Source organism: Hyperolius riggenbachi, chromosome 4, assembly GCF_040937935.1.
Source record: "Hyperolius riggenbachi isolate aHypRig1 chromosome 4, aHypRig1.pri, whole genome shotgun sequence".
Taxonomy (NCBI): domain Eukaryota; kingdom Metazoa; phylum Chordata; class Amphibia; order Anura; family Hyperoliidae; genus Hyperolius; species Hyperolius riggenbachi.
The window spans coordinates 390,228,071-390,773,909 of record NC_090649.1 but is presented as its reverse complement, the minus strand read 5'-3'; the positions used below and the strand labels follow the sequence as shown (position 1 = coordinate 390,773,909).

At 44.3% G+C, this 545,839-nt stretch overlaps 6 protein-coding genes, 1 long non-coding RNA gene and 1 other non-coding gene across 18 annotated transcripts; 4 read left to right on the top strand and 4 right to left on the bottom strand.

The window, feature by feature from the left end:
- Positions 1-15,828: 15,828 nt before the first annotated feature.
- Positions 15,829-82,134, top strand: SLC30A6 (solute carrier family 30 member 6). 2 transcript variants are annotated; one of them, XM_068232172.1, is made up of 14 exons: positions 15,829-15,926; positions 24,372-24,458; positions 27,813-27,897; positions 33,207-33,249; positions 40,883-40,948; positions 43,848-43,928; positions 47,870-47,905; positions 54,160-54,254; positions 56,310-56,358; positions 59,153-59,272; positions 61,379-61,481; positions 79,915-79,962; positions 80,121-80,189; positions 81,385-82,134. In XM_068232172.1, the coding sequence occupies exons 1-14, from the start codon at positions 15,852-15,854 to the stop codon at positions 81,889-81,891; spliced, it is 1,464 nt and encodes a 487-aa protein (XP_068088273.1). In that variant the 5' UTR covers positions 15,829-15,851; the 3' UTR covers positions 81,892-82,134. The 2 variants fall into 2 exon arrangements, with proteins under 2 accessions (XP_068088273.1, XP_068088272.1); XM_068232171.1 differs by lacking the exon at positions 15,829-15,926 and adding an exon at positions 16,104-16,341.
- Positions 82,135-167,756: 85,622 nt separating this feature from the next.
- Positions 167,757-226,155, top strand: LOC137504144 (neuroblast differentiation-associated protein AHNAK-like). The gene is made up of 5 exons (XM_068232170.1): positions 167,757-167,887; positions 203,715-203,775; positions 206,051-206,204; positions 216,866-217,032; positions 217,111-226,155. The coding sequence occupies exons 2-5, from the start codon at positions 203,773-203,775 to the stop codon at positions 223,261-223,263; spliced, it is 6,477 nt and encodes a 2,158-aa protein (XP_068088271.1). The 5' UTR covers positions 167,757-167,887; positions 203,715-203,772; the 3' UTR covers positions 223,264-226,155.
- A 14,640-nt stretch (positions 226,156-240,795) lies between these two features.
- On the bottom strand, positions 240,796-362,376 carry EDARADD (EDAR associated via death domain). Of its 3 annotated transcripts, none has more exons than XM_068232166.1 (7): positions 362,351-362,376; positions 352,536-352,600; positions 317,651-317,715; positions 315,406-315,445; positions 253,755-253,843; positions 247,944-247,989; positions 240,796-241,170 (listed from the first exon to the last, which is right to left on the bottom strand). In XM_068232166.1, exons 1-7 carry the CDS (start codon positions 362,359-362,361, stop codon positions 240,803-240,805), a joined length of 684 nt encoding a protein of 227 aa, XP_068088267.1. In that variant the 5' UTR covers positions 362,362-362,376; the 3' UTR covers positions 240,796-240,802. The 3 variants fall into 3 exon arrangements, with proteins under 3 accessions (XP_068088267.1, XP_068088268.1, XP_068088269.1); XM_068232167.1 differs by having other exon boundaries at positions 317,651-317,712; XM_068232168.1 differs by lacking the exon at positions 362,351-362,376 and having other exon boundaries at positions 352,536-352,644.
- A 68-nt stretch (positions 362,377-362,444) lies between these two features.
- On the top strand, positions 362,445-410,841 carry RIOX1 (ribosomal oxygenase 1). 2 transcript variants are annotated; one of them, XM_068232165.1, is made up of 15 exons: positions 362,445-362,487; positions 374,174-374,401; positions 377,381-377,526; positions 383,595-383,694; positions 388,519-388,632; positions 389,563-389,669; positions 392,440-392,547; positions 393,709-393,743; positions 394,647-394,825; positions 397,019-397,123; positions 397,857-397,998; positions 399,537-399,657; positions 401,467-401,566; positions 405,260-405,346; positions 410,238-410,841. In XM_068232165.1, the coding sequence occupies exons 1-15, from the start codon at positions 362,464-362,466 to the stop codon at positions 410,307-410,309; spliced, it is 1,668 nt and encodes a 555-aa protein (XP_068088266.1). In that variant the 5' UTR covers positions 362,445-362,463; the 3' UTR covers positions 410,310-410,841. The 2 variants fall into 2 exon arrangements, with proteins under 2 accessions (XP_068088266.1, XP_068088265.1); XM_068232164.1 differs by lacking the exon at positions 362,445-362,487 and adding an exon at positions 362,497-362,597.
- Positions 365,935-366,008, bottom strand: TRNAD-GUC (transfer RNA aspartic acid (anticodon GUC)). Its single transcript has one exon. It is a non-coding gene; the product is annotated as a tRNA-Asp (tRNA).
- An 11,422-nt stretch (positions 410,842-422,263) lies between the features above and the next one.
- LOC137504140 (multiple coagulation factor deficiency protein 2 homolog) lies at positions 422,264-451,914 on the bottom strand. 6 transcript variants are annotated; one of them, XR_011019434.1, is made up of 4 exons: positions 449,368-451,914; positions 429,823-429,909; positions 428,460-428,584; positions 422,264-422,837 (listed from the first exon to the last, which is right to left on the bottom strand). XR_011019434.1 is itself a non-coding variant. In XM_068232162.1 (4 exons), the coding sequence occupies exons 1-4, from the start codon at positions 439,562-439,564 to the stop codon at positions 422,686-422,688; spliced, it is 399 nt and encodes a 132-aa protein (XP_068088263.1). In that variant the 5' UTR covers positions 439,565-439,621; the 3' UTR covers positions 422,264-422,685. The 6 variants fall into 6 exon arrangements, 3 of the variants coding, with proteins under 3 accessions (XP_068088263.1, XP_068088264.1, XP_068088262.1); XR_011019435.1 differs by lacking the exon at positions 449,368-451,914 and adding an exon at positions 446,937-447,068; XR_011019433.1 differs by lacking the exon at positions 449,368-451,914 and adding an exon at positions 439,633-439,784.
- A 12,549-nt stretch (positions 451,915-464,463) lies between these two features.
- On the bottom strand, positions 464,464-545,629 carry FEZ2 (fasciculation and elongation protein zeta 2). 2 transcript variants are annotated; one of them, XM_068232159.1, is made up of 9 exons: positions 545,038-545,629; positions 519,674-519,782; positions 507,023-507,139; positions 502,095-502,239; positions 487,851-488,116; positions 481,360-481,440; positions 476,710-476,785; positions 472,945-473,010; positions 464,464-466,100 (listed from the first exon to the last, which is right to left on the bottom strand). In XM_068232159.1, exons 1-9 carry the CDS (start codon positions 545,364-545,366, stop codon positions 466,084-466,086), a joined length of 1,206 nt encoding a protein of 401 aa, XP_068088260.1. In that variant the 5' UTR covers positions 545,367-545,629; the 3' UTR covers positions 464,464-466,083. The 2 variants fall into 2 exon arrangements, with proteins under 2 accessions (XP_068088260.1, XP_068088261.1); XM_068232160.1 differs by lacking the exon at positions 481,360-481,440 and having other exon boundaries at positions 545,038-545,626.
- LOC137504139 (uncharacterized) lies at positions 502,319-512,101 on the top strand. Its single transcript, XR_011019431.1, has 3 exons — positions 502,319-502,352; positions 509,525-509,609; positions 511,926-512,101. It is a non-coding gene; the product is annotated as an uncharacterized lncRNA (long non-coding RNA).
- Positions 545,630-545,839: the final 210 nt, after the last annotated feature.

Genomic DNA, 545,839 nt, shown 5'->3' with positions numbered 1-545,839 from the left:
GAAATTTATTAAAGGCTCTTTCTAATATTTTAATGTCTCTGTGCTTGAGAAGTAATGGGATCGTTTGCAGGGGAAATAGCAGCTTTCCAAAGCAGACTGATTTAATTATTGTCCCTCTACCCATTAAGTTTAAAGGGAGATTTTCCCATCGTTGTAGGAGTTGAGTGATTTCTTTAAATAATGGTTTATAATTAAGATCATAAAGGGAATGTGGGTCTCTTGATAATTTGATACCTAGGTATTTTACTTGCTGTTTAACAGGAATTGGGGTTGAGGTCAACAGTGTGGGAAGATCTGTGCGAGTGGACAAGTATAATAGTTCGCTTTTATCTAAGTTTACTTTGAACCCACTGCCTTTACCTATCTCACTTATGATATTGAGCGCTATTTTTAGTTCTTTGTGTGGCTTAGACATGAATAAAAGCATGTCGTCTGCAAAGATGGCTTGGGAGACTACTGTGTTGCCTATTGGGATACCAGTGATCTGGGCTTGTAGGATGCGTAGCATGGGTTCGAGAGCTAAGTTAAAGAGCAGGGGGGATAGGGGGCATCCCTGTCGGGTGCCCTTCTGTAGTTGTATTCTTTTTGATAGAAAGCCAGGGGTGTATACTTGAGCGGATGGGTTGTCATGAAGCGCACTTATTAAATTTTGGAAAGGGCCAGTGATTCTCATCTGGTCTAGAACCTGTCTTAGCCATGGCCAGCGAACATTATCGAACGCTTTTTCAGCATCCAGTAATAAAATAGCTAAAGAGTAGAGAAACCGAGAGCCCAATATAGTGTAGTATGTTAAGCATAAATGAAGTAAAGGTTATCGTGAGAAAATTATACTCACAAACATGGGTTACCACACAGGCAACCACTGTATAGGCAGGTGAGGAGATTAGACCTGTCCTCACTCAGGGATAAGAAGTCGCTCTCTGTAGATGCGAAAGGGGGTAGATCACCCCTCCACCAGGGGTGGACACGGTATAGCAGTAGGAGAACAGAGGCGCCAGCAGGATAAAAGTGGATAAAAACTTTAAAATTTGCTGGGAGGAAGTGGTGGACTTACCTCCATAAAGCAGACACGAAAGACTGTCTGAATAGTAGTCACATTTATTAATTAGTACCCCAAAACAGTGCAACGCGTTTCGCAGGCCCAGCCCGCTTCATCAGGCAATAAAAATGGGGACAAGACAGAATTTCAGCAATAGCAGGTGTAGCGCCTCAGTGAGGCGCTACACCTGCTATTGCTGAAATTCTGTCTTGTCCCCATTTTTATTGCCTGATGAAGCGGGCTGGGCCTGCGAAACGCGTTGCACTGTTTTGGGGTACTAATTAATAAATGTGACTACTATTCAGACAGTCTTTCGTGTCTGCTTTATGGAGGTAAGTCCACCACTTCCTCCCAGCAAATTTTAAAGTTTTTATCCACTTTTATCCTGCTGGCGCCTCTGTTCTCCTACTGCTATACAGTAATAAAATAGCGAATTTCTTTGCTGTATTCGGGAAAGCTTTGACATAATCAAGGACCGTAATAACTTTACGTATGTTCATAACCGCAGAGCGATTCCTAATGAAACCAGCTTGAGATGTACTAACTAGTTTATGCATTAGACCCGCCAGCCTATCTGCCATAATCTTGGTTAAAATTTTGATGTCTTGATTTATGAGAGATATCGGCCTATAGGCTGCCGGGTCCGTTTGTTTTTTACCTTGCTTTGGGATTAATTTAATATGAGCCATCTTGGCTGAGGTGGGCATTGTGCCTTGTTTAAGGAGATCGTTGAACATGTTCTGTAAGGGGGGGGACTACTTCTGTTTTTAGCATTTTAAAAAACTCAGCTGAAAACCCGTCAGGTCCTGGGGCTTTATAGTTTTTCAAGTTTTTGATGGTATTAATTATTTCCGCTTGAGTTATTTCTGCATTTAGGGTTAATAGGTCAGGTTCAGATATTGTTGGTAGCTTTGCCTCTTTAATCAGTGCTTTATATTTTGTGGCCAGTGGTTCAGTATTATCTTCACTGTATAATTGAGCATAGTATCTTTGGAACCTTTGGTTTATCTTTTGTGGGTCTGTTTGTTGAGTGCCTGTCTCGTCTAAGATTGAGAGAATGTTAGTAGGTGGTTTGGAGCCCTTAATGATATTGCTCAGCATTTTGCTCATTTTGTTCCCATACCTGCGAAATCTAATTTCCTTGTAGGTTCCATTAAGCCTTTCCTTGTTTTTGAGCCATTGGTCAGCTTCCAGTTTCTTTTTAATCCACTGAGTTTTATTCTCTGGATTAGGCCGACCCTGAAAGTTCGTCAATGCCTCTCTGGCTCCCCTAACTGCTTTAAGGTATTTTTCATTTGCTTCTCTTCGCTGGCCCGCCATATAAGCGATGATTCTCCCCCTTAAAACTACTTTGGCTGTTTCCCAGTATAACGCCGGCTGTGTTGTGTGATCTTTATTGTTCTCATGGAAGTCTAACCACCATTGCTGTAGGAGACCTGTAAAGTGCTCGTCCTGATATAATTGAGATGGAAATCTCCAGATGATGTCTGAGCCCCTCGGGACCGCCTCTCTCAGGACCAGCGTTATTGGACTATGATCCGATAGGACCATATCTTTTATGTCAGTGTTTACTAGTCTCTGCGTGATTTTGGTAGAGGTTAGGAACATGTCCAATCTGGTCCAGACATCATGTGGAGTGGAAAAGAAGGTGTAGGATCTATCAAAGGGATGTGTCAAACGCCAGGCATCTGCCAACTGTGTGTCTTGTAAAAAGGAATTTAGTCTGTCTGATTTTTTTTGGTAGGCCATGGTTGGCTTGTTTATTTTTGACCTGTCTTCCATGATGTTCGCAATAGTATTAAAATCTCCCCCTACCAGCCAGTTTGATGATATATCGCTTGCAATAAGAGTAGTGATTTCTGTGAAAAATGTATCATTATCTTCATTAGGGCCATAGACATTTAAGACATTAATAATCTCGTTCCCTATTTGTATGCGGACTCTTATCCATCTGCCCTTAGTGTCAGGTTTGTAGTCTATCAGAGTACCTTTAAAATTCTTATGTATGAGCACCAAGACCCCTGCTTTCCTATCACACGAAGGTGAACCCAACACCTGTCCCACCCAATGCTTTTTCATAAACGCAAATTGAGTCTCTGCTAGGTGTGTTTCTTGTAATAGTGCTATTTCGGCATTTAATTTCTTAAGGTGGCGTAGCACCATATTTCTTTTGTGAGGGGAACGGAGTCCCTTCACATTCCAGCTACAAAAATTCAGCCCCATCTAGAATACGCTAGAGTACATAGGCCAGTTGAGATAAGAGTTCGCAATTTAACTGTTAAACACACGCTTACATACATCAGGTAATTCCCATAGGACGGTGACTTCCCCTTATAACTGCAAACAGCGCAGATAAAACTTCCCCTACTTCTGAACCTTAAGTTATCATGGTTATATTGCTTAAGATATAATTTTAGTGATAAGTATCCTAAAATTATCAGCTTTAGGAACAGAAAAACAAAAACCAACATGTCTTCACTTCTTCCCCTATAGGGAGGCATAGAGCTCACGAGAGAAGCAGTTAGAGTTCTAAGTCCCGTTCAATGCATCAGCTTCATTGCATGGGAAGAGTTTTGCATCGCATATCAGGGTATAGATTGCTATAACTTTAACCGTAAAATAGTATTGCAAATGGTTAGCAGCGCCATAGGTATATGTAAAGAGATGAGTAGAACAAGGTTGATAGTGCACCTTTAAGTATCTTCGTTTGTTATCGCCTCTCCCACCTGAGGTGTCGCTTCAGGGTTTGCTAGTGTTGTAAAATAATCGTCCGCTTCACGTGGAGTTTTGAAGGTGTGAGTCTCTCCATTGTCATCGGTGGCTTTTAGAGTTGCTGGGTATAGCAATGTGAACTTCCACTGGCGTCTCACACATTCTGAGCAGGCCGCATTAAACTTTTGTCGCATTTTAGAGACCTCCAGTGAAAAATCATTGAATAGTCTTATCCTGTGTCCTTCATATTCCAGCAGTTGGCCATTTTGGCGGAAAGCTCTGATAATGGCTGTCTTTTCCGCATAGTCCAGGTATTTCACCATCACTATCCGGGGGCCTTTTTTGTTTTCTGCAGTCTGTGGGGGCCCGACCCTATGAGCTCGTTCCACCTTATAAGGACCCTCCAGGCCCAGTCGCTCAGGGATAATTTCAGCACAGATTTTGGGTAAGGCTGCAGCTGTGTATGACTCTGGCAGTCCCACCACCCTCAGGTTGCTGCGCCTTGATCTATTTTCTAAGTCTTGGAGTTTCTCGTGCATCTCTTTATTGTCCTTTATCAGTGACTTAATGGATACTTTTTGCTCTGTCTGGTCATCTTCTAATGCAGAGACTCTCTTCTCTGCCTGAGCTATTCGGTTACTATGGGCCTGCGCAGAAAAAGTGGGATCAGCGCAGCACCAGGCCGCCCCTGAATGGCCTCAGCTCAGAGATGCGCTGAGCCCCCCCAGGAACTACGAACGCACCTTGAACCAAACAGAGGCTCTGCATATACACCAAAGAAACACTAACAAGTGGGAGCAGCTGACCAGAATTAAATCAAACACAGCAAAGAAATGAACAGCGCTACTTAAAAACAGATGAGTGCTTACCTGCAAAAAAGTGCACACCCCACTCATGGGATTCAAATACACAATGAGCACACACATGACCTGTCTACCACTTGGAGGATGTTAGTTTCACTAACAATTTGCAATTGTTAGGTACTTGTCCCTCCCACTGTCGTAGAAGTCTTTCCTCCATGGGAGGGGACCTAACACTAACTAAACCTACCTGTGCATATGCATAGCCTGGGCGCGCTACCAGTAAAATTAAGAATTGCGCAGAAAAAGTGGGATCAGCGCATCACCAGGCCGCCCCTGAATGGCCTCAGCTCAGAGATGCGCTGAGCCCCCCCAGGAACTACGAACGCACCTTGAACCAAACAGAGGCTCTGCATATACACCAAAGAAACACTAACAAGTGGGAGCAGCTGACCAGAATTAAATCAAACACAGCAAAGAAATGAACAGCGCTACTTAAAAACAGATGAGTGCTTACCTGCAAAAAAGTGCACACCCCACTCTTTGGTGTATATGCAGAGCCTCTGTTTGGTTCAAGGTGCGTTCGTAGTTCCTGGGGGGGCTCAGCGCATCTCTGAGCTGAGGCCATTCAGGGGCGGCCTGGTGATGCGCTGATCCCACTTTTTCTGCGCAATTCTTAATTTTACTGGTAGCGCGCCCAGGCTATGCATATGCACAGGTAGGTTTAGTTAGTGTTAGGTCCCCTCCCATGGAGGAAAGACTTCTACGACAGTGGGAGGGACAAGTACCTAACAATTGCAAATTGTTAGTGAAACTAACATCCTCCAAGTGGTAGACAGGTCATGTGTGTGCTCATTGTGTATTTGAATCCCATGAGTGGGGTGTGCACTTTTTTGCAGGTAAGCACTCATCTGTTTTTAAGTAGCGCTGTTCATTTCTTTGCTGTGTTTGATTTAATTCTGGTCAGCTGCTCCCACTTGTTAGTGTTTCTTTGGTGTATATGCAGAGCCTCTGTTTGGTTCAAGGTGCGTTCGTAGTTCCTGGGGGGGCTCAGCGCATCTCTGAGCTGAGGCCATTCAGGGGCGGCCTGGTGATGCGCTGATCCCACTTTTTCTGCGCAATTCTTAATTTTACTGGTAGCGCGCCCAGGCTATGCATATGCACAGGTAGGTTTAGTTAGTGTTAGGTCCCCTCCCATGGAGGAAAGACTTCTACGACAGTGGGAGGGACAAGTACCTAACAATTGCAAATTGTTAGTGAAACTAACATCCTCCAAGTGGTAGACAGGTCATGTGTGTGCTCATTGTGTATTTGAATCCCATGAGTGGGGTGTGCACTTTTTTGCAGGTAAGCACTCATCTGTTTTTAAGTAGCACTGTTCATTTCTTTGCTGTGTTTGATTTAATTCTGGTCAGCTGCTCCCACTTGTTAGTGTTTCTTTGGTGTATATGCAGAGCCTCTGTTTGGTTCAAGGTGCGTTCGTAGTTCCTGGGGGGGCTCAGCGCATCTCTGAGCTGAGGCCATTCAGGGGCGGCCTGGTGATGCGCTGATCCCACTTTTTCTGCGCAATTCTTAATTTTACTGGTAGCGCGCCCAGGCTATGCATATGCACAGGTAGGTTTAGTTAGTGTTAGGTCCCCTCCCATGGAGGAAAGACTTCTACGACAGTGGGAGGGACAAGTACCTAACAATTGCAAATTGTTAGTGAAACTAACATCCTCCAAGTGGTAGACAGGTCATGTGTGTGCTCATTGTGTATTTGAATCCCATGAGTGGGGTGTGCACTTTTTTGCAGGTAAGCACTCATCTGTTTTTAAGTAGCGCTGTTCATTTCTTTACTATGGGCCTGAAGATCCTTGTGAACTTTTTTCAGCGACTGCGTAACAGCCGCTTGAATCATAGATTCCAGGTCGGGCCTAAGCTGCCTGACTACTGCTTTAGCTATTTTTGCATACTGCGTATGCGACTCGCCGCGCTCGGATGCCTCATCTGAGTCTGAGTCCCAGCCTTGGTTACTGGTATTTTCCGTCCAGTCTGTTTCGCCGGTTGTGTTGCGCTTACGAGCGGGTGACTGGCGGCGGGAGTCTTTGCCTCTTCCCTTCGGCGCCATCTTGGCCGGGGTGGCGGCTGCGTGTTCCCTGGCTTCCGATCGCGTGAGATAGCGATCCATCGGGGGATGAAGATGCCTCCCAAGTTCTCCTAACCACAGGTTTCAGGCTTATTGGGTGTAGTGGCGCTTTAGCTGGCTTTGAAACTGTGCAGCTCGGGAACGGGTGCGGGAGCTCCGACTTTAGCTTCCTCCCTCCAGGGCGCCGGAACCGGAAGTCCATAACTCATTTTTAAAAGGGAAACACTGTCAGTTATAAGCTCAGAAATACATTTGTTATTGATCAGACCTTAAAGGAAACCAGAGATGATTCATACTTACCGTTTTATACATATCTGGGGCTTTCTCCAGCCCCATGCGCACAGATCGCTCTCACGCTGCCATCCTCCGCTCCCTGCAGTTCCAATATAGGGTCCTGTTACTTCAGCCAGGAAGTGCACTCTCTACATATCATTCCAGCGGCCGCTGGAGAGTTACGTAGAGCGCGCACTTCACTTGCACAGACTGGCTGCGACTGGCCCAAGTAACGGGACCTTATATCGGAGGATGGCGGCGTGGGAGCGTTCCGTTTGCATTAGCCTGGAGGTCGCCCCAGGTATGTATAAAACGGTAAGTATAAATCATCTCTGGTACACTTTAATTTTTGGTTATCATAAAGCACATTTAAAGCGGACCCAAACTAAAAAATGATCTTGTATTGCACAATAATGAACATTAAATTTTACTATGAAATCCTAATTTATTTATTTTTTTAGTATGAACATTCAACTACTTGCAAGCTTAAAGTGGATCCGAGGTGAACTTTTACACATTGCATAATTGTGTTCCTTTCCTATTGTTTATAGGGCATTTCTCAAGCCAAATACTTTTTTATTTTTGTTTTAATACTCTAATTCCCTGTAAACTAAAAAAGCCACGCCCACAGGTTTTCAGAGAGCCTTGGCAGTAGCAAGGGCTCATGGGAGCTCAGTCTGGGCAGGAGGAGGGGGAGGTGTTACTAGCCATTGATTTCAGAGGCAGAGGGGAGGAGGGAGGAGGAGAGGGGATTAGGCTGATGGCTCAAGATACAGATAAGCCTGCCTCTGTGTAATGTTTACAAACAACATGGATGCTGTCATTGTATCACAGGAATAAATAATCATATTCTATTAAAACTGTTTGCAGCTAGATTTGCTGTGTAAACTATCTAAACTTTAGATAAGATATATAGACAAGTTACTTGTTATAGTTAGTTTTTCATCTCGGATCCGCTTTAAAGAGAATATCCAAGCTCTTTAAAAAAAAAAAATCTACTTACCCGGGGCTTCCTTCAGCTGCTATGTCCCTCGCTGCAGCTCTGCTCTCAGCCGCTGGCTCCCGGTCCCCGATGGTGCAGAGGCCAACCTCGCCAGGTCGTCCACTACTTTACCTGCGCGAGCGTCGCTGTCAATCACTCGCACGTGGCGTTGACATTCCCTTTTAAAGGATACCAGAGCCCCCAAAAATATAAGAAACGGGAGAGGCAGGCATGTATGGTGAGCTGACCTGATGCTGACACTGCTCCCCCCGTTCTCCTTTCTGCCCCCTCCTGTAGCTGGAATGGGCATGTTTAACTGGGTTCCTGCTGAAGTCTCACCTGATATCTACTGGTGCAAGGTGGCAAGATCAGGTACAGTGGGATGCGAAAATTTGGACAACCTTGTTTAATCGTCATGATTTTCCTGTATAAATCATTGGTTATTACAATAAAAAATGTCAATTAAATATATCATATGGGAGACACACACAGTGATATTTTAGAAGTGAAATTAAGTTTATTGGATTTACAGAACGTGCGCAATAATAGTTTAAATAAAATTAGGCAGGTGCATACATTTGGGCACTGTTGTCATTTTATTGATTCCAAAACCTTTAGAACTAATTATTGGAACTCAACTTGCCTTTTTAAGCTCAGTGACCCCTGACGTACATACACAGGTGAATCCAATTATGAGGAAGAGTATTTAAAGAGAATCTGTATTGTTAAAAATCGCACAAAAGTAAACATACCAGTGCGTTAGGGGACATCTCCTATTACCCTCTGTCACAATTTCGCCGCTCCCCGACGCATTAAAAGTAGTCAAAAACAGTTTTAAAAAGTTTGTTTATAAACAAACAAAATGGCCACCAAAACAGGAAGTAGGTTGATGTACAGTATGTCCACACATAGAAAATGCATCCATACACAAGCAGGATGTATACAGCCTTCCTTCTGAATCTCAAGAGATCATTTGTGTGTTTACCTTCTGTCCCCTGCAGCTATCATCCACTGAAGAGTAACAGGCTTCCTGCAGACAGCTCTGGCTGTGCCTGTGTTTGTAATTCCTCAGTATGTGTCAGCCAGCTCCTTTCACAGCCTAAAGGTCCGTACACACGCCGGACTGCAGGCAACAACGGGTCCGTCGTCACCTCCCGCTGGGTGGGCGTTCCAGCGACAGTCCGGCGTGTGTACAGTCTGTCGGCGGACTGATACGGCTGTTTCTGAGCGATCCACCGGGCGGATCGCTCAGAAACCGCCGTATCAGCCGGACTGTCGCTGGAACGCCCACCCAGCAGGAGGTGACGACGGACCCGTCGTTGCCAGCATTCCGGCGTGTGTACGGACCTTAACTGAGGAGGATTTTTATCCAGCTCTCTTTCACTGATAAGCAGAGACTCTGCTGGCTTATGTAAATAACACACACACTGGAGTGTGCATAACAGATCAGCACGGAAGAGTTGGCAGCCTTCCAGACATAGGGCGACAAGTCCGACAGGGGAAAGATACATTGATTTATTACAGAGAGGGTGATCGTAGAAAGTACTGCAATAAACCAGAGTACATTAGAATAGGTTTAGGAACTTGTAGGATGATAGAACAAAGCATGACATTTTGTTACAGAGTCTCTTTAAGGGGGTCAATTGTAAGTTTCCCTCCTCTCTTTATTTCCTCTGAAGAGGAGCAACATGGGGGTCCCAAAACAACTCTCAAATGACCTGAAGACAAAGATTGTTCACCATCATGGTTTAATGGAAGGACACAGAAAGCTGTGTCAGAGATTTCAGCTGTCTGTTCCCACAGTTAGAAACTGTATATTGAGGAAATGAAGACCACAGGCTCAGTTCAAGTTAAGGCTTGAAGTGGCAGATCAAGAAAAATCTCGGATAGACAGAAGCAACGAATGGTGAGAACAGCCAGAGTCAACCCACGGACCAGCACCAAAGACCTACAACATCATCTTGCTGCAGATGGAGTCACTATGCATCGTTCAAACATTCTGCGTACTTTACAGAAGCAGTAAAAACAAGAGTAAAAACACAGCATTCCAAGAAAAACACCTGCTACCTACAGTAAAATATGGTGATAATTCCATCATGCGTTGGGGCTGTGTGGCCAGTGCAGGGACTGGGAATCTTGTCAATGTTGATGGACACATGGATTCCACTCAGTATCAGCAGATTCTGGAGACCAATGTCCAAGAATCGGTGACAAAGCTGAAGCTGCGCTGGGGCTGGATCTTTCAACAAGACAGCAACCCTAAACACTGCTTAAAATCCACTAAGGCATTCATGCAGAGGAACAAGTACAACATTATGGAATGGCCGTCTCAGTCCCCGGACATGAGTATAATTGAAAGTCTGTGGTGTGAGTTAAAGAAAGCTGTCCATCAAACCTGAGTGAACTAGAGATGTTTTGTAAAGAGGAATGGTTTAAAATACCTTCAACCAGAACCCAGACTCTCATTGGAACCTACAGGAAGCATTTTGAGGCTGTAATTTCTGCAAAAGGTGGATCAACTAAATTTTGATTTTTCTTTTTTTTGGTGCCCAAATTTATGCATCTGCCTAATTTTGTTTAAAGGGAAGGTTCAGGGAGGGGATTAAAAAAATAAAAATAAATTTCCACTTACCTGGGACTTCCTCTAGTCCGTGGCAGGCAGGAGGTGCCCTTGCCGCCGCTCCGCAGGCTCCCGGTGGTCTCCGGTGCCCGACCTGGCCAGGCCGGCTGCCAGGTCGGGCTCTTCTGCGCTCCATTTCCTGGCTCTTCTGCGTCCCACGCCGGCGCGCTGATGTCATCGGACGTCCGCCGGGCTGTACTGCGCAGGCGCAGAACTACTGCGCCTGCGCAGTACAGCCCGGCGGACGACCGATGACGTCAGCGCGCCGGCGTGGGACGCAGAAATGCCAGGAAATGGAGCGCAGAAGAGCCCGACCTGGCAGCCGGCCTAGCCAGGTCGGGCACCGGAGACCACCGGGAGCCTGCGGAGCGGCGGCGAGGGCACCTCCTGCCTGCCACGGGCTGGAGGAAGCCCCAGGTAAGTGGAAATTTATTTTTATTTTTTTAATCCCCTCCCTGAACCTTCCCTTTAACCTCCTTGGCGGTAACCCCGTGTGTGACACGGGGTAAGCCGCCGGAGGGTGCCGCTCAGGCCCTGCTGGGCCGATTTACTTAATTTTTTTTTTGCTGGACGCAGCTAGCACTTTGCTAGCTGCGCCAGCACCCCGATCGCCGCCGCCGCGAGCCCGATCGCCGCTATCCGGTGCGGTGCGCGCCCCCCCCCCCCCCCAGACCCCGAGCGCTGCCTGGCCAATCAGTGCCAGGCAGCGGCGAGGGGTGGATCGGGTCTCCCAATGACGTCCCGACGTCATCCCGCCCCGTCGCCATGGCGACGGGGGAAGCCCTCCAGGAAATCCCGTTCTTTGAACGGGATTTCCTGATCGGTGATCGCCGAAGGCGATCGAAGCGGGCGGGGGGATGCCGCTGAGCAGCGGCTATCATGTAGCGAGCCCTCGGCTCGCTACATGATTAAAAAAAAAAAAAAAAATTTTAAAACTGCTGCGCTTCCCCCTGGCGGTATTTTTCATACCGCCAAGGGGGTTAAACAATTATTACATACTTTCTCTAAGTCCAATAAACTTCATTTCACTTCTCAAATATCACTGTGTGTGTCTCCTATATGATATATTTAATTGACATTTTGTATCGTATCAACCAACGATTTAGGCCCCGTTCACACTGCACGCGTTTTCAGCCGCGTTTTGGAAACACGTGCGGGAGGCCGTCACGCACGACATCAGACAGTGCATAGAGTGCACTGTCTGATGTTCACACTGCATGCGTGCCGGACCTGTGCGGTCCGGGAACGCATGCTGCACGCATTTTTTGCAAAAACGCGCGGCTGACCCATTGACTTTTCAGTGATGGGATCAGCCACGCAACGCACACAAACGCAGATGGCGTGCGTTCGCATGCGTTGCGTTCCGCACGCATGGCCATCCGCGTTTTGTAATGTGAACGGGGCCTTATACAGGAAAATCATGACGATTAACAAAGTTGCCCAAACTTTCGTAAATGCATGATAATTTTCCTTATCTACTGCACATCTGGAAGGCATTGGCCAGCTTTCTTCCTTCTGGCCTATGCCTACATCGGGCCTAAAGGTGGGCATGCATGATCGATTCCACCCATTTCGGGACGAAATTGGTCAAATGTATCGTGTAAGCTAGAAAATTACAGGTCATTATACTGGGATATACTGATGTATCAAGATTGCAGACTGAGAAAAGAATTACTAGAATTCGCTCCTGATGTAAACACAAGATCTATAATGCACTTTAGTGCTCCACAAGAAAGACCGTTCAGGTAGTAATGTTGCATCAAAGCAGGTTTACTGTCCTCCTCAGGCCTCTTTCACACTGCGTTGCGCAGGCCTGTTTTTACTGCAGGCCAACGCTATGCCAATGAAAGTCTATGGGGCCTTTCATACCAACACGATGCAAGGGAAGTGACTTTTTGCCGCATACCTGACGTGAGCGTGTACCTATGTTACCGGTCAACTTGCACGGCGACTTGCGGTGGACTAGAAGTCATGTAATACTTGCGCAACAGATGACCCTTCCTCGACCTCCTTCCAGGGGAACCTTTCACCTGGCTGCCAGTGCTTAACCCCTGTGGTTCACCACTCCACACAAGAACGATGGATTCAAAAAAACAGACGAGGGAAGCACTCTTGCTTGGCAAAAATACCTTATCTTGTACACAACAGTACACAAACGTTTGCAAGCTACTCGCTCCTCCTCAGGTGTACACCTGAGGAGGAGTGAGTAGCTTGCAAACGTTTGTGTACTGTTGTGTATAATATAAGGTATATTGCCAAGCAAGAGTGCTTCCCTTGTCTGTTTGTTAGACGTCATATAAGTCTATGGCTACGCATATATTTTTTAAAATTTGCGTTGCGGCATTGTGCGCTATTCCATTGCCCCCCGTCGCTGATCGTGGCCCCTAAAAGATTAAAGACAAGGCATTGTCACTAATCACATTGGGGCTGCGCAGGTCCTCTTCCTGTATCATGGCTGCGCAATAGCCGACCGAGCCCGGATGCGCAGTAAGCCAAAGCTGCGTGCTCCGTACTACTGCGCATGCGGGCTTGCGCAGCCATGGTTTAGGAAGAGGAGCTGCGCGGCCCAATGTCGTATGTGTTTTACAGGCTGCAACATCCTTTATTCTCTATGGATTTCTGCCAGTGAATTAGTTGCTGGTCTTTTTGCAATAAACACTAGACACACTGCACTAGGGCAGAGACACACTGCAGTGTTTTTTGATCCATTTTTGTTTTTAAAAACATGCTCTGATTTACTTGCATTTAAATCGCTGCAAAATTGATGCAATTTTACCATGATATTAATGCAACTCAGTGGGAGTGGGTTTTTGAAAACAGATCAAAAAGTGCGCTGCAGTGTGTCTCTGCCCTCAGTCTGCTTATACTGAAATCTGCCTGTCACTAGAATCTGCAAAGAATACTATCCAGCTACTACACGTAGGGGTGTCACTGAGAAGACACATGGCTATGTATGAGGGACATGGCAGTACTAATTTTAAGCAGGGTTGGGTTTGTACTTTTCACTAGGCCTACCTAGGCCTAGGCCCACTTTCACCAACCGCCCCTTCAGAGTCTAATGGTGCCCCATAAATGGTACAATCTTGATTTTACAATCTAACCATTTCTGTGCAATATGAGGGAATTCTAAAGCATCCATTGAAAGTATATCCACTGTTCTCATGCACTATAACTGTTGCCTGTAGGGATAGGGACCCAATTCCTATGGTGACAGTTCTAGCCACAAGCTCACGTGAATGTATCCCTCACCTACAGCTGACTGACATATACTGTTGCTATGGGAGGGCAAGAGAGATGATGGCACAATACAAAATGGGGTGGCTTTTGGTAGCTGAGGTAAAGGAGGGGAGGGGGTCAATTTCCTCAGTTGTTGCACAATATAATACATAATAATTAGATGGTAACATATTAGACTATGACTACGGTAGGGATTACATTGTGAGCTCCTCTGAGGATAATCGGAGACATGACTATGTACTCTGTAAAGTGCTGCAGAAGGTGCGAGCACTATACTGTATGAATAAAAACACAGAGGTAGAGTATCAGTCAGAAAAACAATGAACTTGCACCAAATTGGTAAAAGAAGAACCACTCACAATAAAACTTAAAGTATCCCTGAACTGAGAGGGATATGGAGGCTGCCATATTTAAACAATGCCAGTTGCCTGGCAGACTTGCTGATTGATCTCTTTGGCTGCAGTAGTATCTGAATCACGCACCTGAAACAAGCATGGAGCTAATCCAGTCAGACTTCAAACACCTAATCTGGGTGCTTGCTTAGGGTCTATGATTACAAATATTGGAGGAAGAGTATCAGCAAGGATAGCCAGGCAATATACGTTGTTTAAAATGAAATAAATATGGCAGCCTATATGGCTATCCTTGCTGATACTCTGCCTCCAATATGTGTAACCATAGACCCTAAGGCCCCGTTCACACTTGCGGTTGTTTGCCAAACGGACCGGATGACCTGACCGGATCCGGATCGGAACCGTACGGTTCTGATCCGGATCCGATCCGGATCCGGTCAGGCTGCATCAGGTGTTCATCAGGATGCGATCCGGATCCGTTTGGCAAAAGTAACGTAAAAAACAAAAAAAATGTTGGGGTCTGGGAGGTCAGCAGAAGGGGGACCTGTGGAATCAGGCCCTCTGCTGTTTAGCACTCACCTCCACCTGCGACATGCTGCCAACATCTCCGGATCCGCATCCAGCTGTGCTGCTCCACTCCAAAATGCTTGCCCATGTGTCCCCATCCAATATCGCCGCAACAATCCGCATAGGAAGTGGGGTAGAACATCCGGATTTCTCAGCCAGTGTGTTGTGCGCTCTCCGGTTCCCATTGGTTTGTATTGGCCGGATGGTGCAGTCCGGCTCCGCCCCGGATACGGCTGCCGGAGGAGCCGGATCAAAAAATAGCGCATGTTGGAACGGAGGCCGGAGTCCGGATCCGGCCCGGATCCGGTCCGGCAGAACGGACGCATGTGAACGGACGCATAGGCTTTCATTGCTATGCCGTGCGTCCGTTCCGTCCGTTCTGCAAGCGGTGCGGCTCCGGCACGGCGATTCCGGACGGCCACCGCTAATGTGAACCGGGCCTTAGCAAGCACCCAGATTAGGTGTTTGACTGAAGTCTGACTGGATTAGCTCCATGCTTGTTTCAGGTGTGTGATTCAGATACTACTGCAGCCAAAGAGATCAATCAGCAAGTCTGCCAGGCAACTGGCATTGTTTAAAGATAAATAAATATGGCAGCCTTCATATCACTCTCAGTTCAGGGGTACTTTAACGTTTAATCTGTCACTTTAATAGACATGGGCCACAGACACACGAGTATAACGTGAAAATATAATGCTGATGCTAGCTGTTACTCTTGGAGACTATAAATATCAACGTGCATGAGAGGAAGTGACTATCTGCAACTATATATAGAAACTTTCTGCAGATAAAAGTCGAGATTATTCATTCCATATATTTGTATTCCAAATATCCATTCATTACTATGTAGGAGAGCACAGAAGTCAGTTGCAAAGCCAACTCCCAATTGTATTCTGCTGCTAATTGCGTCCTTAAAAAACTGACAAGAAAACGCAAACACTTGGCACAAAAGTTCTGAAAAACGTAGAAAGCAGTGAGGTCCGCAAAATCCTGTTCCAACACGCACACTTAGCCCGCCTCTATCTATGACTGCCTTGCGGCTGGAACACATTCCCATACTAAAGATGGCTTCCGGCCACGTCGAGCAAAAAGTAACATGACCAAGAGTTGGAGTGACGCTAGCCTGTGAACCAACCATAGATGGAGGATTTGGTCTCCATGCCAACGTGTTCCTCCTCCGATGATAGGCTCTTCCGGCCCCGGGTCCCAGCCATGGTGAGTGTCTGTGTGTTGGGGCAGGTAGAGATCAGTGGGTGGGATGTGGGGGTTCCGGTCATCTCACGTTCCCTGAAAATACCAGGGGGCAGTGACAATTTCGGACGTTATGTTGATTTAAATAAATCGTTTAATATCTTCCAGTACCTGTGTGCCAGTTGTCAATGATTTCCAGTGGCCAGCTGTGGGCTTGAGGTTCTGTTCCTGTAAAGCTGGACATACACTATACAATTATTTTGCCCAATTAGACATTCGATTAGACAAAAAACCTCTAATTGGTTAAAATTGTGTTTTCCATCTGCATCACGATTGACCTGCAAACATTTCATGACTGGGAATGGTGGTTCTTTGTGATGTTGATCATGGTGCCAGCTTAAGTTTTTGTGTTAAGAAGATTTCTTGGATTTCATCAGGGGTTTGTTCGACACCACGCTTTCTTATATGTCTCTTAAAGTGGACCTGAACTCAGAACTTCCTCTCTGCTCTACAAGATCAGCAAAACATAGTAACCTTTAAAGGACAGCTGTAGGGAAATGGATAAGGAGGCTGATATTTATTTCCTTTCAAACAATACCAGTTGCCTGGCTATCCTGCTGATTCTCTGTCTCTAATAATTTTAGCTATAGACCCTGAACAAGCATGCAGCAGATCAGGTGTTTCTGACATTATTGTCAGATCTGACAAGATTAGCTACATGCTTGTTTCTTTCTGGTGTGATTCAGATGCTATGGCAGCCAAATAGACCAGCAGGGCTGCATGGCAACTGGTATTGTTTAATAGGAAATAAATATGGCAGCCTCCATATTCCTCTCGTTGTCCTTTAAAGAAAAAAAGATTTCTTTGTTACAGCTGATACAAATCCTGCAATAAATAAGCAGTATGTCTACTTCCTGCTTTCATGGAAGCAAACATAGGCTTAACATCCTGTGTTTTTGCAGCCAGTTCACACAGCTGAGCTATCAAATTATAACTTGTGATTAGTCACAAATAAGGGAGAATTAGACAAGCTAAATTCTCTAAAGACATTCAATGTGCATGTCTCTGTTTTCCTTCTGTCCTGTGCAAGAGTTCAGGTCCACTTTCATTTTTTTTTCAGTGATGTTATTACAGCAGGGGTAAAGAGAACCTCTAACATGTAAACTGCAAACAGTAAAATGTAAACAGCAACTGATATAGTGTAATAGGATTTAGGGTCCTTTCACACTATATCAGTTGCTGTCAGTTGTAATTGAAAGGACAACTGATTTGCAGTCCATTGTCCATGTTTCCTAATTGCCTCTTTAACACTGTACACTGAAAAACTGAAGCTTTTTTTATAATGCACTGCTATGGAGAAAAAAACACATTAAAATGCAACACATTAAGTGTAAAAGGGCCATTATGGTATATTCACACCATACCCATTGCACTGTAGAATAATTATGCCCATACAATTCTATGGCGGAGCAGTGCTTTTCAGCGCTGCTAGCTTTGGGCGCAGCCAGCGCCGCCATAGACTGTAATGGGAATCAGTCTATAGCAGCGCTCAGTGAGGAAGGTCGGCTCCGTCAGAAGACGGAGCCGAAGTTGCTTAAAAAACACAATTATCCGGCCTCCAGCAATCGCTGGAAGCCAAATTATTTCATTCCCCCACTATCCATGTCGGCCTGGAGGGGGAATAGTAATTAAAACGCCCCGGACTTGTGCAGAAGCAGGACCAGCCATTTAACAGCTGGATCCTGCGCCCAAGTCTACCAGCGCCGTATTCAAATGTACGCTTCTATGGGCCTGTTCACATTTTTGTGTCTTTGTACCTTAGGCTACATACACACTTGAGATAAGTCTTTGGAAAAGGCAAGATCACGGACCAATTTTACCCCATTCCATGTTGTATGAGAGCCATACTCTAGACAGTCTATTCTATTAAGCTGAACTCCCCATCAGATAAAATCTTTGCAAGATGCTGCACACAAAGATGCTGTACACATGCAACAGATCAGTATCTGCAAAAGATCAGTTCCTGCAAAAGATCCGTTCCTGCAAAACGCATTCATAGTCTATGATATCTGCAGATCATCATACACACCTTGCTTAAAGGAAATGTCCAAGCAAAATAAAAAAATTAGTTTCACTTACCTGGGGCTTCTACCAGCCCCATGCAGCCATCCTGTGCCCTTATTGTCACTCACTGCTGCTCCAGTCCCCCACTGGCAGCTTGCCGACCCCGGAGGTCGGCGGGACGCATTGCGTACATTTTTACGCATTCCCGCTAGTACAGGAACATTAACACATACATTTTTACGTGTTACTGGTTCAATGCGTAAAAATTTACGCATTAAACCAGTAATGCGTAAAAATGTATGTGTTGATGTTCCTGCACTAGCGGGAATGCGTAAAAATGTACGCAATGCAAGCTGCCAGCGGGGGACTGGAGCAGCAGTGAGTGACTATGAGGGCACAGGATGGCTGCATGGGGCTGGTAGAAGCCCCAGGTAAGTGAAACTCATTTTTTTATTTTGCTTGAACCTTCCCTTTAACAGACAATTATCTGCAGATCAGATCCACCAGGATGGATCTTCAGATCGGCAGATAATTGTCTGATCTGCAAATGAAGTCTGTTAAACAAGGTGTGTATGAGATCTGCAGATATAGACTATGAATGCGTTTTGCAGATACTGATCTGTTGCATGTGTGCAGCATCTTGCAAAGATTTTATCTGATGGGGAGTTCAGCTCCATAGAATAGACTGTGTAGGCATGGCTCTCATACTACATGGAAGGGGGTAAAATTGGTCTGTGATCTTTCATTTTCCAAAGACTTTTATCTGATGTGTGTAAAGACAGGCTAAATTCTCTAAAGACATTCAATGTGCATGTCTCTCTGTTTTCCTTCTGTCCTGTGCAAGAGTTCAGGTCCACTTTCATTTTTTTTCAGTGATGTTATTACAGCAGGGGTAAAGAGAACCTCTAACATGTAAACTGCAAACAGCAACTTATATAGTGTAATATGATTTAGGGTCCTTTCACACTACATCAGTTGCTGTCAGTTGTAATTGAAAGGACAACTGATTCGGAGCAGTGCTTTTCAGCGCTGCTAGATTTGGGCGCAGCCGGCGCCTCCATAGACTACAATAGGAATCACGCCTACTGCAGCGCTCAGTGAGTAACGTCGGCGCCATCAGAAGACGGAGCCGAGGTTGCTTAAAAAACACAATAATTCGGCTTCCAGCAATCGCTGGAAGACAAATTATTTCATTCCCCCACTATCCATGGCGGCCTGGAGGGGGAATAGTATTTAATACGGCCCGGACTTGTGCAGAAGCAGGATCAGCCATATACTGGCTCTATCCTGCTCCCAAGTCTCCCGGGGCCGATTTCAAATGTACTCCAACTGATTTGCAGTCCATTGTCCATGTTTCCTATTTGCCTCTTTCACACTGTACACTGAAAAACTGAAGTTTTTTTTACAATGCACTGTTATGGAGAAAAAAACACATTAAAATGCAACACATTAAAAAGGGCCCTTATGGTATATTCACACCATATCCATTGCTCTGTAGAATAATTCTGCATATTAAATCACTGCCCATACAATTCTATGGGCCTGTTCACATCTTTGTGTATTTGTACCTTATTCGAGCTCACTGCATGCAGGCTTTGAATTGAGGTGCATGTTGAAACGTGTGCAATGTCCATTGCGGTTCTCACACTTACAATGCAACGTGCACAGTGTGAATCTACCCTTAGGCTGGTTTCACAGTGGGACGTTACAGGCGCACGTTAGAGCAGCCTGTAACGCAGCCCACCGCACAGTAATGAAAAATCAATGGGGCTGTTCACAGTGCGGACGTTGCGTTACATTGTAACGCTGCGTCACAAGACAACGTACTGCATGCAGTACTTTGGACGCGGCTGAGCCGCGTTAGACTGCTTGCACATGCTCAATAATGTTGGGGAGGAGCAGAGAGAGCGGCCAGGCACGTGGCTAATTAATATGCACTGCACGTTATGACGTGCAGTGTTTACTTCCTGGAGCAGCCGCTCTGTGCGGCGATTGGCCGGCGGGACCACGTGATGCCGCATGCGCACAAGAGTACGCATCACGGCATCACTGACGCCAGAGTGAGCTGCACAACGCAGCTCACTCTGACGTCCAGATCCAGCAACACCAGGCGTTGAGTTAGGGGGACGTTATGCGACCTTAACGCCCCCTCTAACGCAACGTCCTGGTGTGAAATTAGCCTTAAGGCATCTTTCACAGAGGGATGTTGCGTTTGATGCGACGTTAAAGTCGCACAACGTGCCCCTAACGCAGCGCATGTAGGTTATGGAATTGGACGTTATTTTGCACCGCGTTATGTGTCTCTTGGTGCGCTGTTTTTGTCGCATACTGATGAAACGAAAACGGCACATGCGTTACATTTAAAAAACAAAACATTTCTGAGCATGTGCAACACACATAACGCAGCAAATGTATTGCTAAACACACAGCATGCAGCACTTTCTAAATATGGCTACACGTTACACACAACGCAACGTGTGCACTGTGAATGTCGTGTCGACTTTGTATTGCTGTGCGTTAGTCTGCGTTATAATTTTTTATAATGTGCGACTTTAACGTCCCTCTGTGAATGAGGCTTAAAGGGAACCGAAATTGATAAGAAGGTGGCCAGTTTACCTTACCTGGGGTTTCTTCCAGCACCCTGCACTCCTCCTGGTCCCTTGCTGCTGTTCCTCTTTTCTCCCTTTAGCCACCTTATTGTCACTTTATTTTTCCTTTAAATGACAACTGAAGTGAGAGGGATATGGAGGCTGCCATATTTATTTCCTTTTAAACAATACAAGTTACCTGGCCACCCTGCTGATCTATTTGACTGCAGTAGTGTCTCAATAACACCAGAAACAAGCATGCAGCTAATCTTGTCAGCAGGGCTGTGGAGTCATAGTTGAGGAGTCAAAGCAATTTTGGGTACCTGGAGTCGGTGGTTTCAATAAACTGAGGAGTCGGATGATTTTTGAACCAAATCCTTAAGGTGGCCATACACTGGCCCGATTCGCGGCCGTTTCGACAGCAGATTCGATCCTGGGATCGAATCTGCTGCCAATCGTTCGCGCTAAACGCACCCGCCGGTCCGATTTCCTCCCGAAATCGGATCGGTCCGTCGATCGCGCCGTGCGGGAAATTACCCTCGATCGCCCGCGGGTAGGGAGCGCGTCGCTAGCGGCGGCCGATCCGATCAGGTATACATTACCTGACGCTGGCTCCCGGGCGTCTTCTTCTCCGCGCTGCACCCGCTCCATCCCGGCGCTTCCTGTCACTGCAGTGACCAGAAAGTTCAAATAGAGGGCGCTCTATTTGAACTTCCTGGTCACGGAGTGACACAGGAAGCGCCGGGAGGGAGCGGGTGCAGCGTGGAGGAGATGCGGAGAAGATGCCCGGGAGCCAGCGTCAGGTAATGTATGCGCGGGGGGGGGGGACAGGCGGCAGCGGCGGCTCCACAGATTGTGATCGGTTTCAGGCTGAAATCGATTCACAATCTGTTTGCAGTAAAGGCAGCCATACGATCCCTCTCTAATCAGATTCGATCAGATAGGGATCTGTCAGCTGGTCGATCTAATGGCAAATCGACCAGTGTATGGCTACCTTTAGGCTTTGTAAAAATTAGACTAAGGAGTCAGAGCAATTTTGGGTACCTGGAGTCGGTGTTGGATGATTTTAGTACCAACTCCACAGCCCTGCTTGTCAGATCTGACAATAATGTCAGAAACCCCTGATCTGCATATGCTTGTTCAGGCAGGGACTATGGCTAAAAGTATTGGAGGCAGAAGATCAGCAGGATAGCTAGGCAACTGGTATTGCTTAAAAGGAAATAAATATGGCAGCCTCCACTTCCCTCTTGCCTCAGTTGTCCTTTTTGGACCTATTCACATATGCTATGGTGCTGAGCAGTGCATTCCACCTGGTACCGCTGTTGGGCCTCTTTCACATGGGATGTTGAAGGCAGTGATTTCACTTCTCCAGTGCACTGGCTTGCTAGCATTCGGCACATGCAGTGGCACTGGCCTCAATTCACTAAGCTTTATCAAACACTTTATCAAACATTTGATAATTTACCTCATGAGTAAAATCTAATTTTAAATTCACTAAGGTGTTATAGATGTATCGAATGTTTTATCGATAAAATGTTTAATAAATCTATAACACCTTAGTGAATTTAAAATTAGATTTTACTCATGAGGTAAATTATCAAACGTTTGATAAAGTGTTTGATAAAGCTTAGTGAATTGAGGCCACTGAATCACAACTGAGCACAGCTGCATGCAGATGCAGCAAGATGCTTTTTGCTGCCAGATAACCGTACTGCATGCCAAATGCTGACACTTGTGGGGTCAGTAATGCTGCCGTTTGACAGATGGGAGGCCGCAGTGCCCGACAAGTGCTCAGTTCAGCATTCTGTATGAAAGAGACATTAGCATTTAGCGTCACATGTCTTTGTTCAGTATACATGAATGCAGCTTGCGCACAAAGTTTTTAAATTGTGGGCAGCCAGCATCTTTTTCTGCAGCGTTATTGAGAGCATAACAGTATATCAAAGTTGATGTGGATAGGGTTGTATAGCAGGAATGGTGAATGGTTAATGAGATACTAAAAAGTGGTTGGATAGTGTACTGGCTAACAACTCTGCCTCTGACACAAGAGACCTGGGTTTGAATCTCGGCTATTCCTGTTCAGTAAGCCAGCACCTATTCAGTAAGGAGTTCTTGGGCAAGACTCCCTAACACTGTTACTGCCTACAGAGTGCGCTCTAGTGACTGCCTCACAAGCGCTTTGAGTCTGACAGGAGAAAAGCCGTATACAAATACTGGAATTGTTGTTGTTATTATTATTCATAATAATTCTGAGTTGATGCCCATTTTTCCTTTTAATTTTATGCATCTTTATCTATGAATAAAGACAAATGAAGTATACATATCAACATGTATGAAAAAGTAACCTAGTTGAGGACTAACAGAGTAACCAAGCAGCTCACGGTGACCCAAACTACTAGGAATATATAGGGGGATAAAAGGGACCAAAAAGCCCTCCAACTAAAAAAAGCAAAGCTTGGTGTAATTTGCCTTCTTAAAACAGAAGGAAATCTGCAATAATTCAGCTATAAGTGAACATTTGTGGTTACATACAATGCACTACTACTGTATATGCAAATTATCCCTTTTCGACCCTTGGTAAGCCAAGCAAGCATCCAGAACCGCTGGTGTATAGCAAGCCTATAACTTTAAATTTTACACAGCCTTATCAAACCCACATGTAGACAGCCTGTTTCGGACTTTTGGTCATCATCAGTACATGGCAGGGATTGATAAGGCTGTATGAGATAGGGCTTGGACCAGTACAACAGAGTAACTAAGCAGCTCAGGGTGACCCAATCTGACCAATGTGACAATCCAGCCCCGCGATCCCGTCTAATCTGCTCCCGTTAGCGTACGCAGGAAGTACGATGAGATCGTCAGAAGAAGAAGATTAATGTGACAGAGCGTGCCAATCCCGTCTAATCTGAGTTGAGGACTAAAAGAGATGATTCTAGTTGACAATAGACAATACTGTATACGGCCTCCTTTTTAAACTGTCTCCACTGGGGTATATAGCAAGATGGCACAATAATACAGTCCGGTTCTACAACAGACTCTTCATGTAACCACTTATATTCCAGTTTATGCGTTTAGAGCCACATCAGTGTTCTTCCCAATCACACCATAAAAAAACAGATTGCTTGGCCGACCAAATCACAGATTAGCAACAACGCTTAATGAGGATTCCACCTTGAATCCTTTCTATGGCGGCCATCTTTTTCTGGGTGTCATGCAAAAATAAACAGATAACGCCACATAGCATAATACTGTTATATACACAATGCACCCAGATTAATGCGTGTGCATGCAGACACCTTGTGACAGTTCTCCACCAGATAGATTTCAAGACGAACACCAGATTGAGTGGCTGACCCTCTATGGAACTAATGATCCACAACCAGGCATCAGGCAATCAGTCGTTGAAAAACAGTCCAAAAACTGTTCTTAGGCACAATGAACCTTCTATCTTTGCAGATCTGTTTGTGCAATTATTGTGCATGTGAGACCATGTGTACAAGTATCTGTAGATCACAAATGACCAATGGTGAAAGTATATGTATGGTATTTGACTTCTCTGCATAAACTTTGAATAAATGTCCTCATACTCCATATATGGCAGGCATGTGTCAGTTCCCTACAAGTGCAGCATGCGTGCTCCGCATATGTAGTGTGGTGAACAGCTGTATATGTGGTGTATGTACAGAATCATTGCATAACGTTTTCAGATGGTGGTCATTCACTGGGAATTGCGTGTAATCAAAAACGTTTACCTATTGCGTGCACTTAGCTATAGTCAGTAACCACTGAACACCCTTCATTTTTTTATGTGTTTAAGGGGACCATACACCTTTTCCGGAAGACACAGCGCTCTCTGCTGGGAAAATTGATGCAGGAGTTTCGTTTAGTGACTTCAGATCGTAGAGTAAGTGCATATAAATACTGATCCTGCTGATTGGCAGCTTTAACCAGAGGGGGGAGGGGTGGAGATGAATTAGTGAAACTTGGCCAGGTGTAAACAAGAAACTGCTGGGCAAATATTGTACAGGTCAGATAATATTGCTGATGAACTTATTTAGAAAATGTTTGAATCACTTGGTTCAGTTGTGCTGATTGAATTGAACTTTCCCAGTGGTGTAAGTATGATAAGCAGGGCCCAGGGCAAGCACTGAAACTCTGTCGGGATGGTGGGTGGGGGGGGGGGGGGGGTGCAGTTTGACAAGGCCTCAAATAAAGTATATCCACTACGAATGAGGTCTGGGAATAGGTCAGTCGTTGTAACGAATGGGGTCAGCACACAGAGTGTATCTGATTATTGATGATATGCAGTATCACCAATAATACAGATGTTATACCTGATTATATGGTAATCTGCAGAATCACCAATAATACAAGTATAGCTTGACAGAGGACACCTAATGTAGTGTGAGTGTTTGGTGCAACAGTAAGAAAGGTTATCGCCCGAGGGGCGGTAGATACAGATACTACTGCAGCCAAGGATTCCCTGAAGAGCAGGGAATTGGACTGCACTGCAGCCAGTGGACACCTGAGGTGCAGGTGGCCTCTGACTGTATAGACACTAACCTCCTTAAGAGGAGGAAATGGAGATTGTACTGCAGCCAGGGATTCCCTGATGGATCGGGAATCAGACTGTACTGCAGCCAAGGATTCCCTGATGGGCTGGGAATCAGACTGTACTGAACCCAGTGGACTTCTATGTGGTAAAGTCCCCTGACTGGACTGTAAGGAGGTCTTCCTGCGGAGCAGGCAGCTTTTACAGCTAATGGACACCTAGAGAGTTGGTGTCACAATGAGTACAGTGAGGCTGCTCACCCAAGGGACGATGGACAGCCAGAAGGGTCATACAGGCCATTTCGGCAACACACGAGCAGAAAAAGTACAGAGACAGAAGACTGATACGGTATCCGGGTACAGGCAAGGTTGGCAACGGGTAGACAGATAGGTAAGGTACCGAATCAGTAAGCAGGAGAGTGGTCAACAAAGCCAGAGATCATAACAGGTAACCGTATAGCACAATCCTAGTCTGAGGTGTGAGGTCCTTGGTCTCAACACCTGGGAACTAGTCTGAAGTATAACAGTAGTAACACAACAATCTCCTAGTCTTAGGTGTGAGGTCCTTGGTCTCAACACCTGGGAACTAGTCTAGAGTATAACAGTACAATAACACAATAGAGACTAAAGCGGAATCTGGCTAAGTGTGAATTCCCAGCTCCAACTGGTTCTAACACACTGTAAGATCTGACTGAGGTCTGAGTGCTCACACGTGAGTATTCGCAATGGCAGACAACCTGCAACTGACAAGCAAGTCCTATATATACTTACAGCGCCTCGCAGCGCCGCCCCAGCCACTCAGCCAATCCAGAGTCCAGCTGGGATCAGCTGATCGGCCTGATCAGCTGATTCCCCTTCTGCTGGCATAAAGGTCCTGTTGCCTGGCTCGCGCGTAGCTCTCCATCTGTGTGCACTAGAAGGACCAGGTGAACCAGAGACATGTTGCTGTGCGGAAAAGGCCGCCGGCTTTAACGTGGAGACAGCCGCCCTGCTGATTGCCCGTGCGGCGGTATCTCCGCTACTCATTACAGTCGTACAGTGACATAAAATTGTCAGTGTACAAGTTTCTCAAAAAACAATTAGGCAACAGCATATCCCACAAAAAACAACCAGGCAGCATGTCCTCAAGATGACAAAGCAATCCTCCCAAATAATGTATACAGCATTTCTCTGTGAAAGACCCCAGTAACAGACAGCCCCTCAGTAATAGACCGTATATCCTTCCTTCCTCCCCCGGTACCAGACAGCACCCCCTTAATAGACCCTAGCTAACAGACAACAAGTCATAAGAGCCTCCCAGTAACCTACAGACCCCAGCAACTGTACAGCCCATCCATGACTGTCCCCTATAATGTGCAGTTCACCCCCCTCCTTAACAGATCCCCTGTAACAGATACACCTGACTCCCTGATAGTCCCTAGTAACAACACCTCTTGAGAGCTCCCCTTCCAGTAACAGACAGCACCCTAGAATAGACCCGGGTAACAGACTGCCCTCCTGTAATGGTGCGTACACACCTTTGATGGATTTCACCCGTCGGGATCGGGATCCCCTTTGGCAATAACGCTGGGCCAGGCTGCACAGATGTGAGTTACCTGTGGAACTGACGACACGCTGTGTTGCTATGCAGGGAGGCGGAGGGACAATGGAGCGGCGTGTGCATGGCATAGACAATGGGATCGGCCGTCACAGGGGGAGAGTCGATCCACTGGGCAGATCGCTTGCATGTTGGCGCCAAGGGCCGCTGTACACCCACTCGATTATTGGCTCAGGCCGCCGTTATCGGCCGACTTTAGTCAAGCGTGTGTATGAGTCGTAACACAGCTCAGTCTGTGGATAGTATACTGGCTAAGAGAACTACCTCTGACATAGGAGAGCATTGTTCAAATCCTGGTCAAATCCAGCGCCTGTTCAATAAAGAGTCCTTTGACAAGACTCCTTAACACTGCATGATGGCCTACTTTTATTGTTCGTGGCTTCAGTAACACAGTAACTGACAGACCACATCATGGCAGATCCCAAATAAAACCCCCTTCTCCATGCTCTTAACTTGCTGTCACTGCCTGGTGTAGGGTGATGACCATTAAGTGTCCTGACACTCTTCAGCTCAGCTGGTGTTCATCTCTTCTGCGTTGTCTTCTGACCTCCAACTTCCTGCCCACGTCATTATTGATTGGACAGCGATGGAGATTAGGAGAAGGGAGATGCTGCATGGCGGTGATGAAGGATGGCTGGCCTGAAGAGGTGCATAAGTGCAATCACCCTGCACCAGCCAATGACAGTGTGTGGGAGGGTAGGCACCGTCACTCTACATAAGGAAGTGACAGCCCTACCTCATCAAAGCCGGTGAGATCTGAAGCTGCATTGTTGCCCTGCTAATGAAGGGTATGGTGACCATGGCTTGTGCCCTTCCGTACCCCACTAATCTGGGGCCTAGTGCACAAATTATACCCGACATACCCTAGTTATGCAATTGCCTGATACTGATACACATCTCTATGATTCACTGCTGTACACACTAATTGAGCTTTTCTTGCAAGCTGAAAACTAATAGCGCCTGTCTTAGCACTGTTGGTTAAATTGCACATTAATATCCATTTGAACGACTGATTATGTTTCAAACTTCCTATAATACTGTGAAGTAATGTATAACATTTTTGCAGTTCCGGACTACATTGTTTAACAGTTTTCATGCTTTCTGTTTTAGTCATGGAAGATCTTGCTGTTTGGCGCAGTAAATATAGTTTGCACAGGATTCTTACTGACATGGTGCAATTCTACAAATAGTATGGGTACGTAAGTGTTTACATGCTTTTATTTGCGGCAGTGTCAGAACCATCAATAAACGGCTTCTTATCTCATCCTCTAGCAAAACTATTGATACAGTTAATGCTAATGTTAAGCTGAGGTCTCTGGGTCCTATGGAGCCTTCCCGCTCCTCTCACGGTCCCCGTGTTCCAATGATGTCACCCCAGTTTGAATCCCCCGCCACAGGAGGCTTCGGAAGTCTTCGGGAGCCCGAATGCTCCCGCGGTGGCAGAGAGCAGTATTTGACTGATTGTCACTGCTTACATCCCTGTAGCTGGAATGAGAGGAGCTGGAGAGGTGTGGGAAAGCTCTATAGGACCCAGTGCCGGATTTGCCATAAGGCACTGTAGGCATCTGCTTTCAGGTGCCTGATGATGGAAAGGTAGCTCACTCCCTCCCTCCTGCCTTCCCTTTTGCAGAGTCCCGAGCAGAGTATAAATGAGAGGCTACTCACCCGGGTCTCGGCATTCCACTGACAAGATCTACCTTCAGTTGTTGGTACCTCTGGCTACCTAATACTTGAAGGCACCTCTAGCTACTTCATTTTGAGGGTACTTCTGGCTACCTAATACTAACCTGTACCTGTAGCTACTTATTAAGGGCAAGGGAAGTTACGGAGAAGTGACAGCTGGGCCAGCCAGCACACTTGTGTTGCAGTTCAGCGGGGTTTGCCGGTTTATGGAGGGCGGAGTCTAGGGAGCCAGGACATCTGTGCCTATAGGCTCCTGTGATATAAATCCGGGTCTGATAGGACCCAAAACCTTCCCTCTCCATAGGTAAGTATCTGGGGGGGGTTTGTTTGTTTTTTCTTTTAACATTCATTTTTTTAACTAACCTGATCCAACAAGCACTCCATCTCTCCCCACCCTTGTCCATTGATCTTGATTAGATTTCAGCAGGAATTTAATCAAGAAATCATTGTGCTAGTAGGTTTGATCAAAATGACCAAATCAGATTTGAAAAATGGACCTGTGTATGACCCGCCTAAGTGACAAATCTGTTGTATTTATCCATAAGCTGGTATGACATTACGCTCTAGGCAAAGCATAACCCATTCACTGCCTATTGCTATTAACCTATTAGATGTTAGATTTGATAGAAACATTGAACATGAATAATTAGCTATTGAAAATCTTGGCTTCTTCAGTCAGCAGATTCTGATTAAAATATTATATTTTGGGAATGAGGAGTGGCAGAGAATCAGTTGCTGCATAGCTTTGTACTGCACTGGCTGGTAGGAAGCTGTAAGTGGTGGTGGATTCAAAGATATTACTGCAAAGTTAAAGCAAACCTGAAGCGAAAATAAACTTCTGAGATAATCAATTGTATGTGCTGCACAGCTAAGAAACAGAGCATTAGTAGCAAAGGAAAGAGTCTTATTGTTTTCCAGTACAAGAAGAGTTAAAGAGAACCCAAGGTGGTTCTTGGGCAGGGGGGCAGATGGGACACAAAGGCATGTTCTCTGCCTCATGACATGCCTCTGTGTCCCCCAGATGCCACTCTCTGCCCCCCCCCCCCTCCCCACCGCGCGCTATAGCCCCCCGAGATTGGCGACATTATTTGTTGCTATCTCTGAGGTAAACACAGGGAGAGGGATTCCCTGATCAAAATGCCCCCTGCCACTTCCCCGCCTCCCTGCATGCTGTGAATGAGACTCATTCTCTCATTCCAGCATCGTGGCCCAGAGGTCACGAAAGTGAAAGTGGGCCAGTGCGGTCCACGGTAGGGGCGTTTTTTGCGGCTACCTGATCTGCTCAGCCCCCCCGGATAAGATAGCCTACCCTTTTTTTTTTTTTTTTTTTTTAATTTTATGAGCCCACCTTGGGCTTTCTTTAAAGCGATGCCGAGCAGAAGCTCAGGATCAAAATCAGATACTCACCCTAGGAGAGGGAAGCCTCCGGATCCTATTGAGGCTTCCCTCTCTACTCAGATGTCCCCCGTTGCTGGCCGGGAATAGACATGTGGCTTATAGTGCATGCGTGGGCCACAATAGAGGGAAAAGAGCTGTGCACCCCGATGTGATTAGCAACATCGCTTTGTCCCTTTTTGGGGGGTGGGGGGGGGGTTGCTCAGCTATAAGGGACATTAGAATAGAGAGGCAAGCCTCAATAGGATCCTGAGGCTTCCCACTCTTTAGGTAAGTATCTAATTTTGCACTTGGTTACATTTTAAAGAACTTCAGTTGTTATCTAAAGAGCTGTTCAACCAATACAGTCCTCAACAGTGAGAGACAGCTTGAGATAAGGTTTTACTGCAGAAAAGTTTAAAGGGTCATTATTTCTGCTCTGTTTTATAATTTAAAATACAGGGTATGATTTAAAACTGCAACTATGATGCAATGTTATACAAAAAACAGCTATAGTGCGGAACATAAAAATATGAGACTCTTTTCTTTGCTACTCATGTTCTATTGGTGGCTGGTTGGTTAAGGGCTCTGCCTCTGACACAGGAGATCAGGGTTCAAATCTTGGCTCTGCCTGTTTAGGAAGCCAGCACCTATTCAGTAAGAGACCTTGGGCAAGTCTCCCTAACACTGCTACTGCCTATAGAGCGTGTCCTAGTGGCTGCAGCTCTTGCGCTTTGAGACCACCAGGAGAAAAGCGCAATATAAATCTTCCGTGTTTGTCTATTCATTATCCGTATTACACATACAGATTGTTATATCATTAGGTTTTTTTACGCTTCAGGTTGCTTTAAAATAAACCTGTAACTATAAAAGTAAGGGGAAGCCTCTAAATACTCCAGATTCTTTCCCGATCCTCCCACCCCCAACCCCTCCGCTGCCAGTTGGAACCCTCTTCCTCTTCACCACTGTACTCCCCTCCAAGTCCTTGCGCTACTGCACTGCGCAGGCGCCAACGGGTTTGCACCTACACAGTAGAACGGAGCCGCTTGTGTACGGAGAATAAAGTCGTACATGAGCAGGCACCTGTCGTACTGGGCAGGCACAGGCCATACTTTGCGCCTCCTCTGCGCGACCGCACTTGTACACTGTGGGAAACGCAGCTGCGAGCAATATTCAAGTTCAATATTGAAGTTTGTTTAGAGGGTCCCAGCACAGTAGAGGCATAGGGAGACCAGGGAAGCCTCCATCCAGAGGCTCCCTCCTACTGAGGTAAGTATCTAACTTAGGTTACAGGTACCCTTTAAAAGCTTCATACTCCCCAGTTGATTATATATACACACACACACACACACACACACACACACACACACACACACACACACACACACACACACACACTGTACAGCGCTGCGTAATATGTCGGCGCTATAGGTTAGGACAAAAGATAAATATTCAGAATACAGAAAACAGACTCTTGTTTTTAGCATACTGTTACTGACTAGTAGTAGCCCCATGATTTGAGTTCCATCTCGCAATAAGGGAATGCAGATAGTATAAATGCCACTCTTCATTTTACATCTAAATGGCCGTAAACATAAATTCATCAGTACAATGTGGGATAACCCCACCCTACACACTTTAAAGTAGATCCGAGATAAACTTTTACTCATTGCATAATTCTGTTCCTTTCATATAGTTTATAGGGCATTCCTGAAGCCAAATACTTTTTTTTTGTTTTGTTTTAATACTCCAATTCCCTCTAAACGAAACAAGCCTCGCCCACAGCTCCTTTTGTGCCTTGGCACTGTAGCAAGGGCTTATGGGAGCTCAGTCTGGGCAGGAGGAGGAGGAGGTTACTAGCCATTGATTTCAGAGGCAGAGGGGAGGAGGGAGGAAGAGAGGGGACTGAATTTACACACGGGCAAGCTGATGGCATCTCCAGCCCTCAGCTTGTGACAATGTGACAAACAGAACATGGCTGCCCTCATTGTATCACAGGAATAAATAATCATAAACTTTTGAAGCTGTTTGCAGCTAGATATGCTGTTTAAACTATCTTAACTATAGATAAGATATATAGACAAGTTACTTGTTATAGTTAGTTTTTCATCTCGGATCCGCTTTAAACTCTTACTTTATGGGCTGCATTAGGGATAAGAGTCATCAAGATGAAGAAGCCTTGAGAGTACGTCCTATCTTGCACTGATTGCATAGGTAGCTGCAGCTATTGGGCTTGTGAGTAATGTAGTTCTTAGGAGAGGCTCTCACACGAGTAACTACAGGCTGATTGGTTGACTGGGACCACGCGGTGAACTGACGGTGGAGCCAGAATTGACATGTACCGCTCACCAGTTCTGAATGGCTCAATATACATCAGGGGCAGTACGGGAGCTGTAGATTTTGTAACTGCCAACATTATGGATGGGGGCAAGAGGGGAATTACACAGAGACAGCCACTAGGATTGGTAAGAAGTTATAGAAAAGGCGGAATATGCATACCCACCTTACTATAAAATTCCAGTATTTGTATAGTATCTTTCTCCTATCGGACTCAAAGAGCTTGTGAGGCAGCCACAAGAGCGCACTCAGTAGGCAGTGGCAGTGTAATGGTGGCCATACATGGAACAATAAAAACGTTCGATTATCCCGTTTATTCGATCTAAATGATCGAATCGAATGAAAGTTGAAAATATTTTTTTTTTTCGATCAAGAAATTCGAACGATTATCACGTTTTTTCGAGAAAAATCAGATGCTGGAAAAATCTTTGTTCGATCTAACAGAATAATCGAACTAAATTATCTAATCGAAAAAAAAATGAAAAATTGTACCATGTTTGGCCACCCTTAGGGAGACTTGCCCAAGAAACTCCTTACTGAATAGGTGCAGCTTCGTGAACAACCAGAGCCGAGATTTGAACCCAGATCTCTATAAAATAGCTAAAAACTGTTTAATAAGGGAGGGAGGGGTAGTAACTTATCTCCACTCATTTTTAGTAAATGCAGGGTAAGTTTTCTCCTTCCCTTTTTAAACTTTTTAGCTATTTTATTATGTTTGGCGCCTCCTAGCTGACTACACAGATCAGCAAGCTGTAAGTATTGAATCCTTGTTACTTGGGTCCCTTCTCGGCTTAATACTAAATCTAACTCAAGTACTAACAAAACTGGAATTTCCCTTTAAAAATGACTGTAGTTTCACGCCAACACTTGATGAATAGGCCTCCTTTGGAACAGACATGCTCTACTGTATAATTATCATTCCTGTTTTTCAGGGACAGTCCCAGATTATGAACGTTTCTGGTTCCTCATTTGTGTATCTAGAAACGGGTCTTGTTTAACATGGCTGGAAGTGATGTCAGGGACTACTAGTGGTGATTAATATATGCACACAGCTATGTCTCTTATGTTACTTTAAACAGCACCATGTAACCTGATTTATCCATCTTTCAGCTCTGACGGCGTATACCTATTTGACAATCTTTGACCTTTTCAGGTAAGACTAAAATTCAGTAAAGCTGATTTTTTTATTCCCCTAACTTAAAAAGAAAACGTAACCAAGAATTGAACTTCATCCCAATTAGCAGCTGATACCCCCTTTCTCATGAGAAATCTGTTTCTTTTCTCAAACGAATCATCAGGGGGCTCTGTATGGCTGATTTTGTAGTGAAACTCCTCCCACAGTGTGATGTCAGCGCCTCCTAGCTCTGAGGTCCTGACATCACATTATGGGAGCCTTGTTGCATTGTGGGAAATGACAGCTTTTTCCAACCGCTAAAAGCAAGCAGCATCTCATTCCACTGACATCACCTGGCAGCAGTAAAAATGTCACCATGTGATAAATGCCTGAATGTAAATCAGGGAGAGGAAAGATTTTACAATGAGCAAACACTGACTACATCATTTATACATATTTATTGTAAAAATTAAGCACTTTTTTTATTGTATTATTTTTACTGGAGTTCCTCTTTAAACGAAAGAGGAACTGTCGTGAGAATCTTAAAATTTAAAACACATACAAATAAGAAGTACATTTCTCCCAGAGTAAAATGAGCCATACATTACTTTTCTCCTATGTTGCTGTCTCTTACAGTAGGTAGTAGAAATCTGACAGAACCGACAGGCTTCAGACTAACTCATCTCCTCATAGGGGAGTTCTCATGGTTTTCTTTACTTTTAAAGAAAACCTGAACTGAAAATTAAAAGTCAAAATAAGCATACACAAGTCATACTTACCTCCTGTGTAGTCTACTCCTCAACCTCTTTTTCCTCTCCTGCGTCCTGTTTGTCCACTGTGATCAATGGATTTCTCCGTCCTCCGTTTTGAAAATGGCCATTGCACCATAACCGCTTTCTGCTCAGCACACAGTTAAACTGTAACATCGCCCACTTGAGCCATAGGGAAACATGGACACATCAATTCTCCTCTCAGCTGTAACTGACAGCAACTGATATATTTCAGTTCTGACAAAATGTTGTCAGAACTGGAAGGGATCACTGTCAGAAGAGAATGGTGCGCTTCTGAGAGGAACTGATGGCAAGGTAACTATGTAATGTTCATTTGAAGTTACCTCGTGTTTATTTTAAATAATTTTACTCAGTACAGGTTCTCTTTTTAAAAACACTTAGAGAATGGCAGTTGCTCTGTCCAACTGCCAAAATAGTGTGCAGCAAGCAGGGAGGCTGGCCAGCATCTTAGTATAAATCTTTTTCAGGGAATGTCTTTATAAAGAATAAAGACTATGAAAATCCCCTATGGAGAGATGGACTAGCCCAAAACCTGTCGGTAATGTCAGATTTCTACTACTTACTGTAAGTGACAGCAACATAGGAGAAAAGTAATGTATGGCTCATTTTACTCAGGAAGAAACGTACTTTTTATTTGTATGTGTTTGAAATTTTAAATTTTTTGCGACAATTCCTCTTAACCACTTCCCGACCGCCGTATTGACAAATGGCGGCCGGGAAGTGGACCCCGCAAGGACCGCCGTATAGACAAATGGCGGCGGTCCTTGTAGGGGCATGGGCGGAGCGATCGCGTCATCCGTGACGCGATCCTCCGCCTGTTGCCGCTCACCCGCCACAACATCCCGCCGGCCATACGGAAGTACCCATCAATCACCCCCTGTCACTGCCACCCATCAATCAGCCCATAACCTGCCCCTTGTCAGCAATCTGATCACCCACCCACAGCAATAGATCGCCCGCAGATCCGACATCAGATCACCACCCAAGCGCAGTGTTTACATCTATTCTCTCCTCTAAACACCCACTAATTACCCATCAATCACCCATCAATCACCCCCTATCACCACCTGTCACTGTTACCCATCAGATCAGACCCTAATCTGCCCCTTGCGGGCACCCAATCACCCGCCTACACGCTCAGATTGCCCTCAGACCCCCCCCCCTTATCAATTCGCCAGTGCAATATTTACATCTGTGCTTCCCTGTAATAACCCACTGATCACCTGTCAATCACCCATCAATCACCCCCTGTCACTGCCACCCATCAATCACCCCCGGTCACTGCCACCCATCAATCAGCCCCTAACCTGCCCCTTGCGGGCAATCTGATCACCCACCCACACCAATAGATCGCCCGCAGATCCGACATCAGATCACCACCCAAGCGCAGTGTTTACATCTATTGTCTCCTCTAAACACCCACTAATTACCCATCAATCACCCCCTATCACCACCTGTCACTGTTACCCATCAGATCAGACCCTAATCTGCCCCTTTACGGGCACCCAATCACCCGCCTACACGCTCAGATTGCCCTCAGACCCCCCCTTATCAATTCTCCAGGGCATTATTTACATCTGTCCTTCCCTGTAATAAACCACTGATCACCCATCAATCACCCCCTGTCACTGCCACCCATCAATCACCCCCTGTCACTGCCACCCATCGATCAGCCCCTAACCTGCCCCTTGCGGGAAATCTGATCACCCACCCACACCAATAGATCGCCCGCAGATCCGACATCAGATCACCTCCCAAGTGCAGTGTTTACATCTGTTCTCTCCTCCAAACACCCACTAATTACCCATCAATCACCCCCTGTCACTGCTACCCATCAGATTAGACCCCTATCTGCCCCTAGGGCACTCAATCACCCGCCCATACCCTCAGAACGCCCTCAGACCCCAGCCCTGATCACCTCGCCAGTGCATTGCTTGCATCTATTCCCCCCTCTAATCACACCTTGAGACACCCATCAATCACCTCCTGTCACCCCCTAGCACACCTACCCATCAGATCAGGCCCTAATTTGCCCCGTGTGGGCTCCTGATCACTCGGCCAAACCCTCAGATCCCCCTCAGACCCCCTTCCGATCACCTCCCCAGTGCATTGATTGCATCTATTTTCCCCTCTAACCACCCCCTGAGACACCCATCAATCACCTCCTGTCACCCCCTAGCACTCCTATCCATCAGATCAGGCTCAATACAACCTGTCATCTAAAAGGCCACCCTGCTTATGACCGGTTCCACAAAATTCGCCCCCTCATAGACCACCTGTCATCAAAATTTTCAGATGCTTATACCCCTGAACAGTCATTTTGAGACATTTGGTTTCCAGACTACTCACGGTTTTGGGCCCGTAAAATGCCAGGGCGGTATAGGAACCCCACAAACTGACCCCATTTTAGAAAAAAGACACCCCAATGTATTCTGTTAGGTGTATGACGAGTTCATAGAAGATTTTATTTTTTGTCAAAAGTTAGCGGAAATTGATTTTTTTTTTTTCACAAAGTGTCATTTTTCACTAACTTGTGACAAAAAATAAAATCTTCTATGAACTCGCCATACACCTAACGGAATACCTTGAGGTGTCTTCTTTCTAAAATGGGGTCACTTGTGGGGTTCCTATACTGACCTGGCATTTTAGGGGCCCTAAACCGTGAGGAGTAGTCTAGAAAACAAATGCCTCAAAATGACCTGTGATTAGGACGTTGGGCCCCTTAGCGCACCTAGGCTGCAAAAAAGTGTCACATGTGGTATCGCCGTACTCAGGAGAAGTAGTATAATGTGTTTTGGGGTGTATTTTTACACATACCCATGCTGGGTGGGAGAAATCTCTCTGTAAATGGACAATTGTGTGTAAAAAAAATCAAACAATTGTCATTTACAGAGATATTTCTCCCACCCAGCATGGGTATGTGTACAAATACACCCCAAAACACATTATACTACTTCTCCTGAGTACGGCGGTACCACATATGTGGCACTTTTTTACACCCTAAGTACGCTAAGGGGCCCAAAGTCCAATGAGTACCTTTAGGATTTTACAGGTCATTTTGCGACATTGTTGGTTTCAAGACTACTCCTCACGGTTTAGGGCCCCTAAAATGCCAGGGCAGTATAGGAACCCCACAAATGACCCCATTCTAGAAAGAAGACACCCAAAGGTATTCCGTTAGGAGTATGGTGAGTTCATAGAAGTTTTTATTTTTTGTCACAAGTTAGCGGAAAATGACACTTTGTGAAAAAAACAATTAAAATCAATTTCCGATAACTTGTGACAAAAAAATAAAAACTTCTATGAACTCACCATACTCCTAACGGAATACCTTGGGGTGTCTTCTTTCTAAAATGGGGTCATTAGTGGGGTTCCTATACTGCCCTGGCATTTTAGGGGCCCTAAACCGTGAGGAGTAGTCTTGAAACAAAAATGACCTGTGAAATCCTAAAGGTACTCATTGAACTTTGGGCCCCTTAGCGCAGTTAGGCTGCAAAAAAGTGCCAATCATGTGGTATCGCCGTACTCGGTAGAAGTAGTATAATGTGTTTTGGGGTGTATTTTTACACATACCCATGCTGGGTGGGAGAAATACCTCTGTAAATAACAATCTTTTGATTTTTTTACACACAATTGTCCATTTACAGAGTTATTTCTCCCACCCAACATGGGTATGTGTAAAAATACACCCCAAAACACATTGTACTACTTCTCCCGAGTACGGCGATACCACATGTGTGGCACTTTTTTGCACCCTAACTGCGCTAAGGGGCCCAAAGTCCAATGAGTACCTTTAGGATTTCACAGGTCATTTTGAGAAATTTTGTTTCAAGACTACTCCTCACGGTTTAGGGCCCCTAAAATGCCAGGACAGTATAGGAAGCCCACAAATGACTCCATTTTAGAAAGAAGACACCCCAAGGTATTCTGTTAGTAGTACGGTGAGTTCATAGAGCCCTAAAACGTGAGGAGTAGTCTTGAAACGAAATTTCTCAAAATGACCTGTGAAATCCTAAAGGTACTCATTGGACTTTGGGCCCCTTAGCGCAGTTAGGGTGCAAAAAAGTGCCACACATGTGGTATCGCCGTACTCGGGAGAAGTAGTACAATGTGTTTTGGGGTGTATTTTTACACATACCCATGCTGGGTGGGAGAAATAACTCTGTAAATGGACAATTGTGTGTAAAAAAATCAAAAGATTGTCATTTACAGAGGTATTTCTCCCACCCAGCATCGGTATGTGTAAAAATACACCCTAAAACACATTATAGTACTTCTCCTGAGTACGGCAATACCACATGTGTGGCACTTTTTTGCAGCCTAACTGCGCTAAGGGGTCCAAAGTTCAATGAGCACCTTTAGGCTTTACAGGGGTGCTTACAATTTAGCACCCCCCAAAATGTCAGGACAGTAAACACACCCCACAAATGACCCCATTTTGGAAAATAGACACTTCAAGGTATTCAGAGAGGGGCATGGTGAGTCCGTGGCAGATTTCATTTTTTTTTTGTCGCAAGTTAGAAGAAATGGAAAGTTTTTTTTTGTTTTTTTTTTTTGTCACAAAGTGTCATTTTCCGCTTACTTGTGACAAAAATTAATATCTTCTACGAACTCACTATGCCTCTCAGTGAATACTTTGGGATGTCTTCTTTCCAAAATGTGGTCATTTGGGGGGAATTTATACTATCCTGGAATTCTAGCCCCTCATGAAACATGTCAAGTGGTCATAAAAGTCATAGATGCTTGAAAATGGGAAAATTCACTTTTTGCACCATAGTTTGTAAACGCTAGAACTTTTACCCAAACCAATAAATATACACTGAATGGGGGTTTTTTTTATCAAAAACATGTTTGTCCACATTTTTCGCGCTGCATGTATACAGAAATTTTACTTTATTTGAAAAATGTCAGCACAGAAAGTTAAAAAAAAACATTTTTTTGCCAAAATTAATGTCTTTTTTGATGAATATAATAAAAAGTAAAAATCACAGGAGCCATCAAATAGCACCAAAAGAAAGCTTTATTAGTGACAAGAAATGGAGCCAAAATTCATTTAGGTGGTAGGTTGTATGAGCGAGCAATAAACCGTGAAAGCTGCAGTGGTCTGAATGGAAAAAAAGTGGCCGGTCCTTAAAGAGGAACTCCAGTGAAAATAATTTAATAAAAAAAAGTGTTTCATTTTTACAATAATTATGTATAAATGATTTAGTCAATGTTTGCTCATTGTAAAATCTTTCCTCTCCCAGATTCACATTCTGACATGTATTACATAGTGACATTGTTACTGTGGGCAAGTTATGTAGCTGTTTCTAGCTGCTCTGGCTGTTACAGACAGCTTTAAACAGCCATTTCCTGTCTGTGAACATTGTTACATTGTGGCAGTTTGCCCAGAGTACCGCGGTATTCAGAGCCTCTTGTGGGAGGGGTTTCAGCACAAAATTAGTCACACAGCGCCCCCTGATGGTCTGTTTGTGAAAATCATTCAATTTCTCATGTAAAAGGGGGTATCAGCTACTGATTGGGATAAAGTTCAATTCTTGGTTGGAGTTTCTCTTTAAAGCGGAATATAACCCTGCATTTCAACTTTGCTCTAAAATATTATTTACAGCATATTATATGCAAAAAGCATTTTTTTTTTACTAGACCAGCATTGGAAGGGTTAAACACAGACGTTTCAAGTTCCGTGGAGAGATATGCAGAACTTCAGATTGTTACATTCTATGTATCTATTGATAAACAGTTACACACTCTTTGGCAGTCCTCCAAGCTCCTTCTCAGTCAGAGAGATGAGTCATTCAACACTTTTAGATACATTTCTGTAAACAAAATGTATCTCTTTTCAGCTTCGGATGCATCTGCAGAAATCTAAAGGAACTTTAAAGCCCTGTGTAACCCTTCCAGTGCTGGTCTAGTAAAAAAAAAAAAATGCTGGTTGCATATAATATACTGTAAATAATGTTTTAGAGCAAAGTTGAAATGCAGGGTTATATTCCGCTTTAAGGGGGGTAAAGCCCTAGGTCCTCAAGTGGTTAAAGAGGAACTTTAACCCAAGATTGAACTTCATCCCTGTCAGTAGTTGATACCGCCTTTCCCACGAGACAAATCTTTACCTTTTCTTGATTACATCATCAGGAATGTCTGTGTAGCTGATATTGTGGTGAAACCCCTCCCATAGTGTGATGTCCTGACAGTTTGCTATGTGTGAGCCCTGTTGCATTGTGGGAAATAATGTCTTTTTCCAACTGCCAAGCAAGCAATATCTCCCTCTGTGCACAGTTCTCTCAGTAAACAAACATTCTGTACAGATCACCTGGCAGAACTAATCTCTGGTACACACCATGCAATTTCCCATCCGATAGACAGGTCTAATAGATCATTTCCAACTAGTTTGTTCGGAAAATTGATCAGAAAAATGATCGGAAATCAGATCACTTCTATACAAAATCGATCAGCAAATCAGATCGGACCTGTCGGAAATTGTCTATTTGAACCTTCTATCTGATGGGAAATTGCATGGTGTGTACCAGGACAAAAGATGTCACTACCAGTGATACATTTCAGAATGTAAATCAGGGAGAGGAAGGATTTTACAAAGCACAAACACTGACTAAATAATCTATAAATAAATCTTGTAAAAAATAAGCAGTTTTATGTTATTTTCACTTCAAATACTTGTATGCTGTCTACTACCTGTACACTTGTGCCTAGACAACCCTATATTTTATTTTTCATTGGCGATTATTGTTTATCTTTACTGTTACCATTTTTGCTGGCAGTGTGTGGCAGCTACATTTTATTTCTGCTGAGATTGTTATTGATACTACTGCTGTCAATAAAAATGTCAAGTAAATAAAAAAAATATATATTTTGTTGTTTTCCAGCTTAATAACAAGTTTGATAAGCTATTGGGTAATGGTGAAAAAACACAGCCCTACATATTCATTTGGGTAGGTATTAATGATTTGTATTTTGTTTACATTATGTACTGCTTGTCACCTTTGACATACATAAATCTTTCATAATTTCATGTTGACCAATTGTTGTAAATCAAAATAAATCTACATTTAAGTGATTTCTAATTGAGTAAATATGACAGTCATTCTGCTGTGGGAGAAATCATACCCTCCTCGGTGTGTACCCAATATTGGGCATAGCGAATTCAGGTCACCCATATACTCCCGACTGCCACTGCTCAGCACCGAACAATCAGACAGGGTCAGAAAGAGTTCACTGCCTTGCAAGTCACATTGCATTTCATAAACTTCCAATGTTTGTTCCTTCCAAACAGTAAGTTGGGAGTATTCAGGTGTTCCAAATTCCTTATGCTGAATTCAAACAGCACTTCTTGGGAGCTTGCTGAGAGCACAGGGAATTATTTAAAATGTAAGAAATGTCTATAGGTGTCAGAGCTTAGAAGTGCTAACAATCAGCCTGCTTTAAACAGCAGTCAGTTTTTGATTTGGCCTTCTTTCTCACTCTAGTAAAGCCAAAAAAAAGACACTACTGCCAAACAAACATTTGGAAAACCATTAAGTATGATGATACCCAGAACTATCTCTTCACCACTGACCTATCCATCCACTACCATGGACAAGGTCTCCTCCTGCCTATCAGCCATCTCCTCCTGGATGTCTGCTAGTTTCCTGAAACTAAACTTGGACAAAACGAAATTTATGATCTTCCCACCCCGGCTATTGCCCCCTGCAGTGTGTCATGAACGCGGCAGCCAGAATTATCCACTCCTCTCATCACTCCACCACGGCGGCTCCCCTCTGTGAATCCCTCCAGTTACATCCTATCCAGTCCAGAATCACATTCAAGATACTGTATCTGGCGGCTGGCCTACAAATCTTTCCACAAAACCTGCCCAACCTGCATTTCCGATCCTCCAGTGAACTTTGCCTGACCGCCACCTGCATCACCCAGTCCCATGCACACCTCCAGGACTTCTCAAGAGCTGCTCCAACACTATGGACTTTGCAACCCCCCCCCCCATCGGGGTTTCCCCCTCCCCCATCAGGGTTTCCCCCTCCTTCAACATCTTCAAGAAGGCCCCTTAAAACGCACCTTTTCACTCTTGCCTACTGTCCCCCCCCCCCCCTAACTGGTGCTCTAAACCTACAGCTCAACTCTGGTCCCCTACCTTTTGTGCCCCTACCTCTCTCTCTAGATTGTAAGCCTTCAGCAGGTTCCTCCTCCTTGTGTCTCCTACCTGTTCAGGCACCTCCATTACTCTACCCCCATCCTATGGATCTGAGTGAACTTTTGAGTGACCTCGACTTGCCTAACCTCCATGCTCCCATCCAGTGACTGACTAAGCATTACCTTGTACTCATACTGTGCTGCGTAATCCGGTTTGCATGTATTCCTGTATTGTCTTATTGCTGTATGTCACCCCTGAATATTGTCTGTAACCTTAAAGGACCACTCCAGCGAAAAAAGTAAGCAGTTAAAATCTGACAGAACCGACAGGTTTTGGACTAGTCCATTTCCTCATGGGCGATTCTCAGGTTTTTGTTTTCAAAAGCATTTTCCTAAATAGCAGTTTAACTGCCAGAATAGTAAGATCCCAGCAAGCCTCTCTAGTCATTTGCACAATGTCTTGTCAGACTTGGCAACTGCCGTTCAGGAAATGCTTTGGAAGACAAAACCCTGAGAATCCCCCATGAGGAGATAGACTAGTCTAAAACCTGTCAGTTCAGCTTACTTTTTTTGCTGTAGTGGTCATTTTACTTCACCGCTACGCCATGATCAGGAGGATTGCCAGGCAATGTGCATTGTTTAAATGGAAATAAATATGGCAGACTTCCATATCCCTTGCACCTCAGGTACCCTTTAAAGACTTTAATGGTAATCCCAGGCTGACATACACCAGTATCACTGGGTGACGAGAAAAATCAGCCTCACAGCCATTTTACTGGTGACCTCACTGTCAGAGGCCAGTGAGGTCATTGGTCTATGACAAGGCTGGGAGACCCAAGAAACAGCTGTCAGTGGGATTTTTCACCCCCTGTGCTTACTGCTGTATGCCATCCTGGAATGACCATTAAAGACTTTGCATATTTTGAAGAACTGGTGCCCGGCTCTATCCTTCTGAAGTTTGCGTATCATCGTCGCTATGCTGGTTTTGACAAGAGTAAAGGGAAAGTGTTGCATGTGTTGACTCACTTTTATATCTGCGGATCAGGGAACATTTTATGTTTTTATGCTTCTACCTGGAGTTCTTAAAGGGAACCAGAGACGAAGCACCCTCATGTATTTTACCATATATATCAATGGGGACATTAGAGAAAACACCTATCATGCGGAGAGCAGGATAGGTGTTTTCTCTAATGTCCCCATTGATATATATATGGTAAAATTTTCGTGCGTCATCCTCACTGCTAAAAGTGTCTGTTATCAGCTGTGATAAAAATCCCAGACTGAGCATTCAGTCTGGCTTTGCTGGGAATGATTATAGCTGAGTCATTATAGCAGAGCCACAAGGGGGCAGGCTTGGGCTCGAAAAGACACCAGAGAAGACAGACTCGGCTATAATCTTTCCGTAGCAAAGCTAGACTGAATGCTCAGTCGGGGATTCTTATCAGAGGTAATAACAGTCAGATTAAACAGAGAACAATGAAACAAAGAGCAGAGTAGGTGTTTACTGTCATGTTCCCACTGATTTATAAGGTAAAATACATGAGGGTGCTTCCTCTCTGGTTCTCTTTAAAGTAATAGGCTGCAGGTAAACATGTTGCTTTTGTCTACCCTTTCGTGAGCAGCATGTAACCCTCTTTTGATTTGTACACATTTACACAATGAAATTAATCTTATTATTGTGTGTTTTTTATATATTCTGTATAGGTTTGAACGGTTTGAAGTGCTAGCAGTTTTTGCCTCTACAATTTTGGCCCAGCTTGGTGCATTATTTATATTAAAAGAAAGGTGAGATGATTTTAAACATATATTTTTTGTTGTATTTACATATTTCTGAAAGTTTTTTAAAGCTTCGCATTTTGTGATGCATGAAGGATCCTCTCAATTTCTAGAGCAAGGGAAAAACATGGGAACACATATATGGAGGCTGCCATCTCTACTCAAGTAGTAAAAGGTCATTTGCCTGGCTGTTCTGCTGATTGTGTGGCATCAGTTGAGTATGAGTCATACACCTACAACTAGATTTAAAGGACCCATAAACTGTACAATTTTCAGTTGCCATTGACTGTCCAAACTGATAATAGCAATTGAAGTACTGTACTTCCAATAAGAAGGGCTTGTTGTTGCTAATAGACCAAGGCTGTGGAGTCGGAGTCGAGGAGTTGGAGCAATTTTGGGTACCTGGAGTCAGAGGTTTCATAAACTGAGGAGTCGGATGATTTTTGTACCGACTCCTTCACAGCCCTGCAAAAGACAACAAACAATCATATTATCAATAGTTTCCTCTGCTAAAGGTCAATATTTCATTTTGAATGATCAGATTGGTTTTCATTTCTAACTGTTAATGATCGAATTGTTGTGTTGTTTTTTTGTTTTTGTTTTTTAAATGATAGAGCATTGTTTTAGGCTAGTTTTACACTTGTTGCAGTGCATATAATCCTGTGGTAGAGTGCGCCAACAGTGATAGTCAAACTTCTACCCCCCCCCCCCAAACAGTGACATGCTCCTTGCTGGACAGGAAGTACGTCACTGTTTTACCCCGATCCGCATATGCGCCCTACCACAACAGTCTAAATATATTGTGCCATAGACTTTAATGCAGCACCATGCGGCAATGTACTGCAGAGTCTGCGTTAGGGCTGCACGGTTTTTCGGTTTAAAACCGAAACCGCGGTTCGAGGCAAGACGATCTGCTGATCGTCAGTACCTTCAGTTTTTCGGTCCGCTGTCTATAACATCTTGCTTCTGGCCCCGCTGTGCGCGGATTGGCCAGAAGCAGTGAATATGTATAAGTGTTAATGAGCGGTGGGCGGATCCACTAGAGCGAGCGGCCAGGCACATACAGCAGCATTACCTATCACTGGCTAGCGATGGAATGACGGCAGCGGTAGGCGGAGCTGTATGCTCTGTACAGCTCCGCTCACCACTGCCGTCATTCCATCGCTAGCCAGTGATAGGTAATGCTGTATGATGTGCCCGGCTGCTCGCTCTAGTGGACCCGCCCCCCGCTCATTAACACTTATACATATTCACTGCTTCTGGCCAATCAGCGCACAGCGGGGCCAGAAGCAAGATGTTACAGACAGCGGAACGGGCAGTGCGGACCGTGAGCAGTGAATATGTGTAAGTGTTAATGAGTGGGTGGCGGATCCACTAGAGCGAGCGGCCGGGCACATCATACAGCATTACCGATCACTGGATAGCGATGGAATGACGGCAGCGGTAGGCGGAGCTGTACAGAGCATACAGCTCCGCCTACCGCTGCCGTCATTCCATCGCTAGCCAGTGATAGGTAATGCTGTATGATGTGCCCGGCCGCTCGCTCTAGTGGATCCGCCCCCCGCTCATTAACACTTATACATATTCACTGCTTCTGGCCAATCCGCGCACAGCGGGGCCAGAAGCAAGATATTGCGGACCAGGCAGTGCAGACTGTGAGCCAAACCCAAGCCTCCCCTCCCCCCCCCCCCCCCCCCCCGCCCAATGTGCGAAAAGCAGGAATTTAAAAAAAAATCGGGGAAAAATCGAAATTGCAATTTCTGAGAGAAAAATCGCAATTTAGATTTTTCCCTAAAATCGTGCAGCCCTAGTCTGCGTCACCTCTGTGTCGTCATAACCACTTCTGTTGCATTGTGTCACAGTACTGGTAGTGTTATGAAACAGAGTCTGGAACAAAGGCGCCAAAGTAGGGAAAAAACGTTTAAAAAGGGGCAGTAGTGGTGCACTTGCCTCCTTCTCTGTCCCTCTCCATTGGGTCACAAATGCCCTCGTACTTCCTTCTGGGTCGGCCAGGTGGTGCACTACTGAGCAAGCGCTTGCGCGGTGGGGGTCCTTGATCGCGATTGCAGAATCATTGTAAGTAGTGGGAAGAACAATCAGCTTGGGGGTTGTTCAGGCATCGCTGTCTTTAAGTGAGGTTCTAGCGCTCCTGAGCAAGTTAGATGCTTAGTCAAGCTGGACCCTAGTGGCTGCCTTTGCCAAGTATAATCTAGTATGTGTGTCTGCCTATTGCTTATGTATGCTGTATTTGGTTATCATCCTGATTGCTAGCAGAATTTGCTTTGTTCAATTCTGTTTTAGTTGGACTTTAGTGTTCTAAAAAGGGACTTAAAGAGGAACTCCAGTGAAAATAATGTAATAAAAAAGTGCTTAATTTTTAGAATAATTATTTATAAATGATTTAGTCAATGTTTGCCCATTGTAAAACCTTTCCACTCCCTCATTTACATTCTGATATTTATCACATGGTGACATTTTTACTGCTGGCAGGTGATGTCAGTAGAAGGAGATGCTGCTTGTTTTTTTGGCAGTTGGAAACAGCTGTAAACATCTATTTCCCACAATGCAATGAGGTTCACAGACCGGAAACTGTCAGGACCACAATGTGGGAGGGGTTTCACCACAATATTAGCCATAAAGAGCCCCCTGATGATCTGTTTGAGAAAAGGAAAAGATTTCTCATGGGAAAGGGGGTATCAGCTACTGATTGGGATGAAGTTTAATTCTTGGTTACAGTTTCTTTTTAAAGTGTACCTCAGAAAAGTACAGAATTCCTCTTTAACTTCTTGTGGACAGCCTAATGCCATATGGCGGCGGCAGAGCGGCTCTGTTGTTCCTCCACGCTGCTATATGACGCAAGGAATATGACGAGATTTGACGGGAGCTCGCACGAGCACGAGCTCCCATCAGTAAACACAGCTGATCAGTACTCGTAGTCTGTTTTCTTTTGTAATTAAGTATAGCGCTGACATCTTAGCAGCGCTATTCAGAGGATTGTGTTGTCACTTAACTGTCCCTCTGATGGGTTCACATTCTAATCCCTACCATAGGCTGATGCCTGTGTATGTATAGTATAGTGTATATATCATAGTGCAGGGCCAATTTAGGGGGACGGATTAAAAAAAATGCTAAAATGTTGGTCTTTTTTTAATTAATAATAAAAAAAAATCCTAGCAGCAGAAAAGGAGGTAATATTCATGTGGGTGCTAAGTTGTATGAGCGAGCAATAAACCGTTAAAGTTGTGAAGTGCTGAAATATAGAAAATGGCCTGGTCACTAGAGGGCTATAAACCTCTGGTCTTCAAGTGGTTAAGGTTCAGCACCTGACCTGGGTTGCGGTAGAGGATGCTCAGCACTGATGGGCTACACTTACTGACCATTGACATGTCTAGTGTGATATTTATTTAAACAGATATTCACCCATAAAAAAGGATTCATATGTTATTTACTGCCAAGTGTTCACAGCTTAAAGGGAACCCGAGGTGAGATGGATATGGAGGCTGCCATATTTATTTCCTTGTAAACAATGCCAGTTGCCTGGAAGCGCTGTTGATCTTCTGGCATAAGTAGTGTTTGAGTCAAAACCCTGGAACAAGCATATGGCTAATCTAGTAAAAGCTGAGTCATAGTCCCTGATCTTCTGCATGCCTGTTCAGGTTCTATGGCTAAAATTATTAGAGACACAGGGTCAGTAGGACTGTCTGCCAGGCAACTGGTATTGTTTAAAAGGAAATAAATATGGCAGCCTCCATATACCTCTCACCTCAGGTATCCTTTAATTTCAAATGTATGCCTTAGTCTACTCTGCCTTGCTCCATGCAGGACAGAACAATCATGTCAGGGTGGAACTGTTATCTAATGACCATGTACGAGGAAGTAAATCAACAAGTGAGCAAGTGTCATATACACAATTCTCTGACTAATGTGTACCCTAATATCTTATTTTTTAGTGCTGAACGATTTTTGGAACAGCCAGAGATACACACGTAAGTGGTTGTATATGAATATCCGTTTTCTATACAGATTTGGCTAATTTATTTGCAGTGATGCACGTTTGACACAGTTCGGTGCACTGTAGCTTAATTGCCGTTGATGCACACTCTTCCTGCTGAGCAGTGCACCAAGAAAGCTCATATTGACCCAGAACCATTAGGAAAGTATAAGGGGCTAAAATAAATAAAAAAAAACAAAGCACTCTTACTAAAAAAGTGATGCTAAACATAATTTTGCCTTTTCACAATATATTTCTAAGTTCCCCTTGGGGGTACTCACCTCGGTAGGGGGAAGCTTCAGGGTCCCAATGAGGCTTCCCCCTCCGCTGTAGCTGCAGTAAATCCAGCGCTGGCTCCCTCGAACTCACTGGCAATCCTGGCTCGACAATCCTGACAAGCTACATTTATTTACCTTCCCTGGCTCCAGTGGGTGGCACTGTTGAGGTACTCATCACGAAGATAGGCGGAAATAGCCGATCTCCGTCAGGTCCGCTCTACTACGCAGGCGCAGGAGACTTGTGTCGCAGTAGAGCGGCCCGACAGCAATCAGCTATTTCTGCCTATCTCCGAGCGGAGAGCCGATACTGCGCCTGCGCTGGAGCCGGGAAGGTAAATATTTACATCCCTGCCGTTCCGGGACACAGGAGGACGGGGGAAGCCTCGATAGGATCCAGAGGCTCCCCCCACTCGAGGTGAGTACCCCCCAAAGGAACTTTTTCTCAATACAGGTTTTCTTTAAAGAAACATTATTTATGGCTCGGAAAGCTATTGTGTTGCATTGGACGGCTGGTACATGTCCCACTTTACAACAATGGATTGGGCTCATAAACAAGATGATACCTTTTCATAAATTGATATATATATGCATAGAGGTTGCCCCAATAAATATATGGCCATTTGGAGTGAATGGTTGAAATCACCATTGACAGCGGAAACTGAATAAAATACTCTATATAGAGATGATTCAAATTAGCACATGTAATACCATTGATGAGTAGGGGCTACGGTGATGCTGTTATTCTTTGATGATAATTGGGGGTGGGGGGAGGGGGGGTGATCCAGCACTTAAAGTTCTATGTTGATTCTTGTACTGTTCGTTTTTTTTTTTTGAGCGTTTACAAGCTTAAATTAGTTGTTCTCCTGAGCATTGCTTTGGTCTCTTAGGGTTTTATTATGGTTTTTATGTAAGATTAATACTGTGCATATGAATGAGAACCAATCCAACACCTGTAAGACACCTCTGCTGAGCAACTAAAACTATTTATAATCCGAAGACACTATTGTCACACATCTCATTATATATAACAATTTGACTCAAGTCCTGTATTATTATCTGAACTGCTATAGCTTGTGACATCTGTACTAACATGTTAACGTTCAATAAACGTGTTTAAAAAAAACAAAAACATAATTTTGCTTTCTTAAAACAGAAGGTATTTGCAATTTTTCAGCTTTTAAATGAGCAAGTACGGTTTCCCATGATACATCACTCACAAATATGCAAATCTTTGTGCCTCTGAAAGGCAGTCGCACATCCAGACACCAGTGCTTCTGGATGTGTGTCTGACTATTTGCATATTCAGGAATGATGCAACAGGGGAAAACACAAGGGGATGGGGGTCACACTTACTGGAATGGCATACATTTTTCAACAAAATCGCATTCGCATGCATGGAGAAACCCTGCATGTTACTCTCCTTCCTGCCCGGGATTATCGCTCACTGCACAGACAAGCGGTCCGCTGCCTTACGGTAACGGATCCCGCAGATCCGTTGTAGAGTGACAAGTGTGAATGGCTCCTATTTATAAAATAGGAGCTGTTCCCTGTCCGTTTAGCGATGAGCTAAAAAAATGTCCGTTCTCCGCTCTAGTGGGAACACAGCCTTACTCTTCAAGTCAAGAAAACTAGCTCTGTGTAATGTACCTCTGAAGGAGCTGCTTGAAAACATGGAAACCCAGCTTCCAGATACAGATAACCTGTACTCCCTTTATAACTCTATTTACGGTAGATGCTATGAGATTGAGACTGAGATTGGAGGGAGTGGGATGAGGTTCCTGGCATGAGATGGTAACCACCTACCAGGATAGAGTTTGCAGCCTGCCAGACTGCACTGGAAGTTAGATCAGCACATATTATTCAATGCAAAAAGACATCATTATCCTTTTTACAATCCCCCCCCCCCAGGCCTCCCCCTCCCTGCGGTCTGCGATCACTCATAAATCACAGCCACGCTGTGCGGGCTGTGTTTACCTCTGTATTGTCAGTCTCGGCTTTCCCCGCCTCCTGCATAGCTCCGGTCCCCGCCCGCGTCCCTTCCCTCCAATTGGCGGGGAGGGAATGGACGCAGGCGGGGACCGAAGCTATGCAGGAGGCGGGGGGAGCAACAGACTGACATTACAGAGGTAAACACAGCCCGCTGTGACACGCTGCGTATCGGCAGCGCGCTGTGATTTATGGGTGATCGCAGAGCGCAGGGGGGGCTTAGGGGGGATCTGGATAGCAACAGGCTGGGCTGTATAGGCAGACTGTCAGAACTGTCATTGTCAGAACCCCACCTCGGGTTTTCTTTAAACAAGGAATATGTTTAAAATGGTGAAAAGACAACCCTGAACAACGGCATAGCATGTCTTATGACCACTAGATGGGGTAGTAATAAAAGAAAGATGCTGACAAGTTATATTTTTATGAGATAAACATTTGTGGACTTAGCTGAAAAACCTCTCAAGTTCATTACAAATTTTTCTCTGCTGTGTGTGATCACCCTGGACTCTTCCCCTCACAAAAGCGCCCTATTTCTTGAAATAGTCGATACAAACAATGAATGTTCTTTGCCACTGGTGGATCAATCCTGTAAATTTGTGGAAAAACATACTGCACCATAATCACAGATACAGTCTTGCTGAATTCGAGAACTCTAAATGCCTTTTCCAGCTTAGGTGCTATCTAAAGAACGACTAAGGTTTGGGAGCGAGTAATAAAATCTAAAGGGCATCTGAAACTCTAGGCCACAACCGTCCAATTAATTCAAATTTCGGACATTGGCGATGCACGGCTATAAGGTTTTAAAGTTGTATTACTTTTTTCTAAACATGCTATATGTAGATCTAAAGCAAATTTGAAACGCTGAAAAAAAAAGATGGGTACTCATCTATAAAGAAAGAAGGCTTTGGATTCCATAGAACCTTCCTGCTCCTTGCTAAGTCTCCTCATTCCACCCCTGTCCCCAGTAAAGGGGATGTTATGTGGCTTTGGAACTCCTTGAGAGTCTTCAGAAGCACTCGCATCCCTGAATACTTCTGAAGACGAGCGTATCCGTACTGCGCATTCGTGAGCCGGGACTCGGTCGTGCTTAGCACGGATCCGCTCATCTTTGGAAGTACCCAGGGACTCGAGTGCTTACAAAGACTGTCCATGAAGGGCCAAAGATAAGATGTACAGTGGTGTGAAAAACTATTTGCCCCCTTCTTGATTTCTTATTCTTTTGCATGTTTGTCACACTTAAATGTTTCTGCTCATCAAAAACCTTTAACTATTAGTCAAAGATAACATAATTGAACACAAAATGCAGTTTTAAATGATGGTTTTTATTATTTAGTGAGAAAAATAACTCAAAACCTACATGGCCCTGTGTGAAAAAGAAATTGCCCCCTGAACCTAATAACTGGTTGGGCCACCCTTAGCAGCAATAACTGCAATCAAGCGTTTGCGATAACTTGCAACAAGACTTTTACAGCGCTCTGGAGGAATTTTGGCCCACTCATCTTTGCAGAATTGTTGTAATTCAGCTTTATTTGAGGGGTTTCTAGCACGAACCACCTTTTTAAGGTTATGCCACAACATCTCAATAGGATTCAGGTCAGGACTTTGACTAGGCCACTCCAAAGTCTTCATTTTGTTTTTCTTCAGCCATTCAGAGGTGGATTTGCTGGTGTGTTTTGGGTCATTGTCCTGCTGCAGCACCCAAGATCGCTTCAGCTTGAGTTGACAAACAGATGGCCGGACATTCTCCTTCAGGATTTTTTGATAGACAGTAGAATTCATGGTTCCATCTATCACAGCAAGCCTTCCAGGTCCTGAAGCAGCAAAACAACCCCAGACCATCACACTACCACCACCATATTTTACTGTTGGTATGATGTTCTTTTGCTGAAATGCTGTGTTACTTCTACGCCAGATGTAACGGGACACGCACCTTCCAAAAAGTTCAACTTTTGTCTCGTCGGTCCACAAGGTATTTTCCCAAAAGTCTTGCCAATCATTGAGATGTTTTTTTAGCAAGATTGAGACGAGCCTTAATGTTCTTTTTGCTTAAAAGTGGTTTGCGCCTTGGATATCTGCCATGCAGACCGTTTTTGCCCAGTCTCTTTCTTATGATGGAGTCGTGAACACTGACCTTAATTGAGGCAAGTGAGGCCTGCAGTTCTTTAGATGTTGTCCTGGGGTCTTTTGTGGCCTCTCGGATGAGTTTTCTCTGCGCTCTTAGGGTAATTTCGGTCGGCGAGCCACTCCTGGGAAGGTTCATCACTGTTCCATGTTTTTGCCATTTGTGGATAATGGCTCTCACTGTGGTTCGCTGGAGTCCCAAAGCTTTAGTAATGGCTTTATAACCTTTACCAGACTGATAGATCTCAATTACAGTACTTTGTTCTCATTTGTTCCTGAATTTCTTTGGATCTTGGCATGATGTGTAGCTTTTGAGGTGCTTTTGGTCTACTTCTCTGTGTCAGATAGCTCCTATTTAAGTGATTTCTTGATTGAAACAGGTGTGGCAGTAATCAGGCCTGGGAGTGACTACAGAAATTGAACTCAGGTGTGATAAACCACAGTTAAGTTATTTTTTAACAAGGGGGCAATCACTTTTCCACACAGGGCCATGTAGGTTTTGAGTTTTTTTTCTCACTAAATAATAAAAAACATCATTTAAAACTGCATTTTGTGTTCAGTTATGTTATCTTTGACTAATAGTTAACGGTTTTTGATGAGCAGAAACATTTAAGTGTGACAAACATGCAAAAGAATAAGAAATCAGGAAGGGGGCAAATAGTTTTTCACACCACTGTATGTGACCTCACTGGAGCCCACCACTGGAATAAGGGGAAGGAGAGAGGACCACGAAGGCTCTAGGTCAGGGGTCTCAAACTCAATTTACCTGGGGGCCGCAGGAGGCAAAGTCAGGATGAGGCTGGGCCGCATAAGGGATTTCACAAAAAAAGTTAATCAGCAGCTATCAACCCTCCTCTCTAGACCCCCCCCCCCCTCCCCCCGTCCCTTGCATTGATTTTTATTTCAAAATCAAATTCACACTGAAGCAAACTATTTTGCCTATTTTACCTTATAGTTTGCTTCAGTGCTCCCATTACAAGTAATCCGCCGTGTCCCCGCCACAAAACGAGGGCTGCAGAGCCCCCAAATCGCTAGGGGGGCAATCCGCCGGCATTTCCTGGAAGGGGCAGAGCTTTCAGCTTCAGCTCTGCGCCTCCTGACGTCAATCGCGGCGCATTGCCGCCTCTCCCCGCCCCTCTCTGTGAAGGAAGAGTGAGAGGGGCGGGCAGAGGCGGCGATGCGCCGCGATTGACGTCAGGAGGGGCAGAGCTGAAGCTGAAAGCTCTGCCCCTTCTAGGAAATGCTGGCGGATTGCCCCCCCCCAGGCGATTTGGGGGCTCTGCAGCCCTCGTTTAGCGGTGGGGATGCGGCGGATTACTTGGGAGCACTGGAGCGAACTATAAGGAAGCTTTTGCTGGCGAGGGCCACAAAATATTGTATCGAGGGCCACAAATGGCCCGCGGGCCGTGAGTTTGAGACCCCTGCTCTAGGTCCAGAGCCTTTCCTCTACATACCGGTAGCTGAGTAGCTGACTCATTTCTTATACCCCCTCTTGAGATTTACTTTAAAGTATATCCATCTTGGAAGAGACATAGAGGGTGATTTACCTGCTCTTTTTCTGAATGTATGGATTGATTGGCTGAAATACAGATCTTGTGGCTATAATACTTTTGAGTCAATCTGGAACAAAAAATGCAGATCAAAAAAGCTGGAAATATTGCAAGTGACAAAAATTAACAATTTTCCTTTTTTTTTTTGGTCTGTGAGCTTTTAAATCCCTGATTTAAATTTATGACTTTTACATTTGGTCAGAAATTAAAGTGTGTGTTGCTTCTGCATTTGCCTTCATTAGTATATTTGAGAATTTCTGTTGCATAACTGTTTGGTTTATTGGATAGTAATTATAATATTTTATTTTTCCCAGGGGCCGTCTGTTGGTGGGAACATTTGTGGCTCTGTTTTTCAACCTGTTCACTATGCTTTCTGTCACAAATAAGCCATTTACCTATGTTTCAGAAGGTAGGTCTGTGTTTTGTATAAAGGAGGAAATGTACTGTATATTCAAAAAGTAAAGAATAGAATTACCCGCTTAAAAAACAAAGAAACACACTGTATTTAGTTCCAACCGTTTTTACTCAATACAACTACAATGAAGGAAAATATATAATAACAGTACAGAAAAAAAAACCAAAAACAACAAACCAGAATCACGGAGCTGGGTAAAGAATAGCCCCTGTGTCAGTACTTTGTGGAAACATATTTTGCTTTAAAGTGCAGCTGAAGCAAGAGGGATTTGGAGGCTGCCCTATTTATTTCCTTTTGATCAGTGTACATTGCCAGGCTGTCCTGCTGATCCTCTGCGTCTAACACCTATTAACCATAGACCCTGAACAAGCATGCAGCAGATCAGGTGTTTCTGACATTATTATCAGATCTGACAAGATTAGCTGCATGCTTTTTTATGATGTTATTCAGACACTACCGCAGCCAAATAGATCAGCAGGGCTGCCAGGCAACTGGTATTGTTAAAAAAGGAAATAAATATGGCAGCCTCTTACTTCAGTCGTCTTTTAAATACAGCCTTGAATATCTTGGGATATGTCTCTACCACCATTCACTATTTGCCCCATACTTTTTTTACAGCACAGTGCCTCGGAATATGTCAGCGCCATGGAATATGTTGGCACTTTATGAATCAATAATTGTAATTAATAATTATTATTAAATTACCTCCTGAGTTTTCTCCTAGGTAATATTGCCATACCTTGTCAATAAAAAGAACGGTCAATGTTATTCTGAGTATTTTCTTGCTTGCTGGTGGCTTAACACCAGCAAGCAAGAAAATACTCAGAATAACCTTGACAGTTCTTTTTTTTTCCCCCAATTTTTTAGTTCTATTGCAAAATGCTGAAAAGTTATTTTAGCCAGATAATAAAAAATATCTCCCAGGAGAAAACTCAGGAGACAAAGTTGATTGATTAAACAGAATCTGTACTGTCCGATTTGTACAACAAAAAAAACATACCAGTCGCGTCACTGTGATCTCCTGGATCCCTCTTTGCCATTTCTGCCGCTCCTCACCGTGAACCTGGCTTTTAATCACCAGTTTTAGGCAGTGCTTACACACAAAAAACATGGCCGCTAACCAGGAAGTTGTTTGTGTGTGTGTGTGTGTGTGTGTGTGTGTGTGTGTGTGTGTGTGTGTGTGTGTGTGTGTGTGTGTGTGTGTGTTAGATATAGATATATATATATCAGAATCAGAATCTTTATTATCGCCAAGCACGACTGGGTCGTGCCCGGAATTGGGCTTGGCACGTACAGGGTACTGATACAGGATATAGATACAGGACAAAACAAGCAGTCAGGAAGGAACACATTTGCAGAGAGAGACAATGTAGCATAAGTAACAACACAAAAAACACACAAAAAACAACCAAAAGAAAGTCAAAAGAAAAGTCGGCTTCAGCTAGAGCGCCGTCTATGTGTAGTGTGCCGCAGTGCCGGCACACTGTTTGGTGTGGGGATGGGCAGTTACGTGGAGAGAGTTCAGAAGGTTGACAGCCGAGGGAATATATATATATATATATATATATATATATATATATAGTGTATATATCTATATATATCATGTTACAGTATACTACAAGTTTTTATTACTTAGTGAATTATTTGCACTCCAATCTGGGAATTTCACAGTTTCTCAGCATGTGACAGGCAGCTTCGTCCCCCCTCAGCCTCACAAAATGTATCACAGACAAACTGAAACTGAGAGCAGGGATGCTGTCTGTGAGGAATAAAGCACAGGAAGCCTGGAGGGGCGTGCATAACTTGTCCCTATTACAACAGAGGCAGCCCATTGCTCCCTGGTTTGACAAAGCTTGACAAAGAAAGAAGATTAGATAGATTACAGAGACAGTGCAACTAGAAAAGGCTGCAGTATTACAAACCACATTAGAACAGGTATATGAATTTATGAGATAGAAGAAATCAGGCTGAAAATGTTGTTACCTCTTTGATTAAGGCCTGTGATTTCTGATCACTTGTTTATTTATTTATTTTGTATTCTTTTTCAAGCTGCTAGCACAAGCTGGCTTCAGGAACATGTAGCAGATCTGAGCCGAAGGTATGCCAATTGATATGTTCATTAGCAGCTTATAGAATGTTCTCTCATATGTTGTGGAATGCAAAGAGGTGAAACTTTGCCTATGGAATTATGTGAGCCGCTGTATGTTAGATACTTTCACATTTATCATTTCCCACATTAACCTCCCTGGCGGTCTGATTCCCGCGGCTCTGCACTACTGCACTTTAGAGGGCACAGGGTCACCATTTCCATCAATGTCCTTTCTCAGTGAAACCTGCTACAGTACCTAATGGCTTTAGGGCAGTCTTCAAGGCACACGTTCTAGGGACAATTTACCTACCAGTATGTACATTTTGATGAAACTCATTCAGACGCAGAGAACAGACAAGCTCCATAAAATGCCGCAAGGACTGGCTGTTATCTCTTGATACCTGTTTTGTTCCAAGTTGGCGAAAAAAGTAAGCAGTTAAAATCCGGTTGGATTTGAACTAGTTCATGTCCTCTTGGGGGAGTCTCACGGTTTTCCTTTTTTGAAAAAAGCCTTTTTGGCAGTCAGGCTGATCAATTGGTGTTCAGAAAATGCTTTTGAAAGCAAAGAAAAACCTGAGAATCCCCCGTGAGGAGATGGACTAGTCTAAAACCTGTCAGTTCTGTCAGATTTTAACTGCTTACTTTTTTCGCTGTAGTGGTCCTTTAAATTGAGGTGACCATAACTGAATCTTATCTGCTTTTACAGACCCCTATGCTGGGAATAAACAATCCAACTTCTCGTCCGATCGACAGGAATCGGGCAATTATTTCCGACATATCCGATCTGTTTCTGACTGAGAAAGGGATGGATTTTGCAATGTTATTATCGGCTCAGAGCTGTAAAGGCCCATACACACGTCTGATTTTTCGGAACGACGGGTCGTTTGATCGTCCCGTTGTTCAGACGTCCGCCCGCTAAATCGGGCGTGTGTACAGACTGTCGTTCGTGTGACAAGACTGAGTTTGAGCGATCCGATCAGACGTGTGTATGGGCCTCAAGTGGCCCAACTACTACTTCATTCCCTCTGATAAAGGGCTTTATCAGATCAGCTGTGTTTGTGGCCATATTTTCCTGGAGCAGGGTGTAAAGAGTATGATGGCCACACTTGTTTTATGTCCCTTGCGAGATGGCCCCCAGTCTGTGGGGATCACAAGAGGTTAGCAAGGGAATGGGGGGGCATCAAAGTTTTGCTGGAGGGGACCCATAAATTATACTTATGTCCCTGAATACAGCATTCTTTATTTGGCAGCTGCTACCCAAAACAATCAGGTAACACTTCTTTTGCAGAACAGTTATTTAGCATGTTCCAAGCTTACATCCCAGCTGCAAAAAAAAATGAGTTCTACTTATCCGGGGCTTCCTCTAGCCCCTGGCAGCCGATATGTCCCTCGCAGCAAGTCCAGTGTCCCGGGATCCCCTCCTTTGCAAATGCTGACCTCGCCAGGTCGGCATCATAAGCTATACAAATATGATAGAATGATCCAATGTTATAAAAAAAAAAGCTATATAACTAAAAATTAAAAATGAGATTCTTTTCTTTGCTATTAACCACCCTGGCGTTCTGATTAAATCGCCAGGGTGGCTGCGGGAGGGTTTTTTTTAAATTAAAAAAAAACTATTTCATGCAGCCAACTGAAAGTTGGCTGCATGAAAGCCCACTAGAGGGCGCTCCGGAGGCGTTCTTCCGATCGCCTCCGGCGCCCAGAATAAACAAGGAAGGCCGCAATGAGCGGCCTTCCTTGTTTTGCTTACATCGTCGCCATAGCGACGAGCGGAGTGACGTCATCGACGTCAGCCGACGTCCTGACGTCAGCCGCCTCCGATCCAGCCCTTAGCGCTGGCCGGAACTTTTTGTTCCGGCTACGCTGGGCTCAGGCGGCTGGGGGGACCCTCTTTCGCCGCTGCTCGCGGCGGATCGCCGCAGAGCGGCGGCGATCAGGCAGCACACGCGGCTGGCAAAGTGCCGGCTGCGTGTGCTGCTTCTTATTTGACAAAAATCGGCCCAGCAGGGCCTGAGCGGCAGCCTCTGGCGGTGTTGGACGAGCTGAGCTCGTCCAGACCGCTCAGCAGGTTAATCTTCTATTAATTATCCATACTACACATACAATTCATTTTATCATAGGTTTATTTTGCTTCAGTATCACTTTAAAGGGAAGGTCCAAGCAAAATAAAAAAATGAGTTTCACTTACCTGGGGCTTCTACCAGCTCCATGCAGCCATCCTGTGCCCTTATAGTCACTCAATGCTGCTCCAGTCCCCCGCTGGCAGCTTGCCGACCTCGGAGGTCGGCGGGCCGCATTGCATACATTTTTACGCATTCCCGCTAGTGCAGGAACATTAACACATACATTTTTACGTGTTACTGGTTCAATGCGTACATTTTTACGCATTGAACCAGTAATGCGTAAAAACGTATGTGTTAATGTTCCTATATTAGCGGGAATGCGTAAAAATGTACGCAATGCGGCCCGCCGACCTCCGAGGTCGGAAAGCTGCCAGCGGGGGACTGGAACAGCAGTGAGTGACTACGAGGGCACAGGATGGCTGCATGGGGCTGGTAGAAGCCCCGGGTAAGTGAAACTCATTTTATTATTTTGCTTGGACCTTCCCTTTAAGAATGAATGTGTTTGCTATAAAGGAAATAAAAGTTGATAGATGATCTTCACTTTTGTAAGCAAAGAAAATGTTATTCATAGTACATTGTATATTTATAGCATATTGTAGCATTGTTTTCTAAAGAGTACTTGTTGGCACAGTGCATGCATTGTCGTCCTTTTGTAACTTTATGTTTATTTCTAACAGTTTATGTGGCATTATACCAGGCCTGAGTAGCATCTTTCTACCTCGGATGAATCCATTTGTGCTAATTGACATTGCAGGAGCACTAGCACTCTGCATTACATATATGTTGATAGAAATAAAGTAAGTCAATACTATTATTTCTCTCATGTATCTGATAACCTGAGCTCTGAGGAGAGGCTTGTGATCATCTGAGCAGCCACTAGTACAGCGAGAAGGAAGGCAAGCAGCTTTTACCTCAGAAACCAGAATTTGAGTGGGAAGGCATTTTAGAAATGGCATCCTGAGATAACCATCTACAAATAACTTAGCACTGACTACTAATTTTGAAGAACATTGAGCATATGATGATAAAGTACATAATTAAGCTCTTTTTTATCAGAGGACATGCGGATCGAACCAATGCTTTAGCTAGTCTGACTCAGCACGAAATGCTGTTGCTCTTCAACAGAAAAATAATCAGTATTTGTCCTATTAACTTGAGTTGCGGCCACATATCACCACTCCTTAAAGAGGGGATCTGTGACAAACACCACTGTTTTGCATTCCAGTCAGTGGTTTTCTCCAATGTCAAAGTGGCAAACACTATTTGGCATCTTCAAAGAAGCAGTCAGGCTGATCTACACTTTATGAATATTCTTTGAACGCTCGCCATCATCAAGCAAATTAAGTAGCAGCCATTTCATCTTCTGGTCACTTTTATAAATATGGTGACCTGAGAATGGGACAGCTGGTTAGTGTATTTGTTAAAGAGACAGCAGCCCAGGGTTAAGCTGGAGCCTATGTATTTGTCCGTATCCTTTACATTCATTATTAAGGCACCTGTACACTAATAGATCGGCACCTGATGTGACAAAATGGGATCGATTCAGAGAGGAGTCGATTCCTACCACACACAGCAGTTGATTTTCAGTAGATTCCAGCAGGGAATTTATTAAAAATCGATCAAACTGCAATGCTGTACTGTTTGATGTAGTGCAGCGCTATGGGTCGCTGATCGGCTGCCACGTTTTTGATCAAAATTGATTGAAAAGGAATCCTGATGAGATGAACGAGAAACAAGGAAACAAACATCCGTTAGAGGTCTTGTCTCTGTTGGGTATGTGTTTCCTCACATACTACGGTGTAATGAGTTAATCTTTCTTAGGCCACATACAGACATCAGACCATAGTCTTTGGAAAATGAAAGATCACAGACCAATCTTACCACCTTTCCTGTAGTATAAGAGCCATACTCTACACAGTCTTTTCTATGGAGCTGAACTCCACATCAGGAAAAAATCTTTGCAAGATGCTGCACACACAGATGCTGTACAGACACAAAAGATCAGTATCTGCAAAAGATCTGTTCCTGCCAAAAATCCATTCCTGCAAATTGCAATGATAGTCTATGAGATCTGCAGATCATCATACACACATGATTTAACTGACATTCATCTGCAGATCTGAAAATCCATCCTGGTGGATCTGATCTGCAGATGAATGTCAGTTAAATCATGTGTGTATGATGATCTGCAGATCTCATAGACTATCATTGCAATTTGCAGGAATGGATTTTTGGCAGGAACAGATCTTTTGCAGATACTGATCTTTTGTGTCTGTACAGCATCTGTGTGTGCAGCATCTTGCAAAGATTTTTTCCTGATATGGAGTGATCTTTCATTTTCCAAAGACTATGGTCTGATGTCTGTATGTGGCCTAATGGTGCCCATACACGATACAATAAAAATGTTCAATTTTCCAGTTTTTTCTATCTAAATGATCGAATGAATGAAAGTAGAAAATGGTTTTTTTTTTTCGATCAAGAAATTCGAACGATTATTCTGTTTTTTTTAAAAAATCTGATCGGACATGATGGAAAAATCTTTATATTCGAACGGAATAATCAAACTAAATTATCTAATTCGAAAAAAATGGAAAATTGTACCATGTATGGCCACCATAATGGTAACCAGCAGAAATAAATGCATAAAATATCTTCCCACCAGTACCAAAAATACAAACGCTTTACTATCAGAGAGACCGGCTCTTTACCTATTCAGTCACCAGCATCAAAAGCAACCAGACCAATCCTCTCTTGCTCTATTCCAAACTAAAAGATAGGTTTGTCTGGAATTCTCTCTCAAGATAAACATTTGTGATTCTGGTAATAAGCTATACACACTGGTAAATGTGTACATTGCGAGTGCAGTCAAGCCACCTATCTTATATGTCTGTTTGTACTTGCAGTAACTATTTTGCCGTGGATACTGCCTCAGCTGTGGCAATTGCCGTGATGACCTTTGGTACCATGTATCCAATGAGTGTGTACAGTGGCAAAGTTCTGCTCCAGGTATGTTGTGCTACTAAACCGAAGCTTCATCTTTATTAAGAATTGCCACAAAATAACCTTGGTGCGTCACTAATATTTTTGCAGTTTAATGATACTGAAATTATTTTTCATTTTCAATGTCCGACCAAGTGAGAATTCCTGCTTGTAAGCAGAAATGCACTTTTTTGCTAGTGAGGAATCTGTACTCTCTCTGAAGTATGTAAATAATGAGTAGTACATGAGAAGAGCAGGGTCCCTTGTTTCTGAATTCCTAGAGTTGTGAGGCGTTGTGAAACTGGTTGCTTGGTTGAAGCGGACCTGAACTCGGAACTTACTCTCTGCTCTAAAAGATAAGCAACAGCATAACCATTAAAGAAAAACATTTTTTGCTGCAACTGATACAAATCTTTCAATAAATCTGCAGTGTGCCTACTGCCTGCTTTCATGGAAGCAGATATAGGGTTAACATCCTGGGTTTACAAATTAGGTGCTCTGCCGAGGCAGCCAGCTGACAAAGCTAAGAGATCAAGTTACAGTTGTGAGTAGTTACAGATGAGGGGGAACTAGACAGGCTAAACTCTAAATACATACAGGGTGCATTGTTATGTTTTCCTTCTGTCCTGTGCAAGAGTTCAGGCCCACAGTTACAGAGATAAGTGTCATCATTGGTGCCCTGAATTACCTCTGGATCCTTGCTTGTTGTAGGTGTTTGACTTAGAAACCACTAAGTTTAGTAGACTAATATGACACCCAAGCAGTTCCCTTTTTGTATAAAACATAAACAAACAAAAAAATCAGCCTGTACATTCCTGTCAGTACTTACTGTACTTATTTTAATGACAGTAGAATGTCCAAATTCTCCTTCAGAAGAATCTAGTTTTGATGAATACAGCAGACGTGTAAAATATCTCCATAAGGACCATTGTTAAGGCTTTCCAAAGACTTTTTTGACTATTATAGACAAATCCATGACTTGCCTATTATTCTTCCCACCCAAGTGCCATCTGCTGCTGGTATTCTGCATTTTTAGCCACACACCCGTAACAGTCATGCAAGTAATGTAGGCACATGTCTGTTAGGTCAGAATACCTCATCTGCATGCTCATTCTAGGTTAGTGACTCAGAAAGTAAAATGTGCAGGATTAGTACATAACCGGAAAGCAGCATTTTTTAGATCAGAATCAGCAATGGCCGCTTTCATAATCCTACCTTAGCTTCTTTCATGCTGTAAGTGGCAGGTATTCAGGGAAAGTAAATAAAGGCTATTCAGACTGGTAACAGTAAATTCGGGCGCCTGAGGCTAGTGGACAAATCGGGCGCCGCCATTCACTCCTATAATAAATATCGTTTAATGGGCGCCCGATAGGAAAAAAGGGCGCCGGAGAAAACTAACGTTTTAAAAGCGGCGCCCGGAGACTTAATGTTTTATTACTGTTTCTCATGATTACACATTATTTAATGATTTATACATTTTTAAATATTATTTTTAAACGAAAAACAGTACAATATTTTTTTCCAAACATTATTTTTAAACGAAAAACAGTACTTTTTTTTTTTAACATTATTTTTAAACGAAAAAACCAACAGGGGGGTCTTAGGTTTAGGCACCAACAGGGGGGTCTTAGGTTTAGGCACCAACAGGGGGGTCTTAGGTTTAGGCACCAACAGGGGGTCTTAGGTTTAGGCACCAAAAGGGGGGTCTTAGGTTTAGGCACCAACAGGGGGGTCTTAGGTTTAGGCACCAACAGGGGGTCTTAGGTTTAGGCACCAACAGGGGGTCTTAGGTTTAGGCACCAACAGGGGGGTCTTAGGTTTAGGCACCAACAGGGGGGTCTTAGGTTTAGGCACTAACAGGGGGGTCTTAGGTTTAGGCACCAACAGGGGGGTCTTAGGTTTAGGCACTAACAGGGGGGTCTAGGGGTTAGGGGTAGGTACAGGGAGGGTTACTTAGGCACCAACAGGGGGGGTCTTAGGTTTAGGCATCAACAGAGGGGGGTCTAGGGGTTAGGGGTAGGTACAGGGAGGGTTACTTAGTAATTTTTTTTTTAAACGTTATTATACGTTTCACTATTTAAACGAAAGATTAACGTTTTTACAATTGCCGATTTAATGCACATTATTTAATGATTTATAACTTTAAAAACCATTAATTTTAAACGAAATACAGTACAATACATTTTTAAACGTTATCCATGCTTATCGTTAAAAACCCGGCGCCCTTTTTTCCCAGCGCCCCTTTTTAACGTACGCATTCAGACTACCCATACTATAGCATGAAATAGAGCATTGCCAGGGCATACAGTCATAGCACTGGTGCGTTTCTAAGGTTATTATATACTTTTAGTACAAACAACCAAGACTAATCTGCTAACCACACCCAGCCACATTTACAGAGCAACCAACATTTCTTGTAATCCATTTTGGCTCTTCTTCTTCAGTTAAGCCTTCATGGTAACCTGAAGTCAGAGGAATATGGTGGCTATCATACCAGCTATCGATCGATTGATCGTTTGCAAATCGGTTGGCCAATCGACCGATCGATGGCCGATTTCGATGGATTTCCATCGAACTGGCAGGGTGGAAAATTTAGGTCGATCTGATGAGATTGCTTATCAGTTTGCATTGGCCTTAATGGAAATCTGATGGCAAAAAAATGCCTTTAGATCGAATTTCAATAGATTTCAAACTGAAATCTATTGGAATTCTATCCTGGTAAAAAATGTTCTAAAAACGCATCAGATAGATCATCAGATGCATTTCTTATCTATCTGCTGCCAATCTGACAAGTGTATGGGCACCTTAACTGACAGTCCTGTTAATCTCTTTGGCTGCATAGTGTGAAACAAACATGCAGGTAATCCAGTCAGACTTTAGTCAGAGCACCTGATCTGCATGGTTGTTCAGAGTCTATGGCTAAAAGTATCAGAAGCAAAGAATCAGCTGGACAGCCAGGCAACTTGCATAGTTTAAAAGGAAATAAATATTACCCTCCCTATTCCTCTCAGTTCAGGTGGTCTTTAAAGTAAAACCTAGAATTAAAAAAAAAAAGTACAATTTGCAGATACTTGCTTATTCTTAATGTCATTAGACACTTGGTGCCCTCCTATTGTGCCCTCCCTCCCCTCTGCGTTGCTACTGTAGCTTCTGTTAAATACTGTCCGCGCACCTTCTTTGTGTACGCTCCTGCACAGCTTTATGTAGCAGCTGCCTTAAGGACCGCAGGCTTTATTCCCCCTACTGACTAGGCTATTTTTTTACAAATTAGGCTCGCTGCAGGGCCATACAACTCAGCACACAAGTGATTTCCCCCCCCCCCCCCTTTTCTGCCCACCAACAGAGTTTTCTGTTGGTGGGCTCTGATCCTTGCCGCCCTGTTTGTTAATTTTTTTATGCATTTATTTTTGTTTTAAAACAAATTTCACTATATATATATATAATTTTTTTTTTTTTAAGCAAGCCTGCCCTCCCTCCCCTCGCCAGCCAATCACCGCTCTCGGCTGTCATACGCATCAGCCTATGACAGCCGATCGCTCTTGTGCCTCCCATTACAGCGCTGCCGTAGATCGCAGCGCTGTACAGTGTAAATAGACGGCAGTTTCGGGGTCTAACAGTCTCTGAACGGCGATCCCATCATTCAAGCGGATCTCCTGCAAAGCCCCCCCCCCCGCCCGGACTTCACGCCAATTAGCGTTAAGTGGTCCTGGGGCTGCCACCGCGTCCATGCCAATTGGCATGGAGCAGTCACTTAGAAGTTAACTGGGCATGCGCGGTCCCTAAGGTAACAGAACTGTGCATGCCCGGGGTGCTCTCAGTCAACGGCTGCTCTGCACAGCTGGTTGGGAGCGCAATCCACTGGAAGGGGGGTAGTGGAATAGTGGACAGCGCATGTGCCCCATTGTCGAAGTTGTGATTGGGGGGGGGGGGGGGAATGGAGGGGAGGCCAGCGACAATAAAGGCCCATTAACACTTGCACAATTAGCGGGCATTTACCGCTAATTGTTGGAGTAACTGTAGCGCCCCAATCTCGGTGAATAAGAAGAACAGTAGTGCAGCTGCATAAGGATAGATTCTTCCATCCAAGTAAAGTAAAGATGCAGTATTCACAGCGCAGGTGTATTCCTCTTCCAGACAAATGTTGCCCGCTCTTGTCCCGCGGGCAACATACGTCCAGGTTGCAAAGAGAGGTCACTAAGTACCACACTGGATGGGAAGCGATATACGCCAGAAGAGGGTCCTAAGTGGATTAGGACCCTCTTGAAGTAAATGTACGCTGCACCCTATGTTTTGCCTTTTTATCCGGAAATAAACGAGAAGCATTTTAATACCACTGAAAGCATCCCTGTTTTATGTCGTTGCACTGTAAGTGCATATACAGGTGGTGATAAGTGGGAAGACACACATCATAAAGTAAAAAGAGGCAGGGAACACACTACATGCGTTTCTGCGCGTTTTGCCGCGAACGGCAAAACGCGCACGATTTTAGAGGCTATTGAAATTAATAGCCTAGCTCGGGAAACGCTGCGCCGCATGCGTTTGTGCGCGTTTGCGTTCGCGTTTTTCTCCGCGTTTTGTACCCGCACAGTTTTCTGCTTTTTTCCGCACATTGCATGACACTACATGCCATGCAAACGCAGAAACGCACGCGGAAAAACGCACGCGTTAGACGCGACCGCAAAACCCGACGGAAACCTGGGAAACGCAGGGGAAAACGGCCCTGCAAGTGTGTTCCCTGCCTCATCGCTAATTGCTGATGATCGCTAGCGCTTTTTAAATTGCTAGAGCAATGTTAGCTATTTATGGCAGTGATCCCACTGCGGCAATCGCTACAATTCACGTTTAGCGCAAAATGCTAATCGTGAATTCTCGCGACTGCCGCAGTGGGATCACTGCCATAAATAGCTAACATGCAGCATTTTTTTGCATCTTTTTGAGCGATTGCAATTGAAATACATTGCGATCGCTCAAAAAACGCAAACATGTCTAGTGAAATATTTGCGATTAACGTGAAAAAAATCACCTATGCAAAACGCTAGTGCTAAACCCTAGGGTTTTGTGATTTCAAGTGTGAATAAACCCTAAGGGTCCACCAAGTATCCGTAAAGAATAAGCAGGTATCCATACATTTCATTTTTTTTTTCAACTCCGGTACACATTATCATTTAACAAATAAGGTGAGTTTGTATTTTGAATATACTGTATGTTTTGTAGCCTAATTTAGTTTTATTGATTTGTTGTAAAGTCTTCCTTTTGATTGATTGCTGTGTGACCTCTATGCAAGGTATGCGCCTGGCTGTACTAGTTGGATAGGAAGCACATTCTTGCATTCCTTTAGCTGTGGTTTGACCACATTTTTGTGGTGAGGTGGGAAGGAGGCACAATACAAGATGCAGAGGAAAGTGGCTGCCTTGGCCACACTGTGCTTTACAGTGGCAGTGAGGGTTTAATTAGCCTGGTACACTCTCACTGATGGCAAGCCTGAAATAGGTTTTTATAATGGGTATGTCCTAATACTGTGAGCAGCGCTGCCTCAGCAATCTGTACATATGATTATCATATGTGGGTGTGAATGGAATGCAAACCTGCCTTGTTGCAGCAGACTTTGTATCCTCTCAGTAGCAACTACAAACATTTGTGTTTAGTTTGTCATTCTTGCAGTTTCTGCTTAAAGATAAACATTGCTACTTTATTATCATTCTGTGTACAGGGATGTGCTGTAGACATATTTGTATACATACACCAGAAATTGAACCTATAACTGTCCTTCCCAATACATCTTCTGTTTGATAGGAACTTTTTTGTTTTAGTTTTATGCTAAAGCAAACTGATGAGCTGAGGTAAAACAGCTCATTGATATCAAACACAACTCCCCCTTCCTCCTGATATACTGGATATACTGCCCTTAAACAGTTACTTCCAGTGAAACAGACAGAGCCTGTCATGTAAGGCTCTGTCTTGCCAGGATCGGTGGCTTTCATGGTTAATAACTTAACCATGGTCGGCCGTAATTCATTAATGTCAGAAACTCTGCCCCCCTCCTCCAGATGTTTTTTTTTCTTTTTTAAAGTCTTCCGAAGCTCTAGCCACCCCCACCCTTGTTACTGTGACCCGCCTCCTTGGTGGCTACCAAGCTGGGGCAGGCCACTGCAAACCAGGTGGCGATGGACAGAACTTCGTAAGACTTCTGAAAAAATGGCAGCAACTGTCTTGCTGATGGGGCGGGAACAACTTTACCTGTCTAATGAATTACGTACCAGCAGGTGAGTTATTAACCCTGAGACCCACCAATAGGGCTGCTCAAATCCTATCCGGGAGACATCCAGATAGTTGCTATCCGGATATCTCCCAGTAAACCTGTGTGGGGTGGGCGGCGGGGGTCAATCTTACCTGTCTGACGTCTTCTTAGTCCCTCCCTCAGCGCCTCCCACGATGCGCTCCACGAGCGCCACGTGATTACAAACACTTCGTCCTTCAACCCGGAAGGAGGAAGTGTTTGTAATCACGTGACCGCCGCTTGGACCACATCGTGGGAGGCGCCGAGGGATGGACCGAAGAAGACATCAGGCAGGTAAAATTGACCCCCGCCCACCCCGCACAGGTTTACTGGGAGATAACCGGATAGAACTATCCGGATGTCTCCCGGATCGGATTTGAGCAGCCCTGCCCACCAATCCTGGGAGCATTAATCACTTGTATAATTTGAGACGGGTTGTCTAAGTCCTGCAAGACTTCAGTTCCTGCCCAGGGACGTAGATAATCGTCATCTGACAATTAAAAAAATAGCTACTTTTTTAATATGTATGTCAATAATTAATTACTGTTAATTTTGAAAGTGTGGGCTTGTAAATAGTGATGGTGGCAGAACTGAAAAAAATACACCTTTATTTTCAAATAAAATATTGGCACCATACGTTGTACTAGGGAAATATTTTAAACGTTGCAATAAATAGGACAAATAAGCAAATAAAATGTGTGGGTTTTAATTACAGTAGCATGTAATATTTTAAAATAATAATGGCTGAAAAATACAGAATTTTTTTTCTCAAAATGCATTTAGAATAAAATAATTCTTAGCAAAATGTACAACCCAAAGAAAGCCGGTGTCGGAAAAAAAAAACAGATCTAGATTGTTTCATTGTTATAAGTAGTAATAAAATTATAATAAAATTATAGGCAAATAAATGTAAGGAGCGCTGAAAGGTGAAAATTGCTTTGGTAAAGCAGGGGAAAAACCCCTCAGTAGTAAAGTGGTTAAGAAAGAGCCTTACATTACAGGCTTTTGCCACTGAAGGTACTATAGTCTTTAATAATATTATTAAATGGTTTAATGAAGAGTACATTATACCTACATTTTTATTTCTGTGTTACTTAAGCTTGAAAAGACCCCTTCCTCCCAGGTACTTATAGACCTACAGCCCATTTTATTTCATAGTATGAAATTTTACAAAAATATGGGCAACTACACTGGCTGAGGTTCTCCCCAAAAGGGCACCCCTGCTCTTCTACTTTTAGGTCTTCATGCAAAAATATGTTTTCTTTACTTATCTACCTACCTACTTTCTTTACCTACGCTCGGGCTTTTTTATAAAATGATTCATGTGCTTAAGCTAGAACTTGGCTAGCTAACCATGCCCCCCAAGTCCCTCTGCTCTCCGCCCCCCCGATCACCCCCAATCGCCGCCGTTATACGTACCCCCCAGGGATCCTGCGATGGCGCAGCCTCCCAATCAGCTCCAGGCTTCTCTATGGGGAGGATTGGGACAGCGCATGACGTCGATGACGTCATGTCCGATCGGCGCCATAGCGACGACAAGCTAAATGGTGAAGCTGCGGCTCTCGCTGGATCGCGGACGGGTAAATATTGCCGGAGGCGATTGGGGGGATCAGAGTGTTGCCGGGGGACTTGGGGGCCATAGTTAGCTAGCGAAGTGCTAGCTTAAAGAGGAACTGAAGAGAGAGGTATATGGAGGCTGCCATATTTATTTCCATTTAATCAATACCAGTTGCCTGGCAGCCCTGCGGGTCTATTTCTCTGCAGTAGTATCTGAGGAAGCAGGAAATTTGGGCGCATGAGGCAGGTGGACAAAAAGGGCGCCGCCATTCACTCCCATAATAAATATCGTTTAATCGGTGCCCAACAGGAAAAAAGGGCGCCGGAGAAAAATAACGTTTTAAAAGCGGCGCCCGGAGACTTTTAATGTTTTATAACTGCTTCTCATGATTACACGTTATTTAATGATTTATAATTTTCTAAACATTATTTTTAAACGAAAAACAGTACAATATTTTTAAAACATTATTTATAAACGAAAAATTATAAAAAAATTTCTTTTTTAAATCATTATTTTTAAACGAAAAACCGCACATTTTTTAAAACGTTATTAATGCTTATCACAGGGGGTCTTAGGTTTAGGCACCACCAAGGGGGTCTTAGGTTTAGGCACCACCAGGGGGGTCTTAGGTTTAGGCACCACCAGGGGGGTCTTAGGTTTAGGCACCAACAGGGGGGTCTTAGGTTTAGGCACCAACAGGGGGGTCTAGGGGTTAGGGGTAGGTACAGGGAGGGTTACTTAGTTTGTTTTTTTTAAACGTTATACATTTCACTTTTTAAACGGAAGATTAACGTTTTTATAATTGTCGATTTCATACACATTATTTAATGATTTATAACTTTATAAAACATTATTTTTAAACGAAATATAGCACAATTTATTTTTTAAACGTTATTCATGCTTATCGTTTAAAACCGTGCGCCCTTTTTTCCCGGCGCCCTTTTTTAACGTACGCAGTATCTGAATAACACCAGAAACAAGCATGCAGCTAGTCTTGTCAGATCTGACTTTAAAGTCTGAAACACCTGATCTGCTGCATGCTTGTTCAGGGGCTATGGCTAATAGTATTAGGCAGAGGATCAGCAGGGCTGCCAGGCAACTGGTATTGCTTAAAAGGAAATAAACATTGCAGCCTCCATATACCTCTCTCTTCAGTTCCCCTTTAAGCATTTAAATCAAATTTTATTTAAAAAAATCATCCCGCGGATGCAGCCTCTAAAACTGCGTACCGCCAGGGAGGTTAAAATGGACCTGAACTCTTGCACAGGACAGAAGGAACACATATATAAATGCACTCTGTATGTGTTCAAAGAGTTTAGCCTGTGTAATGCCCCCTCATCTGTGACTAATAACAACTGTAATTTAATCTCTCAGCTGTGTCAGCTCAGGAATATCCACTGCTTTGGCAGAGCAGCTAATTTGTAAACATAGGATGAGGATGTTAACCCTTTGTCTGCTTCCATGAAAGCCGTAGGTAGACACACTACAGATTTACTGCAGGATTTGTATCAGCTGTTTATTCTTTAAATATTTTTTTCTTTAAAGGTTATTATGCTGTTGCTTATCTTTGAGCAGAGAGGACGTTCTGAGCTCAGGTCCATTTTAACCATTTATGCCGCCTGGACTTGATTGCCGCCCGCACGTGTTGTCCCCCGTTAGCCCGGATATCAATGAATGGGAACGTAGTTCCCATTTATTGATCTAAGTCCGCGGTAGAAAGACCGATGGCGTCTTATCAGAAACCACTGTCTTTCTGATAAAAAGTTTACCGTCCTCCTTATCCTTCCTGGGAGCGAGAGCGTTCGCTTCCAGGACTTAAAAAATGTTTAGGACTGTGGCCATCTTGTGGACAAATAGTAAAGCTACATACATTTTTCAATCAAATAAACACAAATTATTATATTTAAAATTAACGGTTTACCTCCCACACCAAAAATTACCCAAATAAAATTTTTATTGAAAAAAAAAATACAATAAAAAAAACAAAACAAAAATAGTTACCTAGGTCTGAACTTTTTTAATATGCATGTGAAGAGGGTATATTACGAACATTTTTTAAATTATAAGCTTGTAAATAGTGATAGACGCAAAACTGAAAAAATTCACATTTATTTCCAAATAAAATATTGGCGCCATACATTGTGATAGGGACATCATTTAAATGGTGTAATAACCGGGACAGATGGGCAAATAAAATACATGGGTTTTAATTATGGTAGAATGTATTATTTTAAAGCTATAATGGCCGAAAACTGAGAAATAATGAATTTTTTCATAGCAAAATGTACCACTCAAAGAAAACTGGTGGTGGAAAAAACAAGCTATAGATCAATTAATTGTGATAATTAGTGATAAAGTTATTGGCGAATGAATGGGTGGTGAAAATTGCTCTGATGCATAAGATGAAAAATACCTGCGGGCTGAAATGGTTAAAGTAAAATATTTACAAGGTGGCCATACCTGGGGCTTCTTAAGTGTTCCCATAAACTGTGTGGCTCCTTCGCTTCCCCTTATTGGAGCTATGCACCCCGTTTTAAGCTCTAACTCAACCGATTCGGAGTAATTCCTGAACTGTGTTAGCAAGTGCCCGACAAGTGAATGGGGCAGCTGACAGGTGGTGAAAATAGGCCTAAGATTGCATGCTTTGTGCGCTCTGTGTGCCCTCTTCAATTGCACTTCTGAATCGCAGTAATTGGCACAGGAGCATTCTATTCAGAAACATCCATAACCACACATGCCCCGACACTACTGGCTGAGGTTCCTGCACACAGCCATGCCTTGGGAGGGGCTGCCCGTGAAGAGGTCCTGCGAGGTTGATCGATAATGCGCCCTGAGGGGTAACCAAGACAGAGGGGAGCCCTATCAAGCTGAGGGGACCAACAGTATATGGGGACACTAAACATGTTAGCTTTAATAGGCCAGTTCTGATAGCCTAAATGGTAACATACAGGTCCTTCTAAATAAAATTGCATATTGTGATAAAGTTCATTATTTTCTGTAATGTACTGATAAACATTAGACTTTCATATATTTTAGATTCATTACACACAACTGAAGTAGTTCAAGCCTTTTATTGTTTTAATATTGATGATTTTGGCATACAGCTCATGAAAACCCAAAATTCCTATCTCAAAAAATTAGCATATTTCATCCGACCAATAAAAGAAAAGTGTTTTTAAAACAAAAAAAGTCAACCTTCAAATATTTATGTTCAGTTATGCACTCGAAACTTGGTCGGGAATCCTTTTGCAGAAATGACTGCTTCAATGCGGTGTGGCATGGAGGCAATCAGCCTGTGGCACTGCTCAGGTGTTATGGAGGCCCAGGATGCTTCGATAGCGGCCTTAAAGAGGAGCTGTTAGGTATAGGGTCTCAGAGAAAATAAACACATATATCAGTAGCTAAACATTGGCTGTACTTACATTACATATGCATTTCACTGTCCACGTTTGGATTTCACAGAATCTTTATATAGGATTTGCAGAGAATGATGCTCCTGACAGCTCATGGCAGGTTCCATGTTTGTCTGTCTCCTATGAAGCCAAATGTGTCGTCATGTCCTGCCTGCTTCCTGATGATTAGACTCACACAAAAGATCGGTAATGTAAAACACTACTGTGCAGTGAATATTAATTAGCCATGTGGCTAGGAACAATAGCGGACTCCTGCAGTGTACTCTGCCGGGAGTTTTTTCAGTGCTGTGAGCTGCTGCTGTTGTAACACGAGCCCTGTAACTTATCACTATCAGCCGAGGGGAGGGCCCCAGAATGCTTTACTGTATGGTATGCGGCTCTCGGCTTCTTAAGAGCTTGGGTCTAACATCCTTGCAGTTCAGCACACATCAAAACTAAGAGAGATTTTTAACTTCAGTATTGCCTTTTTGGCTTCCTTCTAAACTGTTTAACACAGGAGAATAGAGGTTTAAATTAGCTTTTGCAGCCTGACAGTTACTCTTTAAGCTCATCCAGAGTGTTGGGTCTTGCGTCTCTCAACCTTCTCTTCACAATTTCCCACAGATTCTCTATGGGGTTCAGGTCAGGAGAGTTGGCAGGCCAATTGAGCACAGTAATACCATGGTCAGTAAACCATTTACCAGTGGTTTTGGCACTGTGAGCAGGTGCCAGGTCGTGCTGAAAAATAAAATCTTCATCTCCATAAAGCTTTTCAGCAGATGGAAGCATGAAGTGCTCCAAAATCTCCTGATGGATAGCTTCATTGACCCTGCCCTTGATAAAACACAGTGGACCAACACCAGCAGCTGACATGGCACCCCAGACCATCACTGACTGTAGGTACTTGACACTGGACTTCAGGCATTTGGGCATTTCCCTCTCCCCAGTCTTCCTCCAGACTCTGGCACCTTGATTTCCGAATGAAATGCAAAAGTTGCTTTCATCCGAAAAAAGTACTTTGGACCACTGAGCAACAGTCCAGTGCTGCTTCTCTGTAGCCCAGGTCAGGCGCTTCTGCCGCTGTTTCTGGTTTAAAAGTGGCTTGACCTGGGGAATGCGGCACCTGTAGCCCATTTCCTGCACATACCTGTAGACGGTGGCTCTGGATGTTTCTACTCCAGACTCAGTCCACTGCTTTCGCAGGTCCCCCAAGGTCTGGAATCTGTCCTTCTCCACAATCTTCCTCAGGGTCCGGTCACCTCTTCTCGTTGTGCAGGGTTTTCTGCCACACTTTTTCCTTCCCACAGACTTCCCACTGAGGTGCCTTGATACAGCACTCTGGGAACAGCCTATTCGTTCGGAAATTTCTTTCTGTGTCTTACCCTCTTGCTTGAGGGTGTGAATGATGGCCTTCCGGACAGCAGGCAGTCTTACCCATGATTGCGGTTTTGAGTAATGAATCAGGCTGGGAGTTTTTAAAAGCCTCAGGAATCTTTTGCAGGTGTTTAGAGTTAATTAGTTGATTCAGATGATTAGGTTAATAGCTTGTGTAGAGAACCTTTTCATGATATGCTAATTTTTTGAGATAGGAATTTTGGGTTTTCATGAGCTGTATGCCAAAATCATCAATATTAAAACAATAAAAGGCTTGAACTACTTCAGTTGTGTGTAATGAATCTAAAATATATGAAAGTCTAATGTTTATCAGTACATTACAGAAAATAATGAACTTTATCACAATCTGCTAATTTTTTGAGAAGGACCTGTACTCCTCTTCCTCAGCCTAGGTTTATCTTCTTCAAGCAACGTCTAAAAAAATAAATATCTGTATTGGTACCCACCAAGCAGTAAGCCTCGTACAACGTGGGCTTGATTGACGGCGGTGGTTCGCACATGCGCAGTGCGGACGACCTCGGGGTCGGCTTCCGGACCAAGAAATGAGACCGGGACAGCGGCGGAGAGCGGAGGTGACAGCGTGGGACAGTCGGCTGCTAGGGGCTGGAGAAAGCCCCAGGTGAGTAAAGCTTTTTTTTTTAAATTCACTTGATGACTCCTTTAAGGAGAAGGCCCCAAATGCCACCATTTTGGAAAGCTAACAGACAAGGCTATTCAAAAGTGGGTGTTTTGTAAGCTACCGACTTGTGTAATTTTGTTGAAACTTTCCCAAGTTTGATCATAATTTTGAAAATGACATTTATTTTTTAATGGTGTATTGAGTTTGTCCCTACCTAATTTTTATGTGACAGGGGTCCAAGCTGTAAGACCCATCAAAATGTATTCTACAACTCATGAAAAACAGCAGTTTAAATTTGGTTGTTGGAAAATGACAGTTAAAAAATTGCACTTGAAAAACAACAGTTAAAATTTGGCAGTTGAAAACAACAGTTGAAAAATGGCTGTTGAAAATTGACAATTGGAAAACGATGGTTGGAGAATGGCAGTTGAAATTTGGTAGTTAAAAAATGGCCGTTGAAAATTGACAGTTGGAAAATGACAGTTGGAAAATGGAGTTGAAAAACAGTTGCAATTTGGCAGTTGGAAAATGACAGTAAAAAATTGAATGGCAGTTAAAAAACAACAGTTGAAATTTGGCAGTTGAGAAATGACAGCTGGACAATGGAAGTTGGAAAATGACAGTTGAAAAACAGTTGAAATTTGGCAGTTGGAAAATAACAGTTAAAACATGGCAGTTTAAAAACAGTTGAAAAACGGCAGTTGAAAAACGGCAGTTGAGAAATGACAGTTGGAAAATGGCAGTTGAGAATTGGCAGTTGGAAAATGGCAGTTGAAAAGCAAAAGTTGAAATTTGGCAGTTGAGAAATGACAGTTGAAAAACGGCAGTTAAAAATGACAGTTGAAAAATGACAGTTGAAATTTGACAGTTGAGAAATGACAGTTGGAAAATGGCAGTTGAGAACTGGCAGTTGGAAAATGGCAGTTAAAAAACAGTTGAAATTTGGCAGTTGGAAAATGACAGTTGAGAAATGGCAGTTGGAAAATGGCAGTTGGAAAATGGCAGTTGAAATTTGGCAGTTGGAAAATGGCAGGTGAGACTTGGCAGTTGGAAAATGGCAGTTGAAAAAAACAGTTGAAAATAGCAGTTGAGAAATGACAGTTGAAAAATGGCAGTTGAAAATTGACAGTTGGAAAATGACAGTTAAAATGGCAGTTGAAAAAAACAGTTGAAATTTGGCAGTTGAAAAAAGGCAGTTAAGGAATGACAGTTGAAAAATGGCAGTTGAAAAAAACTGTTGAAAATTGGGAGTTGGAAAATGACAGTTGAAAAATGGCAGTTGAAAAACAACAGTTGAAAATTGACAGTTGGTGTTCTGTTTCAGATAAGGGCTGGTTCGTGTTAGGAGTAGGTGGTTAGGGTTAGGAGTAGTTGAGGGGTGGTTAGGGTTGGGCATAGTTATCGGAGAGTTCAGGTGAGAGTTGGGCACAGTGGGTGATAGTAGAACATTGGTTAAATATTCCAGTACCGTTATTTCATACCTATTACCATTATTTTTCCACCCATTTTTCCTTGTGGCGCTATTATAGATAAACCCTATGTATGCCTTTCACTAACTCTCCCCATCTATGCCTAACCATAGCCACCCCACACAGACTTCTAACGCTAATTATTATTATTATTTATTATTATTATTTATTTATTTATAAAGCGCCAACATATTCCGTGGCGCTGTACAATGTAAGAAAACAAACAAGGGATACATAATGATACAGACAATGATATACATGAAAATATGAACACTGATACAAGATACAGCACTGCTGATTACAATTTGATTTAACAGGATGACTAAAATGTATAAATTTCTAACAGTGTGCAAGCAATTGAATTAATAACATTCCATGACACAAAAGGGTGAGAGCCCTGCCCTTGCGAGCTTACAATCTAAAGGAATGGGGTGGAAACAAGAGGTGGGGGAAGTATACAGTATATGTACAGGCAGTGCGTAATTAGGTTATTTAGTGGGTGCATGGCCTAAGCTAGAGAATATGCTTGTCGGAAAAGGTGGGTTTTGAGGGAGCGTTTAAAGATTTCAAAGGTGGGAGAGTGGCGGATGTGTTGTGGAAGGGCATTCCAGAGGAGGGGTGAGGCACGTGAAAAGTCTTGTACACGTGAATGTGAGGAGGTAATTGTAGAAGAGGATAGAAGAAGCTCGTGTGCAGATCTGAGATTGCGGTTGGGTTGGTATCTGGAGACTAGTGAGGAGATGTACAGGGGAGAGAGATTGTGGAGAGCTTTGTAGGTTATGGTTAAGAGTTTGAACTGAATCCTCTCATTAATTGGTAGCCAGTGAAGAGCTTGACAGAGACTGATTCTTCTCAAGCTATACCTAACACTAATGGGCACCGACATAGGCGCCCATGTAAATTGTCGCTAATAGTGGCAGTAAACCGTAAATTGGGCACCAGAGTCGCCCGATGAAATAATGGGCCCTGAGACTGCCCACTATAGAAACTGTGGCTATAAATAGTGCGTGCAGTGGTGCCCACTATTTATATTTATAGCTGCTATATTTATTGCCGCAGTTTCTATAGTGGGCATTCTCATCGCCTGCTATTTTATCGGGTGAATTTGGCACCCAAATTTACTATTATAGCCTATATTAGCATCTATATAAGGCATTACCTGGGTGCCTATGGCAGCACCCAAATGTATTGGCGTGCACTGCGCCCAGATTTATGTGACCTTCACAGCAGCTCCTGTCACCTCAGAACACAGATCTGAGGTAACACAGAGCTGCTGTGAGAGAGGCACAAATAGGGAGAGACACTTGTGTCTGTGTACAATTTTCCATATCCTTTGTCGTCTTGCACTTGCATCGTCCTACGTAGGGTGCCGGCACCTGCTACCAGTTTATGGGAATCATACACGTGTTGCAATTTAATGCAGCAGGAAATCAGTTTTTGTTACGCACGCGCGATTTACCTAACGCCGTTACTGTAACAGTCATCATTCAGGTATAAGATGGATAGGGGTTCATTGACGACCAGCGATTGTGCCCCGATCCATCTTCACTATTGCAGTAACTATGGCGTAATTGATTGTTTAAACGATTGCGGTAAAATTATCAAGGTGCGTAAAGGGGATCTGGGCGATCAGTAACTTATGGCCCTTTCACACCAGGGCGGGATTTTGTACCGCGCTTCACCGCTAGGCAATAAGTCTATGGAGACTTTCATACTGCCACGGTACAGCACGATACGATGGAAGTGACGTTTTCACTGCATCCCCGACGCTAGGACAGAACTACGGTAACTTGCGTCACTCTGCGGCGGACCGGAAGTCCTGTTACTCTATGGCGTCTCAGGGATTTTAAAAATGTTGGCGTTGTGATGCTGTGGCGCACATGCGCAGAACCGTATTTTAGCAATACGCTTCCGTGCACTTCCGCATACCCCAAGCAGGAAGTGACGGCAAATGCACCTAACTTCCTGCTTGGCTGGTGGCCAGACAGGGAACACCGCCTACTAACTCAGTGTTCCCTGAAGGCCTGTTTCTGGCGCGGGCGCAACGCATCGCTGCCACCAGTTTGCGGTGTGAAACAGACCTCAGAGATCCGTCATGGCGGGCGCGATCTCCGCACGTCACCAAACATGGTTTAACTTTTGTTAAAGCGGACCCAAACATTTTTTTAAATCAAAATATTTAGTTGCACCACTCTGACACATACAAATATAAATAAACACTCCTTCAAGCCTATGAGCATTTCAGTGCATGCTTTTATCCCTTCTCTTTTCATAACTAGGGTTATACAGGTGGCAGCCATTAGCAATTCCTCCTTTGCTGGACACCATCTTACTCCACCAGTTTGCCGGATTCTGTCCCGGCAATATGAAAGGAAGGGAGGGGTTTCTCCAATAAATGTAAAATATTTTATATTTGGCATCATGCAGCTGAAAACAGGCTGCTATTTATTATTATAATTTAGAAAATAGATTTTATTTCTGAAATCTTGTATTTTTAATTTGGGTCCACTTTAAACAATGCTAAAAATACGTCGTAGGTGCCAACCTTCAGACACACGGATCTTCAGGTTCAGGAACCCCATGATCTCTTGCACTAATCATCAGGGATGATCTTCCGACTAGCTACGAGTTCTTAGCTACTCTGAATAGATATGGTAATTATAGCAGCTGTCACTGCGGGAGATGGGGGTTAACTTACCCATAAGTCCGAGGGAACTTTTTTTGTTTAGTACAATAAAATAACTGTTTAGGTTTATATTTTTAAAGAGGAGCTATAACCTAAATAACATTTAATAAAATTGCTTATTTTTTTTCAATATTCCTTTATAAATGATTTAGTCAGTGTTTGCTCATTGTAAAATCTTTACTTTCCCCGACTTACTTCCTGAAATGTATGACAGGCGGCAACTGTCGCCTTGCAATGCTGGGTCCCCGGTTTGAATCCTGGACAGGACACTTTATGCACAGTTTATATGTTCTCCCCATGTCTGTGTGGGTTTCCTCTGGGCACACTGGTTTCCTCATACATCCCTAAAACATACCATTAAGGTAATTGGCTTCCCCCTAAATAAAAATTGGCCCTAGACTGGCTGCCCATGCACTGCACACAGATTTTCAGCATGAAATCGATTCACAATCTGTAGAGCTGCCGCTGCTGCCTGCCTCTCTGCCCCTGCTTTCCCCCGCCAGCAGCAATACATTACCTGTTCCGCTGGTGTGAGTCCCCGGGTCCCTGTAGTCCCTTTCTCCGGCTGGCCTTCTTCATCTTCGCATCGCTTCCTGTCCCATCCTGTGAGAAGGGGAAGTTCAAACAGTAGAGCAGCCTCTACTGTTTGTACTTCCGCTGGTCACAGGACAGGAAGGGAAGTGAAGATGAAGAAAGCCAGCCGGAGAAAGGGACTGCAGGGACTCAGGCCGGCGGAACAGGTGAGATTATTGCTGCGTTGATCACCGCCAAATCTAACGACCCGCTCCCAACCCGCTGGCGTTCGAGCTAAATTTTCCGCCTGGACAGATGGACGGAATCAATCGATTTTGGATGGAAATTGGTTGATCAGTTCGCGTTTGCGTAATCGATTTCACATTGCCAAAAATCGAGTGAATGTATGGGCACCTTTAATTCATTTCCAATGTAACAAAATAGATCATAAATGGAATGGTTAGATAACGGTCCCTCTGACATTGCCATGCACTTCTTCAGATTGTGCTGTACATTATTTGTTAATATGTCCCTTTTGTTCTGTTTTAAAGACTACACCACCCCACGTGATTGGTCAGCTGGATAAGCTTCTCCGAGAGGTATGTGAATGCAATGTGGGAAACAAAACCTACTCCTGACTTTAATCGTTTTTGTTGGCATGGCTCATAGAGAAGTTGACAATAATGATAATGAACCTTGTGATCCATGTCTTGCCCATGATTGGTTTCATTCTGTGTTTTTGTTTCCTGGTGATCAGGTCTCCACGCTGGACGGTGTTCTGGAAGTCCGCAATGAGCACTTTTGGACTCTGGGTTTTGGCAGTATGGTACGTTTTATATTTTGCTTATTTGTAGCTTATGTATCTAGTATATTGGAAATGTCTTTAGCATGTTATGTATAACTTAAAAAATTGAGAACAGTGTAGAGGCAGACGTGAAAAATTATTTAATCTAGTAATGCATTTGGTTTTATTTCTGTGTAGGTTCTCAGCAGTAGATCTCCTTTGTATACTCTTTGATTGGTCTCCTTAAATAGGTCATTTTGTATCCTGCTTCCATACTCTCTAAGGCAGGGGTCTCAAACTCAATTTACCTGGGGGCGCAGGAGGCAAAGTCAGGATGAGGCTGGGCCGCATAAGGAATTTCACAATCGCGGCGCATCGCCGCCTCTGCCCGCCCCTCTCACTCTTTCTTCACAGAGAGGGGCGGGGAGAGGCGGCGATCCGTGCGGCGATTGACATCAGGAGGGGCAGAGCTGAAGCTGAAAGCTCTGCCCCTTCCAGGAAATGCCGGCGGATTGCCCCCCGGGCGATTTGGGGGCTCTGCAGCCCTTGTTTAGTGGTGGGGATGCAGCGGATTACTTGGGAGCACTGAAGCGAACTATAAGGAAGCTTTTGCCAGCGAGGGCCACAAAATATTGCATCGAGGGCCGCGAGTTTGAGACCCCTGCTCTAAGGGTTGTTTTACACGAAGAACGATTTTGAAAGTATCAGCATTTCAAAAACACTTGCCTAATAGGTTTTTATAGGCTAATGCACACTAGAGCAATGTGATTTTTTTTTTCCGCAAACTTGGGTCCTGCAGCATTTTAGAGGCGATTACGCCTCAATGTAAAGTATAACAGACCTGTAAAATTGCTGAACAGAATGATTTTCAAAGCGTGTTTGCCAAAGCTGTTCATGTCCAGGGCAAAGTGTACGTCCTGTTTTACCACAAGAACTATAAAATAGCTAAATGCAAATGCTTCAAAAATTGCTATGCATCAATAGAAAATCGCTAGTCACATGCTGGGAATCACTACTGCAAATCGCTGCAAGAAGCATTTGCATTTGCGATTACGGTTAGCAATTTTTGGTGTGAACGAGCCCTAAAAAAGCATGATGATGCTGAGCTAAGCTGCAGCCCCAGTCTCATCAACATTTTAATTCTGAGTACATGGGACTTCTGAGTTCGGATATGTATTTTTTACAGTGTTGCATTGCCAGCCCTTACCTGCTCTGACCAGTTTTCTTTGTTTTCCAGGCTGGGTCAGTTCATGTGAGGATTAGAAGAGATGCCAATGAACAGTTGGTTCTTGCTCATGTCACAAACCGACTTAGTACACTAGTCTCAAATTTAACTGTTCAGATCTTCAAGGATGAATGGAGTCGGCAGGTTCTGTCTTCTGGCACCATGCCGCCCAACAGGTTAAATATGCCAGACCACCACATCATTCAGATGCCTCCACTAAAGACATCCACTGATGAATTAAGTCCGATGACCTCCACACCAGCCAAGCCTAGCAGTCCACCTCCAGAATTTGCCTTCAACACACCAGGCAAGAACATCAACCCTGTCATCCTTCCAAACACTCAAACAAGACAATACACAATGGGACTTTATGGATCTGCTCCTTATGCTGCCACATTTAACCAGGGACTGGGCGTGCCTGCTCTTGGCGGCACACAAGGTTTGCGGACTGGATTGACAAATGTGGCCAACAGATATGGAACCTACACAACATCACAATTATCTCAGTTCAAACAATGATTGTATTTGTGTGTGGCAATTTCCCGCCTATTTTTTGGCGATTGTTTTGGATTTGTTGAAAGCAGTTGAGAACTCTGATATCATGACGTGAGGAATATCCTTGGACCTATCACAATCTAAAAGTGTGTGGTGTAATACCACTGATACATTCCCTCTGATATTTTCCTTATACAGATTGCTTTTTCCGCCCTTCCTCTTACAAATGGAGGAGGTGTAAAATAATAAAATGTTTTTTTTACATAATATACGGGACAGAATCTTTGCTTTTATCATTATCCCACTTTAAATAAAGTAAACACATGTATATAAGACATACATTTCAGAGTACAATTAACAATAAATTACCTTTGTCCTAACAGGTTTTGGTCCAGTCCAACTCCTACCTGGTAAGCATCTATAGTCCAGGCATGGGCAAACTTGCCTCTCCAGCTGTTGAGGAACTACAAGTCCCACAATGCATTGCAGGAGTCTGACAGCCACAGTCATGACTCATAAAGGCAAATGCATTGTGGGATTTGTAGTTCCTTAACAGCTGGAGGGCCAAGTTTGCCCATGCCTGAATACTAAGACACACACACCCACACACCCAGTTGGACTGAGCAACCTCCGTTCACGAAGTGCTTTTGAAAATAAAGAAAACCCTGAGAATCTCTCATGAGGAGATGGACTAGTCCAAAGCCAGTCAGATTTTTACTACCTACTGGAAGTGATGACCTCACCGGAAAAAAAAATCATTGTGTATATTGTTCTGGGACAAATATACACTTTATGTACTGTATATGTATTTCACAATTTTTCTTAATGGTGTTTTTTTTGTTTTTGTAATTTCATACAGTATATGGTGGTCTCTGTATTTGTCATTTATCAGTGCTGGGGCAGACTCTGACACCTTACAAGGATTTTAGCAGTTCATTAAATTGTCGGTTTCACTTTCCTATACTGTGCTGGAAGAGTTCAGAAGCAATATTTTTATTACTGTTTTTAAAGAGAAAACATGCAGAATATTTAGATGTTAAAGTTAACCTGATCAGTAATCTTAATGGGAGAGAAATTGACACACCCCAGTAGAGGTAAGCTTCTGGATCTGCCAGAGGCTTCCCATGTCCTTCCAACCAGCGTGGGATGCCGGGACCCTCTGGAATTTTGCAGTCTTGCTTCCATCGGTGAAATAGCGTGGCCAACTGTGCAGGACTGAGCAGGTTGCCCTGCAACCTGCCCATTAGCATGGAGCACAATCGGCTCTTTGCTACAGCACAGTTTTCTAGTGGCTTCCCTCTACTGAGGTAATTACCCACTTTTATCTCTTCAGGTACACATTACATTTAAGGTGGCCATACACTGGTCCATTTGCCATCAGATTCGACCAACAGATAGATCCCTCTCTGATCGGATCTGATCAGAGAGGGATCGTATGGCTGCCTTTACAGCAAACAGATTGAATTGATTTCAGCCTGTAAACCGATTCACCACCTGCTGAGCTGCCGATGTTGCCTGTCAAACCCCCCAAACCCCCCCCCCCCCCTCCCCCGCATACATTACCTGAAGCCTGGTCCCTGGCATCTTCTCCGCATCATGGCATCCGCGTATAACTTTGTCACTCCAGTGACAGCGGAAGTTCAAATAGAGCGCCCTCTATTTGTACTTCCGCTGTCACTGCAGTGACACAGGAAGTTATACGCGGATGCCGTGATGCGGAGAAGATGCTAGCCGGGAGGTGATGCGGAGAAGATGCCGGGAGCCAGCTTCAGGTAATGTATACCTGCGTCGATCGTACGCCGCTAGTGATGCGCTCCCTACCCGCGGGCGATCGACGGTAATTTCCCGCACGGAGCGATCGACGGGATTGATCTATTTCGGGATGAAATCGATCGAAATTTAGCGTGAACGATGTGACAGCAGATTCGATCCCAGTGATCGAATCTGCTGTCGATCGGCGGGTAATCGGCCTAGTGCATGGCCAGCTTTAGGCTTTAACGGAAACCTGAGCTGAAAGATGTCTTAGGTTTTATCTTTACTTGGGACTTCCTCCAGCCCATTTGAGGCTGCCTGGTCCCTCGCTGTCTCCCCGGGCCACTCCTGTCCCCCCGCTGGAAGGGGCAGTAGTCTGACTCGTCGTGCTTTGTTGAGCATGCATGTCCCTGAAACGCACTCTCCCGTGGTCGGCTGGGGCACGTGTGGCTGTGGCTGTATGCGCGAAGAAGCGCGACTCGGTCAGAGTAATGGACTGTCCAGTGGGGGACACGAGCAGCCCAGGGAGATGGCAAGGAACCAAGCTGCCTCCCTCCCTACCCGCGGGCGATCGATGGTAATTTCCCGCACGGAGCGATCGACGGGATTGATCTATTTTGGGACGAAAACGATCGAAATTTAGCGTGAACGATGTGACAGCAGATTCGATCCCAGTGATCGAATCTGCTGTCGATCGGCGGGTAATCGGCCTAGTGTATGGCCAGCTTTAGGCTTTAACGGAAACCTGAGCTGAAAGATGTCTCAGGTTTTATCTTTACTTGGGACTTCCTCCAGCTCACTTGAGGCTGCCTGGTCCCTCGCTGTCTCCCGGGCCACTCCTGTCCCCCCGCTGGAAGGGGCAGTAGTCTGACTCATCGTGCTTTGTTGAGCATGCATGTCCCTGAAACGCACTCTCCCGTGGTCGGCTGGGGCACGTGTGGCTGTATGCGCGAAGAAGCGCGACTCGGTCAGAGTAATGGACTGTCCAATGGGGGACACGAGCAGCCCAGGGAGATGGCAAGGAACCAAGCTGCCTCAAGGGGGCTGCCTCCCTACCCACGGGCAATCGACGGTAATTTCCCGCATGGAGCGATCGACGGGATTGATCTATTTCGGGACGAAATCGATCGAAATTTTGCGTTTAGCATGAACGATGTGTCAGCAGATTCGAACCCAGTGATCAAATTGGCTGTCGATCGGCAAGTAATCGGCCTAGTGTATGGCCAGCTTTAGTACAGTGCATTGTATAGAAGGAAATCCGTTTAGACTAGGATAAACAAGACAGGTTTTAAAGCGGCACTTTATTCTCTTTATCAAAACTTCATCTGCTTCTGTTAACTTCGAGTCTTTTAGTGATGCTTGAGAATTTGGAAACGTTCTAAAAATTTTCAAAATTTTTATATCAATGTGACCTAAAAAATCACCAAATTTTTAAAAGCATTCTAAAAGTAGATCACGTTAAACAAATGAAACAAAAAAAAACATTATAAGTAGTCATGTGTATTTATTGAAAGAAAAAGATCCAATACCATACTGCCTTACTAATGTAAAAGTGGGTATCCTGAATAACTTTCACTATATGTCATTAGACTATACTGTGTCATCTGACGCCATCTCTGCCAAGAATCTAGTATGTGTGCTTAGGGGGCTCCAGGGCCCTGGGGGGAACTGAAGCAGGGGGATGTGGGAAGATACCAGAGAGCCCAGAGGAAACCCATGCAGACATGGGGAGAATATATACAAACTCCACGCCACGTGCTAACCACTACGCCTCTGTGCTGCCCATATGGCAGCCTCAATATACCTCTCGCTTCAGTTCCCTTTAACTGCCTAACGACTGCTCAACGCCAATTGGCATGAGCAGAGCTGCAGCCCCAGGACCACTCCACGCCAACTGTGGTCAAGTACTGGGGCGGAGATTGCAGGGTATCGTGTGCGTCAATGCGCGCACATCCCCGCTTCAGCCTCCCAGACGTCTAATAACAATGTACATCGCTGTGATCTAAGGCAGTACTGTACTGGAGACAGCTGTGTGACACGGCTGTCATGGATGTCCCCTTGGGGGAGACAGGAGCCATCTGCTGTCATAGGCAGGCGGAGGGAGGGATCTGTATATAAATAAGAAAAAAAATAGTATTATTTAATGATAAAAAAAAAAACAAATACATATTTATAAAAAAAAAAAATTAACATCATGGGAGCGATCATAGCCAACCAACAGAAAGCTCTGTTAGTGGGCAGAAAAGGGAGGGATCACTTGTGTGCTGAGTTGTGCGGCCCTGCAGCAAGCCCTTAAAGCTGCTGTGGGCTATTTTGTAAAAAAATGGCCTGGTCACTAGGTGGGTTTAAGACCACGGTCCTGAAGAGGTTAAAGTATTAGAGGCATAGCATCAGCAGAGAAACCGGGCAACTGCTTTGTTAGAGAATAAGGATGGTAGCCTCCAAATTCCTCTCACTTCAGGTTCCCTTAGGATAGGGAATAGATTGTGAGCTTCTTTGAGGACATGACATGTTCAGTGTACTCCATAAAGTGTTGAAGGAGATATTAGCATTATGTAAATACATAATAAATACTGGGTGTCAAGTACTGCTGCTGCCTGCCATTGATATATGCAAGGATCAATTCTTGCCTTTAATCATCTTTAGGTTTCAGAGAATGGCAGAAAGGTAAACACTTCATAAACCCATTTACATACACTCCTTGCAGATGAACAGGATACGGTAATTATACAAGGGTGGGTAGTGTATTTAATTCTATCGGGAGGCAGGAGATGGAAGCCATGTGATAACCAACCCCTAATTAAGGTGGCACACACCTCAGTGTGACAAATGACACTGGAAACCTTGCACTTGCCCAGCAACTTTCATCTTGTTATTTCAAACCACGTTTTACATTTCAGTGAAATTTTACTCTCATTTAAAAAACAAAATTGACAAACTGATCATCCAAAACGTTAAAACCACCCACCCACCTACTGTTATGCGGATTCCACTCATGTTGCTAAAACAGCTTTAACCTATCAAGGCGGGGTCTCTATTGTACCTCCAGAAGATGTTCTATGGTATTTGGCAAAATGACGTCATCAGCAGCAGATCCTTTAATAAAGCATACCTGAAGTGACATATGACATGAGATAATCATAGGTGCATATGGTACTAGCCCTTCTAAGAAACTAAAGTGCCTTCGTGTTTTCCTGTACAGCAAGTTTCAAACTTGAGTTGCTATGTATGCAAAACAGCTTGTCCTAAAAAGTAAATAGAAGACAAAATCCTTTTCCTTATTTGTGGTAAAACTAATAACATTTTACTGCAGAAAAGTTCAAAGGGTCATTACTTCTTTTTGTTTTGCAGCTGCATATTTGGATTTTTAGATTGTTACGAATTTACTACTTACCATTACTATTTCACAGACAATTAATTATGTCATATTTGTGTTTTCAGTTAAGGTCTGCTTTAAAGGGACTCAGAGACGAGTAAATACAAAAAATGTATACATACCTTGGGCTTTCTACAGCCCCCTCCAGCTGATCGCTCCCACACCGCCTTCTGCGGTAATGGGTCCTGTCATTTCGGCCAGTCAGCGCAGAGCGCTCCCAGCCACGGGAGAGAGACGGAGGATGCGCCGCATGCGCATCCTCCGCCTGCTCCAACTGGCTGCGACTGGCTGAAATAACAGGACCAGTTACTGAAGATGCAGAAGGCTGTGGATGGCGGCGTGGAAGCGATCGACCGGAGGGGGCTGGAGGAAGCCCCAGGTATATATACATTTTTTGTATTTACTCGTCTGGTACACTTTAAGCACTTTGCTACCGTTAAGGAGTGTGCAAGCTGTTTTAGAATAGGTGTAGGAGAACCCTGCACTAGAACGGTGGCCTGTGGGAGGATACCACAGGTGCACTTTAACGCAAATTGTGTGGAGTTTAGTGCACTTTGCATGTATTTGGACTGGATGAATAACAAGCTGCATATAGTTTTCGTGAAGTTTGCAAGTAAGTCAGTAATATCAGCCTCCTACACATAGATCTATTTCCTATCTGTACAGGCCAGCACACCAGTAATCTGCCTGTGCGCTAAGCCTTATAGGCTTGGGTGATGCGGAGTTATATGTGCTCGTAGTCTGACAATGCCACTGAACTCCTGGCATGTAGGAGGGTGTCTTTTGCAGAAATGTACACTCGAGGACTCAAGTGAGCTAAATGCTAAGTATGGTGTTACTACTGTATTTCTACAGGCACAAATAAAACCCACTTATTTGAAGGCACATTGCCTAATTACAGTTGAGGGAGTTCTGCCTGCTCATGTGATTTAAGGAGCACACTGGCTTTTTTATATTATTTGGGGAGTAGAGGGGGGCTTCATATAAAGTTTTTTCCTAGATGGGGTGGGGATACCACTGGCTACACCCCTGCTAGCTTCGGAAAGGTTTAGGCTGGGAAGAGAACAGTTTGTTAATTGTTACCACTATTCAAAGCACTTATATGGGGTAATAATTACCAGCAAAGCACCATTGCAAAGCTGATACAGTGGCTGAAGGAGGGCCCTGGTGCGGTCACTGCATCGGTTATAGTTACATCACTGTGTCCTCTGATTTCTATGTGTATGTTTTGAGTGTATACATTTATTGTCTTTTTTGTAGATATAGATTTTTGCAGATTTATAATGACTCAGTAGGTCTAGCAAAAAAATCCCAGTGCATTGAATTAAGCCCAGTGTACACATCCAATGACTGGCCAATGTAACCACCTCCATGTAGTAGGAGGGCCAACAGATTCTGAATGCTATGAACAGACTGTGCATGTAAGCTCTCATACTACATGTAGGTGGTAAAATTGGCTAATTCAAATTGGATGTGTGGACCAGGCTTAAAGGTGCCCACTAACAGCACAATTTGTGATAGATCGTAAACAATAATTTGGGCCCACTAACGGAGAGGAAAATAAGTCCAATCAGGCCAAAGAATCAGCACCATTAACAGCATTGATCAAATCGATCGTATGGCCGATCATTCATGAGATTGTACTGTTAATGGGCACCTTAATAGTTTAGTATGTTTTGGAATTAGATCTGTTTCTACAGGCAGAAAGTAGGAAGTTTTCATGTTCTATGGTATTTCTGGCCCTGGAGTTCCTAAAACCTGCTTTGTGCAAATGCAAAAATGTTATTTGTTGCGATAGTCTGCACAGAAGGAGCAAAAAAAAATTGTACAGTGTGGCATTTCAAAACAGCAGGGGAAAAAGAAACTCTTAGGCCCTTTTCACACAGGCAGCTGACAAGTGGTGAAGTCGTCACCTGCCAGCTGCTCTCCTGCACCAGCCGGGCGCTTGATAGCGCCCGGTACCAGTGCTGTACAGGTGCCCCCCCAGGGAGTGAGATCTGAGCGTTGCCGTAGTCGCGCTCAGACTCTCCATGCCAATTTCTTCCACTGCCCAGTAACAGCACCGCATTTCAACGCTTGACCCGCGTGGTGTTACAACCGCTGCAATTCGGCTACATTTGCACTGATGGGTGGCTGAACTGCGTGTATGCCGTGTGAAAGGGGCCTAAGTTTAAGAATGCATTAGGCTCCTCTGAGTCAGTTTGATTAACAAAGGAAGAAGGGCTGTCCTTTCCACATGTGTTTTTGTGCCACAGTGCTATCATCAGTGCGCAAGCATTTACTATTTGCATGATATTATGTAGTACTTTGCACTGGTGTAAGGGATAACTAGGGTGGCTACAGTATGCAGTAACTTTAGCTCATCATTTAAATTTCTTGCATTTTATTATTGATTTATAAAGCGCCAACATATTCCATGGCACTGTACAAAGAAACAAACATGAGGTACATAATACAGACAGACAATGGTCTGCACTTGCGAGAATCTAGAGGAAGAGGGGAAAGAGTTTTGAGAGAGTGTTTAAAGATATCAACGGTTGAAGAGTGACGGATGTGTTGTGGCAGGGGATTTCAGAGGAGGGGTGAAGCATGTGCAAAATCTTGATTTATTGATTTATCACTCACAAATACATGATATTTTTTCAACAGCTAGGAGGTGAATACATTCAACTAAGCTGTCCTTGATTGCATTTTTTTATATCACTTTGGTCACCTTATTCTTGGTACCTTGAAGCTTCAGGGAAAAACCTTTTCTTTTTGTAAACATTGTATAAACATTGTAATCATGATAAAATATTTGCAAATATTATTTAAAACAAATTAAAAAAAAAATTTGAGAAAGCACATGTGCATAAGTATTCACAGCCTTTGCCATGAAGCTCAAAACTGAGCACTGATGCATGCTGTTTCCCCTAATCATCTTTGAGATGTTTCTGCAGCTTAACTAGTCTACCTGTGGTAAAATCAGATGATTGGACATGATTTGGAAAGGCACAATATAGTATTGTATCTGATGACACGGCCAGGGGGGGTTGTGCCTGAGTTCGTAGGTCAGCAGACATGGAGGACCGGCCATTGTGTGTAGTGCCCTGCATCCAATATCATGTGGTAAGCGGTTTCTGTGACTCCACCATGATACATTTTTTGCTTGTAAGTCCCTCACCAGGTTCGCCATTAGCCCCGCCCAGCTCTTGCTCATTGGTTGAGCAGGCTGGTGGAGGTGTATTTAAAGGTGTATAGTGTGCACAATCTGTGCAATTTGATAAAGGGCTTGTCAGGGCCCCAAACAGCGGTCTGTCACCTTCCGCCTTTTACTTCATGTAATAAAAGAGCATCATTACTACTGGTGCCAATTTTTTTCTATGTGTGGGCAGCTTTCCATACATAGATCATTATTATATGTACACCATATCCATTAAAAACAATGTTACACAAATAAGTCAACAAAAAAGATGCTGCTTGATGAGCGGCACAAACATTCATAAATCAACAAATGGATACAATGGGAGCACAGTGCACAACCCTTACAAGTGTGCCCTCTTGGCATGTGTATTGTTATTATTATACTATATTTATAAAAGGCCAACATATTACACACGCAGAGCAGAGACATTTCAACATTAAACCAAGTTACACAGACACATCACAGCATTAAACAACGGTACACAAAATAGTGATGTAAAATAAACAATGGTGAGCAGATTGCAATGTAGGGATAAATATAGCAGACAAGCCACTGACTCCATATGGTGGTGGAAAAGATCACAAGTGGAGGAGAGCCCTGCGATAAACATGTGTATGTACAGTGCCAAACATATTAATAACCAGGCTGTTTTACTTGTTTTATTTTGCTGCCTGAAAAAGGTCAATAGTTCATGTATTTTCTCTCTCTCTCTCTGCCCTCAGAAGTTGTATTCTGCCAGGAAAACTTTTATGGTTGTAACTTGCTTATCAGTAATGTTATATTCCCAACAAGGTACCGACAAGACAGAAGCTGTCACTTCCATACCTAGAAATTAACTATTTTCTTACTCTGGGAAACTTAATAGGCTGCCACTGATTAGAGACAGTAAGACATTCAACCTACTTTGTAAATGTTTAATTTTAAAAGAAAACCATGGAATACTCAAAATTATTTTATAAATATAATTATTTTTCTCATCAGTTTATTTTCACCTCGGGTTCACTATAAGGCTTGCTTAAACGAGTTTACGGTGAGGATGAGCCTAATTGGGGTAGGTAAGGAGTTCCATAGAGTAAAGGCTGCTCTGGAGAAGTCCTGGAACCACACAAAGGGTGGACGTCTGTAGAGTGTTGAAGGAGTGGAGAGAGCAGGCTAGGGAGTCTTTCTGGGCAAGATCTGAGATGTAGGAAGGTGAGGTAAGTTGGATGGATCTTTATGCCAGTGTACATAAGTGTAGAGATGTCAAATGCTTGTGCAGCTTTTCTTGGAATTTTGCGTAGATCTGACAAATCAGTTTGCTTGGGATGGCATCCTGGCTGAAGCCCCTACATGCTCTATGATTCCTGGACTGATAACATGAAGAGTAGAGGTTGTATGGCAAATTACAGTTACTACAGGGGTGGCTTCTCAGTCTGGAGGAATGCCTACCACAATGTGGTATCTAATGATATTATTATGGAAGGGGCACAAATTTTGTGCCGCCTGGGGCCTCAAAAACCTTAGCAGCACCCTTGCCCGATGAGATGCAAATTATCCCAGCTTGCCTGTAAGTTAAATGCAGTTTGGAATTGGAACTGATTTTGATTAATTTAGTTCCAAGCCGCATTAATTGTGCATGCAAGCCAAAATTAATGGGCCTCAGTTACCACCTCTAATACGGAATGAGACCACTCAAGACAGGAGGTATGGTTTGTGACGCCGTCGATATGACATATCGAATGCGTCATGGAGTTACCAACGCTAGTTCTTCGCAAACCACCCAAACTGACAGTTTTTTGGTTTAAATACACTTTTTTTTCCCTTCACCAAAGGGCTGGAGAAATCTTTTCATGGTCAGTTAATTAGACTCCTGTTAAAAAGATTCTCTGCCAGCACAGGGGACCCCCTGAGGTGTTTATGACCTCATCCATCAGGTGAAGGGTAGATATCAGTTGACAGAAGCTCATAAATTGTAGCTTTCTCCAGCCTGATCGGCACCGACCCACCAGGAGTCCGACACCTAGCTGCCTTGTGGCCTGAGTTGAAAGGAGACAGGAATGATCCTTATCACGCCATCTGGGCACCCAAAGATTCAACCAAACTGTAGAAACTGTATTTAATAAATAGGCACAATTTGGTAATATTTCTGGTGTTCCCAAGATCGCAGTTCCCTCAAATTCACGGAGTTTATTAGATTCCACATGACCCTGGTCCTGAGAGATTTTCAGCCCTCTGGATCTTTCGGAACCAGTGCCAGTAAGGTGAAAGGGGGGGACGGTGCTATTAGCGATCCAGACTCCTCGTGTTTGGTATTAGCAGATTCACACACTTACGCTGATTGTGAATATTCATTCGGGTTCTTGATATTACCTACGGGCATGCTGAGAGCGGGCAAAATATGAATTGGCCCAAAACCTCTCCCTGCCTAAGGGGGCATTGCCTTATTCAAATTGCACAAGGCTGGACTTGTACGTGTCATAACTCCCCCCACCTACAGTGAGGAACAAAACTGACATGATCCAAAAGTCCAGCGTCCTTTACCTTCAATCTGATGCCTAGTAACATCCTGGCAGCCCGCAGGGACACGGGCCAACCTCCATCTTTGAACTTTCTAACAAAGGCCTGTTGGCCGCATGGCAACCGCCATTTTGGGACTTTCGCCAAGACTTGCGATTGCCGCATGGACTACCAATAACGGTATTTGAACTGTATATAATCAGACATTCTGTTCCTTCCCTTCTCTCTGTCAATCAATCTGTTCTAAAATAAGCTGTGTGTATGTAGTTTAGAAATAAACTAACGATTTTATCGTTCAGTCTTGTGCCTGTTCTGGTCATCTGATTGCTGCTATAACGAATCTGCCCTCTGAAGAGTCAGTCATACTACCGCATTGTTTTATGATTTGCTTATGATTGTTGATTTGCTAGCTAGGTTGTAAATAACCGTTTCTTCCTTCTAGGATTAGCTAGTACCAGATTTCCTGTGCGAAATCGATAACTTCGTTTCTCGATTATAAATACAATTCGAGATTGCATCATATAGGGACCCAGTAACCTTTCTTTAACGTCACATTGCTCACAGTCTTTAAGCCGTCGGAAGTGACTATTCCCCGAACGGTGACTTGAGCGTGTTGAACGTGATTGGGCTGGCTACCGTATTATGATAGCGGGAGTCTCTTTCCTCCCTGAACTTGAGAGAGTGGTGGCAGTCTACTTTATTTACCCGATTTCCAGCGCGAAATCGATATTTTTAGTTTACCGATTGTATATACAATCAAAATTGTACATGTATGGGCACCTCCAACCAATCTTAACCGTTTACTACGCACACAGTGAATTTGCCTCCAGCAGTCTCTAGTGCATGAGACCTGTATGGCAACAGTGGCCTAGTAATACGGGATTGGTGAGTGATTGTCCCATTACATATTGTCGGCAGCTGCGCGACCAATCTTTATTGTCAGTCTGTTCACCGTACTTCCTGCGTATGCTAACGGGAGCAGATTAGACGGGATTGGCACGCTCTGTCGCCCTTTTCTTTCTTACCTCTGACGATCCAGCAACCGGTCTCGTTGTCCGTCTGCGCCCGTACTTCCTGCGTACGCTAACGGGAGCAGATCTCGACGGGATCGCGGGGCTGGATTGCCACATTGGTGGGCAGTGGTGGTGATAGCACACCCCAAAACCAGGCATAGCCAGCTTTTGGGAAATCAGAGCGCAAAGATCTGACAAACTCAGTCTTTGCAACCAGAATAATAAGACAGTGGTCACTAAGTATCCTGTCTTGCAGAACCGAAGTTCTGGGCACAAAACGGTACACATTGATAGTGAATAGATTGGTCTACATTTTCTAACTTTTTCTTTGCTATATCCTACTCTTTCTTGTACTCTTCTCTTCTGAATGTCTGATTCAGTTCAGTTTCACCAGAATTGGTCAGTTCCTGACTTGCAAGCCCTCTGCAAATTGCATGGCATTGCTGCTTGCAGCACAACAAGGCTGAGCTGGTGGCATTACTCCAGAGATGGAATCCTTGTCGCCACCTTGCTTAATGCCTCTATTACCTGCAGTCCTGATACCCCCGGAGTGGTTGGCAAACCTGACCGGCGAGGATCTGCGCATATACCAGGAGTTCCGAGAAGAACATCGCCAGCATGAAGCAAGGATGCTCCAGCGTGAAGCAGAGCACCAAGAGCGACTGCGCCAGTTTGATCTCCAGGCCAAGGAGCGACGACTCCAGCAGGAATTGGAGTTGGCAAACCTGACCGGCGAGGAACTGCGCCGATACCAGGAGCACCGAGAGTGTCTGCGCCAGCGGGATCTCCAGATCGAAGAGCTACGGCTCCAGCGTGAATTGGAGTTGGCCCAGCTAACCCAATCAAATCAGCACTCTTCACTATGTGTTTCGGTGGAGAGATGCGAACCTCTACCCGTGACCCCCACAGCAAAACTTCCTGCCATGGAAGAGGGCACGGAACGAGACTTTCCTGTATGCACCTCTGAGAGGGCGTACCATCAGGTTCCTGTACCTGACAGCCAGAGAACTCTGGTGCTGGACAGTCACAGAACACTGTCCCAAGACTTGGAAGGAGGTAAGCCTACTGCATTCGCTCCTCCTGGTCCGGCGAGCTTTGTGCCACCGAGACCTGCAGCTGCTGCTATTGCTGCATCCCAGTCTGACACACCTGCCATTCGCACGTGTAATCTTTGTGGCGCAACCGGCCACATAAAGTTCTTCTGTCCCAAGAGGAAGAGAACGACCGTCCCTAGCCCGAAGATGGCTAGCAACCCTGATCCGTCACCTGCATCACCCTCTGCACTGCCTGTCAGCGTGTCAGAGATGCTCTACGGTTCCGGAAATCGTCACAGTGCTCCAGTGGACGACCAGATCATCTTTTGCTCCAGTGCTCCAGAAGCAGATGTTTCCTTGGTCTGTTCCGACCTTGCCACAGAGGAAGATATTCTCCCACAAAAGCTCCTCACCCTGACTGAAGTCAGGCCCAACCACCACAACCCTGTTATCCCAGGTCCCGAGAAGGCCGGATGGGGGGTGGGTTTTCCAGAGTGGGCTGTTGCTGAGTTTCCCTCTCCTCCTGTGCTTGGCACTGATCTAGGCACGCTTGTGTGCCCTTCGGAATTTTCTGCTGATATGCAGGAGTTCCCAGCAGGACTCCCTGACCACCAGGTACTGTACAAGCCTTTGGGAAAACAGGGAGATGTCAAACCCTTACCTGCTATTGCTACTGTACCTAACGCCGCTGGGCGGGAGGTACCCCCAGATTTACATGTACCAGCAACTGACTGTCTTTTATCTCTTTCTGCACCTGTTATTACTAATGAAATTGCATGTGTCAGTGATAATTGTGATAGAAACGCTGTACATTCTTTGGCCATTACATGCCCTATGGCCAGCCGCATGAACTCAGAGCTGACAGCAGGGATTCCCTCTGACAATTCTGACTTTCAGGCGGGTGACACTCATGCTAAAAATGACATCTCATGTTATGCAAATGCTTTCGATAATGTTGTGCATGTTTGTGAGAGTACGCTGGATGACGTTTTCAGTGTCACCGGCAGTCTGGACTCAGGACTATCTGGAGAAGTCTCGACTTCCCCTGATATCTCTGACCTTCAGACCAATGTCAATATTGACGTGATTTTGATGTACCCAAAAGGTGATGTTTATTGTAGTGTACCTGTGCAGACAGACACACACAGTACTGTTAACCTGAGCTCAGAGCCTGCAGGCATTCCTGTCAGCTCTGACCCCAGAGAGTGTGGTTTTCAGCAGCTGACCTCAGATCGCCCTAGGCAGCTAGCTGAGATTTGTAGTCCCACATCCGTGAGGATACTACAGAGAGACTCCAACCTGCAGGCGCTTAGTGGCCAGACCGCTAAGCCGCCCGCAGTGGAAGCTCCACTACAGGTGTACAGGGAGAATGGTAACTACTCCAGTGAACCCATCCCCCATGTAATTGACACCCCAGGTGGAAGCACGGTCCATGTGGATCTGTTAGAAGCCCAGTCAGATAGAACGCAGTTAGTTCTGGGAGAGCACGGCCAATTAGAACAGGAAGACACAGGTCCCCTGCCAGGCTTGATAGCTGCCACACGAGAATTGGCGGATGATGTGAAAGTCACCCCCCACCTCTCGTACTCCCCGAAGGCCTCGCTGAAGCGCACTGCGCCCCCACAGCGAAATCTTCGCAGCAACCCTGGGCAGGATACAGCAGTTCACAGAAGGGACCCGGGGACTCACAAGCCCTTATGGCAGATCCCCTACAGCGCCTCTCCGGAGGTGCAAGCAAAAGTGAAGATGAAGTATGAGGAGATGTTACAGATGGCTGTCCTCCGCAAATCCTCTAGCTCACCGACCACCATGTTCTGTGAGGCCTATAGGATGCCGGACGACATCCCAATAACCGTTGCGTATCCCATGACTCCCCTCGGTGATCTGTTGGATTGGCTGGCATCCGCCAACTACCTAACGATCATAGATCGGAGCTACGGATACTGGCAGATTCCAACCGTGCCCAAGGCACGCCTAGAATCCACATTCACCCTGCCCTTGGACTTAAACGCCTCGATGCGGATGTCTTTTGGCATGATGGATGCCCAAGCCACCTTTCTCCAGGCGTGGAACGACCTGTGGAAAAGCAAGCACGGTTGTACAGTCACGTACCCGGATGACATCCCTGTGTTCCCCCCGACTTGGGAGCAACACTGCGATCACTCGTCCCTGGTACTAGGACAGCTGTCAGCTGACAATCTGACCGTTGAACCAGACGCATATCAGATTGTCATGACAGAGGTACAGGCCTCTCTGGGAACAGCGGGATACTACAGGACGTTTGCGAAGCCCTGTAGCCTCCTGGCTAAACCACTGACCAACACAAAAAGGGCAACCCCCAAGGTCATGTGGAACCCAGGCTGCCCCGCTGTACTGAGCCCAAGTAACAAGTTGGTATTGCTTCAGTCAAGGTCCTGCTAACCGCTCCTTCCCCAATCTTGTAAAGGGGGGAGATGTGACGCCGTCGATATGACATATCGAATGCGTCATGGAGTTACCAAAGCTAGTTCTTCGCAAACCACCCAAACTGACAGTTTTTTGGTTTAAATACACTTTTTTTTCCCTTCACCAAAGGGCTGGAGAAATCTTTTCATGGTCAGTTAATTAGACTCCTGTTAAAAAGATTCTCTGCCAGCACAGGGGACCCCCTGAGGTGTTTATGACCTCATCCATCAGGTGAAGGGTAGATATCAGTTGACAGAAGCTCATAAATTGTAGCTTTCTCCAGCCTGATCGGCACCGACCCACCAGGAGTCCGACACCTAGCTGCCTTGTGGCCTGAGTTGAAAGGAGACAGGAATGATCCTTATCACGCCATCTGGGCACCCAAAGATTCAACCAAACTGTAGAAACTGTATTTAATAAATAGGCACAATTTGGTAATATTTCTGGTGTTCCCAAGATCGCAGTTCCCTCAAATTCACGGAGTTTATTAGATTCCACATGACCCTGGTCCTGAGAGATTTTCAGCCCTCTGGATCTTTCGGAACCAGTGCCAGTAAGGTGAAAGGGGGGGACGGTGCTATTAGCGATCCAGACTCCTCGTGTTTGGTATTAGCAGATTCACATACTTACGCTGATTGTGAATATTCATTCGGGTTCTTGATATTACCTACGGGCATGCTGAGAGCGGGCAAAATATGAATTGGCCCAAAACCTCTCCCTGCCTAAGGGGGCATTGCCTTATTCAAATTGCACAAGGCTGGACTTGTACGTGTCATAACTCCCCCCACCTACAGTGAGGAACAAAACTGACATGATCCAAAAGTCCAGCGTCCTTTACCTTCAATCTGATGCCTAGTAACATCCTGGCAGCCCGCAGGGACACGGGCCAACCTCCATCTTTGAACTTTCTAACAAAGGCCTGTTGGCCGCATGGCAACCGCCATTTTGGGACTTTCGCCAAGACTTGCGATTGCCGCATGGACTACCAATAACGGTATTTGAACTGTATATAATCAGACATTCTGTTCCTTCCCTTCTCTCTGTCAATCAATCTGTTCTAAAATAAGCTGTGTTTGTAGTTTAGAAATAAACTAACGATTTTATCGTTCAGTCTTGTGCCTGTTCTGGTCATCTGATTGCTGCTATAACGAATCTGCCCTCTGAAGAGTCAGTCATACTACCGCATTGTTTTATGATTTGCTTATGATTGTTGATTTGCTAGCTAGGTTGTAAATAACCGTTTCTTCCTTCTAGGATTAGCTAGTACCAGAGTTCCTGTGCGAAATCGATAACTTCGTTTCTCGATTATAAATACAATTCGAGATTGCATCATATAGGGACCCAGTAACCTTTCTTTAACGTCACATTGCTCACAGTCTTTAAGCCGTCGGAAGTGACTATTCCCCGAACGGTGACTTGAGCGTGTTGAACGTGATTGGGCTGGCTACCGTATTATGATAGCGGGAGTCTCTTTCCTCCCTGAACTTGAGAGAGTGGTGGCAGTCTACTTTATTTACCCGATTTCCAGCGCGAAATCGATATTTTTAGTTTACCGATTGTATATACAATCAAAATTGTACATGTATGGGCACCTCCAACCAATCTTAACCGTTTACTACGCACACAGTGAATTTGCCTCCAGCAGTCTCTAGTGCATGAGACCTGTATGGCAACAGTGGCCTAGTAATACGGGATTGGTGAGTGATTGTCCCATTACATATTGTCGGCAGCTGCGCGACCAATCTTTATTGTCAGTCTGTTCACCGTACTTCCTGCGTATGCTAACGGGAGCAGATTAGACGGGATTGGCACGCTCTGTCGCCCTTTTCTTTCTTACCTCTGACGATCCAGCAACCGGTCTCGTTGTCCGTCTGCGCCCGTACTTCCTGCGTACGCTAACGGGAGCAGATCTCGACGGGATCGCGGGGCTGGATTGCTACATGGTTTACAAGCCATTATTATCCTCAAAGCCCCACCAGAATGGGGGTTGTTTAGAAAGAGGCTTTTTTTTAAGAGGAACTGTAGTGAAAATAACGAATATAATAAAGTTGCTTATTTTTTACAATATTCACATACCTAGTAAGCGTTTGCCCACTGTAAAATCTTTCCTCTCCCCGATTCACATTTTGGCATTTATTACTGGTGGTGACATCTTTAGTTCTGCTAGCTGATCTGAACGGAATGTTTGTTACTGAGAGTTCTATGCATCGAGGGAATTGCTGCTTGCTTGGCAGTTGGAAAACAAGGTTATTTCCCACAATGCAACAAGGTTCACAGTCAGCAAACTGTCAGGACCATGGTCATGACATCACACTTTGAGAGAGGTTTCACCACTATATCAGCCATACAGACCCCCCAATGATCGATTTCGAGAAAAGGTAAAGATTTCTAATGGGCATGAAGTTCAATCCTTGGTTAATTTTCCTATTTAGAGACACCTGGAGACATCACTCTATGTAAAACTGAACCTGGGAGAAGGACCACAGAAAAATCAGTCCGGTAAAAGAAAAGCTTTTAGGAACATTCTGGTTACATGAAGGTGAAGGCCATTTCTATAGTAGTTGGTCCTGTGGAGGAGGAGTTACTATCCATCCTTTCATATGCTGCCACTGAGGCAAAATAAAAACAATAAAATAGATTACATCAGAATTTCCGTTTGTGATAAGTGTCCTAATTGTAATGTCCATTTGTGTAACGGAAGAAGCTGTTCCGTATTTTAATATACTGAGCACACATCTTCCTATTTATACTTGCATTATATAATGTCAATTCTTTTAAAGTTAATTATCCATATGTATTTCTGTGCATAGAGATCTGTGCCACTTCAACATAATAGTTTCTGTGAAACTAGAAAGTATGTAGTAACACCCACTGTGAGTTGTCAGTAATCTGGTTGGACCAGTCCATAAATATCTGAGAACATTTCAACTCCCTTCATCGCAGAGAAGTAGCATTGTACATTACTGATCGCAGATGGCAAGTCCAGTGCCTCAGAGAGTACACTGTTCAGGGGAATTTAAGACACCCACTAGAAACATGTCGAGCCTAAGCTCAGCTAAAGCTGGCATCTAGACACCTATGGGAACCTATGGGAATAGAGTTTATAGTGAGTCACCTGCTTGCAGTAAAAATATTGCATCACGCCATTTGGGCGCAGGCATTGGCATGAGTCAAATAAACGCCTGTGTTAATTATTGGTAAATGGGCACCCAAGCAGTGAGTTTGGTGCACAATGAGGATAGTAGCCGATCAGCTACTATATAGAAAATAATGGCAGTATCAGACCATAGACGGTCGGCTACAGCTAGCGGTCGTTTAGATGCCAGGGTTAGTGTTAGGAATTAGGAGGTGAAGGTTAGTTTTAAGCACTAGGAGACTGAGGGGGGTAGTGTGTTAGGCACTAGGAGGGGAGGCTTCAAGTGAGAATGGGCACTGAGTAAGTGAACAGTAAAATGTAAATTACCAATTTTTTTTTATTTTACTAGCAACACCATCCTGCAATGAAATGCAAATGTCCATGCTTATCCCAGGTGGGGTCCGGCACGGGTGATGAGAAAAGCGGCGAAAGTACCAGCAGATGGGTGGCTAAGCAAACAAGACAGCACATCTGCTTGCACGCTAAGCAGATGTGCTTACCGTGCCATTTACGCATACACTGCGTCTGCGGTATAGTGTGAACCCACCCATATGATCCAGAGGACAGAAAAGGAGATAACAAGATTTAAGATAACAAGATTTGTTACTATTTAAAATGTTGCATACAATTTGCATGATACTACATACTTTTATGCAATGCATTTTTACTTATACTTGCCCTATACTGGTGCACTTTACAATTAATTGTATCTGCGGTCACCTTATTAGCAATATTTTGCACAACATAGTTAGCACTCTGCACTTTCTTGCCTCCTACACTAAATTTAATTATTCCTTAGGCTACAAGATGCACTGACTTTTTTGTGGATTTTATGACGCTAGGGTCTGTCAACCTTGTTTTAATTGTGCAACCTTTTATCCAGTGTTTATATTGTGAAAATGTTGCATACAATTTGCATGATACTACATACTTAGTTAATTTTATGTGGCTCGCTACAGCAACGTCTTTTGTCTTTGTCCACAGTTTGTCCCCTATCTTATTGCCTGATGAAGCGGGCTGTGCCTGCAAAACGCGTTGCATCTTTTGGGGTACCAATAATAAATGTATTTGTTTAATTCAGACGGTATTTTGAGTCTGCTTTCCGGAGGTAAGTCCACCACTGCCTCCCAGCAAATTTTAAAATTTTTATTACCTTTTATCCTGCTGGTGCCTCTGTTCTCTTACAATAAGATTTGTTACTGACTCTTTACCTGCTGGAGAGATGTACCCGTTTTGTGTGAAGACTTAAAGCGGAATATAACCCTGCATTTCAACTTTGCTCTAAAATATTATTTACAGCATATTATATGCAAAAAGCATTTTTTTTTTACTAGACCAGCATTGGAAGGGTTAAACACAGAGGTTTAAAGTTCCGTGGAGAGATATGCAGAAGTTCAGATAGATACATTCTATTTAGTTACATGTATCTATTGATAAATGTTACACACTCTTTGGCTGTCCTCCAAGCTCCTTCTCAGTCAGAGAGATGAGTCACATTCAACACTTAGATACATTTATGTAAACAAAATGTATCTATTTCAGCTTCGGATGCGTCTGCAGAAATCTCCAGGAACTTTAAAGCCCTGTGTAACCCTTCCAATGCTGGTCTAGTAAAAAAAAAATGCTGGTTGCATATAATATACTGTAAATAATGTTTTAGAGCAAAGTTGAAATGCAGGGTTATATTCCGCTTTAAGACAGGAAAAAAAAATCTCCTAGTTGGACACAACAGCAGTAAAAATCAAATAAGTGGTTTGATCCGTTTTATGCTATTTGAAGCTAAAAGTCAAAATTAAAGCTTGGAGCTCAGCTTTAAAATGTAAATAGTAACCTGTCACAATACCTGGAAGTTTTCAGCTGTCCCATTCCTGTGTGGCATGACAGCAGGGTGTGAGGCTCACACAATCAGGAAGCTCATGTCTCTATGGTAACTACTGCTTCATGCAGTGTCACTGCCTTCAGGTTGACTTAAAGCGGTAAAACAATAGTATATCAATGCACAACCACAGTGATTCATAGTTCCTAGATGTAATAAACCTGTAACTGAAAATACTGGATATGCGGTGGAACAAACATGTGAAATATGCAGCATATTGTCATGTTTTACATCTGTACAAATGTATCATGTGATATCATTTTTTTAACCATGTGTTCTTTAACCGTTTAGAACATGTAGTAACTATGGGGCAGATTTATCAAGACTAGTGCAAAGGGACAGGGGTGCTACTACAAACCATGCCCCCCTCCCCCAATAGTGAATGGGGGGCCCTCCCTAGGTTCCACCTATCCCCCCAACACTTCCTGAACAAGTGTAGCCAATCCACCCCTCCCTTGACTACCTTCCCCCTCAACACACCACAGGAAGTGCAGCTATTATACCCCCCCCCCCCCCATAACAAATGAGAAGTGCGGCCACCTTATTCCCCACTCAACACGTACCCTCATATATATATAAAAAAAGTGTAGGCTGAGTAAACACCCCTTTCCACCAAGCCCAAAGCAGATGCAAAAGCAGTTTTTCAGTGCCAGTGCCTACCTATGGCATTTGACATCCAGTGCTGGGTATTATAAGACCCCCCCCCCCCCCCAAAGAAAGGAAAGGAGCGAGTGCAGCATACTGAGCATGCCATGGCAGGTAATGCCAGGTATAGGTGCCCCAAATATAGGTAATATAGTTGCCCCAGTATATGTAATAAAGTTGCCCCCAGAATAGGTAGCTAGTATAGTTGCTCCCAGTATAGGTAGTATAGTTTCCCCAGTATAGGTAGCTATTATAGTTGCCCCCCAGTATAGGTAGTATAGTTGCCCCCAGTATAGGTAGTATAGTTGCCCGTAGTATAGTTGTCCCAGTTTAGCTAGTATAGTTGTCCCCAGTATAGGTAGTATATTTGCTCCAGTATAGCTAGTATAGTTGCCCCCAGTGTAGGTAGTAAAGTTGACCCCTATATAGCTAGTATAATTGCCCCAGTATAGCTAGTATAGTTGCTCCAGGAGGAGGAAGCAGCGCAAAACAGAGGGACAGCAGCGGGGAGGGGGGCCAGAACCCCTGTTCCGTCATCTGGGTCCCCTCCTTCTGCACTTTTCCCCTCCAGATATGCGGGTGGCAAGCAGGCAAGTGGGCGGAGAATAGTTCACCTGACTTCTGCGTTCCGCTAATCAGGAAGCACAGTGGGCGGCATTGAAGGCGAAGACCTGTGGCAACGGTGACGCTGCGCTCCAGCACTTGGAACTCAGAAGTCAGGTGAGTTATTCTCATGCTTGCCACCCACATATCTGTGAGTGGGAGAGTGCAGAAGGAGGGAACCCAGGTGAGGAATAGAAGGTTTTGGCCCCCCTCCCCGACGTTGCCCCGCCTTCTTGCCCTGCTTTCTCTCCTGCTCATGGCCTCTGTGGGAGGCCTTTGTGACAACCCTTCCCTGTCAGTCACCCGGTGCGCCACTCCCCCTGGAGCCCAATGGTAGGAAGGCCCCTGCTCAGAGCATTACATCAGAATCCTTTGTTCTGGACATATGCTCCCCTGGATCTTGTCTGTCTTTTCTATCGTTTGATGCAGCAAAAATCTTCTCCTATATTGATATCACCAACAATGCTATCTTTGTACTGCCCAATCCAAAGCAAAGAGCTGTCAATTTCATACCATGGCCGTCCCCCTTCGCATTTGCCAGAATAGATTGTCTCAAGAACTATCATATCCAATCAATTTATGAACAATAGTTCAATTAAATATTGGTGAGGGTGCTCTTTTAATAGATATTGTTTTTAGATGAACGCCCTTTGCACACTATTGAGTCTCGTTGTATTCTCGCAGTGGCCATTAGCCTCTATGAGACTGGCCACAGTACCTGAGGTTCAACGCAATGTGATGGAAGTACTTAGAACTACGCAGAAGCAATGCAGACTCTGCAGTGAGTTGCTGAGCACTACCGCACAGCGCATGATTACATTAGAATCAATGGTACTGCAACAATATTGTTGCTGATTGTACAAAATCCAGTGATGAACTTCCTGTCCAGTAGGGAGCATGTCACTGAGTGGGGGCGGAGCTAAGAAAATTACCCTGTTAGCACACTCTGCCACAGGGTATTTAAAATACGAAATGGTGCGGTAAGATTGTCCTGTGGTGGGCTCTCCTGCCACCTGACAATGACACCACACCATGGGCTTGATTCACTAAACCGTTATTAACTTATAGCATGGCCGCGCTAGTGTTTTTCGCGCGTTTTCACATCTTAGTGCACAGTCGCAAATGTTCACGCGCAATCACAAATTTTCACCCGCGATTACGCACACAAATTCACGATTGTGTGCGAATACATGAAAACTCGTGCAAAAACGGTAGTGTGGCCGTGCTATGAGTTATCACGGTTTAGTGAATCAAGCCCCATGCGTGCAATAAGCCTCAAGGTTTTTGTTAAATTTAACATCTAGTCTATTAAGGTCCATTCACACCATGGGCCATATGCAATTCACGTTTTCTCCTGAGTTTTCTCCTAGGAGATAATTTTCATAATTTGTAAATAAGATGCTCTTTACTTCCCCAGCAAGCAAACACACTCAAAATGATGTTGACAGTACTTTTTCACCTACTTTGTGGTACTTTTTCTATTGCAAAGTGCTACAAAGTTAATTTAAATTGAAGATGAAAAATTATCTCTAAACACAGGAAAAAATGTGAATTGCATATGGCCCCATGGCTCTTATTCAATTCACTTTTTCTCCTAAGTTTTCTTACCTTATCAATAATATGCCTTTTAAAGTGTACCAGAGACAAAGGGGCATAAAAGATTTATACATACCTGGGGCTTCCTTCAGTCCCCTCCACGCAGAACGCTCCCTCGCTGCGGTCTAAAGTCTTCTAGTTCGCCCGGGATCAGTCCCGTTCTCCCCTGCCAGTCGCCGCAGGCGCAATGCGGCAAAGTGCACTCCCCGTCTTGCTCCTGTTGCTGGGAGCATTCTGCATGGTGACGGTAACGCGACGGGGCAGGCAGGCATGCACAGTGCGCCTGACTGGCGTAGGAGAACGGAACTGACACTGGACGGTGCAGAAGCCTGGCTGGAGGAAGCCCCAGGTATGTATAAATCTTTTATGCCCCTTCGTCTCAGGATCACAAGTTACCAGTAAGCAATAAAATACTCAAAATATTTTTGACAGTTTTCCACCTACTTTTGGCACTATTTATTTGAAGAGTGATGAAAAGTAATTTTTTTACAGACAATGGAAAATTATCTCCTAGGAGAAAACTTAGGTGTAAAAGTGAATTGCATATGGCCCCGTGTGTTGTGTTTAGCAATAACCCACTGCCCATATAAGCCAATGGGCATGATCACATCTCTGTGTCGGAAATGTTGCGGCTGGATAGCGTACTGGCTAGGAGACCTAACACTGCTACTGCCTATAGAGCGTGTCCTAGTGGCTGCAACTCTGGCGCTTTGAGTCCGCCAGGAGAAAAGCGCAATATAAATGTTCTGTGTCTGTATTGGATTCTACTTCCTAGAAGCGCTGTCTGCTGCGCATTTCTGCATACCATAAAAATGCATGGGCTATGAAATAACTGTGTATAGTGTGTTGCAATACACATGTTATAACGCAAGCGTAACTAAATAATCAAGGTATACGGTATATTGTACAGCAAGCTTAAAATATATATTGAAACAAATCAGTTATTTAATCAGGGCATTTCATAAAAGCATTTTTCAGACTTATTGTGCAATTTGGTGGCATTTTTACATACACTTTATAATTTATTTTAGACATAAATGTATTGCGTGCTTTATTTTACTAGTTTGTATTGCATTATCCAGCTAAATGTAGAGCTCAGAGTTCCCTGTTTCTTATTATACTTTTTATTGCTTGGTGACTAATTGGCCATTTATGTGCATGCAGTATTTGAGCCATAATGTATAAGGGCTTCTCTGTGACACAGTGTCAGAAGTGAGCAAGTCACAGTGACGTCTGACTTGCTGTTATTGTGACGGACTGACTAGAGCAACACAAAAATACACTTAATGCTCTTTTAATAAATACAGGTTTCCACGAAGGCATTTTTGATTTACACATATATAAAATATGACGAATTTCTGGAAATGTTGCATAATTTAATTTCTGTGTCACATTTTAATATGGTGAATCCCAACAACTGTATAGATCACCATTGTTTATATTATGCAAGATCTGAATGACCCATCCGTCCCGGAACACAGACTTGACTAAAGCCTAGTACAGACTTCCAATTATAATTGGCCAGTCACTGACCAACCTTATCACCTCCAAGTAGTACACATTCCGCTCAGAGTATTCAATATCCGTTGACCCTCGTACTACATGGAGGTGGTAAAATTGTTCACTGATTGGCCAATCATAATTGAAAGTGTGTAAAGTGGACTTACTAGACTTTAGGGTGCATACACACATCCAATTTCGATCGGCCAATCATTGGCCAATTCTCTACCTCCATGTAGTATGAGCTTACCTTCACAATCTGTACACAGTACAGGTAGTCCCCGGTTAACGAACGAGATAGGGACTGTAGGTTTGTTCTTAACCTGAATCTGTTCTTAAGTTGGGACACTATGCCATCTCTGTCCCCTGTACCTCCTACGTGCTCCCCTGTGCCTCCAGTGTCCCCCTCTGTGTCACATCTACCCTCTGTACCTGTTATACAAGTTTAAAAGCCATTTTTTATTTGAATTTTTTAAAATCGTTTTTCTCAAAAACTACAAGTCCAATGTGAAAACTTGTGTGTGTGTGTGTGTGGGGGGGGGGTGCACTGAACACTGAATCCATGCCATTCGTATCGGCGGGTCGTTCGTAAGTCGGGCGTTCGTAAGGGGACTACCTTTATTAAAAATTTGCTCTCCTGCATACATTGAAGTGGTATAACTGGACAATGATTGGCCAAACAAAATTGGATGTATGTAGCTTTATTCCTGTGTTCCTCTGCTGAACTTTAGGCCATTTGACTACAATCTACAAGAAGAGTCACCCTCACACGCCTCAGCCATGGCTCAGGGAACCTTTTTTGACAATATCACTTTAATAGAACTTTTCTAGCAATATGAATTTACCTGAAAGGTTTTAACACGCAGTACATTTTGCTTTGATCAAGTTCCAGAAGATCTGAGAAATACGTAAAACTTCTTCCCACAGTACAAACATCATGTACATAGTCAAAAATGATGGTGTTATTTCAGATACCAAAAAAGGCATGCAGCACTCCTCACTACTAAAGTGATCACTCTAAAGTGCGTGCAAAGTGTGCATCCAAAACCCACTGTCATCCTGATTGAGTATTGCCCATGGGACCAATCTCATCCACAGAGCAAAAACCAAGAATGGTACTGTGACACTGTTTTATTGTTCAAGTCTGAACCTCAAAATGTATAAGAAAAGGTGGTCACTGTGGGGATACCACTATCACGTGTATGACAAGGAGAGACCAGGAGCCAAATGGTGCGGTATTGTGGGGTATTAGATGCTAGATTGTAGTACAAGAGTATTTATACTCACAAAGGTGGGTTGCAGTCCCTGCAATGACCGTATATCGCCAACGGGGAAATAACCGTCCCCGCTCAGTATTCCAGGTCCTACTGGAACTGGATGGTCGCACTCCTGGTTGGTCCTTCTTGGTTGTAGAAAACACCACACCCGGAAGATGAACACCTCCAAAGGAGATGTAATGTATAGTACTGGCGGTGGAGGCGCCCAAAAATAGGTAATGTAATGAAACAAAAATATGGTGGAGGGAGGGTGTCTTTACCACTCAAGATGGAAGAACCCAAACCACGGGGTTAATGTAAAAAGATTAAATTATTTATTCAGCACGATTAAAAGGACAACACGTTTCACGGGTCTCAGCCCGCTTCTTCAGGTCAATACAAGTGCCTTTAAAATACGGTCACAAGCATGGACGCCAGAAATCTGTATAATCCCAGAAATGTATAAGCCCTTATTGCCGTAGAAAGATGAAGGAACACACAACCCCGGATGTGTTATAAAGCGGATGTGCCCAGGCTGCTCGATCACCACTCGAGTTCTGAATCAAGGAAGAAGAAAGCCGGCACCATCCAATGCTCTTTTACTATTTATTGAAGGCTGTCATAATAGTACAACTGTAGAAATAGCGACGTTTCAGAGCGATGTCCTAGCTCCTTTATCAAGCCATGACAGCCACAAATGTAATACATTCACAACAGGTTTATATAGTACATCATATCAGCTTAAACCAATCACAAGCTGATCACGTGGGAAACTAATCCACCAATCAGCCGGCCTGCCGTCTCCCTGTATGACAACAACGGCATCGGAGCATGCCGTGTTGTCAAGGAGATGGAATGCCAATGGGGCTGTCCGTGAGGGGAGATGGAGAATAGACACATAAGCCAAACAAGCAAGAGAAGTCTCCACTGCCGCAAAGGACAGTAAACATGCCATAGATCACCGAAACTTATCGAAGTTTATAACACTTAGATCAAAACAGGGGCATCAACTATAAAGTAATAAACAAAACTTAAAAACAACAAAAATAAAGAATAAAATAAAAATTATAAAATAAAAATAAAAAATAAGCTAATTAAGATAAGGAGTGTTATATCAGTGGTAATAGATCGTATTCACGATTCATACCACGGGGCTCCAAGGTATCAAGTGTGCGTATCCAATGAGCCTCACGGTACAACAGCCGCCTGTGCCTATCTCCACCACGTTTTAAAGGAGGCACGCTGTCAATAATGTGACAGTGTAACTGGCTAACATTATGTTTAAAAAGAGAAAAGTGACAGGCAACTGGTTGATGCATGAGATGCTCACGGATAGCGTTTTTGTGTGAAGATAGTCTGACCTTAAACTTCTGAGTGGTCTCCCCTACATAGAGGAGACCACACGGACATTTGAAAATGTAAATGACATACTGTGAATCACACTTGTATATACCCCTAATACCATATCTCTTGCCAGACCTTGGATGAGTAAAATAGTTACTTCTGATGACCGAGTTGCAGTGCACGCAGTTAAGGCAAGGATACATGCCTTTCCTGGAGCCCTCAGGAGGCCTAACCAATGTCCTCATTTCTGCATGCGTCAATTTATCCTTTAATGTAGGTGCTCTTTTATAAGAGAACAGAGGCGGGTTGTGAAACTCAGGGACCAAGGGAAGTGACTGGGCCAACGCAGGCCAATGTTTTTTAATGATACAAGCAACGTCCTTACTAAGGACATTGTATTGTGTAACAAAAGGAATCCGACTATCAGTCCTTCTTCTAGGTCCCGGTGTTGTGCTTATAGCCGAACTGCGTGCCTCTGCAACCAGGTCATCAGGATAGTGTCTATCCATAAATTTTAAGGACATTTCATTGAATCTAATTTCTCGTGTAGTACTGTCACCCACTATGCGGCCTACCCTCCTAAATTGAGACTTAGGGATCGATCTAATAGTGTTAATAGGGTGGAAACTTTTATATGACAGAATAGCATTTCTGTCAGTGGGTTTGGCGGACAAGTCAGTGTGAAGTGACCCACCAGAAAGGATAACCATAGTGTCTAAAAAATTAATCTGATGTTGATCACAGTGCGAAGTAAGTCTGATGGGTTCACACTGACCATGCAGTTCGCCCACAAATTGATCAAGGGACCAATGCGGCCCCGCCCAAATGCAAAACACATCATCAATGTAACGTAGCCAACAAAGGGCATATTTTTTAAACAAATTGTTATTGTATACAAATGATTCCTCATATTGATTCATGTATATGTTTGCGTAGGACGGGGCCACATTGGACCCCATTGCAGTTCCCCGTACCTGTAAGTAAAAACGTTCATTAAACACAAAATAATTGCAGGTAAGCACGATATTCAGCAAATCAACAATAAATCCAATCTGATGAGAATCAAAGTCAGATGCGATAAAAAGTGAATGCCAGACAGCCTCCACACCCCCATCATGAGGGATGGAGGTGTAGAGGCTCTCCACATCAAGTGTCACCAGCAGACTACCCTCAGGTATATCTACTAGAGTAGAGATAAACTCCAAAAAATTAGTGGTATCACGTATATATGATTTTTGGGCCACAACAAAAGGTCTCAGTAGAAAGTCTAAATATTTCGCAAGAGCAGATAGAATAGAATCAATACCGGCTACTATCGGCCGACCTGGAGGCTGTTGCAGCCTCTTATGTATTTTTGGACACAGGTATAGACATAGAGTCTTAGGATAACTGATCTTAAGAAAGCTGGCTAATTTGTCATCAATGATGGCTGATCTAACAGCTTCATCTAATAAATTGTGAATCCTGCGTTTAATGTCTGGAAGGGGGTTGCAGGGTAGTGAGGAGTATGTAGAAACATTGTTGAGTTGCCTCATGGCTTCCTGTAGATAGTCCGTAGTATCCATAACCACCACTGCGCCCCCTTTATCAGCAGGTTTGATGGTAATAGAGTTCATTGTAGACAGTTCTCTTAGAGTCGTTCTCTCCACTGAGCTTAAATTGTGATGAATCCTAAATCCAGAATAGGAAGATCTAGTGAGTCCATCAATATCTGTCTGAACTTGATTAATAAAGGCATTGATGACCTGACAAGACGGTGGATTAAATCTGCTGGGAAGTCTCAGAGTAGTAGTAGTAGTAGATAATGAGGACAACAATGTAGGAGATGGTCTAAAAGTTATTAATCTCTCTAAATATGAACTTGATACCTTGGAAATTGCAGTCTTGTCATAGGGTCTATCATTTGTTCCTACCCCCCACTTTGATCTTTTTGAAACTGTTAAAGACATTAATCTTTTTGCTAGGAAGTTGGCAGTTCACAAATTTATGAACACCCCCACTATGGCTTCCAGAAGGGAAGAAGAAAAGGAACGGGAAGTAACTGAGGCATTGAATGCTCTCTTGGAGGAGAATGCAACGGGAAACACACAGTTAGATATACCTAAAAGCAATCTGTACCAGAAGAGCAAATTCTCTCCTAGTATTTCAAGCTATCCCAACATCCAGTGTTTTCTTGATGTGGTGACAAGGGACTTGGAACACCTCATCAGCACTCCATGTAGGGAGCAGAGTAATTTAAATGTCAATGAGCAGCTAGCCCTTGATAGGTTGATGTCAAATGATGACCTTGTCATCAAAAAATCTGATAAGGGAGGAAATATTGTGATAATGACACGAGAGAAATACGTACAGATGTGTTCCAGACTTCTAAATGATCAGAAACAGTATAAAAAAATGGAGAATAACCCATCTAGTTCCGATTACAGCAAACTAGAATCGATTCTTAAACAGGCAAAGGAAAATGGTATTCTGGAAAGTACAGACTTTGACTGTGTATTAAATAAACATCCGACTGTCCCGACTTTTTATGCACTCCCAAAAGTACACAAAAATTTACATGATCCCCCTGGTCGCCCAATAGTGTCCGGAAATGGGAGCCTGACTGAGAATATCAGTAAATATATTGACTACTTCTTGAGACCATTTGTGGAGAGTCTGCCATCATACCTTCGGGACACGATGGACCTGTTAAATGAGATCAATGATATCAAAGTAACAGATAATATACTACTGGTGAGTCTAGACGTAGAAGCCCTCTACAACAATATAGGGCATGATTTAGGCCTGAGGGCAGTTGACTACTTCCTATAAGCAAGAAGTATACATCTGAGGGATCATTCTGAGTTTATTTTACAACTTCTTAAATTCATTTTGACACACAATTATTTTGTTTTTCAAAATCAGTTCTTCAGACAGGAGAGGGGATGCGCCATGGGGACGGCCTGTGCTCCCACGTACGCCAAACTCTTTCTTGGTTGGTGGGAGGACACTACAGTATTTGGAGAAGAGCTTGTGGTCTATGCCTCCCATATCGTCTTTTGGAGCCGTTTCATAGACGACATCTTTTTCTTGTGGGACGGCCCCAGAGAGATGTTTGTAGAGTTTGTTGACATCTTGAATACGAACGATATAGGGATGTATTTCACATATGAAATTGATTACAACTCCATAAATTTCCTGGATGTACACATCGGGAAAAATCAAAGTGGAAGGCTTGACACTACAATCTTTAGAAAGCCAACATCCACGAACTCTCTCCTGAACTGGGAGAGTTTTCACCCAGCCCCCCTTAAAAAAGGGATCCCCAGAGACTTTGATCTAGAGTGCCAAAATCTGTACAGGCGATTTAGGGAAAGGGGGTACCCAGAAAATGTGCTGTTGACAGCAGAGATCCAAGCAAAAGAAACAGAGAGACAGGATTTACTGATACCAAGAAAGAAAATGAACACTGGGGAGAAAGGTAATGCAATTAGAATCATCAATACATTTACAGGTAGATCAGAAAACATAAGAAAAATAGTGGAGAGACATTGGTCAATTTTACAACTGGACCCGCAACTTAAGGCCTTCCTACCATTAACATACAGGAGGGGGAAAAATCTCAATGACTCCTTAATGCACTCGTTTTTGCCCGCAAAGGGCACAAAATTTAAAGAGAAAAAGCGAACTTGGTTGAACCCAGTATTGAATGGTATGTTCAAATGTGGTAGATGCAAAGCATGTAATAACGTGGAGAAATGTAAAGAGTTTAAGGCCCCCAAAAACAACAGGGTCTATAGACTACTAGACTTCTTTAACTGTGACACGGAGGGAGTGGTCTATGCCCTGAAATGTCCATGCCCGTTGATCTATATAGGGGAAACCACTAGAGCTGTGAAAACGAGAATTCTAGAACATATTGGGGACATTAAACATAAGCGAAATACATCAGTGGCGAGACACTTTGTGGAGATGCATGCTGGGGATCCAGCATTTTTGAGATTTTGGGTGATACAGCAATGGCAACTAGGCCCCAGGGGTGGCAACCTGGACCTCAAGCTTAGACAACTGGAGGCAAAGTGGATTTATAGACTTGGTACTATGTCACCAGTTGGCCTGAATGAAGGCTTCACATATGCACCTTTCCTATAATTTATTACAGTAAGTGACTATCCCCAGTGGGGTGTGGTCCCCCCCCCTTAATGTGGTTCCTTCTGTATAACACGGCATTTTAATATGTATATTTATGGAAGAACTATTGCTAATCCCCAGGATAATATGTTTCATTATGTTTTTTCTACCTCGACTTTATGTATATGTGCACCTGAATGGTTTCCTCATATATATATAGATGTATCCAGGTGTCCTTAAGTATCAGCCCCCTATTATGCAACCTTTACCCCCTCCCTGCGTATGGATTTATGGGATGTTGGGGGGTTAAGAATTCTGGAGAATATGGATATGTTCACATACACTCTTTTATAGTCCACTTCCCCCTCCTTTGATCATTAAGGGCATTTTATGGACCCCACTGTATTAGGGAGTATGATTGCCAAGATCCTCCATCTGCTATATGATCTTCCTAAAAATAAATTAACACCTGTGTCGTTTTTACCTACCATCATATGAGCTATACAACAATAGAACAAAAATTAATATATATTCCCAATTGATACTACACAGTAATTTCCTCCCATATAAATATGAGTTAATAATACAGAGGTATTAAATGTTTTTGCTGAGGGTGGGAATCGAACCAGAGATGGAGCAGTTGTTCAGCACTGACTCCTGTGGTGAGTCGCTCTGCGAGATGAGCCACTCGCATGAGTAGTGATTCATCCTGTGCCTCAGTACATAGGCTCCCGAAACGGACTTATTGGACGTGTTCCGTGGGGAGAGCTGATTGATGAGTTGTTGGGAGATGGGTGTGACTATAATCTGATTGGGCACTCTGCTGCTGAGCTCGGAAAAGGTGTTAGCCAATGGGGAGCGAGGAAATACGATACTTCTTACTCTGCGTATTAGCGCTACCAGGAGCGACTAATCTATGGATTATTGAGTATTTTAAACACAGAGGGAAATGAAATATTGATCCAAGGAGTGTAGTGGACATAGAATAAGGAGTTATCTGGTCTCAATGGGTCCTAATAGAGAGTCCCCTTGATTGGCTGGGCCATTTTCTGACAAGCCCAGGGACCAATCACCAGGACTGTTTTCACAAATGGGTGGAGTTGGAAACACACCCACACCCATGTGACTGTCCAGGAAGTATAAAAGGACTCCAAATAAGCCAGTCCATTTAGGCTGCTGTCATGAGCGGACACGCTATTTGACTCATGTTATTTTCTTTGTTTTAATAGTATTGCACCTTAGCACCAATGCACTTTTGCACTTCACTTTGTTCCCTTGAAAAAGCTTCCGCTAGGAAGTGAAACATGTTGGGTCATTTTGGTGGGGGTTTTGTGTAATTTATTATTGACGATATGAACTGTAAGGGGGGGGGGGGGGAGTAATCTTTCCAGTGTTGCCTATTATAGACCCCTAGTTCATAAGTTATGAGTTTGTAATTAAGACAGCCAGCTCAGGGTGTATTTTATATCTTTATTTATTAAAAGTTACGTTTTATATCCTACCAAAGAGGAAACAATTGTGTCGTTAGTTTAAGTAATCAGGTCAGGGCCGTTTCTAGCCCCGTTCAGCCGGTTCTGCTGAACGGGGCGCCGATGAGAGACAGATTGGGGGGCGCCAGGCAGAAGGAGAAGGATGTGACGTCACCAGGTGGGGTGCGTGCAGGTATGGCTTGTGCTATGGGCGCCATACCTGCCACCAGCCGCTGCCGCCATTGCCTGCGCCCCCCTCTCGCAATAATCCTATCAGTCAGTGCCGCCCCCGCCGCCTGAACATCCTCGTTATTGCAGGCATCAGCGCATAAGCAGTGTCAGAAGGACGCACGCTACTCGCGCACAGTGTACTCCACATGCGGAAGTGACTAATGACGTCACTTCCGCATGTGGAGTACTCTGGGCGCGAGTAGCGTGCGTACCTTCTGTCACTGCTTACGCGCTGATGCCTGCAATAACGAGGATGTTCAGGCGGCGGGGGCGGCACTGACTGATCGGATTCATCAGCGGAGGACTGGTCGCCGCAGATCTGAGGTCTGTAACCCCCAGTCAGCACCCAGCCCCCCAAGCAAGCCTGCACCCAGCCCCCCTAGAAAGCAGGCACCCAGTCAGCACCCAGCCCCCCCAGCAAGCCTGCACCCAGCCCCCCCCCCCAGCAAGCCTGCACCCAGTCAGCACCCACCCCCCAGCAAGCCTGCACCCAGTCAGCACCCAGCAAGCCTGCACCCAGTCAGCACCCAGCCCCCCCAGCAAGCATGCACCCAGCCCCCCAGCAAGCCTGCACCCAGTCAGCACCCAGCCCCCCCAGCAAGCCTGCACCCAGTCAGCACCCAGCCCCCCCAGCAAGCCTGCACCCAGTCAACACCCAGCCCCCCCCCAGCAAGCCTGCACCCAGCCCCCCAGCAAGCCTGCACCCAGCCCCCCCAGCAAGCCTGCACCCAGCCCTCCCAGCAAGCCTGCACCCAGTCAGCACCCAGCCCCCAGCAAGCCTGCACCCAGTCAGCACTCAGCCCCCCAGCAAGCCTGCACCCAGTCAGCACCCAGCCCCCCAGCAAGCCTGCACCCGGTCAGCACCCAGCCCCCCAGCAAGCCTGCACCCAGTCAGCCCCACAGCAAGCCTGCACCCAGCCCCCCCAGCAAGCCAGCACCCTGCGCTAGGCAGCAGTCTGCCCCCAGGCAGCACCCTACCCCAGCCTGCACTATGCCTCAGGCAGCCAGCATCCTACTCTAGGCAGCTCCCTGCCACAGCCAGCTCCCTGCCGACAGCCCTCAGCAAGCACCCTGCGCCAAGCCAGCAATTAGGGGACAGCTATGGCTACCTAATATCATGGGGATACATCTTGCAAGCTAATACTAATACTGTATATGTGCACGTGGCTACTTAATTATTTTATCGGGGGAACATGACTAGTTAATTTGTTTATGCAGGGCAAACTTGGCTACTTAATCATTTTATCTTGACGCACCTGCCTATGTAATTTGTTTGTTTGAGACACCTGGCTGTTTCATTATTTTATTTGGTGATGTGTAACTACTTCACTATTTTATCTCGATGATTGTGACAACTTTATTTTTATTGTGCGGCACATGTCTACTTATTTTATCTGGAGGCATGGAAGTATTTGATCATTTTATCTGGAGGCATGGAAGTATTTGATTATTTTATCTGGAGGCAGGGAACTTATTAATTATTTTATCTGGAAGTGGGATTGCAACATGTACTGGGAGGGGGGTTGTGGGGTCAGGCCAGTGGGGGCATATTTTTTGACTCTCGAACTAGGTGAAATTTAGCCTAGAAACTGCCCTGAATCAGGTGTTTGTGAATACAGAGACTGGGTGATACTACTCTGAGACTTCCCAGCAGATTTAATCCACCGTCTTGTCAGGTCATCGATGCCTTTATTAATCAAGTTCAGACAGATATTGATGGACTCACTAGATCTTCCTATTCTGGATTTAAGATTCATCACAATTTAAGCTCAGTGGAGAGAACGGCTCGAAGAGAACTGTCTACAATGAACTCTATTACCATCAAACCTGCTGATAAAGGGGGCGCAGTGGTGGTTATGGATACTACGGACTATCTACAGGAAGCCATGAGGCAACTCAACGATGTTTCTACATACTCCTCACTACCCTGCGACCCCCTTCCAGACATTAAACGCAGGATTCACAATTTATTAGATTAAGCTGTTAGATCAGCCATCATTGATGACAAATTAGCCAGCTTTCTTAAGATCAGTTATCCTAAGACTCCATGTCTATACCTGTGTCCAAAAATACATAAGAGGCTGCAACAGTCTCCAGGTCGGCCGATAGTAGCCGGTATTGATTCTATTCTATCTGCTCTTGCGAAATATTTAGACTTTCTACTGAGACCTTTTGCTGTGGCCCAAAAATCATATATACGTGATACCACTAATTTTTTGGAGTTTATCTCTACTCTAGTAGATATACCTGAGGATAGTCTGCTAGTGACACTTGATGTGGAGAGCATCTACACCTCCATCCCTCATGATGGGGGTGTGGAGGCTGTCCGGCATTCACTTTTTATCGCAAAGAGAAAAAACAGGAGCGCCTCTCTGGTGCATTAACGTTTATTAGAGAAATAAGCGCATTAAAATTACACTTACAGTGTGTAAGGACAGATACAGCGTGTCTCAAAGCCTGCCGTCAGCTCCTCTCCTAGCTCTCTCGCTTGGCCAGAGCGAGAAGCGCGATGGTGCGATGTGGAGCGAAGGACTGGTGGGCGGGGCTTCCTCACGCGATGCCGTCTGACGTCACGACGCATTCACTTTTTATCGCATCTGACTTTGATTCTCATCAGATTGGATTTATTGTTGATTTGCTGAATATCGTGCTTACCTGCAATTATCTTGTGTTTAATGAACGTTTTTACTTACAGGTACCGGGGAACTGCAATGGGGTCCAATGTGGCCCCTTCCTACGCAAACATATACATGAATCAATATGAGGAATCATTTGTATACAATAACAATTTGTTTAAAAAATATGCCCTTTGTTGGCTACGTTACATTGATGATGTGTTTTGCGTTTGGGCGGGGCCGCGTTGGACCCTTGATCAATTTGTGGGCGAACTGCATGGTCAGTGTGAACCCATCAGACTTACTTCGCACTGTGATCAACATCAGATTAATTTTTTAGACACTATGGTTATCCTTTCTGGTGGGTCACTTCACACTGACTTGTCCGTTAAACCCACTGACAGAAATGCTATTCTGTCATATAAAAGTTTCCACCCTATTAACACTATTAGATCGATCCCTAAGTCTCAATTTAGGAGGGTAGGCCGCATAGTGGGTGACAGTACTACACGAGAAATTAGATTCAATGAAATGTCCTTAAAATTTATGGATAGACACTATCCTGATGACCTGGTTGCAGAGGCACGCAGTTCGACTATAAGCACAACACCGGGACCTAGAAGAAGGACTGATAGTCGGATTCCTTTTGTTACACAATACAATGTCCTTAGTAAGGACGTTGCTTGTATCATTAAAAAACATTGGCCTGCGTTGGCCTAGTCACTTCCCTCGGTCCCTGAGTTTCACAACCCGCCTCTGTTCTCTTATAAAAGAGCACCTACATTTAGGATAAATTGACGCATGCAGAAATGAGGACATTGGTTAGGCCTTCTGAGGGCTCCAGGAAAGGCATGTATCCTTGCCTTAACTGCGTGCACTGCAACTCGGTCATCAGAAGTAACTATTTTACTCATCCAAGGTCTGGCAAGACATATGGTATTAGGGGTATATACAACTGTGATTCACAGTATGTCATTTACATTTTCAAATGTCCGTGTGGTCTCCTCTATGTAGGGGAGACCACTCAGAAGTTTAAGGTCAGACTATCTTCACACAAACATGCTATCCGTGAGCATCTCACGGATCAACCAGTTGCCTGTCACTTTTCTCTTTTCAAACATAATGTTAGCCAGTTACGCTGTCAGATTATTGACAGCGTGCCTCCTTTAAAACGTGGTGGAGATAGGCACAGGCGGCTGTTGTACCGTGAGGCTCATTGGATATGCACACTTGATACCTTGGAGCCCCGTGGTATGAATCGTGAATACGATCTATTACCACTGATATAACACTCCTTATCTTAATTGGCTTATTTTTTATTTTTTATTTTTATTTTATAATTTTTATTTTATTCTTTATTTTTGTTGTTTTTAAGTTTTGTTTATTACTTTATAGTTGATGCCCCTGTTTTGATCTAAGTGTTATAAACTTCGATAAGTTTTGGTGATCTATGGCATGTTTACTGTCCTTTGCGGCAGTGGAGATTTCTCTTGCTTGTTTGGCTTATGTGTCTATTCTCCATCTTCCTGCACGGACAGCCCCATTGGCATTCCATCTCCTTGACAACGCGGCATGCTCCGATGCCGTTGTTGTCATACAGGGAGACGGCAGGCCGGCTGATTGGTGGATTAGTTTCCACGTGATCAGCCGGCGTGAGACAGTGACGTTCACATCCTGCCTCTTTAGGTGGGCGGAGTTTTCCGCCCGTGTTCTGCCGTCTCCCTGGCAACGTCCATGACGTTGCAGCGTTGCCCTCTCACGTACACAGTTCCCCATCAGGTCCGACTAGCCGGTGGGTGGTACCATCGCTGTGTATTGTGGGATTGGGGGCTGTCATCGGCGCAGTGCGTTGTTAGGTGAATGGACACATTTTTCAAAGGTAAGCAGACCATTTCCATTGGTTTCTCCACTATGAGAATAGTTTCCCATCAGGTCTGGCTCATGTATGCCTGACAGGGATTGGCTAATGGTAATACTAGCTTGTGATTGGTTTAAGCTGATATGATTTACTATATAAACCTGTTGTGAATGTATTACATTTGTGGCTGTCATGGCTTGATAAAGGAGCTAGGACATCGCTCCGAAACATCGCTATTTGTACAGTTGTACTATTATGACAGCCTTCAATAAATAGTAAAAGAGCATTGGATGGTGCCGGCTTTAGTCTTCCTTAAGCCCTTATTGCCAGCACAAAATTGAACAAAATTATGGTGTTGTTGAGGGGGGACCTTCAATGGATAGTCACTAATCCTCCACTGTGGCTGAATTAAAACAATTCTGTAGAGAAGATCAGGCCGTAATGTCTCCACAGCAACACCAAGACTGGTCTCCTGTTCCTGAAAGCATTTCTATGTATGTTATGCTACTAAAGGTGCCACTACCAAGTACTGAGCATCGAAGGATACATTCACCTTTTCACATGTGTGTTGACTATTTTTTTTTTTCAGCATATTAAATGAGCTGTAAAAAAATATTTCATTTGTTTTTCAGGACTGTCTGTTTTATACTAAATTTGTTTGGGGAAACAATAGAGGGTTATGAATATTTAAAGGTGGTAGCAAACAAGGGGAAAGGGTGGGGGGGGGGGGCATTTTTTTTCACCACTGTATGAAAAGTAGAACTGTAGTTCATGTACCTCTTTATGTTCTACCTGTTTCCCCCATAGGATTCCTGCCCGTATCTACTTAGTCATATTAATGCTGCTTACATTCATGCCTCCTCTTGCATGTTATGGGTATCCATATTCAAATATACTCTGCAATAAAAATGTCTACAATAAGGGACCACCCTCACAAACTTTCCACTTTCCTGCACTCATGGTGTGATTATATCTTACTAGTAGTAAGTAGTACTGTTTTGCCTTCTTGTAACAGAAAGTAATTGCAGCTCATCACTTCCATGTGTCCAAAAAGCAAAACCATAATACATCACTTAATGGCAGTAGTGGGAGCCATAAAAATCATTCAAACATACCCTTCAGGAAGACAATAGTTCTGTCTACTAGAAGGAACAGCAAGAAGTTTTAAATCAGGATGATACCATTTATTGGCTAACTAAAAATGAATAAGAATCAGTGCAGTTTCTAGGCTAAAATGCACCCAGGGCGAGGGTGTAAAAATTGTGCCCCCCCCCCGGAGCAAGGTATGGGTGCCCGCAGTATAGGTTTGCCAGGTCTAGTTGCACTTAGTATAGGTCCCCCCAGTATAGGTAGCCAAGAATAGGTACCCAGTATAGGTAGCCAGCTATAGGTCCCCCCAGTATAGGTAGCCAGGCATAGGTGAGCCAGTATAGTTGCCTCCACTATAGGTTAGCCAGGTAGGTGACTCAAATATAGGTAGCCAGTATAGTTGCCCCAGTATAGGTTAGATAGGCAGGCGCCCTCGGTATAAGTTAGATAGGTAGGTGCCCCAGTACAGGTTAGCTAGGTGGGTGCCTCTAATATAGGTAGCCAGAATAGTTGCCCCCAGCATAGGTTAGATAGGTAGGTGCCCCCAGTATAGGTTATTTAGGTAGGTGTCTCCAATATAGGTAGCCAGTATAGTTGCCACCTGTATAGGCTAGCTAGGTAGGTATGTGCCCCCAATACAGGTTAGATAAGTGCCCCCAGTATAGGTTAGATAGGTACCTGCCCCCCCTCCAGTTTAGGTTAGATAGGTAGCTGCCCCCCAGTATAGGTTAGATAGGTAGGTGCCCCTCAGTATAGATTAGATAGGTAGGTGCCCCCAGTATAGGTTAGATTAGGTAGCTCCCCCCCAGTATAGGTTAGATTAGGTAGCTGCCCCCCAGTATAGGTTAGATTAGGTAGGTAGCTGCCCCCCAGTGTAGGTTAGATAGGTAGCTGCCCCCCAGTGTAGGTTAGATTAGGTAGGTGCCCCCCAGTATAGGTTAGATTAGGTAGCTGCCCCCCAGCGTAGGTTAGATTAGGTAGGTGCCCCCCAGTATAGGTTAGATAGGTAGATGCCCCCCAGTGTAGGTTAGATTAGGTAGGTGCCCCCCAGTATAGGTTAGATAGGTAGCTGCCCCCCAGTGTAGGTTAGATTAGGTAGGTGCCCCCCAGTATAGGTTAGATAGGTAGCTGTCCCCCAGTGTAGGTTAGATTAGGTAGATGCCCCCCAGTATAGGTTAGATAGGTAGCTGCCCCCCAGTGTAGGTTAGATTAGGTAGGTGCCCCCCCCCAGTATAGGTTAGATAGGTAGCTGCCCCCCAGTGTAGGTTAGATTAGGTAGGTGCCCCCCAGCGTAGGTTAGATAGGTAGCTGTCCCCCATAATGGAGGGGGTAGCCGGAGCCGCGGGGAGGGCAGCCCTCCCTCTCCCTCCCTCTCCTGGGCCGCCCTCCGTGCTCCCCCCTCAGACGCATACTCAGGCAGGAAGTGCCGCTGTTTACAACTCACCTCCCTGGCTCCAAGCGCTGCTCTCTCGCCGCAGGTCTTTTCCTCTCTGCCTACATGCTGATACACACGCTGCTTCTGGCAGCGTGTGTATCAGCGTGTATACAGAGAGGAGACCTGCGGCGAGAGAGCAGCGCTTGGAGCCAATGAGGTGAGTTGTAAACAGCGGCGCTTCCTGCCTGAGTATGCGTCTGAGGGGAGAGCACGGAGGGCGGCCCAGGAGAGGAAGGGAGAGGTCGGGCTGCCCTCCCCGCGGCTCCGGCTCCCCCCTCCATTACAGCGCCCCCCTCCCAACAGCGCCCAGGGCGGCGGCACGCCCCGCACGGCCCAAGAAACGGGCATGATAAGAATAAACAAGCTTTCAGCCTTGCAGCCTTCGTCGGGCTTACATCCTGTTAGTTTGCAGGCTGGTGGTACAGGCAGCTATATACATGCAACATCAAAAGGGAAAACAGATTTTTTTCAAGCATAAATACATGTCATTAAGATGCCTTACGTGAAACAGAATCCAAATGGGGTGGGAGGCTGTTAGCTGAGATAAGAAACCTTGTTTACATACACCATGCTCACAAACCTGGGAGTTGGACTGACACAGAGGTATTGTAAATTCTGAGTTCACAAGTTCAGCTTAGTGTTGGGCGAACAGTGTTCGCCACTGTTCGGGTTCTGCAGAACATCACCCTGTTCGGGTGATGTTCGGGTTCGGCCGAACACCTGATGGTGTTCGGCCAAACTGTTCGGCCATATGGCCGAACTAAGAGCGCATGGCCGAACGTTACCCGAACGTTCGGCTAGCGCTGTGATTGGCCGAACGGGTCACGTGTAGTGTTGGGCGAACATCTAGATGTTCGGGTTCGGGCCGAACATGGCCGAACTCCGAACATAATGGAAGTCAATGGGGACCCGAACCTTCGTGCTTTGTAAAGCCTCCTTACATGCTACATACCCCAAATTTACAGGGTATGTGCACCTTGGGAGTGGGTACAAGAGGAAAAAAAAATTTAGCAAAAAGAGCTTATAGTTTTTGAGAAAATCGATTTTAAAGTTTCAAAGGGAAAACTGTCTTTTAAATGCGGGAAATGTCTGTTTTCTTTGCACAGGTAACATGCTTTTTGTCGGCATGCAGTCATAAATGTAATACATATAAGAGGTTCCAGGAAAAGGGACCGGTAACGCTAACCCAGCAGCAGCACACGTGATGGAACAAGAGGAGGGTGGCGCAGGAGGAGAAGGCCACGCTTTGAGACACAGCAATCCAGGCCTTGCATGAGGACAAGAAGCGTGCGGATAGCAATTTGCATTTTGTCGCCATGCAGTCATAAATGTAATACAGATGAGAGGTTCAATAAACAGGGACCGGAAACGCTAACCCATCACAGATGTTCATTGTTCATGTTACTTGGTTGGGGTCCGGGAGTGTTGCGTAGTCGTTTCCAATCCAGGATTGATTCATTTTAATTTGAGTCAGACGGTCTGCATTTTCTGTGGAGAGGCGGATACGCCGCCGATCTGTGACGATGCCTCCGGCAGCACTGAAACAGCGTTCCGACATAACGCTGGCTGCCGGGCAAGCCAGCACCTCTATTGCGTACATTGCCAGTTTGTGCCAGGTGTCTAGCTTCGATACCCAATAGTTGAAGGGTGCAGATGGATTGTTCAACACAGCTACGCCATCTGACATGTAGTCCTTGACCATCTTCTCCAGGCGATCGGTGTTGGAGGTGGATCTGCACGCTTGCTGTTCTGTGTGCTGCTGCATGGGTGTCAGAAAATGTTCCCACTCCAAGGACACTGCCGATACCATTCCCTTTTGGGCACTAGCTGCGGCTTGTGTTGTTTGCTGCCCTCCTGGTCGTCCTGGGTTTGCGGAAGTCAGTCTGTCGGCGTACAACTGGCTAGAGGAGGGGGAGGATGTCAATCTCCTCTCTAAAGTCTCCACAAGGGCCTGCTGGTATTCTTCCATTTTGACCTGTCTGGCTCTTTCTTCAAGCAGTTTTGGAACATTGTGTTTGTACCGTGGATCCAGAAGGGTATAAACCCAGTAATTGGTGTTGTCCAGAATGCGCACAATGCGTGGGTCTTGTTCAATGCAGTCCTAGGCCGAAGAGGTCATAGCCTAGGGTCACAAAACCTGTTTATTGGGCAATTTCAATGGTGGCGAGTCTGACGTACATAAATCGCAGCAATGGCCGTTAGCAACGTCTGAATCTCACAAAATGTCTCATGCAGGTAGAAGACATATTGTTAGAATTGGGCTCCAAAGATGGGTTCCCTACATCTCTGCAAACCAGAGTTACAGGGCTCCAAATTTGGTAAAATCCCCCATAGGCTTTCATTGGGCCTCCTATTTACAGTTCCAAAATCTCACATCTTTTCAAAGGGCAATTACTCAGCAGTGGCAAATTTTCTAGCATTGTAGGGACCCTTAGGGGGAACATGACTGGTGAGTTTCGGGCCCCTAGGCCGAAGAGGTCATAGCCTAGGGTCACAAAAACCTGTTTATTGGGGCTATTTCAATGGTAGCGATGGTGACGTACATAAATCGCAGCAATGGCCGTTAGCAAAGTCTGAATCTCACGAAATGTCTCATGCAGGTAGAAGACATATTGTTAGACTTGGATTCCAAAGATGGGGTCCCTACATCTCTGCAAACCAGAGTTACAGGGGTCCAAAATTGGTAAAATCCCCCATAGGATTTCATTGGCTCCCTATTTCACTTTCCAAAATCTCACATCTTTTCAAAGGGCAATGGCTCAGCAGTACCAAATTTTCTAGTATTGTAGGGACCCTTAGGGGGAACATGACTGGTGAGTTTCGGGCCCCTAGGCCGAAGAGGTCATAGCCTAGGGTCACAAAAACCTGTTTATTGGGGCTATTTCAATGGTAGTGATGGTGACGTACATAAATCGCAGCAATGGCCGTTAGCAAAGTCTGAATCTCACGAAATGTCTCATGCAGGTAGAAGACATATTGTTAGACTTGGATTCCAAAGATGGGGTCCCTACATCTCTGCAAACCAGAGTTACAGGGGTCCAAAATTGGTAAAATCCCCCATAGGATTTCATTGGCTCCCAATTCCCTTTTCCAAAATCTCACATCTTTTCAAAGGGCAATGGCTCAGCAGTACCAAATTTTCTAGCATTGTAGGGACCCTTAGGGGGAACATGACTGGTGAGTTTCGGGCCCCTAGGCCGAAGAGGTCATAGCCTAGGGTCACAAAAACCTGTTTATTGGGGCTATTTCAATGGTAGCGATGGTGACGTACATAAATCGCAGCAATGGCCGTTAGCAAAGTCTGAATCTCACGAAATGTCTCATGCAGGTAGAAGACATATTGTTAGACTTGGATTCCAAAGATGGGGTCCCTACATCTCTGCAAACCAGAGTTACAGGGGTCCAAAATTGGTAAAATCCCCCATAGGATTTCATTGGCTCCCTATTTCACTTTCCAAAATCTCACATCTTTTCAAAGGGCAATGGCTCAGCAGTACCAAATTTTCTAGCATTGTAGGGACCCTTAGGGGGAACATGACTGGTGAGTTTCGTGCCCCTAGGCCGAAGAGGTCATAGCCTAGGGTCACAAAAACCTGTTTATTGGGGCTATTTCAATGGTAGTGATGGTGACGTACATAAATCGCAGCAATGGCCGTTAGCAAAGTCTGAATCTCACGAAATGTCTCATGCAGGTAGAAGACATATTGTTAGACTTGGATTCCAAAGATGGGGTCCCTACATCTCTGCAAACCAGAGTTACAGGGGTCCAAAATTGGTAAAATCCCCCATAGGATTTCATTGGCTCCCTATTTCACTTTCCAAAATCTCACATCTTTTCAAAGGGCAATGGCTCAGCAGTACCAAATTTTCTAGTATTGTAGGGACCCTTAGGGGGAACATGACTGGTGAGTTTCGGGCCCCTAGGCCGAAGAGGTCATAGCCTAGGGTCACAAAAACCTGTTTATTGGGGCTATTTCAATGGTAGCGATGGTGACGTACATAAATCGCAGCAATGGCCGTTAGCAAAGTCTGAATCTCACGAAATGTCTCATGCAGGTAGAAGACATATTGTTAGACTTGGATTCCAAAGATGGGGTCCCTACATCTCTGCAAACCAGAGTTACAGGGGTCCAAAATTGGTAAAATCCCCCATAGGATTTCATTGGCTCCCTATTTCACTTTCCAAAATCTCACATCTTTTCAAAGGGCAATGGCTCAGCAGTACCAAATTTTCTAGCATTGTAGGGACCCTTAGGGGGAACATGACTGGTGAGTTTCGGGCCCCTAGGCCGAAGAGGTTATAGCCTAGGGTCACAAAAACCTGTTTATTGGGGCTATTTCAATGGTAGTGATGGTGACGTACATAAATCGCAGCAATGGCCGTTAGCAAAGTCTGAATCTCACGAAATGTCTCATGCAGGTAGAAGACATATTGTTAGACTTGGATTCCAAAGATGGGGTCCCTACATCTCTGCAAACCAGAGTTACAGGGGTCCAAAATTGGTAAAATCCCCCATAGGATTTCATTGGCTCCCTATTTCACTTTCCAAAATCTCACATCTTTTCAAAGGGCAATGGCTCAGCAGTACCAAATTTTCTAGTATTGTAGGGACCCTTAGGGGGAACATGACTGGTGAGTTTCGGGCCCCTAGGCCGAAGAGGTCATAGCCTAGGGTCACAAAAACCTGTTTATTGGGGCTATTTCAATGGTAGCGATGGTGACGTACATAAATCGCAGCAATGGCCGTTAGCAAAGTCTGAATCTCACGAAATGTCTCATGCAGGTAGAAGACATATTGTTAGACTTGGATTCCAAAGATGGGGTCCCTACATCTCTGCAAACCAGAGTTACAGGGGTCCAAAATTGGTAAAATCCCCCATAGGATTTCATTGGCTCCCTATTTCACTTTCCAAAATCTCACATCTTTTCAAAGGGCAATGGCTCAGCAGTACCAAATTTTCTAGCATTGTAGGGACCCTTAGGGGGAACATGACTGGTGAGTTTCGGGCCCCTAGGCCGAAGAGGTCATAGCCTAGGGTCACAAAAACCTGTTTATTGGGGCTATTTCAATGGTAGTGATGGTGACGTACATAAATCGCAGCAATGGCCGTTAGCAAAGTCTGAATCTCACGAAATGTCTCATGCAGGTAGAAGACATATTGTTAGACTTGGATTCCAAAGATGGGGTCCCTACATCTCTGCAAACCAGAGTTACAGGGGTCCAAAATTGGTAAAATCCCCCATAGGATTTCATTGGCTCCCTATTTCACTTTCCAAAATCTCACATCTTTTCAAAGGGCAATGGCTCAGCAGTACCAAATTTTCTAGCATTGTAGGGACCCTTAGGGGGAACATGACTGGTGAGTTTCGGGCCCCTAGGCCGAAGAGGTCATAGCCTAGGGTCACAAAAACCTGTTTATTGGGGCTATTTCAATGGTAGTGATGGTGACGTACATAAATCGCAGCAATGGCCGTTAGCAAAGTCTGAATCTCACGAAATGTCTCATGCAGGTAGAAGACATATTGTTAGACTTGGATTCCAAAGATGGGGTCCCTACATCTCTGCAAACCAGAGTTACAGGGGTCCAAAATTGGTAAAATCCCCCATAGGATTTCATTGGCTCCCTATTTCACTTTCCAAAATCTCACATCTTTTCAAAGGGCAATGGCTCAGCAGTACCAAATTTTCTAGCATTGTAGGGACCCTTAGGGGGAACATGACTGGTGAGTTTCGGGCCCCTAGGCCGAAGAGGTCATAGCCTAGGGTCACAAAAACCTGTTTATTGGGGCTATTTCAATGGTAGTGATGGTGGCGTACATAAATCTCAGCCATGGCCGTTAGCAACGTCTGAATCTCACGAAATGTCTCATGCAGGTAGAAGACATATTGTTAGACTTAGATTCCAAAGATGGGGTCCCTACATCTCTGCAAACCAGAGTTACAGGGGTCCAAAATTGGTAAAATCCCCCATAGGCTTTCATTGGGCCTCCTATTTACCGTTCCAAAATCTCACACCATTTCAAAGGGCAATGGCTCAGCAGTGGCAAAACTCACCAGTCATGATCCCCCTAAGGGTCCCTACAATGCTAGAAAATTTGGTACTGCTGAGCCATTGCCCTTTGAAAAGATGTGAGATTTTGGAAAGTGAAATAGGGAGCCAATGAAATCCTATGGGGGATTTTACCAATTTTGGACCCCTGTAACTCTGGTTTGCAGAGATGTAGGGACCCCATCTTTGGAATCCAAGTCTAACAATATGTCTTCTACCTGCATGAGACATTTCGTGAGATTCAGACTTTGCTAACGGCCATTGCTGCGATTTATGTACGTCACCATCACTACCATTGAAATAGCCCCAATAAACAGGTTTTTGTGACCCTAGGCTATGACCTCTTCGGCCTAGGGGCCCGAAACTCACCAGTCATGTTCCCCCTAATGGTCCCTACAATGCTAGAAAATTTGGTACTGCTGAGCCATTGCCCTTTGAAAAGATGTGAGATTTTGGAAAGTGAAATAGGGAGCCAATGAAATCCTATGGGGGATTTTACCAATTTTGGACCCCTGTAACTCTGGTTTGCAGAGATTTAGGGACCCCATCTTTGGAATCCAAGTCTAACAATATGTCTTCTACCTGCATGAGACATTTCGTGAGATTCAGACTTTGCTAACGGCCATTGCTGCGATTTATGTACGTCACCATCGCTACCATTGAAATAGCCCCAATAAACAGGTTTTTGTGACCCTAGGCTATGACCTCTTTGGCCTAGGGGCCCGAAAATCACCAGTCATGTTCCCCCTAAGGGTCCCTACAATGCTAGAAAATTTGCCACTGCTGAGTAATTGCCCTTTGAAAAGATGTGAGATTTTGGAACTGTAAATAGGAGGCCCAATGAAAGCCTATGGGGGATTTTACCAAATTTGGAGCCCTGTAACTCTGGTTTGCAGAGATGTAGGGAACCCATCTTTGGAGCCCAAGTCTAACAATATGTCTTCTACCTGCATGAGACATTTCGTGAGATTCAGACGTTGCTAACGGCCATTGCTGCGATTTATGTACGTCAGACTCGCCACCATTGAAATTGCCCAATAAACAGGTTTTGTGACCCTAGGCTATGACCTCTTCGGCCTAGGACTGCATTGAACAAGACCCACGCATTGTGCGCATTCTGGACAACACCAATTACTGGGTTTATACCCTTCTGGATCCACGGTACAAACACAATGTTCCAAAACTGCTTGAAGAAAGAGCCAGACAGGTCAAAATGGAAGAATACCAGCAGGCCCTTGTGGAGACTTTAGAGAGGAGATTGACATCCTCCCCGCCAGTTGTACGCCGACAGACTGACTTCCACAAACCCAGGACGACCAGGAGGGCAGCAAACAACACAAGCCGCAGCTAGTGCCCAAAAGGGAATGGTATCGGCAGTGTCCTTGGAGTGGGAACATTTTCTGACACCCATGCAGCAGCACACAGAACAGCAAGCGTGCAGATCCACCTCCAACACCGATCGCCTGGAGAAGATGGTCAAGGACTACATGTCAGATGGCGTAGCTGTGTTGAACAATCCATCTGCACCCTTCAACTATTGGGTATCGAAGCTAGACACCTGGCACAAACTGGCAATGTACGCAATAGAGGTGCTGGCTTGCCCGGCAGCCAGCGTTATGTCGGAACGCTGTTTCAGTGCTGCCGGAGGCATCGTCACAGATCGGCGGCGTATCCGCCTCTCCACAGAAAATGCAGACCGTCTGACTCAAATTAAAATGAATCAATCCTGGATTGGAAACGACTACGCAACACTCCCGGACCCCAACCAAGTAACATGAACAATGAACATCTGTGATGGGTTAGCGTTTCCGGTCCCTGTTTATTGAACCTCTCATCTGTATTACATTTATGACTGCATGGCGACAAAATGCAAATTGCTATCCGCACGCTTTTTGTCCTCATGCAAGGCCTGGGTTGTTGTGTCTCAAAGCGTGGCCTTCTCCTCCTGCGCCACCCTCCTCTTGTTCCATCACGTGTGCTGCTGCTGGGTTAGCGTTACCGGTCCCTTTTCCTGGAACCTCTTATATGTATTACATTTATGACTGCATGCCGACAAAAAGCATGTTACCTGTGCAAAGAAAACAGACATTTCCCGCATTTAAAAGACAGTTTTCCCTTTGAAACTTTAAAATCGATTTTCTCAAAAACTATAAGCTCTTTTTGCTAAATTTTTTTCCCTCTTGTACCCACTCCCAAGGTGCACATACCCTTTAAATTTGGGGTATGTAGCATGTAAGGAGGCTTTACAAAGCACAAAAGTTCGGGTCCCCATTGACTTCCATTATGTTCGGAGTTCGGGTCGAACACCCGAACATCGCGGCCATGTTCGGCCTGTTCGGCCCGAACCCGAACATCTAGATGTTCGCCCAACACTAGTTCAGCTATATAGGCTGAGAAAGAGTTTAAATATCATCAGCCTCATACCAATATAAAAAGATTTTTGTCCTTATTCAAGCCCTTGTCCACAGCTTTGAACCAATTTATACATTTTGTTTCTGCTATTAATCGATCATTTGATGTTTTGAAGCTACGCTTCAGGGCAGTGACACGAAGATCATACATGCTGTGTCCGTTGGACCAAAGTGTGTAGCAACTGTGAATTCAGATTCGGTATCGTTAATAGTGTGCCTGTGTCCATTCATACGTTTGCGCAGTGTTTGTCCAGTTTCTCCCACGTACATAACACTGGGGCATTTAGCACACATGATCATATATACCAGATTGGTGGAACCACAGGAAAATGTGCCTTGTACTCTGTACTCCTGTTGTGAACCTGGTATCGTTAACCTGTCAGTGGAGTAAATGTGTCTGCAGGTCCCCTACTGTTACTACTATGCTAGAAGGAAGTGTCACTTCCCTTACAAACAAGGCCTGATTTATACTTTTAGTGCCCCTAGGCCAACTTTCCTGTTGCTCCTCCCATTCCATGTGCAGCATCCTCTTCCATATGTAACACCCATGCACAGCAGCCCCTCTTTTTCATGTACAGCTGTCTTAGGCAGCAGCTCCCCTCTTCTGTGTGTTGTTACCCATTTTCAGCCTTTCTTTTCAATTTGCAGCCTCCTCCTTCATATAAAGCAACCTCTCTTCCATGTCCAGCTACCCCCCTTGGGCTGCTGCCGCCTAAGGCCCGGGCCCTTGTGGCCTTCCCAGAAATTCGGCCCTCCTTACAAAAAATATGGCACTGTTTAGTGGCTTCTTACAAATATCACATAAGGGCTCTGACTCACCGTCTTAACCTATCCAGGCAGCGCCTGCTAAGATTACTGGCATTTACGCAGTTTACGTAGTGAGTTATGCAAATTGCGTAACTCATCTCATATACCCACCACTTACATTGCTTGAGCAATAAGCAAGGTGAGTGAAGATATGTATGAGTTACTGAGCTAAACAACTCGTAACTCGCTACATATATTTCATAATTGCGCGTAATCATAACGTGTGCTGTCTGCACAGATTAAAATAGAGGCTCTTTTGTGAATTAAAGGACCACTATCGCGAAAAAAGTAGGCAGTTAAAATCTGACAGGTCCTTTAAAGAGACTCTGTAACAAAATTTTGAGCCTTCTTTCTTCTATCCTATAAGTTCCTATAGCTGTTCTAATGTGCTCTGTCTAACTGCAGCCTTTCCTAGTTGCACAGTGGCTGTGTTATCTCTGTTATATGATCTAATCTTCTCTCCTCTGTCGGGTCTGTTGGGCTCAGACAGTCAGGCTGGAATGTGCTGTGCTGCTTGTGATTGGATGGAAGCTATACACACCCTCTCCAGGCCCCCTGCACACTCTGTATGACTCACACACAGAGCTACTCTCAGCCTATCACTTGCTATGTCTTTTGTTTGTAAACACTGCATAAAAATGGCAATTACAAGCCAGGATTGCAGCAGGGAGTGGCAGAAACAGCACAGAGGGGCCCAGGAGAACATAATGAATGGTATGCTTTTTATTGTAAGAATTTTACAGTACAGATTCTCTTTAAGCCGAATGTGTCTTTATATGGTGTTGGGGCATACTATCATTCTGTCGCAAAGCTGCATAAACAGAAGCTCTAAGTTGTGAGGTATTAGAGAGGTCATGCTACAGAACATTTTTATGCTGTTCTTTATCTACACCTCTAATTTCCATCATCATATATGGAAACAGAACATATAAGATGTCATACTCACCAACAACCCATATTTCTGTTTCATAAATGTAGCATGAGTCAGCCGCTCCAACTGTTCTCTTAACAAAGCCCAATCTATTATTAGGTTCACTGTATGCAGCAATTATTATACACCTAGGTGAACAATGCCAAACTTCCTATTACCTATCTACACCTTGCAGATGTCTTTGAAAAATGTAACATAGAATTAATCATCATCATCATCAGTATTCCAGATGAAAATGATGGCTTTCAAAACAGTGTAATAAAATGTAGATGGACTTCATTAACTATAAGCTGTCAGTATTCACACAGAGGTTCAGAAAATAATTCAATAAACCACAAAGTCATCATGGGTTAATACCTCTGAAACCCACACTTGCCTTTTGCGATAATAATGTATGGAATTGTTGGGATTCACATGCCCTATTGACAGTGGTGGCTCCAGCTTCATTATGGCTGGCTGGCTGGCAAGCTTTGGATATTTTTTACCTAACTCCATACCTCCCAACTTTTTGAGATGAGAAAAAGGGACACTTAAGCCACGCCCCTGCCACACCCCTGGTCACGCCCTCACCACGCCTCTAATCACGCATACCATAAAGATTTCATAAGAAAAATATGTTGTTTTATAATTCAAACCACACTGGTCCTTTCTATTCTGGTTTATTTTCCTTCATAGTAACATTTTAAAATTAGTAATATATCAAATTAAAGGTTGAGAATAAAGTTTAGAGTCAATCAAACACATTTTTAGTATAGAAATATATTTACATAGAAAGAGGGACAAAGTCCTGAAAGAGGGACAAATGAGGAGGAAAGAGGGACAGAGGGACAGGGCTCCCAAAAAGGGACTGTCCCTCCGAAAAAGGGACAGTTGGGAGCTATGCTAACTCAGGTGATAAAATGAAGGCTAACTAGTTCAGCAATGATAGAAACCAAATGTAAACATAACAAACAGAGCTTTTAAGCAGAGCAGATTGTCCAAATGATGATGCTATTATGGAATAAAAGTTACTTACAGATGTACTTGGCTAATTGACTGGCCCGCTTTAATTCTAACTTGCTAACAAGCTGCTCCTGTATGGACAGATAGCAGACAAATCCTTCCAGCCCCCAGCCTGTGTCTGATGACTCTACAAGCAAGGAGAGGGGGGAGAGGCAGGAGGGAGGGAGAGATACACTATGTGTGTAAAAAAAAAAAAGTCCAGAACCAGCCCTGCTCCCAGTGGTGTCCATGTTTTTTTCTTTTTTTTAAGTACTGACTGTAACGATTGGTGTCATTAACCAGAGAGAGAATCTGGTTCTTGGCGATCTGCAGTATCCCCAAGAATACAGATATACCTGATTATTGGGGATCTGCAGAATCGCTAATAATCAAATATGTCTAACCTCTAGACACCTGAGTGTGTAAGTGTTTTGGTGCAACAGTAACCTTTGGACCACCGGGGTAGCAGGTGGTCCAATAAGTAGAGAAGACTCTACTGCAGTCAAGGACACCTGGAAAGGGAGTCCCTGACTGATAAGGAGCAGTGTCCCCTCTGAAGAGCAGGGAACCCCTGCGGAAAGGCTGGACACCTTGCGGAGGGTGACAGCCAGAAGGTCAGACAGGCCGGGTCGGCAACAGAGTATCAGATATGCAAAGTACCAAATCAGAGATCAGAAGAATAGTCAGGAAAGCTACAGGTCATAACAGATATCAGAACAAGGCCTAGTCTGAGGTGTGAGGTCCGTGATCTCAACACTCTGGAACTATGCTAGAGAATAACACAGATGGTATACAGTATTCCTAGTCTGGGGTGTGAGGGTTGTGATCTCAACACCCTGCAACTATGCTAGAGAATAACACAGATGATATACAGTATTCCTAGTCTGGGGTGTGAGGGCCGTGATCTCAACACCCTGGAACTATGCTAGAGAATAACACAGATGATATACAGTATTCCTAGTCTGGGGTGTGAGGGCCGTGATCTCAACACCCTGGAACTATGCTAGAGAATAACACAGATGATATACAGTATTCCTAGTCTGGGGTGTGAGGGCCGTGATCTCAACACCCTGGAACTATGCTAGAAAATAACACAGATGATATACAGTAACTGGCTAAGTGTGGATTCCCAGGTCCTCCTGGTTCCACCACACTGAAAGATCTGACTAAGCTCTGAGTGCTAAAACATAAGCATTCGCAACGCCAGACAACCAGCAACTGAACAGCAAGAGATATATATAGTAAAGCACCCCACAGCACCGCCCAGCTCCCATCAACCAATCAACAGCCGAGCAGGAATCAGCTGACCGTCCCGATCAGCTGATCTTCCTCCTATTGGTATAAAGAGCCTGTCTAGCGGCGCGCGCGCGCGTAGCTCTCCATCTGTGTGCACTACTAGGTCCAGCTAACCCAGACGCATGTTGTTCCGGGGAACCCGCCGCACTGAACGTGGAATCCGCCGCTTTGCCGTCAGAACATGCGGTGGCCCCCACGCCACTCTGCCCATGGGCACCACCAGCTCCAGACAAACCAGACGCCTGCTGACGTGGACAAACCGCCGCATCAGACGCGGAATCAGCCGCCTTGCTGCCAGAACATGCGGCGGCTTTTCCGCTGTTTATCACAGTACCCCCCCCTGAGGAGTGGACTCCGGACACCTTCCACCAGGCTTTCCAGGATGTAAATCATGGAACTCTTTCTTCAAATCCTCCGCATGCATGCGGCAATCTGGCACCCAAGATCTCTCCTCTATGCCATATCCTTTCCAGTGGACCAGGTACTGCACGGAATTCTGCACCAGGCGAGAATCCAGAATCTTTTCAATCTCATACTCTGGTTGGTCATCCACCAACACAGAGGGGGGGGGGGGGGGGGAGAGGAGTCTACCTGTACAGCTGGTTTCAACAGGGACACATGGAATGATCTCACACCTTTCATACTGACCGGGAGATCAACAGCATATGTGACACTATTCATTTTCTTGGCCACTGGAAAGGGTCCTATAAATTTAGGACCTAACTTGGGTGACAATTGTTTCAAGGCCAGATGACGAGTAGATACCCACACCAGATCTCCTGGGGAGAATCTCCACTCTACAGACCGATGTTTATCTGCCTGCTTCTTTTGGGTTTGGAAGGCTTTCCCTAGATTCCTCTTAACCATTCCCCAAATCTCTTTCAGGGCCCTTTGCCAGTCCTCCAGAGCTGCAAAAGGAGTAGATGCATAGCCCCCAACCGTCCCGGATTGGTCGGGATTCTCCCGATTTGGGGGGGCCCTCCCGCTGTCCCAGGCCCCCCCTCTTGAATCCCGGCCGGCTGGGCAGATAATGGAGGCGGAAAAACTGATCGAGGCTCCAGCCGCGGTAATGAGGCATGCGGGAGCTTCACTGCTTCCTCCCTCCCTCCCTCTCTCTGAATACCCCCCTATGTATGTCTGTGTCCCCCCCTCCTGTAGGCAGAGTGAGCGCAGCGGAGCGGGCAGTCGGGTCCTCTTACCGCTGATGCACGCGTACACTGTCTCTGGCATCCGACCTCCATGTGCTTCCTGTTTACTATGACGTCACAGGAAGCACATGGAGGTCCGATGCCAGAGAGACAGTACGCGCGGCGTGCATCAGCGGTAAGAGGACCCGACTGCCCGCTCCGCTGCGCTCACTCTGCCCTACAGGAAGGGGAGGGGGGCACACAGACATACATATGGGGGTATTCAGAGAGAGGGAGGGAGGGAGGAAGCAGTGAAGCTCCCGCATGCCTCATTACCGCGGCTGGAGCCTCGATCAGTTTTTCCGCCTCCATTATCTGCCCAGGCAAGCCCCCCCAACCTAAAAGTGGCACCCTCCTCCCCACCCACAGGCACCCTTACCCTCCTCCCCACCCATGGGCAGAGTGTATGAGGGTATACTTATAAAAAAAATATAAGGGTATAAATATTTAATTAAAAAAAATCTTCAAAAAACGATGGTAGGCGTGTTGGGGGTGTGGGTAGGGGGTGTGGTTAGGGGTGTGGCCAGTGTCCCGGTTTCTTATTTTAAAATGTTGGGAGGTATGTAGATGCGACTGGCAGGGGAGCAAATTTAGGTGATCTACCAGACACCACTTGGAAAGGGGAATACCCAGAAGAAGAGCTCTTCAGATTATTGTGCGCAAACTCTGAGAATGGCAAAAACTTTACCCAATCAGTCTGTGCATCAGCAACATAGCACCTGAGAAATTGTTCCAGAGATTGGTTAACTCTCTCGGTCTGGCCGTTGGTCTGAGGGTGGTAGCCTGATGAAAATGCGAGTTCCATGTCTAATTGATGGCAAAAGGCCCTCCAAAATTTTGAAACAAATTGGACTCCCCGATCTGACACTACATTTTCCGGAATGCCATGCAGCCGGAAGATGTGCTGGATGAAGAGATCAGCCAATTCCTGGGCCGAGGGGAGTCCTTTCAGAGGGACAAAGTGTGCCATCTTACTGAAACGATCAACTACTACCCAAATGACCGACTTGCCTTCAGACCGATGGAGTTCACCCACAAAATCCATGGAAATATGAGTCCAGGGTTCATTGGGGACTGGTAAGGACTGTAACGTGCCCACGGGCGCCTGGCGAGAGGGCTTACTCCTCGCACAGATCGAGCACTCTCTTACAAATTCCTTACAATCAGAAGCTAAACTAGGCCACCAGGCAGATCTAGCCAGTAGATCCTGAGTTCTGGTGGCTCCAGGATGACCGGCATTCTTGTGAGAATGAAAAAACTGAAGAATTTTTAAGCGAAAGGGCAGTGGCACAAACATGACCCCCTCTGGTTTCCCCTCTGGAACATCCTGTTGGTAAGGACTCAAAGTGGTTGACCAATCTCTCCAAGTCTCAGTGGCTGCTAGGACTACCTTTGGAGGCAGGATAGTCTCAGGAACAGCGGACTGCACTGACTCGGGTTCAATACACCTAGAGAGCGCATCGGCCTTGACATTCTTGCTTCCGGGAGTATATGTGATTATAAATCTAAATCTTGCAAAAAACAGGGACCGCCGGGCCTGGCGAGGGCTGAGTCTCTTAGCCCCCTCAATATACTCCAAATTCTTGTGGTCTGTGTAAACCGTGATAACATGTTCTGCACCCTCCAGCCAGTGTCGCCATTCCTCAAAAGCTAACTTGATGGCCAGGAGCTCCCGGTTGCCGGTGTCATAATTTTTTTCGGCAGGTGAAAATCTGCGAGAAAAGTAAGCACATGGGTGCAGCTTGCCCTGCAATCCTGACCTCTGTGACAACACTGCTCCTACACCCACCTCCGAGGCATCAACCTCCACGATGAAAGGAAAGGTGACATCAACATGTCTAAGTATTGGGGCAGAACAAAACAGTTTCTTTAAAGTCGAGAAGGCCGTATGAGCCTCAGGTGACCAATGATGAGTATCAGCCCCTTTTTTGGTGAGACTGGTGAGAGGAGAGATGATGGTAGAGTAGCCCTTAATAAACCTTCTGTAGTAATTGGCAAACCCTAGGAACCTCTGGAGTGCCTTCAGCCCCACGGGCTGAGGCCACTCCAGGACAGCGGAAACCTTCCCTGGATCCATCGAAAGACCAGAAGTGGAGATGATGTAACCCAGGAAGGCTACTGACTCTACCTCAAAGAGGCATTTCTCTAGTTTGGCATACAGCTGATTTTGTCGTAACCTCTCTAATACCCATCTGACATGCCTGCCATGTTCAGCAAGATTGGACGAAAAGATCAGTATATCGTCCAAGTATACCAGAACAAACTTCCCCAACACTTCCCTGAACACCTCATTAATTAACTCCTGGAAGACGGCCGGCGCATTACACAACCCGAAGGGCATCACCAAGTATTCGTAATGCCCATCGGGTGTGTTAAAGGCCGTCTTCCATTCGTCACCATCTCTGATGCGAACCAGATTGTATGCACCCCTGAGATCTAGCTTGGAAAAAATCTTGGCGTTGGTCACCTGTGTGAACAAATCGTCAATCAATGGTAAAGGGTAGCGGATTTTTACAGTGATCTTATTCAGTCCTCTGTAATCAATACAAGGGCGGAGACCTCCGTCCTTTTTCTTGACAAAAAACCCCCCTGCCCCTGCTGGTGACCGGGAGGGACGTATGAACCCTTTCGCCAAGTTTTCCCTGATGTATTCCTGCATAGCTAGTTTCTCCGGCCCAGATAGATTATAAAGATGACCCCTGGGCGGCATACAACCAGATCTCAGATCGATAGGACAATCAAAGGCGCGATGAGGGGGAAGTTTGTCTGCAGACTTTGGGCAGAAGACATCTGCAAATTCTGCGTATTGTCTCGGTACCCCTTCAACCTGAATGTTGGTATTACCCATGGTTACTTTCGCTAAACAATGATGATCACAATGGGACGACCAGCTTGTTAGCTGACCTGACCCCCAGTCTATCTGAGGTGAGTGAATTTGTAACCAGGGCATGCCAAGAATGACGGTAGAGGTTGCCATATGCAAGACCAGAAATTGCAGACTCTCCCCATGTAATACCCCAATCTTGATATGCACATTAGGAGTGTGGGACAAGGGGAGTTTACTCTGCAGAGGAGAGTCATCTACCGCAGTGACCAAGATAGGTTGATTCAAGGGAAGCATGGGTATACCCAATTTCTTTGCAAACTCGTAATCGATAAAATTAGCTGCTGAACCAGAATCAACAAAGGCTTCCTTGGAAGCAGTCTGACCCTCCCATATAACCGAACAAGAGAGTAACAGACGATCGTTATGTACAGGTAAAGACTGCGCGCCCAGGGTATTACCTCTGACTACACCTAGGCGGCAGCGTTTCCCGACTTCTTGGGACAATTCCACACTATATGACCCTCCTCTGCACAGTATAGACAAAGTTACTCAGTTTTCCTACGATTCCTCTCTGAACGAGTTAATTTGGAGTGACCAATCTGCATTGGCTCAGGTGGCGGTGAGGCAGGTGGAGAAGTGGCATAAGAGACATATCTAACCCTGTCCCTACCACGAGTTTGCTTTTGGTATCGTAACCGCCGATCAACACGTACTGCTAGAGTGATTGCTTCCTCAAGTGTTTTAGGTTCAGGGTATCCCAACATCAGTCCAGAAACTGCGTCTGATAACCCCGATAAGAAACAATCCAGTAGTGCAAAAGCCCCCACCTAGCCGACACTGACCACTTCCTGAACTCAGCCGCATAAACCTCCACTGGATCCTTGCCTTGACGCAAGGTTTTTAGTTTCCGCTCAGAGGTAGAAGCAATGTCTGGGTCATCATAAATTATGGCCATGGACTTGAAGAACTCTTCAACTGACCTAAGTGCTTCATGCCCTGTTGGTAAATTATACGCCCAGGTTTGAGCATCCCCTGAGAGTAAAGTCTTAATAAAAGTAATTCTCTGTGCCTCTGTCCCTGACAAATAAGGCCTCAATTCAAAATATGACATTACACGATTCTTAAAATTCTGAAAGTCAGATCTATGGCCAGAAAACTTTTCAGGGAAGAAAAAGAAAGCCCACATGTACAGCACCACTGGGAAAAATACAAAAAAGTTTATTCCAATATACTAACATGCAATAATTATTGACACAATGAGAATCAACAATGAATAAAACCAATTAAAAACTGCGACCAAATCAATATCCTGCTGAAAAGATTATATCATATAAATGTATGAATTATAGCATCATAATGCATAAAGATCTGTAATAGACAAATGTTAATACCAGCAAAGTGGGCTTCTAATAAAGCCCAACAGTGCTTGAACCCGGGTTCAGTAATATAAGTGCAAAAATACTGTGCAAATAGCAAAAAATATATATACAATACATATATAAGGTGAATACAAAAATACTGTGCAAATGGCTGCAAAACAACAGCTGTATAGGAGCAGCCTATAAGGTAAAGTGCATAGGAAGAAAGGTAAAGTGCAACAAGGAAGATACTTATGCCCAAGTGAAGCTGGTATGATGCAGACAGCAGGAGGAAAAAGTCGGTACCCCTCAGGACAGTCCCGCTAGCTCCGCGGGCGTCACCCCGCTTTGAAGGAGAGAGGACACTTTCTTCCTATGCACTTTACCTTATAGGCTGCTCCTATACAGCTGTTGTTTTGCAGCCATTTGCACAGTATTTTTGTATTCACCTTATATATGTATTGTATATATATTTTTTGCTATTTGCACAGTATTTTTGCACTTATATTACTGAACCCGGGTTCAAGCACTGTTGGGCTTTATTAGAAGCCCACTTTGCTGGTATTAACATTTGTCTATTACAGATCTTTATGCATTATGATGCTATAATTCATACATTTATATGATATAATCTTTTCAGCAGGATATTGATTTGGTCGCAGTTTTTAATTGGTTTTATTCATTGTTGATTCTCATTGTGTCAATAATTATTGCATGTTAGTATATTGGAATAAACTTTTTTGTATTTTTCCCAGTGGTGCTGTACATGTGGGCTTTCTTTTTCTTCCCTTTTATATTATACATTTGAGCCCTGGCACGCTTGGTGATGTATTTACTTTGCGAGTGTTGCAGACAAACAATTGCATTTCAGAAAACTTTTCAGGTACAGACATTCTCAAGTCTGTGACTGGAGAGGATCGCACTGAATTTACAGTCGTCTGAAGGACTTGCAGTGACCCAGATAAGGCAGAGATCTGGGTCTGCTGACCGTCCATCACTCTGATGAGATTTTCCACCGAGGTGGTGAGTGTGTCCAGACGAGTGCTAAGTGCGTCCATATTGTTTTGGTCTGGCGTTCTGTAACGATTGGTGTCAGCAACCAGAGAGAGAATCTGCAGTATCCCTGCAGATACTGGGGATACTGCGATCTGCAGTATCCCCAAGAATACAGATATACCTGATTATTGGGGATCTGCAGAATCGCCAATAATCAAATATGTCTAACCTCTAGACACCTGAGTGTGTAAGTGTTTTGGTGCAACAGTAACCTTTGGACCACCGGGGTAGCAGGTGGTCCAATAAGTAGAGAAGACTCTACTGCAGTCAAGGACACCTGGAAAGGGAGTCCCTGACTGATGAGGAGCAGTGTCCCCTCTGAAGAGCAGGGGACCCCTGCGGAAAGGCTGGACACCCTGCGGAGTGTGACAGCCAGAAGGTCAGACAGGCCGGGTCGGCAACAGAGTATCAGATATGCAAAGTACCAAATCAGAGATCAAAAGAATAGTCAGGAAAGCTACAGGTCATAACAGATATCAGAACAAGGCCTAGTCTGAGGTGTGAGGTCCGTGATCTCAACACCCTGGAACTATGCTAAAGAATAACACAGATGGTATACAGTATTCCTAGTCTGGGGTGTGAGGGCTGTGATCTCAACACCCTGGAACTATGCTAGAGAATAACACAGATGATATACAGTATTCCTAGTCTGGGGTGTGAGGGCCGTGATCTCAACACCCTGGAACTATGCTAGAGAATAACACAGATGATATACAGTATTCCTAGTCTGGGGTGTGAGGGCCGTGATCTCAACACCCTGGAACTATGCTAGAGAATAACACAGATGGTATACAGTATTCCTAGTCTGGGGTGTGAGGGCCGTGATCTCAACACCCTGGAACTATGCAGAGAATAACACAGATGATATACAGTAACTGGCTAAGTGTGGATTCCCAGGTCCTCCTGGTTCCACCACACTGAAAGATCTGACTAAGGTCTGAGTGCTAACACATAAGCATTCGCAACGCCAGACAACCAGCAACTGAACAGCAAGAGATATATATAGTAAAGCACCCCACAGCGCCGCCCAGCTCCCATCAACCAATCAATAGCCGAGCAGGAATCAACTGACCGTCCCGATCAGCTGATCTTCCTCCTATTGGTATAAAGAGCCTGTCTAGCGGTGCGCACGCGCGTAGCTCTCCATCTGTGTGCACTACTATGTCCAGCTAACCCAGACGCATGTTGTTGCGGGGAACCCGCCGCACTGAACGCGGAATCCGCCGCTTTGCCGTCAGAACATGCGGCGGCCCCCACGCCACTCTGCCCATGGGCACCACCAGCTCCAGACAAACCAGACTCCTGCTGACGCGGACAAACCTCCGCATCAGACGCGGAATCATTCGCCTTGCTGCCAGAACATGCAGCGGCTTTTCCGCTGTTTATCACACTGACCTTTCCGAAATAAATGGCAAAACATTTTTCCTCCAAGCACAGAACTTGTTGTCCCCTAGTCCTTTGAATAATCCTAGGGTCCTAGGGTCAAAAAAACTATTCTGCCAAGATTTTATATTGCCCTCTAATGTATTTATACATGTTAATTAGGTTTCCTCTGAGGCATCTTTTCTCCAGACTAAATGAGACTAATAAATGAATAAGCACAGTTTATCTTGTAAGTGTGACCTTCCATCCCTCTATTCAGTTTTTTTGCCCATCTTTGGACCTGCTCTAAAACTGCACTGTCCGTCCTGTAATGCGGTGAACAGAACTGCATTCCATATTCCAGATCTGACCTCACAAGAAGGCTAAACAGGGGCAGTGTTATGCTAGCATCCTGAGTTTTTATTTCCCTTTTAATGCATTCCAAATTTTTATTTGCTTTAGCTGCAGCTGCTTGGGATTGAATATGATTATTTAACTTGTTTACCAGTATTCCGAAGTCCTTCTCCAAGTTTGGTGTCCCCATCTGAATTCTGTTTATTTTGTATGACCATTGGTATAACCAAGATGCATTACTTTACATTTTTTCAACAATGAAATTCATCTGTCATTTACATACCCCTATGCAGATCCTTCTGCAATATCATCCTCTGTTGATAATTCTGCACAACTGCATTGCCTACAAAAAAAGAAGCATTACTTTCTACTTCATCTAAACTGCCAGGGCAGTTTAGGAACCCCACAAGTGACCCCATTTTAGAAAGACAACACCACAAGGTATTCTGTTAGGAGTATGGTGAGTTCAGAAGATTTTTTTTTGTCACAAGTTAGTGGAAATTGACACTTTGTGAAAAAAAAAAAACAATATAAATCAATTTCCGCTAACTTGTGACAAAAAATAAAATCTTCTATGAACTCACCATACCCCTAACGGAATACCTTGGGGTGTCTTCTTTCTAAAATGGGGTCACTTGTGGGGTTCCTATACTGCCCTGGAATTTTAGGGGCCCTAAACTGTGAGGAGTAGTCTTGAAACCAAATTTCTCAAAATGACCTGTGAAATCCTAAAGGTACTCATTGGACTTTGGGCCCCTTAGTGCAGTTAGGGTGCAAAAAAGTGCCACACACGTGGTACCGCCGTACTTAGGAGAAGTAGTATAATGTGTTTTGGGGTGTATTTGTACATATACCCATGCTGGGTGGGAGAAATATCTCTGTAAATGACATTTTTTTTTTTTTTCACAAAGTGTCATTTTCCACTAACTTGTGACAAAAAAATAAAAAACTTCTATGAACTCACCATACTACTAACGGAATACCTTGGGGTGTCTTCTTTCTAAAATGGGGTCACTTGTGGGGTTCCTACACTGCCCTGGCATTTTAGGGGACCTAAACCGTGAGGAGTAGTCTGGAAAGCAAATGCCTCAAAATGACCTGTGAATAGGACGTTGGGCCCCTTAGCGCACCTAGGCTGCAAAAAAGTGTCACACATGTGGTATCGCCGTACTCAGGAGAAGAAGACCCCATTTAGAAAGAAGACACCCCAAGGTATTCCGTTAGGTGTATGGTGAGTTCATAGAAGATTTTATTTTTTGTCACAAGTTAGTGGAAAATGACACTTTGTGAAAAAAAAAACAATACAAATCAATTTCCGCTAACTTTTGACAAAAAATAAAATCTTCTATGAACTCGTCATACACCTAACGGAATACCTTGGGGTGTCTGTTTTTCTAAAATGGGGTCACTTGTGGGGTTCCTATACTGCCCTGGCATTTTAGGGGCCCAAAACCGTGAGGAGTAGTCTGGAAACCAAATGTCTCAAAATGACTGTTCAGGGGTATAAGCATCTGCAAATTTTGATGACAGGTGGTCTATGAGGGGGCGAATTTTGTGGAACCGGTCATAAGCAGGGTGGCCTCTTAGATGACAGGTTGTATTGGGCCTGATCTGATGGATAGGAGTGCTAGCAGGGTGACAGGAGGTGATTGATGGGTGTCTCAGGGGGTGATTAGAGGGGAGAATAGATGCAATCAATGCACTGGGGAAGTGATCGGAAGGGGGTCTGAGGGGGATCTGAGGGTTTGGCCGAGTGATCAGGAGCCCACACGGGGCAAATTAGGGCCTGATCTGATGGGTAGGTGTGCTAGGAGGGGGGGGACAGGAGGTGATTGATGGGTGTCTCAGGTTGTGATTAGAGGGGAGAATAGATGCAATCAATGCACTTGGGAGGTGATCGGAAGGGGGTCTAAGGGGGATCTGAGGGTTTGGCCGAGTGATCAAGGGGCCCACACGGGGCAAATTAGGGCCTGATCTGATGGGTAGGTGTGCTAGGGGGTGACAGGGGGTGATTGATGGGTGTCTCAAGGTGTGATTAGAGGGGGGAATAGATGCAAGCAATGCACTGGCGAGGTGATCAGGGCTGGGGTCTGAGGGCGTTCTGAGGGTGTGGGTGGGTGATTGGGTGCCCTAGGGGCAGATAGGGGTCTGATCTGATTGATAGCAGTGACAGGTGGTGACAGGGGGTGATTGATGGGTGATCAGTGGGTAATTAGATGGCAGAACAGATACAAACAATGCACTTTGGAGGTGATCTGAGGGTGGGTCTGCGGGCGATCTGATGGTGTGGGTGGGTGATCAGATGCCTGTAAGAGGCAGGTTAGGGCTTGATCTGATCTGATGGGTGGCAGTGACAGGGGGTGATTGACGGGTGATTGACAGGTGATTACAGGGGAGGATAGATGTATACAGTACACAGGGGGGGAGGTCTGGGGGGGGTCTAAGGGTGTTCTGAGGGTGTGGGCGGGTGATTGGGCGCCCTAGGGGCAGATAGGGGTCTGATCTGATGGGTAGCAGTGACAGGTGGTGACCGGGGGTGATTGATGGATGATCAGTGGGTGATTAGATGGCAGAACAGATGAAAAGAATGCACTTTGGAGGTGATCTGAGGGTGGGTCTGCGGGCGATCTGAGGGTGCGGGCGGGTTATCAGATGCCCGTAAGAGGCAGGTTAAGGTCTGATCTGATGGGTGGCAGTGACAGAGGGTGATTGACGGGTGATTACAGGGGAGGATAGATGTATACAGTACACGGGGGGGGGGGGGGTCTGGGGAGGATCTGAGGGTGTGGGGGGGATGATCAGAGCCCCAGGGGGCAGTGTTAGTGACAGGGGGTGATTGATGGGTGATTGACAGGTGATTGACGGGTGATTGATGGGTGATTACAGGGGAGGATAGATGTAAACAGTATACGGGGGGGGGGGGTCTGGGGAGGATCTGAGGGCATGGGGGGAGGGATCAGGAGCCCCCAGGGGGCAGTGTTAATGACAGGGGGTGATTTACGGGTGATTGACATGTGATTAGTGGTGAGAATAGATGTAAACAGTACACGGGGGGGGGGGGGTCTGGGGAGGATCTGAGAGTGTGGGGGGTGATCAGAGCCCTCAGGGGGCAGTGTTAGTGACAGGGGGTGATTGATGGGTGATTGACAGGTGATTAGTGGAGAGAATAGATGTAAACAGTACACAGGGGGGGGGGGGGGGGTCTGGGGAGGATCTGAGGGTGTGGGGGGGTGATCAGGAGACCCCAGAGGGCAGATTAGGGCCTAATAAAAAAAATAAGGCTGACAGATAGTGACAGGAAGTGATTGATGGGTGATTAGGGGGGTGATTGGGTGCAAACAGGGGTCTGGGGGGTGGGCAGGGGGTGGTCTGAGGTGTGCTGTGGGCAATCAGAGGGCAGGGGGGGGGGCAGATCAGTGTGTTTGGGTGCAACTTAGGGTGGCTGCAGCCTGCCCTGGTGGTCCCTCGATCACTGGGACCACCAGGGCAGGAGGCAGCCTGTATAATACACTTTGTATACATTACAAAGTGTATTATACATTTTGTATGTGGCGATCGATCGTTAACATCCCGCCGGCGCTTACTACCGGCCGGCGGGATGATGTCGCGGGTAGGCGGAGCCTGTTGCCAGGGGCAGCGCGCGTCACCAGTGACACGATTGCTGCCCCGCAGAGCCGAAAAGAGCCGCCGCCGAATGGCGTATTGCGGTACTTTCGGCTTCCACTTTGCCACCGCCCATCGGCTGTGGGCGGACGGCAAGTGGTTAAACCTGAGCATGTTAGTCAATCAAGACCTTTTTAAAAAAATCAACCTCCCCATAATGTTGGTTCGTAATTGTGTATGAAGCTGGGGGCACCGGGTTTTGGGGGAGCACCATTACTTACCTTAAAGGTGCGCAGGGATTCTCCATCTTCTTAAGCCGACTGCAGCTTCTGCTGGCATTTGTAATTCCTGAGGAGGGTCACATGTGCACGATGCATGCTGGAAGATGTAGTCCAGAAGATGCAAGTACAGCCCTGTACTTGTATCTCCTGGCCTACTGTACATCTCCCGGCATGCATCGCAGCGAGGATGGATGTTGGTGGGTTTCCTCACATGAATCTCACATTTCAGCTAGATTAAGGTTAGGACTTAGACTTGACCATTCCGGAAAATTTACTTTTTTCTTCTTTAGCCATTCATTGGTAGATTGATTTGTGCATTTAGGATTGTTGTCTTTCTTCACGACCTACCACCTTTTCAGATACAAATGCCTTGACATTTTCCTTTACAACTCTCTGTTGTAACACCTGACAAATCTGGCTTTGCAAATTTGGCCTAATTGGCTACACACAAGACATTGCTCATGCAAATATGCATTTGCTTTCGCATGCCAAAGTTTGCAGGGTTAAAAACCAATACCGCAAAGCGGTTGCCCTGCAGGAATAAGTTCATGCTACATTAGCACTATCCAGGAGCGCCACGGGGAGGCTTCCCAATGCCCCCATACAACCCGAGTGCCGCGGGGCCCCAAGCTCTCTCACTGCCTGGAAACCACAGCGGCATCCCAGAGGGGGAGGCAGGGAGGTGCAGGCGACCCCCCCAAGCGTGGCCAGCGCGGGGAAGAGTCGCCCGCACCTGCCTCCCAAAATGTAAAAACAGGCACTTACCTTAACGGCCATTGCGTTCTGCTACATGAGCACGACTTGGGAGCGAACACATGAGAAAGAAGTGAAGCATGGGCCACACCAAGCTTTGGAGCTCAGAGCTGGCTTTCACACAACACTCATGTAGCAGAACGCAATGGACGTTAAGGTAAGTGCCTGGTTTTACATTTTGGGAGGTAGGTACGGGCGGCTCTTCGCTTGTCAGGTGTTACTTGGTGTGATACACACATAAATTCTCTATAAAGTATAGATCAGAATTCATTGTTATACCAGTGATAGCACGTTGTCCTGGCCCAGATGCAGCAAAGCAGGCCCAAACCAGAATATTCCTACCACCATCACTCACAGATAGGATGAGGTTCTTTTACTGGAATGCACTGTTTTTCTTTCTCCAAATGTAGCTTTTCCATTAAGCCAAAAAGTTCTATTTTAATATAAAGCCCAATAATTTCTAGCAACGTCGCTGATTGGTTACTTTGGGCAAGTCCATTTTCACCTCAGCTGCTGTTTTTTGTATACAGCACTTCAGTATGGTCAATGAGACTGAGAAGCCCTGCAGGCAAGGTGTGTAAAATATGCTCAACAGATTGTGACAATTTTTCCAAAAGAAGAATGTTAAACTGCACATGCTTGTTTACATTAGTCATTCCACTGCCCAGTTCATTCCAGTTTCCGACTTCATGCCACGTTGCATTGCAGTGTTTGGTAAAAGATTTATGTTAAAGGGATACTGGATACTGTAGGGGGATCGGGGGAAAATGAGTTGAAGTTACCCGGGGCTTATAATGGTCCCCCGCAGACATCCTGTGCCTGCGCAGCCACTCACCGATGCTCCGGCCCCGCCTCCGGTTCACTTCTGGAATTTCAGACTTTAAAGTCCGAAAACCACTGCGCCTGCGTTGCCGTGTCCTCGCTTCCCCTGATGTCACCAGGAGCGCACGGCGCAGGCACAGACCATATATGGCCTGCGCAGTACGCTCCCGGTGCCATCAGCGCAAATGAGGACACGGCAAAGCAGGCGTAGTGGTTTTCAGACTTTAAAGTCTGAAATTCCAGAAGTGAACCAGAGGCGGGGCCGGAGCATTGGGGAGTGGCTGCGCGGGTACAGGATGTCTGCGGGGGACCATTAGAAGCCCCGAGTGACTTCAACTCATTTTCCCCTAAACCTCCTACAGTGTCCCTTTAAAGAACAACTCCAAACACCACTTATAAATACATTTTTTGCTGTTGGTGTAAAAGCCTTTTATAAATGAATTCCGGCTAGTGCTGTGAAAAGCCCATCCCTTATTTAGTACTTAATTTTTAGGAAGGGAATCTGAAGTGTAAATAAAGTTTATGACTTTATGAGTTTATTTGATATAATGATTTGTATGTGTAATACAGCTAAGAAACAGAACATTAGTAGCACAGATATGAGTCTCATATTGTTTCCAGTACCGGAAGAGTTAAGAAACTTCAGTTGTTATCTATGCAAAAGAGCTTCTCTGAGCTATCAGACTAATTTAGTCAGAGAGCAGTGGTATTTTCTGAAGCACTTATTTCAAGCTGTCTCTCACTGTTTCTTCTTTGTTTAAGCTATTACTGCACAGCTAATGACCCTTTGAACTTCCTTACTCTGTTTCATAGTTTAAAATAGTTTGTAAACTGCAAATATTAGAAAAAGATGCAATGTTATCTAAAAAAGCTGCATAGCTGAAAATAAAAACGAGTCAATTTTCTTTGCTAGTAATGTTCAATTCAGTATCCATACTACACAAACAATTCATTATAATCATACGTTTTTTTTTGCTTCAATGTCAGTTTAAGAGAAACTTACCGCATGTCTAATTTGCACTGTTTCAGCACAACTGGCTGTGTTTCCTTAAGTATGAGTACTGAGAAAAAGAAAGTTCAACCCTTTCATTCTTAAAGCCCACCTAAATCAGACCAAAAATAGTAGATTTTTACTTACCTTCCTTCAGCCCCTCGCAGTCTGTCAGATCCCTTGGTGTCCTCCGGGCCCCTCCTATGTGACGCTGCCCCCTCAGAAGGATCTGCAACTGGAGCTCTAGAGGCAGCTACTGCGCATGTGCGATCCCATCCTACGCTTGCATGGTTCTCAAAGAATTCTCCTGTGTATGCCCAGAATGCTGTGACATGGGGAAAGGGGACCATCAGGAAAATTACATTTTGGCTAAAAGGGGGCTTTAACCTCTAATCTAACTTTACCCTCAGTAATCCTAACTAGCTTGTAAACCCAAAACCCCAAACTTACCTTAGGTATTAGTGTCAGATGGGCAGTCTGGCTCCATAATGACCAAGTGCCAAAATCGCCACACTGACATTGCACACTAAGGGCTGGTTCACACTACAAGAGCTTTTTCTAAGCACTTGCAATTTTAAAAAGCTCTTGCTAATGTAATGCTATGGGTGTGTTTTCACTGGATCAATGTAATCTTATAAAAATGACCCATAGCATTGCATTAGCAAGAGCTTTTCAAATCACTAGTGGCTCAAAAGCTATTGCAGTTTGTACCAGCCCTTAAGGGTTTGTTCACAGTGCTCAGTTGCGTTGCAGAATAATTTCGCATGCCAACTCGCTGCCCATATAATCCTATGGACCTGTTCACTGTACTGCCCTGTAACCGATCACATTATTCATAGCCTTTGTATTAAAGTCTATGTCAAGTCTACATTGTTGTTCATACTCGTTATAACGCATGTGTTATGCAACTGACCACTGTGAATCCAGCCTAATAGTGGCCGAATAGTGTACATTGGCAGAGAAGACCAGGGTTCAAATCCTGGCTAGGGTCAGTACCTATTCAGTAAGAAGTCCCTGGGCAAGACTTCTTAACACTTCAGAGTGGCCCCTTAGTGGCTGCAGTTCTTGAGCGCTTTGAGTCCAACAGGAGAAAAGAGTAGTAGTAGTGGTGGTGGTGGTGGTGTTCAGCTCACTGCTAGTACAATAGATCTTACCAGTCATTCTTATGGAGTTCAGAGCTGCAGCCACTAGGACGCGCTCTATAGGCAGTAGCAGTGTTAGGAAGTCTTGCCCAAGGTCTCCTACTGAATAAGTGCTGGCTTACTGAACAGGCAGAGCCAAGATTCAAACCCAGGTCTCCTGTGTCAGAGGCAGAGCCCTTAACCATTACACTTTCCAGACACCGTTATACCATTGTAATTTTGTAGATTTTGTTGACAAATAATATTATGAAAGGTCTGCAGTGGTGGATTGTCCAGGAACCTCATCTAACTCAGGTTTTACATGGATCTGTTTACTTTATTGTTTTTGTGTATTTCTGCCTATAAACTTTTACTTCACTGGAAAGTGATTCTGTTCTCAGAAGTGTTACTGTGTTTCTGTTAAAAAATGCAGTTCTGCTTGTTCCGCAGAATATCTGAACAATTGCTCTCTTCAAGGCTTGCTCTGTCTGAAAACTAGTCACATGCCAACTGAGGCTTCTTTCATTTACAGTACTTTAAAGGGAAGGTTCAGGGACTGTCTAAAAAAAATAAAAATCTGCATCCACTTACCTGGGGCTTCCTCCAGCCCGTGGCAGGCAGGAGGTGCCCTCGGCGCCGCTCCGCAGGCTGCCGGTGGTCTCCGGTGGCCGACCCGACCTGGCCAGGCCGGCGGCCAGGTCGGGCTTCTTCCGCGTTCCAAAATGCGCCTCACGGCGGCGCGCTGACGTCATCGGACGTCCTCCGGGCTTTACTGCGCAGGCTCAGAACTACTGGAACGCGGAAGGAGCCCGACCTGGCCGCCGGCCTGGCCAGGTCGGGTCGGCCACCGGAGACCACCGGCAGCCTGCGGAGCGGCACCGAGGGCACCTCCTGCCTGCCACGGGCTGGAGGAAGCCCCAGGTAAGTGGATGCGGATTTGTATTTTTTTTAGACAGTCCCTGAACCTTCCCTTTAAGGCTGCTTTCACAGTGGAACGTTAAAGTCCCACGTTACAGCAGCCTGTAACGCAGCCAAACTCACAGCAATAATAAATCAATGGGCTGTTCACAGTGCCCACGTTGCGTTGGAGTATAACGCAGCACGGTAAATGAAAGTGCAACGTGCAGTGCGTTATACTCGTATTTGGCTGCGTTAGACTGTTTCCACATGCTCAGTAATGTTTTTTTTTTTTTAAATGTCCCGCATACGCCGTTTTCGTTCGCTCCGCATGCGTCAAAAAGTACACATCACGTATGCATCAAGAGACGCATAACGCAGATCAATGTAACGTCCAACTTCAAGGCTAACATGCGTTGCGTTAGGGGCACGTTATGCGACCTTAACGTCGCATCTAACTTGGTGTGAAAGAGCCCATAAGGCAGTGATTATGGTACATACTTACACATGTGCAGCACATAACACTGAGTGCACCTGTATACAGATCCTTGCTGCAGGGAATATATGGTTAGAGATGGCCTGAACCTCCGATTTTCGGTTCGCGAACCTCCGCAAAAGTTTGGTTCGCGCAAGCTTTTGCGAACCACAATAGACTTCAATGTGGAGGAAAACTTTGAAAAATAGAAACAATTATGCTGGCCAGAAGAGTGATGGAAAAGATGTTTCAAGGGGTCTAACTCCTGGAGGGGTGCATGGCGGAGTGGGATAGACGCCAAAAGTCCCGGGGAAAAATCTGGATTTGACGCAAAGAAGCGTTTTAAGGGCAGAAATCACATTGAATGCTAAATTATATGCCTAAAGTGCTTTAAAACATCTTGCATGTGTATTCATCAATCAGGGAGTGTAATTAGAGTACTGCTTCACACTGACACACCAAACTCACTGTGTAACGCACCGCAAACAGCTGTTTGTGTAGCGACGGCCATGCTGGACTGGTGCGTACCATGGCGAGAGTGCAGGCCATGGCGATTTTCAAGCCCATGTGGCCGCCGGGCTGTGGTAGCTCAATGATAGAACAACAGTGACTGTCCAGCTGATCAAATTTGGTCTGTCCACAACGAAGCAATGACCTTATTGTCTCGGGTGTACGCCCCCCCAAGACACTGATATAGCCGTCGGTCATTGCTTCATTGTGATACGCAAGCCCCTTCACCGCGGCAAGGTAATGATAACGAAGGGGAATGGGCACATGTACATGCCTTTTGTTTTGTTGCTGCAGCTGCAGTGCAGCCAGAAAAATTAGGCAGGCATGTACACACACCAGAAAAATTATTATAGCGGCCGCTGCTAGCAGGATTCACCTGGAGTCCTGGACCCTGTTGGTGGTGGCGGAGAAGGCAGTCAAGCGGCCTGCAGGCAGAGGTGCTGTGTGGGGAGTGACTTAGTCTTGGGGCAGGCAGTCACACGGCGTGCAGAGACAGAGATGCTGTGTGTGGGGACTGACTTAGTCTTCGGAAGGGCAGTAGCCCTCCGGGATCCATGCCTCATTCATTTTGATAAATGTGAGGTACTGAACACTTTTGTGACTTAGGCGACTTCTCTTCTCAGTGTGACAAGGTCTCCAGCTGCACTGAAGGTCCTTTCGGACAGGACGCTTGAGGCAGGGCAAGACAAAAGTTGGATGGCAAATTGGGACAGCTCTGGCCACAGGTCAAGTCTGCGCACCCAGTAGTCCAAGGGTTCATCGCTGCTCACAGTGTCTACATCCACACTTAAGGCCAGGTAGTCGGCTACCTGCCGGTCCAGGCGTTGGTGGAAGGTGGATCCGGAAGGGCTAAGGCGAGGCGTTTGACTAAAGTATGTCCGCATGTCCGACATCACCATGAGATCACTGAAGCGTCCGGTCCTTGCCTGCGTGGTCTTGGGAGAAGGTTTACTGTCAGTGGTACTTTTATTGCGTTGTGCTGTGACATCACCCTTAAAGGCATTGTAAAGCATAGTTTCCAGCTTGCTCTGCAAGTGCTGCATCCTTTCTGCCTTCAGGTGAGTTGGTAACATGTCCGCCACTTTGTGCCTATACCGAGGGTCTAGTAGCGTGGCCACCCAGTAAAGCTCATTCCCCTTGAGTTTTTTTATACGGGGGTCCCTCAACAAGCTGGACAACATGAAAGATGCCATCTGCACAAAGTTGGATCCAGCCATACTATCCATCTCCTCTTGCTCTTCCTCAGTGACGTCAGGTAAGTCCTCCTCCTCCATCCAGCCACAAACAATACCACGGGAACTTTGAGCAGCACAAGCCCCCTGCAATGCCTGCTGCGGAAGTTCTTTTGTCGCCGCCTCCTCCTACTCCAAAGAAACACCTTCCTCATCATCCAAGTCTGACTCCTTTTCCCCACATGACTCTTCCTCCTCTTCCTCTTATGACTCTTCATCCTTTTTCTCTTCCCCCCCTCTGTGCTGCCGCAGGTGTTGAGGAAACATCTGGTTCTGAAGAGAATTGATCCCACAACGCTTCCTCCCATAACTGTTCCTGTTCACTCCCCTCCACAGCTTGATCAATCACTGTACGCACGGCATGCTCCAGGAAGTAAGCGTACGGGATCAAGTTGCTGATGGTGCCTTCACTGTGACTCACCAGGTTGGTCACCTCCTCAAACGGCCGCATGAGCCTGCATGCATTTTGCATGAGTGTCCAGTTGTTGGCTGATAACCATATTCCGTATACAGGGAAACAAAAGAAGTGGTAATAATATCCTCTCAGGTGTGCCACAACACCTACATAGACTTTATACTGATAAAAAGGATATATGTAGCAAAAAAAAAAAGAAGAAACTTGAAGAGTTTATATGCAAAAATACAAAAGATTTTTATTGAAGACAACACTTGTGCAAAAATATTAATAAAAAGTATCCGTCAGGGAACATTTTCCATAACAGAGAATGGCAAAAATGCATCAGTTGTTAACATCAAGATTAGTGCAGTTGTGCAAATTGAGGCGACAATGTCGACTTGTTTCAGGATAAACACTTCATCAGGCCTCCACAAATAGAGACAAAGCTGTATAGTTAACACATGTTCTTAATAAACATCTGGACAACATGAAGCCAGGTATAACCACTCATCCAATTTTCAGACACGGGAACCGCACAAGGCAGGAGCTGGAGAGGAATGGCGAGGAGAGGCCATTCCTCTCCAGCTCCTGCCAAAGGCCACACAAAAAAATTGGCTACAATGTGCCTGCTATCTGTGATGTAGACCCTCAAGATGCACTATGGATGCGAACCGAACTTTCGGAAAAGTTCGTGGGGCACCGTTCGCTGGCGAACCCTTAAGGTGGCCATACACTGGCCCGATTCCCGGCCGTTTCGACAGCAGATTCTATCCTGGGATCGAATCTGCTGCCAATCGTTCGCGGTAAACGCCGCCGACGATCCGATTTCCTCCCGAAATCGGAACGGTCCGTCGATCGCGCCGTGCGGGAAATTACCCTCGATCGCCCGCGGGTAAAGTGCGCGTCGCTAGCGGCGGCCGATCCGATGAAAAATACATTACCTGATGCGGGCTCCTGGGCGTCTTCTCTGCATCTTCTCAGCGCTGCACCCGCTCCATCCCGGCGCTTCCTGGATCACTGCAGTGACCCAGGAAGTTCAAATAGAGGGCGCTCTATTTGAACTTCCTGGTCACGGAGTGACACAGGAAGCGCCGGGATGGAGCGGGTGCAGCGCTGAGAAGATGCCGAGAAGACGCCCGGGAGCCCGCATCAGGTAATGTATACGGGGGGGGGGGGGGGGGTGGGGGGGGGACAGGCGGCAGGAGCAGCTGAACAGATTGTGATCGGTTTCAGGCTGAAATCGATTCACAATCTGTTTGCAGTAAAGGCAGCCATACGATCCCTATCTGATCAGATTCGATCAGATAGGGATCTGTCAGCTGGTCGATCTGATGGCACATCGACCAGTGTATGGCTGCCTTTAAGGCCATCTCTATATATGGATACAAGGGCACACAGTTGCTGACATTAAAGCCAAACCCCAAGAAAAACATTTGTATTCAATAGTGTGGGTAATAGCACCATTGTCAGACTGTTATTGATGTCTATGGCACAGCGCTGAATTATTAACCATGCAAGCAAATCAATTGATTGGGGCTGCAGGAGGTCAAGGGGGCCCATAAAGATTTATTGCCTCTGTTTATGTAGTCCTTAAGTAACTAGATCCCTGCAGCAGTACTCTACTAAAGAGATAAGAAATTATAAACTTAGGCAGACACAGAGTTACTCCCCCTCCCCTTAGCTCAGAGCAGTCACAGGCTGGGGGCTGGAATGTGTCTGTGATCTCACCACACATGAGTAGCTTGCTAGCAAGGGAAGACTGAAATGTGCCAGGCAAACACATCTATAATTAACTTTTCTTCCATAATAGCACCATCATTTGGACAATCTTCTCTGCTCAAAAGCCTATAAGTTCTGTTTGTGATGTTGGTTCCGGTCATTGCTGAACTTATTAGCCTTAATTTTATCACCCAAGTAAGGGTGATAAAATAAAGATGTATTGCCTCTGTTCATGTAGTCCTTAATTAACTCTTTCAGTATGTAAAAATAAGATCTATGCAGCAATGCTCTACTATAGAGATAAGAAATTAAACACACAGGCCCTGTTACTCCACTCTTCCTTTAGGACAATCTTCTCTGCTCAAAAGCATATGAGTTCTGTTTGTGTCATCCACAGTTGGTTCTAATCATTGCTGAACTTAGCCCTAATTTTGTCACCCAGTCAACTGGCTTTCAATTGATTTTGTGCTGTTCATCAATCACTGTGAGATGGGGGCAGGACAGGAGCGATAGGTTATCAAATTGTCCATAACTTTGCCCTACATGAACCTTGAAACCTATCAAAATTAAGCTTGTCACTATAGGAGTCGATCACTATCCAATTGAATTGAAATGGAATAATGATCGATCGGCTAGGCATATCAGGCCACAATTGATCTCTGTATGACTAGTGGGCATGAGCGATTGAAATTAATCAGTTTGATCTTGTATTGAATCGGCCCCAATTACATTTTTTTTTCACTGTATTAACTTTCGTTGCCAGTGGTTTGAACATTAAAGCGATTCTTTAAGCTTTTCACCTACCTGGGGCTTCTACCGGCCCCCTGCAGACGTCCAGTCTCACGCCAATTCCTTGAGGATCCTCCGGTCCCCGTGCCGCGGCTCACTTCTGTTTTTTCATCTAACTAGATGAACGCTACTGCGCAGGTCCACACTCCAGCACACGTCACCGGGATTGTCCTGCGCAGGCACAGTCCGAAGTTTTCTCATACTGCTCCTGGCAACGGTTCTCAGGGTTTTCTTTAATTTTAAAAGCACTTGGTGAATGGCAGTTGCTCCGTCCAACTGCCAAAATAGTGTGCAGCGAGCAGGGAGGCTGGCCAGCATCTTTGTATACATCTTTTTCAGGCAACTTCTTAATAAAGAATAAAGGCCATGCTGAGAATTCCCCCATGAAGAGATGGACTAGTCCAATATCTGTCGGTAATGTCAGATTTCTACTACTTACTGTAAGTGACAGCAACATAAGAGGAAAGTAATTTATGGCTCATTTTACTCTTGGAGAAATGTACTTCTTATTTATATGTGGTTTCAATTTTAAGATTTTCGCGACAGTTCCTCTTAAGGAGCTTTGGGCCCTATTGTAAGTTTTATATTGGACCCCCAAGCACTCTATACATAACAATTGATATGGTGCTCTAAAACCAAGGACAACCACAGTGTCAGTGGTACAAGGAGGGGATGGGAAACAGTTAAGGATTATTACTATTCAAAGCATCTATAGCAGGCCTGGATTTACATCATAAAGGCCTATAGGTACAGATGTCCTGGTACCTTAGATTTCGCCCTACAAGAACCCACACACCCCCACCAAAACCACACCACAAGTATACTGGCTGACCCATCTGTCACCTCTCTCCTACTTCCCCTGCCCAGTGTAGGTAGCCATAAGGGCCCCTTAGTATTCAGTAGCCATATTTACCCTCTGTATTAAGTAGCTGGAAGTGCCTTCAAGTATTAGGAAGTTAGAGATGCTGAAGGAAGAACACGTCAGTGGACGGCATTTACACTCCACTCGGAACTCTGCATAGGAAAGGAGGGAGGCGCTGGGGGAGTCCCTACTTTTCCATCAACAGGCGCCTGTAGGCACAAACCTTATGGAAAATCCAGCCCTTATCTATAGTGAGAGTAATAATTACCAGCTCAGGACCCCTAAAAAGCTAATACCCGTCTGGCCTAAGGGCTCCAGTGTGGTCACAACCTCTGCATTACCTATTGCTACGCCACTGCTCCTCTGTCCTAGAAAGAAACTGCAGTTTCTCATAATAATCCAATTACATGTTTAGCAGGGGCGCCGTTTGCAGGCTGTCTCAATGCCCCCTCCTAACCACTGCTATGTGACTAGGGAGCTACATTACCTGTGGGGGTGCTCTGAGCTTCCAAATGGGGGTTAGCAGTACAGTTGGGGTTCCAATCACCGCCTGGGACCATCACCTGCAAGCTACACTCGGGCTATTCTGCGCATGCACGGCCCGGCTGCACTCATGTCCATTGTGTTCATGTCGCCGGGGTCGTTTATCTCATCAGTTTATATTCACTTCGATCAGTTTATATTCACTTCAGGTTTGCTTAAAGGCATTATCAGGCAAAAAAAAAAATGAGTTTCACTTACCTGGGGCTTCTACCAGCCCCATGCAGCCATCCTGTGCTGCAGATGGCGGCCGGAGTGCGGCTGCGCAGCTCTAAGACCAATCCCCCGATCCACGCCACTGTTACGTGGATCGGGGGGTTGGCCTTAGAGCTGCGCAGCCGCACTCGCGGCTATGCGTACTGCGCAGCTGCGGCCAGCTCCGGCCGCCATCTTTGTACAGGCTGGAGAGCCCGACCCGGGCCTCGCGGTCGGGGACCGTTCGGGGGGCTATTGAGCAGCGGGGACCCGGCGAAGCGGCACGGAGGGCGCAGACGGAGTCCTCCGTGCCTGACAAGCTGACGCAGATAGCTAACTTTTTTTATTTTTTTTCTAAAATCTTGGCCTCGTAAGTCCTTTAAACTAAACATAAAACTATGAGATTCCTTTATATGTTACTATTCTTATTTATCATCAGTACTACACACACATGGGGCTTGATTCACAAAGCGGTGCTAACCTACTTAGCACGCCTAAAGTAGTTTAGGCGTGATAACCTTTGCACTAGTAGGTTAGCACTGTTTTCAGGAATAAAACTCGCGCAAAGTTTTACGCGCGCAAAGTCCGGCGCGCGCAGAAAGTTGCATAGGATGTAATGGGTGCATAAAACTTTATTAATTTCGCGCAAGTTTGTTTTTATCACGCCTAAACTGAGTTTAGGCGTGATAAAGGGCTTTTCACCTGCGTGCTAACAGTTTGCACCGCTTTGTGAATCAAGCCCAATGAATTATCTCATAAGTTTATTTTCACTTCAGGTTTAATTTAAAGATGCTGAAAGAGAGAACAGAGTGGACACTGGATGGTGGTTAGTTGTACAAGATATAGGAGCTCCCACCACTACTTGGTTGCTCACTTAAGGTACCCTTTACATTGAAAGTTTTTAAGATCTCATGTTCTCTATTCTGTTCATGTATTGTAGTGGTGATGATGTGTTACATTCAGTGTTGGACCTAACATGAAGCCACCTGAATCACATGATTCAGGAGGCAAAATCTAGGGGGCAGCATTTGGACAAACAGTTTGGGCCACCTGGCTCCTGCCTCCTCTCTGCTCTCCTGCCTGCCTTTCTGGCACACACACTACCCTCATCCCTGTCTTGGTGGCACCTTCCGCCCTTCCCTATGACATCATAAGCAGGAGAGGTGTCGATATATATGCCTCTTATCGAGGCATGCTACGGTAAAACCCATCACCGAGCATGACTACGGGACCCTCACTGGGCCAATCACTGGACTTGATCAGTAGCAGTAACATCTGATAGGTCACTGCTGGTGGTAGAGTGCAGTGATTCCCCCAATGACGGTGCTGTGGTGCTGTGGTCCTGCCTGCAAGACCATAAGCACCAGTTAGCAAAAGGAGCAGCGGGTGGCTTTGATTGACCTGTCTGGTGCCAGCATCCCTGTCACGAGCCAAAACTCCCCTCTGACTGGCCATGGTAATCTGAAAAAGAACCATAAATCCAGGCACATCGCCCCTATTTAGGACATTAAAATAAGTAATTTAGGAAAGGGAGGTGCTAAAGGGAGTGCGGCCAGAAAAAAAAGCAAAAATCAGTAACCCTTTGCACACTCGCATGCAAATGTTCAAACAAATGCATTCATAGATCCACTCATCCAGGCACCACTGTTATCCCTACAGCTAAGTTAAAAGCCAGGATCTTCATTCACAGAAGAATGCATTATTATGCTTAGTCACCTACACTGCGCAGAAGTACCCAGGTAAAAGTACGTATCCTAACTCTGGACAGCATGCACACAGATTATGCTGTTGTATGTGCATTGTGCGCATGGATACATTACGTTAGCTCCCTTGTGTGATTGGTATGGTGCGCTATCTGTCCCAGGAGAGGACGTCAGGATGTGTGCTCCTAATCCCTAGATAGGTTTGATGCAATGAAGTTTTGCATGTCTGCACTATGCATGTTACAGGGTCAGGGCCAGAGTCCTACGTTTACCTGGGTACTTCTGTGCAGTGTAGGTGACTGTAGGTGAACTAAGAACTAGGGATAACAGTGGTGCCTGGATGAGTGAATCTGTGAATGCATATGTGTGAACATTTGCATGCGAGTATGCAAAGGGTTACTGATTTTGGCCATGGTAATCTCTCGCCGGTGATGGGGTTTTTATAAGGGGTATATACAGTATGTTGTGAGGTATATATATATATATATATATGTATATATATATATATATATATATATATGTGTGTGTATATATATATATATATATATATATGTATATATATATATATATATATATACAGAGGAATGCGAAAGTTTGGGCAAACTTGTTAATTATCATGATTTTCCTGTATAAATCGTTGGTTGTTACGATAAAAAATGTCTGTTAACTATATCATATAGGACAGTGTTTCTCAACATTTTATTGGTATGTACCCCTTTTAAAAAACTCTGTACTCACGAAGTACCCCCTAGCATTTTTAGACATTATCACAAGTACCCCTTGACAAATATATATTTAATCGTAGTACATGATAATTGGTTCTAAACAATTTACATTTACATTTACTATTGCTGTTAATTAGCTAAAACACTAATTTGGTGTGGTTTTAAATAAGATTTATCATTTTCTAAAACTCTAAGGGCTTGATTCAGTAAACGGTGCTAACCCAGTTAGCACGCCTAAAGACTTTGGGCGTGATAACTGGGGTGCTAACTGGGTAGGCACCGTTTACTAAATTTACATCGCGCGGAAAGTCCCACACTGAAAACTTTGCGTGCCCACAGTGCGGTGTGCGCGAAATGCCGCATCGCGGTGCGACGAAAACGGTGCGTTGATGCGCCTATAAGGTCGCATTGCGTGCGACTTTTAACGTCACATGGGGCGACATTAAGGTCGCACCCAATGCGACCTTATAGGCGCATCGGGTGCGCTGTTTTTGCGGTGCACGCGCAAAGTTTTGCATGCGGGACTGTGCGCGCGTTGTGAATTTAGTAAAGGGTGCTAACCCAGTTAGCACCCTAGTTATCACACCTAAAGTCTTTAGATGTGAATTTATCATGCCTAAACTAACTTTAGGCATGATATAGGGCTTTTCACAGGCGTGCTAACACTTAGCACAGTTTACTGAATCGAGCCCCAAATGTGTTATTCTTGGCAAAGTATATCAAGCCTGAGTACCCCCTGTAACCATCAGAAGTACCCCTTGGGGTACACGTACCACACGTTGAGAACCTAGGATATAGGAGACACACACAGTGATATTTGAAAAGTGAAACGAAGATTGTGCTTCCTCTGCATCACTCTCGCATATGATACAACATCACCTTGTGTAAAGTGCAACGAATGGTTGAATGATGCACAGTGACTCCATCTGCAGCAAGATGATGTTGTAGGTCTTTGGTGCTGGTCTGTGGGTTGACTCTGACTGTTCTCACCATTCGTCGCTTCTGCTTATCCGAGGTTTTTCTTGGTCTGCCACTTCGAGCCTTAACTTGAACTGAGACTGTGGTCTTCATTTCCTCAATATGTTCCTAACTGTGGAAACAGACCGCTAAAATCTCTGAGACCGCTTTCTGTATCCTTCCCCTAAACCATGATGGTGAACAATCTATGTCTTCAGGTCATTTTAGAGATGTTTTGAGACCCCCATGTTGCTACTCTTCAGAGAAAATTAAGAGGAGGGAAACTTACAATTAACTCCTTTACATACTCTTTCTCATAATTGGATTCACCTGTGTACGTAGGTCAGGAGTCACTGAGCTTACCAAGCCAATTTTAGTTCCAATAATTAGTTCTACAGGTTGTGGAATCAATAAAATGTCAACAGTGCCCAAATTTATGCACCTGCCTAATTTTATTTAAACAATTATTGCGCACTTTCTGTAAATGCGAAAAAACGTAATTTCACTTCTCAAATATCACTGTGTGTGTCTCCTATGTGATATATTTAACTGACATTTTTAATCATAACAACCAACGATTCATACAGGAAAATCATGATGATTAACAAGGTTGCCCAAACTTTTGCATCCCACTGTATATATATATATATATATATATATATATATATATATATATATATATATATATATATATATATATATATATATATATATTCTGTGTCTTGGGGGGGGGGGGGTGCATCCTTCAAAGTTCGCTTTAGGCAGCAGGAAGTCTAGAACCAACCCCCTGGTTACATTAAATGGACAAACACATTATCATTATAGTCAGGGCTGTCCTGTAAATGCTGGCCATAAAACACACTCATTTCAGAATGGCTCAAATATACACTGTGCAAATGGTGATTAGTTTTTGTTTGGCAGCATTTGCCATATTGCAGAGAAAAATCGATGATCGCCTTGAAAATGTGGTCAGTTTTACCTCACGAGATCACTATCCAGCCAATAGCATATGATTGTTTCCCAATCAAACTACAACTCGCTGGATTATATTATGATCATATCATGTTTATGAGTTGCCTTTAGCCTCCCTTTGCTTTCAGATATATAAAAAATACTGATTTTATGAGTTTGTAGCCTTTCCAAATAGTCTGGCTAGCAGCCTAGAACTAGCTAATGCTCACCATTCAGCATGGACTTTCTCCTGCCTGAAATAAACCATGATGATGGCTGGGCTTTATTAGCTTTCATGGTAGAAAGGGAGCGTACTCACATCCAATTTTGACGGGGCAATCATTGGCCAATTTTACTAATCCCATTAGTATGAGGACCAACACACTTTGACGGATTGTGCAGGTAAGCTCTCATACTACACGGAAGTGGTAAGATTGGTCAGTGAGAATCATAGAAGTTGCTGAGATGTGATGTAATGTATTTCATTATGTATAATCTGTTTTGCCAGGATATGTTTTGTTTTGCTTTTGTTGTGTTTATAAAGTTCTTTCTTTATGTCCATTGCTCTTTTTCTTTCTTTTTCGACTCTGTGATGGGCGTGAGGTTGGCATGCTTACCTTGAGCCCACCGATTCTCCTTTTCTTTCTTTTTTTGTCTTTTTTTTAATGACCTCTCTATGGGTGTACTTGATTTCTTTGATGAATGTGCTTATTTTTTATATTGCTGGGGTTTGTTATCTCCCCAAATTATTACTGATTGTACATCAATTTGTACTGTTTAATAAAAAATAGATTTAACAAGAGAATTGGTCAGTGATTGGCCAATCAGAATTGAAGGTGTGTACCATGCTTTAAGCTTTTTTAAACAGATTGAGGGCCCATTCAGACTGCGCGTGCAGGAGGCAGACATGCACGACATCAGACAGTGCATAGAGTGCACTGTCTGATGTTCACACTACATGCGTTCCGGACCTGTGCGGTCCGGGAACGCATGCTGCACGCAGATTTTGTCAAAACGCGTGGCTGTCCCATTCACTTTTCAGTGATGGGATCAGCCACGCAACGCACACAAACGTGGATGGCGTGCTTTCGTACGCGTTGCGGTCCGCACGCGTTCCGCACGCATGGCCATCCGCATTTGTGATCTGAACGGGCCCTGAGTGTACAGTTAAAGGACTTACGAGGCCAAAATGTCTAAAAAAGCAAAGTACCTGTAAGCTGTTTAAATGCACGGAGGACGCCGTCCGCGCCCTCCGTGCAGTTCCGCCGGGTCCCCTTCCTGAGATCGCCCCCCGCGCCGACCCCGACCCCCCAGGCCGGGTCGGGCTCTCGTGCCGCTCTCAATATGGCCGCTTCCATTGGCCGCGGCTGTGCAGTCCGCCTGGCCGCGAGTGCGGCTGCGCAGCTCTACGGCCAACCCCTCCGATCCACGCTACAGTGCTGCTGGTGCCTCCGGAGTCCTGCAAACATCCAAGTGCAGTATTCTCCAGAAAATATCAGTGCATAAACCTTCTATTCAACCAACCCTAACCTAAGCTCACAAGCAGAAACAGCTGCAGTGGGCCCAGAACTACATCAAGACTAATTTTCAAACAGTCTTGTTTACTTATAAGTGCTGTGCAACTCTTCCTGGTCCAGAGGGATGGAGTGGTGGATAGTTGGTTAACAGCCACCACATCCCAACAAAGCTGCAATGTCAGCAAGGAGGTGGTGGAGTAATATTTTAGGCTGGAATCATGGGAAGCGAGCTGTCCGGCCCCTTTAGGGTCACTGAAGGTGTGAAAATGACCTCTGAAAAGTATGTGGAGTTTCTGACAGGCCAATTTCTTTCATGGTACAAAAAGAAGAACCATATTTTCTGTGATAAAATCATCTTCATGCATAACAATGTACCATCTCATGCTGCAAGGATTACCTTTGCGTCATTGGCTGCTATTGGCATAAAAATAACAAAACTTATGGTGTTGTCCCCATTCTCCCCTGACCTCAATCCTGAGAATCTTTGGAACAACCTCAAGCAATACATCTATGAGAATGGGAAGCAGTTTACATCCAAACAGCAGCTCTGGGAAGCTATTCTGACATCCTCCAAAGAAATTAAAGCAGAAACTCTCCAAAACTCACAAGTTCAATGGATTCAAGAACTGTTAAGCTACTATCAAAGAAGGGCTCCTATGTACTTATGTAACTTGGCCTGTTAAGATGGTTTTGATTGAAATAGTTCATAAAATGACAATTTTTAGTTCGTTACAACCCATAAAATGTTTTAAAAAACTCTATGGTGTGCAATCATTTGGAACAGTGCATTTTATTTTATTTTTTTTAATATAATGTTATCATTAGGATGTTTATTTAATAGCATTCAAATTATACTCTAATGGTTGATGACTCAAAAATCATACTGGCTACCACTTGCATCAACTATTTAGGAAAATAGAGAAAAATACAATTTGCATAATAATTTGGAACGCAGTTTATATATGTCTGCATTCCACACAGCTTGATTGTACAATCTTATCTAACAAATATCTATTACAAGTATGTTTCTGACCTACGGTATATTACAATCACAATATTGATTGAATATCCATTGGACATTGTTGTTTTGCCTTATCAATGCCAGAGTGAATGTGGGGTGATGTTGGCATGGCACACAGTACACATTTGATTTCTTTGAACTGCAAAGGTCACACCAATATCTGCTGAAATCTTGTCTAACATCTAATGGTGCAAAGTGGAAGATATTGATCGTTTACTTCATCTACGACAAATAATGTATTGGAATGTTTATATTAACGTTGTAAGACTGACTGTACTATTGAGATTGCATGAAGTATGGCCACCTTTAGGGCCCCTTTTTCCTTTAGTGCGGCGTGCATCTGTGAGACGCGCGCCGGCACTGAGCGGGTGGGCGGGATCACAGGCTAATCCCATGAGCCGTGCCATGCACGGCTATGGGATTCACAGCCTCCGCAGCAAATTCTGGGGTTCCGGCCGAATCGCTAGGGCAACGATTCGGCCGGTGGCGCCATTCTCCTCTATGGCGGAGTTTCCCTGTGCGATTCATGTGCGGGGAAACTCTGCGAAATCGCGGCAGAAACCACGATAGTGGAAACGGGCCCTTACTGTTGCTTTCAAATCCAGGTTTATCAATGGGTACCCTTGGCATGTACCTAGAGGTTTTAGTGCTGAAGAGGTGACCACCCCACCAGCCACTGCACTAGCCTCAGTATCACTGACAACTGTAGCAGCTGTAATTTCCTAGCTTCTTGTGGGTTGTACCCTCTGTTCTATGGCTACACTACCAACAAGTAACTGTGTCTGTGGCAAGGGGCGTGACTTACCTTACCATGGCCCTTATTCAATTAATTTTTTCTATAAATTTTTCTCCTGGGTGATATTTTCACACCTTTTTGATAAAATGCCTTTTAACTGCTTGATGACCGCATCACGCCGACGGGCGTGGCCGCGGCGGCAGCCCCAGGACCGCCTAACGCCGATCGGCGTAAAGTCCTGGGGCAGCAGTTTGCAGGAGATCGCGCTCAGGCTGCGCGCGCATCTCCTGCTCGGGGGGCGGAGCTCCGCCCCGCCTTCAGTCTCCGAGCAGCAATCGCTGATCAGCAGCAGCGCTGAACTGGGGACAGACGTATGACACGGCTGTCCCCCTGGGGCACATGAGAGCGATTGGCTCTCATAGGCAGAAGCCTATGACAGCCGATCGCCATTATTGGCTGTCTGGGGGGTGGGAGGGATTAAAAAATAATAATAATAAAATAGTAAAAAAAAAAAAATGCAAAAATATTAGCATAACTATTTATTTTAAAAAAATAAACAAGGGGGGACGGGGACGGGGGGCGATCAGACCACAACAACAGAGAGCTCTGTTGGTGGGGGGGGGGGGGGGAAGGGGGGGGATATCACTTGTGTACTGTGTTGTGCGGCCCTGCAGCTTGGCCTTAAAGCTGCAGTGGCCAATTTTGATAAATATAGCCTGGTCTTTAGGGGGATTTACCACTGGGGTCCTCAAGTGGTTAAACCACCAGCAAGCAAGAAAATACTCAGAATTATTTTGACAGTACTTCTTCATCTTTTTGGTACTTTTTCTATTGCAGAATGCTGAAAAGTTGTTTTAGAAGAAGAAAAATTATCTCCTAAGAGAAAACTTAGGAAAAAGTTTAGAAAATGTGAATTGCATATGGGCCCTTGTTGCTTAGTTTTGAGGAGCATGGTTTAAAGAGGAACTGTACTGAAAATGATGTAATAAATATTGATTTCTAAATTATTTAGTCAGTGTTTGCATATTGTAAAATCTTTCCTCACCCTGATTTACATTCTGAAACTTATCACAGATGGTGTCATCTTAAAGGACAACTGAAGTGAGAGCGATATGGAGGCTGACATATTTGTTTCCGTTTTAAAAAACACCAGTTGCCTATTTGGCTACAGTAGTGTCTGACTCTCACTAGAAACAAGCATGCAGCTAATCTTGTCAAATCTGACAATAATGTCAGAAACACCTGATCTGCTGCAGGCTTGTCCAGGGTCTATGGCTAAAAGTATTAGAGGCTGAGGATCAGCAGGACAGCCAGGCAACTGGTATTGCTGTAAAGGAAATAAATATGGCAGCTTCCATAGCCCTCTCACTTCAGTTGTCCTTTAAGTCCTGTTAGGTGCAACTCTGCAGAATGTTTGTTTCTGAGAATTCCGGAGCCAGTGAAAATAATGTCTGGTCTCCCAGAATGCTCTTGGTGGAGAATTCCACATAGGTAAACACCCCAGTCTAAGCATCTCTGGGAGAGTAGGGCTACATACCCATATACAGCTATAGGTTGCTGACACTCATAACTAGCAATGGTTACAATCATACTTCTCTGTTGGACGTGCTTCAAAAGCTATATATTCATTATTATTGTCATTTAGAATTTAAATAGCGCCCACAACTTCTGCAGTGCTGTACAGTATAAGTATATGGTCTTATCACTTAACTGTCCCTCAGAGGGTCTCACAATCTAATCCCTACCATAGTCTTGTGTTTATGTATGTATTGTGTAGTGTATGTATTGTAGTCTAGGGTCAATTTAGGGGAAGCCGATTAATATATCTGTATGTTTTTGAGTCGTGGGAAGAAACCTGAGTGCCTGGAGGAAACCCATGCAGAAACGGGAAGAACATACAAACTCTGTGCAGATAGTGCCTTTGTAGTGTTCATATGTGTATCCCTGACACACTGCCTGTTATTTGCCCACAATGGCACACTTATGCTAGGAAAATAAACAGAGATGCCTGTGTTTTCTGAGGTAACAGCGAGAGAAAGACCTGAAGGATATAACACTTGTACAGGTGACAATAATAAGCACATTTTCTGTGTTCCCTGTCACTGACTCTCTTCATGTCATATTACAGTCATTCATACTCAGTTAAGTTACACCTCTAGGTGTTATTCTGTGGGAATCATATTCGTGGTGTGGCAAACCCAACAGTGAATTAAGAAATCTTTACTCATTTATTTCTGAGCCTTATCAGTATGTGTGCAGTAGGGAGAGGTCCCTGTCATTGGTGATTCCACTGTACCTTTCATAGCTGCACTGTGTGTACCTCTGTTTACATGTGCCTGTGATGTCATTTAATGGGAACCTTCTTCATTCTTTCTAGGCCCATCCCTCTGTGTCATAAATTTTGACCGCCCTAAATATTTCAGCTCGCAATACTTGTTTGGTGCCTTCAAAGGATAGTACCAATTGCAGCAGGTGACAAGTGCTCACTTCTCAGTGACTGGATAGCTGGAGACTTCACCTGGTAAAGCATCTTCCAAAGGTAATGTTGCAAACGTTTCTATTCTTCCTGGTTAAAGTGGATATATTTATTGATTTGGTTTTGAAGAACTGCATAGATTACTTGGCTAAAATACGAGTCCTATTTAAAAGCAGTTGTTAAATTCTATACATTACAGTTTCCCTAACATACTCTTTAGCGTCATAGGTGGTACATTGATTATTTTATAAAGGGGCATACTACACATTTCTGTATGTGTGTATGGGGGAGGGAGGTTTATATAGACAGGTGTCAAGAAAACTGAAGCAAAAAAGTGGAGTAGCGAAAAGTGGAGAAGTTGCCCAGAAGAAAGCCTGGTACACAATTTTGATTGGCCAATCATTGGCCAATTTTACCACTTCCATGTAGTATGAGAGCCTACGTTCACAATCTGTTTACAGTATTTAAAATCTGTTGGCCCTCACACTACATGCAGGTGGTAAAATTGGCCAATCAAAATTGGATGTGTGTACCAGGCTTAACAATCAGAGTCCTTTCCTTAATTTAACAGTTGAGTTGGTTGCTGCAGGCAACTGCTTCACTTTTCATTGCATCTGTCTTGCCCTATTTCTTTCAGAGAGCAAGTGTGTGTGTGCGCGTGTGTGTGTGTGTTTATATATATATATATACCATATCTATCTCTCTATCTATCTATCTATCTATCTATCTATCTATCTATCTATCTATCTATCTATCTATCTATCTATCTGTCTATCTATCTATCTATATGCACGCACATCTGCCTGCTACTGAAATTTACTAAGATGAATCTATTAACGATTTATTTTATATTAAATATTAGTTTGAATTTTGGAGTCTCAAATAGCCAATTTCAAATTTCAGTGATCAGACACAGGTGTGGAACTCCAGGCCTGGAGGGCCAGATCCATGCCAGTGTTTATGATGAACTGAGAAAGAGAGGAATGCGTTCTACCGATGGACCACACCTTTCTTAATTCAGATCCATCAATTCATTTCAGCTGTGTCAAAAATGTGTGAGGATCTTGGCCCTCGATGGACCGGTTTGACATCCCTGCTTTAGAAACTTGGAGCCATGTTGACTAGTATATATTTTGCTGCATCACGCTGTGCTGTAAGGGCCCATTTCCAGTTGAACAGTGCGATTCCAGAAGCATCTTTTCATGTCCTTGTTTCTACACAAATACGCACTCACATTCTTCATAGTCCAGCAATGTAATTCCAATCACAATGTCTGGAACTAAGCAAACCACTGCCAGTTTTTTTTTCTCCACACATCAAATCGCATTGGATGGAAACTGCCCATTGATTTTACACGAGCTGTCACTTCGAATTTGTTTTTCACTTGTGGAAAAGCGCTGTCAGCCAACAGAATACCAAACATTAGAATGGCCATCTCTTCTAGCTAAAAACAATCCATGGAGATGCTTTGGTACAGAAAAGTTGAGGCTGCATTCACAGTGGTCTGTTGCATAACGCACACATTATAATGACATAGACTTTATTGCAAAGCATGCATGCAGCGAGTTAGAATAATGTTACAACACTGTACTGTGAACAGGCCCATAGACTTGTATGGGCAGTGAGTTGACACGGAGAATTAGTCTGCAATGCAACTGAGCACCGTGAACTAGCCTTGAATGTGTCAAGCGTTCCTAGAAGTGTGTTGGCTGGCAATGGTTCTTTGCTGCTTTGCTGTTAATTTTACCTCATACTGTTACTTTGATCCTGTGGAGATCAAAAGAATAAAAACAAATATATCCGTTTTCTGCTCTTAGAAATGTATGTAGGACAGCTCTTGTGTCATCTAGTCTCTGAGATCATCTCTATTATTTAAAGGCTGCGCCTACCCAAAGCAGATATTGATGAATCATCCATTGACATTCTCTGTCACTTGTGCTGACGTCTCCAACTTTAACCACTTCTGAAACAGTTAAAAAGCCAAACATTAAGGTTTCACCCCACTACTGTATTCCCTGTATTGTAAACTAAAGTTGCTTATATACACACTGATGGTCTGCAGGGTTGGCTTTTTTGTTGGACCTTCCTTGCCCATAAACAACCTTTGTGTGAATTCCCAACTTGTGACTGTTACATATCATGATCTGAACAGAAGATGAGCACCACGTATACCCATACTGACTGAGGTGGGAATGTGGCTTTATCGTATTGCTCTTTTTATCCAGCACATTATATACACCATTGTTACAGTTCACATTTGGACAGCTGACTGACATTTTAGGTGAATTGATCTGCTGATTTGTGATTTTAGAAATCCAGCTCTGTTCTTAAAACCCCGTACATGCGATAGATGAAAACTCGGCCTAGAAGTCTGCCGATAAGTACCGCCCCTGCCAAGAATACAGCATGTGTACACCAGCCACTGATCCCTCTTGGCTAGCAAACCACCTGGTGGATTTCTTCAGCCAAGCATCGGCATTGTTCTCCCCACTTATTTTTTCCAAAGTGGGGAAATGTCACTCCCACGACGCTCCATCGACCATTCACCCCCCTCCGCATGAGAACAGAACCTGCAGCCTAGCGATGCGTCTGTATAGTCTCGGACCTGTAATGTTGCTTGAGGGATTGGGTACTGATACCCACCGGGACGACTTGCCTTGTATGTACCTGCGTACCTGGTGCACACATCTAATCTTAATTGGCCAATTTTACCTCTTACATGCAGTATGAGGTCCAACAGATTTTGAATACTTTGAACAGATTGTGTAGATAAGCTCTCATACTGCATGGAGGTGATAAAATTGTCCAATCAATATCGGATGTGTGTACACCTCTTCATTGTTCTCCACCACTAAAAGCAGCAATGGCTGCACCCGTCCACTCTCTGCTTCACCCCTCCATAGTCATCAATGCAAACTCTCGGCTGTTTATCGGTGGGTCAGCTGTAACTGACCATATTTTGGTTTCTATGGACAAATGTATAATAGTGGTGGAAGATGGAAGGAGTGTTCATTGTGTCTGTCAGTTTGTGTCTGTCAGTGTTGGCCCAGCGATGTCGCCTGAGGGATCGGGTCCAGATCTACGACAGGCGACATCAGTCAGCAGTGTAAACGGGCCTTTACAGTAAAAATGGTGACTGGATGTGAATACATCATCGGGTACTTTATAACTACATGGCCACAGATAGGAATCTCCACACACTGGAATGTCACCTGTCTTCTATACTGAATGCACAGGGTGTTTCCGATCTGGCTGCCTGTAGCAAGTGAAAGAAACCTGTTCCCTGCTGCTGATCTCAGCTGATATGGGTGATGGTTGCAGTATCTGCTTCCACAATTATTCAGTACTAGAAGCAGTGACATAATGACTATAGTTCAGCGAGAAATTCTGCATGGGCTAGCTGCTGCCTGAGGGAGTTTCCTCTAGCCCTGTATCTGTGCGGTTGCTTCTTCAGTTCATTGATAAATTGTTGTAATTAGGCAGGACTTCTTATGAAAGTGTTACAATTGCCCTCCTATGTACTCTATATACCCTTAGGGTTTACACAGAAACATTAGTCTTTACTGGTAAGAGGTGTTTTGCAATGCATGGTCGCCATTCATTTGTAACATAGTCTGGTAGCGCAGAAGTCTGGTAGCGCAGAAGTCTGGTAGCGCACAGCTCAGCTCGCGTTTTTACAACGTAATGTGACACACCGTGGAGACAACGCGCACATGTGAGTGCATCTATTTGGGAGCATTGCATTGTGTTGCTGTGCGATTATAGCTTGTGTTATAATGTACCGGAAAGGGCATAGTGTGAACCATACATACCTATTCACCTGTGTATGCACCTTTAAAATAATGTGGTTGATGCACTAAACCGTGGTAATATTGCTGTGCGCAGTAACGCGCACTACCTTAGCAATGTCTCCTCTACTCGAGTACCGCAGGTTGCGCTAATAGCGTAACTCTTGGTACACTGTTGGCGATAGTAATGCTAATATTACTGTGTGCTCTCTGTAGCTTGGTGCATCAATCAAACCCACTGTTTCACAAACCATTGGTAGCATTAAAGAGAACCCGAGGCAGTGCGGGGGGGTAGGCCAGATGGGACACGGAAGCGTGTTCTCTGCCTCATGACATGCCTCTGCCCCCCCCCCCCCCCCACGCTGCTCTCTGCCTCCCCCCTCACCACCACGCTATCCCTCCCCTCCCCCCGAAATTAGCGACAATGTTTGTCGCTATTCCAAAGGGTAAGGGAGAATTCCGTGGGATTCTTCCCACACTTTAGGGTCTAAAAGCGGTGCAATTTTTTTGCAGACTTTTAGACCCTAAAATCCGGAAATAATTAGACCACAGAGCAATCTGCATCAGCCCCAGCACTTACTCACCTCCCTGGGATCCAGCGCTGCAGTTCTCCCTCAGTCATTCGCGTGGTGCTGTAACCCTGTAGTGAGATCTCACCCTTGGGACGCAGAGTCTTGGAGGTCAGGAAGGAGAATGGCTGCCGGCGTATGGATCCCCCAGGAGGTGAGGGAACACGTCTGCTGCGCGCTATGCTCTGCACAGTTCTGCCGGCGGCTACCACGAGTCACGCTCGGGGTTACCGCTCCTAGCTTGTTTTTTCTACCTCAAGCCTGACTCGTGATAACCACCAAGGAGGTTAAAGCAACATCCACTAAAATTAAAAGAAAGAAAGTATATAGTTATCTGTTCTGCATTGATGAGCCATATTAATATTCCATGTGGGGGTGTGGCAGAAGAAACTATGCCTCATTTTTTAGGAAGACCATGTCCTTGTGAAATATTTGTCATTATTAAGCCATGGTGACTAATAGCTGTTAGCTAGATCTTAGGTATGTGATCATTGCTGAGATAAATGGAGTGAGAAGAGAGAATGTAAGTGTGGTATTGGCGAATGAATGCAGAGATTGGCAGAGAAAGTAAGTTAAGGGTTAGGAATGCAGAGCACTGGAATGTTGTCTGGTCAGTTGATTGCAGCCTACCCATGGACATGCACATAGTACATAGCAAGAAGGCTTACATTAGTGCTGCTCATCAATCAAGTCCACATGTGTGATTGCACCATTCCATCCTGCACCTCGCTGATGTATATAGTGGTAAGTATATGATGGAATGTTGTTACTTACAGTATGTGTTATTGCAGTGCTGAGGTGGGGGTTCTAGTTTAGACAACTCAAACATGGCCAATGGGGTAGACTTTCTGTGATGAGCCATTAGACCAGCCTTTCTCAACCTTTTTACCTTGGAGGAACCCTGTAAATAACTTTTGGATCTCAAGGAACCCCTGCAAACAATTTTTTGGTCTCGAGGAACCCCTACATTTATTTTTCAGGAGGCATGGTCTTTAAATAGGCTGGGCTGCTAATTTCACTATCTCCTATTACACTGCCACTTATTATACTGTCTCCTGACCCCCCAATTTAGTGCTTCTTGTTACAGTACCACCTATTATAGTGTGCTCTATTATACTTCCCCCACGATGGGGTAAAATGCCAAGGAACCCCTGCAGAGTCCTCAAGGAACCCTGGGGTTCCAGGGAACCCTGGTTGAGAAAGCCTGCATTAGACCATAACTTTGGTGGTGCCCTCAAAGAAACACATTATTCTACTTACAGACCTGGAGGAAGCAAGCATCTGTTGCCCTGGGAACTATAGAGCTCTATAGGAATGAGGCAGAATCTGATGAGAAGATTGGGTTGCCAGCTAGATTAGTCTCGCACCAAGGAAGAAGGTTTTGATTAACAACAAAAAATGTATGCTATAATTTGGAAATGATACTTGGTTGTTATTGCTGGTCATTTGTAGCAAGTGGTGGTACTCTTAGCATCAGAACCCTCAAATGAGAAAGGTCCATTGGAATAAGTACTTGATGCATACTGCATAGAGTTTTGGAGATTGAAGCATAAACTGACAGTTTTGATTGAGCCTGGTTAGGAACAGCTGATTGGTAACATATTCGCTACTCAGCACGGCGGGAGAAGGTGGCAGAGACCTTTTTTAGTAAGCAAACGGCGAGGTATTTTTGCTAATTGGCTGCACTTGCGGTTGGGAAGAGGAAGGAGTAGGGGCCCCCAAAGCCTCTGGCCCCCCTGCGATGGAAGGGGTTGCAGGGATGATTGCTACGCCCGTGTTCATAGGCTGCTTTACACCAGAACACTCTCTGCTGCTATTCGCTGACTCCCGATCCCGTGGGGTTCGGGGACACAGGGTTCCCCATGCTCTCATTTTTGCAGGGGGCCCTGCTCTATTAAGTTACGCCCCTGCCAGTGACTGATTGAATAATCTGTGTGCAGTCTCCAATGGTTCTCGATCTGTGACTCACAAAACTGCAAAGCTCATCTGTAGTTATCTGGGCTTAACATACAGAACTGGTTGTGTAGAGAAATCTGCCGCAGCATGCCAAGACTTTTAATGAAGTATGTGGTGCACATTGCCAGAATGGGTAAGAATAAACCGCACCTGTTTACAGTGCAAACACACTGTATGTCAAAGCAGTTATGCTCTGCACTCTGTATGTGAACTTTGCAGCGCTGGTATTCCTGCTAGCATCTTGCTCTGACCCAATAAAGAAAGAAAATAATGAATGAAATATGTCTCCATGTCTAGAAGAATTAAAGCTTACTCAACGTTTAAACTCAAACTGTAGTTGTGAAATCTGGAAAAAACGCATGTTGTTTAGTGTAACCTAGGAGGAGCAATATTTTTAGCACTGCATTTTCGAATGTAAAAATGTGCTGCCCTGCTGCTGTTATACAGTATATAAAGATTTCAGACCCCCTACACTTTCTGTTTAGAAAATGGAGTCTTTAAAGTGGTATGAAACTCAGCATTCCTTCTTTACTCTTAAAAATTATTTACAGCCTTAAATCTACTACCACCAAAAATTGTAGCAGAACAGCATTCAAACAGTTAAACACAGCACTTTGTTCTTCAGTGGAAAGCTCTTTGCTTCAATGGGCAGCTTCTGGCCTCGTCCGAAGAGGTAGTAACGTTATCCTTTGTTTACATTCCTTTGTCAGCTACATTTAGTAAACATTAGCAAAGTGCAGAAACTGAGCTCTCTCTGCTTCTGGTACGTGTGCAGTTGAGAAGTGATCGCTACATTTTAATATATATAAATATAGCAGCTATACAATATAATGTAATGGCAGCTTTCAGAGCAGATACACTATACTTTTGGACCTTGTAACTTGTAAACAGACAATATATATTGTGCACAAGAGCAAATATGGTAACTGTATGGGTAAGAAAACGTAGGAAAACACATTTTTATTGAAAGTTATGTCAGAGTTTTATCCCACTTCACTATCGCAGCTACAGGTCCACAACAAGCTGTACAAGCATAATCGCCACTGGTGAGGCACCAGCTCCAACCCATCCCTTATAAAACTGAATATGGATGGGGTGAGCAGTGAACTGTACAGCTAAAGAAATACATGTGCAGACCATTTCCATGCTCCACTCTTGTCCTTTGTCGCCAACTGCAGCCACACACGTTGTAAATGAAATGTAGTCTGGCCACATTGCACTCCCTACCTTTGGAATCACATGGTCACTCCTAATTGATCCATCCACTAGTTAGAGGACATGGAGCAAGTTGGACCAGGGGCATAACAATAGACCCTGCAAGGGATGCCTCTGCAGGGGGGCCCAGACGCCACAGGGGGCCCGTGGGGGAGGGGAAATGTTTGAGAGACTGACAGCTAAGGGCATGGAGAAATGGAGAAAAAAAAACGTATTCTGCTCTCCTACCATTGTTATATTGACTGCATGTGTCCACCACACAGATAAGGAATCACACACACTTTGGAATTTGTACACTGTCCCTGCTTCCTGGGGTTCGTAAAAAACATCTGTTTCTCACTGCAGAAAAGTTCTAAAGACTTGACAAAGACTTTGCAATTTTTTTTCAAAATGTGACTCCTTTGTTTGTAGACTTTCCCTTTTCAGCAAAAGGATTCCTAGATTCTTATCACACCGGTTAATGACTTTATGGCCTCTGAATACTTTTACAATGCAATGGAGTGGAGATTGATGTCTTAAAGAGAACCCGAGGTGGGTTTGAAGAATATTATCTGCATACAGAGGCTGGATCTGCCTATACAGCCCAGCCTCTGTTGCTATCCCAAACCCCCCTAAGGTCCCCCTGCACTCTGCAATCCCTCATAAATCACAGCCACGCTGCTGACAAACAGCTTGTCAGAGCTGGCTGTGTTTATCTCTATAGTGTCAGTCTGCTGCTCTCCCCGCTTCCTGCAGAACTCCAGTCCCCGCCTGCATCCCTTCCCTCCCTGCTGATTGGAGGGAAGGGAGGGGGGCAGGGACCGGAGCTATGCAGGAGGCGGGGGAGCAGCTGAGGCTGAGACTGACACTACAGATGTAAACACAGCCTCACAGCATGGCTGTGATTTATGAGGGATTGCAGAGTGCAGGGAGACCTTAGTGGTGTTTGGGATAGCAACAGAGGCTGGGCTGTATAGGCAGATCCAGCCTCTGTATGCAGATAACATTATTTAAACACACCTCGGGTTCTCTTTAAGGTCCGTACACACGCCAGACTGCAGGCAACGACAGGTCTGTCGTCACCTCCCGCTGGGCGGGTTTTCAGCAGACAGTCCGGCGTGTGTACAGTCTGTCGGCGGACTGATAAGGCTGTTTCTGAGCGATCCGCCGGGCGGATCGCTCAGAAACAGCCGTATCAGTCTGCAGACAGACTGTACACACGCCGGACTGTCGCTGGAACGCCGGCCTAGCGGGAGGTGACGACGGACCCGTCGTTGCCTGCAGTCCGGCATGTGTACGGATCTTGACTGTCACTGCCTCATTGAGAGCTTGTTGTCTCATAAGACCCTGTAATAACAGTATCAATCAGTGACATTCTGAATGTTTTGTCAAAGTTACATTGATACCAGGGGCGTAGGAATAGGCCCTGCAGCCCCTGCGCCCGCGGGGGGGCCCGGCCCCCCCCTGGGGCCCGCTCGGGGCCGTTTTGTGGGTGCTGGAGGGGTGGCAGCATGAGGGGAAAGCCTTGCCCACAGTCGGCGGGGAGAGGGGTAGTTCCCCCCTCTCCCTCACCTCGGGGCTCTCCCCTCTGCGCTCCCCTCCAGCTCGTAAGTGTGTGGGGCTGTGGTGGGCAGCGGGCAGCGGCGGGCAGATACATACCTGCTTCCGTGCGTTCCATCGGAGAGTTCTCCCTCTAGCGGCTGACGTCACTTCCGGAAGTGACGTCAGCCGCTAGAGGGAGAACTCTCCGATGGAACGCACGGCAGCAGGTATGTATCTGCCCGCCGCTGCCCGCTGCCCACCACAGCCCCACACACTTACGAGCTGGAGGGGAGCGCAGAGGGGAGAGCCCCGAGGTGAGGGAGAGGGGGGAACTACCCCTCTCCCCGCCGACTGTGGGCAAGGCTTTCCCCTCATGCTGCCACCCCTCCAGCACCCACAAAACGGCCGCGAGCGGGCCCCAGGGGGGGGGGGGGGGCCCGCTCTGAAAATCTGCAGGGGGGGCCCGGTGGGGCCTAGTTACGCCCCTGATTGATACTATATCTTATGTTCAGCATGTCATTGTTGTTCCTCCATATAGTATGTGCTCTCATGTAGTAAAATAATAAGACTGTGTGTGTATGTATGTACTGGGAGCAGGGAGGGACTTGTCAGCTGCAAGGGGCTGGAGGTAAGTAGATCTAGTGGTGCAAGGGGCTGGGGGGCCCATCCAAAGTTTCGCAGGGGGGCATCATCCAAAGTTTCGCAGGGGGGCTCAGTGTTGTCTAGTTATACCCCTGAGTTGGACTGCAGCTGACAAGCTCATTTGATGCATGAAATAGATATTCTGTCCACAGCTGCATTCACTGCATGCAACTGCATGGTACTTTCTTTCAAGGTGATAAAACAATTGCATCTATGAGAGTATTTCATCTCCTGCCATTCAATGATAGCTAACCTCCCTCCCGGCAGGGTGATCTTCCTGGCACTCCTAATCCTTCCCTAACCTGCTAGCCATAACCTGCTAACCCATAGCCCCCAACCGTCCCGTTTTCGGCGGGACAGTCCCGATTTGGGGGGGGGCTGTCCTGCTATCCCGTTATGACCCCCCAGTGTCCCGGGCGGCTGAGGGGTCAGATGTGCAAAAGAAATGATCGAGGCCCCAGCCGGCGGATGCGGTGTGTGGGATGCGGGTCTGGGATAATATTGTCTCCCCCCTCCCTCTGTATGTGCCCCCCAGTGTCCCCCTGTATGCAGAGATAAGAGCGCAGCGGAGCGGGCAGTCTTACCATTCCTTCTCGCGTACGGGCATCTCTTGCTTCCATCTACTTCCTGTGACGTCACAGGAAGCAGGAAGCGGAGAAGACCAGATGCCCGTACGCGAGAAGGAATGGTAAGACTGCCCGCTCCATTGCGCTCTTATCTCTGCATACAGGAGGACACTGGGGGGCACATTCGGAGGGAGGCAGAGACAATACTATCCCAGACCCGCATCCCACACACCGCATCCGCCGGCTGGGGCCTCGATCATTTCTTTTACCTCCTCACCCATGGGCACCCTCTCCCCACCCACAATTATTTTTTTAATAAATTTTATATATATATATATATATATATATATATATATATATATATATATATTGACTAGGGGTGTGTCAGGGGGTGTGTCGGGGGCGTGGCTTAAGTGTCCCGCTGTCTCATCTCAAAAAGTAGGGAGGTATGTGCTAACCCACTATAGCATTAATAGAACTCATTTATCCGGCCTCCACATACTGCAGCATGTGGCAGTAGGTATACAGCTGCATAGTGCACTGTCTGCTCAACACCACACTATACTGAGCTGGACCCGATCATGGGGTTGTATACCTCCTGCATCATGTAGGCCCATAAAGGTGACATTTCTCATTGCTGGAGGTGACTAGGTGCACCAGGGAGCTCACTTTGGGAGGGGACAGGTGGCAAGTGATACTAGGTTACATCCTCCATCTCGAGTACATATTGCACTGCTGCCGCATCAGTTAGGTGCCAGGTGGTGTCACTAATAGTAAAATATTGGTAATCTAAATTACTGATATTTTACTATGCACTACCTGGTGCCAATTCTAATGTTAACCCTTCCGATATTAGTGCTTAACCCCCACACCTCATGCCTAACCTACAGGGGTAGGTGGTATTGCCTAACACTGCCCCCCCTTCCCGTAAGTACCTAAAAAGAAGACTCTACCTAGTGGCCCACCCCGTAAGTGCCTAACCTTAACCCCCTCCTCACCTAATGCCTAAACGCAACCCTTCAGTAAGTGCCTACAACTAACCTAGAAACCTGTCATTCAAACGACTGATTGTAGTTGCCGAACGTCTACTAGCCGCACTGGGCGCCCAAATGCCCGCTTGGATGCTGCTGATTACTGAAAATTAACACAGGCACCTGCCGATCATGGCGCACAATTGACCTGGTCCAGGCCCCAGGCCCCATAAGCATGTGGGTATGGTATGTTGCTGTGGTATATGGTAATTCTGACCTCGGTGAAAGTTCAAGCTGACACCTTAACAACAGTTTTAAAAAAGCTGTATTAAAATCTATAAAAGTGTGGCTAGCACAGCAGCAAGAAAGGCAGCATTCTTTAAAAAGAGGTCAGCAATGGAAACCTTCATATTTCTCCCATGACAGAATAACTTTAAATGACATCTTTTACTGGCTAACTGACAGGTTTACAATCTCAGACTTCATCTAGAGAGGTAGTACTGTATTTAAATCTGCATTCTTGTGCTAGCAGTGATGATTTGTACAGAGTTATAGGACAGCCTGAAATCAGATTTATTGGCCTAGATTACGGCACAGCATTTCTCAGCACTGCCTTATTACATAAGCTGGCATAAGTATGGACAAGTAATTACAGTCTTTTCAGCTAAGATGTGCCATGTAAAGTAAAGTTTATGTAAAGTGAATAAATTGCAGCATAATATAACTAAATGGCATGTGTGGCACAATGGCTGGCATTGTGGCTAAATTCATGGCAATACTGAAGCAGTAAAGTCTCAGGTTTGAATATCATCCAGGATACTACCTGTGTGGAGTTTACATCACTGAAAGTGTTTATAGGCAGTGGCGTAGCAATAGGGGACTGCAGAGGTTGGTACCGCACTGGAGGCCTTGGTCCAGAGGGGTCCCACTTGGGCCTCTCCCTCAACTGCAGTATTTACTCTTCATTGGTCTTGTGCTGGTAATGATAAATTCTATATGTGCTTTAAATAGTGGTATGATTTACAAACCGTTCCCCTCCCACTGCATATACCTCTGATACTCTGGATGTCCTTGGCAGGTTTTGGTGTACCATCAAAATGGTTATGTACAGAGTGCTTGGGGCCCAACGTAAAACTTGCATAAGGGCTCAAAAATCTTTAGCTATACAGCTGTTTTTAGGGGATTTTTTCAGGCACTCCAATTCCTCCCCACATCTCTAAAAACATACAGCAGTGCTAGGCTAACTGCATTCCAGCAAAGACGGGCGTTTTAGTGTGTTAGGCACATTTGATTGTGAGCCTCACTGAGAGACAGGTAGTCATGTAAATTACTCAATGTTTCCTTTTACTTGGCAGAGTATGTGAAGTGACAAGACCAAATGCTCACGATCAAATGATCACTTACTAGTAGAACAGCATAGATTAGAAACTAATAATGTTGTTACAGCCCAAGGCCATTATCAGCAGCTCTCCCCCTTCAGTATAGATAGCCAGATGACCCCCCCCCCCCCCCCCCAGTATAGGTAGCTAGATGACCCTTCCTATCCCCTAGTTTAGATAGTCTGATGACCCTCCCTTCCCTCCAGTATAGGTATCCTGATAACACCACCCCCATCTCTCTAGTATAAAAAGCCATATGACTCTCCTCCCCTTCCGTATAGATATCCTGATGACCCAGCTCCCTCAGAGTATAGATAGCAAGGTGGTGAACCTTCCCACCCCCCTAGTATAGCCTGATGCCCCCCCACCCCTTGATCTGTGGTGCCCTAGGCCATGGCCTATGTAGTCTTGGCTTAAATCCAGTCTTGATGGCAGGCTCCAGGAGAAGTATGGGTCTGCCTATCTTATACTATTGATTTGGGGGGGGGGGGGGAGGGAAGCTACTAACCTGTGCTAAAAGGAGCTTAACAGAGCTCTACAGTATGTATGTCAAAGGAAGACAGTCTGGCTATAGATAACAATTATATAACAGTGATTAACACATTAGTCACCACAGTAATCAAGAACATCATAGAGAGAGCTAAAGTACTTTTTTTCCATCGTCAATTCCTGAAATATGCTAGCATGATCAGATAGCATAATATGGGGCTCACGCACACAACAGCAAATTTCAAACTTTCACTGTTCTAATTTTGACTTGCATATCTGTTTACTCCGAAAGACATGGAGATCATTCCATATTTTTTACGTGAAAATGTTGATGAGCAGGGCAGTGATATTACTCGTGAATGTCAGTTTCCATCTTGATACAACTGAATCCCAGCCATTTTTTAATGGAAAACTACTCTACTACTCCTATATGGACCTATAGAATACTTCACTTTTTGGTGTTGTCTTTGTTGCTTCCTGGATGAGATACCCTGTGTTCTTAAGGTACTACATGAGGCCAGTCACTCCTAGGAAAACTTACCATTGCTTACCACCCTTTGGAGATCATGGCTATCGATGTTGTTCAATAGAGTTCCTGAGCATCATCAATGGATTTTGTAACTCAGTCAAGAATGATGTATTTCAAAACTTATTTTCTTCTGTTCTGGAATTTTTTCCACCGAGGAGAAGAGGTGATATACACCAGGTGTACTCAACAACCCGTTGGCCTGAACACTAAATGGCACCTCAGTTTGCTCATGTGACTATTCTTTTGTGGGGATCTTAACAATAGTGTTGTTGTCTGTGCCAGTGACTTAACATATTATAATGTATTGTTTCTATGATTGTATTGATCTTATTTAATTGGAATTCTTGTAATTCTATGTGGATACTTGTGGCTTATCCCCACTCCCATGTACTGGACAGTTCTGGTCCCAGATGTTGGTGGGGCTAGATGTACAAGTATTGGGCAGTTCTGGCCCAGGATATGGGGGGGCTAAATGTATTTAGACATGTTCTGTGTTAGTTACTGTCAGCCATGACTGAGGATCAGTGTAATCCGCAACATGTCGGTTTGCCAGTCTGTTGGATGTATGCTTTGAAGAAGAATTTAGGTTTGCCAGTCTGTTGGATGTATGCTTTGAAGAAGAATTTAGGTTTGCCAGTCCGTTGGATGTATGCTTTGAAGAAGAATTTAGGTTTGCCAGTCCGTTGGATGTATGCTTTGAAGAAGAATTTAGGTTTGCCAGTCCGTTGGATGTATGCTTTGAAGAAGAATTTAGTTTGCTTTTTAGCTGAATTGGAATTAAGCTGATACTCTTTTTTTCTCAACTGCTCAACTGCATAGTCTATCCTGATCCAGCTCCGCCTTTTGGCTTGGATAGGGGTTGAGCAGTATTATTATTATTATTTAGTATTTATATAGTATATAGAGCAGTATCTTGGCTTTTGTACATTGTTGTGGAATTTACTTTGACCATGATGTATTGCTGTGGTAGAAACTTTGTGGTGACTACCTCATTTTCATAGTAAAGTGTTGTTTTATGTTTAGTTTCGGCAGTTGGTCAGTTAGTTGACTTTTTGCTTTTTCCGCTGTGGGTGAAGTAATAGTTTAAAACCACTTATAAGTTTACTCAGAAACCATTAAGTGTATAAGATTTGCTTTTTCTTGCAACTGTAATGCACAGTCCTGTACAGTATAGTTACATAGAGCATGGAACAATCATCTAATGCATTGGGGGAAGTTAGGAAGTGGACAAATACTTCTCCACACCTCTGTAACTGAGGATTCACAACTCTGGACACATCAGTGGCGTAGCAATAGGGGGTGCAGAGGTAGCAACCGAATCGGAGCCCTTTGGCAAGAGGGGCCCCAAGGGGCCCACACCTCAAATAGAGTATTAGCGCTTTATTGGTCCTGTGCTCATAATATTCATTTCTATAGTTGATTTGAATAGTAGTGATCATTAACACACTGTTCCCCATCCCCTTCTTGCACCCCTGACAATGTGGTTGTCCTTGATTGTTTTTTTAGTGTGTCGTATCAATTGTTATCTATAGCATGCTTGGGGGGCCCCAATGCTAAACTTGCACTGGGGCCCACGGCTTCTAAGCTACGCCACTGGACAGCATAATCATATAGGGCAAGGGGCATGCTGGGCTATCAGGGCTGTCATGGGGCCCTTGCCTGCAGTTTCCATAGCACAGAATCAAGACAAGACAAGACAAATAACATTTATATTGCGCTTTTCTCCTGGCGGACTCAAAGCGCCAGAGCTGCAGCCACTAGGACGCGCTCTATAGGCAGTAGCAGTGTTAGGGAGACTTGCCTAAGGTCTCCTACTGAATAGGTGCTGGCTTACTGAACAGGCAGAGCCGAGATTCGAACCCTTGTCTCCTGTGTCAGAGGCAGAGCCCTTAACCATTACACCTTCCAGCCACTGGATTTAAAAAAGAAGATTCATATGAAAGCTGCCAGCCAGTTCAGTACACACCTACTTTAATATTTCAAATTCTGATCCACTATATTTATCCTAAAATGTACAGTATCCCTTATCTTGTTTTACCTTAGTGTCTATAAAGGAAAAAAGCAGTCAGGAGTTATGTGACAAGAAAAAAACTTGGACTACTGTGCTGGAAAGATGTGCTCTTCCTATAGATCTCTTTGGTCTTTTATATCTGTTGAGTGATGTCCTGCTCTTAGTACATGTAGAGGTTCTCATCACTAGGCAACCTCTATATAGCTATATTCTACAAGACACCCGTATGAATGTCAAAATCAAAACACAGACAATTACTGTATATGGTGCAGTCATATATTCTAAAGCAAGGTGTGCCTATTTGTTTGTAATCATTGGTTACCATTCTATGAATCTACAAGAATGTGGTACGACTACATTTTCAGTTTTTCACGAGAATTGTGTTTACCTTTATCGCATAAGCAAAGGTGACATGTCCTCCAGCTGAGGTGGGTCCTAAAAAATTCTAGCAACACATGCTGGACAATGATGTATAACTTTATTCATGAAAAGTGTGCTAAAGGACACATTGCTTGTTCCCCTGGTAACCAGCTAGATTCCAGCTGCCATTTTTATTGTTTAGGCTGCAAATGTGCAAATGAACCAAGGCTTTGGACTGGCTACTGCAATAAAAATGTTTCCTATAGAACACATCATATATAAAGTCCATGGGCTTGATTCACAAAGCGGTGCTAACTGTTAGCACGCCTGTGAAAACCCTCTTAGCACGTCTAAACGAGCTTTTCGCGTGCAAAACTTTATGCGCGCACTGCACAGAGCGCAGGGCGCTCCGTGCGAAGTGCCCATTAAAGCCTATGGGACTTAGTGCGCATAGGACTTTGCGCGCGCAAAACTTTGCGCACGCAAAGTTAGCTCGCGATCTGATTGAGAAATCCGGTGCTAACCTACTTAGCACCCTGGTTAGCACGTCTAAAGACTAAGTAGGTTAGCACCGCTTTGTGAATCAAGCCCCATATGTCAGAGGCCAATGACTGCATAATCATTACACCAAACCTGTCATTTCATAGAGCAACCAGGATAGGGCAGAGGGTTGATGTACCAGTATCAGGCTCAGGGGCCTCAGGGTGTCCTTAAAAGTAGTATTGAGACAACTGTCCCTTGATTGGATATGGTGATTGGTGAATGGCAAATAATTCCAGCTTGCATGCAGATTTAATGCAACTTAGCATTGTGCCAATAGAGTTCTAAACTGCATACAATTTGTGTTAAATTTGCATGCAAGCTGGAATTTGATTTGGGTCGGGTACTGTAGCACTGCATGGCGAGAGTGCTATCCACTACAACACTGTGCCACCCATATCTGTACAAATGTTGATTAGCTTAAATGATCACCACTTATACAAATGCCAGTCACCATTTTAAAAAAGTAGCAGTCAGCACAATCGTCACTTACAGATCACCAACTAGCATTCACCACCTTGATTGTGGCAAGCACCATTGGATGTTCTGGACCATAGTGAAAAACAGTGGGGGGTTTACAAATACTGTTTGCCAATTTTGCCATAGATCACAGCTGAAAAGAGGCATTCCACAACGCATTAAATAAAAGTATCCCGAATACATGTCAGATATTGGGCTCGATTCACAAAGCCGTGATAACCCAGTTAAAGACTTTAGGCGTGATAACCGTTTTATCATGCCTAAACTCAGTTTAGGCATGATAAGTTTAGGCATGATAAGTTATGATAAGTTTAGATAAGTTTAGATCGCGCACAAAGTCTCGCACGCAAAGCAGCGCCATTAAACTCTATGCAACGTGCACCAGACTTTGCTAGCGCAAAACTTTTGATCAGCTGTGCACTGCGGTGCTAACCCAGTTGGTGCTTAAACTTATCACGCCTAAAAACTTATCACACCTAAACTTTTCGTGCCTAAACTTATCACACCTAAACTTATCACACCTAAACGTATCATGCCTAAACTGAGTTTAGGCGTGATAAAGGGCTTTTCACTAGCGTGCTAACTGTTAGCACCGCTTTGTGAATCAGGCCCATTGTATTTCATTTAGAAACACCTCACTTACAATATGCTTTCTGCTTCTTCTATCCCTTCTTCTACACACATGGGCGGCGCTTCCATAGAGGCAAAGGGGGCAATTTCCCCAGGGCCTCCGAGCCTGTAGGAGTTCCCCAAGGTGTCTACCCCAACTTACATTTGCTCCTAGGGGACCCTACAATGGAGCAATGAAAAACTGACAGAGGAGCTCATCTGTAAGGCAAGACAGCACACTGCCAAAGACATTGCAGGGGCCCCGAGGGCACAGTTGTGATCTGGGGGGTGGCGGTAGCCAGCTAATGCCGTTTTTTTGTTGGAGGGCCCCAGGTTAATCTTGCTTGGGGGCCCCATTGCTAATAGAACTGGCCCTGTCGACCTTTGAAATGTAACCTACAAGAAGGTGTTTCTATACTTCTTGCTGCGCTAACAAAAATAGCCAAGATTAACAAGTTATCCCAGGCAGAGTCTATTGTTCCTTTAAGTGACTCCCTCATCTTTAGTTAATCAGTTAGATGATTAGATGTTAGTTTAGTTAGTCAGTCCAGATGTTTGTCTCTCCACTCTCATTTTCAGGCATTAGTCACAGTCTGGCTATAGTCGGATTGTCAACACTATAAAGAGGTTTTCCTGCTGATAGCTCTAGGACAGAACAAAAATACTGATACAAATTACACTTTTGAATTTTTGCTTTAATTGTATATAGCCTCAATGTAAATCAATGGGCCACATAATGCTACTTTATCAGCAAGAAGTAACATTCCGGGCTGGCAATACATTATGACAGCTCTTATTTGCTGGCGCTGCACAGGTTGGTGATCAGACCTGGGTTGTTCTCTTCTCTCCTCCAGCTGTCATTTTTTTGAGGTACAGTGATGCGAGACTGTGTGCTGTGGGGAATCACTTTGCAATCTATCATCGTCCACTAGTGTTGGTACCAGGATCCTGCGGCTCCAACGCTTCCTGGATATGTGCATATCTGACCAGTCTAGCAGTGATCAGTGATATCTCGTAAGTCTGTTTGCAATCGTGTGTGTATGGTGGAGGATCACATCATATCTGATTGAAGCGATGGAAGCAGAGCCGGGACAAGGTCCTCCAGCACCCAAGGCTGAGACACCAAAGTGCGCCCCTCCATCCCTCCCACCCCAGCTGTCACACAATGATTGCTATTAGACTAAGAGCCCCCCCCCCCCCCCACACACACACACACACAATACAATACAATACAATACAATAACATTTCTATAGCGCTTTTCTCCCATAGGACTCAGAGCGCTTAGGCTCTCTCAGATTCAGTAATTAGTAGGATGAAGTATTCACACAACAAAAGTTATATTTCTGCAAATGCCAGACTGAACAGGTGGGTTTTCAGTCTGGATTTAAACACATCCAGGGATGGGGCTGTCCTGATCTGTTGAGGTAAGGAGTTCCAAAACGTAGGTGCAGCATGACAGAAGGCTCTGGGACCAAAAGTTTCCAAGTGGACTCTGGGTATGACTAGATTATTAGAACCTGTGGATCTGAGAATGCGGGGATTGCTACGCAGCTGTAACATATCTTTCAAGTATCCAGGGCCTAGATTATTCAGGGATTTAAATGTCAGTAGGCCGATCTTGAATAGGACCCTCCATTCTATAGGTAGCCAGTGAAGGGAATGCAGGACTGGCATTATGTGGCAGTGACGGGGTTGGTTGGTTAGCAGTCTGGCAGCAGTATTCTGTATCAGCTGTAGGCGGTACAAGACCTTTTTTGGAAGGCCAGTGTAGAGAGCATTGCAGTAGTCCAGTCGGGATGTGATGAAGGCGTGGACTAAGGTTGGCAGATCTTCTGGGGGTATGAGGTGCTTGATTTTTGCAAAGTTCTTCAGGTGAAAATAGGATGATTTCACCACAGCAGAGATTTAAGTTCTGAAGTTTAAATCCCCATCAATTAGAACTCCCAGGCTACGCACATGATCAGAGCTGCGTAGATCCGTGCCTCCTATTCCCAGTGGTGAAGACTGCAAGTTAAGTTGTTTTGTTATCATGCTCTGCCCTCCAATCAGAAGGACTTCAGTTTTGTCTGCATTTAGTTTCAGCCAGTTGTCATTCATCCATTGCTGTAGTTCACGTAAGCAGGCGTTTATAGTTAGAGTTGGGTCTGTCACACCAGGCTTGAAGGAAAGATATAGTTGGGTGTCGTTTGCATAGCAGTGGTATGTCAGGCCATGTTTTTGGATTAGTTTTCCCAACGGTAGCATGTAAATCGTGAAAAGCAGGGGAGAGAGGATTGAGCCCTGGGGCACCCCATACTTAAGTGTTACAGGGGTGGACAGGAAGGGCCCCATAGACACTTTGTGGGTTCTGCCACTCAAGAAGGATTGGAACCACTGAAGTACTATGCCATCAATGCCGCAGTATTCCTGTAGCCTGTTTATCAAGATGTCATGGTCAACTGTGTCAAAGGCTGCAGAAAGGTCTAGCAGTATGAGGATCGAGCACTCTCCTCTGTCTCTTGCCATGAGCAGGTGGTTGCATATTTGGATGAGGGCAGTTTCAGTGCTGTGGTGTTTCCTGAAGCCAGACTGGAATGGGTCATAACTGTTATTTTGTAGGATTCTGGCTTCTAGCTGGAGGTATACAGCTTTTTCAATTAGCTTGCCCAGAAAGGGGAGGTTAGAGACAGGTCTGTAGCTGGTCATTGCATCTGGGTCCAGGGAGGGTTTTTTGAGGAGAGGCCTGATGATTGCTTCCTTCAGTAAAGCAGGAAATATCCCTGATTGTAAGGAACAGTTAACAATTTTGAGGAATACCGGTACGAACAGGTCGGGGCAGTTCAACATGAACTGTGTTGGGCCAGGATCCAGGTCACAGGTAGTTAGGCGGACGTGAAGGAGGATGCTTGATGTGACTTCTTCATCAATTTCTTTGAAGTTTGACCAAGGTGTTACGTTGTCTCTGCTAATGGTCTTCGGCGCTATATTAGGCTCAGATGCTGTAAGTTGGATGGCGGACCTTATAGCGGAGACTTTGTCTGTGAAGAAATGGGCAAATTGGTCACAGAGGTCCTTTGAAGACTCGATATTAAGTTTTTGACATGCTGGGTTGCAGAGTTTTTCCACTGTGCGGAACAGTTGGGCTGGTTTGTTAACTGCATTTGCAATCTCTTGTGATAGAAAGGATGATTTTTTTCCCGTGATTACCTTTTGGTAGCTCTTCAAGTGGAAGATTAAGGCATGTTTGTCTTCTGGGGACTGAGATTTGCGCCACAGCCTCTCAAGTTTTCGGCCTTGTCTTTTCAGCTCTTTTATAGCGTTATCAAACCACTGTGCATGATGGTGTGGAGTAAGATATTTGGTGCGCAGAGGAGCAATGGTCTCAAAGGTGGAGGACACACATTTGTTGTATTTAAACACCAGAGTATCAGGGTTCAAGCTGGAGTCAGTCAATTCATTAAAGCTAAGGTTATCTCGGATATGTTGAGGTGTTAGCCCTTTTAAGCGGCGATATTTTATTTGATTCTTGACCTGGTGTTTGACGGCTGGTATTGAGAGGGAGAAGTGGATAGTGTGATGGTCTGACCAGGCAACAGGATTAATTTCCACATTGGCTATTGACAGCCCAGTATGGAATATAAGGTCCAGAGTGTGACCTTTCCTGTGAGTAGCAGAGCTGATTGATTGGAGGAAGCCCAGTTCATGTAAGGCACGAGGTAGCTCTTTTCCAAATTGTGAAAAGGAGTCGTCCACCCATGTATTGAAATCTCCAAGAACAATCCATCTGGGGTGTTCCAGTGTTAGGTTGCATAGGAGGTCTACAAGTTCCTCAAGGAAGTCTGAGTATTTTTCTGGTGGGCGGTAGATCAGCAATATGTTAATGTTTTCCTCAGCTGAAAGTTGCACCCCCAAGCATTCAAACGAGTTGGTAGGACCTACAGTAAGTGGTCTGATTTTCAAAGCTGATCTAAAGCAAAGTGCAACCCCTCCTCCCCTGCGTTCTTTCCTGTTGCAGTATATCACGGAATAGTTTGTTGGCACAGCTGCCTCCAGGGTGGGGCCAACAGGTTCAGAAAGCCAGGTTTCAGTCAGGCAGGCCAGATCAGAAGACTCTATTAGATCATGTATGATTGCTGTTTTGTTGTTTATTGATCTGACGTTGCAGAGGACAGCCTTGATGGGGCTACCCTGGGAGCTGAGGTCTGAGTTTGAGGACTCCAGGAGGGAACAGTTATCTGGCTTGCAGTCACTGCCATGCATCTATTTTTCTTATTTCTCTCTGCTTCATACACAATAGGGGAATGATAGCTGAATGAGTTGTGCACTCCCCTCCTACACTGCGCCCTGAGGCTGGAGTCTCTCTCGGCTCTGCCTCGGCCCGGCCATGGATGGAAGCTTGCATATGAACTTCAAACAGACTTTTTATGGCTGTGCGTTGGAACATCCCTACAAACACAGAGCCCTGTGTACCCCTCAAACACTCTTCCAGCCTCCTATTTAGGAATCACCCACTAATAGCCCTAGTGTGAATGGGCCCTTACAGTTGTCCTGCATAAGGTACCTGCAAGTCATTTTGTCATAGAACAGACCTTTTTCTGTGCTTTTGTGGAACCTTTACTAATGGTTTACAGCTCCACTTTGGAATCTAGCACATGGTCAACTTCAGTATATTTGGGGAAATGGGCACAATCTTAGTAATAATTACATGAAAATAGGCACTATAAACAATACTTTTTAGATTATGTGTTTTGATAGCTTTATGTCAAATATCTGGAAATCGCTTTACACAAGTTTAACATTCCAGAATAACAAAGCCGGAAACTCAGCCAAGCGATAATCTCGAGCTGCTGAGAACTCCTTTCCGATGCTTGCGATGTGAGAATTCACAACTAGATTTATGCAAATGAACTGCTAAACCCATTGATTCATTCCGCCTCACACCCATATTAATACGGATTATTCTGACAGCTTCGAGCTTCCACCTAATGCAGAAAATATTTCTACATACCGAATGACTGCATGAGCCATGCCAGCCGGAACCATGCCAAGAAATGATAGTATGTTTTATTCTCCATGTTATGAAAATACCGATACTGATGTTAACAGGCAATTATATCAGGAATTCATTCTGATCTCTCTTCACACATACAAATAAGTGAACATACCACCTGTGTCCTGACCACAGCAGGATACTCAAGCAGCCATTTTGAAAAGGGCTTAAAGCAGACCTGAACTCAGAATGTCCTCTATGCTCTAAAAGATATGCAACAGCATAATAATCTTTAAAGAAAAACATTTCTTTGTTGCAGCTGATACAAATCCTAACACAAATCTATACTGTTTCTACTTCCTTATTCATGGAAGCAAACATATTGTTAACATCCTGTGCTTTCAAATGAGCTTATCTGCCATCTCTGCCACGGCAGTCATGTGACGGGGAGATCAAATTAGAACTTGTGATTAGACACAAATGAGGGGGCATTAAACAGGATAAACTCTCTAAATACATACAGGGTGCATTTCTCTACGGTTTCCTTCTGTCCTGTGCAATAGTTAAGGTCCACTTGAATAAAGAGGCTCTGCAAGATCTCAGGAATTTCCATTACCAATTAACCCTACTACTCCTGGCTCATTTCCCCAAAGTCCCAAAACCCTAAAAAGTTATTCAACATCCTTAAATGCTTAGTATGCCCCAACCTACCCCACCTCTCTCCCCAACCAACTGCTTATCATCTGAATGTTGTGTATTGTATTGATAAAACGAATAATCTGCAACAGTTTCAATGCGCAAAACAGCCTGGCTCTTCTATCTCTCGCTGGAAATGTTTGCATATAATTAAGGCGCCAGGAAATTTGGGCGCAGGGTGAAGCCGAAAAAGGCTCACCCTGCTCCTGCTCATCCAGGCCACCGTGGGCTGTGAGGAAATACGTAATTTGGCTGCCAGCTGAATTAGGATGTTTTTATTGTAATTTGGGCTCCATGAAGAATTTACTGACCGAGTGCTGCTATAGCCGTAATTCCAACTACGGCCTATGGGGGCGCCTGGTGCGTCCACATTTCCTGCACCGTTTTTTCCGAACTAACTGTAAACTCCTCTACAAAGGCTTTTCTTCACAAACTGAAGAAAGACTTTCCTATCTCACTGCTAAATCCCACCTCAAAGCCTGTGCTGTAGACTTCATTTTGTGCCGTGTCATTCTCTAGCTCTGATCATCACTCAGTATCTCCATATCATCTATTTTCTATATATCCCTGTGGTGTTCTACTTTATTCAAGCAACCATAAACCAGCTAATCAAAAAAATGAATGGCTCTGGATCACTGCTGACCTTACACCAGGCATAGATACAGAAATGTTTATGGAACATGTGTGTCACCTAGTCCTATCTCCTTGCATGATGTCCTTCAGGCTTGGTTCTGCACCCACCATTCCACGGAAACCACCCTCACCAAAGTCAACAAATCTTTCTATGACCTTTGAACTAGTGGATCTTTTTTTGGTATTTTAGGCTTTCATGTCTCAAGGTGGCAATTTTCAAGTCCTGCATTTCCTCAGTCAGAGCATTCTTTCCCTGTCTCTTACACCCTTGCTAAATCATCCCAACAAAAGAGTCAGATGGTATTTGAACCCTTTCTCTTTTCTGTATACCCTCACAGTTATGAACAATGAATACGCTCTTTTGCCTTTCAGTACCATTTCCATGTACATGATACCCAGATCTCAGCTCCGGCCTTTCAGAGTTCTCAAGGTAAACAAGAGTAAAGCACTTGCTATCTTTTTCACTTTCCACCTTTCCACCAACCATCCAGCAATAGCAGAAAAGACACAGCACCCTGATAACCTCCACGCCTCTAGCCCATTGCCTGGAGAAAATATTTTACTCTAAACTCTTATTCAGATGAATTCATGAAATACCTTTTATTGTTTTTATCTAAAAATATATCTCTCAGCCACTCCTTCATTGCACATGATAGTACTAAAACATACCTCCCAACTTTTTAAGATAAGAAAGAGGGATACTTTAAGAGACGCCTCTGCTACACTTCTAATCATGCCCAACCACACCACTGGCCATGCATATCACATACTCAGTTAAATATATTTTTGAGTAGAAAAATACATATATTTACACAGATCTGCACATCAGTCCTAAAAGAGGGATAAATGAGGAAGAAAGGGGGACAGAGGGATTTGGTTCCCAAAGAAGGACTGCTAAAATGCTTTTGTGCATACTCGTCATATCCCATCTTAAAGGGAATGTGAGAGGGATATGGAGGCTGGCATGTTTATTTCCCTTTAAATAGTGCACATTGTCTGGCTGTCTTGCTGATCCTCTGCCTCTAATTTAAAGCCATAGACCCTAAACAAGCATACAGATCAGATGTCTATGACAAATCTGACAAGATTATCCACATGCTTGTTTCAGGTGTGTGATTGATTGAGACCTTTCTGACCAGAAAGATCAGCGGGACAGCCAGGCAACTGGTATGGTTTAAAAGGAAATGAACATAGCAGCTTCCTTAGGTCTCACCACTCGGGTTCCTTTTAAATACCAGAATATCCTACTGCATAGCCTATACACAAACAGGCACCCCCCTCATCTCAACTTGGCTGCTTCTCTCACTTCTCTTATTCCTCTGATGGTTCTCTTCAGCACCAATCCCATAACTGGTCATCATTTTATCAGAGAATCTACTTCAAGCTCCTAACTAGGGATGGTGGGAATTCAACTGAACCACTTTCAAGCTGCATACATTTGCATAATCCTGTATCAACTAGGTATTATTTGCATCTCATTGACATACTGTACCTTCCCTCATTGATTTCCTGACACCATCTTAAAGTTAAGTTACTCTTCACTTTAGATAAGTGTATAATCTGACATGCTTCCGGTCATGTTTGGTTCCTTCTGTACATGTTGCAAAAGGACTTGTTTGCCCTAGGGTTTATATGTTTATATAGCCCACTCACCTACTGTGTATTCACTTCTGTTATACACGGTATATGGTACTATGTATAGCACTACTGAAGATGGTGGTATAATAATAAAATTAATAATGATTCCCATTGCCCAGCCCCAGCACATGCTCCCTATTGTAAGCAAATATGTGTTTTGGTTAGAGACCACTGGACCAGACGCTCTGGATGAACCTGGTGAACCATCATTTTCTGAATCCATTATATTTTGCGCACTTAACCCCTAGACTGCCAGCTATTTTTTTTTACAAAATTTACACGCTAGAGCCAGCTGTTTGTATTGTGGTTAGTAAATGTCTTGGCCAAATCTATGTGTACCAAAGTACAAATTAGTCAGTAGGATCATTTATTAAGGTGAAAATACATTTGAGATGATTGATAATTTTGCTAATTATTATGATACAGAATGATACTAGTTATTATGAAGATCTATTGTAAAATGGACTAATGCAGTAAAAGCATTTCACTGGACCATATTCAAGCTGCACACATTCAGGGCTGGATTTAGGCCTAGGCCACCTAGGCCATGGCCTAGGGCACCACAGGAGGAAAGGCACCAAAGCAGCAGGCTAAACTGGCGCAGCATTTGCAAGCTTGCAAATGCTGCAAAGCAGGGAGATCAGGAGAGTGCCTGATCTCCCTGCTGCCAGCCACCTGTGCAATGGCCACCTTGCTCTCTGTGCACATTTGCATTGTGGTGGACAGCTACGAACTTGGGCAGCATTGGAGAGGAAGAGGAAACTTCTACTCTGGAGATGAGTGGAGAAATGAGTGACACAGATGGCTGCTGCAGTGTGAAGGCGAGCTGGCTACCTATACTGAAAGGTGGGGGGTTGGGAAAGGAGGGATTAAGGGAGTCATCTGGCTACCTATACTGTAGGGAAAGTGGGGAGGAGTCATCTGGTTACATATACTAGAGGGAAGGGGGGAAGGGTCATCTGGCTACCTATACTGGAGGGAAAGGGGAGGAGTCATCTGGTTACCTATACTTGGAGGGTCATCAGGCTACCTATACTACAGGGAAGAGGGGAGGAGTCATCTCGCTACCTATACTGAAGCGGGGTGGCTGGTGACAGTGGCCTAGGGCGGTAAAGAGTACAAATCCGGCCCTGCACGCATTTGTAGTAACATTTGCATATTTCTGCATCAACTTAGAAAAATTAGCTTATTTCTAATAAAGAAGGAAGTTGGCACTGAGCCGAAACGTTGTACTTTACTTTACTTTAGGCGTACGTGGCAAAGGAATATGGGGACAAAAAAAAAGCCGATAGACATCTGCTGCAGGTGGAAATAGTTTTGCATTAAAAAGCTTTTAGACATCCGATGCATATGGATGCGAAAACACAAAACACATATAGAAATCGGTGACAGTCTAAGGGTTAATACAGAAAATAGAAAATACAAGGCAATGGCTTCCAAACATTTTCAAGCCACTACACACCACAATGACATTTCAGATGTTTGTGACATGTAGCATGATGCATAAGTAGAAACCATAACATTGACACAATATTAAGTAGTAGGTATATTTACTTCCTCATAGTTTTCTGGCTTTGTTGGGCTGGCTGACAACACTGACTGATTGGCTTTGCTGTATTGGCTGTCTGGCCAGCAATGAGCTGGCTCTGCCCTGATGATGGTGCTGGCTTTCACTGGCTGTAAAGCCTGGTACACACATAAGAGTTTTATTGCTCAAAACCATTCCTAAAGAGCAGTTTAGGTGGCAGTTTTGGATGAAAATATTACAGAATAAGTGTTCATTTCCTGGCTAAGCACTATACTTCTCTATGGAGAGGGAAGAGAAGCCACAAGAGGGCAGGATCATGCTGTGGGAACTTCCTTTAACATCTTGAGCCCCAGGGGTTTATACCCCCCTAGTGACCAGGCCATTTTTTACAATTCAGCACTTCACAACTTTAACTATTTATTGCTCGGTTATACAACTTAGCATCCAAATTAATTTTACCTCCCTTTCTTCCCACAAATAGAGCTTTATTTTTATGGTATTTGATTGCTGCTGCTGCTGCTGTTTTTAATTTTTATTTTATTAATGAAAAAAGAAGGTAATTTTGAAAAAAACCACACACAGATAAGATAATTGGCTTCCCCTAAATTGGCCCTAGACTACGACACAAACACTACACTACACGATACATACATAGACATATGCCTATGGTAGGGATCAGATTGTGAGCTCCTCAGAGGGACAGTTAAGTGACAAGACTATACTCTGTACAGAGCTGTTTTAAGCCTCATACACACGCTCAACAGCGGTCTGTTAAGCAGCACAAGTTGAAACAAACAAAAAAAGTTGTTTGCTATTGTTCAAACAACTGGACGTCAAACTTATGCTGGGAATACACGGCCTGAGCCATTTAGATGGCTTGGTAGATAATTTCCAACATGTCAGATCTCCCCGATCATTTCCGTGCTCGATTCTGCATTGAGGACCATGGAAAAAGATAAGAAAAATGAGTGGAAGATAAGAGAATCGCCTGCGGAAACATGCAGAGATAACTCATACATCACCATCAGGAAACGCAGCTTACTTAGAATAGAGAGGAACACAGAGTGAATACAGATATAACAATGCCATAGAGATCATCATCAAACTTTACAGACAGTGACATCTTGTGGTTGTTTTACTATACTGCAGTTTAGGTAATAATCCTGTTGATACTTCCATCAGATACATTGCTATACATTACCTTCTCCCTGCGCACGCATCTTCTCCATTCACCTTAACAATAACAATAACAATAATACTTTTATAGCGCTTTTCTCCCTGGGGACTCAAAGTGCTGTGACCCTGCATTATGCAGTCTCAAAGGCTAGGGAAAAGAGGTGAGTTTTTAGCCTTTTTTTTAAAGCTGTCCAGAGAAGGAGCCTCTCGTACTGATTGTGGAAGTGAGTTCCATAGAGTAGGGGCTGCATAGGAAAAGGCTGAGCACCAAATGTTAGGTGTATCCTGGGAATAACCAGCTTCATCTTGTTGGCAGAGCGGAGGGTGTGTGGAGGGGCATAAAGTTCCAATAGATCCGCTATGTATTTGGGTTCCATATGGTTTAGAGCCTTGAATGTCAACAGGCAGATCTTAAAATTGATTCTCCATTTTACTGGCAACCAGTGAAGAGTTTGCAGTACTGGGGTGGTATGTGAGCTGCGGGGGGTATTGGCTAGGAGTCTGGCTGCAGCATTCTGTACTAGCTGTAAGGGGCGCAGAATCTTATCTGTAGATCCGATGAACAGGGCGTTGCAGTAGTCTAGGCGGGAGGATACAAATGCATGAACCAGGGCAGGTAGGTCTTCAGCTGGGATAAGGTGTTTGATTTTCGCTATATTTCTTAGATGGAAGAAGTAAAACTTGACGACAGCTGATACCTGCTGTCTGAGTTTTAGATTTCCATCCAGGATCACCCCAAGGTTTCGCACAGAGTCTTTATACTGTACAGTATCTCCCCCAATTGCTAGTTTGAGGTGGTGAGCGTTTTGAACTTTATCCATCATGTGTGGACCACCTACTACCAACACCTCTGTTTTGTCAGAGTTCAGCCTCAGCCAGCTGGTACTGGGTAAGTAGAGTGTTGGGGTCCATTTGACTGTGGAGCAGATTTGTAAAATCCAGGTTGGCAGTTACCTCTCCGGTGTTAATTTATTCAGGGGACGGATTTTGATTGTTTCTTTAGGGTTCTGCTTGATAGGGTGATGTTCAATAGTAAACTGTATTATGTGATGGTCTGAGCACACCACTGGGGTTACTGTTATGTTACTAATGTCCATTCCAAGGTGGAACAGTAAGTCTAGGGTATGCCCTCCTCTGTGGGTAGCAGATTTTACAACTTGTGTGAAGCCTAGTCCACCCATGAGATTCTGGTTAGTTTGCAAGTACTGTGCACTGCGTGCAGCTTGCTAATTACCATGCAGAGATTCAAGCCACATGGTGAATTAGAATAAGGCACATGTATGATTTTTTCAGCCTTCGGATCACTTTGATCAAATTGGCCCAAGCAGGTTTTGCCCTCAAAATGCATGTTCAATAAACAGTTTTGGGCAATTTATTGATCAACATAGCAATGAGACATGTTTTAAAATGTTTGTTGAGTGGGCTGGAGAAGGAGCAGCTGGAAAAAAAAATTACCACATAGCTTTGTACTGTATCAGGCAGTACAATTCTGGCAATTTGATTGATGCTTGATAAGAATTTTATTGACATTTAATGAAGATCAAGTGAACAAAATGGTAGAATGAATCCCTACTAACTGAATGTTATTGACTAGTATACAACTGATAAAAAAAGAAGTGTAGTATAGCCTTTTCGGGACCGGCCACCTACCCCCCCTTAAGGACCAGGCATTTTGCGCGGGAAGGGGGTGCGCGCGTTTGGGGGGGTCAGGCGGCCGGATCCCGTGTGTGGCTGGCTAGAGTGGTGTCCCCCATGTTGGCCTGTGCCTCCCCCTTCTGCCCGCAGCCTTCACTTACCTTCCAGGCTCCAGCGATGAGCCGCACGGGACCCTCTTCTCCGGCCGGCATCTCCGTTCTGTCTGACGAGCAGTTCCGGGTCGCGGCTTGATGACGTCATCAAGCCGGGACCCGGCGCTGACGTCAGATGAAGCGGAGATGCCGGCCAGAGCGGAGGGGGGCGCCGATCATCGCTGGAACGGCAGGGAGGTGAGTGGATCCTCTTCTTTCCCCCCCTGCCGCCGCAGCTGTCAAACAGATCACTACGATCCGACGGCGATCGTAGTGATCGTGTGATCAGCAGCCATACGCGATGGCTGCTGATCACTCGGGGGAGATGTCGGCTGTCATATGACAGCTTAATCTCCCCCTCCGGGTGCGCACGATCGCGTCGGGAGCGGAAATTGCGGGCCGGCGTAGATCCTACGCCGCATCAGGCTAGAACAGCCACAAGTGCGGCGTAGGATCTCATTCACATGGTCCCGAAAAGGATAGTAAGGCAAGCTCAATCATATAATAGGTTAGTGTGGGATTGCAAAATATAACATGAGTAGAGATGGGCTGAACCTCCGATTTTCGGTTCGCGAACCTCCCGCGAACGTTCGGTTTGCGTGAACTTTCGCGAACCGCAATAGACTTTAATGGGGAGGCGAACTTTGAAAACTAGAAAAATGTATGCTGGCCACAAAAGTGATGGAAAAGATGTTTCAAGGGGTCTAACATCTGAGTTTTTGCATGGATGAGTGGGATAGACGCCAAAGGTCCCAGGGAAAAAATCTGGATTTGACGCAAAGCAGCGTTTTAAGGGCAGAAATCACATTGAATGCTAAATTGCAGGCCTAAAGTGCTTTAAAACATCTTGCATGTGTATACATCAATCAGGGAGTGTAATTAGAGTACTGCTTCACACTGACACACCAAACTCACTGTGTAACGCACCTCAAACAGCTGTTTGCGTTGTGACGGCCATGCTGGACTGGTGCGCACCATGGTGAGAGTGTAGGCCGTGGTGGTTTTCAAGCCCATATGGTCGCCGGGCTAGGGTAGCTCAATGATAGAACAACAGTGACTGTCCAGCTGATCAAATTTGGTCTGTCCACAATGAAGCAATGACCTTATTATCTTTGGTGTGCCACCCCCAAGACACTCATATAGCCGGCGGTCATTGCTTCATTGTGATATACAAGCTCAATAAAGAGCATGATTTCTTGAACATACGGTGTACTGATATACCGGATTGCCACAATATCAAGCACCTGACTTTTGAAGACCGGTTATGACAAGTAATGAAAATATCACCTAGGAGAAAACTCAGGAGAAAAAGTGAATTACATATGGGCCTGTGTTTGGTAATCTAGCCCATAGCTCCTAACTGGCCCTCTTTTGGAGGGATAGTCCCCCTTTGGGAACCCTGGAACTACTGCCACAAACATGAATCAATTTTATTGGAATTCCACGTGAAAGACCAATACAAAGTGGTGTACATGTGAGAAGTGGATCGAAAATCATACATCATTCCAAACATTTTTTACAAATAAATAACTGCAAAGTGGGGTGTGCGTAATTATTCGGCGCCCTGAGTCAATACTTTGTAGAACAACCTTTTGCTGCAATTACAGCTGCCAGTCTTTTAGGGTATGTCTCTACCAGCTTTGCACATCTAGAGACTGAAATCCTTGCCCATTCTTCTTTGCAAAACAGCTCCAGCTCAGTCAGATTAGATGGACAGTGTTTGTGAACAGCAGTTTTCAGATCTTGCCACAGATTCTCGATTGGATTTAGATCTGGACTTTGACTGGGCCATTCTAACACATGGATATGTTTTGTTTTAAACCATTCCATTGTTGCACTGGCTTTATGTTTAGGGTCATTGTCCTGCTGGAAGGTGAACCTCCGCCCCAGTCGCAAGTCTTTTGCGGTCTCCAAGAGGTTTTCTTCCAAGTTTGCCCTGTATTTGGCTCCATCCATCTTCCCATCAACTCTGACCAGCTTCCCTGTCCCTGCTGAAGAGATGCACCCCCAGAGCATGATGCTGCCACCACCATATTTGACAGTGGGGATGGTGTGTTCAGAGTGATGTGCGGTGTTAGTTTTCGGCCATACATAGTGTTTTGCATTTTGGCCAAAAAGTTCCATTTTGGTCTCATCTGACCAGAGCACCTTCTTCCACATGGTTGCTGTGTCCCCCACATGGCTTGTGGCAAACTGCAAACGGGACTTCTTATGCTTTCTGTTAACAATGCCTTTCTTCTTGCCACTCTTCCATAAAGGCCAACTTTGTACAGTGCATGACTAATAGTTGTCCTATGGACAAAGTCTCCCACCTGAGCTGTAGATCTCTGCAGCTCGTCCAGAGTCACCTCTTGACTGCATTTCTGATCAGCGCTCTCCTTGTTCGGCCTGTGAGTTTAGGTGGATGGCCTTGTCTTGGTAGGTTTACAGTTGTGCCATACTCATTCCATTTCTGAATGATCGCTTGAACAGTGCTCCGTGGGATGTTCAAGGCTTTGGAAATCTTTTTGTAGCCTAAGCCTGCTTTAAATTTCTCAATAACGTAATCCCTGACCTGTCTTATGTGTTCTTTGGACTTCACGGTGTTGTTGCTCCCAATATTCTCTTAGACAACCTCTGAGGCCCTCACAGAGCAGCTGTATTTGTACTGACATTAGATTACACACAGGTGCACTCTATTTAGTCATTAGCACTCATCAGGCAATGTCTATAGGCAACTGACTGCACTCAGATCAAAGGGGGCCGAATAATTATGCACACACCACTTTGCAGTTATTTATTTGTAAAAAATGTTTGGAATCATGTATGATTTTCATTCCACTTCTCATGTGTACACCACTTTGTGTTGGTCTTTCATGTGGAAGTCCAATAAAATTGATTCATGTTTGTGGCAGTAATATGACAAAATGTGGAAAACGTCAAGGGGGCTGAATACTTTTGCAACCCACTGTATGTAATTTGTACTGAAAATGGGTTTAAGTGACTCTAAACTTTATTCCTATGCTTTTATTTGATATATCTCTTATTTTCAAAGGTTAAAATGTTAATATGAAGAGAAATGAACCAGGAGAGAAAGGACTAGTGTGGGTTGAATGACAAAACTACATATTGTTCTTATGAAATCGTTACGGTACGCGTGACTGGGGCCATGACGGGGGTGTGGTTAGGGGTGTGGCAATGGCGTGGTTTAAGTGTCCCTCTTTTTTTTCTCAAAAAGTTGGGAGGTATGCTAGCCTCACAATCCATGGTGTGTACATGCCCATATAATGGTACGTGTAGTGCGTGCACATGCTGTAAAGCAGCACAAAGCGCACAGTGTGAGCACACTCCAGTTTACTCCGATGAAGAAACACTGACCCTGACTGAAAGCCATTTTATGTGAGGTTTGTGCTGAACACTTAAAAATCAGGCCCCTGTGGATTCCTAATGCTAGCTGTGGGAACAACATGGAAAAGTTTACACATCATTGCATTCCAATGGATCTGGAGGTGTGTTTAGCCCATAGGGACTACAATGGGTAATTTGCATATTTCAGCAGTGATGCACTGGGAGACATCTTGGAGCTCACTCCAACCTGAATTATCACAAATACTTTTTGTTTTAAGAAAGCAAGCTTTTGTGAATCATGCCATGACAGACATCAGACATTTCATCTATTGTCCTCTGTCTGCAGCTGTCTCATACAGTGAAAGTGTGAATTGGGGGATCTGATACTTTCAAGGCTCTAGGTCAGTTTCTGACTATTTTGGTGCTCCAAGCAAGACACCAAATACCTAATACACAAGAGAGCTTTATGGCCACTTGTTCAAAACTATCGCTTGCAAAAATAGATTTTTATAGTTCTATTTTTAAGAGTTGCTATACTGGTATAACAAAGAGGTGTTTAGAGCTTATTACATTACAGAACACAAATGAGATCATATAAATCCACATAACCCTATTATAGGAAAACTTGTCATGCTGCTTGTCTGGATGCACTGTTACATGATCTCTCAAATATGTCAAATGAGCACCATGTATAGAAATACAGAAAGCACATAGTGCAAGTAAACATGATGTGCAGTCAACCACGGTGATCAACTGATAGCAGGTGACTTTGCAAGTCAAGGTTATTATAGCAAATACAGGTGCTGTACCGCAATTTCTATTGATTACTGCTTATATAATCTCTTTATAATAAAGATATTCTTAAAGTATATGTAGACATGAGGTTATAGCTGATATCTAATGGATTAGTATTAAACCTCGTACACAACGGAAATCCCTGTCTCCCAGCAGGGATCAGTACATGATCCCTTGGGTGACTGAATAGAGCCTCTTCGGTAGAATGGGCCAGTAGAAAGGAGCCTCTTGGGTGAATCTGGCAGCCCACCTGGAGTTTACCAAAAGACACCTGAAGGGCTCTCAGAGAAAAAAAGTTCTCTAGTCTGATAAAACTAAAGGATTGAACTCTTTGGTGTGAATGCCAGGCGTCACGTTTGGAGGAAACCAGGCACTGCTTATCACCAGGCCAATACCATCCCTACAGTGAAGCATGGCGGTGGCAGCATGATGCCGCGGGGATGTTCTTCAGTGGCAGGAACTGGGAGACTAATCAGGATAAAGAAAAAGATGACTGTAGCAATGGCAGAAAACCTGCTCCAGAGCGCTCTTCACATTGGATATTGTAATGCAGATGAAAAAATGCCTGTGCAGCATGATCAAGGTGCACAGTACTTGTGAGGCAACAGTATAGAAACTGCAGGTGCAAATAGAAAAATAGTGTGGTTTTACCTTCATAAAGTGCAAAAGTGCAGCAAGGGACTGGAAGAGTTAATGAGGCTTTGATCAGCATCCTTTGTAGAGGTACAGTTAGCTATGAATAGTGCAGGGAGAGAAGCATCTGATCTGGAAGGCTGTCGGTCTCGAGCGTGGGCGTCTCTAATTAGCGCTACTCATGCCAACTGTGGCTATAAATCAAATCAAAATGGCTCTGCTTTCCTGCTATATATCTTCGTAGCAGGAAATCAGAGCCACAAGGGCGCAGGCTTGGGCTTGAAAAGACATCACAGAAGACTGACTCAGCTATAATCATTCAAAGCTAGACTGAATGCTCAGTAGGAGATTTTATCAGTGCTGATAACAAAAAGACTGACCAGTGAAGGATGAAACAAAGAGTGGGTGTTTACTGTCATGTTCCCACTGATATATATGGTACAATACATGAGGGTGCTTCATCTCTGGTTCTCTTTAAGATCTACAAATTAAATTTAATTTGTTCAATTCTGTATTTTTCTATTACCTTAACTTTAACCAAGCTTTGGTGGATCAGTTTGGAAAAGCAGAGCTAAATATATCTTCTAACAAACTTGGAAAAATGTTAGTCATTCAACTATTTGAATTTTGGATTTAGCTGCCTATCTTCATGCAGTAGTCTGGGGTTGAACATCATTCATAGCCATAGGCACAGTAAACTTATCAGAGATTAATAAATACGAAAATTATATGTTTAACAGTTTGACTCATTATACTAAGAAAACAATCTTGCTAGGGTGGAAGGCAACTACTCCACCTACAGTCAATGGTTGGGTGAAACTAATTAACTCTGCATCATACAACGTATGGAAATAGTGGTTGTCTGGATTTGCGGTTAGTAAATAATATTGAGAGTATTATATTGTTTCCAAGGTAGATACGCTATGTGAGGTTTACTAAGGGAGGGGGGGGGGGGATTTACATTGCAATTGTTTCTTGCATACATTACTTATAATTGCATGGTTGGTGTTGCTATATAGATATATGTACATATGCTGGAATTATTATGTTGCTAACTCAGCTCTTTGCTTTTGTTTTGACAGATATGAGAGCAAAATCCAGTTTAGCGTGAAAGACTGATCTACTGATCTTATATACAAAATGGTGAGTATATAGCTTAGCTGTGTAATAATAACAATGTCACATGATGTGACAGTGTTTTTCTGGTGGCACACAAGATATCCGTGACATGCGTGACCCATAACTCTCTGTGATCACACCCGAAAACCTGTTGACAGATTTTATACTAGTTAAAAACTTGTATAACAAGTGAGATAAATGTAAAAGGTCACAGGTATAAGAAAAGTTTACAGAACCTTATGTCATACTTGGTATATTCAGATATGTGGAAAACAGTCTTGACAACTACAGCTTTGGAGAAACGATGACATAAGGGATTAAAGACCCTATTCAATTAACGTTTTCTCCTGAGTTTTCTCCTTGGTGATATTTTCAAATCTTGTCAATAAAAAAAAGTCTTTAAAACCACCAGCAAGCAGGAAAATACTCAAAATAATTTAGACAGTATTTTTTCACCATCTTGTTGGAATATTTTCTATTGCAAAGTGCTGGAAAGTTATCTTAAAGGGAGAATTAAAAAGTAACTCAGAGGAGAAAACTCAGGAGAAAAAGTTAATTGAATAAAGTTCAGGCCCATATTCAATAAACTATTTCTCCTGAGTTATCTCCTAGGAGAACATTTTCATCTTCTCTTTAAAGGACTTACGAGGCCAAGTCCATCAAAAAAAATAAAAAAAAGTTAGCTACCTTGCTCAGCTTGTAAGGCACGGAGGACGCCGTCCGCGCCCTCCGTGCCGTTCCGCCTGGTCCCCGCCGCTGCACAGCCCCCCGAACGGTCCCCGACCGCGCGGCCCGGGTCGGGCTCCCCAGCCCTTACCAAGATGGCCGGCGGAGCTGGCCGCGGCTGCGCAGTCCGCATAGCCGCCAGTGCGGCTGCGCAGCTCTAAGGCCAACCCCCCGATCCACGCAACAGTAGCGTGGATCGGGGGGTTGGCCTTAGAGCTGCGCAGTCGCACTCGCGGCTATGCGGACTGCGCAGCCGCAGCCAGCTCCGCCGGCCATCTTGGTACAGGCTGGGGAGCCCGACCCGGGCCGCGCGGTCGGGGACCGTTCGGGGGGCTGTGCAGCGGCGGGGACCAGGCGGAACGGCTCGGAGGGCGCGGACGGTGTCCTCCGTGCCTTACAAGCTGAGCAAGGTAGCTAACTTTTTTTTATTTTTTTTGATGGACTTGGCCTCGTAAGTCCTCTAAAACAACTTTTCAGCATTTTACAAGTGAAAAAGTACCAAAAAGTTGGTGAAAAAGTGCTATCAGAAATATTTAGAGTACTTTCTTGCTTGCTGGTGGTTTAAAAGGAATTTTATGGCAAGTTGTGAAAATATCACTTGGGAGAAAACTCAGGAGAAAAATAAATTGCATATGGGCCTTCAGGGCCATATGCAATTCTCTTTTTCACCTGAGTTTTCTCCTAGGAGATAATTTTTCATCTTTGATTTTAAATAACTTTCCAGTACTTTTCAACTAAAAAAGTACCAAAAAGTTGCTTAAAAAGTACTATCAAAATTATTTTGAGCATGTTCTTGCCTTCTGGGGGCTTAAAAGGCATTTTATTGACAAGTTTAAAAATATCATCTAGGAGAAAACTGAAAAAGTGAATTGCATATGGCCCTCAGTGTCAATAAAATGCCAATAAAGTAAAGAGGAACTTGAATTGAACTTTATCCCAATCAGTAGCTGATACCCCCTTTCTCACAAGAAATCTTTGCATTTTCTCAAATAGATCATTATGAGGGGGGTCTATGTTGCTGATATTGTGGTGAAACCCCTCCTACAGTGGGAAGTCAGGGCCATGGTCCTGACAGTTTTCTATCTGTGAAGCATTGAGGGGAATTAGCCTATCACATTGTTAGTGGGTGTGTTTTTAGATAATGGCAATTGGTGCTGTCTTTTTTTTTCCATGTATGCCAGCAGTAAAGATGATCACCCGCAGGCTCAAGGAGGATCAAACAACACATCATGCATGAAATACATGGCAAATATCAATCATTTCTTGATCTATCTTCTAATTCTTTACTTCTCAGTTTGCAATGAGAAGTCAAAAATACTCAAAATAATTTTGATAGTCCTTTTCGACTTTTTGGTACTTTTTAATTGCACAGAGCTGAAAATTTATTTTAAAGAGAAGATTAAACATTTTCTCCTGGGAGTCGGGAGAAAAAGTTAATTAAATAAGGGCCTATTTGTTTTAATGTAAATACTTACATTACAAAAAATAATTATGCATGAATACTTTCATAAATAAAAACAACACTGAGAGTGGTAGTATGAAAAGCTAACGCTGTTATTTCTTCCTTTTTTAGAGTTATTTGATGGAAACTAACAATAGGGTGGTCCTCAGTGGTCGACCTGGAAGCCTCTCCAATGCGCTGAGGTTGGATGATGAAAATGGGAGCGTTGTTGTTTCAGGGGTGAAAGAAAATGATCCTGTTGCCAGCAGTCTGGGTGTAAAACAAGGTACACAGAAGACAATGTGTGCAATCCTTTTGACTTCAATACGCTTAACTCCTTAACACAGGCAGGGGCAAACCCAGGATTTTCAAGGGGGGGATTTCTGATAAGTCTCTCTCTGCTACGCACAATATAATAATATGTTAGAACGTTAGAGTATGGCTATGACAGTGACTCGATTGTGAGCTTCTCTGAGGACAGTCAGTGACATGATTGTGTACTCTGTAAAGTGCTGTGGAACATGTCAGTTCTATATAAATACATGCTAGTAGTTAGAATGAGATAATGTTAATTTTTTTTTGGGGGGGGGGGGGGGTACAGCGACAGGAGAGTGGGAGGAGGAGACAGAATAGATTGGGGAAAAGATAAGCATGAGTGAGTGTCAGTGTGTCTATGGGGAAGAAAGGAGTAGGGGAAAGAGAGAGAAGAGAGGGGAAGAGTGAGAGACAGGAATTGGGAGACAGAGAGAAACACGCATACAGGACAAAGTAGGAGAGAGAGAGAAGCACATGACAGAGGGAATGGGAAGCAACACAGAAACAGGATTCCTGCAAAGAAACAGATTCCTGCAGACATTCTGGTGTCTCACCAGCCCTAGTTTGAAGGGAGATTCTGGGCACAAGATATCCCCCCTCCCAGACCAGTGTAGGTAGAAAGATGTCCTTTCCCAGCCCAGTATAGGTAGTTAGATGACCTCCCCCCTGCTCCCCCCAGCCTAGTATAGGTAGTCATAAGTCTGCACCCTCCCCCTCAAGTAGTCAGATGTTTCCCCCCAGCCCAGTGTAGGTAGTAAGATGTCTCCCCCTCAAGACTGTCGGATAGCCTCCCTCCCACTACCTAGTATAGCAACTCTGTGACCCCCTTCTGCCCTGAATTGCATAGAGTAATGGGAACTCACATGCCCACGATCCAGCTGCAGCTGAATTTCACTACTCTCCTCTGACACTCAGCATCTGGACCTGAAGAAGGCGTGGAACGCCGAAACCGGTAGTGACGTAGAGGCTTATACGTCTGACGGCCACTCCCACCCATTTCCCTCCACGCTACAGCGCAGACAGCGCAGATCCATCCGAGTGGCCGCTTTGTCTGGCCAGACAGCGGCAGAGGAGTTGATCGTTGGGTGGCCTATCAACATGCTGATTTAAAGACACCTATCTTGTAAGTGCAATTTGCAACCATGATGACCAGATGGTAAGCGGCAGAGGAAAGCGGTGAGATTTAGCTGCAGCTGGATCATGGATAGGTGAGTTTCCACTACTTGCCACAACTTAGAGCAGAAGGGGGGCCACAGAGCATCCCTGCAGGCACATCACAGGGCAGCCCAGCATTGGAAGCCCAATGCCCCTAGAAAGGGTGAGGCCCCAAGCCACCACGTGGGTCGCTTGTACCTAGTGGCAGCCCTGGGAGCTCTGAGAGCCTCTCACCAACACTAGTTTTTTAGTTTACCCCTCACTCTCTGAGTAGGAGGAAGGTCCACCCCTTTCTTTGTTATACACCCATCCGTCTCACCAAAAAAAGAGGAAACCAATAAGGAGAGTGATCAATAAAGGGAAGTAGTTACCAAATCAAGTAAGGTGGCTGAAGAATTACACCTGAAGCCTACATAGCGATTGCCTGTTGGACAATAGAGATGGCTCGAACCTTCGATTTTAGGTCCGCAAACCTCGAATGCGAACCTCGGCAAGAAGTTCGGATCGCGAGAACTTTTGCGAACCGCAATAGACTTCAATGGGGATGCGAACTTTGAAAACTAGAAACATTTATGCTGGCCACAAAAGTGATGGAAAAAATGTTTTAAGGGGTCTAACGTCTGAGCTTTTGCATGGGGGAGTGGGATACACGCCAAAAGTCCCGGGGAAAAATCCGGATTTGACGCAAAGCTGCAAAGCAGCGTTTTAAGGGCAAAAATCACATTGCATGCTAAATTGGAGGCCTAACATCTTGCATGTGTATACATCAATCAGGTAGTGTAATTAGTGTACTGCTTCACACTAACAGACCAAACTCACTGTGTAACTCACCGCACACAGCTGTTTGTGTAGTGACGGCCGTGCTGGACTGCTGCGCACCATGGCGAGAGTGCAAGCCTTGGCGGTTTTCAAGCCCATATGGTCGCCAGGCTGAGGTAGCTCAATGACAGAACAACAGTGACTGTCCAGCTGATTGAATTTGGTCTGTCCACAATGAAGCAACGACCTTATTATCTTGGGTGTGCCCCCCCCCTCCCCGAGACACTCATATAGCCGGTGGTCATTGCTTCATTGTGATATGCAAGGTAACGATCACGAAGGGGAATTGACACATTTACATGACCTTTTGTTTTGTTGTTGCAGTTGCAGTGCAGTCAGAAAAATTAGGCAGACAGGTACACGCACCAGAAAAATTATTATAGCGGCGGCCTTAAAAATTCAGGAATCCGCCTGATGTCCTGGACCCTGTTGGTGGTGGCGGAAAAGGCAGTCAAGTGGCCTGCAGGCAGAGATGCTGTGTGGGGAGCGACTTAGTCTTGGGGCAAGCAGTCACACGGTGTGCAGGCAGAGATGCTGTGTGCGGGGACTGACTTAGTCTTCAAGCGGGCAGCAGCCCTCCGGGATCCATGCCTTATTCATTTTGATAAAGGTGAGGTACTAAACACTTTTTTGACTTAGGCGACTTCTCTTCTCAGTGACAATGCCTCCAGCTGCGCTGAAGGTCATATCTGACAGGACGCTTAAGGCAGGGCAAGACAGAAGTTGGATGGCAAATTGGGACAGCTCTGGCCACAGGTCAAGCCTGCGCACCCAGTAGTCCAAGGGTTAATCGCTGCTCACAGTGTCTACATCCGCATTTAAGGCCAGGTAGTTGGCTACCTGCTGGTCGAGGCGTTGGTGGAGGGTGGGTCCGGAAGGGCTAAGGCAAGGCGTTGGACTAAAGAATGTCTGCATGTCCGACATCACCATGAGATCGCTGGAGCGTCCTGTCCTTGCCTGCGTGGACATGGGAGAAGGATTACTGGCAGTGGTACCTTTATTCCTTTGTGCTGTGACATCACCCTTAAAGGCATTGTATAGCATAGTTGCCAGCTTGTTCTGCATGTGCTGCATCCTTTCTGCTTTTTGGTGATTTGGAAACATCTCCGCCACTTTGTGCCTATACCGAGGGTCTAGTAGCGTGGCCACCCAGTACAGCTCATTCCCCTTGAGTTTTTTTTATACGGTGTCCCTCAACAGGCTGGACAGCATGAAAGATGCCATCTGCACAAAGTTGGATGCAGACGTACTATCCATCTCCTTTTGCTCTTCCTCAGTGATGTCAGCTAAGTTCTCCTCCTCCCCCCAGCCACGAACAATACCACGGGAAAGTTGAGCAGCACAAGCCCCCTGCGACACCTGCTGCAGTTGTTCTTCCGCCTCCTCCTCCTCCAAAACAACACCTTCCTCATCATCTGACTCCTCTTCCCCACACGCCTCTTCCTCCTCCTCCCCCTCCCCCCTCTGTGCTGCCGCAGGTGTTGAGGAAACATCTGCTTCTGCTGAGAAATGATCCCACAACTCTTCCTCCTGTTCCTGTTCCTGTTCACGCTCCTCCACAGCTTGATCCACCACTCTACGCACGGCACGCTCCAGGAAGAAAGCATATGGGGTCAAGTCGCTGATGGCGCCTTCACTGCAACTCACCAGGTTTTTCACCTCCTCAAACGGCCGCATGAACCTGCAGGCATTTCGCATGAGTGTCCATTACTTTGGCCAGGACATCCCTATCTCCCCAGACTGTGTCCTTTGACTGTAGTTGTAGAGATACTGTTTGACAGCTTTCTCCTGTTGTAGCAGGCGGTCAAACATCAGGAGGGTCGAATTCCAGCGAGTTGGGATATCACAAATCTAGCGTCTCACCGGCAAGTTGTTTCTCCGCTGAATATTGGCAAAGCGTGCCATGGCCGTGTAAGACCACCTGAAATGCCCACACACCTTCCTGGACTGCTTTAGGACGTCCTGTAAGCCTGGGTACTTAGACACAAATCTCTGAATTATGAGATTCAGCACATGTGCCATGCAGGGTACATGTGTCAACTTTCCCAAATTCAAAGCCAAAATGAGTTTTCTGCCGTTGTCATACACCACGTTGCCGATCTCCAGTCTGTGCAGGGTCAGCCACTGATCCACCTGTTTGTTAAAGAGAGTCTGAAGCGAGAATAAATCTCGCTTCAGACCTCATAAATAGCAGGGGCACGTGTGCCCCTGCTAAAACGCCGCTATAGCGCGGCTTAACGGGGGTCCCTTCACCCCCAAATCCCCCTCGATACACCCGGGGAGCGCTTCCTGGTTGGGGCAGGGCTAACCGCCGCAGCCCTGCCCCACGCGCGTCTGTCAGCGCGTATCTCCGCCTCTCCCCCGCCCCTCTCAGTCTTCCTTCACTGAGAGGGGCGGGGGAGAGGCGGCGATGCGCCGCTGACAGACGCGACTGGAGGCAGGGCTGCAGCCGTTAGCCCTGCCTCCAGGAAGGGAAATTCTGCGACCTTTCTACGACACACTTTTGCGGGGGGTGGGTGGGGGGTGAAGGGACCCCCGTTTAGCCGCGGGAGAGCGGCGTTTTAGCAGGGGCACACGTGCCCCTGCTATTTATGAGCTCTGAAGCGAGATTTATTCTCGCTTCAGAGTCTCTTTAAGTGCAGCCAGGAGAGCTGCTCCAGTGTGACTCTCGGCTTTGAGGCAAGACATGTCTAAGATGGCATGACACCGTCGTACCTGGCATGCAGCATAGGCCCTGGGGAGCTGGGGCTGTGTAGCTGGAGAGGAGATCGCATCAACAGTAGAGTTGAACTGCCACTCAGCCAAGGAGGAGGACGACGACGACAGCGAAGAGGATGTAGCAGGAGGAGAGGAGGTGGCAGGAGGCCTGCCTGCAAACCGTGGAGGTGTCACTAGGTCCGCTGCACAGCCATGTACTCCCTGCTTGCCACCGGTCACCAGGTTGACCCAATGGGCTGTGTAAGTAATGTACCTGCCCTGACCGTGCTTGGCAGACCAGGCATCCGTGGTCAGATGGACCCTTGACCCAACGGTGTGTGCCAGAGATGACACCACTTGCCTCTCAACTTCATGGTACAGTTTGGGTATCGCCTTTTTGGAGAAATAATTGCGGCCTGGTATCTTCCACTGCGGTGTCCCAATGGCCACAGATTTTCGGAAGGCCTCAGAGTCCACCAGCTGGTATGGTAATAGCTGGCGAGCTAACAGTTCTGCCAAGCCAGCTGTCAGATGCCGGGCAAGGGGGTGACTGGCAGAAATTGGCTTCTTCCGCTCAAAGATTGCCCTCACGGACACCTGGCTGCTGCTGTGGGCAGAGGAGCAGGAACCGCTCAAGGTGAGAGGGGGAGTGGAGGAGGGTGGCGGTGATTGTGAAGGTGCAAGGGAGAAAGCGGCTGAAGATGATGCACCTGAAGGTGGAAGTGGAGAAGGAGGGTGGCTTTTCTTTTGTGTGCTGCTTTTCCTCTGGTGCTCTTCCCATTGCAGATTCTGCCTTTTCTCCATGTGCCTTCGTAAGGCAGTTGTCCCTACGCGGCTGTTGGCCTTTCCACGGCTCAATTTTTAGTGGCAGAGAGAACAGATGGCATTGCTCTGATCTAAGGCAGACACACAACAAATTTCCAAACGGCTGAGCCCCCCTGGGGTGTGGGCACTATGGTGGCCTCAGCAGCTGACGTTGAAGGGCATGTTGGCTGGCTGTCCATAGGTGGTGATACATGGCACTGGACACTGCCCCCAGCTGTTTCTGATGACGAGCTCCCCCTTCTTTTTTCAGCAACTCGTCTCCTCCTACTCCTCTCTGACTCTCCCTCTGAACTGTCCCCTTGGTCATCGTGTCTCTTAGGAACCCACGTGGCATCCATATCATCATAATCATCATCATCATCCTCCCCATCTTCGTTTGCCTCAGACACCTCATAAACTGCACCAACAGCAGGTACTTCATAATCCTTCTCCTCACATGTTACGTCCATAGTGTCGCCTAACTCAGACATATGAGGTGGTGTAACTTGCTTAGCGCCTTCATCTTGTTGTAGCGCTTGCAGTAGCGCTAGTGGCTGTGGAAGATGAAGTGTTCTGTGTTAAATAGTCAACCACGTCCTGACAATCTTGGGAGTTGATGGGACGTGCCTTTTTCTGAGCACTATACTTTGGTCCAGGGCCGCACGACCTCGAACAGACCTGCCGGGTGGCCTGCCTCTGGGTCTGCCCCTGCCTCTGCCTCTACCTGTTTTGTCCATATCAGGAGGGATGAAGTGAAAGGTATTCACTGACTTGACTAATACAATGTGCAGTCACACAGGCGCAGTGAAAGGTATGCAGTGACTGGTATTACAATACAATGTGCAGCTGTCACACAGGTGCAGTTAACAGGTATGCACGAAGTGGTATATTACACAGCGTGCGGCCACACAGGTACTGTGAACAATTATGCAATGACTAGTATTACAAATTTGCAGCAGTCACACACACAGGTACCGTGAACAGGTGCAGTGACACTGCGTGCGCTCTGGTAGGTAGGTGGGTGCACTGGACAACAGGTAGGTATATGCAGTAATGAGTATTACAAATGTGCACCTGTCACACACACACAGGTACCGAACAGGTACAGTGACACTGCGTGCGCTCACGTAGGTAGGTGGGTGCACTGTGAACAACAGGTAGGTATATGCAGTGATGGGTATTACAAATGTACAGCTGTCACACACACAGGTAGTCACTGAATGTGCTGGGCCTGGCAGTGGCACAGTAGGAATTACCAAGGGGCCAAGGTCCCAGCAGCAGCTGCGACTGACTGACAGGGCTGTATATGCAACACAAGTGTCTGTGGGACACACAAAATTAAAAAATAGATCACAAGAACAACATTAGCTCTCAAAAGAGCTGTTGAGGATGAGGAGTGCTTTTTAGCAATAAATATCAGCAAGAAAGAGCAACCTGACAAGCCTAACTGTAGCCTAACTAAGCTTTCCCTTATGTCTCTGCAGCACCTCTCCCTTCTCTAATTACTGCAGCCACACGAGTGAGTGAAATGGCTGATGCTGCCTGCATTTTATAGGGGGGGGGGGCTACAGGAGGGAGTGTAGCCTGATTGGCTACCCTGTGCCTGCTGACTGTGATGTATAGGGTCAAAACTAACCCTAATGATGTAGTATAGGGGGCGGGTCGAACCACCATAAAGTTCACTGTTCACCGCGAACACGAACCAGTGAAGTTCACGCGAATAAGTTCTCGGACGAACCATTCTGGCCATCTCTATTGGACAACCCAAACCATGAGTAACATCCTAGGATTGCTATTATCCATATAAATTAGGATACCGCACAAGGTCTGGCTCCCCTGGACTTTTTGTTTGTTACAAAGTATATTGGTTTGCATGGATTACTGTAAAGCTATTTCCTGTGCTAAATTAGAGCATATAGCTTTATTTCATTCCTAATGATCTAATGTTGCAATCATATTATAAAAAAATGTTTGGCGTGTACTTAAATACATAAATTATAATATATTGTAATTAACTTATGTTTGTGGATTCCTCCCCACCCTCTAAGGAAAACTTAAACCATGAATATGAGGAATACTGTTGGTGTTACACAATTTGCAAAAGTATTGGCTAGTTCATCCAATACTATTGCGCTCATGCTTTAAACAAAAATATACAATATCTAATTTTTTTTTTATAGGATAACTTCAAAAACAGTGTTTTATTCTCCTGTACTTAAATGGGCTTCTGGCCAGTCCAAAATCTGGAAATGTACATATATGGAGGGCCTTAGCAAACCCTGAGCTACCTGTGCTATTATAGAATTTTCTACTTGCTGGAGTAACAATTAATCTGAGGACACTGCAGCCTGAGATTATACTAGCTTGTGTGTTTTGGATTTTGGCCAGATTGTAAGTCTTTACAAAATTGACTACTGTCTATTGGTTTGAGGAGGTTTACAATGATCTGTCACAAATAGGGGTTTCTCCCTGAATAAAATGTTTTATAAATTACTCCTTTCCAATTTTGTTGTCGCTTACAGCAAGCAGTAGAGATCTGACAGGCTTTGGACTAGCCCATCTCAATCTCTTTTGGGGGGAGAGGGATGTCAGCATTTCCATTATTTTGGATAAAAGCACTCCCTATAAAGGATTATTATTATTATTATTTAGTATTTATATAGCGCCAACATCTTCCGCAGTGCTGTACAGAGTATATATAGGGCCTGATTCACAAAGCGGTGATAACTCAGTTATCACGCCTAAAAGACTTTAGGCGTGATAAGCTTTGCACCGCTGAGTTAGCACCGATTTGTGCTCTTTATCGCGCGCAAAGTCCCGCGCGCAGTTTTACGCGCGCAATCGCTTAATTCCGTGCGCAGCGCCCATAGGATTAATGGGCGCATCGTGCGCACTGCACCATGCGCTGCGCGATTGCGTGCGCAAAACTTTGCGCGCTGGAATTTTGCGCGACTTTCATTTTATCACGCCTAAACTGAGTTTAGGTGTGATAAGGGGCTTTTCACAGGCGTGCAAACACTTTGCACCGCTTTGTGAATCAGGCCCATAGTCTTGTCACTAACTGTCCCTCGAAGGAGCTCACAATCTAGTCCCTACCATAGTCAAATGAAGGATCTACAGTATACAATACAAGGATACCGCCCAGCCTCCCTATTCATTGGAACACTGTTTTGGTAGTTGGCCTGAGTAACTGGTACTCAGTAAGTGCTTTAAAAAATTTTTATAAAACCCTGAGAATCTTCTATGAGGAGAGGAACTAGTCCAAATTTTTCAGATCTGTCAGATTTTAACTACCTATTGTAGGCAACTGTGACATAGGGAAAATCATATTTATAGTGCATTTTATACTGGATACAATGTACATTTTATATATATTAATTTTACATTTTACATTTTGTTGCGATAGTGGTCTTTTAAGGGCCGGTTCACACGGACGCTTGGCGGCGTCTACCGTCAAGCGTTCGGGACCCATCGGCTAAACTCTCCCATTCAAGTGAATAGGAGCGTTTAGCATTGCGCGGTTACCGTCGATTACCGTCGATTGCATAAACGCGGCGTTCTGATCCCGATTAACGCATCGTTTCGGCCGTCCCTAGAAGCCGCATGCAACGTCCAGGGACGGCTAGCCGGCGCGGCTTCATGTCCCCCTGCGGGGACGAGAAACGCTGATCGCGACGATCTCTGTACCGCCGCCACCGAACGGGACGTCACAGGACGACGCGACTTCCTGGCCGCCCCAACGCCGCCTGCCGTCCGTGTGAACCGGCCCTTAGAGCAGTGATGTTGCATAAGTTTAACTTTCACCATTCAGTAGAGTGCAGAGAAATTTAAAAACACAGAGTCTTCTTTGTATGTATGTTTAAACTGACTATTCAATCCAGTGCACATACTAAGGTGCCTTATGATTCCTGCTTGAAATCTCTGCTTCTAAAAGTTCCTTCTTCCTTCTTCCCTCCCCACTTGTAATTTGTCCCTGTGCATACATTATTACAACCTGTGTATGTCCAGCATGTCAGCACACAGTGAGGACAAAACAGAAGGAAATCCATATTTTCTGTAAACAAAATGACATGTAAGTATCTTAAAATAATGCCAAAACCCCTGCATCAAAGCTGGAGATAAATTAACGGTGATTTCAAAGCATCACTTTTAACCATTTCCGCTGCCCGGACGTGAAGCTCACGTCCGGGCGGCAGCTCTGCAGCGCTCCCGCGCTTGGGCGCACCCCCGTGTCCGCGTTGTGTCCCCCGGTAGCCCTGGGATCAGTGAAAGGAAACATGGTTCCTGATCACCGATCAATCTCCCCCGCAGAAAAACCGAAGCGCTCACCTGTGAGGCTTCAGTTCTTCTGCCCGGATAAATTTCCGCATCCCCTTTGTACTTCCGCTTAGCGAGAAGTACAAGGAGGGTAAACAAAAATGAAGGTGGCCATCTTGTGGCCAAATAGTAAAACTACAGCTACACATTTTTTACATTACAATTTACACACATGGCAACATTAAAAATTAACTGTTTATGTCCCACACCAAAATATTCCCCAAATAAATGTTTAAATGGAAAAAAAAAATTACAATTAAAAAAAAAAAAAAAAGGACATAAATAGTTACCTAAGGGTCTGAACTTTTTAAATATGCTTTTGAAGGGGGTATACTACACACATTTTTTAAATTATAAGCTTGTAAGTAGTGATGGGCGCAAAACGGAAACAATGCACCTTTATTTCCAAATAAAATATTGGTGCCATACATTGTGATAGGGACAAAATTTAAATGGTATAATAACCGAGACATACGGGCAAATAAAATACATAGGTTTTAATTATGGTAGCATGGATTATTTTAAAGCTATAATGGCCGAAAACTGAGAAATAATGATTTTTTTCAATTTTTTTCTTATTAATCCTGTTAAAATGCATTTACAGAAAAGTGGCTCTTAGCAAAATGTACCACCCACAGAAAGTCTAATTAGTAGCGGAAAAATCAAGATATAGATCAATAAATTGTGATAAGTAGTGATAAAGTTATTAGCGAATGAATGGGAGGTGAAAATTGCTCCGATGCATAAGGTGAAAAATCCCCGCGGGCTGAAATGGTTAAACTAAGCTAAGGTAAATTGAGCCCTGTGTATTTTATTTCACTGTTTATAATTCTTTTTCAGGTGATGAGCTTGTTGGAGCCACCATATATTTTGATAATCTATGCAAAGCAGAGGTACTCAACATTCTAAAAGCTACAGAACCTTACCAAGCTGGTCTACAACTCCATACAAAAAGTGAATCTTCATTGCCTCAAATTAGCCCTTATACTCTGAAATCAAGCAATTTGGTAAGTTTAGCAAGCTTTATAGGCTCCATAAATATGCTATACTTAAGCTGAATTTAACAGTTTTATTTATTTTTACAGGCTGGACAATCTTCAGCATATGATGACATTTTCAATTCCAAGATTCGCCGTCATCTCAAAAATTCAATTTCCATGCAAGATCTGTCTGACAAAGGAACACGGGGTGGACAATTTAAATCAACATCTCCAGGCTATAAACTGAATACATACAGTTCAACGGACAATTTGTCTGAAATTCTGCCTTCAGACATACATGGAGAATTCAACGCACCACAAATCAATGTTAAAGGTTCACCAGTTAAAGGCCGTGGGCCACAAATACATATGCCCTCTGTTAATGTTTCAGGACCAAACATAAATACCCCCAAGTTAGATGTAGGATGGAAATCACCTTCAGTGAATGTTTCCCACAAACAGAATGGTGCTTCAAATGGCGATGTAGATATAAATATTCCTAACCTAGAAGTAGACAGAAGAATGAAAGGTCCAGATGTGGAACTAGCAGCACCAACAATATCAGGCAAAGTGAATACTCCTCAAGTAAATGTAGCTGCACCAAATGTTAACTTGGACAAGGTTAAAGTACCCTCATTAAACCTTTTCAATTCAAAAAAGTCATCTCGAGAAGCACAAGGATTTGAAGCTGAGATGCCAAGTGTTCAGGTCCCTGATATAAATGTGGCACTCCCCCAAACAGATATACAAGCTCCAAAGTTTAAAGGCCCACAGGTTAATGTTGACCTTCCAAAAGGAAAAATATCAGGTCCAGAACTGAAAGGACCAGAAATGAGTGTTGATTTACCCAAGGTAAACTTACAGTCTTCAAATCTCAAAATGCCGCAAGCTAAAGTAGGCCTTCCAAAAGCTGACATAGAAACCCCTAAATTGAAGGGTCCAAATCTTAATGTGAATGTTCCTAATGCAGCTATAAGCATGCCAGAACTGAAAGGGCCAGAAGTAAATGTTGACCGCCCCAAAGTAGACTTCAGAATGCCAAAGCTAAAAGGTCCAAATGTTGGTGTTGATGTTCCTGATGTAGGTTTCAATGGCTCCCAACTGAAAGGGCCAGAACTGAACACTGATCTGCCTAATATTGGATTAAAGGGCCCCAAACTCCCTAATATGAGAGTTAATCTTCCTACAGCTGATACAAACTTACCAGCTTTGGAATGTCCAGAGTTGAATGCTGACCTCCCAAGTGCTGATTTGAACATTCCAAAACTGAAGAGTCCAGATATGAATATTGGTCTTCCTAAGGGTGACATCCACATGCCAAAGCTGAAAGGTCCAGATGTGAGTATGGATACACCTAAAGCTGACATTAAAATTCCAAAGCTTAAGGGTCCAGATGTGAATTTTGATCTTCCTAAACCGGACCTTCATATGCCAAAGCTCAAAGGACCAGATATGAACATTAATCTTCCCAAAGCTAACATTGACATGCCAAAACTTAAAAGTCCAGGCGTGAACATAGATCTCCCTAAAACAGACTTAAATATGCCAAAACTAAAAAGCCCAGAATTGAATGTTGACCTACCTGCAGCTAATATAAAATCCCCTAAAATGAAAGTTCCAGATGTACATTTTGATGCATCTGTTCCTCAACTGAAAGGTCCAGATGTAAATATTGATCTACCAAACACTGATTTAAATATTCCAAAACTAAACAGCCCAGACATTAATGTAAACCTTCCAAAGGCAGATATAAAGATCCCCAAACTGAAAGGATCCGATATTAATCTTGATCTCCCAAATTTAGATGTAAAGGCACCTAAATTAAAAGGCCCAGAAGTCAATGTTGGCGTTCCAAAGGCAAATGTAAATCTTCCAAAAATGAAAAGTCCAGAAGTAAGCATTGACCTTCCGAAGGCAGACATAAATATTCCACAACTGAAAAGTCCAGATGTCAGTGTTGACCTTCCAAAGGCAGATATACATGCTCCAAAATTGAAAGGGCCAGAAGTCAATGTTAATCTACCCAAAGGTGGAGTAAAAATGCCAACACTAAATACCCCAGATGTAAACCTTGATGTTCCAAAAGCAGAAATGAAGCCAAAATTTAAAATGCCTTCATTTAATTTATTTGGCAGCAAAAAGGCTTTTCCAGATGCTGAGTTGAGTCTGAAAACTCCACATGGAAAAACTGGAAGTCTAGATTTAACAGGACCTAAACTGGATGTCACTACACCCAGCATGAATTTGTCAGAGCCCAAACTGAAAGGGGTTGGCCCAATTCCAGAGGCCAACATTGCACTTCCAGAAGCAGATATGAAGGGTCCAAAATTTAAAATGCCAAATTTCAACTTAAATGCACCAAAAATGAAAATGCCCCAGATGTCAGGACCAAATCTTCAAGCTCCTGATGTAGATTTTGATGCTTCTTTGTCAACCCCAAAAGTAGATGTGAATACACCTCAAGTAAACATAAAAGGGCCTGAAGCAGATGTAAGTGGGCCAAAGTTTAAAAAGCACGCATTTAATTTTCCTTCATTTCAGATGAAGGGTCCAAATGTAAAAGGTTCTAACCTAGATATTGATGCGTCTGTAAGGAATCCACAAGTAGATATAAATGCACCCCAAATTGATGTTAAAGGACCAGATACTAGTTTTAATGCCCCCAAATTTAAAAAGCCTTCCTTTCAAATGCCTTCTTTCCATATGTCTGGTCCAAAGGTCAAGACTCCAGATTTTGATGCATCTGTAAAAACTCCAGAAGTAGATGTGAATGCACCACAAATTGATGTTAAAGGTTCAGGCACACATATTAATGCTCCAAAATTCAAAATGCCCTCCTTTCAGATGCCTTCTTTCAACATGTCTGGTCCAAAGGTTGAAACTCCAGACATTGATGCATCTGTAAAAACTCCAGAAGTAGATATAAATGCACCACAAATTGATGTTAAAGGTCCAGGCGCAAATGTTAATGCCCCCAAATTAAAAATGCCATCCCTACAAATGCCTTCTTTCCAGATGTCTGGTCCAAAGGTCAAGACTCCAGATATGGATGGATCTGTAAAAACTCCAGAAGTAGATATAAATACACCACAAATTGATGTTAAAGGTCCAGGCACACATATCAATGCTCCAAAATTCAAAATGCCCTCCTTTCAGATGCCTTCTTTGAACATGTCTGGTCCAAAGGTTGGAACTCCAGATATTGATGCATCTGTAAAAGCTCCAGAAGTAGATATAAATGCACCTCAAATTGATGTTAAAGGTCCAGGCACAAATTTTAATGCCGCCAAATTAAAAATGCCATCCCTACAAATGCCTTCTTTCCAGATGTCTGGTCCGAAAGTTAAAACTCCAGATTTTGATGCATCTGTAAAAACTCCAGAAGTAGATATAAATGCACCACAAATTGATGTCAAAGGTCCAGGCACACATATCAATGCTCCAAAATTCAAAATGCCCTCCTTTCAGATGCCTTCTTTCAACATGTCTGGTCCAAAGGTTGAAACTCCAGACATTGATGCATCCATAAAAACTCCAGAAGTAGATATAAATGCACCACAAATTGATGTCAAAGGTCCAGGCACAAATGTTAATGCCCCCAAATTAAAAATGCCATCCCTACAAATGCCTTCTTTGCAGATGTCTGGTCCAAAAGTTAAAACTCCAGATTTTGATGCATCTGTAAAAACTCCAGAAGTAGATATAAATGCACCACAAATTGATGTCAAAGGTCCAGGCACACATATCAATGCTCCAAAATTCAAAATGCCCTCCTTTCAGATGCCTTCTTTCAACATGTCTGGTCCAAAGGTTGAAACTCCCGGTATTGATGCATCTGTAAAAACTCCAGAAATAGATATAAATGCACCACAAATTGATGTTAAAGGTCCAAGCACAAACGTTAATGCCCCCAAATTAAAAATGCCATCCCTACAAATGCCTTCTTTGCAGGTATCTGGTCCAAAGCTCCAGACTCCAGATGCATCTGTAAAAACTCCAGAGGTAGATATAAATGCACCACAAATGAATGTGAAAGGTCCAAACACAAATTTTAGTGCTCCCAAATTTAAAATGCCTTCATTTCAAATGCCTTCTTTCCAGATGTCTGGGCCAAAAGTCGAAACTCCAGATATTGATGCATCTGTGAAAACTCCAGAAGTAGATATACATGCTCCTCACGTTGATGTTAAAGGTCCAAGCACAAATGTTAATGCTCCGAAATTTAAACTGCCATCTTTCAATATGCCTTCTTTCAACATGTCTGCTCCAAAGGTTCAAACTCCTGACATAAATGCTGATTTAAATGCACCCCAAATTAATTTTAAAAGTCCAGATGCTCAAATAAAGGGCCCAAAAGTTAATATTGAAAACCCTGAGATAGATGTGGGTGGGTCTTTACATGGACCAAAAGTAGGTGTTGATCATCCTGATATTGATGTGAAAGCACCAGATGCAAAGATAAATACACCCAAATTTAAAATGCCAACATTTCAAATGCCCTCGTTCCAAATGTCTGCTCCAAAAGTCCATACTCCTGATGTTGATGCATCTGTAAAGGGTCCCAAAATGGATATCAATACACCAGAATTGGATGTAAGAGGCCCAAGCACCAACTTAAATGCCCCTAAGTTTAAATTACCATCATTTCAAACACCTTCTGTTAAAATGTCTGGCCCTAGTGTTGAAGCTCCTGATATGAGAGTTGATGGATCATTAAAATCTCCAGGATTAGATGTGAATCTACCCCATGCTGATGTTAAAGCACCAGAGCTACAGTTAAAATCACCAAAGTTTAAAATGCCATCTTTGGAAATGACAGGTGCAAATTTACAAACTCCTGATTTGAAAGCAGAGGGTTCTTTGGGTGAGCCAAAACTTGATATAAATGCTCCACAAGTTAACGTTAAAGGCTTCGAATCACAAGTGAAAACCCCTCAAATGAAAATGGCTTTCATTGAAAAGACAGGTCCAAAGTTAAATATCCCTGGTGTAGAAGCTGATGGGTCACTGCAGGCACCAGAATTAGATATAAATGCTCCACAAATCAATGTGAAAGGAAAAGGTCCAAAAATAAATCAACCTAAATTTAAAACGCACACATTTAATCTGCCAAGTGCTAACACTGAAGGGTCTGATCTTAAATTAGGAGTTCCAAGAGTAGAGGCCAAAGACTCCAAATTTAAATTCCCATCACTGCGTATATTTCACCCAAAAAGTACTGTGCCAGATGTTGATTTAGGCCTGCAATCTGCAAACATGAATTCACCATCTGTTCCAAATGTACAGGGCAGTGCCACATTACCCAACATGAGTGTTAATGCACCAAATGTCACTCTTAAAACATCTGATAAGAAGATGACAATGCCAAAGTTTAAAATGCCAACCTTTGGAAGGTCTCGTTCAAATGACCTCAATCTCAGTGTTAGTCCTGACGCATCATTGCCTAAAGCTAACTTGGATGTGGTAAGTCCAGAGATTAATGCAAGTTTACCACGTGCTAATGTACCAGTTCCAAAGTTTAAAACTCCTGATGCTGATCTAAAGGTCAGAGTTCCAGAACTGGAAAGTGAAATCAAGTTACCTACTGTTCAAGCTAAAGCTCCGAAAATATCCCTAGAAAATACAGCAGGGAGTGTTTCGTTGCCTTCTGCTAAAATTTCTGGTCCTGAGATTGACATACCCGATAGTCGGGTAAGAGCACCAACTATTGAAGACTCCCCACCTCAAATACGTGGACCTAACTTCAGAATGGATTTACCCTCTACCAATGTCAAAGCACCAAAAATAAAATCCCCAGGTCTGAATATTTCTGGTCCAAAGCTGGGAGATGATGGACTAGATAATCTAGATATAGATGTAGAAATCCCATCTACAGAGGTGAATGCTCCAAAATGGAAGACACCATTCTCAGGAAAAACAGAGGGTGCAGCTGTTGATATTGACGTTCCACAAGTAAGAGGTGGCCTTAATGTGTCACCTCCAAAGTTCCAGAACCATCAATATGATGATGTCTCTATGGATGTGCCTTCTGTACATATGAATGCACCAAAGTGGAAAAAGCCTTTTTCTGGGGGAACAGAGGAACCAGGGGATGACATAAATGTCCGTGTGCCTCCAGCTGACATAGATGTAGATCTCTATTCGCCTGTGAGAAGGGGCAGTCCTTCATCAAAGTTTTCATCCATCTTTTCTGATAATACCTTCTCCATACCTGACATCGACTTTGACTTCTCTCCCTCACGCTTAAGTACATCATAAGATTGCTCAAAATGTCTGTTGATGTATAAGTAGCTGCACTGATTAGTCAAGAGTGCAGATTAAAGAAATTATGAACCTGACCCATATAAATTTACATTTTTCAAATGTATAATGGACAAGACTTTATTAAAAGTGAAACAAATAATGTGTATAATTTACGCGCATAGAATGTAGGATGCTGTTATGATGCCTAACATGTACAAAAGTGGTTGATAAAGCAATGGGGCAGCATTTATTTGAAATATTAAGTTACTGTTTCTGAATAATGTACATTCTTTACAACTTCTGAGCTATCGTGAACATTGCGGCAGATAAGGAGATCACAGGTGATTCCTCACTCTTTCCTTCTCTTTGCCATCCTGGAGCCATGACAAAACATGACTTTTCACAATATGTGTTTGATCAGTGCGAAAAAAAGTTACATTTTTTTTTTTGCATTTCTTAGGCAAGTGATTATATTTTTACTGTATTATTAAGTTATTTTGTTTTAGTCTTGCATAACATTTTTATTAAGGATGAGAAAATCCAGAATGCACCTGAAACAGGGTGTTCACCTACGACCCATGGGATGCTCACCTACTAAGACGTTTCCATATGTCTTTGGGCTGAAGATCAAGGAGAGCATTCAGTTGTCACTGAGTAAACCATTAATGTAGCTGTATGAGCAAAAGACCCTTCTCTGTATTGATTATTGATAATAGGCATGTATTAAAATGACTGAGGTGATAAGAAATACACAGAGACTATAATAGTTCTAGGCTTGATTTTTGGTTCTTTAGTTTTCAACCTTTATTTACTTAAGTTGTCTGGCTATCATAGTACAGAAACTTTTTTGTCATTTTTCTACCTAAAATTATTAATCATTAGACAGAGAAACCTTCTGCTAGTACAGTTTAGGTACAGTAAGGTGATGTTCACTTCTCAGTTTCTCAGTTGTAAGCATACGTGATGGGCAGAACCAATGATGTAGCCAAGGAGCTATGAGCCTCCATGGGAGTTTTACATTGGGCCCCCCAAGCACTCTATGCATAACAATTATCATGGAGAACCAAAACATGCCAAGGACAACAGGGGCATAACAACAAATCATGACGTCCCCCAGCAACACTTTGATTGGGCCTTCCAATGTTCACATCCTTTCCTTGCCTACCCCTGGTGACCTTGACAGCCTGGGGGACCATCGTGCAAGGGCCATAAACAAATGTGGGCATCGTAATCTTTAAACCTATAACAAGTGTAGCCACAAAAACACCTTTGTCAGAGGCAGTGAAGTAGTAGCTGGGGCTCCCTTATAGCTCTGGGGCGTTGCAGGGGCTGCTCCCCTGTAGTTCCGCCCCTGACGAACAGGTGCAGTATCATAGAGGTGCATGGAAAGTGAAGGGAACAGATTATGAATGGTTTCCATCCTAAATTCTCAAAGTGAAATATAAACTTTCACTCCATAGTATATCCAGTATGCCATTTTCTGACAGGCATTAAGAATTCATAATTAAATTAGAACTTAATCATGGTGGAGGAAGAAAAACCATAAAATAAAATGTTCAGGTACTGATGATCTTAAAGTTTTTGTGGTTGTTGATAAGGTAAGGTAATTCTTCCCTTCTCCATATTTCTGACAGTCTCTGTTGATCCGTTTCAAGCCCCCTATATCACAACTGTTCACTAAAATTAGTAGATTAATGAATGTGCCTCCTTTTAGCCTTTTCAAATCCATTTGCCACCACATTTAAAGCACACTGTACAGTTCCAAGTGGTGATCTCTACAAAGCCTGTACCTGTGATTGGCTGTTTCTTTTTGTTTGAATGCGGCTTCTGCTGTAATAGTACTTTTGTAAAAAACAAAACAACTACTGAATAACTTTTTGTCTTGAGCATTCAGCAATATTAACACTAACAAACCATAATTAATAACTACCACTTAACATTTACATTCTTAAATGCTCTTGATGCACAATATAGAATCTTTGTTTTTCTTTTTTAGTTACAAATGTAAAAGAGATCTGATGAATGTAAATAATCTTATCGGTATGTGTTAATGTTTTAGAAATCTTATTTCCATGTGTAATTCTTAATTATATATAAATGTACATGAAATAGCCTTATTTCCTGTTTGTTTAATGCTGTCCATAATAGCTGTGCATTACTGATGCCCCTTCCTAATATACTGCTTTTTTTATCTAACTTGGAGAGCCTACTGTTACGGATCATCTGAAAATGTACAATTCTCCTCCCCCTTAACTGCTTCTTCATGCTACCTCTTGTACCCAGGCATGAGAACACTGGGCCATATTCAGTAAACTGCAACTTAAAGATGCCATGCGCAAGTAGCACATGGCAATTTTTCTGTTGCTTGTGCAGACTAGGTACTGCATGTTGCACAATTGACGCAACCTACATTGCTTGAGTAGTACTCACGTTGCTAGGGTAATGCAATGGGAGCGTTACCCAGGTGACACAGGTTACACTAATTGCAAAATGCGCGCTACGTAGTTTGCATAGGTAATGGTAAATTGCCCATGCGCACAGCAACTTTACTGAAGTTTACTGAATATGGCCCATTAAGACTTATGTGCTCCATTTTTGTATCATTCCTTAGAAAGAAGTAGTTCTTTACTTTGAATAGTGCATATTGGTAATTCTGTCATGTGCTCTGTTAATTCATGAGAAGAGTGATTTAAGTGATGGGTCTATTTTATTAAAATTCAAAAATCAGAAATGTTAAGCTAACATTAAAATAATAAGCAGTTTACCTTTATTATCCTATTTACTTTGTAATATATCTTTATTGAAGTTTTATTTTGAAATATAAATATATGGTTATAGAGCTGGATGTACTATATTTTGTAATTTTGTAATATGTTATGTAAGTTGGAAAATGGTTGGTTTCCATTCTCTAAAGATACTTTTATATCTTGTATCAAAATTTGTGTTTACATGTATCCTTAAAATAAGCTCAATAAATGTATTTTCTTCCATAATTGTCAAATCTGTGTTTTGAATCAAAAACATATCATGTAATCTTCACAATACTTACTACGTGAATTTCAGACGAAAACACCAAATACATTGGTGAAATATATACGTATAAGAAGTAATTCGTAACTTTGCTCTTGTGTAGGGATGGTCAATGACATGCAAATAATTTTTAGCTGATGCAGGATTATGCAAATTTTGTACGCACATTTATGCAGCTTAAAAATGGACTAATCAAATTTTACCTCAGCAGGATTTGATTGGTTTATTTTCAATCTGCATACATTTGCATACAAAATTTGCATAATGCCACATCAACTCAAAATTCTTTGAATCTCATTAACCATCCCCAGTCTTGTGATTCAGACAAGCCTGTGTAAAATAAAAGCCTGATTGGTGCCCTTTTATCCACTGCAGTTAAAGTTGAGCTACAGCCAGATAATAAAACTCAAATTGTATAATCTAAGCATTAAAATTCGAAATGATTTTGGCAAATACTCTAAAATGCATTCAAACTTTAGGTCACATGATTCATAACTTCTGCTTCTTGAAAAGACTGAGATCTAGAAAGCAGGAGACATTGGCAGCGCCTCCAGACAGAGGCTGTACCCGAATTAACTATCAGCATAAATGTGCAGAGCTCCAGAATATGGACAAAATTACACAACTTGCATTCAAAATAGGTACAGCAAAAGAGGACGCTAGCTTCAGTATAAATAATATGTGCACAAATTATTCCCTACTAGACTTCAACACGATGATGACGGGCCCTCACGGGGGAAGACCTACCGCTAGTCTAGAAATAAAACATAATTTTACCTAGTGCTGCTAGTCATAAAAGGTATACACATTTTTTCAAAAAGACATCAAACAATTGACAGTGCTCATAGGCTGCAAATGAAATGAAAACAAACAGAGGCATGCAGATCACCACAGGGGCTAAATACATGTCTCGAATGCAAATCATATGCAAATTATGTACTAATTCCTAATCTAACAATTTGAATGCAAGCTAAAGCACATGGATGAAGCTAGCCATAAGTACACTTATGTTTATTTTGTACAGCAGGAGACATTGGCAGCACTTCCAGACAGAGGCTGTACCTGAATTAACTAGCAGCATAGATGTGCAGAGCTCCAGAATATGGACAAAATACACAACTTGCATTCAAAATAGGTACAACAAAGGAGGGGGTTAGCTTCAGCATAAATAATATGTGCACAATTTATTCCCTACTAGACTTCCCAATGACGATGATGGGCCCTCATGGGGGAAGACCTACCACTAGTCTAGCAATAAAAACATAATTTTTACCTAGTGCTGCTAGTCATAAATGGTATACACATTTTTTTTCAAAAAGACATCAAACAATTGACAGCGCTCATAGGGCTTGATTCACTAAACCGTGATAACTCAAATATCACACTTTATCAAAGATATCACACCTTATTAAAGTTAACACGCCTTATCAGAGTAGCATAGCGAGTGCTACAAACTTATGCCTGCTAATTGGCAATGAAACTCGTCCTGCCTTGAGCTCCTATGGCTCGCTCGCTATGCTACTCTGATAAGGTGTGATATATTTGATAAGGTGTGATGTTTGAGTTATCACGGTTTAGTGAATCAAACACATAGACTGCAAATGAAATGAAAGGCATGTATTTAGCCCCTGTTGGGATCTGCATGCCTCTGTTGGTTTTCAAGCAAATATGGTGGGTGGCAAGACAGGACCCAAAGCCACTCCTGTGAGGCAGCAGAGGAACAGGAGCGCACAAGCCAGAGATGGCTCAGACTGGGACTCCGAGGACAGTGAGAGCTGCAACAGGGGTAAGAGCCCAAATTCCTCAATTGATTAGATTTTTTTTGGGGGGGGGGAGGGGGGAGGGAATATTAGTTAAGGGGGGGTTATCTCTCTGTGCGGAAGTCAGATTTGTTGAAAGCTAAAAGCTGGAGCTGCAGCATTGATCAAAGTCATCTTACTTTAGTGGGGATAGGATGAAAATACTATCGTGAAATGTTAAGGGTCTGCAGAGCCCTGGGAAAAGATCCAGAATTTTAAGACACCTGGGAAAATTTAAACCAGATGTCTGTTTCCTGCAGGAAACCCACCTGAGAGAGGATCAATACAAACTAATGAGGAAATTCTGGATGGGAGCAGTTTATGGGTCCCCAGTGGTGCACAGAAAAGCGGGAGTGTTAACTTTTATTAGTAAACATCTACAATGTAAACTAGCAGACATTGAGGGCAGATGGTCTAGGCTGCAGTGCCAGCTTGCAGGGGAAGAGCTAGTATTATATAATGTTTATGGTCCAAACCAAGATAGTGCTGTTTTCTTTGATAAGTTGCAGGCTCAGGTATTTGCAGAAATGTCATTACCTGTAATAGTGGGAGGAGACCATTGGTAGATAGAATTAACTCAAAACGCTCCTTGAGCAACAAGGATAAATACCTTTACCCTTCTATGCAAGCATGTGGGCTTATTGATCCATGGAGATACTCTCACCCACATGACCACACATTCACTTATTACTACCCAAAACTCAGGTCCTTTTTGAGAATTGATTTGTTTTTGATACCGCAGACATTTGGAGCTAGACTTTACAAAGCCCATATAGCAGATCTAATCATTTCTGAACATGCTCCAGTTGTTCTTGAATTGAAGCATGTGGTATCAAGAGGCACAGCTATAATATGGCACGCCCCACAAAATTCAACGGTAATGACGAGTTTGAGGCCAAGTTAAAATCATGGTGGATGGAATATGTCTGGGACAACGAAGAGCATAGATCCGACCCCGATTTGTTTTAGGAAGCTGCTAAGGTGGTCTTAAGGGGCAAAATATTTTCCTATGTCTCTGGCATAGTGGTATGCAAAAAAGAAACAGCCCCACAAACACTATATCCTAGAGGTGGAGAAAGTTAGAGTGGCATTTAAGGCTTTCAAACAAAACCCGACTCCTGAAAACAAAGCAGCGTGGTTAGAGGCGAAAGCAAAAGGAGACCTGTGGTATAAATTGCAGGGGGTACTACAAAAGCCCTATACAACATTAACGTTCCACAAATATGGAGAAAAGGCAGGGAAATTGCTGGCCAATATGGCAAGGCACATAAGGTTTATGCAGGAGCCGTGTGTGCTCAAGGACGCACAAGGGAATATCATACATCACCCACAAAAGTAAACTAACATTTTAGGGAGTTTTTTTGCGAAATTATATATCTCCACCACACAACTAGACCCACATAGGCTACAGTCTTCTCTCCAGGGGATCCCAGTAAGAAAGCTGACAACTGAGCATTTGAAGGTTCTGAATTAGGTGGTGGAGGTGCAGGAGGTTAGGGGGCCATCAAATCCCTTGCAAATCAGAAATCACTGGTACCCGATAGGCTAACTAGCGAGTTCTATAAGATTTTGCATGGAGAGATAGCTGACTATTTATTTTATGTATTTATTTTATTTATTCATTGTATTTATAAAGCACTAACATATTACACAGCGCTGACTAGATTATAAAAGTTGTATAGACTAGACTACATTATATAATACCATTTTAGTAGACTCAGTATACCCAGGCTCTGGATATAAAGCCTACATAAAATTGTTGCCGAAGGAAGGAAAATACCTAAGTGAGGTGGCTTCTTACAGGCCAATCTCGCTTATCAATCAAGATAGTAAATTGTTGTCCAAAATTCCAGCAGATCATTTGGCTCAGATATTGTCATCGCTCATTCACACAAATCAAGTTGGTTTTGTGAAAGGGCGCGCAGCTGTTACGAATGTTAGAAGAGTGCTAACTATTCTGGATTCGTGAGAGCCTATCCCAACACTTTTAAAGGGCACCTAAACTGAGAAGGATATGGACTTTTTCTTTTAAAACAATACCAGTTGCCTGACTCTCCTGCTGATTCTCTGTCTCTGATACTTTCAGCTACAGCCCCTGAACAAGCATGCAGATCAGGTGCGCTGACTGAAACCAGACTGGATTACCTGCATGCTTATTTCAGGTGTGTGATTCAACCACTACTGCAGCTAAAGGGATCAGCAGGGCTGCCAAGCAACTGGTATTGATTAACAGGAAACAACCATATCCCTCTTAGTTTAGGTTCCCTTTAAGACAGCAGGCTTTCTTTTGCTTGACGCTGAGAAAGCCTTTGACAGTGTGGAGTGGGTCTAGATGCTGGGGTTGCTATCCACAATGGGCTTTGAAGGTGCAGGCAATGTATCGAGACCCCCAAGGCAAGGATAGCGATTGGGGGCTTTCTATCAGATTATTTTCCCCTAAGGAGAGGTGTGAGGCAGGGGTGTCTGCTATCTCCTCTGCTGTTTGATATTGCATAAGAACCACTAGCTGTACAGCGGCAATCGCTCAATCAGGGAATAGAGGTGGGAGAGGTGTTGGTTCAGCAAGCCCTTTTTGCGGATAATATCCTCCTATTTCTAAGCGATCCCCTAAAGCAGATTCCCCAAGTGTTTCAGATCCTAAAGGAATTAAAGCACCTATCTGGTCTAACAATTAACAAAGAATTTCGCACTTATGCCTTTGTCCAAATTAGCTAATTTAAAATGGTGGCAGGGGTTGGGGGTTTGTCTTGTTACAATTTTGACAAAATATCTTGGTATTAAGATTGCGAGGGACCCGACCCAGATCTACACTCTCAACTAGAGAGGGGCAGAAGTAGTTTCTTGGCGAATACTGCGCAGCAAAGATGGGGTATTTGCATTCGCCTGCTCAGGCGAATACATATTGGATTAGGTCTGCCCCCCCTACACATCATCATTGGGCTAAACTTTTACCTCTTACATAACAGTCAGCAGACACATGGCAGCCAATCAGCTAGCACCCCCTCCTGGACCCCCGTCCCCCTTTAAAAACGCATTGCGGTGGCCATGTTGGATTCATTCTCTGGCTGCTGTTAGTGAGAGAAGGGTCAGAGCATTGCTGAGATATGGAAAGTGGTAGCTAGGTCTATATTCTGTGTCACCACTGCCTTGCTAGCTGTTTATACAACATCCTGTGCAGGGCAAAAGAGTCCTTTTCAGGACTGTTATTGGTATAGGATGTGTTTGTATAGCGTCCTCCTGACTCCTCCTGAGGCCTGAGTGAGCATTAAAGGCCTTCTCAGGGATGCTATAGGTTGTATTTACACAGACTTCTGACTCCTGAGCATCAAAGCAAAGGGCCTAGGTTGTGTTTGTACAGTGTCCTCCTGACTGAGCACCCAGTGCATCCAGTATGCAGTGTCTATTGAGCTGCACGTCACACACGGGCACACACTGCTAATGACTCCTGTATACAGAATACACCCCAACATCATAAGTGCTATTCTGCTTTTTGCGTTTTGATTGTGTCATATATTGCAGGCCTCTGCATCCAGCCACTGTCTAGTACAGTGGTTCCCAACCCATGCGTCGCTGTGTCATTGCTCTATCTCCCTCTGCGCTGCTCTTTTGCCCCGCTCTGCCTCCCCCTTCGTACCATCCCATTGTAGTTAGAATAGGACTACAAGAAAATAGCCACCTGCATTCACATTTGTGGGCAATGGCGGCCATTTTCTTGTAGCCCTGCTCTATCTACTAAAGCTGCACTGGAAGATAGAGTCCTGGTTGAAGAGGAGGAGCGGTGGGAGAGGCAAACTGTAGCAAGGATGATGGTGAGGGAGGCACTTTCATGCACCTCTCTGCACATGTTTAGCAGCTCTCGTTACAGCAGCAACCCCTGGTTGTGCCAGAAGCAGCCCCTGCGCCAGCAGCAACCACTAACCAGCAGCAGTAACGGCCACTCACCAGCAGCTGCCACTATGCCAGCAGCAGTAATGGCCACTCACCAGCGGCTGCCACTATGCCAGCAGTTGTAACGGCCACTCACCAGCAGCCCCCACTATGCCAGCAGCAGTAACGGCCACTCACCAGCAGCTGCCACTATGCCAGCAGCAGCAAAAGCCACTCACCAGCAGCCCCCACTATGCTAGCAGCAGTAACGGCCACTCACCAGCAGCCGCCACTGTGCCAGCGGCAGTAGCGGCCACTAACCAGCAGCCCCCACCATGCCACCAGCAGGAATGGCTACTCACCAGCAGCCCCCACTATGTCTGCAGCAGTAACGACCACTAACCAGCAGCCCCCACTATGCCAGCAGCAGGAACGGCCACTCACCAGCAGCCCCCACTATGCCAGCAGCAGTAGCGGCCACTCACCAGCAGCTGCCACTTTGCCAGCAGCAGTAATGGCCACTCACCAACAGCTACCACTATGCCAGCAGCAGTAACGGCCACTCACCAGCAGCCCCAACTATGCCAGGAGCAGGAACGGCCACTCACCAGCAGCTGCCACTATGCCAGCAACAGTAATGGCCACTCAACAGCAGCCGCCACTATGCCAGCAGCAGTAACGGCCACTCACCAGCAGCTGCCACTATACCAGCAGCAGTAACGGCCACTCACCAGCAGCCGCCACTATGCCAGCAGGAGTAACAGCCACTCACCAATAGCTGCCACTATGCCAGCAGCAGGAATGGCCACTCACTAGTAGCTGCCACTATGCCAGCAGCAGTAACGGCCACTCACCAGCAGCTGCCACTATGCCAGCAGCAGCAAAAGCCACTCACCAGCCGCCCCCACCATGCCAGCAGCAGTAACGGCCACTAACCAGCAGCCGCCACTATGCCAGCAGCAGCAAAAGCCACTCACCAGCCGCCCCCACCATGTCAGCAGCAGTAACGGCCACTAACCAGCAGCCACCAGTATGCCAGCAGCAGGAATGGCCACTCACCAGCAGCCCCCAGTATGCCAGCAGCAGTAATGGGCACTCACCAGCAGCCCCCACTATGCCAGCAGCAGTAACGGCCACTCACCAGCAGCCGCCACTATGCCAGAAGCAGTAACGGCCGCTCACCAGCAGCTGCCACTATGCCAGCAGCAGTAAAAGCCACTCAATAGCAGCCGCTACTATGCCAGCAGCAGTAACGGCCACTAACCAGCAGCCGCCACTACGCCAGCAGCAGTAACTGCCACTCACCAGCAGCCACCACTATGCCAGCAGCAGTAACGGCCACTAACCAGCAGCCCCCACCATGCCAGCAGCAGTAACGGCCACTCACCAGCAGCTGCCACTATGCCAGCAGCAGTAACTGCCACTCACCAGCAGCTGCCACTATGCCAGCAGCAGGAATGGCCACTCACCAGCAGCCCCCATTATGCCAGCAGCAGTAACGGCCACTCACCAGCAGCCCCCACTATGCCAGCAGCAGGAATGGCCACTCACCAGCAGCCCCCACTATGCCCGCAGCAGGAATGGCTACTCACCAGCAGCCCCCACTATGCCTGCAGCAGTAACGGCCAATAACCAGCAGGCACCACTATTCCAGCAGCAGTAACGGCCACTAACCAGCAGCCGCCACTATGCCAGCAGCAGTAACTAAGAATTATAAAAGAAGGCTATCACCTCGAATTTTCAGTTCAGAACTGTACCCCCCCCACACACACACACACACACATTTGTAAACGGCATGCCCAGTGTCCAAGGCAAGGCTCAAGGTCTGCAGGCAGAAATCCGAAAGTTACTGGCCAAGAAAGTTATTGTAAAGGTGCCCAAAGAGGAAGAATTTTTAGGCTTTTAACGCATGTCTTTCTGGTAAAGAAAGCAAGTGGGGATTTTTGTTTTATTATAAATTTAAAGAAATTCACTTCTTACCTACGTTACAAATGCTTTTGAATAGAAAGTGTGTACTCAGTTAATTCTATCTTGCAGGGGAACACATTTTTTTGTGTCCATTGACCTGCAGGATACGTACCTACACTTTATCTTTCAACTCACTACAAGTATCTTCGTTTTACCATGAAACAAGGCTCCAGTATTCTCCACCATCAGTTCCAGGCCCTGCCTTTTGGGATAGCATCGGCTCCATGCAGGGGTGTTGCTAGCCCCAAAGATCAGTGGCACGTGCCCCGGATCTATTCTGGGGTGCCCCGGATGTCCTCCAGACAGAGTAGAGCCACCACAGCACCCAGCGGGGCACCACACAGTACCCAGCATGCCCCACAGAGGCACCACAGCACCAGCATGGCATCACAGTACCCAGCGTGCCCCATAGAGGCACCATAGCACCCAAAATGGCACCACAGCACATGGCAATGGGGGTATGCTGGGTGCTATGGTGCCTCTAAATGGGCATATTGGGTGCTGTGATGCCTTTATGGGGGCATACAGAGAGCTGTGGTTCTTCTATGGGGGCATGCTGGGAGTTGTGGTACCTCAATGGGAGACCCATGGGAGCATAGGACGTGGGTCCACTAGGAGGCCAGGAAATGTTATGGGGGTGGCTGGCAACAGGCCAGCTTGCCCAGCAAAAAGTCAGACCAGCCTGCACAGAAACCAGGTAACGCTGCTAAGCTATGTTTAAGTGACACTGCCTATTTATGTGATATGCTGCATTTTTTCCATCCAACAGTTTGCTGGGCAGGTCTACTTAGATAGCTGTTAAGTTAATGTAAATTTGGCTCCACCAATGGCCACTCCCACATTACAGTGCATGGCCACACCCATTTTTCAGCTGGAGTGCCCAAAAGTGTCCCGGACTCAAAACGCCACTGGCTCCATGCATATTTACCAAGGTCCTGGCAGAGATTGTCTGGATAATAAACATCAAGAAATCTTCTCTCACTCCTCTGCAAAAAATAACCTTCCTACGCTACAGAATAGAATCTTTACACAAGAGAATGTATCTGGCAGAGGAGAATATACTGAAACTTCAGCAATGGGTCACGACTCTGCTCTCCAGTCTCCACCCTGTCTGTGAATCTCAAGGAGATCATGAGTATCTTGGGTCTATTTACAGCATCTTTTCCAGCAGTGGAGTGGGTCAGACTGCATAGTCGCTCACTCCAAAACTGGATGCTGCATGTGTGGGATCACTCTTTACAGTCTCTGGACTTTTCGGTAGTAATTCCAGAGGAGGTGATAGATTCCCTAGCCTGGAAAGCCAGTCCTGATCAGAGGAGACTATGGAAACAGTCCAACCCAGTCAAATTCTTTACGAACGCAAGTGCATGTCGCTGGGGGGCCACTCTGTTACAGAAACAAGTACAAGGCCAATGGTCATCCAAAGAGAAGGTTATATCATCAAATCACAGAGTTCTGAAAGCTGTCAAATTGGCGATCCTAAGATTCTAGAATTTGTTCAGGTTTTTTCAGGCAACGTTAATACGGTAGCATACCTGATCAAGCAAGGGGTCACAAGATCACCCGACTTGATGGGGTTCTGTCAGGAGATTTTGTTCTGGGTCGAGTGAGAAGCAATGACAATCTCGGTAGTCCACATAAAAAGTTCACTAAATTTTCAGGCGGACTTTTTAAGTCATCGACTCATAGATCAGTCAGAGTGGGAACTGCATCCGGAGATGTTCCAGCTGTTGAGAGATCATTTCTGAATACCCGAGATAGATTTGTTCGTCAGTTTCCAGAACAGGAAACTGCCAAGATTTTTCTCCATCAACAGAAATCCACTTTTGAAGTGCCTAGATGCCCTAAGTCTTCCATGGTCGTCTCAGCTGGCTTATGCCTTTCCTCCGCTTCATCTTCTGACTTTTATTCTACAAAAGATGCTAGGAGAAAAGATCAAACTAATATTGATAGTGCCAGCTTGGCCAAAGAGAGAACTGCTTCACAGATCTTCTCAGAAGTCATTGATCCTGTAAGGACAGATCGATTGAGACAGGGGCCATTTTTTTACCCCAAGCCAAAATTTTTGAAATTGAAAGCTTAGCTCTTGAAAGGATAATTGTGAGGAAAAAGGGTCTCTCCAACAAAAGTATCAACACAATATTAAAGTAAAGGAAACCATTTGTTAAAATTTACAGAAAACACTGGAAGGTACCATATTTTTCAGACCATAAGACACTCTGGACCGATAAGACGCACCGTTTAGAGGGCAAAACCCAAGACAAAATATATACTAAGCCTGGTACGTCCATGGTGCAGGAGCATCTTGTGGAGCCCGCCCCCGCCCCAAATTGTGTGTCTATCTAAGCTAAATAACACAAGAAAAGTGACCCCAGCTGCCCTCCCAGCTACAGTAATCTCCACCAACACTAATCCCCACTGCCCCTCAGCTAACTACAATAACCCCTGGTGTCGCCTCCACACCGTAGGCGACCCGTCCACGCTCCCCACTGGGACTCCTGCCCACGCAGAAATGACCCACCTCCCCAGCCACCGCAGCAGCAGTTACAACAATGTTCACAGTGACCCCCCCACCCGCTCCTCTAGCCCCCGCAACAGGAATGGCTGTAGAGACCCCCCTTCTACCCCACACCAGGCAGGGGGAACAGGAATGCCCACAGCGACCCTCCTCTTCTACCCTCACAGGATGAACAGGAATGCCCAGGGCGACCCCCCATTCTATCTCCACAAGAGGAGCAGGAATGCCTGCAGCAATCCTCCCTCTTCTACCCCTCACAGGAGGAACAGGAATACCTGCGGCGATCCCCTCATTCTACCCCCTCTCCCACAGGAAGAACAGGATGCCCATGGCGCCCCTTCCTCTAGCCACAACAGGAATGACCTCTGGTATCTTCCATCTTCTACTTCCAGGAACAGGAATGCCTGCGGTGATCACCCCCCCCCCCCCCCCCCCTCTGCGATAGCAGAAGCAGACAGCGGAAGCCCTCATCTGACCTGGAGCGATCCTTCCTTCATCTTTTGTCCCCTCCTGCTTGTTTCCACACTTGTCTCTTGCTGCAGTAACCTATGACCTCACACAGTGAGAAACCAATGTGGATGCAACCAGGAGGGGACACAAGATGGAGGATCATTCCAGGTCAGGTGAAGGCTTCCGCTGTCCACTACTGCAATCGCTGCTGGGGCTAGAGTGGAAAGGGGAGTGCCACGGGCATTCCTGTTCCTCCTGTAGGGGGTAGAAGAGGGAGGATCGCCACAGGCATACCTGTTCCTGCTGCAGGGGCTAAAGAAGCAGGTGGGGGGGTCATCGGAGACATTGTAATTGCTGCTGCAGAGGGTAGAGGAGGAGGGGCACTGGTACTGAGTTGGTGGTGGGTGCTGGCCGAATGTACTATTCGGACCATAAGATGCAGTGACTTTTTCTCTTAACTTTTGGGGGATAAAAAATAAAATATGAAAAATACGGTCTCTGATGGAATTGGACTCTGTGTTGGAATTTTTCCAGGAAGGAACTAAGAAACACTTAGTGCTCAGTACACTTAAGGTGCAATATAGTGTACAAGATACAGAGGCGCCAAAAGAATAAAAGGTAATTAAATGAACTTAAAAAAACAACTGGTTAAACAGAGGAGGCAGCGGTGGTCTTACCCCCTCCAAACAGACACAGGCAAGGAATGTGATTCAGACAGTCAAGAATTTATTCGGAACTCCAAAAAACAATGCGACGCATTTCACGGGCCATACATCCCGCTTCCTCAGGCAAAATACAGTAGGAGTCACAGCATCTGTATTATATCAGCGAGCTCGGCGCCTCTGTGATTATATCGCTGATATAATACAGATGCTGTGACTCCTACTGTATTTTGCCTGAGGAAGCGGGATGCATGGCACGTGAAACGCGTCGCATTGTTTTTTGGAGTTCCGAATAAATTGTTGACTGTCTGAATCGCAGTCCTTGCCTGTGTCTGTTTGGAGGGGGTAAGACCACCGCTGCCTCCTCTGTTTAACCAGTTGGTTTTTTAAGTTAATTTAATTACCTTTTATTCTTTTGGCACCTCTGTATCTTGTACACTATATTGAGTCCACCCTGGGTGGAGGGTTGTTACAATATTTTCCTGTCTACAGAGAGTGACTTTTTATTCCTGAGTGGGGTCAGGATTGTTCTCCCCACCTGCCTATACAGTGGTTGCCTATTGGTATCCCTGGTTTGTAAGTATCATTTTAACTTCTCATTTATTTTGTTGTCCCCAAGACGCATTACACTATTGGGGCTCTTGGTGTCCCTCTGCTTTACTTAAGGTGCAATGTGCAGCCTTTTCTATTTTTTTGGACAAGCGTTTAGCACAGGAGAATTTGGTCAAAATATTTTTTAGAGCGGTACAAAGGTCTACTCCATTGAATTTGAAACCAAAGATTTTTCCACAATGGGATTTGTCGCTTCTTTTTAATTGTCTCACGAAAGCACCATTTGAACCCATAGACAGTATAGACATTAGATTACTTACACTGAGTGATGTATTCCTGATTTTGATTACCTCAGCGAGAAGACTAGGTGACCTACAGGCGTTATCTGTCAAAGATCCATTTTTAACCATTTTTTTACAGGTTTTGTCTTTAGATTCTGCTTACCTACCAAAGGTTTCATCACACTTTCACAGATCTCATTTGATTGTTCTGCCATAATTTTGTGCCAAACCCTCCTGTGCCAAAGGCCAGGAGTTCCAGTGCTTACATTTTAGGATGGCTTTATTGACTTACCTGGCTAGAACCAAGGAGTGCACAGTTTTTAGTCAGCTGTCTATTATTTTTTCTTGTAAAAGAAAAGACCATCAGGCTTCTAAGCAGACCCTAGCAAGGTGGTTATGTCAAGTGATAGCCTTAGCTTATGAGGTAGGGAAAGTATCTCCACCTCCTTCTATTAGGGCTCACTCTACTTGTTCCCTGGCAACCTCCTGCACTAACTGTAACTCAATCACAGCCTGTTTCCGACTTTTGGTCCTCATCAGTACATGGCAGGGATTGATATGGCTGTATGGGATAGGGCTTGGACCAGTACAACAGAGTAACCAAGCAGCTTGGGGTGACCCAAAACCTTGATGCCTTGATGTGAATACCTGCACTCATTCATGTCCTAATAGGGTGCTGGATGGAATTCTTTTTTTATTGCAAATCAGCCAAAATTCAAACTATAAATACACAATCAAATGTTCCCTGCAGTGAAAACTGCATGTCAAAAAGTTCAGCAGTTACAGAGAGTTAAAGGATTCCGAAGTCAAAATGGAAAAAAATGAAAGTAAAGTTAATAGAGTTCCTGAGCTTTATTGGTCCATGAAGACACTCATCACATTTAAAAACCACCAGGGAGGCTTGAGAGGTAGAAGGTAATAGGCTAAGTACAAATATTACAGGCCAAGTTAAAATTTGCATATTATTTTAACAGCCTGTACTTATTATTTTTGACATGTGGTTTTCATTTAAGGGCAGCGTTCAATTGTGCTGTTTTCATCAGATGTTCTGTTTTTAGTGCTCAGGCTTAAGACCGGTCAGCTTTAATTTTTAGTATGGATTTCTCATACTTGTATAATAACCATCAGACTGCCGTGGAAACCTGTAGGTGTTCTGTGTTTTTGCATCAATACACCAAGGGTGTGCAAAGGCATTTTAGTACAAAACTTCTTCAGCCTACATCAGACGTATATAGGTGATTTTGTTTCCCAATATTCCTGTTCCACATTCGTCTGAATGACATGTAGTACAACGTTTTGCCTTAGTACCAACTCTCTACTTGAAATATGAAAATAATTATAAGATGGTGCAGGATTATGCATATGTTACTGCACATCTATGCAGTTTGAATATGGACCAATCAAATGCTTTAACTGCTAGGTTTGATTAGTCCATTTTGCAATAGCATCATCTCAAATGTAGTTGCACCTGAATGACTCAATCCCTACTGACTAATGTGGACTTTGGCAAAACCTTGAAGGTATACCCCTACTTTTGTTTCCTGCCTTCCCCTTTGTGGGAACCCCTAAGTTACCATATAACAACCACAGCCACCATAACCTCCCTTCCCTCCATAACAGAGGCTGCCACCCCCTCCCCTTCCCCCATAAGAAATGTGGATACCTTTCCCCCATAACAAGTGCGACGTCCATTAACTCCCACCCACATAACAAACACTGCCCTCACCAGTAACAAGTGCTGTCAGTCCTCAGCAAAGCAAGTATCGCCAGCAGTCATCTACCACCCCTCTTCTTCCTTAATAGCAAGTGCTGCCACTATCAACCTACACCTACATAGCAATTATGGCCTCCACCCCCATGTTCCAACTAACAAGTGATGCCAACCTATCAGTAACTAGTATGTCCACCAAGTGTGGCCACAGGTGTGGTATGTGTAGGCACCAGCTCTCACTCACTCCTACCCTGGTCCTGAGTCTTATTGTTTGTTACATAATGTCACATGACAGGCAAGAAGACCAGAGGTCAGTGAGAGCAGGTGGCTGCATGGGAGAGTTGCAAACCCTATGCTGGAGCAGGCAATATTATTACAGCTCCACTGTGCTACTCTGTATTAGAGAGGGATTCCTGCATCTGACAGTGAGAGGAAAGAATCAGGACACCATTAGCTTTGGGTCCGGTTCCCACTAAAGTAATATGGCTGTTGTTGAGAACTGATTTTTCTTAATGTTCCCCTAGTACCACAAATTCACTGAAAATGTAAATAGAGATGAAAAGCAAATATGTAATTCAGCATACCAGCAATCACAACGAACAGAAATGCCCACCTACATTGAAATGGTAAATCTAATAAACTGCATGGGACATTTTATACAAAAACAAATTATTTCATAAAAACAAAAAAAATATGGCATCCATAACAATTCTTAATCACACACTACTCCTGTAACTTTTATGTACTCTCATTGGCCAATCAACATTGACCCATTTCAGTAAGACTTTCTGAACATCAACCCTCTTGTAGAGTTTACACAGGTCTATTAGCTGCTCCACAGTCCTCTCACTATTCCGTAGCAGGAAGCCAATGGTGGGACTTTGCTGTTTCTGCTCCAGAAAACACAGCTCATCATAACTCATTCCCCATTTGCTGGCAAAGTTCCTCCAGTTTTTCACAGTGGGGTGGCAAGGGTCCAACTTTATCTTCAAGACATATAGCAGGTCCTCATCATCCAGCAAGTCACTGATGGTTGGGATGGAATTGCAGATGTCACTGCTCTCCTTATAGGAATTGGTCAAATCTGTGAACACATACAAAACAATACAATGTGACAACGGACCATAAAATGACAGCACTTCTTAGTTAATTGAAAGGTTAATACAGCTTGGAGGCGGACTGTGCTTTCTTTTTCAAAATAAATGTAAAAGTAAAATAAATAATGTTATTTATTTTGGTTTTAGAAGTGTATTTTGTAAATATTTTCCCTGCCAAAACAATGTGTAAAAGCAGAATAAAGAGATTTGTAACAGGATTTTTCAACCAGGCATCTATGAAACCCCAGGGTTCCTTAGGACACAGGTGTTCAGACTTAAGGCCTGCGGGCCGAATGCGACCTTCCTTGCCATTTTATGTGGCTCTCGAGAGCTTCAAATGTCCATTATTGTAAGCAGTAAAAGATTGACAGCACAACTCCTGTCCAGAGAAGTAAACCAGTGACAGTGTTTCTGGTTGAAACATTGGCAGTTTGAGCCAGGGTGCAGCAATAAGCCCCAGCGGAACCCCCAATGAAATTAGCATGGGGCCTCATCCTGGGATCCAAACTCCCGGTGGCTGGTAAAGCACACAGGGCTGGATTTACCATAAGGCACTGTAGGCACGTGCCTACAGGCACCTGATGATGAAAAGGGGGCTCACTCCCCTACCCAAGTGCCTCCCTCCCGCCTCAACTGTGCAGGGTGTAAATGACAGGTTACTCACCCAGCTCTCTGCATTCCACTGACCAGATCTCCCTTTAGTCAGTGGAACCTCTAGCTACCTAATACTCGGGGGCACTTCTAGCTACTTAATACTGAGGATAGCTCTGGCTATCTGATAGTAAAAGGAACCTGTAGCTACCTATGATGAGAAGGGAAGTAAGGGAGAAGTGACAGCTTCTACAGCCAGCACACTTGCAGTGCAGTTAAGTGGGGGTTTGTAGGGTCATGGAGGGTGAAGTCTAGGATGCCAGGATATCTGTTCCTATAGGCTCCTGTAAGGTAAATCCGGGCCTGAGCACACACATTTCACAGCTGAGCTTGCTGCTGCGTACACTGGGATGCGAAAGTTTGGGCAACGTTTTTAATCGTCATGATTTTCCTGTATAAATCGTTGGTTGTTACGATAAAAATGTCAGTTAAATATATCATATAGGAGACACACACAGTGATATCTGAGAAGTGTAATAAAGTTTATTGGATTTACAGAAAGTGTGCAATAATTGTTTAAATACAATTAGGCAGGTGCATAAATTGTCATTTTATTGATTCCAAAACCTTTAGAACCAATTATTGGAACTCAAATTGTCTTGGTAAGCTCAGTGACCCCTGAACTACATACACAGGTGAATCCAATTATAAGAAAGTGTATTTAAGGGGGTCAATTGTAATTTTCCCTCCTTTTTTAAATGCCTTTGAATAGTAGCAACATGGGCTCTCAAAACAACTCTCAAATAACCTGAAGACAAAGATTGTTCACCATCATGGTTTAGGGGAAAGATACAGAAAGCTGTCTCAGAGATTTCAGCTGTCTGTTTCCACAGTTAGGAACATATTGAGGAAATGGAAGACCACAGCCTCAGTTCAAGTTAAGGCTGGAAGTGGTAGACCAAGAAAAATCTTGGACAGACAGAAGCGCCAAATGGTGAGAACAGTCAGAGTCAACCCATGACCAGTACCAAAGACCTACAATATCATCTTGCTGGAGATGGAGTCACTGTGCATTGTTCAACCATTCGGCGCACTTTACACAAGAAGATGCTGTATGCAGAGGAAGCATTTTCTCCACCCACAGTACAAACAGAGCCGATTGAGATATGCTAAAGCACATTTGGACAAGCCCGCTTCATTTTGGAATAAGATGCTGTGGACTGCTGAAACTAAAATTGAATTATTTGGGCATAACAAGGGGCGTTATGCATGGAGGAAAAACAACACAGCATTTCAAGAAAAACACCTGCTACCTACAGTAAAATATAGTGGTGGTTCCATCATGCTGTGGGGCTGTGTGGTCAGTGCAGGGACTAGGAATCTTGTCAAAGTTGAGGGACGCATGGATTCCACTCATTTTCAGCAGATTCTATAGTCCAGGAATAAGTGATAAAGCTGAAGCTGTGCCGGGGCTGGATCTTTCAACAAAACAACGACCCTAAACACTGCTCATAATCCACTAAGGCATTCATGCAGAGGAACAAGTACAATGTTCTGGAATGGCCATCTCAGTCCCCAGATCTGAATATAATTAAAAATCTGTGGTGTGAGTTAAAGAGAGATGCCCATGCTTGGAAGCCATCAAACCTGAATGAACTAGAGATGTTTTGTAAACAGTAATGGTCCAAAATACCTTCAGTCAGAATCCAGACTCTCATTGGAACCTACGGGAAGCGTTTAGAGGCTGTCATTTATGCAAAATGAGAATCTACTAAAAATTGATTTCATTTCTTTTTTGTGGTGCCCAAATTTATGCACCTGCCTCATTTTGTTTAAACAATTATTGCACACTTTCTGTAAATCCAATAAACTTAATTTCACTTCTGAAATATCACTGTGTATGTCTCCTATATGATATATTTAACTGACATTTTTTATCGTAACAACCAACGATTTATACAGGAAAATCATGACTATTAACAACATTGCCCAAACTTTCGCATCCCACTGTATACAGTTACGTACTTGTCCTAGCTTCGGCTTGTATCCTTTAGTGGCCAATGCAGCATCTGAACTGGTCACTAGAACTCCAGGCTCACTGTCATGTGACCGCAGTGAGCCTGGAGCTATAGCATCCAGTTCAGAAGCTGTACAGGACACTTTTGGATGCAACCTGGAGCAAGGACAGGTAGCTATACATGCTGAAGCTTGCTCCAACACACACTTTGCCTACGGGGGGCCCCACACAGGTCACATGCCCACGGATAAGCCAACCCCTCCTCTTTACATCCAAAACGTAGGTGTCAAAAATTCGGACTATCCACAGTGATATACCGTAGGTAGTTTTAGACTGTTCAGTAAGTGTGGAATCTTATTAAACAATTTGGCCCGCGACTCAGACTATGTTTTAGATTTTGGCCCATTACGTGATTGAGTTTTGACACCCCTGCTTTAGGACCTCACAGGAGTTCTGTGGCATTTTTACTCCTGGTGAGAGAGGACTCAGGAGGAGGTGCTAGCTTGGCTGGTGGGTGAAAGGCTTCAAATGTACCTCTTCGCTCAATATTTGCCCACCCTGAATTTTAATCTCCCTCCTTGCTCAACAATGCCATTGCGGTCATGTAGCTGTTGTATCACGTCTTGAAGGCTATTACAATGAAAAATAAAAAAGTGTGAATTTCCACCATATACTGTATGTAGGTGGAGGTGCTCAATGTTGAAAAATCATATATAAATATGTATATAGCAATATCCACTAAAGACCCTTGCAGGTATCCTACCTTGCTATACATTTTTATTTATAATTTTTCAACATCGGGCACCTCCAGCTACATACAGTATCCAGTGGCGGCACTACACTGGGGCTTGCCCAGGCTTCAGCCCCAGCTGGCAACTTGTTAGCCCCTCTTAAAGCCCCCCCGCTGGCCGTGGCCACCGCAAGTCTGTACTTGTTAGATGACAAAAAATGATCGAGGCGCCAGCCGCGCTAATAAGGGATGCGGGAGCCTGCATTATTCCTCCCTCCCTCCTCCCTTCCTATGAATGCGCCCCCACCTACTGTGAATGTCCCCCCCCCCCCCCCCCGTAGGCAGTGTGTGCGGAGCAGAGCGGAGCGGTAGGTCCTCTTACCGCAATCCATGCTCACCGGCAACTAGTCTCTTGCTTCCTGTTTACCATGACGTCACAGGAAGCAGGAGACTAGTTGCCGGTGAGCATGGATTGCGGTAGGAGGACCTACCGCTCCGCTATGCTCCGCACACACTGCCTACGGGGGGGGGGGGACGGGGACATTCACAGCAGGTGGGGGCATTCAGAGAAAGGGAGGAGGGAGGGAGGAATAAAGCAGGCTCCCGCATCCCTTATTAGCGCGGCTGGCGCCTCGATCATTTTCTTCCTGTCTTCTCTCCCCAGGGCAATCTCCTCACACACAGGGGCACCTTCCTCCCCACCCACGGGCATTCTCCCCCCTCCACTGACGACCCCCCTACCCACTGGCACCCTCTTCCCCACCCACTGGCAGTCTGGCACCCTCCTCCTACCCACTGAGACTATCCTCCTACCCACTGGCACCTTTCTCCCCCACCCAGTGTCACCCTCCTTTCCACCCACAGGTACCCTCCTCCCCACCCACTGGCACCCTCCTCCTACCCACTGACACCCTCCTCCTGCCCACTGGCACCGTCCTCCCCACCCAGTGGCACCCTCCTTTCCACCCACAGGTACCCTCCTCCCCACCCACTGGCACCCTCCTCCCCACCCACTCGCACCCACTGAGCTGCCCTGGGGCCCCCAGCCCACCACCACCAGCCAGGCCTGAGCTGCCCTGGGGCCCCCAGCCCACCACCACCAGCCAGGCCTGAGCTGCCCTGGGGCCCCCAGCCCACCACCACTAGCCAGGCCTGAGCTTCCCTGGGACCCCAGCCCACCAGCCACGCAGGCATGAGGCCTCCAGCCCACCACCAGTCAGGCTTGAGGTGCCCTGGGGCCCCCAGCCCACCACCACCAGCCTGACTACATATACTGGGGACAGCTATACGCCTGGCTACATATACTGGGGACATCTATACACCTGGCTACCTATGCTGGGGACACTGTCTGTCATTATGTGCATGAACTGGTGAAAAGTTGTCCCTTATGTGCATTTACTGCGGAAACGCAGTCTGTCATTATGTGCATTAACTGGTGAAAAGCTGTCCCTTATGTGCATTTACTGCGGAAATGCAGTCTGTCATTATGTGAATTAACTGGTGAAAAGTTGTCTCTTATGTGCATTTACTGGGTAAACTGTCTGTCATTACATGCATTAACTGGTGAAAAGCAGGCTCTTATGTGCATTTAATGGGGAAACTGTCTGTCAATACGTGCATTAACTGGTGAAAAGCAGGCTCTTATGTGCATTTACTGCGGAAACGCAGTCTGTCATTACGTGCATTAACTGGTGAAAAGCTGTCCCTTTATGTGCATTTACTGCAGAAACGCAGTCTGTCATTATGTGCATTAACTGGTGAAAAGCTGTCTCTTATGTGCATTTAATGAGGAAACGCTGTTTGTCATTACGTGCATTAACTGCTGAAAAGCTGATTCTTATGTGCATTTACTGGTGAAAGGCTACCTGTCATTATGTGCGTTTACTTCATTTTTTTTTCATGTAACTACGTTAGCTGGTACAACTACATTAAAGTTAGCCCCGCCCACATGACATCATGACCACGCCCAAATTTTCACCGCGGTCCCCCCCCAAGCCAGCCCTCGTGCCCCCTTTGAGCCCCCCCAAAAATCTGAAGCTGGAGCCGCCACTGACAGTATCTAGTATTTGCCCCTACCTATGGGGAGTAGTTCTTGGAAAAACTCCCAGTACTGAAATTCTCTTTTTTTGGAGCAACGACCACCATCATACTTTTCAAGGCAGAGTAGGGACGGTTCTACCCCTCGTGCAATCATACATTGCCTCATACAGAAACCAAATAAGAGTATATCTACTATCACTATCCTTTCCATTATCCTGGTGACCTAACGATATTGCACCAGATTGGGCTCCCAGTCTCTCCACAAGCTGACATTGAATACCCACCATACCTCCTGTAAAATAAATGCCCTCTCCTTACCCTAAGGTATAACTTTTCTTCAGGGGTTCCCTGAGATCCTAAAGTTATTTGGTGGGTTCCTCTATGGTAAACAGGTTGAGCAAGGCTGCTCTACAGCAATAACCAGGAATCACGTTATTAATTCTTAAGGTGCCCATCAATGATACAGACTTGATTCATGTATGATCGTATTGTTGATGTACACCCTTAGGCCCTTTTTACACTTAGGACCTCTTTCCACTACACGTGGATTCTGGATGCAGAAAAACTGACTCCAATGAATCCCTATGGGCCTGTTTCCACTAAACGCAATTTTTCTGATGTAGATTTCCCATAAGCATTCATTGGAGTCAGTTTTATGCATCCAGAAACTGCGTGTAATGGAAACAGTCCCTTAATCAGTTGCTCTCAGTTATAACTGAAAGGACAACTGATTTTCAAAGTAATGCTGGGTACACACTGTGAGATTTTATGGTCGATTTACTGTCAGATCGATTATTTTCAACATGTCCGATTTGCTTTCTGATCGATTTCTGAGCATTTTCCGATCAACTTCCTATTAAAGTTAATGGAAATCGATCGGAAAATGCTTGGAAATCGATCGGAAAGCAAATCGGACATGTTGGAAATAATCGATCTGACAGTAAATCGACCATAAAATCTCATAGTGTGTACCCAGCATTATGCCTATGTTTTCCTATGGCACAGCTCACATTTAACGCATTTTAACTGAAATCTTTTTCACAATGCACTGCTATGGAGAAGAAAAAAAAACGCCTACCAACTGATTAAGTGTAAACACAGCCTAAGCGAGCCATCATGGGTAACTTTCTCTTTCTGATCTCTGCAATTAAGATTTTTTACATCATCACAAGATATCACTACCTAGAGTGACATTATTTAAGTGTCATCTGCTTGGTTAGGCAGTGCAGCAAGGATTTGTACATCCCTGTTTGTAACGTTTGGAATTTCTGCTTAAAGCCGCCAACCACATTTTTTCTCAGTTTTCATAATGTTTTATTTCAAGCAACTCCCCACAGGGTTTAGTAAGATAGCTAATAAGGATTTCAGCGATCTAAACTCACCGGACAGGGCATTTATAGTAGTCACAGGGCAATCGTTTTCTTCTGGCTGCAAAATAATAATAAGCATATTTAGGATTAATTACATGTATGGTTTAACTACTTCACCACTGAGTGGTTTTTCCCCTTAAGGACCAGAGCAATTTTCACATTTCAGTGCTCCTCCTGTTTATTCGCCAATAGCTTTATCACTACTTATTACACCAAAATGATCTATATCTTAGTTTTTGATTTTTTTTTTTGCCACGAGTGTTTTGCTAAGAAAAAGTTTATTCTAAAAGCATTTTTACAGGAATAATAAGAAAATAAGATAATTAAATTCATTATTTCTCCATTTTTGGCTATTATGGTTTTAAAATAAAACATGCTACTGTGCATAAAAGCCACACAATTTATTTGCCCATATGTCCTGGTTATTATAACGTTTAAATTATCTACCTAGTACAATGTATAGCAACAATATTTTATTTGGAAATAAAGGTGTCTTTTTTCAGTTTTGGGTCTGTCATTAGTTACAAGCCCATACTTGCAAAATCAACAGTAGCGTACCCTCATGACATACATATTCAAACATTTCTGTCCCTAAGCTAACTATTTATGTTTTTTTTTTTCTAAATATCATTTTTGTTTGTTTGTTTTTTTAATATAAATACAAATATTTTATTTTGGTAGCTATGTGAGAGTGGAGGAAGTAAGTGGTTAATTTTCATAGGAGATGCATGTGTTTGATTGTAGTGTAATGTATTAGGGTGCAATTTACTATTTGGCCACTAGATGCTTCCCCTTCGGTTTATTCCTAAAGTGTAACATTTACTACATACTCGTGTTTTGTCAATGACCGCACGGCATCTCATTGTTGCAGGTGAATATTGATCACAGGCACTTAGATCGGTGAATGGGAACGTGTGTTCCCATTCACTGTTCTTTCTACTAGCGGGTGGTAATGAGAGACCGTGCGGGAGCAAATCTGCAATGTGGCAAGATATGTACAGTATATAATGCCTCATTTTTGATACGTGGTTAAAGTGGACTTGAACTCTTGCACAAGACAGAAGGAAAACATAGAGAAATGCACCCTGTATGTATTTAGAGAGTTTAGCCTGTCTAATTACCTATCATCTGTGACTAACGAAAGTGTAATTTGATCTCTCAGCCGGCTGCCTCGGCAGAACAGCTAATTTGGAAACATAGGATGTTAACCCTATGTCTGCTTCCATGAAAGCAGGAAGTAGACAGACTGCATATTTATTGCAGGATTTGTATCAGCTGTAACAAAGAAATGTTTTTATTTAAAGGTTATTATGCTGTTGCTTATCATTTAGAGAGAAGAAGTTCTGAGTTCAGGTCTGCTTTAAAGGACCCTGTCACTTTTCACATTTTATGATGGACTGCAGCTATGACTGTTATCCAGGAGATGGCAGATCTTTAAGTAACAGCAGTATAAAGTTCATTGTTCTCCTCCTTACCAGAATCGCGGAAGCTGCTCTGTCATGCACGGCACTGTTGGCGTGTTTGTTGCTTAGTGATGAGTCTCTACAGTACTGGAGCCCTGCAGTGACATCTGCAGGATCAAGTTCTATCGTGGTAGGCAATACAAATTTGGCCCAAATTGTGTGTGTGTGTATGTATGCACCTTAATTATTTGTAAATACTCTTTAGCCCAGTACACATGGTAAACTATTTTTGGGCCAGGGGTTTGGTTGGTGATGCCTCTGCTGAGAATCTCATGTGTCTCCAGCCTCCCTGAGATGTTCCAGAGAAATCCAGCTTCCCGGATCACTAAGGATGAGCACATTGTTCTCCTCCTTACCCCTCCGGCTGGAACACAAAACCAACTTAATTATTGCAAAGTGCCAACACGGCAATGAGTACTGATGTATAGGCAGCTTGAGTGTTCCCTCAGTAATAGATAGCTCTTTCCAGTATTGGTAGCTATATCATCTCCAATTTTAGGTAGCTTGTAGTATAGGCATCCAGATGTGCCTCCCAATACAAGTAGCTAGATGTGCAGTACAGGTAGCCTGAAGTAACTCCTCAGTATAGATAGGAAGAGAGGCCTCCAGTATAGGTAGCCAGATATGCCCTTCAGTGTAGGTAGCTGAAGTAGCACTCCAGTATAGGTAGACAGAAGTAGCCCTCTCCCCAGTATAGGTAGCAAGAGCATCTCCTTTCCCGCACACAGGAGAGAAGTTACATACCTCTCTAGACTCCACCAATTATCTACCTTCTCCATGCGCCCCTGTCTCTATGATTATAGCGTCCTCTCTCCTCACATAATCCGCGGGTCACGTGACTAGAGAAGGTGCTGCAGTCATAAAGACGTGGATGGCTAGGAGGACTGTAGATCGTCGGTGGAGCCCAGAGAGGCATGTCACTTGCTGGCTGGTTCAACCCTGCTTGTGCCCACAGAGAAGGCTCTGAGTGCCCCCATCTGACATGTGTGCCATAGATCTGCCACCATTGCTCTAGACCAGGCATGGGCAAACTTGGCCCTCCAGCAGTTGAGGAACTACAAGTCCCACAATGCATTGCAGGAGTCCGACAGCCACAGTCATGACTCATAAAGGCAAATGCATTGTGGGATTTGTAGTTCCTTAACAGATGGAGGGCCAAGTTTGCCCATGCCGGCTCTAGACTATACACTATAGGGTCAATAGATTTTGAGCCCCATCAGAGGGACATGAATAAAAATACAGAAAAGTCCCCGTTATCTAGAATTCAGGCAACCGGAAGTCTCAACTAATCCGCATGCCTGAGGAATAACGGGGACCCTTTTTTGGGGGGCTTCCTGTGGGTGATGGCGGGCTCTAAAATACTTACGGAGGCTCCAGCGATGTCTAGCAGTCTCCCTGAACCTCCCTCGAAGGCTCCTAGCGGCTTCCGGCATCTGTGTACGGAAGCCGGCGTGTCACATGACCCAATGCAGGTCAGCTGACACTCTGGATTCTGTGCACTGGGGAAGCCGAAAAGCCGCTCGGAGCCTGCGAGACGTTTCAGGGAGACTGCCAGACATCGCTTGAGCCTTCATAAGTATTTTTGGAGAGGAGGTTTGTGTTATTTCAGCCAGTTGCTCAAGCAACTGGCAAGCACATGTATTTGGCATCAAGTGATCCCTGCCGGTGGACTTTGTATGTAAATAATAGTATATAATAATAGTAATAATGTGTAAGAAAACACAAGGGTAACATTAAAGTCAAAGGACACCTGGAGTGAAAGGGATATGGAGGCTGTCATATTTATTTCCTTTTAAGCAATGCAAATTGCCTGGTTTGTTCCGCTCATCCTCTGGCTTTAATACTTTTAGCCCTAGCCCCCGAACAAGCATTCAAATCAGATGTTTGACTAGATTAGTCACATGCTTCTATCAGGTGATTCAGACACTAGTGATGCATGAAAGATTGGCAGGACTGCCAGGCAACTGTTATTGTTCAAAAGGAAACATATATTGCAGCTTCCATATTTCGCTCACTCCAGGTGTCCTTAAATGCTTTAGACGTTAGAGTTAATATAAAGTTCAAACCATAATCAATATTGGACAATATTACTGCTGTTTCTCTGAATTTCTTATAAATTTTGTTACTTGTTCTATCATATAGACGGGCACTATCACTTTTATGTACCCCTTACTAATGTTTGGCCTTTTCTCGGCCTCTATACACTGGAAGCACTAAAGGCGCTCATCCTCCAGCATCTAACATGGCGTCTATGGCCTCTAGCCCACATATGACGCATTTCCGCCCCCGGAAGTACCAGCATTAACCCAAGCAGACATGGCCACACTGAATTCATGTCCCCGTCTGACGCAATTCCGCCGGGGACATGTAACAAATAGGATACGACGGTCAGCGTCCACTTCCGCGCACGTCTGACCCTGAGCCACGCCCACCACAAGCTAGTATCGAGCGTGGGGTATTTAGAAGCAGCCATGGCACCCAGCGAGCACGGAGGTGCCAAACCAGTTCAGACCATTGCTGGGGTAAGTTTGCTGAACCTACGCTCATGTTTCTATCACTGCTTATTACCTCATCTTTTACCCTCACCACGGGCTATATACACTATGGCTGAAACACCTACAGCCATGCATTTATTCCAGACAGACTAATGTAGGACCATTTAGTGTACATAAGAAAACTTTTTAGAGCTTCTGTTTAGCTTAGATGTTAGTGAGTTTATTTGCTCATTGATCAGGGGACATGTGCAATACTGACCTAGCAACTCTAAAGCTTTATGTTTGGTTTTCTTCCTATATATCTGTGTATTAATGAACAGGCGCTACATTTACCTATCAACTCGAAAGTTTTACGTCGCTTTTTGGGTTTTTACCCTATATCTCTATGGTGGTATGTGTGTGTATATATATTTCACCCAATGATGGCATTATATTGTTCTTGTTCTTGTCGTATATTGATATGTATTTATATCACCAGTTGGGGAAACTTATAAATTTTAGCTTATTTAATTGGCCCAGAGATATAGTGTTCACCTCTTTGAGAGCCAAATTTATGATAAACTATAACATTAACGAGGCGGTTCTCATCTTTCATTATAATGTATATTATAATTATGAACCTATAAGTGAAAGTTAAGGTCTCACATTGCTGACAGGGACTACAAGAAAATTGTTTTTAGGATAAAAACTACGATCATCAATTTTCAATGTGGGGATAATCATGCACAATCAGTCTGTTCGTGACCAATTTTATAATCAATTTTTTTGATCAGATTTGTACTATTGGCTTTTTATGGTTTATGTTTATGTTTGTCCTTTATTGATTGTGTTGTGTGTATATGTTTTTATTTTTCAGTTGCTCCTGCTTGTAATTGTTTTTGCCTGAGGAAGCGGGCTTGTGTCCCGTGAAACGCGTTGCAAACTGTTTTGTTATTAGGAGTACTAAATTGATTAAATTTGTTTCACCATACAAATTGGTCTTCGTTGTTTGTAGGGTGGGCAATTCCACCATTGCCACCCACAATTTTATGGTTTTAAATTGGCACTATTTTTATCCTATTGGCGCCTCTGGTTTTTCTATAATATTACTGCTGTATTCATCACGGTACAGGGTTAAGTCGTCCCCTCCCCCCCCCCCCCCCCCCCAAAAAAAAATAACAACAAAAAAAAAACTGCTATAGGAACATAAGAAAATATTGTGAATATTTAAATATGCAATAATAATGAAAAGCCTGGGATCTCCATCCAAAACACATCCATCACTCTCCAACCTTTGTAAAACGTTAACGCTCCTTAAAAACTCCCGTTTTCCAGCAAGCATACACTCTAACTTAGGCCATTCCCCCTTTAATCTCTGGCCATGTTGTGTTCCTTACTAAATGTAACCTAAAAACACACTGACTCTAGGTATACATATTGTAAGCTACATACTGTATACTACACCACCTCTTGTTTCCTCCGTGTTCCTCTAAGGACAGGGTTCTCTCGCCCTTTGGTGTCTTGGAATTTGCTATACTTTTGTTCATGTTACTATGTCTACCACTGTTTCTATGTCTACCACTTCTGTATTTTGTTCTAGTGTCTTTATTTTGTGTATGCTATTGTCTGTATTACTATGCACCCCATGTTTTGTTTCTTACTCTTTACAGCGCCATAGAATATGTTGGCGCTTTAAAAAATAATAATACAAATATCTAATGGTATAAGGTGGTAAACTTGTTAAATGACTGACTTCAGGTAGGTATTGATCACTTATCTATTCTACAACAAACTGAATAGAATAGAATAGAATCTTACGTGCATCATAGCTGAGGCTTGAATAAATATCAGTCAGACCACCAGAGGGAGCAATATAAGGTCCTTACCTGTTTTATTCTGTCAGAGTCTGCAATAGGAGATGAAGTGGAATCAGCTGGACATTCTTCAGACATATCATTTGTTGAGTGTGTGTCATCTACAGGGAAAAAGAATAGAACTGCAGCTTCAGTACATATAAAAAAAAAATCACTTATATGCAATGTTCCAACTTAAAGGCCTTGTTTAACCAACAATAATATTTCAAATAGAAGAAGAGTGTCAGACAATATGCTGTATTCTCTATACAATATAATCTCATTGGGCTTAATTCACTAAGACAAATAGCATGCCTTATCAAAGTTAACACGCCTTATCAAAGTTAACACACCTTATCAGAGTAGCATAGCTAACTTATGCATGCTAATTGCCAATGACGAGAGCTCCACTCGTCCTGCCCTGAGCCCCTGCGGGTTCCTAGCACTCGCTGTGCTACTCTGATAAGGTGTGTTAACTTTGATAAGGCGTGCTAACTTTGATAAGGCATGCTATTTTCTTAGTGAATCAAGCCCATTATATTAAACTTAGATATAGTAAAACTTTGGGTATGCTAAACTAAATGTCCAGGTCCCGGCTAAGAGCCATTTTAAGTATCCAGGTGTAATGCTGGGTATAATAAACACGGATATAAAAGTTATAGTAATTAGTAAACCTTTTTTTGGCCCTTGTAATATTCTGTATCTGGCTATAGTGGAAGGTGGAAAGGGGCATGTGTAATGCGACAGTTGGAGACCCATGAGTCATGGTCAGTGGGCAGAGAGGCAGCTTATTGCAAACTGCATGGGCCTGTGTGGATTACCTAAAAAGCACCAGCCGGTAAAAAACGGCTGCTAAAAACCCCAAGCTAGCTGCATCAGCTGGTGAGACCCATGCTTCCTGCCAGGGCCGTTTCTTGGGCAGTGCGGGCAGGGCGACCGCCCTGGGCACAGACTGGCAAGTAGGAGAAAGGGGTCACAGGCAATAGGACAAAACCACTAGGGAGCTGGTGACGCGTGGTGCAGCCAAATGGAAGAAGAAAGAGGATTACCAGTGCGATCACCTTCCTTGCCTCCCCCGAGCTACCTGCATCCAATGTCAAGTCATCATCACGTCACCACCGCGTGATGACACCTGATGTCCTGTAGTGGTACTGCAGGCTGTCAGTGCGCGGTGCCCATAGAGGAGTCGGCTTTCCAGGCTCTCTTCGTTGCGTGTTTAGCTGGTCCCTGCTACCTCCTGGATGAGCGGCTGGTCACTAGTAAGTAGGCAGATCTACTTGTGATCTGTGGCTGTGTGACTGTCCCTAAAGAGTAAGGGTTTGCAAGTCCACAGGGGTGGAGGAAGGGGGTGCAATTTTTACACCCCCGCCCTGGGTGCAATTTAGCCTAGAAACTGCCATGCTTCCTGTGCAAGCTGCTGCTTGATTACTGAGGGAATTGCCTGTCATCTGTGTCTGGCTTTTGCATGGCTGCAACACTACAGCATCATCCAGGCTGCACAGAAATGTGGACAGTGGAGCACACTATAAGTACTGTACCTGCAATAACTAGTGAGACCTGTGATTCCTGTGCAAGCTGTTGAGTGATTTTTCCATGCAAATCTCTGCATATTGAGGACCTCCTCCTTTTGTGTCCTACCTGATGCACCTTCATTACTGTGCACCCATGCTATGCATTTGAGTGAACTCAAATCGCCTAATCTCCATGCTGCCATCCAGTGACTGACTAAGCATTACCTTCTACTCTTACTGTGCCACGTGATCTGTTTTCTGTTGTATTCCTGTATTGTCATATTGCTGTATGTCAACCCCTAAATATTGTCTGTAACCTAAACTAATGTCCAGCGTTGCGTAATATGTTGGCGCTTTATAAATACAATAAATAAATAAAATACTCATTGTGATCTAGCTTAGATGTTGTTTGTGCTACCATGCTGCAGCATTAAAAAGAAAAAGCGTCTCCCAATTATTGATTCATTTTAGAAACAGTACTACAGTATACTTTATGTGCTTGAGTATGACATTTTCTGATATAGTAAATGACTTTTCTCAGTCTGTTGGAGTTTACTATAAAGAGATTCTACTGTTATATAAAATATAAATGAAAGTACATTTCTCAGTTTCATTCTCTCAAAAGATAAAAGAAGGCAAACGTTTATTCCACCTGTCAACATCCATTCAAAATTTAGTAAAAACAGTTTTGGGCAAGTTTTCCCTTAAAGGGATACTGTAGGGGGTTGGTGGAAAATGAGTTGAAGTTACCTGGGGCTTCTAATGGTCCCCCACAGACATCCTGTGCCCGCGCAGCCACTCCCCAATGCTTCGGCCCCGCCTCTGGTTCACTTCTGGAATTTCAGACTTTAAAGTCTGAAAACCACTGCGCCTGCGTTGCCGTGTCCTCACTCCCACTGATGGCACCACACCAGGAGCGCACGGCGCAGACACAGACCATACTGGGCCTGCGCAGTACGCTCCTGGTGCCATCAGTGGGAGCGAGGACATGGCAACGCAGTCACAGTGGTTTTCAGACTTTAAAGTCTGAAATTCCAGAAGTAAACCAGAGGCGGGGCCGGAGCATCGGTAAGTGGCTGCGCGGGCACAGGATGTCTGTGGGGGACCCTTAGAAGCCCTGGGTAACTTCAACTCATTTTCCCCCGACCCCCCTACAGTATCCCTTTAAACATGAAAGCAACATTACAGCAGGCACCATAAGCTGCTGCGACTTTCAGTGTCTTGATGAAAACAAAGAGTTACCAGCCCTCGGTTATATATGGGTATATTGTTTCACTTATCCCATGGTGTGACATTTGGACAGCAGCAGCCACATACCTGAAAGTTCAGGAAGGAGATCCATAGAAGTTCCCCCCAATTAATAAAGCCTTGGAACAAAAGCACAAGGCCCTTGAAGGTGTTATCCAAATAAAAAGTAGTCCAGCCTCAAAGCTGTGGACGGAGGTCTCAGGAGGAGCCAAAGTATCAGGGAGATGGCAAAAAGGCACTTGGACAGCCAAGTAGGTAATTTGGGCGTTGGCGACGCTTTGGTAAAATGGGCACCGCACAGACCATGTTGCTAATTGTGCCTATAGTAGTTACTAGGGGGCAATTTGGGCCCCCGGTAAATCCCGATAATGTTAGTTTTTAAGTGGCACGAATATTGGGGATATTGGTGGAGGGTTTTTCTTTAGCGAAGGCAGCGAGGACATTATTGGCTATTGTGGTGAGGGGGTCGGTTAGGGTAAGGGCCTGTTTCCACTACACACAAATTCTGGATGCAGAAAAACTGACTCCAATGCATGTCTATGGGCCTGTTTTCACTATAAGGGATTTTTCTGATGCAGACTTCCCATAGGAATTCATTGGAGTCAGTTTTCTGCATCCAGAATCTGCGTGTAGTGGAAACAGGCCATAGGGCATGCACAGAGGTGAGGGTTTAAGTGAGAGTAGGGTTAGGCTTTTTTTTACATGTAAGCCTTGGAAAGATCTTTCTGAAAAAAAATATAGCTTTAGCTTTTGTGTTGTTTTTAAAAGGAAGGAGGAGGCTAAGCCAGGAACCCAGTTTAATGAGATCATTGTAAAAGTAGATAAACGTCTAGGACCACTTCAAGATAATATTAAGGAACGCAAACTTCGCAAATTCCGACGGGATGAGGAAGATTTTAGAAGGGGACGAATCTTCGAGTGGGGACAATCAGGAGGCCAAATAAATAGAAATCCATCAGGACCGAGACCAAAGCGACATAGAAAAAAAGCTGGGGGATACTGGACGACGGACTCTGGATCGGACTCTAGTCCTGAGAAACCAAGGGATACACCAGTTAAGCCAACAACACAACAAGTATGTGCAGGAGCCCCTTTAGAAACAAAACCAGGCGGGGAAGGAGGAAACCCTGCGGGACCGCCGCCAAAGAGGGTGAGATGGCGTCAGGGGACTTCTGGTCGAAAGTATTGGAGGAAGAAGTAACTACTTCTTCCATGGGTGAGAATGACCTTCAGATTATCAATATTTCTGGTGTTAAACTCCCCGAAGGTTGTGACTCCCTTCTAAAGAAGGGGTTAAATTTTTCTGTGAGCTGTGACTTTGATAAATTTCAATTTGAAGTGGACTGGTATAAAGCCATTAGAAGGCTAAATATCTCTACCTTCCAATTCAGGGGAAGTTTAGAGGTAACCCCACCTTTGTGTAGCCCTAATACTTTGGGCTTGTTTGTACCCAATACTGGTTTGGATCTGCAGGTGTTTAATGATTTGTTATCACTCCTGCAGGAAAATGAGGAAAAACTAGTAGAGAGTGAGATGGGGTCGGTCGCTGAAGAAGCACGACTACCATTTATTCCGTGCAGATCTACCAGAGATTTCCCCCCTGCCCCTGGATCTGACATAGATATGTTTGATAAGGTTGCACAAGGGGATCTTAAAGCTCTGATCTACCCCAAAGGAACACAAAATTTGACAAATAAAGAGATGGCAGCCTTAAAGTGGCTTAGCAAGAACGATCAAATTGTGTTAAAGAAAGCTGATAAAGGTGGCAACCTAGTGGTAATGTCAAGGGAGGGATACCTACGGGAGGCTTTGAGACAACTTGAGGGAAAGGAGGGGTTCTATGAAAAGTTGCGGGGAGATCCTACACAGCAATATAAGAAGCTGTTAACCACTCTCTTGAGAAAGGGAGTGGAGGCTGGGTGGTTAACTCGCAAACTTGGTGAGGGGCTCCTCCCGGACTTCCCCAAGAAGCCCGTTTGGTATTTTCTCCCTAAAATTCACAAAAGTCTGGAGAACCCTCCAGGACGGCCAATAGTGTCAGCCAGAGGCTCAGTAACAGAGCCCTTGTCCAAATATCTGGACTTTTTGTTGAGGCCATTTTTGGAGAGGGTCCCCTCTCATTTGGCTGACACTCTGGCCGCTTTGAGACTGTTACCGACCATACAGTGGGAAAACCACTATAGTCTGGTCTCAATCGATGTCGAGAGTCTGTATACCAGAATCCCCCAGGACAGGGGGGTTAGGGCCATTGAGACCTTCCTCATCGAACAGGGGAAGGATGAACGATGGGCAGGATTTGTGGGCGAGTGCCTAATGTTTGTGCTCGCTCATAACGCCTTTCTGTTCAACAACCAGTGGTACAGGCAGTCCTCTGGCGTGGCGATGGGGACATCGGTAGCCCCGACGTTTGCCAATTTGTTTTTGGCGCGTTGGGAGGCAGAGTACGTGTACTCGGCCGCGAATCCCTATCGTCACGCCATTGGATCATGGCATCGGTATATGGACGATGTGGTGATGGTATGGTCTGGAGGAGAAGCTTTATTCCATGACTTTGTGAAATGGCTAAATACCAATGAGCTAAACATGAGATTTACAGGGGTATGGGGAGGTCAAAGACTGGAGTTTCTGGACCTGACCCTATATGTGGAGGGGAATAGGGTGTTGTCTAAAGGGTACCGAAAGTCCACGGCTACAAACTCCCTATTGTCTTATTCTAGTTACCATCCGAAACATGTTTTAGATGGGATACCCTATAGCCAATTCCTACGACTAAAACGTAATAACAGTAAACAAGAGGATTATCTGGAACAGAGCAAAGAATTGGCAAGGAGGTTTCTAGATCGAGGATATCCCCCTCCATTATTGATGGAGGCCTTTAATAAGGCCAACATGAGAACAAGGGGGGATCTCCTTAAGAAGAAGAAAAACAATAGAAACATTTCATTGGACACAGACCAACTCAGGGGAGCTAGAAATAGGGTCCCCTTTATCTTTAATTATTCACCCATGGCCTCAAAAATTAAAGAAGTGGTCAATAAACACTGGATGGACCTGAAGTCCAACCCGACTTGGGGTGAGTCCCTAAGTGAACGACCATTGGTGACCTTCCGTCGGGCTCGTACTATTGGGGATTGGGTGGTTAGGAGTGAATTTTCCACCAAAAAAGAACCTGATTGGCTCACGGCTATGAGACCTGCTGGTAATTACCGCTGTTTGAATTGTACCCATTGTCACCAGTTTATTCCTGGTAAAGTGATTTCCCTGGGAGGACATACAGTGCCAATTACGGACTTTATACAATGTGGCTCTAAGTTTGCTGTATATGTGGTGACTTGTCCTTGTGGAAGATTCTATGTGGGGGAAACAACTAGGCCAATCAAGCAACGCTTCCAGGAACATTATAAGTCTATCGAAACCGGAAAAGGGGCAGGTAGACTTATATCTCATGTGAGAGAGTCTCATGGGGGGAATGCTGACTGTCTACGGTTCTGTGGCCTGAAAATTGTGGATACTCCACATAGAGGGGGAAACAGGGAACTATGTTTACGCAGAGAGGAAGCGAGGCTTATCTCGCAAACTGAGGCATGCGGGAGAATGGGTCTTAATGACCGCAATGAACTATGGTGCTTTTTAGATAAACACTGATTATTAATGTCTTTAAGCCTTTGATGTTGTCCTTCATGCCCTCCCCTTCCTTCTCCATAATTTTCATTTTCCTTTTCCTCCCCCTCTCTTCCCCTCTTCTCTTTCCCCTTCATCCCCCCCCCCCCTGCTTTTCCTTTTACCCTCCGGGGTTCTTCCCCTTACCTTTCTCAATCTACCTCCTAGGGAATGGAGTAGTAATAATATATATCCTTTGGAATACTTTTTGGAATACTGGGGTTGCCCTGCCACTGATGTGGGTTCTTTAAGTGGGGGGGCTGTATGTAGAAGCCCCGGAGGGTGGCTGCCAACTAGGGGTTCCCTGTGGCCGTCTCCCGAACCCACATTGCTGTATTTCCCCATTTAGGAGAATAGCAGTCTGGAGGTGTTCCTTAACAATGAACTGGGTCCTTTTCTGAATTGTTAGGTTTCCTACATACAAGCCTCTTAATTGTTTTTCTAACTAAAGTGCTTTCATCCCCACAGGTTTTATGTTTATATTAATATCTGGTTTCGCTATGTTGATTTTAATGCTGTCTTGTCTGTCTGTTTATTTTGTAGGCACGCTGCGCTTCAGGACTGGTCGCCTAGACAACTAGACGCCAGCCCATACCCTCCACCGATACCGCTGCGCAGAATGAAAAGAGGGGAGGTGAAGGATGAGTCACCTGACCCCCTGTGAACCAATTAGGTTCCTTGTACTAGACGCTCCCGAAAGTAGTGATGGGCGAACATCTAGATGTTGGGGTTCGGGCCGAACAGGCCGAACATGGCCGCGATGTTCGGGTGTTCGACCCGAACTCCGAACATAATGGAAGTCAATGGGGACCCGAACTTTTGTGCTTTGTAAAGCCTCCTTACATGCTACATACCCCAAATTTACAGGGTATGTGCACCTTGGGAGTGGGTACAAGAGGAAAAATTTTTTTAGCAAAAAGAGCTTATAGTTTTTGAGAAAATCGATTTTAAAGTTTCAAAGGGAAAACTGTCTTTTAAATGCGGGAAATGTCTGTTTTCTTTGCACAGGTAACATGCTTTTTGTCGGCATGCAGTCATAAATGTAATACATATAAGAGGTTCCAGGAAAAGGGACCGGTAACGCTAACCCAGCAGCAGCACACGTGATGGAACAAGAGGAGGGTGGCGCAGGAGGAGAAGGCCACGCTTTGAGACACAACAACCCAGGCCTTGCATGAGGACAAGAAGCGTGCGGATAGCAATTTGCATTTTGTCGCCATGCAGTCATAAATGTAATACAGATGAGAGGTTCAATAAACAGGGACCGGAAACGCTAACCCATCACAGATGTTCATTGTTCATGTTACTTGGTTGGGGTCCGGGAGTGTTGCGTAGTCGTTTCCAATCCAGGATTGATTCATTTTAATTTGAGTCAGACGGTCTGCATTTTCTGTGGAGAGGCGGATACGCCGCCGATCTGTGACGATGCCTCCGGCAGCACTGAAACAGCGTTCCGACATAACGCTGGCTGCCGGGCAAGCCAGCACCTCTATTGCGTACATTGCCAGTTTGTGCCAGGTGTCTAGCTTCGATACCCAATAGTTGAAGGGTGCAGATGGATTGTTCAACACAGCTACGCCATCTGACATGTAGTCCTTGACCATCTTCTCCAGGCGATCGGTGTTGGAGGTGGATCTGCACGCTTGCTGTTCTGTGTGCTGCTGCATGGGTGTCAGAAAATTTTCCCACTCCAAGGACACTGCCGATACCATTCCCTTTTGGGCACTAGCTGCGGCTTGTGTTGTTTGCTGCCCTCCTGGTCGTCCTGGGTTTGCGGAAGTCAGTCTGTCGGCGTACAACTGGCTAGAGGAGGGGGAGGATGTCAATCTCCTCTCTAAAGTCTCCACAAGGGCCTGCTGGTATTCTTCCATTTTGACCTGTCTGGCTCTTTCTTCAAGCAGTTTTGGAACATTGTGTTTGTACCGTGGATCCAGAAGGGTATAAACCCAGTAATTGGTGTTGTCCAGAATGCGCACAATGCGTGGGTCGCGTTCAATGCAGTCCTAGGCCGAAGAGGTCATAGCCTAGGGTCACAAAACCTGTTTATTGGGCAATTTCAATGGTGGCGAGTCTGACGTACATAAATCGCAGCAATGGCCGTTAGCAACGTCTGAATCTCACGAAATGTCTCATGCAGGTAGAAGACATATTGTTAGACTTGGGCTCCAAAGATGGGTTCCCTACATCTCTGCAAACCAGAGTTACAGGGCTCCAAATTTGGTAAAATCCCCCATAGGCTTTCATTGGGCCTCCTATTTACAGTTCCAAAATCTCACATCTTTTCAAAGGGCAATTACTCAGCAGTGGCAAATTTTCTAGCATTGTAGGGACCCTTAGGGGGAACATGACTGGTGAGTTTCGGGCCCCTAGGCCGAAGAGGTCATAGCCTAGGGTCACAAAAACCTGTTTATTGGGGCTATTTCAATGGTAGTGATGGTGACGTACATAAATCGCAGCAATGGCCGTTAGCAAAGTCTGAATCTCACGAAATGTCTCATGCAGGTAGAAGACATATTGTTAGACTTGGATTCCAAAGATGGGGTCCCTACATCTCTGCAAACCAGAGTTACAGGGGTCCAAAATTGGTAAAATCCCCCATAGGATTTCATTGGCTCCCTATTTCACTTTCCAAAATCTCACATCTTTTCAAAGGGCAATGGCTCAGCAGTACCAAATTTTCTAGCATTGTAGGGACCCTTAGGGGGAACATGACTGGTGAGTTTCGGGCCCCTAGGCCGAAGAGGTCATAGCCTAGGGTCACAAAAACCTGTTTATTGGGGCTATTTCAATGGTAGTGATGGTGACGTACATAAATCGCAGCAATGGCCGTTAGCAAAGTCTGAATCTCACGAAATGTCTCATGCAGGTAGAAGACATATTGTTAGACTTGGATTCCAAAGATGGGGTCCCTACATCTCTGCAAACCAGAGTTACAGGGGTCCAAAATTGGTAAAATCCCCCATAGGATTTCATTGGCTCCCTATTTCACTTTCCAAAATCTCACATCTTTTCAAAGGGCAATGGCTCAGCAGTACCAAATTTTCTAGCATTGTAGGGACCCTTAGGGGGAACATGACTGGTGAGTTTCGGGCCCCTAGGCCGAAGAGGTCATAGCCTAGGGTCACAAAAACCTGTTTATTGGGGCTATTTCAATGGTAGTGATGGTGACGTACATAAATCGCAGCAATGGCCGTTAGCAAAGTCTGAATCTCACGAAATGTCTCATGCAGGTAGAAGACATATTGTTAGACTTGGATTCCAAAGATGGGGTCCCTACATCTCTGCAAACCAGAGTTACAGGGGTCCAAAATTGGTAAAATCCCCCATAGGATTTCATTGGCTCCCTATTTCACTTTCCAAAATCTCACATCTTTTCAAAGGGCAATGGCTCAGCAGTACCAAATTTTCTAGCATTGTAGGGACCCTTAGGGGGAACATGACTGGTGAGTTTCGGGCCCCTAGGCCGAAGAGGTCATAGCCTAGGGTCACAAAAACCTGTTTATTGGGGCTATTTCAATGGTAGTGATGGTGACGTACATAAATCGCAGCAATGGCCGTTAGCAAAGTCTGAATCTCACGAAATGTCTCATGCAGGTAGAAGACATATTGTTAGACTTGGATTCCAAAGATGGGGTCCCTACATCTCTGCAAACCAGAGTTACAGGGGTCCAAAATTGGTAAAATCCCCCATAGGATTTCATTGGCTCCCTATTTCACTTTCCAAAATCTCACATCTTTTCAAAGGGCAATGGCTCAGCAGTACCAAATTTTCTAGCATTGTAGGGACCCTTAGGGGGAACATGACTGGTGAGTTTCGGGCCCCTAGGCCGAAGAGGTCATAGCCTAGGGTCACAAAAACCTGTTTATTGGGGCTATTTCAATGGTAGTGATGGTGACGTACATAAATCGCAGCAATGGCCGTTAGCAAAGTCTGAATCTCACGAAATGTCTCATGCAGGTAGAAGACATATTGTTAGACTTGGATTCCAAAGATGGGGTCCCTACATCTCTGCAAACCAGAGTTACAGGGGTCCAAAATTGGTAAAATCCCCCATAGGATTTCATTGGCTCCCTATTTCACTTTCCAAAATCTCACATCTTTTCAAAGGGCAATGGCTCAGCAGTACCAAATTTTCTAGCATTGTAGGGACCCTTAGGGGGAACATGACTGGTGAGTTTTGGGCCCCTAGGCCGAAGAGGTCATAGCCTAGGGTCACAAAAACCTGTTTATTTGGGCTATTTCAATGGTAGTGATGGTGGCGTACATAAATCTCAGCCATGGCCGTTAGCAACGTCTGAATCTCACGAAATGTCTCATGCAGGTAGAAGACATATTGTTAGACTTAGATTCCAAAGATGGGGTCCCTACATCTCTGCAAACCAGAGTTACAGGGGTCCAAAATTGGTAAAATCCCCCATAGGCTTTCATTGGGCCTCCTATTTACCGTTCCAAAATCTCACACCATTTCAAAGGGCAATGGCTCAGCAGTGGCAAAACTCACCAGTCATGATCCCCCTAAGGGTCCCTACAATGCTAGAAAATTTGGTACTGCTGAGCCATTGCCCTTTGAAAAGATGTGAGATTTTGGAAAGTGAAATAGGGAGCCAATGAAATCCTATGGGGGATTTTACCAATTTTGGACCCCTGTAACTCTGGTTTGCAGAGATGTAGGGACCCCATCTTTGGAATCCAAGTCTAACAATATGTCTTCTACCTGCATGAGACATTTCGTGAGATTCAGACGTTGCTAACGGCCATTGCTGCGATTTATGTACGTCAGACTCGCCACCATTGAAATTGCCCAATAAACAGGTTTTGTGGCCCTAGGCTATGACCTCTTCGGCCTAGGACTGCATTGAACGCGACCCACGCATTGTGCGCATTCTGGACAACACCAATTACTGGGTTTATACCCTTCTGGATCCACGGTACAAACACAATGTTCCAAAACTGCTTGAAGAAAGAGCCAGACAGGTCAAAATGGAAGAATACCAGCAGGCCCTTGTGGAGACTTTAGAGAGGAGATTGACATCCTCCCCCTCCTCTAGCCAGTTGTACGCCGACAGACTGACTTCCGCAAACCCAGGACGACCAGGAGGGCAGCAAACAACACAAGCCGCAGCTAGTGCCCAAAAGGGAATGGTATCGGCAGTGTCCTTGGAGTGGGAAAATTTTCTGACACCCATGCAGCAGCACACAGAACAGCAAGCGTGCAGATCCACCTCCAACACCGATCGCCTGGAGAAGATGGTCAAGGACTACATGTCAGATGGCGTAGCTGTGTTGAACAATCCATCTGCACCCTTCAACTATTGGGTATCGAAGCTAGACACCTGGCACAAACTGGCAATGTACGCAATAGAGGTGCTGGCTTGCCCGGCAGCCAGCGTTATGTCGGAACGCTGTTTCAGTGCTGCCGGAGGCATCGTCACAGATCGGCGGCGTATCCGCCTCTCCACAGAAAATGCAGACCGTCTGACTCAAATTAAAATGAATCAATCCTGGATTGGAAACGACTACGCAACACTCCCGGACCCCAACCAAGTAACATGAACAATGAACATCTGTGATGGGTTAGCGTTTCCGGTCCCTGTTTATTGAACCTCTCATCTGTATTACATTTATGACTGCATGGCGACAAAATGCAAATTGCTATCCGCACGCTTCTTGTCCTCATGCAAGGCCTGGGTTGTTGTGTCTCAAAGCGTGGCCTTCTCCTCCTGCGCCACCCTCCTCTTGTTCCATCACGTGTGCTGCTGCTGGGTTAGCGTTACCGGTCCCTTTTCCTGGAACCTCTTATATGTATTACATTTATGACTGCATGCCGACAAAAAGCATGTTACCTGTGCAAAGAAAACAGACATTTCCCGCATTTAAAAGACAGTTTTCCCTTTGAAACTTTAAAATCGATTTTCTCAAAAACTATAAGCTCCTTTTGCTAAATTTTTTTTTCCTCTTGTACCCACTCCCAAGGTGCACATACCCTGTAAATTTGGGGTATATAGCATGTAAGGAGGCTTTACAAAGCACGAAAGTTCGGGTCCCCATTGACTTCCATTATGTTCGGAGTTCGGCCATGTTCGGCCCGAACCCGAACATCTAGATGTTCGCCCAACACTACACGTGACCCGTTCGGCCAATCACAGCGCTAGCCGAACGTTCGGGTAACGTTCGGCCATGCGCTCTTAGTTCGGCCATATGGCCGAACAGTTTGGCCGAACACCATCAGGTGTTCGGCCGAACCCGAACATCACCCGAACAGGGTGATGTTCTGCAGAACCCGAACAGTGGCGAACACTGTTCGCCCAACACTACCCGAAAGGGAGGCGTCAGGGATCCTTGTGGACCAATCAGGCATGGCCTGTTTGACGCTCCCGAAAGGGTGACGTCACGACTGGCCTGCGAATCACCGGCTCGGGGCTGCGCGCTCTACACAGGGCGCGCGCTCGGCGGTGGGGCGTGTTGAAGTGCGGTAAGCCTATCTACACGTATTTCTAAATGTATAAATGTTGTTTGCTGTCACATTTTGCATATTTGTTGCCTCTGAAGAAGCAGATCTTTCTGTGAAACGGCTGTTAGGCCTTGCAAATTTCTGTCGGGGATCTTGGGGAAGGAATAAAAGGAGTTTATGCATCAGTTGTGCTGACTGGTGCCCGGATATCTATCTACTCTCGTTTGCTACTTATGTTACTTGATTGTTCCGGAGGCACGGCCTATAACCCCTGCTACCCCCTTGGGGCTGCCTTCCAGAGCATCTAGTGCCACCCTACGTGCCTCTCTCTGTCTGCAGCGAGGACATTATTGGCTATTGTGGTGAGGGGGTCGGTTAGGGTAAGGGCCTGTTTCCACTACACACAAATTCTGGATGCAGAAAAACTGACTCCAATGCATGTCTATGGGCCTGTTTTCACTAAAAGGGATTTTTCTGATGCAGACTTCCCATAGGAATTCATTGGAGTCAGTTTTCTGCATCCAGAATTTGCGTGTAGTGGAAACAGGCCATAAGGCATGCACAGAGGTGAGGGTTTAAGTGAGAGTAGGGTTAGGCTTTTTTTTACATGTAAGCCTTGGAAAGATCTTTCTGAAAAAAAATATAGCTTTAGCTTTTGTGTTGTTTTTAAAAGGAAGGAGGAGGCTAAGCCAAGAACTGGCTAGGCTGGCACTGGAATTGGTCACCAGCACTATTGATTAATAAACCAGAATTACTACAGATTAGCTGTAGAAGTATAGTCTTGGCCCTCTAATTTCGTCCAAGAGATTGAGTTTTTTTATTCTTGCCAGGTGGCATGCCTTGTACGTGTGTATGAGGATTTAGAGGGAGGAGGGTTCACTCTCAATTTTGTAACCATATGTTCTTGCTCTGTCACTGGCATACTTGGCAGGGCAATCCACCAGAGGTATGTGAAAGGCACCTGACATCTGAGCCTGCTTCAGCCCTACATTGCCTCAATCTCACCTACCCATCAGAGATGAACAATAATAAAGGCAAGTAAAATTTTTCAGTGCATCTGTACTGCCCAGTTATCCCTTGTACTGTATATCCTTCCACTCCAATGTAATTTCTCCTCTTATATACCCAACCACTTACCATCTACCCTTCCATCCTGACATCGTCTCTTCTGACCTGTATCCACTTATTCCCAATATTTCCTTCCATTCCCATGCCACCTTTCCTGACTCACATCCACTCTCCCACACCAACACAGTTTACCCACTCCTACCTAGGACTATGTACTTCTTACTATGCTACCCAATGCTCAGCACTTCTACTTATTCTCACAATCATTTAGCACCCCTGTAAAATCCCTGTGATTACCTGTCCTGCCAACCATCCCCATGATCTCCTCTGCTGTGTTTGTCTTTACTCATAGATCCTACCCACCCACATTCTAGGCCTCATCACCTCTGTTAAACTCCTCAGTGACCTCAACTGCCACAACCATCACGTACATTTCTTTGCCACCCACCTATCCTACAATCATCCCAGTTTGCTTGGCTTACCCATTCCCATTGTCTAATGTGCTGGCATATATTTGCTAGCGGGATAAAAAGGTCATGTAAACAAATCTTTATATTTTCCTTGGATGTACATATCCATATTAATTTAATCAGCTCCAAGCCACCATTGTTTAAAAAAGTAAATATGTCCCATCACTCTTATAGATTTAGTTGTCCGCCTTTGAGTTCTCTCCAAATCTTCTGATTCTTTCTTTTTGTGCCTCAAACACAATCCCAGATTCAAGACAAATGATTTGCACACATGAATCATGTGTTTGTATCTCCTTTTTAAATGTTCCAGGCTTTTATTCGTTCCTGAAGCTTACACTTGGCAGTGAACGCCACTGCTTAATTTATTGTGCACCAAAATTCCCAAGTCCTGTTCCAAACCTGTGTTGCACAACTGCGTCCCATTTAACTCATAGGTGGCTTTGCATTTATTAACCTTAAAGAGGCACTGTAGTGACATATAATAAATAGAAATAAATATAGTACAGGCTACCCACTTGTATGTTGATTATTCTGGTTTCCGAATCAGAAACATTTCCTAGATCTATATATAGCTGCATATTGGTATGTAACCCTGCCCCCCCAGTGATGTTTAGCCTCAGCTATTTAGATATGCAGAATTCTCCTCCCAGAGAATTCTGGGAGACCAGGTGTTGTTTCTACTAACGTTGAAACATAATAGTAAACAAACATTCTGCAGTGATGCACCTACTAGCAGTAATGAAGTTGCCAACTGTTATATAGTTCTTAATGTAGATCTGGGAGAGGAAAGATTTTACAATGGGAAACACTGACATCTTTTAAAAGTAATTTTGTTTTGTTAGCAATTTTTTGTTAGCAATTTTATTCATTACACTATATTAACTGAAGTTTCTCTTTAAATTAATTAAAATTATAGTGCTTCTTAGCAATATACAGTCCCCATTTTTGAAGTAGACATGTGAGAATCCACGGAGACGCCGCCGCACGGGGCAACATGGCGGCGGTCTCCGCTTCCCAGCCAGCGAGTTCACACGTGGAACTGCTGACACGGGTTGGTGGGGACACCGCCGCCGCGGCTGGCGACATGGCGGCGGGTCCGGTGGTGCAGCCGGCGGACTTCGGTACGCGTTCGCGCGCGGACCCTGGGCCTGGCCTCTCTGGTGCACAGAGGCAGAGGGTCGCGCGCGCGAGGAGGCAGGATTTTTACCTCCTACGTAGGAGGGTCAGCTGACTCTCCAGTCAGCTGATAGCAGGAAGCCTTTTGATTGGCTGGGCGGCTGGGTGGCGCTGCAGATGCGCTCCCAGCATATAAGGAGCTTATTTTCAGTTGCTCCTTGTCTGCTGTCGTGAATACACTGCTGTGTTAGCACTCAGACCTTAGTTTAGTGCCCTGGTGTTGATGCTAAGGATTTCACACCTTAGTTAGGATTGTATTTGATATTGTACCTGTGTTTGACTCCGGCTATCCTTGACTACTCTCTCTCTCTACGCTATTGTACCTCTGCCTATCTGATCATTGTTGCCGACCTCTGCTTGATTTCCGATTACTTTTCTGCCTTCCATTCCTGTACTGCTGCCGTCATCTCTGTTGCCGAACCCTTGCCTGTCTGACCTTTCTCCCTTTAGTGGAACGTCTCCCACTGGAGGGTTATCTCTGAGGCTTGCCTCTCTGAGACGCCTGCCCCAAGCAGACGATTACTGCTAGGGGTCGAGATTCCTCGCTTTGTCTGGTTAGAGGGTCTCACTCACGGGGTTCCCATTCAGAGGTAACCACACCTCTGAGGAATTGCCGTGTGGTGGATATTTCCACAGTTCTGTGATATATTACTGTCTGTATTGTATTTCTTGTGCTGGGTGTCCAGAGGTTAGCAATATATCTGTATTATTGGTGATTCTGCAGATCATCAATAATCAGGTATATATCTGCATTCTTGGTGATACTGCAGATCAACAATAATCAGATTCTCTCTGCGTGCTGACACCAATCGTTACAGAACAGCAGACCACCAATATGGATGCATTACGCAGTCAGGTCGAGACTCTAACCACCTCGGTTAATAAGCTTATTGAGGTGGTTAATTCACAACAGGCCCAGATCACCGAACTTTCTGGGTCTGTCCAGGTCTTGCAAACGACTGTTGCCACAATGCAATCCCCTCCGGTCACAGATCTCCGCATATCAGTTCCCGAGAAATTTTCAGGGCAAAGATCTGATTTTCAGAACTTCCGCAACCGGGTCTTGTCTTATTTTGAGTTGAGACCAAACTTATCAGGTTCTGAGCAACAAAGGGTGACGTTTATTAAGATTTTATTATCCGGGGACTCGCAGACCTGGGCATATGGTCTGCCACCCGGAGATACGGCTTTGACTTCAGTTGAGGAATTTTTCAAGGCAATGGCTATAATTTATGATGACCTGGATGCTTCGATTACTGCTGAGAGGAAGCTCAAAACTCTCAAGCAGGGTCGAGATTCGGTTGAAGTTTATGCAGCCGCATTCAGAAGGTGGGCTGTGACATCTAGGTGGGGGTCCTACGCCTTATCAGACTGCTTCCTCTCAGGCCTGTCAGACGCAGTCTCTGAATTAATTTTAGGACACCCGGAACCAAAGTCCGTCGATGACGCCATTTCCTTAGCGGTGCGTGCGGACCGCAGATTGCGCTATCAGCGTCAATCGAGAGGCAGGAATGCAGTAAGAGCTCTCTCTTATGCATCCTCGTCACCTACCCCTCCTACTGACGAGCCGATGCAAATCGGACATTCTCGATTGACTCGAGCCGAGAAAGAGCGCAGAAGGGCAGAAAATCTTTGTTTATATTGCGCAGAGCAGGGTCATATTGCTCAAAATTGCCCCAGGAAATCGGGAAACGCTGCCGTCTAGGTGTAGTTAGAGGTAATACCCTAGACGCACAGAACTTACCTCTAAGTCAGAATAATCAGTTACTCCTCCCGTGTTCCATTTCCTGGGGGAATTTTACTGTTTGCACTGAAGCTTTCGTGGACTCTGGGTCCGCGGCTAATTTTATAGATTACGAGTTTGTGAAAGGACTGGGTGTTCCCTTACAGCTTTTAGACCGACAAGTAGTCGTCACCGCAGTGGATGATTCTCCTTTACAGTGTAGACAACCTCTCTCTCAGACCCCGAGGTTGTCATGCACGATAGAGGTTCTACATAAGGAGAGTCTACAGTTTCTTGTTTTACGCATGGCAACCTCCACCGTAATTCTCGGTATGCCCTGGTTACAGCTCCATTCCCCACAGATACTGTAGATTGGGCGTCAGGTCAGCTACTCAGTTGGTCGCCTTATTGCCATACTCATTGTTTGGGGAAAGTTGCCATTTGTGCTGCCAAGGTAGAGGTTAAGGGGGTGCCAGCACAATACGCTGAGTTTGCGTATTGTGTTCTGTCCTAGGTCCGCTGATAAACTCCCACCACATCGGAGTTTCGACTGCCCTATCGACTTAAGATCTGGTTGTATGCCTCCTAGGGGTCATCTCTATAATCTTTCCGGACCGGAAAAACTGGCAATGCAGGATTACATTACTGATAACCTGGCAAAGGGGTTCATCCGCCCTTCCCGGTCACCGGCCGGGGCAGGGTTTTTCTTCATTCAAAAGAAAGATGGTGGTCTTAGACCTTGTATTGACTACCGAGGTCTAAACAAGATCACCATAAAGAATCGCTATCCCTTGCCTCTGATAGACGATCTCTTTGCCCAGATTACCAATGCCAGTATTTTCTCAAAATTGGACCTACGTGGGGCATACAACCTGGTGCGCATTAGGGCTGGTGAAGAGTGGAAGACGGCCTTCAATACGCCCGACGGGCATTACGAGTACCTAGTTATGCCCTTCGGGTTGTGTAATGCCTCGGCCGTCTTCCAAGAGTTAATTAACGAGGTCTTCAGGAAAGTGTTGGGGAGGTTTGTCTTGGTATACCTTGATGACATACTGCTTTTCTCTCCAAACCTCGTAGAGCATCGTAAGCATGTCAAGTATGTATTGAAGAAGTTGAGACAGAATTTATTGTATGCAAAACTAGAGAAGTGCCTCTTTGACGTCACTCAAATTCCTTTTCTGGGGTACATTATTTCAACGTCAGGTCTCTCTATGGATCCAGAAAAGGTTTCGGCTGTCTTAGAGTGGCCACAACCGGTAGGTTTGAAGGCACTTCAAAGATTCCTTGGTTTTGCTAACTACTACCGGAGATTTATCAAGGGATTCTCTTCGGTAGTAGCCCCTCTGACTAGTCTTACCAAGAAAGGGGCTGACCCTTACCATTGGTCACCAGAGGCCCAGTCAGTCTTCAACACCCTTAAAAAATTGTTTTGCTATGCACCGATACTAAGACATGTCAATGTCACCCTTCCCTTCATGGTGGAGGTGGATGCCTCGGAGATTGGGGTGGGGGCGGTCCTGTCTCAACGTTCAGGCGTGCAAGGCAAGACACATCCCTGTGCCTACTTTTCACGTAGATTCTCCCCTGCTGAAAGAAACTACGATGTAGGCAACAGGGAACTCCTTGCCATCAAGCTAGTCTTTCAGGAATGGCGTCATTGGCTTGAGGGTGAAGAACATACTATTGTTGTATATACCGACCATAAGAACCTGGAGTACATTGAGGGCGCCAAAAGGCTTACTCCCAGACAGGCCTGCTGGTCTTTGTTCTTTACACGCTTCAGATTTGTCATCACGTACACTCTAGGTTCTAGGAATGTCAAAGCAGATGCCCTCTCCAGATGTTTTGAGCCTGAGACAGCCCAGTCAACATCTCCCGAGGGTATTCTGCCTCCCAAGGTGGTGCTAGCTGCCGTTGAGACCTGGGAGGATTGGGCAGCTACACTACCTGAGTATCAGTTAGATACCCCGCAAGGGAAACCGGAAGGGGTTCTCTTCGTGCCACTTCCTTTCCGATTACAAATCATGCAGCTGTTCCATGCCCATAAGAATGCAGGTCACCCTGGAGTCACTCGCACTCTAGATCTGCTCACTAGGTGTGTGTGGTGGCCTTCATTGGCCTCAGATTGCAGGGAATTTGTCAGAGAGTGTGTTATCTGCGCCAGGAACAAACCTTCTCGCCTGGCTCCAGTGGGCACCTTACAATCCTTACCAGTGCCAAGTGAACCGTGGACCCATTTGTCCATGGACTTCGTTGGCGAGCTCCCCAGGTCCGAAGACATGACAGTCATCTGGGTAATTGTAGACAGGTTCAGCAAGATGGCCCATTTTGTTCCGCTTAAAGGGTTTCCCTCAGCCCAAGAGTTGGCCGATCTTTTTATACAACACGTCTTCCGGTTACACGGAATCCCGGATAATGTGGCTTCTGATAGGGGAGTCCAGTTCGTGGCAAAGTTTTGGAGGGCCTTTTGCCATACGTTGGGTATGAACCTGTCCTTTTCTTCAGGGTATCACCCACAGACCAACAGGCAGACCGAAAGGGTTAATCAGGCCCTGGAGCAGTTCCTGATATGCTATGTGACGGACGCGCAAACCAAATGGGTTAAGTTTTTGCCCTTTGCCGAGTTTGCGCACAACAACCTGAAGAGTTCGTCAACAGGGCTGTCCCCTTTTCAGGTTGTGTCAGGAAAATCCCCTAAGTTTTCCCCATTGCCTGTGTGTTCTTCTCCCTTTCCTGCCCTGGAGGATTGGCAGAGGGCTTTGAGGGAGCGTTAGGGACAGGTGAAAAGAAATTTAGGTATAGCCTTTCAGAGACAAAAGAAACAGGCCGATAAGAGACGGTCTGCTGAGTGGCACTTTGCTCCAGGAGACAAGGTGTGGGTGTCAACAAAACATTTGGCACTCAGACAACCATCCACCAAGTTGGGTCCTAGGTTCATAGGGCCTTATCCGGTGGTCAAAAGGATCAATGATGTTTCTTATGTTATTGATCTTCCAGCCAGCATGAGATGTGGAAGATCGTTCCACGTCTCATTACTGAAACCGGCAGTGTATGTGGATTCCTCTCCCCCCCACCCCCCCAGTCGTGGTAGAGGACCAGACAGAGTTTGAGGTTGAAAAGATTTTGGATTCTCGTCTAGTGCAGAATTCACTCCAGTATCTGGTCCATTGGAAGGGGCATGGTGTGGAGGACAGGTCATGGGTTCCAGAGGATCGCATGCATGCTGAAAGATTGAGGAAGATATTTTATCAGTTACATCCTGAGAAACCGTGTAGGAAGTGTCCGGAGTCCACTCCTCAAAGGGGGGGTACTGTGAGAATCCACGGAGACGCCGCCGCGCGGGGCAACATGGCGGCGGTCTCCGCTTCCCAGCCAGCGAGTTCCGCTTCACACGCGGAACTGCTGGCACGGGTTGGTGGGGACACAGCCGCCGCAGCTGGCGACATGGCGGCGGGTCCGGTGGTGCAGCGGACTTCGGTACACGTTCACGCGCGGACCCTGGGCCTGGCCTCTCTGGTGCACAGAAGCAGAGGGTCGCGCGTGCGAGGAGGCAGGATTTTTACCTCCTACGTAGGAGGGTCAGCTGACTCTCCAGTCAGCTGATAGCAGGAGGCCTTTTGATTGGCTGGGTGGCTGGGTGGCGCTGCAGATGCGCTCCCAGCATATAAGAAGCTTATTTTCAGTTGCTCCTTGTCTGCTGTCGTGAATATACTGCTGTGTTAGCGCTCAGACCTTAGTTTAGTGCCCTGGTGTTGATGCTAAGGATTTCACACCTTAGTTAGGATTGTATTTGATATTGTACCTGTGTTTGACTCCGGTTATCCTTGACTACTCTCTCTCTCTACGCTATTGTACCTCTGCCTATCTGATCATTGTTGCCGACCTCTGCTTGATTACCGATTACTCTTCTGCCTTCCGTTCCTGTACTGCTGCCGTCATCTCTGTTGCCGAACCCTTGCCTGTCTGACCTTTCTCCCTTCAGTGGAATGTCTCCCACTGGAGGGTTATCTCTGAGGCTTGCCTCTCCGAGACGCCTGCCCCAAGCAGACGATTACTGCTAGGGGTCGAGATTCCTCGCTTTGTCTGGTTAGAGGATCTCACTCACGGGGTTCTCATTCAGAGGTAACCACACCTCTGAGGAATTGCCGTGTGGTGGATATTTCCACAGTTCTGTGATATATTACTGTCTGTATTGTATTTCTTGTGCTGGGTGTCCAGAGGTTAGCAATATATCTGTATTATCGGTGATTCTGCAGATCATCAATAATCAGGTATATATCTGCATTCTTGGTGATACTGCAGATCACCAATAATCAGATTCTCTCTGCGTGCTGACACCAATCGTTACACGACATAAATCTGCTGCTAAAAGTCTGATAAACCTTTATGACATTACAGAAAAGAGGTATTTTACATCACAATAACTAGTTATTTAATGTCTATGCAGAGTATATCATGCAAAAGGCTGGAATGGGTGAAGCAAAAGCTAGAATAAAGATTGCTGTAAGAAATATCAACAACCTCAGATATGGAGATGATATGACACTTATGACAGAAAGTGAAGAAGAATTAAGAAACCTCTTGATGAGGGTGAAAGAGGAGAGTGCAAAAGTTGGCCAAAGGCTCCATATTAAAACAAAAAACTAAGATCTTGGCATCAAGACCCATTCCCTCCTGGCATATAGAGGGGGAAGAAATGGAAGAAGTAGCAGACTTTGTGTTCTTGGGCTCAACGATCACTGCAGATGGAGTATGCAGCCATTAAATCAAAAAACATTTACGCATAGAAAGGAAAGAAACGACAAACTTGGACAGTGTAATAAAAAGCAAATATGTAATAATAAAAATAATAATAATCTGAACATTTGTATAGCGATTTTCTCCTGTCGGACTCAAAGCGTTCAAGAGCTGCAGCCACTGGGACGTGTTCAAGAGGCCACTCAGCAGTGTTAGAGTGTCTTGCCTTGAACTCCTTACTGAATAGGTACAGACCGTAGCCAGGGCTTGAAACCTGGTCTCCCATGTCATAGGCGGTGCCCTTAACCAGTACATTATCCAGCCACTACTTATATGCCACTAAATATGTCACCTTGTCAACAAAGGTTCATAATTTTAAAGCCATAGTTTTTCCAGAAGCAGTGTATGACTGTGAGAGTTGGACTACAAGGAAGGTTGAGCACCAAAGAATCTACGCCTTCGAATTGTGGTGCTGGAGAAGACATTTGAGAGTCCCTTGGATTGCAAGAAGAACCAATCAGTCAATCTCTAAAGAAATTAACCCTGACTGTTGATTGGAAGTACCAATGCTGAAGATGAACCTGACATATTTTGAACACACAATGAGAAGATGGGATTCATTGGAGAAAACCATTATGCTGGGAAAAATTGAAGGCAAAAGGAGTAGGGTATGACAGAGAATGAGATGGCTATGTACTATCATAGAAGCAACAAACATGAGCTTGGAAAAGCTTTGAGAGGCAGTAGGAGATAGGGGGGCCTGGCGTGCAAAGCGGGGCCTGTTGTCCATGAAGTTGCAAAGAAACTGAATAGCAGCTGAAAAACAACAACATTTTTGGTATGCAGAATTCAATTAATACTTATGTATTATGTTCTTTTCCTTGTATTTTTCCATATATTGACGAAAAGATCACTTTAAAAACAGCCATGACACAGCAATGCTGTGTTCTTGAGCAACTAACTAATGGACCTTGTTTTTCATGTGCGGAAACATAGCTTAGTTCCTTTGAAAACAACAGCTTTAAGAAAGTTTTAACCAAGTAATTGTTTTAGGGGTGTGCAGTACTGATACAGTGAGTAAACGTAAAAATATGTTAGGGAATAAACCACTTCCCAATCCATTACAAATTAACTCACATTCTTAGGGATTCCCATAAGAAATGTATTAAAGCATGGGAGCCCTGGAAACAACTTGAGCTACCCTACATTGACGTAGCAGCAATGATGAAACTTTAGAGTTATACGACACAAGAGACTAAAAATTAACTTTCCTTTTCTTCAGTTTTCTTTTTGTTTTCCTCTATTGATTCTTTCTCTCTTTTTTCTTTCCTTCATACCTCTGTTTCTTCTCCTGCTTGTGGGGTTGGGGGAAGGTTGGGGATGTAAAGGGGATATTTTCCCCACCATACACGGGTGGCCTGTGCAGTTGATGGAGGCTCCCATAATGTCCATAAAAGTTGCTCTCATCCCCCTTCCTCCCCTTTTATTTTTATCTCCCATAACCTTCCTTCTGGTTATTCACTGGGTTAAAACTACAATAGCCAATGGAAAAAATTCAGGATATTCACATCCAAAACTTAAAAGGAACACTATCGATTGACATGTTTTTTTCAATTGAGATAGGGATTATTTGGGAAGTGCTGTTAAGTACGGGTGTATATATTTGACTGCTAATCTCTTTCTTTACTGTTATCAAATTCCTTTCACACTTCCCTGACGATTATGACGGCCTAGTGAACCATGAGAGGAGGGGGATTCCCTCCCACTACATCTGTTAACCCTGTGTGTGAGAGAAAGCTTTCTCTGCAGTTGCCTGTCTCTGAGAGCTGTCTGCATAAAGCAGAGTAAATGTATCTTATGTGCAACATAAATATTTGCGATAGTGTGTGAAACCTGACACTAGAGTCCTTGCATGTAACTCTGCTTCAATATTACACTGTTCTTAGCAGGTCAGACTGCAGAAATTCACCTATGCAAATGAGACATTCCAAACATAGCTAAAATCTATACACAGTAAATGACAGATTTTGCCTCTGATAAATGATAAAAAGAAGGAAAATGTTAACACAGCTACGTAGACATTATTTGTACATTGTCATTTTAGAATAGTGATGGTAAGGTAGACACAAATAAATTCGAGTTGGTGCAAATTCATGCAAATTTTTGCAGCTTGAAAATGAACCAATCAAATCCTGCTGAGGTAAAATTCGATTGGTTCATTTTCAAGCTGCATAAATTTGCATAAACATTTGCATACATTTGCATCAACTCAAAGCTATTTGCATCTACTTGACCATCACTATTTTAGAACACTTTGTTTGATAGTGTTCCTTTAATGGCTGGCGACGAACTGACACATGCAGTCAGTGCCTACAAAACACCTACTTACAAAAACTTGCAACTGATAATTACAGCTCACACCATGTATGATTTTGCAGCCTAGTCAACTTTTATAACCAATGGTAATATTTGTTATGTTTTATGCACATTTTTGACCCACAAGGACAAGTTTATTGCTCATAACTGCATCTTGCAGTGCAACAAACTGTATTTTTCATTGTTTATCTTTATCTTGATATAAATTTTATCCTAGATTAAGTCGCTCTTTAAATGATTTTTTTCCTATGTAGCTTTTCACGTATTATAATTTGTATTAATCTGATGGTTCTGAACCTCTTACGGACAGGTTTTAGATTAGTCCATTTCTGTATGGATGGTTCTCAATGTTTTCCCAATTGGTTTCAAAAGCAATCCTTGGCAGAGATCCATCCAAAAATGTTGGCTGGTCTGTCTCCTGGCATGCATACTGTTCTGGCAGTTGGATTGTGTCACTGCCATACAGGGAGTGCTTTTAAAAAATAACCTGAGGAAGTAGAGGAGAGGTAACGCACTGTACCATTTTTTATATGAACAGCTATACTGTATACACCTCGTGTATACAGTATACACCTCACAACCCAGCACCCATTCCTGTTTCAGATTTACATATGAGAGACTGCAGGCTATCACTTACTTCTGAGGCTGATTTTGAATACCATCCAGTGTGGCCATTTACATCAATACCTCCCAGGCAAGCCAGGTTCGTGACTAGTTCTCTCCAACCCAAGATATCTGCAGGCACTTACATCACAGGTACCTGCTCATTTAACTCTGCACAGGCTTCCTGGCTGCACCTTCCAAGTGACACCTGTCTAGATTGTGCTGATTTCAGCCTGATGTTTTTTAATGCCTTGCGTTCCTTGTCAATTTCTCTCTTGGCATTACACTGGAAATTTTGAGAATCACAACTTAACAGTAAGCAAATTAGAGTCATCGGATTATTAATACCTACTGTAAGTGACAACTCCAAAGGAAAAAAAGTCATTTATAGTGAGTTTTACTCAAATGCATATCTTCTATATATGTGTACACAAGTACTTAAACTGAACCTGGTGTGAAAATAAACTGATGAGATAAACACTTTTTTATGTATCCCAGGGTTTTCTTTTATATTTAAACATGTACAAAGTAGGTTGAATGTTTTACTGTCTCTAATCAGTGGCAGCCTATTAAGTGTCCCAGAGTTAGAAAAAGGCCAATAGTTCATGCATTTTATCTTTACATGCCTTAGAAGTTGTATTCTGCCAGGAAAACTTTTATGGCTGTAATTTACTTATCAGTGATGTTTTCTATATTCCTGACAAGGCACTGACAAGACAGAAGCTGTCACTTCCATGCCTAGAAATTAACTTTTTCAGGCAGCAAATAACACAAGTATACCAGCCTGGTTATTAATATGTTTTGGAACTGTACATACACATGTTTATCTCATCATGTCACATATCGCATCAGGTACACTTTAAATATTACACATCCTTAAACTGTACAGACCCAGATCCTGAGGTTGCACCATAAACATGGGTGTAAAGCCCACAACGCTTGAGGCAAATTATATACATCTTCTTTTGATGTCAGTCTGCAAGTGCTTTAAATTCTCCCTTCACCTCGGAAGTAATAAAGGCTGATGACTACAGTAAGGGCCATAAATATATGGAAGACACAATATTTTTCTCATTTTGGTTCTGTACATTACCACAATGAATTTTAAATGAAACAATTCAGATGGAGTTGAAGTACAGACTTTCAGATTTAATTCAGTGGAGTGAACAAAAAAATTGCATAAAAATGTGAGGCAACTAAAGTGTTTTTTTTATCACAATCCCTTCATTTCCGGCGCTCAAAATTAAAAGAACAATTTTAAATCAATCACTAGAGGTAGGTCCCATTTCCCATTGGCTGACTTCCCTTGCCTCCTGTTACTTACCTGATATCTTGTCTGAACCTTTGCATGTACCTTGACTATTCTATAGCCTGCTGCCTGGACCGACCTTTGCCTACTTGACCACTCTCTTGTCTACTCCTGTGTATGAACCATTGTCTTGCTGACTTTGAGATTGCATACAATTGTGATTGACAGCAATCTGATATATGTGTATGACTCCTTGTAACGATTGTGGAACTTTCTCCGTGATTAGCGCACAACGCGTGCACTGATACGGCGGAAATCCTCCACAAGCGTATAATTGCAGGCACCCAGCAAAAGGTGCTACGCACCCGTAGAGGGAAATTCCTGTCGGCAGATGGCGCTGGGGCGTGCAGAGGAACCAATCCTCTGTACCTCCACAAATGCCAGACAGGAATTGCACGAAGCGCAGAACGCAATCGCAAGAGAAGCGATTGCGAATGAGAACGAGCAAAGGGACAGATTGTATGTGTGTGCGCCAAACTAGTCGCCACCCCGCGACCGCGCACACACAACAGCAGATACGAAACAGAAACGCAACCGCAAAAAAGGCGATTGCCAGAAGTGACACAAGGCAGATCAGAACAGAATGCGAGGATAGCAAAGGCACAGCAAATCATACAATGAGGAGATGCGGAAAATAACAAACGCTAGCTAACCGCAAACACCGCACTCATTCGCAACAGTGCACGCGGTTATGCGCGGTCTCCACGTGATAAGCACAATAGAGACAAGCACGCCTAACTAACCATCGACAGACAAACATGAAACAGAGGACGCGAACGCTTGCTTAACAGTTACCTCAACGAGCCTCCAGCAAGCGGTCGTAGCAGACAAGACAGACACACGAAAACAGGGACAAGCGAGAGATAGGATCCACAGCACTAGCGAAAGTGGCTAGCGCGATCCAGGTACAGAGTAGCAGAACAGAAGGATCCACAGCACTAGCGCAAAGTGGCTAGCGCGATCCAAGGAGACAGAACAGAAGGATCCACAGCGCTAGCACAAAGTGGCTAGCGCGATCCAAGGAGACAGAACAGAAGCGATAGCTGGTAGCAACCGCTGCACCAGCTATACTCCAAGAACAGAGATCAGAACGATTTCCTGTCGACCACCATTGGGACAGGACAATCGCAACACACAAACAAAACAGATAAACAATCCTAACTGCACTAGGGGACCTGCCTAGCACAGTTTCCAGGAATTACTCTAAGCTGATCTTCAAACAAAGAGCATGGCTGACACTCTCCAGAGTGTTTCACAGGAAGACTCCTTATGACCAGCCAAGCATTGTGGGAAAGACATAGTACTTATAGTACACGCCTCCAATGAATGTGGCCAGGCAATTTGCATGACAACGTATGCAAATTCCTCTGCAAGCACAAGCTGCAAAACTGACAGAAGCTCTTCTTTCCAGAGTCCTGCAGCATGCAAACCTAAACAATGGTCAAAAAAGCTGGCTGCCTGCACAGGCAGCTAAGCTGATTCTCACAGTACCCCCCCCCCCCCCCCTTCTAGGGTCGAATTCCAGACGACCCTCAAAACTGATATCTCCAAACCACTTTAACAGAAGACTCATGAAGGTCGGGACAGCCCGACAAGGTCCAATTCCAGAGTCAGTCCACCCGAAACCGACCTCATCGGAAACAGAAGCCACCGAAACATGCCCATCAGCACTACAAGTCTCAGCGTAACACCCATCAGGACTGTGGATACCAGAGAAGAAGCCATCGACACCCTCCAGACAATACCCACCACCTTCCAAGGAGCGTCCGAAAATACCGAATCTGCCACAAAACCTGTTCGAAGTGTCGCTTACAACACAAAAGCCACCGTTGATCTTATCCAGGGTACCAAGCAAAATTTCTCCCGGAATCTCCCAGAACCTTTTGAAGCTCCACAGAGATCCCAAGAGGGCAGAACAATCACCAGGCTCACATGGAGAACTATCAAGAACCCCTATGGAACCAATGACAATTCCAGACTCAGAATTACGAGGACACCCATCAAGATCAAGACTTTCAGGGACCACTTCTGGGCATGCAAGCAGGTAGGCTAAATCAGAACATGTCTCCACCGAGGAAGCATCTGAGTACGCTGGTAACCGAGGCACACTTGGGCTTTCTGGGTCACAGAGCACACTGGGGTACACCAGCACAGGAGAAACCTCAGGACATGTCGGGGAACTGCCAACCTCAGAGTCCGGCACGACCAGACCAAAACCAGGACCGGGCAGAAAATCATCACGAGTAGAGGTCACAGGTACTGGTATTTCAAAAGAAGACTCGGACATAAATTCAGAATTTTCTGTGACTGTAATATCATCATTGACTACATATGAGTGAAGCTCCACCAGAGCTGCAAAGGTAGTCAGCACAACAGCAATGCCTACTGAAGTGGGCAACACCTCAGAAGGACTTGGGGGGCAGGAGACATCTCCTACAAGTTCTGCTCCCTTTGGGAAGAATTCGGAGACCTCCAGAACATCAAACAAGACCTCAGGAACATCATTTTCCAGGTTTTCTAAGAAGGATTCTGAACTATCCATGTTACCGGGCAAAACTGGAACTTTATTTTTTGGACAGGGCAGATGTCCCAGGGAAGGTTCCACCACAAACTGAGACTGGATCTCATCATCATGAGGGGAATGTACAGGTATATTTACTGGAACACACACTGACTCCCTAACTTCATTCTCACTGTACCCAGAATTCTGTGTGGCAGTCAAACTAGCTTGTAACTCCAAAACTGAAGAAAAACAGGTGAGTATAGTGACAATACCTAGACGAGCCTCTAGGGACACTGCAGGGGATTCTAAGCAAGGCCACATTGACTCATCCAGAGTACAGGGTGCAGAATCAGCACTTCCCTCAGAGCAAGAAAGGGGCTCACAAACGTCAGTGTGAAAGGAAAACATGTTTTCATTCATGGTACAGGGCAGGTTCAGAGAAAACGTCTCTGAACAAGGCAAAGAAGGTTCAGCATCAGATTCGCAAAACCGAAGCGCTGTCTCATTCTTAGACTCGGCTAACAATGTCGAATCCGAGGAGTCAGAACGCAAAACCTGCAAATCAAAATTCACTTTAGGTTGTGAAACTGATGCTTCCATAGCGCAAACCTCCGCGATCTGCGGAGCAGACTGCAAGGCATCTAGGACCGAAACACTGGAGCAACTGTCATCAGGCAACGGGTCCTTACAGGTGTGAACAGGGTAAGACAGAGACTCATTTGCAGTAGAAATAGTGACATCAACAGGATAAACTTTATTAGGCATATTAATTTTACTTTTGACGCTGCATAGTCGAGAAATTTTCCCCATAGCAGGGTCACAGACGGAAGATCTCAAAGATCTGTTATTAAATGACAAAGGATCCCACACATCCTTGAGGGAACCGGCAGACTCATGCCGATCACAATCTGCAGGAACATCCGAGAAACAGGCATCAGATCGCACAGATTCAAACTGCACACTGTCAGGAGAGAATCCTTTAGGATTCTCACAGGAATCAACCACAGCGGCACACTCATTCATTTCAGATTGCACAAAGTCAAGGCTCTCATGCTTTACCCCAGAAAGGCAGGAACAATCATCCGACAACGATGTCTCTTTATTGGAATCAATTGGTTGGTGTGTGTGCAACTCATCCAAAATCGTTTGCCATACATAGATCACCAGATCCACATCACCCTCGTCACATTCATCGGAATCAATCAAAAGGCACATAGAATCGAGACAATCATTCAAGACATCTTCGCTTTTTGCGAAGTAAAAATCGCAAAAAACTTTCCAATCAAAATCGAATTCTTCCAGCAAGGCCCCAACATCCCAGGAAGCAAATGGGGGTTCAAACAGGCCAGTATCCAGATAATCTCCATATGGGTGGAGTTCAGGAACAAGAACAGATTTTTTAACTGCTTTAATATAGTGTGCGATTCTACCTATAGCAGGATCCACATAAGCTTTGGATTGGGGCAAAAAAGCCGGAGACGGAACAACATCATTATAAACATCAATAGGGAGTGTTTTATTCTGATGCTTGCGTTTTTTAGTTTTTCCCTTTTTTGCAACTTTGCATGTCTGCTGTTTAAAACCTGAAGTGGCAACAGACACATTGAACTGATTGTCATACTGAAAGGTTTTGCATGGAAGGGAAAGATCAGCTGACTTATCAGCAGCTACACACTCAATCAGAACAGGTGGTAAGCCAGGCAGTTTAAACCAGTGAGAGAATATCACTGCAAGAAACTGATACAGATTATCATTCCAATAATTGGTTTTTAGCACATCATATGCCCAGGTGAACAAATCGTCTTTTAAGAGCACATAGGCAAACAGAAGAGCCGATGTGGACGGATCAGAAATCTGAAAGGTGGGATTCAGGCAAAACCTCACACATTCAGAAAGAAATTCCGCCTTGGTCTCTGAATTTAGCCTTTTAAAGCTCTTAAAGACACAGGACCCAAACTCGACAAAATCGTACAAATCAGAAATTCCATCTACACTGGGGTTTTGGGTTGGGCTGGTCATACTGTAACGATTGTGGAACTTTCTCCGTGATCAGCGCACAACGCGTGCGCTGATACGGCGGAAATCCTCCACATGCGTATAATTGCAGGCACCCAGCAAAAGGTGCTACGCACCCGTAGAGGGAAATTCCTGTCGGCAGATGGCGCTGGGGAGTGCAGAGGAACCAATCCTCTGTACCTCCACAAATGCCAGACAGGAATTGCACGAAGCGCAGAACGCAATTGCAAGAGAAGCGATTGCGAATGAGAACGAGCAAAGGGACAGATTGTATGTGTGTGCGCCAATCTAGTCGCCACCCCGCGACCGTGCACACACAACAGCAGATACGAAACAGAAACGCAACCGCAAGAAAGGCGATTGCCAGAAGTGACACAAGGCAGATCAGAACAGAATGCGAGGATAGCAAAGGCACAGCAAATCATACAATGAGGAGATGCGGAAAATAACAAACGCTAGCTAACCGCAAACACCGCACTCATTCGCAACAGTGCACGCGGTTATGCGCGGTCTCCACGTGATAAGCACAATAGAGACAAGCACGCCTAACTAACCATCGACAGACAAACATGAAACAGAGGACGCGAACGCTTACTTAACGGTTACCTCACCGAGCCTCCAGCAAGCGGTCGTAGCAGACAAGACAGACACACGAAAACAGGGACAAGCGAGAGATAGGATAGCGAAAGTGGCTAGCGCGATCCAGGTACAGAGTAGCAGAACAGAAGGATCCACAGCACTAGCGCAAAGTGGCTGGCGCGATCCAAGGAGACAGAACAGAAGGATCCACAGCGCTAGCGCAAAGTGGCCTGCGCAATCCAAGGAGACAGAACAGAAGGATCCACAGCGCTAGCGCAAAGTGGCTAGCGCGATCCAAGGAGACAGAACAGAAGAGATAGCTGGTAGCAACTGCTGCACCAGCTATACTCCAAAAACAGAGATCAGAACGATTTCCTGTCGACCACCATTGGGACAGGACAATCGCAACAGACAAACAAAACAGATAAACAATCCTAACTGCACTAGGGGACCTGCCTAGCACAGTTTCCAGAAATTACTCTAAGCTGATCTTCAAACAAAGAGCATGGCTGACACTCTCCAGAGTGTTTCACAGGAAGACTCCTTATGACCAGCCAAGCATTGTGGGAAAGACATAGTACTTATAGTACACGCCTCCAATGAATGTGGCCAGGCAATTTGCATGACAACGTATGCAAATTCCTCTGCAAGCACAAGCTGCAAAACTGACAGAAGCTCTTCTTTCCAGAGTCCTGCAGCATGCAAACCTAAACAATGGTCAAAAAAGCTGCCTGCCTGCACAGGCAGCTAAGCGGATTCTCACACTCCTGGCTTGCGGACTACCTACAATCCTTATTGGCTGTCATCTGTTATCTGTGTACAATTCAGAACTGTTAAACTACACGTGTTGCATGAACCATTGTTTAGTGGGAACTGGTAGTACAATTGCCTGACAGCCTTCGGTCCCTACACCTTGTAAAGGGAAGCTGAAGTGAAAATAAACGTATGAAATAATGAAAGAGAGCTTTCTGCTCTCTACAAAATTGTTCTAAATGTATGTACGAGCCTAATGACTGCATCTGCTCAGCCACTGATAAGGATTCATACAAAGTTTTGTAGACAGAAATTTTTAAACAGTCCCTATTTAGTGTGCAGCACAGTCCTGTGTACAGCGCTCTGCCCCCAGCCTCTCTACCCCTCTCCAAGTGCTCTGTACTGTAGTGATCCTTGAGGAGTCTGAGCATGAAGAGAAAAACTTTATTGCTCTCTGCACAATTGTTTTAATGACCGCATCTGCTCAGCCATTGATAATGAATCATACAAAGTTTTGTACACAAAGATTTGTAGACAGTCCCTATGCAGTGTGCTGCAGGATCTTATGTACAGTGCCCAGCCCCCAACCTCTCTACCCTCCCCAAGTGCGCTGTACTGTAGTGATGCTGGAGAAGTCTGCAGAGCCAGTTCTGCTCCCTAAGCCATGGAGAGAGTGAGTGTAATAAGCTAAGGCTGGGAAAAGACTGGTCTATCAGTTTTCTGTACACAATATGTGTGTCTGTATGTGTGAAAACATGCACATTTTATCACAGAAGTTAATGTAATTGATAGAGAAAATGTGTGCAGTGCTTCGCTGCTGTCAGTTTTGATCTGCATGGGGGAAATGCATTCAAGTGTGCACTAGCCAATTGTATAACATTGGTTTTCAGTTTACCTGTGCAGAAAGGGGGGGGGGGGGGGTTGAAGGGGGCCCCATCCCAAGATTTTCAGGGGGGGCAGCGATTCCTAGTTATACCCCTGTGTGTAGTACAGTTAAGAAATAGAACATTAGTAGCACAGATATGAGTCTAATATTGTTTCCAGTACAGAAATAGTTAAGAAGCTTCAGTTGTTATCTATGCAAAAGAGCCTCTCTGAGCTCTCCGACCCAACTTGTGTGATCCAACTTGGGTTGCTGTTTTTTGGATCACTTATACTTCAAAGAGACAGCCAAAGACAGATATAAATACGATTTTTACTGATTTTTATTGCTTAAAATACAGAGCGTGGCATGTAATTGAAAATATGACAGAATTATACAATGTTATAAATAAATAAAAACTAAACTATATAACTGAAAAAAAAATGAGACTCTTTTCTTTGCTACTAATGCTCTATTAACTATCAGTACTACACATACAAATCACTACTTCATAATTTTTTTTTCACTTCAGTGTCACTTTAAGGCCTGGCCGCCTGGGTGTAGCCTTAGTCAATCAGATCGTACTTGTCTTCCGTTCAAGCGGGGGGGGGGACGCACACAAGGTGAAGATTGCGGAGGTAGATTGGGGCATAGGGACTAATATAAGGCAGTGGATCTACTGGTCCTTACAATGTTAAAATGGGTCCTGATATGACACATTTACTACACTTAGTAGTAGCAGTAGGGTATTGTACCGTGTTAGCCATCAGTAAAAGCAAGAAGTTTTAAATCAGGATGATACCATTTATTGGCTAACTACAAATGAATAAGAATAAGCAAGCTTTCGGCCTTGCAGCCTTCGTCGGGCTTACGTCCTGTTAGTTTGCAGGCTGGTGGAACAGAACTGTACTCATGATGAAAATAAATATACTGTAAGTGTATATACACCTGTGGGAGGAGTTATTGCCATTTCCTGCTCCCCCTTCTTGTTAGTATTTTGAAGTAATATTTCAAAGTCCCTCAAGCTGTCAGCATAGTCACCCAGTCAGACGTAGTAGCTCAAATAGAATGCAGGGCACTTCTCCCCCATCCATGTTAATGCGTAACATAATACTTAAGGATAACCTGTACACTTGCACATAGGAGATAGGACCCTGCCAAACAGACGTTTTGTGATCTATGCTGAGGTAACATAATGACAATTTGTGCCTCAGAAAATGCTATCTCAATCTTACTCATTTTTATAGCACTTTTTCACAGGAGGTGCAGAGAAGCAGGGGTTCAAAGGACGGAATATTACTTATCACAGCTGTGGCTTTTCCTGTGTGTGGATGATTCGCACATATAAAAATGAAATAGTCATGAATGGGCTTATACAAGAATGTGAACAGTCATATTCATTGAGTAATTATATCTTGCCCCAGGACCTGTCAGGAGAGGGGCTGCCCTCTTTGCTGCCTGACTTTATCTTTATTTGAAGTAGTACTAAATGCACACTTGTAGCGAGAACACCATGGGGGATGCAATCATTATACACTTTATAACATGCTGGTTACCTGGCTATCATGCTGACTTCCTGGCTCTCATGCTGATTACCTGGCTATCATGCTAATCCTTGATGATTGCAGTTATTTCAGTGATACATACCTACAAGAAGCTGTATGTTGTATGTATGTTGTATGTAGCTGTATGTAGAGTCATAACATCTGATTTATCTACCTGTGCTGGGTGAATTATTAAGAAAGTATAATAGACAGAAAATATACCTAAATAAACAGCAATGAAGATGACTGGCTGAGTATCTCTATATAATATTTTAATATCACTACAGGTTTCCTTGTTCCCAGTAGTATCTTCAAACTGAAGCATTTGGATTCAAGAGAAAACATTGTCTAGAACAAAAAAGAACCAGAATGACTAGGATGGTCTTAAAAGACCAATATCGCGAAAAAATGTAAGATGTAAAATACAAGTAATATTACATTTAAAGTACATTTCTCCCAGAGTAAAATGAGCTATAAATTACATTTCTGCTAAGTTACTGTCACTTACAATAGGTAATTCTGACAGGTTTTGGAATAGTCCAAATCCATATGGTGGAATTCTCATTATTTTCTTCATTCTTGACAAAAGTACTCCTCGGAATGGATATATACAAAGATGTCCGCCAGAATCCCTACTTGCTTGCACACTATTCTGGCAGATGGACTGACCAACTGCAGTTCAAGAGATATTTTTGAAAACAAAGCAAACCCTGAGAATACCCCCACGAAGAGATGGACTAGTCCAAAATCTCTCAGATCTTTCCGACTTTTGCTGCCTACTGTAAGTGACAGCAACATAGGAGAAAAGTAATTTATAGCTCATTTTACTTCAGGGCAAATGTACCTTTGAAACATATGCACACATACGTATGTACTTTAAATTTTAACTCGTACATATTTAAAATTAAAACATTTTTTTTGTGATAGTAGCCCTTAAAGAGAACCCAAGGCGGGGTTCTTATATCGCAATCCTTATACAGAGGCTGGGTCTGCCTATAGAGCCCAGCCTCTGTTGCTAGTTAGTTTCCTCCAAAGCGCTGTCAGACCCCATAAAACACAGCCGCGCTGGCGACACGCAGTGTGCTGCAGCCGGCTGTGTTTATCTCACTAATGCCAGTCCCCCGCCTCCTGAATCGCTCCGGTCCCCGCCCACGTCCCCTCCCTCCCCGCTGATTGGAGGGAAGGGATGCGGGCGGGGACCGGAGCGATTCAGGAGGTGGGGAAGCAGCCGAGACTGACATTCGTGAGGTAAACACAGCTGCATAGCGCAGCTGTGTTTTATGGGGTCTGACGGCGCGCAGGGGGGTCTTTGGAGGAAACTAACTAGCAACAGAGGCTGGGCTCTATAGGCAGACCCAACCTCTGTATAAGGATTGCGATGTAAGAACCCCGCCTCGGGTTCTCTTTAAAAGGAAACCTGGGACCAATGAAAAAAAAAAGTATACCTGGGGCTTTCTTCAGCCCCCATCAGTCCCTCGCCATCCTCCCAGGCTCCCTGGATCCTCCACATGGTAATTCATCCAATGGGGGGAGGGAGGACTGCCCATCGCCAGGAGCATTCTGTATGTGTGAGAGCGCAAAGGGGAGCATTCATGGCTGGACTGCTCCTGCGTCATTTGGACCCTACGGGATAAATTACAGGGTGCAAACAGCCTGGGAGGACGGTGAGGGACCAATGAGCCTAAAGGGGGCTGGAGGAAGCCCCAGGTATGTATATATTTTTATTCGTGGTCTCATGGTACACTTTAAAGTGAACCGAGCACCATTTTTAGTACCCAGGGCATCTCAATAGCACATGAAAAATGCATGCCAACAATATGTCTTCTTATTAAAATAAACTTCCATTTCACCTTTTATTTTACATTCAAAGTAGTTTTATTAGCCTACTTTAGCACGCCTGCCCATCCGTCCAAGGCCGCAGAGATTTCAGGAAGCTAATTGTTTTATTGGAGTCATTACAAAGAAGTAAAGAATAACTTTTCTTCAACAGAGGGGGGTAGGTAATGACAGTTATTTCAAAGAGATCGATCTAGAGTAAATGTGTCAATATAGCATCTCTGACCTCTATGAATAAGGACTGTGAAAAAGGGAGGGGGGAACATGGCAGCTTCTATGCTAGGAGTAATTCCTGTGAAAGAATGGGCCATATGCAATTCACTTTTTCTCCTGAGTTTTCTCCTAGGAGATAATTTTTCATCTTACATTTAAAATAACTTTCTAGCACTTTACATTGGAGAAAGTACCAAAAGTAGGAAAAAGTGAAAAAGTACTGTCAAAACTATTTTGAGCATATGTTTGCTTGCTGGTGGTTTAAAAGACATTTTATTTACAACTTGTCAAAATATCACCTAGGAGAAAACTGAGGTGAAAAAGTGAATTGCATATGTCCCAAAAGGTGCTTAGTTCCCTTTAAGGACCAAAAGGAATCTAAAAGCCCCTTTATGTAAAAGGCATCGCAAAGTGTAAATTTGAGTTCTTAACTATGGTATATTCAATTATTTTGCTTTATGTAAGCAAAAGAGAACTCCATTGATGCCTCACTTCAGCAAACTGTGTAAGTATGAATTCCCCCGATTATGTCCCGGAAAAGCTAGGCATATGTCCAGCCAGGGCCGGGCCGAGGCATAGGCTGGAGAGGCTCCAGCCTCAGGGCGCAGTGTAGGAGGGGGCGCACAATTCATTCAGCTGTCATTCCTAATTGTGTATGAAGCAGAAAGAAATAAGAAAAGGGGATACATAGCAGTGACTGCAAGCCAGATAACTAGATATTAAGGTGTTGGGGAGGTTGTGGGCCCTGTGGCCCTCTTAGTCTAATAGCAATCAGTGTGTAATGGCTGTTGTGGGAGGGATGGAGGGGCGCACTTTGGTGTCTCAGCCTTGGGTGCTGGAGGACCTTGTCCCAGCTCTGTGTCCAGCATAGGCTATAGACATGTTGTTCAGTAACTCTGGATCTGTGCTTGGCTTTTCAGGAGCATAAAAGAACAATTTTCATATTTATTCACCGAGCAGAAGTGGTACATTTTGGCAGCACTCTCTTGCTTGCCAAAAGGTCCATAACCACATGAAGAATTTTGCATGATTTTTTGCGAAAAACATTTGTTTTTTTGCAGCATTGTTCAATGAAAATTCATTGAACAATGGTGAGAGACAGTTGACTACCCACAACGATCGTTTGTTTTGAACGACTGTCATGATGGATCACATCACGGTTGACTTTACTGGAAATTTAATCAAGCGATCGGTCTAAACGATCGTTTATGTCCCGTCATTCATGAAAGACAGATCTGAGAACAATTGTTCATTGGCACAGATTCCCCGATCCATCTTTCTGTGGGTACCTAACTTTACACTGTAAGTGAGATGTAAACAAATACACAGGAAATTGTCTGTTTGTCTTATCAGCATGAGGTCAGCCAGTTGACAGTCAAGCAGCTGTCCTCAGTGGTCTTCATGCAAAGACAGATAAAATAGTATAATATCAATGTTAAATAAAAAAAAAAAAAAAAAAAAAAAAAAAAAGCTTGCACAAATATACTAATCCTGGAACTGTAGACAAAACTGAAAGTAGGAAATTAAGTTTCAGTGGCTACTCAGACATCAATAAAAACCTCTATCGCATGCAATCCAAAACTAAGCAAAACGTTTAGATGGAGACTTAGGATAATGAATATTTAAATACGTGCATCAGGTCAGTTGATACGGTTTCTTTTTAGTAATATTTCATAACAAAGTAAGGTGTACCGTATATTGTTCTTTCTGCACAAATAAGTCTAACAGGTGAACATAAGATACATGAAGAGCTGGATGTCACCGTTCTTTATGTGTGTATGTACTTGCTTGTCCTAAAGTTCAAATAAGTCTACCAACATGCAGAAAGCCCAGCCTTGTGAATACATGTCTGTAGCAGCTCCTCCCATTCCTTCCCCAGGGCACTGAGGACAGGAACATGGCCTCCTTCCAGACAGGAGACTGCTTACCACTGATTATCATGAACAATTACTAATTAAATTATTTTATTCAGACTCATCAAGAAGTGTTTCATCAGCAGATAGAAATCCTTTTATCTGTGATATTAACTATTTGAGTCTAACTTTTGAAGTTCACCGGATCCAATTAAAGTACAATTTCAGTCTTTAACAAGTCTTTAACAAGACCCATTTTTAACCTGATCTTCTGCCAATGGTAATAAATTATAACTTATCATTCATTATCCACCTACTTAAGGTAATTATCTGGATATTTTATAGTATCGATAATACGTGTTGCCACTTTACCGCATAGATATTGCCATATTATAAACTGAACCCTGCCCTTACGGATACCTATTCTGTTCACTGTATACTAAAAAGCTGGCCACAATCACCTGCTTAAAGGACCTATGTCGCGAAAATCTTAAAATGTAATATATATGTAAATGTACAATTAAGAAGTACGTTTCTTCCAGAGTAAAATGAGCCATAAATTACTTTTCTCCTACGCTGCTGTCACTTACAGTAGGTAGTAGTAATCTGACAGAACTGACAGGTTTTGGACTAAGTTACGCCTGTTGTATTTTTGCCTGAGGAAGCAGGCTTGAGACCCATGAAACGTGCTGCATATTTTTGGAGTAAGAATTAAAACTTTTGATCGTATAGAATCGTTGTGTTTGTCCTGGGGAAGTAAGTCCACCCTTACCCCATCTTATTTTGTTTTAAATTTATGATATTTTATCTGTACGCTATTATGATCCACCTGGTGGATGGGTGTGCACACCCTTGTTTCCTTCTATGGAGAGCGACTTCTTAACCTGAGTGGGGACAAGTCTAATATCCCCTAATGTGCATATAGTGGTTGCCTGAACTTTGGCAACCCACACTTGTGAGTATATTTCAATTTGCTGCTACAATTTATCCACCATTATCAATAATACACTATTGGGGGCTATCGATTTTGTTTTTCTTGTTTTCCATATTTGATTTGCCTGATCTCGGATGCGTGAATTAATTGCTTCTGATAACCGAATTGCAGTGCACGCAGTTTAGGCAGGAGTACATGCCTCTTCTAGATCCCTCAGAGGGTCTAACAAGAGTTTGCATTTCAGCATGAATCAATGTGTCCCTCAAAGTAGGAGCTCGTTTATAAGAGAACAAGGGAGGGTTATGAAACTAAGGGACGTTAGGGAGAGACTGGGCTAGCACAGACCAATATTTTTTATGATTTTTGCTACATTATTACTGGCCACACTGTATTGTGTGACAAATGGAATGCAGTTTCCCGATTCCCTCCTACGTCCAGAGACAGGCCTCCCCGCCCCTCTGCGCGCCTCTGCAATCAGATCTGTAGGATAATGTCTATCCAAAAACTTTTTTGTGATGTCATCAAAACGCACTTCCCTTAAAGTGCTATCACCCACTATTTGGCCCACCCTCTGGATCTGGGATCTAGGGATAGATTTAACAGTATTAGTTGGATGGAAACTTGTATATGACAAAACAGCATTTTTATCAGTAGGTTTTACGTACAAGTCAGTGTGTAATGAACCCCCTGATTTGATAACCAGAGAATCCAGAAAGCTAATCTGGTTGACATCACAATGGGATGTCAGTCTGATTAGTTTACAAACCTGTAAATAGAAAAGGTCATTAAATACAAAATAGTTACAAGTAAGCACTATCCAAAGTAATTCAACAATGAAATCAATCTGCTGGTTGTTAAAGTCCGAAGCAGTAAGTAATGCATGCTGGACAGCCTCCACACCCCCATCATGTGGGATGGAGGTGTAGAGCCTCTCCACATCCAAAGTCACCAAAAAACTATCATCAGAAATTTCCGTTAAGTTAGAAACAAACTGGAGAAATATTGTAGTATCAGGTATATATGATTTCTGAGCAACAACAAAATGGTCACAGTAGACAATCTAAATATTTGGCCAAAGGGGACAGAACAGAGTCAATTCCAGCCACATTAGGCATACCCGGAGGTTGTTCCAGCCTCTTGTGGATTTTAGGGCATAAATATAAACGTGGTGCCTCGCAGCGCGTCTATCAGCGCTGATCGCCGCTTCTCCCCGCCCCTCTCAGTCTTCCTTCACTGAGAGGGGCGGGGGAGAGGCGGAGATCCGCCGCTGATAGACGCGCATGGGGCAGAGCTACAGCTCATAGCTCTGCCTCCATGAGCAGCAAAATCTACGACCAAGTTGGCCGTGGATTTTGCAGGGGGATTTTTTGGGGGTAAAGGACCCCCGTTCTGCCGCGGGATAGCAGCGTTTTAGCAGGGGCAAACATGCTCCTGCTGAATATAAGCTCTGAAGTGAGTTTTATTCTCGCTTTAGAGTCTCTTTAAAGAAGGATTTATTCCTTTATTCTTTGGCCTGAAGCGTGTTCAGTTGATCCACTGAGAAATCATAAGAAAGTTCCTTTTGGATTATTGATATATCTGGTAAAGTGGGCTCCAACCACTTGCACAATATAGCTCTCTGAGCAGCAATCAAGATTATATGGTACAGCGGTGGAAAAGCTCCCAGCGTAGTATTAGATGGGGCATCGTAGTAGTTAAACACCATAAACATCATCCCTCCCCCCCCCCCCCCCGTGGATCTGCCTACTTACTAGTGACCGGCTGCTTATCCAGGAAGAAGCAGTGACCAGGAAAACACACAGACAAAGAGAGCCTGGAAAGCCAACTCCTCCATGGCTGCCGCGCACTGACAGTCTGCATGTGAGTCATCACGCGGTGGTAACGTGATGATGACTTGACATCGGATGCAGGCAGCCCAGGAGGAGTCAAGGAAGGTGATCGCCCTGGTAACCTTCTTACTTCTTCCATTTGGCTGCACTGCACGTCACCAGCTCCCTAGCGGTTATGTCCTTCTGCCTGCGCCCCATTCTTCTACTTGCCGGTCTACACCCAGGGGGGATCACCCTGCCCACGAAACGGTCCTGCATCAGGGGCCAAAGTCTGAAACACAGCCGCAGTTGTGGGCCAATTTACCAGGGGGGGGGGGGAGTCTCCAGTGAGCATCCTAAAAACATCAGGTGCAGTTCCTGAATGCAACCACTGCACTGTGTGCTCCTCTGGATGGGAATTCAGTGTACTGTCATCTGCAGTAAAAGAATGCAGGAAATGGAGAGCGGAAACCTGTACTATTTACTTTATTCCACAAATGTGCTTATAGCAAACCAAACTTACATTTGTATAGTATTGTAGGATACCCAGACAGGTGGATGAGAGAGGTGGGAGCTCCAGACAGCTAACAGCTGTCTCTTAAAAAGACTGTCTGCTTGCAGCTTTCAAATGTATGGATGGGAAGGAAAAGACCACTTGCTTTTAAATGTGTGCCACAAATTTTCACTGTAGACTTATATGACCAATCAGAATGTGAGATGGGGAGGATGTATTCATGCATGCACACAAACAAAAAATGATGTGCTCAATCTCATACAAACATCTGCTACAGCCTGCCGTCTCCATGAAGATGTCAAATACTACTAGTACAAACACAACTATAAATGCCCTAAATTCCCTGGTTTCTTTAACTGCTATCAATCATACACATTTGAAGATCTTGAGGACCACATAAAATAGTGTGGCAGGCCTTGCATTAGACACCTGTGATGTAGATGAATGTCAGCTATGAGATATACAGGCTTTAGAGAGGTTTGCTAGCAGTCAGCTATATAACAGCACCAGAAATAAGAAAGCTGTGACACATTTTGGAGGACTTGTGAACTGGGAAAACAAGTATAGTGTGATGGAGGGGGCTAAGGAGCTTTTCTAGAATGGGGATCAGACACATATCCTACCTAATAATCTACAAGTGTCCCTGTGTCCCATGTCCGTGTGTCAGTGCTTTTGCACTACTGTCAGAAATCTAGCGGTTTAATTATGCAGGAAAAGCTGTCAGCTGCTTTAAGCTGTTAATGTTCTATGCAAACCTTTATTGTAAACTGTAAAGTTGGGGTACTTCTTTAAAATATTGCTCTGGGACATCTCGGCATATTCCAGGCTGTGAAACTTATAAGATTATTTTAGTTACAGAATCTAAAATACTTTTGTTTATGTTACAAACATTTTTCAAATGTCAAGGGGCAATAAGAGCAAATTGCGGCGAGTGCACTATACGTTAATGCCAATAGCCACAAACCATAGGTGGTGCAACATCTGGAACAGGTTTATAATTGCATACACTATATAGTAGGAAAAAAGCTTTCCAGGAGCAACTCAACAAATAAAAAGGATTGGTCTCGAGAAAGCCCTGAAGTAGGGGCGAAACGGCCGTCGACCTCACCTCCGCACCTCCATGTTGCTGCAGTGTCTGGTTAAGTACCATCTAGATACATAATTTTTGTCATTTTATGCCATTGCTATGCCACTGTCGTTTTTAAGATGAAGAGGATCATTAAAAGTTGTTTTTTATTTGTTGAGTTGCTCCTGGAAAGCTTTTTTCCTACTATATAGTGTTTCAAATGTCAAGGTTAGACAGCGCAGTATGTGAAGAAAAGAAACAAGTTTAAAAGTCACATTACTGCAGCAGTCATATATATACATTTTCTCAATTATTACACATAACTATTATTAATCTAAATATTAATAATCAATACAGTCCTTATAAAGATAGAAATAATTATTGTTAAACCCTATAATAATTACATATAGTAGAATGTATTACTTTGAAATACATTTTAAAAGCTGGATTTTGCCAGTGATAGATGAGACAGTAAAACTTTCATAAGATTGTTTTAGTTCTAGAAGATTGTTTATATGTTCTTTTTACTTGAAGGACGTCTCAGCCAGCTGAACACTGATAATACATGCTATGTTTTGTGAAAATTCATCAACTACATAAAACAAAAAGGGGTTTTCCAAATTATTTAAAAATTATTAAATGGTGACCTCTGCCGGTGGAAATTATTAAATTTATTTATTTATAAGAGACACATTTATAGAACAGGATTTTAAATGATTAAGTTTTAATATGCAATTATATCTGATATGATTGATTGTTTTAACCTCCTGGGCGATAATCCCGAGCTGAGCTCGGGGTTTGTCGCGCAGGAGGATTTCTCAGGCCCTGGTGGGCCGATTTGCATAATTTTTTTTGTTACACGCAGCTAGCACTTTGCTAACTGCGTGTAACTTCAGATCACCGCCGCTCGCCGCCGATCCACCGCTCGCCGCCGTGCCACGCAGCCCCCACCCTCCCAGACCCCTTGCGCAGCCTGGCCAATCAGTGCCAGGCAGCGCTGAGGGGTGGATTGGGACTCTCTCTGACGTCACAACATCCATGATGCCGGTGACGTCATCCCGCCCGGTTGCCATGGCGACCGGGGAAGCCCAGCAGGAAATCCCGTTCTGAACGGGATTTCCTGCTTACTCTGATCGCCGAAGGCGATCGGAGTGGGTGGGGGGATGCCGCTGCGCAGCGGCTATCATGTAGCGAGCCCAGGGTTCGCTACATGATTTAAAAAATATTTTTTTTTTTTAAAAAGTGCTGCGCCCCCTCCTGGGCGATCAAATTGTATCGCCCAGAGGGTTAAGAAGAATGATATAATAAGCTTTATATTTAAATACGCATATTAGAAGCCCTGTATGTTTCAATAAGCCTTAAATTGGTGAAGACTCTAACAGGTCTGTGTTAGTGTCAACCTGACCAATCTTATGTCTGGAAAAGGACAGACACATTGCAAACTAATTAGCAGAAAGACACATTATCAGAAATGCGTCATGAATGACATTGTTTAATGTTCGAAAGTCCCAATGTCTGGGGCAAATAAGTCAACCAGCAGACAAGATGGCTGGTGACGTCCATTTTTAATTAAAGACGTCAAATATGACCTGATATCAAATGTCAGAATTTGTAAACACTCCAAATGGCGTTAATTCTCACAAGATAAGGTAATTAAGGAATTTATAAACAATAATATTATGACTTAGGTATTTAAAACATGATAAAGCATTGACGCGCAAAAGTTTCAGCCAATCAGAACCTGGGATTTAGGGAAATTCCAGATTAAGCAGCCATATTGCATCCAATCGCTATAAAGGTAGGAGCTGAAAGCTCATAGTTTGCACTAGCCTTCCAATCTCCTGAGAAGACACACGAGGCAGAAGCTACCTTCCCACACGTGGTTCTAGATGCTGAAGAGATGACAGAGAAGGGGTAATATGCTTAATATTCTGGTGATTTACTTTATTAATCATTTCAGCATTAAGTTCTGTTAAAATGTTAGCAAGAATTTTTTTAGAAGCTATTTTTTATGCTATTTCTTTAAGAAGATTACTACAAGTTTTACACAGCTATTAATACAGATGAGACTATTTTTTATTTTATTCTACATAACACAACTGTTATATTCTTTTTTGAATGTGCCTAGAAGATTTATGATTGCTTGGCTCTAAAGCCTTGACAAGATGGAACAATGTTAGAAGGAAACGCTACTTGGAACTGTTCATATTTTGTATATATGCTGTATGATAAGCAAATAAAATGTTTATATAAAATCATATACTGAGTGCTCTGATTCATTTCAAGGTATACCGTCAATCTATAATTACTGTTATAGAGGGTTTAGACCCCGCTATGCCGGATTTATATGATAGCAACGCTTTAAAGGCTGGTCCTTTACTGAGTTAGCAATCATGAAAAAGGGAAGAACCGCTCAGGTTTTTGACACTACTGCGCATGTTCTGCACTGACACAGCCGTTTGGACAGGACGCAGGGGCCAGGAGGCGGGCTGGTGAAATGACAGATAGTGCCACCCAGAAGCAGCCTTCCTCACTGAGCAACGGGCGGGTGCGCGTGCGGCGACAGACCTAGGGCCCATTTTTAAAAGGGCTTAGGTCACTAGTGAGGGAATAAGTGTGCAGGTCAGGGCCCATATGCAATTAACTTTTTCTCCTGACTTTTCTCCTAGGTGATATTTTTAAATTTGTCAATAAAATGCCCTTTAAGCCACCAGAAAGCAAGAAAATACTCAAAATAATTTTGAGTACTTTTTTACCTACTTTTTGGTACTTTTTTGGTTGAAAAGTGCTGAAAAGTTATTTTAAATCGAAGATGAAAAATTATCTCCTAGGAAAAAACTCTTTTTTTTATAATTTTATAAAATTCCCAACTGCGTATGGTGGAAAAAAAACTTTTCAACCAATTTATAAAGGAAATCAGTTAAAGGACCAGTTAAAGGACCATTCCAGCGAAAAAAGTAAGCAGTTAAAATCAGACAGAACTGACAGGTTTTGGACTAGTCAATGTCCTCATGGGGGATTCTCAGGGTTTTCTGTGTTTTTCAAAATCATTTCCTGAATAGCAGTTACTAAGTCTAACTGCCAAAGTAGTGTACAAGTGAGTAGAGAGGTTGGCTGGTATCTTACTGTTTTGGCAGTAAACTCTGAGAATCCCCCATGAGGAGTTGGACTCAGTGGTGGGCCGAAATTTAGCATGTGCAAAATTTTGCATCGAGATTCGCAATTACGCATCGTAATCGTAATGCAAAATTTCAGGGGAAATCGTAATTCATTTTGTATGTAATAGTAATATTTCATAATTTCGCTTAATTTTTCTCGTAATGTTCGCAAAATTTTGCATAATGTTGTGCAGAGTTTACTGGCTAACAGCAAAGCCCCTATAAATGCTATTGCTACCAAAACTGCTACATATGTTAAGGGGAATAGTGGGTATAAGTAAAAAAAAGAATTGTTCAAAAAGACCTTGTAGTTTTTGAGAAAATCAATTTTAAAAATGCAAAGAAAAATGGTTTTTAAACTGTCATTTTTCTGAGTTTAAAACCCATTTGTTCTTTTCATTTTTAACCAGTTCGCATTCAGTCGTTTTTCGCTTCATGCATCCGAACAATGTTCACCTCCCATTCATTAGCCTATAACTTTATTACTACTTATCACAATGCACTGATCTATATCTTGTTTTTTCCGCCACCAATTAGGCTTTCTTTGGGGGGTACATTTTACTAAGAGCCACTTTACTGTAAATGCATTTTAAAAGGAAGAATAAGAAAAAAACGGAAACAAATCATTATTTCTCACTTTTCGGCAATTATAGTTTTAAAATAATACATGCCTCCATAATTAAAACCCACGTATTGTATATGCCCATTTATCCCGGTTATTACACCATTTAAATTATGTCCCTATCACAATGTATGGCGACACAATTTTATTTGGAAATAAAAGTGCATTTTTTCCATTTTGCATTCATCACTATTTACAAGCTTATAATAATAATAAAAAGAAATTGTAATGATCGCTGCTGCAGCAGCTATTACTGGAAGTAGTAGTGCTGCAGCTCAGGCAGTTCTGATCTATTTCCATGCAAGTTGCATAGCTTTGTCTGTCTTTCCCTGCTGTCAGCTTGTGACTGATTATCATTCACCTGTGTGGGAATCTGCATGTCTGCTCCCATTGGATGACCTCAGTATAAAGATCTGCTTCCTGCAGGGTTTCCTTGGGTTTTCATAGCTTCAGCTTAAGCCAGTCTTGCTGTCGCTTTAGCCCCCGATCGTGTTTCTTGTTATAAAGATACTTTGCTGGTCTTTGCATCATATATTGGTTCATTGCCAATATATATGCATACCAGCACGTTTATTATTTTCCTTGTATTTGTGTTACGTGATACATCAGTGTCGCTGATGTATACGTACACGAACTGTTTATATCCTGTGTGCAGTTAGTCAGCTTTCCAGCACGTTTTGGTAGGTTGCGCGTACCGTGACCACCCGTGCTGAGGTAGTTACCCTGCTCCTGTTACTGTTTGTGGATTGCGTTCATCTCTGCGAAGAGATAACGAATCCTTCTGAATCCTGTTCTGTTACCGTTTGTGGATTGCGTTCATCTCTGCGAAGAGATAGCGAATCCTTCTGAGTCCTGTTCCCTGTATTACTCCAGTCCTAGTCAGCGTTCCTGCTTATGTCATATATCGGTTCATTGCCGATATATACATATGTTAGTCAGACGTTACAAATAGTTTCATTGATAGCTGTAATTGTAATACGCTAGGAAAACATACTTATTGTATATTTATCTGTGTTACGTTCATCTATCTTAATCCTGCTATTTTCTGACTATCCTGTCCTGTCTTTGTGAGGCACGCCATCGCCGCAACGCATTGGCTGCCTCATTCCAGTCTGTCTGGTTTTGGACGCTTGCTGTCGCTAAGTAGTCGCTAGCTAGCAAGCGTTCATTCTGTCTACCTGTCCTGATCTCCTCAGTTCTGGTTTATGCGCTCAGCGCTACTTTGCGCTGAGACGTTATAACGAAAGCATTGTTTGTGGCTGTCAGATCTGCACCGGCTCTGTGCGCCACAATCTCCTATTGGAGTCAGTCCTCCCCTCCACTATACTAGGGATAGCCTGTTTCCTGGTGCTAGTGTGTGTACCTCCTCCACGCCAGCTCATGCGTTGCATGCTGACTGTGGAGAATACACCACCAAGCCTAACATTATGAAAACCCCATTACCAATCCCCATTGTGGGGGGGATTCCCAGAAAGTATGACACTGTTAATTATGGTTCCTGTTCCTTTAAGAAATTTGAAGAACTTAGCTCTGAAACAGAAAATGAGTTTTTCTCTGAATGTGCCAGGTTCCTGACCAATCCTGATCTCCAAGCGACTCCTGTTTCAACCTGGGCACTCTAACTAAGTTATATTTTGTTTAAAGGGGAATTATTCCAGTGGGCATTTGATGTTCTCAATCATTCCGATTTGAAAGATAGACCGCTGGAATTTCTAGCGTTTGTGATCCATAACTGGTTGCGCATAGATCCATTGCCTTTTCCTCTTAATGAACTCCTGGCAGCAGGCCAATCAGCTGCTCCTTCAATTGCTTGCAAGAATGAGCAGCAAGCAGAAAGTGTTACTGATAATTTTCCTGCAGCTTTGAATAAATCACCAAAAACCGCAAGGTCAAAGGCAAAACGCAAACGTTCTAAGAAACGTGTCCAATCTGCAGAATCGTTATCCTTAGCGACTGAGACCTATAATGAGATTCTGCCATTAACAGATAATGAAATGCAATTGTCTTTCAGGGGAGTTAAATGGACTTATGAAACTACTAATGAACTTTCCTCCCTGGCTAGGGAAAATAAAGATTTTTGTTTAAAAGAATTATCTGAGTATGATTATGATGAGATATTACAGAGTATTGAACAAATCAACTTATTTGTGAACCAAGGGAAGTTTGCATACACTACAGTTCAACACTTGCTACAGGTATTGGAGATTCTTAAGAATAAGGAATCTGCCAATCACCTGCTAATTAACCCTATACATGTGCCTGCCACAATCATATCTGCAGACTGTGATCAGCCTAAATGTTTCGCTGTTAAGTATGCATGGGATCCTCCATTCGAGAGGGGAGAGATGGAAGCCCTGGTCTGTGAATGGAAGAATGATTCAAGTTCATTTTGTCAATTTTACAGTGCAAAAAGTGAAATGGTATTGAACGCATGCATTAAGTCAGCCTATAACCTAATAGAGGCTGGTGTGTGTAGGTATGACTGTGTGGCTCCCTTGATTGATGTGTGGGAACTGATTTTGGATGATTTTTATGTGACTCCGAATTCGCAAATTTGGCGTTCTGACCCGCCTGCTTCAGCACCTTTGGCTGATTCAGCAGGTGATTCGGAGCTCTTTTTGTGTGAAATTGAAGTTCCTGCAATTCCACCCTGTACCATGGATAACTCAGTGTTACTTCCCAGTAAAACAGAAGCCACTGATACATTCTTAACCTTGCCCTGCGCAAATTTCTCAGCAGAGAATCCAGAGGTCCTGCTGACTTCCGAGTCCAGCCTAGCCAGTACTCATGACTCTTTGTTTAGTGAAACAGACACCAGAAAAATCTTGCCTGTCTCTGCAAACACTTCTGCAGAAATTACCTGTGTTAATAAAGTTCAACTCCTCTCTGATCCAGCAGATGCCAATAGATGCACTACATCAGTTTCCGAGTCCCAGCAATCCTGTCTAGTAAACTCAGAACCCCAGCATCTGAATTTTCCAATTTTACAAATGAATGGTGATTCAGATGCGCAAACATTGTGTCTTGATCTTCCTGTTTCTACACCTCGCTCTAGTTTCGTGAATAGCTCAGAGCATCTGCTATGTGAACCTGAAATCGCAGAATTATTACCTTGTTCAAAAAATTTTCCAATAAATTTGCCCTGTACCATGAATTGTGCAGTAGATCTCTCCAATGAAACTCAGGTCACAGAATCATTATGCTGTCCAGCAGGTGCTTCCATGGTTTTGCCCTGCAATATGGACTGTTCAGTGATCCTGTCCAGTGAAGCTGTGGTCGCAGAGTCTTATGCTTCACCCAGTACTTTGGATACTTTAAACCCTCTAGCAGAGGAGGCTGAAGCACTGCTTACCTCAGTTGGTGTTGCAGTAATATTCACTTGTCTAGCAGCTGTTTTGGAATTACAGTCTGCTCTAATAAAACTTGATGAATTTCTGCCCAGCAAAGCAGAAGCCATTGAAATATTGTCCTCGTCAGCAAGTGTGTCAGATACCTTGTCCTGTACACAGTCTGATTTAACCAATGTTGTTGAGTCCCTCTCCAGTGTTGTAACAGCCGAGGAACTCCAGCCCTGTCCTCTGAATGTTTCAGAAGTCTTGCCCTGTAACATGGATAATTCTGATTCTCTGGTCAAAATAATAGAAATCTCAGAATTTCAGTCCGGTCTGATGAGTGTTCCTGAAACCCAGCCCTGTATCCTGAAAGATTCTGGTTCTCTGGCCGCTGTGGCAGAGGTTCCAGAGTTCCCTTCCTGTCCAGGGAATTCCTCAGTTTTGCCTAGTCCAGTGGGGGCTGCTGCAATACTGACTTGTTCTGCAGCGCCTCATGAGCTCCAATCCAGTGTATTAAATGAGTCTGTGTCCAGTCCAGAGGTAGTTGTGGAGTCCCTGTCTGGTTCAGTGCATACATCAGAAGATTTGTCCTGTCTTGTTAGTGCCCCTGAATCTGATTTGTTACTGACTTTGCTGGAATCAGCGACATCTAAGTCTGATCCAGCATTCTCGTGTAAAAGTCCAGTAGTTGCGAAGTTTAGTCATGATGATTTTTTTTTGGCCAGTCCTGGTTTTGGTCCTGTCTTGGCTGACCCTGAGGCTCACAGTTCCTTGACATGCCCAGAGGTTTCTCTTGTGCCGGTGTGCCCAGATGTTCTTTGTGTGCCAGAATGCCCAAGTGTGTCTAAGGTGTTAGCGTGCTCTGATGCTTCCTTAGTGGGAACACGTTCTGATATTGCCAGTCTGCCTGCATGCCCAGAGATGGTTCTGGTCCCTGAAAGCCCTGATATTGATGTTTGTCCTTGTGGCCCTGACTCGGGAATTGCCCTAGGTTCCATAGGGGTTCTTGATGGTTCTCCATGTGAGCCTAAGGGGCATTCTGACCTATGGGGATCTCTTTGGAGCTTCAAGGTGTTCTGGGAGGTCTCTGAGAAAACTTGTCCTGGTGCCTTGGACTGGTTCAATAGTGGGTTTTGTGTTGGTAAAGACAGTACCGGTGGGCATTGCAAAGGCTTTGGCGTTTCTGAACGGTTCCTGGAAGGCGGTGGGTATCGCTCAGGGAGTTTCGGAGGACTTTCTTCTGGAAATCATGGTTCTGATGGGTGTCACACTGGGGCTTGTAGTACTGATGGGCATGGTTCTGTAGGTTCTGGTTCTGATGGGTCCAGTCTTGTGGGGACTGATTCTGGAATTCGGTCTTGCCGGGCTGTCCCGGTCATCATGAATTATCAGTCAGACTGTTTTGTTGGGAATTTCAGTTTTGAAAAGCGTCTGGAATCCGCTTTTAAAGGCGGGGGTACTGTAATGATCGCTGCTGCAGCAGCTATTACTGGAAGTAGTAGTGCTGCAGCTCAGGCAGTTCTGATCTATTTCCATGCAAGTTGCATAGCTTTGTCTGTCTTTCCCTGCTGTCAGCTTGTGACTGATTATCATTCACCTGTGTGGGAATCTGCATGTCTGCTCCCATTGGATGACCTCAGTATAAAGATCTGCTTCCTGCAGGGTTTCCTTGGGTTTTCATAGCTTCAGCTTAAGCCAGTCTTGCTGTCGCTTTAGCCCCCGATCGTGTTTCTTGTTATAAAGATACTTTCCTGGTCTTTGCATCATATATTGGTTCATTGCCAATATATATGCATACCAGCACGTTTATTATTTTCCTTGTATTTGTGTTACGTGATACATCAGTGTCGCTGATGTATACGTACACGAACTGTTTATATCCTGTGTGCAGTTAGTCAGCTTTCCAGCACGTTTTGGTAGGTTGCGCGTACCGTGACCACCCGTGCTGAGGTAGTTACCCTGCTCCTGTTACTGTTTGTGGATTGCGTTCATCTCTGCGAAGAGATAACGAATCCTTCTGAATCCTGTTCTGTTACCGTTTGTGGATTGCGTTCATCTCTGCGAAGAGATAGCGAATCCTTCTGAGTCCTGTTCCCTGTATTACTCCAGTCCTAGTCAGCGTTCCTGCTTATGTCATATATCGGTTCATTGCCGATATATACATATGTTAGTCAGACGTTACAAATAGTTTCATTGATAGCTGTAATTGTAATACGCTAGGAAAACATACTTATTGTATATTTATCTGTGTTACGTTCATCTATCTTAATCCTGCTATTTTCTGACTATCCTGTCCTGTCTTTGTGAGGCACGCCATCGCCGCAACGCATTGGCTGCCTCATTCCAGTCTGTCTGGTTTTGGACGCTTGCTGTCGCTAAGTAGCCGCTAGCTAGCAAGCGTTCATTCTGTCTACCTGTCCTGATCTCCTCAGTTCTGGTTTATGCGCTCAGCGCTACTTTGCGCTGAGACGTTATAACGAAAGCATTGTTTGTGGCTGTCAGATCTGCACCGGCTCTGTGCGCCACAATCTCCTATTGGAGTCAGTCCTCCCCTCCACTATACTAGGGATAGCCTGTTTCCTGGTGCTAGTGTGTGTACCTCCTCCACGCCAGCTCATGCGTTGCATGCTGACTGTGGAGAATACACCACCAAGCCTAACAGAAATATTTCATCTTTACATAGATATTTAAAAAGTTTAGACCCTTAGGTAAATATTTGTGTTTTTTTTTTTTTTTTATTGTAATGTTTTTTTTTTTTTTTTTAATTAAACATTTTATGTGGGTATTTTTGGGAGGGTGGGATTGAAATTGTATTTTTTTTTGTAAATATATGTGTATTTTTATTTTTATTTAACATTTAGATGTAGTTTACTTTTTGGCCACAAGATGGCAGCCATGAGTTGTTTACAGTGACGTCACCCTAAGCGTACCACGTACGCTTAGAGCGACATAGGAAGCAGAAAAAGCTAGGCTTCCGAGAGAAGCTGTCGCTTTTTCTGCGGGGGAGAGGAATCAGTGATCGGGCACCGTTGCCCGATTCACTGATTCACTGGCTAACAAACCGCCGGCCGGGAGCGCGCGTGCACGCGTGCGATCGGCCGCGTGGACGCGCAGGAGCGCACATGGCTTCCTGGACGTGAGTTTCACGTCCAGGAATGTCAAATAGTTAAAATCGATTTCTCAAAAACTACAAGGTCTTTTTGAACAATTTTGCTATTCACTGCCAAAGTCGGCACGAAATTACGCAAAAACTGCATGAAATTTTACGCAAAATTACGAATGGCTATACGAAATCAAATGTACAAATTGTAATTACGTATAGGCGAAATTGCAAAAATGTACGCGAAAATGTATGTAATCGTAATTAGCTGATTACGATCATCACTAGTTGGACTTGTCCAAAACCTGTCGGTTCTAGCTTGGCAGTTCTAATATCTCTGCACCTATTCAAGCGGCAGGGCCGGTTCAAGTAACAATTGGGCCCTAGGGCAAAATCAGCTTGGGGGCCCCCCAACAGACACCCCCGACCTAAAAGCGTCATTAGAGGCCCTTAGTTGCAGCCAAATTTTCCTCCTGGGCCCCTGAGCTGGCTGCTGAACCTCCCCTAATCACTTTCCAACTTAACAGACTCTGCAGAGTCCCAAGGGAGCAACAACTAAGATGGGGGAGGGACACCTTGGGGGCCCCTACAGGCTCTAGGGCCCTGGGGCAATTGCCCATTTTTTCCTATGGTAGCTCCGGCCCTGTCAAGCAGGGACGCGCCACACAAGGTGAAGATTGCAAAGGTAGATTGGGGCATAAGGGCTGGTGCAAAGGCAGAGTGTCCAGCAGGCCTTACACTTTAAAGAAACCTGTAATGGAAAAAAAAAAACCCTCTAGGGGATACTTACCTCGGGAGGGGAAAGCCTCTGGGTCCTAACAAGGCTTCCCTCGTCCTCCGGTGTCCCTGTAATCCAGCGCTGCAGTCCCCCGAGGTAAATATTTACCTTCCGCAATCCTGCGCAGGCGCACTAGCGGCTCTCCGTTCAGGTTAAGGTGGAAATAGCTGAACATAATCGTATCCGCTCTACTGCGCAGACGCGAGTTCTTTGCGCCTGTGCAGTAGATCGGATACGATCAGGTTCGGCTATTTCCACCTTACCTGAATGAAGAGCTGCTAGTGCGCCTGTGCAGGATCCCAGACAGTGGCGTAGCTAAGCAGCTAGGGGCCCCGCTGCAAGTTTTACAATGGGCCCCCTCCCCAGGACTCTATAAATAACAATTGATACGGCACACCAAAACCTGGCAAGGACAACCACAGTGTCTGAGGTGCAAGAAGGGGATGGGGAACAGTTTGTTAATGGTTAATTCTAGTCAAAGCACCTTTAGTAGTGATTATTATCAGCACAGGACCAACAAAGAGCTAATACAGCGGTTGAGAGAGGGCCTTATGGGGTCCCTCTGGCCCAAGGGCCCAGATGCTTTCGCTACCTCTGCAACCCCTATTGCTACGCTACTGATCCCGGAGATGTCAATATTACTCGTGCCTACGCTGTCTTGTCAGGATTTGTCGAGGGACTTTCAGGGGAGCCAGTGCTGGATTCCCCCAAGTTGCAGAGGACGGGGAAGCCTCATGGGGACCCAGAGGTTTCCCCCTCCCGAGGCAAGTATCCCCCAGAGGGGTTATTTTTTTTCATTACAGGATCTCTTTAAATGATTGATTTTATAGATTGATTGAAAAGTTTTTTCCACCATATCCAGTTGGGAATTTAACAATTGTTTCTCAAAATGGACGCAGAGTTAACGATCCATCCATTTCTCAAAAATCAAATGATTCATTTGATTTTCGAAAAATTGCAAAAATGATTGAGACAAATAGGATGATAAGACAAATAGGAGTGCGGGCCAAGACCTAATCCCTGTACCTCTAGGGATACACAATGTCAAAACACGTTTGAGGGTTCATAATAATACTTACATAGCACTGAAATGACCACAGGCAGTCAGGGGGTGAGGCACTTGACGTTTCAGCCCGCAAATGGCACTTTTTCAAGACAGGTTTTTTTTCCTGTAACAAAAAGTGGGAAATCTTGCGCTGCTGAAGCTCAAGGTCCATGTGAAAGAACCTCCTCAGCACTCGGCTGTAAGTGAACTGGAGGAGAAGGACAAGAAAGGGAGGAGCGCTCTGTAGTGTGTTATCTTTTTAATAAATTAAACCAAATGCTTGTTATCCAGTTTTATCTAGTAAGTGCAAGTAATTCTTGCACATTTTTAATTTATTAAAAAGGTAACACACTACGGAGCGTTCCTCCCTTTGTTGTCTTTTTTTTCTGTGTCTTTGATGACCATTTATATTTACCTTGTCCATTTGAGACAGGGAGTGTAGCTATGTAATTTTAATAACCTAATATGTAAATGTTTTTATATGCAGGCAAGGAAAATACATAAAATGGTCTCTGCATTGCTTCATGTATTCCTTGCTTAGCTGCTTTCACATTTTGAAAGTGGAAAGGCCTGTAGAGCCATCCAGTCACAGTGCACTTCATGACACAGCACTGCCAGTGTAAAGACCTGTACACAGATCTGACATTTGATGAAACAATAATCGGCAATCAGTCTAATGGTGGCCACTAATGATCCAATCTTTTTCATCCAATCTTAGCATTTTTATCTAATATCAGGGCCCCCAACCACCCTGATTTCGTCGGGACGGTCCCGATTTTGGGGGGGCCGTCCCGCTGTCCTGCGCTGCCCCCCCCTCCCCCCCAGGTCCTGGCCGCTGGGGAGAGAGCTGAGGGGGAAAAAAACGATTGAGGCACCAGCCCGGGATACGGTTTGTGGCATGGATGGCCGCCATTAAACTTCTCCCTCCCTCCCTCCTAATATGCCCCCCAGTGTCCCCTTCCCCCCACAGAGTAAAATGGGCAGCGGAGCGGGCTGTAAATCTTACCACTGCCTCTCTGCGTACCGGGATGTCATCTGGTCTTCTCGCTTCCTGTGATGTCACAGGAAGCAGGAAGCCTAGAAGAGCCAGATGACATCCTGGTGCGGAGAGGCAGTGGTAAGATTTTCAGCCCGCTCCGCTGCCCACTTTACTCTGCGGGGGGAAGGGGACACTGGGGGGCATATTAGGAGGGAGAGAGGGAGAAGTTTAATGGCGGCGGCCATCCATGCCGCATACTGTATCCCGGGCTGGTGCCTCGATTGTTCTTTCCGCCCTCTCTCTGCCTACCCACGGCCACCCTCACCCTTCTCCTCACCCACTGGCACCCTCACGCGCTTCCCCTTTCGTTAATTAATTAACATTAATTAATAATTTCATTTTTTTTAAACTTATTGGTGGGTGTGACTAGGGGGTTGGGGGTGTGGCCTAAGTGTCCAGTTTTCTAGCATTAAAATGTTGGGAGGTATGTAATATAAGGGAACTGCCTATAGTATCCAATTAATATATTCCATCAGTTTACTCTTCTACTACATAGATTTGGTAAGATTGGATGAAAAAGATTGGATCATTAGTGGCCACCATAATGTTTGGACAAGCATTTTGTCAGAAAGGGCAACTGGCTGAAACACAAAGCATCTGGGAGCCTCCTGCTCTCTTCACCCTTCCCTCTCTATAGAAAAGTACATGCAGCTCTTCTCAGCTGTGCCTCCATGAACTGTCACAGGCTTTCAGCTGAAATAATCGTAAACAATGATTTTGCTCTAGGATTCCGAATCAAGCACGCACTCACTCACTCACTCACTCACTCACTCACTCACTCACTCACTCACTCACTCACTCACTCACTCACTCACTTACTCACTCACTCACACACCCTTTGGAGACTATGATTACAAGATAAACTTGGAAGTGTTTCTTTTATTTGAATAGTGGGGCTGTGTTACCCTAACAAAAAGGAATAGAGTTCAGCCTCTGCCACAAAGTCACAGTTGGGACAGTTTAAGAGTGTAATGTTGTGCAGAGATAAACTGACAGCTGACAGTGAGCGGGACTTTCCCTGTGCCCAAAGCTATCAGCATGCTAGTGACATCATCACTACTAGCAGGATTATCAACCACCGCAAGAAAACATGGGGTCATATCTTGCTTCAGCAAACTGCAAACTAACATGCATGCAGTTATAGTCTACACCATAAGCAGCATTTATGTTTCAAGTCTGGGTTCTTTTCTCCCTATGTCCTAAACACACAGTAAAAATACTCCGGGATACTTTGGTTGGGCTCAGAGGACACTTGATCCTGTCACAATCATTCTATTATAGCATAGTAAAAAAAATGCTATACCATAGATAAACAAACTTGATTAAGCATTTCAGAAAAGCATAAAGGACAGTTTGAAAACCATTCATACACAATTACAAAGTATTCATTACAAGTAAATAGGTGTGAAGGGGTATTTGAGATGGTGTCAACCATAATAGGGATATTTGGCACATGTGGACCTTAGTAAAGGGGTAAATATTGTCACAATTTTTTCAGCACACAGCTGTACACTACTACAGGCATATAAAACATTTAAAAACAGTCTGTTGCACATGAGAGGCGTCACTAGAGGGCATCATAAAAAGGAGATGGTGGGACTGTGCAACAGGGAGAAGATGGTCCTTGCAGCACCAAGACAGGTAACTATTCCAGAACACTCCACTCTGCATATGGTGGGTTAAGGGGAGGGGGGCTCTTGAGGGGCACAGGCGTGTCCTCAGGGCTTTGCGCACAGAGGCTACTGCCTTCAGAGCCTCTGCCTCAGATAGGCCCTAGGTGTATGGCCACACTAAGATGTGGTACCTCTCAGTGAATTACTGAGAATTGGTACTTCATAGTGAATTACTGAGATGTGGCACTCCACTGGGAATCACTGATATGTGGCACTCGACAGGGAATTACTGAGACGTGGCAGTCCACAGGGAATTATCGTATTTTTGGGACTACAACACGCACTTTTTCTCACCAAAAAGTGTGTGTGTGGGGGCGGGGGCAGTCTTATAGTCTGAATACTACTAATACTGTTTCTCCCCACACATACCAAACCTATTGCAGCAGTCTGCTGTTACTAGTCCGGTCAGTTTGAGAAGCAGGGGTGCCCAGAGGCAGAGGCTGTCTCCTCCTGTGTCTCCACTCCCTGTGCAGCCATTACCATGAGCGCTGCTGCCGCTGTGATTATGCTAGTGCATAGCAGGCTTAAATATTCCACCAATCAAGCGGGGGCACTGCCCCAGACCTGCCTATCATGGCCCTTACTGCTCCTGGCTTGCATCTTAATAGGATGCGATAGTCCCAAGAGCGGGACCAGGATGCCAGCATTGGGGCCAATCAGTGCACTCAGTGCCGCTGTGATTAGCTTGTGCATAGCAGGTTTGGGCAAGCATACCACCAATCAGGCAGGGGGTGCTGCCCCAGACCCGCCTATCATGGCCCTCACTGCTACACGCTTCCATCTTAATAGGAAGCGATAGTCCTGGGGGCAAGACGAGGGCGCCATCATTAGGGCCAATCACTGAACTGAGTGTGATGCAGGAGAAAAGAGGAGCACACACACAAAAATCCAGTCCAAGCTTGCTGGACCACCCAGGTTCATTACTGCTGCCCAACCTCTACTAGTCAGGGTCTTTGAGCCTAATGTGATGTCATCTGTCTGGCAATGTCAGCCTCAAATGTCCACCTCAGGCAATGTATAGCAATGTATAGTCTTTCAGGGAAAGTCCCTCCATTTCCGCAGTGCAGTGTCATGGCTGTGAAGGAATGTGACCTAGAGGTTAATCATTTTTGATGATGTCATGACTTAAAACTTTTTTCTTCTTAAAACAAACTTGAACCTGCAATGGTTTAAATAGACATAACATGAAACTGAAAAATCTAAAATGATGATAGACAGGGCGAAGCCCTAGAAATGATGTCCATATCATGATATATATGGAGGAGCTGTGACAATCAGAGTGATCAATGCCCCCCACTGAATTATTAACACTTATTTATACCAAGAAGTTTATATGCTCACCAACAAAGCTAACTTACAGTAAGCTTTGTACACAAGCCTAAAATAAACTTGTCTCAGAAAATCATTCTGTGAGGTCTCAGCTGACAGCCTTAGCACGTGCACGACTCTTCCATAATGACATTTAGCGCTGAACAGTTTTTTCCCTACATGCAGGATACCACTTCGTGCTCCACCCTCTCCATAGAACAGTACACACTGCTTGGCTATAGCCAAACTGCATGTCTATATAGTGCTTGTGATCGTTTACCTGATGTGCGTATGATGCTTTGGGAACTACTGAAGTCCAAAGATCAGAATTACAATCAGCCATATGGCATTCTTCAAAAGGACTGAGCTTCTTCACATTTCTCTCAGTTCAGGTAGCTGCTCTGGCTTGTGTTGCTAATACGAGTATCTTAATGTGTATTGAATATTTGTAACTCAGGAGAAGCTATGAAGGGAAGGTCAGCAAGCATTTAAATCAGTGAGTGAGAATAAGAAAGAGCTTTGGAGTGAATGGCCGCGCACATTCCCAGGAGTGGGATTTTATGCTGTATATGGGATATGTGTGTCCACTATACAAAGGGCCCGGTGCAGTAAACTCCAGTAAAGTTACAGCAGAAGGTGCACCAGCCTTTAACCCTTAGTGCCAGTGTTACGGTAACATAAGTGGCACTAAGGGTTAACAGCTGGTGCTCCCCCTGCACTAGGAACGGTAATATTGCCATGCACTTCCTGTGCATCTTTACCGGAGTTTGGTGCATCAGGCCCTTTGTGCATTATGTGCTTGCGATACAGTTTGTCACACTTGGCATGTGGCACTAAGAGTACTGCCGCACATAGCGACCCTGTTAGTGTGAAAGTAGCCTATAGAGTAGTCATAGCTTTAGTTGTTCCCTGCTATTAATTCTCATTATAGTTTTCTCAATCAAACCCCACTTTTACTGCTGCCTGTCTAGCCTTTGTCAAGAATACTGACTTTGATTGATCTCTGGCTGCCCTGACCTATTGTCTGACCGTGACATTGCTGCTAGCTGCTAGCTCTAAACTTCAGTCAGTCCCTAACTATGAATAACGTCTTATCAGCCTGTTCACTGCCTATCGATCTATTCACTGCCTACCAATCTACTGACTTGGCTTCTGTATTCTTGCTGTCTCTGTTGAGCAATACCAGGGGCTGTGACCTGGTGGTCACTAGCAGCCAATTTGTCCATCAATCCATGAGGATTCATTCCTGCATACATTTGAAAATGGTACCTGGTAAAAAGGGCACCTGATATAGATGAAAAGCCAGATTCAGCCACAAAGGGCGCCTGGTGTAGCCGAAACGCCAAATTTGTCTACAAAGGGCGCCTGGTGTAGCCGAAATGCCAAATTCCTCTACAAAAGGTGCCTGTTGTAGATGAGATGCCAAAATCAGCTACAAAAGGTCCCTTTTGTAGCCGAGATGCCAAAATTGGCTTTAAAAGGCGCCTGGTGTAGCCGAAAAGCTAGTTTTAGTTTATAAAAAGGATGCTGTTATAGGCAAAATTTGTTGCGCTATAAAAGGGCGCTGGATATAGCCTAGAAAAGTGATATAGCCGAGAAAAGTGATTACTATAACCTAACTTCTCTCTACTCTCACACAGGACCCTCCCCTGGTGATGCCTAACCCTAAGATCCCCTGGTGGTGCCTAACCCTAACCGCCCTTGGTGGTACCTAACCCTAAGACCACCCCAGTGGTGCCTAACCCTACGACCCCCCTGGTGGTGTCTAACCCCCCCTTGGTGGTGCCTAACCCAAAGACCCCCCCTGGTGGTGCCTAAACCCCCGGGTGGTGTCTAAACCTAAAATCCCAAGTGGTGGCGCCTAACCCTAAGCCCCTTCCCCTTGTGGTGCCTAACCCTAAGCCCAAACCTCCCCCGGTGATTACTATGACCTAACTTCTCCCTACTCTCACAAAGTACCTGCTTTGAAATTAAGACCGTATAAAGCTGTGCCCGGTTTCTAGATGATTTTGCTGATTAATTGGTTACTCATGTCATGTCTGTGGTTGAGTAATCCAGGAGAAGACTTTGCTGGGATTAGATAGGCAAAGCAGCTACAGAGAAGTTTGATAAGCTGTCCATTTACCAATAAGAATTCAGTTTTAGCGTATTCTATCCATCTAATGTCACGTACAGTAAGTGTATGATGTTATGTAGTGTCTAAAGGCTCGCAAACACATCCAACAAAGTGCGCAACCAACTGCACGACATGACTGACCACACGGCCAAGCCATCATATGATTTGGATTTTCTGTGCACCAACCAACTGAACAAACAACTAATTTGCATGCTACACATGCAAGCGAATGATGGACTGCATGATGTGGCCACATTTAAAACAAATACAAGTTGTTCAAACCACTTGTACGCGTAGCCAACCGCACAATATCAGCCCAACAGTCGTGTGAGTTGATCTGCTGATTGGATCATGCAATCCGCCTATTAATAGTCGTGTAGTTGTTTGCTACCCATACACACGCCTGATTGTCATCCAACAGACCAAAATCAGACGACAATCAGAGAGTGTGATTGCGCGTATGTACGGGCCTTAACTATCTCCAGAGTGAAAAAGGAAAAGTAGACCTTTTTGAACAAATAAAGGCCAAAAACCAAAGTCAGGTTTAGGGATTAGGTGTCAGCACAAGTGTACAGCACAGGTTGCTTCTCCCCAGGATACATAGCATATTAACAGCTGCTAGTATACAAGCTATCCAGGTAACCAGCATACTTTCATTATAGCTACAGTACATGACAATACGGTGAAGGAGTTCCTTACCTTTAGGAAGTGCTGTATCTTGTACTGGATACTTCTCTGTCTGTAACAAGCCGGTATAGTTTTATTAGGACATCATGAAATGAAACATCAACTACCAGCTAGGTTTTCTTTTAAATAAAATAGTTATATACATTCCATACTGGTTCCTTAACATAGATGGAAATGCCTAGGAGAACCCATGGAGAAGTATGTTATCAGTTTGATCAGCTGATAGATTTATAAGGCTCTGATTTGCTGGTCATGATCATGTGCTAAACCGAGAAGTCATCACAGCAAATCAGAACCAAACAAATCTATCAGCTGATCAAACTGATCACGTTTCTTCATGAGTTCTCCTAAGCATTGCCATCCCCATTCCTTAATTTCATGTAGTGGTTGCGAAAGGCAACACAGCTGGCTGCTCTAGAGGCACAGTTTAGTAAAGGTATATCCTGGTCAGGACATTTACATTGCTCAGCCCTCTAGCGTCTAGGCACAATGTGAGGCGGAGCATTGCTCACCTGCCCATCACCTACTTCTCCATTGTGCAAGTGTGTGTTACTCTGTATGCAGCCAGTCTGTACCTGCCACTGCAGTGGGAAACACCATTTTGTAGCCCAGCACACAGGGGAGCAGCCACACTGAAATTGCTGCTGAAATAATGGGAAACATTGCAAAGTGATAGCTGCTAGGCAACACTGAAGCCGGTCAATGCTACTCACACTTCAGTGCCGACGGCAAAGCACTTTCTTCGTCCTGTCAGATTCTGCATCTAAAACGGGGAGGTTAAGTTTAGCCAGAGGAAAGGTTAGTGGTAGGCAGAGGAGAGGAGAGTGGTGGGCAGAAGAGAGGGGAGGTTAGTGTTAGGCACATGCAGAGCAAGACCATGCACAAGGCAACCTAAGCAAGTGGCAGTGGCCTAGTGGGTGTTAAGGGGCCCGAATGCTAGCTTCTCCAGCCCATCCTTCTTTGGTCACAGGATACCACTAAATCAGTTGCTGTCAGTTAAAACTAAATAAACAACTGATGTGCAGCCCACATCAAGGTAATGTCCATGTTTTCCTATGGGTCAGCTCACATCTACACAATTGAACTGAAAACTTTTTCACAAAGCACTGCTGCAGAACCACAGATCAGTTAAAACGCATCAGTGTAAGGACCGGTTCACACTACAACACAAAAGCAGTGAACACAGAAACGGTAAGCACATACGCTGGTGATCGCATGGTGTCATTCACATTACCTTCCGTTTGCATCGCCTCCTATCGACTTCATCCACCGTTGTTGGCCACTGCTACTGATCTTACCCTCGTCCCAAAACCGATCAGAGCCTGGCAGAAGCATAGGACTCCCTACTGGATTGTAAAAAAAAAAAAAAAAAATCAAATGTAGCCCTACCTAGCAACAGGGAAGATCTTCATTGGTCCACCATGAACTAGTGAGAATTCTCCCTGTTGCTGAGCAGGATTCCCATTGGTCTTCTGCAAACCAATGAAATGCCCCATGATTCTGCTGGGCTCCGATCTGCATCTAACCTGCAGTGGACCAAACAGTGGGTGTCAGTGATGGCAAAACCAAATCCACAGGACAGGTGAGTTGATGCTTTGCATGCAGCGACCAGCCTAGTGGGAACGAATAACGTCTTCCATTGCGTCCAATCTATGGCCTCGAGACTGCGATGTGGAAAACATGTGACTAGTGGGGGCAGTCCAATCCACGAGCTGCGCTTCGCATTCTGATTGAGAGTGTAAATGCATCCTATTAATAACATAGGATCCATTTAACGTCCGGGTTTTTTCTGCGTTCCAGAAAACGTCGCGTTTTCAATAGTGATGTTGGCGCACCGTTCGCCAGCAAACCTCTATGGGTCGCTACTACTTCCGGGTCGCTATGACCCATAGAAGTACGTCTGCGCTGGGCCGGCGGTGCGCGTCTTTGATCGTGCGCCTGTTGCCGGGCACTCTCTGCGCATGAGCGTGACGTCACTCATGACGTCACGCAAATGAGCAGAAAGTGCCCGGCAACAGGCGCGCGATCAAGGATGTGCACCACCGGCCCAACGCAGCCGCACTACTACGGGTCATAGCGACCCGGAAGTAGTACAGGGTGAGGGGTTCGCCGACATCTCTAGTTTTCAACTGCAGTGTGAACAGGCCCTTAGGCATGAGAGAAGGAAGGGTATCGTTAGGCATTGGAGAGGGGGAGTAAAATACTTTTATCATACATAGTTAGGGAGTTGAAATGTTTACATAAATAGTTTTCTTACTGTGACAAAGAGTAGTGTGCTGGGCTCTGTGTCTTCAACTGGTTCACGATCTGCCTCATGATCTGCTGAGAGATAATTGTCAGGTTAGAAGTTAAAAAATATTGTAAAGGTGGATATAATTTTGCTGGTTCGATCAATGCAAACCAATTCATGTTTGCCAGATAGTGAAAAGCACTTGATCATACAGGAAGGAACATTTCAGCCAATTGTACAAGAATTTAGTGAATTTCAGTTATATTTCAATTAATTCAGGGTTTCTGAACATCCGCTTTGTGGAGGGGAGAAAAGGGTTGACATTATGACTCACTGCCTGAACAGACTGATTGACAGCACAAATCTATCATATTCTAGTATTACAAAACTGTTTTCTGATTGAGAGAAAAACATCGACCAGAATGTTGATCAGATGTAGTCCTATCAATATATGGCCACCTTTACCAGCAGAGAGTGACAGATATTGGGTATTATCTATCGCCAGAGCAGGGACAAGGTCCTCCAGCACCCAAGGCTGAGACACCAAAGTGCGCCCCTCCATCCCTTTCACCCCAGCCGTCACACACTGATTGCTATTAGACTAAGATGGCCACAGGGCCCACAACCTCCCCAACACCTTAATATCTAGTTATCTGGCTTGCAGTCACTGCTATGTGTATCCCCTTTTCTTATTTCTTTCTTCTTCATACACAATTAGGAATGACAATTGAATGAATTGTGCGCCCCTCCTACACTGCACCCTGAGGCTGGAGCCTCTCCAGCCTATGCCTCGGCCCGGCCCTGTCTATCGCACACTGCTGGGTCTGTGACTCTTCTCCCTGCTTACCTAGATTTGAAATTCAAAAAGAAGACAAGCCTAAGCTCGGGTTTCGAAAGCGATACATAGCTAAAGAGAGGCCTTAAAGGGATACTGTAGGGGGGTCAGGGGAAAATGAGCTGAACTTACCCGGGGCTTCTAATGGTCCCCCGCAGACATCCTGTGTTGGCGCAGCCGCTCACCGATGCTCCGGCCCCGCCTCCAGTTCACTTCTGGAATTTCTGACTTTAAAGTCAGAAAACCACTGCGCCTGCACGCCCGTGTCCTCGCTCCCGCTGATGTCACCAGGAGTGTACTGCGCAGACACAGACCATACTGGGCCTGCGCTGTGCGCTCTTGATGACATCAGCGGGATTGAGGACACGGCAACGCAGGCGCAGTGGTTTTCAGACTTTAAAGTCAGAAATTCCAGAGGTGAACCGGAGGCGGGGCCGGAGCATCGGTGAGTGGCTGCGCCAACACAGGATGTCTGCGGGGGACCGTTAGAAGCTCCGGGTAAGTTCAACTCATTTTCCCCTGACCCCCCTACAGTATCTCTTTAAGGCCTTGTTCACATTACAAATAGCCAGCACAATCGCAAGTACTGGAGATTTGGTGAGCACTTTTCACTTAGAAAAGCGCTTTTCTAAGCGCTTTTGCTCAGCGATTCATTTTTTCACTTCCTGACGTCAGTCAGGAAGTGAACTCTTTGATCCGGAAATGAATAAATACAATGTACTGTATTTATTCATTAAAGCGCTCGGGAAATTGCAATTCAAAGAGCTTTTGAAAGCGCTTTGCGATTTCCCTATACTTTCTATTGAACACAAACACTGAACGACCGGTCGTTTGGAAAAATCAGACGTGTGTATGTACCTTTAGTGAAGCAATCCCAATGTGTGCGTGTACAGTTTAAGGCCTGGAACCCACTAGGAGTGTTTTTCTGAGCGCTTTGTGATTTGAAAAGCTCTTGCTAATGTAATGTTATGGGTGTGATCCCACTTGAGCGATGTGATTAAAAAAAACAAAACCCCTTTTCAAATTACTAGCGCTTAGAAAAGGCTTCGAGTGGGTTTGAGCCCTAACAGGGAAACAGAGACGCAAGAAGAATAAAAATGTCCAAAAAGTTTAAAATTTGTAGTGGCAGTGGTGGACTTACCTCCTCCAAACAGACACAAGATATGGCAACAAAATTTAGCAGAACACATTTATTTACAAACTTTAGGGGGAAATGCAACGCATTTCGCAGGTATGACCCCGCTTCATCAGGCAATAGGTAGGAGTAGGTATAGTGCAGGTCTGTGGCTAAGCCAAGCGCCTCTGTGTGTACAGTTGCAGTGAAGCATTCTTATCATGAACTCTATGCTTTATTATATGTGTTGCACGTGTAACGCACAATGGGACTTTTCCTCTCTGTTGCATTGCAATCCTGTTTTTGCTGGATGTGTGAACCTAGCCTAAGATAAACTCTCATATGGGGTTCACATTACTGCAATGTTCATTTTATGTCCTTTAGCAATGCAGTTTTTTGTGTTAGTCATACGGAAATGCATAATGTTCATTTTTAAGCAAGACAAAGCAACAAATTAGCATTAGACTCATCAGGCCTCACCCTATGCATCCCTGTGTCATGAAAACTGTATTTCCCATTGACAAGGCAATCTAATTATTCTTTTATAGGCTTCCATTTGACTTTTACTGATGATTTGATTGGGAAAAGGAGCCAATCCAATACCACAAACAAAAAGTGCAATTTGCAATGAGGTGAAATAAGCACTTTCTAATGAATCATTGGGAATTTATTTGCACGGTAATATAACTTTTGGACAGACATCCAGAACTTGCTGTCTTCTGCTGGGCCCATTATTATGATCATATCTGAACTGTAATTATCAAGAAGTGTTCAGTAGAATGTTTTCTCCCCTACATTTTGCAAACCTGTGATCCTTATCCAAGATCTATCACTAAAGACATATTTAAGGTGGAGTCATTTCTCCTGGGTTTTTGCTATTGTGAGATATATTACATAAAACCAGTTGGCAAGCTCTAGGCTCATTTATATACTATAGTGCGTGCCATCAAATCTGACAGAGTGCTGGAACAAACTCCACTAACATGAAATCAAAGAAAGAAAGGTGTTGAAAAGTTAAAAACAATTAAAAACTGAGTAAGGCCTAGTATCTACTGGCTTCAAAACTCACATATAACAAGCTTCTAGTGAGCATTTTTAAGCCTCTGAAACGCACTACTATAGATTTCCATGGAAGGATATTATAGAGCAAGCTCTACCTGCATGTTTGCATCTCTTTGCATTGTGCCACTTCGCTTTCAGTGTGGCATGCTTTATGTCCTCTTTAGTGCTGATGCTCTCATAGATTGGCCAGAATGGGGCCATAAGCTTGGCAAAGATGGGGTGCCCAGATTTGGCTCAGGACCAGCCTGGTTACTGCACATATTCTTCACGCTTTTGCTAGCCATTTCAGGCGAGAGTTCCTCCTCTGATTCAGGCTAGCATTTATTGGAGCTTGAAATGTGCATGCCGAACACGAGGACAAATGCAAGACAAAAAATAAGCATGTGTTGGATGTTAAAGAGCTTGACACAGAGACAAGGCCTAGCATAGATCTGCTGTGATTATTCTGTTTCAGTGGCTGTGTGAGGGACAGGTCAGATTCTTAAGCCTGCACTGGAATGTAGTATTTACAGAAAAGAGCCACTTCCACTCCTATCTGAAATCAATACGTGATGATAAAGACTGAAGATCGTACAGAAGTGTATTCCAAACTGTGCAGATCTTATAATGTGAACATTTTCTAAAGATTTTCTAAAGATATGAGCATAATGTGAAATATGTGCTAAATGTACTCCAGAAATAAATGGGGTATACACAAAAAGGCCCACAGAAAGTTGGGTGCCGGGAAATACAGATAGTAGAATATCGGTAATATTAACTATATTCTACTGCTATTGTAGACTAAAGATAATAGAATATCGGTTATTTTATCGATATTCTACTACCACTTTCCATAACCTTACTCTAACACTAACCTTTCGCTATATACACCTAACACTATCCTCCCCCTACTTACTCCTAACACTAACCTCCCCCTGCCTACACCTAACTCTAACCTACCCCTACCTACTCCAAACACCAACCTCCCCCTACCTACTCCTAACTCTAACCTTCGCCTATCTACCCCCAACACTAACACCCCTTCTCTAAAACTAAAACTAAAGGTGGCCACACATCAGTCAACTTGGCGGCCGATCGACCATCCAATTCGATTATTATAATTGAACTGGATGAAAATCGGTGCCACCAAGTGCATGCCCGACCGACAAAGCGACCAATTTCTGGAAGGAAATTGGTTGCACAGTCGATCGCGCATGCCACAAGATGTCGAGCCGAAGTTGGGTGATCGGGTGTGCAGCGGTACGGCAGCGATTTATGGAACGAGCGATGAGAAGACGAAATCCCCGCCGCAATGTATAAATGTGCTCTCGTGTGCATTTATACGTTACTTGTCCTGTAGCAGCCTCTGCACGGTGTCCATAACCACCGGGCGGCTCTCCATACACGCCACTGGCGCATAACGTCTGATGTTAGACGCTATGCACTGACGTCAGACACTATGCATGAGTAGCGTGTACGAAGAGCCGCCCAGAGGTTACGGACACCGCGCAGAGGCTGCTACAGGACAGGTAACATATAAATGTACACACTGGGGGGGGGGACATTTATACATTGGGGCAGCCGCGGTGCAGACTCAGCCGACAGGAATCGCCTTTAGTATATGGGCAGAATCGACAAAAAGACAAATTGATCTCTAATCATATTTGATTAGAGATAAATTTGTCTCTTTGTCGTATCTGCCCATAATTGTTAGGTCTATGGCTACCTTAATTTCTCCTACCTGTAGAGTAGTGATGTCAAACCGGTCCTTCGAGGGTCGGCGTCTTCTCACATTTTTGACACAGCTCAAATTAATTGATGGTCTGAATCGGGAAATGTGTGGTCCATCAGATAAAACACATTCCTCTCTTTCTCAGTCCATCCTAAAGACTGGCATGTATCTGGCCCTCCAGGCCTGGAGTTCGACACCTGTGCGAGGAAATCCATGTACCTTCTGCCACTGTTTATAACCACCGCCGATATTTGTGGTTCCAGCACATTGTACCCGGACTCTGTGTGCCATAACTAGCTTCCCTTCAACAATAGCCAGAGTTTGGTTATATTATAGTCAACCTCTGGTGCCCATATCGTCCACTATGCCCCATCATAGACTCTATTTACATTGCCCAAGTTTCCAGGCATGCTATGTGTACAAATTGAGGTACAAAGGGGGCATGATCCACAAGATGCCCCTTCACCATGGATGCACCAGGTTGAGTATATATTTTTTCCCCCCTTATTATTGTTCTCTAAACCTAGGTGTGTCTTATAGTTCAGAAAAATATGGTAATTTTAAACAAACTAAAAGCGTACTGAAAACAACACAAAAACATTGTTTATACTATATATCCAAAAGTAAATCATTTATCCACGTTTCGCTATGTAAAACACATGACTCCAGGGCCGGCGCTCCCATACAGGCAAAGGGGGCAATTTCCCTAGGACCCCGACCTCTGCAGAGGCCCCACGCCGCCGGCCCTGCTAAATGCTGCCTGCTCCCCGGGGCCCTTGCTAACAAGCTGCAGCAGAAATTACTTACCTCCTTCAGCAGACGGCATAGTCCGGGCACTCTTGCCATGTTGTCTTACACCTCCTCTATGACCCGGCGCGTGTTTACAAATAATGCGCGCCGGATCATAGAGGAGGTGGAGGACAACATGGCAAGAGTGCACTGCCCGGACTGTGCCGTCCACCGGAAGAGGTGAGTAATTGCTGCTGCAGTTTGTTAGCAAGGGCCCCGGGGACTGGAGCAGAGATAGTTGCCAGGAATGGGTGTTTGGGTAGTGGGCCACCCCATTCAGCTGGTCCTGCCATGGGGCCCCCCAGCAAAACTTTGCTGCCTCCCCCCAATGTTCACACCCTTTACCTTACTAATCCCTTGTGACCCTCACAGCCTAGGGACATCATAATCTTCACACCCATAAAAATAAAGCTACAAAAAACTGATCTGAAGGATGAACCCCTTTATCAGAGGCAGTGATGTAGTAGTTGGGCCCTCTTACAGCTCTGCCCCCCCCCCCCCCCCCGGTTGCAAGGGCTGCTCCCCTAAAGTTATGCCCCTGACTCCACTTGCAACTCCAGGAACGGAATTCTTTTGTAAAAGTAGAGGACCACCTTACCACCTTGACCACCATTCTACTGTACGTCGCTGCAGTGCGAAGGCTGAAATAATGTCCCCAAAAACTGATGTAAAGCATAGTTAAATACAAGGGATTGTTTTTCTCCCTACAAAAGTTACATTTCTCTTTAACATGCCCAAAGACCTGATTCTGGCTGTCATTTATAATTCCTAGTTGTATAAACCTCTGTAAAATTGGTTTTGTTCCACATTCATCAAAACAGTTGAATCTGACATTTCACTCATCAGTGTACAGAATGTTTCACCCAAGGTATATATGTTTCCAGATAATTATTCACGGATTTCAGGTTATGCTAAATATAGAATATGCACTTAACCACATTTTAATTGCAAACGATTTCTGCTCAACCACACTAATGATTAAATAGTATGATTTAAAAAGCCCGGAGGAACAAAAGATGTACTTTAATCCCTACTTTAAGCAGCGTCTTAAATTCATTGTGAAAAACAATTGCTACATAGACTGTAATACAATATTTATCCGTGACTCATCCTTCCTTTTTAAATTTTAAACCTGGTAGACCAAGTGTGAAGTGGTACATCTGAATACTTTATAGGGAACTACCCAAGGTCATGAGGTACCCGATGCAGAGTCACGCCTGATTCAGGCCCCTTTTCCACTTGGGTCCTGCCTCGCCTTGCGTTGGGCTTCCCCACCGCTAGGGCAATGCAAGTCTATGGAGACCTGCATACTTAACGCGGTACGCCTGAAGTATCCAAACTGCTGCATTCCCGACACAAACTCTGCAGTGCACAGCCGCATGATCCTTGCCTACCACATACTGTAGATTATGCAGCAATGCAAGTCAATGGGCGATGCCGTAAGTGTAAATGATGGGAGCGGCGTGTATGCGCAAAGCGACAGGAATCCCAGTGATGTACTTCCTGCCCAGCAGGGAGTACATCACAGAGCAAGGGGCAGCGTTATGCATATGACCCCGTCGCCATACGGTGGTGCAGTCTGGTTTGTGTGGTGCAATTTAGACCAGTTGCTAGGTCTAAATTTTACAGGATATATTAGGGTAACTTTGTAATGGTGCATACACATGCCTGATCTTTACAAACGACGGGTCGTCAGACCCGCCCGCGGGGCAGCCGTTCTGCCGACAGTTTCCCCGTGTGTACAGTCTGTCGCCAGGCTGATAAGGCTGGTTTTGACTGATCCGCCGAGCGGATGTAAAGATCAGGAATGTGTACGCAGCTTAAAGGGAAGGTTCAGGGAGGGTGCCTAAAAAATAAAAATCAATTTCCACTTACCTGAGGCTTCCTCCAGCCCGTGGCAGGCAGGAGGTGCCCTCGCCGCCGCTCCGCAGGCTCCCGGTGGTCTCCGGTGGCCGACCCAACCTGGCCAGGCCGGCTGCCAGGTCGGGCTCTTCTGCGCTCCAAGGCCCGGCACTTCTGCGTCTCACGCCGGCGCGCTGACGTCATCGGACGTCCGCCGCGCTGTACTGCGCAGTACAGCCCGGCGGACGTCCGATGACGTCAGCGCGCCGGCGTGGGACGCAGACGTGCCGGTACTTGGAGCGCAGAAGAGCCCGACCTGGCACCCGGCCTGGCCAGGTCGGGTCGGCCACCGGAGACCACCGGGAGCCTGCGGAGCGGCGGCGAGGGCACCTCCTGCCTGCCACGGGCTGGAGGAAGCCCCAGGTAAGTGGAAATTGATTTTTATTTTTTAGGCACCCTCCCTGAACCTTCCCTTTAAGGAATCCATCTTTTTTAGCTTACTTACGGAACTTGCACAGTTCATTCTTATGTTTCTAGTATGCATAGCCATAGGAGTGACTGTGTTTTTCTTGGTCTAATCAATTGTGTGACATACCTCCCAACTTTTTGAGATAAGGAAGAGGGACACTTTAAGACACGCCCCTACCACACCTCTAACCACACCCCTCATCATGAATACTACAAATACTTAAGAAGCAAAAGATGTAGTTTTATCATTCAAACCACACTGGTCACATCTATTATCATTAGATTTCAATTTAAATGATGGGAATAATGTTTATAGTCAATTAAACACATTTTTCAGTAGAAAAATACATATATTTACACTGACCTGTGCATCAGTCCTGAAGGAGGGACAAATGAAGAAGAAAGAGGGACAGAGGGATTTGATTCCCAAAGAAGGACTGTCCCTCTAAAAAAGGGACAGGTGTGAGACCACAATCTATGGTACTGCAATTCTGAAGCTTAGTGTTATTAAAGGGGCATGAAGAGATGGACTAGTCCAAAATCTATCAGTTCTGTCAGATTTCTACTACCTACTGTAAGTGACAGTAACATAGGAGAAAAGTAATTTATGGCTCATTTTACTCTGGAAAAAAAATACTTCTTATCTGTATATGTTTGCACATATTTTACAATTTTTCACCATAGTGCCCCTTTAAAATCTATATTGCGAAATGCACCCAGATTTTCACAGGAAAAGTCCATCAAGTACTTCATAAGCCTGGAACTAATGAGTACATACCTTTAGTACTGTCTCCCTGCTATACTCTGACTGGGCAATGGGCATGACTTAAAGAGACACTTAAGCCAGAAAAAAAATGAGTTTTACTCACCTGGGGCTTCTACCAGCCCCTTACAGCAGTCCTGTGCCCTCACAGCCACTCACTAATCCTGTGGTCCCCCGCTGCCAGCTAGTTTCGTTTTTGCCGACAGGCCCGTCAGGACTGGCCACGCGTAGCTTTTTCCGCATTCCCGACTGAAATTAGCGCTAATGCGGGCCGAAACGCGTACAAAAATATGCGTTGTCGCATTATGCACGCATAGATATGCGGCAACGCGTATTTTTGTACGCGTTGCGGCCCGCATTAGCGCTAATTACAGTCGGGAATGCGGAAAAAGCTACGCGTGGCCAGTCCTGACGGGCCTGTCGGAAAAAACGAAACTAGCTGGCAGCGGGGGACCAGAGGATTAGTGAGTGGCTGCTAAGGGAACAGGACTGCTGCAGGGGCCTGGTAGAAGCCCCAGGTGAGTAAAACTCATTTTTTTTTCTGGCTTAAAGGCCCATACACACGTCGGATTTTAGCGAACGACCCGTCGTTTGAACGTTCCGTCGTTCGGACGTTTCCGCGTCAAATCCGACGTGTGTACAGACTATCATTCGGGTGATAAGACTGGTTACCAACGATCCGCCGGGCGGATCGCTGGTAACCAGTCTTATCACCCGAACGATAGCCTGTACACACGTCGGATTTGACGCGGAAACGTCCGAACGACGGAACGTTCAAACGACGGGTCGTTCGCTAAAATCCGACGTGTGTATGGGCCTTAAGGTTCACTTTAAGGTGGGTACACACATCAGATAAAAGTCTTTGGAAAATGAAAGATCACAGACCAATTTTACCCCCTTCCATGTAGTATGAGAGCCATACTCTAGACAATATACTCTATTGAGCTAAACTCCCCATCAGATAAAAATCTTTTCAAGATGCTGCACACAAAGATGCTGTACAAATGCAACAGATCAGTATCTGCAAAAGATCAGTTCCATGCAAAAGATCCGTTCCTGCAAAATGCATTCAAAGTCTATGATATCTGCAGATCTCATACACACCTTGTTTAACAGAAATTCATCTGCAGATCAGACAATCATCTGCAGATCCAAAGATCCATCCTGGTGGATCTGATCTGCAGATGATTGTCCGCAGTGGCGGCTCCAAGAAATTTTTTTAAGGGGTGCTATGCAGGTGCTGGACCAATGTCCGGGGGAGCTGACGACCTGCGTCGCGCGAAGCGCGCCGCGGCAAAAAATGGGCGTGGTCATGACCGGATGAGGGCGGGGCTAACTGTAATTTAAAGTGAACCCAGGGTGAGAGTGATATGGTGGCTGCCATATTTATTTCCTTTTAAACAATACTAGTTGCCTGGCAGCCCTGCTGATCTATTTGGCTGTAGTAGTGAACTGAATTACACCAGAAACAAGCCATGCAGCTAATCTTGTCAGTTCTGACAATATTGTCAGAAACCCCTGACCTGCTGCATGCTTGTTCAGGGTCTATGGTTGAAAGAATAAGAGGCAGAGGACCAGCACGGCAGCCAGGCAACTGGTATTGCTTAAAGGGAGATAAATATGGCAGCCTCAATATTATTCTCACCTCGGGTTCCCTTTAAAAGTGCAACGCAAAGACAGAGGGCCCAAGTTTTGGTGACCCTTTTCCCAGAAAATTCACATAATTGTGCAGGTTTTCTCAAGAAAATACACGTAATGTGAGCAGATTTTAACAAAAAACGTCCAATGACCCCAATATGCACAATCGGTAGCAGATATGACCCCAATATGCACAATCGGTAGCAGATATGACCCCAATATGCACAATCGGTAGCAGATATGACTCCAATATGCACAATCCGTAGCAGATATGACCCCAATATGCACAATCGGTAGCAGAAATGACCCCAATATGCACAATCGGTAGCAGAAATGACCCCAATATGCACAATCGGTAGCAGAAATGACCCCAATATGCACAATCGGTAGCAGAAATGACCCCAATATGCACAATCGGTAGCAGAAATGACCCCAATATGCACAATCCGTAGCAGATATGACCCCAATATGCACAATCCGTAGCAAATATGACCCCAATATGCACAATCCGTAGCAGATATGACCCCAATATGCACAATCCGTAGCAGATATGACCCCAATATGCACAATCCGTAGCAGATATGACCCCAATATGCACAATCCGTAGCAGATATGACCCCAATATGTACAATCAGCATCACCTGAAAAAGAAAAGAAAAACCCATTTACTCACCTACAGCCAGAAGACCTTCTTTCCCGACCTCCTGTCCCGAGTCCCGACCTCATTGTGGCGCGCAGCGCCCGCGCGCCCACGATCCTCTTCCTTCCCGACGTCACGACGAGACTTCCTGCCTGCATGCAGAGAGCAGGGCTACGGGAAAATGGCCGCCCGAAGCCATGCACTGCAGACTCGAAGTCTGCAGAACAGGGCTCCGGGCGGCCATCTTACCGTAGCCCTGCTCTGCTGCTTCGGGCTGCCGCTGTGAACTGACTTGGCGTCTTTTAGACGCCTGAAGTCAGTTCACTCCAGGGGGTGCTTTGGGGGTACTTGGACAATTCTAGGGGGTGCTCGAGCACCCCCTTGCACCCCCCTGGCGCCGCCCCTGATTGTCCGTTAAACAAGGTGTGTATGAGATCTGCAAATATCATAAGACTATGAATGGAACGGATATTTTGCAGATACAGATCTTTTGCATGTGTACTGCATCATTGTGTACATCATCTTGCAAAGATTTGTATCTGATCGGTAGTTCAGCTCCATAGAATAGACTGTGTAGAGTATGGCTCTCATACTACATGAAAGGGGGTAAAATTGGTCTGTGATCTTTCATTTTCCAAAGACTTTTATCTGATGTGTGTACCCACCTTTAGTATGTAGTGTTGTGTGCTATATGCTGGATATAACCACAGAACAGTACAATTGACCTCTGCCGCACAAAGCTGATCCGAGAGCAGTGACAGGGTTAACGTTTGCTGTATTCAGCCTCAGACATACAGTATACCAATGGAGGAAACCTGGAAGTGTTTGCTGACATGAAACTTCCACATCAAATAAATATTACATGTAGAGACTTGAGCTGCATGGCAGACACGCATGTTAATCCTGTATTTGTTCTGACTTGAATTGAGTTATGGTTTGTACTAGCTCTTCACATTTGGCACGATGCACACAATGCAGTGTGTCTAGATGCTGCATTCAGCTTGCTGGGACTGAAAGATGAGTCGGAAAGTTCTCTGCTTAACTGTCTAAATACAGCTACTGCATGTAAGAGAAACTACTGAAATAATGAACAGTGAAGAAAAGAAATCCATCTATACATCCGTAATTGCAGACCTATTACCTACATTCCAAGCTTGCCCATATAAACTGCCTACATATCACATCATGTACTAAGAATACTCTTTTGAAACAGCATCCAAATAAAGTCTACCTACTTTGGTTCTGGCCACTTGGCACCATGAATTTTCAGCCCACGCTGGCAATTTATTTCCTAACAGCCAAACAGTCAGCTAATTGCATTTTAAACCCTAAGACTACCTTAATGCCTTAGCATAACTAATACCTTAGCATTCCCCAGTGCTAAAGGCTGTCCCCCAACTATTAAATACTTTCTCCCTCAAACCTTATTATAACCATATGATTCTAGGTGCTAACCAAACCCCCCCCCCCCAAATAAAAAAAAAAAATAGCACTCCGCTACATGCTAAATACTGAACCCCTAAAAACGTAACACAATCTCCAGACTGCAAAGCTGTATCACTTCTCCAAATAATACCCAGCTAAATACTACCCACCCCCAACTAGCAACCCCTTGATGTTAATACTATATCCCTAAAATGTAACATAGCCCCCCAAAATGTAATACTGTCGCTCCCAAAGCATTACATGCCCCCCACATTACTAACTTTCATTCCTACTCAAAACCTAGCACAACCCCTGTGCTAAAATCTACTCCCTTCCCCCAAGACCTAGCGTAACCTCCCTGGTGCTTACTTAGCAACACGCGTAACTTTAAATGCCGGTGGTCCTGTGAAGTATCGCAACCGCGATTCTTCACTAGCGGCTGCTACTATGTTAATTAACATAGTTACTATAGATGGTAACTATGGTCACGTGGTCATGATACTTCACAGGACCACCCGCTTTTAAAGTTACGTGCGTCACTATGTAAGAAACGCACATAACCAAGGAAGGCACTCTCCTTATATATCAATGCCCGCTGCTATGTAAGTCGTGCATAGCGGCCACCCCTTCTTTTTAAAGAGACAGAAGAAAGAAGCCAGTTAAAAAACGTGTTTTTACCTTTTATTTCGCTTAAGAATGTTGGTCACTGCTAAAACGCTGCATTCCCGCGGCAGAATGAGAGTATTATAACCCCAAAATCCAAGGGCAAAAATCCACGAGTTTCCTGTTCGTGGATTTTGCTGCCCGGGGAGGCAGCGCTTAGCGCTGTAGCTCTGCCTCCAATCGCGTCAATCTGACCGCGCATCTCCGCCTCTCCCCACCCCTCTCTGTGAAAGAAGACTGAGAGGGGTGGGGAGAGGCGGCGATCAGCAGGAATTGACGCAAGTAGAGGCAGAGCTACAGCTCTAAGCTCTGCCTCTACCAGGAAGCACTCCCCGATTTTTGCCCAGGGGATTTGGGGGTTATAAAACCCTCGTTCTGCCGCGGGAATGCAGCATTTTAGCAGTGACTAACATCCTTAAGCGAAATAAAAGGTAAAAACTCATTTTTCAACTGGCTTCAGTCTCTCTTTAACAAATGCTCCCTCACATTCAGCTTTATGAATCAAGCCCTATTTCATTACTAAAATGCTTCCTTTAAGTTCACACGCGGAGTCATTATTTAGACAAAAAACCTCAAGGTCTGACTCACAGGAGTACTATGGGGGAGAGATGTCACCTGAGACTGTACATGTAGAGACAAGGAGCACTGACAGAAGTAGAGAGCACTTCACCAGGAGGAAGATACTAGTCTAAACCACTCTTCACAGCTTATTTAATACTTAGATTAAAAACAGTAATGCCCGTACATTTATAAAAAAACAGCATTGCATATCACCATCTCCTTGTCCAGGTCGGATTTCAGCGTCTCGACTCTCCTTCCCTTCCTGTACTCAGCGCATGTGTGCCTTGGCTCCGCCCTACCGGTTTCGTCATATCACATGACTGATGTAAGCAATGCTGTTTATGTTTTTTAAAAATGTATGGGTATTACTGTTTTTAATCTAAGTATTAAATAAGGGTTTTCCACATATATGGTTTCTTCCCAAGTTCACTTGCAGAAATATCTATGTGAAAAAAAGCCCTGGTGGCAGATGCTGGCTGTTGATGCAAAGCAGTGATTTGGTGAGCAGGTACATGTGGGGGGGGGGAAGGGGGAAGGCCTGAGCCTGCAGGTGGTGGACCCCTATATGTATGCACACGTCGGTCCTTGTAACAGTTGCATTGTAACGTTGTCACTAAAGGGTAATAGAATAAGGTTTGGTAACAGGCTATACATTGTACATTTTGTTTTCCTTTTTAAAGGCGTCTCTTCATAAAGACAATCTTGGATGCAGGATTGAAGGATAACTGAGGGGTGATCGCATTTGTATTATATGCACATAAGTCAAAATTATTAAGATGAAAAACTGTTTTCCATTAACCCTTGCAACATATACAGTACAGCAAAACTGAAAACACTGAAAACAAAAGTGGAATTTTCCTCTAAGCTTTATATGAACTTGAGACAAGAGTTAAGTCTGATCCAGCTGTTGTCTACAGCCTGTGCAGTGATCCCTACACAGACATGTATTCCTGGTTGAAGGAAGTGTGCTGTAACAAGACGATGGTATGGGATATGCGCAATCAGCTGATTAGTGGACTGCTATTTTACCTATAGGACTGTCACAAGTCATCTGTCTGAGAGACAGACACCTGTACAAAGCTTTTCTGTAACAGAAAAGGGCCTATCTATAAAGGTGACAATCAGCTCATCACCAGAAACATTTCATTTCTGCAGACACTACGGGACATTTCTCTATCAACATATTTATAAATGTGACAATAAACTTAAACTTCTATAAGGGCTTGGCTATTTTCCCCCGATGTACAGTAATTATTGAAGTAAAAATCAACTGATTTAAAATGTTGCGATCAGGTTTATAAGGACTTTCTAGATTGGCAAATGGCATTCACTAATTTGAAAGTGGAGTATGCTAATGGCTTTGGTAGAGCAGAGACATTATTGCGTGGAGGAGATCCATGCAGACATGGGGAGAACATACAAACTCTGTGCAGATGGTGTCCTGGATGAGATTTGAATCAGGTCCCAGTACTGCAATGTACCACATTGGATGTTCCAGAGTCAGATTAATGCAAGGCTCACAATTTCTATATAGAGTGACAGCACGCTACAAATCTCTGTAAAAAGCAGAGAATAATCTGACACTATAGCTCCCTATAAAAATGCTTTAGCAGCAGAATATTACTGGGACTGAGTGATTTGTCTCTGGGGATGTCACTTGTGTAGCACTGTTCTTAGTTCTCCCCGTGCTTGCCTGGGTTTCCTCTGGGCACCCTGGTTTCCTCTCCCATCCCAAAACCTTACATATAAGTTAATTAGCTCCCCCTAAATAGGCCCTAGAATACGATGAGCATATGACTATGGTAGGTATTACCAGTAGATTGTGAGCCCCTCTGATAGACAGTTAGTGACAAGAATACATACTCTGCAAAAGTGCTGCAGAAAATGCCGGTGCTATATAAGATACTATATTATAATAATAATAATAGTGATGTGCATATAGTACAGGTGCATGTTGACAGAATTTGTCCATAAAGTCAATGGAATCCGATATGAAAAACTACGGTAACTATAACAAGTAACGTGTCTATATATCTTATCTGAAGTTTAGATAGTTTACACAACAAATCTAGCTGCAAACAGCTTCAACAGTATACCATTATTTCTTCCTGCTGTGATACAATGAAAGCAGCCATGTTTTGCTTGTCATCATTACACACAGGCAATGCTGCTCTGCATCTCCAGCCCTCAGCCTGTGAAAACTTCACTCCCCCCTCCTCCTCCCTCCTCCCCTCTGCCTCTGAAATCTCTGGCTGGTAACACCTCCTCCTGCCCAGACTGAGCTCCCATAAACCCTTGCTACATAGGTCTTAGAGTGCCAAGGCACTGGGGAAGCCTTGGGCGAGGCTTGTTTAGTTTATAGGGAATTAGTATTGAAACTAAAAAAAAAAAAAATTAAAAAAAATATTTGGCTTGAGAAATAATAATAATAAACTATATAAAATGAACACAATTATGCAATGAGTAAAATTAGCTGTAGTTGAAAGGCAAGTTTGTGGAGAAAATATGATGGACAAATTTAGCTTTTTAACTGTAATATGTCAACAAGCACTCACATCACTCATAATTGGTAAGTTCAGCATACAGCTATGCTATATATTCCTAACACAGAGCTCACAGCCTGTTATCTCCAGCGACACATGTACATGTTGATAAAGTTGTCTCAAGACATTTAACACTTTCTTTGCTAATGATGAACAAAACATACTTTTACACTTTTAAATATAACCTTATTCTCACAACACCAGGGAATTATTTAAAACCATTTGTGCAAAAATAAAGACTGAACAAAATGTTAGCTCTGAATTAATGCGATTTCAGTGGTTGCTGGGGTGGTATGGTGCAAGAATGTAAGGATCCCTCCTGTTGCGTATTCTGTCCGTTGCAGTGGAGCTGCAAACAGACAGTTCTGGCTTATCTGCTTGCATTCGGTTGTGCATTTGCAATGGGTCTCATTGTCATTTGCAATCGCTTTGCAGTTCTGGGCAGCTCAGGATGCTGTCATCATTCCTCAATTGCTTGTTGTAGCTGAGCTGCGGCCAGATAGCTCTGGATTTCCTGCATGCATGTTGTTACATAATACTGCATGTATTTCTTATGGGAGTCCTTTGCATTTACAGCCAGCTAGCAAATGGTAATCAAGCCAGCTCAGGATTGAGTGATTACCATTCAGCTGTGTGGAGATTTGCATACCTGTATCCATTGGCTGATACCAGCATAAAAGTCTGCCTCCCATTTCATACCCCGGCATCATAGTGGTCAGTACGCTGATCTGCTGGGCACCTTGTAAGAGCCCGTTCAGACTGCACGCGTTTCCAGCCGCGTTTTGCATAGAGTGCACTGTCTGATGTTCACACTGCATGCGTTCCGGACCTGTGCGGTCCGGGAACGCATGCTGCACGCATATTTAGCAAAAACGTGCGGCTGTCCCATTCACTTTTCAGTGATGGGATCAGCCACGCAACGCATACAAACGCGGATGGCATGCGTTCGTACGCGTTGTGTTCCGCATGCGTGGCCGTCCGTGTTTTGTAATGTGAACCGGCCCTTACTCTGTACTGTTCTGTTATTGTAGTTCTATGCAACCTTATTACTTGTGCTTTAGCTAGTTCTTGATAAATACATATGCAGACTTGCTAATATATATTTATCCGTTAGTTGAGCCATTTGTTATTTTTCTTATTATTGTGCATTGTCTAGTTCCATGCTTGATGGACGTTCGCTGCATCCACGGTGGGTCAGCGAAGTCCATTATCCTGATAGCTTGGATTCTGCCATCACCACGTTGGTGACTGGTAGTATTCCTGCTACTCTAGTTTCTGGAAACGAAACTATAGGCTCCAGTTGCTATTAGTTACGTTCTATCCTGTAGTCTTGCCTGCTTGGATGCTTGCTGGTAACTGTTGTTAGCCTGCTTGCTCTGCTTCTGTGGACATGACGGTGAGCTGCGGTTGCTACTAGTTACGCTCCAATCTATAGTCCTGTCTTGTACCTGTCTGAATGCTTGCTATTGCTAAGGCAGCACAGTGCGAACTAAGGCAGCGCAACATCGCACTGCGCTGCCATTGTGTTTTATTTGTAGCGATATCAGAAGCCCAGAGCTGCAGTTGCTCTGGGCAGCCTGTGTAACCTCTTCCATTATCCAGCTCTTAGCCTTGTTGCGCCGGGTGGTCAGAAAGTATGACCCTCCAGCATTACAATATGACGGGCCAAACGCAAAATCACATGGAGGAGGCTTCTAACACCGTGTGTAATGGTTCCCTGTCTTTTGAAAGATTTGAAAAGCTTAACTGTGATACAGCAAGCACATTTATGCCAGAATTGGTTAGATTCTTGTTAAATCCAGATTTTCAGGCTTTAGCATTTTCTACCTGGGCTGATCAGATAGTTTGCACTCTGTCTAAGGGCAAGCTTTTTGATTGGGCAGTTGATGTTTTGAATCACACTTCTCTGAGAGAAAAGCCTTTAGTTTTTTTTTGTTTTTTTTATTATTTTATGTATTTTTTTATTATTATTCTTTTTTTTTAAATTACGGACTAAAAGTCTATTATGGCTAAAAGTATTAAGGTGCGTACACACGCACTACTATAAGGAACAACGGGTCCGTCAGACCCTCACGCTGGGCGGGCGTTCCAGCGAAAGTAGAGCGTGTGTACAGTCTGTCGGCAGACTGATAACATCGTTCAGAAACAGTGTTATCATTCTGCCGACAGACTGTACACACGCTCTACTATCGCTGGAACCCCCGCCCGGCGGGAGGGTCTGACGGACCCATAGTTCCTATAGAAGTGCGTGTGTACGCACCTTTAGAGGTAGAGGATTAGCAGGATAGCCAAGCAACTAATATTGCTTAAAGAGACACTGAAGCGAAAAAAAAATTATGATATAATGAATTGGTTGTGTAGTACGGATAATTACTAGAACAATAGAAGCAAGGAAAATATTCTCATATTTTTATGTTTAGTTATATAGTGTTTTTATAACATTGCATCATTCTCTAATATTTGCAGTTTACACACTACTCAGCATTCTAAAAGAATTTACAGAGCAGGCTAGTGAACTTTTGAACTGTCCTCTGCAGCTGCAGGAGAAAAAACAATACAATGACAGACACATGAGATAATAAGCTTCAGAAGACAGAGCTCTCTGCAAAGTCGAGGAGCTCAATGGCTCTTTTGCATAGATAACAACTGGAGTTTCTTAACTCTTCCTGTACTGGAAACAATATTAGACTAATATCTCTGCTGCTAATGTTTTGTTTCTTAGCTGTACTACACAGACAAATCATTACTGTAGATCATAATTTATTTTCCCGCTTCAGTGTCTCTTGAAAAGGAAATAAATATGGCAGACTCTATATCCCTCTGGTTTCACTTGTCCTTTAAAATTGAAGTAAAATAAAAACACCTGAAGGATGGTCCCATGTATGAAAGAGGGAAGGTTAGTAGTTGGGGGCCCCCACAGCTCTGGTCCCCCCTCCCCCCCCCCTTGCGATCGCAGGTTCTGCACCCCTATAGTTACACCCCCTGCCTGTGCAAGAAAAGAGGAAAAAGTATTTGGAAAGTAGACATGGATTGTGATGATGGAGATTAATACTGGTGTATTTATTTCATTAAAATATTTTATAACAATGTACAATTGTGTACTACTGCAATAATATAGGCAATAATAAAATGATAGCAGTAGCTTGTGCTTGTGATAGGACTGCAGAAAAACACAGCACAGAGCTGACGGAGCAGCCTTTCACTTTCAGCAGCAGTAATTATATCACAAGTAAAATCACACAGCTGGAAGAATAGACATGTTCAGCCTCCAAAATACATTTTTAATTAAACTCAAATAAGGTATCACGCCAATAACTTTGCTTCTGGGGGCATCTGTCACTGTAGAATAGTAAAATGTATGTTTAAATTCAACACATTTCATACAGTCTATAATTACAATAAATGAGATATACAGAGTTACAGTTTAATTGTAGTTGTCTGTGGAAGATTGAATGAAAAAAAAAAAGAAAAGCTTTACGGTGGAAGATCTTTAGTGTATATGTGCTTCAGGGTGTCTAAAACAAACTGTATTATCAAGCTAAGAATGCATGGCATCAGAGCCCGGGACAAGGTCCTCCAGCACCTAAGGCTGAGACACCAAAGTGCGCCCCTCCATCCCACCCCACCCCACCCCACCGGTCACACACTGATTGCTAGTAGACTAAAAGATGCCTCAGGGCCCCCAACACCTTCATCTCTAGTTACCTTGCTTGCAGTCACTGCCATGTATCCCCTTTTCTTATTTCTCTCTGCTTCAAACACAATAGGGGAATGATAGCTGAGTGAGTTGTGCCACTACACTGCGCCCTATGGCTGGAGCTTCTCTCGCCTCTGCCTCGGCCCTGCATGGCATACTAAACAGCAGCGTTCATAGCACTATAATTTCGGAAATATTTAATGTATCCTTGATAGTGTTGTTCATGCATCAAGCTTGTCCTTTCCTTGGCTTGGTTCACACATAAAAAGGTATCCAGTCCTGTCAGTTTTTGACAGTTGGCATCACTTTTGCATGTATTTATATGGCTGTGTTCACACATAAATCTGTACATTTCCGGTCCAGTCAAGTCCTGTCAGTTTTGCATGTGTTTCTGTGTGTTTCTTTCCAATCCGGTCCAGTCCTGTCAGTTTTGTATCTGTTTTGCATGTGTTTCTGTGGGTGTGTTCACACATGAAAAGGGTACATTTGCAGTCCAGTCAGGTAAAACTGATAGTAAAACTGATGCAAAACTGACAGGTCAGGAGAGTGCTGGAACTGACCGAAAATGTGCAGATTTATGTGTGAACCAAGTACTGCAGTCTTTAAGAATCAAAACATATAACCTTCAGCGCTAATCTCAGGATTCCATCACCAATAAGACCAATAAAAAAGATGCGCTTACTAGAATGAGTTTAGCAGTGCACACAAAAGATAACTTTTGCTAATCTTGGTGGATACAACCATTCAAGTAACTGTGGACATCTATACTTCACTTGAGATGGAGGCCAGCAGGGAAGACACCAGCCGCTGGTTTTATGATGCCTTATTATAGACCCTGTAATTAAGGTCTAAACTCATTCTGGTAAGCGCATCTTTTTTATTGGTGTTATTGGTGATGGAATCCTGAGATTAGCGCTGAAGGTTATATGTTTTGTTTATTGAAGACGCTATACTGGAGTGTTGGACTTTAGCAGCTTATCTCTTGAGGACTTTTTATTGATGGATGCGCCGCTATAGTTTACTATTTCAAGTACTGCAGTCTGTATACCCATAAAGATAGTTACCATTCAATGGACCACTACCTAATAACTGAATATTAGTAGGTCTGGCCTAGTCACTCAGAATAATTAATAAACTAGTGAAAAGAGCCTGAAATAGTCTTTGTAGCTGAATTCTTAAGTTCGGTGCAAAAGAAATTAAAGCAAAAATAAGTTGATGCCTGGAGCAACCAATCAGGTTTCAGCCAGTAACTGAAACAAAAATTTTGATTGGTTGCTCCGAGCACCTGCATCACTTTTGTGCTACTTTCCTTTGTGCATGCCTTGATAAATTAGCCCCTCTCAGGGCCCATTCACACTAGGGCGATTAGCAGGCGGTTCCTGCTAATCGCCGAATCGCTAGTGCTTTTTAAAGGACACCTGAAGTGAGGGTTACTCACAAAAAGGCTTATAAGGCTTCAGTGTGGCCATACTGAAATTAAACAGAGTTATGCATCTATTATCTTAAAACTTATGTTACCCTACTTTTGATGCCACAGCTTTTGAAGAAGTAGGAGAATGGAATACATATCACTATAATCTTATCTTACATGTACATTACTCTCTTGTGAATAAAACTGAACTTGTTTTCACCTTCCCCAATCCACCCCAGTAAAACCTATGCAGGTGGACTGAAACAGCAGCCGGGGGAGGAAATCATACCACACCACATATGTCTGAGATGAGAATGAGTGTATCTTATGCCCTACTAAAAACTCTTGTATCAACAATAAACACTGGTTTAGACAGTTTGGCTGTAGGTCACCTGGCCAGTCACCTAACTTTAAAGGTGCCCATACATCTAGGGATTTTGCAGTATGATCGACCATTCGATTCAATCATTTTATCGAATCGAGAAGGAATCGAGAGAGATCTATCAAGCAGGATGCAAGATATCGGTCACTCGCACAAGAATTGGCTACTGTTCACATATCATTCGATCGATTTTTGCATTCAGAGTATGGAGACACAACATTGGTCAGATTGATAAGTGAAGGTGAATCGCATAGGAATTGCTTGTAGTGTGTGGGATCAACTATATGGCTATTATGCACTATTTTTCATGTACACGGGGAAGGGAAACAAATAATGGTGGAATAGGTCTATTCACTATAGTAAAATCAAAAAGGGATATCCCAGACCACCCATGAAGAGCAGAAACTGAGGAGCAGTGGTTACTGGTGCAATCGGTATGCAACTTCTGTTGGGTAAACAACATATTTCTGAGATTATATTTTTAAATAGCAGCAAAGATCAATATTTGTGAGAGGATAACAATTGTATTTTAATTGTCCCCTGAAGTGAACTTTTTAAAACATTAGGAATTTATTTGAAAACATTTATAGAAAATTAGGGTGTACTTGCAAAGAATTTACACATATTGTATAAAAGGATATACGAGATATAGGGACCTCCTCAGTAAGTACTTGGCAGCCATCAGTAGAGCAGTACATACTCATTATGGGTTGAGAAATGCTCTGTTTCTGCTTGTGTGCATCAAATTTGGCATGTCTTGTGTTGACTTTAACAATGAAATTGTGTCTCTTGGCAACAAAGCAAAGGGCAATGTGGAAAGTTCAGAAAGTAGCAGCAACCAACCAACTAGCATTCCTTGTTTTCTTTGTCTCACTCTTCTGGTACTGCAAGCAGGGATGGTGATAGATATTTTGTATACAGTAACGGTAGCCATACATCTAGCGATGTATGGGCAGATTCGAATCTGATAAGAGAGATCTGTCAGCTGCCCATGCACCACAGGTCGATTCCCGATCCAATTCAGCATGAAATCTCTTAGCAGTCGATATTGTGTGCCGCATACGTCCACCCCGACGCTGTCCCATAAAGTCAGTGTCCTCCCTTGCCCGTGTAAATGAATACATTACCTCTCCACGGCCTCCGCTTGTTCCCCGCTGGATTCCGAGATTCCTCCTTTCCGTACACACATGCCCCACGTGGTTTCCTAGTAAGGGCGAGCATGTGTGACATCACACGCACGTCTTTACTAGAAATCCACGTGGGGCGTGCATGTATGGAAAGGAGAATGCGCCCGGGGCAGCAGAGGGACAATCGGAGGCCGCTGAGAGGTAATGTATACACTTTTCATGGAGCGGGGGGGGGGGGGGGGGAGGGGACATTGACATGATTAGGGGACACAGCATCGGTAGATTTGTTGCATTCAACGATCATCGGGAAATTGCACACCATTACCCCCGCACACGCAATCGAGCGACATCTTGCAGCATGCGCGATCGAGAATTTCGGGAAGAAAATTGGTCGCGTTGTCGGTCAGGCATTCACTTGGCACAGATTTTCATTATATCATTATATTATATTATTATTATAATAATCAAATTGGATGGTCGATCGGCCACCAAGTCGTCTGATGTATGGCCACCTTAAGTGAGCCCAAGGTACCACCAATTGTAACTGTAGCACCCAATTATAAGAATAGTGATTAAATCATTATACATTAGTCATATTGGCATAAGTATAGGTATGCCGCCCATGAGCTGGGTCAGTGTGAGCTGAACACTGTAATGACCTGCTTCGTCATATTCTTGCACTTTCCATGTATGTCATTTTAGCTTTGCATGTGTTTTAGATGCCATTTCCATTTCTATGTGAATGAGCCCTACGGTTCATTCAAATCATCACACCAATAGTAACCAAGCATCTCTCAATGCATATATGCACACTCTAAAATACACTCCTCTAAAACCAATTCTATACACTGAATGCTCTCCAACAGCTATGCATCCAACAACACATCACGAAGTCTACGAACAGCGGAAAAGCATTCTCCCAGCCTCACCCAGCACATAGATTGTCCCTAGATAGTAATCTTGGCACAAGGAAGCTGACAGATGGTGTCATGGGCAATGCTAACCAAATTGTTAACCTTTTCACATGTTCACACAGATTTCTACCACCATGTTTTTTTTATACCAAAGGGTGTTTATTGAAACTGATCATAGGAAATAGACAAGGTATAGTAAATACTGACATTTAGTATAATGCACAGCATCAAGAAATAAAAATTAAACTGGCATGCAATTAGCTAATCATAAATTAATGCGTGATGCACAAGAAAGTCCGCAAATAATTTGCTGAAGACAAGCAGACTAAGAACCTGGATTACAGGAACCATCTAATCAGACCATGATAAACATATTTGGTTGAGATTATGTCAAGAGTTTGTTGTGACAACCAGATGTGGAATACAAAGACAAGTTTTTTTTGCCTACAGCCAGTCATGTTGGTGGAAGTGTCATGGTTTGGGGTTGCAAGAGTGCTGCCAGCACAGGGGCTACATTTATTTGAGGGAACCATGAACTGTGACATACTGAAGCAGCGCATGATTCTCTCCCTTTAGAAAACTGGGCCTCAGGGCAGTATTACAATTCCAAACACACCTCCTAGACACCCACTGCCTTGCTAAAGAAACTGAGGGTAAAGGTGCTGGACTAGCTAAGCATGTCTCCAGACCTAGGCCCAACATCCACCAGCTTCATCATGGAGGAGTGGAAGAGGATTCCAATAGCAACCTGGAATACAATGGTGGGCACACAAAATATTGAAACTTTGGGCACACTTTTTAATGCTTCTCTTAGGGGTTACTCACATTTGTTGCCATTGGTTTAGACATTAACCTCCTTGCCGGTTATCCCGAACTCAGTTCGGGGTAACCTGCGCAGGAGGATTGCTCAGGCCCCGCTGGGCCGATTTGCATAATTTTTTTTTTGTTACAAGCAGCTAGCACTTTGCTAGCTGCTTGTAACTTCCGCTCGCCACCGCTCGCCGCCGATCCGCCGCGCCGAGCTGCTCCCCCCTGCCCCAGACCCCTGCGCTGCCTGGCCAATCAGTGCCAGGCAGCGTTGAGGGGCGGATCGGGATTCCCTATGACGTCCCATCGTCCATGACGTCGGTGACGTCATCCCGCCCCGTCGCCATGGCGACCGGGGAAGCCCTGCAGGAAATCCCATTCTCAACGGGATTTCCTGCATACTCTGATCGCCGAAGGCGATCGGAGTGGGTGGGGGGATGCCGCCGCTCAGCGGCTATCATGTAGCGAGCCCTCGGCTCGCTACATGATTTAAAAAAAAAAAAAAAAAAACCTCCAGCGCTGCCTCCTTGCCGGAGGAATTGAACCGGCAAGGAGGTTAATGGCAGTGTGTTGAGTTTTTTTTTATGGGACAGCAAATTTACACTGTTTAACGAGCTATACAGTAACTACTTTGACTACTTTACGTTGTATCAAAGTGTCACATTGTCAGTGTTGTCCCATGAAAAGATATACTAAAATATTTACAAAAATGTGACAGGTGTACTCACTTTTTGTGAGTTATTATATACCCTCTATTAGGTCTGCCCCTTGCATAATATTGACCACACCCCCATGTAATTACCATGTTTCCCAGAAAATAAGACAGTGTCATATAAATTTTTGCTCCACAACATGTGCTAGGGCTTATTTCAGGGTATGTCTTATCAAGGGCTCAACTGTATCTCCCTTTAGGTATTGCATGGTGGTTTAGGAATCCCGGTCTGTGGTTGATTCTGGGACCCATGATTGTGGTGTGAACCAGTGCTTGTGGTTTTAAAATTTTTTTTGCAGCTTCCAAGGTGCGGTTGATAGGTGAGTGGTTAGGGAGGGGACCAGGTGGGGGTTGTACCTGTACGTGGTGTCCCTGCTAAGTGACATAATCCATGATTATGTCCGACCGAAGCCTCCCACCTGAATGCTGCTAAATTTATGCAATTCTTGCTAGGTTTGTATGGATGTATACCATTGCACCTGATTGGCTGACAGGCTGCCGGCTGATCAGATAATGGTAGGAATGTGCTAGCTGGCAGTGTGTATTTATTTTTCATATTTTGCAGTCAGCATTCAGTTTAGAGGCAGTGTGGGTGATTCCCCTGTTGGTGAGAGTTCCAAGGCTCACCTGTATCTCCCTCTAGGTATCGCATGGTGGTTTAGGGGTCCTGATCTGTGGCAGATTCCAGGACCCCTGACTTTTGTGTGAACCAGTGTTTGTGGTTTTAGATGTCTTATATTTCTATGAACACCATGAACAACAAACTGCAAATATTCTTGAACAAAAAATGAAAATTTATTTCAAATGTTTTCACATTCGTGAACAGCACAACTCTCCAAATAAAATATTACCACATTCTAGAACATCATCATAACCTTCCAAACTCAATTATGGAACATCCTCCAAACTCTGAATTCCATAAGGAATTTATTGCAATTCCAGTTTTTATGGCTGGGTTCATTCCATTTTCTATGGCTGGGTTCACACATAAATCTGTACAGTTACATTACAGTCCTGTCTGGTTCTGTCCTGTCAGTTTTGTATCAGTTTTGTATGAGTTTTCTATGGCTGGGTTGACACACAAAAGGTGTACAGTTTTCATTACTGTCAGGTAAAACTGATAGAAAACTGATGCAAAACTGACAGGACAGGACCAGGGCTGTGGAGTCAGAGTTAAAGCAAATTTGGGTACCTGGAGTCAGAGTCTGAGGTTTCAATAAAGTGAGGAGTCGGATGATTTGTGTACCAAATCCATAGCTTTTGTAAAAATTAGACTAAGGAGTAGGAGTTGAAGCAATTTTGGGTACCTGGAGTCGGAGGTTTTATAAACTGAGGAGTTGGAGTTGGAAGATTTTTGTACCGATTCCACAGCCCTAGACAGGACTGGAGTGGACATGTACAGATTTATGTGCCGTAATCCATCTTCTTGAGCCAACTATCTAGCTAACTGACACACATTATGAAGGTGTTAATTGTTAATGTGTTTGGTTGAAGGTGTGTTTTTGATACAGATATAATTGCTTAAGGGGCCAAAACTTTTGGAGAATTACAGGATTGTAAAGGTGGCCACTAATGATCCAATCTTTTTCATCCAATATTATCATTTCTATGTATGTAACTGCCTAAATTATCCATTCAGTTCATTCACTCAATTTACCATTATACTACATACTGTAGATTTGGTAAAATTGGATAAAAAAGATTGGATCATTAGTGGCCACTTAAGAAGATAACTTTGGATGGGAGTCAATAATAACGACTTTGTGTCAAATAGCTGTTGGGGATAGGGGTGAATATGCTACAGATGGAATCAATAGTGGTTGGATTATGGCTGGTCGGGTGGCAGCGTCGCTCCAGTGTGACTATGAAGACATAATCCAGACATACAACCCTATTCACCCCCATAATGTTCAATGACATTACCCGTAGCCACCAACTCAGTATCATGCAGCAGCATTTAAAGAAGAACTTTAACGCAAAGATGGAAAAAAATGAATCAATACATTAACTATTTGAAAAAAGGTAAAGATTTCTCATGGCAAAAGGGGTATCAGCTACTGATTGGGATGAAGTTCAATCCTTGGTTACAGTTCCTCTTTAAACAGTTGAGAAGCCATCAGGTTTTAATCCCAGCTGCGTAGGACAGTTCTTGTACAAACAGGGGCCATTACGCAGTTTTGATTACCTGGATCCACAAAGATTTGTGACGATTCATTTCATTCAGAGAAATGTCAACAAAAGAAAAGAAAATGCACAGGAGCTGGGACTACAGCTGGTGGTTATAGTGGGATGTTAGAAAGTCTTTACATTCTCATATTGTTAGTCTTCTGGAAAAAAAAACACGATCCCAACCAAATCCAAACAAAGAAGGTTTGTGAACCTGAAGTGAGCAGACGGAATGTAGCACAGATGATCAAGGGAAACAACTGCATTCCTGTAACACACACATTTCTCCCGCAGTCACAATCCACTCATCATTTCCATAATAAATAACAGCAAGACAAAGACAATGTGTATCACACCTTCCAAGATTCCTTCTATAATACTGTTCCTCCAGGATGACTATACATGGAAATGGCGAGGGACAGACATTTGTACCTCAGACTGATAAACACCATCAGAAATGAGAAATGTCTGCTTTTAATCTCAAAATTCAAACATGGGCTTTCCAACCTCCGCTATGATTCCCTTTCTCTCCTCCTTGGTTGCAACTGGTGAGTTGGTCCATCAGGTTTGACCATGTGACAGGCAGCTGAAGTAGGAAGAACAATAGGTGCCAGATTACTTTGTCCAGCACCTTTTCATTACAGCAGAAAACATGTCCTCTATGTGAGGATGCAGAATTGTTGAGCAATTCTAAAACCATAATCTGATCACAGGAAGCTACTCATCTCTACAAATCTTAATTATCTGTGCATGGAGGCACAGTTGCACTGTAAGATCCTTAGTTTTCAGGCGGCGACAGTACGCCGAGACCCGGGCTGCAGCTCGGACTTCCGGGACTCAGCGAGCCGCTGACCTCACTGGAGCAAAGGGTGACTCTCAGACTCCATTGGATAAGCGGAGGACGCGTTCTCAGTATGCGCTCCGCAGATGTAAACATTAGTTCACGTGTGCCTGTGTGTCAGCTGATCAGCGATTGGTTTAGTTTCAATTCTGCTTTCTGTTAATTGATTAGTCCTTGTATTTAAACTTAGAGAGCTCCTCCAGTCATTGCCCGTGATAGCATTAGCTGTGCCTTGTTGCTGGGTATGCGCTCTCTACCTGATTTATTCCTGTTGCCGACTAGTGCCTTGTATCCTGACCACGCTAACCTCTGATTGATTCCTGTTGCCGACTAGTGCCTTGTATCCTGACCACGCTAACCTCTGATTGATTCCTGTTGCCGACTATTGCCTTGTATCCTGACCACGCTAACCTCTGATTCCTGTAGCCGATTACTGCTTTTATCCTGACCACGCTAACCTGGTTTTTATTACTTAGTGAGAAAAAAAACTCAAAACCTACATTGCCCTGTGTGAAAAAGAAATTGCCCCCTGAACCTAATAACTGTTTGGGCCACCTTTAGCAGCAATAACTGCAATCAAGCATTTGCGATAACTTGCAACAAGTCTTTTACAGCGCTCTGGAGGAATTTTGGCTCACTCATCTTTGCAGAAGTGTTGTAATTCAGCTTTATTTGAGGGTTTTCTAGCATGAACTGCCTTTTTAAGGTCATGCCACACCATCTCAATAGGATTCAGGTCAGGACTTTGACTAGGCCACTCCAAAGTCTTCATTTTGTTTTTCTTCAGCCATTCAGAGGTGGATTTGCTGGTGTGTTTTAGGTCATTGTCCTGCTGCAGCACCCAAAATCGCTTCAGCTTGAGTTGACGAACAGGTGGCCGAACATTCTCCTTCAGGATTTTTGGTAGACAGTAGAATTCATGGTTCCATCTATCACAGCAAGTCTTCCAGGTCCTGGAGCAGCAAAACAACCCGCGACCATCACACTACCACCACCATATTTTACTGTTGGTATGATGTTCTTTTGCTGAAATGCTGTGTTACTTCTACGCCAGATGTAACGGGACACGTACCTTCCAAAAAGTTCAACTTTTGTCTCGTCGGTCCACAAGGTATTTTCCCAAAAGTCTTGGCAATCATGGAGATGTTTTTTTAGCAAAATTGAGACGAGCCTTAATGTTCTTTTTGCTTAAAAGTGGTTTGCGTCTTGGATATCTGCCATGCAGGCCGTTTTTGCCCAGTCTCTTTCTTATGGTGGAGTCGTGAATACTGACCTTAATTGAGGCAAGTGAGGCCTGCAGTTCTTTAGATGTTGTCCTGGGGTCTTTTGTGGCCTCTCGGATGAGTTTTCTCTGCGCTCTTGGAGTAATTTTGGTCGGCCGGCCACTCCTGGGAAGGTTCATCACTGTTCCATGTTTTTGTCATTTGTGGATAATTGTGGATAATGGCTCTCACTGTGGTTCGCTGGAGTCCCAAAGCTTTAGAAATGGCTTTATAACCTTTACCAGACTGATAGATCTCAATTACAGTACTTTTGTTTTCATTTGTTTCTGAATTTCTTTGGATCTTGGCATGGTGTCTAGCTTTTGAGGTGCTTTTGGTCTACTTCTCTGTGTCAGATAGCTCCTATTTAAGTGATTTCTTGATTGAAACAGGTGTGGCAGTAATCAGGCCTGGGGGTGACTACAGAAATTGAACTCAGGTGTGATAAACCACAGTTAAGTTATTTTTTAACAAGGGGGGCAATCACTTTTTCACACAGGGCCATGTAGATTTGGAGTTTTTTTTCTCACTAAATAATAAAAACCATCATTTAAAACTGCATTTTGTGTTCAATTATGTTATCTTTGACTAATAGTTAACGGTTTTTGATGAGCAGAAACATTTAAGTGTGACAAACATGCAAAAGAATAAGAAATCAGGAAGGGGGCAAATCGTTTTTCACACCACTGTATATATATATATATATATACACACATACATGCACTTGTGAATACTGCGCCCATTGTATTTCTAAAGTTATCGGCTTCTGTTGGTGGATTACTATCTGTCAGTCCATCCGCACCCTCCGTGCAGTTCCGCCGGGTCCCCGCTGCTTATTCTCCCCCTCGGCCGGATCCCGACCCCACAGCCCGGGTCGGGCTCTCCTGCCTCCTCAAATATGGCCGCCTGATGAGGCCGCGGCTGCGCAGTCCGCACAGACGTGAGTGTGGCTGCACAGCTCTAGGGCCTCCATCCTCGCTACAGGCTGTAGCGTGGATCGGGGGGTGGCACTAGAGCTGCGCAGCCACACTCGCGACTGCGCAGCCGCGGCCTCCTCAGGCGGCAATATTTGAGGAGGAAGGAGAGCCCGACCCAGGCTGTGGGGTCGGGATCCGGCCGAGGGGGCGAATAAGCAGCGGGGACCCGGCGGAACTGCACGGAGGGTGCGGATGGCGTCCTCCGTGCCTTCACAATTCATGCAGGTACAGACCTTTTTTTTTGTGATTTGGGCTCGTAAGTCCTTTAAGTGTTAGCGTAAGGTTAGCTTGATGATAGGGTGAGTATCAGGCATTTAGACATTTAAGTTAGTGTTGGAACTAGTTTAAAGGGTCAATGTTAGGCTTATGAGAATGGTAAAGGTTAGAGTCAGGTTCGTGCTTCAGGCTAGTATGACTGCTAAAAAATGAAAAAAAAAGGATGAAAAATGAAATAGTAGGTATGGTTTTACGGCAGGTACCAGCACTGGTATAGAAATACTAAAAAAAAGTACAAGGAAAAGGACGAACCAGTATTTGCTGCTCAAACTGCAATATTTATTGTTCCAAAATTAATAGTTAATGGATAAATATTGCAGTTTGAGCAGCAAATATACTGGTCTTTTTCCTTGAATTTTTTTTTAAGCAAGACTGCTAGTTGGGGGAAGGGGGGGGGTAGGGTAGTTCATGAGGATTTAAAATGTGTTAGGTATAATTAGCGGTAAAAGGGGCAAAATGGTTAACGTCAAAGAAAAGTGAGGGATTTGAATATGGAATATTAAAGGGGTTAGTAGGCATAAGGGTTAGCTAGTTAGGTATAAGGAGTTCAGATTTAGCACTGGCATCTATGCCCAAGATGAAAACTGATTATTTTACCAAAATGTTTCCAAAGGATTTCACTGAGAAAAAGGTTGATGTGCTGTATTAACATAAGAAAGTAGTGTTGCTGCAGATAGCTGTGAAGTAATGAACAGTGTTTGACAAGTAGCATTTAGGTAAGGTATAGGGGGATTCAACTACCTTTTGGTAAAGTCCACAACTGCATAGACAAGAGCAATGCTGGACTGGAACGTGGGAACTTGTAGAATCACAGACAAAACAGAGCTTGATGTTGCAAGACTAACTGTTTGTCCTCAAGTGTTCCAGGTATCCCATCCTATATGCACATACTTGCGGAGCAGACTAACAGACTCTGAGACATATATTCTAGACATATGCAGGGGTTTTCAAAATTCTTCTATGAGATTACCTTTTTCTCCTGCATGACTTTAGATAAAATGGCCCATACACAATTCACTTTTTCTCCTGAGTTTTCTCCTTGTTGATATTTTCACAACTTGTCATAAAAAGCCTTTTAAAGAGACACTGAAGCCTACATAAAACTCAGTTTTTATTGCAGATTAATGTTTAGCATGCATGCTCTTCCTAAAACGCAGCATCCCCACGGCTGATCTTGCAATTAAAACCCGAAATCCGCGGGGGGAGATTTGCGCAGAGCTTCCTAGTAGAGGCAGAGCGTTGGGCAGTAGCTCTGCCTCTACTCCCGTCCATCTGCGCTGATCGCCGCCTCTCCCCGCCCTTCTTAGTCTTCTTTCACTGAGAGGGGCGGGGGAGAGGCGGCGATCAGCGCTGATTGACGCGCATGGAGGCAGAGCTACTGCCCAAAGCTCTGCCTCCCCGGGCAGCAAATCCACAACCAGGAAAGTGGTGGACTTTTGCCCCGGGAGTTCTGGTGTTTTAATTGCGAGATCAGCTGCAGGAATGCGGCATTTTAGGAAGGACATGCATGCTAAACATTAATCTGCAATAAGGGCTGGTGCACACCGAGCGGCTTTTTCCGCGTTTTCAGATCCGCTTGCGGCTGCGGATCTGCTTGGTCAATGTATCTCAATGGGGTGGTGCACACCAGAGCGGCAGGCGTTTTGCAGAAACGAAAAATGCCTGGGTGAGGCATTTTTTGGATTTCGGATGCGTTTCTGCCCCAATGTTAAGTATAGGAAAAACGCAAACCGCTCTGAAAAACGCCTGTTCAGAGCGGTTTTGCAGGCGTTTTTGTTACAGAAGCTGTTCAGTAACAGCTTTACTGTAACAATATATGAAATCTACTATACTGAAAACCGCAGCAGCAATCCGCAAAACGCTAGCAAAACGCCTCATAAAAATAAAAAAAAGCGTTTAAAAATCTGCTAGCATTTTGCGGATCTGCTAGCGGGTTTTGGTGTGCACCAGCCCTAAAAACTGAGTTTTATGGAGGCTTCAGTATCTCTTTAAATCACCAGCAAGCAAGAAAATACTCAAAATAATTTTAATAGTACTTTTTCACCAACTTTTAGTTACTTTTTAAACTGTAAAATGCTTATAAGTTATTTTAAAGAGAATATGAAACTTATCTCCGAGGAGATATCTCAGGGGAAAAAGAGAATTGCATATGGGACAATATGTACATGCAGTGACACATGATCATGCTATCAATTTGTAAGTCTCTGGATGGATAGCCATGATCGTGTGTTCCTTCCACTTTCTGGGAAGGTGGCCATACTCAATACAATCTATCAACATTTTTGTAAAAACAATAGAATGTATAAGAATTTGAAAAGAAGGGACTTTCTTTTGGTCAAGAAAAAAAAATTAAGTTCTCTGTTTTTTGTAATAAAAAATGTATTGGATGTGTTGGAAAAATCAGGTAGAAAATATCAAAACTGAATGTTTTGTTCGATCGATTTTATGACATTTTTGGGAAAATCGATTATAAATGCATGGTATAAGATCACAACCAGCCAAAGACTCACAATCTGACTGGCCCATTTTTGCAAAAAAAAAAGAACAAAAGAACATTTCTTATTTTCTCTTAGCTCTTTCTGGCCAGTTGAGAAGATGGAAGAGATATAAGGCAGTGCTGAACTGACAGTTTCCATGGTACACAGGAAAGGATTTAGCTAACAATATCACTTTAAAATATCCCAGGTTTTCATCTTGTAAAGGTGGGAAGTAGGTTTATACAACTGTCACCAACTGTCACAACACAAGCCACCAGAAATACATAGATTAAAATGGATATAACTCAACAACAACAAAACATTTCTAAAGCACTTTTCTCTAAAGGACTCAAAACTCACAAGAGAACATTTCTCATCACATTTTTTTGTTTAGAAAGAGATATAAACTGCCAACTTTCTAAACAAGTTCAACCATAATTATAACTATTCAATATTTAAATCTCAGATATTTTTATTAGGTATCACAAAGACCGATGTAAAACTGCAATTCCAGACAACTCTGGTTCGCATGACAGCGTTGTTGTAATACTGCAATCTAAAGAAATCAATTTGAAACCAAGTTGTATAATTTTATATTAGGCAAACTAATGATAAAAGGTGCTTGATTTATCTGAATGTGTGTTGATTCTGCTTCAATGTCTAAAGTAAAACTGATCAAGAGGAACAGATCAAGCAAGGCTGTGGATCAAACCAGACTGCAATGCAAACCAAACTGCGTCTCTTATATCAGTATTATAAGAGAGTGTTACAAACATTCAACAGATATTTGTTGCATTTGCAACAAAGATTGGTTCACTTATAAGAACTGGTCTGATACCAGATTCCAGAAATAACTGGTAGAATATATTAGTTGGGATAATGGGTGAGCAAGATTAATAATACTTGCAAGACTCAGTAAAAAGGCTATATAGGTTATCACAGTGATATAGCGTGGATAGTACTCTCACCTTGCAGCGCTACAGTCCCAGGAACAAAACCAGGACTCTATTTGCATTATGTTTGTATGTTCTCTTTCTGTTTGCACAGGGTTCCACCACATCCCAAAAACATACTAGAAAAATGATTGACTTTCCTGCAAATTGGCCCTACACTGTGTTAAGGTGCCCACTGCCATACATTGGCATGCAAATTCGGATGTGTGGAAACTGCGTGCGAATCAGATGTGTGCTCCGTGCCTGAGGGTTTTAGACAAGTGCCTAGGCAATAGATTATGGGCTCTTTTGAGGGATAATTAACAACATTAATTATTCTATGTACTCAGAGGATCAGTAGGACAACCAGGCAATTTGCATCACTTAAAAAGAAATAAATATGGCAGCCTCCATATCCCTCTCACTCCAGGTGTCCTTTAAAGAAGAAAGATGAATGCCAAGTCTGCGTAGCACCGAGCTTGTATTATGCAGAAGGATTAACATAGAACATATTAGCAATATGTTGCTGGATGGATATCACTGTATGTTACAGCTTTGGATATTATTATTACCTTTTTTGGAAAGCCAGAGTATTAATTTTATTTTTTAAAAATGCATGTTGTATAAGCATGTTTACTTTGTTGCGCTGTAGATATTTAAGGGCATGAATGACTGACCAATCCAGGACAACAACTTACAGAGGTGACAGCTGGAGTGAGAAGACAAAGACAGAATCAGCTGCATGCCTTTCAAAAGAACTAGGCTGCTACCGAAAGTGGCCAGAAACATTTTTATAACTGATGAAAACAAGTAGCACACAAGAAAGGCGGTCACTTACAGTACAAGCTATTACAAAAGGACACAAAACAAGCCTTACTGTCAGAAAGAGGCTCCTCAGCAGCCATGTGCTTATGTTGTCCCAGGATTCCGTATGGTCTGCACCTAACAAGCAGAGTTATGTTATGAGGCGAACTTAGCACATTACTTCCTGGTTGTACAATAGCATCTCTCCCTTTATTTGTTTGGGGAGAAAAACTCATGCTTTTAAAAGCTTATTTACACCACCTACTGGATATGTGTCAGCGTAACAGCTCTCCCTCCTTATTAACTACACACCTGTTTGACTGCAGCACATGCCCATGCTAAAGATGAGGGGGATCTGTATGAATATGATCAATAAATATTTAAAGTGACACTGAAGCGAAAAAAAAATATTATGATATAATGAATTGCATGTGTAATATGGATAGTTAATAGAACATTAGTAGCAAAGAAAATAGTCTCTTATTTTTAATTTCAGTTATATAGTTTTTTTTATAACATTGCATCATTCTCTAATATTTGCAATTTACACATTACACCCAGCATTCTAAATGATTTCAGAGAGCAGACTAATGAACTTTTGAACTTAAAGAGAAACCGTGACCAAGAATTGACCTTCATCCTATTTAGTTGCTGATACCCCCTTTTACATGAGAAATCTATTCCTTTTCACAAACGGATCATCAGGGGGCTCTGTATGGCTGATATTGTAGTGAAACCCCTCCCACAAGAAACTCTGAGGACCATGGTCCTGACAGTTTCCTGTCTGTGCACCTTGTTGCATTGTGGGACATAGCTGTTTCCAACTGCCAGAAAAGCAAGCAGCAGCTACATCACCTGCCAGCAGCACCATGTGATAAATGTCTGAATGTAAATCAGGGAGAGGAATGATTTTACAATGGGCAAACACTGACTAAATCATGTATACATAATTATGGTAAAAATAAAGCACTTTTTTATTACATTATTTTCACTGGAGTTCCTCTTTAACTCTGCAGAAAAACAAAATACAGTGACAAACACTTGAGATAATAGGCTTCAAAGTCGTGGAGCTCGTGTCACGAAACAATGCTTTCAGATTTATTACATGAAGAAACTAATGAAAACATAAGGTTATAAAATATAGACAATATTATACAATTATTAAGATTATACATATATTATCGTTTCAAGTGTTATGAACAATATCATCAGATTTTTTTATTACAAGAAGAAACAATAAAATAAAGTTATAGACAATATTATACAATTATTAAGATCATACATATATTATCATTTCCAGTGTTAGGGCCTGTTCACACTGAAAAACGCAAGAAAAATCGCAAGTGCATGTAGTTTTAAAAACGCATCGTATGCGTTTTTGATGCGTTTGCGTTTTTCTTGTAATTGCTGATTGGCTAAAGAATCCTTTGTTTTTTTTTTCTAGTTTACATTTCAACAGGAATCAGGAAATTGCAGAGTCTTCTGGGATGCTGACTTCTGAAAAATGCAGGCAAAAACGCAAGCGCATTTTTCAAGCGCTGCAGGCACTGCGATTGCGTTTTTCTAAAAACGCATTGCACCAGTGTGTACAAGTCATCACGATTTTCATTCTTTTTCAAAAGACCTTGCGATTTTAAAAACGCATGCGTTTTTAAAAACGCAGCGCAAGCGCAGCAGTGTGTACAGGCCCTTAGAAACGATATTGTCAGATTTTTTTTATATATATCATTACATTTACATATCATTAAATTTCATTTACACCATGCGCCCTTTTTTCCAGGCGCCCTTTTTTGATGCATTTATCAGAGATCGAGGGTTTGATTCACTAAAGCTACGTACACACGTCTGACTGTAACAAACTACCGGTCGTCAGACCCGTCTGCGGGTCAGCCGTTCTGACGACAGTTTACCGGTGTGTACAGTCTGTCGTCAGGCTGATAAGGCTGGTTTTGACTGATCGGCGGATCGGTCAAAACCAGCCTTATCAGCCTGCCGATAGACTAGATTCACTGGCAAACTGTCGTCAGAACAGCCGCCCCGCAGGCGGGTCTGACGACCGGTAGTTTGTTACAGTCAGATATGTGTACAAATCTTAAGACAAATAGCATGCCTTATCCCAAGTTAACATGCCTTATCAGAGATAACATGCCTTATCAAAGTTAACACGCCTTATCAGAGTAGCATAGTGATTGCTACGAACCCACAGAGGCTCAGGGCAGGACAAGTGGAGCTCTCGTCATTGCCAATTAGCAGGCATAGGTTCATAGCACTTGCTCTGATAAGGCATGTTAACTTTGATAAGGCACGTTAACTCGGATAAGGTGTGTTATTTGTCTTTGTGAATAAAGCCCCTAGGGTGACAAGCACTCATCAAGTAGGGAAGGAAGATGCACACCCACTACACTCACAGAAAATTGCTCTTGTTGGGGGTAAAGTAGTCGGGCAGTAGTCCTGCTTTCTGCATTTTTTTTTTTTTTTCAAATAAATTTTATTTAACGATTTTCAGATTTTCATCCCACAGGTTTACAGATTTGTGGCATCAACAAGGCATAGCAAGGTGACTATTGTACAGGATTTGCAAAGAACAACATTTGTAAGGCACCGTTGGTTTTGATGAGAAACCTTAAAAATAAAAAAACAAAAGAAAAGTCCCTTCTCCCCCCTCCCTTCCCACCCCCTTCTCTCTGTGCAAAATGTTTCACACATTTCATTGATTCAGGCATTATGTTAAAGATAATATCAAGTAATATTTTGGATTTTATGCTATCCCTAGGGTTTAAGTTGCGACTATATATGAGATAGAGATCCTGAAAACATCGCAGATGGTCATTTTTTGTGTTCAAGGGCACCTAAAGTGCCTCCCAAGTCTTCCAGACAGTACCAGGACGTTAATGAGAAATGTCTCATTAGTATATTGATTTCTGCTGAGTAAAAGAGTGAAGCATATAGTTTTTCCAAACTTTGAAATTTTTTGTACGTAGTTCAAGAGATTGTAGGGTGTTGTAATGATCCGCTCAGCTGGCTGCACAGGCAGACAGCTGTTTGACCATTCCTCTAGTCTGTGGGCTGCAGGTCTCTGGAAGAGAGACCTGACTTTACTTTGCAAGTTTCTGATCTGCTCTGCTGCTGAGGAATTGGCATACATTGGTTATGCAAATCACCTAGCTGCCTCCTTTGAAGGCGGGCAGTATAAAAGCCATGTTTTCCCAGAATCCTTTGCTGGTCATCCTTTCATGGTTTGTTACTGAGAAACACTCCTTGGGCTTGATTTACTAAGAGGTGCTAACCTACTTAGCATGTCTAAAGTCTTAAGGCGCGCTAACCAGGGTGCTAAGTAGGTTAGCACCGGATTTCTCAATCAGATCGCTCGCAAAGTTTTGCGCACAAAGTTTTACACGCGCAAAGTTATATGCGCGTGCTAAGTCCTATAGGCTTTAAAGTGAACCGAGCACCTTTTTTTCACTCAGGACATTTCTATAGCACATGAAAAATGTATGCCGACTATCTGTTTCATTATTAAAATAAACTTTAATTTTACCTTGTATTTTACATTCAAAGTTGTTAAATTGGCCTGTTTGATCAGACCTGCTGACCGTCCCCATCCGCAGAAAGTTCAGTAACCTCTAATTGTTTTATTGCGCTAATTACCAAGAGATAAACCATGCCTTTCATCAGCAAAGAGGGTGAATAATTAGGAGTGTGTTTTCAAAGCCATGCTAAAGTTAGCACCGTTTTGTAAATCAAGCCCCTTGAGTGTCAGCCTTCTCTGTTGGTTGTTAACGTTATCTTAGAGTAATTCTTGGGACTGCACTAGGCAGCTTCTCTAGTGCAGTTAGCTTGTTTATCTGTTTTTGTCTGTGTTGCCTCTCTGCTGCGATTGTCCTGTCGCCAACGGTGGTCGTCAGGAAATCGTTCTGTCTGTCTGGGGGGTGCTATCCAGAGCAGCAGTTGCTACTGGTAGCCCCTTCTGTTCATCTGTCTGTTTTGTTTGGATCGCACTAGCATCTAGCGGTAGCGGCTGTGGATCCTTCTGATCTATGTTCTTGGAGTGTAAGCTGGAGCAGCGGTTGCTACCGGCTACCTCATCTGTCTGTCGTGCTTGGATCGCACTGGCCCCTAGTGGTAGCGGCTGTGGATCCTTCTGATCTGCTATCCTGTTCCTGTACCCGGATCGCACTCGCTCTGGCGGAAAGAGCAGTGGATCTTCCCTATCCTGTTCCTGAACCCGGATCGCACTCGCTCTGGCGGAAAGAGCAGTGGATCTTTCCTAGCTTGTTCCTGAACCCGGATCGCACTCGCTCTGACGGAAAGAGCAGTGGATCTTCCCTATCCTGTTCCTGAACCCGGATCGCACTCGCTCTGGCGGAAAGAGCAGTGGATCTTTCCTAGCTTGTTCCTGAACCCGGATCGCACTCGCTCTGACGGAAAGAGCAGTGGATCTTTCCTATCCTGTTCCTGAACCCGGATCGCACTCGCTCTGGCGGAAAGAGCAGTGGATCTTTCCTCTCATATTCCTGTTTTCCGTTTGTCTGTTACGAACGCTTGCTGTAGGCTCTGTGAGGTAACCGTTTAGCAAGCGTTCACGTTCTCTCTTTTTGTGTTTGTCTGTCTTTGGTCAGTCAGGGTGGCGTGCTTGTCTCTGTTGCACTTTTCGTGCGGAGACCGCGCCGAAAACGCGTTCGCTGTTGCGAATGAGTGCGGTGTTCGCGTTTAGCTAGCGGTTGTTGTTTTCATTATCTTCTTATTGTTATTTGCTGTGCCTTTGCTATTCTCGTGTTTTGTTCTGTTCTGTCTTTCTGTCACTTTTGGCAAACGCATCTCCTGCAATTGCGTTCTGGCTTTTGTTTCTGCTGATGTGTGTTCACCGTCGCTGGGTGGCGACTAGATTGGTGGACACACATTCATCCTGTTTCTTTGCTTTTTCTCTTTAAGGGCTGTTCAGCCCTGCATTGTCTTAGATCTGTACAATTCCCATCTGGCATCTGTGGCCGTGCAGAGGCTGTGCTCGTCTGCACTCCACAGTGCCATCTGCCGGTGGGAATTGCCCTCTGCTGGTGCATTGCACCTAGCCTGGGTTCACCTAATTATATGCTTGTGGAGGGTTTTCGCTGTGTCAGTGCGCATCTTGTGCGCTGACCACGAAAACGATTCCGCAAACGTTACAGGTGTTGAGTTTTTCCAAAGTAAATATTGTCATTAGATCTTTCTTTCGAGATGAGATTGTGGGTGGTTGCGAATAGATCCAATGTTGGAAGATTACTCTACTGGCAGATGCTATTATAATGTGGAATAAGGCAGAAGGTTTCTGTTGCGTGTTATCTTCTTTCTCATCAGAGTAGTGAAATAGAAATAACATTGCATTTTTTATTATGGACTTTCCACACATGTTGTTCTCAAATTTAAGGACTCTTTCCCAGTAATGATCAATAGCCTCACATGACCAGATACAATGGAATAAATTGGCGTTTGGGCATTTGCACTTGGGGCATTCAGGTACGTAATGGCTTGGGGGGGAGGGGGATACGATATTTAATATTGAATGCATATTTTGCTCTATGAATAAATAGAAAGTGTGATATTCTAAATTGCTCATTTTTTATTTGATTTCTGAAAACTTGTAATCCCTGTATTATTTTGTCTTCAACATCCTCCACCCCCAAATCCTTGTGCCATTTCCCAAGTGCAAGTTTACTAAAATGTTCTTCGTCTAGTTGCGCAAGAGCCTTTGCAAAGTCTGCTAGTGTTTAAAGGGATACTGTAGGGGGGTCGGGGGAAAATGAGTTGAAGTTACCCGGGGCATCTAATGGTCCCCAGCAGACATCCTGTGCCCGCGCAGCCACTCACCGATGCTCTGGCTCCGCCTCTGGTTCACTTCTGGAATTTCAGACTTTAAAGTCTGAAAACCACTGTGCCTGCATTGCCGTGTCCTCGCTTCCCCTGATGTCACCAGGAGCGCACGGCGCAAGCACAGACCCTGCTGGGCCTGCCCAGTACGCTCCTGGTGCCATCAGCGGGAGTGGGGACACGGCAATGCAGGCGCAGTTGTTTTCAGACTTTAAAGTCTGAAATTCCAGAAGTGAACCGGAGGCGGGGCCGGAGCATTGGGGAATGGCTGCGTGGGCACAGGATGTCTGCAGGGCACCATTAGAAGCCCCGGGTAACTTCAACTCATTTTCCCCTGACCCCCCTACAGTGTCCCTTTAAAGAGTGCCCCCCGGATTAATGAGTTTGTTAAATACCGTGGGCAGGGCGACATTTGCTATGTCAGATACATGTGAGTGTACCATGGGCTGCAATTGCATGTATAGGAGGAAGTCAGCCTTTATAATATTGTTCTTTCCAGCTAGTTCTCGAAGCGTTAACCACCTCCCGGATTCTATATTTAGTAGTTTTCCCAGCTTATCTATTCCTTTGTAATCGCAATTTGAAAATTGCTGTTGGGAGATGCTTGGCGGATAGTGCGGGTTTCCCAAAATGGGCATTTACTTGGAAACAAAGCATGGGAGGCGTAATTGTTTGCGTACTGCTCTCCAGGTTTGTACAGTGTCTCTAAAAATTACATTTTGCCTGAGCCGGAGAGGTAATTCAAATGTTTTTGAGTGCAAGAGGCCAAGGAGAGACCAGGGTTTGACTATTTATGTCTCTAGTTTTAGATTAGAGTATTTGCTTGTGCCCTTGATCCAGTCTTGGATGTGGCGCATGAGAGAGGCAAGATTGTATTGTCTTATATTCGGCAAGCCCATTCCCCCTATTATTTTTGCTTTCTGGAGTCTTGAAAGAGCCACTCGTGGTCTCTTGCCTTGCCAGATAAATTTTGTAAAAGCCGTTGATAGTATAGATTTGTGTCGGATCTCTCGGTATTTTAATGCCGAGATGCTTTATAGAAGTTGTGACTAAGCGGACCCCCAAGTCTTGCCTAGTGCTGCTCCGATACCCCTTTTCAAAATCCGGATCCGATTCGGATCCGGATACCCCGATATCCGATCTGGGTCGAATATACGAGTTCAAAATTTTCCGAACCAAATCGGATATCTGACCCTAGTATCCGGAATATCTGGGCAAATTCGGATATCCGGATAGAAAACCGGAAGTGGCCTTTAAAAAAACGTTTTTTAGGGTATATGAGGCATGTAGCATCATTATGTTGTAAAGGGTAACACTAATTGATGATGTTAGGACTTAACCCCCCCCCCCGAAAAAAAATGGCTGTCAATTAACATTAGGCCTAGGTTCCAAACAGCGGTCGTGCAGACCACATTGTGTCCGAGGTCCAGCCGCACAACTGGGGCATGGCAGTTTTCAGCCTAGACACCTCCAAAAAATGACGCAGCAATTGTATTTTGGGTTAAATATAGGTGGTATCAGTGGCCTGTGGCACCCTGGCCTGGCAGTGGAAGCTGCACAGGCAGCAGGGCGATGCAGCAGCAGCAGGTGTAATGTGTGCCAGGAGCATGCCGGACGTGGCACGTGGCAATTGGCATGTGTCACTTGGCATTTGCCATGTGTCACTTGCCACGTGACAAGTGCCACCTGACACTTGGCAAGTGCCACATGCCGAGTGACAGACAATCGCGATTGCAGGCATTTGCCCGCACGATTGCTTGCAAACCCCCCCAAAACTGCAGGAACATGACTAGCGCATCCCTGCGGCTGTAGCAGCTGCCGCTGCGGAAGTGAAGCTCGTGTCCCAGCGGCAGAAATGGTTAAAAGGCTTTATATTGATAAGCTCAATCACAAGAATGTATGCGTGCTCTACACCAAGCTTAACCCTTTCAAGTCTAGCTGTGCAAATCTGGCTAAAATGGCTTACCATGAGACATGCTCATGCAGAAATGCATCTGCTTTCGCATGCCAAACTTTGCAGGGTCAAAAACCAATACCGCAAAGCGGTTGCCCTGCGGGAATTAGTTCATGCTTTACAGCACTATCCAGGAGCGCCTCGGGGAGGCTTCCCATTGCCCCCATACAACCGGGGGGGGGGGGGGGGGGCTGCATTGCCCCAGGCTCTCTCACTGCCTAGGGACCACAGCGACACCCCGGAGGAGGAGGCTGGGTAGCGCAGACGACCCCCCCAAGCGTGGCCGGCGCCGGGGGGGGGGGGGCATCCGCACCCATCTCCCAAAAATTAAAAACAGGCACTTACCTCAACGTCCATTGCGTTCTGCTGCTGCGCATCGACTCTGGGCACTGCATGGGAAAGGAGTGACGCATGGGTCACCCCGAGCTGTGGGGCTCAGGGCTGGCTCACACACATCTTTTTAAATTTTTGGGAGATGGGTGCGGATGGCCCCCCCCCCGGCGCCGGCCACCCTTGGGGGGGTCGTCTGCGCTACCCACCCTCCACCTCCGGGGTGTTGCTGTGGTCCCTAGGCAGTGAGAGAGCCTGGGGCCCCGCAGCCCCCCCGGTTGTATGGGGGCAATGGGAAGCCTCCCCGAGGCGCTCCTGGATAGTGCTGTATAGCATGAACTAATTCCCGCAGGGCAACCGCTTTGCGGTATTGGTTTTTGACCCTGCAAAGTTTGGCATGCGAAAGCAGATGCATTTCTGCGTGAGCATGTCTCATGGTAAGCCATTTTAGCCAGATTTGCACAGCTAGACTTGAAAGGGTTAAGCTTGGTGTAGAGCACGCATACATTTTCTTGTGATTGATTATATTGATAAGACATGAAAATCATCTAGGAGTAAACGAGAATTGGATCATGCCCTATGTCTGTTGATGATCACATGAGATTGAGATGCAATAATATTGCTATGGACCTATCATACGGAGTGCAGTGTGACTCGTTCTGTCGTTTACGGGGTAAGGAGCGTGTTTACAGTGGCAGTGAAGAATACTTTCATTGTACTATATGTCTCACTGATGGTCACATCATCCCGATACCGTGCTCTGTGAGTTTTTGGCTTTGTTGCGATAGCATATCAAATTCATTGTAATATGCATAGTGTGAAAGGAGCCTTAAAGTTGGATTCACAGTGGTCCGTTGCATAAGGCACATTTTATTTGCGTGAGCTGCAATGGAGACTGGCAGGGCCGGGCCGAGGCATAGGCTGGAGAGGCTCCAGCCTCAGGGCGCAGTGTAGGAGGGGGCGCAAAATTCATTCAGCTGTCATTCCTAATTGTGTTTGAAGCAGAAAGAAATAAGAAAAGGGGATACATGACAGTGACTGCATGCCAGATAACTAGATATTAAGGTGTTGGGGAGGTTGTGGGCCCTGTGGCCCTCTTAGTCTAATAGCAATCAGTGTGTGACGGCTGGGGTGGGAGGGATGGAGGGGCGCACTTTGGTGTCTCAGCCTTGGGTGCTGGAGGACCTTGTCCCGGCTCTGGAGACTGGACATAGGTTTTAACTCTGGACGCCACATTTACTTAAATGGGAGCATTTAACAACCAGTTCCGGAAGCTGGCGGTAAACGCCTGCCAAGCATCCGCGTAAACCAGCCCTAAGGGCCCATTTACACTAGAGCGTTTTGCCGGCGATTTCGGCAAAACGCTCAAACACTACCGTTTTTCAAAGCGCTAGTGCTATTAAACCCTATGGGCCCATTCTTACTTTTACCGATTTCCCGGCAACCGCGTTTCAGTGCTATAGAAGCACTAAGCATGTAATCGCGGAAAATCACTCACACAGAATGCCAGTTTGCGCTTTCAAGTGTGAATGGGGCCTTAACTGAAAGTTTTTCAAAATGCACTGCTGCAAAACAAATGGTCATTCAAAACGCATTTTCAGCTTGTGAATCAATACACAGAACAAAAGCAAACTTATTTTTAACGAAACTTTGTTAGTTTGAATTGCACTTATTTTCAGTTTGTTTTGCAGCAAACGAACCCCTGAACCTAGCTGGCAACACTCATGAATGACCCCTCATTATACACTTCACAGACACACCGTCGTTCCATCCCACATAATAGCGGAAGGTTCCCATCTTTCCATTTCCCCGCTTGTGACTCCTATACGCTGAGCGCTCTGCCACCAGCCCACTCTTGTCACATGTTTGTCACATGACGCTGATGTCACATCCACTGGTAAGTAGAATCCACCTCTCTATTCCCTGCTATAGCCAGCTGACGTTATCTCAATGGCTGCCCCACGTGTGTCTGCCTTTGCTGCGTTCCACCGGGAGACGAGACCGCAGGTGAGGCATAGCCCCAGTTCCGTGCGGTCACCCACATCATTCTCTGTCACGCTGGAGCTATTAGGCTGGTTAGGGAAGCAGCGTAAAGCACTGGCTATACTGTCAGTTTGCAGCCCTAAGGTCTAGAGTTGACTTTCTTATATGCCAATCCCTTCCTTATAGAGAAAACAGTATTTATATATGTATATATAAGTATAAAGCAATGCATTTTATATATTAGTGTTGTGACTGAAGTTTGAGACTTTTGCACTCCTTAACACTAATATTTCCTTGTTTTACTGTACAGTTCTGATATCAATGGATTACTAGTTCACATAACAGTCTATGGAAAAAATCTGACTGTATTGTATGGTTGGCAGATTGCAGATTTTTTTTTAGCCCTAAAGTAGTTCTACAAGTTCAACTAGTGATGAGCAAAAAAGGTTCGACTCTCCCACATATTTTTAACCTGTGCTGAAATTAGTGGGGTAGAACTAAATTTTAAATGGGTGCTCTACACAGGTACCAGAAGTAGAGTGATAGTCTGCTTGAGGTGACTCATTTTATGTATATGTTTAAAGAACAACTCAAGTGGGAAGAATATGGAGGCTGCCATGTTTATTTCCTTTTAATCAATACCAGTTGCCTGGCAGCCATGCTGATTTATTTATGGCAGCTGCAGTAGAGTCTGAATGACACCAGAAACAAGCGCACAGCTAATCTTGTCAGATCTGTTAATAATGTCAGAAGGAAACACCTGATCTGCATATGCTTGTTCAGGGCTATGGCTAGAAGTATTAGAGGAAAAAGGCAACTGGTATTGCTTATAGGGAAATAAATATGGCAGCCTCCATATCGCTCTCGCTTTAGTTGCCCTTTAATACATGACTCTAACCTCCACCTCTGCTCTGTCTCGCACTAACCCTTCTTCTATGTGTAATGATGGATACACATGATGCAATTTCCAGCTCGATCGACGGGTCGATCCATTATTTCTGACATGTTCGATTGGCTCTCGATCAATAGAGTGGTTGATTTTCTAATGCTAAGTGTGCAAAATTGACAGCGAGCTGATCGGACATGTCAGAAATAATCGATCAACCCGTTGATCGAGCAGGAAATTGCATCGTGTGTACCTCCCCCTACTGGTGATGCTCTGCTGGGTCTCCTCAAGCAGACTGGTACCAGAAGAAGTAGGGACTGAAACATGATTTTGCATAGGGCTAATGAATTAATCAAGCTGTCAGGTAAACCGTCATTGACCCTGTGCAAAGATCCAGTTTAAAACATAAGTCAAATTTTATATCACTTAATTGAGTCAGTTCGGCTACATTCACAGCGGGGAGTGCATTTCCTGTACAAATGGAGGGGAAGTGTTGCATCCAACATATGAATGCGGTGCGATGCATAAAGTACATACCATAGAAAGTATGCTTCACTGCAACTGTTAACGCTCACGTGAAGCGGTTCTGCTCTGCATGCATTGTGTTATGCTTGATCCATCTGTCGCACTGCACGTCTTACTGCTGTATGTGAACATACCATTACAATATAATTGCATTACAATAGCAATGTGATTTTATTGTTCACCGCACTGCAATGCACCCACTGAGAACATAGCCTAAATCATGAGCTTTCTAAATATGCAAAGATCTGATTCAGGAGGGGTTGCTGTGGGTGCTTGGGATGGGAGAGGTCATGGTCATTCTTGAGCAGAGATGGCCCGAACCTCCAATTTTCGGTTCGCGAACTTCCGCAAAAGTTCGGTTTGCGCGAACTTTGTGAACCGCAATAGACTTCAATGGGGAGGCGAGCTTGGAAAACTAGAAAAAATTATGCTGGCCACAAAAGTGATGGAAAACATGTTTTAAGGGGTCTAACACCTGGATGGGGGCATGGCGGAGTGGAATACATGCCAAAAGTCCTGGGGAAAACCTGGATTTGATGCAAAGCAGCGTTTTTAAGGGCAGAAATCACATTGAATCCTAAATTGCAGGCCTAAAGTGCTTTCATGTCTTGCATATGTATACATCATAATAAAGTAATAATCCCTTCCTCCCTTCCTCCTCCTCCTCCTGTCTTGTCTTGTCTTCCAGGGATTTGTAGGATGTCAAAAGCCAGCTTATATAAATTGGCCGGGAATCAAACCCAGGTCAACTGCTTGGAAGGCAGCTATGCTCACCACTATACCGCCAGCCTAGCATGTACCATTGTGATATACCCAAGAGAAAAATGAGCTTGCTTAGGGATTTGTAGGATGTCAAAAGCAATCTCACATACATTGGCCAGAAATCGAACTCAGGTCAACTGCTTTAAAGGCAGCTATGCTCACCACTGTACCACCAACGCTACATGCTGAAGCCAGCCTAGTATGTACCATTGTGATATAACCAAGAGAAAAATGAGCTTGCTTATTTGCCTAATTTGCTAGATGAAAGCAGTGGGACACATGGTGATACTGCTTACAGGCTTCAATTCAAGACTTCAGAAAGATCATGTGCCCCCCCTGGATGATGCTGGTGTAACACACACAGCAAAGGACAGCAATTTGAAGTCTGGAAGATTCCAGGGCAAGGGTGGGAAGGATGAAAAGCTAGGTGGCCATGCAACCATCCCTGCTAACCTAAAGCTTACTTGTGTCTTACAACACATTGGCTTAAGACTTTACCAAATCCAATGCTCCAATACGGGAAAGCTTCTTTGTTTGCTTTTTTTTTTTTTTTTTTTAAGTGTGGTGTCACAGTTCACTCATCTCTTCAACTACAAGAAAGGCCCTGGAGTAGTCTTAGCTACCCTATTATCTATGTTACGGCAGGGCCCTTATTACATTTTCTCTTACAGGGCTATGGAAACCGTTTTGCCCATGCGATAAAGTGAGGTGCAAAAATGAAATCATGCCTAGCAGAGGATGGTTTTGATCCATCGACCTCTGGGTTATGGGCTCAGCACGCTTCCGCTGCGCCACTCTGCTGCTGTACAGCAGATGCTTCGTTGTAGGAAAAAGTGAGTGAGACCGCTTAGCCGTACGGAAAAATGGGCACTCATTTGCCTACCTCTTTCTGGCCTTTGTCATCATGAAAGGATCATAGAAATATATGTAGAAATTTGATATATACAGGTTTTGTGTAAAGTGGCGTTAAACTTCTTGGAGCAGACTTTTTTCCTCCCTCCACAAGACACACCTGCATCCACATAAAATCGTTTAGCAACAACTGTGTGCACAGTCTCTGTGGTGCAATCAGTTAGCGTGTTCGGCTGTTAACCAAAAGGTTGGTGGTTCAAGCCCAGAGAGAGAAAGAGATGATTCTACATGGCTATCAGTTCTCTTTGGACAACTGTTAAATTCAAAACGCAAGGCTGTCCCTGGGTGGGCTTGAACCACCAACCTTTTGGTTGACAGCTGAATGCGCTAACCGATTGTGCCACAGAGACTGTGCATGCAGTTGCTGTGCCACAGAGATTGTGCATGCAGTTGCTGTGCCACAGAGATTGTGCATGCAATTGCTGTTGAATTATTTTATGGGGATGTATGTGTGTCTTTTGGAGGGAGGAAGTAAGTCTGCTCCAAGAAGTTTCAGCATGTAGCGTTGGTGGTATAGTGGTGAGCATAGCTGCCTTCAAAGAAGTTGACCTGGGTTCGATTCCTGGCCAATGTATGTGAGGTTGCTTTTGACATCCTACAAATCCCTAAGCAAGCTCATTTTTCTCTTGGGTATATCACAATGGTACATGCTAGGCTGACTTCAGCATGTAGTGTTGGTGGTATAGTGGTGAGCATAGCTGCCTTCCAAGCAGTTGACCTGGGTTTGATTCCCGGCCAATGCATGTAAGCTGGCTTTTGACATCCTACAAATCCCTGGAAGACAAGACAAGGGAGGAGGAGGAGAAAAAAAAGCAGAAGAACAAGATTAGCTCTCAAAAGAGCTGTTGTGGGGTGCTATTTTAGGAATAACAATCAGCCAGGAGCAAGCTAAGAAGCTTACAAGAGCCTAACTAATCTTTCCCTATGAGAGTCTGCCAGCAGCTTTCCCTTCACTAATTACTACAGGGACACGAACGACTATAATGGCCGGCGCTGTCTGCCTTATATAAGGGGTGGGGTGGCTCCAGGAGATAGTGTAGCCTGATTGGCTACAACGGGCCTGCTGACTGTGATGTAGAGGGTTAAAGTTGACCCTATTGGTGCACTATGGGGGCGAACTGGACTTCCTGGATAGTTCGTGTTCGCATTTGATCGAGAACCACCCAAAGTTCGTCTAGAACCGTTCGCCGGCGAACCGTTTGGGACATCTCTATTCTTGAGATGGGAGGGGTCAGTGTATGTGATAGAGACAGGAGAGGATACTGTAGGTGCTTTTGAGGTGGTAGGAGGTCACTGAGGGTGCTGCTGGGGACGGGAGAGATGCTGCTGGAGGAAGGAGAGGTTACTGTGTGTGCTGAGGGAGACAGAGTCACTGTAAGGACCTGTTTCCACTACACGCAGATTGGATGCAGAAAAACTGACTCCAATGAATGTCTATGGGCCTGTTTCCACTAAACACGTTTTTTTTCCTGATGCAGATTTTCCCATAGGCATTCATTGGAGTCAGTTTTTCTGCTTCCAATCTCCATGTAGTGGAAACAGGACAATTCCAATTTGTTATACGATCTGATTTTGCTACCTTTTTTTTTAACCGGAATAAAAAATCGAATCGCATAAAAAATTGGAATCCTATGTAGTGTGCAAGAGGCCTTAGTGCTGTAGACAAAAAAGGTCACTGTGGGTGCTGGAGAGGGAGAGGTAACTGTAGGTACTAGGAGGTAGAGGTCACTGTGGGTGCTGGGGAGGCAGGATCATTGTTAGTGCTGTGGGAGGAAGAGGTCACTGTGGGTGCTGGAGAGGGGCATGGTCAGTGTTACCTGCTTCCACACTGCTGACAGGGTTGGCCACACTAGGATTCCTGTCAGGGCCACCTCTCCACTCCAAAGTGTCTCAGCTGGGAGCTTAGGTTCCTGTGGGTAGTAGGTGGGGCCTCTCACCCCCAGGGGTGGAGCTTCCTTTGTGTGGCCGAAGAGGCACTTTTGTTGAAAATAAAATGCAACTTACTTAGAACAGAGGGAATACGGAGTGACTACATGAAATTATAATCCCATAAAGATTACCATTGCCTTTTACACGCAGTGACATTTTGTGTTTGTTTTACTATACTGCAGTTTAGGTAATAATCAGGGAGATTGTCAATTTTGATGGTTAAAATAAAAGTAAGTCTTTTTAGCTGTTTTTTTTTTTTTTTTTTTTTTTTTTTGTAACACTATTTTTATTGAGTTCAAAAGCATACATCAACAGGTACAAGAGATGTGTTCGTACAGGATAGTACAGTCTTACCCTCAATCTCTAAGATGTTATAATTTATACATAGTTGAAGACTAGTTTATATTCGTGGATTTCAGTTTTATCATGTCTATATGAGGTAGAAAGTCAATGACCTTATGCGAAATAGTTTCAAGTCTCTTACGTTGGATTTGAGAAGATAGACTTATATGGGATTAAGCGTCCATTAGGAAATTGTCAAGATTGGGGGAAAACTGAGTAGGATTACCAATTGTACCAATGAGAGTGATGACCTAAAAAAGAAAAAGTAAGAAAGACAGAAACAAATACAAAAACAACATCAAAAACAATATTTGAAATGAGCAGGTCGGATCTCAGGTTTGATCAGAAGGTGGTAGATTACTTAGAGCCAAGGTGACTTACTGCCTTATAGTCTAGGGGAGTAGGGGAAGGAGTTTTAATTTTATCAACCATTATCTAGATAGTGTTCCCATGGGCCCCAAATCTTATCAAATCTAGCCTCAGAGTCCCGGAGGGAGGCAGTTAATTGTTCCATAAGTTTGGTCCATTTGATTTTTGCTAGGACTTCAGGTAATTCAGGGGGGGCTATTTTTTTCCAATTGGAGGCTATAGATAGCCTGGCTGCAGTGAGAATGCGGATTATTAAAATTCTCTCGAATTTACGGGCTTGAGGGATGGATTTTCCAAGCAACATATAGGTGGGGTCCAGGGGGATCGTTAAGTCCAAGACTTTAAAAATAAGGTTTTGGATTTCGGTCCAGTAAGAAGTTAAAAGAGGACAGTACCAAAAGACATGCTCTATTGACCCTTTGAGCCCACATCCCCTCCAGCACAGATCCGAGGAACCCGGGTATATACGTGAGAGGGTAGCAGGAGTTAGGTACCATCTGAACAGTATCTTATATATGTTTTCTTTAATTTGAACGCACATTGATGAGTCTTTGGCGTTCTGCCAGATGGATTCCCAGTCCTTATTTGATATAGGCCGGGAGAGGGAAGATTCCCATTTGGCCATGTAATCGTGGGTTGGGAAAAGAGAGTAGGAATTAGTACAAAGAAGGGAGTAGATTAGAGTGATGAGGCCTTTTTGGTACCCTTTATGAATACAGAGGCTCTCATAAATCGTTGTAGCTTTAATGGGTGTAGAGATTGGAACTAGAGACCTCAAAAAGTGTGTGATCTGATTATATTCATGTAGGAGTCTAGGCGAGGGGGGGGTGTTTTTCACATAAATGGTCGTAGGTTATGAAGTTTGTGGAATTAGGTTGCAACCAGTCATGTAGCCTAAAGTATCCCCTCGAATACCATTTTGCCATAAAGTCCTGTTCGAGGCCAGGTTTGAATTTAGGGTTGCCTAGGATTGGTGTTAATCTATGTGAGGCCTTCAGACCAGTTTCTGGTGTGATAGAGGACCAGATGCGAATGGTGAATTTGGTAGAAGATAGACCCAACGAGGCTGGAGGAGAACAAGTTCTGTCGGGCCAGATAAATGAGGCCAGTGAGAAGGGTAAGACTTGAGTAGCCTCTATTAATGCCCACTTAGTTTTAACTGTAAAGTCTGACCACTCGGTTAGTTGGCGTAGGTGAGCAGCTTTGTAGTATAAGGCCATGTTGGGTAGGCCTAGGCCCCCTTGATCCCTCAGAGCCATCATAACTTTTTTGGAGACCCTTGGTTTCTGGTTGTTCCATATGAATTTGCCTATTTCCCGTTGTAATAGAGCTAGTTGGGCTGAGGGGACTGCTACTGGTAGGGTTTCAAATAGGTATAATATACGGGGGAGTATGTTCATTTTGACTGAATGTAACCGTCCAATCCATGAAATATTGAATTTGGCACATTTATGAAGATCTTGGATAATGGTATGAATTAATTGGGGAAAGTTATGTTTATATAGTGAGTTATATGACGTTGTAAGGAAGATACCCAAATATTTCAATGAGTGCTTTTTCCAGTTGAAATTGTAGGATGCCTGTAGTGTTTCGAGGAGTGGAGGGGGGACATTAATAGGAAGGGCTTCTGTTTTGTCGTGATTAAGCTTATATCCTGAGAGTTCCTCGTATTCTCTGAGTAGTTGTTTAAGGGGTGGGAGAGTCAGTAAGGGGTCTACCAGGGTCAGTAGGACGTCGTCTGTGAAGAGGGAAATTTTGTGTTCCCATTTACCCTGTGTGACCCCTTTGATGTCGGGATTTTTACGGATGGCACAAGCTAGGGGTTCTATGCTAAGAGCAAAAAGTAGAGGGGAGAGTGGGCACCCCTGTCTTGTGCCATTCTTTATGGGGAAAAAAGTGGGAGAGGCTGCAGGGAGTTTAACCGATGTGGTGGGTTTAGAGTAGAGGAATCTAATTAAGTTGTAGAAAGGGCCTGAGAATCCCTGGTGCTCCAGAAGGGTAAACAGGAATGACCATGAGAGCCTGTCGAAGGCCTTCTCAGCATCCAGCCTCAGAAGCAAAGAAGGCCTCCGAGAGGCCCCCATGAGTTCTATTAGGTTTATGGCTTTTCTAGTGTTATCTCCTGCCTGTCTTCCTTGGATGAATCCTACTTGATCGTTGTTAACGAGGGATAGCAGTATAGGGTTGAGTCTATTGGCCATGGCTTTGGTGATAAGTTTCAGGTCAGAGTTTAAGAGCGATATGGGCCTGTAGCTCTGGGGTACTGAAGGGTCCTTCCCTTGTTTGGGGATGACTGTGATCAGGGACCTCAAGAAAGAGTCTGGGGTTTGCTTGCCCGATAGGAGTTTATTGCCCAATGTGATTAAATGGGGAAGGAGGACAGGTTTAAATACTTTATAGTATTTATATGTAAGGCCGTCTGGGCCAGGGGTTTTGGAGGTGGGGAGGTTTTTGAAAACTTCCTCAAATTCTTCTATTGTGAAAGGGGAGTTTAGGGAGGTTAGTTGGGAGGTAGAGAGCTTAGGCAAATTTAAAGGGTCTAAGAAAGTGGAGATACGAGAGGGCTGAGAAGAACCCTGTGATTGGTTGGAAAGATTATAGAGGTCTTTATAGTAGTCAGTGAATATATTGGCGGCTTTAGAAGGGTCATAGAGAGTGGTGCCTTCAGAGTCTCTCATTGAGTATATTTGGGTTTGCGAGTTTTTGGGATTCAGCTTCCTAGCTAATATTGTATGGGGCTTATTGCCCCTTTCAAAGAATAGCTGTCTAGTCCAGCGAAGACTTTTTTCCAGTTGAGTCAGTTGGATTTGTTTGATTTCTAATTTTATGGCTTGGATATTGGCAAAATTCTCAGAAGTAGAGTTACCCTTAAATAAATCCTGAGCCTCTGAGAGCTTCTGGTAGAGGTCGTGGAGTATGCAGCTATTCATACGCTTTCTCTTAGTTCCTTCAGCTATTAGTACCCCCCTTATGAAAGCTTTGTGGGCTTCCCATACCACTCCGAAGGACTCGACAGAGGGGACATTAGTAGTAAAGAATGACTGAAGGTCATCATTTAGTTTGGAGATTAGAGTTTTGTCCTGAAGTAAGGATTCATTAATCCTCCAGTGGAGGGGCTTATGGAGGTTAGCATACCAGTTGAGGTCTACAGATACTCCCTGATGATCTGACCAGGCTACCGGGTAGATTTGGGAGTTCGAGAGAATGGAGACTATTGAGGCGTGGGCAAAAAAATAGTCTAACCTGGAGCTTGAGGCATGAGGAGGGGAGAAGAAAGTAAATTCTATGGATTTAGAGTGGACTATTCTCCAGAGATCTAGTAATTGCTGTTTTCTCATTAGGACTCTAAATTGTCTGGAGTTTCTTTCATGCAGGGGGGAAGGGGAGGAATTTGAGGTCGAGGATCTATCTAGGTGAGAGGAGAAAGCTAGGTTAAAGTCTCCTCCTAGGAGTAGTGGGCCTTCAGTCACCTTCTGCAATTTTAAGAGGAAGGATGAGAGGAAGGAGGTTTGGTTGGTGTTTGGAATATAAACTGTGGCTATTGTTATGGGTTTTCCTGCCATTGAACCTTTTAATATTAGGTATCTTCCCTGTGGGTCTGTGATGGTGCGAGTAATTTGGAGGGGAACATCTTTTTTTAATTAGGATTGCAACTCCAGCTTTTTTTGGGGGGCCCGAGGATAGGAATATTTCTGTGTAAAGCTTACTGACAAACCTAGGGGAATCGTTTTGCTTGAAGTGGGTCTCTTGTATCATTACTAAGTCTACCTCCAGCCTCTTTAGGTCCTTAAGGAGAGCATGTCTTTTCTGGGGCGAGTTAAGTCCCTTGGCATTTATTGTGAAGCATCTAACCATGATCAGCTGAAAAGAATAGAGCTCTAGTGGGGTAAATTAGGGACCGACCTGTATTGGGATAAAAAATTGGAGTAGTGAACCATAGACAACATATAAAATACAAAACTATATATAACAGAAAAACAATAAGATTGCCACTGTAAAGGACGTGGCTACAAATCAAAGCGGCATAATTAAACCGCTTAGTCGAGGGTGCCCAGGAAAAGGGGCTCTGGAAGAGCAGATAACCCCCTAATCTGGGAAGCCTCCTGAGGAACATACTGGGTTCTCAAGTGACCACCCGAGAGCCGGAGCTAGCGTATGTGGCCTCCTGGAACATCAAGGATCATGTTTCTAAATAACAATGTTATGTACATTACTGGTTTATAACCTAAGGACTGGCAAAGAAACCAACATAACATAGGTTAAGCAATATAACGTTACTAAATATAGCTGGATATATATATATATATATATATATATATATATATATATATATATATATATATATATATATATATATATATATATATATAGTAGAAAGCCAGAGGGGAAAGTATTCTTCCAACAACTGAGAGTCTGATGGCGTCGAGATTTGAATAGTGGACCCCCCTGACAGGGGAGGAGACATTGTAAGGGGATAATTCTCACTCCTGTAATGTCTGCTTTTATTCAAGTGGCTTGAGCGTCCATGGTTTCTGGGAGAGCCTGAGGAGAAAAGCTACGTAAAGGGACATTGGTCCACTCGGAAATGTGGCGGACCTTGCGCGGAGGGGATGCCTCTGGAGATCTGTGGTTGGGAGGTGGATGGTTAGGGGGTAGTCTCAAGCCCATTTGCTTAAGGAAGAAGTCTGCGTTGTCAATATCAGTTAGGGAGAAAGTCATTCCTCCCTTAGTTGCAATTAGTCTAAATGGGAATCCCCAGTGGTAGGGAATCTTTGCTTCTCGGAGTAATTGAGTGACGGGCCTGAGGGACCTGCGTTTGGTCAGGGTTATAAATAGAGATCGTGTCCCCTTTAAAATCCAACTTCGGGATATTCCTTAAGGCCTTAAATAGTGCTTCCTTGGCCTCGTAATAATGTAGACGAATGACAACATCCTTAGGCCTGCCTACAGCAGTCAGCCTCTCACCCAGTGCCCTGTGAGCCCTGTCCATTCTCCAGAGTTCAGGGGGAAGATCAGGAACAGTTGTAGAAAAGAGCTCTAACAGATGTGCATTAAGAGTTTCATTAGATACTTTCATAGAGATGCCTTTCACTCGCACGTTCTGTCTGCGCTCTCTATTTTCCAGGTCCTTATGAGCAGAACGAAGACTTTGTAGATCAGAGGACATTACACGCTGATCATCTTCCATATTAGCTTGTTTGTTTGCAATAGTGTCTAGTGCGGGTTCCAGTGCGTTTGTGCGAGACCCAATGTCGTTTATTTCAGCTTTCAATTCGTTTACTGCTGTTAATATTAGAGACTGGAGTGAGGAGTGCATGGCTTCATAGTGCCTCTGAAGGGTGGCCTCTAACATTGTGGCAGTGATCGTGTCAGCCTGAGCTGTGTTACCTTGCTGGAGTCCAGACTGTGGCTGGGCGGATGCCTCGGCGCCATCTTGGGAGGGAGGACAGAGGAATCTGTCCATCGTTCCCGCAGCCGTTCCGGGCTTGGTGGGAGCTTTGCCAGCCATAATCCTCGATACACGGGGATGTCCGCAGGAGGAGCGAGGTGAAGCCGCGCTGTGATTGCTTCTATCAGCGGAGATGCGGCGGAGATTAGCGGCGGTGGGTTAGGAGCTCCTCTCTCAGGCGGCCATCTTAGGGAAGCCCGCGCATGCGCCTCTTAGCTGATTTTTTTGATAACCGTGGCAGTCTAGAAAGTGCTCTGAAAGTGTATGGAAATGACAGCAGTCCCTGGAGATGAAGCTGTTCACTATAAACAGTGTAGTCTTTGTGACTGTGCTTCATGTAGTTCCTCAGCACAGAGCTGTCTGCATGATGATGTGTATTTATCATCAATCTTCCCGCCTGTTTTTGTTTTTGTTTGTTTTTTTCAGGTAGGTGTGAAAATGAAGCAACATGTCATCCCCAAGACTGCACGGAAGCTGTCCAAAAAGAAGAGGAAGATTCCCAGGCCTGATCCTGCAACAGATACAGAATACGCCAATGGACTGGATGAAGCACATGTGCCGGCTCACACACACAAGAAGACACGAAACAAGAAAATAAGAAAGCTTTGCTCAGTGCTGCCAACAAAAGAAGCTCAGGAACCAACTGAGCAAAAGGTAGATTCCTGTTTTTATTGGGGTTCATAGTTGTTGAGATTTCCCTTCACTTCCTATCCTGATGAAATGTCAGAGGTAGAGAGTAAACAGAAAGCCTACATTTTTAAATAGGAGAGGCGTGTTTAGTACTTATTGTAGGTTTTATCCTAGATTGCCTCTTTACATTGGTTGGTAATATATCCCCTTCTCACCCCTCTCCCTTGCTTTTGTGCAGTTTGCAGCTCACTCTGTGTCATGAGGCTCCTTTCACACTGCGATGCAATTATATGTCTTTGTAACGTTCACATCGGTGCATCAGCAGTGCGGTGGGTTCCTTCAGCATAATGCGCAGCATGCAGTGCATTTACTGTGCAATGTGCGTATTTACAGTAGCATTGGAGTAACTTTCAGTGCACTGTATGCTTTATGTATGCTTTATTAAAGAGACACTGAAGTGGAAAAAAAAATTATGATGATTTTGTATGTGTAGTACAGCTAAGAAATAAAACATTAGGATCAGATACATCAGTCTAATTGTTTCCAGTACAGGAAGAGTTAGAGACCTCTGAAGTCTCATAAAATTGACCTTTTTATTTTAAAAATCTGTCTTACAAAATTGCCTGCGGCTGTAATCTAACTAAATCCCCCCAAACTCCCCAGGGGGCAATCTAGGCAGCGCTTCTGTGAGAGGCTGAGCTTTCAGCTGCAGCTCTGCCTCTCCACGCGTCTATCAGCGCCGGATCGCCGCCTCCGCCCACCCCTCTCAGTTTTCCTTCACTGAGAGGAGCGGGGGAGAGGCGGAGATACGCGCTGATAGATGCGCATGGAGGCAGAGCTGCGGCTGAAAGCTCTGCCTCCTCCAGCAGCAAAATCCACGACCAAGAAAGTTGTGGATTTTGCGGGGGGAAGTTTGGGGGGATTTACTTAGTGTTCAGCCGCAGAAAAAAGTTTCCCGTCCTCCTAATGCTTGCTGGAAGCGAGATCGTTTGCTTCCAGGACTTTTAGACTGTGGTCATCTTGTAGCCAAATAGTAAAACTACACCCACAAACATTTTTATTAAATAAATGCATTACATTTAAAATTAACTTTATCTCCCACACCAAAAATTACCCAAATAAACGTTTTAATAATAAAAAAAAATAAACAACATAAAAAGTTACCTAAGGGTCTGAACTTTTTGAATTTGCATGTCAAGAGAGTATATTACTATATTTTTTTTAAATTATAAGCTTGTAAATAGTGATGGACACAAATAGAAAAAATGCACCTTTATTTCCAAATAAAATATTGGCGCCATAAATTGTGATGGGTCATAATTTAAACGATGTAATAACTGGGACAAATGGGCAAATAAAATACATCCGTTTTAATTACGGTAGCATAATGGGCAAAAAATGAGAAATAATGATTTTTTTTTTCCCATTTCTTTCTTAATCTTCCTGTTAAAATTGATTTAGGATAAAATATTTCTTAGCAAAATGTACCACCCAAAGAAAGCCAAAATGGTGGTGGAAAAAACAAGATATAGATCGTTTCAGTGTGATAAAAGACAAACACTTAAATATCGCTTTTCTCCTGGCGGACAAAAAGCGCCAGAGCTGCAGCCACTAGGACGCGCTCTATAGGCAGTAGCAGTGTTAGGGAGACTTGCCCAAGGTCTCCTGCTGAATAGGTGCTGGCTTACTGAACAGGAAGAGCCAAAAATTGAACCCTGGTCTCCCGTGTCAGAGGCAGAGCCCTTAACCATTACACTATCCAGCCAGTGATAAAGTTATTGGTGAATGAATGGGAGGTGAAAGTTGCTCGGTTGCATAAGGTGAACAACACTGTAGGCTGAAGTGGTTAAGGTGGCCATACATCGGGCAGGCTACCTGTCCTGTAGCAGCCTCCGCGCGGTGTCCGTAACATCCAGGCGGCTCTCCGTACACGCCACTGGCGCACAGTGTCTGACGTCACCACGTAGCGTCTGATGTCATACACTACGCGCCAGTGGCATGTATGGATAGCCGCCCGTAGGATTACGGACACCACGCGGAGGCTGCTACAGGACAGGTAACGTATAAATGCACACACGGGGGGGGGGCACATTATACATTGGGAGCAGTGGCAGTGCGGACTCCCTGAAGATGTCATGCTGAAATCGGCCTGTTGTGTATGGGCAGAATCAACAAAAAACAAATTTATCTCTAATCAGATTCGATTACAGATAAATTTGTCTCTTTGTCGAATCTGCCCATAATAATCAGGCCTACTGCATGGTGCTAGATTTGGGTCTAGTCTGTGCTTTATTTCAATTATGAAAGGGTTAATGGAAAACATTCTTTCTTTTTTGTTTTTATTTACATGTTAGACATAGCCATTCCACAGTGTTTCCAACAGAAACGAGTAGGTGGGTGCACGAAAATCTGCTGCCAGTCAGTAAATTAGTAGATTATAGCCTGGTACACACATCCAGTTTTGCCAAATTCATGTACAGTAGTATGAGAGCTTTCCTACACAATCTGTTTATAGTATTCAAAATCTGTCAGCCCTCATACCATATAGAGGTGGTAGAATTGGTCAAGGATTGGCCAGTCAAAATTGGATGTGTGTATGGACCCTAAGTGGGTATCCTACACGCTAATTCTAAAAATAGTTGTTGTTTTATTCTATTCCTATTTCCTAGTAGGCTTGCTTGAAGACATTCTACCTGTACTATGTAATTCTGTAAATTTGCCCATGTTTGAAAGAAAAGGGATATCTGTTTAATAATGTGAAAGATAAATGATTTTTGGTAATGGCATAAACTTGAAATAACCTGAAGGAGTCAATCAGTGATCCTCTATTGATTGGACTGCAGTCCACTGAATTGGCATTGACTGCTGTAGGTCCTGGCACTTTACATGTCGGTGTATATTTTTTGCATTATCTTACAGTGTGAACTAGAACTTTGAATGTGGCTGATATATATTAGTGGCTGATATATACTGTATTAGAGCTGTGTTTTTGCCTTTATCTAGGATTTGCAGAGCAGTATAAGGCAGCATGTGGGGCCTCCTCTGCATTCTGTACTACAGGCTGTGGGGAAGATCCAGAACAGCAAGGACAGGGCTAAGGCTTTGTTTGAATGGCTCATTTCACCTATTAAGCCAGAGGAATTCTTCAGGTGAGTCGTGTTTTCTTAAAGTGTAACTGTTGGGCATAAAATCAGAAATCAATTATTTGTTTTTATCTGGTAAACAAGTAATAAGGATGCTAACCAGGCAATCCAAAATTTAAAATCACTTTAATTTCCTTGTTGATAAATGATCATTCCCCAGTTTACCTGACTCTTATTTTGTACACACAAAGGAAGTTGCAGGGCATGCTGGGTTGACCTTTTTTGCTTCTCTACTTTCCCCTCAGACTTTACTAATGCAGCCTGATTGGCTGAAGCCTCTCCTGTTTTCCCCTCCCACACCTCTGTTCCTCTCTGATTGGCCAATATTTCTCATGCGGAGAGTAAGGGAGGAAATGACATCAGGATTGACTTTAAAAATAGCCACAGTTAAAATGAGAAATGCTAAAAAGTATGTTCTCTTTTTTTTACTGTAGAAAAAATCACTAAAATCAAAACATGGATAGTGCAACACATGTAATGTAAGTAGAGCAAGTGATTATCTACTTGTATATGTGTTTTGTTTTTTTCTGAGATAGTATGGCTGACAGCTCCTCTTTTACACTTGTCTAATTCCCCCTCATTTGTGTCTAATCACAAATTGTAATCTGATCTCCCCCCATGTCACATAACTGCCTATGGCAGATAAGTCCATTTGAATGCCCTGGATAAGAAAGGGAACATTAAAGAGGAACTTTAGCCTAAACAAATATACTGTCATTAAGTTACATTAGTTATGTTAATTAAAATAGATAGGTAATCTCTTACCCACCCTGTTTTTAAAAGAACAGACAAATGTTTGATTTCATGATGGCAGCCATCTTTTTGGTTGAAAGGAGCTGACAGGGAGCATAAGACACCGTTCCAACTGTCCTGTGTGCTGATCACCCCTCCCAGTTGCTAGGCAACGTGAATAACAACATAGGAAATCCCATCATGCTTTGCACAGCATCAGGGAAAAAAAGCCCAGGCAGTTTTCTTTGATGGATGGAGCTTAGCTAAAAATGTATGCTTTGGTAAGAAAAACAAAGTTCTGATGCTGTGAAACTGTTAAAGAAACACCAAGCCTTTTCAGTTCTGCTGAGTAGATGTTTAGTCTGGAGGTTCACTTTAAAGGAGAACTGTAGTGAGAGGTATATGGAGGCTGCCATATTTATTTCCTTTCAAGCAATACCAGTTGCCTGGCAGCCCTGCTGGTCTATTTGATTGAAGAAGTGTCTGAATCACACCAGGAACAAGCATGCGGCTAATCTTGTCATATCTGCCAAAATTGTCAGAAACGCCTGATCTGCTGTATGCTTGTTCAGGGCCTATGGCTGAAAGTATTAGAGGGAGAGGATTAGCAGGATAGCCAGGCAACTAGTATTGCTTAAATGGAAACAAATATGTCAGCCTCCATATACCTCTCACTACAGTTCTCCTTTAAAATACCAGTCGCCTGACTCTCCTGCTGATTCTGTGACTCTAATACTTTTAGCCACAGCCCCTGGACAAGCATGCAGATCAGGTGCTCTGACTGAAGTCAGACTGGATTAGCTGCATGCTTGTTTCAGGTGTATGATTCAGCCACTACTGCAGCCAAAAAGATCTACAGGATTGCCAGGCAACTGGTATTGTTTAAAAGGAAACCTCTATATCCCCCTCAGTTAAAGGGGAACTGAAGTAAGAGGTATACGGAGGCTGCGATATTTATTTCCTTTTAATCAATGCCAGTTGCCTGGCAGCCCTGCTGATCTATTTCTCTGCAGTAGTATCTGAATAACACCAGAAACAAGCATGCAGCTAGTCTTGTCAGATCTGACTTTAAAGTCTGAAACACCTGATCTGCTGTATGCTTGTACAGGGGCTATGGCTAATAGTATTAGAGGCAGAGGATCAGCAGGGCTGCCAGGTAACTGGTATTGCTTAAAAGGAAATAAATATGGCAGCCTCCATATACCTCTCACTACAGTTCCCCTTTAAGCAGGGGTCGAAGAATCGAGGACACTGTCCATAGTTTTTGAAATTCTTGGCCTTATTATAACAGCAGCAATCTGCTGTCTTCAAAATAATGCCGTTATTTTTGAAGAAATAATGTCACTTTTCCATTTGCCATGTGTAGAACAGTGACTTTCATCTGTGAAGATTGCCACTTTGATTGGATCACCTGGAATCCATTTTAACTGCCATTCCACTTAAGTGCAATGCTCTATATTTATAATCTGGCTAACGCACTTATGGCCATTTTTTTTAGATTGACAAACAGAATTTGCTGCTTTGAGTGTCAAATGCCATAGAAAACAATGTACAACAGTGCGAGTTGACTTACCGTAGTTTGAAGCAAACACTCTGTTAGCTGCAGATTAGTACTTTAGAAAGTATGATAAGCCACTTCAGTGGAGTCTGTGAGCCATCATGTGAGGTCATGGCTTCAAGTAAATTGAGCTACAGATCCCTAATTTAGGGTATATCCGTTACTGGCAATTAAGTACGCCTCACCAGTGACCAAAATATGGTTTATCTTTTATAAATATTGCAGTATAAAAGTGTTGTGGAGAGTTTTTTTAAAATTGGAGGACGTGGTGGTGTATGCTGCCATAACCTGGGTTAAGATACATTGGACATCCTTTTTACTCCTATTTAGGGCTGATGTGGGTGGCTCTCAAGTCACCTGAGCACCTCTAACACCTTCCACAGGTGATTTCTGCTGGTGCCGACTCCTGCCTTTCCCTAGCATATGTTTATGGTGAAGAGGTTTCTGGACATTCTGCATTTCTGTTACTGTCTGTAGCTATCTTGATTTCCCTGATGTCTCCATGGCAGCATATATGTGAGCAGTTTGCCACTTCCTGCTGCCAATTAAAACTTCCCTGAATATAAAATGAACTCTACCCTAATGCCCATATTTCTTTTTGAGCCCTTGCTACCAAGTGGATTAGTACCCCATCTTCTCGTTCCCAGATGACATCCAACCCCGCTTCCTCCCTGGCTTTTTTTTTTTTTTTTTTTTGCAGTAAGTGAGAACAGATTTGGTATAGACATAGAGAGCACTGGTCATCAATAATAATGTAGAGGCAAACACAAAGAAATAATCCAGTATCGAGCATACAGCAGGTGGAATAACCAATATTATAGAAGAGGCGTGCCTCCACATTTATTACAGGATAATTTTGGCTTCTGGTTTCAAACTATTACGAGTGCATGGCCCTGTTGTACCTTCAGAAGAGAGTCAGTGTTTGAGTTTACTCTCATCCCTCTGCTTGTTGTTCAGGCCAACAGAGCCATTGAATGGGAAGGTTCTTGGAGTTTAAGTAAAGTAAAAAAAAATAATAATTTCCTCTAATTAATGAAATTTAAGGTATGGCTATGTGATAGAAGAGTACAATAAAACTATAGAGTTTTTTTGTTTTTTTTTGCTTCAATGATTCTTGTAGTGACCAAGAATACCGAGGCGAGAAGTAGAGAGAGACTGGGAGCCCAGTGGTGCAGTGTCATTTGGTATTAGAACTTGGATGTAAATATATTGATATGTACTCCCAAAGGTGGGTTGCAGCACCTGTAAACCCACATTCCAAATCAATCTCACTTCTGTGAAATCATACTGTCCACTTAGGTAGCATGCTTATTGACAATCAATTTCACATGCTGTTGTACAAATGGGATGGACAAACAGATGGAAATTATAGGCAATTAGCAAGGTTTGCTGTGTCTGTCAGCGTTATGTCCAGAGCATGGAGGTGCTAACAGGAGACAGTCCAGTACATCAGGAGACGTGGAGGAGGCTGTAGGAGGGCAACAACCTAGCACCAGGACTGCTACCTCCAACTTTGTGCAAGGAGGAGCACTGCCAGTGCCCTGTAAAATTACCTCCAGCAAGACACCAATATGCATGTGTCTGCTCAAACTGTTTGTGGGCCCAACATCCACAGGTTGGGGTTGAGCTTTTAGCCCAACCCCGTGCAGGATATTTGGCATTTGCCAGAGAACATCAAGATTGGCAATTTCGCCACTGGCACCCTGTGCACTTCACAGTTGAACGCAGCAGGTTCACCATGAGCACATATGTGAGAGTCTGGAGACGCCGTGGAGAATGTTCTGCTGCTTGCAACATCCTCCAGCATGACCGGTTTGGAAGTGGGTCAGTAATGGTGTGGGGTGGCATTTCTTTGGGGAGCCGCACAGCCCTCCATGTGCTCCCCAGAGGTAGCCTGACTGCCAATATGTATCGAGATGAATTCCTCAGACCCCTTGTGAGCAGTGTTGTATGGACAGGGGTGCAGGCGTGGCTTGTGCTATAGGCGCTAGCAGGGCCATGGGCGCCATCCCTGCATCCCAAAGCAGATGCAGCTTTGCTAACATGCCAAAGAGAGGGCAGCGGGCACTGAGGTGCAGTGACGTTTTTGTTTATGAAGCAGCCAAACATCCTGTGCGTCTTTTCTAGTGTATCTCCACCCCCCTTGCCTGACTTCCTGTAGCAGTGTCAAGCAGCATCACTTCTCGCGCCTCTCGCTACAGCACTTCTCTCTATCACATTAAGTAGACTGTGTGCTGGCATTCCTTTCCTCCATCCTGTGTGCTATCTGTAGGCTGATCTCTGCACAGGGTATGATGCTCTGCCTGTCACTCTCTTCCTGACCCTCCTGTAATGTCATCCTTCTTATCACGGATAGCTGATAGCTGGTCTGTGCATCCAGCAGCGTTCCTCTGCTCTGGCATATTGTCTCTCAGAGATTTCATTCTGCCAAAGTTAAGGTGCGTACACACGTCTGATATTTCTGAACAACTTGTCGTTCAAATCGGGCGTTTAAACAACAGTTTGGCGTGTGTACGAACGATTGTTAGACTGATAGCAACAGTTTTGACTGATCCGCTTTGCGGATCCGTGAACTAACTGTCTATCAAATGTTAGTTAGGTCCGTACATGTTTAGAAACAACTTGTTGTTTGAAAGTCTATTAAGGTGCATACACACGTCGGATTTGTGCAAACAACCAGTCGTTTGGACGTTTGAACGTCCGGTTGTTTGGACGTCAAATCGGGCGTGTACGGTCGGTCGTTCACCTGATAAGACTGGTTTTAAGGGAACCGCTTGGCGGATCATTTAAATCCAGTCTTATCAGGTGAACGACCGACTGTACACACACCCGATTACATGTTCAAGTGACCAGACGTTTGCAAAAATCCGACGTTTTTATGAGCCTTTAGTTTGAAACTAAAAGACATTCAACCAAGTCGTTTGATTAGTCCAATTCTAGTATATTCTTCTATCCAGTCCATTGCCCATTATCAAGTTGGTTAAACGACATGTAAATTAGCATATCAAACGACTTGTTGTTTGAAATACAAGTTGTTCAAATGACAAGTCGTTCAGAAATATCAGACGTGTGTACGCACCTTCTACTTTCTTTCATTGTTCTGACTCAGTGGTAAAGGTTCACATCCAGTCCAGCTATTGCATTTTGCTAGTGCAGCTGTGACCCACTAGTGCACTATTTGCAATGTAATGCATTTATTGCATGTCAGTGCAATTACTGCACTAGCGAGTCACAGCTGCACTAGCAAAATGCAATAGCTGGACTTGATGTTGGTCTTCATGTACTACCCCCGAAGTGCTTTCCAATACACATGGTATACTGATATAGATAGCGTCCCCATCCTCCTCTTTGGCTGCACTGATCCAGCATGGGACCCTCTAAACATATTCAACTAGACCTTGTTGTATATGTTCTTGCAAGACAATGTTAGACCTCATGTGACTGGAGTGTATCAGCAATTCCTGCAAGACGAAGGCATTGATGCTGTGGACTGGCCCGCCCATCCGCCCTCCGTTTCATTCAGCTCCTTTTTAGCTCCTTTTTTTCTAGTTAGGGACTACATTACTCTGTAATGGAGACACCAGGTAAACCATATGGCGATTCTCCATGGAAGCATACATGCCCATCCCTCTGTTTGCCAGCTTGTTCCATTTAGTGCAATATGGCTGTTAAAAATTAAAAAAGTAAAAAAAAAAAATTGTAATCTAAGCTATTATTATTCTCTAAGCATAACCACGATTATAGTAGCCTTGCTTTTGCTTTAACTTTGTTTTTCATCTTGCAGGAATATATGGGAGAAAAAGCCTGCTCTGATTAGACGGCACAACAGCAAATATTATGACGGTCTGTTTTCTACTTCAGAGTTTGACCGCATTCTTAGAGACGTGAGTAGAAAAAGGGTTTTTTTTTGTTTGTTTTGTTTTTATATAGCACTAAGACATACAGTTCTTTGTACATGCATATTATTAATAATATAACAAATGTTTTTTATATAGAGCTAGCTAGGGACCTTCATCAGAAATCTGCACACTGCGGTCATGGGTGCATGTCCCTGACCTGCAATTTGTAGGTCGTACCTGGACTGGCAACAAAAATAGCCATATAGGTCTGACAGTTGTGGGTTGAAAGACTGATTGTGACAATCTGAGACGTGCACCTATGAACAATGGGAAGAACATGTACCCACCAACCAACACTGTCTTTCCCACAGTTCTTTTATAGGTTCTATTAAACATTTGACTTAAAGTGGAACTAAAATGTACCGTATTTTTCGGAATATAGGACGCACCTTTATTTCCCAAAAATAGGGAGGGGGGGGAACTGGGTCTTTTATTCCAATTGTACGGTAAAAAGTCTTGCAGAGTGCGCAGGGAAGCACTTGCGCATCCAGCAGCCTCTTCGGGCACCCTCCTCCAGCATAAAGTCCATCTCGCTCTTGCTGTACTTCCCAGCTGCATTCTTCATCGTGAGCCGCAGTCACAGCAAGCACTGCCCATCTACCATGGGCAGCCTCTGCTTGCTTATGTCCGTCTCCCTCTCGCTGTGCTGACTGTGCTTCCCGGCGGGCGGCGGCATATTTTAGTGTGACCCGCATTCGCAGCAAGCATTGCCCATCTGCCCTGGGCAGTCTCTTCTTGCCTGTGTCTGTCTCCCTCTTGCTGTGCTGTCTGTGCTTCCTGGCTGCATATTTTAGCGTGACCCGCAGTGACAGTGAACAAGCATTGCCCAATTGCAGCGGCAGCCGTATACAGGAAGTGACTTTACTGGTTACTTCCTGTATACGGTGGCCGCTGCAATTGGGCAATGCTTGTTCACTGTCAGTGCATGGTCACACTAAAGTATGATGCCAGGAAGAACCGCAAACACGGTGAGAGGAAGACAGACTTGTGCAAGAGGAGGCCGTCCAAGGCAAATGGTAAACGAGCGGCAGCCGGGTTAGAGGGAGGGGGGTTTAACTATGGGTGGGAGGCAAAGGCTACCTTCAGGTGAGGGTGGGCAAAGGCTACCTCAGTGTTCTCCCCAGAACATATTAGCCGGGCGCACCTCCAGTAAGTAAGGTAAGTTTGGCGGCCGCCCGGGTAAAATTCAGCCACCCATGTGGTATAATTAGCCAGGCATCCGTCCACTATAGACCAGATTATGCTGTTTTATTATACATGCGCTCGCACTGCTGTTAGATCCCGAGTAGCTGAAGGCTCTCTATCCTTCCCTCTCTCCATTTAGACAGTCGGCGTGTTTACCCATTGTTGCCTCCCTCCAGCCAGTAATAACAGTGAGGCAGCCGAGTGCTCCCCGCCCCTCACAACTCCGTCCAGCCAGTAGCAGAAGCAGCTGTCACACCAGGGAGGAGAGATCATCCTTGCTCCACACGCAGAACGGAAGAACGCATGGTAGGGGAAAGTGACGCAGTGACAGCTCAGTCACTACAAGTCTCTGCAGCACGCCCCGTACTGCAGAGGACCTCTAATTAACTCTTTCCAGGCACCCAGGTAGTTTAACGTCCAGCCACAGCAAACAAACAAGTAGCACACGGAGCACAGTATAAATCACTCAGTAATTCAAAGAGAGGTCACTAAAGGAATGTGGCACCTTTAACCACTTGAGGACCCACCCTTTACCCCCCTTAAGGACCAGCGCTGTTTTAGCTGATCTGTGCTGGGTGGGCTGTGCAGCCCCCAGCACAGATCAGGGTGCAGGCAGAGCGACCAGATCGCCCCCCTTTTTTTCCCCACTAGGGGGATGATGTGCTGGGGGGTCTGATCGCTCCTGCCTGCCGGGTGTTGCGGGGGGGGCACCTCAAAGCCCCCCTCCGCGGCGAAATCCCCCCCCCCCCCCCCTCTCCTACCTGGCCCCCCTGGTGATCCGGGCTGCACAGGACGCTATCCGTCCTGTGCAGCCAGTGACAGGCTGTCCCCTGTCACATGGCGGCGATCCCCGGCCGCTGATTGGCCGGGGATCGCCGATCTGCCTTACGGCGCTGCTGCGCAGCAGCGCCGTACAATGTAAACAAAGCGGATTATTTCCGCTTGTGTTTACATTTAGCCTGCGAGCCGCGATCGGCGGCCCGCAGGCTATTCACGGAGCCCCCCGCCGTGAATTGACAGGAAGCAGCCGCTCGCGCGAGCGGCTGCTTCCTGATTAATTAGCCTGCAGCCGGCGACGCAGAACTGCGTCGCTGGTCCTGCAGCTGCCACTTTGCGGACGCACGGGATAAGCGTGCGGTCGGCAAGTGGTTAAAGCGGATCCGAGATGAAAAACTAACTATAACAAGTAACTTGTCTATATATCTTATCTAAAATTCTAAAATTTTGATAGTTTACACAGCAAATCTAGCTGCAAACAGCTTGAATAGAATATGATTATTTCTTCCTGTGATACAATGACAGCAGCCATGTTGTTTGTAAACATTACACAGAAGCAGGCTTATCTGCATCGTGAGCACTCAGCCTGTGAAAAAAGCCTAATCCTCCCTCCTCCCCTCTGCCTCTGAAATCTGTGGCTAGTAATACCTCCCCCTCCTCCTGCCCAGACTGAGCTCCCATGAGCCCTTGCTACTGTCTGAAAATGCCTTGGCTCTCTGAAAACCTGTGGGTGTGGCTTGTTTAGTTTATAGGGAATTAGAGTATTAAAACCAAAACAAAGTATTTGGCTTTAGGAATGCCCTATAAACAATAGGAAAGGAACACAATTATGCAATGAGTAAAGGTTCATCTCGGATCCACTTTAATGGGGGTAAGTGTGTATCCTGGCAAAGAAAGAGTCAAGAATATCAAAGAAGTGCCAACTTATTCATTGTTCACTAAAACTGAGTCTCATAATAATACTTTAAAGGACATTTGAACTGGGGGAAAGATTACATTTACTTATCTGGGGCTTCTTCCAGCCCCTAGCAGTCTTATCTGGTCACTTTCTGTGGTTACGCTACCCTCCAGGCTGCTGCTGTCCCCTCCAAAAGATCCCCAACCACAGCTGGTTGCATGCAAAGTCTCAGTGCACCTCTCTCGCTCATGTTCCTATAGTCTGAAGCATTCTGCGTTTGTGTAGTTTAAGTATGCGTGAACTGCACAAGCACAGGTTCATCCTGGCCACTGGAGCATGCTTGTCTCACCCCCCGCCCACCCATGAGCACCGCAATCACATGTAAATCGCAGTGCTCATTTCCCACTAGCATGCATCGTTTTTTTCCAAATCGCAATTGTCAGGCGATTGTGCTCCGTTACCGGCAGCTATACAGCGCAATCACGGGCAGTGGAAATTGTAGGTAGCGTGATCGCAGCGCAATTGCGATCATGCTTCATAGTGGAAAAGGGCCCTTACTTCCCCACCCAGCTACTTTTCCGTGCCATCCGGCTGAAAAAAAATTAATCTGGGGAGAACACTGTACCTATAGGTGAGGGTGGGTGGGCAGAGGTTACCTATACAATGGGGGGATGGGTAAAGGCTAAGTATACAGTGGGTGGTAGGCAAAGGCTACCTAAACAATGAAGGAAGGGGAAAGGCTACCTATACTGGGGCTAATGCTACCTATACTAGGAGAGGGGCAAAGGCTAACCTGAGTGTAGTTTAGTGTAACTGTGGGCAGCAGGGATTAGTGTAGCATAGCTTTGGGACAGTTGGGGGGGGGGGGGGGGGTGTTGTGGGGTTGCGTCCATAAGACGCTCCTGGACCATGGATGCACCATTTTTTTTTTGTTATTGTTTTTTCCCCCCCTGATTTTTGCCCTCTAAATCTAGGTGCATCTTATAGTCCGAAGCGTTTTATGTTCCGAAAAATACGGTAGTTTAAACTCCAACTTATGTTTTTATTAAAAATAAAATAGTGTACGGGTACCCTAAACATCACTAAATAACACATTAAAAAAATAAAAATGAATTCATGATTTCCAGTACCATAAATTGTATACAGTATAAGAAAGCTAAAATAATACTATCTTACCCAACTACTATCAGCTATTTGAATGTTGAGGCGTAGAGTGCCTCCATTTTCTGCTCCACATTGTTCACTTCTTCTCCCCTCTCTCCCTTTTATAGCATAAAGCAATTTACTGTATGCCTGTTCTAGTTTTACACTTATTCAAGTCTAGACAGCACACAGTCATTTCAGTGGATTGTGTGTGTCTAGTGCTGTGTAGCAAGAGTAAAAGTGTGTCTCCATTCCCCCTCTCCCCCCCCCCCCCCACTTGTGCTCAGGGCTCTCTGCCCCCTGTACTCCCGGCTCTCTGCCCCCTGTACTCCTGGCTCTCTGCCCCCTGTACTCCTGTGTATCTCAAACATTTGTAGCTAATTGTCTGTTGCCGAGATTATGCTGATATACAACCCTGACCAGCTGTTTAGGGTTTCTGAAATAGTAGAACAACAAACCCAGAAACCGGCTGCACTGCGTATGTTATCAAAATTCAACAATTTTATTTATTCATGGGTGCAAAATTTAAAACCATATAAAAATGTTTGCTAAACATACTTACTAAATAAAAAAGTTGAATCAGCCAAACCTGACCACCCTGTTGTTAACCAATGAATCCCTCTGAATCCCTCCTGGCTAACAGATAAGTCTTACTTGTTCATCAGCCTCAGATTGACTAGTTGCATCTTGTGTTGTAGTCACATGTGCTGCCACGGCTTCTACAGGCTGGAAAAGTTTTTTTAGAGAACCATTTAATAACCCTCATTTTTTGTTTTTTTTTGTTTTTCTTTTTGTTACATTTTTAGGATAATGTGCAGTTTGGTGTCAACTTGGATGTCACCAGTTATTCCGATGGAGTGCGGGAAACCCACAATCCCCCAGGCAGAGCTTTGCCACCGATTGTATGGGACTACTTCAAGGCAAGTAAAAAGCTGTAAAATGGTAATAGGAATGTTTATCATCCGTGCACTTTTGCAAACAAACAATAATACAGTTAGATAGGTTCCTACTTGAACCAGACTCCCAACGGCCAGCGGGAGCAGACAGTGTAGTAACCGCTCCGATTGTCTGGTTGGTGCCCAGGCAGATGCCTTTCCACCATAGGCTATATAGAGAACGCATCCGCTTGTCCAGAAAAATGGCGGTCCACACAAAAGTGTGTTCTGCTCCGCAATCCATTTCCACTCAGTCCTGCAAGTGTGAACAGATCCTATTTATAAAGAAAAGTCAATTTTCCGCTATAGTGGGGACCGAGCCTGAAAGAGGAATTGTAGTACAAAGATTTCAGTGAATAATATGTATTATTTTTTACAATATTACTTTATAAATTATTGAGGCAGTGGTTGCCCATTGTAGAATCGTTCCTCATCCTGATTTACATTCTGAAATTCATCACAGGTGGTGACATCTTTAGTCCTATCAGGAGCATCGCTGCAGAATGTTTTTATACAAGTGTTCTGAAGCCAGTACAAATAATACCTTGTCCTCCAAAATGCTCGGCGGGCGAACTCCGCACAGCTGAACAGCCCAGGCTTAGCATCACTGGGAGGGCGGGCTTTCATCCCAATATACAGCAATATATAGAAAGTGTTTTTGATGCTGAAACCAATATAATTAACGTAAAGTGGGTATCCTGAATAATTTACTACATTCTACTATTTGTCACTACATTGCCACTTTAATTTTTTAGCTTCTTTTATACTGTAATCATTTACTGCTCATTAGTAAAAATACAAAACAATCCTTGAGAGAGAGAAAAAAAAAGTAAGAAGCCCAAACGACAAAGGTTGAGCTGGAAACAGGGCACAGCTGCATTATGTGAGGTTAATCCAGTGTTCTCTCTTGTACAGAATGGATGCTCGCTGAGGTTACTGAATCCCCAGGCCTTCTCTGTCACAGTCTGGAATGTCTTGTCTACCCTGCAGGAGCTCTTTGGAAGCATGGCTGGGGCAAACACGTACGTATAGATATTTTTTTCTTTTTTAATTTGGAGAGAAAGGGTTTTAAATTTTTATGGAGGACTGCCCATGACTAAACCCTTCTGTAATATTTCTTAAAGGGGAACAAAACTGCCAATACACAGTGGGCTGTATTCTGTGGGCTCTTGTTTTTTCAGTCTGTGTCTTAGAAACATCACAGTCCTGGATGCTTTTTCTTTTAGTGATGTGCTGAGAATATAAACAAGGATTATCTGATTGCTCAGATATTAGGCTACAATTTTGGTAAAATATCAGCTTTTTATTTGACATGAAGAATGACGATTTCATGTTGTGCAGTTTTAGCTGTGGAGACATACTTATCAGAACAATTATCACCATAAGGACTGGTACACAACTTTGACTTTTGTTACTTACAACGATTTAGGTACGGTCTTCTAATATGTCTGATCAGAAATGAACAGTCTGCGGACATTGGAAGATCATGATCAATGAGGAGCGAGGCACTGCATCAAGCAAATGGATACCTTTAAAGGGAGACTAAACTGAGAGGTATATGGATGTTTCCTTTTAAACAATACTATTTGCTTGGCAGTCCTACTGATCTCTTTGGCTGCAGTAGTGGCTGAATCACACACCTGAAACAAGCATGCAGCTGATTCAGTCTGACTTCAGTCAGAGCACCTGATCTGCATGCTTGTTGAGGGGATGTGGCTGAAAGTATTAGAGGCAGAGATTGGCAGGACAGCCAGGCAAATTGTATTGTTTAAAAGCATATGGCAGCCTCCATATCACAGTTCTGGTGTTATTTAAAGGAATACTGTAGGGGGTTTCAGGAAAATGAGTTGAACTTACCCAGTGCTTCTAATGGTCCCCCGCAGATGTCCTGTGCCCGCACAGCCACTCACTGATGCTCCGGCCCCGCCTCCGGTTCATTTCTGGAATTTCAGACTTTAAAGTCTGTAAACCACTGCGCCTGCGTTGCCGTGTCCTCGCTCCCGCTGTTGTCACCAGGAGCGTACTGCACATGCACAGACTGTACTCTGCCTGCGCAGTACAGTCCTGGTGACATCAGCGGGAGCGAGGACACGGCAACGCAGGCGCAGTGGTTTTCAGTCTTTAAAGTCTGAAATTTCAGAAGTGAACCGGAGGCGGGGCCGGAGCATTGGTGAGTGGCTGCGCAGGCACAGGATGTCTGCGGGGGACCATTAGAAGCCCCGGGTAAGTTCAGCTCATTTTCCCCTGAACCCCCCCTACAGTATTCCTTTAAACATGTTTTTATTATTGGATGTTTAACCTCCTGAGAGGTATTCCTGACACTGAGTTGGACAAGAAATTTTTGCTGAAAGTGGTATGCCCAACAGTGTTTTTCTAGGCACAGGAGTTCCCCAGTATACGTTAGCTACGTGTAGGGGCTCCAGTACAATGTAGGCAGCAGTAGGGAAGCTAGGAACACCTGTACCTGGCTAAGCTATACTGGGGGCACCTAGACCTGGCTACCTACCTACAATAATCTGTAAGGGATTCTGAAGACAGATGGGCACCATACAGTGAGCGACACAGGACAGGTAATGTATAGCTGCACACACGGGGTACATTTATACACTGGGGGAGGGGGGCAGCAGCGAGGCAATGGACGTGGCCGTTTTCCAAGCAATTTCATGTTGAAATTGATTGGGAATCGGCCTGCGGATTATGGACAGCCAATCGATCTCTCTCTAATCCTATTCGATCAGAGAGAGATTTGTCTCTTGGTCGAATCTGCCCATCATTGCTAGATGTATGGGGACCTTTGCATTCATATTAGTGCAGGATGAGCAGCTGCAGCTTGAAAGTAATAATAATAATCAGAACATTTGTATAACGCTTTTCTCCTGTTGGACTCTAAGCGCTCAAGAGCTGCAGCCACTGGGACGCGCTCAAGAGGACACCCTGCAGTGTTAGGGAGTATTGCCTTGAACTCCTTACTGAATAGGTACTGACCCTAGCCAGGATTCGAACCCTGGTCTCCCATGTCAAAGGCGGTGCCCTTAACCAGTACTCTATTGATCAGAGATTTTGGGGAGTAATTTTTGAAATGTAGTTAGATTTTGTGTTTCAAGCTTTTATTAAACTCAAAATGTAAACTAGACCCCTGCTTGCACATTTTGGTAAGTTATTGAAAAAAACAGTTCTGAAAATTAATTGGATCACTTTTTGCACAGAAATCCAGCAGAAACTGAACGGCAGGGAGGTTAATATGCCAATCTTGTATATCAAGCATTCTATTTTCTTTTTTTCATTAAAATACGTTAATATTGGAACAAAACCCTTGAATGTGTCATCTTGCATCCTCGTGTAGGGATTGCATGATGTGTGGATGCAGGTATGTCGGTTATCAACCAATATGAGCTGTTAGAAGGCACTGCTGTACACCGCATTATTAATATTGTTATTATTGATTTATAAAGCGCCAACATATTCCGTGGCACTGTACACATTAGGTCTGATTTACTAAGCATGTAGAACCTATGTGAACACACGACTGGACTGGTTTTTAAAAACATTTCCGAGATTTATTGGATCATATTGGAATACAGTGCAGAATGACAAAACATTAGTAAATTAATGGGTGTGAAACTGCAGTTTGTTTGTTTTTTTGTTTTTTTTAATTTGTGATATTCTAAATGTATTAAAGTAAGGTTCGTGCTGTGGGTGTTTATGTCCTCCGGCTTCAGTCTTGAATGGTCTCATGATATGGATCTTTGCCATGATTCCCTTGATGACGGCTTTGCTGGCTTCTTGCTGCAGGTATCTGACCCCTCCTGCCACTCAGGGATTTGCGCCACATTATGATGACATTGAGGCTTTCGTGGTTCAGCTAGAAGGGAAGAAACACTGGAGAGTCTACAATCCCAGGTGAGCATGTGCAGAGTTTGGAAGAATGATGCTGTGTCATATTTTCAGATGACTGTCACATCAGTGTATAGATGAGCTGCTTGCCTCTCTGCTGAGCAGCCCATTCTGTCCAAAAATGTGAACTGCTTTGATTTGAAATGGTTTTATCAAATGTTTTTCTTGTACAATCCTTTAAGACGCTTATGCATTTGTTTTAAAATTATTAGTTTAGGAAGATGCTATTAGAGTATGTGTCCCCTGTCTGTTCAGAGGTCAGTTTTCCAGGGGTTCTGCAGCACAAGTCTCTGGCAGTCGGTGAGGATATCGGCCTAAGGGCCTTTTTCCACTAGCCTGCGATTTGCGATTTGCTTCTGATCGCAAATCGCAAGGTACATTAAACTAATGGAAACTGCAGCAGCAATTTCCATTAGTGCGATCCGATTGCGATGCGATTTTGGTCAAATCACAATCGTTGTCCTGCCGCGTTTTGTATGCGATTGAGCTGGACTATAATGAGTATAGTAGCGCAATCGCATGGTGGAAATTGAAACGCGATTGCGATCGCGATCGGAATCGCGATCGCATTTCATAGTGGAAAAGAGCCCTAATAGTCATTAGGGCCTGTACACACTGCTGCGCGCTTTTAAAATCGCATGCGATTTTTAAATCGCAAGCCTTTGAGAATAGAAAAAGCGCATCGCGCCAGTGTGTACAAGTCTTCACGATTTTCATTATTTTTCAAAAGACCTTGCGATTAAAAAGCGCATGCGATTTGAAAAGCGCATGCGATTTGAAAAGCGCAGCGCAAGCGCAGCAGTGTGTACAGGCCCTATGCTGTACAACCGCCTGGTGCAATATAGCTCAATATAACTCCTGTATATATGCCATTAGTTCTTACTGGGTCGCTCATGCCAATTGACCAGCCATCTGTCTAACCTCAGCAATGCACTGTTCGATGCAGTGCAATGCTATGGGCCATCCATCAATTGCTTCTGACATGCTGGCTGATTGGATGGCCACCTTTACTAATTTAAGAGAGAAAACACTGCTACATTGCAAGTAAGGGAGGAACAGTCCTTCAACAATTTACGGTAAATGGAATATCATAATGTTAATAAAAAATACCAGTAAGTGAATCTTTATTTTCTCTGTGTAACATTTTTTTTTATTTTTTTATTGTAGAAGTAAATCAGAAATACTACCCAAGTTCTCAAGTGGTAAGGAAATGATGTATGGTAGCTATTGTGTAGAGCAGCAGTAAGAGTGGATTATGGTTTGAATAAAGCTGCTGATTAGAATCATGGCAGTAAGGCATATGTACAGCTCCAGAAACTTCATCATTTATTTATTTATAGCAGTGCATGCTAGCCCATCAGAATTTTTGTCTCATTTTCATTAACTGGCATTGATGAATGGAAAATTCTGCTTGCCTGCAAACCTTTGCTCATATAGGAAGTGGAAGCCATGCTGGCTAAGGAGGGACACTAGCTGATAATTACTGTAGTTAGCCGGCAGCTGTGCTTGTTAATCAGATTCCATCTAATGGATCCACAGCTAGTGGCTTTAATTAGCTAAGACTGCCTACAGTTTCTAGATTCATGGAGATATGTTGGAGGATATTCTGCTTATCCCTGATTATTATAAATAACGGAAAACCAGCTCACTAGCTGTTGAGGTTCTCCTAACCTGCAGAAATTATGCGTGTTTTTAGCCTTCAATTTTTATTAAAACAGAACTGTAGTGGGGAAGAGGGGTGTGGAGGGTGCCATTGTTGTATGGTTTTACTTATCTGACTGTCCTGCTGTTCCTCTGCATTGCTGAGTCAAAGTCCCAAAACAAGTATATAGATCACTGTCCAGACAAATGGAACTTCACAGAGCTCTTGTGTTTGTCTGGAATTTCATTTGTTAGGAACTGAACAGAGTGGATGTCTGCAAAATCCTTCTATCTTGTTGAGCATTTGTCTGTTCCTGGTTTGCAGTAAAGGCACCACATGTTTTGTGTAGGAAGCCTGCAGTGAGAGGGTTGTTGGGTTTGCCATATTCTGTTTGAAAAACGTGTCTGGTTGTTGTGCTGGTTCTCTGACAGGTGAAAATATAAAATCTTTTATTTTCGAATAGCTAATTTCAACGACGCTGATATTGGGGAACCCATTCTGGAGACTGTTTTGGAAGCCGGGGACCTCCTTTACTTCCCCCGAGGGTTCATCCATCAGGGTGACTGTCTCCCCGATGCCCACTCTCTTCACATAACTGTATCTTCATTCCAAAAGAATAGCTGGGCTGACCTGCTGGAAAAAGTAAGACCTTTCTCAGTGTACACTGCAGATACTGGCCAGAAGTTACAATCCATTATAATAATATACTGCACATTATTATTCTTCCTTTTCAGCATGTCACTTGTATGTGTTAATGTGTCATTAACTGATTTGCGTTCATGGACATTCCAAAGATATTTAAGTCCTTGGGCCTCTCATGCCATATTAAGTCCATTAAATTACCAGACCAGTTAGAAGCGTTGTTTAAAGAGGAACAGTCGCGAAAATCTTAAAATGTAAAACACATACAAATAAGAAGTACATTTCTCACAGAGTAAAACGAGCCATAAATTACTTTTCTTCTATGCTGCTGTCACATACAGTAAGTAGTAGAAATCTGACATTACGGACAGATTTTGGACTAGCCCATCTTCTCATACGGGGGTTCTCAAGGGTTTTCTTTACTTTTAAAAGCACTTCGTGAATGGCAGTTGCTCCGTCCAACTGCCAAAATTGTGTGCAGTGAGCAGGGAGGCTGGCCAGCATCTTTGTATTGCTCATTTTCAGGGAATGTCTTTGTAATGGTGGCCATACATGGTACAATAAAAACGTTTCATTATCCTGTTTATTCGATCTAAATGATGGAATCGAATGAAAGTTGAAAATATTTTTTTTTTTTGATTAAGAAATTTGAACGATTATCCCGTTTTTTCAAGAAAAATCAGATCGGACATGCTGCAAAAATCTGTATATTCGATCTAACAGAATAATCAAACTAAATTATCTAATCGAAAATAAAATGAAAAATTGTAAAGAATAAAGGCCATGCTGAGAATCCCCGATGAAGAGATGGACTAGCCCAAAATCTGTCGGTAATGTCAGATTTCTACTACCTACTGTAAGTGACATCAACATAGGAGAAAAGTAATTTATGGCTAATTTCACTCTGGGAGAAATGTACTTCTTATTTGTATGTGTTTTAAATTTAAAGATTTTCACAGCAGATCCTCCTTAAAGGGGCACTACAGCGAAAAACTGTAAAATTTAAAATATGTGCAAACATACAGTGATGTGAAAAACTATTTGCCCCCTTCCTGATTTCTTATTCTTTTGCATGTTTGTCACACTTAAATGTTTCTGCTCATCATCAAAAACCGTTAACTATTAGTCAAAGATAACATAATTGAACACAAAATGCAGTTGATTTGAGGGTTTTCTAGCATGAACTGCCTTGTTAAAAAATAACGTAACTGTGGTTTATCACACCTGAGTTCAATTTCTGTAGTTACCTCCAGGCCTGATTACTGCCACACCTGTTTCAATCAAGAAATCACTTAAATAGGAGCTATCTGACACAGAACTAGACCAAAAGCACCTCAAAAGCTAGACATCATGCCAAGATCCAAAGAAATTCAGGAACAAATGAGAACAAAAGTAATTGAGATCTATCAGTCTGGTAAAGGTTATAAAGCCATTTCTAAAGCTTTGGGACTCCAGCGAACCACAAAATAAACCCTGTCAGACTTTAACTGCCTACTTTTTTCGCCATAGTGGTCCTTTAACAAGATTAAATTGGAATTGAGTTCTGTTTTGTTATTGCTCACTAGTGACCTAAGCCCGTTGTGAAAACGGACTCTAGGTCTGTCACCAAAGGCCACGCCAAGTGCGCACGTAACCGCCTGTCGCGCACACACACACACACACTCCCGCTCGGCCGGCCCGCCTGCCCTGTGTCCTGTCCCCTGTCCCAACGGCTGTCAGTGCTTGACATGCGCAGTAAAACAAAAGCACTGACACACGGACAGGATGCAGGGACACTTGCAAATTATTAGGTAGGATTTTGCTGCCTACAGATTAATCTCTAAGGGCTTTTTTTTTTAAACGCATTCAATGGAAGCATTCGGACCTACAAGTATATGTTGCTTTTGTGTGGCCCTATTTTAGGTTTTTCTCCAAATGCACTGCACACTTTTGGGGCAAAAACATGTGTATTTTGTTTGTCACACATGGCAGTGAATAAGATAAAGCACCTACAAAAACTAAACTCACATGTAAACAAAAGAAAAGATACCACAAACATTTACATCTGTTCTCAAATGTCATGCTGTAGTGCGAAACCGCCCTAAGTGCTTCTCATAATACATTGTTCATGTGGGTTTTTTGTTTAGGATGGGGGAGGGTTATTTTTATTTGACAAATGTAATTGGGGTCTTGTTTTTTTTCCTGTACGGTTAGCTGATGCCGGCAGCCCTGCAGATTGCAGCTGAAGAGGATGTAGAGTTTCGGAGGGGCCTTCCTATAGATTACCTGGACTACATGGGGGTGCAGAATACAGACTCGGTAAGCAGGAGTTTCATTTATTTGCCTCTTCCTTTAAAATTCCTCTAGTATAGTTATATTCTGTAATTAAATAACCATTGTTTTACAAGGCCAATAGATGGTTAACTCATTATTGAAGTGTACAGCAAGATAGCCAGGAAACTGGCATAGTTTAAAAGGAACAGTAAGTTATATAAATTGTGTTTTGTTTTTTTTTGTTTTTTTTTACTGCTGTGAAGGTATTGAAAACAGGAAGTAAAGTTAAATCTGCCTTTCTCAGGAACAGGAAGTGAAGTGATATGTTTATATTGGGGATTCACACTATTATGAAACATTTTAATATGGTGGCTTGATCTTTCTGATTATCTGTATCCTTTTTACTGATATATAGTACAGTATGTGCTTTAGCTGAGAATATTCTGCTCACTTCCTACCCCATTGACTGGGGCACTGAGAATAGGAAGTATAAGTAAATATCAGAAATAGGTACATAAAAAGCAATAGAAGCTAAACAGATGTTGCATCCCTTTCCAACTCCAAACCTAAAAAGAAAAGATTTTCCAGAAGTTCTTTGGCTTTGTCTGTGAAGGGCGGGATGTTAAGTTTCATATTTAAACTTGATGAAATAATTTTGGTTGAGTAATGAGTATGCTTTTGATAGTCAATCATTGTGACTGTGCAGCTGCTTCATTGCATTCCTGCTCAGTCAGTCGTTGTGTGTTGTGTTAACACTGCGCTGTCTGCTGTGCTGAAGGAGGATCCTCGTAGGAACACATTTGTGGAGAAGGTGCACTCGCTGATGAAGAAGCTGACTGAACACGCTCCAGTAGATGCAGCTGTAGATCAGAAGGCTAAGCTATTCTTACATGACTGTTTGCCCCCAGTACTTACTACAGGTATATATGAGTTATTGTATGGGCCAAGTCATGATAGTGGGGATAGGTCACCCGCCTTTCTTTTTCCATATTGTAAATCAGATTATTTGTCCACGCTGACATGGCATCTGACCCTTTGTGTCCCTTCTCTCCCCCCCCCCCCCCCTTCCATACTGCATATTAGTTGAAATTGTTCACAGAACTGTTATGTACTCTATACATGAGTACGGTCAAAATGTAGATTTCAGCATGACATTAGGAGTATCTTATTGCTGGATGTCTTGCATGTTACAGATGCCAGGGCCTTTTATTTTACTTTTATGTCAATGTGTATTTTGTACAATCTTGATTAGAGGTGAGATAAGCTAGCTTATCTAAAAGCTACACAGAAAGGAGAATCTTAAAGTGAACCTGAGGTGAAAATAAACAATTTTATTTATCCTATTACTTAAAATTACTTTTTGTTGATATCACATGGTTTTATTTAATATTTTAAACATTTACAAAGTAGATTGAATATTTTATTGTCTCTGCTCAATGGCAGTCTATTAAGTGTCCCAGAGTTAAAATACATGAAATATTGATCTTTTTCAATATATCCTTCCCTCAGAAGTTGGATTCTGCCAGGAAAACTTCTATGGCTGTAATTTGCTTATCAGTGATGTTTAATATATTCCCGACAAGGTACCCACCAGACAGAAGCTATCCCTTGCATGCCTGAAAATCAGCTCTTTCAGGCAGCAAAAGGAAGAAAAAAAAGAAAAGAAAAAAACAGCCTGGTTATTAATGTTTTGCACTGTACATACATGTGTATCTCATTATTTCACGTCGCCTCTGGTACTCTTTAAGCTTCCTCCTCTTGTGTCTAAATCATGTCAAAAGTATTGTATTGAATATGTGATCACCTATAAAATTCAATGCACCTGTTTACTAGAGCTTGACGGAGACAACAGGAAGTTTATACAAGTGTGAGGTTGTCTTTGATCCCAATTCCACCCTCCTATGCTTGATCATCGCTTGTCACACAACCTGCGGACACCCCATGTGATGTTCCTTTGGACCACCTATCCCAGTCTAGTTGCATGTAACGATGAGCGAGCACAGTAGGAAACGGTACCATTGGTGTCCGAGAAAGGGCTGCTGCAAGAAGGGTTCATTTAACCTGTACAGCTGCCTCTTGCGATGGCGCTCCATGCAGTGCTCCAATCTGCGCTTCATACTCCCGACACTTCCTGTTTCACACTGGAGGGTCTAGCTGTGAATCAGGAAGTATCGGGAGGATGGAATGCCGCAGCAGAGAGGCGAAGATCCAGGTAAATTAACCCTCTCTGCCGCTGCCCCATTCTCAGAAGATACAGATAGATTCCATGTGAAACTGTGGTTGCTCATCCTTAGTTGTGTCATTTCTGGATTTGTTCTTTCAGAGATTAGGTTTTTATTTCCTCACTCAACAGAAATAAGCTCCCCAGAATTCTTTGTGTTTGGACAGCTACAGTAGCTCAAGCTGTTATGTTATGAACTGAATGATAATTCCTGTTCCTTTCTCCTTTACATTTCAGAGGAGAAAGATCACAGTATATATGGTGCGCCAACAAGATGGGAGAGCGGGTGCGTGAAAGACTGCACAGTGCAGCTAGAAACAGACACTGAAATCCGCTTTCTCAGAGGTGGAATTGCAAGGTCAGTGCTGGCTGCCGCTGGCAGCATATACACACACTGCAGTGAGCAAGGTCAGGAGGTTGGCACAGGAATGGATTAAGATAAAATGGGGGCCCTAGGCAAGATGGCAGTTTTTGCCCACCGCTGATGGTCACCTGGCTTTTTTTTTTTGTAGGTGTGGTGGGGGCTAGTATCCACCAGGCCCTTAGACTCTCTCCAGGCCTAGGATTGCCTGTCAGAGTTCACATTTTTTTAACAAATCTGCAAACACTTCACATGAGATGTATAGTACATTTACAGTATTGGGTGAGGACAATGCTCCTACAATAGGAAAGTACTTTGGTCTTTACACAGTGAGAACGGAAGCAGTAGCAGAAAGGAGAACCCCTCCATAGATTTGGTATCAAAAACCTGCAAAGTAAACAGAACATGTCTCTGATTCAAAAAGATTTATAGAGTATTTTTTTTCAATTTGAATTTTACTGAAAAGAGCAGTGAGTTAGACAAAGTATATAACTTGGTGCACATGGAATACAATGGTGATGCAGTGTGCGCTTCATATAGGAAAATAAATGGTCAGGATTATAACAAAACAATGAAGAGCTACATAATTGTAAAATACAACATTCTCAAGATCTGTTTATCATTAAGGATGAGATAACATAATTGGCAAAACAATCAGTAAAGAGTTAAGATGGCCATACATCAGTAGACTTGGTCGCCGTTTGACTATCAGATTCAATAATTATAGAATCTGATGAAAATTGGTGCCACCAAGAGCATGCCCGGTCAACAATCCAACCAGTTTCGGGCCAAAATGGGCAGTATGTATTGATCTCTTGGGCCGATGTGCTTGCAGGTAATGGTGTTAAATAATCGCAAATGATGAACCCAGTGGAAACGCCTGGCCGCACCTCCCCCCTCCCAATTGTAGAGAATCTTGTGTGTGCACAGTGGCCACTGACCCCAATCAGTGCTTTAGCGAGTGACTTGACTGGTGAATTGTCTCGCCAAGCACAGTCTGAGGGCTTTGTTCTCCTCATTACACCCTCTCTGCACTACTCCCTCATGTTCTGTGCCATTGGTCCTCCTCCATAGAAACAGAAAGCATCCCTACCCTCCAGTTTGTGAGCATCTGTACAGCCTCCAGGTTAGTGAGCAAACTGTCACCTGAAGGGTTCAAGCCCAGATCCCTGCCAGGCGACAGCCCTCGTACATGTGTATAAGGCTTCAGCTGAAGGGCAAAGACACAAGCGGTACATTTTGCAGACTTTTGGGAAAAGCAGAGAAGGATTCTGGGTAATTCTCTGTACAGGTACTAGTCTCTACTAGTCTACAGTCACACTTGGCTGATTCTTGTTGTGTATTCTTTCTCAGTAAGAGAACTGTGATGTAACCTGTTTATATCCATTTTCCACTTGATAATGGCCACTTTGGGGATATCTGTGCTGGGTTCAGTAATTTTGTGAACACTGGTTTCATACATAATATTCACTTACGCTTGTGCCGAGCAGGAAATGTTCCTGCTGCCCGTCTGTGCTCTAAGACATTGATGGCGAGTTGCTAGAAACTTTATAGTGTAATTGACAAAATGATTCAATAAGGCTTTTCTCCTATGTTAGCTTTGAATGTAATCGGTTATAGTGTATGCTGATATTTTGTACAGTTGTAAACCAAAACAATAAATTATGTTTGCAGTATTCTCAAATGATACTGTAGACTTTTGTGGGAATTTTGTGTTGTGTCCTGTCTAGGACAAGTGTCTAGGACTGGTGCCGTCCTTATAGAACATTATCCTGCGGCATTCTAAATAATATTTTTGCTCTGCAGGCTGTGTAGTGAAGGAGAATCCTGCCTGTTGTATTATTCTGCTGATAATTCCAGGACGTACCACAAGGAGGAGCCAAAGTTCATGGAGATAGATGCTGAGGTAATGTTTACTTACAGAGGACAAATTAAAAAGCTCAATTCCACCACACATCTCTTATTACTGTAACAAAGAGGTTACTGTTACCGGGTTGTTTGTCATTTTTTTTTTTTTTCATTGACTAGTACTAAAGGTGTGTTGGATTATTTTTTTCTCCTGCGTTATTTGCTGATGTAGTAATGTTCATGTTTATACCATTGTGTATTGACAAGACAAGACAAATAACATTTATATCGCGCTTTTCTCCTGGCAGACTCAAAGCGCCAGAGCTGCAGCCACTAGGACGCGCTCTATAGGCAGTAGCAGAATTAAGGAGACTTGCCTAAGGTCTCCTACTGAATAGGTGCTGGCTTACTGAACAGGCAGAGCCGAGATTTGAACCCTGGTCTCCTGCGTCAGAGGCAGAGCCCTTAACCATTACACCATCCAGCCACTGCACAATATGAGCCAGTTCACAATCTGGGCCGCCAGCAATAAAGATGTCCATAGCTGAGCTCTTGTCTCTTCTCAGCTCACCCCACTTTCTCCTGTAACAGAGTACACCAAACATTGTGGCAGATCTATAAACACCAGTGCAGAGAAAAATGGATCACTTGCCTACAGTGACTAATTAATGATTGGAGTCCTGTTGCCATGGTTTCAAAGCAGTCAAATTTGATCCACTTTGCAGTTTCAGAATCCTATACATGTCTGCTAACTGAAGGGGAAATTACATTTTTATAGGAGTACTGTAGGTGGGTCAGGGAAAGAGAGTTGAACTTACCTGAGGCTTCTAATGGTCCCCTGCAGACATCCTGTGCCCGCGCAGCCACTCGCCTATGCTCCGGCCCCGCCTCCCGTTCACTTCTGGAATATCTGACTTTAAAGTCAGAAAACCACTGTGCCTGCATGGCCACAGCCTTGCTTCCGCTGACATCACCAGGAGTGTATTGCGCAGGCCCAGTACAGTCTGCGCCTGCACAATATGCTCCTGGTGAAGACCGCTGAAGCAAGGACACGGCCACGCAGGCGCCGTAGTTTTCCGTCTTTTTAAAGACTGAAATTCCAGAAGTGAACTGGAGGCGGGGCCGGAGCATTGGGGAGTGGCTGCACGGGCACAGGACGTCTGCGGGAGACCATTAGAAGCCCCAGGTAAGTTCAACTCTTTGCATACTATCTTAAAAACATAAAAAGGCATAAAATAGATTGTTATAAAATATAGATTTCAGATTCCAGAGTGAAATGCACTATAAATTACTTTTCTCATATGTCGCTATCACTTACAGTAGATAGTGAAAATCTGACAGGTTTTGGACTAAGCCACCTCCTCTTGGTGGATTCTCTGGCATTGCTTTATTTACTATAAAGCACTTGCTGAACGGCAGTTGATCAATTGAACTGCCAGAATAATTTGCAAACGCGTAGGGGGGACACTGGCATCTTTGTATAGATCCTTTCCAGGGAGTGCTTTTGTACAGAATAAAGGTAATACTGAGAATCTCCCATGAGGAGATGGACTAGTTGAAAACCTGTTGGATCTGTCAACTTTTTACTGCCTACTGTAAGTGACAGAAACATAGGAGAAAATTTGTTTTATATTGCATTTTACTCTGGGAAAAATGCACATTTTATACGTATGCATATTAAATTTACCACTTTTTTTGTGGTAGTGGTCCTTTTAATATGTTACATTATAAAATAACCCAATTACCACTGATATAAAGTATGTAGCTAGCTCCATGTTTATGATGGCACGGGAATATGTAAGAGGACACAGAGGCAACGGGGCATAAAGATCAGCAAATGCCAACATATGTTGTCTGACTGGCATTCCCTGCTTAGAAATAAACCTACAGATGAAAGTCCACCATTAAACAGCTGCGGACAAGCTGTTTGACCAAGCAGTTGAGTTCACTGATGCAAACCTGATTTCAGAGCGGAGATCATACATTTTTTTTTTTTTTCAATCTCATTCATGGATAACCTTTGCTTCTTTAACTACTTAAAGTGGATCCGAGATGAACTTTTATTCATTGCATAATTGTGTTCCTTTCCTATTGTTTATAGGGCATTCCTCAAGCCAAATACTTTTTTGTTTTAATACTCTAATTCCCTATAAACTGAACAAGCCTCGCCCACAGGTTTTCAGAGAGCCTTGGCAGTAGCAAGGGCTCATGGGAGCTCAGTCTGGGCAGGAGGAAGGGGAGGTATTACTAGCCAGAGATTTCAGAGGCAGAGGGGAGGAGGGGGGGATTAGGTTTTTTTTTCAGAGGCTCAAGTGCTGTGTGTAATGTTTACAAACAACATGGCTGCTGTCATTGTATCACAGCAATACATAATCATATCCTTTTGAAGCTGTTTACAGCTAGATTTGCTGTGTAAACTATGTAAACTTTAGGTAACATATATACGTAAGTTACTTGTTATAGATAGTTTTTCATCTCGGATCCGCTTTAAGGACTATGGGTTGTTAGACATTTGCACCATACCAGCTCGGAGCTGCAGTCATTATAAAGCAGCATTACAGCTGCATACTGAAGCAGCAAAGCTAATTCACACTGATGGCTGAACTGTGTGCTTGCCATACAGTTAAGATGCCAACCTGCCTGCTATTCGGTTGCTGTGTAATGCAATGGAATGGCAGCATTTGTAATCACACATGGCCAAGCAGCTGATGCAAAGTGCTTTTACTGTGATGCAGAAAACCAATGCAAGCCTCAGCAATCATCTGGTTATGTAAAGTTTTTAAAGGCTTGGGTATGAAAGTAATGTGAATCTGATTAATATAGTCTTTAGGGTGTCCACAAAATACAAATTAATCCTAATGGTAAAATCAAATTCATCCTACACAGATACATAATGTATCAGCCCAGAGCGTATGCATGTGACTTCCTGTACCGAAAGAGGGAGTGCCAAACCATTCTGGCTTCAGTGTGTATAAAAAGAAAAAAGTTAATTTATATATTCTAATGAGGTTCTGTAATGCTGATTAGTGTAATTTTGGTGACACAGTGGGTATACAAAAGAGACGCCCCTTTCAAAATAATCTTCTGTGTCTAAAAATCTTTTGCTGCTTTTTAGCATGAAATAAAGGCAAACAAGATATAATTGCAATAGTTCAGGTAAAAAAAAATAGAGAAGATTCATGCTCTCACTACCTATGCATTACAGTATGAGAGCATTTCAGTGAACCTGAAATATAGCAATAAAGAGAGTAAAATGTATGGAAATATGGTGAATAGGAAGAGTGGAGGACCTGTATTGGGTCCATTGGTATAACACAGACCTGTGATATGCAAGGCAAGCCTTATACACTACTAATCCATTTGTCATATACCTGATAAAGACATTGATTTATGAGCACTTTGCAGTCATGTGATAGGTCTGTGGGTTGGACATCCTGTCTGATGTACATATTATATATATATTATGGGCCCGAGTTATACCAACTGACCCAATGCAGGTCTCCATTGGAAGTCTTCTCTTCTTTATTCCAAGTAGGTAATTGTCAGTGCTCTTAGTCTTGTGGCTAGGGGCAAGCTTTTCTTTTCTCCAGAAACGTCTCCCTTTTGCTTAGTATGCAGACTGGGTTGATTTGTATGGCCGGGGATGTCCAGAAGTTGGTTATAGGCGGGCCACGTACAGATTTCTTATGTGTATCTATCACAAATTGTATGAACTGATCATTCTCTCTTTCTTTTCCTTTTTGCGGTGCAGCATGTGGATGCAATTGAATATATTCTCCATGCCTACCCAAGCTATGTAAATGTTGATGACCTTCCCTGTGAAACATCTGATGACAAGGTAATCCATGTTTCTATTACCTTTTACCCATATTCTTCAAATATTCCCAGAATCCGTGGCAACTACAGGCTATGGAGACAAGTGGTTAGTGGCATTTTATTGTTTTCAAGAGGACCATTGTAGAAAATGGAGAGCCTGCAAAGTAAGGTTCTTTATTACTGCTGCACAGATCAGCAGGTGGTAGGGTTAATCACTCACCAGCTGGCCTGTAATTCATTAACCTCCCTGACGGTATGATTATTTCCAGATTTTACAGTCTTTTCTGAACATTTCAGACCCTAAAATCAGGAAACTATCTGCCAGAAAGCCATCAGCAGCCCCTGCACTCGCTCACCTCAATGCAATTTTACCTCCGTCCTCCGGGTTGCGCTGTAACACTTTGGTGCGATCAATGACAGTGATCTCACCAGAATGATTAGGAGTCTCTCGAGGACCGGAATAAGAATGGCTACCAACGTCTGGATCCCCCGGGAGGTGCGTAAAAGCCCCCGCTGCCCTCCATTGACTTGCATTGAGCCTCCAGCAGCTAGCTTGAGCTCAGCTCGGGATTACCGCTAGGGAGATTAACCTCCCTGGCGTTCTATTAAGATCGCCAGGGCGGCTGCGGGAGGTTTTTTTTTAATAAAAAAAACAACTATTACATGCAGCCAATTGAAAGTTGGCTGCATAAAAGCCCACTAGAGGGCGCTCCCGATGCGTACTTCTGAGCTCGTCCATACCGCTAAGGAGGTTAAGGAAATCATTTTTTCTAAACTCTTCAGAAGCTGTGGCTGTCCCATCCTGTGTCACCTCGGCCCGTCCCCAGCTTCGCAGACACAGCCTAATTAGTGGCTGCTAGCCGGTGGCATGCAACGGTAAGCAGGTGGGTGTGACCACAAAGCTTCAGAAAAGCTTTGTCTTGCAGATGGAGGGGAGCAAAGTTTCTGACATTAACTTATGGGCACACTGGTGAGTGTTAAACCCTACCACTCCCTGATCCTTGCAACATTATTAGAGAGCTTTGCATTGCAGAGTCTTGCACAGGCTCAAACTAATTCAAATATAAACCAAGCCAAACATGTCTCCTGAGAAATCTAGTAAAGTTAGTTGATGTTACTCTTTTTATACGGTTAAGGCTCGTACACACGTCTGACTGAAGCCAACGTCAGGTCCGTTGGCACCTCCCGCTGGGCGGGTTTTCAGCAGACAGTACAGCGTGTGTACAGTCTGTCGGCGGACTGATAAGGCTGTTTCTGAACGATCCGCCCCTCAGAGGGGCTCACAATCTAATCCCTACCATAGTCATATGTCTATATATGTATTGTGTAGTGCATATATCGTAGTCTAGGGCCAATTTAGGCGGAAGCCAATTAACTTATGTGTATGCTTACACAAAGAATTGAATGTGTGCATTAAACACCAAGTGAACACCTGACGTATCTGGCTTTGCAAATTTGGCCTTATTGGCTATTCATGAGGCAATGCTTATGCAAAAAATGCATTTGCTTTCGCATGCCAAACTATGCAGGGTCAAAAACCAACACCGCAAAGCGGTTGACCTGCTGGTATTAGTTCATGCTTCATTAGCACTATCCAGGAGCGCCACGGGGAGGCTTCCCAATGCCCTCATACAACCGGAGGGGCGTGGGGCTCCAAGCTCTCTCACTGCCTGGAGACCACAGTGGCACCCCGGAGGAGGATGCTGGGGGGCGCAGGTGACCCCCCCAAGCGTGGCCAATGCCGGGGAGGGCCGTCCGCACCCGCCTCCTAAATTAAAAACAGGCACTTACCTTAACGTCCATTGCGTTCTGCTGTTGAGCATGACTTAGGTGCAACACATAAGAAAGGAGCGAAGCATGGGTCACCCCAAGCTTGTAGAGCTCGGGGTTGGCTCACACGCAGCACTCCGGAGGGGGGGGGGGGCAGACAGCTCACTCCAGGGCTCACACCACCTAGAACAAGCATCCACCACCCGCCTCCTAACTTATGTGTATGTTTTTGGGATGTGGGAGAACTGGAGTGCCCGAAGGAAACCCATGCAGACACGTGGACAACATACAAACTCCTTGCAGATGCTGACCTGGCTGGGATTCGAAACCGGGACCCAGCGTTGCAAGGCTTGGATTACTGTGCTTTGCTGCATTATAGAAACCTGCATGAGTTCAGTCTTCTGCCAGTGCAGTGACAGCAGGTGGGGAAAGCACCAAGGCTCCATCAGCACAGGATGTAATGGGTTACTGTGCTTTGCTGCATTATAGAAACCCGCATGAATTCAGTCTCCTGCCAGTGCAGTGACAGCAGGTTGGGGAAACTTGCATAACGCTGTAGGGCTGACTAATCACAATTGTAGCACAGAGAACCAGAGAATTGTGGCTTACAGCAAGCAATTAGGTTTCATTTCATTCATTAAAGCAGAACCACAGTCATTATGCTTTTACTTTGACACTGCGCTCTGTAGCTGAATTACCGGAATATCTTTTATCTTGTGTTCATACCATAATTTCCCTTCTAGGCCTTGTGCTGATCACCTGTGTGCTGGGAAACTTCCCCATCACTCCTCCATTCAGTACATTTACCACACACAGGCATGGCCTAGCTTCACCCTAAACTCTGAGGCTTTGTTCACATCTAAAATCGACGCCAGCGAAATTTTTTTTTTTTTTTTGAGCATTTTCTTTCTTTTTTTTTTTTTTGAGCATTTTTTCCCTCTCCCGGCGCTCCACTGCGCGCTACGATTTTGTACAAAACTCTTTTTGTAAACGCTTTTGCAGACCGATTCCGTTTTTTTTCACTTCCTGGCGTCAGTCAGCAAGTTTACTCCTCCGGAAATGAATAAATACAGTGGCCTCGATTCACTAAGCTTTATCAAACGTTTGATAATTTACCTCATGCGTAAAATCTAATTTTGAATTCACGAAGGTGTTACCGTATATTCCGGCGTATAAGACGACTTTTTAACCACTGAAAATCTTCTGAAAAGTCGGGGGTCGTCTTATACGCCGGGTGTAAGTTCTTGTGCCAGGCAGAGCTTTAAATGATGTATGCAGTATGCAGCCATGGCGGAAAGGTCCGTTTGCAAAATCTGTTTCAATGCAAAGTTTCCTGAAATCCCGGATAACAGCTTGCGAGCAGCCGCTCGCACAGGTCTCAAGGCAGCTTCCCGGTTCGGGGGTCACCTGACTGTGACGTATGCGCTCCACTACTCAGTGTGTTCCACCTCCGGCAATCTCTTCCAGCGTGAGCGCACACGTCACAGTCAGGTGACCCCCGAACCGGGAAGCTGCCTTGAGACCCGTGCGAGCGGCTGCTCGCAAGCTGTTATCCGGGATTGCAGGAAACTTTGCATTGAAACAGATTCTGCAAACGAACCTTTCCGCCATGGCTGCATACTGCATACATCATTTAAAGCTCTGCCTGGCACAAGAACTTACACCCGGCGCCTGACACCCAGTGTGACCAGAACTAGGAAGCTGCTCTGCTACTCATGCGAGCAGCTGCTCACGAAAAGCTACAGAGATTGCAGAAAGTTTGTATTGATACGGATTTTTCAAATGGATCTTTCCCCTGACTGCAGCGGTATGTAATTTAGAGCTCTGCCTGGCACAATGTACTATAGGCATTATAGCAAGCATTGCCAGTTCTTAAAAAGCACAGCCCTATCTCTTTTCCCTCCCCCAGATGACTGCAGCACCTAGTAATAGTTACATAGTTATTTTGGTTGAAAAAAGACATACGTCCATCGAGTTCAACCAGTAACCAGTAATGCCAGTTCTATGTTTTATAAGACTATAGTTTTGATGTGAGGTGCAGAGGGTGTATACAGGGGTGGGCCAGAAGGATGGAGGAGGCATGTTTTGAAGAGGGGTAGTCTTATACGGCGAGTATATCCCAAACTCTATATTTCAACTGGAAAAGTTGGGGGGTCGTCTTATACGCTGGAATATACGGTATATATTCATCGAATGTTTTATCGATAAAACGTTCAATAAACCTATAACACCTTAGTGAATTCAAAATTAGATTTTACCCATGAGTTAAATTATCAAACCTTTCATAAAGTGTTTGATAAAGCTTAGTGAATTGAGGCCAATGTATTTATTCATAAAAGCGCATACGCAATTTGTGAGCATTTTGCATTTTTCCTATACCTTCCATTGTAGCAAAATCGCCCCAAAAATGGTACATGCAGCGCTTTGCTGAGCAGAAAAGGGACGCAACGCACTGATATGAAGTGTCCCATAAGGATTCATTGCACTAGCAATTTTAGGGCGTTTTTAAAAATCGCCAGCGCTCAAAAAAAAAATCACAAAGCCCTAGGTGTGAACAAGCCCTGAGAGAGCGTTTTAGGGTGGAATTCTTCTTTCACTTTTATGTGCGGTTGAGTTATTAAAGGCCCAACTCATAGCCAAACCTTTCTGCAATTTTTTTTCCTGCTTTTTATTGCATTTAGGGTTGTTTGCGACAATAATGAGAAATGTACCGCAAGTAAGCACTAAAAGCAAAGGATGATGTCCTGAACACCTTTTTATTTTATTTTTTTTATAGTGAACACGTTGGGATCTCTGTCAGACTATAACTGCGGTCTTGTGCGCACACACACACACACACACACACACACACACACACACACACACACACACACACCTAGTGGGATTGTTCTGCCTTCATTGGCATGACTGCACCCCACCCCCTCCTCAAAGGTGTAGTTGGGACCAGATATGCTCTGCTCTGCTGTGTTAAACTGTCAGCATAGGACAATGACTTGATCTGTGCAGAGGAATCGAATATACTTTGCTGTAGAGTCTAGACTCCCTAATATTCTCTTCAGGAGGAATTTAGTGTTTGCCCAGGATGCGCTGTGCTGGATACTACTATGTGTGTTTAACCTACTTCGTTCATATTCTTTGTGCAGCTCGGTGTGGCCACCATGTTGTTTGAGAAGGGCTTGCTGACCACCAGAGAACGCCTGACTGCAGTGCGATAGTGATGACAGTGCTGAGAAGCATGGACATTATTTCTGCATATATGTAAGCATGGTGAAGAGGACACGTCGCACGCTGACCCACTGTCCCCTACTGCTGCTTTGTGCCTTTGGACAATTCTAACCTCAGCAGAGTACCTGAAGAAAATGAGGAAACATCCTTCCTGAGACATCATTTCCACACGAATGGCTTGATGCGTAACTGAGACACTTTATCGTTTTACCCGAACTGGCGTAAGAAAAGGTCATAACCGCCAATGTGCTCATATAGGGAAGGGAAGGTGTGAATGAGGTCAGCCTTGCTGTGTGTATGTTAAATATTCAGGCTCCCAGATTGCTGGAACATAGAAATATGATGAGTGGTCCGTGCAGAGACTGCAGCTGTCCACTGCAGTTTGCCTTTCATCCTTCACTGACCTCTACTAATGCTGATCCATTGTGACATTCGGTGACCAGCTAACCCGTTATAAATGTCTAGGGAAAAGAGTTTTAATTGTTCCATTAATAACTATGTGGATGACACTTTTTTCAGAAATTGCTGCTTCTCTCTCTTTCACTTATGTGTGTGCGTGTGTGTGTTTATTTGTTTACTATTTAATACAGAAAATGATGACTTTTGGATGTTAACAATTGACGTGTTGAAACAGTTACATAGTTGGATTAAAAAAAAAAGACAAACGTCCATCAGGTTCAGCCGGAAAATGTGGTACAGCACTGTCCTGCACACTGGCATATCCCATTTGATCCAGAGGAAGGGAACAAAACCCTTACAAGGCTTGGACCAATTAGCCATAAAAGGGAAAAATAACACCTTGCGACATGCACACCAAGACTGAACATGCATCCATTACAATCACTGGTGAACATCATCAATGGATTTTGGCTGTGGTGGACTTGTTGCATTGCCGCCCACGGTAAAGGAGGATTTAGTAGTGTACTGTGGTGTTTTATCCCAGGATAAATAAGTGTTCATTAAAATCAATTGAAATGTTTAGTTAAAGCATAGTCCCCAACAGTCCCGATTTGATCGGGACTGTACCGATTTGGGGGGCCCCTCCCACCATCCCGCGCTGCCCCCCTTCTGTCCCGGCCGCTGGGCAGAGAGAAGGAAAAAAATTGATCGAGGCACCAGCCCCGGGGATCTGCATGCGGGATAGATTGCCGCCGCTATTTATTTCTCCCTCCCTCCCTCCCTCCTAATATGTCCCCCAGTGTCCCCTTCCCCCCGCACAGTAATTATGGGCAGCGGAGCAGGCAGTGAGTCTTACCACTGCCTCTTCGCTGCGTACCGCGATCTCCTCTGATCTTCCTTCCTGCTTCCTGTGACGTCACAGGAAGCGAGATGAGAGGAGATCCCGGTACGCAGCGAAGAGGCAGTGGTAAGACTCACTGCCCGCTCCGCTGCCCATATTACTGTGCGGGGGGAAGGGGACACTGGGGGACATATTAGGAGGGAGGGAGAAGGATAATGATGGCGGCGGCGGCCATCCATGCCGCATACCGGGCGGGCTGGTGCCTCGATCGGCTTTTTTTCCCCCCTCTCTCTGCCTGGCCACCCCCCCTCCTCCTCCTCACCACCACCACCCCGGCATCCTCCCATTTGGGAGTAATTTAATAACAAAATTATTTAAAAAAAACAAAACTTTTTTTTCCCCCTGGGGTGGGCGTGACTAGGGGGTTGGGGGCGTGGCCAGGGGTGTGGCCTAATTGTCCCGTTTTGGGACATTGAAATGTTGGGAGGTATGGTTAAAGGGAACCCTTGTGGATCTGAGTATGTGCACCCACTGCCATATTCTGAAAGAGAAAAGTTTACTAAAAGTACTGTTGCTCTTTCATGCCTTGTAAAAGTTTTCTTCTTCCTAATCCAGCCATCTGAAAACTTGTGTTTGGAATTCGACTATTGCTTGGTGAAATCTACAGCCCTGCCCAGCTTCTGAGCAATCTTCCAGCCCACTTACTTCTTTCTGATGTGTCAGTGCTGTCTGTAGGGTTATATATTATACAAGACAGCTGTCTTCAGTGTTCAGCATGATAACAGCACAATAGAGCAGACAGCATGACTCATCAAAAGGCTTGGCGATAAGCAAGTTTTCTTGAGCCTTGGCGGAGCTGCTCATCAGTCCAGGCTATGGTCAAATTTTAACAGCGTTTTAGGAAGGGGAAAACCTTTGCAGGGTAGGAAACTGCAACAGAACTTTTAACTTTTAGTAAACAACTTTTTTTTGGGGGGGAGGGGGGGGGGGGGGGGGGGAGGGTATATTATTGGATACCTGTGCTAGCATCCACTACAAGGTCACTTTACAGGAGAATGATCCACATAATGCCTAGATATTGCTAGCAAAAGTATATTTAAACTTGAGAGTAAATATGAAAAAGGTTCATAGCATAGGAAATAAACCATGCAGAAATAAGAGACCTATCTCAATGTAGCCATTGGATATTAGCAGATGGTTATCAAAGCTGGTATGTGTATTACTTATATTTGTGCAGAATAAAGTATATACCACTTGCAGCAATTAGTAATATAGTAGACTGACTGTATGTTGCAGTGTTCTCCTCGGGCTGTTTTAGCCGTGTGCTCCACCCGGCTAATTTTGGTGAGCACCTGGCTGTCATTGGATCGGTTCCTAACCCTCCTCTTAAGCTGTAAGCAGTGTTACGTCAAACCTGCATTCCCCCACCTGGCCACTTTTTCATGCCACCTGGCTGGAAAAAAATTCTGGGAAGAACACGGTGTTGCAATTTTGCACAGAGAAAAGTGACCAGGAACTCTAGTTTTTACAGTTGCCCTAGTTCTGGTTCCCCTCACTTCAACAGGAACATTATTAGGCAGAAGAATGTCATGTGTGGCTGTCTGGTAAACAATAAAACTATTTTTAGTTGCATGGGAACGTGTTGGAACATTATCTTCAGAATGCATGTTGATATCAGAAGCCAGCGGTAATGTGTACTGGTTTCTGTTTTGAATTTACAACCACTATTATCAGTTAAGCATGTGCAACTGCAGTGACAATAGTTGTATTCAGTTGACCCACCCCCTACCTTTGCCCACCGCAGGTCTGCTGGAGCACTAGCATATCCAAATGGTACATGAACTCTGTGCTGCTCCGGACGTTCATCACTAAGTCCTCTACTGTCAGAAGCCATAGAAGTGTAATGTTATCTTTTTCGGGGCAAGTTTATGCATTGTGGAAAGGCAATGGCAAGCCTGGGTCCATAGGAAAGCATTTGTCATTTTGCATTTATATTTGCAATTAGATGCAAATAATTCTGAGTTGATGCAGCATTATGCAAATAAATACAACTTAAAATGCTCCAATTGAATCTTAACAAGGTGGAATTTGATTGGTCCATTTTCAAGCTGCATAAATGTGTGCACAAAATCTCCATAGTCCTGCATGAGATCAGAATGATTTGCATCTCATTGCCCCTCACAGTTCCTCAGTAGAGCTGGTCAATGAGATGCAAATAATTCAGGCTTGCATGCAAATGTAATGCAAGTTGTAAGTAGCTTGCAGTTCGGCCAATCAGATGTACTCCCAGTTGACTGATTGCCCCCAGTTCTAAGCTGCATAAAATCTGCATGTAAACTGGAATTATTAGCATCTCATTGACCAGCACTATGTCTCTGCCATACACCCTGGGAAATGTTCTGTTAGTGAACTGTGTCAAAGTGCTTGTTCACCCTTAACGTCACCCATGACATCATTGCTTGATCATTAGGGGACACCGTGGGGGACATGCACTGTACAGGCGTGCTTCTTGCTTATAGCCACTAAGTGGTACTGTCAGTAGAGGCATCACTAGGAAAAAATTGTGTTTTTATCCTTAGACTAGCGGTAGGTCTTCCCCGAGAGGACCCGTCATCGCCGTGGGGAAGTCTAGTAGGGAATAATTTGTGCACATATTATATATACTGAAGCCAACGTCCTCCTTTGCTGTACATGTTTTGAATGCAGGTTGTGCATTTTAGTCCACAATTGTGGAGCTCTGCACATCTATTGCAGGTAGTCAATTCGGGTGCAGCCTCTGTTTGGAAGCGCTGCCAATGTCTCCTACTGTCAGTAGAGGGATGAGGAACCGACGCACATGCAAGTGGCTTCCAGTGGTGAGGTAACCATGAGCACAATGGCTTCGCACGTTTGGTGACATCAAAGTGGCAGCTGTACCCACACTACAGGGTGGGCCATTTATATGGATACACCTTAATAAAATGGGAATGGTTGGTGATATTAACTTCCTGTTTGTGGCACATTAGCATATGTGAGGGGGAAAACTTTTCAAGATTGGTGGTGACCATGGTGGCCATTTTGAAGTCGGCTATTTTAAATCCAACTTTTGTTTTTTTCAATAGGAAGAGGGTCATGTGACACATCACACTTATTTGGAATTTCACAAGAAAAACAATGGTGTGCTTGCTTTTAACGTAACTTTATTCTTTCATGAGTTATTTACAAGTTTATCTTTGTTTACAGCCATTGACATGTTGGCGAGATTAACACGTGAGGAGCGGATAGAAATTGTGTTGTTGTCTGCTGCAATGACCTGGTTACTGCGTTCACCAGATTTCAATGCAAGACACCATACGAGACCACCCATCTCCCATGCTACAGTTAGCAAACTGCTTGCTAAGTTTCGTGAAACGGGTTCAGTGTTGGATTTGCCAAAATGTGGACGCATGAAATCTGACACTAATGAAGAAACGTCAGTGGCTGTCCTAGCTTCATTCAGCAAGAACACAGCGTAGCACTCGCCGCATGTCACTGGAGAGTGGCATTAGTCGAACATCCCTTCGGCAGATATTAGCTACTCACAAATGGCACCCTTACAAACTCCAGCTACTGCAGCATCTCACTGAGGATGACCCAGATCAGCGCACTGAATTTGCAGAATGGGCAAAACAAAAATTGGAACAGGACCCTCAGTTTACGCAGAAGATTTTGTTCAGTGATGAGGGAAACTTTTATGTGAATGGTGAAGTTAACAAACAAAACCACAGTTATTGGTCTGACACTAACCCACATTGGATAGATCCCTCCAAGACTGTTGGAAAAAATAAAATTGATGGTATGGTGTGGTATATGGGGTACAACGATAGTGGGGCCTTCTTCATCAATGGAAACCTCAAGGACACTTGATATGTGAAATTGCTACCTGATGATTTGTTTCCCTCTTTATGCACTGAAGCTGGCACGTTCCCTGAGTTTTTCCAGCAAGATGGTACACCACCACATTATGGGTGTCGGGTCTGAGCATTCCTAGATGAACAGTTTCCTGGAAAGTGGTATGGTCATTGTAGGCCAGTTGAATGGCCCCCAAGGTCTGCTGATCTGACCCCCTTAGACTTTTATCTTTGGGGTCATCTGAAGGTAATTGTCTATGCTGTGAAGATACGAGATGTGCAGCATCTGAAACTACGGATACTGGAAGCCTGTACAAGCATTTCTCCTGCTATCAGTGTGTGAAGAGTGGGAGAAGAGGGTTGCATTGACAATCCAACACAATGGGCAGCACATTGAACACATTTTATAAGTGGTCAGAAACGTGTAAATAACTCATGAAAGAATAAAGTTACGTTAAAACAGAGCACACCATTGTTTTTTTTGTGAAATTCCTAATAAGTTTGATGTCACATGACCCTCTTCCTATTGGAAAAACAAAAGTTGGATTCAAAATGGCCGCCATGGTCTTGAAAAGTTTCCCCCCTCACATATACTAATGTACCACAAACAGGAAGTTAATATCACCAACCATTCCCATTTTATTAAGGTGTATCCATATAAATGGTCCAACCTGTAGATTATCTAGCATGTGTTATAGGCTATAGGCTGTCCTAAATATAGTAACTGTGAATAATTGCTGAATGTAACTGTATTAACCCTTAGACTGCCGCAGCCATCTATAGGTGTTTTTGCGTTTCCGCATCCATACACCATGGACGTCTAAAGGAGTTTAAGTACAAAACTACTTATGCCTCCTGTGAATGTCTATAGGCGTCTTTGTTTCCACATCTCTGCCACTGATGTCTGAAAGGCATTTAGTACAAAGTTTTGGCTCATTGACCTATACTTAACCTTGACTTATACCTGTCTTCAGTTATGCAAATAATTCTAAGTAATGCAGGATCATGTAAATGGTACTGCAAATCTATGCAGCTTGAAAATGAACCAATCAAATTTTTCCGCTGCAAGATTTGATTAGTCAATTTGCATTTTAGATTTTCATCATAATTGACATAACTCTGTATCATAATAATTGGCATAATTCTCAATCATCTCAAATTTATTTGCACCTCATCGACATCTCTACTGACTAGTGTGGACTTTATTAAATATATTGCCCAAATCTACACTTTCCAATCACAAATCTAACATAGTTGGCCCTGGTGTGTAGGTTTTATAAAAAAAAAAAAAAAAATTAGCTGCCAGTTTAAAGGTTTAAAGAAAATCTGTAACAAAATAAAAAAAAAAAAAGTCAGATACCATCCTTGGAAGACGGACTGCTCCTCCACTGTACATGTGGGAATGTGCATTGCAAAGCTGCCCGTCTTCTGAAGCACTCAGGGACACAAATGCTTCCGAAGATTCCCGAAGGTGTATTTGACGGCGCTGGAATGAGGGGGCGGGGGCATAGTGAGGAACGGGAAGGCTCTATAGAATCTACAGCCTTTCATCTCCATAGTTAAGTATCAAACAGTCTGATCGGTCCTACTTAAGGAATACAAACTTTTAGCGCCAAACACTTTTTCCAATTTTCAATGCGCTTTCTCCAGTGCTTTATAGCCTTATATGTGTCAGATTTTATAAACAAATCTATTTCTGTATATTTTAAATTCAGTAAGATAAATCCTGCTGATGATGTTTTGAATAATTCTTATAGTATAATTTCATTATTTTCACTATTTATAGCTGAACAAAAAGATAATCAGACACTTAGTTTGAATTTACATTCAAATAAAAGAGACAATTAATATTTTCATTTGCATCTGTTTTTTAGTATATAAGAATGTATAATTCGTGGTAGTGATTAAGATAATAGAAAAAGACAACAACAAAAAAAGTTTGTCATTCTTTGTACAATACAATGTAAAAGTTAAGTGGGATAGAAAAGGGTTCTATTTATGTGAATATGTAATGGGGAGAGCCAGAAGAGGAGACAATCAACAATGCACTAATATTCAGACTTGGTGAAAAGGTTGCTAAAAATTTCTATCTGGTATTTGAGGGGCACAGAAGCTACCCTATACTACTATCATAGTCTCCGGTGTAAACGCACGTGAAGTTCATAGTCCGTTGAGTGTCCTATGAAAATGTGGAGACAGATATTATAATACAATCTTTAGACTGTTCTACCTACAATAATTGCCCTGAGAAACTTGGCTGCTGTGTGAAACCCTTGTCCTGTCCTGCCTTGTGGCATTTTTTTTCTCCCCCTCCTCCTTTGATTTGTCCTTCCCCACATGATTATTATCTGATATGACCTATACATAGATAATTATGTCTGGTGGTGTTGGTATCGCAGATCATACAGATAGATCCCCAACTAATACCACACGCACAGTTTTGGTATGATCCAGGCTGACTGTGATAATTTCTTTACTGTAGATGATGTAATGGATTGCCAAGATTGATTGCGTACGGTTGGATGGTCCCTGAACTGACCATGGAGGCATGTGTGCGTAGTTCCAATTCACAGGAGCGGCCCAGCGTGCTGCTAACCTGGTTGCTGTGTTAACTCTAGATGTGCCTGATTTTCTCCGCCCCCTGCAGATACACTGAGCAGGTTACTATGGGCGATTGTAAACATACACAGCACACGAGAGTATGACGCACTTCTGGGTGAATGTGAAAACCCGGACGTGTTTTGATTCAGCATCATGCCTGTTGGAAACTATGCAGGAGGGTTAATCTGCCTGCAGCATTCTATATACCAGGCCACAGGTGAGCCTATTAACAGGAGAAAGACTCTGTGAATATTGATAAGGAGGGTGGAGTTGGGGATACACGCCCAGTGGGCTGACCGTATGGCAGGGTGGACTCACACAGCATATAAGCCTGGTCATTGCAAACAGCACTCAGCTCTGACGGGCTGAAATGCTGACAGTTTGAATATATGTTGGGTTTATTTGTTTTTCTTACACTTGCACTGTATATATGATTCACTCCTGACGAAGGTTGCAAGACTGAAACAGGTGGAGTATGTTTCGTTTGTGCACCAGGTGTTTAACCTATTTTGGTTCCTGGACGTAGAAACTACGTCCAGGAACCATGCGCGCTCCCGGCCCGCGGTTCGTTAGCCAGGCAATCAGTGAATCAGGCTATGGTGCCCGATCACTGATTCCTCTCCCCCGCTGAAAAAGCGACAGCTTCTCTCGGAAGCTGCGCCTTTTCTGGCTGTTACCTCCCCATGCGTCGCTCTAAGCGTATGTTATGCTTAGAGTGACGTCATGTAAACAAACTCATGGCCGCCATCTTGTGGCCAAAAAGTAAAACTACAACTAAAAGTAAAAAAAAAATCAAAATCAAAACACATTTACATTATAAACCTATAGTTTACATCCCACCCTCCCAAAACTACCCAAATAAAATGTTTAATATAAAAAAAAAAACCATTACAATAAAAAACAAACAAACATGTAAATATCTACCTAAGGGTCTAAACTTTTTAAATATCAATGTAAAGATGATATATTTCTATATTTTTTTTATTTTAAACTTGTAAATAGTGATAGATGCAAAACAGAAAAAATGTACCTTTATTTCCAAATAAAATATTGTCGCCATACATTGTGATAGGGACATAATTTTAACGGTGTAATAACCGGGACATATGGGCAAATACAATACGTGAGTTTTAATTATGGAGGCATGTATTATTTTAAAACTATAATGGCTGAAAACTGAGAAATAATTATTTTTTCTGTTTTTTTCTTATTCTTCCTGTTAAAATGCATTTACAGTAAAGTGGCTCTTAGCAAAATGTACCCCCCAAAGAAAGCCTAATTGGTGGTGGAAAAAACAAGATATAGATCAGTTCATTGTCATAAGTAGTGATAAAGTTATAGGCTAATGAATGGGAGGTGAACATTTCTCAAGTGAAAACGACGGAATGCGAATGGGTTAAGTACCCCCATACTGTCTGCTTATGTGTGTGGATCAATAGGGACTGCACGGCAGCCAAGGTTCAATCCAGACCAATTCCTTATAGGACAGGGAGCCCTTGGTATACCTAGTCTCCCTGTTTCTATGGCCTTTGGTTCTCTTGCCTTACGTTATGCATCCTCCCTATCCTAACATTATTTAATGACACGCACTAGTTTGTGCCATAACTTTGACACAAGTACGTTTGAATCTATCTATGCTGCAAATATCGTTGTTCGCCCTTTGACATTTGTATTTTAATTGTATCGAATAAAAATTACGTTTTATTGCGCTAGGGACCTGTCTCACCTGGGATTACGTATATAATCCATTCAAAAGGCTCAGCATATCTGGTGCTAATCCTACTTTTTGAATTACTGGATCATCTAAATCAGAAAATGTTCATACTGAATCTAATACAGTGCATGGTTTGTGTACTATCCTGTTAACATGGTGATGTTCATGTTCTTAGCACATTTTTCTGTTTTAGAGTCATTGATACTGAGGAAAACCCTATAACTAGCTATAATCTCTAAAACACAACATTAGCAGCTGAGAAGATGAAGCTATTTCGGAAGGGCTGTTTGTAATCCCGCCTCACGTCCCTGAGATCTTCCCTTTGTGAAATGATTCTGTAACAATAATAATCTTCAAAAGAACAACTGAACTGTTTGTCTCCAACCTGCTGCGGCTCCCAAATCTAATTTTATAGGATAACCTTGAGGATCTGTAGAGCAGAGTATTCTCACATACAATCAGCTATCACTAGAATACAAATCTAAAGCCAGTAGGAAGATCAAAACTAAAGTGCTGCTGGAGGAATTAGTTACTAATGAGCATTATTGATTGTCTGAGGTAAAGTTCCTGATAATTCCAATTACTTATAAATATAATCGCTTGAAAAATTAAAACAATCCTGCACAGAATTATTGTGGGAAGAAAATGTATGATGAACTGCGGCAGCTTTCTTTTTTTGTTGCTTTTGAAACGGCTGCAAGTCATCGCTTGAGCTTCCAACTGATGCACCAACCTTTTCATTATGTAGGGTAAACAATTTCACAGGCTAAACTTGAATATTTTCTTTGTTAAAAAGAAAATGTACTATATATGACTCCTCATCGGTCCAAGCAGGGCGGTGAGTCTACAGTGACAGTCCTGCCTCCAGTGCCACTCTCTGCCAGCCCACTATTAGCAAAAAGAGGTTAGAGTTCAAAATAAAACACCCTCTACACGGCCTCCACAGCTGATAATAAAGTTAGTAATTTTTGTTAAAAAAATAAAATAACAATATTGGTAAGTTGAGAAATCTGATAATTCAAAGCAGCTTCTTCCCAGTTTTGCAACAAACTATCTTTCATTCACTTAGGCCTAGTCAACACCAGAGCGGTTCTGCTGCGGTTTGCGATCCGCTTGCGGGTGCGGATCCGCTAGGGTAATGTATTTCAATGGACTGGTGCACACCAGAGCGGGAGGCGTTTTGCAGAAACGCATACTCCTGGGCTGCTGCAGATTTTGGATTGCGGATGCGTTTCTGCCTCAATGTTAAGTATAGGAAAAATGCAAACCGCTCTGAAAAACGGCACTTCAGAGTGGTTTGCCAGGCGGTTTTTGTTACAGTAGCTGTTCAGTAACAGCTTTACTGTAACAATACATGAAATCTACTACACCAAAAACGCTTCACAAAACCGCAAAATGCTAGCTGAAACGCTACAGAAAAAGAAGAAAAGGCGTTTCAAAATCTGCTAGCATTTTGCGGATCTGCTAGCGGTTTTTGGTGTGCACCAGGCCTTAGAGTTGCTGCTACAGTGTAGTTGAGCTTAAAAAGGAACTTTAACCAAGGATTGAACCTCATTACAATCAGTAGCTTATTCCCCCTTGTCCAAATTAAATCTTTACCTTTTCTCGAATGGATCAACTTGAGGGTCTGTATGGCTCATATTGTGGTGAAACCCCTTTCACAGTGTGATGTCCTGACCATGGTCCTGACAGTTTGCTGTCTGTGAACCTCATTGCATTGTGGGAAATAATGTATTTTTCCAACTGCCAAGCAGTATCTCCCTCTGTGCACAGAATCTCAGCAACAAACATTCCATACAGATCACCTGGTAGGACTAAAGTTGTCACCAACAGTGATACATTTCAGAATGTAAATCAGGGAGAGGAAAGATTTTTACAATGGGCAAATCATGACTGAATAATCTGAGTGAATATTGTAAAAAAAAAAAAAAAAAAAAGCTATTTTATTACTGGTAATTGTTATTTTCACCACAGTTTCTCTAAGTTTAGGGGTCATGAAGTGATTAACAGTCAGGCATTAAGAAGGGGTTATTTTAGGCATGAGAAGTTAAGGTTAGGCAATGGAAAAGGTTTTTTTGTATGTGGGATCAGTTAGAAGTAGCACAATAGAAGTACGCTAAAAACATTACAAGATTACAATAGCTGCCAAGTAAATGGATGTTACTACCATATCCAATGTATGTAATAATGCAACAGTCTGATGGTTCACAAATAACTGGATTAATTTGTAGAAAGAGAAGAGCCTTTTATTTGTAAAGTGCCAGACTGTTGTGTTAGCTGAATGACACGGCGGGATAGAACTACCAAAAATATAACAGCGGCAAGATGAAGGCCCCATAGCTGAACCCTGTGCCACACTGAATGTAATATTTATCTTCTATGCTCACCTGATTTTGTGTGGCAAATTTATCTTTCATACTACTCAGATTAAATTGGGCTACATTTGTATTTTCAAACATCTGACAGCTGTGAAGTTTGGAGAAGCAGCAGAGCAGGCACATTACAAGATAATGCAGAAAATATATACTAGCAGATTTTATTTTTAAAAGCATCTTCTTGTTGTTTTTCAGAGGTGGAGGGTGGCTTTAGGTACTTCGTTGAATTCCTAAAATTCAGCTTTAAGGCCCCAAAAAATACAGAAGTATGGATAGAAAGTCTGTACAATGTTAAGCTAATCATACGGATATTATTATATACTATGTTGTTTGAGTAGTTTTATGACATCTTTGTAGTATGAGGGTCAACAGACTGAATATATTTGAGATAAAATTGTTCATCTATTCACATACGGCAAGAGATGCGGTAAGATTGACTGCGATTGTAAAATTAAAATTGCAAGGTTTATGACAGATTTAGCTCAGAACATGTAGGAGGATTTTTTTTAATTCAGAACTCCCACCATAAAATAACACAAAAAAGTGTAATAATGATACTGTTTTTCCTCAGCTGCTTTTCTTGGATTCTTTTTCCTTGGCTGTCTTGTCCAGAATAGTGGTTGGACTTGCTACGCGTTTCTGGGAGTGCATATATTCCACAAAGGATAGAAATCCGTCCTTATCCAGGTCATCTTCTTCTAGAACCTCGTCTGTCATGTCTGCATATATAAACAGAGATAATCTGTCAATGTAACTGTTAAGGAGCCCATACACCTAACAATTTTCCCGCCGATATACGGCCGTTTTGATCACAGTGATCGAATCGGCTGTGAAATCGCCGCGCACACCGCTGACAGAACGATCGATTTCCATCCGAAATCGATCGTTCCCGTCGATTCCCGACGTTCCATCCGTGCGGAAGATTTTTCTCGATCGCCCGCGGGTCGGGAGTGTGTCGATAGCGGCGTTCGAATGCCTGATGACTGACGCAATACATTACCTGTTCCGCCGGCGCGAGTCCCCGCTGTCACTGCTGTCTTCTCCGCTCTGGTCTGTTCTCCGGCATGCTTCACTTCTTCCTGCCCGGCAGGAAGTTTAAACAGTAGAGGGTGCTCTACTGTTTAAACTTCCTGCCGGGCAGGAAGAAGTGAAGCATGCCGGAGACCAGACCAGAGCGGAGAAGACAGCAGAGACCAGGGGACTCGCGCCGGCAGAGCAGGTAATGTATGGGGGGGGGGGGGGGGGGAGTGGCGGCAGCACCACCACCACAGATTGTGAACGGTTTCAGGCTGAAATCGGTTCACAATCTGTTTGCAGTAAAGGTGGTCATACGATTCCTCTCTGATCAGATTCGATCAGAGAGGGATCTATCTGTTGGTCGAATCTGATGGCAAATCGATCAGTGTATGGCCACCTTTACATGGGAAACTTATACATATCATGGTCTACATTGCCCATGATGATCGGCCAGCTGATGTATTTTATGGTCCTGGATATGATCAAAGAGATGTAAATTTTCTGACTGAAAAGGGTACCTGAGGTGGTGGAAGGGTTTAAAGTATACCTGACCTAAGGCAAAGTTACCTAAGCTAGGCACAGAGGTATGTTCATGCTTCGAGATCCGTTCCTCTCCTCATTACCTTTGACCCTATAATTACACCTTCAAAAAAATTTAGCCTACAATTTTATAGACAGGAAGAGGCAGGCTTGTTGCTATGTTACCTCCTATCACCCTCCCATACCCTCCTCTTCCCAACTCATTAGGGGAGTGATGGGGCAGGGAAGAAGGATGTGCATGAGTGCATACACACTGCACACACCAGTTTTGAAACATGATTGCCCAGTTATTGTGAATACGCCTATTTACAAACCACACATGCACAGTAAAAGAAAGTGCTCAAGCATGAAGCAAGGAAAATGTGCACAAGTGCTTCTTTTTACTGGCCATGCAGGGTGTGTGACCATGTGCATGCTCAGCTCAAATACCCTTGTTCACTGGACTTCGGATAAGGCGACTATATAACATACAAGAATGGGGAACAGGAGGACCCTGGAGACGACAAGCATTAGTAAGAGCTTAGCAAACTTATAGGAACTGCTTAATTTGTCTAATTTAAAACTTTTCCTACACTTCAGGTTTGCTTTTATGCAAATTTTGTTGCCAGTTGAAATTGGAGGAATCCAAATCAGCCACTGCATTATATTGGCCCTATTCTAATCTGCATTTAAACTGCAACAACAGGTGCACCTGGGGCTGTAACTTGGTGAGTTTATTCCCCATGCTGCGTCCCTGGTTCCAATCCCAGTCAGAGCACTATCTGCACAGAGTTTGTATGTTTTCCCCGTGTCTAAACAGGTTTCTTGCAGGCACTCTAGTTTCCTCCCATATCCCAAAAGCATACAGATAATTAATTGGGTTCCCCCTAAAATTGGCCCTAGACAACGATACATGCATTACACGATACATACATAGACGTGACTATGGTAGGGATTAGATTGTGAGCCCCTCTGAGGGATAGTTAAGTGACCAGACAATATATACTCTGTACAACGCTGTGGAAGATGTCAGCGCTATATAAATACTAAATAATAATATGAACTGTAGCTCCAGTGCTTCTTCCAGTACTGATTTCTGTGGCAATCCAGGATTGTTGAGCCACCTCTGGGATGGAGAAACAATACAAAATATATGCAACCTTTATAGCCTCAGTTCTGGCTCTGTTTATGTGATCATATCCTTCTAATTATGAAAAAAACAAAAACTATAAACATTTTTACATTTTGTTTTTCTTTTTTTTTTGCCAAATAAGAAAACTTCTGCTGCACCAAATCTTAATCTTCTCAGCAAGCTAGAGCTGCCTGCTCACTCACAGTCAGGCCTGGTGTAAACAGAGCGGTTTTTGTAGCGTTTTCCAAACCGCTTCCGCCTGTGAAAACGCTTGGCTAATGTATTTCAATGGGATGGTGCACACCAGCGGTTTGAGGTTTTTAGCAAACCGCAAACGTGGGTCCTGCAGCGCTTTGGCGGTTTGCAGAAGCATTTCTGCCTCAATGTAAAGTATAGCAAAAGCTCAAACGGCTCTGGAAAATGCTAGATCAGAGCGGTTTTCCATGTGTTTTTGTTACAGAAGCTGTTCAGTAACGGCTTTTACTGTAAAAATATTTGTAATCTACTACACAAAAACTCTCCCAAAAACGCTAGGCATGTTTAGAAAAAGTCTCTAAACATGCCTAGAATCGCTTTGAAATCTGCTCCAAAAACCTCTAGCGTTTTGAGGATCTGCTAGCGGTTTTGGTGGGCACTGGGCCTTAGTCTGAAATGCTCCTCTTCAGTCACATGGGGGAGGGTTGGAGTACTTTGTCAGCGGAAGCCATTTTTCTATGATGAATGAAAACCTGTCATGGCTACAGGGAAGCATCATGTCAGACTGGCTGGGAGGTGAGGGAATCAGCAGGCAGTGGACGTTGCTGACGGATCAGTGAATTGTTGAAACACATTTTTCTGTTTATATTGTACACAAACTGCATTTGTCACAAAAACTATGAATATTAAACACACACTCAAAACTGTGGCTTAACTGGAGTTTCAAGGCCCACTTGGCTATAAGTAATAATGAGGTCACGGTTAAAAGTCATTCATGAAAAGTTAGTACAGGTAGATGGATCTGCTATGGTCAGGAAGACTTTAACAAATGACGTTATACTACAAAAGAACAAAAACAATACATATATCCAGTGCAATACAACAGCCTATATTTTACTGGATATGACTGAAAAGCTTGGATGAAAAAAAAAAAGTGACCATCTGTGACTGTCAAAGTCGTTTTCAGTTCCTTTTTTTAAGTACCAAAAAACGTCAAATCCTGCCAGTGCCCAAACAGCTACCGATTGGGAAGGCATATCTGGCAAAGGAAATGATGGGAGAAAGCAGTCCATTGTGACCTATAGAGTCACGGAGTCCCTGTGTAAGGACTGTGTTTGAGCTGATGGCTGGGTGACAGATGAGCGTACATTTAGCAGCACTGCTCATACTGATGGAAAGGCATTAAAGTTTCATTTCTGAGCTAAAGATAATGGAAGTTTTTTATTCTCATATAAAATGATATAATTTTAGGAACTGACGTTTCTCTGTAGAAGTGCAGCCTAGAGAAATGCACACTGACAAGGGGAACTATGGAGGAACTGACAGTTGTGCTTTGATCTTCTGTATCTAGCACAGTTCCAGCCTCATTTTCTCATCTCTTTGAACTCCCCTTGCTTAGCTGTTTGCCATGCATTTTCAAATGAAGGTTTAACTGTTAAATGAAAACTGTACGGAAAAGAATGCCATATCTCAGGTCATTCATACATTCAAACCCCACTGAATACCAGCTATTGGATCCCCATGAATCATGTCACACTGGGGTCAGATGCCCTTGACACCACTCATCTCCCACACAAGTGCTGTCCAGTGTTATGCTGGAAATACACGGCTCGATTCTGAGCTGATTAGATGGTTAGATTGATAATTTCCGATATGTCCGATCACCGTTCGATCGTTTTGCGGCTCGATTTGTCATGGAAGTGAATTGAAGAAAAGATAAGAAAAATGAGCGGAAGATAAGAGAATCTGTCCAGTAGCTGGTATATATACATACAGTATAGAGGCCTCTTTTACACTATATGCTGAAAAACTGATGCATTTTATCTTTCCAAAGCAGTGCATTGAGAAAAAGCTTTCAGTTAAAACACGTATAGTGGGAACTGTGCCATAGGAAAACATGGACATTACTTTGAAAATAAGTTGTCCTTTCAGTTATAACTGAGAGCAACAGATATAGTGTAAAAGAACCCTTAGCCTTCCAAACCATGTTTAACCCTAACTGATACCTTCCATTGTCTTCAGTGGCCTGCATTTCACCTGTGTAGAAACCAAATGCCCAACACCAAAATCAAGCAGTCCTACCACTTACAGTCAGGTCCATAAATATTGAGACATCGACACGATTCTAACATTTGTGGCTCTATAGACAAACACAATGGATTTGAAATGAAACAAACATGATGTTCTTTTAACTGCAGACTGTCAGCTTTAATTTGAGGGTATTTACATCCAAATCAGATGAACGGTATAGGAATTACAACAGTTTGCATATGTGCCTCCCACTTGTTAACTGACCAAAAGTAATGGGACAGAATAATAATCATAAATCAAACTTTCACTTTTTAATACTTGGTTGCAAATCCTTTGCAGTCAATTACAGCCTGAAGTCTGGAACGCATAGACCTCACCAGACGCTGGCTTTCATGCCTGGTGATGCTCTGCCGGGCCTCTGCTGCACCTGTCTTCAGTTCCTGCTTGTTCTTGGGGCATTTTCCCTTCAGTTTTGCATTCAGCAAGTGAAATGCATCCTCAACCGGATTTAGGTCAGGTGATTGACTTGGCCATTACATAGCATTCCACTTCTTTCTCTACAAAAACTCTGGTTGCTTTTGCAGCATGCTTTGGGTCATTGTCCATCTGCACTGTGAAGCGTGCACCCAATGAGTTCTGAAGCATTTGGCTGAATATGAGCAGATAATATTGCCCCAAACACTTCTGAATTCATCCTGCTGCTTTTGTCAAAGTTAACAATAAAGAGAAGACTTCACCAGAGTTCACGGTTCATCACAAGATGTAAACCATTGGTGAGCCTCAAAAACAGGAAGGCCAGAATAAAGTTTGCCAGATGACATCTAAAAAGCCTTCACAGTTCTGGAACAAGATCCTATGGACATATGAGACCAAGATCAACCAGCGTTTGGTGATGTCTATGCATTCCAGACTTCAGGCTAGTAGCAGAAGGGTATTACAGACTTCAGGCTGTAATGGACTGCAAAGGATTTGCAACCAAGTATTAAAAAATGAAAGTTTGATTTATGAGTATTATTCTGTCCCATTACTTTTGGTCCCTTAACAAGTGGGAGGCACACATGCAAGCTGTTGTAATTCCTACACTGTTCATCTGATTTGGTAGTAAATACCCTCAAATTAAAGCTGACAGTCTGCAGTTACAGCACATCGAGTTCGTCTCATTTTAAATCCATTGTGGTTGTGTATAGAGCCAAAAATGTTAGAATTGTGTAGATGTTCCAAAATGTATGGACCTAATTGTATAAGATTGACTACTTATATTTAGGATTGTTATTGCTGTTCCTTCTTATTACTAGCCTTTATTTATGCAGGCCCAATCAATTTCCCAGTGCTGAATTTGCTGTAGAGTGACTTGAATTTTGCAATAAAGATGGAGTGCTTTTTTTCATCTCATTCCCCTCCCTGGTAGCAATGTCTATCCCTCTGTCACCAGAATAAAGAGTCATACCTATATAGTGTTTCATCTTCTCCTCCTTAGTAAATACTGAGCCTAAGTGTTCATCTAGGGAGTCCTGCAGTGCTGCCAAGATCTCCAGGCCATCGAGCAGCTTATTGTGGTCAAAGTCATGCATTCTGCAGAGCGGTAAAAAGTAAAGCACAGTAAGAAAGTGAATTTGTTCAATTTAAAGCTATATCAAGAGATGTATTCTACAATTCATCTTGATGATCCTCAAACTTCAACATGCACCGGTCACTAGAGACACTCCCTGAAGACAGAGGCCGGGGACACATTGTTCTGAAGCCTGGAGAAAGAAGCACTGGGGTCTAATTGCAATCTCTAATACGGTAGTTATTACAATTTTTTTTATATCACAGATAGGTAAGTCTGCTTTCTGCTTTTAATCCAATCAGATATTTGTATGTGTAGGATGAGATTGGCCTTGCCGCTGGCTGAGGGACTTTCTGACATGTCTGTGGATATGTGGAACCAACAATCTTATTTATTGAGGTGTTGTGTGAATCCGTTGTTTAAAGCTCCTTTCCATCTTCAGATTTTCCACTACAATTACAATTACCGATAATATCTAAATTTAAGCTACATTATATGTTCAACGTATTACTAATCTAATAATCTGGTAAATTTTGGCAAAACGCAGCAGCCACATGACTTGTCCAGCTTCCCACTTCAGTGGAGCTGAATTGCCTTCTGGGAGATGGAGCCTAACTGCCATTCACCACCCCTCCCGATCAGACTCCAGAGCCACCTCTTGGGCATGTCCAAGCTACCACTTAACCCTTTTCCTATCAATATGTATGTCAGGTAGTGTTGAAACTTGCGCGGGGGGGGGGGGGAGGGGGATGGGAGAGTTCCCAGTGCCTGCCCATTGGTGAAACAAAACACAGAGCAATGTGGGTCACAGCAGGATAACTTCATGATATAATGTTTATAATACATTGGACATATTGAATAGAGTTATTGGAAGGAGAAGCAGGGCAATGTGGGCCAAAAGTTGGGCACATGGAACAAGATTTTAAGCCTGTGCTATTATCTTAGCGGGGACTTTACAAATTATTTTTGGGCAAATCAAAAGAACATCTGAGCTCTGTTGGGCACTCGCATGCAGCAGAGCATATTAATGATCAGAGTGTTAAGCTGAACTCCATTTCTTCTTGATGATGTTTGCCCATAAAGTACAGAAGTGGGCAGATACAATATAATTTTTTAGTGGCATAAGCCTGTACCATTTAAGTTTATATCAATTTGAATGTACGCTCATCCCTTTCATAGACTCTATTGTTGCGCACAATAATGCAGGTACTACCAAGTAACTATAGCTTTCAGTTTCAGTAAATATGCCCCCTTTACTTACGTGAAATAATAGAATTCAAGTTCATCCTCTGACGCTTTATCCAAGTCAATTTCTCCCAGTTCATGTCTCAACTCCTCCTCCAGGTGACTGTGGACAGTGACGGAAGCGTATTATTAATGGTATTGATTTCAGCAGTGCCATAACTGTTAAGTAGTTGCATTACTGATTTGAACAACTGATTGGTTCATCAAGGGGTCACAATAGAATTTCATTTAAAGAGGAACTGTAGTAAAAATTACATAATGAATAAAATTAACAATATTCATTTTTAGATTATTTACTCAGTTTGCCCATTGTAAAATCCTTCCTCTCCCTGATTTACATTGTAAAATGTATCACTGGTGATTACATCTTTAGTTCTGCCAAGTGATCTATGCGGAAAGTTCCTGAGAGTTCTATGCACAGAGGTGAGGTATTACTTGGTTAGCAGTCAAAAAAGCTGTTATTTCCCGCAACGCAAAGAGGTACAGACAGCAAACTGTCAGGACCATGGTCATGACATCACACTGTGGGAGGGGTTTCACTACAATATCACCCATAAAGACCCCCCTCATGATCTATTCAAGAAAAAGTAAATATTTCTTATGGGAAAAGGAATTTTCAGCTACTGATTGGGATAAAGTTCTATCTTCGGTTAAAGTTCCTCTTTAACTTGTGTGTTAGTATACAAATTCACAGAAGATTTAACATCAATCCTTAAACTTAAGGTAGCCATACACCTGAAGATTATGGGCAGATTTGACGAAGAGACAAATTTATTTCTAATCGAATCAGATTTCTGTATGAAATCTTAAGGCAATCTGCTGAGCCCGCCGTGTCCGCACCGCTGCTGCCCACCAATATATAAATGTGGGCCCCCCCCCCAGTGTGTGCATTTATACATTCCTGGTGGTAGTCTTCAACAGTGTCCGCCCATCTCTCCAGGTTCTAACAGCGGCATACACGATGGTGGCACATATTATTTGACGTGAGACGCTATGTGCCGCCAGCGTGTAGATTCCGGAGAGATGGATGGACACCACGCGGAGGCTGAAACAGGACAGGTAGTGTGTAAATGCACGTACGGGGGGGATGACATTGATACATTGCGGTGGGGGTTTCGTCACTAGTTCCGAAATCGGCCGCCGTACCGCCGCACACACACGACCAACCAACTTCGGCCCAACATCTTGCGGCATGAGCAATAGAAAATGCGACTAATTTTCATCCCGAAATTGGTCGCTTTGTCAGTTGGGCATGCACTTGGCGGCACTGATTTTCATTCAATGCGATTATAATAATCAAATCGGATGGTCGATCGGCCACCAACAAGTCGCCTGATGAATGGCCTTTACACTCCTAATTAAAGAGACTCCGTAACAAAAAATGCATCCTGTTTTTTATCATCCTACAAGTTCCAAAAGCTATTCTAATGTGTTCTGGCTTACTGCAGCACTTTCTGCTATCACAGTCTCTGTAATAAATCAATGTATCTTTCCCCTGTCAGACTTGTCGGCCTGTGTCTGGAAGGCTGCCAAGTTCTTCAGTGTTGTGGTTCTGCTATGAACTCCCCCTTCCAGGCCCCTCTATGCACACTGCCTGTGTATTATTTAGATTAGGGCAGCTTCTCTCTACTCTCTTATCTCTTACAAGCTGGATAAATCGTCCTCTGAGCTGGCTGGGCTTTCACATACTGAGGAAATTCAGACAAGGGCAAAGCTGTTTGCAGGAAGAAAAGAGCAGCCTGAAACTTCAGTGCATGAGAGATGCAGGGGGAAAGAAACACACAAATTATCTCTTGAGATTCAAAAGGAAGGCTGTATATAGCCTGCTTGTGTATGGATGTATTTTCTATGTGTGGACATACTGTACATCAACCTACTTCCTGTTTTGTTGGCCATTTTGTTTGTTTATAAACAAACTTTTTAAAACTGTTTTTAACCACTTTTAATGCGGCGAAATTGTGACAGAGGGGAATAGGAGATGTCCCTAATGCACTGGTATGTTTACTTTTGTGCGATTTTAACAATACAGATTCTCTTTAAGTGTTGCAATGTTGCCCAAAGTGTCAGTCCACCAAAAACAGATATTCCTGCAGCATGTGGAGTCATGGACTTAATCTTCTACTGGATTGTAAACCTCTTGAAACACCAGTAGTAAAATCTTTCCACCATACCTCTCTTACCAACCGCATGATCTACTGCAGTAGTGGAGAGAAAGGATACATTTATCGCTGCGCTGGTACCAATTCCTCCCCTTATGCAATAAGTTTGATCATGTTAGGTAAAAATCAGCCATCTTAACACCGATTGCATGCTCCTGTTTTGATCAAAAATATCAACAAAAGCAAAAATAATCAAGTGAATAAAGGACTTAACCTCTGCGTGTGGCAGAACTGCTAAAAAGTGTAGTGAATTGTTATTCCACTACCTTCTAACAACCAACCAGTAGTTGGTTTTTCCCCTGTCCGTCCTGTCAGATGTAGAGCTCTTCACAGCACATCTCCTGTAGTCTATTACCTCCATAATATTGCAAACAATATAACTCAGCTGGAATATTCAGTTATATTTTCACATATTTCTTACTGCAAGACAATATTATTCCCTCCGGCAGCCAAGCCTTATTGATTCTCAGCCAGGTGCTGCTCGACAGAGTTGATTTAAAGGGATACTGTAGGGGGGGTCGGGGGAAAATGAGCTGAACTTACCCGGGGCTTCTAACGGTCCCCCGCAGACATCCTGTGCCCGCGCAGCCACTCACCGATGCTCCGGCCCCGTCTCCGGTTCACTTCTGGAATTTCTGACTTTAAAGTCAGAAAACCACTGCGTCTGCGTTGCCGTGTCCTCGATCCCGCTGATGTCATCAAGAGCGCACAGCGCAGGCCCAGTATGGTCTGTGTCTGCACAGTACACTCCTGGTGACATCAGCGGGAGCGAGGACACGGCAACGCAGGCGCAGTGGTTTTCTGACTTTAAAGTCAGAAATTCCAGAAGTGAACCGGAGGCGGGGCCGGAGCATTGGGGAGTGGCTGCGCCAACACAGAATGTCTGCGGGGGACCATTAGAAGCCCAGGGTAACTTCAACTCATTTTCCCCCAACCCCCCTACAGTATCCCTTTAAGTACCCCATTGAGAAAGTTATGCAACCAGCTATACATCCAGCTTCCTGTCCACGCAATAAATAATATGATGTGCCAGAATAAGTCTGATAAATGTAACAAGACCAAAACTCTATCAGCCTTTGTACAATATTATTTAGCTCTCAGAGCAAATAGTTTTGTAGTAGTCAACCAATATACACTATACTGTAGTGTTGGTAAGAAAAGCATACGTTTTCCATTTTATCAGTTAGAACTTCTGATCAGGATTATTATATTACATTTAGATGGTAACACATAATATATACTTCTTTTAAATCAATCCCAATTTTAACTGGTCACCAATATGTTTTGGAAGATTTTTTTTTTCCCATTTACTTTTCCATACAAGTATTTAATACAAGTGTACGTATTTTGGGTGCCACATAGACTGCAATGTATATTGCGGTGCCTATCGTATATTTTGGCCGCCAGATACGCATTATGCAGCCAAACCCAGGAAGACGGTAAATAGTGGTGGAGGGACCGCTCAGATAGCAGTGGAGCAAGTAATAGCGGAGGCCGGGGTAAGCAATATGTTGTACATTGGCATTAGCGGTCTTCTAGGCATGGGGGAGCTAGCATTAAGAGTAGGTAAGGGGGTTAGTGTGAGGGGAAGGTGGGGTAAAGTGATAGTAGAATATTGGTAAAATTACTGATGTTCCACTATTGCTAATAGCCAGTGTCCAGTAGTGGAATATCTATATTACCGATATTCTACTAGCAGCTTTACCAAACACCCCAATTACAGCGTACACCACTGATCTCACTTTGCAACACTAATCACAGATTGGAATCTCAGCCAGGGTACTATTTGTATGGAGCTTCTCTTTCTTCCCGTCCTTACATGGGTTTCCTCCCTCTCCCAAACAAACATTGATTAGTTATTTAGAGAAAAGGGTGTAGGCAGCGCTTCCAAATACAGAAGGCTGCACCTGAATTGATTAAGCTGCAGAGAAGTGCAGAGCTCCAATGGACCATATTACACAACATGCATTCAAACAGGTACAGCAATGGAGGGCGTTAGCTTCAGCAAATAATATGTGCACAAATCATTTCCTACTAGACTTCCCCCCGGCGTTGACGTGCCCCCTCGGGGATTGATTAGTTATTATTTAGTATTTATATAGCGCTGTCATCTTTAGCAGTGCTGTACAGAGTATATCGGCCTAACTAGAAATCACTGGGCCCCTTGCAAAACTTTGGATGTGCCCTCCCCCTGCACACTGAATATTGACTGTCTACAAAACTTTGTATGGTTCGTTATCAATGGCTGAACAGATGCAGTCATTATAATAATTGTGCAGAGAGCAGAAAGTTTTTTCTCTCCATGCCCTTAGTTGTCAGTCTCTCAGGACAGGGAAAATAAATTCTCCCCCCACGGGGGCCCCCTATGGCTTCCTGGCCCCCCTGGGGCTGCATTCCTTGCAGGGTCTATTATTATGCCCCTGGTCCCTCAGAGGGGCTCACAATCTAATCCTTACCATAGTCATATGTCTATATCATGTAATGTATGTATCATAGTCTAGGGCCAATTTACTGGGAAGCCAATTAACTTATCTGTATGTTTTTGGGATGTGGCAGGAAACTGGAGTGCCAGGAGGAAACCCACACAGGCACGGGGACAACATACTTCTCGCAAATGTTGACCTGTCTGGGATTTGAACCTGGGGGCTGCAAGACAACATCGCTAACCACTTGGCCATCGTGCTGCCCCGGTTGCTTGGTTGGTTCCCTCTGAAAATTCACCTTGGTATGGACATTATGCGTATGGTGGGGATTAAGGTAGCCATACATCTAGCGATATATGGGCAGATTCGACCAAGAGACAAATCTCTCTCATCAAATCTGATAAGAGAGATCTGTCAGCTGCCCATACACCACAGGCCGATTCCCGATCAATGTCATGCTGAAATCGTTCCAGAATCCGCCTTGTGCACCGCCTCCGCCGTTGTGCCACCCCAATAAAGAATGTCCCCCCGATGCCCCGTGTAAAGTATACATTACCTGTCTGCGGCCTGTGTTTGTCCCACGCTGCCTCTGGGAGAGCTCCTCTCCATACACGCACGCCCCACATGGTTTCCTTGTAAGGGCGCGTGCGGCGTCATATGTGCGCCCATACTAGGAGACCATGTGGGGCATGCGTGTATGGAGAGGGGAGGGAGAAGCGCAGGCTGCGGACAGGTAATGTATACTTTAGATGGGGCACCAAGGGATATTCTTCATTAGAGGACAGTGCCGGGCGTTTTGTTGCGTTTGTCATGAAATTGCACAACGTTTCAGCCACACACCCAATCGAGCAAGTCTGCCTAACATCTTGCAGCATGTGTGATCGAGAATGCAACCAATTTTAGGACGAAAATGCATTGTCGATCAGGCATGCATTTGACGGCACCGATTTTCATCCAATTCGATTATAATAATTGAATCGGATGGACAATTGGCCGCCAAGTCGCCTGATGTATGGCCACCTTTAGACTGTAAGCTCCTCTGAGGGACAGTTGGTGACATGACCATGTGCAATTTCAGCACATTTTTGTAAAAACAGGATACAATTTATAATTTGTAATAGCCAGAAAAGCCGTAGGCTGCAGTGGAACTTGCTATAATACTGTACCAGGAAAAAAGAAATAGGTTGGTTATAATTTTAAGGATTCTTAAGAAACCTGTGCAGTAGCGCTTACAGAAGATGGATGTCTTAGTCGTGGGCAGAGATGGGCAATGAGATGCAAATTATTCCATGAAAATATCATGCAGATTGTATCCAGATTGGGACTGGACCAATCAAATACACTTCCTGACAATTTTTGTTTGGCCCATTTTCAAGCTGCATATACTGTAATTTGTATGCAAGCCAAGATTATAAGCATCTCATTAACATCTCTAGTCATGAAATGGCAGCTCTGATCTGATCTATTAACATTACAATTCAGTAAATAGTGTAATAAATCAAATGACTGTATAATAATCATATCTTTCTGACAAATGTAATTCTCTCCTAGTCATACATAAACACCGGCCCAAACACCTCAGTGGGGGAACAGCCCACTTATAGTCACCTGATAGATACACTTACTGGTGGTCGGTAATTATTGTTTTATTATGAAATGCGTTGGTTGGGAAGTTGTTCTTGACGGACGTCCCTCTGTCCTCTGGTCGTGCTGTGACAAGGCTCCAAGACACCAGGAAGAAGAGCACTAGAAGCGAGATGTTCCTTCCTTCAGACTCCATCATGACGGACTGTGAGAGAATGACTGCTGAGGTGGCCTTATGCACAGCTGCAACATTTCCCAGAGTCCACACTGCACATGGTATGGGAAGCTCAACTGCAACCTCCAACGCTCGCTAAACATGACTATACTAGTGCTTTGGTTTTTTTCTTGTCAGATATTCTTTTGAACATTGTATGGCAAACAGTACATACTAGAACATATTTTTATTTCTTTACAAAACTTAACTTCTATAACAATATTTAAGAAAGTGTACATTTAAAAAAAAAAAAAAAAAAAAAAATTGGCATAGCAGTGACAAAAACAGCATTTGCTGCCTTTTTACTAGTTTTTTAGGATCTTAAATATCTTTTGTTTTTCATGTAAATTAACCACAATTTTCCAACTTCTGTGTTTTCCTTCATATACTGTAAGTAGAGAATATACCGGTAGTTTGCCTGGTGTTTTCACCTTGCACAGCCTATAGCTTTACAAATGCAAATGCCACTTACTACTGGTTGCCTACAGTGCTGCTCATCAGGATGCCGGATATCCGAATAGACTCGGATATCCGAACTTTTTAGGCCTATCCGATCGGATCCGGATTCCGGATAGCTGGACAGAAATCCGGATAGCTCTATGCGGATAGTTGGTCGCATAACCCGGATATCCGCGGATACCGGTCGGATATCCGAATCCGGGTACTGTAACCATGGACATAATGTCCATGACGTCATTCAGCCAATCAGAGCGCTCCCAGCCTAAGCCCAAGCACCCAATCACAGAGGGGAACCTTGGCCAGTCCCTCCTGTATATAAGGAGGGGGCCATGTTAAGAATCTCGTCCTTGCTTTGTGACTGCCACTGAGATAGTATGTCCAGTGTGTTTGGCTGAAGCAAGTACATTATCCCAGTGATAACCCAGCGTTTTAACACTAAAACACCTTCTGTTTTTACTGTTTTACTGTGTTGTAGTTAGCTTAGCTAGTCTGTGTAATTTGTTAGTGTCAGTCAGTCTTGTCAGTCAGTCTTTCAGCTGCAGCAGCTGCCTGTGCCTGCTACTAGGTCCTGTGTCTTTGTGTGTGCTGTGTCTGTGTGCACACACTCCAGGCTCCTTGCTGCTGGCTGGGCTGCTATTATACTGTGGTATTATATTGTGTAGTTGCAGTGCTAGTACTACAGATTATTGCTGCTGTGCTGCTGAGTGAGCAGTGTCAGTGTGTTTAGCTGTTGTACTCTGCTCCTGTCTGTCAATCTGCTGATAATTTCCAAGCCCGCCGCCACCCGCCAATAATAAAAGTGCACCAAGTACCCCACACACATCATCTGTGACGTCGACTCATCAGTGACAGTGAGTCTTGTACTATGTCTGGCACTGGCAGTGTGAGACGGGGGAGGGGCAAGGCCAGAAGGAGAGTGAGCAACATTGCGGCCTCTGGCAGCAGTTCTGCCGCATCAGGCATTCCGCCGCTACCCACTGGCAGTCACGCTGCAGAGACGCAGCAGCGTGTTGCATCAATTTTCAAGCAGGGTCAGCGGCGCAGATTGGAGGAGAAGGACGCCGTGTCTGTGATGCAGCAGATGGCGCATGACGAGGAGCAAGCCAGTGACAGTGAGGCCACCACCACCAGCCCTAGAGAAAATATTCTCAGCAAAATTGGCTTTACAGAAGAGTCTGAGATGCTGACAGTAATTGTTGGGGGGGAGCCTGTCCATGATGTGTCAGCAGAAGAGGAGTTTGAGGCGGGCTCATCATCCCAGCAGTTTGACGAAGGGGAGTTTGATGATGAGGTGAAGGACCCGGACTACCAGCGACCGGAGGGGCATGTCAGCTCTGACTCTGAGGAGGAGGATTCAGTGTGTATGGCACGCAGGTTGAGCATTGCAGGGATTGGCAGGAGCAGCAGTGGGCATGGAATACGTGACCCGCAGGCTGCTGCTCCATCTGTCAGTGGCACGACTACCACCAGCCGCACCACTCAACCCCAGGCCCCAACCACCACCGGGAGAAAATCCACAGCAGCATCCCGTTCTGAGCCACGTAAGGGAAAACTCCAATCCCCAATATGGCAGTTTTTCCATCTGCCCTCACTGGATATCAAATTTGTAACGTGCAAATTATGCCATGTGAAGCTGAGCAGAGGGTCTCACCCCTCCAGTTATGGCACCTCCAGCCAGGGGCGCCTCTAGCCTTTTTGTCACTCCAGGCAAGAAAACCAGTGGTGCCCCCCCACCTAAACCCTCTAGCTGATCAGGGCCACGCTACTCTTCAAGCATGAGCAGAGCCTTGCTGTACCCGCGTGAGCATGGCCGCGCCTGTGTAGTATCTCAGAGCTGCTCATGCACCGGCAGATCCGGCTTACTGCACAGAATGGCTGTACTTGCGCAGGCACAGTGCGGCTGCATTCATGCTTGAAGAGGAGCATGGCCCTGATCAGTCGGAGGGTACAGGCAAGTGGCGAGAAAAGACTAGCGCAGCACCCCCCCATTTCTGCCTGACAGGTGGAGTTAGAGGCAGGGCCAGGGGCAGAGCCACGTGCAGTAAACATTACACTGCGCTTGTGGCTGCTTAGGTAAGGGTTGGCAGAGCATGTGTGCTCTGTCTCTATTGGCTGGGGTGTGGAGGGGATGCATCTCAAAGGCGGCACCGTGGTGGGGACGGAAACACTGGTAGGAGCCAGTGAGCAGAGCTGCAGCATCATGTCTGTCTTTTGTGAGAATGGAAATGCAAAACACAGGGAGATGAAAACTTTGATTCTACAAATTTACATAAAGGAGCGCTTAGTTTATAGAAAATATATTTTATTCTTATGTTAGTTTAAAAAGGCTACACATATTGCCAGGTACACACCATGCAATTTCCCATCAGATAAGACAGGTTGATTTGATGATTTCCGACAGGTCTGATCTGATTTCCAATCAGTTTTCTGATCAATTTTCTCTAGAAGTGATTGGAAAATTGATCAGAAAAATGATTGGAAATCAGATTAGACCTTTCGGAAATTATCGATTTGGACCAGTCTATCTGATGGGAAATTGTGTACCAAGCACTATGTCTCACATCCCCCACCACTACTTCACACTGGGAGCTGCCTGGTAACCCTATGTACCACAAGACCCAGAAAAGTTTAGAAAATAGATGTAAAAGATGCAAAATAAAAGTATTAAAAACAAAGTCAAAAGGTATGTGTGTTTGTCTGCACTACAAGCAGCCCAACTACTGTAAACAGAATATTCCAGGGAACTCTATTTAGCATGACAAGTCTATCTTAGCATAGAGGGCATTGTTTACTTATACCAGCCTTATCTGTCACATAATGTGCACTGCTCTTCACAGGATCGTAAAGCTTTCTGAGCATTCCTTTTGTTTATTTTCACACTTGCCATAAAGAAGTTTTCCTTTCAAGTTTGCTCTGCATCAACAGGACAGGGTTCAGTGACAATACAGCGGTGATGAGTCGCCAGCATGAAACGCTCTATCACTTACTGGTCTTGCCACTCTGTGTGTATATTCTTCCTGCATGTTAGAGCCCCTGCCAGTGCCAGCTGCACGCTTCTAGCTGCTTCTCCCGAGTCCCCACAGCCTATTAACCAGACACTCTGTCTCAGGACTCCTAATCACTTCCTGACCTGGCCTCGGCTCTGCACTTCCTGTGATGTCACGCTCCTTCCCCCTCACTCGTGCTAATGGAGCCTGCATTCCGTAGCTGTAAAATCAATATTGCAGAGGGAAAAAAAGTTACAGTAGCGGTGGGCGGCGCCTTCTGGCGAAGATCCGCCCCAAGCAGCTGCCTGTACTGCCTATTGGTATAGGCGCCCCTGCCTCCAGCTTCATCAACCATCTGGGCAATAAGCACAAACCTGAGCATGAGGAATTCAAGAGGCTGAAGGAAGCTGGCGCTGGCCCTTGCAGAGGTCAGAGCACTATAACCAGCTTTGCCACTCCTGCTGACACTGAGGCCTGTTCAGGCAGCCAGTCCTCCTCAGTGGTCTCCTCTGTTCCCTCCTCAGCTTCCCGTGCTAGCCTAAAACGCCCCCACCACCAGACCCTGCTGAGTGACTCTTTTGTGGTCAGGGCTCAGCCTCCCGGCAGCCGTCGCATACGCCAGCTGAACGGCTTGCTGACACAGGCCATGTCCTCCCAGCTCCTCCCGTACTCGTTTGTGCAGGAGGGGAGCCGGATGCGTGCGCTCCTGCAGTGCGCAGCGCCGGATTGGCCAATCCCCAGCCGGCACTACTTCGCACGCAAGGCCATCCCAGCACTGCACCGCTTTGTGAAGGCCAACGTGGAGCGTGGGCTGGATCATGCGCTTGGTGCGCGCGTCCATGTGACAATGGACTCATGGAGCAGCCGGTTCGGGACAGGCCGCTATTTGTCCTTCACCGCGCACTGGGTCAGTTTGGTGGAAGGGGGTGAAGAGGAGATGGCAGCATCATCACCCCGGTGGGGGGTGCCACCCCGCAGCAGGGTCAGGGGAAGTGCAGCAGCTTCCAGCTCTGATCCGGTTCCATCCGCCGCCAAACAACCCCGCCTCAACAGCAGCGTGAAGGCCCACCACTGCCAAGCGCTGCTGCAGATGGTCACGGTGGGCAAGAACAAGCTGACGGCAGACCACGTCTTGGCCAAGCTCCGAGAGCAAGAGAGGAGTTGGCTGACCCCCAGAGGCCTCAGAGTCGGAGAGGTGGTGGCCGACAATGGGGCAAACTTGGTTGCCGCCATCCAGCGGGGAAACCTCACCCACATCCCCTGTCTGGCCCACGTCCTGAACCTAGTGGTGCAGAAATTCCTGCACACCTACCAGGGGATGGACACTCTTTTGGGAGCGGCAAGGAAAACGGTGGGTCATTTTCGCCGCTCGGGTGGTGCCACAGCGACCCTTACAGCCGTGCAGCTGGAGCTGAACCTCCCACAGCACCGCCTCATTATAGACGTTCCAACACGCTGGAATTCCACCCTGGCGATGTTGGAACGTCTGGTTGAACAGAGGCGGGCTGTCAACCTGTACCTGGCCAGAGCCACCATGGATGCCAACTTGTTGGGGACCGGCACCACCCACCTCCCAGACATCATCCGCCCTGCTGAGTGGGGAAAAATGCAGCTGGTGTGCTATGTGCTGGCACCCTTCCTGGAGGCCACCAACATGGTCAGCCGGGACCATGCGTCGCTGTGTGAGTGGGTGACCATTGTGTGCATGCTGGAAAAGGCCCTCGATGCTCTGCTGGAAGTGGGAGAGGAAGCCTTGATCCAGCAGGAGCAGCAGCAGCACACTTCACAGTCCACCTCTGTGCAGCAGGAGGAGGATTCGGAGGAGTTGGAGGAGGACTTGGAGGAGTTGGAGGTCCCTGACCTTGAAGAGGAGGGGGCACAGCGGAGTGCAGCTGCAGTAGTGCGGGGGTGGAGAGAGCAAGATGAGGCTCCGGAATCAGAGGAGGACGACAGCACTGTCAGCGGTGCAGAAGATGATAGGTCAGCAGAGATGGAAGCCCTCTTCCCCATGGCAGTGCACATGCTGCAGTGCCTGCGCAAAGACCCAAGGGTGAAGGAGATGAGTGCTCGGGAGGACATCTGGATCACCCTGATGCTGGACCCACGGCTGAAGGGGAAGCTGGCTCAGTTCCTGCCTGTAGGAGGAGACCCTGTGCGCCGAATCAGGGACTTGCAGCGGATTCTGGTTCGGCGCTTGGAGGAAGCCTTCCCCCGGACTCCCACCCCCCCTGCTGTCTCAGTCCAGCCAGCACAGCAGCAGGTGCCTGCATCCAGCATCAGCAGGCGCCCAACAAACCTGCTGTCTCTGACAAAGGCGCTCTATGCCACACCAGTACCGCTGCCTACAGAGGAGGTGCCTGCAGCAGCATCCGGCTCTCAAAGCCAGAACCAGCACCTGACCCGGATGGTGGCCGACTATATGGGGTCCTATAGCGGGCTTGACACCGACACCCCTGTGGACCCCTTGGAGTACTGGGTGAAGCACCTGGATATCTGGGGCGAGCTGGCGCAATACGCCCTGGAAGTGCTGTCCTGCCCGCCTTCCAGCGTTATGTCGGAAAGGTGCTTCAGTGCGGCCGGTGGTGTGGTCACTGAGAAGCGCTCTTGTCTGTCAGGCCAGTCTGTGGACAGACTGACTTTTTTAAAGATGAACGAGGCTTGGGCGGTTGGTGAGTTCCTGGCCCCTGTTGTTGGCAAGAGGGGGAAATGAAGTGGCTGAGTGGTAATCACTATGCCTGCTTCACCACCCTTTACCACCACAACCTCCTGACTCCATCTTCATGAACACAGAAGGAGTAGATATGCCTGGCACTCAGTACTGGGGGTGGAATTAGGTCCCTGCACCTTTAAATGGTAACTCCGTCCGTTATGATTCCCTGCTCAGTGGCATGTGTGGAGGCGTGCATCAAGGCTAGCATAGGCAATTGAAGATTTGTAGTACATATAAGACAGTCCGTGCACTGCGTCCTTCAATCACATAATTTATTTCAGGTTGTTACCAGCAGGTATAAGCATCATGGTATACAGGTTCACAGCATAAAAGAAGCGGAAGGATCTGACCTGTATTCCGGACGGGTGCGGAGGTGTGACCAGGGGGTGAGAGGACGGCACAACAGCCGTTTCGCGCCGGTATGGCGCTTGCTCGCGTGCGTGTGTCCTTGGGCCCAAGGACACACGCACGCGAGCAAGCGCCATACCGGCGCGAAACGGCTGTTGTGCCGTCCTCTCACCCCCTGGTCACACCTCCGCACCCGTCCGGAATACAGGTCAGATCCTTCCGCTTCTTTTATGCTGTGAACCTGTATACCATGATGCTTATACCTGCTGGTAACAACCTGAAATAAATTATGTGATTGAAGGACGCAGTGCACGGACTGTCTTATATGTACTACAAACCATCTTCATGAACCCAGGTTCTTATTTTTTGAACTGTGCCGTGGTACCTGCCATGGACAACTATGTAAACACAATAGCTGTGTAATTTTTTTGGAGGTGTCTGTGCTGTCCGAGTTGTGGGGAGGCCCCAACTGTGGCAGTACGACCGCTTCCTGGAACCTCTCCTAATTTTTTACTGTGCCGTGGTACCTACAACAGTGCCATGGTCAACTATCTAAACACAATAGCTGTGTAATTTTTTGGGAGGTGTCTGTGCTGTCCGAGTTGTGGGGAGGCCCCAACTGTGGCAGTACGACCGCTTCCTGGAACCTCTCCTAATTTTTTACTGTGCCGTGGTACCTACAACAGTGCCATGGTCAACTATCTAAACACAATAGCTGTGTAATTTTTTTGGAGGTGTCTGTGCTGTCCGAGTTGTGGGGAGGCCCCAACTGCGGCAGTACGACCGCTTCCTGGAACCTCTCCTAATTTTTTACTGTGCCGTGGTACCTACAACAGTGCCATGGTCAACTATCTAAACACAATAGCTGTGTAATTTTTTTGGAGGTGTCTGTGCTGTCCGAGTTGTGGGGAGGCCCCAACTGCGGCAGTACGACCGCTTCCTGGAACCTCTCCTAATTTTTTACTGTGCCGTGGTACCTACAACAGTGCCATGGTCAACTATCTAAACACAATAGCTGTGTAATTTTTTTGGAGATGTCTGTGCTGTCCGAGTTGTGGGGAGGCCCCAACTGCGGCAGTACGACCGCTTCCTGGAACCTCTCCTAATTTTTTACTGTGCCGTGGTACCTACAACAGTGCCATGGTCAACTATCTAAACACAATAGCTGTGTAATTTTTTGGGAGGTGTCTGTGCTGTCCGAGTTGTGGGGAGGCCCCAACTGCGGCAGTACGACCGCTTCCTGGAACCTCTCCTAATTTTTTACTGTGCCGTGGTACCTACAACAGTGCCATGGTCAACTATCTAAACACAATAGCTGTGTATTTTTTTTTGGAGGTGTCTGCTGTCCGAGTTGTGGGGAGGCCCCAACTGCGTCAGTACGACTGCTTCCTGATACCACCCTGATGTTGATTGACAGCCATTTTTTTTTGGGGGGGGGGGATTTTAAGTCCACTCCCCACATCATCAGTGTTTCCCTTTTCAAAATTATGATGCTACATGCCTCATATACCCTAAAAAACCTTTTTAAAGCAATTTAAAGGCCACTTCCGGGATTAAACACGGATATCCGAATCCGATCGGATACTAGGGTCGGATATCCGAATCGGATTCGGATCGGAAAATTTTGAATTCGGATATCCGACCCGGATCGGATAGCGGGGTATCCGGATCCGAATCGGATCCGGATTTTGAAAAGGGGTATCCGAGCAGCACTGGTTGCCTACATGCATACCCCCACATATTAATCAGGTAGAGAATGTATTCAGACAATATTTAATAATTATAGTGATCATAAATGGATGTTTATATCAAATTTAACATTTACTCTATTAAAAATATTATGTAGTGAATACCTCAGATTTCACTTAAAAAAGTCATACTGATCCTCTTGCTTCATTTCTTTATTGGTTTTGTAGCCAGTGGAATCAGTCAGATCATTAGAATCATTTTCTGACTGCTCCCAATTGCAGAATGACATCACTATTATGTATTATTATTTAGCATTTATATAGTGCCATCTTCTGCAGAGTATCCTTCTTCTAGAGAGTATATAGTCATGTTACTAAGTGTCCCTCAGAGGACAGTTAGTCATATGTCCATCATAGTCGTGGCTAATTTAGGGGTAAACTAATTACCTTATCTGTATGTTTTTAGGATGTGGGAAAAAACCAGAGTGCCCAGAGAAAATCCACGCAGACACGGTGAGAACATATAGACTGTCAGGGATTCAAACCAGGTATCCACCGCTGCAAGGCGAGAGTGCTAACCACTATGCCACCATGCTGCCCACTGTATGACACACCAGGGATAAGAAGGAGGGAGGGACTCACAGCTAACCCTCAGAGGACCATGTGACTGCTCAGATACAGCCAGTTGCAATATCTTTTGTTCTGGGGTCAATGTAACTTAAAGAAATGACACTCGGCTAATGAGACTACTCTTAACATAAGTCTTTGCCATTAGTAACAGGTTCTCATAAATAGGGATGGTCAAGTTAATGCAGGATTGTGCAAGTTTTGGATGCTCATTTATGGAGCTAGAAAATGGACCCATTGCATTCCACCATGGCAGGATTCATTTGGGCCATTTTTAAGCTGCTTAAATTTCCATACAAAAATTTGCATGACTGCATGAACTCAAGGATTAGCATCTCTTTGAACGATCCACTCATAAACCTGCTACATATGAAAATAGCGTGTCAGGAAATCGTCTGAAGAAAACGTAAGATTAATGTGACAGTTATTCAACACGGAAGCAAAGGCAACAGAGCCAGGAAGTAAACTAGAATAAAATGCCTCTGTCTTTCTGTCAACCACACACAGCTGTCAAAAGAATGAAATTAAATGGCAGGGAAGAGATCTGCTAGAGGAGTATAGACTTCACTGTTCAGTCTTGTTCACACCATGCGCACCTCACAATGTGCACTTGTCACAACAAATACTGCGTCAGTTAAAATTCCCAATACATAAGCCCAAACAATTTGTGAAGGACGCTCATGTTGTCTAACATACAGCAGACAATGCCAGACTTCTGACCGACCCGCTGATAGGAACGACCTGAAAATGTGAAATTTGATTTTGTAGGAACAAGTGGAAAACTTTTTTTTTTCAAAAAAACCTTGTAGTTTTTGAGAAAAAAAAAATCAAGGGTTTTTTTTTTAAACCAGTAAAATTAAATTTTGCTTCAGTACTCGGAGGGCACAGGTGGACAGAGGTGACACAGTGTATGTGTGTGGCGGGGATAGAGATGGCCACTTAAGGCACGGGGGAACATAGGTGACACAGAGGAGGACACTGGAGGCACAGGAAGGGCATAGAGGAGGTACGGGGGACAGATGGCACAGTGTTTAAGATATGATTCAGGATAAGAACGAACCTACAGTTCCTATCGTGTTCATTAACCAGGGACAACATGTATTAGAAGAGGGATTGCATTTGCATGGGCTAGTACATTGCGCTACTGAGCAACACGCATATAGTGTAAAGGAGGCTATGGGCATTTGTGACCAGTTCTGCACATACTTCATTTTTATGTGTACATTAAACAAGGGACTTCAGACGGCAAGCTCCTGAGAGGCTGGAGAATAATGGGAATGGCTGGTCATGGTGGGGTGCTATTTACAGTTCCCATATGGCCAGCCAATTAATAAAATTGACAGGATCAGAAAGGAGGAAAGAACAGACATTTACAGTTAAATCAATATTTATTTTGGTTTTGTTTGATGAATAAAACAAAAAGGTCAAAGGACTACACAGAGTTAAAACAACCGACACCTTAGCAATATATGTCAAATACAAAATGATAACGGATGATAAATTAAAAATGCCAGCGGCATACAAAATATGTTATTTACACACAGAATTTGGAAACAATATACTTTATTATCATTAGTGGCTGAATAGAGTACTGGTTAAGGGCACTGCCTTTAAATCCTGGCTAGGGTCAGTACCTATTCAGTAAGGAGTTCAAGGCAAGACTCCCTAACACTGCAGGGTGGCCTCCTGAGCGTGTCCCAGTGGCTGCAGCTCTTGAGCGCTTTGAGTCCGACAGGAGAAAAGCGCTATACAAATGTTCGAATTATTATTATTATCATTAAAAGCTGCTGAACAAGTTGCATGTGGTCCCTCCATTAACAGTGTTAAGTGGCAGTGTACTTATAGCCAAGTTTACTTAACCACTTCAGTACCAGCGATCTCTGGCCCCCTTAATGACCAGAGACTGCTGCTACAAAAAAAATGGGACCTACCTACATCACGCTGCACGGACCCGCCTCTCTCCTGTTGCTGAAGCTCACTTGCTCTGCTGTCACTATGACAACAAAGCTCAGTGAGCCGGTCAGGAGCTGATTTCATTCGCTCCTGACCCTGTGATGAATGTGAGCCAATAACATTGGCTCACAGTTATTACGGGGTCAGGAGCCAAAGAAATTAGCTCCTGACCGGCTCACTGAGCTCTGCTGTCATGCCGACAGCAGGGCGAGTGGGCTGCAGTGGTGGGAGAGCGGCGCAATCGGCAGTAAAATCAGAGGTAAAATAAATTATGCAAACGCACTGTACATCGGTGACTCATTTTAAGTATTATTAGAAGTACACTTAGTTACAACCACACTACACATAGCTACCACTTTAAAACATTTATTTTAATGTGGTATTTTACTTAAAAAAAAAAAAATTAAATATCAAATCTACATCTGCAAACTCCAGACATCTATTCATTATAACAAGTGACACTTGAGGTGTTTTTTTGTTGTTGTTGTTTTGTTTTTTCATTTGCAACAAGGACCTACTTGTGAGGAGGGGTAGATTGTGAACATGTGAGATCACTGAGGAGCAACACTAATTAATAAGCTGTTTCATACGTGTCTGACTCCACTAAAACCATACTCACATGGGTGAATCCTTGTTTGCAGCCACAGCTGGATAACTACTTTAAAGACAGTGATTAAGGGCCCTGACACACGGGCAGTTGATAGGCAGTGAAATGCCCGCCGACCTCTCACAACTGCTTGCTGCTGCCTGGTAACTGCTCACTACTCCATGAGCTTGCTGGTTAGTCTGTACTGCTTAGTAACTGTTTGGTGAGCACACAGATCAACTGCCCCTGTTAAAGGGCCCTAAATCAGAGCATTTCATTGCATTTGTCTAGCCCATGTTTTGGAAGCAGTTTCTGATTTAAAAAAAATCCTCAGGTGTCACTTGCTAGCATTAAAGAGAAACTGTGACCAAGAATTGAACTTTATCCCTATCAGTAGCTGATACCCCCTTTTACATGAGAAATCTATGCCTTTTCACAAACAGACCATCAAGGGGCGCTGTATGGCTGATATTGTGGTGAAACCAGTCCCACAAAGAAATTCTGAGTACGTACTCTTGGCAGTTTCCTGTCTGTAAACCCTGTTGCATTGTGGGAAATAGCTGTTTACAGCTGTTTCCAACTGCCAAAACAGCAAGCAGCAGCTGTAAAAATGTCACCATGTGATAAATGTCAGAATATAAATCAGGGATTTAAAATATTTCACAATGGGCAAACACTGACTAAATCATTTATACATAATTATTGTAAAAATGAAGCACTTTTTTTTAGTACATTATCTTCACTGGAGTTCAATAGTTTAATAATATTAGTATGTTTCCAGAAATAGCTCTATTGATAGTTGTCCTTTAATGTGCACACAATGCTCTAATGTGAATGAAGCATCCATTTTTTGGGCAGAAGTAGAAGTGTCGTTCCAATCCCCCCCCCAACAAAAAGTAGACTTTAGCAAGCGTGTTTTATCAAACGACAAACAATGAAAATCTATTTTTTTCTGATCTGCCGAATACATTAATGAGCTGAAGTCTGCTTACACAGATAGCTGTGTTCTGTTATGTCCTAAAACAGTATGGGGAACACAGGCTTGTATGATGATTCAGCCTGTGCAGTAAAGCTAGTGGACGGGCACAAGCGGATAGCAAAATAATCTATCCATGATCAATATTCCCACAATCAAAATACTGATCAGGGTAAGTAGCACAGCATTACTGACTGGGTGAAAAAAACGCAATAAGCCAGGAGCCAAATATAATGTAGCATATGTGAGATGTGCATTGTAGACACACTAATGTGGATACACAAACTATGGCCATCACCACCAGGTGACCAATGCAAAGCTTATACGAGGAAATCCCATCCCTACTCTGTAGCTTATATGCAGGAACTGTGTTATCCTGAAGGTGGTTGTACTTGTCGCCCAGATAAGTGCCTATGCAGGAATATACTAAGATACCTCTGGCAGATTGTGGGATATCCCTGAATGAAACAGAGGTGCCTGGGGAATAAAATAATGTAAAGGTCAAAATATGCAGGCAAGTCACATTTACCTCCCCAAAAAGTTACAGACTAAATTAGGGTACCTCCATTTTTTTCAGATAAAATGTGACTGGAACCAATAGACCCATCACTCTGCTATTGCCATAAGTGCTAAGAGAAGTTTCATCGGATTGAGTTTCCTCCTTGCTATCATCTGCGCTCCCATTCTCCACTCTTATCATGCAACAGCTTCTGGAGGCTGATCACTGCCTCATCCCAGCTTGCTACAATGACATCATACACACAAATCTATATCTTTACAAAGATTAAAACATAACTTTTATAAAAAAATAAATGTCATAGCCTCACGGCTATATTAACAGGCTAACCTGCAGTGCTGCTCTCTCTCCTTATAAATTATCAGGGAGATTGAGGAGTGAGCATCTGCCTACTCAGGATACTCCCACCTGCCTGTCCGGGTCCCCCTGGGTCCTAAATGGCTCGCTCTGCACCATACCACCCTTTCTCCACTGGAATCCCAGCTCACTGTGTCACATCACGGGCCCCAAGATTCTGGGTTACAAATGCTGGTCACCAGGTCAGGTCACATGACCATAAGGTCACAAGGTCAATCAGTTGTGTTGTTAAAATGACATCATGCTACCTCTTCTCCTTCCTAGATTCTGTGGGAGGAAGTGTGGCTACAACTGCCACTCACCAACGACTGACATTCAGTGATGTGTGATGGGCAGAGACTGCATTTAGAGTGTTCTGAGTAGTTGCTACTTGCTCAGGAGGAAAGAATGTTCAATTCTTTCCTGCCCCTAAATAACCTAACATTTCTTGGCATCCAGATCAGAGTAAGATTTGCAGCTCTATTACCATAAAAAGTCTTCCCTCCTCCCTATAACTTGTGTAGCCAGACAACCTTAACCCTATCTTCCCTCACACAGATTCCTCTCCACAAGGGGAGCACCACCAAAACCCCCTGCTTCCAACCTCTTACAAATGCAGCCAACATCCCCCACATAGCGAGTGGGGCCACCTACCACCCCATGCTAAAATTCTCCTCACCCACAGTGGGGAGGATGTTCAAATTCTTCCTTCCTTTTTTTCCCCAGGGGCCCCTCCTGTGGTCCCATTAGTTGCCTCTACCACCTCATTTGCACACAAGTGCAGCAGTGGTGCAGGCATCTTACCACCTCCTGCGCCAGGTCTGATCCATTCTCCTTAGCTGTACATGCCTGATCTCCTGTCTGCTTGGCCCTGAATTTTCTCTCATTGTGTGACATGCAGAAGACCATGACAGGGGCAGATGAGAGCATGCACCTGCAGCAGAAGAGTAGGATGGAACAGACCCAGTACTGGAGGAAGGGAGATAGTGCCACTACTACAGAGAATTTACCTGCACATTGCAGGGGTTGGGGGTAAAGATGAGTGTTTGCTACCAGGGAGCACAAGGAGGAGACCCTAGGAGAGGGTAGGAGGGAAGGAAAAAGTTGAGCCCCACCCCATTGGACCTAACCCCATCGGCAAGGGCTGCTATACCCTTCGCTCTCCATTCACTATGCCTACTGTTGGAATTCTACTATGCTTTTCACCTAGTGAGATTTTGTCATGTGCTCTCTCCCACTCTGAACCATCCCTCATACACAATTGGGTTATGTGCTCCACAAGACCAGCAATATTTCACCATGTTCACCCAACTTCATGACTCTCTGCACCCCATACTTCATAGTGCACCTCCTACACATACATATTTTAGCATGTAATACTGGCAGTTTATACCCGTGTCCCTTAGCAATGCAGCAAAGTCACTTCACTCACCTTCACCTTTCTCTCTTCAGTGCCTGCCGGGGCTTCCTGACCTTATGCCCATCGGCCCCAGTGTCACCACATGGCCTCATAGAGACAGAGTTGGGGGTGGATCTCTAGCAACCAATAAGGGGAAAAAGGAGGCACACAGGACTCTGACTCTGGAACTCATGAGGGAGAAGCAATGACCGACAGCCAGGGAGATGGTGACTCAATCCATGCCCAGCACCTGCATCCAAGCATGCCACACTGATTGGCTGATTAGCACAGTGCTTATGCCCCATCTCACCACTTTCAATGTATCCTGCAACCTGAGCAGTCACATGATTAGCCTACCCATACAAACGGGCCTGCAGTGCTGTTTAAGCGTGTTCACCACCAGTACTGAATGCCTGCATCTACCTTCAAACTTTAAGTAGTTTCAAAGAGGTAGTGGGCAAGCCCTCAATGCTCCTTTGTGAACTAGCACTGCGCTAATCATTTTTAAGAGAAGGGATATTGCCTGAATTGTTTATAGAAGAAATGCTGCTACTGGGATATTACATTGAAGAGTTATCACTGCAATTTACCATGTTTTGCTTTCTACGATTATCGCTTTCCAAATACCTAAGGCCTCAAAAACAATTATTATAATATAAGCCAATGGATGTTTCCTTTGTATGATCAGCGTAGGTTATCTTGCATTTTATTATGGTACACTTTACTTTGTTTTTAGCATTTGCCATGGACCTAGCTTAGGCTGGGCTGGATGTGTGATCGTTCTTTAGCTTTGTGTTTGCTCAATGGAAATATTTCTCGTCTCTGTATGTTCCAATTGATCACAACTGCTCCTATCACTATTACAATAAAGAGATGTTGGAAAAAGAGGGGGTGATTTAGTCTTGAGGAGATGTAGCATTTTGCCCTGTTTGGGAAGGGAGGCTTATGGTTAATTATTAGAGGGGAATACCAGGACATGGTGTTAGAAGCGATTATGTTGTCACATCAGGTATCAATGCACTTGCCTGGACTCTGGCTACAGTAGTAGCCCATCCCTAATAGAAGCATGTGCTCCCTTTACAAAGTTTGCCTTATACAGTGGGATGCAAAAGTTTGGGCAATGTTGTTAATAGTCATGGTTTTCCTGTATAAATCATTGGTTGTTACGATAAAAAAAGGTCAGTTAAATATTTCATATAGGAGATACACGCAGTGATATTTGAGAAGTGAAATGAAGTTTATTGGATTTACAGAAAGTGTGCAATAATTGGCAGGTGCATAAAAAAAAAGAAATGAAATTAATATTTAGTAGATCCTCCTTTTGCAGAAATTACAGCCTCTAAACATTTCCTGCAGGTTCAAATGAGAGTCTGGATTCTGGTTGAAGATATTTTGGACCATTCCTCTTTGCAAAACATCTCTAGTTCATACAGGGTTGATGGCTTCCAAGCATGGACAGCTCTCTTTAACTCACACCACAGATTTTCAAATATATTCAGGTCTGGGGACTGAGATGGCCATTCCAGAATGTTGTACTTGTTCTTCTGCATTAATGCCTTAGTGGATTTTGAGCAGCGTTTAGGGTCGTTGTCTCCTGGACATTGGTCTTCAGAATCTCTTGAAACTGAGCGGAATCCATGTGTCCCTCAACTTTGACAAGATTCCCAGTCCCTGCACCGGCTACACAGCCCCGCAGCATAATGGAACCACCCCCATATTTTACTGTAGGTAGCAGTTGTTTTTCTTGGAATGCTGTGTTCTTTTTTCCTCCATGCATAATGCTCCTTGTTATGCCCAAATAACTCAATTTTAATTTCATCAGTCCACAGCGCCTTATTCCAAAATGAAGCTTGTCCAAATGTGCTTTAGCATACCTCAAGCGGCTCTGTTTGTGCTCTGAGCGGAGAAAAGCCTTCATCTGCATCACTCTTGCATACAGCATCTCCTTGTGTAAAGTGCGCCGAATGGTTGAACGATGCACAGTGACTCCATCTGCAGCAGCAAGATGATGTTGTAGGTCTTTGGTGTTGGTCTGTGGGTTGAATCTGACTGTTCTCACCATTCGTTGCGTCTGTCTATCCTAGATTTTTCTTGGTCTGCCACTTCGAGCCTTAACTTGAACTGAGCCTGTGGTCTTCCATTTCCTCAATATGTTCGTAACTGTGGAAACAGACAGCCGAAATCTCTGAGATAGCGCTCTGTATTCTTCCCCTAAACGATGATGGTGAACAATCTTTGTCTTCAGGTCATTTGAGAGTTGTTTTGAGACCCCCCCCCCCCCATGTTGCTACTCTTCAAAGAAAAATAAAAGAGGTGGAAAACTTACAATTGACCCCCTTAAATACTCTTTCGCATTACTGGATTTGCCTGTGTATGTAGGCCAGGGGTCACTGAGCTTACCAAGCCAATTTCAGTTCCAATAATTAGTTCTAAGGGTTTTGGAATCAATAAAAAATTATGCATTATTATGCACCTGCCTAATTTTGTTTAAACAATTATTGCACAACTTTCTGTAAATCTAATAAACTCAATTTCACTTCTCAAATATCACTGTGTGTATCTCCTATATGATATATTTAACTGACATTGTTTATCGTAACAACCAACGAATTATACAGGAAAATCAAGGTTGCTCAAACTTTTGCCTCCCACTGTAGAAAGAGCTACTTAACTGCTTCCCGAGCAAAGCAGTACAAATCTACGTCCTGCAGGTGGCACGGCGGTTCTGACAGAACATATATTTTATTGCTTCAGAAACCACACATGCCCACCACTACGACGATCGCCTCACTTTCTCCTGCCACAGTTTACTCGATTGGCTTGTAACCGCGTGACCACTGTAAGCCAATCCCATTGGCTTACATTGATGGACAGGGTCAGGATCCAATAAAAGCGGCTTCTGACCGGCACATGGAGCTCTGCAGTCGTAGCGATGGCCTGCGGCGGTGGGAAAACGGCGTGACCGGTGGGTGTGCGCGACGATTCGTCAGTATACAGCGGTTTTTGGTACCAGCAGTCTCTGGTCCTTAAGGGGCCAGAGACTGCTGGTATGCAAGTGATTAAATACTGGCAAAAATAGAGCATGTGTTACTTTCCTCGGTAGTGGGAAGCCCCTGAATGGTCCAGAGGCTCCCCGTATCTTCACACCCCACTGTTCCAGCACAGGGTCCCGCTTTACCTTCTGGTCGGACTCCTGGCCGTGGGTGAGCACATCCTTCCTGGGTATGCAGGACATGAAGGAAAAAAGAAAAGCCATGTGCTTTACTAGCATGTACCCAGTTGGGATGTGCTCGTCCAGAGCCTGAGGAAACCTATTCAACTGGTTCCAGTCAAATCCATTTAGAGGGACCCTTCGCTGGAACAATGGGGTGTAAGAGGATATGGGAAGATAGAGACTTCCCACTACAGAGATAAAAGGAACCCGAGGTGAGAGACACATGGTGTCTGATTGTACAAAAGGAAAGTGAGTGTGGCACTCCTATAAAGGACAAGATGGATCCGTGGATAGGGGGAGAGTGAGACCAAGATCCCGCTGTATCACCTATTACACTGTTTCAACAGTCAGCCACTGACGTGTGCCTCGCTTTAGTGACAGGAAGGAAGCAAATCGTAACTGGTAACAGATAAGCAGATTCGGGCACCATCCGTCATTCAGCTTGTTTATTTTCAAGACAACTTGTGCAGTTAATACATCAAATAGTTATCACCTGGTGTCCCGTGGCGGGGCTGTGCGGGATACGGTGGAGGTGGGTGCTCAGGGCTGTAGAAAGGTCGGCGACGGCCGTTTCGCGTCCACCAGGACGCTTGGTCACGCTGCGTTCCACAAAAATGGCAGCCGCCGCAAAGCCGGCATATGACGGGGATTAGCCCCGCCCCTTCCGGCTACGCAACGGCGCCAGTGCTTGGAGTTGATTGGTTGGCCATCGGGGGAGTCGGATCTCTGCGCGCATGCGAGGCTTGGTGACGCGCAATAGGTGCGACACACACGTCGCACAGCAGGCCAACAATAAATATTTACAATCTAGGTCCGCTGGTAAGGCGTAGCTAAAAAAACTCCACGCCACCCTATTATGCGCGCATGCGGAAGTTTTATAACCTCACGTATGCCCATACGGTGCATATCACCTTGCCTCAATAATGCGTACCTAAGATCCGTGCGCCACCCTGTGGCCAAAAATAGTTAGTGCACTGTATATAGTGTAACCATAAACAAAAAACCCAACTAAAACCACTATAAGCAGGGGCTAGGTGAACAGGAGACCATACAATTATCACTGTCCCTGATAGTCAGGCAATTTCTGAAAACGTACCGATAAGGATGATGAATATGTAGATTTTCTATGCAAATGTTTGGAGTTTGTGTTGAAACACAATGCGTTCCTATTTGACGGACGCTGGTTCCAACAGACCGCTGGCACGGCCATGGGGACCCCTGTGGCATGCTCCTTTGCAAACCTCTTTTTAGGGGCGGGGGAGGAATCTGCCGTGTTCTCCGAGAACAATCCGTTTCGGAGACACGTCAGACAATGGTCGAGGTATGTGGACGACGTCCTTGTGGTGTGGTCTGGCTCCGATCAAGAGTTTGAGTCATTTATGGGCTACTTGAATACAAATGAAATTAACATGGAATTTACGGCAGAATTAAGCCATACAGAGGTAACATTCTTAGATCTGAAACTAGTGATCCAGGATGGAGGGATCCACAGTAAGGGCTATAGAAAACCAACCGCTACAAATGCAATTTTACATGCCAAAAGCTTCCACCCGAAACATGTCATTAGAGCGATCCCATATGGTCAATATTTAAGATTGAGGAGAAACAACAAGGAAGAGTCAGACTTTGACCGACAGGCAGATGAAAGACAACTTGGCTAAATAGAACCATTCCCAAGGGGAATTACAAATGTGGACGTTGTGTCCATTGCCCTCACATGTTACTCCAAAGAAACATACAGGTGGGGAAGGAAGTCTTTCAGGCTAGGGCCTTCTTTTCCTGTACCACCGATTATGTTGTTTACGTTGCTTTTTGCCCATGTGGTCGGTATTATATAGGCCAAACAACCCGACCATTGAAAGTTAGAATAGGAGAGCATCTGAGCTCTGTGAAATCCGGAAAAAGTGGGACTAGATTCGTGACACATATGAACGAAGTGCATGGTGGGAATGGTAAGGGCCTAAAGTTTGCCGTGTTAGAAAGAGTTGAACCACAGAGACGAGGGGGTGACAGAGAGAAAATATTGCTGAGGAGGGAGACGTGGTTGATTTTGCAAACAAATGCTATGGGCCCCCTGGGTTTAAATGACAAAATAGAACTTTCATGTATGCTGGATCCTTGAGATGTTTCCTTCCCCCCCCCCCCTTTTCTCCCCTCCCCCCCCCCCCCTTATAGTTTCTTATAATAGTATTTTAATTTGTAGAGTGAGGTTCATGGGGTGCAATGCTCCATTCCCATTTCTTTCCTCCCCTTGATGTGCTGGAGATAGTGCCTATGCTTCCCGTATTCCCTTATCATGGCCAATACATAGTACTCAAATGTTTATGTGACTTGGGGTAAAATGTATCAGGGACAGTGATAATTGTATGGTCTCCTGTTCACCTAGCCCCGGCTTATAGTGGTTTTAGTTGGGTTTTTTGTTTATGGTTACACTATATACAGTGCACTAACTATTTTTGGCCACAGGGTGGCGCACGGATCTTAGGTACGCATTATTGAGGCAAGGTGATATGCACCGTATGGGCATACGTGAGGTTATAAAACTTCCGCATGCGCGCATAATAGGGTGGCGTGGAGTTTTTTTAGCTACGCCTTACCAGCGGACCTAGATTGTAAATATTTATTGTTGGCCTGCTGTGCGACGTGTGTGTCGCACCTATTGCGCGTCACCAAGCCTCGCATGCGCGCAGAGATCCGACTCCCCCGATGGCCAACCAATCAACTCCAAGCACTGGCGCCGTTGCGTAGCCGGAAGGGGCGGGGCTAATCCCCGTCATATGCCGGCTTTGCGGCGGCTGCCATTTTTGTGGAACGCAGCGTGACCAAGCGTCCTGGTGGACGCGAAACGGCCGTCGCCGACCTTTCTACAGCCCTGAGCACCCACCTCCACCGTATCCCGCACAGCCCCGCCACGGGACACCAGGTGATAACTATTTGATGTATTAACTGCACAAGTTGTCTTGAAAATAAACAAGCTGAATGACGGATGCTGCCCGAATCTGCTTCTTATCTGTTACCAGTTACGATTTGCTTCCTTCCTGTCACTAAAGCGAGGCACACGTCAGTGGCTGACTGTTGAAACAGTGTAATAGGTGATACAGCGGGATCTTGGTCTCACTCTCCCCCTATCCACGGATCCATCTTGTCCTTTATAGGAGTGCCACACTCACTTTCCTTTTGTACAATCTGATGCAACACTTCCTTCGCTGCGGCAACTAAAGTGTAGAGCACCCTAAGATGAGTGCATGTGGAAACGTACAAGGCAATGATCAGGATTTGGAGGAAGATATCGACGATCTAGACATAGATTCGTTATCCTATGTGGGAGAGAAAGTGGCGATCGGAAGAGAAGACGTGACCAATTTCTTCTCGAATTTGTCGATCTCCACAGAGGCCAACAAGGAGGTGGGTGCACGGGTTTTGGAGTTTAAGCTGGGGCGTCTGAGTGAACAGGAGACCAAGCTGTTCTGGACAGTCACCACCCTACGACGCTACAAAAGAGATGGGATAGTAGCAAGGGGTTTCAGGAGATATTGGGAACCCTCAGAGTACAGGGAAGATAAGCAGTTTGTTGAAGATTGGGAGGAAGAACACTTGGAGCACGCCAGAAGACTCCAAAATATCGTGTTAGCAAGATCTACTATCGAGTACAACAAGGTATCTGATGAGTTAAGTGAGACCAAGAGAAGATATAAAGAATCAGTGGCCGAGGAGAAGTTCTCGGCAGTTTCTGGAAAATTAGAGGAAAAGATCAGTAAAATACAGGACAAGATCAAAGCCAGAAAATTAAAAAAGTTCTTCAGAGATAGAGAGGATTTCGATAAGGGCAAGATATTCAATTGGGGGCCAGTGGTGCCATTTAAATCACCTAAAGGGAAGGGATACTGGACCACAGATTCGGGATCCGATAGCGACAACGAATCTAAAAACAAACCAAAAGGGGCCCCGAATAAGAAGCTAAAAAAGAAACCGAAGACCCCTAAGAAGGTGATTGTCACCAAACAAACACCAGAGCCACCATGTGCTGGAGCAACTGCCCCTTTAGACAGAGTCAGACGAGGAGGAAGGAACAGATCCAGACGGAAGACGATCAGTCCACTGGGAAGGAACCCAGGATGTGAGACAGAGCAACAAGAAACGCAAAGCAACCAGATAGTGCCAAAAGATGGGGAAGAAGGCCTGCAGGTTATCAATATATCGGGTGTGAACATACCAGCAGCCTGCAATAGCCTTTTGAAGAAAGGTCTAAATTACTGTCCGACCAGGAAATTTGATTTAACAGCATTTACGATTGATCTATTCAAGGCAACACGCAAATTGGTGATCTGCCAAAAATTTGGTGAAGATAAGGAAGAAAAAGAACAAAACTCTTGCAATATGACTGTAGCCCCTACTCACCCTATGACGGATGGCCATGACACCGTAGGGCTGGTGGGAAACCCCAGAGCTGACGGTGGGCCTGCTGAGGGTGCTTTAAATTTCACTCCCCAGGAATCGCCTCAAGTGACGGTAGGGTCAGATATCGATGTAACAGGCTTCGGCCTAGGGACACGATACGACCCAACTGATGAGGAATTGGCCCAATTCATAGATGAACTTTGGACTGAAGGGAAAGAAGTGGGGTGGGCAGGGCTTTGTGATAAGGGAGAGAGTTTGAGGTTGGGGGAGGTACATACATTCAGAGCATGTAAATCTGTGCATCCCTTCCCAGTGGGTCCTGGCTCTAGCATTGAGCATTTCTTTGATAGAGTCATGCAGGACATCAAGGCGGAAATCTATGAGGATGCAGTACCTAACCTAAGTCGGGATGAAAGGGCAGCTTTGGATTGGTTAAGGAAGAACGATGGTCTGGTTATCCGAGGAGCGGACAAGGGTGGCAATTTGGTTGTAATGGCGGCTAGCCAGTATAAACAGGAGGCCGAAAGGCAGTTGAATGACGTTGCCACCTATTGCCCGCTCGTCGCGGACCCGACTCCAGGTTTCCAAATAGAGCTAAAGATCCTTTTGGAGGAAGGAGTTAAGAAGGGCTTCCTGTCCAAGAAATTGGCCGTGGACCTAATGCCCCCCTTCCCAAGACGCCCCGTGTGGTACCACATCCCAAAACTGCACAAGTCCATGACTGCGCCACCGGGACGTCCCATAGTCTCAGGCTGTGGATCTCTCACGGAGAGGTTGTCCGGATACCTCGACCATCTCCTGCGCCCCCTATTGAGAGGAGTGCCCTCCTATTTGAGGGACACGGTGGAGGTGTTGCAGATGTTGGAGCATGCCTCATGGGTCCCAGGAGACAGACTGGCCACTATAGACGTGGTAAGTCTGTACAGCCGTATCCCTCAGGATTTGGGGGTGCTAGCGGTCAGGCAATTTCTGAAACGTACCGATAAGGATGATGAATATGTAGATTTTCTATGCAAATGTTTGGAGTTTGTGTTGAAACACAATGCGTTCCTATTTGACGGACGCTGGTTCCAACAGACCGCTGGCACGGCCATGGGGACCCCTGTGGCATGCTCCTTTGCAAACCTCTTTTTAGGGGCGTGGGAGGAATCTGCCGTGTTCTCCGAGAACAATCCGTTTCGGAGACACGTCAGACAATGGTCGAGGTATGTGGACGACGTCCTTGTGGTGTGGTCTGGCTCCGATCAAGAGTTTGAGTCATTTATGGGCTACTTGAATACAAATGAAATTAACATGGAATTTACGGCAGAATTAAGCCATACAGAGGTAACATTCTTAGATCTGAAACTAGTGATCCAGGATGGAGGGATCCACAGTAAGGGCTATAGAAAACCAACCGCTACGAATGCAATTTTACATGCCAAAAGCTTCCACCCGAAACATGTCATTAGAGCGATCCCATATGGTCAATATTTAAGATTGAGGAGAAACAACAAGGAAGAGTCAGACTTTGACCGACAGGCAGATGAAATGACGGAAAGGTTTGTTGGCAGAGGTTACGACCCAGTCCAATTAGGAGTAGCCAGACGACGGGCTAAATAACAGGATAGATTGGACTTGTTAACCCCCAAGAAAGGAAAGGGGTCGGACATAAAAAGAATGACCTTTACATTCGATTACACCCCCATGGCAGAAAAGATTAGGGCCACTGTCTTTAGGCATTGGGATGTCATCATGAAGGACACTGACCTGTCAAGGAAAGTGGGGGGACCGCCACGAGTAGCTTTTAGACGGCCACCCAGACAACTTGGCTAAATAGAACCATTCCCAAGGGGAATTACAAATGTGAGCGTTGTGTCCATTGCCCTCACATGATACTCCAAAGAAACATACAGGTGTGGAAGGAAGTCTTTCAGGCTAGGGCCTTCTTTTCCTGTACCACCGATTATGTTGTTTACGTTGCTTTTTGCCCATGTGGTCGGTATTATATAGGCCAAACAACCCGACCATTGAAAGTTAGAATAGGAGAGCATCTGAGCTCTGTGAAATCCGGAAAAAGTGGGACTAGATTCGTGACACATATGAACGAAGTGCATGGTGGGAATGGTAAGGGCCTAAAGTTTGCCGTGTTAGAGTTGAACCACAGAGACGAGGGGGTGACAAAGAGAAAATATTGCTGAGGAGGGAGACGTGGTTGATTTTGCAAACAAATGCTATGGGCCCCCTGGGTTTAAATGACAAAATAGAACTTTCATGTATGCTGGATCCTTGAGATGTTTCCTCCCCCCCCCCCCTTTTCTCCCCTCCCCCCCCCCTTATAGTTTCTTATAATAGTATTTTAATTTGTAGAGTGAGGTTCATGGGGTGCAATGCTCCATTCCCATTTCTTTCCTCCCCTTGATGTGCTGGAGATAGTGCCTATGCTTCCCGTATTCCCTTATCATGGCCAATACATAGTACTCAAATGTTTATGTGACTTGGGGTAAAATGTATCAGGGACAGTGATAATTGTATGGTCTCCTGTTCACCTAGCCCCGGCTTATAGTGGTTTTAGTTGGGTTTTTTGTTTATGGTTGCACTATATACAGTGCACTAACTATTTTTGGCCACAGGGTGGCGCACGGATCTTAGGTACGCATTATTGAGGCAAGGTGATATGCACCGTATGGGCATATGTGAGGTTATAAAACTTCCGCATGCGCGCATAATAGGGTGGCGTGGAGTTTTTTTAGCTACGCCTTACCAGCGGACCTAGATTGTAAATATTTATTGTTGGCCTGCTGTGCGACGTGCGTGTCGCACCTATTGCGCGTCACCAAGCCTCGCATGCGCGCAGAGATCCGACTCCCCCGATGGCCAACCAATCAACTCCAAGCACTGGCGCCGTTGCGTAGCCGGAAGGGGCGGGGCTAATCCCCATCATATGCCGGCTTTGCGGCGGCTGCCATTTTTGTGGAACGCAGCGTGTCCAAGCGTCCTGGTGGACGCGAAACGGCCGTCGCCGACCTTTCTACAGCCCTGAGCACCCACCTCCACCGTATCCCGCACAGCCCCGCCACGGGACACCAGGTGATAACTATTTGATGTATTAACTGCACAAGTTGTCTTGAAAATAAACAAGCTGAATGACGGATGCTGCCCGAATCTGCTTCTTATCTGTTACCAGACACATGGTGTCTGCCACATTCATTTTCTATTAAAGAGACACTGAAGCGAGAATAATTCTCGCTTCAGAGCTCATAGTTAGCAGGGGCACGTGTGCCCCTGCTAAAACGCCGCTATCCCGCTGCTAAACGGGGGTCCCTTCACCCCCAACCCCCCCCGCAAAATCAACGACCAAATTGGTAGTAGATTTTGCTGCTCCTAGAGGCAGGGCTAACGGCAGCAGCCCTGCCTCTAGTCGCGTCTATCAGCGGCGCATCGCCGCCTCTCCCCCGCCCCTCAGTGAAGGAAGACAGAGGGACGGGGGAGAGGCGGAGATACGCGCTGACAGACGCGCGTTGGGCAGGGCTGCGGCGGTTAGCCCTGCCTCAACCAGGAAGAGATCCCCGGCTGCACGGAGGGGATTTCGAGGGGTAAGGGACCCCCGTTTAGCCGCGCAATAGCGGCATTTTAGCAGGGGCACACATGCCCCTGCTAACTATGAGCTCTGAAGCGAGATTTATTCTCGCTTAAGAGTCTCTTTAAGCAATACCAGTTGTCTGGCTGACCTGCTCTTCGGTCAGTAGTGTATGAATCACACACACTTGAAACAAGCATGGAGCAAATCTTGTCAGAAACATCTAATCTGCATGCTTGTTCATGGTCTATGGCTAAAAGTGGATCAGCAGGGCAGCCAGGCAATGCACATTGTTTAACCACTTAAAGTGGACCTGAACTCTTGCACAAGACAGAAGAAAAATATAGAGAAATGCACCCTGTATGTAGAGTTTAGCCTGTCTAATCCCCCCTCATCTGTGACTAATCATCACTGTAATTTAATCTCTTCAGCTGTGTCAGATGCTAATTTGTAAATACAGGATGTTAACCTTATGTCTGCTTCCATGAAAGCAGGAAGTGGTAAATTTATTGCAGGATTTCTATTAGCTGTAAAAAAAGAAAGGTTTTTCTTTAAAGGTTATTATGCTGTTGCATATATTTTAGAGCAGAGAGGAAGTTCTGAGTTCAGGTCATTTATAATCATCATATTTGTGCACCAATTAGCGCAAATTGTGTTTATCAAATGTCCGTACTACCGAAATGCTCGCATCCACGTCAGTTTTAACCACCCCGAATGAAGATGAGTTAAACGATGTAAAGGAAATACATGTAAATAGGTCAGTCCCCATATGTCTCTACCCTTAAGTCGCCTTTAAGAATTCAACTTGATTCTTACCATGTTTCAGGGGTACTTTGATAAAATGACATAGATAAGCTGAAGTATTCGCTGTGCAGGGAATCCACAGTTTAGAAAGAGTTTACACGCTGCATTATTAGAGCGGCAGGAACATTACTTCATGTGAAACATGACTCATTAGGTTATTAGCACTGCACAGATCAATTTATACCTAAAGCAAACAAACGTACTTCTATTACTGACAAGCTTGGTAAGATTTATGAATATTCCCTTCAGATTAAGTTCTAGAACATATTCCGTAGCTTGCCTTGAACGTAAACTTTCCCTTCTTGATATCTTCTTTTATATGAATATTTAAAGGTGTTTACTTATTGCACAATGAAATAGTAAAAGTAATACTCTGTTGTACGTAGAGCAGTCTACGGTAACTGCTCCTAATTTCCCAATGGGGGCCAGCACTCTGCACTGTACACTGACTGGGTAGCAGGAAGGGCTAATGGTGTAGAAGGAGTTTAATCAAGCAGATTCAGTAACTTGTGACTCTGCTGAAGAACAAAAACGTTTTATATTTCTCATGCTGCTCCTACTGATTACCCAATCCAAGGAGATTCATGAATTTCCACTTGTAGACTAGACATGATTTGGTTTAGAATTAGGGCAACAAATGCAGCCTCTGCACTCTCTCTCTCCTGTTCTGCTCTGAAGCTATGGTGCCAAAATGAACAGTACTGACCTATCATGTCCACTCTAACAGTTGCCATACATGTGACCATGGTTAGTAAATCTAATCATCGTGTCTTTCAATGACAGCACTTTACCTGCATTGACATGAAATGCCCATATTTCTGTCCAAATACCTTTTTGTAGCAAGCCTAGGATCCCGATTATTTAATACAGCTAGTTTACTAAAAGCTTTCTTGGTGCAATGTAGACTGGCCACCAATTACATTATTACACACTTGACTCGTGGCAATCCATGCTCAACAGATTTCTCCCTGAAGGTGTGGCTAACCTGAAAACAGACCATTATGGTTTCAACCCTATAACATCGCATAGAATGTATGCATCCAATTATGCTTCCAACAGGACCAGCACTATGTGGATCATATCCTGGGTAAGAGTTTCTTACAGAGCATCCAATTAGCAGTAACTCTGCATGAGTGATGAATTGTCGCATGTAGCCAAGTCTATAAGCCAATTTCTCCTTAATGCTAAGGCCCACCAGAAGAAGACATTAGTAGTTAATCCAATCTTCTGTACTAGAGTGCCTTCATTATTAACTTACAAAAATAGACTCCATCAGTAGGACAGATGTACAGGTCTGGAAAATATCAGGCAAAACAAGTTGTCCGTGTAAAAAAATATATGAATACCAAATGATACGTCTCTGTTTATAACGGATTAAGGTCTCTTTCAGACAGGCAGCAGAAATCTTTCACCAGTCATCTGCTCTAGTGCACTGGCTGGGCACATGTTAATGCTCGGTATCGGCAGTGTACAGATGCCGCCACCCCCCCCCCCCTTTCCCATGGAGTCACACTGAGCAAGGAGTTAAAAATTGCCCCCCATGGCACTGATAGCTGGCAAATGGGATGCTGCGCTGCTGCTCAAGCTCGCAGTTCAGCCATCCGTCTGAATGAGGCCTTAGTCTAGGATTAGATGTCCTCATTGTAGAATAATTCCAAGATAATGTCTTAATACAGATCACTGCTCGGCCATAATGAACAATGACAAAGCACTGTATTTGCATATAAACACCATTTATTCTTTATTGAGTAAACATAACACTGCTTTAACTTTTGCCTTGCAACAGAAAACAATATACATAAATATTTTAGAGGGGATATATATAGGTTTTTAGCACTTTATATGGCTCATCACTAAAAAAAAAAAATTGTAATGAAAAAACTGTAAACCTTACAGATAAAACATTTCAGGTTTTGTTGACGCTCCACTCACTCCCAACCCAATACTGCTTTGGGAGGCGAAAATTAAGCATTCTTACTTTGAGACCTCTAACATTACAATAGCAAAGTCCCCAGACCAGTGCCTGAGAATTGACTCTACTGTCCCCACTGAACTATGATCTTCACTGCACAGCAGCAAATCACAGCCCTTCGTGTACTTACAAGGCTTTCCAGTTAAGCAGGTGGAGCTCTGAACAAAGGTGTCGCTTTTATTTTTGATATTTAACATTTACTTGATAATAAAAAAAAAATCTTAAAATATTTATTGTTAGTACTAGATCTATTTAAAAAAACAAAGATGAAAAAAAATCTATATATATTCCCTTTAAAAGTCAAACATTATAAATAAGTGCTACATACAAGTTTAAACGTTCTGTCTTTTATAAGGTAATCCAATTAACATAACAGAAACAGGTTACTTTATATAATGGTAAGGTAATCAGTAGCCCAAAGCAACCATACTGTTATAGCAAAAAAAATTACAATAAAAGCCAAATTAGGAGGTTGCTACAGGTTTTTAATGCTCTTTGTGGTATTACTGGATCGTTCTTGCATGTTTCTATTTAATTACAACAAGAATGGTTGGGCAGCAATTGTACTTGCTAGAAATGATGACCATCGGTCCATGCAGAAATCTTTAGGGCTAAAAAACGAATATGAAACAAAAGCAGACATTGGCTAACACCACAGAATGGCTCCTCCAATCACAGGACACAACAGGAAATGCAGTGATATCGCTCACCCAACACACAGTGCTGGGTAAAGGGCAAAGACAACATACTTTTATCTTATGTGGATTTGGGTTGATGGTGTTTGTAGTGTTTTCATTTTTTTGTTTTGTTTTTTGAAAAAAAATATTGAGAAAAATATATTTATATGTATCAGTGCAATTTGCATTTGATCCCTTTTGTATAAGATTACGCAACAGAATATTGCTGAGCTAGCAGATTAACACCACCTGTTAGATAAAATACAATACAGGTCTCTATGAAACTGTTGTTTCTCCATCTTAAAACGGCTAAGGAATTCAATTCATATTTTTACTTGCATTTACTGTAAAAATAGAGTTCAGCACATAAAAACAGGTTAAAACTGTACATTTGTTCTAATCTCATAAATATCACATGAAACGATGTCATTAAGAGCATGCCCTGACCTATAGGACAGATTCTATGTACTCTGCATCAGCCGAATACCTGCTACCACATACAAGGGGAACAGCTGATTAATCATGTCAACATGCTCAGAATACCAAAACTGACAAACTGAAATGGGGTACTGATGAAGGCAGATTCAGCTAAAAGGTCAGTCGACACTAGAGGAACGCCTAATGGCTCCATGAAGGTACGCGTCTTCTGGTAGACTTGCAAGATCATCCTATCAAGCTGGGAACATCTTAGGTTGGACACAACACTGCAATAGAAATAATGCATGTCAATAATAAAGCCAATGCAAACGCTGCACAGATCAGATCCCAATACATGAACCAGAGAGAGGTAAGTAATTACGGTCTGCCACAGCAACCAAACAAGGTCATTTTTAAAGATTGCTTAGAAATAAGCAGATCACCAGTTGCTATGAAACACAACCATATTTCACTTTAGGCAACAGGTACTATACCTGAACCAGAACAGTAGCCTTACTAGCAAGGAACAATGTTTTCCTTAGGAATATTCTATAGTGGTGTTGGCTATCAACTTCCTCCATTATTATAAAGAGACATACTGTAATTTAGGGTTTGGAGCAATAGTCATGCTAGTAATTTCCAATAAAAATCTAATCACCAGTCCAAAAGGCCTCCACCCCCAAATAAGTCCCGAACACAAGTTTTGTCCACCTAAACTTTAAGAGAACAAGAAGGAGCTTCCCATGATGCATCACTGCTGAATATGTCCCTAAAAGCCAGGCACATATTCAGAACTGCTTGTGTATAGTGAGCCTATTGCTTACAAAATTCTACTTAGCCACACCAATCCAAACCAAATGGATTGATACGGCACTGGAATAGGCCTTGGACCAGTACTACGAAAAACCCAGATAGCTCATGATGATGCAGGAAAGTATAAGGGGCTTAGTTAAAGAGACCAAAAAACCCTCTTACTGAAAAAAAAAAAAACATGCTAAATATACAATTTTAAAAAGTCTGGCTTTTAGGGGCATAAAATGATTGCAAATACATTTTTTTTTCTTAGTAAGGGGGCTTTCTGGGCGACCTTTAAGTGACATGGCATCTGCTGGCCATTATTACATGAAACTGGACAAAAACAGTTATTTGAATGGCTCTTCTACCGCCACTGTGATTTGCATATGGTTACGTGCATTTTTCCATGGTGTTGCAGTTTCATCTCATGATGAACGGGCTCTTACTCTGCAAGGCTTCAGATTTTTGCCCCTCAGTGAGCCTCAGCTAAAGAAGTTAATTAGGACCTCAAGGCAGAGTGCTGACTAGACAGTGATGAATTGACCAAATGACAACACCACTAAGTTGCTGCCATTTGACTGGTCATTTAGTTTGAGCACCTTGGTGACGTCCGAGGTTTTCCCTGAATGGACAGGCTGCAATAAATATTACGGATTGGGTTTGGTAGACTGATAGGTAGTCTACGTGGCTATAATTTACAAAATGATAAAAGTAAATGTCATGTTTTGCCTTTGCTTATATGTTTTGTGAAGCTCTATTAAGAATATTCTCTATTCTTGACAAAAGAGTTAAATAGCTGTATTTCTATGCAGCGGATGAACAGGAGTCTGCCAGTGTAGGCTGAGAGGATGTACAGTGGAATTCTATGATACAGCTTGAAATAATTTGTATAGACTGATGTAATCCCTCTGGAGCATGGCCAGAACAAAGTCCTGCCAAGCCATGCACGGCTATTTTCACTTATTCGGGTTGGCAGAGCTTGCCTGTTTCAGGCTACACTGGACTAATGTATTAGTTCCCTTCAAGCACACAATGCCAAATATGTGTGCTGGCTTAGGGACTCATAACAAAGGTGGTATTGCCAGAAAGTCAAACTAAAATAATATGCTATTTCAGACAAATGAGTACACTGCCATAAACTTAAAAGTAAATATAAAGTGGCATCAGCAGCCCACAAAGATGTGCATTCCTCGGCTGTAAGGGTTAGAGAAAATACAGAAATTGGGTGGTTAGCACTGATGTCAGCCAGTACAAAGTCAATGGGATTTACAAAAAAAGAAATAAGTGATACACTGGCAAACTTTGTGTTCTTAGAGACATTTTGTCAGCAGTATAAGCAATATCTGCAGGTATGGTGAAAGATGAGTGCACAGACACTTATTCCGGTCCAAGTAACACAGGGATTTATTATGCAGAAACAGTTTAAAGGGTACCTAAAGTTGGATGCGATAAATGCATGAATAAAGTTCCAGTCCTACTTAGATCTGGATGTAAGGGTCCCCCCTTATGTTGTTTCATGCCGCTGGATGTAAGGGTCCCCCCTTATGTTTCATGGCGCCGGATGTAAGGGTCCCCCCTTATGTTGTTTCATGGCGCCGGATGCAAGGGTCCCCCCTTATGTTGTTTCATGGCGCCGGATGCAAGGGTCCCCCCTTATGTTGTTTCATGGCGGCGGATGCAAGGGTCCCCCCTTATGTTGTTTCATGGCGCCGGATGTAAGGGTCCCCCCTTATGTTGTTTCATGGCGCCGGATGTAAGGATCCCCCCTTATGTTGTTTCATGGCGCCGGATGTAAGGGTCCCCCCTTATGTTGTTTCATGGCGCCGGATGTAAGGGTCCCCCCTTATGTTGTTGTTTCATGGCGCCGGATGTAAGGGTCCCCCCTTATGTTGTTTCATGCCGCCGGATGTAAGGGTCCCCCCTTATGTTGTTTCATGCCGCCGGATGTAAGGGTCCCCCCTTATGTTGTTTCATGCCGCCGGATGTAAGGGTCCCCCCTTATGTTATTTCATGCCGCCGGATGTAAGGGTCCCCCCTTATGTTGTTTCATGGCGCCGGATGTAAGGGTCCCCCCTTATGTTTCATGGCGCCGGATGTAAGGGTCCCCCCTTATGTTGTTTCATGGCGCCGGATGCAAGGGTCCGCCCCTTATGTTGTTTCATGGCGCCGGATGCAAGGGTCCCCCCTTATGTTATTTCATGCCGCCGGATGTAAGGGTCCCCCCTTATGTTGTTTCATGGCGCCGGATGTAAGGGTCCCCCCTTATGTTTCATGGCGCCGGATGTAAGGGTCCCCCCTTATGTTGTTTCATGGCGCCGGATGCAAGGGTCCGCCCCTTATGTTGTTTCATGGCGCCGGATGTAAGGGTCCGCCCCTTATGTTGTTTCATGGCGCCGGATGCAAGGGTCCCCCCTTATGTCGTTTCATGGCGCCGGATGCAAGGGTCCCCCCTTATGTTGTTTCATGGCGCCGGATGTAAGGGTCCCCCCTTATGTTGTTTCATGGCGCCGGATGTAAGGATCCCCCCTTATGTTGTTTCATGCCGCCGGATGTAAGGGTCCCCCCTTATGTTGTTTCATGCCGCCGGATGTAAGGGTCCCCCCTTATGTTGTTTCATGCCGCCGGATGTAAGGGTCCCCCCTTATGTTGTTTCATGGCGCCGGATGTAAGGATCCCCCCTTATGTTGTTTCATGCCGCCGGATGTAAGGGTCCCCCCTTATGTTGTTTCATGCCGCCGGATGTAAGGGTCCCCCCTTATGTTGTTTCATGGCGCTGGATGTAAGGGTCCCCCCTTATGTTGTTTCATGGCGCTGGATGTAAGGGTCCCCCCTTATGTTTCATGCTGCCGGATGTAAGGGTCCCCCCTTATGTTGTTTCATGCCGCCGGATGTAAGGGTCCCCCCTTATGTTGTTTCATGGCGCCGGATGCAAGGGTCCCCCCTTATGTTGTTTCATGGCGCCGGATGTAAGGGTCCCCCCTTATGTTGTTTCATGGCGCCGGATGTAAGGATCCCCCCTTATGTTGTTTCATGGCGCCGGATGTAAGGGTCCCCCCTTATGTTGTTTCATGCCGCCGGATGTAAGGGTCCCCCCTTATGATGTTTCATGGCGCTGGATGTAAGGGTCCCCCCTTATGTTTCATGCCGCCGGATGTAAGGGTCCCCCCTTATGTTGTTTCATGCCGCCGGATGTAAGGGTCCCCCCTTATGTTGTTTCATGGTGCCGGATGTAAGGGTCCCCCCTTATGTTTCATGCCGCCGGATGTAAGGGCCCCCCCTTATGTTGTTTCATGCCGCCGGATGTAAGGGCCCCCCCCCCTTATGTTTCATGCCGCCGGATGTAAGGGTCCCCCTTATGTTGTTTCATGGCGCCGGATGTAAGGGTTCCCCCTTATGTTTCATGCCGCCGGATGTAAGGGTCCTCCCTTATGTTGTTTCATGGCGCCGGATGTAAGGGCCCCCCCTTATGTTGTTTCATGCCGCCGGATGTAAGGGTCCCCCTTATGTTGTTTCATGGCGCCGGATGTAAGGGTTCCCCCTTATGTTTCATGCCGCCGGATGTAAGGGTCCTCCCTTATGTTGTTTCATGGCGCCGGATGTAAGGGTCCCCCCTTATGTTGTTTCATGGCGCCGGATGTAAGGATCCCCCCTTATGTTGTTTCATGCCGCCGGATGTAAGGGTCCCCCCTTATGTTGTTTCATGGCGCTGGATGTAAGGGTCCCCCCTTATGTTTCATGCCGCCGGATGTAAGGGTCCCCCTTTATGTTGTTTCATGGTGCTGGATGTAAGGATCCCCACTTATGTTACATGCTGCCGGATGTAAGGGTCCCCACTTATGTGGTTTCATGGCGCTGGATGTAAGGGTCCCCCCTTATGTTGTTTCATGGCGCTGGATGTAAGGGTCCCCCCTTATGTTTCATGCCGCCGGATGTAAGGGTCCCCCTTTATGTTGTTTCATGGTGCTGGATGTAAGGATCCCCACTTATGTTACATGCTGCCGGATGTAAGGGTCCCCACTTATGTGGTTTCATGGCGCTGGATGTAAGGGTCCCCCCTTATGTGGTTTCATGGCGCTGGATGTAAGGGTCCCCCCTTATGTGGTTTCATGCCCCAGGTATAAGGGTCCCCCTTTTGTGTTTCATGCCCCGGATATAAGGGTCCCCCCTTATGTGTCTCATGCCTCAGATATACGGGGGAGTGTTTCATGACCCGGGAAAAAAAAAAAAATAAAGTCCCTTCCAGGGGCATAGCAATAGCCATAGCAGCTGCTGCGGGGCCCTAGAGCAGAGGTGGCCCAATGGTTATTGATGTATTCACTATTAACTTAATTTACCCCATGACTTTGTCTTCGTGCCCATGAACTTTACTAGATTGCATAAGAATGTTGTCCAATGAACTCATATCCATCGGGTAGGAGCAGGTGGCATTGCTTAAAGAGAACCTGAGTTGGGTTTCAAGAAGAGGCTGGTTCTGCTTATATTTACCAGCCTCTGTTGCTATACCCCCCAGCGCTCTGCTGTCCCCCATAAATCAAACCTCCGTGCTAGCGACACACAGTGTGTTTACACTCTCCGCCACTCACCCGTCTCCTCTATATCGACGCTCCCCGCCTGCGTCCCTTCCCTCCAATCAGCTTACAGAGGCGGGGAGGGAAGGGACACAGGCAGCGAGTGGCGCTATATAGGATGCGGGGGAGCGGCAGAGAGCGACAGTCTGTGTGTCAACAGCCTGCCATCGACATGCTGCATGTCGCTAGCACGGCGGTTTGATTTATGGGGGACAGCAGAGTGCAGGGGGGGGGGGGGGGGGGGAGGCACAGTATAGTAACAGAGGCTGGTGATTATATGCAGAACCAGCCACTGTGTGCTAATAGGATTCTTAAAACCCACCTCGGGTTCTCTTTAGGAATTCCTTGTGAAAGTTTTGCTTTGGGGCCCCATAATATCTAGCTACGCCACTGCCTAGAATCGCTTTGAAAAATCACTTCAAATAACGCTGAGCGTTTGCGATTACACTAGCACTTTTTGGTGTGCACTGGCCCTTAATCAGTGTAGTTTGCACGCAACAGCTGGGATAAGAATGTCAAAGCATCCAACTGCAAGGTACGGTCAGCATAAAGATTAAGGCACTAGAGTCCCCCAAACCCTCAACATTATTGTGTAATTGCTGTAATCTAGGTGGCCAACCTAAAATACAAGGAGGGAGAATTCATGCAAATTTCAGGACCAGTTGAACAAATGCACTTGTCAGAGAACATGACCTTTATTAATAGACCAGAACAGGGTAGGGTTTAACCACTTCACCACTGAGGGGTTTTACCCCCTGAGCACCAGAGCAATTTTCACCTTTCAGCGCTCCTTCCATTCGTTCGTCTATAACTTTATCATTACTTATCACAATGAAATGAACTATATCTTGTTTTTTCCGCCACCAATTAGGCTTTCTTTAGGTGGGACATTATGCCAAGAATTATTTTATTCTAAATGTGTTTTAATGGGAAAATAGGAAAAATGTGGGAAAAAATTAATTATTTTTCAGTTTTCGGCCATTATAGTTTTTAAATAATGCATGCTACTGTAATTAAAACCCATGAAATTTATTTGCCCTTTTGTCCCGGTTATAAAACCGTTTAAATTATGTCCCTATCACAATGTTTGGCGCCAATATTTTATTTGGAAATAAAGGTGCATTTTTTTCAGTTTTGCGTCCATCCCTAATTACAAGCCCATAGTTTATAAAGTAACAGTGTTGTACCCTCCTGACATAAATATTTAAAAAGTTCAGTCCCTAAGGTAACTATTTATGTATTTTTTTTATTGTACATTTTTTTATTTTTTTTTAATTACAAAAAAAAAATAAAAAAATGGGGAGTGTGGGAGGTAATGAGTTAATTTTTTGTGTATAAGTAATTTATTTGTATGTGAAAAATGTTTAGGGTGTAGTTTTACTATTTGGCCACAAGATGGCACCAGTAACTTTTTGTTTAAAGCGACCTCCAAGCGTCCTTCCGGACGCTTGGAGGAAGTACTAGGAGGCTGGGTCGTTTTTTTTTCCCACAAGTGGAAGAGCAGTGGATCATTGCGGGGCTTAGATCAACGAACGGGAATGGATTTTCCCGTTCATTGATCTCCGGGCGAGCGGCGTGTTTACCCGCGGGAGTGTGCGCTAGAGCGAGCGGGAGCGCGGGCAGCGCGGAAAGTACGGATTTCTCCGTCCCTGGGGGTTAAAGTATGGAAAAAGGGACGGAGAAATTCGTATGGGCGGGGTAAACTGGTTAATAAACATGATGAAGTATTCTGAAAGCACTAGCCCAAGGGCTCTGAGGCAGGACATACCTTTTAATATGTAGTCTGTGAGCAATGTTGGGACTTTTTCACTGTCATCTTTCATAGCATGGAGAACTATAAATCGAAAACAGGAACACCATTAAATTTAGGAGATTTCAATCACAATACTTCTGCTCTGTATTTACCGATTCTACATATAATTTTAATCGTTTTTTGTTTTCATTTTAACAGACTAATTAATTAGCTATGTATACAATTTACTGTGCCGATACCGGTTTTATCATTAGTTTAGATCCTTGTGTACATCAAAGCTAGTTATGTAACATGATATACCTACAGTGGGAATGGCAAAACAGGAATTACATCGGCTTTTTATTCCAGACAAAATGAACACGTTACAAGCAAAGGATAAAAGGACAAAATCATTCTTTAAAATCTGGAGGAAGTTCATAACTACTCAGCTTGCAGCACTGGAAAGGACAGCATTAATGGGTAATTTCACTTATACAAAATGGTACCTAAATGAACAAATGCATGCACATTGGGGTCATTGGCAGTGTAACATTCTCTTGGGCATACTTTACTATAGGGTTGGAGATAATATGGTTTAGCACGTGCTGGAGCATGTAGAGACAAGGGGAGGGGTATTTTATTGGGTGGGGTGAGGATAGGAGGAGGAGGACGACAAGTGAGCGATCACCCCAGAGAGGGCTGGAGGAATACTCTGAAGTCTCATAAAAATCATCTTTATATTTCAAAAATGTCTAACATGATAGCCCTAACTAAAACGCTGCATCCCCGCGGCTGTAATCTAACTAAATCCCCCCAAACTAAATCCCCGGAGGGCAATCCAGGCAGCGCTTCCATAAGAGGCAGAGCTTTCAGCTACAGCTCAGCCTCTCCATGCGTCTATCAGCGCCGGATCGCCGCCTCCGCCTGCCCCTCTCAGTCTTCTTTCACTGAGAGGGGCGGGGGAGAGGCGGATACACGCGCTGATTGACGCATAAGGAGGCAGAGCTGCGGCTGAAAGCTCTGCCTCCTCCAGCAGCAAAATCCACGACCAAGAAAATTGTGGATTTTGTGGGGGAGAGGGAGGGGGGAGTTGGGGGGGGATTTAGTTCGATTTCAGCCACGGGGATGCAGCGTTTTAGTTAGGGCTATTATGTTAAAGACATTTTTGAAATAAAAAGATGATTTTAGAACACATTTGTACTCTCCAGCACCTGGCCTTGGGTGCTGGAGAGTACAAATCCGCCCTGGTGATTGTGATTTGGGGAAATGGCTCCTGTGGTATCACCCCCATTGATTTTCATTAGCCTAGTGCTTTTAAAATTGCTGCCGAGCATGAGCTTTAAACTTATTAACAGTATTGAGGCTTTTAACCACTTGCTGACCGCTCACTACCAATAGGTGGCGGCAAAGTGGCACCCCCAGGACCACGTAACGCCGATTGGCGGCGGCACCTGGGGGACTGAACAGCCAGGAATCGCGCGCAGGGATGTGCACACATCTGCCGGCATTAGGCTACGCCCACCCGCCGGCCAATTAGCAGCGCCGGCGGGTTGTTAACCCCCGATCTGCCGCATACATGTATGCAAAGTGTATTATACAGGCTGCCTCCTCCCCTGGTGGTCCCAGTGATCGAGGGACCACCAGGGGAGGTGGCAGCCCTTCTAGTAAGCACAACAGCAAACTGATCCTGCCCCCCCGCCCCCTGATCGCTCACAGCACCCCTCAGACCCCCCACCCTGATCACCCCCCTCAGACTACTGTTTGTACCCAATCACCCCCCTAATCACCCATCAATCACTCCCTGTCACTATCTGTCAACGCAACATTTTAGACTAGGTCCAAAACTGCCCCCTGGGGGCTCCTGATCACCCCCCCCACCCTCAGATCCTCCCCAGCCCCCCCCCCCACATACTGTATACATCTATTCTCCCATGTAATCACCCACTGATCACCTGTCAATCACCCAGTCACTGCCACCCATCAGATCAGACCCTAACATGCCCCTTGCGGGCACCTGATCACCTGCCCACACCCTCAGACCCACCCTCAGATAACCTCCCAAGTGCATTGTTTACATCTGTTCTCCCCTCTAATCACCCATCCTCCCAGATGGGAGAATAGATGCAATCAATGCACTGGGGAGGTGATCGGAAGGGGGTCTGAGGGGGATCTGAGGGTTTGGCCGAGTGATCAGGAGCCCACACGGGGCAAATTGGGGCCTGATCTGATGGGTAGGTGTGTTACAAGTTAGTGGAAAGTGACATTTTTTGAAAAAAAACAAACAATAAAAATCAATTTCCCCTAACTTGTAACAAAAAATAAAATCTTCTATGAACTAACCATACTCCTAATGGAATACCTTGGGGTGTCTTCTTTCTAAAATGGGGACACTTGTGGGGTTCCTATACTGCCCTGGAATTTTAGGGGCCCTAAACCGTGAGGAGTAGTCTAGAAACCAAATGCTTCAAAATAACCTGTAAAATCCTAAAGATACTCATAGGACTTTGGGCCCCTTAGCGCACCTAGGCTGCAAAAAAGTGTCACATGTGGTATCGCCGTACTCGGGAGAAATGTTATAATGTGTTTTGGGGTGTATTTATACACATACCCATGCTGGGTGGGAGAAATATCTCTGTAAATGGACAATTGTGTGCAAAATGGGGTAATTTGGGGGGTATTTATACTATCCAGGAATTCTAGCACCTCATGAAACATGACAGGTGCTCAGAAAAGTCAGAGATGCTTCAAAATGGGAAAATTCACTTTTTGCACCATAATTTGTAAACGCTATAACTTTTACCCAAACCAATAAATATTCACTTATTGGATTTTTTTTTTATCAAAGACATGTAGCACAATAAATTTGGACAAAAATGTATATGGAAATTTTACTTTATTTGAAAAATGTCATCACAGAAAGATAAAAAAAATCATTTTTTTGACAAAATTCATGTCTTTTTTGATGAATTTAATAAAAACTAAAAATCACAGCAGCAATCAAATAGCACCAAAAGAAAGCTGTATTAGTGGCAAGAAAAAGAGGTAAAATTCATTTAGGTGGTAGGTTGTATGACCGAGCAATAAACCGTTAAAGCTGCAGTGGTCTGAATGGAAAAAAAGTGTCTGGTCCTTAAAGGACTTACGAGGCCAACTATGTAAAAAAAAGTTAATTACTTGCCTCTCCGTTTCAGGCACGGAGGACGCCGTCCGCGCCCTCTGTGCCGCTCCGCCGGGTCCCCCCGCTCATTATGCCCCCGGGCCGGCTCCCGACCCCACGGCCCGGGTCGGGCTCTCCTTCCCCTCCAAAGATGGCCGCTTCCTCTGGCCGCGGCTGTGCAGTCCGCCTGGCCGCGAATGCGGCTGCGCAGCTCTAGGGCCAACCCCTCCGATCCACGATACGTAGCGTGGATCAGAGAGGTTGGCCCTAGAGCTGCGCAGCCGCATTCGCGGCCAGGCGGACTGCGCAGCCGCGGCCAGGGGAAGGAGGGCCCGACCCAGGCCGTGGGGTCGGGAGCCGGCCCAGGGGGATAATGAGCGGGGGGACCCGGCGGAGCGGCACGGAGGGCGCGGACGGCGTCCTCCGTGCCTGAAACGGAGAGGCAAGTAATTAACTTTTTTTTACACAGTTGGCCTCGTAAGTCCTTTAAGGGGTTTTAAGACTGCAGTCCTTAAGTGGTTGAAATACAAACATGACGCATCCATCAACCTGAACACATGCACACATCTAAAAGTAAAACTATTGCTTTGCTTTCATTTCTGCTTGGCCACACATGCAAGTAACACAGAAAACGGCACACTTACTTTTAGTTAGTATTTGAAGATCTTCGACAGAAGGTGGAGTATTTTTCTTCTCATAAGGGATAACTGTGGTTAAATACTGTAATAGAAAAACACAATGTGTTATAAATTGAGATTTCAAATCATTCATCCTTGCATCAGATGACTTCCAAAGCAATTCCAGAAACAGATTGCATTGGTGTCACTGACCTTTATGTGATTAGTTGTGTGTCACCAGTGTGGTTAGGCCTGTGGCACATGGGTGAGTGCCTGTTCAGCAAGTTGATTACTAGGGGAAAACGACTTGCATGCATTACTTTAATGACGACAGACTTGCTAACTTCATTCCATCACTAGTTAAAATGTAATTGTTCGCATTCTAACTAGCGAGGGAGCAAAAGTACTGCTGTAGCTAAGGAGGCAGTTGTCTAAAGATAAGATCCCCATTCACTGCTAGATCTTGGTGGTTAGAGAACTGCCAGGTTGCCAACATCCTTAAGGCTGGGTGTTTCTTGGCAGCTAATTAAACTTTATAGTTCAGCTATTTAAGAAACAGTTGCCATGCAAACTAAGGTTCATACAGCAGAGCGCATGTAGTATTGCCTGAAAATCCAATACTGTGTATCTGCTTCTCAACTGCAGAATTTCCCAAGAAGCAACCACCATCCGTTGTTATTTGCAAGGGTGTTGAAGAGCTAACAATGAAAAACTGTGCCAGGCATATTTAAATAAGGGTGGTTGCAGTTCTACACAGCAAGAGACTGAACAACCTACCTGCCTAGGCAAAACCTGCATTACTGCCCATATGAAGTAGACAAAAACACATCTTAAAATACCAAGAACACAAGAGGGAAAAAGAATTATGGCAGACAAAAGGCCTATATTTAAAACAAAAACTAGGAGGAATGATCAAAACCAATGCAAGAAAAAATAGGGATAAACCTCAAAGTGAAGCAGTTGGCCAGATGGAAAATTCTAATTGGTCACTCTGAACAACTATAAGATACTGAGGGGAAAAAACTCAAAGACAACGGGAGCCCAAATGGTGCAGTACATCTCAATTAAATGTATATGTGAGAAGGTGTTTAACAAGTGAATAATCACAAAGGTGGGTTGCACAAAGGGGGCAACCGACCACTTCAGGCAAATGGAGTGTATTTAACCTGACTCCACTCAGGTATGCCAGCAGTCCTGGAGGTGGTCGCTCTCTAGAAAAAACTCCACACTCTACCTATGCGAGGTGACTCAAATCCACCTCAGGTTAGGTGTGTGAGGCTCCCCTCACTAAAAAGCGGGGGGTGTAACGGCAGCACGAAGGGTGAGGTGGCGCCCAGTAGATATAAAACACTTTAAAAACACTAAAAATAAAAACGATGAGGTGGCTTACCTCACAGACGACAATCACTTACGATAGAAATTACAGATAAATGAGCACAGGCAACGCGTTTCGTGGGATCTAGCCCACTTTCTCAGGCCAAGTAAAGTGCCGCTGTATGTAACAAGCCGCATGTGAGGCGCCCCACATGCGGCTTGTTACATACAGCGGCACTTTACTTGGCCTGAGGAAGTGGGCTAGATCCCACGAAACGCATTGCCTGTGCTTATTTATCTTTAATAAATTTCTATCATAAGTGATTGTCGTCTGTGAGGTAAGCCACCTCATCATTTTTATTTTTAGTGTTTTTAAAGTGTTTTATATCTACTGGGCGCCTCTTCACTATTCGTACTCTGAACAACTGTTCCACCTTTGCTGTTAGCAGTTTTCCTAGGACTAGTTTTATTAAACTGGTCACATTATATTTGTGCTCCACATTTACTTCTTCATTTCAATAAAATAAACAATAATGTGGAGAACATTGCCCTTAATGGGGATCAGAAGTGACTGAGCTATGAAGACTCATCCTCCATTACTGAAACAGACATGAGCTAGATCAGCTGATCTGCATCCTTGTTTTGTCACTACTGGCTGCAAGCGTGACACGATGCTGATCTGCTGCATGCTTGTTCAGGGTCTATGGCTAAAAAAGTGTTAAAGGCTGAGGATCAGCAGGATAGCCAGGCATCTGGTATTGCTTAAAAGGAAATAAATATAGCAGCCTCCATATCCCTCTCACTTCAGCTGTCCTTTAAAGCAGAGTTCCCCAACCCTGTCCTCAAGACCCACCAACAGTACATGTTTTGCTGAAAACCACAAACATCCACAGGTGAGCCAATTAGTGTCTCAGCAGAGCTGATTATCTACCTGTGTGGATTTCCACAAAACATGCACTGTTGGTGGGCTCTGAGGACAGGGTTGGGGAACACTGCTTTAAAGGGGAACTGAAGAGAGAGGTATATGGAAGCTGTCATGTTTATTTCCTTTTAGACAATACCAGTTGCCTGGCAGCCCTGCTGATCCTCTGCCTCTAATACTATTAGCCATAGCCCCTGAACAAGCATGCAGCAGACCAGGTGTTTCAGTGGTTCAGACTTATAAGTCTAATCTGACAAGACTAGCTGCATGCTTGTTTCTGGTTTTAATCAGATACTACTGCAGAGAAATAGACCAGCAGGGCTGCCAGGCAACTGGTATTGATTAAAAGGAAATGAACATGACAGCCTCCATATACCTCTCTCTTCAGTTCCCCTTTAAAGAACTCAACAACGCATTACATAAAGCATTCCAAGTTATATTCACCATTGCATTCATTTTTAAAACACCTTTTTTTTCTCACTTTCACTAAAATATACTTTGTATCTGTACAGTTAAATAAAAAAAAGGCATTTCTATACTGCATGAGGTACTAAGATAGACAAGATATGAAAGTTCTCCTAGGCAGAATCTATTGTTCCCTAAAGTGAAATATCATCCATCTGTTACTCGAGATAACCGATTCTGTATCTAACTGACCTGAATGCTGATTAAAAATGGAGTCTCAATATTATTCAGCAGTTTTGATACTGATAACCTTTGAAGGACAAATGCGCACGCACGCACGCACGCACGCACGCACGCACGCACGCACACACACACACACACACACACACACACAAAATAATCAATGGCAGAAATGACAAATGTCATTCCCTCTTATATAATAGTCCAATGATATTTTGTGGAAATTTCTTTCAACTTTAAACACTGAGCTATTTTGGTAGTACTCTCATTCAGAAATTCCAATACTGGCTGTTATAGAATTGTTACAAGGTGTTGCAGTGATTGTGGCATAATAAACACATTATGATTATTATGAAAGAAGGAATTATATAATGCTAACAAATGCTAATCAAACAACAGACACATATGAAAAAAAGATTGTCAGTCCAGGGGAACTTCAGAACTCAGAGTGGATTATGTCTTTCAGACGCTATATGATGAATTGGCATACAGAAGTTTTCAGAAGCAAGGTAAAATACATCCTTCCAAGCTGCAGCTGTATAATCAGTTACTCCATACAGCTAGGTGCATCAAAACAGGCATGAGATAACACATACAGGAATGTGGCCTTACTTATCAGAAAGCAAAATCTAAAACTACACTGCAAAATAAAAACATAATCATACTGCTATAGGCAGATACTTGTTTCCCATCCCTTCTCTACAAAAGTCCTGCAGCATTATCCAGGGTGGAATCCTTCAGGCTCAGGTAAGTGACTACTTAAATGCTGTGAAGAGTCACATTTTTTTCATAGAATTCTCACCTCTGCAAAAAGTATGGCTTTCTATAAACAGGGTTTCCTCATGCAAACCCATCAGATTTTAAATAAGGACTTGAGATCCACTGGCATTAAAGGCAAACACGGACAATGGATTCCTAGAATGAAAATCTATGCATGCAGAAAGACCAATGCTATCTCAGGTTTGTGGAACATACACACTGTTCCTTATCTAAACAGCTGTTTGAGGTGATCTTGGTGGAATAATCTTGAATGTTTACACATTTTCACCGATGTCAGAGGTGGTTGTTCGAGATCCATTGTACTGGATCACTAAAGACTGACCTATATTATTCTTGTCTGTTAACAGCAGTGAGGCACCTTCTGCTCAATCTCCCCACACCCTCACCATAAAGGAGATCAGGCGGCCCAGCAGCAGCCCAGCATGTCTCTACAGCAATCATAAAAAAAATGTATCTGAAATAATCATGAACGATCACTTTCACAAACAGAAGTTTTAATGCAGCTTTCAGAGAGAAAGAATTGTGATTTCTTGTAAGATATTCAGGCTCTATAAAAGTCTGCATCCACAAAAAAACTGGCAAATTTGGAATGGTGTTTGAACTATTTATACAGTTCATGAGGTCTAGCTCATGTTATGCAAAGTGAATCAACCCCCAAGTCAGCTAGCTAATTGTACAAGTTGTTAGTCAGTATTTCTCCTGTCTGGCTCTCGGTGAAATTGCTGATGTTGCTGAAGCCCAAGAGAAGCTGAAGACGTGTGACACTTCCGCTGCCTGGCGGATCACCTGTATACACATCAATATGGCAACAGGGACATGAGCCCTACTGTCCCAGTTTGAAACAATGTATGGCTCTCACGGAATTACATTTTAAAATATATGGCGTTTATGGCGGACCCCTGCTGTACAGAATTAGAGCAGATTCTTTATGCACAAATAAAACGTGAGACAGGTACTGTACATAGACTATAAGATAAGTGAAAAGCTGAAGCAGAAGAGATAGAAAATCCCAGCACCTGTTTCTCTCCACCAGAATTCCCAAATGTCTGGCGAAAGCTATTCTGTATGACGTTTGACAGACCTTCCATGCTGAAGCGCTACAGAAGTACAGGACAGCAAGCAGCAGAGGAAGGAAGAGAAAGAGGGTGGTTAGTAAAAGCTTTCATAGTTCTTCACATGTTAGATTCAGCAAGTTCACAAGAAAAAGGACCATTCACACTGTTGTGTTAGCAACTCTCACTACACCAAAATCCTGATAGAGACGCACAGTGTCCTAGGAGGGCATTAGTTGTGACATTGTATACCCTGTACAGCACACCTAAATCAGTGCATACAGGCAAAGCAACACATCTCAGCCATTACATAAATGTTCATATGAAATCTAAGCAGTGTGCAACAGAGGCAAGGGACCACTGTCATGAAAAATTGTAACATGACACATGCTTATAAGAAGTACATTTTTCCCCAGAGTAAAATAAATGATTATTCTGCTATGTTGCTGTTGCTTACAATAGGAAGTAAAAATCTGCCAGGTTTTGACTTGTCCATCTATTCATGGGGGATTCTCAGTATTTCCTTTATTCTTTACAAAAAACACATCCCTGGAAGTACCTATACAAAGATGCCAGGACTACCCCTACTCTATTTTCACAATTGGACTGAGCAAATGCTGTTCATAAAGTGCTTTACAAAATGAACAAAACCCTGAGACTCCCCCATGAGGAGATGTACTGGTCCAAAACCTGTCAGATTTTTACAACCTAAGTGACAGCTATTTAGGGGAAAAATGATAGAGAATTTTACCCTGGAACAAATGTACATTTATACATAGGAATTTAACAAATGTTTACAATAGTGGTCTTTTAACAGCAGTAATCCCATAAACAAAAATATAGAAAGATAAGAGCTAAAATATAACCCTGTTCAACTGAGACCAGCTTGCTACATGCTGGTTAAGAATGTTGCATCTAAAAATGTAAAGCCATGTACAGTATTGTGTGTTCTGATTTGACTTTGAAATGAATATGAAAATATTACTGTAGTGATTCATTAGCTTCTAGCTGTAAAGCATAGCCTCATTTGTCCTCCCTAGACTGTATTCCAACCAGAGGTCATATCAGTACAGTGCTGGACAGCGCTCTCTGCAAATAACTCTACGTAGATTCATGGCAAATTCATGTGTAAGATTGTATCTCCAGGCTGATGGGCATTACTTGCATTATGCATTCTTAAATAAAACTAGATTATTCAATTAGATACTGAAAAATGCGAAATTCATCATCACCAAAAGTGCTCTTCATTAACTAAATCTGTAGTATCTACAAAAAAGTACAACTCTAGTGAGAAGAATATGGAGGATGCCATATTTATTTCCTATTAAACAATATCAGTTTCCTGGCAGTCATGCTGATCTATTTGGCTGCAGTAGTGGCTGAATAACACCGGAAGCAAGCATGCAGCTAATCTTGTCAGATCTGACATTAATGTCAGAAGGAAACACCTGATCTGCTCCATGCTTGTTCAGGGTCTATGGCTAAAAGTATTAGAGGCAGAGGATCAGCAGGGTAGCCAGGCAACTGGTATTGCTTACAAAGAAAAAAATATACAATAAACACATTTTAGACCTTGTTTAAGACTCAAATAAAAAACTTAACCTTTATTTTATTTTAATAAAATCATTGCTATTGGTTTGTGATGTTGTTGTTTGATTACTTTGTACAAAAACCTAGTTGGGAGGTTCAGAATTACGGTATGTTGTAAACAATATACTGTATTTGTAGTGATCTCCTCACATCTCCCAGAACTAGGCACTAATGATATATTCAAATGCTGAGTTACTTCTAATAGTAAAAAGACCCTCCACCTAAAACCGACATGTTTCGGCTCCTTAAAAATAGAGCTGTCGTCAGGGCTAACAATGAAAAAGTGCTTAGGGTGCAAAGTGCATAGTAAAGATAAACACAGCTATCTATAAATACATAATCAAGAAAACAACAAATGAGAGCTGTGCTCTCTAGCAATGTCAGCATTGCTGATCAGGTGTTTCTGACATCATTGGCACATCTCACAAGATTAGCTGCATGCTTGGTTCTAGTGTGATTCAGACATTACTGCAGCCAAATAGACCAGCAGAGCTGCCAGGCGACGGGTATTGTTCAAAAGGAAATAAATATGGCAGCCTCCATATACTTGTCACTTCAGGTTCCCTTTAAACAAATTACTGATGTTCCTTCTCAAAAACCGATTAAAATAACTGTGTCAGTGTGCAGGAGCACCTCCAGCGCTGTGTAATATGTCGGCGCTATATAAATACTTAAATAAAATAAATAAATGAGGTGCTGCCTGGTACACACCATGGGATTTCCCGTCAAATAGATGGGTTGAATCGATAATTTTCAATAGATCTAATCATATTTTCGATCGTTTTTCTGATCGAATTTCAGATCACCTCTATACAAAAATAGATCCAAAAAACAATCGAAGATCAGACCGGTCGGAAATAATTGTTTTGATCAGTCTATCGGACGGGAAATTATATGGCGTGTACCAGGCATAAACCTTTTAGCTCATCAAGTCTTTTCCTCTTTATACAATTGCAGGAGCCACTATCCTGCATTCATTACAGTGAGTGGCTGGTCCTTTATTGGCAGAGCTGACCTGGTAGACTTTACAACAGAACTCCACGTTGCAACAGTTTGTGCATGTGTTTTTTGCTTAACATGTTTCTTAAAATAAACATGACTGACCTACAATATGCTGCAAAAATATCCTTGGAGTCTAACAGAGTAGCTTCTTGTAGAATTTCAGGAAGAAGCTTTCTAGAAAGACTGAATGCTGCAGGGGGTAAAATTCTAAAGAGATGGAGAACAGCAGTGCTTAGCCAGAAATCTGAACTGCTGTAAGCCCTCACAGTGTACAGAGGAAACCGTTACGTTAAAAGGATTATATCTGCTATAGAGATCCTCAGGCTCTGTTCCACTTCATGGGCTGTCAACCTTCATGCACACAAATCCTCTAAAGACGTGTATTGTGCTGCAAGATAACCGAGGGTTTTCACAGCACATGTAACACATTCTAAACTCATCTAAAAAACACATGCAATAAAGCGCAAGTTGTATTTTAACAAACACATTACAGATTGCTGCAGCCTAAAAAAAAAAAAAAAAAAAAAAAAAAAATCACTGGAAAGGCATTCTATGATGGATGTTATCTCTCCACGACAGCCACTGCGCGACCCTTGATGTGCTGTGTCTGTCCTTATATGTAGCTGGTTCTCCCTCCTTCCCATAGATCAGGGGTGCCGCACTCAAATACAAAGTGGGCCGATATTATACACTGGGACCAAGTCACGGGCCAACCTCAATGCCTACTGGCCTCCTCCCTCCCTTATAAAGGATCCCTGGTCTCTAATGGTCCACCTCCAACCCCTATACAGTTCCCTAGTGTTTAGTGCTTTCCTCCTACCTCCCCCATATGGCTTCCCTGGTGATCTAGGGCTTCACCTTCAATATAGCTTACCTGGTGGTCTAGAGTGGGCAAAACATAATGCAAAGAGGCGAAACCATTTGAGGGCCAAATTTAATGGCTCTGAGGGCCAGATTTGGCCCATGGACCAGAGCTTGACATGTATGCCCTAGATGGTGCTGACTGAGAGACATAGGGGTGCATGCTACTCCATGAATAAAGCTCATCTCAATCTCTGCATCTCCAAGTCAGTGCCATCTAGTGGCAGGACGGAAACTTGTATAAATCTGTTGGCAGATGAAAACAGAAGAGTGGAGCATCGGCCACCCAGGGTTCTTACAGTGACATGTGAGGGTCGCAGATTATTATAGACACAGGGTCAGAAATGTAGCCATTAAAGTATAAAATTGTCACCCCCTTCAGAAGGTTCACATTTTGCTGCTTTGACAGAAGACACAAAAAAATCAAGCTCTATTTACTCAGTGCAATGTATCTCAACCAAATTAAATATATAATAGCAATAGCTTCAAGTTGAAAGGTGAACCTTCTTCCCATTGACAACTTTGTGGCACAGCACAACTGTTTTCCCCCAAAATGTGATGATCTGATTTCCCCCAGCCAAGTTTCCCACTATTGCATTTAGGCAAAGCTCAGTCAAGTAATATGGCTGCTAAATAAATGGCTTTTTTTCATGCAACCTTCCAACAAATGCAACATTCGTTGGGCACTTGTGATATCATTGTCAAATGCACACAATGGTCGCTCTTTGCCACAAATTTCCTGTATCTGTAGCCTCCCTGAAAGTGCAGTGCATAAGTGCGTATAGTGCCAGGGTGCATTATAAAGTCATTAAAATCAAAGCATTATATAAGTAACATAGCGTATAGGCCACTGACAGTAGCCTAAACGACATGGCTGGCAATGTGGTCACTCATTGATTGGTTTATGAGTGACTGACAGGTATCTGGACCAATTATGAGTGGGGATTGGGTGGGTGGTAACAAGCATGGACTCCACCCCCACCCCATGTGACTCCTGGTCAGTATAAAAGGAAGGCTTGCCAGCCATGTCGTTTAGGCTACTGTCAGAGACCTATACGCTATGTTACTTATATAATGCTTTGATTTTAATGACTTTATAATGCACCTTTGCACTATACGCACTTATGCACTGCACTTTTTCCCTTGAAAAAGCTTCCATCTAGGAAGTGAAACATGTTGGGTAGTTTAGTTATGGGGGGGGGGGGGGGGGGGGGTATCTGTGTATTTAGTTATTAATGTGACTAGTAAGTTGAAGTAGTTGAGATTTACTTTGTATATACCAAAAACTACTTATCAGCTTTTTCTGTAGTAACTAACTTTTGACAGTAACTTTAACTATTTTAGATGTAATTAATAAACGCTAAGTTTTATCCCCTAGAGGAGGGAAAATATTTGTGATTTGTCGGTGCAATATTAATAAGATATAAACTGTATTTGGGTTGATCAAAATAACCGTTATTTTGTGTATTTTTTTTCCTTGCAGCTACTAAAATCCAAAGGCCAAAATGTAGTTGTAAAAATATAGCAATTATTATGTTAAAGGCATTTAGTGTAACCCTAATTGAAATCAGGTCCTTTATTGTAACTGGAGACTAGGGCTGCACGGTTTTTCGGTTTAAAACAGAAAACGCGGTTCGTGGCAAGACGATCTGCTGATCGTCAGTACCTTCGGTTTTTCGGTCCGCTGTCTGTAATACTTTGCTTCTGGCCCCACTGTGCACGGATTGGCCAGAAGCAGTAAATATGTATGAGTGTTAATGAGCGGGGGGGCGGATCCACTCGAGCAAGCGGCCGGGCACATACAGCATTACCAATCACTGGCTAGGGATGGAATGACGGCAGCGGTAGGCGGAGCTGGATGCTCTGTACAGCTCCGCCTACCACTGCCGTCATTCCATCGCTAGCCAGTGATTGGTAATGCTGTATGTGCCCGGCCGCTCGCTTGAGTGGATCCGCCCCCCGCTCATTAACACTCATACATATTCACTGCTTCTGGCCAATCCGCGCACAGCGGGGCCAGAAGGTATTACAGACAGCGAACCGGGTAGTGCGGACCGGATTGGCCAGAAGCAGTGAATATGTATGAGTGTTAATGAGTGGGGGGCGGATCCACTCGAGCGAGCGGCCGGGCACATACAGCAGCATTACCAATCACTGGCTAGCGATGGAATGACGGCAGTGGTAGGCGGAGCTGTACAGAGCATCCAGCTCCGCCTACCGCTGCCGTCATTCCATCCCTAGCCAGTGATTGCTAATGCTGTATGTGCCCGGCCGCTCACTCGAGTGGATCCGCCCCCCGCTCATTAACACTCATACATATTCACTGCTTCTGGCCAATCCGCGCACAGCGGGGCCAGAAGCAAAGTATTACAGTCAGCGGACCAGTCAGTGCGGGCAGTGCGATTGTGTAGCGTTTTTTTCTTCACTTCCTGACGTCAGTCAGGAAGAGAACTCTTTGCCCCGGAAATGAATATATTTATTCATTAAAAGCGCTCGGGAAATCGCTGTTCAAAGTGTTTGCGCTTCAATAGAAAAGGATAGGGAAATCGCTAAACGATCTGAAAATGGTGCAGCAGCCACGTTTGCCATTGGATAGAAAGCTCCTCACTTACATGAGAACGCTCACATAAGCAAACATTACACACGCGCTTTTAAGGCAATTTTAAAATCAGCAGCGCTAAAAAAAAACCAAAATGGCACCTAACGTAAACAAGCCCTCACTGATACCGCCTTGCTACCCAAAGTGGAGGGTTTGCTTTCAGTTGCACTGTCAAACACTGGAATTCTCCATGAATAGCTGCTCTATGCTGAACTGTCTGAAAAGCAACAAAATATGAATAGAGAATAATTATTTTCTATGCCCACAGTACATGAAAAGGCTTAGACTTTACATTCTACCTCAGCCTGTTAAACTGGCAATGGATCCAATTACACCCATTACTACATCAAATGTTACAGAAAATATTACTACACAAACACACGTGTAAAAAATAGGAACTTACTGTTCCTGGTAGGTGACTTCTCTCTTGCTTGCCATTCTGTGTGTTACTTTTCAGCTTTTTCTTCTTTTTCACATTTTCTTTGTGCTCTTTCTGCTTGTTCTGTACTTCAATAAGAACAGAGATGAAGCTGTTCTTCACTTCCTTCTCAAACTCCAGCTCATCACGCAAGGCCAGCTGCTGCACCAGCTCCTCTGAATAATCCTTAATGGCCATCTCTATTTCCTCTAATACATCATTTAACTCTGCAACAGACATCGGCTTCAACCCTTGGAAAACAAAAAACAAACAAAAATCATCACAAATCAAGTTACAGTATGGCGTCAATTCATCAAGCATTACTGCATTCGGTATTGCTGAAATCAACTGATTTTACAGAGCACCGAAAATGTCAATTAATCAAGGCTGTTACCGTTTGAAAAACTGAAGTTACTGCGCAGTGAGGTAAATTATCGACTTGTGAAGTAAATACCTTAATGAATGTCCGAAAATGTCAATTCATCAAGGTTACAGCATGCAGTAAAACACAGTTCCATTACCAGCAGTTCTCCTCTGTCGTTATCAGTGCAGGACTCACAGAACTCTCAGAAGCAGAGACGATCACCTCTGACTGACTGGAGCAGAAGCCAACAGAAACAGTCCATGTCTCATATAAGTCCCGTTGATAGGACACGTAGGCTTCTCAGGCGGGTCTAGCTTTCCTACCCCAAAGGCAGTGAGCAGAGAGAGATCATAAAAAAACAGGTTTTCCCTGCCTCCCTTTGGCGGTTTAACCTCTTAGGTTTCTGTTTGAAGATGCGGAGGAGCTAGTGGGAAAATCACCCAAGCAGGGCATGTGTAAAGTCTCCTGGAAGTTCATCTAAGCTTTGGCAATTAAATAGAATGTTCAGAAAGACTAACTGACAGATTCAAAGCGAGCAGAGGCAGTAGAACAAAACGTACATCTAAAGGGATGTCATGATTCCTCTTACTATTGTAATGCTGTCTCTGCACGGAACAGAATGTAACAACAGAGACTCTTCTGCTGTTAGGAACAGGTTTATGCCAACGGGCTTTGGTAAATTACCGAACTTCTACCGCACCTGTGAAAATATTGATTAATTAGCACAAGTCTAAAATACTGAATGTGGTATTTTCCCGACTTATCGAACAGCCTTTGATGAATTGACGCCTATGTGTAGACACAATTACATACAGCGTTCTAAACTAACATGTTAGTTCTTATATCTCTGCCTAAAGCAATAAAAACAGTACAAGATAAAAATAAGGAGGGAATCGTCAGAAAAAGAAGCAATGGAAAGAAGTTATCCTAGAGGGAGAGGGCTGGCGCATACACACAACAAAATACATACCTAAATATACCTACACTTCCCAGCCTCATAAATAAAGCAGGATGTGGTAAATCTGAGGTCAGTGAAAAATCAATCTATGGCATCCTCCATTTTATGTCCAGTCTAAAATAGCTCTGCATGTTGAAGAATGATTTGTACACATGGCTGTACATTCCACAGTTCCATAAAGGCCCTTCCACACTGCATGCACTTCGAAACTTTTCAAAGCGCAAGCATTTTGTCATTCGCAAGGGCACCATAATTAACATAGTAATAACAGTGGCTTTTCAGAGTCGTGCAATCCGTTTTTAACCCAATCGCAAACATAGTGCATGCTGCAGTTTTCCTGTGTTTGCGATTAGGTTCAATGAATGGGACCGCATCCGAATCACATAGTAAACGCTGTGCCCTGCGATCCCCATTAGAAACAAACCCAAAAAGCTGCTGGAAATTTTTCAATGTCAGGAAATGCAATCGAGCCCTTTGATTACACCCGTAATCGTGACGAAGCGCACAATCGAAAACATATGAAAACTGTGATCACAGCACAACATGATTTTCAGGGAAGGCCCGCACTGTAGGTGGCAAAGATTCAACAACTGTGACAGGATCAAGTGTCATTACATTGTAAACTGAAATATGCTAGACCCTACCTGATAATGGCATTTTCTGTACGGAAGCACAAAGCTTGAATAAAATGATTGGCATAAAGGTTGCCTTCCCAGATGTCCAAGCTGCCAATGTTTGTGCGCATTCACATACACTCTCATTACATCATGGATGCTGGCTTATAAACTGTGTGCCAATAACATGCCAGATGGTCCTACTATTAAGCTCACTAGATGCTCTGCCCATAATTTCCCAGAACAATTTCACATTTTGAATTTAGACAACAGGACAATTTTTCCACTTTAACAGAGCAGGAGTGGCCAGCACACAACACACTTGCATAATCGCTGGCATCATCAGGTGTGTTAGCTGAGGAGAGCAGGGAACTGTTGGCCTAATTTTGACGTATGCTTTGGGGCATTGTCTTGTTGGAAGTACCAGCAACGCCCTAAGCCTAGAAAAAAACAAAAATCCCACACCATGAGGATCCCACCATCAATTTTAACTGTGGGAATTGTGTTCCTAGGGTTGAAGGCCTCTCCCAAACATAAACCACATACATATGACAAATCAGTTCCAGTTTAGTCTCATCAGACCAAAGCACAGACTTCCAAAACTCATCTTTACCTTTCAAATGTTCACAGGCAAACCTCAGTCGGGCTGTGATGTGCCGCTCTTTTTTGAGCAAAAGGGTTCTTCTGGGACGATTGCCCTGAAGCCCAGCACGATGAAGAGCACTCACAACTGTGTTCCTTGAAACTTCAACTCTAGAAGAGGCTAGGTCAGCAGCAATCTTGGCAGATGTCTGGGGCTCCTTGCTGACATCTCTGACTAGTTTCCTCTTTAGGGCCCTTTCACACCGGTATTTTTACCGCACTCCACCGCCAGGAAATGAAAGTCTATGGAGACTTTCATACTGCCATGGGTATGGAGAGACGGAAGGGACGTCTTCGCTGCATCCCCGACGCTGGTCCAGAACTACGTTAACATGCTGCTTCTGCTTTGAACATTTTTTTTTTTATAACCCCATTTTTACTATATTTGATATAAAGCATCCCTAAAAAAATTATTTTACATTACAAAATGTACCAAAAGCTACTAAATAGCACTCGTGAATGTATTATCAAGTTCCATCAATGCTGCAAACATTTGGAAGAGATTTAGGAAAATGTTCCACAATTGCTGAGGCTAATAATTTTGGCCTCAACTGTAGCATTTAAATGATCTGCAAGTCACAGTCAGATTTTACTTCCATTTTACACAGTATCCCAGCCGTATTTGAAGACTAGTTGTGAAGTCAATGCATGTTCTCACTGCATAAAGATACCAGTTAAAACAAAGCACCAAATTAATATTTCATAGACGTGCACCGTATGTAGGGATTTCACACATTTAGTGCATTACTAGCTATAATTAGAAATGAATGTAAAGTATTCTCTCTGGACAGCACCAACTGGTTGAGTCTGTGTGATTCCCACAAGATGGTAGAGCTGCAGCACTGATAAAATGAGAACAGTTTGAAGTCACATTTGGTAGAGTCCCCACTGGCTAGGTTTCTCATTCACTGTATGCTGCAGATCTCCAGGCACTTTATTTTCAAGGACACAGCATCTGCCTGGTAAATACTCTCTGCGCAGTCACAGGATTGTGCTGCAAGGACGGATACTTTGCTTTAAGGATACTTACCGTATATACTCGCATATAAGCCGACCCGCATATAAGCCGACCCCCCAACTTTTCCCTGAAAAAACAGGGAAAAATGATTGACCCCCATATAAGCCGGGGGTAGGAAATGCTGGATTGGTGCAGCCCCCCAGTGTGTCCCAATATAGCTAGTATAGTGCCCAGTATAGGTAGGTAGTGTCCAGTATAGCTAGTATAGTGCCCAGTATAGCTAGTAAAGTGCCCAGTATAGCCAGTATAGTGCCCAGTATGGGTAGGTAGTGCCTCAGTTTAGCTAGTATAGTGCCCAGTTTAGCTAGTATAGTGTCCCAGTATGGCTAGTAAAGTGCCCAGTTTAGTTAGTATAGTGCCCAGTTTAGCCAGTATAGTGCCCAGTTTAGCTAGTATAGTGCCCAGTTTAGCCAGTATAGTGCCCAGTTTAGCCAGTATAGTGCCCAGTTTAGCCAGTATAGTGCCCAATTTAGCTAGTATAGTGCCCCAGTATGGCTAGTAAAGTGCCCAGTTTAGCTAGTATAGTGCCCAGTTTAGCTAGTATAGTGCCCCAGTATGGCTAGTAAAGTGCACAGTTTAGCCAGTATAGTGCCCAGTTTAGCCAGTATAGTGCCCAGTTTAGCTAGTATAGTACCCAAGTATGGCTAGTAAAGTGCCCAGTTTAGCCAGTATAGTGCCCCAGTATGGCTAGTAAAGTGCCCAGTTTAGCCAGTATAGTGCCCAGTTTAGCCAGTATAGTGCCCAGTTTAGCTAGTATAGTACCCAAGTATGGCTAGTAAAGTGCCCAGTTTAGCCAGTATAGTGCCCAGCATAGGTGGGTAGTGCTCCCCCCCCGCGGCCGCCGCTGCTGCTATTACCTTGTTAGACAGCGGCCGCTTCCTAATCCGCGTTCCTCTTCTTTCTCAGAGTGTATCACAGCAGCGCGCCCGGCGCTGCTGCTGTGACGATGCAGGGGGCAGGAAAGAGCGCGGCTCCCTATAGCGGCGATCTGTATCACCGTTACCAAGGGAACCGCTCTTTCCTGCCCCCTGCATCATCACAGCAGCAGCGCCGGGCGCGCTGCTGTGATACACTCTGAGAAAGAAGAGGAACGCGGATTAGGAAGCGGCCGCTGTCTACCAAGGTAATAGCAGCAGCGGCCGCGGGGGGAGCGGGGAGGGGGGGGGAGCGGGGCGCGGACCACCCGACCACCCACCACCAGGGAAGACTCGCATACAAGCCGACCCCCCAACTTTTGACCCCCTTTTTGGGGGTCAAAAATTCGGCTTGTATGCGAGTATATACGGTAATAATCTGTGCACACATACTACATTTTTATTGAAAATTTAACTTAACTGGATTCTTAGCAGTAAATATTTGACCCATATCTAAACAAATATTACAACCACCTAATAGAACTAGGCCCACTAGATTGCTTTCTGCGGCGTTTTGGAATCGATGGTACTTCCAAAGGTGCCAGATTAATGAAAGTCATAGGGGGTGATGCCACAGAGATCCTTTTTCTCAAAACTGCAATATTGTCTGCAGCATTTCTGGAGTTTGGCATTTGCTTTTCAATACAAAGGATTGGATCAAAGCAGGATCACTTTTCAATCGCTGTACAAAGAGATTTTACAGCGCTTTTACTACCCGAAACCATTTTCTGTACCCATAAAGCCTTGCGCTCAGGGCTCATTCACACTTTGTGAGCTGCAGTGAGTTTTGACACTGCACATAGTGTACATTAAACATGGTCATATAAAAGTCCATAGATTTTCATTTTAACATTCACACTACAGCAGTGAGTTGCTGTACAGTGCATTGCAACTTGTTGGAATTAGAACTCACGCATGGATCATGCAGATAAGCCCAGCTGAACCAGCTGGTTTCTTTTCCCTCTGTGTTACCTTACAGTGGTTTGGCAATGCAGTAAAACTCATAGAAACGCGTGGAAATGCATCGGAACGTGCAATGAAATGCACAAAAAGTCACAAATCCATGCGTTTTAATGCATTTCAAAACATTTACTAGTGTAAATGAGCCCTAATGGAAATTGCAATTCCAATTGCTAATACATGATCGCTAGCACCACATTCAAAAACGCTTCAGAATCACAAGAAAACTACAATAATCGCTACCAAAGAGCTAATGAGCCCCAACCCCTATACTAACAAACATCAGAGTGGAGTTTTAAAATCAGTGTCAGAAACGTATTATTATTTATTGTATTTATAAACAGCCAACATATTACGCAGCGCTGTACATTAATTTAGGTTACAGACAATATTTAGGGGTGACATACAGCAAAATGACAATACAGTAATACAAGAAAGACCAGATCACGCAGCACAGTATGAGTACAAGGTAATGCTTAGTCAGTCACTGGAGGGGAGCATGGAGATCAGGCAAGTTAGGTTCACTCAGATGCATAGCATGGGTTCACAGTAATGGAGGTGCCAGATCAGGTAGGACACAAAAGGAGGAGGACCCTGCTCAAAGTCTTACAATCTAAAGGGAGAGGTAGGGACACGAGAGGTAGGAGACCAGAGTTCAGCTGTGGGTTTAGAGCACTTGTGAGGGGTAGTAGGCCAGAGTGAAAAGGTGAGTTTTGAGGGCTTTCTTGAAGATGTTGAAGGAGGGGGCTGCCCTAATGGGTGGAGGTAGGGAGTTCCATAGTGTACTTCTGGACTAAAGTGAAACAAAGGACAATTGTAGCAAAAGGGCTATGGAGGCTGCCATATTTATTACCTTTCAAGCAAGTGGCACTGCTATTACTGTATATATGTTATGTTGACTATTATATGAAGGGAAAAAAATATATATTTCTCTTTTTTTTTTACCGCTTAATTTTATTAGGAGTCTGCATTTTTTCCCAACTCCAGCTACCCAAAAACTACTCCGACTCCACCTCCACAGCCCTGTGACTAACTCTTATGAATGATGAATGGATGGGGAGGAGTTTGGACAACTAAAGATGCATATAACATTGAGTCACCTTTTAAAACTGGCCAATTACGATATATTTCACACAATGTGCACTAAAAACAAGCAAACAAAAGCACGGCAATCCTAAACTAGTGATTTAAAGCTGAATATTGGCATATTGATGGCAGATAAATTAATTTAAAATGTATATGAATCACCCCCTTTCCCCAAATAAACAATAATTGCTCATTCAATAGTATGTACCCGATTGATCCTGCAGCCCCTTGGTGGCTGATGCTGAAGGAAGAATCTGGTGATTTTTTTTTGAATACTGCAATTTCCCACTGCAAAACACAATTGCCAACAAACAAATTTCATGCGATCTTCAACCAGTTTTTTGCCGGAGTAAAAAAAAAAGAAAAAAGAAAAGTAGGGTGGAAGTGAGGGTACGCTGTAGTCTCACTGACCTTCCTAATGATACTCGCACAAGATTAGTATAAAGGAAAAAATATTTATCATGGCACCAGGCTTGGGTGACAGGAGTACAGGTACAGTACATTTATTGTGAGGATGCCAGTATGTTTTTATTAATTACCTTATAGTCTGGCGTATAAGACGACTGGTTGTAAAAGACGACCCCCCCAACTTTTCCAGTTAAAATATAGAGTTCGGGATATACTTGCCGTATAAGACTACCCCTCTTCCAATGCACACAAAATTAAAAAAACATCATATACTGGTGCTAAGTATGAACAGATACTGGTGTTGTACTGTATGTGGTACCCAGTATATAATACTATACAGGGAATTGACTGGTTGGATTGGTCAACTATTCCTCTCTCCATAAGCGGATTGGTCAGCTCTCCTCGCCTCCGTTTATCAGAGCGGTATGGAATAGAATGCGCGGTGCCCATAAAACACGCCTCTTTCTCCCTTCTGGCCTGCCCTTGTATCCTTCTCTGCCTATAAGATCTTGCACAAGTGCATGTGCGCCGCTTCACTACAGTCCTCAGCATCGACTTCTGAGAGGCGGTAACAGGATAGGGCGTATCACCCGGCATCAATGACACCTGGCATATAAGGCGACCCCCAACTTTTCAAAAGATTTTCAAGGGTTAAAAAGTTGTCTTATACGCCAGAATATTCAGTATATATAGTTTCTACTTTCCACTCACTTTAAGTGAACGTACATTTTTCAAGTCAAAATCTGGACTTAGCAGAAGCCTAAGATCATTATGGTTGTTTGAAAGACAGGCTTGTGACCATAAATAGAACTGTGGCAAATATGTGAACAGTGCACAGCACAGTACAGGCACCTCTCTGTCACTGCATAAAGCTTGTACTATATTGCTGGCTGCTGGAGATGGGCCATGGCTCTGACTAGCAGCTGAAGCTGATATTTACACACACGGAGCGCACTTGAATTTATGGCTTTAGGCAAACTAATTACTACATGCACCAATTCCTCTCTCAACCTCAGTCAGCATTATATGTCGGTCATAGGTATTACGCAGGGAGATAATGGACTCTAGCCAGCAGCCCTCTTGTGGGACACATGGATTAAGCACAGTGACATCTGCAATCCAGCTTGGGAGTACTATGCCCTGAACAGGAAACATTCAACTTTACTGTATGTTTACTATTATATTACATGTGCACTGATTTAGGTTTACAGCATTTTTTTTAAAATGAAAGTGGAATTTCCCTGTGAGGCAGGCATGGCCAAAGAGAGGCATAGGGATTAATGTGACATTCTCACTGCGGAACCCAACCCTGTGTGTTACCGTACCTTCTACGTATAAAAAGAAAAGATGCACCCCTCTCTGAATGAACTGCAAGAGTAGATGGAATTCGCTTTGCTTCACATCCTTGCAGTAAACAATCCATGTAGAGCAGCAGCGATGAGCCCTAGCTGCAGCCTAATATCCATTTCCAGTTACTTACTACCTGTGAACACCTCAAGACAGAGAAAGACGGCTGCTACAGAACAGCACAAAGCAAACCCCATAAAACTACAGGAAAACGTACTGTGCACTTTCTGCTCTGAACACACATGAATAACACTGGTTATGTCTTTCCAGAATAACACTGCTCAGTGCCTCGGACGTGTGTGTCAGCTGTATATTTATATATAATTACATGAACTGTCCAATATGCCATAGCACAGATGGTCAGGCGTCTGCTGCAACAGACTTTCTCCAAAATAAAGCAAGAACGCATCAGACAGAATTACCAACAATGTTTAAAAGGCAAATTTCAAAAGTATCCATATACCATTTTATTTTGTAAATGGACTAGATGCTAAATATGATAAAGAAGCATCAAATGCAATCAAAATTAGGACTCTCTTGATTAATGTTTAACGCATACCTGAACTGCTAAGAGACAAGAAGAGATAGGTGCATATACTACTCATCCTACTAAGTACTTGAGGTCCATTTTTATGAGGTAGGTGAACAGAATGCAGACTGGGCTCTTCCTAGACATACCGGTAAACGACACGCAGTACTGTATATACTCGAATACAAGTCAACCTCATGTACAAGTCGACTCCAATATTTGTTCCTATTAAAGCGGATCTGAGATGAAAAACTAACTATGACAAGTAACTTGTCTACCGTATATACTCGCATATAAGTCGACCCCGTGTATAAGTCGACCCCAATATGTGTCCCTCTTAAGCTGGAATTTTTTACTGCCTCAAATATAAGTCGACCCAGGAAAGTTACTCGCTGCACTTAGGGACCAGGAGGGATAAATAGCTTCATTGCAAAAAAAAAAGTTTTGCACCCTTCCATATCCCGAAATGCAGCCACTAAACCCTACCGGTCCCCATGTACAGTTGACCCCTAATGAATACAATAAAATTATTACTTACATGCTGCCACCCAGAAACCAACACCATAGGGGGGTGTCGCCAAGGTCTTTCTTGATGCCCATCACAAGTGCATGTCTCTCTCCCCGTTCATATGTGTTTTTGCACCGGCAAACTGATTGGGGGACCTGACTGATGCGACAGTCAATTACATCCTGTCACCCGCGTTACAGCACATTCAGGGGGGAGGCGGCGGGCTGCCGTTGTCTTTTTCAATGTTTAAGTGTGCCCGCCTCTCTCCCCCGTTCTTATGTGCCCGCCTCTCACATTCGTATGCAGAGTTATTGCGGAAAGCGCATATCGATTCCACTGCCGGGCGCCGCTTTATCTCTTCTGTGTGCCTCACATACAGTTCCTCTGTCGGCTCCCGATGATGTCACCAAGAGCTGCCGGAGAGACGCTAATGATGAACCGCTCGGAAGAGATAAACAGGGCGCCCGGCGGTGGAATCGATATGCACTTTATGCTGCAATAACTCTGCATATAAGAACGGGAGAGGCGGGCAGCCGGGCACATAAGAATGGGGGAGAGAGGTGGGCAGACTTAAACATTGAAAAAGACATCGGCGACCCCCTGCCACCCCCTGAAGGTGATATAATGTGGGTGACAGGATGTAATGAACTGTGAATTTATACGGATAAATCGGCTCCCCCACAAATTAAATATGTAGGTCTCAAATATTAGTCGACCCCCCAACTTTTCTTTATTTAGTTTGACCTAAATTTCTCGACTTATAGCCGAGGATATACGGTATATCTTATCTAAAGTTTAGATAGTTTACTCAGCAAATCTAACTGCAAGCAGCTTCAACAGTTTACGATTATTTATTCCTGAGATACAATGAGTGCGGCCATGTTCTGTTTGTAACATTACACACAGGCAAGCTGATCGGTATCTCCAGCCCTCAGACTGAAAACTTCACTCCCCTCTCCTACTTCCTCCTCCCCTCTACCTCTGAAATCTCTGGCTAGTAACCTCCTCCTCCTCCTGCCAAGACTGAGCTCCCATAAGCCCTTGCTACTAAGGCTGAGAGTGCCAAGGCTCTCTGGAGAAGCTGTGGGCAAGGCTTGTTTAGTTTATAGGGAATTAGAGTATTAAAACAAAACAAAAAAAGGCTTCCCTATAAACTATATGAAAGGAACACAATTATGCAATGAGTAAAAGTTTATCACGGATCCACTTAAGCTTGAATTTTTTTATTGACTCAAGTATAAGTTTACTCAGCAAAGTCAATGGCTGCATTAGGGGACTAGGAGGGGATGACTGCACTCCATGCAGTATTGCAGCCATTAACCTCTCCTATTATTTATTATTATAATTATTCACTTCCCCTCCTTCCTCCCCTGCCCCTTTCTTTGTTAATTGTTGTGTCTGGGACTTTCAGAAGTGTGTTTTCTTGGCATTTCCTTCATCAAGAAAGTGTCACCACTGGGTAAATTGCTGCAAATGGGAATGTCACTATTAGTACACGTATTACTAAGTGTTGCTCGTGACTCATGTATAAGCCGACCCCTCTACTTTTATTATGCAAGTCAGACCTACATTTCTAGAATTATACTCAAGTGTATACGGTAACTACAAATCATGGGGCCACTAGAAAACTGATGGGGGACCCCTAATGTTCACACCCTTTCCTACCACTGGTGACCCTCACAGCCTGGGGGGCTGTCTTGCAAGGGTCATAAAACAAATGCAGACATAATCATCACACCCTTAACAAGTGTAGTTAGAAAAACACCTGCTCAGAGGGAGTGTAGTAGTAGTTGGGGCCCCTTTGCAGCTCTGGGGCCCCTGCGGTTACCAGGGCTGCTCCCCTGTAGTTACGCCCTTGGTGGTAAACATAAGAAATAAAACAACACTGCTCATAATAGGGTAGGGCTGAAAGTTCTGTACATAAAGTCTTATAGGGCCCATCAGGTAGGCTGCAACCACATTTAGCACATTTGTTAGTCTTATTGGTGCACTTGGCTGGCGTCTGCAAGGAAAAACACATATACACATATAGGAGATTACAAACATTGCTCGGAGAAACCAAGTGTATAGCAATGCATTTGTATGAGAGTCCAGCGTCAAAGTGCGGCATGCAGAGCAGGTGAAAAGGAACGCCATCGCTGGCTTTTGAGTCCCGCACTTCCTACATATGACGCCCTACGTCACACGTAAAATTAGACGCATTCACGTGTCTAATTAGAAGAATACTACGTCACATCCGGTCTTAACCCGGAAGAAGACGTCTGTAGAAATCGTCGCCATGCAGTGCAAGAGCAGTGGAGGCTGGAACAAAAAACTTCAGAATTCTTTTCCCCTCTAAATGGAAAAGCCAGGTAACACTGCCCGCACACCTTTCCACTGAAGTCGCGCGACAGCACTAGCCCAAACCGCTCTCCCCAAGTAAAAAATAAATATTCGGACAATATAAGTAGGTGCCCACATGGATTCTACATCACACTGTAATGGCTGCTGCTGTGTGTAGATTCAGTTTAGTCTTAGGAGTTTAGCAATAATAGACTCCATACTGAAAGCAACACAGGTGCCAATGGGTTTTTAGTAAAACACACAAGCCACCTGCATTGCAGAGCTATAGGAAAGTAAGCCTGGGCCATAAATAATGAAAATATTCAGAACCCCACGTTAACAGAACTTTGCAGCTCCCCAGCTCAAATCCCAACCAGGGAACTATCTGCATGTAGTTTGTATGTTCTCCCCAGTTTCCTACATCCACAAAAAACATACAGATAAGTTAAGTGGCTGTCTAAATTGGCAATAGACTATGATACATACACTACACAATACATACATAGACATATGACTATGGTAGAGATTAGATTGTGAGCCCCACTGAGGGACAGTTAGTGACCAGACAATATACTCTGTACATCGCTACGGAAGATGTCCGTACTATATGAATACTAAATAATCTTACTGTACCCAGCTGGCTTAATAATTTGGCAACGTCTGGGTACATAAAGTTGTATGTACTCTGTAAACTGATGCACAATATGCAATATAAATACAGATTATAAGTAACTAGAATTTCACATATCACATCCATTCCACAATGCACTCCACTGAGAGAAGAGCTTTTATTTGCTCTTTGGAGAGACCTGAGATGTACATCTTTGTCCCAGGATAGTGATAATTGTGGAATATCACAGGAAAAAATGTGAGCAAATATTGGCTATCCGGGTCAAGAGGTTGGCACTGTGCTTGCCCTGTTTCTAGGATTCCTTGGGAAAAGGAGATATTTACAGACAATATGCAGACAAGGCAGGTTCACATGAAGTAAGGGCTATAGTCTGGGAGACTCTGTAGCTATGGCAAGTCTCAAACATGTCACTAAGCAGTTGATGTTAAGAATGTCTAATGTACCATAGCCAGCCACAAATCTCACGTGTCCCCCACAGCTGACGGCACAAAAGTAGATCAGCCTATATATGAATATACAAAGGGATAAGAGGTGCCCAAGATGAATATAACATTAGGTTAAAAAAACTAAAATGAAAAAAGAGGTGGCTTACCTCTCTGACAACACTAATTTGATAAAACAGTTTATTTTGCACTGGCAACGTGTTTTGTGGTCTATGCCCACTTCCTCAGGCCAATAGCAGTGCTGAGAACTATCTTTGTTATATCAAATTAGTGTCAACACAGAGGTAAGCCACCTCTCTTATTTTCATCTTGTTTTTTCTTTTCATCAGTGTTTATTAACATATAAAATATACAAATGAACCGCTGAAGAACACTTGTTAATTTTGTTTGTAAATACAACATCTTATGATAAAAAAAGTAATACTGTAAATTACAGTATAAAAGGTATTCACTCTGAAGAAAATACCCAGGAGTAATATGCACAATGTAAAAAAAAAAATCCAAACAGTGATTGGTCAATTTGTAAGCAAATAGTGTCACTATGTATGAAAATTATTAGGTTTTTAACATCAGTATATACGTACATCAAGCAAACACTATGTATGTTTGATTGATGTACGTATATACTGATGCTAAAAACCTAATAATATAATAATAATAATATTATAATAACATCGTACTTGTTTTTACCTAGCTTTACCTTCATTTGGGTGCCTCTTAACCTTTTGTGCATTTGAAAAGTGACTCCTCACCGTGGAAGGTCTGTGGTCGCCGCAGTTGAGATCACATTTTTACTGAGAACGGCCGGACCTGGAATATTTGAGAGACAACAGAGTGGAGACGAATTTATGATTCTCCATCTGCTTGTTGTGGTTGGATGCCCTGGCTGCAACCAACCTTTGTGAGTACCACTTTTTTGTCCACCCCATTCCTTTACCAGTGACATATTGTGCTATTTGGGATACTGTTGTCTCCGTTTTCTTTTAAAGGTGCGGAACCACCTTAATCCAATCTATATCCAAATATATTTTATTATGGACGTATGGAGTAGCTGTGCATGCAACCAGTACAAATGACTATAATGCTGCCCCATTCAGAGCACAAAGATGCGCTGAGCACAGGAATGTGTCTGGGTGTGTGATAATATACACCACATAGCAGAGCAGCAGAGGGAATGGCAGAAATTCGCTTTATGTCCAATGTCCTTCACATCACACATCATGCGTGCTATTGCACTGCATCGCTCATAATGTGAACAAGCCCCAATACTGAGAAAGAACAGGACATCTCTTAACAACAACAACAACAAAAAAGAAAATAGCATGATGCAATGCTTATCGGACAAAAGCCATGTCTAAAAGTCATGACATTTTAGGAACATCTGGAAGTTTTGAATCAAAGGGATACGGTTTTATTAAGTTGCTATAAAGGACAAAAGCTATAACAGTTTTATAGTGTTGTATAGGATTTCAGCCTGTCACTTACTGTCTTCATAGCTAGTGTTTGTGGAGGATTTCTTGAGTGTCTGGATCTCCTGTGAAAGCATAGAGAGTCGGTCTGACTGAGAAGGAGTGTCATCCTCTTCTGGATCAGGAGATTCCTGCATCATTTCCTCAATCTCTTCTATAACCTACAAGATAATTGGGAGCAAGGTTTGAGATTAACCAGCACACAAATGGCTCCAAAGGCCATGGAACACCAACATCCTTTTAAAGTAAGCATAGGAAATTCACATACAATGAGGTAATTCTGCAATCTGAACAATCCTGAAACGGTTTCCATAGTTATGTCACATGCATCAACCAGTACCATGATGGACTACAGTACATACCAGTTCAGGGCATAAACTTTAATTTTACAAGCTGGTATTTTTTCAACTTAAAACATTTGGTGCCAGTGTTATTATGGTTAACAGACACATTGTATGTGAATGAATGGGCCCCTGTAGTCATTCACCACAGAAGGTGGCAGTTAGCTAAAACCTAATTCTCTTATCAACAGGCACCTCCATCAGGCAAAGGAAATGTCCAAAGAGCAGTTTGTCCTTTAACATTGGGCACTAGTTCTATGCAAGGAAAGTGGAGCAGGATTTAGTGTTTCCATTGAAGTCCAGTGACAAAGACCTGCAGGTTTTCGCCATTTCTCTAAGCAAGCTGAAAGGAAGGAAATGATGAGAGGAGTGGGCAAACTCACCACCCCTTCGTGTCAGGATGCCAGATGGGAACATGTCCAAGCTAGCGGTCATCCCCTTCCCATCACGAACAATGGAAAGTAGTGGTTTGGCAAAGGGTGGTGGAAGATGGGATGATTGCAACTGCAGGCTCTTCGTAAGATAGCTGTAGAGTGCCTGCCTGTCATTTGCTGCTATTTCTCTATCTTCCAGCTGTGGAGTGCCTGCCTGTCATTTGCTGCCATCTCCCAGCTGTGGAGTGCCTGCCTGTCATTTGCTGCTATCTCCCAGCTGTGGAGTGCCTGCCTGTCATTTGCTGCTATCTCCCAGCTGTGGAGTGCCTGCCTGTCATTTGCTGCTATCTCCCAGCTGTGGAGTGCCTGCCTGTCATTTGCTGCTATCTCCCAGCTGTGGAGTGTCTGCCTGTCATTTTCTCCTATCTCCCAGCTGTGGAGTGCCTGCCTGTCATTTGCTGCTATCTCCCAGCTGTGGAGTGTCTGCCTGTCATTTTCTCCTATCTCCCAGCTGTGGAGTGCCTGCCTGTCATTTGCTGCCATTTCTCTATCACCCAGCTGTGGAGTGCCTGCCTGTCATTTGCTGCCATTTCTCTATCTCCCAGCTGTGGAGTGCCTGCCTGTCATTTGCTGCCATCTCCCAGCTGTGGAGTGCCTGCCTGTCATTTGCTGCTATCTCCCAGCTGTGGAGTGCCTGCCTGTCATTTGCTGCCATTTCTCTATCTCCCAGCTGTGGAGTGCCTGCCTGTCATTTGCTGCCATTTCTCTATCTCCCAGCTGTGGAGTGCCTGCCTGTCATTTTCTCCTATCTCCCAGTGAATTAAAGATTTTGGAAAGTAAGAGTGCTATTGTTCATCTATTAGGAGCAGGAGGCGACCATATCATTAATAAAAGCTTAGGTCTGTCAAAGGTTTTAAATGAACTTGTATATACAATTATCCCTCTATTGAAGTAAATGCTGATGATACAGGCAACAAACTTACAGAAGGGATGGAGATGGCCCACTATTCCCCCTCCCACTCATTAAAGTGGACCTGAACTCTTGCACATGACAGAAGCAAAACAGAGAAATGCATCCTGTATGCATTTAAGAGAGTTTACCCGGTCTGATCCCCCCCCTCATCTGACTAATCACAATTGTAATTTGATCTCTCCGCTGTGTCAGCTTACTGCATCAGCTGCAGCTAATTTGTAAACACAGGATGTTAACACTTTGTCTGCTTCCATGAAAGCAAGAAATAGATACACTTTAGTGCAGTATTTGTATCAACTGTAACAAAGAAATGTCTTTCTTTAAAGTAAATCTGTATTAAGAAAATATGCCCCTGGGGGGTACTCCCCTCGGGAGGGGGAAGCCTCTGGGATCCTTTCGAGGCTTTCCCTGTCCTCCTGTGTCCCACGGCGGCGGCGGCGATAGAGCTCCCCGACCGGCAGGGATGTAAATATTTACCTTCCCGGCTCCAGCGCAGGAGCGGCTCTTGGCTTTGAAATAGGCTGAAATAGCCGATCGCAGTCGGGTCCGCTATTTCCGAGCGGAGAGCCGCAACAGCGCAACCCGCTGGATACAAGGAAGGTAAATATTGAACAGCCTGACAAATTGTCACTGTGCCTTCCGAAGGGCAGACAGAGCCCACCGTGGGACGGAGGAGGACGGGGGTTAGCATCGATAGAATCCAGAGGCCTCCCCCTCCTGAGAGGAGTACCCCCAAGGGCATTTTTTTTAATACAGAGTCTCTTTAAAAGGTTATTATGCTGTTGCTTATCTTTTAGAGCAGAGAGGACGTACTGAGTTCAGGTCCGTTTTAAAGAGAGGTTGCCCAGGTGATGGGGGAGAAGTCTGGAAAGCTGGCAGCTTGTGAGGTGCTGGAAGTAGCAGCATGGAATACATGAAAAAGGGAGAAGTCAAGCATAAAGCTGGGGACAGTGGTAGTAATGGCGGGAAGGAGTCATCTTTGCATTAAGATGTCCATACATGCAAAGACTGGCACCCTATGTGGCAAACAGATCAATCCCTCTCTGAACTGAATCTGATCAGAGAGAGATCAAACCGTTCCATACACTAAAAACAGAATTCCAATAGCATTCACCATAAAATCTGTTGACAATCCATCGAACCACAACATTACACTTTTCGATACAGTGCAATTCTATTGGCCATCAATCTACAGCCAAATATGATCAACCAAAATTATCCATCCTGTCTCACCAGAATTTCAGGGTTTTTTGTTACTGGACATTGACCAAAATTACGATTGATGCGGCATGTTGTGTTACAGATCAATGTGTGTATGGCCTTGCTTTATGCAGAGGCGATAGAGGGAAATTGACTTTTAACACCTGCTTTATGCAGGCCTTAATTTGTTCTTTAGTTTTGCATGAGAACACCTTGCCACCAGCTGAAAAGCTGCTCTTAATAACTCCAATACAACATGAAATCTGTTTTGGGCATCTTTAAAATGCACAAATGCTGAGAAAAACTAATCACATGCGCTAATTCCACTGAATCATAAGACAAATTCAAGAGTAAGCACAGTATACAGTGGCTTGCAAAAGTATTCGGCCCCCTTGAAGTTTTCCACATTTTGCCATATTACTGCTACAAACATGAATCAATTTTATTGGAATTCCATGTGAAAGACCAATACAAAGTGGTGTACACGTGAGAAGTGGAACGAAAACCATACACGATTCCAAACATTTTTTACAAATCAATAACTGTAAAGTGGGGTGTGAATAATTATTCAGCCCACTTTGGTCTGAGTGCAGTCAGTTGCCCATAGACATTGCCTGATGAGTGCTAATGACTAAATAGTCCACCTGTGTGTAATCTAATGTCAGTACAAATACAGCTGCTCTGTGACCGCCTCAGAGGTTGTCTAAAAGAATATTGGGAGCAACAACACCATGAAGTCCAAAGAACACACCAGACAGGTCAGGGATAAAGTTATTGGGAAATTTAAAGCAGGCTTAGGCTACAAAAAGATTTCCAAAGCCTTGAAATTCCCACGGAGCACTGTTCAAGCGATCATTCAGAAATGGAAGGAGTATGGCACAACTGTAAACCTACCAAGACAAAGCCGTCCACCTAAACTCACAGGCCGAGCAAGGAGAGCGCTAATCAGAAATGCAGTCAAGAGGCCCATGGTGACTCTGGACGAGCTGCGGAGATCTACAGCTCAGGTGGGGGAATCTGTCCACAGGATAACTATTAGTCATGCACTGCACAAAGTTGGCCTTTATGGAAGAGTGGCAAGAAGATAGCCATTGTTAACAGAAAAGCATAAGAAGTCCAGTTTGCAGTTTGCCACAAGCCATGTGAGGGACACAGCAAACATATGGAAGAAGGTGCTCTGGTCAGATGAAACCAAAATGGAACTTTTTGGCCAAAATGCAAAACGCTATGTGTGGTAGAAAACGAACACTGCAGATCACTCAGAACGCACCATCTCCACTGTCAAATATGGTGGTGGCAGCATCATGCTCTGGGGGTGCTTCTCTTCAGCAGGGACAGGGAAGCTGGTCAGAGTTGATGGGAAGATGGATGGAACCAAATACAGGGCAAACTTGGAAGAAAACCTCTTGGAGACTGCAAAAGACTTGAGACTGGGGCGGAGGTTCACCTTCCAGCAGGACAATGACCCTAAACATAAAGCCAGGGCAACAATGGAATGGTTTAAAACAAAACATATCCATGTGTTAGAATGGCCCAGTCAAAGTCCAGATCTAAATCCAATCAAGAATCTGTGGCAAGATCTGAAAACTGCTGTTCACAAATGCTGTCCATCTAATCTGACTGAGCTGGAGCTGTTTTGCAAAGAAAAATGGGCAAGGATTTCAGTCTCTAGATGTGCAAAGCTGGTAGAGACATACCCTAAAAGACTGGCAGCTGTAATTGCAGCAAAAGGTGGTTCTACAAAGTATTGACTCAGGGGGCCGAATAATTACGCACACCCCACTTTGCAGTTATTTGTAAAAAATGTTTGGAATCATGTATGATTTCCGTTCCACTTCTCACGTGTACACCACTTTGTATTGGTCTTTCACATGGAATTCCAATAAAATTGATTCATGTTTGTGGCAGTAATGTGACAAAATGTGGAAAACTTCAAGGGGGCCGAATACTTTTGCAAGCCACTGTATGTCAATAACGCCTTTCAGTGCATCAGCTCCCATACATCTGTTCTTCCACACCGACTCATCACCATAAAGGAATGAAAGTGTTACAATACCTGCTCAGCTGTGAAGAGCGGCTCTTCATTTATACAGGACACAATAATTGAATGCATGTCTAATTGTTCCCTTAGCTCCTCATCATCAGACAGATCAAGGTTTAAATTGTCATTCGTCTGAAAATAAAAACAAACAAAAAAGATGCTAAACATTATGGAGACCTGGCTGACATTGAAAGCAGCAGTAACAAAAGACAACACCACATTATGTACATAAAGGAAGGAAGAACAAAAAAGAAGGCATTTTTAAGTTAAAGAGCAACAATAATATCTAATTGAAACACGTGCATCCCCACCAGTCAAAATAGGAACAGACCTGAAAAGTAAAATGCACTTACCAATTAACTTTCGGCAAGCTCTCACTAGCGCCGTCCGTCCCTCTTTGAGACGGACGCCAGTACTTCCGCATGCCGATTACGCATCCGACTCCCTGTAGCCATGCCATGCACCGCTATAGGGATTCAGATTTGTTGTCCAGAATTTTGAAGCAATGCTTAGATTTTTTTTTTCATGTACACGAATTCAAAAAGCAGCCTATTGATTTCAATAGGGTGAGACAAACAGCTGTTCTAAGGAAGACATAAGTACTGTTTTCTGTGGTAAATGCATGAACCACAGAGCAACCACATGTACAATAGGAGAGGCTGCTGAACTGGTTATATGCTGAGGCTGTGGTGACCTGTCCTCATAGATGCACATGTGATAAAGGAGTGCTAGGCACAATTTTGTATGTACAAGGATAGGGGAGGGGTAAGTGCCAAATAGGGAAGCTTTGGTTACTTAACAGAAAGGTTTAGCATTTCAATTGACATTAAACCAACTATAAAATGAGTGTAATTTCAGTTTTGTTGGGAAATGGGTAACTCCATCAATTCGACTGCTCAGTCTTGCACCTCCCTTCTCCATAAACAGTACCTCCTAAAAAGCTACAGCCAAACAGCATGTCTGTGCAGTGTTCATTCACTGCAGTGTCACCAAAACGATTAAGTAATGATAATAATGACACTAGATCTAGCATGTGTAGGAGCCTTACAGGTTAAAATGACTCTAAAAATATTTGCACATCTCTGTATAAACGGTGATAAAATTAGCAAACACAGGATACAGGAAAACCAGCTAAAGGAGCCCATACATTGGTCGATTTCAGCCATTGATCAATCGATCGATTCTATAGAATCAATCAGAAATCAATTCTTTCAAATCAGCCATTCGATCAATTTGCAATCGATTTCGATCAATTTGATCTGACAGGATGGAAAATCTAGGTCGATCTGCTGCTGGCAGCAGATTGATGGCCCATAGAGTTGCATTGGATCTAATGGTGCAATAATGCATTTAGATTGATTTTCAATAGATTTCAATTTGATTTAATTCTGAAATCTATTGGAAATCTGTTCCTAGTGTGTGGCACACATCAGATAGATTCCGGTCAGATGCGACTTGATAGGCATCTGACAAAAATCTGATGGTCGAATCTGCTGCAAATCTATAAGTGTGTGGCAATCTTAATACTGGCTTGTTTGTGTAATGTAAACATTGGTTGAGATAGACTTTTTCTTTAGAACAAAAGCAAAACTGCATCATATTAATCAGAGCCTCATTCTTAAAGCGGACCTGAAGTAATAAAAAAAAAAAAAAAAGGATTCACTTACCTGGGGCTTCCGCCAGCCCCCTGCACCCATCCTGTATTCATTATCAAACGATCCTCCGATTCGCTGCCGCAGCTCTGTTTCTATACGGTCGACTTACAAGCCGATAGCCACTGTGCCTACACGATCCTGGCTGTGCGCATCCTCCCTCCCGTCTCCAGGAACGCCGTGCTCAGGCGCAGTGCAAGAAACCCTTGTACTGTGCAAGACACTCCTGGCAAAGAGAGTGGGAGCGAGGATGCGCAGAGACACAGTGGCCCGCCGACTCACAAACCGAAACTGAGCCGGGACGAGGGACCGGAGAATCGTTCTGCCCCGGCGTGTGCACAGGATGTCTGCAGCGGGCCGGTAGAAGCTCCAGGTAAGTTAAACTTTTTTTTTTTTCAAACTTACAGGTTTCCTTTAAGCTTTGTACACGCTAGATGGAAGTCGAAAAAAAAGAGCAGTTGATGAGCTACCAATAATCGGGAACAACCCATCGGATAAACTATTGTGTACAGACAAGAGTCTAGACTCGTGTGATGGTGATGTGCGCACCCAGCAGTGATAGGTGATGGGAGTGACGTGCATTCTCTCTTTTCACGCAGCCTTGCTTCAAGCATGCATCATTATGCATCTAATGGTTTCTGTATAGCATGTGGATCAGTAACGTTTGACACTCAGTGATCCGCCGGGTAGATCATTTGAAGTGCCAGAGAACCCTTGTTTACAAATAGATTTTTCATCATTTGCAACTTTCTATTTGGACCATCCATAGTTCATTTTTATTTTTATTTTTTTTTACAGAATTTGATTAAGTGTGTGTACAGAATGTAAAGGTGTTATTTTTATTTCAAACATTTTTTATTTTCAGAAGGAAAGAACAGGACAATAACAGTAAATAAGGCATTATTTACATCTCTCAGAATTGTGTATACAGCAAGTCCAAATGTGTAAAAGTAAGTACAAATAAAATTAGCTATACTAATCTCTTCACCCCAAACCAACATGTTTAGGGAGTGAGAAGAGAGGATGAAAGGAAGGGGACCCCAAAGTGCACACTAGAGGTTTATCTAGCTAGAAGGAACCAACACTGGCTGATCATTTAAAGGGGTTCTTTCAAGAAAAAAGTAGGCAGTTAAAAAATGTGACAGATGACAGGTTTTGGGCCAGTCCATCTTTTTACACCAAGCCATCTTTTTAAGGGGGATTCTCAGGGCTTTCTTTGTTTTCAACAGCATTTCCTGAACAACAGTTGCAAAATCTAACTGACATAATAGTGTGCAAGTGATTATGCTAGGTACACACCATACAATTTTCTGTTAGATTCTTCTGTTAGATTTACCTACAACATGGAAAAAAGCTATCTGGCAGGTAAATCTAAGAGAAAATTTAACATAAAATTGTATGGTGTGTACCTAGCAGGGAGGCCGCTGGTATCTTGCTATTTTGGCAGTTAAACTGCTGTTCAGGAAATGCTGTTGAAAACAAAGAAAGCCCTGAGAATCCCCCTTAAAAAGATGGACTGGCTCAAAACCTGTCATCTGTCACATTTTTTAACTGCCTACTTTTTTTGGCGAAAGAACCCCTTTAACAGCAGTCTCTCCTGAAACCACTGGGTTAATCGTAATGATTTGATAATTAGTTGTTTTACGGGAGCTGCAAATATTTGCAGCTCTCATAAAAAAAAAAAAAAAGTCTATAAAGCTTTCTTCACTTCAAAGAAGCGTTTAGTGTGAGTCTCCTTTTGCAGAGATGTCGCTATCCAGTCCATAAGGAATACATAATACAGTTTTCATTTGAATTCTGCCAGAGTGAGGAGATAAGGATAAATCCAGTTTTGTAAAATAGATTTTTCAGCTATTGCTGATATAAGTTTAATTTAAATTAAATATATCCAACTATTCACCACACTAATATTCCCTAAAAGAGGCTCACAATCTCATGTCCCAACCAGGACTGTAGATGTGCAGTGACCTGCAACCCGGCTGGATAGCGGACTCCATAGCGGCAGAATAGTGTGTGTGTGTGTGTGTGTGTGTGTGTGTGTGTGTGTGTGTGTGTGTGTGTGTGTGTGTGTGTGTGTGTGTGTGTGTGTGTGTGTGTGTGTGTGTGTGTGTGTGTGTGTGTGTGTGTGTGTGTGTGTGTGTGTGTGTGTGTGTGTGTGTGTGTGTGTGTGTGTGTGTGTGTGTGTGTGTGTGTGTGTGTGTGTGTGTGTCCTTTTACTTGCATTGTCTCAGGTTTACTTTAACCAGTTCACCCCCAAGGGTTTTTATGCTAACGGACCAGAGCAATTTTCAGTTGTCAGTGCTCCTCCCTTTTATTCCCTAATAACTTTATTACTACTTATCACAAGAAAATGATCTATACCTCGTTTTTTTCGCCACCAATTAGGCTTTCTGTGGATAGTACAATTTGCTAAGAATTTTTTTTATTCTAAATGAGTTTTAATGAGAAAAATAGAAAAAAAAAGAAAAAAACATTATTTCTCAGTTTTAAGCCATTATAGTTTTAAAATTAAACATTCTCCTGTGGATAAAACAAACACGTTTTATTTGCCTAGTTTTCCCGATTATTAAACCGTTTAAATTATGTCCCTATCACAATGTATGGCGACAGTATATTATTTTGAAATATAAGTGTTATTTTTCTGTTCTGTTTTTTTTTTTTGTTCTGGCCATAATTACAAGCCCCTATGTAATAAATTAAAATTAATTTCCCCCCATAAAACATAGATTAAAAAAGCTGAGTCCCTAAGGCAACTATTTTTTTTTTTTTTAAGCTGATTTTTTTTTACAAGTTTTTTTTTTTTTGGGGGGGAGGGTTGGAAGTGTAATTTTATTAATAAAGTGTATGTACTTGAAAATGTATGTATTTTGTAGATGTAATATACTTTTTGGCCACTAGTGAACACTCGTTATAGGAAGTGTTCACTTTTTTTTTTTTCTTTTTACACACTTTAATTGTTACATTTCCTGTTTATGTGAATGGACGTAGCCGCTGTTCGCGGTCATGTCCATTCACTCTAGGCACTGCGATTGGGTAGAGGACCGTTCGGTCTTCTTTCCTAATCACCCAGCACAGGATCCCGACAGAAACAGCGGCGGTAGCGGCGCGGACACGGCGGTAGCAGCGGCGGGAATGCGTGACGTATTAAAACATCATATTGCCGTTAATAGAGGTAAGCATGACGTTTTAATACGTTAGGATGGCGGTAAATGGTTAAGGAATGTTTTTTGAGAGAAGCCATTTAACCTACCAGTGTTTTTGGCCAGAACTAAAGCTGAGACTCCAACTGTGAAAGCGGAAGCTAGTCATAAAGCCAACCTGCAAGTAATACCTGCATGGACATGCTAATTTTTCTGAGCACCCTGAAAGCTACGAAAGGCAAGTCACCCTTTAAGCCTCTACCAATCCGAAGTGCTTAGAAAAACATGAAGCCTTCTTGGCTGCTGAGGGTTGGAATAGAGAAACGCTTCTTTGGAAACTCCAAACCAAGAAAAATAAAAGCAGCTTCATTTCTTAATTATGCAGAAGATCTTTGGCAGTGGGCAGCTTTACAAGAACCAAGGATTTTGCGTAACTTTTGCATACGGTATACGCATGCTTCATGATGTTGACAATTCAAAGCAGTGGAAATACTAACAATTGTAAAGAAAAAGCCAAATCCAACCTTGTAATGAATTGATTTCCTTTTAGCAATATAAAAAAAAAATCAGCTATTTTAGATTGTTTAACGTGATGCTCTTGATGGTTCTTTTCCTGAGGACAGATGACCTATTTATGGTTAAATAGCAAAATTTACATTAATCCATTTCAACATGGTTGAGAAATGCCGCAAGTGTCTTCTGTGTTCTCAGATAACTGAACAGCAAATGTTGGCATAGGAAATTCTCAGAATTTATGCACTGCATATAATACAGCACAGATTCAGAACCTGCAACTATTACTTTCCAAAATAATATTTCAGAATCCAAACCTGAGGTATGGGAACTGTGGGTTGTAGGAGGATCAGGAAGCCTCTGGCCCATCCAGAGGCATCCTGCTACTGGGTTCAGCATCTACTTGATTTTTATAAATTACTGCAGATGCAGAAAGTGTACCTGAAACGAAGAAGAAAAAAAGTTTTATAAATACCTGGGGCTTCCTTCAGCCCCTTTGGCCTGATCGCTCCCTCGTTGGGTTCCTCCGCCGCCTGCAGCCTCCGCAATCCAGCCCGGTAAGTCGGGGCCAGTCGGTACAGGTGACACTCCCGCAGTTACCGGGCCAGATTGCGGAGGCTACAGGCAACAGAGGATGATGGCGAGGGACTAATCAGCACAAAAGGGGGCTGGAGGAAGCCCCAGGCATGGATAAAACCTTTTTATTCTATCTTCTCAGGTTCCCTTCAAAGGAAATCTGAGTTTGGTGCACAAACTGGGCGCCAGAATGCTGTCATAGGGAGGACTGCATCCTCTGTTCTGCCACGCACAGCTCCACTGTTTCGTAATTTGTCCTGGACTAACCCTGACCCCCCTTGGGTTGGGGGCCTTTAAAATGGAAGCAGTATTTGCCATTCATGTGCAGTTCTGGCCTTTTGCTTCATGCGCAGTTCGAACCTCCAGGATGCCTTGGCCACGTTCCTGGCACTGTGAGCATGCACTGTGCTCAGGGGGCCACCGGGAGCACGGCCAAAGGGTCTTGGCGAATCCCACTGCACATAATCATGGTAAATTATTGATGGGCACAACTGCTCGTTTCCAATCAAATACCTTGGCGATCAGAGATAATTGATCGGCCATAAAATTAGACCATTAATGTGCATACATAGCTGCGATCAGAAGTGCCCATCAATGGATAAACTACTGTTAACCAATCAAATTGATCGTTCCATTAATGGGCACCTTAAAAGTGCTCAACTGTACAACTTGAACATCACAGGTCTGAAGTCAGCCACAACACCCAGCAATCACCAAGTGCAGAATCTATTACAAGAAACAATGTTATGGCAAAATGCCTGAATTTACTACTACAAGTGCAGAGGAAACTAGTATCCCTCTCTGTATCATTTAAACAGATGCTGTCCAATGATCAGCAATCAAGACCACCCAATAAAGAATCAGCACCTGTTTGTCTCTCTCGCTCTCTCTCTCTGACCAATCACTGCGTCTCCATTTACACTGTTTAGTATTAGGAGAAAGGCAACATTAGCACCATATAAAGCAGCCTTTGAAGATTCAGACTAACTGCACTGAGCACTGCACAGACAAACTCTGTCAACTCATACAAAACACTTGAAGGCCACAGACAGCACAAAAAAAAAACATGCTCTATGAACAATACAGACTCAGTACCTTATATAAATGCCTGATAACCATTATCCCTATTAAAACACTTTGAAAAGAATGAAAGAAAATAACCTCATTCCGCTTCACTCTTTGTTAAACCTTCCCCTTCTTATTCATTACGTAGAGGCCTCCCAAGTAAACAACCCAAAGAAAAGAGAATAAAAAAAGAAAGCAAAAGCAGACAACCCTCACCATGCATTCCCACAGCCAGCTACTTAGCTTCCCATCCCATCTACAAACTTGGTCACCTTTTCTTCATAAACGGTGAGACATTTATAAGGTTTTGGACGCTAGATTTAGTTATTTTTGTAAAAATCGTGATATGAAACTATATATATATATATATTTTAGATCAATGCATTTTTAAATGGATATAAAAGTTTTGCGCGCATTATAATGAGCATAACTGTTTCTGCATGCAATCACGAATCTTTGCGCGCTAACGCAAATTTTCGCGCGAAAATGTTTGCCATTGCACGCGAAAACCATTACGCGTGTTAGAACGCGCGCAAAACGCTTGCACGACCGTGCTACGTGTTGGCACGGCTTTGTGAATCAAGCCCTAGGAGTTAAAACCTGCGTCGCTATACCCCATTTTACCGCAAAGGGCTACAAAAGCAATAAAAGTTTATGGAGACTTTCACACCTATTGCGGTCCTTTGCAGTGTGCCGGAAGTATCCGATGCAATGGCTGCAGCATGGCACTTAACACATGGTGCTTGGGGTAATGGAAGTCTATGGTTGACGCGGTAAGGGCTTGATTCACCATTGTGTGATAACTGCTATCACAGCAGTTCTCACGGAGCCGCCATGCGCAAAGGTTTGCGCGTGAACAGCATTACTTTGTGTGATAAGCCAAGGTTTGAGCGAGAGCACGGGCGCTGTTCACGTGAAAAGCACCTGTGATCGCGCAAACCTTCGCTTATCATGCGAAGTAGCGCCATTCACGCACAAACCTTTGCGCATGGTGGCTTGCGTGATAACTGCTGTGATAGCAGTCATCACACAATAGTGAATCAAGCCCTAAAGCCCAATCTACACGATACGATTCTTTGTGCGATTCAATCACGATTCTATTTACGGTCCGATTAAATCCGACATGTCCGATCAGGATTTGATTCGATTCAATTCGATTTGCCATTGCAAAACAATGGCAAATCGAATTGAGTCGAATCCAGATCGGACATGTTGGATTTAATCGGATCGTAAATATAATCATAATCGAATCGCACAAAGAATCGTATCGTGTAGATGTGGCTTTAGTGTGAATGCTGGAGCAGAGTGCATCACAGATGCACAGACCAATGGGAATCCCAGTGACATATTTCCTGCCCAGCAAGAAGTGCGTCACTGAGCGGGGGACAGGACTATGCATATGACCCTGTCAGCACTCTCTGCCGCAGGGTCATAGGAGTGAGGTTTTTTGCTTTGCGGTGCGATGCGGTGGGAGCAAGTGTAAAACCAGCCTCAAGGAAACAGTAAGAATGTAATGATTTTCTAATTCTCTTTTATTTATAAATGGCTTACATATCACACAGTGGGGTACCATTTAAGCCTACCTAAAATGTGGGCAGTGGGCGTGACCTGGCTAATCTGGCTGGAACACAGGCAGCACAGGATTATATAGAATGTGGATGACAGATGACAAAAACTGCTGACGGCCCAAAATATGGAGTCTTCACCAAAGCACCCATCAAGAGAGGAGAGCTGCCAACCCTAGTGGGGGACAGACTGCTTTGGTGCCTAGTACTCTGTAAGGTGCAACCCCTGAGACTGCCCCACCAGGAAGATACTGCAGGCAGATAGAGATATTTGAAGATCAGGTAAAAAAAACACCAAGGTCAAGGAAAGGCAGCTATCATTCATAGCTCAACAAAAGCAAGGATGGGATAGGCATAGTTCTATCATATGCAAGATTCCAGCCAGGGTCAGGGCTTGTGATTAAAAGAAAAGTAATGTACAAACTGGAACACCGGAAAGGAAAAGCAACAGAGTCAGCATGAGGGGAAGGTGTTAGTTTGTACAGAATTATTTTACACAGTTTGCCATTTTTCCTTGTTCAAAGAAATAAATAAATAAGAATAATAATTAAATCCCCATCCAAATAAATGCTAGACTGATATAAAGAATACATTACTGGAAGTTAAAACTGATTCTGCAGCAATACAAGACTTGAGCTGGAATAGTTATGCACATTTACACATCGTCTGTCAAAAATGTGCCCCGTCACAAATACAGTAAAATGACTTTCCATAATTACTTTTTCAATGTGTGTCATTTCCTGGATAAAGTCAAAGTATGTTATCACACAGCACACAACAGCCAAGAATTCTAGCCTGTGGCTAGGAGTCTCACTTTATGGTGACAACAAATCTTGTCACTTTTAGGATAACTTGTGCTTTTAATTTGCCACAAAGGTGTTACACTGTAACACATGGGCTACGTCAACAAGCGGGGAAAATCTGCATACACACAGACCTTATGTTCATTAGAAATTCCCTCACTGCTGACACAGAAAAAGCAAAATATATCATGACACACAGGGATCTGTGGGGAAAGTGGAGAATGGGTGTTTGCGTAAAACAAAACACCCTGTTCAACACTATGCTCACTAAAGCCAACAGCATTCTCCACTTGCTACTTGGCAATCTATAAAGTGGTAATTATGCTCTTTGATGCTTTATAACTAAGGTCATTGTGTTTTATTGCTGATTATGGTTGTTGAAAGCAACTCCACAGGAAACAGGTGAAACCTTTAAAGAGAACCCGAGGTAGGTTTGTGACATCAATATTAGGACACACACAGGCACATTCTGCATACAATCACCAGCCTCTGTGTCCTTACAGTGTGCACCCAGTCTCCCTCCCCCCCCCCCCCCCCCGCTCTGCTGTCCCCATTATAAAAACCGCCAGGCTAGCGACACGCATATTGTTGCTAGTCTGCTGTTTACCTTCTGGCTGCCTATACCTTCATTTTTTTTAAATCTAATTTTAAAAGTGGAATTAGAGTCTGTGATAACATGATAAAAACCTGCTTCTCTACTCTTTATTTTGTGTAATGGGGAACAAAAATTGTATAGTGCACAGGAATTGGTGGATCCCTGCAGTGCGCACGCGCACGCACGCACGCACGCACGCACGCACGCACGCACGCACGCACACACACACACACACACACACACACACACACACACACACACACACACACACACACACACACACACACACACACACACACACACACACACACACACACACACACACACACACACACACACACACACACACACACACACACACACACACACACACACACACACACACACACACACGTCTCTCTTTCCCCCATTTTACCCAAAGTTAAAAAAAAAATAAAAAAACTGGAATTTTGATATACATAAATGAGCTCTCCTTCTGCTTGATATACTTTAATAGAAATGTAGTGTAAAAGACTATGATGCTCTCCACTGTTATTCTATGATCCAGTAGTACTCTGCACATTAAAGATACATACGCAGGGTGTGTGCTGGGCAGCCAGACACATCACACCCTCCAGGCACTATTGAACATATGACTTCACCGCCATGCCTGCTTTTACAAAGGTCAAACTGCTACAGACATTGACATATATTAGACAGAGCTCTAAAAATGTGTTGCAACAAATGACAGACTGAGGCATGTGTTAATCACACATGATTAAGGACTTGGCTCAAAAAACTGTAAACGTGTTACTGACTGTACACAATAATACTAATTCCAGATTTTTACTGGAATGAGCATTAAGCTGAGACATATAACCTAGGATTGTTCAGCATCACAGGTGTTCGCTAAAACACAAATATACATAAAAATGCTGAAACTAAGATCATAGAAAATGTATAAATCAAATGATATCACCACATGGACACATTCAGAGCGCATGAGGTGAATGCATGTTTGAGGAAATCGCAATCCCCAAAAAACACTAGAAGCATATTGTCTCAATTTATTGGCTGGTTACAGGAAACAAGGGGAAAGGACAATGGAGTCTGCCATTACTGATATTTTTTTAAAATTGCTATGCCTGGCTCTTGTGCTGATCTTTTATACTCCGTTACTAAAGGTAGCCATACTTGGCGGTCGATCAACCATCAGATTCAATAATTATTGAATCTGAAGAAAATCTGTGCAGCTAAGAGCAAGCCCGATCGACAATTCTACCAATTTCTGGCAGACATTGGTCGCATGTATATATTGAACATGCTTGATCAGGTACTCGGCGGTAACTGTGTGCAATAATCAAGGATGCGACAGAAACCCCCAGCCACTGTCCTCCCTAATGTTTTATCCCTTCCCCCCAATCGGTTATGCTTAGTACACACAATGCAATTTCCCGTCGATGGGTAATCCGCCAGGAAGTTGCATCATGTGTACGTGTCCAAACTGCTCCCGATCGATAATCAGGATTGATTTTCCCATGATAACTTTGGAAAATCAATCCAGTTATCGAACGGGAGCAGATTGGACATGGTTCTTTAAATTGTAGGCCTCTTACTCTACAAACCCCAAATTTTGAGGTTATGGAGTTGAGCAAATTTGCAGCACCTGAGCCCTGCTGGTTCCCAAGATAGGGCATATGAACCTATCTCAAGAACCAGCAGGGCTCAGGGGCTGCAAATCGGCACAGAGGAAGCTCGGGGAGTCACCTCCATAACATCACAATTTGGGGTTTGTACGGTGTGCAAGAGGCCTACAGTTTAAAAGAATTTAAAGTGAACTGGAATTGAGAATACACTGTGCATGCACGTGATGCCGCACAGCAAAGACTGTCATTGCGACAGCATTATAGTATGTGACGTAACACGCGCACCCCACGTGCTATGACGCCAGCAAGCAAGTGGGGTGCAAATGTGGAAGTACAATGAGAACACGGATGGACAACATAAAGGTAAAGTATGTATGGGCACCTCATTCCCTGCCTCCTCGCCAGTATAAGCAAACGTACTGGTAAGAAGGAGGTTGGGAGAGGCCAAGTCAGCCAGTGAATTCAGGTCAAGTTCTGTGTGACCATGATGGTTGGATTACACAAAGCTCGACATCAGCAGACATTGTACTATACTAACATAAATCACGTAATAGCACTAACTGGAAGTACAATCAGTGCTTTACATGGGGTGTTTATTTGTGTGTTTTGTCTCACTTAGGGCTTACATTTTGGAGGGCTAGGAGACAGACATTTTAGAGCTATGTACATCCTAGCAAGACCATCTCTGACTTGATCCTAAAATGTGATTTGAGAGTAATGTAAAGGGTCTGGTCTTCTATGCTTGAGTACTTCCTAATGTGAAGCTTCCATTGCTCTACAACCACACATTAAATGCATAAAGACCTGCTATCAACTCAGGTAGCAAAAGGAAAACTGCATAAGAAGAATAAGCTAAAAGAGGAGAGTCTGATGGCAGGACAGACTGGAGGTAACAAAAGTGAAGGGGAAGAGATTGCAGTATTGATGTAATAAATCCGATACAAAAAAATGTTGACAGACAATGCTGGCATGGCAAAGTCCTTGAAGTGGTTTCAGGAACTGTTAGCCCAAACTAAAGTATGACAATGCCTGGCAGATACATGAAAATATGGAAAAGAAAAACACGATTACACATGCAAGTAACATAAAATATTTAATTTAAATGGGAATAAATGTTGTAGTTGTTACTTACAGGATTCTCCACAAGATTGAGTGTTGGCAAATGCAAGGCTCTCGTGTGAGAGGACTTCCAATCCACAGGCATTACATTGCCATAGTTGTCAGTCAAAGCGTTCCAAATTCTGTGGTGGAAATAAAGCCGTATATTAACAAGCTGATTTAAAGCAAAAGATACAAAGAACTTAGAAAATCAAAGGACTGCAAACCATGAATCCAAACTAGAATGAGTACTATGGTACTGGAGCGATTCAATCACTGGGAACAAACTGCTAGCAACGAATTACATGCACACATTAAGAGCAAGAAGTTTTAAATCAGGATGATACCATTTATTGGCTAACTAAAAAGAAGAATAAGCAAGCTTTCGGCCTTGTAGCCTTCGTCGGGCTTAAATCCTTTTAGATGTTCGGTTTCACTCAAGGCATCTTAATGACATGTATTTATGCTTTAAAAAAAAAAAAAAAAAAAATCTATGTTTTCCCTTTTGATGTTGCATGTATAAAGCTGTCTGTACCATCAGCCTGCAAGCAAACAGGATTTAAGCCCAACGAAGGCTGCAAGGCCGAAAGCTTGCTTATTCTTATTCTTTTTAGTTAGCCAATAAATGGTATCATCCCGATTTAAAACTTCTTGCTTTTACTGATGGCTAACACAGTACAATACCCTACTGCTACTACTATGCACACATTAAACACTGTTCTGAATAATGTTGCTCGCAACTGAACATATCGTGCACCATCTGAGTCTGAACCAAAGTTTTTATGCTGGCGGAAGAGCATGTAGCTGAGGACAGAATTTTGTCTAAGTGTCAATGTCACAGCCTGCATAATATAGAGTTGGATACAAGCCTTTTCAGTATTTTGTTTTCAAAAACTGGTTTCTGGCAGCCGTAAGGACTACAGATGCCTGACGCCATCTCATGCCTCTGCAGCCATGCTCAAGCCTGTATGAGAGCAGAGACCAATACATTGACTGAGAGGTGGGAGAATCATCAGGCCTGCTGGGGAGAAATGGAACTTCAGATACCTTCTGGCAGGGGCATAACTACAGGGGAGCAGCCGCTGTGAACGCAGGGGGAGGGGGGGGGGGAGGGGCCCAGACTGTAAGGGGGTCCCAACTACCAGGGCTGTGGAGTCGGAGAGTCGGGGAAATTTTGGGTGCCTGGAGTCGGAGTCGTAAAAAAATGCACCGACTTCCACTCCTAATGAATTTAAACTGTAATTAAAATAGAAAATATGATAAAATGTTCTATTTCTCAGATATTAGTCATCACAAATAATTTATACATACAGTAATAGCTCTGCTTAGTCCACAAAAATGAAGTAAACCAATCAAAATGAATGACTTGTGCTGCTTCAAAAAAGCAGTCCCCATATTTTTAAAGTCAGATATACACATCTGATTGTGACTGTATATATGATGTGTACACAGGAATCTCTTATATATGTTACGGCCAGAACCCGCAGTGTGGCCACTTCTAGTTCTGGCCACTTCGGGTTCTGGCCGGCCAATGTGCGAAGTGGCCGCAGCACGGCGGGCAATGCTAGAAATGGAATGTTACGCCGTCTCGCTGCGGCCAAATTGATGACAACTTGCCTAATTTAATGAAATATAGCCGGCGGCAATGTAATAGATGAAGCCGCCGGCTTTCGCACTGCCTCTCTCCTCTCCCCCCCACCCCCCCCCCTTCTCTCTCCTCTCCCCGCCTCCTATACAACATACGGAGCAGCCGGGGACATGCAGCCGGAGAGTCGTTCGTCGCAGCAGGGGCAGCAGAGCGGGGAGGCTGCAGACATCGCTTCTGCCAGCACCCGCTCTGCAGGAACGGCAGGATTCCCCTGCTGCGACGAACGACTCTCGGGGGGCGTGTCCCCGCCGGCTGCTACTTATTGTATGGGAGGCGGGGAGAGGAGAGAGGCGGGGGGTGGGGAGGGGGGAGGAGGAGGCAGTGCGAAAGCCGGCGGCTTCATCTATTACATTGCCGCCGGCTATATTTCATTAAATTAAGCAAGTTGTCATCAATTTGGCCGCAGCGAGACGGCGTAAACAAAACATTTCTCACATTGGCCACTGCGCTGCGGCCACTTCGCACATTGGCCGGCCAGAACCCGAAGTGGCTGGCCAGAACTAGAAGTGGCCACACTGCGGGTTCTGGCCGTAACATATATACTAAATAACGTCTATGCTGTAAGTATAGAGCCTGATGTATAGCCGTGTCATTAATAGAGATGGTCAATGAGATGGAAATAATTCTGCATTGATTCAGATTTATGCAAATGTACTCTTTGCTCATGAAATCAAATAATTTGATATGTTAAAATTTGGTTTGGTGACTACGAATTAAAGGGTACCTGAGAAGGATGAAAAGAAAACTTTTATACATACCTGGGCTTCTTCCAGCCCTCTTCAGGCTAATCAGTCCCTCGCTGTCCACCTCCACCACCGGGATCTTCTGCTATAAGTCCTGGTAATTCAGCCAGTCAGCGCAGTCCGGCTACGTGCCGCTTCCACAGCCAGGAGCGTTTTGCAACTGCTCAATAGTGCTGCGCAGGTGTAGTACGCCCCCGGCGGCGGAGTGTGTGCATGTGCATTACGCCAGACTGGCTCAAGTACCTGGACTCATTGCAGAAGATCCAGGTGGCGGAAGAGGACAGCGAGGGACTGATTAGCCTGAAGGGGGCTGGAGGAAGCCCCAGGTATGTATAAAACTTTAATTTCATCTGTCTCAGGTTTACTTTGTTACACAGTAGTACTATATTCTACATATGCACTCCCAGCAAAGCTGCAGGGAATCCACTGAGAATGTTGTGCACATTGAACACAGAGGTGTTGTCTATCACTCATAAACCTGATTCCGATTGTACATGAAGAATGTGTAATAGAGGAAGAATCTCCTCATTCTCCTGCAGAGTACCTGCACATCACTCTTACATGTGCCCACAGTTACATTGCCTGGGGCCTGATAGATGTTCTTTTTTCCGGTCTGTACCTTTTACAAGTACTCTTTCCAAGGACTAGTTTTAGTCTATGACTAAAGGGAATAAATATGGCAGTCTCCATATCCTCACTTCAGTTGCCTTTTAAAATTCCTAACCATTTGGAGTTAAGAGACAAATTTCATTTTACATACTTTCAATCAACAAGATTGTAATATGCAATTTAGAGGAGTTGAAGTCGAGGAGTCGGTGGATTTTTGTATCGACTCCACAGCCCTGCCAACTACTACTACCCTTTCTCCAATAAAGGGCTGCATCCTTCAGATCATCTGTTTTTTGTGGCTACACTTGTTATATGTGAGATGGTCACACTTGTTTTAGGACCCTTGCAAGAAAGGCCCCAGGCTGTGAGGCTCACCAGGGGTAGGCAAGGGAAAAGGTGTGAACACCCTTCAAAGTTTCTTGGGGGACCCCATGCTTTGCAGGTACGACACTGTCTGCTGAGGTTTATATTTGTCAAAAAGGACACTGACTACTAACACCAGGCTGCATATATTATCCAGGGTTCATTTTGGGAACACGTGCAAGTTTACGAGACTCTTAACACAGAAAATTAAAGTCACAGAAACAGGACAGTATTGCTTAGGTGGCTATAATAAAATCCAATCACCTTGCAGAATCTATTTTAATTAAATCCTGACATGCACAAATTGCTGCACTAGTGTCCTCGTCACCTGTCCTACCCAGCAATGTTCTGGGTGGGACAGGACTGACCACCTGAGTGAGCCACGCGGATGGGAACCCGCCAACGCCTGGGTGAGAGCCCGTTAATAATAAACTACGTAAGTTTGATGCAAGTACAAAACTTGAAATGTAACAAACATGTAGTACAGTTTTATGCTTTGGTGGTATATTATTGTTTTCTGAGGTGGAGGAACCACTTTAGACGTTGAATACGGGAGGAATGTTTTTGGTAAGGGCCAGGGAGGCCTTGTTTACCCCAAAAGTACTGCAGACAAATCTAATATAGGATCATTTCTAAATGAAGAGTGCCCCATTAGAAGGGTGAGGTGGACAACAATTAATAAGGGCATCCCTTATGGCCCATACTCACGGGCTACAATTGTCGCCGCAACATGCGGCGCGCGTGTTGCGGCGACAGGTCGCCCGTGAGTATGCGGCGTTGCACGGGCGCGCACCCCGAACTGTCGCCCGTCGCTGATGTTGCCAGGCAATTGGCGCGGTCAATCGCCTGGCGACAGTCGCCGCCGCAACTGTCGCTAGTCCGCGTGAGTACGCGGACTAGCGACAGCAACATAATTGCTAATAGACGGCACTTCCGGCGGGGGGAGGGACAACAGCGACAGCTTCCGCCGCATCGGTTGCCAGGTCCCTCCGCGTGTGTATGCGGAGGGACCTGGCGACGAGCTGTCGCCAGCATGTCGTGCACACGCTCCCGTGTGCTGGCGGCATGCCAAAAAGTTGCCCGTGAGTATGGCCCATTATAGAGGACTCTCCTATCTTCACAGTGATATGACTGAGAATGCACTGACTTATTGGTATTCACTGGATGTGACATCAGGACTGAATGGACATTTGTGTGCTGACTTTTTAGTTCTGATTGTGTATAGAGGTCGCACCACCATTTATGAACCCTTTTTAATTTTAACATAAATTTATGAAAAAGGTTTGCACAGCAACTGCAGTTATATTTTGAATTACCGTATATACTCGCAAGCAAGCCGAATTTTTGACCCCCCAAAAGTGGGCCTAAAGTTGGGGGGGTCGGCTTGCTTGCGAGTCTCGTGGTGGAAGGCCGCCTCCCCCCCCCCCCCCCACCTGCTATTAGCTTATTGTGCGGCTTCCTCTACTCCCCTCTCCGTCTCCCGGGCATGCAAATAGTTCACAGCAGCTCGCTCCACGGCGGCTGCTGTGTGATGACAGGAAGCTGGAGGCAGAGCGGTTCCCATAGTAACGTCGATACACACCGCCGTTACAGGAAACCGCTCTGCCTACAGCTTCCTGTCATCACACAGCAGCCGCCGTGGAGCGAGCTGCTGTGAACTATTTACATGCCCGGGAGACGGAGAGGGGAATAGAGGAAGCCGCACAGTAAGCTAATAGCAGCGGTGGCGGCGGGGGGGAGATGGGTGAGGTGGCAGTGTTCTCCCCAGAATTTTTTTTCAGCAGGGTGGGGAAGTAAGGGTCCTTTTCCACAAGGAAGCGCGATCGCAACCACAATCGGGATGCGATCACACCACCTACAATTTCCTCTGCGTACATTGCAATGTACAGCTGCCGGGAACGGAGCATGATCGTGTGACGATTGCGATGCTGAAAAAAAAATGATGCATGCTAGTGGGAAATGAGCACTGCGGTAAGTGTTTCGCTGTCCCCTTCCTTAGATCCCATCTCTAGTCGTCAAGCGCGTTGGCACCTCTTAATCATGCTACAGTGGCTAGGATGATTCTGTGCTTGTGCAGTTCAGAATGCTCCAGACTACAGGATAATGAGCGAGAGAGGTGCACAGATGAGTCCTTGCATGCACAGTAGCCTGCAACCGGCTGTGGTTGGGGATCTTTTGGAAGGGAAAGCAGCAGCCTGGAGGGTAGCGTAACCACAGGAAGTGACCAGATAAGACTGCTAGGGGCTGGAAGAAGCCCCAGCTAAGTAAATCTAATCCCCTCCCTCCAAGCTCAGATGTTTGAGTATGTCAGTTTTAGAGAACAATGAATATGTAGGAACTTTTTTGACATTCTTGACTCTTTTTATGCACGGATACACAGTTCTCCACATTAAGGGTCCGACATTCCTTTAGTGGCCTCTCTTTGCATTACTGAGAAGTGATTTATACTGTGCTCCTTGTTTGTTTGCTGGAAGTTAATTACCTGTGTTAATTAGAGGTCATCTGCAGTACGGGCGTGCTGGAGCGACTTGTATAAGTGACTGAGTTGTCACTGTGTAATGTCACGCTGTCGTGCACGCTCAGCCCGTGAATTCAGCGTGTGGAGCAAGGAAGGATGATCTCTCTCCTCCCTGGTGTGACGGCTGCTGCTGCTACAGGCTGAGGCTGGACGGATTTGTGAGGGGGCGGGAGCACTCGGCTGCCTCTCTGTTCTGACTGGTTGGAGGGAGGCACCAATGGGTAAACCACACGGACTGGCTGATTGGAGGGAGGGAACGAAAGAGAGCCTTCAGAGTACCGTGCAGGCGCATTACAATAAAATGTCTCTGAACAGACGCCTGGCTAATCATGCCATTCAAGCAGCGCAGTTGTACCCGGGCGGCCGCCGATCTTACCCGGGCGGCGCGCCCTGCTAATATGCTCTGGGGAGAACACTGCCCGGGGGCACTATACTAGCTATACTTGGTCACTAAACTAGCTATACCGAGCACTATACTAGCTATACTTGTGGACTAAACTAGCTATACTGAGCACTATACTAGCTATACTGGGCACTATACTAGCTATACTGGGCACTATACTAGCTATACTGGGCACTATACTAGCTATACTGGGCACTATACTAGCTATACTGGGCACTATACTACCTATACTGAGCACTATACTACCTATACTGAGCACTATACTAGCTATACTTGGGCACTATACTAGCTATACCGAGCATTGTACTACCTATACTGGGCACTATACTAGCTATACTGGGCAATATACCAGCTATACTTGGGCACAATACTAGCTATACTGAGCACTATACTAGCTATACTGGGGCACTATACTAGCTATACTGGGCACTTTACTAGCTATACTGGGCACTACCTACCCATACTGGCCACTATACTAACTATACTGGGACACACTGGGGGGAAATCACACGGCCAGCATTTCCTACCCCCGGCTTATATGAGGGTCAATCATTTTTTCCTGTTTTTTCAGAAAAAAGTTGGGGGGGGGGGGGGGGGGGGGGGTGTCGTCTTATATGCGGGTCGGCTTGCTTGCGAGTATATACGGTATTTAAATCTTTAGGCAAGTCAAATCAATTTCCGGAAATTGTTTCTCATTGGCTCCAATGGAACTTCCAATTCTTCTCAGCTGACTAGCTCAGCAATGACATCACTAACCGGGGAAGAAAGGAACCTACACTGCCAGATTACCACTACGCCTAAAACAACATTTTTCGGAAGGAGTTTTCAGACTACCAATACATACTGAAAAAGAACACTGTTAACTCTTAAAGGGAATCTGAAATGAAAATAAACGTATGATATAATGAATCATATGTGTAGTGCAGCTAAGAAATAGAACATTAGTAGCAAAGAACAGAGTCTCATATTGTTTCCAGTACAGGAAGAGTTAAGAAACTTCAGTTATCTATGCAAAAGAGCTGCTCCGAGCTCTCCAACCTAATTTCGGTCAGAGACCATCCTATTTTCTGAAGCAGTTATACAAAGAAATGAGACACAGCTTCAGAAAAGGTTTTACTGCAGGGGAGTTCAAAGGCTCATTAGCTCTGCTCCGTTTCATACTTTAAAAACAGTGAATGGTTTGTAATTGCAACAAATAAAATATGAGACTTTTCTTTGCTACCAATGTTATATTAATTATCTGTACTACACATACAATTCACTATATCATAAGTTTTTTTTAGCTTTCGTGTTACCAGATTAATATACCTAAACAATCTGTACAAGTTATATTACAATCTGCTGACACCTCACAACATAACAGGCTGCTGCAACCAAAATTAGCAACTATCTAATTTGTAAAGTGGTTTTCCGCTCGGACAACCATTCAGGCATAATCCTTCCTCAGTAGAAAGTCTACATACACATACCACACACATACCCTCTCAAAGCAACACAAGTATACATTATTATTTAGTATTTGCAATTATTAAGGCTGCTTTCACAGTAACACGTTACAGGCGCACATTAGTGCAGCCTGTAACGCAGCCTAACTCACAGCAATGAAAACTAAATGGGCTGTTCACAGTGCCCTCGTTGCGTTAGGCCCCGTTCACACTTGCGTTTCTGTAAAGAACGGACCGGATCCGATCCAGTCCGTTTGTATACGTATTGATACGGCTGCGATCCGGATCCGTTTGGTAAAAGAGATAAACTATATAAATATTGTTGGGGTCTGGGAGGTCAGCAGAAGGTGCACATGTAGAATCAGGTCCTCCGCTGTATAGGGCCTCACCTCCACGTCCGACATACTGCCAAACAGCTCCAGCACAAAGTCACTGCTGCTCCTCTCCAGAACTGCTGGGCCCATGTGTCCCCATCCAAAATGGCCGCTAGAAAACGCATAGGAAGTGGGGTAGAACGTCAGGTTTTTATAGCCAGTGTGTTCTGTGCTTTCCGTTTCCCATTGGTTTCTATTTCCGGATGGTGCAGTCAGGCTCAGGTCCGGGTGCGTCGGCCGGATGATCCGGACCCAAAAAAATAGCTGTTGGAAAAGTGTCCGGATTCCGGATCCGGCTCCGGTCAGTACGGAACGGACGTGTGTGAACGGATGCATAGACTTTGCATTGCTATGCCGAACGTCCGTTCCGTTTGTACAGTATACGGTCCGGATCCGGCACGGCAAATCCGGACAGCGAACGCTAATGTGAACCAGGCCCTACACTGTAACGCTGCACGTTCTGAGAAAGTGCAGTATACTGTGTGTTCTACGTTAGACTGGTTGCCCATGCGCAGTAATTAGCCACATGGCTAATTAATATTCACTGCACTGCTGACATGCAGTGTTTTCTTCCTGGAGCGGCCGCTTTGTGCGCTGATTGGCTGGCGGGACCACGTGATGCGGAGTGGAACAATTTTAGCCTTATTTTCAGAGGTGATGTCTAATTTTACCATGAATATATATATATCTTGGGGTGACAAAAAAAACACAAGGAAAGTAGAGGGGACTAAAAGAGACCGAAACTCCCCCCTACTGAAAAGCAATGCTTAGTGTGGTTTGCCTTCTTAAAACGGGAGGAATTTACAATAATTCAGCTTTAAAGTGATCCTTAAAGAGACACTGAAGCGAGAATAAATCTCGCTTCAGAGCTTATATTCAGCAGGGGCATGTGTGCCCCTGCAAAAACGCCGCTATCCCGCGGCTAAACAGGGGTCCCTTACCCCCCAAATCCCCCCCTGCAAAATCAACGACCAACTTGGTTGTAGATTTTTCTGCTGTTGAGGCAGGGGTAACGGCCGCAGCCCTGCCTCTCAGCGCCGTCTATCAGCGGCGCATCGCAGCCTCTCCCCCGCCCCTCTCAGCGAAGGAAGACAGAGGGGCGGGGGAAAGGTGGAGATATGCGCTGATAGACGCGCATGGAGGCAGGGCTGCGGCCATTAGCCCTGCCTCACCAGGAAGAGATCCCCGGGACTCCACAAGGGGATTTGGGAGGTAAGGGACCCCCGTTTAGCCACGTGATAGCAGCGTTTTAGCAGGGGCACACATGCCCCTGCTGAATATAAGCTCTGAAGCGAGATTTATTCTCGCTTTAGAGTCTCTTTAAGTCTAACAAAAAAATGAGAGTTACTCACTCGGGGCTTCCCTCAGCCCCCTGCAGCCGATCGGTGCCCTCGCAGCCCCGCTCCGATGCTCCTGCACCCGCCGGCACCCGTGACGTCAGCAAGTCTCGTAATGTAACTGTACGGAGAATGACACATAGCCACCATTGAAGGGGATCCCCCTGCCCGCACAGATGGGGATCCCCATGCCCACATAGCCACCATTGAAGGGGATCCCCCCGCCCGCACAGAGGGGGATCCCCCCGCCCACATAGCCACCATTGAAGGGGGATCCCCCCGCCCACATAGCCACCATTGAAGGGGATTCCCCCGCACGCACAGAGGGGGATCCCCCCGCCCACATAGCCACCATTGAAGGGGATCCCCCTGCCCGCACAGAGGGGGATCCCCCCGCCCACACAGCCACCATTGAATGGGATCCCCCCGCCCGCACAGAGCCTCCGCATACAAGGGGGAACCCCTGCACATTCCCTGCCCCGCTGGCTGCCCAGGGATTCCCTAGGATGGTTGGATGCTTGTTCTGCACGCTGTGGGTAGCACAGATCACTTCCCACAGCGTGCTAGGATGGGGGGGGGGGGGGGGGAGGGACATCTGGCAACCTATACATCTGGCTGCACATCTGGCTACCTATACATCTGGCTGCACATCTGGCTACCTATACATCTGGCTACCTATACATCTGGCTGCACATCTGGCTACCTATACATCTGGTTGCACATCTGGCTACCTATACATCTGGCTGCACATCTGGCTAACTATACCTGGCTGCACATTTGGCTAACTATACATCTGGCTAACTATACCTGGCTGCACATCTAGCTACCTATACATCTGGGTCTTATACTCACCATTGGCGTGCTGATCCCTCGTCGTGTACCTTTGATAGCTTCCCCAGTGTCTGGTCCGAAAGTGTTTGGTCCGGGCAGCGCAGGGCTCTGGCGGGGCCCCTTCCGCCGCAGCGTGCGGGCGATCGCCGCTGAGCGGCGGCGATCGAAGACTACACGCAGCCAGCAAAGTGCTAGCTGCGTGTGGTGCACTTTATTTGAAGTAAATCGGCCCAGCAGGGCCAGAGATATCAGCCTCGGCGGCTATGGACGAGCTGAGCTCGTCCATACCGCCAGGAAGGTTAAGTGATAAAGATGCTAATCCTGCATTCAAAACTTTTTCTGCTGCTATGGTTTGGAGTTATCCCATACCTTAGGAGCACTGGCCCTTTAATAGCCATTGCCATTCAGTTGCATGCTGGGGGTTCTTTTTATCTATAATATATTCCTCCTATTTTCTTTAGTTCCCTGCCTAGCTTGCTAGCTGAAACATGATCCTCTGCTCACTTGCGTTTACAAGTGAGACTAAAGTGACTCAGCAATTGGAGGAGAAAAGTAAAAAAAAAAGGTAAGGGAAGAAAGTATTCAGCCGCAAATTGTGTGCAAAAGACAGGGTTCCCACGTGGAACAGAATTCTCTTCATTTACTATATAAAATTCACTGAAATCAGAATGCGGACAGTACAATACATGTGTTATGTAAGTCTTATATAGGTGTTTTTTTCCCTTGCATGGTATGGCTAATCCTCATGCTTTAAGTCTAAGCTTTCAAAACGGAGGCGAGCACAATACAGGTGGGGGACCACCACATGGGTGACTACCTGCACCCCATTGGGGTATAGCTTGCAGGTGATGGTCTCACCTGTACTGCCCACCTCTGTTTGAAAGCAATTCTCATGCATGCAAGATGATTCACTGAACCAAATGCTGGGAAGACATTTCTAACATGAAACACAATTCAGCAAGTTTGCCACATATCTAATATGATAAACAGCTACATTATATTATAATTATTAGTGCTGTACAGATTATATTGCCTTGTCACTTAACTGTCCCTAAGAGAGGCTCACAATCTAAGCCCTACTATAGTCATGTGTCTATGTATGTATCATGTAGTGTATGTATCATAGTCAATTTACTTATCAGTATGTTTTTGGGATGTGGGAAGAAACTGGAGTGCCCAGAGGAAACCCACGGAGGAGATATCCAAAGGGCTGAGATAGATCGATAGATAGGCATTGTGTGAAAAATATACTAAAATTTAGACTACTATAATAAAATAACTCTTTATAATGTATCTGCAGTAGTTTTTTTAACTTTAAGTGCTGTGCAACCTGTGAAAGCTCTCATGCTGAGCCAAACTACTGAAACGTTATAGTGATCACTAAAAGCAGCCTTGGAAATCAAACTGCAGTACACAGCAAAAGTCAAGCAGGAGGAGGAGCCTTGGCGGGGTATCGACATTGCAAACAAATTGCTGAAATCTGCACTGCAGGGAACTAATTACATCACAATGAACCAACAGATGACACTCAGCAATTTCACCAAATCTGCTTCCTCAGCTAGGAAACAGCACCTATTTTAGGCTGGGAACTCTGAATACAAATCATCAGCAACAAACTCTCCACTACTTCCAAGGAGAGGAAGAATAAATTCCTGACATGTCCTTGAAGGATTACATTTTCACATTTCCTTTCAACTAGCTTTTTCCTCTGCTAATTGAGGTTTGAAGCTTGTTGAATTTTTATTAAAAGGTCTTTCTTCCTCCATGTTAGAGGAGGAAAATGTTAGAGAAGAGAACTGTAGCCTTTCCAGCTGTCCCCCTCGCGATTTTTGCGAAGAATCGCAAGGTGGGTAAGACTGTGCAATAATGCGAACGATGCTTTGCAATGCACGACGATGACCGTCACAGCAGATCGTATCTTTAAAATCTCAGACAACTGCTGCAAAAAGTGCTGCTTCCTGAGACTTCAAGCAATCGCAGTATCTTGTACGAGAGTCGTCGCGGAAAGATCCGTTCCACCATGACAGTCATTATCGCTGCACGACGCTAAGCGACGTTCGCATGATTGTGCACCTGTACCCACGTTGTGAGATCGCATAAACGACCGATTGTCACTCAAAAAAAACAAAACAAACAAACCGCCAGTCGTTGGGAAAAATCATGAGGTGGGTGCAGGTTTCAGAGCAAACCTGCATTGGGGAAAAAAAATAGTTTCCTCAGGATAGTCCAGAAGGTTCCTAGTACTGTACATCCACAAGCCCGCCATTTTTGTGCAGGGTCCCTCTGAATATATCCAACAAGAGCTTATTGGACATGTTCTTGAGGTGGCACTCCCGTCATCCACGCACATACACAAAAGGGAATGTGACCACGAACAAGAAGAGGGCTACCACCCAGCAATGTGGTCCAAGAGGACATGGGAACCCTCTGCACCATTCAGAGGCTTTCGCTACTAGCTAAAGATCTATTTTTTCAATACAGGTTTGCTTGGTACACATGCTTAATGACAAACAGCTGTTCAGGACTGCCTTGGCCAAGAATTTAGTGTGTACAGGTGTCACATAAAGATCGGAGCAGCAGACACCAGCCCAACGGCGGAACCCATTGTTCCCCTTCTCATCCCACCCGCCAGAAGCCATCCAATCATCCACCATGTTGCTGTGTCTTCTACCCTTCCACAAGAGACGGCATCTGTATAGCACTCGCCCCTGACCTGACGCTTAAGGTATGAAGTCCCGATGTACAGTAAGGGCTGGTTTTCATTGAATGAGTTGCAATGCATGTAAAGCACAGGTGAAGGAAAACTTCCAGGTTTCCCTATGGGTCCGTTTAAATAAAAAGCAGCTGAAATCACAGCTGTTCCTGTGCAATCCACTGAAAATTTTCATCCCGCTCAATGACAGAATTTCAATCACCCAACTTCAATCACTTTTCTTTGATCAGCAAAACAGCAATAGATTCACCACCGATTTAAAATAAATAAATAAATCAATTGGAGGTCAATGGAACACAAAAGTCATTTTGGCTAGCTTTAGGTGGGCTGCAGTGGGGTTAGGTTTCTGAACCTACATTATTGCCCCAGGTATCACCCGAGGCAGGACAGCAGGATAAAAGTCGTGACCGTCAAATTGCTGCAAACAAGGAGAGGAACTGCCGACTGTCCTATAAAAACAAATATTTGTGTTGGATCTTTTGATGAACTACCACATATACGAGTGTGGCAACACATGAGCTGCTATTGAAAAACCTGTTCTTAACACAACTAATAAGAAAGATACCCAAAAGCACTACAAAGAAACAGGAAAAAGTATCACAGCAGAAACACATGTAACATCTGGTGCTCAAGCTGTCTACTGCAGACCTCCACTGCAAATGTCCCTGTGCCCTAGCCCAAGGCAGGAGCTGGAATTAGGTCCTTATATGCGGCTGGACGGTGAAGGTGGCGGGCCCCCGTCACTGGGCTCCAATTAAGTCTATACCCCGGCTCGTGCCGGATCTGCCCCCTGCACCCCCTCCGGAACCGGCTCTAATTGAAGTTGTGGCTAAAGAGAAACCTCTAAATAAACCAAAACCCATACTGGGAAAATGCCATGGCTTCCTTTTGTCTCCACACGAGGTCACTATTACATCAAACACAATTAACAGCACCTTGAACCTTGCTGGTAATACTATTTACTTTTTCACTAAACTTGAGCACAAAACACATCTGAAATTAAAACGCTACCCGAATACAATCCAAGCATATACATAATTTCAACCCTATGATATATATTAAAGCAAATCTGGTATATTATGATAATTGCACCAACCAAATTACTGACAAATGGGACCTACTTTGAATAATCGGTACATAGCCTGAACAATTGATGTCAGATTTAAATGTTTTGGTTTGAAACGGTTTATGTATGTCTGAACCCTCAGGGCCGTAGGGTTGCCGCGATTTACCGGTATTACGGTATACCACGGTTTTACAATGCACGGTAATCGCGGTAAGCACTTTTAGGAAATACCGGTTTTTGCTGTATTTCCGTATCCCTCGCCACCGCTCCGGCATTGTCCTGCTCTCCGTCTTCCTCGTTACGAAGGCAAGCTCCCAAAGCTAGTTCCTGATTGCGGGAGGCTTGCGACATGAGTGCAGGAGCTGGGTGGTGATGATACGCGTCCTGTGATGACGCAGCCACGGCTGGAGCGCACACAGAGATCTATTTCCCGGCATATCTGCTTGTATTTTTTTTTTAATTGCGGACTGTACTACAAAGGCAGAGGGGGAGTCACCAGGTCATTCCTGCCAAAATAAATAGGCAAATGAGAAAAGGCTACAGCCCGTTCTCCCTCCTGCTAGATGCATGCAGCCCCCTGCCTCCCCCGACTGCAGAGCTGACATAAACACTGATACAGATCAGTGTTCAAAGGAATGTCCAGCTCTCCTCCCCCCATGAAAATGATGAGCACGCCGCCCGCCCGGGAGAAGAAGCGAGAGACGCACTGCACATGGGGAGCTGAAGCTTAATGACACCAGATGAGCAGTGTTGCTGTGGGAGAGGTGCTGTATTTGAATGCAGCCAGTGTGTATATGTATGGCTTGTGTGTGTGAGATGTGTCTGCCTGATGTATGTGTGTGGGATGTCTGCCTGATGGATGTGTGGATGTCTGCCTGATGGATGGATGGATGTCTGCCTGATGGATGTGAATGTGTGTGTGTGTGTTACTGTATATACTGTACATACAAGTGATGTCTCCCTGATGCATGTCTCTGTGTGATGTCGTGTGTCCTCATGCCCACTGCCCCCCCCCCCCCCCTGTTCTACTCTGTCCCCCTACTTTTTAAAGAAATCGTCTGCAGTGGCTTAGCACAGGACTTCGCCTAACTCATGTCCGCTCCACCCATTTGCATTTTATTTTTCAGCTCTGGTATCCTTTAAAGGAAACTAGAGACGCAGCATAGTGAAAGTTTTATACATAACTGCGGCTTCCTCCAACCCATCATGCACACAGATCCCTCCCACGCCGCCATCCTCAGCCTTTTCTATCGCTGTTACTGAGTCCCGTAACTTTGGCCAGTCACGGCCAGTTTTATGCATGTGCAGTGCGCTCCCTCCATCTCTTGCAGAAAATAGTACTACGCCTACGTAGTATTATTCTCCGCTGCAGAGAACGCACTGCGCATGCTCAGACTGGCCGCGACTGGCTCAAGTTACCGGACTCAATACCAGCGATAGAAAAGGCTGAGGATGGCGGCGTGGGAGGGATCTGTGCGCATGATGGGTTGGAGGAAGCCGCAGTTATGTATAAAACTTTCACTATGCTTCATCTCTGGTAAACTTTAAGGTGTATAGTAAAGTGTACCACCAGCATTTTTGAAGTGGACCTGAACTCAAATGTCCTCCCCTCTGCTCAAAGATATGCAACAGCAATTTCTTTCTTTGTTACAGCTGATACAATCCTAAAATAAATCTGCACAGTCTCTACTTCCTGATTCATGGAAGCAGACATATTAACCTACTGTGCTTTCCAATGGCCTTATTATCTGCCCTCTCTGCCATAGGCAGTCATGTGACACAGGGAGAATGAGATTTACTTTTGGTATTGTTGGTTTTTTTTTACATTTAGAAGAGTAAATATTTCAAGTATGACAGGAGGACCCTAACCATTAAGGGTCTAATAAAGAAGAGTTTGTTCAACTTTGACCTTTTCTTATTTTTATAAGGGTAATTGTAATGCGAATAATTGCGTAATACCGTATACCGTAATACCGTCATACCGTGATATTTTTTTTGACGGTTATCATACCGTGAATTTTCATACCGTTGCAACCCTACAGGGCCGTGCTGCTGGGCCGTGTTATCTTATACCCTGGGCGCTGCTGGGCGGTGTCATGCCAATTAGCTTGACCTCCCCCATATACTGCACGGTTTTTGTTTTTTCTTTTAATTTTGTTTCTTTTCTCCATTTTGAAATGTTTTAACCGGTGGCTCCTACAAGCGCTTTTTAACGCCACTGACATAGTGTAGTCAAGAGACTGTGTTCATAGACTCGGTGACATGACTACACTAAAGGTTGGGAATAAAGCTGTGTTATAGTTTTAGTTTTCTTCTATATACTACAGTAGGGTAATTTCTTTTGTTGCCCAGAACTTCTTGGGCCCAAGTTAAATTGTATTGCACATGTTCCCAGTGGGTAAGATATATCTGTTTCTGATAAATATGCTCCCTCCGTGTCTTCCCCTCCCCCTTCCAGCTGGTTCCCTCCACCTACTTAACCTCCAACTGTGTATCATTAAAATGGCAATGCAATGGAAACCCCACTAAAGGTATTATCCTGGAACGTGAGAGGGCTGCGCTCGCCATTCAAAAGGTCTCTAATGTTCCAATACCTAATGAAACACAAACCCCATATAACAATATTACAAGAAACCCATTTAGATGGAACTCTCACCAAAGCCACACACAAACCCTGGATCTCACTTCACTCATTTCACTCCACATTCGCTACATTTTCTAGAGGAGTCTCTATCCTCATAAGTAAAAAACACTAACACACAAAATAATTAGCGCATATCTTGATCCTGATGGTAGATTTATCATTCTGCATCTCACAATCATGGGATCAACCTTTTGCATTGTCGGACTCTATGCCCCTCCTCCACTACAAACGTCTTTATTAAATGCCATAACATCTGCCCTCCAGCAATATCTTCCAGCAAAACTTTTAATAATAGGTGACTTTAACGACAATCTCTACTGGGCAAGACTCTATGAACCCCTTAAGAACAAATGTAGATATCTGTAACTGGGCTGATGCCTTATTGACTGAGGTATGGAGGTGGAAAAATTTGCTTACTACAGCTTACTCTCATTTCTCAGCGGTTCATAGATCAGCCTCAAGAATTGATATGGCTTTTGCCAACGTCGATCTTCTAATATGTATAACTGGAGCCTCATATCTCCCTAGTGGCCTATCAGATCACGCCCCTTTAGAAATAACTTGTGAAATAGGTATCATCCACAACAAATCATTATGGAAACTAGATCCCAAATCGGTAGAAGATAAAGAAATAGGGGATAAAATCACCACAGAAATTAATCAATACTGGGAACTAAATGAAGGCTCGGCTACAAAACAAATGACATGGGACGCCTTCAAGGCTACAATTAGAGGCAACTATATAAACCTTATTAGTGCTAAAAGAAAAAAAAACTTTAACAACACATTATCTTCCTTACATGAAGCAGAAACCTCAGCCTCTCAAAAATATTCTGTTACTCCAGATGAGAATACCTTTAATGATCTCAAGCAAGCTAAAAAAAAATATTAACCACTTCCTCCACTGCTACAGTACATCTACATCAGCTGTGGCACCCTCCAAGCCACAATGACATAGATATACTGACGGCTGTGCTCGATCGGGTGCTCTTTAGAGCGCACAACCCAGCACTGTCAGCTGCATTACTAATTGGCAAAAGGGAACATGTTCCCTTATAGCCAATTAGTCCACCCCCCTCCCATGAACGATCACTGCAGTAGTCAACTGCAGCAATCCTTCATCTGTCCCCCTCCGTGCATAAATAGTTTTAAAAAAATCCTCCAGCAAGCAGCCTCACTCACCTTACCTCGTTCCTGTGACTATCCTGAAGCTCGAGCCTCCGATCCCCGCTCTGCAGTCAGCCCCGCTATGCAGAATATCCGGTCCCGGCTTGATGACGTCATCAACCTGGGACCCGGATATTCTGCATAGCGGGGCTGACTGCAGAGCGGGGATCGGAGGCTCGGGCTTCAGGATATTCGCAGGAATGAGGTAAAGTAATGCACAGAGGGGGCTGCCTGATGGGGGTTGGGGGCATCTGGCTATCAATCCTGGGGGAGAGGGTATTTAAAAGAGGGAGGTGTGTGTTAAGATCACTGGGGGTCATCTAGCTAACTGGGGGGGGGGGGGGGGGAGTGTCTAATAGTAAGGCACATCTGGTTACCCTGGGGGGTGGGAGATGATCTAATACCGGGGGCACATTTGGCTATGATGGGGGGCCGGTGCTAATCCTGGGGCATATCTGGCTAAAATGGGGGAATGCTGATCCCAGGGGCACATCTGGCTATAATTAGGGGCACTATTCTTAGGGGCGCATCTGATGATCTATGCTGGGGGTGGCAAATGCAGTGGACACATCTGACTATACTGGGGGGGGGGGGCTTATATTGGGGACATATCTGTCTATCCTAGGGGGGGGGGGGACTGATACTGGGGACACATCTGGTTATCTATTCTGGGGGACATAATACTAGTGGCATGGTTTTTATGACAGTACCACTTTTTATTTTTAATCTGGTTCCGATAAAAACTGAGAAATCATGCATTTTTAATTTTTTTCCTCTTTTTTCCCACTAAAATGAATAGAAACAACTATTTTCTTAGTACAAAATACCCCCAATGAAAGCCTAGTTTGTCTTGAAAAAAATGGTATAAAGAGCATTTAAGTATCATGAGGGGAAATTGGGTTTTAATTCTAAAACAATATCCTGGATTCAGACTATATACAAATCTCCCTGAACTCAAACAAAAATTGGATCAGAGGTTTCTGCTCAAATAGGACTATATAGGGGTACTAGGCAGGGATGCCCCCTCTCTCCGGCCCTTTTTGCCATAGCTATGGAACCAATTGCTACAGCATTAAGGCAAAGCTCTAATGCTGGGAATACACGGGTCGATTCGGCGGGCGATTAGCCGCTGGATCGACCCCAGCCGCGTCCCTGCTCGTCCACGCGGATCGATTACCGCTCGTCCCCGCTGGCGCTTCCTTAACAGCGCTCGATTCCCTGCCATTGTCCGCCGGCGGGGATCGAGCGGGCGGGGGTTGAGCGGCTTGATCGGGTCAGCTGAATATTATCAGCTGGCCAGATCAGCTGGTCGATACACGGTACAGAAACGTACCGTGTATCCCCAGCATAAGATAATTGGATTTAACATTGGCAGGCTGGAGGTGGGAATATGGATATCCAGCTATACAGATAACTTTATATCAGAAAACCTAACTCCACTGCTCCAATATACTAAACAAAAGTTATTGGGCTGGCAATGTCTTCCCCTCTCCCTTATAGGAAGAATTAATTTGATTAAAATGAAGCTTCTCTTAAAATACCTTTATATATTTAGGAATTTTCTAGTTTGGATACCGAAAACATTATTTGCAAAACTAAATTCCATTCTCACAAGTTTTATCTGGTACAATAAAATCCCTAAAATTAGTCTAAAAAACTACAGAGGCCATGGACAGAAGGAGGTTTAGCCTTTCCTGACCTTTTTAAATATTTCTTGGCATGCCAACTTGTTACGGCAAATTGGTGGCTAACGCAAGACCCATCCAACGCCTCCATCATGTTAGACACAGCAACCCTTGGCTCTCTTGAAGCCCTTAGGCAAATTCTATATAGAGGTACACACTCCATACCCACTAACTACTAACATGAAAATAGTTATTAAAACATGGGATATTATACATAAATGGAATCGCTCTCCCCAAAATAAATATTCCCCCAAAATTCCATTATGGAATAATCCAAAATTGCCCAACTTTTATACAATTCCAGACCCCATCATTTGGATCTCTAAAGGTGTGGCCAACTTGGAACATAATGTTGAAGCTGGATCCCTGGCAAAATTTAATTCTCTCAAGGAAACCTTCTCTCTCCCAAACTCACACTTTTTAGATACATACAACTTAGAAACGCCTACCAATCGCAATTTGGAAGGGCACCAATCCGCTTGCAATTCACAGAGGTGGAAGATGCGATACAAAATGAAAATCTTAAAAAAGCGCTATCAGAAATGTATCAATGTATTGTTTTACTTACCGAACCGCATATCACCATATATAAGCAGCCTTGGCTCACCCTTATCCCAACCTTAGATGATGAGGAGTAGGAAGATGTATGGATTAAACCATTTACATATCTTATAGCAACTCGTGACAGACTAATTCAATACAAAATCTTACACAGAGCATATGTGACGCCTGCTAAATTATCTAAATTTGATGCGACTTAACCAGTCTTCTGCTGGAGATGTAATGCAGAAAACGCAGATCTACGTAGTTTGGCACTGCCCTGAAATAGCTCCTATTTGGAAAAATATTTGTGAGTACATTTCACATATTACGAAAATAAAAACCCCAATTGTTCACTGTATATTGGGGGATACAACCAAACTTGCTAATACAAGAGCTCAGAGGACTTTAGTGGGGCTCTTATTCTACTTTCGTAAAGCTATTGTCTTAAACTGGAAGAGTGAAAACGCACCTACACTGAAATTCTGGAAAAAAATGTGTAAATGAGTCTATACATCTATATAAGGCTGCTTATATAGCTAGAGGTTGTCCACAGAAATTTCAAAAAGTTTGGGAACCATGGATCAAAAATAAAGATACCAATCACAATATGACGTAGTATCATAAACCGGTAACAAACAATATGCCGCTGATAACCTACTTATTCTTCGGGTAAACCCAAATGTACTTTGTAGTAAATTATTTGCTCAACACTCTGTAGATATTACTGATGGATATGGTGGTCGGGAGGAGGGGGGGCATTGAGCTACAATGTAGCGTTACTCTGTCCATTGGAGACAGAGTAACTTAGAGTAACTAATGTTTATGTTTTATCATCACCTGCGAGTGAGTTTGATGTTTGTTTGTTTTTATATGTTATTATAAAACCAATAAAACCCCCCAAAAATAAAATAAATAAATCGTCCAGTTCTAGAAATGGCCCGCCAGTTCTGGAATTGGCCGATTTCTGGTTTTGGCCGTAGCATATACAACAGGATATTTGTGAAGCGCTTTTCTCCTGTTGAAGCCAAAGCGCATACACAGGCATTTTTCTTTTTCTAGTGGGTGCCCCCCAGACCTTTTTTTTTGTTGTTCACAAATTCAAACAGAAACCTTGAGGGCTCGTTCACACTAAGGGCATTTTTGCCCTTTTGTCAAGCGCCGCCAATTTTCAAAATCTCCCTAAAAACGCTAATGCAATGACTCCCTATGAGAAAGCGGTTCTTTCGTTTCCGATCCGCTCAGCAAAGCGGTGCCTGTACCATTTTTGAGGCATTTGTGCTATAATGGAAGGTATAGGAAAAATGCAAACGCTAACAAAATCGCTTTGTGCAGCGATTGCGTTTTTAAGAATAAATACATTGGCCTTGATTCACAAAGCGGTGATAACTCAGTTATCACGCCTAAAAGACTTTAGGCGTGATAACCTTTGCACCACTGAGTTATCACCGATTTGTGCTGCTCTTCGCGCGAAGCTACCGCGCGCGCAAAGTCCCATAGGGCTTAATGGGAGCTTCGCGCGAAGCGCCTGGTGCTGCGCGGACGCCTGCGCGCGGAAAATTCGCGCGAGTTTCTTCTTATCACGCCTAAACTGAGTTTAGGCGTGATAAAGGGCTTTTCACAGGCGTGCAAACACTTTGCACCGCTTTGTGAATCAAGCCCATTGTATTTATTCTTTTTGGGTCAAAAAGTTAATTTCCTGACTTGTGACTTTGAAAACCGCTTAGAAAAGTGCTTTTAACAAAATGCAGCGCAACGCCGGGAGGCACTAAAAAGACAGCGCTCAAAAATGCAAAATGCTTACATTTGTGTTTGTAGATGTGTACGAGGCCTAAAAGAGGTTGTAACATCCAGAAATAAAAAAATTGCTAAGAAATAGTTAGTGCCCCATATAAAAATATGTAAACTTTTTTTTCCTGAAAGGTACCTATATGTCCCCTAAATTTTAGTTTTGTCTTTTTTTTTACCTGGTCTGAGTGCCTTTGCTGAACTGTGCTGAACATTGCAGTGGCAACAGGGTGGTGGGAAGTCTTTTTTCATGGGAGAAAAATAAAATAAAAATAAATAAATAATAATCAGGAGACACCAACCTGTCTGTACCCCACTACCCTAAGGTCTTCATTTAACATGGTACTCCCCTTTACCTCACCCTTCTGAAAAAAAAAAAAAAAAAAAAATGTCTTGAAGAATGGAGGCTATCTGGGACAGTTTTGTGGACTATATTAGCAGATCTATAAGCATCTGTCCCATTAGTAAAACATTTTTGAAAGGTTTCCACTGCATGCTTCCCTGCCTCCTCACATAAGGTATACGCCATATTTAATTTAGTGATCCTCAATCTTGCATGGGGCTAACCAGATCTCAAAGCTAAACCGCATCTACACGCGTAGATGCGACCGCGATCCGGCGGCTCGATTAGCCACCGGATCGCCTCTTCCGCGTCCCCGCTCGCCGCCAGATTCGATTCCCCGCTCGTCCCCGCCGGCACCGCTTATCTTCAGCTTGATTCCCTGCCATTGTCCCCTCGCGGGGAGCGAGCAGGGAATCGGCGGTACGGAAATCCGTCCTGTCGGATCTTATCAATCGATTGATAAGGAACATCGCGGCCGCATCTACGCGTGTAGATGCGGCTTAATGATAAAAAAAATTAAAAGCTGTAATGTAGCCCCATCATGTCTATTAGATATCTGTGCAAGCCAACTCAAAAAGCAACAGCAGAATTGTACCATTCAGAAGATGTGCACACAGTAACCAGGGTTGGTTTCCATACACTTATGCATGGGCACTAAAATGGCCAAAAGATCAATGCCTTTCAGACCGGGTGGATACTTCCACTCACTAGGGCATATATTTTTAATATATTTCAGCATGAAATCTATTAAAAATATATCAAACCGCAGCATTGCACTGTTTAATGCAGTTCAAGATCTTACATCCAGTGTGACCACACTATTTTTGGCCAAAATGTATCAACTTTTCCAGGCATTAAAATAAAAATAAAAAGTCAAAAAACAAACAAACAAAAAACACACCAAACAAATAGGTTACCAGATATCAGCATGGCTACAGTATTGTCTCATTACAGTGAATGAAGTCATAGTTTGTGCATCACTCCAAATGAATCACTTACTGTAGATATGCCGTGACCAATGAGCTGACAGACACACACAGAACATAAGCAAGCCCGCGCATGGCAGACGCGCACACACAAGCAAGCCCGCGCATGGCAGACGCACACACAAGCAAGCCCGCGCATGGCAGACGCACACACAAGCAAGCCCGCGCAGCAGACGCACACACAAGCAAGCCCGCGCATGGCAGACGCACACACAAGCAAGCCCGCGCATGGCAGACGCACACACAAGCAAGCCCGCGCATGGCAGACGCACACACAAGCAAGCCCGCGCATGGCAGACGCACACACAAGCAAGCCCGCGCATGGCAGACGCACACAGAGAACACAAGCAAGCCCGCGCATGGCAGACGCACACAGAGAACACAAGCAAGCCCGCGCATGACAGGCGCACACAGAGAACACAAGCATGCACGTGCATGACAGGCGCACACAGAGAACACAAGCATGCACGTGCATGACAGGCGCACACAGAGAACACAAGCATGCACGTGCATGACAGGCGCACACAGAGAACACAAGCATGCACGTGCATGACAGGCGCACACAGAGAACACAAGCATGCACGTACATGACAGGCGCACACAGAGAACACAAGCATGCACGTACATGACAGTTGCACACAGAGAACACAAGCATGCACGTACATGACAGGCGCACACAGAGAACACAAGCATGCACGTACATGACAGGCGCGCACACAGAGAACACAAGCATGCACGTACATGACAGGCGCACACAGAGAACACAAGCATGCACGTACATGACAGGCGCACACAGAGAACACAAGCATGCACGTACATGACAGGCGCACACAGAGAACACAAGCATGCACGTACATGACAGGCGCACACAGAGAACACAAGCATGCACGTACATGACAGGCGCACACAGAGAACACAAGCATGCACACACACGACAGACACACAGTACACAAACATGCACACACATGACAGACACACAGTACACAAGCATGCACACACGACAGACACACAGTACACAACAGTACGCAAGCATACACACACATGACAGACACACAGTACACAAGCATGCACACACACGACAGACACACACAGTACACAAGCATGCACACACACGACAGACACACACAGTACACAAGCATGCACACACACGACAGACACACAAAGTACACAAGCATGCACATACACAACAGACACACAGTACACAAGCATTCACACACACGACAGACACACACAGTACACAAGCATGCACATACACGACAGACACACAGTACACAAGCATGCACACACATGACAGACACACAGTACACAAGCATGCACACACATGACAGACACACAGTACACAAGCATGCACACACATGACAGACACACAGTACACAAGCATGCACACACGACAGACACACAGTACACAACAGTACGCAAGCATGCACACACACGACAGACACACAGTACACAAGCATGCACACACACGACAGACACACAGTACACAAGCATGCACACACACGACAGACACACACAGTACACAAGCATGCACACACACGACAGACACAGTACACAAGCATGCACATACACGACAGACACACAGTACACAAGCATGCACATACACGACAGACACACAGTACACAAGCATGCACACACGACAGACACTCAGTACACAAGCATGCACACACAGGACAGACACTCAGTACACAAGCATGCACACACAGGACAGACACTCAGTACACAAGCATGCACACACATGACAGACACTCAGTACACAAGCATGCACACACATGACAGACACACAGTACACAAGCATGCACACACATGACAGACACTCAGTACACAAACATGCACACACATGACAGACACTCAGTACACAAGCATGCACACACATGACAGACACACAGTACACAAGCATGCACACACGACAGACACTCAGTACACAAGCATGCACACACATGACAGACACACAGTACACAAGCATGCACACACATGACAGACACACAGTACACAAGCATGCACACACATGACAGACACACAGTACACAAGCATGCACACACATGACAGACACACTCAGGTGATAGATTAAAGAGCCACACGTGGATGACAGACACACACACATAACGGACACGTACATACATAATGCACACACACAGACAGTCACACATGACACACAATGCGCTAGACACATGATACAGGGCTGCACCAGGACTCACTCATCATCCTTCATGACTCCCTCCTCAGTGATGGGCCTGACCGGGGCGATGTGCCCGGTGTCGGTGCTGTAGTTGTGGAAGCACACGGTCAGCTTCTCATCAAAATCATTGACCAGGTCTTCCATGGACTTGAAGCCCCCCATGATGTCCACAGTAAAGTTGTTGTCCAGCTCAGCTAGGTCCTCCAGGGCACCCGGGTCGCCCCCGCTGGCGGAGTTGGAGTTCACCCTGTCCAGGCAACTCTTGGTGCCACCAGCGGAGCTGGACGGTGGACGGAACTCGTAGAAGTCCTGCCAATCCTCATCGAACTGAGCGAGGGGTGCGGCCATGTCGGGGTCCCGGGCCGAGGACGCAGCGCTCCCCTGCTCTCTCCCCCTTGCCAACACTGCTCTGCAGATGCGCGTTCCCGACGCCCTGGGCAGCTCCCCGGGAACGCGCGCCTGCCCTGTCCCGGCCTGTCACAGCAGCGCGCTCTCGTGTAGTGCGGGGAACTGGCCGCTGTGGGACGTGAGTACAGAGTGGCTGCGGGACAGAGCTGCTCGTCTGCGCGCTATAGCTCAGTCAGTCCTCAATGAAAGGGAATGAGGGAGGAGCGTAGAACACTCGCCGCAGCTGTCCATCTTAGTTTCTGGCAAAACACATCGTCACTAGCTACAACTGTGACCACGTGACCTGAGCTGTACCGATTCTCCTCAGTTCTGCATCATCTGGCCTGATCTCATAGACAGGCTGGGTACAGTGAGGAGCTCAGATAGTGGTCTTCTTGCAAGCAAGTTCACTAGCATTCTTTCACAGAAAAGAC

Bases quoted from the DNA above. Each gene is read 5' to 3' on its own strand.
- LOC137504140 (XM_068232161.1), bottom strand. From the start codon at position 436,171: ATGATGGAGTCTGAAGGAAGGAACATCTCGCTTCTAGTGCTCTTCTTC. The intron at 429,910-436,013 runs GTAAGTGTATCT...CACTGTCCACAG, and splicing joins ACAATAATTACCGACCACCA to TCACCTGGAGGAGGAGTTGA. The intron at 422,838-428,459 runs GTATGACTCTTT...TTATATATGCAG, and splicing joins GAAGATGAAACACTATATAG to ACATGACAGACGAGGTTCTA.
- EDARADD (XM_068232166.1), bottom strand. The intron at 315,446-317,650 runs GTAAGAAAACTA...GGCTTGTTACAG, and splicing joins GCACACTACTCTTTGTCACA to ACAGAGAAGTATCCAGTACA. The intron at 253,844-315,405 runs GTAAGGAACTCC...TTTTCCCTGTAG, and splicing joins AGATACAGCACTTCCTAAAG to ATGACACACACTCAACAAAT.
- LOC137504144 (XM_068232170.1), top strand. The intron at 206,205-216,865 runs GTACACAGAAGA...ATTCTTTTTCAG, and splicing joins CAGTCTGGGTGTAAAACAAG to GTGATGAGCTTGTTGGAGCC. The intron at 217,033-217,110 runs GTAAGTTTAGCA...TTATTTTTACAG, and splicing joins CTCTGAAATCAAGCAATTTG to GCTGGACAATCTTCAGCATA.
- SLC30A6 (XM_068232171.1), top strand. From the start codon at position 16,264: ATGGTGGTTCTTTGTGATGTTGATCATGGTGCCAGCTTAAGTTTTTGT. The intron at 16,342-24,371 runs GTTTGTTCGACA...TATGTGTTTAAG, and splicing joins TTTCTTGGATTTCATCAGGG to GGGACCATACACCTTTTCCG. The intron at 43,929-47,869 runs GTGAGATGATTT...CTTATTTTTTAG, and splicing joins TTATTTATATTAAAAGAAAG to TGCTGAACGATTTTTGGAAC.
- RIOX1 (XM_068232164.1), top strand. From the start codon at position 362,541: ATGGCTGCCCCACGTGTGTCTGCCTTTGCTGCGTTCCACCGGGAGACG. The intron at 393,744-394,646 runs GTAAGGAAATGA...ATTTTCGAATAG, and splicing joins ACTACCCAAGTTCTCAAGTG to CTAATTTCAACGACGCTGAT. The intron at 394,826-397,018 runs GTAAGACCTTTC...CTGTACGGTTAG, and splicing joins GGGCTGACCTGCTGGAAAAA to CTGATGCCGGCAGCCCTGCA.
- FEZ2 (XM_068232159.1), bottom strand. From the start codon at position 545,366: ATGGCCGCACCCCTCGCTCAGTTCGATGAGGATTGGCAGGACTTCTAC. The intron at 519,783-545,037 runs GTGAGTCCTGGT...TTTCCACCACAG, and splicing joins GGAGTCATGAAGGATGATGA to AATTTGGAACGCTTTGACTG. The intron at 488,117-502,094 runs GTAAGTGACAGG...TTGTTTTCCAAG, and splicing joins AAACACTAGCTATGAAGACA to GGTTGAAGCCGATGTCTGTT.